This window comes from Nipponia nippon, unplaced genomic scaffold, assembly GCF_047370975.1.
Source record: "Nipponia nippon isolate SJK-2023a ecotype South Korea unplaced genomic scaffold, ASM4737097v1 scaffold_11, whole genome shotgun sequence".
In the NCBI taxonomy this organism is placed as follows: domain Eukaryota; kingdom Metazoa; phylum Chordata; class Aves; order Pelecaniformes; family Threskiornithidae; genus Nipponia; species Nipponia nippon.
Window position 1 is genome coordinate 5951315 of NW_028262302.1, and position 565681 is coordinate 6516995.

The 565681-nt window shown below is 47.0% G+C and overlaps 15 protein-coding genes across 50 annotated transcripts in view; 9 read left to right on the forward strand and 6 right to left on the reverse strand.

Moving 5' to 3' along the window:
• Positions 1-487: 487 nt before the first annotated feature.
• Positions 488-7731, forward strand: EIF2B2 (eukaryotic translation initiation factor 2B subunit beta). Its single transcript, XM_087747344.1, has 8 exons — positions 488-819; positions 1428-1548; positions 2405-2553; positions 3322-3485; positions 3766-3861; positions 4769-4906; positions 5615-5681; positions 6595-7731. Exons 1-8 carry the CDS (start codon positions 582-584, stop codon positions 6750-6752), a joined length of 1131 nt encoding a protein of 376 aa, XP_087603470.1. The 5' UTR covers positions 488-581; the 3' UTR covers positions 6753-7731.
• A 140-nt stretch (positions 7732-7871) lies between these two features.
• MLH3 (mutL homolog 3) lies at positions 7872-29472 on the reverse strand. Of its 8 annotated transcripts, none has more exons than XM_087747337.1 (13): positions 29347-29472; positions 25059-28432; positions 21414-21512; positions 20683-20753; positions 19586-19690; positions 17475-17547; positions 16757-16828; positions 15631-15739; positions 12176-12335; positions 10935-10958; positions 10650-10731; positions 9177-9328; positions 7872-8555 (listed from the first exon to the last, which is right to left on the reverse strand). In XM_087747337.1, exons 2-13 carry the CDS (start codon positions 28357-28359, stop codon positions 8484-8486), a joined length of 4320 nt encoding a protein of 1439 aa, XP_087603463.1. In that variant the 5' UTR covers positions 28360-28432; positions 29347-29472; the 3' UTR covers positions 7872-8483. The 8 variants fall into 8 exon arrangements, 6 of the variants coding, with proteins under 6 accessions (XP_087603463.1, XP_087603465.1, XP_087603464.1 ...); XM_087747339.1 differs by having other exon boundaries at positions 29399-29463; XM_087747338.1 differs by having other exon boundaries at positions 29335-29451.
• Positions 29473-29749: 277 nt separating this feature from the next.
• On the reverse strand, positions 29750-31020 carry ACYP1 (acylphosphatase 1). Of its 2 annotated transcripts, none has more exons than XM_087746970.1 (2): positions 30880-31020; positions 29750-30419 (listed from the first exon to the last, which is right to left on the reverse strand). In XM_087746970.1, exons 1-2 carry the CDS (start codon positions 30961-30963, stop codon positions 30204-30206), a joined length of 300 nt encoding a protein of 99 aa, XP_087603096.1. In that variant the 5' UTR covers positions 30964-31020; the 3' UTR covers positions 29750-30203. The 2 variants fall into 2 exon arrangements, with proteins under 2 accessions (XP_087603096.1, XP_087603097.1); XM_087746971.1 differs by having other exon boundaries at positions 30913-31014.
• A 106-nt stretch (positions 31021-31126) lies between these two features.
• Positions 31127-37452, forward strand: ZC2HC1C (zinc finger C2HC-type containing 1C). 3 transcript variants are annotated; one of them, XM_087747349.1, is made up of 3 exons: positions 31127-31169; positions 31942-33172; positions 33865-37452. In XM_087747349.1, the coding sequence occupies exons 2-3, from the start codon at positions 31949-31951 to the stop codon at positions 34129-34131; spliced, it is 1491 nt and encodes a 496-aa protein (XP_087603475.1). In that variant the 5' UTR covers positions 31127-31169; positions 31942-31948; the 3' UTR covers positions 34132-37452. The 3 variants fall into 3 exon arrangements, with proteins under 3 accessions (XP_087603475.1, XP_087603474.1, XP_087603473.1); XM_087747348.1 differs by lacking the exon at positions 31127-31169 and adding an exon at positions 31188-31441 and having other exon boundaries at positions 31930-33172; XM_087747347.1 differs by lacking the exon at positions 31127-31169 and adding an exon at positions 31188-31441.
• Positions 37453-37587: 135 nt separating this feature from the next.
• On the reverse strand, positions 37588-63721 carry NEK9 (NIMA related kinase 9). 2 transcript variants are annotated; one of them, XM_087747345.1, is made up of 22 exons: positions 63077-63721; positions 61490-61667; positions 58399-58454; positions 57446-57516; positions 55464-55569; positions 52687-52818; positions 51592-51702; positions 50931-50995; positions 49920-49970; positions 48644-48836; positions 47275-47419; positions 46130-46330; positions 45678-45724; positions 44669-44824; positions 44163-44271; positions 43439-43600; positions 42889-43059; positions 42600-42659; positions 41838-42028; positions 41440-41604; positions 40542-40754; positions 37588-40131 (listed from the first exon to the last, which is right to left on the reverse strand). In XM_087747345.1, the coding sequence occupies exons 1-22, from the start codon at positions 63263-63265 to the stop codon at positions 40009-40011; spliced, it is 2895 nt and encodes a 964-aa protein (XP_087603471.1). In that variant the 5' UTR covers positions 63266-63721; the 3' UTR covers positions 37588-40008. The 2 variants fall into 2 exon arrangements, with proteins under 2 accessions (XP_087603471.1, XP_087603472.1); XM_087747346.1 differs by lacking the exon at positions 63077-63721 and adding an exon at positions 62722-63025.
• A 4175-nt stretch (positions 63722-67896) lies between these two features.
• On the reverse strand, positions 67897-85130 carry TMED10 (transmembrane p24 trafficking protein 10). 2 transcript variants are annotated; one of them, XM_087747350.1, is made up of 5 exons: positions 84845-85122; positions 80306-80426; positions 75317-75390; positions 70601-70727; positions 67897-70124 (listed from the first exon to the last, which is right to left on the reverse strand). In XM_087747350.1, the coding sequence occupies exons 1-5, from the start codon at positions 85064-85066 to the stop codon at positions 70003-70005; spliced, it is 666 nt and encodes a 221-aa protein (XP_087603476.1). In that variant the 5' UTR covers positions 85067-85122; the 3' UTR covers positions 67897-70002. The 2 variants fall into 2 exon arrangements, with proteins under 2 accessions (XP_087603476.1, XP_087603477.1); XM_087747351.1 differs by lacking the exons at positions 67897-70124; positions 70601-70727; positions 75317-75390 and adding exons at positions 75397-78709; positions 79815-79941 and having other exon boundaries at positions 84845-85130.
• A 23251-nt stretch (positions 85131-108381) lies between these two features.
• On the forward strand, positions 108382-111001 carry FOS (Fos proto-oncogene, AP-1 transcription factor subunit). The gene is made up of 4 exons (XM_087747353.1): positions 108382-108585; positions 109004-109249; positions 109376-109483; positions 109599-111001. The coding sequence occupies exons 1-4, from the start codon at positions 108445-108447 to the stop codon at positions 110205-110207; spliced, it is 1104 nt and encodes a 367-aa protein (XP_087603479.1). The 5' UTR covers positions 108382-108444; the 3' UTR covers positions 110208-111001.
• Positions 111002-152340: 41339 nt separating this feature from the next.
• On the forward strand, positions 152341-170260 carry JDP2 (Jun dimerization protein 2). Of its 3 annotated transcripts, none has more exons than XM_087746966.1 (4): positions 152341-152362; positions 163245-163468; positions 168260-168364; positions 169216-170260. In XM_087746966.1, exons 2-4 carry the CDS (start codon positions 163268-163270, stop codon positions 169399-169401), a joined length of 492 nt encoding a protein of 163 aa, XP_087603092.1. In that variant the 5' UTR covers positions 152341-152362; positions 163245-163267; the 3' UTR covers positions 169402-170260. The 3 variants fall into 3 exon arrangements, with proteins under 3 accessions (XP_087603092.1, XP_087603089.1, XP_087603090.1); XM_087746963.1 differs by lacking the exon at positions 152341-152362 and adding an exon at positions 152368-152504; XM_087746964.1 differs by lacking the exon at positions 152341-152362 and adding an exon at positions 157588-158545.
• Positions 170261-170404: 144 nt separating this feature from the next.
• On the forward strand, positions 170405-192439 carry BATF (basic leucine zipper ATF-like transcription factor). Of its 2 annotated transcripts, XM_087746967.1 has the most exons (4): positions 170405-172185; positions 181543-181706; positions 188940-189044; positions 191812-192439. In XM_087746967.1, the coding sequence occupies exons 2-4, from the start codon at positions 181656-181658 to the stop codon at positions 192016-192018; spliced, it is 363 nt and encodes a 120-aa protein (XP_087603093.1). In that variant the 5' UTR covers positions 170405-172185; positions 181543-181655; the 3' UTR covers positions 192019-192439. The 2 variants fall into 2 exon arrangements, with proteins under 2 accessions (XP_087603093.1, XP_009472754.1); XM_009474479.2 differs by lacking the exons at positions 170405-172185; positions 181543-181706 and adding an exon at positions 186840-187121 and having other exon boundaries at positions 191812-192438.
• An 11132-nt stretch (positions 192440-203571) lies between these two features.
• Positions 203572-246278, forward strand: FLVCR2 (FLVCR choline and putative heme transporter 2). 3 transcript variants are annotated; one of them, XM_087747377.1, is made up of 11 exons: positions 203572-204173; positions 217678-217819; positions 219093-219233; positions 224048-224115; positions 224906-225009; positions 231937-232047; positions 232690-232795; positions 233270-233381; positions 233803-233858; positions 236099-236196; positions 244438-246278. In XM_087747377.1, the coding sequence occupies exons 1-11, from the start codon at positions 203661-203663 to the stop codon at positions 244442-244444; spliced, it is 1458 nt and encodes a 485-aa protein (XP_087603503.1). In that variant the 5' UTR covers positions 203572-203660; the 3' UTR covers positions 244445-246278. The 3 variants fall into 3 exon arrangements, with proteins under 3 accessions (XP_087603503.1, XP_009472755.2, XP_087603504.1); XM_009474480.2 differs by lacking the exon at positions 244438-246278 and adding an exon at positions 243241-244427; XM_087747378.1 differs by lacking the exon at positions 236099-236196.
• A 134-nt stretch (positions 246279-246412) lies between these two features.
• Positions 246413-249023, reverse strand: ERG28 (ergosterol biosynthesis 28 homolog). Of its 2 annotated transcripts, XM_087747384.1 has the most exons (4): positions 248780-249019; positions 248496-248586; positions 247116-247234; positions 246413-246945 (listed from the first exon to the last, which is right to left on the reverse strand). In XM_087747384.1, the coding sequence occupies exons 1-4, from the start codon at positions 248910-248912 to the stop codon at positions 246866-246868; spliced, it is 423 nt and encodes a 140-aa protein (XP_087603510.1). In that variant the 5' UTR covers positions 248913-249019; the 3' UTR covers positions 246413-246865. The 2 variants fall into 2 exon arrangements, with proteins under 2 accessions (XP_087603510.1, XP_087603511.1); XM_087747385.1 differs by lacking the exon at positions 247116-247234 and having other exon boundaries at positions 248780-249023.
• A 247-nt stretch (positions 249024-249270) lies between these two features.
• TTLL5 (tubulin tyrosine ligase like 5) lies at positions 249271-400860 on the forward strand. 7 transcript variants are annotated; one of them, XR_015702251.1, is made up of 35 exons: positions 249271-249384; positions 249958-250124; positions 254500-254609; positions 256508-256590; positions 257406-257512; positions 258056-258186; positions 258749-258831; positions 260836-260905; positions 261200-261284; positions 276526-276627; positions 276755-276846; positions 278948-279055; positions 289014-289095; positions 290557-290618; positions 291378-291469; positions 295759-295800; positions 298877-298990; positions 299362-299453; positions 300082-300144; positions 301080-301118; positions 302050-302195; positions 303227-303503; positions 307593-307713; positions 309371-309517; positions 311813-311913; positions 314853-314986; positions 315620-315733; positions 316138-316548; positions 318016-318206; positions 336081-336235; positions 367634-367811; positions 375747-375967; positions 383173-383258; positions 392010-392225; positions 394889-400860. XR_015702251.1 is itself a non-coding variant. In XM_087747365.1 (35 exons), exons 2-35 carry the CDS (start codon positions 250045-250047, stop codon positions 392048-392050), a joined length of 3756 nt encoding a protein of 1251 aa, XP_087603491.1. In that variant the 5' UTR covers positions 249271-249384; positions 249958-250044; the 3' UTR covers positions 392051-400860. The 7 variants fall into 7 exon arrangements, 4 of the variants coding, with proteins under 4 accessions (XP_087603491.1, XP_087603489.1, XP_087603493.1 ...); XM_087747365.1 differs by having other exon boundaries at positions 316138-316289; positions 316494-316548; positions 392010-400860; XR_015702252.1 differs by lacking the exon at positions 375747-375967.
• Positions 400861-404130: 3270 nt separating this feature from the next.
• Positions 404131-419048, reverse strand: TGFB3 (transforming growth factor beta 3). The gene is made up of 7 exons (XM_009474483.2): positions 418319-419048; positions 412570-412733; positions 411065-411194; positions 409404-409511; positions 408418-408589; positions 407686-407839; positions 404131-405287 (listed from the first exon to the last, which is right to left on the reverse strand). The coding sequence occupies exons 1-7, from the start codon at positions 419031-419033 to the stop codon at positions 405129-405131; spliced, it is 1602 nt and encodes a 533-aa protein (XP_009472758.2). The 5' UTR covers positions 419034-419048; the 3' UTR covers positions 404131-405128.
• Positions 419049-425112: 6064 nt separating this feature from the next.
• IFT43 (intraflagellar transport 43) lies at positions 425113-470952 on the forward strand. 3 transcript variants are annotated; one of them, XM_087746980.1, is made up of 9 exons: positions 425113-425233; positions 425945-426034; positions 441344-441411; positions 454306-454338; positions 454854-454900; positions 467843-467915; positions 469300-469375; positions 469736-469798; positions 470611-470952. In XM_087746980.1, exons 2-9 carry the CDS (start codon positions 425954-425956, stop codon positions 470719-470721), a joined length of 552 nt encoding a protein of 183 aa, XP_087603106.1. In that variant the 5' UTR covers positions 425113-425233; positions 425945-425953; the 3' UTR covers positions 470722-470952. The 3 variants fall into 3 exon arrangements, with proteins under 3 accessions (XP_087603106.1, XP_087603104.1, XP_087603105.1); XM_087746978.1 differs by lacking the exon at positions 425113-425233 and adding an exon at positions 425299-425386; XM_087746979.1 differs by lacking the exon at positions 425113-425233 and adding an exon at positions 425589-425724.
• A 45050-nt stretch (positions 470953-516002) lies between these two features.
• Positions 516003-565681, forward strand: part of GPATCH2L (G-patch domain containing 2 like) — a 56104-nt gene continuing 6425 nt past the window's right edge. Inside the window, exons 1-10 of one of the 10 annotated variants that reach the window (XM_087747358.1) lie at positions 516003-516105; positions 517025-517695; positions 523994-524058; positions 527465-527641; positions 528015-528094; positions 530180-530247; positions 531152-531206; positions 533230-533315; positions 542314-542405; positions 560329-563791. In XM_087747358.1, the coding sequence (XP_087603484.1) occupies positions 517037-517695; positions 523994-524058; positions 527465-527641; positions 528015-528094; positions 530180-530247; positions 531152-531206; positions 533230-533315; positions 542314-542405; positions 560329-560393 (1347 nt within the window). In that variant the 5' untranslated portion in view covers positions 516003-516105; positions 517025-517036 and the 3' untranslated portion in view covers positions 560394-563791. Of the gene's footprint in view, positions 516106-516774; positions 516916-517024; positions 517696-523993; positions 524059-527464; positions 527642-528014; positions 528095-530179; positions 530248-531059; positions 531100-531151; positions 531207-533229; positions 533316-542313; positions 542406-544572; positions 544739-547640; positions 548966-560328; positions 563792-565681 lie in introns of those variants that run through there. The other 9 variants (XM_087747357.1, XM_087747354.1, XM_087747359.1 and 6 more) reach the window with 9 other exon arrangements.

Genomic DNA, 565681 nt, shown 5'->3' on the forward strand with positions numbered 1-565681 from the left:
CATTCCTGCCTTATCCAGGGCCGGCTCTGGCTCCGCCAGCAAGAACAATCGGGCGGCCAGGAACTGCGCCTTTCCCGCCCCGTTTGCTTTGGCTCTTTGCGCCCACAGCGCCGCGCGGTCCAAAGCAAATCCCAGCACAGGGCTCTCCCCGCTGCTCGGCCAGGCCCGGCCCCCGCCCGCCCTGCGGCACGGCCGCTGCGCTCCCTGGCACAGGCCCTTCCTGACGCCGGCCCCAGGCCCCGGCCAGCCGGCACACCGCTCCCGAGCTGCGCCGGGGCCCGCCCCGGGGGGCGCCTCCCGCTCGCCCGGCCCCAACGCCGTCGCACCCCGCCAGCCCTCGCCCCCCGGCACCGAGGCCCGGCCGCCGCCGCCCCGCCGTGACCCGCCCCTCCGGGCCCGGCCCGCCGCCGTCCCACAAGCCCCCGCGCGGCGGGCGGCGTCCGGCGCGGCGGGCGGGGTCAGAGGTCACCGCCCGTCTCCCGGGTTACGAGAGCCCCCGCCAGCCCCTGCGAGCCGCAGGTTACCCTTCTCATTGGCTGCGCCGCCGCCGGGGGGTGGGAGTACGTTGGCAGCCTCCGCCAATGAGGAGGCAGGACGGCGGAAGCGGAAGCGGTGTGTGCAACGGCGGAGCGCCGCCGTACCGGAGCGCCGCTGCCATGCCGGGCGCCGCCGAGCGCGGCTCGGAGCTGTCGGAGCAGATCGAGGCCTTCGTGGCGCGGCTGCGGGGCGGCGGGGAGCGGCCGCGCTCCGAGGACACGGCGCGGCAGACGCTGTCGCTGCTGCGGAAGATCATCGGGCACGGGCGATGGAGCCGGGCCGGTGAGAGCCGGGCGGCGGCGGGCAAGGCCCTGTTCGGCGCCGGGGGGAGCTGCGGGAGGGCGGCGGCGGGGGCGCCTCGAGGCCGTCGGGGCGCGCTGCTGCCGCTGGGCCCGGCGCGCCGGTCGCGGCCCCGGGGTGCCGAGGGAGCAGCAAGGCCGGGGCAGGCCCGGGGCGGTGCCGCCGGCGCTGCGGCCCGGGGGAGCCGGGAGCCTCGATAGCGGCTGCCGGTGGGCCTGGGTTCCCCGTACCTGTCCTGCCGCACCGCAGCCCTTTACAGCCTGCTGCGCTTGCCGGTGTCGTGGCGTGAGGAGCTGCAGGAGCCCCCCCGCCTCGGCCGCGCTCTCGCCTCGGCCGCTCCAGCAGCGCAGCGCTTCCCCTTGCGCTGATCCCGCCGCTTGCGGGCTCCCCGAAGTGACCCGTGCTGCGGAACCCCCTGTGGACCCAGCTGCTCCGCGAGTGGCTTTCCGCTCACCTCTCTGCCCTTTTTCTCAGCGTCGCACTGCCAGCGCCAGCCTCTGGCCGTAGGGCGGCGTGGGGTGGGCGCGTTGGTTCGACGCTGGCGCGGGTTCGATGTGGGCAGCGATAACCGAGGCCTCCCCCTCTTTCAGGGGAGCTCATGGATCTGATCCGGACAGAGGGCCGGAGGATGACGGCAGCCCAGCCGTCTGAGACGACCGTGGGCAACATGGTGCGGCGAGTGCTGAAGGTCATTCGGGAAGAGTATGGCAGGTGAAGCGCCCTCCCTTGCTGCCTGCGCCCCTCCTGAGCCCAGAACAGCTCTCCCACGCAGCACGTTCTGCTATGTCTGTGAGACCCCTTTCATTTCCATCACCCCCTTTTCCCACTTCTCCTACAGGGGGATTCAGTGAGTTTAACATCAAAGGAAACCTGTCCTTTTCAGCATAGCTGATGACATTTCATAGAATCATAGTGTCCTGAACTGGAAGGGACCCACAAGGATCACTGAGTCCAACTCCTGTCCCTGCATAGGACAACCCCAAAATTCACACCATGTGTCTGAGGGTGTTGTCCAAATGCTTCTTACATGTTGTCAGGCTTGGTGCCGTGACTGCCTCCCTGGGGAGCCTGTTCCAGTGCTCCACCACCCTTTGGGTGAAGAACCATTTCCTAACGTCCAACCTAGGAAGAGGAAACCTGTCCTTTTCAGCATAGCTGATGACATTTCATAGAATCATAGATTCTATTCAATATTTCCTCTCGTGAAACTCCGCTTGGCGTGTTTGTTGTGGCTGCGTGAGAACAGTCTGTGCCCTGACCTCGGGCTGCTCTCTCCTTGCGTTCCCAGGAGGGTCCATCCCACTGGAGCAGTAGCCTTGAGCCTGCTCCTCATCTGTGGGCCGCAGCGTTTGCATGCGACTTGCGAAGGCGCTTCCTGGTGCAGCTTCGGGTGTCTTTCTGCCAGAGACAGCTAAGGAAACCCCTTGGCATGGCATGGCGTGCCTCCTGCGTGTGGTTTTCCTTCCTCTCTGTTCACGTCCAGGCGTGCTGCGCTGTGGGGACAGTACTCAGCCTGGCCATGCCCCTGCGTGCTCTCCCCAGGCTGAAGGGCTGCGTCTCCCCGCAGGCTTCACGGGCGCAGTGAGGAAAGCGACCAGCAAGAATCCCTGCACAAACTCCTGACTTCTGGAAGACTGAGCGAAGATTTCAGCACCCCTTATCCTCTCCTGAGAGCTAACGTTATTGAAGCTATTAACGAGCTGCTAATAGAACTAGGTACGGAAGGGTCTGAACTGCCCCATGCATGGAGCTTCTTATGGGATGGGACTGATGCTTCCCCCTCCTCTTAGGTGGAAAGAAAACAGCAAGGATCTGGGAGGCTTAATCTGAAGGAACTAAGGAACTGAAGTCCTGCTCCCAGAACTAAGTTTAAGTCCTCTTTGGCTTACAGGGAGATGGGTGGAACGTTGTGGAGGGAAGAGTGTGGGGCCTGTTGGCCTGTGCTCTTGGTCTTCTGGGAAGTCTTGAGTTGAGTCCTCTGAAGAAGAGCATCAAAAATATGCCAAGGTTGGACTTAATCCCTGTGCACATATAACCTGACCCTTGTGCACAAAGCACTGTGATACATTTTTTCTTTTTCTGCGATCTTGTGACAGATCAGGCACCCAACTCTCCTTCTGAGGCCCAGGCTACCCTGCCTTCCCTTTTCTAGTGCTATTGGACTGTAAAACAATTGAATTTCTGTCACTAATTGTTGTGTGGGCACGGTTGTTATCTGAAGTAGTGCTGACACAATCCACTCCCCTCATGATGCAGTTTTCAATACAGCTATTTCTATAAGTAGCTAGGGAGCATGAGGCATTCAAGGGCCGGCGGCTTAGTGCCTCTCCGCTGGTAAGAAAAACAGGGAGAAAAGCTGCTCCTGCTGTACCAGTGCTCATAGCATTGCTTCAGTAAAAAATGATCTTGTTGGAGGACAGCCCTAGCAGCACAAGTGCTGCTTTTCCTGGCTGCTTTTCCACCCACGGTGTCCTTCTGTTACAGAGGGCACCACTGATAACATCGCTATGCAGGCGCTGGAGCACATCCACTCCAATGAGGTGATCATGACCATTGGCTACTCGCGCACCGTCGAGGCCTTCCTGAAGGAAGCTGCCCGCAAGCGGAAGTTCCAGGTGATCGTGGCGGAGTGTGCGCCGTTCTGCCAGGTGAGGCGCGGGCTGGCCGTCTTCTCCAGGCGCCGCGTTGTCCCGCGCGTTCTTACTGAACTCTTGTCTCTGGAGGCAAGCTGAACGTTACAGAAGTTCCTCTGCAGTTGAGATACTGAAGACAGCGTGTTATCCTACCCTGTGTCCTTCAGTTGGAGCGCTGTATTTGCACGTCGCTTGGTATTTTTGCAGTTCAGACAAGAATGGAGTGCTCGTATCTCTACAACTGCACTGCAGGATCTATGTCCCAGGGAACCAATTGGATTCTCCCTCTTTTTAGGGTCACGAAATGGCTGTCCGACTATCCAAAGAGAACATTGAAACTACTGTCATGAGCGATGCAGCTATTTTTGCCGTCATGTCTCGAGTCAACAAGGTAAGGAGGGCTGTACTGGAGGAGGGAGTTCACAGCAGGTTGGGTGCTTAGCCCTCCCAACCCAGCTGCAGGTCCCAGCAGGGATGGATGCGTTTCTTCACTGAAGACTCAAAATTGTAACAGTCCCTGTTTACAGCGGGGCTGGAGATGCAGTGTGGAGCCCCAAGTCAGTACGATGACTAACTGCACAGTGATAGGTTTTTCTGCCTTAGTGGCTAACAGGCAGAAGAGTTACAAGAAACCAAGCCAGGAGAGCCTCAAAGGATTAACCTCAGTTTTTAAAGAGGACAGAACAAAAAGCAGCATTTCCAAAGGGGAGAAGCTCCCCTTGCCTGGAACACAAGATGGGTGGTGAAGGGAATCACCGAGGTGTGTCTTTTCGAACAGACCTGTTCTGTACTTTTAGAGGTGAAGACTTAGCACCCCAAACTTAAAAAAAAAAAAAAAAAAAAAGAGTACTTGTAACATAATAAAATCCAGCCATACTGCTGCTTATTTATATATTTTAAGCTGCTTTACATTATTCCCATTTTACAGCAAGGGAATTGTGGCAGCCAGCAGTCCAGTTACTTGTACAAAGCTTACTTTGCAGGCTCGTAGAACAACAGGGAACACAGCCCAGTTTCTGCTCGGTGTTCCCTGCAGTAGAACATACATTTGTCCTCTGAAGTTCTCTGTGCTGGCCTCACCATGCTGGAGTCATGCTCTTGTTAGAGAGGAACGCCTCAGTGCAGAGCCAGTGCCAGATGAAACAGATCAGGCATCCCGCTGCCCTATAACTCCCGCCTTTGGCTGGCTGGCTGGTCTGACAAACTCCTCCAGCTCATCCGGCAGGGTCTGGGCCAGGAAGCGTTCCTTCCCCAGTTTGCCGTGGAACATGCTATCTAATGCTGATTTGCCTTTTAAGGTCATCATTGGTACAAAGACAATCCTGGCCAACGGTGCCCTGATTGCTGTGAGTGGGACTCACACCCTGGCACTGGCAGCTAAGCACCACTCCACTCCGCTCATCGTGTGTGCCCCCATGTTCAAGCTTTCGCCGCAGGTAAGTACAGTGGCTCTTCAGGGCTGCACCCGCTCTGCATAGAGGTGAGGGTGATTTTATGCTTGTGGAGCTTAGGGTGGAGAGCACCACCTGTCCCAAGGCGAGGCTGGTAAACGAGCCATCTCCCCCATCTAGCGCTGTTAGTTCAGACTGGAGATCCTCACCCAAATCTGACATGCCTCAGGATCTCCGTGAAGCAGCCTCCTCTGCCACATGTGCTGAGTAAGCAATGCGTTGGGTATAAGGATGTAGATCACTGCCTACTAGAAACTGACATCACCATACTTATTTTTCTTCAACCACAGCAGATTTCAGTTTATGTCTTTAGTGTTGAAGCACCCTCTGTACTGACAGAGGAGGTAGATGGAGATGCTCTCAACTGTTTCTTACACTCAGTACTTTTTCAGTATTGTCAGATGAAGTCACAGACTGAGGAAGTCACTTCTCTGCTCCAGTTCCCTAGGCTTTGCAGAAGGGCAGCCAGGTCATAGAAGGCTCTAAAAGCTCTGAGGAAAAACCTTTCACCTGTAGATGTTACAGAGGTTCTAGGCACAGGCACTATGTAATTATTGTAAACAGATGTAGCATCACCTGGCAAGTTGTCTTCCTCTGCTTTGGTTCCTTCCAGCATCCAGGATCTGTTTTCACTAGGAGAATGAGACACTGTCTTTTTTCCTGACCTTCTTGTACTCTTTCTTTCTCATTCAGTTCCCTAATGAAGAAGATTCATTCCACAAGTTTGTGTCACCACAGGAAGTGCTGCCATTCACAGAAGGTACTGGTTCTTCTTTATACAGGCTGGTCAAGCTGGTTCAGGCTATAATTTTTAAATTTTAATAGCTCACATTTAATTTAAACATAAGAGTGTCCTGTAACCCAAGACAGAAAATCCTTTCCTATTGTTCTAAGCAGAAAAAAGTGCTAGGAACCATCCTATTTTATATATAACTTTCTATTACAGAAAGTACAGAAAAAGGATTTCCTTTGAACACTATCTTTGCCCTTTTGCTTCTGCTCTGAATAGTCAGTGTTTTATTATAGGATTGTGATAATGGTGCCAGGCAGGTGGCAGTTTCCTGTGGGACAGAGCAGATGCCCAACACCGAGGGCAGCTTCCTTTCCTTCCTACAACTCATGTTAAACTTCTTGAAGCTTCGTTATGTGATCCACTTGTTGAAACTCAGTATCTCTGCAGTGGGCTTCCCACACAAGCATCATCTTTAGAAAGGCGTCCGCTCCCAAGCCCATTTTCAGATAGCAAAGTCTCTTTCAAAGCCCCGTTTCTATGTGACAAAGACTTTTGAAATGAAGATAGCAGGTTTGGCATAGGTTTTTGGTTTTGGTGTTCTGAGCTTTCCTTTAAATAATAACTTCGGCAGCATCAGGATTCTTGTATTCTGATTACATACTGGCAGGTATTTTGGCAGTTAGTAAATCTACATCAGAGGGGATCTGGGGTTTTTATCAGTAAAAACTACCAAAAGAGAGTGCTGCCATTCATCCAAGATTGCTGTATACCTGTAATTCAATGACATCAGTGAGAAAGTTGGAAAGAAATCAGGATGTTCTGGTACTGACTTCAGGGTGGCATGTGCATAGCCAGTTTCTTCAGGGGCTTAGGAAGACATGCAGGCAACTAAATGTACTTTGAGTTGCTTTGTCTAATATTGCTGCGATTCACTTTACAGGGGAGATCCTGGCAAAGATCAACGTTCACTGCCCAGTGTTTGACTACGTCCCTCCAGAGCTCATCACTCTCTTCATTTCTAACATCGGGGGTAACGCACCTTCCTACATCTACCGCCTCATGAGTGAGCTCTACCATCCAGATGACTATGAACTCTAATGCCGTGAAGCACGTCACTCTCCAGACTCTTCCTGTCTTTCTCTTTAGAAAGATAAAACAGCTAATTAAAGTGTATGATGCAAACACAGGTCGCTGTGGGGAATTTCCTCAGCGACGTCCTTCCTACCCAAAAGCAACAGAAGGCAGAGCTCTTGTACAGGTATTGATCTCTGTGCTGTGTCAGAAGCCACGTGGAGTTGCTAACCCACTTTGATTTTGAAACAGCAAGGCATGCATGTAACTCTCTGGGGCAGCTAAGCTGTTACGTCAAAGTATGCTGTAATAAAGGGTGTTCACAGTGATCTCACTGTTAATCACATTTTCCATATACAGTTACCTTTTTCTTTAACAAGCAGGAGTTTCACCTGTGTGGTGAGTTGCCCGCACCTATGATGCAGTAGCAGGCTTTCAGGTGTGCTTTCACATAGGAATGTGATAGGAATCCATTGGAAATTGGCTTCAAAATGGATTTTTTTTTTTTTCGGTAGAATTTTCTGACAATTTTTGGTGAGTTGCTGAAATACAAACCAGCTTTTTGTACAATGCTGGAACAGAAATTCCATTCTTGATGAAAGGAAGACCTTCAGAAGTCCCGGCAGCTAGCTTGTTCACCTCCATGTCAGAAGGCAGAGCTCAAGCTCTTGCTTCGCTTATTGTTGTCTGAGGGTCTGTCTTCTGCTGCACTAATTGAGTGACTGTGATTATTCTTCTTGGATGGACCTCCAGTCTCTTTCAGAAAGTTCTTTATTTTTGTGAGGGGGAGCATGGAATGTCGTAGAAGTCTCAGGCTCTTGCAGGTCAGTCAGATCACTTTTCCTTAGTCCCTTTTATCAACGTATGGCAATACACTACACCACAGTTAAGGCATCAAATGAAAGTAGTTTCTATTCCTTGTTTTGCTTTTGATTCAGCAGATGTCAATATCTCTTTGATTTGGTTTTAAGTTGGATGTCTGTGATTAAACAAAGGTGTCATCTTCTTTTGCTATCCTGAAACAAACTCTACTCCTCTACCTTAGACTGAGACACAAAATAGAACTGGAACCTGTAAAAAAAGTCTGCCTATTGTAAAAAAAATGCTGTGGGCTATTTAGTTATTTCTGTGGGGGTAAGTTTCTCTATCCTGAGAATGTGGGGCTATGCTAGGATTTAGAAATCTCTCACTCAAGAATGCAAACTGCAGGGAGCTGGAGAAAACAGCTGGGTGTGTCATTCATTGCCTAGTTAAATAAAGAGAATGTTTTTTGATCCTAAGTCGGCCTATGTATACTATGAAGCTGGTCGGTGCTCATTCCAACCACTGCCACGAGCCCAAGGAAAGAGTTTAGTGCTAATTTTATTAATAAATACCTCCCCATTTTCAAAGCACTATAAAATACATTAATTAAAAGTCTCCTCTCTATTATGCAGAATTATGCTGTGCTTGCAGAGAAAAAGCACTTTAGTAACTGCAGCTTCTTGCCTCTGATAGTCAAGCACTGACATAAGGCCCAGGCTTACAATGTAATGCCTTAATGTTGAAGACGTTTCTCCAGGCTGCAAGGGTGGGCTCCTCCTGCCATGTTCTCCTGGGTGGTCGCTGCTTCTTGGGTCAGTACTCGGAGCAGAACTTCAGTGACCGCACTGGCTCAGAAACTTGACTCCACACACGATATTGTTGTCTAACAACAGGGGAACCTGGATCATACCAACACTTCTAGTGGTTGCAGCTTACAGTCTTAACTTCTTTTAATTAGGGTCTTTTTTTTCCAAATAGATGCCATGCTCGTGCCATCTTCCGCAGTCTAGCCAAATTAGGTTTAGGCTGGAGGGAGAAAAATTAAGAAGCACTAAATCATAACAAAGTAAATGAGCTTCAAGGTCTCCCTGCTCTTTGCCCTAATACAGTCATTCCCAAGTTTTTTTAATATCTAATTCAAAGTCCCACCTGATTTTCAACAGAATCCAATTTCATAACTTAATATAGCACAGTAACAGCAAAAGGCAAGGAGTAATGATTTTTTTAATTTAAATGTTGCTATTTCTTTGCTTTTTTCCCCCCAATTTATAGCATCTTAAACTTTGGGGAAGTAGGCGTTTGTTTAATTAGTATCTTTGCCACTAGCAGAATATCAGAATTTACATGTTTTCCAAGTTTTACACTTAAAAACTGCAAACACTTTAAATACATGCTTAACTTTAAGGACTAGTGGACCCCATTCAAGTCAGTGTGACCATTCAAATGAAATATGCTAAGATCCTTGCTGAAGTGTTTGCAGGACACAGGTTTAATGCTCTAAAGTTTTGTTTTATTGGTAACAGCTATGTGAAAATTCAAGTAAGATACAGCCAGCGGTGATGGTTTCAAACTGGCCCATTCTAGTTCTAACACACACATAATCCAGAGCGTGGATTATCAGAGGCATATCTGTGTCCCACATAGTACCTGCTTTTCCTGCTGTAGATGGTCTATGTCTGCAAGAGGCATCATGGAAGGTCTTCCATGAGCACACTGGAAGGGCAGCTGGCAAGATGACAAAGCTTCAATCAGCCTGCAGCTCTCCTCCAAAGTCAAACGCTCATTAAACTTAATAGCTCCTGAAAAAAAAGATACAAATTCTTGCACACGCTGCCAAAGAGAACTCAAACCACCCAGCAGACTTCCCTCCACAGCCGTGGTTTTCACAGAAAACAAGGCAGCTCCCAAAGATTAGCTGGGAGGCTGCAAAGGCAGCCCAAAGGCTGCAGTATGGCAGACCTGGGGCTTAGCTCAATTAACCAGCCTGCTGCATAAGGATCACCTTTCCATGGCCTAAACTTTCACCTAACCCAAGTCTGATGGATGGTTAAGATTATTAGGTTTTGGCTTTTCAGATGACATTGCAAGAGGCAAATGGGCTTTTTTTTTCCTTTTTTTTTTTTTTGTGGCTGCATGTTACAGCTAAAGATGCAACCAGTTCACAAATCAAAAAGTATTAAACCAAGCCGACAGCTAATACCAGTTCCATAGGCTTTATCAGTTCTGTGTCCCTGCCACTGACAGGCATCAGTTCCAAGACCAAATGCTAGCCCTGCCACTAAGTCCTTTCTCACAAGTGAGCACTTAATGGCATCCAGAGGAAATCCAAGCAGAACATTAGAGAGTCAATTCAGAGGTGTTTGCAATCTTTAGCCTTCACAGATGCTCAAGACCATCTGCAATCTGCCTTTCAGCCATGGCACTTTTTTAGATATAAAAAAATTACATATTGTTTGCCATTTGTAGAATGCAGTGACGCTCCATGAAAATAGATGCTTTTGGTTCACATTTACTGCTTCAGCGTAATCTTGTTAATAATGTATATAGCACAGGAGCTGCCACAAGAGGCTAGAGCTACTGCAGTCTACACCTGTAAGGTCTGCTCATTTTCAGGTGCTGGAAAGCCATAGTCCCTTAGAAGATGTAAATTCTTACTGCACTCCTTCCAAAAATACTTGAAAGGCCACAGGCACACTTAAACTAGCACTTTTGATACTTATCTGAAATTAAAAATGCTTTTTCTGAAGAGTGTCTCTTTCCTGCTTGCTTTCAAGCAGGTTCCAGCACCTCCCCTTGCCCCTTCACAGAGCCGTTATTGGCATGGTTTAGAGTTCACAAAGATGAGTGCATCTCAGAACTGTATTCTATCTGTCCTTCATGTGAGGGTTGGAAAGTATGTTAGGCCCATAGACGAATAAATCAGAGCAGCATTGCTTGTCCCTCGTAGTGCTGTCCATGAAAAGACCATTACCATTCATCCCTATGAAACACACAGTCTGTAATCCTGGAATTCCTGCAAACACGTTCTGAAACCACTGCCCCAGGGAGGATGTTGTGTAGAGACAGAAAGGTTTAAAAAAAAAAAAAAAAAAGAATGAAAGACAAGTACAGTTCCCCTACCATGACAGGCCTGGGAAGCTAACACCTTCAGAAACGTCAGAGGCAGCGTCCCTCGTGCTCCTCCTCCTGTGGTCTGCACTAGCTAGAAGTAGTAACGGAACATCATCTTACTTTCCATTTGATATGAGAAAAAGGAAGAACTGTAACACAAAGGAAACTAAAAATGAGGAAAAGCTAGTGGATTATCCACCTCTCTTATCTGAGGCTTAACATGCTTACTCCCTTTGGTTCATGCAGTAAGCTTTGCATTATTATAGTCAACTCCAGAAGCAGACAGCAACTCACCTCAACTTGTTCTTGCATAAGCTCCTGGAAAGAAAAAAGGTAATATCATCAGTTGCTATTTCTGCCTTTCATTGCCCATACCCTGCTTTGTCCGCATCTGTGTATAATTTATTGTGTAGCTGGCAGAACCAGGAAAAATTATGCTGTTGCTAGTACACTGACCACAAGAAAGATCTAGGTGCAAGTCCTGACCTTTCACAAGTATCTTATCAGACTTTAGACTAATCACTTAGTTTCTCTCTGCATCAGTTTGCTATCTGTAGAATGGGTATAATGGAACTCTTATACCTCAGAGTGCAATGAATGTGTGTTATCTTTGAATAGCTGCCCTTTCTTCTTTGGATAATAGTCCATGTGGATTTCATTTCTGATGTCTAAAATGCAATGAATTCATAATCAATTATGAATAGGTGCTACCAGTCCTAGTTAAAACAAAAAGGGCTGCAGAACAGATCTGCCAAAACGCTCATGAGATCTTGAGGCATCAGCTAAGAATGGGTGCTCCTGAGGCACAGACCTGATCCCCTCCTCTGCCACTTTTAGTGCTCTGGGCTCCCAAATGATGGCAGGAGAGTGCAGTTTCAGTTCTTCCCGATTATAGCAAGGTTGGAAAAAAAAAATTAATCGGATGAATCATCTTCTCTATTTCTTCTTTTCATATCAAGAGAGATGTATGGCAAGACTGGACTGATTCACAATGGCTCAGCCTAGTGGCTGAATATGGTACTCCAGATTTTTAAGGAGTCCTTGAAGCAGTTATGATTGTGGAGAATTGTTTACAATGGAAACTGCAAGTAATCAGTTCAGCAATTTCTTCCTCAAACTGCAGAACATCTGGAACAGCAGCTTTTAGAAAGCTCCACTGCCCATGTAGAGATTTCATGAAAACAACTTTAAATCCTTACAAATAATATTTCTGTATCAGCAATATTAATCATTTTACTGTTCATTCAAGCATTTACTTTTCATTCAAGCACTCCTGAGAAGTAAACTGTTGAAACATCTGCAGCATATACTATTTTTCTTAGCTTCTCCACTAGTCCAAGTCTGAAACAGTCTCCTATCATTTCTGTTATAATTCAGGGATTTCAGTTGTGGGACTATTTAGCTACTAAAAGGGATGGCACCCACATTTCCAAGGGACTTCATTGTCTCCCTCATAACAGAGATACTCAAATACCCTGGGCTATTAACACAGAACAAGACCCAGTATCACAATTTCACCCATATCCACAGCTGACCTCCACAATGCTTTTAGTGACAGGTTGTCTTTTCCGTCGTAATTCATTGGCTTCTCTTTCTATAAAACACAGTGGCACTTTCCTCACTAGAATCAAGGAGCTGTTGGCCTCAGGAAATGATAATTCAAGACCCAAGTCCTCCAAATTTTTGTAGCAGCATCTGAGGAAAAAAAATACCAGACACAAGACATCAATCACAGTAGCTGTGTCTCCACAGCATACATAACTATTTCTGTAGTGCCCATATATGTTTCTTCCTGCAACAGTTTCCAGTCTCAAAATCCATGCATCATGGGATTCCAAGTAATTTTGCCCTTTCAGCCTACATTCAGCCACATTTTTTCATTCCAATCAACTGTGCATATTTCATGTTCCACAACCACAAGATCTAAGAGTTCCTGTATTATATGGAGAGAAGGTTTATGTCTAGATTTATAAATCTATCTTTTCTAAAGATGTACAAGGTGTCTGGTTCAACACACAAACACTCCAAATATTGAAATTACACAGCACAAAGACTCCTCTAAGTCTAACCTAAAAAAACGTGATTTCGATTGACACATAATAGCAAATACTTACAATGGAAAGAAATATTGTATGAAATTTATGCTGGTTTAATGAACTTTATATCCCATTAAGCAAAGAGAATCCAGGAAAGAACAACCTCTAGTTAATCTGACATATGTCACCCTGTGGATGGAAAAATACCCACAAAAACGGGACTTCACAGTCAGATGAGAACTTGTCTTCAAAATGAAAACAACTGTAACAATATATAGTTTATTAACTCAGGGAATATTCACTTAAAACAAAGGTGGTGAAGGTCAGTTTTAGAAAAGAGATCCTTTGAACAAAAAGGAAGCTAATCTAAACTTACTAAAAATCAGTCATGAGAATAATACAATTATTAGCCTTCATATGGAGATGACTTGTGTAATTCTACCCAAAAAAAGAAGACATGTATAGCCTTCAGCAAGAGCAGAGAAAGACAGAAAAAGCCCATTGTGGTGAAATGACAGAATCCAAGCAGCTATTTAAGTCAATCAAGCTTTTTTTTTTTTAAGAGGGGAAAAAAAAAAAAAGGAAGTTCAAGAGAGTCAACAGAACAATGCATTACTACAATACTCAGTAGACAAATAACAGAATCAAAGCTGCAGGTGAACTAGAGGTCCAGCTGAACTATGAAATAGCAAGCATAGCTGAAGAGAAAGGTCTTTTAGGGAAGTTAATTTATTTCATTACATCAAACTTTACCACAGAATACAGTCATACTGCCAGCAACAATAGCAACAGAATTTAGATTTTTACATAGTACTTTTAATTTGTAACTTTTTAGTAAGGATAGTCTCACAGAGTGATTGTAAAGTGACAAACTGCCAATAAATACTGATGAATTAAAGAGCAACACAATAAAAGCACCAGTAAGCCAGCACCAGTATATGCCAGCACCAGTAAGCTTCTTGAATCAATTATCTTAAGTGATAACTGAAAATCACAACTGGCATCCCACTGTGCTGAATAATTTAACCAGTGTCCTTAAAATAAAACCATGCCTCTCTGATTTACTTTATCTTACTGATATTTGTAGTATGGTTGTGATATAGCTGATGGAGACAAGTAGCTTACAGAATTTATTCAGTCTTTCAAAAAGCCTTTGGATGCTGTCTCTTAAAAGTGGCTAGAAATGCAAATGCAAAAAGTTGTCACGGATAGAGAAGTAACATTTGTCATGATTTAGAGATTATGGAAAAAAGGTATGCTGGCAACAGTTGGTCAGTGTCCAACATGACATGAGTCCTGATCTGTATCTTCGTAATTCTTTATTCATGATGTGGAAAAGAAGGGGCATGGTCAAGCAGGCAAATTTGTAGGAAACAAAATTATTTAGGTTAGCTGAGACTAAAGACGACACTGAACTCAACCAGAACTTAAAACAAGTAGAAAAATGATGAATGAAATCAGTAGGATGAATGAAAAAGTTATAATGAAAAATGGACAGACAAACTGAATTCACTGCTCCTAAAAACAAATAAATGCAAATTATCAGGAATAATTTGATCTATTTGTACATTTTGTTGGCTTCTACATAAATAGCAAAAATAAAAAAAACCCACAACTCTGTGTTTCATTGTCATGACCATTCAATAAACAAGCAGTTCATGCAAGCAGCAGTATCCAAAAAAGCAGACAAAATACCAGATGTGGATATAATAGACAGAAAATATGGGCACAACTGCAAAGCTACTGTACAAATCAATGGGATACCCTCACTTGGTATACGGTATTCAATTTTGGCCATGCACTCTCAAAAGTAGATATAAAATGGAAGAGATTCAAAGATGGGTGCAAAAATAATTCAAAGTTGAACAAGAGGCATTACAAATATTGTCATTTTAGCAAGAACACCATTAAGAGGTGGGAAAACAAAGGCATCCAAATATTACTGAACTATGAACAGCAATGGTTATGTTCTCACATTTTTCCCTAAGGCAGGTGGAACATTACAGTGCTTTACACTTTCCTTTGGAATTTCTGGTATTGGCCATTGTCACACAAAAGAGTTACCAAACGGATACAGCAGTGATACTGTTATGATTGGAATACACCCAAAAAGGGCTTTGCACCAAACAAGTGTATCCCTATAACAGGCAACAAACTTAAGAAGGAGTGATTTAAAAGCTGTTGAGTTTGCCACCGGCATCACAAAAACCAGCAGTTTGAGAATAATGAGGTAGTCCTGTAAATGTTAAGATAGAACTTCATCTGAAAATAAAGAACAATGCAGGGGAAAAAAAACACAAATGCATGTGGCAGGTGACAGACAGGGATTTTGGGGAAAAAAGTTTGATTAGTGTCCAGTAGGTCTGCAATCATCCAACAACAAATCTGTATCTAAACTCTTGCAGTAAAAAAGTTAAATATCCTAATAGTAGCTAGACCACCATTCTGAAACATTTGGGAAACAGTGTTCATTAGTTACTCTTGGCAGGCACCTAGGATTAAGGAATGCATTTTTGAAGGATTCACAATACAAACTTTCCATACCCTATCCTGCTCTTCTCAAACAGTACCTGTTAAAGTAGTGACTAGATTGACACTATGGGCACTGTGCTCTGGTGTGCACTCCCAAGTCCGGAGCCCCAGACAGTAGGATCTGTTGGAGACTGCTTTGGCACACTTCTGGCCCACACAGGAAGGCTTACTTTCTCAGGGAAACCAGAGCAAATTGTAGAGGCACAGAGATGGCACACCACGGAGTTTTGTCTTAAGATGTTGTAACGATGTGCCTGAGAAGCACACCTATTTTCCTCAGCACAGATATAGCCGATCGGCCTAGGTTCAGGAAAGAATCAACAGCTTCTTTCCTGAGCTTCATGGTAACCTAGCAATATATAGAGATCTTCATGCTAAACAGAGCCGTTCCCAAAAGTTGAGAGCTATTGGCCATTACTAACCGTAGAAATCTTCTTTGTTCTTCTGTAACTTCAATCTCCAAAGGGGGAGAGATGGAGGAGGACAGTAATTTCTTCTTGCCACATGCTGCAGCTTCCTTCTCATAGGAATCTGTGAATGAATCATTTAGAAGTATCCTCTCTTAGAATATTTACGCAGGCATTACCCTTAATGACCCTATGGTTTGGCATGTAATCCTCTGTTTGGATTAAAAAGTGACCACAGAATGCCTTCTACTGAAACTTGTGGAGGACTAGGAATGTCACAAACCAGACATCTAGTCTCTGGGGAAGGGTTGGTTAATGCCACTTTGGTTTTTTCCCACCAGTTCCAAAAAAGAGTCACCCTAAATAGCAAAAAAACCTACTGATATATTTAGTCCAACTCACAGAGAGCAATTTTTCCACAGAAAAGTCTGATATAAATGGCATTAAAATACTATTCATTAAGCATTTCTCCCTCCAGTCTTTAACTTTTTTCAGTACCTGACCAAAAGGAGCAGAGTTCCTGGAACCCTCTCTTCAGGAACTGCACAGTGTTTATTGATGAAAGAGAAGGTCAATGATTTTTAAGTACTTGATGGACAGCTATTGTGCTTTTTAACACTGAAACCAATGGCTAATGAGCTTACAGAGAAGACCATTATCCCTTTGCAAACAGTTTCAGACTGTGGAAATTTTAGGCTTTATACACAGTATTCAGCTAAAAAGGAACCAAATGAACTATGCTCTTTACTCTGCATCCCATGTCTTATTCTTCACAGCGTAACCACATAACCTTATTGATGTTGTTCTATTTCCTTTTCATTGTTTTTCCTATCAGTCTTCCTGCTCTTTCATTATGTCAGGACTATTTTAGTTCGATACTCTGTGGGTAGGGAGTGTATCTTCTATTTTTGGAAACGCTGTAACAATTTTCAGCTACCAATACTATGACTGCTACAGGTATTGAATGTCTGCACTCTCCTAGGGATCAGGATAAAGATGACAAAGCAATATCCTATTCGTTCCATGCATCCCAGATTTATCCTTATGATAAGTTAGGCAGCAGGCTTTCCCTTTCAGACAGCTTGTTTGTACTTTTCTGTGCACTGATGATCCTGCTTCCTAAGACTATCTGAATCCTCACCTGCAATAAGCTGCTCCAAGCGGATCCGTTCATGAGCTGCATGTTGGTCCACCAAAATCAAGAGGTTTCCATCTAAAAATGTACCACAAGAGATGAGAAATAGGCAACTTTGTACCAGACAACTGCACCGGTTCAGAAGAATGACCGCTCTCTAGAGGCCACATTTAGAAGATAACTATCAGCCACTTTTACAGAAATAAAATGAGGAGGCGGCTGTGTTGGCAGAACAAAAAGTCACTACAGAACAGAAACTTAGTGATCCAAAGTGGCATTTAAATTAAGGTAATTAGACTGAGTCAGAAACTCTTGTCTATTGACATCTTCATCTAACTTCAGAATGAGAGCTGAGGTCACCCACAAACTGTTCTGTTTAATACGGTCTTTAAAAATGTTACGAAAACTACTGGTTTTGAATGCCTGTTTTGTACAGCTTCAGCAAGCTTCAACAATGAATATGTCCAGACACTGTGAGCAGAGAGATGTTAGCAATTTGAGAGCAATCTATTTTTGTAACACTAATCTGAAGGCAGTAGGAACATTCAACAACGTCCAAAGTAAAGATAAAGAGGATCCAGGAAATTTCAAGTGAAGACTAACATTTTCCTCTACTCACAATACCATCCCAAGGCAAGAATAGAATACAAACAGGACAGCGTTCCCCCTGCAGTCTAACTGCACTTGACAGCCACCTCAACTTCATGTTAATAACCACTCTTACCTGCCTTTTTATCCACTTCATTCCTAGTGTTGATTAAACAAGCGATAAATTTATTGTCCACTTGCTGAAGAACCTGTAAGATACTCAGAAAAATCATTACCCAGTGGTAAAATTATTTTTACAATGAAGGTAAACAAAAGAAGACGGCAATCAAAATGGATCAAGTGCAACAAATAGCTAGTAGGATGATTAGGGGAGTGGAAACTACATCTTTCCTTTTGGCCTAGCAAAACTGAGACTGAGAGGGTATATAATTATTCTTCATAAATACAGTGGGGGGCTAAATATGGGAAAGGCAGCAATTATTTAAGCTAAAAGACAATACTGACAGAAGGTCAAATGACCATAAATCGGTCATGGAACAGCTTAGTCTGGAACTAAGAGAAAGCTTCAAAATATCCAAGAACATAATTCTGGATCAACTCTTTCAAAGAGAGTCATAAGGGCAAGAGCTCTAATTGTTCTAAGGGGGAGCTGGAAATTTACAGAATGGATTAAATGCTCGTGTAGCCGCCTCCTTCAGTTGGGAATTAAAGCTGTGCACAGCGACTCTGAGTATTTGATTTGCTGATATCACCAAGAGAATGTAAACAACCTTTTTTAACCTGCCCTGTGTTTAACAACTTGTGCTGATCATTTGTAGGCGCCAGGAAGCATTTTTTTCCCTCCTTTTCTGATGTAGAATTTGCCTCTGATTCCACCTTCCCCTCAAGCATCAGGAATCAACCAGAGCTACAGGGAATACTGAGCAGGGATGCACAATGCTTTCAGTATCTCATTGTTAGATTTAAATTAACAGATGTGGCGGTAGGGAGGAATTTCTCCCCAAGTCACATAGATAGAGCTCACTCTGAATTCTCTGTCTCACAACATGCGCACTGTTCACCTCCTAGGTAAAAATGAATAGATGATCCTATTTCTTTGCAGGGATGCAAAACATTAATTATTTTTTTTATTCTTTTCCTGTGGCATGATGCCACATTTTGTGCTTTTGGTCTTTTCTACAGAGATTCTCCAAATTGCTATAGGGTGCTGCAGGCAGTATTTAGCTTCTTCAGAGATGGGAAGTGGTAATTTCTTCTAGCTTTACCTTCTTAAAAACATACAAAGGAAAACATTACGCAGGTGAAGTTGATCACAGAACCACTCAGTAAGTTTTAAACAACAGTTCTTATTATGAGGAGTGAACAGAAAAATGGTACCTTCCATCTTCCAGCCTTCCTCCTCTCTTTTTGAAACATAATCTGTTTACTGTAACAACTGTATTTACTCCTGTTATTCTTGCACACACAACATAAGTAAGGGAATAATTTGGATCCTTGTCCACCCTGGAGATCAACATTACCATGCCCCACGCAGTCAGAACCTGCAGTCTCAAAGTCCACAGTGTGACTGCATGAGAATAATGCTAACCGGGCCTGTAAGCCTTTTTTCATTGGGATGTGAGAGGGAGAGAATCCACTTTGACATTTCTATCCAGGCAAACCATCAAAGAATGTAAGTTGAAGCCATACATTTACATTAGCTTTTAAGCTAACATTTAAAAAATTTAATGAAGAAGCACTAAAACAGTTAAACTTGATGCTATGATGCCATTTTTAAGAATCACTTTTCAGAGCAGACATAAATCTTGAAGTGAAATTTCAAGTCTTTCCATGAAATCTGGGATTTGCTTTTGAAACCACTCTGCTGAAGAATTAAATTTCTGAGGTCAATAAAAATGGAAGATACAGGGCACAGATTTCAGAGGAATATGAACTAAGCAAATGCCTACAATAAATATAAAAAACTGCCCATTGAAGTATCATTTAGTTCACAGTGTTTCTGAGCAGCAGTAACAGGGCTGCCTCTTGATTTGATTTAACCAATGCAGTCAAGGACTTCAGGGTCACTTGCAGATAGCTAATTAACCATGAGATGATACTAAGATCTGGCATGACATACGTGTCTGCCGGTATCACACAGCAACCAAGAATTCTGTTTGTGCTTGTGAAAATTAGGGATATGAACCATTTCCCTGGATACCTCTTTCCCACCAGGCAGAAATATCAGCAAATCCCATTGGCTGAGTGGGAATTTGGGGTAGACACAAGTAATAGATCATATTGTACCTGCATTGAATGAACCATGTCTTTGGTGAAACGGTAAGGATACAAGATATTGTGAATTTTCACAGCCAGACTGTCAGCCTGACTGCTGGTCACATCAACAGCAATCTGTAAAAACAGAATTACAGATCAAGCACGCTATAAAGGATATGGCAAAAAAACCCAAACACACACAAAATAACCCCAAGAAACCAGCTTTAAGAAAAACTGGAAATAACTCTGTATTTTGACAAACCAAGCTTTCCACACAAGAACAGCACTAGCTAAAGATACCATCCGGCACTCCCTTTGCTTCCATCCTCATATACTTTCCCGTCTGGATATTACCTGCTAACTTCAATGCATTTAGCTCATTCCAAGTACCTATCAGAAAACCTGAAGTTAATTATCAGCCTACACGAGCTCTCAATGGATTGCATTACAAAAGATGTATTACCCTGAAATGAGTCAGAGTATGCTCACAGCAACAACTGAACAGAACTGTTCCTTTTCAGAAGCTCACCAGCAGGTGGTTTGCTGCTCCATCTCTATTGTTTGCAGGTGGAAATGGTTACATACATATGTTTACACACACACAACATGATGATTAAAGATAATGCTACCTCATGACAACAAAGGAAGTTTTTCTAAAAGCTCCAACATTGTTTCTTTCTCACATGCTATAATCCTGCCAGGCTATAAAAACAAGTATAGTAAAATACACTTTTAAGACCCGTTGCATCCCAGAGAAGAAAGCTGGGTTATTTTATCTCTGTCCACAAAGAGGACAGACACTGTATTACAATTTTGCCATCCTTTAACTTTTAAGATGACTATCTCTGTAGAGGGACAGACAGCTTACAATAATGTCTTGCTTTTGAAATGATGTAAGGGAAAAGATTAGCCTGATACCTTCTTCTCTGACTTTGAATAAATCCACAGCAATGACTTACATATAAACAGTCTATAAAAACACATAACTGCCAGGTCTATAGTCTAATATATCACTGAATAACTTATATGCAACCATTACAATATTCATAATTTTGGTCCCCCTGTCAGAAAATAACAGAAGGCTAAACTGACTCCTATTTTAGCATGAGATGCAAGATAATACTTACCTCTGGGCAGGGAACAAAAACAGGATTATCCCACTCTGAAAGCAACGACTGGAGAGACTCCCCTTCAGCATCTAAGAAAGAACACATAGATAATACAGGGACTACCACCACCCGTCAAGAGAAGGTGCATTAGGTACCTCTACCTCGCACAAGTATTATTTTATTTTTTTGTATCATAAAAAGGGGAGAATGTAGAAATAAATAACAGAACATGAGACTGGGCTTCTCTATTGTCTGCTTTAACTAGGAAGGACACTGTGCAGCTTTCTGACTCCTAAACACGCTGCAGCACAATTCAACAGGTCCTGGAAATGGGGCGGGGGGCAGCAGGGAGGCAAAGAAAGACCTGTTTAGCTACCCACTCCCTCTGGACAAAGCCACATACCAAAAAGATGATTTCATTCTTTCCACTGCAAAAAAAAAGTGAGGATTGAAGCTATTTTTCACATTCCAAGATTGGAACGAGTACAAAGAAGGGAGTAGGTAATTATTCTTTAAACTACTGACATAATTCAACAAAGAACCGGGTATTTCATCCTGTAAATAAGTATCCCCTAACCTGCCTTCAACCCTAAAAGATTTTTTTTTCCAGTTCTAGATTTGAGATGACTCACACGGTCCCATTGTTAACAGACCTTGAGTAATTCTGGGTTCCTGTTGGTACATCTGGGAGAATTCTTTGATTTTTTTTTTTTACCACAGAACACTGTGTCCTGGAAAGCTGGCCCTACCTCTCAGATCCTGGCTTGCTAGAGTCTTCTCTTTTCGAGGTCTAGGAAGGAAGGGTAGCACAGTCTCACTTCTAAAGGGATGGCACCTGAACTGAATCCCTAAACACAATATAAATTTACTGCTGCAGATTCAACAGCATGTAAAATTACAAAAAGCTATACAATTATTATATTCTCATAAATAAGTGTGTGCTTAGCCATGTACAAATTAGAGCATCCCACAGATTTTGCAACCTAACATTGAGAAATAACAGCACATATGTAAAAAGCTGAGAATTATCAGACACTCTCGCATCAGGAAATGTATTATTTTAAAATATTACCGTGGCTTCTGCAAGACTGTCCTTCTTAAAAACTGGCTGCTGCTTTAATCACGTAAGAATTATTTCCGGAATTAGCGCAATCAGAAGTGTTATCCCCAAAGGAAAGAGGAGGCATATAGTGAAGTCTGTCAGATATCAAAAACACTTTTGACTCCGTCTGTTAAGGTGTGGCAAAACTGTCAGTCTATCACCACTCCTATCAATACTTAACACACTTATCAAGAACTTGTAAAACTGAAAACCACAAGTCAGTGAGACCACATGAGATATCAGAGTAAGCCTAACAACATGTTCCTACCCACCCAGAAATGATTTAAGGATATTACAAACCAGCACTGTTATCAAGATTATGAAGAAAAGTGGCTCAGATTTCCAGCACAGTGGTAAACATTTCACCCTTCCTTTGGTACAATTCAGACTTCTATTCTTTGTGAAATAATAATGAATTAATAAAGTTCCTTTCTACTAAGAAATTAAGGGTGTGCATTCAGGAAAAGTGGCAGAGTGATAATGCCAAAGAAAACCAGCTGCGTGCTGATAAGCTCCATATGAAAAGGCTCTACGAGATCCTAGGCCAGCCTGTAGACTCCTGACTGTTGGCTCCATTCCAGCAAGGACCAATGATGGTCCTGCCCTGGGGACCAAGAATCCTTTCAAGAATCCAAACTGGCAGCCCAGCCTGGGAGAGTAACTCAGCATCTCACTGTCACAAAACCCAGAACAGAGGACAAGATGGCCTGATGTGGTTACTGGTAGGCTGTGGCAAGTTGAAGAATGCTACCCAATTCGGACCTTGACAGAACTTTTATAGCTGTTATCATTGAAAGACATTATCTCTCAAGTTCACAGAAGCATCTATCATCTATGTGAACAGAAGTCCAGTATTTTATACACAGAATCATAAACAAAGATCCATTTTCCTGCTTCTTGCTGCAGGGAAAATCCTTGTTCAGGACATACCTTTTTCATAAAGCTAGGATTTTCTTGCCCAGAGGCCAGTGAAGATTCAGAGCTGGCAGAGATATTATTAATATGATTTTTCTGACAAGTAACATCAGAAAAGGTGCCGAGGGTAATAATATATCTACTTTATACATGCAAACCACATACAGTTACAATACTTGAGTATTCGTTTCCACTTGCCTCAATTAGATCATTAAAATACACTGGTATAATGACATATTATCAGTCAATAAAAGTAACAAAAAATGCAAACACAGCTGGCATAACAATGAAGACCAAGTTGAACTGGGATGTTAACCTACTACAAATGCATAGCATTAGATTATTCAAAAAGGCATTTGATGGTGGAATGACGCCTGATAATTTTTCCTGCACCAATCAGTTTAATCACTACAAAGATGCCTGAGTCCAACCTACAAAATCTAGCATTTCTGTTGTGCACATGGCATATGACTGGAAAAAACAGCAGATGGCCACTGCTGTCATGGAAAAGAGGATATGGATTATTCTTACTTCCTTGCACCTGCCACCAACCAGTGTAATTTCCCCAAACTTGCATATTAGATGCTGTTCTTAATAAATCATGGGGTTATGAAATTCTAAGTCAACACCATGGGGTTACTGACACTACTCTAAAAAGCAAAATGAAAGCATACACAGCACGTGAAGGAATTATTCCACTCCTGGGTCTTAACAGCAGTCCAAAACAGTGCTCAACATCAAGAGACATGAATGCTGTGTTAGAACACAGTTATGTTTATTCCTATGACTCAAAAGAACGAATACCGTTTGCTTGAAAAACATGTGAAAGAAAATGTTTGTTCAACTTTGAAAATCTAAGAGCTATAGGGCCTAGCCAGAGTCCAAACACCTTGCGAAGGTTTGGGACATCCGACCTGCAACCTAAGAAAAGCAAAAAAGCTGCAGTAGACATCTCACCAAAGAACAACACCATTGACAGAGTTAGGAAAGAGTGGCACCATTGATACGATGGAGAGTAACACCAGTGATAAGGCTAAGAAAGAACAATGCCATTGGAGGTAAAAAAGGTGCAACACAATATACTTCTTCAAAGACTACAGACTATACATAATCTGAAAGTGTAAGGGTATGTGAGGTATTCTCTTCATAAAAATGAATGCGCTATCCAAACATTTTGGATAGAGGGTCAAGCTCCGCATCTCAGTGCTTTGGCTGGCTACTAAAGAGCACTGTGGGCAACTGAAATTGGTAAACTACAGAAAATAAAAAGTGTTAGTCAAGGAGAGTACCATTTGTGCTTGCAAGTAATTTTACCTAATAAAAACAGAAATGTTCTCCTTGTAACAAATTTACTTCAGTGGAACACAATAGATCTTAAGAATTATTGGCATCAATTATTATACTTACAAGGGAGTAGCTTAACAACTGAAACACCTACTGCACCGGTGTTTCTATGACTAGTGACAAAGAAGGAAGTAACAAACAAAAATGGAACAAACCAGAGGCTATCGTGATTGATTAGACAAATATTTCACATGAGAACTATCTAGAAAGAAGTACAAAGTTCTTTTTCAAAACAAATTATACAGTAGAAAATATGGTCTACATGACGAATGGCTGCATCTTCGCTCATAAATTCTGCCTATAGACAGACTGAGGAACAACTTAGAACAAAGATATATCCATGGAAGGGAAAATTATCAAAGACACTATTCTGCCGAGCCAGATCAGGAGGACACAGAAAGCCAAACCCGACAGACAGATCAATGAACACTCATGAACACCACACCGCTGAAAAAACAATACAAGGTAGTGTCCTGTCACCCCTGGAAAAGCTCCATCATCAAACCACCAACACTGCTGTACAACACCTCCTACAAAGCTAAGTATGAAGGAACAGCCTTCCAAAATCTGTGGAAAGGAAACAACACATTCTCAATTAAAAAGTTAGATTTTTGTTCATTTTTCAAGGGTCGTTTTAAATTTTGTATGCAGTTAGGGCAAAATTTTAAAAACCACAACATTTTTCTAGTATATTTTAAAGTGTGTCCCTCGCTTTATATACGACAACAATTATATATAACTGTGATCACAGTAAACGTCATGATGCGCAGGTAGCTGCCTGTTAATTGACAAGGTGTTGACATTTCTTTCTATAGTCTTATTAAAAACTATCTTTTAATATCTTGTACGTTAATGTGTTACTGTCCCCATAGTCTCCAACACTTTCCTGTTCTTCATACAGCTATTACAAGTAAGGCAGTGGATATTTCGGTATAAACTGCCAGGTGCCGTCAGCAAGATATTTTGTGCGCCTAGCAGAACACAATCCGTTTTCCTCATCCCATTTGTACAACCACCACCCCGTCCCTCTTACCATTCTCTGAGACAACATTCACAGCCATTGTTGTTATATCTTGAATGCAGGCAGCTTGAAATCCTTCAGCAGGAGGAGTGCTGTAGGTGCTCAGTCCAGTCGCTTTATTGATGTATATGGTCTTACCCGACGAAACATCAAAATCTTGCAGCCAGTCAGAACGGCACAAATCATTCCTGGGATCGCCTGTGCTTGCGTTGTCTGCAGAGAATTCCAAGTTGTTTGGGAAGGTCATATGGGGAACCTCAGTATCTTTCAAATTTTGTTCTGAGGCTTCACCTAATGTACTTTTATCTTTACAGATGACGTTAGTACAATCCTTTCCAGCAGGTAATGATAAAACACTGCTTGAAGAGACTGTGTAGTCCCCTTCTATGCTGCTGAGTGGTGACGGGCTGACAGAACTTTTCATGGACTCTGCTCTCGTACCGTCCGATTGCAAGCACGCATCCCCCTTAGAAATGCTGTAATTACATTCCCTCATTTTTTCCGCTGAGGATTTATATGTTTGACAAGCATTGTACAAAAAGACATCATTTGAAGGTTCAAGATCAAAACAGTAGTCCTCTTTTCTACTTGAATCTGCTTGGAATTGTTCACTAAGTTGTTCCACTTCTTTGTGGTCACTTTTCATTCTGGACAGTTTGGATGACAATGATCCTGGAGATCTTTTACAACTTGTATTTTTCTTACTAACCTGAGAGTAATCAGACAATGTCACAGGACTCTGACAAAGGGCTCGTTTGTCCTGTGAAGTTTCTCCACTGCAGAATGAAGTCTCTTCCAAAGAACCAAAAACTTGGGTACTATTATTAGCATCCGTATCTTCCAAAGCTGGAGTTTCACAAGTGCTCACACTACCATGGTCGTCATTCTCATTCTTTGAAAAGTCACAATTAGCTTGTGAATTAAAAACTGGGAGACCAAATTCACTCTGCTCTGACAACGGTGTTGGTAGCGTACACTTGATTCTCCCATAGTATCTCCTGAACTTTTCTAACGAACCCAGCTGTGTGGACAAGCTCAGCTTCTTGGAGGGCTGAGATCTTGGCACAGCTATTTGTCTTCTAGTGCTTTTTATAATTTTATTGTGAGGAATACCTGAAGAAGTTGCCAGCGGCAATTCTGTAACATTTGATGTCTCATAATGTCTTTTACTGGTGGCAACAGGTATAGCTATCCCCTCACTCACCTGATGTGACAAAGTTTTGTTCTCTAACCACTCGCTACCATCAGCCACGCATACTTCTCTGGTGTAGGGAGGTGTATATTCTTTATTTGTATTACTGGAAATGTCCTTAGCATTTAAAGACTGCATCAGAAAATTCACTTTGTGGCCAAAAATACCCTTGGCACTGACAGGGCCGGGTCTACACTCCATATTTAATGCAAGATTTGTTTCTGTTTGTTCACATTCATGTGGGGGCTCATTTTGCACAACACGTGTTAGGAGGCCTGTAGAGCACAATTTTAATGGTATTGAACTAACAGCCCCTCTTCCAGCATCGTCTATCACTTCAGCTGTTTTCCTGTCTCCTCTTCTTGCATTACAGAGTCTCATCAATGAACTTCCAGAGACAGTTTCTGGTCCCACTGCTGTTTCAGCAGGGTCTTCTCTCTCAGGCGGTGACCGAGTAACATCATTATTTAAGATATGGACTGCATTACTTTTCTGCACTACTTTGCCTTGCTGGCTTCCCACATCTTTTATGTAATTCTCTGCACGATGCTGCAGATCACCACAACTGTCTGTTTTTCTTGTTTCTGATCTGGCCCCTCCACTAAAAGAGGAACGAAGATTTCCTGAAGGTTTCAGCTGAGTATCAGATGCTTTTTGGGAACAGTTGGTGTCTTTGGGCTCCTGCTCTGAGATATTTGATATAATGAAATCAGAAGCTGTGTCATCTTTGCTGGGCAGTGGAATCTCCACTTTGTTGCTTCTACATGGATCAGATGGTTCAGCAATCTTCTGATTTGGGGCGATTTCAGTTTCCTGTAGATTTTTATTTGACTCTATAAGATTTGAAGACTTTTTTCCAGTCACGGATTTCCTTTTGACATCTTTTGATTGCAGGTTACACATTTCATAGGAATCTACAATTTTATCACATGCTTTCTTAAAACTGTCTTGGATGCTCTTCTCGTCAGAGAGCGAGGGCTTCAGAACTGGAGCATTGTACAAACAAAAGTCATTATCTTCATTAAATTCTCTGATGTCCTCACTACACGGTTCAATAAATAAATGCTCTCGTTTCAAAAGTATTTTCACTCCTTCCTCTACGCAAGTTAGAAGAACATCCCAGTTCTGGAACTCAATTAGAGTTTTTGCAGGTTCCAGACACACATCATATTCACTGTACGCACAGGTCACGTTGAGAATAAAGATCCCGTACAACTCTGGACCGCAACGATGGCGACCAGGACTTGAACTAGCCTGTCTGCTCGCAGGGCCGCTTTTTGCCTTGCAAATGACACTTTCTTTTCTTAATAAAAAATCAATTAGTTTGTGTAGCCTTGTCTTTAAAACCAGCCTTCTATTCACATACAAGAACTGCATATTCTTGTTGTAATGTCCTTCAATACTGATATAACCACTTAGCTCAAAGCCCCTAGACTTATGATTTATTTCTCGTAACTTCTGCGATCTGCCCAGTCCATAAATTTGACAAAACCGAGAGTACACATCTCTTGTCTTAGGGAGCTGAAGCACCATAGAACAAGAAGCATCATTCCTTAAAGAAAGTGAAACAGAGGGATGCATCAGCGAAATAGCCTCTACTTTCTGTCTCACCCTCTCAAATTCCCACACAGGATCCATGCACTTTCTCCTCACCGGTAACTGATGGAACAGATTACACACGGTCACCGTAGTTCCGCCACTCGGTCTGCTCAATTCAGCTTCGCAGACTTCCAGTGCTTGCCCATTGTGAAAGAGTTTCACAAATGTTTTTGCTGTCTTGCTGGTCTTAGATGAAACTTCCACTATGCTGGCCATGTTGGCTATGCTTGCCACAGCCTCCCCTCTAAAGCCGTAGAACGTTGGGTTCTCCAAGTCTCCCACTGAGCTGCACTTGCTGGTGAAGTAACGCTTTCCCATTGCATTTAAATCCTCTCTCCCCATCCCGGAGCCGTTGTCCACCACCTGGATCTTAAAAGCTTCCAAATCCACCCTGACAGCTACACATGTTGCTCTGGCATCGATGCTATTGAGGACAAGCTCCTCAACACACTGCCCCAGTGAGCCAATAGTCACTCCAGAACGCAACCTGGCTCGCACATCTTCCACCAAACATTTGATCATGTCAAAATCAGATAGATGAGAAAATCAAGAAATTGCAGGGAGCTCACTCCTCCATGTTCCTTAAAACAACTCCCTGGGTGGAGGGGAAAGAAAAATAAAAAAGAAAATAAATACAAATTAAAGGCCTGAAAAAACTTTCATTTATTGCATTCATTCTCATAAATATAGTTTTGCTAGTTTTCCTGGTATTCGGAGGCTTTTTTTGTGATTACTTTCCTGCTCAGGCTTTGACTACACATTGTTGGTACCTTCAGGCTAAATGGCCAGAATCTGAGTCTACGCTCCTTCCTAACAACATACATGATTCTCAAACTTAACATACCTAAACCAAACTCCAACCATGATAAGGCTAAACTCAAATGACCTGCAAGCAAAAGGCTTCTGCTTCCATTTCTATCAAAAATATATAGAAGGCATCACCAAGAAGCAGGCACAGAGCTGCTTTCCTTTCGTTTTTAGCTCAGTCTCCTCACAGAAATTCACAATGCCTCGTTCTGGCTAAAGCGCATCTGCTGCAATTTGTCCAAGAAAGGAATAAAGCGGACTTGGGAATGGGTGTGGGATATTGAGTAAACCGTTTATGTGAAAGAGACCCCGCTATTTTCCAGTCCTGTCCTTGATGACTACTGGTCTCTCACTGGTATTCGAGGGGACACCTCTGCACCCCTCAGGCAGAGCTCCCCGTGCAGCTTTGCAAGCGCTAATCGCCCCCTCTGGGGATCCGGCGCCCCGCTGTGTGACCGGTACCCAGGGGCTCCCTGGCCCCGGGGCAGAGGAGGGGAGGGCAGCCCAGACCCGCGCCCCGCCCCGCAGGAGCAGCGGGCCCCTCGCCGCCCGGGCCTCCCGGCCCGAGCAGCCTCCGCAGGCAGGCGCCCGGCGGGACGGGGCGCTGAGGGGAGAGGCGGCCCCGCTCCAGCGGCAGCGCGGGGCGGCGTGTCCCCGTCGCACCACCCCCACCCCCCCACCCCGCCTCACCCCCTCCGGTACCCGCTGGCCTGGCGGCGGGGCGGCCCCACAACGGCCGCGGCGCGAGACCAACCGTCGCGGGCTGCCGGGCCGGCACGCGGCTCCTGCAGCAGGGCAACGGCGAGCGGCGGCCCCGGCAGGGAGCGCAGGGCGCCTGCGCAGAAGGCGGCGGGGGACTATGGCGCCCGCGGGCGGTGCATGCTGGGAGTCGTAGTTCCCGCCCCGGGGGTGGGCCGCAGCCGGGCCCGCGGCGGCCAGCGGGGACCGGGGCAGGGAGCGGCGGGGGGACGCACGCCTTCCCCGCGGCCTTTCCCTCCCAGCGGCGGCTCCTAACGCCGCACCGTCCCGCAGGGACAGCTATCGGCAACAGGGCCACGCTCGAAGGGCCCAATCGACCCCCATACGACACATCCATTCCACACAAGAAGCTCCAAGCAATTTTATTCTAAAGAAAAAATAAAGTTCTGGAACAAAATAAATTGTTTCTGAGGCATTTACAGCGCAGAAATAACGTTTTTAGCAATATTTAGTATTGGCATAGATTCTGTGATTCCCTTGACGCGAGCGCAACACTAGGCAAATGACAAATTTTACTCCTGGACAGCGACTCAAACCCCGTTCTGCGCATCGGTTCAGAAATAAAGAGGCTGTGTCCCTAAAGAGCCCCTTCAATAAAGACAGCGCAGCTCTTCCTCTACCTGCCATGATTTTGTGAGAGGCTGAGAGTTAGACTAACAGCACAACAAACCAATAAATTAGAAATGTAATAAAATAAAGTTCTCTAGAGCTGAACGTTGGCTGACTGAACAAACAGGGAAGAGGGGAAATGTTCTGGGAGGGCAGCTCACGCGCCAACTCTTGCTTCTCCCTGGACAAAGTTATTTCAAAATCTGGAAGTCCTTGTGCTCCAGCGCCGCGATCTTCTTCTCATTGCTGAACTCGGCTCGGCTGATGCGGGACTGGGGACTTCCCACCTTCCTGAGCCATTCCTGCAGCTCCCGTACCCTGGCCGTCGGACCCTGAATTTGGCCTTGCACGGTGCCGTGGCTAGTATTTTGGACCCAACCAACGAGTCCTAGCCTCTTCGCCTCCCCCTGAGAAGACAACGCAGGGCAAAATGAGATTAATCCGAACTGTAGGAGAGCTACAGAATGACGTCCGCACAAAGGAGTCAGTTTTATAGGCAAGACACGGACCTCCACGGCAGTGGCTATGGCTCCGGCAGCAGGAAAGCAGCAGGGGGTTCACCCGGCTGCTCGTTACATTCTTCCGCACGAAAAACCGGGGCTGAAACGCACGTCCCAGCGGCGCCCACGTAACGCAGCGCGGGCCGCCAGCACCGCCCGCAGGCGACAGCCCCCGTCCCGACGCGGCCAGAACCCGGGCCGTGGCCGTGGCTCAGCCCCACCGAGGCGCCCACCGGAGGCGCCACCGCCCCGGCGGCGCTGACAGGGCACGGCGCTCCCCGGCAGGCAGGCAGGCCGGCCGGCAGGCCGCCCCCCGGGAAGGGCCGCGCCGCGGGACCCCGCCCCGCCCCGCCGCCGGGCCCCGCACCTGGGTGTACTTGCGGAAGAAAACGCCCTGCACCTTGCCGGACACCTCGTAGTCCACGGAGAGCAGGCCCTCGCCCTCCGCCATGGCGCCGCCGCCCGCCGCCGCCTCCTGCCGCCGCCGCGCACCCCGCTGCGCCTGCGCGGCGCCGCCGGCGCTGGGGGCGTGGCCTCGCCCGCCCCTGGGACCAATGAAGAGCCGGAACCCGCGCGCGGCCCGTCCCTCGTTAACCGCCTCATGAATAATGCATATCAGCTCGCCCGCCGGTCCATCGCCCTTACCTGGCCATAGAGGTGGGGTCCTCCAGAGGGCGGAGCGGAAGGGGAGCGTTGCGGAGTAAACCATAGAGAGGCTGCTTGCCGGCGAGAGCGGCGCAGGAACTGGCATTCGCGTGCCTGTCTCCAGGCAACAGCCGTCAACAGGGCGCCCGGGCCGCTGGCGGCGGCGGGCAGAGCCCGGGGCGGGCGGGGCAGGCGTCGGCGTCGGGGCTCTCGGGCGATGGGAGACCGATGAGCGAAACGGGAGGCGACGCGGCTCGCGGAGGAGGCCGGGCGCAGCCCCGCAGGTAACCCCGCGGGGCCGGCCTTGGGGCCGGGGCACCTGAGGCGCTCGGGGGATGCGGCGGAACGAGCCGCGGGAGGGTTGTACTGAGCTTTACCGGACGCCTGCGTGTCAGACCTGTGTGCCGCACTGGTGGGTCTACAACGTTAAAACTGAAGGGACGCGTTATGAGAAACACCCCGGAGCAGTACAACAATTTCTCTGGCAGTACAGCGTATTTCTGCTGCTACTGTGGTAAGACAGGGCTCAGACAGAACACGAAATAAAAGCGTATCTTGTTTCTGGCTGTATGAATGATTGGGACTGCAAGAGGCAGCACGGGAGCTCCCTAGATGGAAGGAATGTAAAGATTTACAGAACCCAGAAAAGTTACAAAAGCTCCGCTAATATTTATTATAGCCTCTCATTGTAGCCTCTAGGTGTAGACTGTTAGGAGAAAATTTGCCCAGTTTTGGCTGAGATAGTCTGTAACGACTTTGCTTCTAACCTCAGGCTCTTTCTCAGGCACTGAATGGCTTTGTTTCCACCGGTGGATTCTGTGGTGGCAGCTACTAAGCTTGTTTCCAGTTCTCAGCTGGAACACCAGAAGAACGACTTTCAGCATGGACTCATACCTGACAAAGAGGAAAGTTTAAAGGATCTCTATGCCCGAAAGAGCCGAAGCTATTCTTATTCTCTTTCTGCAGAAAGCAGTCAACACAGCTCCAGGCATGGAGGCCTCTGTTCAGCTGGACTGCAGAGCAAGTATCTCACCAGCCAGACCAAGACTCTGCCAGCTAAATCAGTAGCCAGACGGAAAGAAGGAGTGGACCGTGCATATCCCCTGAAACCAATTTTTCACCACAAGGGTGCGAGTGTTCCTGTGGTCAACACAGCACAGCTCGGAAGCTCCCCATACATGGAGGAAGCTCCAAATAGCAGGCCTAGCTCAATGAGCAAAGGGAAGCCTCCAGCAGGGAGGTCTCCGCTAGCTGCAGGGCACTCTCCTTGGACAGCAGTGCCTAAGCAGTCAGCCTCCCATCTGAACAGGAGAGAGCTGGCCTACATCCTGAAGTTGGAGGCAGATGGACAGAACCTGGAAGAGGAAATTCGAAAGAAAGAGGCCCTCCTCAGAGAGAAGCTGAGGAGAACAAAGGAGGAGCTTAGGAGGATTCAAAGAGAGAAGGAGCTTGTCGAGGCAGAGGAGAGAAGAGACGGAGAAGCGGAGCGCACCCACGAGCGAAAGGCTGCAAGGCACACTGAAGAGAAAACTTTCAGAGTTGCGGTCAGGCCAGGTGATGGTGGGGATGTCTTCAGTGGGGCGCAGTCTGCAGAGGCCGCTATCCCCAAGCCTGGCACCACCCTCCACCTCCAAGAGCTGGCTGTGGGGAAACTCAAGAAGGAGCGGCTGGTGGCCAGCAACAGCAAAATTCAAGACCGTGGACCCGTGGAAAACTTAGCCTCTTGTTCAGAGCTGGCCCTGAAATGTAGCCCTTCTCCCTCAGACCGAGATCCTGGTGAGCCCCTGTCCGCAGAGGTGCTGTACGTGCAGGCTGCCAGCGCTGTGGAGCAGGAGGGGCTTGGACAGTGCAGCTTCTGCGGACGTAGGTTTCTCTGCACCAGGCTTGAGAAGCACGCAAATATCTGCGGCAAGAGCCAAGGCTCCAAGAGGAAAGTGTTTGACTCCAGCAGGGCCAGAGCTAGGGGCACAGAACTGGAACAGTATCAGCAGTGGAAGAGCTCAGAGAGGCCTCAGGTAACGTGCAGTCCCTTTGCCTCCCTCGATCCACATCAACTGCTCACGTTCCTTCCACCTTGACATCTAATTCTGACCGAGACGCGAGCGCCTTCACGTGTACACGGGGGCTAAGGGATACAATCCAGCTGTTGCCTCTGAAAGGTTCTTGCCAAATGGATAAATAGATCCATTTAAAATCTAATAGATGGGGGGGGGGGGTCCTAACTGACTTGTCTTTGTAATGTGTCAAGGGTGTACACCTGGAGAAAGCTCCCTCCTTGCTGTAGTCGGGATGCTCAGGATGCAGGCTGGGTCTGCTGCAGTAAAGCTCTGTGGCATTAGGGGCTGCAGGCAACTGACCGAAAATCCAGGTAATAACACAGGCTGTTAAAACGAAGGCAGTGCCAACACGCAGCTTTGTTCCTGCAAAGCAGCTATAGCAACCCTCTCCAGTTCCTTGGCCCTGCTGCTTGCTTTTCTGGTTATTCTCAAGCTCTCTCTAAGTATTGATGTCTCCATCAGTGTTTCCTTCAAATCCTCCTTGGGGCTGGTCTTTTTGATCCCCTTTGTGGGACTCAGCTTCTCAGGGAGGGTTTTACATCAACAGGGAATGCCCGGGGATGGGTGACCTGAGTAGGACCCTGGGCACAGGATTGAGAATGGAGGCTGACGGTGGTGCCAGTTGCTCTGACTGCCTTTCCCTTCTGCAGAATAAGCCAGCCAGAAGGAACAACTGGAGACAGAAGCACGAGGTTTTCATCCAGACCCTGCGCCAGGCCCGCCAGGTGCAGCAAGTCCTCTCCAAGGGAGGGAAGGTGTCTGACCTGCCCCCATTGCCTCCCATCGAAAACCCAGACTATGTTGCCTGCCCCTACTGCAGGCGCCGCTTTGCTCCCCAAGCAGCTGAGAGACATATTCCCAAATGCAAAACCATCAAGAATAGGCCCCCGCCCCCACCGCAGCGGAGGCGCTGCTGAGGCAGTGTCCAACGGTTCCTGCTGCTGTGAGTCCCTGCCCGTTTTCTGCCCAGTTTCCAGCCACAGGCACTGGCGCTTTCCCTAGTCTCAAGACCGGCTGTGAGCGTTGAGCTTGTAGGTACAGCAAGTGAACAGCTCAGGACATCGAAGCAGAACACCAGGACGTGCGTACTTTGACCTGTGCCCTGGGTCCCCCTCTGGGGGCCGCGTCTCCCATCCAGTGAGCTCAACATGGAGCCTCAGTGTTGGTGCAAGGCTGTCGCCGTTCAGTCAGCTGAGCAGGGAAGAAAGGATGTCGCTACAGGCTGTCAGTGGGACAGCAGCGAGGAGCAAACCAGCCATCAGACAGGGGCTGTTCTTCAGAATCCTATTTTGCCCATAGGTTAGGGAGGCTTCGGCTTTTTTCTTTCTTTTTTTTTTTTTTTTAAACTAGTGGTGTCTGATGTGAAGAGAGCTGCTCTCCTTTAGCTCATCAGTGGCTGCAGACTCAGGTTTTTTTCCTTCTCCAAAAGCATAGAGTAGTGCTGTTCATGAGAAGAAGAGCTGGGCCAAACAGAGCATCTGCCTTTTGTTTGCTCTACTGCTCTGTAGATGCAGATGTTCGCCCCTGAACACGCTAACAGTGACAGTGGTTCCAGCTGGCATAGTATTCTTATTGTAGCTACCTACGAAAGACTGGGGTGCAAGGGGTTCCTCAGTTTTTTGCCATAGAAAGGGCTCTACATTCTTCAAAACTATTTAGCGTTTAGACAAGGCATTTAGAAAAGTCAGAGGGAGGGCAGGAAGCTGTGTAAGCCGTTAACTTCTTTTGCAGCACGCAGACTGCTGTGTTCTCCCGTCCTTGGTATCTGCGCTAGACGACAGGATCCAGAGCTGCTGCTTGTTCATTGCTCGTGTTCCGTCCTATTTGTTGAAGCACTGTTCAGTTGAATAATGAAAGCTGTGTAGGTAGGTTTGTTCCACGCTTGTTCTGCAGCAGCCCAAGAGTTTATTTAGATGCTTTTCGAGAATGCTGGTCACAATCCTGGGGCTACGTCATAACAGCTGAAGATCTGTAACGTTACCATTTAGAAATCTGGTGTGACATTGTTTGAACTAGAAGAGAACTGGGAGGACTATTATTTAATGCTTCCTCACCACAGGAAGCTCAGGATCAGAAGTTCAGGGGGTTAGAAAAGCTAGCAGTAGCAGGCACTTACTGTTTGAGTCCATATGTCAATTCACGCGCGTAGAACAGCAGAGATACTCTGAACTGGCCAGGCCCTTCAGGCAATGGAACAACCATCCCAACATGGTACTTACCACGTACAATAGCTGGGACTCAGAGTTGGGAAAGGGCGGAAGAAGAAATACTTAATTAAAGAATAGTGCCACACAAGATCAAAAATAGGTCATGAATAAGCTCAGACTGGAAATTAGGTTTCTAACCAGGAGAGGAGTGAGGTCATGCAAAAACCTTCCAAATAGATTAGCACAGGCAAGGAACCTACATCGTTTCAAGATGGACTTGGGGAAGACCACGGAAGGGAGCATACGGCAGGAGCTAGAAATTAGGAACAGTGATACAGAGCATTTGTTCCTATCTCCAGGCTTCCCGTATAAAGTGTGAAGGACAGATGAGTGACAGTTCTGTGCCTCAGTGTATCACTTTCAGGAACTGAGAAGGAATTTCCTTCCCACAGCAACCTTCCCTCAATTTCTAACTTGGCTTCTGATTTATTTTTATTTTTAAATTTCTATCCAGAATGTTTAAGAACTGCTACAGCTAAAAAAAGCCACCCACCCCCAGACAGTACTCTAAGGAACTTCACATCATAAAACCTGTTAGCTGTTTCACTCATATGGTCAGGGTTAAATCAACAATTAGATTTAATATGAAAAACTGGAGTTTTCCTGCAGGCCAAGTTGCTACGGACCTCTCAAACACAGGGCTTGCACCCTTCCTCGAGTCATCTCCTTATTTTCACCTTAATTGCTGCAATGGTAGGGAATTGTCACAAAAATATTCCCCTGCTTTTGCTGAATATGAAGAAACACTCCAGCCTTCAATGGGCGGACCAGACTCCTGAAAGAAGCTGGAGAGCTTCTGCCCTACAGATACGTAGGCAGAAGTCCCAGTCCCTTGGCATGCCCTAGAAAAGCAGGAAGCTCCCAGAAAGGGTCAGTGCTGCACTGTGCCAGCCAGGTGTAGGAGCGTACAGACCTAGAGAGGAGAGAAAAAACAGACTCGAAACAAGGGAAAATAATTTGCTATATCCAAACGTATCAGAAAAGCAAGAGAGCTTCGAAATACAGGGTAGCAAGAGGCAGGAAAGAGGTAAACTGGAAGCTTTATGCCGCCTCCTTGAATTAATGAAAGGTGTAACTGAATCAGAGAGTAGTTCAGAAATTCAGTACCCCTGCCTGTCTTGCAATACTAACTCCATTTCCCTTGCACTATGTTTTATTGACTGCATTTAGTGGACCCTAAAAGTCAGCAGAGTGCAAATGGTGACTGGGGTATATACACACAGAAAAGCTTTTGATACTGTAAAATAAATCCACCTGTTGGGGACTTCTCTTAAGTGACAGGCAAACAGCTAACGCCAAGATTGAAACTGTAGATTAAACAAAAGTTATTGAAATCAAATCACCAGGCTTTATTTGTTATCTTTGTTTTGGAGCTAACCATGGGCAGTTCACCCCTCTTTGCTGAGCTATCGTTTCAGGTCAAGACAGACAGCGGTATCCAGAAAGTCTCTGATAACTGGTTTAAAATCTAGCAACGGTTTAGCCAAAGCATCAGGCTCAGCACAGAGATTTGCCCTGCTGCTTTGCTGTCCTGGTTAGTGCTGCCCTGGCACTGCTCAGGCTATGTTATTCACCCCAGCTCAGCTTCAGTACAATCCCCCTCTGAGAGACATGCTGCATTTTCAGTTTCCAAATCTCTGGTGAATTTCAAGTCTTTCAGCCAGCTCTGCCTCTCAAGACATTTCACAATTTACTGAAAACCCTGATAAAAAGTTAGAAGCGACAGGCATTAAGTACAGCGTGCAGGAACAGTTGGCCGAGCAGGTGTCAGGCAGGTTCTTGCTTCTGTAGGCCTTAATGCTCAGTAGAAGCTGTTCCGAGAGAAACAGGTACTTCTTCCCTTTGAGCCTCTCTCTTCCTGTTACTCACTTCCCACTTGGCACTCAAACTGTTGAAATAAACACACACACAAAAGCCCCCTGATGTCACTAGGAGGTGATGCAGCAGCAAGAGAAAAAGAGTTGTTTTGTTTTGTTTTTTTAATGAAGGGACAGAGAACCCGACATTTTTTTTTCCATAGCGAAGAACATTCAAGCCCCTTGGCCCTCTTTCCATAAGCAAAAGAAATAATCACACAACAGAATGCCACGAAGCCAGCTGACTATATGCGTATTTCCCCTTCCTGTCTTGCGGGGGGAAAAGAAAAGGACTCCGAACACAGGAGAATGAGTTTAAACATTTATTTAAACAGAAACTCCAAACCACTACACCCTTTAACCTTTCAAAAAAAAAGACAACAACAAACTAGTTTTCAGCCAGAGTGTCAGAGCAGGCATAAGTTGTGTTCCACTATAACAACTCGGTAGCAATACTAGCAGGAGACCAACATGTATGGAGCTAGCACTGCAAGAAGGGGAGAAGTAAAAAGGGTTTAAAACTGCTCAAAGGCACTTCTGCCCACTTGCCCTTCCGTTTTCAGCCCAAGACAAAGGTGCTGGCTTTAAACTGCTTTTTTGGTTGCATAGCTGGCTGGTGTGAAATCTGTGGTCTGTAACAGGCACGACCTGGATAGCGTGAATCCTCTAAGGCACATATGAGGTTGCGGAGCACAGGGCATCCTCTGTCAGGGACCCTAATCCTCCACTAGATCCAAGGGGAATCCAGTCTGTGCACCTAGCTTCCCAACTGCAGAGCATTGAGAAATGAGGATAGCAGTGCACTGCAGGAGAGCGACTCCCATCACCTTGGTGCTTGCTTATTGGACATGGCTCAGGCTCAACTCTTCACTCCTCAAAGGCACTGCCGCAACGTGACCAACTCAATCGTTTCCAACCGCAACAATAACCCTCAAGCCGGGACCCTAACCTGAGAACTGGCTCCAACGCACATGGGGGAAAGGACAGCAGAGTCACAAGGGCAACCGAGCGACGCGGCCATGCCAGGGTGCCCGACGCTCACCACCTCCCAGGAGGGCTGTCCTCCCAGCATTCCTTCGGTAACGATGGATGGGCACGCCAATACGATCCTTGCCCTGGACACTGCACTGGAGAGACTGCACTTGACTCAGCTCCAAGATACTAGCAATAGGCACCAAAGAAGTATTTAAGGAGCATACGTTACAAGCAGAATGGTTTGGCATCCACCTCTAGAGACAAATGGGGAATGCTGGCTCCCCTGGAACAGTCTCTCAAAAGAAGTCTAGGAGAGGTGACTGGACATCCAACTCCAATAGACCTAAGGCAATCCTAGTGACATGCCATCGCCGGGGATGGTTTAAGCCTAATGAAATCACAACCCCACTCTCACAGCAAAGGTGAGAGGGACTCAGGACTCCTTAGAGGCTTCACGTAAGGCAGGGGAGGCTAGCTGCTCCCAGGGATCCTACCAATCCCAAAAGCTTAGTTCAAAGTCAGTTTGCTAATAAATTTAAGGGGAATAAAATTAACCTCGTTCTCTAACAGGAAATGAGGAAATCTTGAGCATCAGACCATGCCTCTTCCCATCTCCAATTTTCTTGGGAAAGCCTCGCGCTTCTAGAAAGAAGGTAAATTCCGGACAGAGACTTGATCATTCATGGTCATTGGGGAAGGCTGCATCCTGTGACCACGGCATTAATGACCTATTCTGGGTAGGAAACTGCATTCCAGCTTCATCAAAACACTGAGTGGAAAAACACTGATTCTTCCCACACCCACACAGACCGTGGGCACCAGGGGCTGAGCAGAACAGAAGCCAAGCAGGGAGCAGCTACGGGCTTATGCCAAGAAACCAGAAGCTCTGGCACTCAAACTAAGTTGAACAGCTGGAGCAAGAAACGGGTGACTTAGTCTGAGGCCTGGAGGCTTGTCATCTGGTTGGGAAGCAGGTGGTCTGAAACCGAGAACCAAAGATCCCATCTCAGACAGTCCCCGCTACTGCTATTGGAAACACCACCTGATTCACTCATCTCGGTGCATTGCCTGGAAGTTGGAAAGCTCTAGGCACCCAGAATAAAGCCTTTAAACTCTGTCTATACAGGCCACTGGACACAGCCATATGGCCAGAAGCTGTGCCTTGAGGCCAGGGACACGCTGTCTACTGTTATCTCCCTAACAGGAAGATCTCTGCTGCCTCCAGAATGAGACGTTCTCTGCTCCCTCTGCCCCTGAACAGAGGGGAGCATCCTCACCGGCTGGGCCTTACCATGTGGTAGGGAGAGGATCCTAGTCCTTCACCCCTCTGAAGTGAAGGTGGCAAGTCTTAGGGTTCAGCCAGCTTCAGTACAAAACACGTCTCCTCCTCTCATCTAGAGATGCAGTGATGAGTACTGGGGTCCCAAAGGCAGCTCCCAAGAAGCAGTGAAACAATGAAAGGGCCACAAGCCACTACTGGAGCCATCGCCGTAATGGGGCCGTTCTGCCTCATGTGCAGAATTGACAGATAAGGTACAAAGAGGAGCTGCTGCTGCTTCAATCACTGAGCTGGCCTAGAGCTCAGGGGCCCTTCCCCTCTCAAACTCACTCCTAGTTCATATCAAACGTACATGGGTGCTGCTCTGGAGCCTCCGGCCTCGCTCCTTGTCTGCGAGTGACCTGAAGCCAGGAAAGCCGCTCTCTGCATTCGGTTAGTGTGCTGTGAAGTTAGATGGATCCCAGTGGGCTCAGGAGACTAGAGACTGGAGCGGCACGAGTCCGTTCCCAGGAGACACCAAGAATCTGAATCCAAGTCAGGTTTCGGATCCACTTCCATCTCCTCTTTGGCTGTCTGTGTTCCTTTGGAATGAACCTCCACCTGCCAAAACACACAACAGTTATCCAAACAGCTCTAGGACTAGCTGCAAAGCAGCTAGGAGCCGCACAGGGCACAGTTCCTATTCTCCACAGCCATTTGGGACTCTCTGTGACATCTGACTGCCCATCCCTTCTCACCAGGAGAAATAAAGAGGAATCCCAGGTCCCTCAAGGACTGGGCTGTCCTCACAAGGTACTGTCTTCTTGGCTTCATTCCTATTGCTACTACCAGAGCCTGCATCAGCAGCTCAAACAAGAGACAGGCACCATGCTCAGTCCCTCCATTCTGCTCGAAGAGAGACGTCTGTTAAGAGCTGCTTCCTTCTGCGCAGCCTCCGCAATCGATGCAGGAGCCAGGATCAGCGTAGTGAGCCCTGAGCGTGAATGTGCACCTAGGTGATGGGTCCTCACCTGCTGCATTCCCTCCATCCCCTTGCAGAACCGCTGGAGTTGGGCACTCAGACGAACGGTTTCCTGCTGCAGCTTCTTCTGATCATCCAGACACTGTAAAACCAGGCCTCGGAGGTGCATCACCTCCATTTGCAGAGCACTGCACATGCAGCCCACAACAGGAGACGCAGCCTTCCCTTCACCGCATGGCAAGGTCGGACTCAGGCAAGTAGGCTGCAGAGACACAGAGGGAAGTTAGGCCAGGTTTGAGTGCAAGGCCAGGAGTTGTGTATGCCACAAGAAGAAACCATGCACAGAAAGTGTCACCCCTGCTCATTTCCCAACTCCCCAGACTTATAGCAGCCAAGGTCACCAAGCTACTAGTCATTACATCTTCAGTACAAAGCCACTAACTTCCTCCTTTTTCTGGGAAAGCTGCTCCTGTCCTCCTATCACCAAAATCCATCTGGTTTCCCCCCTTTCCCTAAGCCTGGGATCTGTGCCTCCTCTTGGGACAGAAAACTCCTGGAATAAGGTAGTCTCACAGGTTGTAATTTCTCAGTGATTTCCTATATCAGTTCTTCTTCCTATCTCACAGCCATTTCTGCTTTCTAAATTTCTATCTTCTGTTAGGCTTCTGGGCCCTAGGCTTCTCTTTTTTTTTCCAATTGCATTAACTGCATTTTTCTACAGAACCAATCTCATTATTTTCAATCTGACCAAGCCCCAGCTTTGTGTTCTAGATTCCTGTGAATTGTTCTCTTTGCAGCATCATCTCTGATTATCAACAGCCCTCTTTTCCTCATCCAGATGAATTAGGCCGATCCAACACCCTCTTCTCAGCTCTCCCCGTAATTCAAACATTGCCATTTATGGTCCCCAGGAGCTTTTGGCCAAGCATTCTCTTGGATAACATTACCCAAGGCTCTGTTTTGGGCTTGTTTAATCCAACAGGTTCCTCAGAGGCCACTTTGAGTCCTTGAAGTTTCTGGTAAGGGAGAGTCTCCTTCTCAGGCTCTGAAGATGCAATGCTCAGAGGAAAGGGGCTGTCAGGCATGGGGATGAATTCAGCGTTCTCCAGCTCCTGGATACACAAAAGCAGCACTGTCAGGCCTGCCTGCCTTCCTGCAGCTGACTTCATCTCCTCAACCAATGCACCAACACCCTCTTGTGGTAAAAAAGGCAGCAAGGCCTAAAGGGCTCCCCGCGCAGCACAGCTCAGAACCTTTCAGAGCATCCTTTAAAAGTGGAAAGGGGCCACTTGCTTTTCCCCAGCCTAGATCCCCATTTTAAGGCATTTCTGAGACACCACATTACCTTCCGCAGCCAGCCAGGGCAGGAGCTGCTGTCAGCACTGTTGCCTCCCTTAGCTTCTGTGGTGCTGATCCAGCCCCCCAACTCGCGATCTGCTTCCATGGTTCCCCGAAAGCCTCCACTGGGATTGGGGGTCTCCGCTTCCTGTTCATTATCCTCTTCCTCTCCTCCTCCAGTTGTGCAGCTCTGAGCCACTAGCAAACAAGAGTGAAAACTTTATACTTTCACCACCTCTGCTGTTCCTGTTGCCAAACCCCAGCTGGAGCAGAGAAGCTGCAGGAATTTGGGCTGTATGGCCATGGTAAGAGCACATGCTAGCAGCATCTCCCTCAACAGCTTATCTCCTAATGCTCCCTGCAAGCCTCCCCAAAAAGGCTTGTATGCAGCAGTCTTTTGCAGCTTCTTGGCCCCGGCCCTCCCACAGGTCCGAGAAACTGGACTCCATCTCTCCAGCAGCTGCCCCATAGCCTCCCTTCCCTTATCAGCTCCCTTCGGTGAAGTCCTCTCAGCTTTTCCTTGTCAAATTGAAGTTCCTCAACTACAAAGGCCTCGCTGCATCCATGTTCTTCCTCGTCTGTTTCAGTTCTCTCTTTCCCAGCTTTGGGCCATCCCTTCCCATGCACAGCACCAACTAGATTTCCTCCCTTTGAGCTCTTCTGTGAGGCCTTTCAAACACAGAGAAACCATGCTGCAGGACCAAACTGCACCCAATCAAACTAACCCCTAAATGGACTTAACCACAGCTCCCCGGGGCAGGTTACTCACCAGTACCAATGGACAGGCCACTGCTGTTGGATCGGATTGTTTTAGAGTTCAACACCTTTTCTGCAAGGAGAGAAGCATGCTTTCAGTTAGAATGCCACATGGAATGCAGGACAACCCCTACAAAGGCATGCAACAAAGCCAATGTTGCAGGCCTAGAGCTCAGAGCAGCTTGCCACATTCCCCCACTGCATCCTGGCCTGTTCTCAGGCAGGATTTGTAGTCTAGGTCCTGGCAAGCAACACATCATCATAACCAAAATCCCAAAATTTCACCCTAAACTTACACTTACCAACGATGATGATGGTGTGCCAGCCACGGCACGACAGGTCTGGAACGTGATGCAATGATCCAAATATTGGCCGAGGCCATGAGGTACAAATGTCCGAGCCATGAGCTCTCTCGGTCGATGTCATCGCCAGACGCCCATTCCCGCCGTTACCCCAGGCAAAGATATGGTTGTCTGAGGAAACAGAGATTCAGGAGCCTCAACTCACTCCCTTCCTCTCAGCCTGTAATTGCTACAAGGATGGCAGCCTCTCTGCTGTAACTGCTATCCTAAAGTACCTAATCCACCAGCTCCATCTTGCCAGTGGGAGAACAAACCGATATCAAATCTAACAGGCAGCCACCAAGCCAGCACTCTGCAGCCCCAGGGACAGCAAATGCTTGGCACTGCACTGGGACAACTAACAGGGCCAGAGAGCCCCAGTCTAGGAGGATTTATTTGTTTCAGTGCAGTGCTGAGGGGCTGGTCTAGGAAACGATCAGTGGGAGCCAGTTAACCACCCTGCAGATCTAGTTCAAAGGAACCCACCACAACGTCGCAAAGACCCACTCACCGTCAGTAGCAGCTATGGTGAATTCATCTCCACATGAAACCCTGATCACCTGCTTACCCCCCAGGGGGCCTCCCAGCAGGTTAATTCCCAGGTGCTTCTTATAGTCCCCAACACCAAGCTGTCCACACTTGTTGGAGCCGAAGGTCAGCAGGCGGCCTCGCTCTGAGAGGAGGAACGAGGAGACAGTCACAGCGCGGGCCCAACTCTGGAAGCAGCCATGCATGCAGAGAACTAGCAGCAACAGCCCATGACCAGAGGCCAGAGGAAGGACTCTGCTGAGAAGCCAGCCAGGCTGGGAGGGGACAGTGCCAGCCAAGAGGAATGGCTTCAGCCTGGAAACACCTCCCCCGGTTCCTTCTCCCCTTGCTCCCCTTTTCTGATGCTGGGGGCTGGGACTCCTCACAGCCCTCTGACTGGTGTCACTTGGGCAAAGCCTAACTCGGTCATAAACAATTCCTCTGCTATCCCAGAGCATGATTCTTCCCTAAACTATTTTTTTTCCCTTTAAAAAAAAAAAAGGAAGGTTGACCCAGCAGCTGATGTTGCTGCTTCAGCTGGCCAGGAGGCAACACTGCTTGAGGAACAGGAATCCTGGATTCCTGGAGCAGGTGTGAACCCTGCTAGCAAGAGCACAACCCTCAACGTCAAGGGCCAGGCTGAAAGGGCAAAGCTGATGTAAAGTAATCCAGCAACCAGTATTCACTTCTTAATACATAGGGCTCACCATCAATGGAAGCTGTGTGTGTCTTCCCCGGAGAAATGGTACGGATCTTGTAGAAGGACAGCTGCTTGGCCAAAGTAAGGGAAGTGGCGTACGGCACCTCACAGTACGTCTGAGAAAAAGACATGTGGGTAAGCACAGAGTGAAAAACCACACATTCATCAGCTAAGACCTACTCAAGCAGGTCTTGACAGACCACAACATTAACCTAGACAGTCCTAACGCAGGTATGGTAAAGAACTGCCAGAATCCATATCACTAGCTAAGTCACCCTGGAGCAGCTTGCTATCTGTTTCACTACCTCAGATGTGACATAAACCCATAGGGCCGACAGGAAACTGAGGAACAAATTGCCTCCCTCTTCCCATAATCCCAGTATCCATTGTCTTGGATTGGAACTAACAAATTGGCACTAAGCTAATAAACACTTTGTCAGTGTCACTGGACCTCCATTTCCCCGTATACTACTGACTGCTGGGAGCTGGAGCCAGGGACCCAAACGCACTTACATCATGGTTGATTATCCCTGATGTGCACTGATTCAGGCCCAGCTTGTTGAACTCGTTGAGTCCACATGCCAACACTTTGCCCGTCTGGGTGAGCAGGAATGTCCCATCACAGCCACAGTGAACGGACACAATGTTTAAGGTCTTTGGAACATCCACCTATATGGAGAAATATATCCAAAGAAAATCAAAATCCCAACATCTACTACATAGAAGCTGCACATGGAAAACATGGGGTTAGAGCAGTGGTTCAGCTCGTCTGGGCACTGACAATACCCAATGCAGTTATTTTGAAAGAAAGTGAAAGAATATCATAAAGTCTGTAGCATACTGAAACTCCAGTCACAATGCAGAAATTCAAGGCATTCTAGACCTTGTACGCAGACACTGGTGAGCCAGCACAGGAACCAGAAATGCGGCGCACAGACATCCTGGCCAGCTGGCGTCTACAAGCACCAGACCCAGTTAGCCGAGCAGGGCTGGGTCTGTGCTGCGTGGGTGCGATACTGTGTTATCACAGATACTTGGCTTCCAGGCACATCCTTGTTGGTGTCTAACCCCCAATGGGTTAGATTACCTCAGTTACCCCTAGCTGTATTGACAGCTGTATTTCAAGAAGGTTTTACTTTCAACTCATCTTTAACTCCTTATGTCAAATTCAAAGACTCCCAGTTGTTTGCACTGCTGTGGGTTTCCTCTACAGACCCCAGGATGCAATTTGGTATTTCCTACTATGATTTCCACAACATTAAGTTTGGCACTTCCAGTTCCAGCTTGGAGGTCAGAGCAATGAAGCTCTAAGTCATGATGCTGCCTGGTTTGGGAGTGCCATGTCCCTCTGCCATGATCTCTATGGACAAATGAAGCAAAATAAAGGAAGTAAAGTTAAAACCCTCGCAAACTCTATGATACCTCAGAAAAAACACCTGAACCTCAGACAGTTAATATTTCCAAACGGCAACTAATTTGGGTTTATGCCCATGCAGGTTTTGAGAAGTAGTCACAGCCCTACCTTCTGAGGGGTGTAGTGATCTTCTTCTGAATCCAAGCCCAAGCGCCCTGCATCAGTGAAAACACTGCAGTTAGAAATGGCCTCACAAGGTGCCCGCCCCTAAGAAATGGTATTGTCTCTCCATAGTTCCAAAGAAATCTCCCTACAGACCTAGAAACCTGCTCCCCTACATGCATCATTGCCCGCCAGTCCTCAAGGTAATCCAACCCCACTCACAGAACCACTGCCCTACCCACAAGGAAGCCAAGCAGCATCCCAGAGTAAAGTCCCAAGGGCTCAGTCCCCAGTTCCCCATTCTTACAAGAAAAGAAAGCCCCAAAGAAACAATGTTCTTTGCCCCCAGGGCATACCAGACAGCCCTCACCCGGGCCCTGCGTTACACACCTGCACCAAGCCCCTTTCTGGAGCCAGCATGCCCCAGTGCCTTTAGGTTCCAGGGAGACTCTACCTACCATACTCTCCACAGCCCCATGTGTAAACTTCTCTGTTCCTGGTCAGCACTGCCACATGGTTATCTCCACATGAGACCTGCTCCACAGGGTTGGTAAGAAAGAAATCCAGCTGCAGGGGCTCAAGCACTTCGGAGCCGTAAGCTTTGTCAACGCCAATGCATCCATAATAGTCCGAGCCAAAGGCATACACCTGGCCCTCATCTGAAGGACACAAGGGAAGCTCGGTCAGCACACAGAGCTTGTATTAGGCTGCATATTAACCTCTTAGAACATGGCCAGAGCAACCTCTTTTCTGTAATCATCCTCCTTTTAGTGCAGAAGAACGTCATCAGGAGAATATGGAGTCCTTTCTTGTTCACATTGAGATGGATGACCTTACACCACAACCTGCAGCTATTTCAGGATGCCAGTGTCAAAAAATCTTGGGTTGAACCTGTCACTTTCTTTAACAGAAACCCACAAATTGATCCTGTGGCTCCCTAAATCACTCCTCCAGCACACTGAGCATCTGAGCTTCTCTCTGTCAAATCTCTGCTTTTCTGGCACTGGCAAAATAAGCTGGAAACTACCTTGTTGAGAATTATATTTTCATGGGTAAAGCAAGATTCAAATTCTTCCATAACAGACAACACCACAGTTAACACATCTTTAGAAGTACGAGCAGGGTTAGAACTAGAGACAGCTACGAGGTCTCAAACTTTCTGCATTAAACAGCAAATCTCAGATACACATCTTTTATCATTGGGTGACTCTTTCCCCACACAGTCCAAAAAGAGTTTCAAACACATTTACATTCTTGACTTCAGGCTCCTCTGTCTTTAATACAAGCACGTATGGAGGCAACACATGCACTGCTAAGAGCAGGGACTCTGCACAGCCACAAGCAGCTGTGCTCAACACCCAGCTTCACCACCAAAAAGGAGCACACCCTTAGCAAAACACCCAGCTTTCTTGGGAGTCGTTATCTTCCTCTGTATAATAATGTTGATCTATCTCCATTACCGCACCTACTGTCCTCAAAACTGAGGGGCGAGTAACATAGGGGACTTCCTCCTTTGTGCACAAAGCTGCTCTGCTAATCTTATTGCGACGGCAAATATCTCCACAGCAAAGTGAGGGGACGGTGGTCCCCTTCCAACTCTCACCTGTGATGCACACTGTGAAATCGTCTCCACAGGACACCTGGCGAATGGCTTTTCCCTGAAGCTTCTCAACATGCTTTGGCTGCCGGTAGGAGGCTCTGTCTCCATGTCCCAGCTGCCCGTGCAACTTGGTGCCCCCCTGCATATTCTGCAAGGCAGAAACATCTGGTAAGGTTATGTATCCACAACTCCAGAGATGGTGCCAATAATTACAGCACCTCGAATGAACAACAAAGAGCAAGAGAAAGCGTGTCAGCTACCTTAGGGAAGAGACCGCTATCTGCTGTGTGGCTTAACAGCAGGCAACATTCTAAACGGCAGCACAGGCTTTCAGGCAGTTACGCACTAACAAGGAGGGATCCGGTCTCAGGCCACCAGCTGGTGAGGAATCCCTGCTCCCTTCTCATCTGCCAGGCTACAGAACCCACTCCCTGCTGCAGGACTGAAATTCATCCTTCAGCTTTTTGACCTACTTTTCTAAATCCTAATGGCTGCAAAGAAACTCGTAACATGAAACCAACGTCGCTGAAGTGGCCACACCTACCAATTCTACAGGAAAAACAAAACTCTGAGTAGTATTGAAGCTAAAACTGAAGTATTAATAGCCAGCTGAAAGTTTTCAGTGGCCATTCTTGCAGGAACATCCAGCAAATTACTTCAAGTTGCTCTCCTCCCGTTTGGATCTCTCTCTTCTCTCACCCACCTTCCCGTATTTTCTAATCTGTCTTAACAGATTCTGTATCATCAATACAAAAACCTGTGGAAGCCTGGAGATGCAGAATACCTCCATGTCACTGACCATCTAAGCCCAAGAATACTGGATTCAATTGTTTTAAATGCATTATATGCCAACATTTTTTTATTCAGTTTAAACTATTACAGAATTTCCACTCATAAAAAGCAGAGTTGTTTAGTGTAAGACATCTCTGGTTTCATCCACAAGTTGCCTCACAGACGACATCTGTATTACAACAAGGTCACTCATCCCACCCATTCTGATCTCGGAAAACCTTCCTCAAAAATACACAAGCCAACAGAGCATCACAAAGCCTCCAGTGCATTTCTCATTGTCGGGAAGGGGAGGAAGAGATGTTTGACTCAGTGTCTGGGCCTACAAGTCCACCACCTGCAATCCTCAAGTGCACAGCAAGTCTCCAATACACTTCCTGTCATGATGGAGAACTTCTCCCAAAAAACACACTTGCCTTGGGAGACCTGGGTCAGCCCCAAAGCAGATGGCCTCACTGCAATCAGATTTCTCCTTTTCCAAGCTGCTTGCCCATCTGATTCTACCAGGCTCACGAACAGTCAGCAGTGGATCTGGACTCTCCTCTCCCACCCCTACCCGCTTCCCGCAGTTTCTCTCACTTACCACCCAGGTGTAGAGCTCCTTCTCCACTGTCACCACAGCAAAGTGAGTGTTACCAGCACACACCTGGCGGGCACTGCAGCCACTTTTGATGGCATCCAGCTTCTGGGGGGTGGACTTCCCGCCCCCCCAAACATACACCTCGCTAGTGCGCGAAGTCACCACTGCAATGGAAGCCTCATTCATGGTACTTGACCTGCACAAGACCCCCCCCACAAAACACACATGCTTTTAATAATGAGCTTGCACTCACTGTCATCACTCATTTTCCTACTGTTGTCTGTCAGTTTCTCCTTCACAATCATTCATGGTTTTTTATTTTCACAAACTGTTCTCTTTGTTGAGTGGTTGTGAGGCCTCAACTGCTACAGAGACTCAGGATCAAACCTGTCTCAGAGCCGCAGAGAAAGCAGCCTCCAGGAAGCATTTTAAAAAGCCTACAGTCCAATTTTATGCTATTTAAAAAGACCAGGCTTTCACTGAATGGCCATGGAGCTGTTCTCATTTGTGAAAACTGAAAGCCTTACAAATGGTCATGAAATCTTGCTCAAAATACAGAAACATCCAAAAGCTTCTAACTTCCCTCTCTCCTCTTTATTTAAATTACAGGCTTCCATCTGAGGGCAAAAATATAACTTCGATGCAGGTAAGAATCAATTCACAAGCAGATTGCAAAATGGAAGTTGTAATCAGAGCAAACTGCAAGCAACCCATGAACTGGAACAACTTCACATAAGTGCTCAGATAGTACTTCCAAGTTCATGAGGAAAAAAAGGTCAAATTCTATCTCACAAATCAACAGAAAAACAGCTATACATGTCACGGAAGCTATCTGCCTTACGGAGCAACCCTGCATACAGGCTCGCTGGGGACTGTGGAGAACCTCTGCATATATCCAGTTTTATGAAAGACATTCATTTAATACTCAACATTCAGACAGTCATATTCTTCCTGCTCAAGGGAATCTGTGTGAAAGCAGGGATCTACTTTACATCCTCAGATATGTAGGCTGTAAGGACTACATCCTCAGTAGGACAGATTAGAGCTGTATGGTACCTGCTGAGGTAAGGCTCCAGCCGTACATATAAGCAGGATATAAAGGCACAGTAAAACGTGGGACAATAACCATGTAACGACTATGTCAAATTCCCAGCATTTAGGGTTCTTCTAAACTACACTATTCCATTAAGGTTGTCACAGACTAACACTCTCGGCAAAGTTCCTCTCTGGGGAGCTGTTCTCTCCAGACCTGCTTTCAAACACATGCCCAAACAATTACCTTGGTCGCTTACTTGGCCCATTAAGCAGTGTGACTTTCTCTTCCATCTCCCTGCCAAAGGAGAAAAAGCATTTTAGGAAAGAGTAACATCGCCCAAAGCAATTTACTGACAAGCAGCACACACAGACTGCTTTCCTTTCCAATAAAACGCTGCTCCCTCTTGGAGGAAATGCAGCGACTGTTTACCAGCTCACAGCAATACACAGTAAGCAGGGCAGAAGTAATGTACCCTATAGCTAATGAACTTCCAGGACAGCTGGGACAACAAACTACATATATACCAGAATGTAGCCAACCAATACCCATATTGCACAAGAATGACCTTAAATGGCTAAATATTATCAGGATTTGGGCTTTTACCAGTGCATACAGCAAGACAAAACTCACGCTTTGCTGATCACCAAGTAAAAGAATCTTGGTATAAAGGACTAAGTCTGCTGTCCCCAAAGCAACAAATGCAGGATCCAAACAGTCCAGAATTATGGTCCACCTTTCATAAAAAGACAGTGTGTGCAGGCTGATGGCCAAACTAAGCTAAAATGGGCCACTTCCAATGCAACTCTCTCCAGAAGAGGGAGGCAACAAAGGGAGAAAGCAAGGGTCTCTATATTGCACAATATGTATATTTTGAAAGGCCTTTTCCAATGACCATAGGAGGATCTCTGTGACCCTTCGTTCACAGAGATCTGAAGAGCAGGAACCAGCATTCCTCAAAGGAGCCTCAGAAAGGGATGCCTCAAGGCTCTCAATACAACAGCTTCTAAGACAAAGGATGCAGGGACCTTTCTCATCATACTCGTGCACCAACAGAACATAGGGATTGATCAGAAGACAAGACAGCAAGAATGCACTTCTCTCTTAAAGAGGATGAAGTGTACTTCAACAACTGCCTCACGTCATGCCAAGTTAACTTAAGGACTTTGCTACAAAAGCATAAATGCCACTAGTCTGCACAAACCCTCCTGTTGTCCCCCACACCTGTCCAGGTTTCAGGCAAGACTATCTGATTACCTCCTGCGTTTGCTGAGAAGGGGATGTTCAAGCAATTCATCTGCAGTGGGTCTCTTCTCTGGATCCTGAAAGAAGCAAGCAACAAGTCATTCTCCAGGAAATGCTCATCATCTACAATGAAATCTTGGGCCAGAAGACCTCGTTCAAGCCTGCATGGACCTCCTTCCCAGACTCCCTTCAGAAGGGAAAGGAATTAATTCAAATATTTGGAGTGAACAGGAATAAATGCCAAGGATGTGCAGGAGGGAATTCCACGCTCTGAATGTATCAATGCTATGTTTGCTTTCAAGAAATTAATTCCCTACAGAAAGCCAGAGTCACGGTCAGAAAGTCAGAACCTTAAGAGACTGTACTGGGACAATGCTCCTACCTCTGCAGCACTGCATTACAGAATAATTGCTTCTGCCAGCCCATTAAATAATTGTCATCAGAGTAAACCCAGCACTCCTCCACAGCCTGCAGGACTGAATGGCATCTTGAGACAATGCTTTCAGAGGACTGGAGGAAGCCCAGCCTTAGTGATGCCCCAGGCCTTAAAGAAATTACCCTGCATCAACAGCCCTCATGCTGCAACAGGCATGCCATTCCCCTTCACTCCTGAATTCCATGGCTTAGGCAGCTGGGAAGCGGTGTCTGAAAATCAAAAAAGTATTTCACCAACCTGATCAAGGCAGAAATTCACCATCTGGATCAGCTCCCGGGAGTAGACAGTGGAATCAACCTCCATGGCGCGATTTCCCTGTACAATCTTCACACAAAGGTTCAGGGGATTCTAGGCAGAAACCAGAAGCCAGCTGTAAGGGAACTGAACTGGACAATGTGTCCAATGGGGAGACATGCTACAGGCCACCATTATTTTCTTCCTCCTTCTCTGATCAGGACACATCCTTCTTCTTCCCTGCCTAGCAGGTTCTCCAGAAACCTAATAATAATTCCTGCAGAAATGGTACCTTTGATAGCTAGGACTTGGTAGCAACATCCAGCTTCTCACCAAATTCCCTAACAGTGGAGGGAGAAGGTTTCTCTCTGCATGGAATCTCCTACGCAGCATATTGCCATTGAAACACTGCACAGCAGCAAAGTTACTGGGGACTTGGTAGCCATGGTGAGAGGAAGTCAGGAAAGGATTTTATTTTCACATCAGCTCTTTAAGGGTTACAAAATCTTGCACCACAGCAGGCAGCAGCTTTTGCCATCTCATGGCACAAGCTGGCAAATCACATATGCCAGCCAGCAATGCTCCCTTTCACCCTCTCCATGCCAGCCTGACCAGACTTCTCTTGTGCCCAAACTTTGAGAAACGGTAACAGGATTAAACCCTATGAAATCCAAAGGCTGGAAGTTTTCGCTACAGAATGCTGCACAGAAAACTCACAGCTAGTAATGCTGAAAAAAAAACCAAAAAGACTACACAGTCACAAACTTCCTCCTTGTAGACAAAAGGATGTTTCATTCGCAACCATGATACAAATTAGCACAGCTTGTATTCTGCATCTGGTAAACCCAGGGCCGCAGACAAGGGTGGGTTTGGCAGAAGCCAGAGAGGCACCTGCAGTGCAGGGGAAGGGAAATCATGCAGACATTTTCTCTGGCTATAGCTGAGACTCCCAGGCCACTGTTTTCTTAATCAGCAGATTTAAACAACAATGGGGAAAAAAAACCCACCAAACTGGAGTTAAGAAAGCTATGACCCAAGTGTGAATCTCAGGGTGATAAAAAATAAGGTTACTCAGTCCATCCTGGTTTGCAGACTTACAGTAGCATCAAAGGTCCTCTTCAGAGTAAGCAGCTCAAAGATGACACAGCCCACAGCCCAAATATCTGATTTGAAGTTGTATTTCACACCCTGGCACAGTTCTGGGGACATGTAATATGGAGTTCCCACCAGCTAGGAAAAATAACATTTAAAAATCAGAAATGATCCAGCAGTCTTCAGTTCAGGAGCTCTGCATCCATCATGTTCACACAGGCCCATGAGCATCAGAGCCAGACACAGCACTGAAGTGACACAGATGACACACCCCACCAACATGCTGGAGGGATGGGAAAAAGAAGCACATTTCTCCCCTTCTTGTCCAGAAGCCTATGCCTGCATTTCTTAGAAGATCCTAGACACCTCTCTGCTCAGATCCTGATGTGGTACATACTTCTCAATAGAGCAGCAGTAATGAGAACACAGCAAGGACTTGTCCCTCTCTTAAATATACTCCATTTAGAGGTAATCAGGGGCTTATGTACTGACCAGACATATGGAAACCCTCATAAGAGGTTGAGGTAAAAGGGATCTAGCAAAGCTTCCAAACACAGATGCCAGCCCATGGCTATGGAGCCACTCTGTCTCATCACAAGGTACTGCCAGGACAAAGGCTACTCTGCCTCCAATGAAAGAGGGGTTACTTTTGGGTCAGTAAGTAGAAAGCTGGCACGAGTCCCACCTGAAAGGCTTTCACTTCAGAAGTGGGCTTTCCTGAACAACTGGTTTAAAACAAACACCCCATACAAAATCGCAAACTCCAGCATTTAATTACAGAAGCCCTCCCAGCTCCAATAGAAATAGTGGCATAGCTCAAAGTCACAACAAGGAGACACAGAACAGACATGAGAAAAGGTGTAAGAATGAAGCTTCCAGATGAATAGAGCTCATTCCCTAGCAAGGAACTAGACAGTGAAATAGAATGAAAGAGACAGAATTTAGAAGAAGGAGAAATATTTATAGTTGCCCTCTTTTCAACTCTCTCAGCAAAGCTCCAAGGACTACAAAGCTTGCCTTTCATTAGGCTCTGCTAGTACACTAGAAACCTAATGGGCACATTCAGAATCTGCCATCTCCCTTCCATTTCCCATTACAGAGCGCGACAGCTACAGAGCTACGCGAGTCCTAGCCACGGGAAGGCTTAGAAGCCCACCTAGTTGGAGTATCATATGGAGAACTAGGACACTGCACCTAAACCTTTTTTAAGCAAAGGATAATGTAAGCTTTACTGGAAGAAAGACACAGACACATTTTCTCTACCTTCCTTGGTAAATGGGAGAAAGAATGATAAATTAAGAAATCAGCATTTAGTAAGCAAGATGTAAACATTTTACAAAATTGTAATTTGACTGTTACAATTACAAATACTGACAATAACATGTTTTGCACTCATTTCACAAAAAATTACTTCCAGACCGCCATTAGTCATTAGATCACAAATTGAGCAACCAGCCCAGAGCACAGCCAGCATATATAGAATGAAATATGGTTGAAGGTATGTAGTTCAAAATTTTTCAGAAGTGAAAAAGGAAAAAAAAAAAGCTTGCAGGAGTAGATGAACACACACAACACAGGCAAAACCAAACCTGGAAATTCATAGCACAGGCTGCACTTTCTCTGAAAGCCAGAAGGCCATGAAAAATGGCGGAAGCGGGTCTGTTGCAGCCCAGCTTAGCGAGGGGTTTATGCAGCAGCCTTGAGTTCCCACTTACTCTGCAACTGCACAATAGCGCTCATGTTCTGGAAGGGGGTTGGCAAGTATTTAACTACACATCCTAACAGAACACCAATAGCTTGCATTAAATCTAATAATACGGCCTGCTAAGGGGAAGTGCAAGCTGGCTTGCATCCCAAACTATAATAAAGGCCTTTAGCAGATAGGAGCTCCAGACAATGTCTCCCTTTCCAAGCCTAGTGCTTGCCACAGAAATTAATGGAGCTGGGAAATTCAAGCTGAGCCTTTCAGGTGCCTGCGATACAGCTTACCCTATGTCATAAACTCTGGCTGCGAAACTGCTTTCTGGAAGGGTCTGGAACAAAGCCAAGCTCATCAGCCTTCTGGTAGAATTAATCTCTCCTACAAAGCTTTGTCCCCCTCCAAGAGCATTACCAATAAACCATACACCTGGTTACCATAAGAAGCACAAATGCCTTTCTTGCTTCTTTGTAATTCAGTTCACAGCCTGAGTATTAAAGAGATAGGAGACATACCTATGGCATGGTGCAATGTCAGGCAAACACATCCAAGCTATCTCAGATCCAGCTGAGGCAAAATGCCCTCGTTAGCACAGCAGCATGACCAAATTAATTCAACTTGCTAAGCTGGGCTTAACTAGCCCAGAGGGAGAGCGCTGTACCAATGGGACTACACCCGCTGTCTCTGTACCTTTGGATAGCACTGCCTTCGTGTTACGTAGATTCACCTGTGGAAGTACCATGCCTAGGTACGAGGGAAAGAAGAGCAGTGCTCTCTAGCACAGCTATACTGGCTCTGGCACAATTCCATGCCCACAGTGGCACTCAACTTTAGTCTACTGCTACTTTGCAGAGAGACAGATCTTCAAAAGGTAATCTGGGAGCAAGGAGAACTGCAGGCTGCAACACACCAGCAAATATGCCAATGCTAGTGAGATAACATTGAGGGAAGTTGAGGTGAGAGGGAAAGGAAAACCACAGAAAACAAGCAGCAAGAACGTACAGCATCCCTGGTCTTCTGCAAGGCAGGCAGAGATGAAAGAAAAACACACCTCAGTTTGCACACAAAGGCGGCAGATACTCACAGTCTCAGCCATAGAGTACTCAGAGTTCAGCTTCTTTGCCAACCCATAGTCTCCCAATTTAATCAGGTTTGCCTTGGTTAGAAAGATATTTAATGTCTTTATATCTCTGAAAAGAGAAAAAGAAATGCAGACACTCAAATATATTTCTGGATTTCACAGTTTTCCACACACTACTATACCCCCCGCCCAAAATGAGGTACTCGGTACTCTGCCAGCACTCTCTCTCACACACACACAGAGCTCTCCAAAGGCAATTTGACCCCAAGTACAGGGGCGGTAACTGCAGTTATTCATGTTTTATCACATCCCCACACAAACACAACACAGTCTAAAAAGCTCAGGCTCCAGACACCTATGTAAAGGCCACAGATCAAAGATAGTTCTTTTCCCCCTCTCAGTCTCTTCTCATATGAAGGTCATTGAGCAGGTCTTATTTTTCCTGGTTTTATAAATAGACCCAAGCCAGGAGCTGCTGAGCTCACTAGAAACATAAATGTATGCATGAATATGTATGTATGCAAATATAAACACACACAGGGTGTGAAACAGATGCCACTCTAGAACTTAAGCATAACAACCCTCTACCTTACGTGTCAAGAACATGATGTACTGTGCCCTAAAGATCAAAAGGCTGATGGCCACAAAAATGCTGAATTCCAAAACTCATTGAAAACACTTTCTCCCAGAAAGAATAATTTATATGTAGTTTCACAGATCAATACAAGAGGCTGTAAATACAGAGAGGAAGCCCCCGCAGTATGATATGCTTCCCATGGCCAACACTTCATAACACCCCCTTTTCCTAACGTACCATCAACAACTTCCCAGTGTAGATCAGGACAACATCAAGTAAAGCAGCACTTTGCATTCATCCACTTGGGGCATCGCAAAGTCCTAGGTCACTCTGACAATGTCTGCAGCAGAAGGAAATCACTGCAAACATTTAAATAACTGTTCAATTCATTATTATGGAAGGATCTAGGGCCACACATGTTCCTAGACTGTGAACCCTGCTGTGAAGATGGGCAACAGAGGTGGTAAGCAGGAAATCACTGCAAAGCAGGACAGACACGACATCTGCTTTAGGTCAAAAACTTAGGCACTACTTTGTTGAGTGTAGGGTACTAACCCTTCATTAGCAAGGCTTGCCAATTACCAACGATATAGAATGGCAGCAACCAGGATGCTATCCCACAGAAAACATCCTCACACAGCTATGCTCATTAGTTAGAGAGGGATGTTGTGCAGCACACAACCCAGCCATGCTGGAACAGCTGCCTATGTGTGCGGTACTCCCCAGAACATCACGGCCTCCCCAAAGCACACATAAGCCATGAAATTTACCCCTCCCAAACAGAAAAGGGCAATGGAAAAAGGTAATTAGCTACTCATTAAAATCTCAGAGTCAATGTCAAAATTACCACTACTGGCTAACAAGCTGTATTACTTCCTTAGATAACAGGCCAAAGAAATGAGATTCAGCCAAACACAGGACAAATCTTCGCACGGGTTATATTACAGCAATGCACCAATGCAAAGTCTTTATCACTGTTAGCCTCCAGGCATTACAGAAGGACGTACACCTTGGTTTAAAGCTATTAATTGTGGAGTGGGTAGGAAGTACCTTTGGCCTGTGGTAACTGCTCTTCCTACCCACTTTAGCAAACACTATTTACGTGCTATGGCAATAAAGGGCCAATTTACTTCCTTCCTACATGGATTAACTCTTTGTTCACAAAACTGCAGCATCAAAGACAGCAATTCCATTTTCATATACAAAATTTCTTGCACATTTATTACAAGACGGTTTCTAGCCCAATAAAAATTCTTTACAGAAGTGATACTTAACATCTAGGCAGTCCAGCTACACTTTGGAGAGAAGCTCAGTGCTTGCTTTAAACACAGAAGCTACTCAAAGGAGTTCTGCACTCACATCCATGAACTGCACCGGCTACCTTAGCTTTACCACATGCCACACTTACCTGTGAAGAATTCCTGCTCGATGAATGCAGCTCACAGCTGATGCAATTTGAAAGAGATACCAAACCACCACCTGTGAAGGCAGGAATAAAAGCCTTATGCGAGGCTCAAAAAAAAAAAAAACAAACCCCAAAACCCCATATATCCCTGTCACACAGAGGCACATCAAGAGGCCCTGACCATACCATTTAGATGCTCTTTCAGCAACATGAAAATTTAGAATTTCCTGTTTTGGAAATCTCTGAAAAGATATTCCAAAAGGTAGATTGTTTTAGTGCAGTTCATAGTGTCTGTCCTGACAAGCGTCACAGAATTCAATGAGTGAAAAGACTTAGGAATGACAGCTAATGGACACCTGGGAAAGATCTACAGTTGGGCTCTCTGGAATACAAACTGTGACCATTTAACATTCACCATGAGCCAGAAGGCCTGAAAAGTCATTCTATAAGATATATAAGTGTAATCATTAACCACCTCAGCATGAGGTGGAAGCAGAGAGCAGAAAATAAGTTTAAAAAAAAATAAAGAAAAAGGAACAAGAAAAAAATATGTGGTGAGGCAGATTCAAGGTAATTACTCAGAAAAGAACCTACAAACTGGTTAAGAAGAGAGAGAAAAATTGAGTACTAACCAGGAAGAAACACAGAAAGAGGTTTTAAACTTAAGTGTTAGCCAAGAAGATAAGGTGACCAAAGTCAGTTGAGCGGTCTCTTTCATTATTTCTCCCTTGGAAGTTTATACTGCTTATAGACAGCCAAAAAGGAAAACAAAAAGTTTCTGATAGTCCATAAATGCTTGCAGTATTCAACAGGAGAGGTAGGATGTCAGACCCCAGATATACACAGAATTCCCCACCAGCACTAGGGAAAAGATGTTGTATAAATACTCAGATAACCGGACAGATCCCTGGAACATCAGGCCAGCCCCACTGCTCCCTCAAACCAGTCCAAATTACCTCTTCTTCAAATAACTTGTCTTTCTGCCGCAGAATCTTATCGTAGAGGTTCCCTCCTGTAATTATAAGTGAGTGAGAAAGACAGAGAGGTTCATCTTAGTTAATGGCAGCACTTACTCTGCTCAGGTATTGCTGGAACACTCAAATCCCCTAAGAGATCTCATGAATCACTACAGTTCTCCCTCAGCACTCTTCACTTAAACTGGTGAGGCACTCACAAAATTAAGTTCTTCTTCCACCTAAGAACTTCCCTGGCATACCTAAGCTTAAGCAGAGATGATTCTTTTTTAACACCACCACTGAATACTCTCTGAAAAGTGAATCAGTAACATAGGCTAGCAGTCCCTACTTTTTTACCTGTGTTTCTTGGAGTATGTACACATTTATAACCTGTACACCAAATCACATGAGATTGTCCTGCTCAGCATTACACATAAATAATACATTAAAAAAAAGAGGAAAAAAAAAGCAATTATAAGTTCCGAGTAGTCCCTGAAAGCACAAGTTACTGCCCTTCCCCACTTACTGCCCAGCTCTGAGCTGCCCCTCTCCTTCAGCCGCCCTGCCAAATACATCGATGCAGAATTCACAAAGCACTGACAACAGCAGCACCACCAACAGAAGCCTGAAATCAGCAGACTCTTCAGGGCACCTCACAATTTCAAGACGGAAGACTGAAAATCAAGGAGAGCTAAAAGAAATGATGCTGAGGGCTGCAGGCAGTGAGACTCCCTGTCAGATTAGCATCCTACCAGTAAATTCCAAATCTCTGATCACATCTTGTTGCTATTCCATTTCCCAATTATCATATATCATGTCCTAATAGTAAGGGAACACCAGGACCTCTCCAGTTCCCACAGGTATGGTGCAAGACAGCTTTCTGCTGTACGATTTCCATGGGCCTGTCAAGTTGTAGATGTCCAAAGCAGGTCACAACGGCTCCTCTGCCTCCTTGAGGGACTTACTTCAGACTTCCATGTTAGGAAGACTTTTCTGATATTCTAATTAAGATTCCCTTTGCTTAATTTCTTCTCATTCAGCCTTGCTATAACCTCTCAACATTTCTTTTTTCTGCCTTATGTTCACATTAGCAAATTATCTACAAATCACTCTTCACATTCACAACTTAACTGAAGTATTCACTTCTGCCTCATCTTATGAACCTCTTTCCTAGCGAATCAGACTATGCAGACTTTTAGTGAATTCTCTTCCTCATCTCTGATTTTTTGCCATCTTTTTTGCAGCTTTTCTGAACCAAAGAGCAGCGTGACAGGTACTACATCACCAAAATCCTTCACAAGGAGACAAATTAGCTCAACTCGGATAACCAATACCTCTATGCACACATACTAAAAAGAAAACCAAATTACTTTCTGCTTTGTTTCCTCTAATCACACATCTAACCTTCTGACACTCTATTCTCTCTTCAACAAATGTATTTTATAGGATATTTCTTCCCAAATCTATTTCAGACGTGTTCACTGATGTTATCCCATGATAAATCCAAGTCTTATGGTACCATGACATACATCCAGAACTATAGGCAAATAAATCAATAACTTGGCTTCCTCCCCTATAAAACGGGGACAACATTGACTCAAATTTGAAAGTCTTTCCTAGATCTCCAGAAGAGACATGGCGATTAAACAGTAAAAACTTTGGATTCTGAGGAGTGCCTGATAGCGACTAGTCCAGCCTTACTTTAAAAGTTACTCAGAAATCATCTTGGGCTTGTACACTGTAAAAAAAGCCACAGGAACAACTGTTAACACATTGGCAAAAACCAAAATCCGTAAGTCTAAATGAGATTCCCTCTTTCTCATGTCCGTAGTTCTGTACCAGACATATTCAGGCAACGCAGGCTATATACTCACCTCTTGGTTATTGTCCCAAAGCAAAAAAAAACAGTTTAGAGACATTAACAAACATGTACAGACATCAGCACTACGCAGCTTCTCTCTGTGCCCTCCAATGAATTTATAATGGTCCCAAGCATGCAGTCTTTTTGGGACAGCTAAATAACTCACACAGAGTACTCCTAAAATAAATGGTGCATCAAAGAGCTAACATTCCCCTACTCTTGCACTGGACGCCACCCTGCATAAAAACAAAAAGCAGAGAAGCAAAACCAGCTTTGGCCAACCTGCCAACCAGCGTGTTTGAAGCCCTTCAAAAATACTTTGCACAACTCTGTTGTCCTCCCCAACCTGTCCCAGTGAAAGCAATCGATCTAGGATGATAACATAGCCTTTTCCACCAAAAAAAGTTTCTGCTGATGACCCAAGGCTTCATGTAACCCTCAAATACACACAGGATCCCTAGCCAGGGGAGCTGTCCCACTCATCCAAATAGGAACCATATTGCAGTCCTAGGTAGGCGTCCTGTTCCAGCAGTATGACCTCCTCTTCCAGCTGTCTAAGAGCAGCTGCAACTCAGATACTCACATCAGATCTTTCTATCTCTCCATCCCAGCTGGGACTGTTCCCCCTGCAAACTCTAAATAATACCATCTGATCTACTCTTGGATGGAATTTTAAAGTTTTCTCCATGACCAGAAGGATCGGATTTTTTTTTTAAATAGTAAACTTAGAAGCTGATAGCACAAGGCAGGAAAAAGTCCTGATTGCAGTGTGCCAGTAGATTTTTAAGCTTTGATTTATAATTGCCAACTGGAGGGGGTCTATTTAAGTGCCACTACTGAAAAACAGACCCACTCTGTACTGGCAGAGAGGCCCAAATATCCTCATGGTCTTTTCCCACTGTCCTCCTAAAAGAACACAGTAAGGCACATTAGAAGTGTACATTACCAGTAACCCACTTCTTCCACTGCACCAGCTACTCATAAGACTCGAGAAACCATCTACTACTCCCTGAGCTGCCTGCGCTAACTACTGGGCTTCCTTCTTCGGCACCCGAGACACAAATCAATCAGAAGGGTTCTCAATCTCTTCTTCAGGAGCCACGCAGCAGAATTCACCTCCACGCCTCCGCTCCCCAGAGGACACCCCAGGAATACTCCCTGCAGGTTCTGCAGGCGGGTGACTCAGCAACATGGCAGCCGCCCATTTCTAAGTGGGAGTAGGGATCTCACCATTACAGTACTCCAGCTCAATCAGCAGCGTGGTGTTATCCATAAAGTGATTGTAGTACGCAATGATGTTCTCATGCTGCAATAGGGCAAGGATAACGATTTCGTTCAAAGCATCACGACGCTCCTTTTCTGACAGCCGGGTCAGGTCCACCTCCTTCCACACTACAAGTGAGTCATCCTGAAACACAAAAACAACTTTTAATTAAAAACACACTACTCTAAAGGGAACAGTATGTGCCTTTATAGCAGGAAATTAAAATTTCAGGAAAGGTAAAAAGACTTCCCTGCCTCTTACAGATTTCAGACAAAGATTCTTCACAACAATGAGTTTTGAGGGTTTTTGTTTGTCGGTAGGAAGAGCGATGGCCTGAAGCCATCTTTCTAGCTCACCAGCACTCGCTTTGGAAAAAAAAAAAAAAAATCAAAGAAAACTCAAAAAAACCCATACTACAAGGTTTCCAGGGAAACACACAGAGTTTGTTTTGTTTCAATAAAGACTAAACATACTCCAGTTCAATGAAGGCAGAACAGTGTATTTCCAATCCCATAACTGTAGGATATTGTACAAGACCATACACCATTACAAATACCCAAAAATATATTCTAAAAAAAAAAAAAATCAAGGAAACAAGAACAACTTTAGTTTGCCGTTGTTAGGCCCACCCACGTTGTCAGGCACGCTATGCGTGATCTGTTAAGCGAACAGCGTTCACTTACAACCGTTTGAGCCGTGACGCCTCAGGGTGGCCTTCCTCCAGAAAAAAAATGAAGAACTTCCCTTGGGCTTTTCTTCAACAACCGCTAAAAAGCACAACTACAAATAAAAAACTTGGACTGGCTTTTCAGCCAGTTTCCCCCGACTATGCTGAAACGCTGGTCATGCAAGAGAGTTACCTGCATGACATCACAGAATCACAGAACCGTTTAGGTTGGAAAAGACCCTTAAGATCATCAAGTCCAACCGTTGACCTATCACTGCCAAGTCCACCACTAAACCACGTCCCTATGCACCACGTCTACTCTTCTTTCAAATACCTCCAGGGATGGGGACTCAACCACTTCCCTGGGCAGCCTCTGCCAGTGCCTGACTACCCTTGCGGTGAAGAAATTTTTCCCAATATCCAACCTAAACCTCCCCTGGCGCAAGATGCCCCCGTGTCCTCTGTGACTGGAACAAAACATATTAAAACGAGGAACTTATCAGCATCAGAAGAGTCACCACATCTCCCTACCGAACTTTAGGGGACTGAGAGACTGGCAGCACTCAAACGTGCCGAAACCCAAACCCTGGGCCCCTCGGCACCGAGGGCCAAAGTCGCTGCTTCACACCCAGGCTGTTCCCGCCGGGGGCTGTCACCCAGGGGGCTGTTGTCACCCGGGGGGCTGTCCGTCGGTCACGCCGGGGGCTGTCCGTCGGTCAGTCACGCCGGGGGGCAAGCCCCGCTGCGGCTCCTGGGGCGCCGGGGCCTCCACGCACCCACAGCCTACGGAAACCGCCCCGCTGGCCCTGACCGCCCCTCGGCCCTCCTGGGCGCAGCCCCGGGGCCCGGGCCCGGCCCGGCCCGCCCCGCCGCCGGGGCGGCCTACCTCGGTGCGGCGGTAGAGGGTGGCCTCGCCGAAGGCGCCGCGGCCCAGGGTGCGGATGGGGATGTAGTGCAGCTCCTCCTGCTCGCCGGGCAGGCTGCCGCCGCCGCGGGAGCCGCCCCTGCCCGAGGACTCGCTGCCGAAGTCGGAGCTGATGGAGTCGCAGTGCCGCTCGTACTCGCCCAGCGACATGGCGGCGGCGCGGCCCCGCTGCGGCCCGGCTCTCCCTCAGCGAGGCCCCGCGAGCCCGACGGGCTCCATGTTGGCTCCCGCCGACGACCCGGAACCGCTTCCTGCCGCCGCCACGACCTCCGCGCTCCCGCCTCCCGCCGGGGCCCGCGCCGCCGCCTGGGCCTGGGCCTGGGCCCGGCCCCCGCCCCGGGGCCCCGGCCCCGCCGCCGCCCCGAGCCCGGCGTGTGGGAGCGGGTTAAAACCCGCGCTTTACGCCCTGCGACGCGTGGAATTGAGCGCAGGCTGCCGGAGCCATCTTCCACCTCCTCCTCCTCCGGCCCGGGGCCTGATAAAACCTGTGCGAAGCAGAAGTTGCCTCGGCGCTTGGCAGGGAAGTCACTGTGCTTCCCAAGAAGTCAGGAGTTCAAGGTTGCTTTCCTAAAAGGCTTCCAAATTGTGTCTTGGTAATAAAAAACTGTCTGAAGTAACTGATTTATATATAAAAAAAAAAAAGTCGTTACTGTTTCTTATTGCACACGTTAACTTTTCTTTTTCTTCCCCATAATATACATTATTGAAAAATAATTGCTACAAGGGCGAACACACCGATGAACACCACAACTGTATCGCAAGCTCAAAGATCTGCTGGGAAGATGAGGGTATCTGCGGCGGACACACATTTGGCACCATTAGTAAAACGTAGCAGTGTCCCGTACCGCACCACTCACGACGTTTCTCTGAAATAAACTGAAAGCTTCATAAATAATATTTTAGATCTGGAGCTGCAATAACAACTTCTCTGTCATAAGGAAGTACTAGTAACCTTAACCTTAGGTGATTTATTTTCTTCAGAGATAACGCACGCCACCATCATTTCAGTATTTTGTTTTCAAAGTTCGGCAGTCACAACCACACATGGGAAAGCGGAGTTGAACGGTGGGGAACATTCACTTCAGGACAGGTGATCCTACACTTAGAGAAGGCATCAGGAGCTGAAGCACGAAGCCCTGAAACCAGGGACGACAAAGCCTGGTTAGCTCTTATCCTGCTACCTTGGGAAAATGCTTTATTGCTCAGAGCACAAAACGACGAGCGGGGTTCCTTGCAGTGTGTTGAGGGCTAAAGAGCCGTTCAGCATTATGCACACCTATTTTAAAAGTAACTTATCCATCGAAGTTTATTTGCTGTGCATCGTAACTATTTCCATACAAAGACATCGTCCTTCCAAGCAGCAAAGACGGCACATCAGTTTTAGAATAAAGGAGCTTGCAGGAACGCATGAAAAAGCTCAGACATGTTCTGCTAAGGATCATTCACTCCCTCCACTGCAAAGGGAGTACCTGGCAAAATGTTATCTGGCAAATCACAGTAATTAAAAAAAAAATCTAGATGACAAAATCTCACAGAAATGGGATTAAGGAATCTGGAACAGTTGTAGAAAACCAGAAGACTACTTGAAAAAGTCAGTCTTAATTTTTCCAGTTTGAAAAGTAGAGTTCTCTTGCCCATTATTATCTACAGTATCATAGAAATTCTTCCATAAAATGATAACAGTAGTAGCTACAATCAGGTTTAGCCACCCCACAGCATTGCCTTTACTATGCTTTAAAAAGCAGGGCAGTAATTCTCACAGCAAGATGCCCCTCAGGGAAGTAACAGCCGCTGCCCACTCAGGTTTGTTGGAATATGACTGAAGAATACACACCCGACTTCACACTGAATTTTTTGCTCAAGCATTGAAAGAAATCACACCACCTAGAGGCAATGTGCCATTCTGCCTCCTGCAAAATCATTACTGAAGGATGAGTTTGGATAACACTGTCATTTAAACCAAATCACGGCAAGTATCAGCCTCAGTTCAAAGATCTCGTTCATGTTTTTCAGAGTCAAGACAGTACATTGATTATGTTACTAACACAAGTAAAGAGCAGCCCTCACTGAGAAGGAAGAAATGACAAGGCACCTACATGGTTAATTATAATTAAAGACACCACCATGAGATTCCAGTTACATATGTATAGCAAGTATCTTATACCTGGAGGAAGATTATCCAAACAAAGTATATTCAGGGGAAAATAAAAGACCAAGCAGCTGGTATGGGTGAGAAAACCCTTGAGCGTAATGGTCTGCAGCAGATCAGACCACAGCTGCAATGGGATTTAGCTGGAAAACACAAGCACGCCCTCCCCTCTGCCTGCCTCAGCTGCGTGGTGGCTGTAGGAACAGCATCCCCCGTATAACCAAGAAAAAACAAGTTCACCTCATTACAACTCCAACAGGACCTCCTGGTGCAGCTTATGCAAAGATCACATAATGCAACCAATTTAAAAGCTCAGGGAAAAGGTACCTCAGGAATATCAGCTATGAAAGGAAACTAAGTGACAGAGGAAACCACAGAAGTGAGACTGAGCAACGTCAGCATGGTTCTGTCGTTGCCTTTTTTGAGTAACGTGCCCCCAAAGGAAGTTATTCAACATGTACATTTTATTGCAAAAACTGAAATAGAAGAAGTCAGATGGGTCCTTCAGGACACAGCGGCTTTCTCCAAACGTGAGCTAAACAAATGATCCTCATAGCTATGATCACTGGGATGGACACCTGGAGACCACAGGTCCTCTGGCAGGCTGTGTCAGCAAGCTGGAAGTGCAGAGGCTAATGCATTGAGTTTAAGGTGGTAAACCACATGGACCTCTGGCAACAGAAGGAGTAATCTGGCATCAACTACTCCCATTTTACAGAAAGTTTAAGCCACTTCAGCAGCAGCTGAAACAGAGCAACTCCCAACTCCTGCCAGTGCAACAGACTTCCAGTGCAAAGCAAAACAAGCTTCCTACAAATACTGCTGAGCAAATACAAGTATTTTAGTGCTGCAGCAAAAGCTTGGGCTCACCTGTTTCAGGTTTACAAAAAGGTCCAAGAAATACCAACAGGCAGTTTTTCTAAATCCTCTGCTCCTTCCACCTTCCTCAGAGAAAGGCAGGCCTGCCAGAGCCATCGCACCACCGCCAGCGCTGGCTTGGGGGAGGAAAAACAGAACAAGCACAAGCCTGACAATTTTTTCAGGCAGAGAAGGGGCAGCAGACAAAACTACCAACCCTGAACTCCTGCAGTCTTCACCAGACCCAACTTTTTTTCTCCTGTGAAAGATGTATCCATGTCACGTTTGCGCCCTCTCCTCCCCAACAAGCCACCTTCAACGTATGGGAAGTTCGTTTCCCAGAGACTTTGTTCACTAAGGGCAAGGCCATCTCAGGCATCTGAAAGACAAGTACAGCGGAGGAACACAACTATGGATATGAGAGAGACAGAAATACATCGTATGAACTGGCAGGGGTGAAGAGAGGCCATACTACTTTCCCAAACCTCTGCTGTAGGACCCCATGAAATGCACAGGCAGGAATCCCCTAATGATCTCACGGACCAGTTGCCAAACTAGTTTGAGTTGAAAGTGCCTGATCTGCCAGTTAGGAGACAACACAGGTGTTGTACACTTGGGTTATTTCTCACATACCTGAGCAGCTTGTAAGAAATGAGCAACAGTGTGCAAAATGCTCATCCCCTCCCGCGTGCAGGCACGCAGCAGCTGCAGCAGGCGCTTTGTACAGGGTGCAGCCTACGTTGGCATAGCAGGAGGGGGAATACGCGAAGATATACCTTACTTAGGAATGTTCACGCGCTGTGTTAAGTAGTGTGATAATTAAATCGTTAGTCACATTGACAAGTGGGTGGAAGAGGCTGGAAAAGTCTGATGCAGTTTGCTACAGGCAATTATAGATTTACCAGCGATGCATCTGTCACACAGAAAGATGGGCTCCAACCCAAGTATCTGCAACAGCTCAACTTTAGCCTATTTCCCAGAAGTAAAATAGAATGAAGACACCAGCTCTGCATCCGCAGTGCTGTAAAACAGCCCAGACCCACTGCCAACCTACCGCATGAGAACAGCTGTACGATTTCACATACTCAAATATTCATCCGGGCAAGAACTTGCAGAGGCTAACCTTATCCAAAGATCTGGGAATTTCCCTTCTTGAAATTCTCCCTGACAATACTAACTAGTTATGCAGCGCTTACGTGCCCCCAGATGTGGCATATCTCACCTGGCTACTGCGTGACAGAAGGCTCACAGGCTCAGCAGAGATCTGACAGCAGTTCGGTAAATACCTGACCACTCTCTTCAGTAAGCATCTGCCACTCACACAGGACCAACTCATCTTTGCAACAATTCAAATGTCCTCTAAGTACAAAACTGAAAGCAATTCCATTTGTCTTAATGTCCTACATGGGAGGTGACAGTGAAAAACTGGACCTTGCACTCTACAGCACCAGTCCTGTCTCGCTATCAGCTGCAAAATTCCTCCACATAGAGGGGTATAATTAGGAAGCGGGGGGAAGAAGGGCAACAAATGGCAACCTGTATTAGAGACACTTCGCTTGCTGTGCTGGTCCCACTCTGCAGAGAAGCCTGTGCAGCCGGTACCTTTCCCAAGCCTGGAATTCTCAAATTCTTTAGAATTAACCGTTACTGGAGAAACCCAAAGGCTTGCGAGCATCTATGTACTTGCTGCTTCTGGCGACAGGTCAGCTTGTGGGAAACAGCAGTCAGTAGGAATGTGCACAAAGAGGACAAAGATTCACACGGACAACTGAGGTGGGTTGTTTTTCCCCAAAGAAATTTTATTTGAGAAAGTTGACAAAAATCCCCCAACCAGTCATTACAAGTAAATCCACACCAGTCCCTCACACCTGCTCCCCAGTAACCCTTATCAGTACAGTGAAGATCAAAATGCAACACCAGAATGATGATAGTGTAACAGTCACCTCAGGAACTTAAGGCCTCACCACCATTTTTAAGATAAAGATATCTTTGTACTCGGATAAGGACAGGGAGAGGATATCAAAACAGACAAGACTGGAAAAGCCCCTTTCTTGTACTGTCTTTTCAAGTTACATAAAAACAAAAGCAAAAACAGATCTACAGGCTTCAAACTGTAGGACCTAAAACTACCTTCAAATGACTTCTGTAATTCAGTTCTGTGGCATCACTGCTGTTCTGCACTGTAACAGCTTTCAAAAACGTACAAGGATAAAATGGATGCAAGGGTAGAGAACTGGACTTGGGTTCTTAATATGGCTTTGTCAAAAAAGAAACAAATTAAAAGCAATCTAAGCACTTGCCAGTGGAACTAACAACTGCAGGAACTTGGCAATGGCAAAGGGGAGGCAAAATACTAAGGTATTCAGATGACAGGAGGTCATCTTTTCATCCTCTTTCCCATTGCCTCACCCTGAACAACTGTTTCCTTCCCAGCAATAGATCAGATTCAGGTCAGAAATTATAAAACCATGGGGCACGACAACCCCTTCCCTAGCCAGAAGTGCCTAGGCACAGCACAACAGAATGCTGTGCTGCTGAACCATTTACTCTGAAGGAATGCAGACAAGGTGAAAGAATTTTGATCACTGCCGAAAAACTGCAGCAGGTAAGTCCAGGAAGTTAACCAGCCTGGCTTATTTAACATCATGCCATCTGAATGGCTGAGAAACGACGAGAAGCTGCTTGCTCTCTCTGTAGTACCGCATAGGAGAATAACAGTTCTGTTGAGGACACAGTTCAGGCTCCCCCAGATTTGGAATTAGCCTATTCCTATCCTGCACTGCTGTTTTTGAGTTCATCCACATTCTTCCAACTCCTCTGCCAACCTGCAAAGCACCCTTGCACCCTCAGACCCCAGTGCAGGGCACAGGCCCCCATGCTTCACATGAGCAGCAGCCCACCTTGCTTTGAGGTCTCAGAAAATGAGATTCAGCCACCTGCCTGCTGGATAAACACTACACTGTTAGATGAGAAAAGTCTCCTGCTCAATGTAAGACCAAGTTCCCTAGCATAACCTGCTCCTATTTGCTCTGTGACTGTATCTGACCGAGGCCTCCTGTCTGCACAAGAGGCCATCCCTGACCAAGGCTTTCAGGAAAGCTGCTGCATCATTTCAGAACAAAAGAGGCAAATCCAAGACAAACACGTGGAGCAAGGGCAGGACCAAGGCTGGACAGCTTATTTGAGCAAAGCAGGCTTCTCCTTTCCAAGCTCAAACACGCTCCCAAGCCCTCCTTCCAAGGCTCCCCTTCCTCCAGGCTGAACCACCGTATGCTCAAGTGCCCTGATCTGTCAGCACAAAGACACCAGCTCCCACAGGGAGAAACACAGAGGTCCACGACAGGGACCAAACTTTGGACCTCCCTCTATCCTCAGGCCCTGCTGAAATGATGAAACCTATTGCTTTGCACTGACCTCCGTTTGCACGAGGCTTAGATCCCAGCTGGTCAGAACAGGGAATCCCCTGCCCTGCCCTGGTGCTAGCTGCATGGCACCTAAAATGCTCAGCAGGGTCAAGTGGCTCAGAGTAACACTAAAGTCACAGACAGATGGGAGACATCATCAAGCCAAGATCATAAACGGAGAACAGACAGCGCAAAAACTTGCTGCAGCTGTCATGGAAACATCTTTTTTTTTATTTAATCGCTGCCCCAGGAATCCCCAAACCCATCACAACCTCCCCCACCCACAACATCCAACAGGATTTCACAAGTCCCCCGCTGCCTCCAATGTTTAGGCTCCCCTCCTCCTTTAGGGTCCAAGTATCTGCAGAAAAGCTCCAGTCAGTGGGTATCATCTGTGAGATGGCTCCAGGGGGCCATGGCTGGGTCCCAGCGGTGTCCAGCTGGGTGTGAGAGGAGGGGGAGGAGGACTTGCTCCTTTACTCAATCAGTTTCTTAGCCTTGAAGAAGCGACGCAGGTAGAAAACCTGCCAAGTGGCCAGTCCGATGAGACAGCACATGGAGAAAATGCTGAAGTACAGAACCCGGGTGTTTGTCGACTCTGAAACAGACAACAAACCATTGCACAGGAGTTTGACATCACAGGATGCACCTCAAGAGGGCAAAGTTTCCAGGATTTTCTCTCCCTACCCATGCAAAACTTTGAAGGCAAGATATCATAAAGCATGAAGGCAAGGGCACCCAAGCACCAGCAGTACTTGAGAATAAAAGCAGAGGGAACAACAAGAAGGATGAGAGGGAACAAGGCGAAACTGCCATTAATGAGCAACATTAAACGGTACAGAATAATTCACATTAGGAATGGAGACAGAAAGAAATTATTTCTAGAGATGGAACACATAAGACTCAGTGACTGCTTCAGGCAGAGAGAAATATCAGCAGGTTTCCCTTACTAGGAACAGAACAGGCAGAGTGCGCTATAATTGCTTGATCTCCAAATGCTGTCCTAATAACACATTCAGCAGAAGTAAGGGGTCTTAGAGCTCCATCCCTCTGAAGGAGCACACAGTCTCTTACCATTCGTGTCCCTCATCTCCTCTTCTCGTTTCTTCATATAGGCAAAGTCGTTAACGATGGACTCTGAAAGATCTTCCAAGCGCCTCAATTCTACTTCCAGAGGCTTCAACTTCTCCACTTTAGCAATCTGGAAAACAGAAGAGTCAGGCAATCACTGAGCCAAAACCAAAAGCTCCCACGTGGGCTTTGACTGCCAGTTTGAACCACTCCTCCTCACATACTACAGATCTGGGGCATCCTTCCCCTAGGGAAACACCTCTACAAGCCAGAAACTACCGTTGCATAAAATGCTATCACTTCTCCCACCTGTTCTCTGAAACACACTTTCCTACTACTCCTCCTACACAACGGAGGAGCACAGTATGCATACAAGCACATTTCTTCCTTATTCGGCCTAATGTTAGCTTATTCACAGTTGGTTTCCGAGGAGTGGGTAGAAGAGCTTGCCACACGACTAAACCTCCAGTGAACAGAAGCCACAGACTGAGATATAGGTGACTAACTTACATACGCATACGATATTGTTCTATAGGCACACAGGATATTAGCACTGAGGCTCACTTTGCTAGCTGTTGCCACACACCCCAGAGAGCCCGGGCAGCCCGATTCCCAGTAGTAGTGGATTGATTACACCCACAAGAGCTCAGGGCTTTTATCACTTAGACTGATAAGGGCATCATATGCTCTTGGTAGGGACCACGCAGCTACGAAGTGCTCCACCTGCCTCACGCCACCAGATGACGCTGCTGGAATACTTACAGGACCGGCTGCCTTTGAGCCAGTTTGAAAGAAAAAGAAAAATACACTTCCCTTGTAAAAGCTGGTTTTATAGGATGTCATTTTTGGGCAGAACACGCAACCCACAGTCCTACAAGTCACAGACTTGTATCCAAAAAGAAAAATCCACAGGAAATTCAATTAGAAAGCACAGTCCACAACAGCAACTATTTAAAGCTGAATGTGTAAACACGAGTCCCTGCCCCAGTCCTGGCTGTAACCTGACTATACATTATGTAAAAGCTGTGACAAGGGCATTACTCAAAGGAAGCTAACTGCAATTCCTGCTGCTGCTACAGCGTAGGGTTTGGGTAACTCTGGTTCTTGCATAGAAGTTGTCACTATTACCAACGAGTGACACCCCCCACCATGAAGGCCAGATGCCATGTCCCGGAGTAATGCAGCAGAAGAAAGATGCGCTACAGAAAACACATGGAGCACCTGCAGCTCACCGCCGGTCTCACCGCCACACAGGATTACTCAGACATGAGCTGCAGGATGGCATCCCTCAGCAGTCCAGGTGCCGACAGGCAGGCAACAGGGCACCCAGGGTGTAGGCATCCCCAAAACACTGCTTCCAGAGGCAGCTGCCTGGGCGTCGGAGCCCATCTGAAGAGATGCTCGTGACCAGGCCAGTGCTAGCTAATCAGCCATTTCACTGAAGGGTCTCCCATGACATGTGTATCCTGGCAAGCAGCAGGCCCTCAAGCAGTCATCTGAGGATTTTTATTGCTGAGGCGAGCTGTATATTATAGCTCTGCCAGCACAGCAGTGTCAATTCAGAGTCTGTTTGTGAGGAGGGGTAGGAAACGGGAGGTTAAACCCCTCCCGCTTTCTAGCCAATAGGTTGTACTGACAAAACCCTGGACACATATCTGCCAGCAGAGCTTTGCTGAAAAACTGGCACCAGCATAAGTGTGCCTATGGCCCAGACTCTGCTGACACAGCTAGAGCAGCAGGTCTGTAACACACACAAGGTCTCAGGCAGCTCTACTGAGGAGCTAACACTGCGTTGACTGGCTCCATTATCTTCCTGAAGGGCATTTTTCCTCATTCACAGAGGGCTACAAAGGTTCCACTGGGAAAAAACAAGGCTTGTCTGCTCCACCCTGCATCCCTTCAGCTGTTCTTAACAGGTACAGCTATAAACATCTGATAGCTACTTTCAGTCCTGCATGTACTCCAAGACGCACATCCTGGAACCTCTTTCATCCTTAGTGAAGCCAAGATGCACAGCTGCTCCAAGCAATTTTGTAAAAAGCCCACCAAGCATCTGGAATGGTGGAAGGTTCCTAGAAGGAACATCTGGACCACCAGAACAACTGAGACAACAACTCCACTGAACTTCTCAGGGGCCACTCAAAGATTCATTAAAGCCTAACTCTCTTCCTAGCATAGAAATAATCATAGAATCGTTAAGGCTGGAAAAGACCCTTAAGATCATCGAGTCCAACCGTTAACCTGGCACTGCCAAGTCCACCATGAGCACCACGTCTACCCTTCTTTTAAATACCTCCAGGGATGGAGACGCAACCACTTCCCTGGGCAGCCTGTTCCAATGCCTGACTACCCTTTCGGTGAAGAAGTTTTTCCTAATATCCAACCTAAACTTCCCCTGGCACAGCTTGAGGCCATTTCCTCTTGTCCTATCACTCGTTACAAGGGAGAGGAGACCCACCCCCACCTCGCTACAACCTCCTTTCAGGGAGTCGTAGAGAGCGATAAGGTCTCCCCTCAGCCTCCTCTTCTCCAGACTAAACAACCCCAGTTCCCTCAGCCGCTCCTCATAAGACTTGTGCTCTAGACCCTTCACCAACTTCGTTAGCCTTCTTTGGACACACTCCAGCACCTCACACCATAGCCAAGAATTGGCAAGGAGTAGCTGATCTGGAAAGGAACCTAGACCGCCAAGCCTTCTTGGTGCCCTCTGAAAAGTCTTTTTGCTTTTCCCTACCTTCATTTCTACTTATTGAATGAAGAAAGTTATTCCTCCCTACCCCAGAGAACTAAGGGACGACACTGCCATGTAGTTAGGTTTCCTAACCCAGCTCACTCTCCCAGTTGCTTTGCTCCAAGAATGTCTGCATCTATGAAACCTTATGAAGCCAGACTTGGACATCACCCCTCCTCTCAATGCATATATCCATGCACAAGCAGGACAGTATCAGTGACCCTCGTTCAACTCCCTGCATCAAGTCCCCTTGCAGCAGTTCAACAAGAACTGGGGAAGAAGACAGGTCACTGGTACCTTACAGCAGATGAACATCACAAGCAAAAGACTCAAAAAGGCAGCAATTCCAGGAGAGAAACCCAAGCAACAGTCCTCCCTTCCAAGGCCTTACAGCAACCTGTCAAGTTAAAACGCACAAATACTACAGCAACCTGGGGAGAGAGAGGATGAAAAAAAGAAAACACACTGCAAAGCAGTGTGGGTAAACATCCGTAGCAGCTGTAGAAACAGTAAACCAGTTTGAGTCCTTTTCAGACGCACTGCTCAACAAGGCTCAGCACAGTCTGCCAGTCTGAGAGGTCCTCACAAGTCAAGGATGCTTGCCAGCACTGCCAAGATCTGCATTTGGTATCAGGTAGGACTGCAAGTCTAAATTCTTCTTATCCTGTGTTTCTCCATGGACCTTTTCCATCAATCTAACTACACTGATGAGCATAACGGGTACTTATTCGAAGACAGTTTTATCAGTACAACCAGTGAGTACGTAGATATACGGGCATAAGAGAACCTTTCTGCACAGGGACAATGTTTCTAAGTAGCACTACAGTAACATAACTCAGAGTATGCTGTGGGATTATATTTAAAGACATTCTGTAAGTGTAGTCACCATAATCCTCCCAGTTATGCTCTGAGGGGTCATCCCATAAGATTTCAACATCTTGTAAACCTTCACTAGCTGATTGCCAGACAGCTGGCCCAATGATTGCTGTGGTCTTCTCTGACGCCAAGCGCTTTTTTTATTCTCCACGTAGGATGTGCTCTAGACTGACTTAAGCCACGCAGGACCAACTAGCCCAAAGCTCAAAAGGATATAAAAACTCCAGCATGCTCATCTCAGAAATTCATTCATTTTCTAATTGGCACCATACACAGCCTCCTCTGCTACCCACTCTCCTCCCTAAGGCATCTCCCACGCTGTTGTGCGCAGTGGACGCAGCACTCATTTGCAGGACCCTTTCTCCACCAACAACTTTCATTTTCTCAGGCACAGGCTCTGTGCTGGGGGGTGATTGACCTCAAATTCTAGCGAGCCAAAAGCACAGTAGCAGCCGTCAAAGTTCAGCATCCAAACCAGCCAGGACTGTCCCAGCCACAAAGCAACTGCTATTCCACACAGATGGCTCTTGGGTCCAAGAAAGCTATGTCCTCCTAAGATGAAAACATTTAGGCTTTATGCCTGTTCACAATGTCATGCCTTCAAACCAAATACCCATTTCACACCAGCTACTACTCTGCCAAACACCTTTACATCGATACACTGCTAGTTTTTAGAAATGCACAAGTGCCATTTCAGGGCTGTTGAGCCAATACATCTTACAGTCAGGAAGGTAAGAACAGTAACAATGCAACTTCACCTTTAGGAGGATCTGATATTAACCTAAAATGCCCTCTGCTGCTGGGGTTGGGGAAACTTCACATCTCAGTCTCTTGTTGCCTCTAATACCTATGCCCAGAAGCTGGGTCACGCTGTCCTAGCAAAGAAATTCACACATTAGGCTCCAGTTCCCAGAGTACAGAATTAATTTTAGTTGACGTTTGTCTTTTTTTTCCTCCCCTAACAAACAAAGCTTCACTGGAATTGTAGGTTGCAGACAGACTTTCATCACCGCTGGGAAAACAGCTTCCCATCATGAGCCCCAGATCTACAAATGGCATCACGTGAGTGCTGGGAAAGGGGAGCCTGCAGTGCAGGCAGCCAGGGGACATACCTCCTCGTAGTTCTTTGCTTCAACTCCATGCTTCATATCCAGAATCACGAGCTGGTCCGGCATCCTCCCTGTTCCTGGAAGCATAATGAAAGGATTCATTGTGCGAAACATTCAGCCTGCCAGGAAATCACCAGCTCTCTCCACCACTGAGGAAGAACTCACAACATCCCTCCCCTCCCTCCATGTCTGCAGCTAACTGCGGAGGCAGCACAGTCCAGCCTAAAAATACAGAGACTTCACAATAAATCCTGGCTGAAGGAAAGCCTCCCAAAGATAATGAGAACAAGCTGTAACTAAAAGCGCTAAGTGTGTGTAGGATGCAAATCACTGTAAAAACTGCAGAGGATTAGAAGATGAATACCAGCTGCTATGAGACAGCCTGGCGAAAGACAAGTCACCCAGAGGGACAAATATTCAACTGGGGAGCCCACGTTCCTCCTAGCAGGAAGTGCACCGGCAATTCATCAAGGTTACTGGGGTTGTAAATGATTTTACATTCAAAGGAGCAGAAGGTAAACTGCTCTAATTGAGCAATATGGCATATGGGGACTACTGACCCTTGCATGCTGCAGTATCTGCAAAAATGAAGGTAATCCCTTTACCAATGTATCTTTTCATGGAAAGAACATCTCAGATGTCCAAGACCCACACTGCTAATGCAAACCCCAAGATGGCAAGAGGTTTCTGAAGCTGGGAAAACACCACTTCAGAGAACTGCCAGCTGGAGCCACACAAACAGCGAGTAGAATAAGGCTGCAGTCAACAGCACATTAGGTATCTTTTAAGGCTGTAACCCCCCAAGCTAGCGACACCTATGGCTAATAGCTTCTTTTAACTGCTACAAACTGTCACATCCGAGAACATTCACAAGAGGAGAAAAAAAAAAAATATATATATAGGACAGGCATATAAGATACCCTAAAGAATGCAGCACATCAGCTGACCCAAGTATCATATTCCACTATAGAATCATAGAAGAATCGTAGAATCGTTTAGGTTGGAAAAGACCTTTAAGATCATCAAGTCCAACCCTTAACCTAGCACTGCCAAGTCCACCACTAAACCACGTCCCTATGCACCACGTCTACTCTTCTTTTAAATACCTCCAGGGATGGGGACTCAACCACTTCCCTGGGCAGCCTGTGCCAGTGCCTGACCACCCTTTTAGTGAAGAAATTTTTCCTAATTTCCAACCTAAACCTCCCCTGGCACAACTTGAGGCCGTTTCCTCTTGTCCTATCGCTTGTTACTTGGGAGAACAGACTGACCCCCACCTCACTACAACCTCCTTTCAGGGAGTTGTAGAGAGTGATAAGGTCTTCCCTCAGCCTCCTCTTCTCCAGGCTATACCACCCACAAGGGAAATGTCTGTACATAACACATTCCCAAATCCCAGCATGTCGGGGCATACAGTTGTCCTCATCTGGCTGCCAGCAAAACACAAGGTCTGAATTCACTTATACTATGAATTTCAGTGTCTTTATCCAGGAGCATGTCCAATACTCACACTTTGCCTCAGGAGGCTGCCAGGTGGCCATTCCCTCAGTCCACAAACAAATTCAATGCACAGGTTACACTGGGTCACTCCAGTCATAGCTAGGAAGATACTCTAGATCTTCAGTACAACGTCCCCAGATTTTCTCTCTACCCATTGAACAGCTCTTCAACACCAGAGTAGAATCATCTCCACCTTCTACTGTTAGCAGAACATGGAATAACCTACTGACAAGACGGTCTATATCAACTACAAACTGTTTCTTAAATTTCCTGAGGGATACAGGAGCTCAAAATTCAAACCCAGCTACATAAGAGCCCAATGGATAAATTAGTATTAGGATGGAATTTTTTGGTTTTCTTATAGAAGACCGGTTACTGTACACACAAACTAAAATCCCAGCACTGTTTAACAGACAGGTTGTATACAACGACCCAGTGCTCCTTTCTCTATCCACAAGTTTTGACTGCTTATGCCATACATATACCAGCTTGCATGGAGACTGGCAGGTAGGACAGCCGACAGCAGCTGCAGAAGAAAATTCAAAGCACACAGTTCAGTGAGAGGTTTTTTTTTTAAAGTTCTTTAAATTACAGCAACTTGGGTGGAGAACTGGAGCTTCCAGGAAGAGATGAGAAAGATAAAAAGGCCAGTGAACAGAAGAACAGAACTGGAAGGATTAATTTGTCAGGCTGGAAGGGAAAGCTGCCAAGAGGCAAAAAGAAAGCAGAGACCTTAGAGCTGCTGGGTGCAAAGGGATGGAAAGCAGACATTCTGCAAGAAGTTAACATTGTCAGGGACTGGCCTGGAAAAACTCAAGCTGCTCTTCTACAAGTTTACTGAGCCCAAGGCACTAGGCAGCTCCCTTCACACTCATCAAATCCTCAGTAACTCCGTGCTCCTCCAGCAGCCAGGGCTCGCCGGAGCAGACTGGATCAGCAGCAAAGAGAAAAACAGTTAAGTCCCAGAGATCTTGAATGAAACTGATACCTACATCCCCCAGGAGGTCTTCAAGAGGTCATCTCACATGAGCACAGAACTGTTTCCTGGGAGATTAGGGGAGCTCCCAATTGGCAAAGTCAGAGGAAAAACAGGATGGTTGAACTGGATGTCAAAAAATTTTCCCACAGGAATTCCAGAAAAAGTTAGCCATAATGCTCTTAAGAAAGTCCAGGAAGAGATGGTTTACAGAAGGAGCAAAGACGTAAAGATTAGCACACAGGAAGAGCCCTACAGGGGAGCAGGTAGTGCAGGCCAGGCTCTTCACCTCAGAGATTAGCACAAGGTGTAAGAGTAAGTGTGCCTGGGAACAGAGCACTTGTCAGGAAGACAGGACCCTTCTACCCTGGAAGAGGGAAAAAAGCCTGTCATGCGAACACCCACAGCTCCAAGAAGCACCCCAAGAATGCCTCCATTCTGATAAGGTGGACCTTCTAAATAGGATCTCCTTCTCACTTCCTCTTCCTCATTTCTGTGGTTAAGGGTTGAGAAATCCCAGTTGCTTAGACCTCTCAGGTCCCAACGGCTCTGGGCTTCCTCTACCAACAGTTTTTCTCTTCCAGTACTCCACCAACATCCTCCTTGGCTGCTGCACTACAAGTCCTGACTACTTACTTGATGAGACTGTGAAAAAAACCCCAAACCTTTAAAGAGAAACATGGGGATAAAACAGCACTTGGTCAGTTCCCCCATTTCCATGCTGACCTTATGGAGGAAACAAGGCACTTCCTTGTGACGTCGTTACTTCTTCCACAGTACCTTAACCAAGTCCTGCAGATGATCAAGCCTCACAGTGCCACCTACCTTACTTTAATACGTCCTTGATTTCCAGCACAGGCGTGGGAAATCTGGAGATGTTCACCATGCAGCAGCTCTCTTTAGCATTGAATTTGGGGCACCTGGGTCCAAAAAGAAACGGACAGCTTGGAGGCCCCTAAAGAGAAATCCTCCAGAAGAGAGGATCCAGCTGCTCAGTTGAACAGCTCTAGCTTTTGGCACCTCGACACCCCACTGGTCATCAGGTAGAAGCTGCATTTAGAAATATTTTATCCTCATCAGTACTGAAAGCTTTAAACCAAACTTGCAACAATACAAGGGAGCCAGGGAACAAACATTTGCTACAATCAAAAGAGCTATAAGGGGCTCAGTCTAAGCAAGAAACCTCTGGTCACAAGCACTGAAATAAGAGTCTAGACACAACTAAAGAAAGAAGCCTTTCCCACTTCCGTGGGTGATCACATGGAAGCTATGAAAGGATTTGTGGGACTGTCTGGAGACTTCCCAAATACCCAGGTGTTGGACAGTAAATAGCATGAGTGACTCCCAGATGAGTCACTAGTGCCTACATGTCTTGATGTGTTAAGGAGCGTTTGGAAGCCCTACCTTTGGAGTGAAATAAAAGCAAAATCCTGAGCATTTGGGGTCACTGCCTTATCTGTAAAATACTATAGAAGAGATGTTACAAGCCAGATCCCTCCCAATCCCAGCAAAGATAGCCTTCTCTTTCTGTAAAGTTCTCTTCAACTTGCAAACTATTTGCATGTTATACTTGGAGCAGAACAGCAAAACAGTGGCTGCCTTTCAACAGGTATGAGGAATGCTGCTAGTAACTGCCCTGTGAAGTGCCTGGGATCTTTTAAGATAAGACCTAAGAAGAACCAGGTCCAGGAAGCAGAACTCTGACAGCGACTGTGGAAAAGATGCAAGCACCTACGAACTTGCACGCGCTCACACCACCGCAAATGAGACTGGAGCCCATGTATTGGCTGTTTTCAGCACGTCTGTCCTGAAGTTGAGCCCAGCCACTCAAAGCAGCACATGCGTCACACTCACAGGAAACGAGCCTCGGCGCTCGTTAGGCAACCATCCCTGCAGCACAAATGCAAGGCTGACATCCTGCTCATTTCCCCTTCCCTTTATCGACCACTTAGAGAGCAGCTGCGGGTGCAAACCAAGGCCACGTTCTCTATACACACACCCCAACCCCAGAAAACGGTTGCTAACCTAACGCAGGATTGCTGCCAAGTACACATTGTGGAGAGACCATGTTGCACCAAATGTGGAGAGATGGTCAGCTGGGGAGAAAGACAGGGTCCTGGAGATGATGGCATCCTGCTCTGTCCTGGCTCGACTGCAAGATGGGGAGAAGCATGAAAAGGGCAAAAGAGGTATAGTTTGCTCCCCGGTACTGCCACTTATTGCAGCTGTGGTAACCTCTGCGGGAGGAACATAGAGGTCACCCTCTGTGTTCCCTTTCAGAGGAAACCCAAGCGCTCTACACGACAACCACAGAGGATTACTTAACTTCAAATGCAACACCGACAGCAGATATTCTGCAGTGAGATTGCCCACAAGCTCCTGAAGGTCAGCTTTAGAAGTCAAACAGTGCTCCGAGGACCACACTCAGGATCACTTTGCCTATACCCCTAATCCACACATCTACATAAACTTGTTTGGAAGCTAGAAGCAGCCAACAGACCTTTCACTTCACTTACCCACAGGAAGCTTGCTCTCAAAACAGGCCTCAAACATATCATAGTCTTCTGTGGTGAAGGCAAACTTGCCCTTAGTGGCATCCTCCTTGGCATACAGGATGTGCCCAGCTGAGTCAGTTATCTGTAAAAGAGACAACGGGAGTGAGGGACATAGTGCTTCACTGCCACAGGCTCACACTGCCTGTGCTATGCGGGAAGAGTTCTCGTAGCATCCCCTTTGGAGCTGCTGCACTCTCCTTTCAACAGCCTCCCTCCTTCCTCACAACTATATCAATTCCTCTCTTCCTCATCCCTACTCCAGGAGCTGACAAAGTCAGAGTGCCTCGAAGGTAATTATTGACTCTCAGATTAAACAAAAAAAGAACTCCACCAAAAAACAACCAACCAACCAACCAACCCCCAAACCACACCAATTCCTCTTCCTCCTATAACCTCTGAATGGAGACTACATTTAGGAACTCTAGCTGAACTGTTACTCGTTGTGTTCTATTTGCAAGCAAAATTCATAAATTCCCATAGCAACAGAGATACGGAGAAGCTTTACGGGACAAAAAAAGACTCATTCCCCAGAAGATGGAATGGAGAATGGCATATCTATTCCTCTAGAAATGAACCATCAGTGTGGCCCCGAGTTATACAAGGTCTGGGTGCCAAGATCCATAAAAGTGCCCACTTCAGAGGACAATTCAGACTACACAGACAGAATAATGACTGCCTTGCTCTACGTCTATGAAATTACTAAGAATAGGCAAAAACTGTAGAAGGTCTACAAAAATGCTTCAACAAAGAATAAAAAAAAAGGACACACATTTCATGACGCAGACTTGAGAATCATTGTGCTCAATTAAAAGTTCCATCCAGTTGAAATACTCTGACCATGGAGAGGGGGGGGAAAAAAACCGAAGGCATTACAATACTGCATGAAAATCAACAGTGTGCATTCCCACTGGAATGCTTCCCAGTTTTCCTCAACTCTACCCTTCAACAGGTATGTCTGAAGAAGCATGAGTGCTAAAGTTACTACAGGTATTTGAAAGTCTTAGAGGTGAAGACACTAAAAAGCTTCGGAATAATTTTAAAGGTGTATAAGACAGAAGTATACAAAATAATTTGTGGTATGGAGAAGGTAAGTCAGACATTCTCCTTTACTCCGTCTTATAACAGAAAAACAGCCTCATTTCCCTGTACAAAGACCACACAAAAGGGCTATGTACCCAAAATTATTCTACGGAAACACTCTTCTTTCTTCTTATTAGGACACCTAATTAACTCCCTGCCACAGGATACCACTGATGCCAGCAGCCTGCTGGACTCGGAACAGGTGCAGACCTTCATGTGGACAGTGAGAGTTGCTGCATTAGGCAGGAAAAATAATAAAGTATATAGATCCTCATGCTTCAGGATATAAACCATAGCAGGCAAGACTTTAGGAACAAGCTTCCTCTACATACAGATCATCCCATAATTGTCTGTTATGGGATTTGTTGTAGCTTCCCTTGTAGCATATGGTATTTGTCAGCGTCTGAGAACGAGGAGCACCGCTCTCCTCCTGCGCTGCAGTTTCTGCTCAGAGCTCTACCTGTATTCAAGCAGCGAGCAGATGAAAGCATGCCTGCGCAGTCAGGCACAGGCAGCTGCGTTGCCATCCTCCTGCCACAAGCCACCAATACAAGCCACCTCCTGTCTGGAAGCCACCAGACTGTCAGAAGGACCCAGCTCAAGTCAGCAGGCCCTGTTGGAATGCCAGACTGTCTGCAGCTGACCACACAGACACGGTGTAAAATCATAGAATCATAGCATTGTTTAGGTTGGAAAAGACCTTTAAAATCATCAAGTCCAACCCTTAACCTAGCACTGCCAAGTCCACCACTAAACCACGTCCCTACGCACCACATCTACCTGTCTTTTAAACACCTCCAGGGATGGGGACTCAACCACTTCCCTGGGCAGCCTGTTCCAATGCCTGACTGCCCTTTCGGTGAAGAAATTTTTCCTAGCAGCCAATCTAAACCTCCCCTGGCGCAACTTGAGGCCATTTCCTCTTGTCAAAAGCACGTGTTTTGGCCACCATACGGTGCATACTGTTCAATGGAGCGGTCCTGATTAACCAAGATGCTAGCCTCATCAGGGTGATATCACATAATCTGCACACCGGGTTCTCCATCCCAAGAAGTGGTGACAAGAACACAGTAAAGAAAGCTCTCAAATGTCCCTATTATTTTGAGCACTATCCCCTTAGGGCTTTGTAGACACCGGAGCTAATCTTTAGCTAGAGGATATTACGCAGCTTGATCCATTTTTGCCCTTTGCAGCTCTAGCAATAGCCTGCTCATGAACAGGATTCTGGACAGTAAAAGCTCTGCTGTCTGCTTTCATCAAAACTGAATAGCATTACCCAAATCGGCCAAATACACTGCCCATTCAGCTGGGCGTGCGGGGGCAGGAGAAGCTGCTAATAGCCCAGCCAGAAGACTTGTGGGGGAGTTGACCTGAAAGGGATTTTTCATGCTATTCTAACGTTATTTACGGTAACGCAATCCCCTACAGACAGGGCATTGTTCGCCCTTGACAAACAGCCTGACGGTTCCCCAAACCGCCAGCCTCGACAATGGGGCAGAGGCACGTGGCCGGGCCCAAGTGAGACCTCAGCCGCCCCGCCGCCGCCCCTCGGCAGCCAGCTGGCAGAGCCCGCGGATTCCTCCAAAACAGAGGCTGCCACTGTTAGCGCTGGGGTATCACACACACAAAACTTAGCTCACCAGCAGCAACCAAACTGAGCCCAGCCAGGATTAACTACCAACCTCCTGTGTTCGGTGGCCCGACCCAGGGGATCAAAGCAGACCGTCCAGTGCAGAAGGAGAGAGACCACCAGCAGGCACGATGTCCTGAACTAACCTTACCCACACAGACACAAAGAGAAAGCATGCACCTAGCAGAGGGGTTACAGCACTTACAATAGGCCCAGCATGTTGGGAGGCCACAGCGTACCTGAACAATAAGAAGGAAAGCAAGAATTGCATAAATTATTATTTCTGCTTTGTAGCTTTTCAAACTAGTACAGGGCTTTTTTTTTTTTTCCTCTTTAATTTTTATTTTGCAGTTAGAATAAAATAGAACTTTCACGAGCAGTCCTACCTGGATACCAGCTTCAGCAACAAAGCCAGACTAAGACCCAAGAGTGGGATTCATTGCTTCACCACCTCCCTAGACAAATCCTCTGTCATAAAAGTGAGTTTTGGAAGAGACTGTGGGGTCAGTTGATCTAAGAGTGGGCAACCAGAGAAGCAGGAGGCTTGATCACCAGGTGGTAGGAGACAGATGGGAATGTGGCACTCGATCTGAAATACATGCACCTTACCAGGCAAATACTACACCAACATTTTACAGCATTAAAGCTGCTTGGCTCTGCCTACACACAGACAAGATTCCTCTTACAAATGACGTAAGAACAGCAGAACAAGATTTTTAAAAAAGCAAGACTCCAGGAACAGCCTTCTCTAGCCATAACTGCCAACAACCCAAGGCCTTCGGGCGTCTGTAGGCAGATGCTGGAAGGGCAACTTGATTTCAGGAGATCTCAAATACTCACTCAACAACACTGAGTTCAGAGACTCCTGAGCAGACTGTCCTGTCTCTGTTTGTGTGCTTGCTTTCAAAGCCTTTGGAAGCTTAGACAGAAATAAAAGACAGACAGAAAGCTGTTAAGAACTGACTACGTAGCAATAGACCTTACCCAGCTAGCTGGGAAATCTGAAGAAAGCCTGGGGAAGGCAGATTGTGGACAGAATTAAAGCGAAGCTGTTGAAGTTTTAAGAGCTGCTTGTCACATCGTTGTATTAGTCACATTATATTCTGCTGACCCTTCCCCTATACTCCCTAAAGATCCTTTAGGATCCTTTTCTTCCCCGGTAGCAAACACCTGCCTCCTTAAAATCCACACGAGCCATGACACAGCAAGATGGGAACAGCCATTTTGCGTACCAAAACCTTGTTTCTAAGCCTTCACCTCACCCTTTCCCGGCGGCCTGCTGCTCCATCCCGCCGTGCCAGGCCGTGCGCCGGGAGGGAGCCCTTGGAAAGCCACGTCACCGTAATTCTTTCTTCCTTACGCGGTGCCAGCAGCCTTAGGACAGCCTTATCGCAGCGGCCCGTCCCGCCGGCCGACCTATAATCCGCACGCCGTTTGGCGTGCGGATTATAGGTCGGCCGGCGGGACGGGCCGCTGCGACTAGATCTTTGGGGGGAAAAAGCTCGTATTTGGCTCAAGTGAATATCCTACCCCGCTCCCTTTCTACCCAATACCCAGATGGCAAAGCCCCAGGCGACCCCATCCTTCCCCCAGCTTCGCCACAGGCAGGAGGCCAGGCCGGCTGTAAACCCACGCGTGGGGCCGATGTCACGCGTGGAAAACGTCACCCATCCCCACGCCCCGCCCCCGCCCGGGCGGGGAGGCGGGGCCACGCCGCCCGCCCCGGCCTACCCCCGCTCCCCCGCCCGCCCCCCCACCCGTCTGCCGGGGCGCCGCCGCCGCCGCCGCACCTTGAGGTTGGCGGAGGGTCCGGTGGAGGAGCCCGGCGGGGCGCCGATCTCGTACTCGCCCGTGACCAGCGTGTCGCGGTGGATCTCCTCCCGCAGGCACTTCCGCGCCTTGCCCGGCAGCTGGAAGGAGATGGGCCGCGCCGGGCCCACCAGCAGCAGCAGCAGCAGCGCCAGGAGCGGGGCCTGCCCGAGGCGGGGGCGGCCGGGCGGCGGCAGCGGCATGGCGGCGGCTCCGGGTGCGGCAGGCCGGGCCTCCGCCTCCCCCACACGTGACCAACGCCGCCGCCTGCGTCACGGCGGGGGCGGGGCCGGGCCGTGCGGGGCGGGGCCTCGTCCCAGGGGTCCCGCGCAAATGGGGGTTGGGTGGGGGGCGGGCCGCCGAGGGCTGTCCCTTCCAGCGGGCTCCTTGGTGGTTAGTGAATGGTTAACGGCATTCATTCATTAAGAAGGGATGATAAGGATTAATAATAATCTCCTCCGCTAAAGAAAGGGAAAATTTTAAAAAATCAAACGGTGCTCCCGCGCAGGGGAGCGTGCCGCGGAGTTCCCTACCCGGGCCCTTCTCCGGGAGGTGCCCTTGCTGCTTAACTATTATTTTTTTAAATTTCTGAGTAATTTCCCTCTTGTCTTCTTCAGCCAAGAAAATTCAGTTTGGTCAGATGTCTGGCTGCTTTGGATCAGCATCCGGCAAATACAATAGCGGCAGTGGCATGCGAGTGGTTTTGACAGCAAATAAAATTATGATGATTTTTAAAGGTACTCGGAGGATGGGTTTTTTTTCTCTCCCTTTCCAACATATGTTCAGATCTACTTTTTTCCCCTCTTGCTTTATTTTACGCTTTAGGAAGACGGCATTAAATCACCCACCAAGCAGCTCCGGACCGCTGCTTCCCCTGGCACCGCACCACCGGCTTCCCTCCCTCCTCAGCCTCGCCGGGCCTGCCGCAGGGACCGCAGGGAGCGGCACTGCTGGCGAGAAACTGCACGAGTGGGAGAAGCAACCCGCCTGGGTGTGTCGAGACGTAAGGAAAGGTGGGGAGAAAGAAATGCATAGTAACGTTGCTAGAAAGTAAAAAAGCTCTTTTATTTCTATTAGCTTAAGTTAAAAAAAAAAAAAAATTACACCATTGTTTCACTTTTATTTCTTAAACATCACCGGTCCTCTCTCGTTGGGCAAAACATGTCTTTAATGACAAGCAGGAATCAGGAATCGGTACAAACTTCAATCTTAAGAGGCTTAAACCAGAAAACTTAATGCCTGGATGTTGACGTGGAGATCAAGACAGGCCATGCCATGGCCAGAGCATTTCAAAGAACAGCTTTGTGCCTTCACATCCTTGTGCTCATATTTACAGAGATGAAGCCCAACGTATGAAGGAACAGAAACTAAGCCCAACTGTACAGTGATGGAGTGCTTAGAGGGAAATAAAGAGAACCCTCACAAAAAAACCCTCCCAACACTAGACCTTTGCCCTTCATTTAAACGGCATTTCGGGGAACCACAGTTTTCCTTAGCAGAGCATGTATCTTTTAAGCGAAGGTTGACTGTGCTCAAATATCCGGTCCATTACTTTACTTTAAGCTCCAGTTTATTGTTTGAAATTGGATTTATGGTCACTTTTTGCACATTTCAATACATCTTTTTTTTTTTTTCTAATTGGTTCACAAACCTTTCCTTACTTGGACAATTAAATTATTTGGAAGCTTAACCTTAACAAAATAAACATTTAGCTCTTTCTGCAATATGTCAAAGTATATTTGCACAACGAAAACATTCTTTCCATTGCAGCACTTAAGGCAGAAATAGATATTATTTCACAAGCTTTAAGAAACCTAGATTCCTAGAGTCTGAAGATATGAAATGTTGTAATGTTGCACCACAGAATTCCTGATGAAACATGCACAGCATGACAAATCTCTCTGTGCAGAACATTCCTCATACCAGTGACATGTACCCAGCCTTCTAGCATGTTTAAAACATACAATAATGCCTTATTTTCTGGGGCAAATATCAGAGAAAGTGGCTCATTCATATTAAGGTAGCCTCATTTTCTAAAATCAAAGTGTGAGGTCAACCATTGAAGAGCAAATATGTAACTGACTACAATCCCTTCCCATTGTGGCCGTTTTGTCACAGTACATTTTTAGATGAGTTACATTTAGGACTGACAAATTTACTCTCCAGTTTCTTTCGCAGCCTTCTCTCGTGTGGATGCGTTATGCTGGAAACTGCCACGCAGGCAAGTTCAGATCTAATTATAAAACCCCATCAGAGATGCTTTAGTGCTTTAGCGTGTTGTGAAAGAAAGTAGTATGGAGCTGCTGCCAGTCCCTTCACAATCCCCAGCTTTTCGCTCTTTAAAGCACTTAAACATGCAATGGGGCAACCTTCCTTGAGTGTGCAAAGTAACTTCGAGCAGAGGGAAAGCATTTTAAGATCCTTTCAGCTGCAGGTTTAGAAATAACAGTCTTGCAGGGACATGCCTTAACGTTTCCACATAGTAGAGGCTGGCAAAATGAAATGCTTCCTGCAATTCTGAAACACTTAGCAGAGGAGAAGAAGAGACTGATAACTCGTTACACAACTGTCGAGATGAAGCGATGACCTATTTCAGCCTAATCTGCTGTGTTTGTGTTACGCATTGTGGGAGCTCGGCAATTAGCCGAAAGCAGGTATTCATTCTCACTGCCGCTGATCCGTGGACAGATGGGTGTATCCCCAAAGTAAACATTACCTTGGCATCTGCCAATCACGATACATTGCCAAAGTTTAAACCATTTTGGTCATCTATACTTTTTATATTTCCAAATATCGCTAATGCAGTTTCATTGCTGCCTTGAAAACAATGAATTATTGAAAACAATGAAGCAAGCAATGAATTATTCAGCTTTCAGCCCTGTGTTAACAAAGCGCTGGACACCTTTGGGAATCTCTGTAGTTTGAGGCAGCAATGGCCATCAAGGAAAATATGGCCTTTCCCACCAAATTTCTAACTTTTTCCCAGCTGACAAAGAAGTTCGCAGAGTGTTGGCAGTAGTTGATTTTTGCCATATCAAAATGTATCTTTTATCTACGGCAAATGGCAGAAAACAGCACTAATTTGCTGTCTCCATGAAACAATGTGTATGAATGTGTGTGAATGATATAATTACACTTTTTTTTACTGTTTCTGCGTCAGCTGCTGTGGCATTTCTGCATGTTCTTCTTTTAGACAATAAAAAGTTGAAACAATTCTCTTCTTAAAAATGAGTCTAGACTTACTTTTATGCTCTAATCCTTTTGCATTCTGCCTTGCACCTGGCAATCCACTACAAGCTACCGAGAAACTTCTATAAAAACTACATATGCTTTACGATGCTAATCGCTGTTTTTACTAACCATGCAAAATTATTCATCCACTTCTTCTGTGAAGTGCAAGTCCTCTTCTTTTACGGGGCTATATTTGAACTCATTGCTGGGATATAACCATCACAGTCACCATTGTGATCGCAATCCAGATAGGCATGTTATTCAATCAACTAAAAATAAGTCAGTGGCTACACAGCCATAAAACAGCATCACGCTGCTCTGCCTCCCCTGTAATCTGTCCCAGAGACCTCAGGTACTGTGTGCTGGCCATATAGCTAAAATATAGTGCTTGGATAAGAGGCATGGAACAAAATAACCTTCAGACATCAAGAAGCATATAAGGTAATTCCTTTGAGGAGACAAACTATTGTTACAATATATTTATACATATCGGTTTCCATTTCACCCAGTGACTGAAGTTATTTCTACTTAAAGTAATTAAAAATCCTGCATAAAGGTGAATTGGTTTTGCTTGAAATCAAGTGTATGGGGCTTGATCTAAAACATGAGTTCATTTACGGAAGCAAAACATCCTTCATCAAGCATCAAACATCATAGCCCACGTTCAGTCACACACAAACCACTTTGAGGAAGCGAGCGTTCGTGATGCTTCTCCTATCTCTCCCCAGCGCTTTGCCTGCTGCCAGGCAGGTTTTTGACTTTCAAGCAATAGCCTGGCAGGCTCGCAAGGCTCCCTCCTAGCTTTTTGAGGAAACCTCCCACTTCACTTCCCAGCAGCTTTCACCTACTGCCCTTCTGGGGCTCAAGGGGAGCCAGTTCCCCTTGCCATTCCCAACAGGCAGCTCCAGCCGAAGCCCCGCTTCTCCCACGGCCCCAGCAGCGTGCACCAGGCGAGCTCCCCAGCCGGCAGAGGCCCACTGGCCTCTCCTGCTCACCAGCAGCTGCGTCGGGATGAACTTTCCCAGCAAACCTTCACCCTCTGCAAGAAGCAGCTGGCTCGGTACCTCCTCTCAACCCCCCAGCCCCTGTCCTGTCCTCCTCTGACCTCTCTGATAAACACACCTCTGCTCAGGGAGTGTAAGAAATTGCTATTTACATAGACTTTCAAGAAGCTCTACTAAACACTGCATGCAATTTTCTTACCTAAGCCACAGCAATAAAAAAAATAGAGGCTTGGGATACTGTCATGTCTTAACAGGCAAACTCTCCAATGTTAAGTCATACCATTATTTTTCTTCAGTTGTGAAACTCAGTGCAGGCTTGGGACAACACAAAAGAGAGTACGTTTCAAGGTTTGGGGCGTAACCTTACGGTTACTTTTTCTTAAAATACTACAGCTGAGATCCGTCTGATCAAACACCCATCTCTGCATCTGATGGGGCATGGGGGCTGCATCCTCTTTCCAAGCGGTGGAGAGAAAGAGGTTATTCTAGAGAGAAAGTAATCTCGTCCTGAACCAGACATCTAAATCTGGTGAGGTAAATCCCACCCCAGGTTTCTTCAAACTGAATTTATGCTGAAAACGGGGTCTAATCAGCAGTTACATTGTGTATTGCTGCTCTGCATAAGTCTGACTGAGCAGTCTCCTCACCCATGAAACAAGTGAGTGAAACGAAGATATAAAGCCAATTTGTAATGAACAGCACCTTAAATAAGAGGTGGTTGGTGGTGCTAGGTCCACCTCCCTGTAGATCAGGTGGAGTCCTCACTCACCTCATCCCTGCCAACTGCTGGGGATCCCCAGACCAGCTGCCAGACCCCCCAGACCTGCTCCTCCGCTGTCCTCTCTGTGATAATGGCTAGTGATAGACATGACACATTTACTCCAGCATCAAATCTTGACTAGTTAGAGCTAGCCAGAGGACCTCAGAAGAAGACTCACTATCCTTTTTAAAACATACATTGACTTTTAAAAATACGGATGTTCTTACCAGCCATATACATCTCAATGCTTTTTAAAATGGCTGAATTCTTGATTAAATGCCTTCCAGTCTCATTGTCCAGTGTCTGTGAAGGTATTTCCTTAAATCAATTTCACTTTTTCATAACTGAAAGCTTCTCTGTCACAAAATTTGTCCTCCAATTGTACCTGATGGGAACGTAGCCAAGTTGGCTCTCAAGAAAGGTGGAGGAGAGACAGTGACTGAGAGAAATATGTGAGTAGGTATGAGGAAAGGCTTGTGTATGATTGTGTTTAAAAGCAACTCTCCCCAATGATTCCCAGTTAAGATGAGTTGTGACTTCAGTTGCATTTTTAAAAGAAAAATTCTGAACTGAATTCTTAATGTAACCATCCAGAGAAACTTTCACTGTCAAAAGTAATGTGAAAAATACCTAGGAATTAAAAAATAAATATTCTTGTGTAGGCTTTGCACATGATAGCAGTAAGCTTTTACTGTGTAGGAAGCCTGAAGTGTTTTAATTCTTCTACTATGGTGATGATTAAATGTCAAAAAGGTTTGTAACTAGAAGCTGTATTTCTTCAAGGACTAAGTATAATTATTTTTAACTTCTCAGCTATTTAACATTTGTATCTGTCTGTTCTCAGATCTTTCCTTATACGTAGCAAGTATGTGCAAGAACACTGGGGAGGGAACACCAAGACAGGAGAGAGCTTGAGTCCCTATTTTAAACACAAAATTAATCTCAGCTGTAGCTACGGAGCCAATATTTCTGAATGATATTATCCTCATATTGCCTGGCAATAATAAACAGAGGACATTTATGCACATGGCCACTATATATTTTAAAGATATCTTCATGCTAGATGCAATGGAGAATACCAAGCCAGGCTGTCCACTGAAGACAACCCTTAATGAATTCTTCCAGACTGACATGATTTTTTTCAGCTCAGAACACCCTTGCTGATTATTTGAAGATTCACGTGAAGTACATTCCTTCATGCAACTCGTCAGAGTGGTCAGCATCTAACGAACGGCTTAATGAGTATTACCTCCTATATATCAACAACAGCGCAGCTGAATGCTACTCAAGTCGCCAACTCTTGGGAGGAGGCTTGGCAGCGAAGGCAGCAGTTAGATGGGATGTTTATTGGATGTCTTCCACCAGCTGCACTGTGTGGTGGCTTGAGTGTTAGATTATAAATATTTCCCCTTGTGAAAAGGGGAAGTTGGCTGGATGAACACTGATTCAGCAGGACATATTCATAGCCTCGGCAGAGATTGGTGTGTAAGAAAGCAGGAATGGGAAGCATTGAATTAGGCCTGGGAAGTCCCCTCTCTTCACAGGCACATGAGGAGAGCACTTATCCCTGGAAGCTAGTCAGCATGGCACGTGGGCAACAGGAATATTAATAACTCCTCTACGGCAAGACTTCTGCGGCGCAGGATGGCTCACACAAACCACAGCCTCCGTAGCCACTTGGTGCAGATGGGCAACTTCTGCATTGCGGAGTTCCTTCTGCAAGGGCAAGCTGAGCTGCTGGGCTGAGTGGGGGTGCTGAAGGCACCCCAAAACCCAGGGAAGAGGTACCTCAGGGATACTGGTTTTCTCACTGCTGGCCACAGGCAAGAAGTCACTCCTAAACATCGTACCAAAGACCGGTGGACCTTGCAAGCCCTGTCGGTGCACCGGGATTAGCAAGTACCAAAGATACAGGTGACCATTGCATGCAACGTCTGACATGGAGAGTGTTAATAGAGAGGCCTTTTAGTAAGCAGCGCAAGAAAGGCCTTCTAGCTGGAGGTAAGGGAAAACTAGGCAATGAAGATGGATAGGATGTGCAATTGCAGGTTCTCATCCGTCCTGCAGCATGGCTAGGAAGAGCTGATAAGGATCAAGTGGTGAGAGCAACATGGAAATTTCCTTTGCCCTGCAGAAGCCTTCCCGAGAGGAACAGGTCACGGGAGAGGTGGTGGGGTAGCTCTGGAGTTTGTCTCGGTGCTGGCTTTGTGCAAGTGGCTCTGACTCACCAGGGCAATTCTGGACCAGGGGGGTTTCCAGGAGGCTGGGGCTGAAATCCCCAGGGATGTTAGTCTAGACAGGGTGCTCTTCCCTTTGACCTCATTGAGCGCCTCAGCTTCCTCTTTATGCAAGTAACACCAGCTGCCAGGACAGGTTATTCTGGGCTACAGAACAGTTATGAAAGAGCAATGTGCTGAGGGTTTGAGGAAAAAGATGCTCCTGTTGTAAGGATCCTTTTCAGACCACAGTTGTGCCAGACTGCTCCTTGCTACTGCTCATGGGAAAAAATTTTTATTCCTGACGTCTTCTAAAGAGACTGAAACAACCTGAGAATGGCTCCTTGCCTGAAGCTGGGCGAGAGCTTGTAAAATGAGCTCCAATTCCCCCAGGATAACTGGAGGGAAATCCCAGTCATTAAATCTTCCGTCAAGTGACGTAAGAGGGATTGCAAATTAATCTTGCTCCCCATTCATCTCATCCATGCAGAGATCCCACTAGTAAAAAACAGTCCTCCAACAGCCCTAGGGGAATCCCAAACTGTATCATAGCGCTCTCCTGCCCTTGCCTGCAAGAAATACATTTGATACTCGGTGTACATGTGTTACTTCTTCCGTAACTTAAGAGCTGGCGTGCAGGAGAGGGCATGGGCGAGGTGTGAGTGCAGTGGAAGCACCAAAGGCTTCACATATTCTGTGCTGTTGAGCCACGCGACCCTCTCTCTGCTTTCCCTGCAGCTGGTCCATGGCTGTCTCACCTGCCTTTGGTGTCTTGCAACTCTTCAGCAACAGCCAGCATGGTCTGAGCAGGGGTGATTTGTGGCTTGTGGGGAAAGGACATGTTTTGTGGGCCCTTCTGGCCTGTCCCTTCCACCTCTGTCTTCTCTGCTCTCTCAGAGGTTTTCCGCTACTAATAAACCAGTGATTTCAGTGAAATGAAGGAACCTGGTAACCTGGGCAACCACGGGATGAATGTCCCCTGCCCAGCCAGCAGGCAGCACCAGGAGCTGCACCTGCACGTGGCGTTGGCGGTGTGGGCAGCACTGGGCAGGAGCCTGCTCGGAGCAGCATCGCAGGGGTGCGAAGCCGTGCTGGGTCGTGGGGATGCAGATGCAGCTGTTTGTGGCCAGGAGGAATCACACGGACTTTGGTACTAACCCAGAGAAGCTGGATTTTGCTGTACAGTCACATGAAGCCCTTTGATTCCCAAACACCCTTTCTGAACTGCCTCACTGAATACGCAAAAGCAACCTGTGCCACTTCAGACGCTCCGGTGTGCTGTGCGTGCACACACGTCCCTTGGCCTTGTTGTGGGCCAAGGGAGAAGAAGATAACAGAGGACACAGGGACACGCCGGTTGTTCTGCGCCATATTGTTGACATCTGAATTGCAGGGCAATTCCTCAGAAATCGGTGAGATAAGATAACAGGCAGCGATGGATACTCAGCAAACAACGTCCCCAAGGAAATGTGAGCAACTTCCAGGTGGCCTCGGCAGGCTGAGGGCAGGACTGAGTGAGGAGGGACCCCAAGGCATGACACAGGTATCCCTCCTCTCATCTGGCCACTTCTCCCCTGTCGAGCTATTCAAGTCCAGGAACTCATGGGGGAGATGAACAGAATTCATTTGCTCTGTGTGGTTTTGGGGGTTTTTTTGAGCCCAGCATGAGGAGCTCCTGCTGTGGCTGCCTAGCTCGTTTTTTGCCGTGCTGCTATATATATTTGCAATTCCTGCCTCCAGGAGCTGGCTGGGATCTGAGCCACCTCTCTAAGAGCAGAGGTATCCAGCACTGTCGTGTGACAGAGGTGGAGGGGGAAGGTGGAAGAGCTCCAGGGGACGGGGCATAAATTACTTTCACAAGCGGGCACATGTCTCTCAGACTAGGAAAGCAATTTTAAACATTTTGTCTTTTTTTTTTTCTTTTTTTCATTGTTTTTCCATAAATAAAGATTAATGTAGAGATTTTCTCCAGGGCTCTTGTCATCTTCAGTGTTTGACAAATATTAATTCGCTCACTTTCCCGAATCCTTACCCTGTCAGCTGAATGAGGATGGAGAACGTCAGCCCCAGAGAAGAGGACGGGACACCAAAGCACCCATGCAGACACGTGGACGTCAGGGAAAGATGTGCCCAAGGTCGCAGACTGGGGCAATGTCACAGCATAGCGGACAACCACATTCCTGGTTCCCTCTCCTCTGTTCAGACCCAGTAAACCAAACAATAAAAATCAAAGCCCACGCATCCAAAAGAGAGAGCTGAAGTTAGACACCTCCATCTGCGTGTGCTTTGGACAATGACACTCTTCTTTTTACCTGGTATTCAGAGGCTTTCAGCAATTGCAGTTTCTCATGTCATCAGTGAAAGGCTCAGACCTCATCTGGGTGTCTATACAGGGATGTAGGTGACTGTTTTCCAGCTTCTAGCCCAGGCTTTTGTCCTGGCTGTTTTTGCCTGTTCATTTTTTTCTTAAAGCGGTCTGAGTCTCCACGCAGTGTTTTCTGAATCAGATTTTCACCACCCTCCAGTACTACATAGCCTGAGGCTCCACCAGGTTGCAAAGTCAGCAGAGACAAAGCGGGGCTGGCCAAGCTCTGTCCCCACTGCTCAGGGGACACCGGCAGCTCTGGGCCCCAACCCAAGGAGGCATGTTTGCTCGAAAGCTCTGTCAGAAGTATGCATGCTCCGGCACTCCCCTGCTCAGCCCTCTGAGACACGTCAGTCCAGAGCTCAGCCTTCCCAGCAGCCCTGCTCTGATCCCTGTGGTGTCCGCGCTGGGAAAGCGAGGGTCACCGCGGCAGCAAAGCCCAGCTTGTGTGTAAGTGCTCAGCCTGCATTCCCAAAAGGCAGCAACGAGGCGTGGAGCAGTCCCGGAGCGCCTTCGGTAGCCGTGTGCCCCCCCGCCGCCACCTCCATCTATCCCCTGCAGCCACACACCAGCCTCGCTGACGGATTTTACTTGAAAGCTCTGGCAGGCTGTGCTGCTAATGGCAGAGCCCTGAGCCGGCTCCCTCCATCTCCCTGGAGTCCCTGCGCAGACGTAGGTGCACGTCACCGCTTGCTCTAATTTTATCCGTGTTTGATGGAAGAGACGAACTGAGCAGCAGGGAGGCAGCTATTTTGGTTTTCTCTGTGGCTGTGGGTTATATAAAGCATCCTGCCATGACCTGCATCGCTCAGGAGCTTCTTCGCTTTCCCCATCTCAGCTGCCATGAACCGGTGGCTCGGATGCTTGCTCCCGGCAGCCGAGACCTCCACGCGCACGGCGGCTGCGTGGGCCAGGTGTGCCGTACATGCATGCGTATGGAGAGAGAGCGTGTCAGCAAGATTCAAGGGCAACCATCTATAGGGGCAGACCGGGTCTCCTCCCTGCCGTGTGGTGCGCCATGCGCTGAAGGGTTTCACCCGTTCCAGCACCTGCATGTCACCCATGCTCCCTGCCAACGTGGGCATGGGCACAGGTGGGCAGCAGGCTGCCCGGGGCGTGCAAGCTTTGGCCTCCCGGTGCAGAGCACTGCTGCTTTCATCTCACCCGGGCCGGAGGAGCTGCTCCGTTAGGTGGCAGCAGCAGCAGCCACAGCAGGAGCAGCAGCAGCCACAGCAGGAGCAGCAGCAGCAGGGAGGCCAGTGGGACCCCGGAGGAGCCTGGCAGGGCCAGCCCAGCACCCGGCGCTGGGAGCCAGGCAACGTGCTGCGTTGGGGCAGAGGGGATGTGGGGGCTTCCTGCCCTCGCTGCCTGTGCTTCCTGGCGCTCTGGGGTACCGCAGTCTGACGCTGTGGCTGAGCCCCTGTGGGATCCCAGGGGCTGCTCCCTGGGCTGACCTCCTGCACGTAAGGCACGACGTGGTAAGTGGCTGGTGGCGATCCTGTCCCATGCTAGCTGACCGCAGCGCCCGGCCTCCACGCAATAGCTATTTCCCAACTGTGGGGAGCGGAGGCATTACGCAGCTCTGCTCGCCCGCGGGGGCTGCAGCTCCTCCGCGCCTGGCCCTCCTGGGCAGTGGCTTCGTCAGTGATGATCTGGTGCCTGGTCCCAGGCTGGCAAGGCAGGGCAGCAAGCCTTGGGCTTGCCAGTTTGGGAATTTTTGGCAGGAGGTGGTGTGACCAGTACTTCCTCCTCCTTTGTCTTGCACAGGCAGGGACTGCCAACATCTGGGTTAGACACTGGAGCCCACTGCCCGGAGGGAGTTTTGGGGAATGCCTCTTGCTTTTGTTTCTTGTGCAAGCAAGCAAATTTAATAGTGCAACATGGATTTGGAAGCTAAAGTAATTAGGACGTGTCACAATGCCAATTGGCACCTCCCTGCTCCTCCACTCTCCAGGCCCTGCTTCCCCTGTGCCCAGCTCTGCTGCTGACTCACGTCGAAGCCACCTTCTCCCTAATGACCGGGGGGTCAGGCCAGGGCCCAGCCCCCTCCGTGGCTCTCGCTCCCACACAGTTCCCGCTGGGCCTCCCGCGGCAGCACTGGCGGGACGCACCCACTTCCTAAAGAGTCACCTCCTGGGAACACCGCCGAGCCACCGTGGCGGCCACGGCATCCGATGTCTCTCCCTGGGCGTGTGCCTGCCTGAAAGCCCATGCCTGCCACCCGGCTGCTCCGGAGAAAGCACTGCTGGGTGTGGGATAACCCACAGGGCAAGGGGGCTGTGGTCCACATATAACCACCACCCACCCACCCGAGGAGCTGCTGGCTGGGGTGGCAGAGCTGCCTCCTTGGGGACCTCCTGGCAGGACCCGTATCCATCTTCCTCATGCATTCCCCATCGGCTCTGGGAGCCATGGCCCCCCTGGCATGCCGACACATCCCCTTTGCTGGCACGCTCCCTGGGGCAGGTTCTGGCCGCTGGGAAACTGTCGGGCACAGAAGGCATGCCAGAGGAGGGACGGGTGTGCGTGCAGGAGCGTGCATGTGCACACGTCAGGGAGAAGGAAGCAGGGCTGTGAGGGCTGGAGGCGTTGTGAGCGCCAGGCACAGGCTGACAGGCCAGGGCTGCCGCTCCCATAGGAAGTTAAACTGTTTCACAACAGTCACGATCGCAGCTCGCTCCAGAGTGATCCTGCTTGCTGGGGAGGGAGAGGACGATCAGCACTGTGAATGAGTGCAGCCCAGCCTGGGACACAGGGGAGCATCCCGAAGATTACATGGACAGATTCGGTGTGTGTGGAGGGAGAAGATCTTCACGGAGAATGCAGCAGCTCTGTAAGCCCCTGTAGTGCTGGCCAGGCAGCGCATGCTCGGGGTGAAGCGAGAGGAAAGGAGGGGTGCTATTACACAGCCCCCTGCAATGGTGCTGCGAATTCACCTTGCTGTGAATGCTCCCTGGGGGGCAGGGGCCACCAAAACCTCCAGAACTGGCACCAGAGCAACAAAGAAATGCACAAAGAAACTAAAATGCTTCAGGGAGCAAAAATGTTATGGACTCACAATAAACTGGAATGGGAGAACAGCCAACCACCCACCCCTCAGTTCTGCAGGGGCATGTGAATGCATTCAAATATTATGCAGAAGGAGAGGTGACGCCCCCCCCTCCAAGCCCTCCCGCTGGAGCTCAGATCCAGCACTCATTAAAGCCTGTCCTAGAGAGCCAATTCAATAAGGACTTGTCCCAGGCTTGGACTCACAAAGGCTCTGCAGACAACTGGAGTCCTATCAGCTCAGGGTCATCTGTGTGGCCATGGTTACACTTTTTTGGTGCCAGAGCTGTTCAAAGTGGTCTAAGCAATCCCAACTCCTCGGCAGTCGCTCGCATCCTCTTTGTTGTGCCAGTGCAACGCTGTACGCAGCTGCTTGGCAAACCAGACCCAGTGGCTGATCTGGCAGAAAAGCCATCATCTTCTGTTTTCCAGGGGTTAGTTGTCTGCCAGCGCAGCTCACCGCAAGGCTCCAGAGCAGCGCCGTGCACCCCGGCTCAGCTCAGGAGGTGCCTGCTGTTCCTCCCAGATTTGGATCAGCTGATTTAGAGGGAGTTGGGCAGCTGCTGGCACCACACCCTGCATCACGCCTGCACAGCCGAGTGCCTGGCCGCCCAGGTTGCAGCTCCGCAGCAGTCCGAGCCGAGCTGCCGTAGGCTGGCTTTTCCCACTCCTCCTGGCACGGGACCCAGCCTTCTCCCTGCACTGGCTGCTGACTCCTCACTTTGCTCCCAGCCATTTCACCTTGCTAAACTGGCAGAGGACTGATTGACAAAAGGCAGCAAAGGGTTTTCTGCTAGGGTAGTACAAGAGTGGCTCCTCACCCCATGGCCGAGAGCTGGCCCCGGCAAGGAGCAGGAATGGGCTCTCCCCGTGGGGAGGGGACCCTGGCAGCAGCTCAGGCCATGGCAAGCCTGAGCAGCAAGTGGCCTGAGCTGACCTCCAACCTGCTGAAATAAAATGCTCCATTTTGAGCCAGGTCAGCTCTCTGAACTGGCTTGCCACACAGCTGTGTGCCCCTATGGCCAGCACAAGGGAAAGAAATACATGACTCAGGCAGGAGGGGGCCAGGAGTGACAGAGGACTGCATGGCTGCCTCCCCCCCCGCCCCCCCAAATCGCCAGCTGCTTGCTCTTGCCCCAGTCACTGCTCAGCTGGGCTGGCACGCCGTGGGGCAGGGCGGGTTTGGGAAGGAGCAGCCGGGGCAGGGCTGGGCGGAGGTGACTTGAACTGCTGCCACGCATTGAACTCTGTCCTCTGCCCGCTGCTCCTTCCCTGCGGGTGAGGTCCTGTGGCAAATGGGGGGGCACCCCAGCCCCGGTGGGGTCACTGGTGGGCAGGGGGGTCACTGGCGGGCAGGATGGGGCACTGAGACTGCCTGGTTGACTGAGATGAGGCAGGCGCTAACGAGGAGGAGAACCCTGGGCTAATTGGCCTCTGTGACTCCCTGCAGCCCAGGAGCTGTGACCGCCCATGCCGGCAGCCTCATTGCCTGCACCCTGGGATGGGGCAAGGCCAGAGGGCAGGCAGCCTGTCCTGGGAAAAGGCGAGCCGCAAGAGTAACTAGTGGCGTTTTTCCTCTCTCACTTCAGTGTGAAACCTGGAGGAGAAACCACCCCCCTTACCACGGGTACCAGCTGCCTGGACAAGATGCGGCTCAGAGGGAAACGGAGCACGCTCCCGCGTACCCAGCATCAGTAGCAGGTGCTGCCTGGGGCAAGGGCTGTGGGAGGGCACCCGTCCTGGTGGGACATCCCTCCCGCTGGCCTCAGTCCCCCTGGCAGGTGACTTTGGACATGCTCTGCATTGCAGCCAGCCAGGCCCTGGGCGTGATCTCTGCCTTTGGCCACCTACCCACACTTTCCCACGTGGCCAGCGGTCCCTGGGTGCAGGTGACCAGGCACCCGCAGCACGCGGGGAGCTGCCATGACCATGCAGAAGGCCTTTTCTCACGCCCGGTGATTACCTTCACAAACACCGGCACTTCAGGCCTGCCCTTGAGAAGCAAACACTAATTTCAGCCGCACCCTTTCCTGCCCCGGGGCTGCAGGGCGAGGGTATCCTCAATGTATGCTGTATTCACCGACCAGGGGTGTGGGACAGGAACCAGCCCTCGTAAAATCGCCCGGATTGAACCTGCTGCCCTCAGCCTGCCAAACCAAACAGAGCTGATGTAAAGCAAACAGCAATGACAACAGCCTGGCTGCTGGCGAGGGTTGGGCAAGCAGCTGGTTTCCAGTTTGCTGGCCTCAGCAGATGGCGGCGGCGGGAAGAGGTGCTGGGAGTTCCCACCCTGCAGGCACCCGACGCGGCAGCCAAGGCCGGGGCAGCCCCGAGGTTCCCTCCTCTCCCATCTGCTGGCGGCGGTCGTGCAACCCCCGGTGCGAAGACAGTGTTTGGGGTTTGAGGGGAGCCCCCGGCTGGTGCGACCCACCCACCTGGCCCCGGCACGGGGGGGAAATGCCGGTGGGTGGGTCTCCCCGCCAGCCGGCTCTCCTCGCCGGGCCTTTTACCTAGGAGGGCTTTGGCTGCCGCGCGCTGTAGGGGAGGAAGCTGATGTCAGAGGGAAAGACACCCAAAGCACACCCAAAGGCTGGCAGCCGGGGAGGAGGCAGGGCACCAGGAGCAGGGCTCTCGGGAGCAGCCCATGCCACCCCGGCGCCGGGAGGAGTGTTTGGTGTGTTTGGTCTGTCTGGCCTCCCCTGGGCGCCGCCGCTGCCGGTCACAGGAGCAACGCCATACGCTGGCACCGGGCAAAGTCCGCCGGGCGGTTTTGGCGGAGCAGGCTTTGCAGAGGATGCTGCCGGCAGGGGAGGGGACGGACCCGGCCTCTCCTCAAGAGATGGACCAGAAAACGCTGCAACATCTGTGGTTCACTTTTCGGCTGCTTTCTTTTTGTTTCAAGGACGCCTTTCTGAGGTTTGCCTGTATGTCCACTTCACACGCGCACCCCCCTCGGCACCCCAGGTGACGAGCACAACAGACCCCAGCAACGCGCGGCGGGTGCTCAGCCCGCGCCTGCAGCGGGGCAAGAGCTCCCACCTGCTCCTCTCAGAGCGGTGCCTGCAGCGCGGCCTTCTGCGGCCATCGGTCCGTCCGTCCATCCATCCATCTGTCCGTCCATCCATCCGTCCCTCCCAGCCCGCCCCAGCCCCAGGCTCTGTCTCCAGCCGGGCTGTTGCCACGGCCGCTCGGGCTCCCCAGGGCAGCGGGCCGCACGGCTGATCGGGGTGGAAACTAAACGCTCCCTTCCAGCGGGATGATTTTTAACCCTGGGCCCGTTTCCCTCCTCAGGTTACCAACCCCCGCCCTCCCGCCGCGCCGGGCAGGGGTTCAGCTGGGGCTGACGGCGAGGGACCTCTGCCAGCCCGCGCCCCTGACTGCCCGCCCCTGCCCGGGGGCTGGGGGGCTGCCCCGGGCCGGGCCGGGCGCCGGCAGCCGCGGGGGCAGGGAGCCCGAAGGGCCCGAGGGGGGCCGGGGCCGGGGCCGGGGCCGGGGCCGGCTCCTGTCCGACGTCGGCCGCCGCCGCCTCCCAAACAAACAACAGCCGCTCCCGCTGCCCTGGCGACCGAGCCCCACCCTCCGCCGCTGCCATGGCGACGGGGCCCCGCCCCTCCCGCCGCGGCTGACGCCGCCGCCTGCGTCGCCCGCGAGCTCCGGCGGCGAGAGGAGGGAGGGGGAGGGCGATGACGTTGCCGGCCCATTTCTACGGAAACTACGCACCGACGTCAACAGGTTTGTGTGTTTTCAACGTTCCGCCGTCTCCCCGGCAACGTCAGGCGGTCGGCCCGGCCCCAGCAACAGCCCCGGGATTGGCCGGCAGGGGCGGGGCCCGCGCGGCGCCGGCGCCTCCCCCTCCCGCTCCCCGCGGCAGGGTCGGGGCGGTGGGCGTGGGCCCGAGCGGCCCCGGGGCGGGGGGTGTCCGGGCGGCGGCAGCGGGGTGCGGCGGTCCCGCCGAGCGCCCGGCCGAGGGGGCTACGTCCCCGGGTAGCCGCCAGGCCCCACGGTCCCCTGCCGCCCCCCGCCCCGGGCCTGAGGGGTCCAGCGGGGCCCAGCGGGAGCGCGGTGCAGGCCGCCGGGCGTCAGAGGCCTGGCCAGGGTATGGGCCTCAGCGAGCACCCCGAAACGCCAGTGGCCAGGGCGGGTGGGCCGGAGCGGTCCCGGGCGGCCCCGCCGCGGGGCAGGAGGGAGGCGGTAGGCCCCGAGATGGCGGGCCGTGCTGTGGGGGGCCGAGCATCGCCCCCCCGTGCCCGGTGCTTCCTCTCCGTCCTCCCCTTCCTCACCAGCGCTGGGCCGCTTTCCCCAGGCTGCCTCCAGCCCCCGGGAGAGCCGGGTTTGCTGGGGAAGGCGGGAGGGAATCCCTGTTGGCAGGAGCCGGGGGCGGGTGGCGGCAGGCGGCTCTCCAGGCCGGCTGGCTGGGGCTTTGTGCCGGAGGGAGCGCAGGCCGCCGCTCCTCCAGCCCGCTGCCTGCCCAGGCCCGCGCTGCTGCTCTCGGTGCCCGGGGAGGCCAGCGAGGTCGAGGGGTATCTGACCTGGGAGAGGGGTGCAGGTTTCGCAGCCCCGTGAGCTCCATTGAGATCCTAAAGCAAGCGGGGAGTAAAGAAGTTAAGCTGTCCCCGCTGGCTCGGCGGTTGTGCCCCTGGCAGCCAGGCCCCTGGGAGGGGAGTGCAGAGAGGGACGGGCCCCCCGTGTGCAATCACCAGTCAAACTCAGTCCCAAACTGAGTTGCTGTGCCTCTTCTGTGGGGGCAGGTAGTTGAGTTTCCAGGCCTGTACTCTCTGGCCTGTTTATTGTCGACATGTTTTCCATCTGACCTCAATGGAGAAGGAAATGGCCAGTCTCTTCGGGTGCTGGTACGGGCCTGGATAATGGCGAGTGCTTTCCTCGACTTGGAACGAGCTGCGGGCTGGTAGCAGTGAGCAAGAGAGTCTCTCCTCCAGACCCTGTTCACCATGCAGAGCACCCCAGATGATCTGCAAATCTCGTACTCCTCCCAGCTCTCTCTGCGCAAGCGTGTGCTTAGCTCTTGTTGCAGTTGTGCAGATACTTAGGGATGAGTTAACACAAAAGATGTTTCTCCCTCCCAGCAGTTCCCCCCAGCCAAACCAAATTGCTTGGCAGATCTGGATCCTTGGGGAGGATCAAAGCCTCGGGGCTGGGCTGGCAGCGCTCCACACTGTTTACATATATGTATATTCACGGCACTGTTAACACCAGACCATTTAATAATATTGAATTTTGTATTTATTACATTTCTTAAATACCATCTAAGGAACCTCAGTTTCCTGGGGTATTCCTAATGTTTGTTCCTAGGGCACAGGAGGCCAACTCTCCACGCAGCCATGCCTCATCATTTGTTCTCTTGCTGTGTTACTGGGGTCTCTCATCCTGCAGTGGCAGCGTCTTTCCACAGAGCCGACGGCTTCCTTCGGCTCTGCCTTGTGTGCAGCCTGACCGCCCAGCCCGAGGTACAGCTCAGCCAGAGCAGGGAGCAAACACCTTGCTTTCAAATCTCACCATTTCTTTTCAGCAGCAGCAACTGAATGTGACTCCCCGCGGGCCAGGGCGGGCTGAGTCTCTGAGTCCCTGCAACAGCCCCATCGCTATGACAGCCGGGGACTCAAAAAAAAGAGACCTTGCTTGTGTTAATGGCTGTCCTCCGGGGCAGCCCGCCTGGCTGCTGGTCTCTGATGCCAAATGGCACAGGAGTAAAGTGATCTGGGGGCTACCAGCAGTGAAGCAGGGCTGTTTCTCCAGGCAGCGGCAAAGCCTCGGGCTGCCCCCCTCCCTCCCATGCTGTCCTCAGCTTTGAGATCCTTTGTTTGTCCTGAGTCCCCTTGAGCCTTTCCCCAGAACACTCCCCAGTCACAGCAATTAGAGGGTTTCTTTCTGTCCTGAGCCAAATGATCTTCAACATCCTGTCCCTTCCCTTCACTTCGGCTGCTTTGTTCTCTGCCCACAACAAAATCTCAGCTAAGCAGAGCGGCCTTTTCCTCCTTTATCTCAGCACTTCCTCCTGGACTACCCTTGGCCCATTTTCTTCAAGAGCCACCACACCGACGGAGGAGCAGGACTTCTTTACCCAGACCCCAGCCCACGGCATAACCATCGCTGCGGCTGCCCAGCCCCACGGGGGAAGAGGCAGGCGGCTTGTGCGACGGGACCGTCCAGCCGCCACCTCCAGAAAGCTCTTGGATGCAATGAGAAGCCCAGGCTTTCTCTCATTTGTGTGGGGTTTTATTGCAGGCTCCTTGTGGGGTTGCAGCGACGAAAGCGCAGCTGTGCTTGCCTCGTTTGGATCTTGTTTGATTAGCAGAAAAGACCTGCATCAGCCTGTCTGTCACAGCGTTTGAACGTGCTGCCTCTCACCGAGCGTGAGCGTGGTTGCCTTTCATTTCTGGGATTTAACTTCTAAATATTGAGCAGTTCTACAAATGTGCGGGTCATTTTGTTTCAGGTATCTTCCTCTCCTCTTTCTCCTCCCGGCTGGTCGGTTCCCTGGGGTTATAACCGTGCGCACGCACAATGCCCTGGGACGGGCCTATGGTGCTGGAGCCGGCGGGGAGATAAGAGGCCAGCTTGGCCGCCATGCTCTGGCTCTGTCGCACCGCCACGGCGCACGAAGGGACGGCGCCGGCAGCAGCAGGAGCTGCGGCTGGAGAACTTTGTGCTTGAATTGCTCTGGGTTATGAACCCTCGCTCGTGGGGCGAGAGCTGCTGGCCTGGCCCCAGGGCAATGGGGTGCAGAGGAAGTGCTGCGATGGGTGAAGCCGCCCTTCGGACCTGCTGGCTGTGAGCGGCGCGCGGTTTCGTCAGTGCGTGGAGCAGGGTCCAGGCGTGCCTGGCGAGCTAGCATCCACCACGGTGCAGGCGAAAGCAGCAGGCAGAGTGGTGAGAACGGGTAGGAGGGCCCGACGGCGTCACCCACAGTAATTGGCGGCCCGTGGCATGTGGCTGCACGACCACGAGATGCCGGGATGTCTCCACTCGCAGCGTTTGTTCTTTAGGATGTCCCTGTCACACACCCAGCTGCTATGATTATTAATTACTATTTATACTTTGCGTTGGGTATGCGCTGCATTTTAAAGACCAGCAGAGGTGGGAACCCTGCCCTCCTGGAGGCTCCCAGGCTAGGTGGGAGGGTGAGACCTTCAGCGTGTCTTGGGGGGAGCTCAGACCACCCGGACAGCGTGCTCTACCCCCTGCTCCCCGGCCACATCAAGAGAGGGGGCAGGCCCCCACCACTGGTTTATCAGCCCCCTTTCCTGCTCTTCCATCCTGTTTGCTCCTGAGCCCTGCAGCCCCTGCCCGGCTCCGCAAGCCTGGCTGCGTCAGGCGGACGGAGGGGGTCCTTCGTGCCACGCTGGGTGTGCATCTGGCAGGGGACACTGGGAACAGCGGGTGTGCGGGTGTGTGCAGGGGGAATTGCACCAATGCCCCTGGAGCCTGCCCACGAAGTCTGTACCGCAACGGGTGTTCAGGCTATTGCGTGGATCCTCTGATGGTTTGGGCAGGGCGCTTGGCCAGGCAGTGACAGCTTCTCAGTGTGGAGGGGTATTTTACAGTGAGGAGCTATTTCTTGGTGCCTTCAGCAGTGTCCCCTGCGTGCCAGCCCTGCTGCTGGCCCCCAGGTCTCCTTCCCACCCACCCCAGCAGCCCCTGGTTAGCTGAAGGCAGACATCTGTCACAGTGTGTGCCTGGAGAGGGAACGGCGAACCACGCTGCGGTCGGTGCTGCTGACAGAGGGTGGGTTGGGGCTGTCACGCGGCTGCCAAAGGGCCACGCTGCTGGCATGAACTTTCCCCTGGTGAGCGGCCAAATTTAGGCACAGCCATCTCCTGCCCCCAAAGCGGGTTTTGGCTGTGTGGGTTGCACCAGCCCACACACCTCAGGCACTTTTCTGCTGTGGTTTTCCAAGCCCAGGCTCAGTCGCAAGCTCAGCTGAAGGAGGGGTGTGAAAGCAGGGCCAAGTTCCCATGCTGGACTCTGTGGCTGGGGAGCTCGCTGGTCCCTTGTAAGCCTGGGAGCTGCAAGCTTTCCCACTTCCCTGCTTGGCGGGAGGAAAAGCGGGGGCCAGGCAGGTGGAGGGGTCCCGTTGGTACCCAGGGCAAAATCCTTGTTGGATAGGTGCTCTCCTTCTGCCCTGCCAGCACTGTTGCGATGTCCAGGCAGTGCAGTGGCCATGGCCTCTTCTGTCTGGCCAGGCATCTGGGAAGAGCCATCTCCGTGCTGGTGGTGGTCGGCAGCCACCTCTTCTTCACCAGCACAGGGCCCAGCCATGCCTTGGGCTTATCTGGAGCAGGGGGAAAGGGTCATGCTGGGATGGGGGACCCCTACCCCTGGGCTGGGGGAATCCCAGTCCCTACGGTGGTGCATCCCTACTGCTGAGGTCCAGCCGAGCACTGCCGGAGCCCGGCAAAACTCTGCTGGCCCTAGTTCTACAGGTTTAGTAACATTGTAGTGTTCGATGGACTCATGGTCCGTTCCTCAGATCACGCTATTTTGAAAGGGTCCAATGCCTCTGCCCGTTCCTGGCTGGTGAGGGGTGCAAGGAGCCTTTGTCAGGCTCCGGCGGCATGCTGGCGAGGGCAACCCCGTCACCCGGGCAGGAGGGTTCGCGCTCTGACTGTGTTTTGTCCCTGCGGTACCGCTTGCTTCCTTTTTTTTTTCTCACACACGCTGCGGTAAAACGTGTGCGCCCTGCGTTTGGAGCAAACAACAAACCCACGTCATGTGTTTTCGCTTTCTCTGTTTCCTTGCCTCCACATGTTAGAAATCTGCAGCGTCCGTGCACTTTCCGTTTGGTACAAACAGAGTACGCTCGGTCGCCAGCGGAGATGGCAACAGGAGGTTTGCATGGGCACCACAAAAATATTTTGGGCTCTGGTGAAGCGGGTCCCCCTCCCTGATTTCCAGACGCTTCTTTGGCGGGGGGGGGGGGGGCAGTTTGTAGACAGCAGCAAGGCTAAACAGGGATTTTCTGAAACGTGCCTGGCAAATGTCTGGGACTTAAAACTGTGTTGGAGGCTCTCGCCCATGCTGGGCACCAGCACGTCAACCCAGGCCCTGCTGGGGATGTGGCCGCAGAGGTTTGGCCCGCCGCTCGGCCGCTGGCAGGGACGACAAGGTGGTGGCTTTGCTAATTTGCTGGCACGTCCCTCCTCTGGGCAATGCTGAGGGGGGACCTCCTCGCCTGCAGCCTGGGGCTGCTGGAGAGACCACGCTCACCCCGCTGCTTCGGCAGCTGGTATGGAGGGAACGCTGGCCAGGGCGAGGAGCCCCTGGCAGCACAGGGACCTGGGGTGGCCGACACCTGCCCCGAGAGGGGCTAGCCTACTGGCCGGTGCTGAGCTGGTGAGAGGCAGCGCTGGCCCCCACGGGCCCTTTCCCAGGGAGCGGTGCGGGCGGTGAGCTGCGGCAGTCCTTGGCTATCCCCTTCGCTCTGACGGGCAGCTCAGAAATAGCAGCTGGCCCAGTTCTCCCGCCCCCGTGGCCCAGATCTCTAAGAACGGAGGTTGCTCGCGCAGCAACAGCAACAGCAGCAGCATCAGGCGCTGCATTTAGCCCATGAGCTCAAACAGCGGGAGAGGCTGCCAGCAGGATCCCAGCCTGGCTGGGTGACGCTCCTGCTTGGAGACTGCGCTGCAGGCTCTGTTTGTTGCTGTAAACACGCTCGCTGCTGCAGCTTCCCTGTTACTATCTATAGCCGCGATCTCTTGGCTCCCGTGCAAGGCGAGTCTGCGGTCTGGCTCCCAGCTTAGCCTGACCTGAGCCAGGGCTGCCTGACATCCCCGTCGTGGGTGGGTGTCTCCGGGCTTCGCTGCAACGAGGATCAAAACAAAACCCAAACTGGAGGAAAGGACGAGCCTCACCCCTCGCTCCTCGCCGGTGGTTTCCCGGTGGCCCCGTGCCGGTGCCCTTGGCGGGTGTCCCAGCACCCCCGAGCGCCGCTCCCAAGCTCTCCCAGCCTTCCTGGGGGGCTGCGGCCCCCCGGGCTCCCCTGGCGGGGCTTCCCAGCGCTCTGTGCCATTGCCCTGGCTCCCCACTATCGCCCTGCCTACATAAAAGACAAGTAAACAGTGCCACGCGAGCGCAGCGCGTTCCTCGCTGCAGGGCCGCGGGCAGGTCGGGCTTTCCGCACGCGGGGCCCGCCGTGTCCCCGTGCCCAGCCGTGGGCAGACCCCGCTCCCTGCCGGGGCCGGGGCTTTGCTGGCAGCGCCCAGCGCCCGCCCGCCCGGCCCGCTGCGGGGCCCGGACCCCGGCTCTGCTTCGCCGCCTCCCGGGGAGGGGTCACCTGCGGCGGGACGGCGCCCGCGGGGGCAGCCTCGGTGCGCCGGGGCCCTCGGCGGGGTCCCGACACGCGTGGGGGGGGGGGGGGGGGGAGCCGCGCTCCGCCCCGTCGCGTCCCGCCCCGCCCCGTCCCGCGCGCCGCCCGCCGCACTTGGCTGCAGCCTGGAGCGCTTCCCGTCAGTCACGCCCCCTCGCACAGGATGTATCCCATATAAGGATATCTGCGTCAGTGGGTTCCCGAGCCCGGCCGTACCACTCCGCGCGGGGGGGGGAACCCCGCCGCCGCCCCCCGCCCCGCGCCGCTCGAGGGGCTCCCCCCGCCCCGGCCGCCGCCTCCCGCCCCTCGTCCCGTCTCTCTTCCGCGGGAGGCGGTGGCGGGCGGCGCGCGGGGCGGCCGCGGGGGCGGCGCGGGGCGGGCGTGGGGCGGGCGGCCCCCCCGCGGGCGCGGGTGGCGCGTCCCCAGTGACGTCGGCGGGAGGGTATAAAAGGGAGGCGCCGCGCGGTACTCCAGCAGCAGAGGCAGCCCCGGCGGCGGAGCGGAGAGACGCGCGGCGCGGACCGGAGAGAGGGACGCACGCAGCCGGCCCCCTCCTCGCCTCCTCCCCAAGGGCGCTCCGCTACCACCGCACCGCCCCGCACCGCACCGCCGGCTTGCGCGCACCGAGCCGACATGATGTACCAGGGCTTCGCCGGAGAGTACGAGGCGCCCTCCTCCCGCTGCAGCAGCGCTTCCCCGGCCGGGGACAGCCTCACCTACTACCCCTCCCCGGCGGACTCCTTCTCCAGCATGAGCTCGCCCGTCAACCCGCAGGTGAGGCGCCGGGCACGCCGGCTGCGCCCTCGCCGCGGGGCGGGAGCGCCCGGGAGGGGACGGGACGGGACGGCGGGGCCCGCGGAGGAGGGCAGGCCGCGGCGGGCTGCCCCCGGGCCGGGGGCTGGGCGGGGGGAGCGGCCCCGGTGCCGCGGAGGGGCGGGCAGGGGGAGCCGTGGCCCGGGCCGCGCTCTGCGGCGGGTGTGTAAAGCGGCTTCATTGATAAAACGCGAGTTCATTGAGGAGACTCCGGAGCAGCGTCTGCGTCAGCGCGGACGTCAGAGATATTTATAACAGGCCGCTCTCGTGTGGAGCCGGCGCTGGCAGCGCGGCGCCGCGGCCGGCGCGGCCCCGGGGGCGGCGGGGAGCGGTCCGGACGCCCCGCTGACGGCAGCCCCCCCCCTCCTCTGTCCCGCAGGACTTCTGCACCGACCTGGCCGTCTCCAGCGCCAGCTTCGTGCCCACGGTGACGGCCATCTCCACCAGCCCCGACCTGCAGTGGCTGGTGCAGCCCACCCTCATCTCCTCGGTCGCCCCCTCCCAGAGCCGCGGGCACCCCTACGGCGTGTCGGCGCCCGCCGCCGCCGCCTACTCCCGCCCCGCAGTGCTGAAGGCGCCGGGCGGCCGCGGGCAGAGCATCGGCCGCCGTGGCAAAGTCGAGCAGGTGAGCGGGGACCGGGGTTAGCGGGGGGGATACGTGGGGGGGAGTGGGGGTACGCGGCCGGCGGGCTGCCCCGGCAGGGGGGCACCGGGCTGGCGGCGGGACTGAGCGGCCTCTCTCTGCCCGCAGCTGTCCCCGGAGGAGGAGGAGAAGAGAAGGATCCGCCGGGAAAGGAACAAGATGGCAGCGGCCAAGTGCCGCAACCGGCGGCGGGAGCTCACCGACACGCTGCAGGCGGTAAGTGCCGCCCGGGAGGCGGGGGGGGGTACCCGGGGGCGGGGGTGGCGAGGGGAGGGGGGACTCCAGCCGGGGGTGATGCCGGCCCTGGCTGACAGCCCTGCTCTCTCTGCAGGAGACTGACCAGCTGGAGGAGGAGAAATCCGCGCTGCAGGCGGAGATCGCTAACCTGCTGAAGGAGAAGGAGAAGCTGGAGTTCATCCTGGCCGCCCACCGGCCCGCCTGCAAGATGCCCGAGGAGCTGCGCTTCTCCGAGGAGCTGGCGGCCGCCACCGCGCTGGACCTGGGCGCCCCCAGCCCCCCCGTGGCCGAGGAGGCTGCCTTTGCCCTGCCGCTGATGGCCGAGGCGCCGCCGGCCGTGCCGCCCAAGGAGACCGGCGGCGGCGGGCTGGAGCTCAAGCCTGAGCCCTTCGATGAGCTGCTTTTCTCCACGGGGCCGCGGGAGGCCTCCCGCTCCGTGCCCGACATGGACCTGCCTGGGGCCTCCTCCTTCTACGCCTCGGACTGGGAGTCGCTGGGGGCCGGGACCAGCGGTGAGCTGGAGCCCCTCTGCACCCCTGTGGTGACCTGCACCCCCTGCCCCAGCACCTACACCTCCACCTTCGTCTTCACCTACCCCGAGGCGGACGCCTTCCCCAGCTGCGCTGCCGCGCACCGGAAGGGCAGCAGCAGCAACGAGCCCTCGTCCGACTCCCTCAGCTCCCCCACCCTCCTGGCCTTGTGAGGGGCTCCAGCACTGACTGATCCGCCGGGCCCCCTCCCCTGCCTGCGCACCCCCACGGACTCGCCGCTGTGCCCCATGGGGCTCCCCGGGCCTGGGGAGGGCCTTGCCACCGCCACCCCCCCCCCCCCGTCTGGCCTGGTGCCCCGGGGCCTGGCAGAGCGCCCCGCACCGAGGCCTCGTACCTCTTCCAGAGATGTAGCAAATCGCATGGAGTTTGTCTCGTCCCCAATGGCCCATCCATGAGAGCTGGTAGTCTGTAGCATGTCCCACATGGCTGGGTAGGTGACTCCCTCCCCTCCTTAGTATCACTAGCATTAACTAATTAATCTCTTGGTTTTAAATGATTGGAATTTAACCTGGTGCTGGGTATCTCCAACTCGTATCTAGTGCAGCTGATTAACAATAACTACTGTGTTCCTGGCAATATCGTGTTCTGATGACTTAGCAATGACCCATCTTACGTGGGGGGGGAAAAGAGACTCTATTTTATTTTCTAGTAGGTAGATGAATAGCTATATCCATGTACTGTAGTTCTACATTGATGTTCATTGTAACTTTACTGATCATGCATTGTTGAGGTGGTCTGAATGTTCTGACATAAGTTTTCCATGAAAACGTTTTTATTGTGTTTTTAATTTATTTATTAAGATGGATTCTCAGATATTTATATTTTTATTTTATTTTTTTCTACCTTGAGGTCTTTTTTGACATGTGGAAAGTGAATTTGGATGAAACTTAAGCATTGTTTGCTTATTATTGTTCAGAGACATTGTCAATAAAAGCATTTAAGTTGACTGCTGGAGCTGTCCTTGCTTTACCTTTTGCATCGCTTCCTTGTGACCCTGAAGGGGTTCCCCATCCTCTAATTTGGGCTGGGCTTTATGAACTGCAGACTGATGCTAGCTGCCTGAGGCATGGGCCGCATCGGGGCGGGAATACCATTAGGCCAGACCTGTCCTTGCCCTGCTGTTGGTCAGGGCTGGCTGCAGCTACGCCCTTCCCACCCACCCTGGTGGGCAGTGGGGTCACTCCTCGTGGCCTTCCCCATCCCATCTGTCTGGGTCCGGTCCCTTCCTGCTCCTCTGTGTGTTGCCTGCTGTGGCTTTTCAGGGATGAGCTGGAGGCCTCACTGGATAGGAGGTAAAAAGGGGCAGGTGAGCTCATGCCTCTGACTCAGGGAGGCCACCTCTGGGCTGGGTCCGCCCGGCCACTTGAATGTGCCCGTCTGGGGAGGAGCGGACGCGCACCCCGGCTCTGGGTGCCCCCGGGCTTGGCACCTCTAGGAGCAGCTCCGGGGCGGGTATTGCCTTCTGGCCACGAGGGGAGGAGAAATGCTTACGCACTTCCTTCTCACTTTGGGCTGAGTGGTGTAAGGCAGAACACAGCCCCTTCCCTTGCCCCTCGTTTTCTACTAAAGCTAGCCCGGTCCTTGGATGAATACGAGTTACGGCGAACAGCCCATGTGCTCTGGGAATGTGCTGCCTCCCTGGGCTCTGTGCAATGTGGCCCGCCCTTCCCAAGTTAGTTTAGAGGGGCTGCTACCTGCGCAGTGAAACACGTGCCCCTCTGGCAGGACGGCAGCTGGGGCAGGTTGCCCCTGCGTGCAGACCGCTGCTCTGCTCCCTCCCTAATGCTCACACATGGGGAGTCCCAGGAGAGCAGCGAGGCCTCCAGCCCTGTCACTCCAGCTCTTGAGATCTCCTTTCTCAAGGTGGAGGCAAAGATGCCACCTGTGCTGGCACCTGTGTCCAGCTGGAGGCTGCCTTGACTCTGTGCTCTCAGGCAATCTCTGTGGGCTGGAGGTTTCTCTGGCACCCAGGGCTGGGTTTGTGTAACTCCACGTTTCCTGGTCACTGCAGCAGGCTCTGCTTTCTTCACCCCTTCCCTAATCAGAACACGCACAGGATGTATCTCATCTCAATATGTGTATTGCAGCTTTATGGCTTGCTCAACAAGGCCTGCCCTGTGCAAAAGCAAATATTGCACGCACGGCTTCCTGTCTTTCAACATTAAGCTGGAGGCAGCACTGACAACTGAGGAAGAATGACCCCCGTTGCTACTGAGATGCCACCCACTGAGAAGCAGCTACTTTCACGTTTACGAGGGCAACACCCAGGCGCAGCAACGCACAGTAGCGCTGACCTCTGAAGCAGTCATGTAGGTGTAGCTGCAAGAGAGTGAGATTTATGTGACAAATAACTCCGTGAAGTCAGTAAATCTCGAATCACAACGTGCCTTCTGCTGAAAATCCATCAGTGCCAAGTGTTAAGTGTCAGCTTTTGCATTTGTTACACAATGATGTCAAACTGGGGGCGGGGGGGGGGGGGAGGCACTACACGAGACACGTTATGTTTAACCCCAGGCTCCAGCCCTACTCTTTGCCTTCAGCCTGAGACGATCCAGGATTTGGGATGTGCTAGATAAAATTTATGGTGTGTCACGTGTATGATTTACCTGCTTCCTAGCATTTGAGAACTCTGGAGTGAAATCTCACTTAAATCAGTGGGAATCTTGCCACTAACTTCAACAGAGCCATGAGAGGGAGTAAGGCAGCAATCTCCGCTTGGAACGGATTACGTGCATGTGGCTCAATTATAAGCTGTATCTGATACATCACACAGATATCGGTACAAAGCTTTGTGAAACAAAACAATGGAATGAGATAAGACAAGCAGGTAACGCTCGCATTATTTCTGACGCCTCCCGTGCTCCTGATCCCATCGAGAGCAGTACCGTAATTAATTCTTAGAAACGACACTGCCACACCACGCACGGAACAGTGGAATTGATATTACGAATTACAAAAAGTACAGCTGTAAAACAACACGAAGAGCCTCAAACACGTTCCTAGCAGCACAGAGAAGGGCTGCAGAGCAAAGGGTTGGGCGGCTCCGGGACTGCTGCGGCGCTGGCGGGGGCTGCAGCCCGACGCCCCTGCGCACCCCGCCTACAGCGCTGCTGCCCAGGCCGCGGCGGGCGGCCCCGCGCCCCCGCAGCCTGCGGGCCGGCCCCGCTGCCGATACCTGAAATCCCCGCGGAGGTTCCCAGCGTCGGGCCAGCCCCGGCGCGACCCCGCGGGGCTCTCCTCTCACGGAGCCGGCTGAACGGCGGAGAGGCCCGGAGCGGGGCCGAGGCGGGCCTTCCCCGGGACCCTCGGCGCTGGCCAGGGGCCGTGGGGTCGCTCCCGGGGGCCGGGGCGCGGCTCCCGGGCCCGCCCCGCCGCAGGCACAGCCGCCCTCCCCTCGGGCGGCCGGCGGGGCGCCCGGGCCCCACCGCCCTCCCGGCCGGGCCGGCGCTGGCCGCCTCCGCCGCCGCCTCCGCCGCCCCGGGCCGCGCCGAGCCCCGCCGCGCCTGCGCGCCCGCCGCCCCTCCCCGCCGCCGTGTTTACTGTTTGGTTGCCAGGGCGCCGCGCGGCGGGCGCGTCAGGGACGTGACGTCCCGCTCCCCGCGGAGACGCTACGAGCCAACGCCATGACGCAAGTCCTTCCGGCCGTGCCCATATATGGCCAAGCGGCGGCGCCCTTCTTCCCGTGGCGCGCGCTGGGCGTCGGTTGGCGCGTGCGGCGCTGCGGCGGGAAACTTCCAGAAGGGAGGGGGGGCGCGCGCGCGTGCGAGGGCCGGGCCGTTGGCCCAACGGCCGGCGCGCGGGGGGGGGGGGGCGGCCATGTTCCTCAGCCTCGCCCGGGCGCGGCCCGGCCCCGGCAGCGTCCCCACAGCCCGGGCCAGCGCTCGGTGCTTCGCCCCGGCCCGGAGGAGGCGCGAAGGCCGTGGCTGCTCGCAGGTGGGCGCCGGGGGCGTGGGCTGACAGGGCTGCCTGGGCTCCGCTACCCCTCCCCCAGCGCGCTCGCCCCCCTTGGAGGGTGAGGCGTCGGGAGGAGGAAGGGGGGCTTCCCTGGGCGCTGCATCCCAGCCGCCTTCACGCGTAACGGCTTGTAGCTCTCGCTGTCCTTCACTGGGCTTCTCTAGCGTCACCTCTCCACCTGCAAATCGCCATGATCAGCTCTTAGCTGGAAGAATTGACCTGTGATGGTGGAAAACCAGAGGTGATATAATTCAGCTTAACATAAAAAATAGCATAACAACAATTAGCTTTTATCTCCATATGGAATTAGGTGAAAGAAAATACCATTTTTTTACTGCACTTGCAGTACAAGAGCTACCCTATGAAACCTGACTGCAGTGTAGCAGGTGACCGGGCACCTGTATCCTTGAACACTTGTTCTGCCGGTTCTCTTGTCATTTGTTTTGTTGTTACTGTGCCAATAAATCTGACTCTCTTGCTTCCAGTCAAAATAGAACAGGAAGCCTGCCAAAAAAGTTGTCAGAGCCAGTGGACAGTCAAAAATAAATGGATTGTTCAGAGGAGATAAGGTTCTAGAAAAAAATTAAATTAGTATTTTGTTCTGTGCTCACTGTAGAGGAACTTAAGAAGATTTCTGTGCTTATACTCAGTTCTGTGAAAGATTTATCAGAGGGTATGTCTCAAGCTGCAGTGTCTGTAGAAAAGGTTATGAAACAAATAGCTGAAATAAAAAGCGCTGAACAGTTGGACTGCATGATATTCATCCAAGAGTTCTAAGAGAAGTCAAGATTTAAATAGCTGAGCTGCTTACTAATGGGTTTGTGTAACATCGCATTTAGAAGCGCTTTGATAACAGAGAATGGAAAGATAGTTAATATGCCAATTAAAAAAAAGTGGCTACAAAAGTTCTGGAGAGCTGCTGAGCAACGAGCCTGTTATCTGTACCAGGCAGGTTAATGAGAACTGTTTGAAAAGGTGAACTAGTGGGCGTGGGGAGAAAATGGTGTACTCAGAGGGCTGGCAGAGCTTTTCTAAAGAGAAGTCCTGGCCTCACACATCGTTTGGAGTCCTGCGAGGAGTCAAAGCAAAGCATGTGGACAGGAGAGATTCAGCTGATGTCGTCTACTTGGGTTTCTAAAAAGCATTCAACAAAATCTATCAGCAACAGCTTCTGAAAAAACTATGGAATAAGAGAAGTTTTCACGTGGGTAGGTGACACTGGGTTAAAGACAGGTCACTGTAAGAGAGAGCAAAAATGTTTTCTCGGTGGAAGGAGTCGATACATGAAGTTCCACGAGGATCTGAATTGGAGCCTGCAGTCTGAGAGGAACTCTAGTGAAACGTCACAATACAAAGTGGGTGGGTGATGCAATGTGATGTACATACATGTGAAGTGTTTTAAATGGGAGATAAACAATCCCAACTCCAAATATCCAGGAACAGCCTAGAAGCTGATTTATCACTTAGGAAAAAGATCTTGGCACAGTAATAGTTCTGTAAAAAAATCTCAGCTCAAGGCTTGGTAAATGAGCAAATCAAACGTTAGGAGGTAAGAAAGAAGAGCTAGAGAACAAGGCAGAGAGCATCATTGTGGCACGGGGTACATCTGTGGTGTGCCGGTGCTTCGAATGCGGTGTACAGCTCTGATCTCCTCTTCAGAAGGACGTAGGGCACTGTAGGAGGTGCAGTGAAATCAACAGGTGGAACAGCTTCTGGGTGAGAAACAGATAAATGAACTAGGACTCTTCAGCCTTAGAGAGACATGAGTGAGAGCAGGTTTCTTTCAACATAAGAATGATGTGCATCGAATGAAACTTGGGGAAAATATGGGATGAAACCAAACTTGAGGAGGTTGCTCATTCCATATTGTGGTTACTTGTGGAAAACCTTGTTGCATGATTTTGTGGATACTACCAGGGTTTTTTGAGCTAAAAAGAAGTCCAGAAAACAAACAGAAGAAAAAGTTAGCGAGGACGATTAAATACAAACCCAACCCCTTTGGCTGTGGAAGTCCTGATTTTTGTAAATTTCTGGGGCCTTGGGGAACACTGCGGGGAGGCAGCACTACACCCTGACTTTGTCCGTACAACTTTCTTCGGGTGGTTGCTGTCAGGTAGTGTCAGAAGACTGTGGCTGATAGCAGAGAGCGGGGAAAGGTGTGCTTGATCTCAACTATGACTATTCCTATGTGGGTTTGTAAGTATTTAGCTGAACTTCTGCTCTTATTCTGTGCTTCCTTATTGTAATGGTATTTGAAATTTGTTTAAATTACCACAAGATGTGATCTCATATGTCCATGCTCCTCATCCGTTCAGATCTTTTGCAGATAAGGTTGTTCCTTGACGCTGCTTCCGGCAGGCTTTCCCGACACAGTTAGGTAGGCTGGTGACCCGGTGAGGTGCTGAAGTGAAACTAACAACACTCATTCTTCTCATTTGGAAACAGCGGATGTCCACCAGGGACCTGGATATTATATCAACAGGATATCGTGGGAAAACAAAAGAAGGTCGCAGCTAGCATGTGGACAAAGTATTATTTCCAGTTATGGAGCTCTCGTGCTGTTTCCCCCCCAGCCTCATCTTTGGTCTGTAGAACAACAGATTTCCAGCTCCTCTTCACTGATTATATTTGAGCTTTGTTTTTACACAAATGTTTTGTAACTTGATCCTGTTGGTTAAAGACAACCAGCTGCAACATTAAAGGAGTCATTTTAATTCTGATTGCATCGCATCTTCCATTTGGTAAGGATTTAGCTCCTTTCAAATAGCCCGTCTTGAACCTTCTTATGCTAGGGAATAAGGGAAGTGAAACCAACTCATGATACAGTATTTATCTGTTTATGTTTGGAAACTAAGTATTTGTTTTGAATAGGTAACAGTGTTGCAAAGGCCATAAAATACAGTAGCAGTGTCAGTCCTAAAGTTTATAATCTGAAATGTACAAGATTCAGATATTACCAGGTTACTTGCGTTTTTAAGTAAAACGTTATTTTGACACTGCTCTGAAGTATAGTGGGTGCTTCAGCACGAGAATGATGCAATTGCTGCTATGGAGCATTTGAACTCTAATTGTAGGAGAAATGACAGTTGCCGGTAGCACGCGGCAGAAAGAAGGACAAGCTCTGTTACAGCATTTAAGCATGTGGTATGGCAATTGAATTAAAATAGTAACGTAACCTAATGGTGATGTGTCACTAACCTCGAGGACACCGAGGAAGGTAAACCAAAGTAAGTTGCTGTCATTACATAAGAGTTGAGTGCAAAGCCAAGAATGGAGTTTCGGCACAGATAAGGATTTCGCTCTGATACTTTCAAAGAATTCAGCTCTTCACAGCTTTAACTATTCATGGGAGTCTCAGATACTCCCATCCCCCCCCCCCCTTTTTTTTTTTCCCCTGCTGTTTGCCAGCAAGTTCCAGGTGCCACAAGCCTGGGTTCCTTGGCTATGCCTGTGCTGCAGAATCAAAGGGGGTAGGTAGCAAGCTTGGGCATTGGACTGCTGATTTTCCACGCTGCCTTATTACACAGTAATAACTCTGGTCCCTGAAACAGTCCTGGCCTGTGTCAGCTAGCTGTCTCCAAGGTGGTGCTTGGGTGTGGTTCAGAGGGTAGCGTGTGTCTGATGAGCAGTGGGCAAGACCGCGTGAAACGGGGCTCCCTCCACTCTGTGGGGTCATCCAGCAATATCCTAGCAGGTTTCATCCTATCAAACACACCTCTGTGCTTTCGGCCTATGACAAAGTCCTTTAGCTTCATGCTGTAAATCACCCCTCTGGGCTACAGCACAGCCCTCGTTTCTTCAGTTCCGGGTGTTTGAAATAACACCCCTCAAATAATACCTATGCCTTAAGGGCTACAGGGACACCACGTGTAGTTCAGAGGTGACCACGGGCCAAGTGCTGTCTAGCGTGGATGTGGTGAGCGTACCGTCTGGCCCTTCCACCACAGAGCAGTTCCTGGCCCGGCTTCGTTTGGTATTGTCGATGTTGCCTGTGTCACCACTCTATGAATGAGCTCTGGCAGCTTAGAGGATTTACTGCACTGTAAGGGTTCTGTAAGGCGTTCAGTGCTCCAAAAGAATCCTGATGACTGCAGTGTTTGGTAAACTACCCCCAAATCATCCTAAATATGGGGTGGGATTTAAGGGAAACATGAACTAACGTTTTTCACTGAAAGGCAGATACGTAGCTGTAACTGGAGACAAACATAGTGGAATAACACACAAGGAAACATGTTGCTCTACCTGGTTGTGTATCTCCAAGATCTTTGTTTCAGTCTGCGAGCTGAGGGGCATGGCAAACTGATGGGATGGTTTCCACAGCTCTTGGAACTGCAGAATGATACTCATGCAAGCTACCTCCCCCAGAAGGGATGTCCCCAATTAGGAACACTTATCTGAGAAAAGTTTTATGTATACTCTGTATACCTCTGCCTTCCTAGGGGCCCTACTGAGGGCAAACGCTTCACTGAGTATGGCTTCTGGCTCTTAGTCCCAGCACATTTAGTCAGGACCTGAACTTGTAATCACCTTCCTAATGAAGCTCATTTTGTTGTAGCTTTAGTCCTTGTTGCAGAAAGGTACTACAGGAGTGCAAGACTCTCGCTCGTTACACCAGAGCAGGATTAACATGGCTTCTTGATAAACCTGGCATATCATGTAAACACAAGTCATCTTTGCCAAGAGGGGTTCAGCACTCCAGATTCGAAATGTTTCACTTTTTTCATAATTTTTAGAACCTATAATTTGAAAAATGTTACTGTGCAAGTATTTTCACGCCAAAAATAAATGCAGCTTATTTGCTGATTCCTTATAGAGAGCAGATATTAAGACGACAGTTCTGGAGTCGGCAATATCTGTGCGTTTGTGATCAAAGTGCCAACCAATTCCATTTGCTGGGTACCTGGAATTGAGTATTTGCAGTCAAACCCCAACAAAATCCCCTTTTTCCAAACCACTTAATGACCGAAGTCTGCATTGTTTTTCCTCTCCGTGTCATATTGTCACTTGCTGTGGTAACATCAGACATTGGTTGCTGCTAAAGGCCTGAACTGTTGCGTGCGTGTGAGAATGATTATCACAGCTAATTTAAGGCACGTGTAGGTGCACAGGGAATGATCTCACAGCTTCCAATCTTGTCATAAATATAGCTTAATTACTGGATATTGCATGACAGATTGTGCCCTGCAGGTAATCAGGCACAGAATGTGGTAAAGACCAGTCCTGACTCTTAACCAAAGGTTTGTATTTCCTTTTAAGATACATCATGCACTGAAATAATGTGTTTATGAGGACAAAGTATTTATTATATAATGATTTCCATCTGAGGATCCTGGAGCTCCTTATGGGCACTAACGATTGAAGTGTTCGGTTCTATTCTGCAGCTTACCGTTCAGGGCAGCATCTGAATACTTTCCCATTAACCTCAAATGTGACTAATACGCAAATGTGTGGTTTGTTCCCCTCTCCTCTCCACAGCGGATTCTGTGTTGCAGTGTGTTTGCGTTACAGGGGAAAGCAGCATAGCTTGCAGTCCGGAGGGGCAGGTGCTGAAGGGTCCTTAGTCCCTAGGGAGCTCATTCTCCAAAAGGACAGGTCCTTGGAAAACAGGGTCTCTTGCACAGGCAAGCATCACGTTCTTGCAGAGTCTTCTTGCGCCAGAGGGTCAGAGTTGTTGCCTACAGTGTAGCTTGGTATTTCAGGAGACCTTTTTTTTTTTGATGTGCTGGTGCCAGACCACTGAGTGCCTTAAAGGAGACAGCCTTGACTTTTCACTGACTCAATTAGCTGTCCCCCAGAAGCATATGAAGCAGGTGAAGAGTGTGATGCCATCTTAATAGCCAGGTGAATCGAAGTGCTGAAACTATAGTTTCAGGATAGCTTAAATCGATCCACATGTGTGGCCCTGCTATCTTCTCTGCTCCCATCCATGTGATTCTCTTTCCTTCCTGGCTTCTACACAGTTACTTGTCAGACCTCTCAGTGAAATGGTTCAGGAAGTCACACTGGCACAACAAACATATTTATGTGGGAGGGTTGAGTTCCAGCTAGTCTGAGTCCCTGACCAAAGTTACTGCAGAATCAGCCAAATGCTAATAGGAGAGCAATGGAAGAGGCAGATCTTGCAGCTGACAGAGCTGTATAAACTCCTGCGGAACAGCATATCGAGGGCATAAGTGATTTGCCTAAATTCAGTTTGGAGTGCTGACTCTTCAGAACATGTGCTAAAATCCTCATGTTTTACCGTGAAGGTGGTCAAACACTGGAGCAGGTTGCCCAGAGAGGTTGTGGAACCTCCAGCCTTGGAGGCTGTCAGAACTTGACTGGCCGAGGCCCTGAGCAGCCTGCTCTAACTGGCCCTGCTTTGAGCAGGGTTGGGCTAGGTGGCCTCCAGGGACCCTGTCCAACCTGTGGGAGGCACTGAGTCTCCAATCGGCAGGACCAGCTGGGTCAGGGGGAGTAGAGGAGTAATGCACTGGCGGTGCCTGTGAAAGCAGCTGAGCGGTAACACACAGGGTTTGTGGCAAGGAACTACTCCAGATGTATGAAATGTCTCTATGTATATGTATGAGCATCTTTAAGATCCGGATGACATGCTCTGACAGATGTAACTAGCAGTTTAAAATACCATCTTTGCTGTCTGTAGTGGGTTGCTAGCTCTCCCAGGTGACAAAAAGGAGCCTGTGCATACCCTCCTCCGTCCCCAGTGCTGTTAGCTGACCAAGCGACGAGGAAAGGGGCTTGTGCAGAGCTCCCCAGTGCCCAGTGACAAAGGCTGAAGTTCCCATTCCTTTCTGCCTCCCCTGGAGTGGGTGTGTTAACCCGGGCCAGGCAGCAGGCTGGGGAGACTGGCATGGGAATGCCTGAAACCACCCCAGCCGGTTGCATCAATGCATGAGTCAGACCCCCGAGGCAGCGCTTTTAGGCTCAGCCACCTCTAAACCCAGGTCTTCGGGGTCCCGAGGCTTCCATTCACTGGGGATTCTTTCTCCCGCGTCTGATTTTCCATACGTTTCATCTGTGGATAAAGTGCCCTAGCTTAAACCAATACGCTATAGTTTTTACTGGAACTGACAGAAGCGTGCAAATGTCTTTGTGGCCTTGGTGTTCAGTTGCATGATGGATGCGAGCACAATCCTGAGCTGTAGCAAAGCTGTCCAGTAAAATGCCACAGGGCTGCCCGTGTCTCCGGGGTTTTGGCGGTTCCCTCCAGGTCCTGTGGCAGTGGAGGAGTCTTGGTGCTACTTCGGATTTCGTCATCCCAGTGCCTGGAGTCATGTGGTTATGTAAGAATTTAAATTTCGGTTTTTGTTAAGCATGTGTTTAGATCTCGAGATCAAGGAGGAGAGTTGGGCAATATGAACCCTGTAGCCCCAGACGCCTGGAGCAACAAGCGACGTCCAAGGCTTATAGCAGCAGTATCGAGCCGATCTCGGGAGTTACTGGGGATCTGGCCCGTGGGCTGGCACCCGTGGGTGCTGGCACCCGTGGGTGCAGCCGCCTGGGCAGCCCCCTCCACCTGCCTCGCCGGCTGAAGAAGACTCCCCCCAGCCTCTCCGTGCCTCGGCCAGGTCCCCTCCCGACACCCGGGCTCCGCGGCGGCTGCTGGCCGCGGCCGGCCGGCTCCTCCCGCCCGGGCGCTGCCCCTTCCCTGCCCGCTGAGAGCATCCGGCAGTGCCCTCTGTTGGCCGGGCCTGGCCGGGCCCTGCCCCGCTCCCCTGGGCTGGGCGCTCCTGACTGCAGCCCTGGGCAGTCCCGGCATGTTTTTTGCAGCCTTGCAGGAATGCTGCTGGTCCGGTGGGTAAGTCTTCATTCCTCGCCTTTCACTGCTCCCTGCTGGTCTCCAGGAAGCTGAGCACTGGGGTAGAAAAGCAGAAGCGACGGGTTCTGGTTGAGGAGTATTGAATCAGGATGCTCTGACCCCAGAGGTCATTACCGCAGCCCCCGGCCCAAAGCAGGTTGAACAAGAGTGTGTTGCTCACCACGTTGCTCAGTTGGGTTTTGAACGTTGCTGGGAATGGAGGTTCCACGGCCTTTCTGGGCAACTTGGTCCAGTGTTTAACCACCCTCATGAACTTTTTTGAACTTCATGAGGTTCCTATCAGCCATTAGTCCAGCCTGTTGGGATTCCTCTAAGCAGTAGCCCTGCTCTCTAAGTATATCAACCGCTGCCCCTCATTTGGTATGGCGCAAGAATTTGCTGGCCATATGCTTTGTCACATCATTCCGGGTGTTAATAAAGGCATCACAGAGTATCTGCCCCGGTTTTGAGCCTTGAGAGATGCTGCTCAACTCCACTGCTTGTCACTTCCACTTTGTAACTGCTGATCAGGTTTGAGCTTGGTGGTCCAGCCAGTTTTCAACCAACCTCATTATTCACGTACCCAGTGACTATCTCACTAGTTTGGTTATAAGAATACTAGGGGAGATGACATTGAGAGCCTCACTAAAGTCAGTCTACATTACCGGCTCAATCAGCACCAAAGGGCTGATGCTCCACCCCCAGTGCGGCAGCCTGCTTTGCCAGCTGCCCCAGGCAGACCCTCCAGTCCTCTCCACAACACCTCTACCCCAGTCACTCACCTGATCCCCTCTCCCATCTGCACCGACACTGCTCTCAGGCTGCCCTCCTGGCTCTCGCCCATCTGCTTTCCAATGATTGCCGAGCCTCACAAGGGGGCTTCCTGGGGCAGGACCGGGTAGGCGGGTAGACTTTTCATGGAACGGGCAGGTTGTTGCTACATGGCCAGGCTTGCTCTCAGAGTCCTTTTCCTTGCTGTGTATCTGCTGTGCAGTCTGGTAATTGAAATACCTTTTGATGAAATCTTGTTCTTAATCCTCTCAAATATGTACATGTGCTGATATTGAGCCTAGTTTACCTAATGAAGCTTTGGAGAGAGTGGTCTGTTCCTGTAAACACCATGCAGACCAGGGGCCCGACAATCTCTTATCAGATTTTGCCCTAGGAAATAGTAAAAAGTGTGAGAGAGACTGTGGGGCTGGGATCTGGCACTTGTGAAAAGTGCTGAAGACTAAAGCACAGCACACAAGGAGCTTGGACTCCCACAGGCTGTGCTAGGCAGGGGAAGAGCTTTGCTTTTGTTGATTTTGGGAAGTCTGTTTTTTGACTCTTTGAACTGTGTTCTGCAGGAAGGACTTGGGGAGATCTTGGGCTGAGCCTGTCTTGGGCCAGTGAGAGAGCCCAATGCTGAATGGTCGACAGAGGCCAGATCCTTGAAGGACTCTCGTGCTGTAATTACTGTGCTGGCAGAGGATGTTCAGGTGGCACTGAGGCTGAAGGGCTTTTTGGATATAGAGGAGGCTGTAGAGCTTGTTGGCTTCAAACATTGTGCTGTGCGTATAAGTTGGGGGTGATTTCTAAAGTAAAAAAGTAGGAAAATACAGCCCTGGTGGAAGCTACCTCAAAACTTTCTGCGCTGCTGTTAAATTACTTATGTCCTTGCTGCAAAATGGATAGCAAGAAAAAAGTGTTGTCCACGTGTGGCTTGTGACATTTATTTCTGATCTTTTGAACCCAGAAGAGAAATCCCTGTGTGGTGAGAAGGGAAGTGAGGAGTAAGTCTGGGATAAGAGTTTGGGTAAAGTGTACAGGAGGGCTTCCTGCTGTGTGAGCAGCAGCACTGCAGCTGGGTCTCAAAAGTCAGCTTGTCTTCACCCCTTGCACAGTGGAGGAGGGAAGGCAAGTTAGAAGACCTCTGAACCCAGCACTGGCCTGTTGCTGCTGCTGCTGCTATCTCTGATGTCTGGGACTTTTCCATGGTTGAAGAGTGGGTGGGGGACAGATGCTGAGGGCAACTGTGGAGAGGTGAGGAGGTGAGGCACCCCGAAGCAGCAGTGTTGCAGACACGCCAGGTGCAGCATTAGAAGGGTGGCTTCCTGAGCCTGTCAAGGTCTGTCTGAACCCACCTGACCACTGTGTGATAGGTGCTACAGTGCTTCGTTGGGTCTGCAATTTCTAAGGCATTTCCAGAAACAGTCATGCTTCTAGTCGTTTTTCTTTCCTTGCTCTAATCTGATCTCTTCACTTCCCTTGTACCTGACAGTCTGCTATGTCCAGCTGCTCACCATGCCAGATCGCAGAACCAACCCTGTGTAGTTTGAGATACATTCCCTTCATTGCACTTGCTTGGGTTAATTGGCCATTTGTGTCCTGTCTCCAGAGTGGCCCATGGAGGTCTCTCTTCAAAAACAACATAACTAATTCCATGATTTTCTTTTCTGGCTGAGGACCATCTTTCTTCACCTCTGTCTGCTGACATTCAGCATGTCAAAAGCAGAGCAGTGGGAGCCCTGGTCATTGCAGTCAGCCGTGCAATAGAAATGGCCGCTGTTGTGCTTGTAATGATGGTTTATTACCTGGCTTTGAAAGGAAACAGTTTGTTAGCAGTTATGCAGCTAGAGAGTCCTGCCTGTCTTACATGCTCTGCTCTGTTCTCAAGACCTTCAGAATAAAAATGGAGACGCAGTGAAATGTACAGGCAGTAACAAACGCTGTTTCTCGTTTTGTTGATGCTGGGAACAGGGGCATTTTGCTGTGCTGAGTTTCCTTGTGAGTGAAGGGTGTTAGTCCCAGGGAAATTGTCTTCCTCTCCCGAGGACTGTTAAGCACGTTCCTGCCCTTCCCTTTGGGAGCCCTGTCATTGGAGTCACAGAGCTGTAGATGGTGTCTGCAGAATGGTCTCAATGACGCAGAAGGAGTGGGCTTTGCTAAGGAGATCTAATAGCTGCAGTACCCAAGGAGCCTCCTCCTTTTGCTGAGCCTGACAGTAAGGTCCTTCTGCTCCTGCTAATGGCCTCTGCCCAAATCTCTTGGTACATGAGCTAGCTCCTGTCAAAGCTGGAGAGGCTGGATGAGTCCAGCCAGGTGCTTGGCTAATGCTTCACAAGAAGCAAAGTTTTCCTTTGCTTCCCTCTACACTGCAATCCTTCTGTTGACAGGCAAGATGTTAAAATAAAGGCTGTGTTGGCCCCTATTGATTCTGCCCAAGGCTTTTTTTTTTTTCCCTGTGGAAGCCTTACATGCGAAGCCTTGCACTGTGCCTTTCAACTCAGGCTCTGGATCAAGTCTTGCAAAGATTGGGTGCAGCTGCAAGACTGCTGGAGGGGTTTTTATCCTCACATCAGATGGAGCTGGGGCAAAAAAAAAAAAAAAAAAAAAGGGTAAATCACAGAGCCAGCAACTTTCTTGGCGTCTCTGGGATTGTGGCTCCTCCTGCCCCTCCGGCCTTCAGAAATGTACTCGGCAGAGCTGCCCGCATAGAAAAACAAATGCATCCCAAACCAAAACAAACAGAGTTGGGTGTTGGTAGTGAATGGGCCAACACTGTGTGCTGGCGTCATCTCTGCCCACTGCCAGCACGTTGTCATGGGAACAGCTGGATTATTTTACAATCCAGCTGTGGAGCCAATTCTCCAAAGGAGTAGCCTGGAGGGAGGAGAGAGGGGCGGGCAGAAGGGAGCGATGCTGTATTTTCTGGTAACTGGAGGGAGGAGGAGTATTAATGGAGAGAGAGAGGGAGGGAAGGATTACCAGTGAGTGCCATCTATCATAGCCTGAAACTGCAACCAGTCATTTCCAGATAACTGACTCCCTGCTGTTAGCTGCATCTGGGAATTACAAGCTGCCCTGTGGGAGAAGGGGGGTGAGGAAAAAGGCAAATCTTCTTTTTCTGTTGAGGCTGATAACGTGTGTAGCACAGCGTGTTGTCCTGCAGTGACCGTGGCTTGCCAGCTGCAGGGAGTGCCATGCACCTGCGTGGGGCCCCACCGCCCCAGAAAGTTGGAGCTGATAAAGTAATGGGTGTTAGCTCACCAGGAAAAAGATTCATCACCGTTTCCCTTGCCCTCTCTGAAGTATTTGTTGCCCTGTTTCCTTTCTGGAAGCTCCCTGGATCCTGTTTTGAGGCTGCAGAGCACTGAGGGCATGGTAGGTACCTAAGCAGAGGTTTAGTCTTTGTGCTGGTGAAGGCTGTCGTACCAAAATGAACACGCTTGGTCCGATGGCAGGATGTTTGCTCTTTAAGTGAGCTCCGGGCCTTGTGGTTTAGCGAGTCACGCCGGTTTTTAGCTCGATGAGTACCCTGCAATGAAGATTTGGTGACAAAAACTAAGAGCCTGCAGCGGTCGTGAGGACAGAAGCAGTGTTTTTGGTCTGATACAGCTGGGGCGGCGGAGAGTTGCTCTTCTGGAAGGGGAAAGCAGGCAGAAGGAAATTCTCCTGCCTGCAGGAGCGCTCCTGGCTCGGGTGGGAGGCGAGGTGAGGTGGGGAGGCCTGACTAGCGGCGTTGGTGTCGGCAGCCGGCCAGCGCGCCGAGTCCGGGACGCGGGTACGCTCGCGGTGTCTGAAATGAGACCCTCCCCCGTCCTGTTTTAGCCCATTCCAGTGTCAGGAGCGGCGTCCCGCGGGGCCGGGAGGCGGCGGCGAGGGCGGCGGGAGCCACCGACGCCGCGCTCCCCGCTGGCGCCGGCGAGCCGCGGCCGGCAGAGGGCGCAGCCGGCCGGGCCTGTCTCGGCGGGGGCGGCGGGCGGCGGGCGGCGGGCCGCGTCCCGGCCCCTCTCCCGCCCGGGCGCCCTGCCGCAGCTCGCTGCTGGCCCCGATCTGGTCTAACTCGGCCTCGGCGACACCGCCAGGGCACGGGCCTGCGGCTGCCGGGGTGGACAAGGCCGGCCGCCCCCCTCCACGGCACACACCTCACCTGGGGAAAGACCCAGGGGCTGGCAGCTGCCTCCTGTCCGCTCTGCCCGGGTGCTCTGCAGCCTGGCTTGGCTCCACGGAAATTCTCCTTATACCAGTCACAGGAAGGGATGTCCGAGCAAGAGCTGAGCATCGGCTGACTGCCAGGATAGATGAATTAACATGCTGTAGAAACCAGGGTCTTGCTTCTCCATTGCCAAGTCATCTGGCTGCTCTGATAGGCCTGGCTGGCTCTGGAGACCCTTTCCCTCAGTAAGTCTGCAGATGACACCAAGTTGGGCGGGAGCGTTGATCTGCTGGAGGGTAGGAAGGCTCTGCAGAGGGTTCTGGACAGGCTGGATCGATGGGCCGAGGCCAACTGTATGAGGTTCCACAAGGCCAAGTGCCGGGTCCTGCACTTGGGTCACAACAACCCCATGCAACGCTACCGGCTTGGGGAGGAGTGGCTGGAGAGCTGTCTGGCAGAAAAGGACCTGGGGGTGCTGGTCAACAGCCAGCTGCATATGAGCCAGCAGTGTGCCCAGGTGGCCAAGAGGGCCAATGGCATCCTGGCTTGTGTCAGAAACAGTGTGGCCAGCAGGACCAGGGAGGTGATAGTGCCCCTGTACTTGGCACCGGTGAGGCTGCACCTCAAATACCGTGTTCAGTTTTGGGCTCCTCACTACAAGAAAGACGTGGCCAAAGAAGGGCAACGAAGCTGGTGAAGGGTCTGGAGCACAAGTCTTATGAGGAGCAGCTGAGGGAGCTGGGGTTGTTTAGTCTGGAGAAAAGGAGGCTGAGGGGAGACCTTATTGCTCTCTACAACTACCTGAAAGGAGGCTGTAGCAAGGTGGGGGTCGGTCTATTCTCCTAAGTAACAAGCGACAGGACAAGAGGAAACGGCCTCAGGCTGCGCCAGGGGAGGTTTAGGTTGGATATTTGGAAAAATTTCTTCACCAAAAGGGTTGTCAAGCACTGGAGCAGGCTGCCCAGGGAAGTGATTGAGTCCCCATCCCTGGAGGTATTTAAAAGACATGTAGATGTGGTGCTTAGGGACGTGGTTTAGTGGTGGACTTGGCAGTGATAGGTTAAGGGTTGGACTTGATGATCTTTAAAGGTCTTTTCTAACCTAAACGATTCTATGATTCTGTGATTCCCAGGGCAGCACTCTCACATGCAGTCTTTGCCAGAGCTGGAAGGACAAGTCCAATTTTATTGCTTGATTTTGAAGCGGTGAGTGCATGACAGATAAGAACCACAGAATGCCAGGGAGCTTGGGAGACGCTGGCATCATGATTTCGCCCTTTTTCGGAGTTCAGACAAGATACTGAGCCATTTTCCGTACTACACTTGACATTCCTTTTTCTCTCATGTATGGAGTGATGCTGTATGTGCAGAGTAGGGTCTAGGGCAGATTTGAAAGGGGAGGTATCTGTCCTGTACCTTACTGGTTCTTAACATTTTAATAAAATACAAGTCAGAGTTGCAAAGAAATATTTTAGGCACTGCAGCACCTTCTTCCATCCCTCCTGCTTTCTCCATTCTTCTGGCTCCTCCCAGTGGTCTCTGTTGACCCTGCCAGTGAAGACTTGCAGCCCCCTCTGGGGGACAGTTGGCAGGGCTTTCAGTATTCACATCCAGCCTAGCTTTCAGCATGTGGGCTTCTTTACCAGAGCACCTCCAAACTTGTGAGAGATGCCCCAGTGAGAACTGGCAACTTTAAATTATTCGCAGGATTTCAACTTACTAGTAAAGACACCTGTTCGAAAAAATTACTTCTGGCCTTTTTTAGTAGTGCAGTTCTGGACCTGGCCCCTGTTCTGGAGGAGTTATTTACAGATGAAAATAGCACTGGAGAAGAGGTCAGAGTTGGGACCATGAAATATACAAAGAAAATTCTGTGCCTGGCATCTAAACTGCTGCTCTAGTTATTTCCACATTTTTGAGGAGATACAGAGATTCCTCTTTTCTCACTGTATTTTTGGTCTCTACTGCTTTGGGGACATGTTTGAGGAGGCAAACTGCAGGCAGTGACTAATGAAGTGTCTCAGATGTCTTTCCATGATGAGACAGCCACCAGTGTGGAAAATACTGCACTTTTTCTGGGGGGAATTTTGTCTCTTGCTCTCTGCTATAGGGAACCCACTTTCTTGTTCTTCTTTATTTTAGCCTTCAGCAGAGGAGGAAGATTTAGGGGGTTTCAGGCAAGTCAGCAGGACCCTTTTTTCTAGAGCTTCATCAGATTTTACCACTGTGACATTCAGGTTAGACTTTGTCTCCAACTTATCCCCAGTCTCAGCTGTTACAAATTTACTCGGACTCATCTTGCCATGCAGCCCATCACCCTGATGCTCCACCATCAGCTGGTAAGACCTGCCAGCCCTACTGCTGTTGTGAGTGATCTACTGAGCCGAGTGATTTGGCCACAACTGTGGCACCAGGCAATGCAGTGAAGCAATAGCAGTGGTAGCCCCCAGCATGCTGATATGCAGGTGGGTGGCTGTTGCCGGTGCATGGATCAGCTCTTGTGATGTGCGTAATGAGAGCAGCAATTGCTGGGTCCCTAGATTTTGCATGTATACAATGTAGGATCGCTGTTTTTTTGTGATACAGCTGTATGGGGCTTTTACTCTTCAAAATATTGGTGCTGATGGGTAACAGGACTGTCCATCAGTAGAAATTATGGAAGATGAGACATGGAAGGTGGGGCAGAATGTGGAAAGGAAGCAGAGAGAAGAGAAAATAAAATTGATACTGGCTAATTGCAGGAGAGCAGGGAGGTGTGACATTGGCTTTTATGGGGAGTACACCCCCTTGGTGTGGGTCCAGGGAGGAGCAGGCAGCTGAGAACATTATTGTCCTGTGGAATTACTTGGGCTAAGCCTGATCCATGTTGGCACTTTGAGGGTGCCATGTGGTAGCTGGAGCCCAGCTCTGCTCCAGGACTTCCCCAGCAATGATACGTCCCTGGCAAGGTGAACCCAAGACCCTGAAAGGTGACCCAGGGTTCAGCACCCAATGTGCCACTGCTCCTGCCGGTGGTGGTGGCGATGCCAGTGCAGGCAACACACCCAGCAGAGTCAGAGCGCTCTGCTGCCCAGCGCCTTCTGCCTTTCAGGTTCTGTCTTTTCTTAAATGGTACTGTGTGAGGCTCTCGTGGCCAGTGATGGATCTGGGCCTCCTGTGCTTGGTGCTGCATCCCCAGAAAATAAGCAGTCCAGCACTGAAACAGTGCTTAGCTGCACTTTCAGACAGAACTGCCCTTGCAAAAAGGAGCTTCAGGTGCTCCAGTGCATTGTTTGTCCAAGTTTTCCCCAAACTCCTGTGTTTCAGAGTGTCCTGTAAGGAGTCCAAATGCTTTTTTGAAAAGGATCATTAACAGACAGTCCTTCAGAGACCCTGAATGTGTTTGTTATCTTGAACTGGAAATGTAGATAGGAGTGGTATTGCTGGGTCTTGGCATTTGATGCCCTTCCAAACATCAAGTATACCACTGACCTTCAAGTAGTAAGGCATTAAAAAATAATTTTGTAACATGTCAGAGTTGATTGCTTTTCCTCTGATTGCAAGACCTTTTCTGCTTGCAAGCTTTTCAGTCTCCTAAGCTAGGCAGCAGTTGTAATTTTTTTTTTTTTTTAAGGAAACATGATCAGGTCAGCCTTGGCCCCCAGTGTAGGCTTTAGCTGGTAGCAAACTTATTGGAATCACTTGATGATCAAAAATAAAGAGCAAGTGAGGACTTTCTCCAAAAAAAGAAATGTGCCTTTGCTCATCATGCTTACAACCTTGGTGTTGCAGCCATGAAATTCTGCAAAGGAGAAGGGCTTAAAAGTATGGACAAATGTGAAACTAATTAGCTGGTGTCATTGTCTAAGCTGAATGAAGTGCTGAAAGAAAATAAACATTCGCAGTGAAACACAGCATGGATCTAAACAAATTCTTTCAGCCTTAGTAATAATCTGTAGTGCTTCCTTACTAAATGAATGACTGGAGAATTTTTTATTTTAGAGCTGGGGTTGTACTCCGACACCATCATCGCCAAGTCTGCACGGTTCAGCACGGACCTGCCTTTCCAAAGGGCTTTTGCCACAGAGGCTGGGCCAGACTCTTTCTCTCTCTCCTATCAAAGTGTTTCTTTGTGCAGGCAATCATGGTAGCTGCATGTGTCAACTAAGCATGCAGCTGCATGCACAGTTTTTCCTGTTGCTTTGGACTCCTGCCTTTTAGAGATCAGGCTGTGAGTGTTTATGGTTTTTAAATTTGCTTTGCAACTAGTATGATCCCTGAGAGTGCCTTCATTTCCAGAAGTAGCTGGTCAATGGATTTGTCTTTAGATAAAGAATTGTCTATACTCTGCCCTGAGTGGAGCTTGTCGGCTGCAGGGAGGATTGTAGCTGCAGTTATGTCTGCTGTGAAATTCCCAAGATTCCCACCACCACCCTAGTTTAAACATCCCCCAGCCCTGCTATAAACAAGTGAGAGACACTCACCCTGCACCCTGGCTGGGAGCCAAGGATATCGGGCGCTCTGGCTGGAGACAGAAGGGGAGCACAGAAAATAGTGTCAAATCATGAATCATCTCAGCGAGGATCGACAGCCACCATCAACAAAACCAGACAAACCTGGGGTCGCCGCTTAATAAGCAGTTTATTTCTCATCGAAGTTACAATGTGCAGGTGAGCTGGAAAGGCAGCAGAGCACTGCTGGCAAGCAGCTGCCTGCGCTCTGTGCACATAGGGCACCTCCTTGCCATGTCCTGTTGCAGCAAGATACCTGTAGGGCTGTGGATGTAGTGTATGGGCCTCTCAGCTGTTTCTGGCCAGATTCCTAAGGTGACAAAGTCTATGTAATCATGCTGTTTACCATGGGGCCCTTCTGGCAACTTTTGAACATGCTGGACAGTTTCAACCAAATTTGAGAGAAGAACTGAAATTTCCAAGATTGTTACATTTCTACAGGTTTTGTGATGCTCTACAGGTGGACAGAAGAATCAGGCCCAATTCAGCGCTGTGCCACGGAAGAGGCAGGGAGAGTGCAGCTGGTACGGATCCTGGTCTGGCAGCCGTGACCTGTATACGCAGGGTGTGCGCGTTTGTACGACAGCCAGCACACACATACACCAGGACTAGCCCGAGCAGGGGATGGGAAGAAGTGTGAAGAGAAAGCCAGGCTTAATGCAGTGCGGGAGAGGTGTACAACGGCAAAGGACACCAATGTGGAAATTGGCTCACCAGCTGTTTTCTTCTGTTTCAAGATCCTTATCCAGACCGGCTTGTGCATCTTAATTCTGGAAAGAAATCTAGACAGTCTGTGATCACGAATGAAGATTTAGATACACCTCTGTAGCTTCATGCACTGAGTGTGAGACTCACTTGATTGGCTGCATCCTAAGCTCCTCTTTAACCAGGTTTGAAGCTTGAAAATGGTGCTTCCATCCTGAGGGACTTTGGGGGGATTTAGGTGCAGCCCACCAGCTCTTGGCAAGTTTCCAAGGTGGCATGGCTTCTTTTCTTGGGAAACCCTCGCTGCCTGGCCCATATATGCTGTCCCCTTGCCTGAGGTGTATGGGACCACAACGACTCGGGGGTGCTACATGGCAGGTGAAGTTTTCCTTGGGTACTGCCTATGCACAAAGGTCATGGTCCCACAGCCTTACAGGTTTTTTTTGGCATAAACAACCTCAAACCCAAGCAGGAACCATAGTTTTTGCCTTATGGACTATCTTACCACATTACTCCGGAAGGGCTGTAGCTCTGTTTTGGAAGGTGATCTCCTGCTGTACAACTGATGCCAGTGGATCCTCGCGATTCACTGCACACCCTGGGGGTTCCTCCTTCATCTGTGCCACACTGCAGCGCTTCTCATCTGGGCTGATTTGCTGGGTCGTCCGTGTGTTCTGTGACTCTGGGGTCACCTTGACCAGACACCCTCCTCTCCGTTTGAATCGGGAGTGCATGGCCTCTTGTCTGTGGCTTGAGGGTGCAGCAGCCCCCTCTGGTCACCATGCCCCCTGCTTCTGCAAGGTTGTACAACGAAAGCTGAAACTTTCTTGCCACAGGCCGGGGAGCAAATTCAATCTCCAGCAGACCTGGAACAACGAACAGCTTGGAGAAGGTGTGCTTCCAGGACATGTGCCAGCACTGAACCAGCACCAAGAAACTGCGGCAGGTTTACAGAAATGCCACAGGCAAAACGAGAGCTCTGGTAATTCACAGGCTTCCCAGGTTTGACAGGCAATCATCCAGCCTCACCTCTTGTATAAGACTGGCCCCTTCATTTCGTGTAGTTACCCCTGTCCCACACCCAATAATATGTGCTTGCCAGCAGTGCTTTTGGGAAGTTAACCAGCCTCAGTGCAGAATCGAATGGAGACAGGGAATCTACCATGTCCACGGGTTGATCAGCCACACTCTACGAAACAGTGTTTTCTTTCTAATCAGAAATTGCCTGGTTATGGCATCCGGCTGTGGTTCCCATTCTTCCTTTCTTCAGGAGATTAAAGACTTTTTGAGTGCCCCGTGTTTACTCCCTGGGATTGCAGTGGGATAAAGGCACTTTCTTCTGTTCGAGAGGCTAAACAGGCTGAGCTTACTATGGGGCAAATAGCTCACCTCTCAGCCACTGGAGTCTCTCTTCCCCCTCCATCCCCCAGTGGTCAACACCCCTTTTAAGGCAGGGAAGTAATGCTTTTGTCAGTGCTGTACGCCGGTGTCACGTACCTTCCTTTACCCCTACCCACCATGTCCTTTTCTGAGTGTCTACTGTAAGGACATAGGCTGGATTTTAACCCGTCTTCCCAAAGGGAAGTGCTTGGAGCCACTTTATATGATGCAAGGTGCATGTTGAATCAAAGAGGGACAAAATCAGCAGTAACAGAAAATCTTTTCTGAGTTGTAAGTGCTTTAAAGGGCCAAAAATAATCAATCACTTCAGGGAAATGGGCTCTCTTGTCTACACAGAGGGTGGGGGAGAGAGAAAAGAAAGTGTTTTAGAAGGGAGAAAGGAAAGAAAGGTCCTTGCAGTGTCCCTGTCAGTACCAAAATAAATCTCTGAAGAGAGAGAAGGGAAACAATAGCAGCAGAAAGCTGCCAGAGCGATGGCAGAGCAGAGCCTTAGGAGCAGATCTCTTCCTGACTAAAGGCTGCCAGCTCTGGACCTTTGTGATTAGTTTGCTTTGGTGAACCCAGTAACCGCTGGCGTGTACTTGTCTTTCTCATCCGTGGACTGCTTGCTAAACAGGCCGAGTGGTGATACTGAGGGCAATAGCCTACCAGGAATGTAGCTGAGCCATTGGATCAAATACTGGATTTGAACCAAACCAGTCCTGTTTTGGAGCAGCTAAACTGTCCGGTGGGCTGGAAAAAGCTCTGGGGAACCTTGACCAAGGTTGCTAGAGAGCAAAGTAGCAGAAAGTTTCCATCCAAAAAGGATCCAGGCAACATCTCCTTACAGTAAACAGAAGAAAGCCTTGCAGTTCTGTGATCCTTAAGCATAAGGGGGGGTGGATGAGGCTGCCGGGAGCAGGCTGACAGCCCTGGGAGGTTTTATAGTGACAGAGCACATCTGTAGGGGAGAGCTGCCAGGCTGTCATGCAGACCCACTGGGGGACCATCTCACACTTCGAGCACATGCTGTCTGCATCTCCAGGGGCTCCTCACACCTTCCTGGACATGACTGCAAGCGGAGAAGCAGGTCAAATCATCGGCATTATGAACAGCAAATCTGACATCTGGGCTGGCCAGTGGAACAGTCCAGGCATTTACTTTGTTTATTTTTCTTCTGCCTTTGGTGCTTTTGCTCTTTACAGAAGAAGGCCTGAGTGCGTTGCTAACACACTGCTCAGGGTAAGCACTAAACGAAACTCCCACTATTTTGAGGAACCTAACTAACTCAGGCATTTTTAAAATAACTGCTGCTTTTATGTGATTCTTGGACAAATTGAAACTAAAACCTCTTCCCTGACACACTGTTTTTGTCTGTTGTGCTGGTAGGCTGCTCTGTGGTTAGAAATCTCCAACATATCGACGTACTCTGATTCTGCTTTCACTTGGCCTAACCTGACACTCTGGAGTAATTTCATTAATGTCAGTGGAGACATTTCCTCTTTACGCTGGCGCAGAGCTAGTTTGGATGTGAGCCCCCACCATACATAGAGGAGAGCTCCAACTCTCCCCTGCTGCAGCTAGCAAGATCTGTGCGACAGAGGTGAACTTGCTGGAATGCAGAATGTGAGCTGGGGACTAGAGACAGCAGCTCTCCTGCCTCCGGCTTGCAAGTGGCTTCACCAAGAGCAGGTTTTCAACTGGGGGCTGTTGATTTCCCCAGTACGTGCTCTACAGCACAAGGGAAACAGACCTTTGCATTGACCATGGCCTGTTTGGAGATGTTCTTCAGAGGCACCCGCTCTCCTCCTTTTTCTCTCTGCTTCCAAACCCACCCATCAGCATCTTGGTGCCCGGTATCATGAGCTGCTTGCTCTGAAGACAATGGGGCTCGGAGTGTTAGACTCTTCGGAGCAATTAGGGTCTATTTTTAGCTGAGCTGCTTTCAAGAGTAGTTGAGTAGGTGTAGGTACAGTGTCCGGGGATGAGTTCTTGGGGGCTTGTGACTGCTGAGATGCTGAGCAGAGCTCTGGTGAGTCTGGCAGTGGGAGGTTCACTGATCCCTCTGGGGGTGTTGCAGGGAGGGGGCTGGAGTGGGTGTAGCTGGTGATATGTATAGGCAGCCAAAACCTGGTGTTGTAATGTCTGAGACGGTCTGAGTTTGGAAAAGGCCCCGATGATATCACCCTGCAGAACTGTTAACGGCAGAGTGCAGGAAAGGAAATGTTCACAAGTCCTTTCCAAATCTGTAAAGGAGAGGAATTAATATTCCCTCTTCCCATCCCTGCTGCTCTCCTTGGACATAGCTTTCATTCACCACCAGGCATGAAAACGGACGGTTCTTTCTCTTTCTTCTTCTCCTTGCTGCTGCCATCTCTCTACCGCATGTAGCAGGGAATGCTGAGGGCAGAGAGTGTGAGGCCAGTGGCTCTTCTGCACAAGCTCCCTGTGGGGACACTGAACTCTGCATACCATCCGGCAGTTTTGCTTAATCCACTTCTAGAAGAGATAGATAAACAAGCAATGGTGCTTTCAGTGCTGCCACAGAGCATGCAAAAAGAGATTAAGTTCCGCAGGAGCTCTCCCGTGCTGCTTCTTCTTTGTGGCTGCTTTCTCTCTGCAGCTCTCCATACCCCCCGGCTGCCCTGCATGACTGCCAGCCCCCACCTGAGCCCCTTCCAAGTCCTGCACTGGGGGCCTGCTTGACTGCAAGATCTTCCCTGTTCATCGTGGCTGTGGCCAGCACAACGCAGCCCCTCTGCCTAAGAAAGAGTCTCTTTTCTGGAGGTGGGGAGCAAGACCAGGCAGAGATTGCTTCGTTGCTCTCAGCTATGATTTTTTAACGTGATCCACCCACTGTCACAGGATCCTTGGGAGGGTGGGAAGAAGCCTGAAGCTGGAGCCAGTTAATGTGAATTAAGTGAGCAATACCCTACACGGCACAAGGAGTGTGAAGAATGATGTCAACCTGTGACTGCTTGAACTAGGCAATTATCTCTGTGATTTTTCTCAAACCAAAATGCGGAGAACGTGTGTGAAATATTTCCCCCTAGAGCTTCATGCGGCAAGACCTGCGGACTGACAGGGCTGGTGTGTCGTACTGAGAACAGGTGAAAGCATGGCCTGCTAAGCTGCTTTGAAAGGGGGAGCTTTCTCTTTTAGCCAGTTGCTCATTGCCAATGCACAGTCTTGCTTTCCCCCTTCCCCAGTGCTCAGGAGCATGGGCTGGTCGTCCTTCCGCCATCTGTGATGGATGAGATCAGCATGGAGCTCCCGCCCTCCTGCTCACAAAAAAGCCAATGTCGTGGGCAATTCGAGGAAGGGGCAAGGCAGATAACAACCCTTCCCTACGGCTTTCATAAAATCTCATGTCCTGGAGTCACCTATTCCTGCATGGACACTTGTCTGCAGATTGGTTGAAAAAGGACTGTGCCAATTTGTTTATGCATGTGAGCATCAGCTTGGTAGCAAGCGTGGTCCTACCCTTATGGAAACAGAAAGATAAGAGATGGAATTGACTTTCCAGTAACTTTCACTGATTTTGGAGTGCATCCCAAAGGACAGCAGTGGGGAGCAAGTCAGGCAGGGGGTCTGTGTTGCGTTATGGCTGCAGGTAAGATCAGTGTGATTTTCCTCTCCAAGGAGGGGAGTGAGAGTCTTTCTCTGAACAGTTCACCAAATATTGTGATCTGAATTGGGGATATTGGAACTGTTGACAGACTGGGGAGATGGATTGAGCATAGTGCTAACCAGTTTAGCCAAAAGATGACTAAGGTGGGGGAAGCATTGCTGTCTCCAAACATCTGTGAAGAGATGGGGATTATGTTAACAAAGGAGAAAATTTAGACCGAGCATCAGTAAAGTACTTCCTAGAAGTGAACTGTGTCTCCCCAGGGAGGGGGTGGGGAGTCCCATATCTGGCAAGATGGGAACAGCAATAAGTAATAACAAGTCTGATTACTTGTCATGTAATGATAACAAAAAATGTAAAATGAGTCTTGATAAAGAGCTAGAGTTCTCTGATAACAATCAAATGCACAAGCCAGGGGATGAGCAGGGTGGGACCTGGGGGGGTTTCTGATGCTGGCAGGGCATGCCTGGGAGTTCTGCTGACTTCCTTGAGCCATAAAGCCTGTATTTAGACCTTTGTTCACTCAATACTTTGGAGCAGAGGTAAGTTCAATTCCTGGGCCCCTTCTCTGAGGTTTGTCATTTGAAGGAGAAGGAATCTGGTACAGCAATGATCAGTTTGTGCTTTATTCGCTGGTAGCGGGACCCCAGAGACCCCCCCAGAGCTTTATTTCACTCCCATGCTGTTTGGAGTGGAAGGATCTCCCAGCAAAGAATGCAGAAAGACAAATGTATGTTCTGGTTGGGGGTTGTTCTGTGATATGAGCCAAGGGCTGGAGTAGGGTCTTAAATGGACAATCACATCCAGAAGTACGTGAGAAACTCTCCTCTGAGATGTGGCCAAGACCCTAGATACCCTGTAGATGAGAGGAGCAACTGGGTCTATGGGCCTAGGGGAGCCTCAGACACCCAAATTACGGGACCAGGGCTCCTCTGCAGCTAGTTTCTTGGAAAGAGACTAGTAACAATCTCCTATTTATACACCACTCAAAAAGATGGGGTTAAGGCCAGAGCTCTTTAGTGTTTGGGGGCTTTTGATTTTGGTGAATGATGAGTCCTTGATTTGCTTTGGTAACCCTGGAGCAAGATGGCAGCATTTTGTCTTCTTTGCAAACTTGAAGCCTTGGTTTTGTTCAGCATGGGCTGTAGTGCCAGTCCTGGAGGGTTAAAATGTGAAAGGGGAATACCCTTCACTTGCGCCCTTGCCCACTTGGTCTGCTGATGATTATCTCTTAAATGGTAGTCATAAGATAAGAGGGAAAATATGACTGAGCTGGGAGAACCGCACCGGTCCCGTGCATCACCTGCCTCACCAGTGGAAGAGGAAATGGGTGACTCAGGGCCTGGCAGCACAGCAGGGGCAGGAGGGAGGTGGCAGCTGCCTTACAGGGTCCTGGCTGAGAGCGGCTGAGCTATCCATGGGGGTCAGCCTCTGCCCCCCAACAAGCTTCGTGAGGGCTGAAGGAGAGGAGTTTCCAGCCCTGCCTTACAGCAGCCCCATCTCACAAAAATGTCAGACCAGAGGCGCTTGACCGTGTGAATGTGAGACACAGGCAAACGTGGGGAAGAAAGACAAGAAGAGGGACTGGTGGTTGAAGTCACTTTTTATCCTGGAGCAGGTTTGTTGGAGTACATCCACAGCTGCACAAGGAGTCCTCTCACAGTCTACAGGAAAGCAAGCACAAAGGGAAAATAAACTATAAGAATTGGGCACTTCGACAGGCAGATCAGTAAGACCATTGTCCACGGTTATCCCAAAATAGGTGACATCATTTCAGAGACACTTCCAGTTGTGCTGCCTTCACCCAGTGACCAGACTCCCAGTGTGCTCCTTCCAGGCACTTGTTAAACTCCTGTGCAGAGCTTTGGGGAGCTGAGTGCAGAGGGGAAAGGGTGAAGAGTGGCTGCTGGCTTGGATGGGATGGCCAGCCTGTGCAGGAGGAACACAGCATGTTTGTTTGGAGATCCAGCTGGAACCTCATGGAGGCTCCCTGCTCTCCCAGGCTTGTATGGGATGGCTGCAAACTGTGTGTTGCTTATAGGGGCTTCCAAGGATGCTTCCAACTTGCCCTGATGTGCAAACCATACCTCCTCTTCCTCCACGGGCCTTCCTCAGCCTAAGGCTCTCTTCCTCTTCTTTGTGCTGTGAAGGGTTCATCTCCCTGTGTCCTTGAGGCTGAAAGGACAGCAGTAATACCCAGTGCCCTTGGGTCCATTTTCCATCGTAAGAACCCACATGGCTCACCCAGAGCCAAGTCAGTACATGGAAATGGATTGAGTGGCCCAACATGGGACAGAGCCAGCCTGCGATGGCAATGTACCTCCAGTGGAAAACCGGTGGTCAGCTTTTCTCCTGGGTGCCACAGATAGGTGAAGGGAGCCCCAGCTGGCAGTATGCACACCACGTGCAGTGTGAAAGGAACCTCAGAGTCACGTGAAACCCATTAGCAATGTCACCTGTCACTTTTGTCTGGCTTGTGGATGGCCTGGCTGAGAGCTGACCAGCTGTCCCATTCCCACCAGCCCCACCTCTCTTTTGTGACAGGGGTACCTAAACCAAGCAAGCATGGGTAGCCCTGAGCTCACCTGTACTGAAACGGCTCCCACGTCTGGCTGCTGAGCTGGTGTGACGCTGCTCAGAAATGTCCCGCAGCAGGAGGCCAAAGTGATCTTGCCACAGGAAGAGGAACCACCATGGCCAGTGTGGCCCTGCACACCCTGACCCTTCCTACAGCACCAGCCAGCCTGGCTTTGCAGACCACTAACGGGGGCAAGCACTGGGGGAATGGTCATGCCTCCACCCTCCCCTAGCTCCGTTGCTAGAACCTGGCCTGGTTTGGAGGCCTGGTACTAAAACGTCTAAGGAATGAATGGAGAGTCCCATGAGGCCAATGCTGGGAATGATCTGGAGTGCATATTTCACCCTGTCCCTCCCTAAAGCAGACCTGCCCTGGGCGCCGTGAGGGCCGTGGAGAAGTTAACTCTGCAGCTGGGGAGACATCTGCGATTTGGCGAGGATAGGTTCTTTCCACAGAGGCTGCTAATTCTGCATGACCTAATCTGGGTTTGCTGCTTCTCTGTGCTGTGAGTCACAGTGCGCACGGTCCTTTGGTCACTGCGGCAGGCTGCAGGACTTCACAGTGGCCTTTTGCTCTTCCTAGAGAGGATGACTCTCTTTGACTTGGCTGCCACGTGCTGTTTGACACTTTCCATTTATGTGTAATAAGATCACCACGATCTGCAGCAACGGTAGGTTGTCATCCTAAGATCTTCTCAGCAACAAGCAATACATTAGCTGGCCAGGAGTCGCACTGATCCAGAATGATGCCTGTATGAAAAATTTCCCCAAAGGAGCCATTGACAGATCTTAGGAATTAAAGACCTTGGAGAGATATGGCCATTAGTGTGGGGCAGCCTGTCCTGTCAAGGGAAAGCTTTACAGAACTGGGTGGAGGGGAAAAAAAACCTTGGTATAAAAATAAAGCAGAAGCTGATCATTTATTGCAAGGCAAGTGCTGCCTTCCTCATCAGCCTGCCCAGCACCCATGGAAAAGCTGTTGCCATCAGTAAACCCAACCCCTTGAGCGGAGGACTCTCTACCCTACCCCGCACCTACGGGGGTAGCCAAGCCCTGAGCCTCTGCAGATTCCCAAGCTGCAAGCACTGGGCCATGGGTACCAGATTAGCTCTTTTTATTTCCTTTCATTTAGCAGGATCCTGCAGAGCTGGGCAGCTGCCAGTCAGTCTGTCAAGACGCGAACTATTTTGGGAATTTTTATGATGGAACAATATTTTTTCGGTAAACAAACGGAAAGCTGTTAAACAGGGACCTTCACCTCGCAGCTCCTGGTTCAGCTCCCTCACTGCTGTGATGCCACAGTGACTGTACTGTCCACTCTGCAGAGCTCCCTTCATGGCTCCAGCAGGGGCAAAACAAATAGCAGCTTTTTTTTCCCCTTTTCATAAACTCCTCAACAAAAAAAAAAAAAAAAAAAGAGAAGAAAAAGAGTAATTTTGGTTTAAGCAGCAGAAGCGTTTTCTTGGTGGACTTAACTCCTCACACACCCGAGGGCAAGCTGTATATTGGCTGTGTGTGCCGTGTTATCTGGCCGTGCAGCATCTAGCCACATCCCAGGCTGGATTTCCTCAGGACTGCTGGAACACGATGCCAACCAGCAGTGACACAGGGCTGACTGTGCACAGAAGGAAGACTTCCTTTTTTGCAGTGTCTGTTAATAGGAAGCCCTGATGGAGTCATGGTGTGCGCAGAGGAAGATGTTTGTACGGAAGAATTGAGCAGGGAAAGGAAGGACAGAAATCTTTCCCACTCTAAAATGGAGGTACTGCATTTCTCAGGGGAAAAACCCACAAGGGGCCAGTGAGTCTTTGTTGCTTCCATGGGCTAAAATCGGTTTCACGACTCCTATGTATTGGTGGCAGTGGAGGATCCAGTCTCACTTGGGATGTATCTGCCCCAGCCTTTGGGGGAACTGATTGATGGCAATCAATCCGAATGAGCCAAGATATTTGTCTGCTCCACACATGCTTTGTCCACATCACAAAGGTGGTTTGTGGTTTTCCTCAGTTCCTGGAAAGTCCGGTCCAGCTTGTACAACAGTGCTGGCTCACACAGGCCCTACTGGCAGCCTGTTAACTCCAGAGCATGCAGATTGCTGAAGCGTCTCGAGGGATGGCGTTCTGCTTCTCTCCTCTGCCCCTCGTTCCACTGTCAAACTCATCAAGGAGTTGTAGTTTGCCCCACTGAAAACTTGCACAATGGGATCTTTGCTTGCCCCATCCTCATTCTGCCTTGGGATGTCTCCTGTAACTGTTAACTGTTCTCACTCTGAGACTCTGCTACTAATGGCTTTTTCAGAGGAGCCTTCGGTAAAGTTGCCTGTTCTCCCTGGCCAGCTGTCTTCCCTTCTCTGTGGGCAGTCACAAGCCCTGCACTTTCCTCTCTCATCCTCCAGTTTCTCAGGTTTCTTCTGTTTGCTTTTGCAGCCTCAGCAGGTCAGCTCTGGCACCTCTGTCCCTTACCCTTCTCCATTTCACTCTGACACTTCCTGGGATTCCTCCCATGTCCATTCGTACACGTGACCCTCTTCTCACCTCCAGGTCTTCAGCACCTTTCCAGGGCAGCTTCCCCACCCTGCTGTTACTTCTCTTCCTGCCCTCTGCACAGGGAGGCTTTCCTCAGCTCTGCAGCCTGCTCTCTGCCATGTAGGAGCAGAACTCACCTAGCCCCACCGTGGGAGTGCCTGTGCTGTGCCTTAGGGATGAGAGTCCCAGGAGTGCTGGGAGGACACGGGGTGAACATCTCAGGAACTGCAGTAGTGGTGCTGTGGGAGAGATGCACACCAGTTCTCAAGCTCCCTGGCATTTAAGGCATCCCCATTCTGCAGCTGGATGTACAGAGACCGATTTACTCAGGTCTTTCGGATCCTAAGTCTGCATTTTAAACAGACACCTAAGCTGTCAAAATCCCTGCAGCTCTTATCTCCTGTGATTACAGCTTCTGCCGTCTGTTGTTGGAGTCCCACTCCCGTTTCCTCTTCTTGGTTTGGCTTCCTTCTCTTCACCCACTACCTTCCCCTCTCTTCATTGCACCCCATATTTTAGCCCCAAAAATTGAACTTATGTGTGCTTAGCTGGTCCATCTGCCCCACAGAGAACATACTCCATCTCCAGTAAATAGCCCAGCTCTCTTCCTTTTTATCTTTTTCTCTTGAACTGGTTGTGCTCCTCTGCAGGGCGTTATCTCTTTAGCACTCAGTGGCTTACCCAAATCAGTGTCGCTTATTCCTATCACTCCTGTTCCTCCTGCTCAGCCTCATTCCTCCCCTAAAGAAGGCTTCTCTTTCTGCTGCAGTTTTATTCCTCCAGCTTTTATCCGCCTCGGTCTCACGCAGGTCCAGCTGCACTTCATCTTCTACGCCAGCCTGGGAGCGTCACCACACTGGAAGGGGGACAATTCTACAGCAAGTCATGCCAATATAACATGTTCTGCTTATGCTTACCTTATGGCTCTCTGGGCCTTAGCCTATAGTTGTCCAGCTCTGTCTTCTTCATGTCAGGCCATCAGAGCCAGCTTTATGATCCTCTGCTTGGGTTTGAGCACTTGTCACATGGAGGCGCAGCGGAATACATGGGTTTTGTCCCAGCAACTTCTCTGCTGTGACTTGGCCACAACCGCTTGTAGCTCTAGACACTGGGCACCAAAAGGACCCTTTGCATCTATGGTTTTTATGACTGTTCCTTCTGTCAGGTTGTAGATAAATACACCCACAAGGCTGGAAAGCAACTTAGCCCCTCTGTGGCTGTGACAACACCCAGCTTGACTACGGGGTCACAGGGCTGCCTTGTACTTGGGAGGAGCAGGGAAGAGATCTCAAATGGTGACACTGGCAAAAACAGTGCCCTGGGCAAGAGCTGAGAGTCCTGCCTCATCTTCGCTCGGTCTGCCTGTGCCTCCGTGAAGGACGTTCTTTCTCTCAGCTTCCAACCTGCAGGCATCTCCTGGTCCTCTGTTGTTTACGATACTGCAATTTGTTGCCTTGGAAATAAGTGCTGTTTTATCCCAAACAGAGCCTACAGTTTCACAGTGCAATCAAGCGAGAGGAGCAGATGGTTTCCCCCATCCCGTTATGCTCATCCACAGTTAGATGACAGGATCTGTGATGCAGTGCAGGTATCTGTGGCCCAGCTGTATCTACCCGTGTAAGCTGGGGAGCCATGTTTCTGCTGGGATATGACATGCCTTTGTGTCTAGCATCACCATTTTGGCTTCTTGCAAATGGAACTTGACCAAAACCCTAAAATAAACAAATTCTTGCTGACTTCAGTGGTGTCTATGAGCGGTGGGCAGAAGGAAGGTTCAACACTTGCAGTTTCTGTTTCCCAGGGCTTTGTAGTATCTCTCCTTAAGCTTTCAGCCCTCTGCAAGCTCGTTTTACTGTTTTCTATGTTGAACTTTGGACAATATATGCCTTGTACTCTCTGCAGGCACTGGTATTCTTTCCTGAAGCTCTCCAGGGCTGAAGCTCAGCTACAGTTTGGTAGCAGCTGTGCTAGGTAGGACTCAGGGACCCGGGTGGGTGCTTGGTCTTCATGCAAATGTCTTTTCCTGGAAGCAGTTTTCAGAAGAGCTGTTGGTACAGGGGCACAGTGGGGTCATGGCTCTAATATGCACTTAGGGAATCAAAGAGATGTGGGGACTCTATAAGGCTGAGGAGCCTTCGGGATCTGAAATGGCTGGGGGAATCAGCACTTCCAAGCCTGAGATTCATTGCTTTGCAAACAGTTCTGCTTTTATTCCTCGGCATTATTCTTTGTGATTCAATCTGATTTGTTTGAATTCTGTTCTGAGGCTTATGTCCTATCCAACACTTTGCTGCTTGGGTGCTGTCTTTCATTGCCAGAGCAAATGGGAATGAGTAAATTTAGGCTGGAGATTAACAGAATATTTCTTCCTTTCATAGTAGTAGGATCCTTGAGCAGTTTTCTACTGGGAACAGGGAGAGCAAAACCCCAACTGGTTTCAAGATTGAGCCTGGTTAGTTTATGAAGGGGATTATATAAGTGACGGTGTTAGAGCTTGTGGCTGGATTTAGTGATCCAGTGTCTCTTCCAGTTCTACCTTTCTGAGAGCCAGCTATGTTTGAAATTCGTTTGAAGAAGGGAAAACTAGCCTCAAGGTTCAAATGTTCTGAATTAAAAATGGAAAATGGAGCAGAGGTGACTGAAAACTTTGGTTCTTGGTTATCCTTGCTAGCAGCAGGCAGGCTGCAGAGCCAGGGCAAGGAGAAGGTTGGCTTGTGGAAAGAAACAAAATATCTGTAGTTTGGCATGGAGATGTGGCCTGGGGAGGGCAAGGCAGAGCCCTGGGGAGGGCGATCATGAGTGATGGGGCAAGGAAGGAGGGCCAAGTGCAGTACTGGGGTAGGGGGTGCAGGCCCATGAGATATGGGGGGAGGAGGAGAAAGGAAGAGAGTTGCCTTTCCTGCACATACTGTATCTGGGTCTTTTGCTTATCACTGACTTTATCCTTTCTGCAATGAGTAACTGACTAAGGCTCCTTGTGCTGCACCATTAATCTGTGGCTTTCCATTAACAGGCAGGTGCTTGTACCCGGGGGACCACCATGCTGACTGCCAGAGATTCCTGGCACCGGGTACTACGGAGTTAAGCAGCCAGGTTGGAGTGTGCAAACAAACAGTGAGACCTGTCCTAACAGCCCTGCTTTGTGTTAGTGGGAAGCACAGGCTCCAACTTCTTCCGATTTCTCACCTGTCCAGACTGGTACAGAGAGAAAATGCCTCTTGGAATTGCAGAGAAAACCACACCTATTTACAGTGGATTCCCCAGGGCCCTCCTGTGGGGTATTAACCCTTCAGCCCCGGGCCTACAGTCTCCCTTTGGCATGGAGAATTCCCCACTGTCCCTGGGGAAATCAGCCCTTCTCCCTCTGCTGCAGGGTTATCTCCTGTTTGTGGCCCAGGGCATTGGCCCATCCACTCTCTAGAGCAAGTCACCGCTTTCTCTTTCCACTCCATCTGTACAGTTATCTTTGTCCTTTGCACAGCTGTGCACTGGGGCTCTTTCTGTGGGAGCTGGGCTTCCTGACCCAGCTCCTTCCCTCAGAAAGCAGAGCTTGCTCTGCTGTGTTTAGGTTGGACCTGTGATCGCGTCTCTGTGTTTGTCTCAGACCCCACCAAGTTTCCCTGAGATACCAGCTCATCCCTCCCCCTTGAAATATCCTTGCTCTCTTCAGACTTCTTCCTGGTCTCACTGTTTGCTTTCCCTCTTTTCCCTGGTTTCTGAGTTTTCTCGGAAGGAATCCCGTGCTCTGGCCTCCTCAGGCTGGAGTGTTGTGTTGTTGTTTTTCCTTTCGTCGCTATGGGCAGGGATTTTGAACACTGAGCCAAGGAGAGGGAGGGAAGAAGGGAGGCAGTGAAAGAAGGAGGGAGTACAAGGGGAGGGATGAAGAAAGTCAGGAAAATGAGAAAGCAAAGTGTGCAGGGGAGCAGGGTAAGGAAGAGACAGTGGAGGAATGAAACAGGGAAGGAGGATAGAGGGCATTGTGCAGAGAAAGAGGTTTGGATAAATATCAAGGAGAGCTTTTTCATTGGTTCTGTTATTAATAACACTATTGCAGCAGACAGCAATATCCAGAGGAAGGCAAGGAACCCCCCCGCCCCATCTGCCTAGGACACAAGGCATGAGAGGTTATTCAAGGCAAAGAGATCCTTCAGAAAATGAACATCCAAGCCCAGAGCAGCCAGTAGGAGCACAGGCTGCAGCAGGGAAAATGTTAGATGGGAATTTGGTGGGTAAGGAAAGAGAACGTGAAGCAGAAAGACCCAGAAAAAAATATAGGACCTTCTTTCGGTCTGTTGGAAGTAGGAAGCCTGGGAGAGAGCTGATAGGTTTTCTGGGAACAGGGAAGAAAGTAGAGCAGCTAAGGAAGCTTAGGTCACTGTTGGGAAGCTAAGTAACTCCTATGCCAAAAAGAAAAAAAGATAACTCCCCCTAATAGTGCAGCTCAGCTGCTACAGACAAGGCACCCTCAGGCAGTGAGAACTTCTAAAAGCAAAGGCCGGTGTGGTAGAAAACAACAGTCCCCAGGACTGGGCACAGCACCTGAGGAGCAGAGTGTTAGAGACCAGCAGCTCTGTGCAGAAATAGGGGAGGGCAGAGAGAGCCAAGGAACTGCGGACATGGGTCTTATTTCGATCCCAGGTAAATTGCTGTGATGCTCATTAAGGATCCCTCTGCACACCCACCTGATCTGCTACATTGCAGCAAGAAATCTGCAGCTCTCTTTCCTCTGCAAAGGAAAATTGTGCTCCTGGAGCTGCTAGAAGTTACGGAGTGTTTCCTGCTGTCGGAAATAACAGCAGGACGTAGATTTTCAAAAAGCTGGGAGCAGTGTGTTTCACAGGAACTTCTCGACGAGGCTAAGCAGCCACGAGGTGATTTGTGCTGGCACTGCTGAAATACTGCAAAGAAGTAGAAGCCAAAGGCCCTGAAGGCTCAGAGAAGTTAATCTCTGGGAGCCATGCAGGGGTGGCTTCATAGTAGGATGGAAACTAATCCAGAGAATATTGTAATGCCACCGAGTGAGTCTGGGATAGACCTTCAGCTGGAATAGTCTGAGTGCTTCTCATCACACTTGCTGGGGAAAAGAGGGGAGATACAGGCAGATAAAGTTACTAAAAAGATGAAGCTTCTGCCACATGAGCAGGGATTGCAAGGAACGCAACATGTCAGTTTACAAAGAAGATAAATGGGGAAGGGATATGAATTAGATAGGACTATAACTTTTTTAGGAAAGACTATATATTTCAAAGTCTAAGCCAATGCCTAACTGACAAAGATAAGAAGGAAATTCCTCTCTGGAGAGGTTATTCCACAACTGTCCAACATAAAGATCATTTAACTTCAGGATCCAGCGCTGTCAGAGACAAGCTTTTGCACAGCATTTGCCAGCCCCGGTATCTAATCAGTCCCGTTTTTATAAACAAGCAGCCTGGGGATCAGTCAGCCCCTCAGCCTGTGTCCATTAGGGTGCTGTGGCCTCAGCACTGCCACCAGCCCAGACCCAGCTGCTTTCCCCCACTGACTCCAGGGCAATTTACCATCCTCTCACTCCGACTGCTTCTTTGATTTGCCTCTTCGCTCTGCAGCCCAATTCTGCGAAATGACTGGAAGTAACTTTTTTTAAAGAAATATCAGACTAGAAATGAGGTAGCTTTGCATGAAGGGAACAGCTAACTCAGAACTGAATTGTGGCTGGTGGGGATGGTGTGACGTGCAGCCAGAGGTGGCCGAAGGGCAGCTATGCCTTGACTTGCATCACCGCCACCCTCCCCTGCAGGCTGAAGCTCTTTCTTTCATGCTGCAGATAGGTGCTGTACTCTGACTTACAGGAGTTTGAATGTGTAAGTCCTAGCTTGCGTCCTTCAGCGGATGGTTTTCAGAACTGACCATCAGGATTGCAGATAATCCTAATACTGAAGGAAAAGATCAGGAAAAAGGGAAGCAGATTCATGAGGATTTGGGTGATTTAGGTGGAGGGGTGACAGATGAAAAGCACTGTTTCATGTAGCAAATGTTAAATGGCAAGTGTGGGCGCAAGGAGCCGGTCTGAGGAATCCCAGTTAAGCAGAGCCACAGCACAGCTCTCTGAGCCTCAGTGGGTGGGAGAGGAATCATTAACCCTGTCAGCCTGCACAGAGAGGCAATGCGGGAGGGAATTTTACATGTAGGAGGTCAATGTGGCTTTACATCTGCCACGCATGTCCCACGTGCATGTTGTTGTGCTAGTCAGCCCTGAAGAGGTTACAGAAAGGAGATGAACTGGAGTGGCTAACATCCTGATTAAACCTAGAATATTAATTAATATCAAGCACATAAAGCTGTGCTTTGGACATGCAACAGAGAGATTTATGTCTAGTGTATCGTTGGCTTTCTTGGCCAAGAATGTCCCAGGGAGGTTACTGTGAGCTCATCTGCACTGATGGTGGCATCAGGAGGGTGCGGGGGGCAAGCGAAGGACTAGCATTTCTGGGGTCTTAAACGGGCTTTCAGCCCTCCAGCCTCACGCGCTTGGAGGACATGGCACATTAAACGTTGGGGACCCTCAGGAGCCTTGTCAGTGCTCTGGCTCTCATTGCTGTGCCACGGACGGGGCTGTAACATCAAGAGTGATGCTGAGAAACCTGGCAAGATGGACCAGTACTGACTCTGCCTCCCCTGCCCACCTTCAGAGGACACAGGCCTGTCCAAGGCAGCATCCACTCCTGCTGTGAGACGGCCACCAGACAATCCAGAAGAGAGGGGTGAGAAGGACAAGGATGGCTGCAGTGCCGTCATGTGGTATCCTGGCCGAGGCCTGAATCCGGCCAATGAGCCGCACAATTCAGCCATGTGGGGAAGGGAGAGAAACACATGCTGGCAGGCGAAAAGCAAAGACTTTTCCCAAGGACTGAGAGCAACTCCTTTGCAATCAAACTCCTTTGCTGCTGCAGCTCTGTTTTGCTCCAGAGTTCACTCTGTTCCTGATAACGTTCTGGCCCCGTGTTGTGTTGCCGGGACTGTGTTTCCACACCCGTGAGCCTTCACCTTCCACACACTTTATTTTGGACAAAAATATGCATCCCTTTTGTCTGAGGAGAAAGCCATCTTCCAAGCGGCAAGGTACTGACAGCTTTTTATATTCTGTGCAACAGAACTTTTGTTTTTTTTCTCAGCCGCTCCTGTCCCCATTGCAGATGCTGCCATTTCCACTTGGTTAATTTGTCTTTGTCAGCACATGTTTCCGCAGCAGTGGCAAGACTGACCGGCCCTGGTAGGGCCAGCCGTATTTACCCGACCACTCCGCATCCTTCGGCAAGCAGCCTGTTGTTGGTGACTTTTCTGTTCCCTTTTACCCACTGAAGCCACAAATTCTCAATGAATTCTTATGCCTTTTCTAACCCGAATGAAACTATCTGAAAAGTAAACATATTTGATGTTTTCATGAGGCAAACCCCAGCTTGGGAAAAGAACAGTTCAAGCACAGACGGCTGCAAGACTGAGGAAAATTCCCCTGTGAGACAAGAGTTCCCAACTTGAGAAAGAATGATGCAAGTTTGTCCCTTTAAACGTGTGCGTAAGCACTGTCCCAAACAAGGATGCTTCCCTGGAACTAGCTCTTCAACACTTAAGTTATTCAAGTCCCAGGCAGGACTAACTTGGATTATCATAATAATGGAGGCTCAGCTGCCCCCAGGACCTGCAGAGGGGAAACAGGGAAGGATAGACATTGTAGGCTGAAGGGTGGGATTCAGCTATACCCTCTCCTCCCTGCTTCCCGACCTTCTTCAGCACACTCGGGTACACAGCTTTGAAATCAGTGCGCTGCAAACATGCTGCGAGTGCTGGTCATATACAGACTGGTAGGTGTGGGGTCCCTGCTCCCATCCCATGGGGGCTGGCTGGGGGGGAAGAGCACCCATGAAGAGGTCAGTACTCGAGGCTGGGGCTGTAGATGTCTATGGTGCAATGAGATCTCCCAGCTCTGCCCACTAGAGAAAGGGAAATAAAAAAGGGAAAAACAGTGGAAGACAGAGCAGGGAGAGCTCTCTTTCTTCCAGCCCCCAGTGGAGAAGGGGAAATGGCACTTTCCCACCTTCCCCAGGGCAGGGAAGGGCTTCAGGAGGAACCACTCGCTGGACTGGACCTTGCTCAGCCAGGTCATCAGCCTCCTCTGAAATCCCCCTGGTTTTTCCCCTCCCTTCTCTCAGGACGCAGCAGTTGGGAGGGAGCTGCCATGCCCTGAGGGCAACTTGAGTGAATTGCTGGAGAGAGATACTGTTTGTCAACCACATTGGGATCCCTCCAGCTTAAGGCACTAGAAAAGACTGTCCTATCTGATATAGGAAGGTGAAGGAATGCATATGGGAAAAATACATCTCAGCTCGCACTTCGCCCTTCCCCCTGAGATGAGGTGCCAAGATTAAAGAAATATTGGGGTTGTATGCAAAGGTGTATAGAAAGTATTCTGCCTCTCTGAAAACGAAAAGATAAAAGAACAACAGCATGAGGAGAGTAGGAATGAGGATGTGTGCAGTGTCCTGCTGAGCCAGGCTGTTACCTATTTCTGTAGGACAACTTGGGCAAAGTATATCCTATATTGAACGCAGCGTTTCTGGTCCCCTGTTCCTGCTCAGTCCCAGCTCCCCAACTGAATTCTCTTTCTCTTGCTCAGACACAGATGAAGAGGACAAGGGTGGGAGTGCTGGTGGTGAGACCTTGTGGATGATGAATAGCAATGAATTGTCAGTGGTGAAAAGAAATGAAATTGGTGAATGCTGAAAAGTAACAATGACTGACAAGCCAGGAGAAGGAAAACAAGGTAGGGTGGATGGTGCCCCTTTGTGCGGCTGGGTGAGTGGGGAGGATAGGGCAAAGAGATGGCAGCACCGCTCAGCTCCATGACAGACTCCTCTTGTCTGTAATGACCTGCCCACAGGGCCCAGGGACACACAAGAGGTCTCAGATGAATTTGCTGGTTGTGAGTCCTCACTGTGGTTCATCCTGTTTGGGAGACACATCTCATCTCTTTCCCCTTTTACTCTGGGCATAGGCTCAGGCAGAGGGAGCTGGGTAGTGCCGCTCAGCCCGGCGGTTTTGCTAACCACTCTAGTATTTTTTCTTTCCAAAGAAAAAGGAGCGTTTCTGCCCTGAAATGCTTTAGGAGCAACAGCCCTGGAGCAACCAGTATCTGTGGCAGGTACAGCATGGCCCTGCGGCTGTGCAGAGCTTTGCTTCCCAGAACGGTTTGGCAGATGCAGGTGGGAAGAGGCCAATGTTAGACAGAAGAAGGAAGGAGACAATTCAAATCCATGCAAACAAGTTATCAGGAAGGCCCCAGTCCACCAGCTGCTCCCCCATCTCCACCTGACATCATGATGCTAGAGCACGGGGCACCGTGAGCGTGCCTGTGCCTCAGGCAGCGTCCCTCCTGGGACGTCCCAGTGATGCCAAGGGAAGAAGACCAAAGCAGCTGGGCAGGGGAGCCTTGAACCCCTCTGCTTCCTCCTGGCTCCTCTCCATCCCAGTCAAAGTGCTAGCGGAGCTGGGGCTGACAGCCCTTGACCCGTGTATGGGGGAGACAGCATCGTGTGGGGTGTGAGCTGGCTGGGCTGGGGTGGGATGAGATGAGAAGGAGCTCGCTTCGCTTCCCACGGGGCAGCAGGATTGCCCTGCAGCCCTCCCTGCCCCTGCCTCTTTGCTGCCCTGGGCGAGGTGGGCTTGGCGCTGGGGAGCCCTGGCCACTCTCTCTGGCCCCTTGCCTCCTTGTTCTCAGGCGCAGGACCGAGGAGCGGGGGGCTCCCCCCAGAGCCTGCCCCTGCGGGCTGCCCCGGGCAGGGCTGCGGCGGCGCCGGGCCGGGTCGAGGGGCTGCACGGGCCGGGGTCCTGGAGTGCGCGGGGGGGCGCGGGGGGGGGGGGGGGGGGGGGAGGGGGGGGGCGCAAACAGGGGCGCGGGGGGCCCGCCGCCGGTCGGGGGGTGCGAGGTGCCGGGGCGCGGAGGGGCCGGGGGTGCCGGCTGCGAGGGCACGGGGGTGCCAAGGGGCGGCGGGTGCGGAGTCGCGGGGTGCAGGATGCGTGCATGCCGGGCTGCGGGGTGCCGGTGCCCCGGCTGGTCCCACCCCTGCGCGGCGCTCCCCGCCCCGCGGCCCCGCTCCCCCGCCCTCCCTGACGTGTGGCGCTGGCAGCCCGGCCGGTTCCGCATTCCCGACCCCTCCCCGCAGCCCAGGGGCCGCTATATAACCGGGGCTGATGCAACCCACCCCGCCGCCCGCCACAGCCTGCGGGAGGCGCGCACCGGGGCGGCGGCGGGGGGCGGCGGCGAGCCAGGGCGCCCCGGCGGCGGCCGGCACCGGTATCGACACCCGGCGGGGCCCGGGGGTCGGGGCAGCGCCGCGCAGCCGGGCGGTGGAGGCGGCGGGGCTGAGCCTGCAGCCCGCGCCCGGCCCCTGCGGCCGGGCCCCGCGGGCACCCCGGCAGCCCGGTCCCCCTGCACGGTGGGTGCGGGCGCGGGCGGGGGGGAAGCGCCGGGCGGGCCGGCATTGCGGCGGGGAGCGGCGGCGGCGGCGGCGGGGGGCTGGGGCGGGGGGCGGCCGGAGGAGCATCCCGGCACCCCGCGGCGGCGGGCGGGGAGGGGGCGCGGGTGCCAGCGGCCGGGCGCACCGCAGCGGGGTGGGGAGACCCTCGGGGGGGGGCGGGCAGAGCCGCCCCGGCGGCTCGGAGCAGGGCTGCCACCCCCGCCGCCAGCGAGGCGCGGGGGCCAGGGCCGCCCGCGGGGGTGCCCGCGGTGTGGTGCTGCCCCCGCGCTGATCCGATCCGCCGCGGGGCCGGCGGGGAGCGGCCTCTCCCCGCTTGCGGTGCCCTCGGCCCGCCGCTTCACCTGCCGGCCGGGCGCGCAGGTGAGGGGTCCCGACTGCCTCCGGCCGCCGTGTTTGCGCCGCGGGGAGCCGGGCTGGCGGTGCGGGGAGCTGAGCCTCCGGCCCGCGGGGCCCTGGGAGGGAAAGGGGCCCTGGAGGTTCCCCCACCGCTCGGTCCCAAGTCCGCTGTAGCAGTCAGGCATGGAGTTGAATGGAAGTTGCATTCTTTTGCACGGTCTGCTCCAGGAGGCACTTTTCTTTTTCCATGGGAGGGAAATAGGTTTGAGAGCAAATTGGGGAAAGGGAGAAATACCAAGAGAGCAAGAGCCACGTTATGTTTCCATTTTCCTTTAATGAAGGCCCTGTGGAGGTGTATTTGAAAACACAGGGTCTCCTATGCCTTCAAGGAGGGTGAGAACACTGTGCTGGCTGGTTCCAGGGCCATATGCAGCGTATGGTGGCCAATGAAACAGGGCCTGGCTCGTTCTCTTGCTTGTCTTGGCAGCCTGCTCCATGGCTTGTATTACCAGCCCTGGAACACAACCACTGCCAAACTGTGTGTGTGTGTGCGTGTGTGTTTGGACTCCGAGAGCTCAGCAGAAACAAATGTTTCTGCAGCTCAGACCAGGATTTCTTAGCGAGTTTCGAGAAAACTTGCATGAAAAACTCTATCTGGAGGCTGTTGCCAGAGCCTGCACTGGGAATTTGCTGGTGAGCGCTTGCGTGGGGACATCTGGGAATGCCAGTCATTGGAGTTCAGATTCTTAGTGTGACTCCTAGTGATTTAAAAAAGCAAAGACCTGCCCATCTGGGGGATGAGTGGGTGGGTGCAGGAGCTGCCGTCCAAACTGTCCTTGTGTCAAGCAGCGATTGGTTGTCCCAGGTTCCTGGGGTCTGGTGGATTAACAAGATCTGCTGAGAGTTAATGTGCAGGTTGCTGCCTCTGTCTCCTCGCTGAGATGCCAATGGATGCTTCTTGCTCTTCTTTGCGGCTGAGCATTGAGTGTTTCCCTCCTTAGAGGATGTGAAGGTCTCTGTGCTGCGGTCCTTGCCAAGGAAGGGTAGATACTCCCTCACACCTCTTGCCTCCTCCTGCCCTCTCCATCTGAGCAATGTGTCCAGCTAGGCTGCTCAAGCGCAGGCAGCGCTGAGCATCTGCTCTGTGGTCTCCTTCCCCGTGCTAGTGTTTGCTACTTCAGCTGCATTGCCTGGGCCAGGTACTTGGCACCACTCAGTGTCTTGAGTGTGAAGCTGTTGAGAGGCTCTTTTCACTGCAGTAGGCTGTTCCTGGTGGGCCTGGCCCCAAGAGCGAGGGAGGCAGAGCCATGGTGTGTGGCATGGACCCCTTGCCAGCCTGCATGTGTTCTGCAGTGCCAGTGCAGCAAGGAGGGGGCATGGCAAACCTGATGCCATCTGCCTTTAGCTGCTTGCATGGATTTCTCAGTTGCTTGGACTGTCCAGAGTATCAATCCAAACATTGCAGGCTATTTTAACATGCAGCCAGGGAGCTGAAGGTCCATATGGGCCTCTCAGCTGAGCAGGGCTGTTGCAAACTAGCCAGAGCTGGTCTTTATATGGATTAGAGGTCTTTGTGGATGACCCTGGCATTCAGGGCATAATTTTGAGGAGTTTACAGGGGGGGGCCTCTCAACTATAAGGCCATCCTTGGCTCCTGAGGGCAGAGCTCTGTGCCGGAGGAGGGTTGTCTTCTTGAAGAAGATTCCAGCCCTGACCACATGTGGTCATGGAAGGTCCTGGGGGATTTCAACAAGTCAGTCGTTAACCTCAGTGTCTGAGCTGCAGCCTGGCTCAGACCAGGATATTCCTTCCTTCCCAAATCCCTTTGAACTGCTTTAGGCAGAAATAGGATAGCTTTCACCTTCCTGCTCTGGACTGCTGTCCAGTGGGTGATACAGCATTATTCAATGTCTGCCACAAATAATTAATTGCCATTTCTAATAATAATACTACTGTGGTAATGAATTGCATTTTTTTGCAATTGTTGCAATTAATTATGGCAATAGAGGAGCCTTGCTATGCTAGGTGCTGTACAAAACCCTGCTGTCACAGGTTGCTTACAAGTCAATCACTGCATTGCAGTGGTGGGGGCAGTGTAATGCTAAACTAGAGCTTTTTACTACCCTGTGAAGGTATGAAGGAAAATGCTCAGGGAACAAGAAGCACTGTGAGCTGACTGATTTGCTAATGGCAAAGAGGGGTTTATTTCTAAAACTGAGGACTGGAGGACCGTTACCCCCCTCCTCATAACCAGGATAAGGAGTCAAAGCATCGGACAGGCTGGTGTGGGGGCCTGATCGGGGGACTCAGCTGGGTGGGGGCTGCAAAACTGCACTTCTGCTAAGGAGAGGCTGCCTGTGAGTGCAGTGTAGGAGCTGCATGCCTCCCTGATGGAGAAGAGGAGGGAGGCAGCAAGGCTCTCTGCATTCCTGTTTTCGGAAAACTTTTCACCTTCTGTCTGTGAATGACTCGGATGTTCCTCCTGCCATCTGTGTGAAACTAGATGTACAGGGCTGAGCCAGACCCACTCAAGAAATGGGTTTAGACTTCCATCTCCTGAGGAACTGTCCTTCACAGCTCCTTCCTCTCGTTAGCCTCGTGGTCCTGCAGTCCACTCACTGGAGCTCGGGAGTTTGCGATGGGACATTATTTGTAAGGGTGTCCACAAATCCTGCAGCTGCTCTTCCACCACGTGGGGTTGCCTGTGGGAGGAAGGGAACAGCAAGGGCAGCAGCTGGAGGCCTCTGTGGGAAGGGCACAGATGCTTCTTTGGCCCTGCAAACCCAGGACCTGGTTGCAGGAGCTGTCTCTCCCTCTTGGGATGGAAGTGGAGTGTGGAGGTAGTGAGGTACTAGATGTCTAGCCTACAGAGGTGGCATGCTGCAGCTCAGTGAACCTGGCAAGCCATGCTGTGATCGTGCCTTAAACTGCCCTTTAAATAAAGGGGAATCTCCCTGAATGCTGTATAACACTAAGTAATGTTAGGTCCTTGGTAAAGAGGGGGCATGCACAGTTTTATCCCAGTGGGTGTCACTGCAGCTCTTCAGTACACTACAGGTGGTGGGTTCCTCTACATCAACAGGTTCAGCAGATGAATGAATGTGCAGTGGCTGTTGTTAAAGTCCATGTTTGCCAGCACTAGTGCATGGGTATCGGAAAAGACCTGTTACAACCAAGGGGCTTGACTGCTGCTGTGTTCTGATGGTTGGCAAATAACTTTGATACTGATCAGTGTGGCCTCTGGCACTGCAAGTTACTGCTGTTGACAATACAGACCAGAAGTAGCTAGACAGGAGATGGGGTGACCTGCTGTAAGGTACCGCTTGCAACTAGATGCATCACGTGCATCTGGAGCAGATAACAGTTGCCTGGGAATGGGAAAGTAGCACATTTTGGTCAACAGAAGAAAACTGTAATTGCATGGTTAGGTACTCGTGGCACTGGGAATATGGGGTAGTGGCTTTCGGCCTTCAGCTTCATCATGCTTAACTTGGCACTCATTGGGGGCTGAACATTGAAGTGGAAGAAGGTCTGTAGGCTCCAGTGACCCTCAGCACCCTGTGGTCTCCCCAGCTGGGAGAGTCCAGATATAAAACAGCAAGTGGGTGTGTGCTTCAGAGAATGAATGATAGCCAGCTGCTCTGTCTTTGTTTAGGAAGTCACATTCTGGGGGCATGAGAAGTTGGGCATGTCAGGAAAGGGCTTTCGTATAAATCATCCTTCTGCCAACAGAAGGAACCAGGAAGATGCAATGTAGGACATACAGACTGAGCAAACTTGATAGCCAGGAGCTAAAAAAAGGAGGGGAAAAAAATAACAATAAAGCCATAGTAAAATCTAAGGAACCAGGAGTTGCTTCTCATGGATGGTAATGCTACTTCTGATCTCCAAAGCAGAGCTATTGCCTGTTGGCCAGGAGCAGATGAAAGGCCGATTGCTTTGACTTAGGCGCTCCAAGACAGTATATACAAATGGCAATAGTATGTTAAGTGCTAACACGCTGATGAAGAGATCAAAGATTGCTTGTATGGTGGCTTGCAGACTTTGGCAGTGCTCCGATGCATGGCAGTTGACAAGTAGTGGCAGGCACCCAGGTCGAGCCTGGAGTGAGAGAACAACAGGCAAGCACAGCCTTGGTTCTGCAGGCGGCATGGAGAAGGGCTGGTAGGACAGACTTTGCCTTAACATGGGCAAAAGAGAAACATGCTGGTATTTACAGAGTGTCAGAATCTGCTGGCTGGCAATATTAGGTGCTAGACTGGCTCTCTGAGCATCAGAAGGGTACTTGGATCAACCATTGCAGATGTCAGAGCTTGTAAAATAGCTTATGTTGGAAGTAACTGTGATTTATAGACAGCAAAATTGAAAATAAGGTTGCAAGCAGCCCTTACTCTTGCCAAGGAAGCTGACAGCAGAGATAAGACAGTAATGGCAATTTAAATTTAAGTGTGACTGTCAAAGCCTGCTTTGGGATGTTGTGGTCCTCTCTGCATGATGATGCACACACAGCAGCAACTGCATTGGGTTTATAAAGAAGCAAACAGCACCTCTGGATAAGTGAGGATGAATAGGATGGTCCTGGGGGAACAGTGGATACAAACTAAGGCAGGTTCTGCACAGGGAAATGAATGTATGATTTCAACACAGGTAGGCATTCCTGTGCCAGTTTTAGTCTGTGGGTAAGAATAGCACTGAAGAGGTGGCAGGAGGGGTGTCAGTACGGGCTAGCAACCGGAGTACAAGCCCCCGGGGATGCTGAGTTACGTGGATTATGCCTGCGCACGTTAGATTTATGACGTAACTGCTGTGCAAACACCATCTCCTTCAAAAAAACCCAAACAAACCAAAAAGAGTCCCCAGAAAAAGCAGCAGCAAAATGAGTATGGGAAGGACAAAGAAAAAAAAACCAAACCACAAAACCCAAGCAAATGAAGATTAGAACTGCCAGAGAAAGAATAGGAGGGTATGCAGGGACAGTGTCACTGAGGAGACTGAGCAACTGTATGGGACAGTGACAGCTCGGTAAAGCTTCTTCCTGCTAGGCTGTGGGCTCCAGAGGATAACAGATCCCGGCAATAGGAGAAAAACTGAGTAATGGGCACTGCCTTTAAGAAATATTAAATCAACCAGTGTCACAGACTGTTGACCATAAGGACATAATTGGGGGACAAAGCACAGAAACACTTGTCACTGATGGGAAAGATGCAGCAACACCATGGTGAGCAAAGGAAACTCTAGCATTGTCAGCTCTTGGGGGATGAGACTGCTGATAAAATAACTGCGCTTGACCTGAGGTTGACTGAGACCACAACAAGAACAGTGCCAAAGCAAGGATGCAAAAGTGACTGCAATAATTAGGAGGGTTTACAGACATTTCGGCAAGAGGTCAAGTCTTGTGTTACAGCATTTTAACCAGAACAAGGGGAGTGTAGAGGCAAAGCTAAGGAAATACAAACTGAATTTTGACCCGTGAAATCATGTGTTGACCAGACTTTTGCTATAAGGATAGTTACTGAAGAGAGCGTTGAATGACACAAGCTGCTCATCACTGAACTGAAGTTTGAAGAAAGCCTTCTCTGTCTCCTAATTCACTCTGGAGCATCTTGATGTCGTGGCATGAAATGATGAATAGCATCAGTGCAGAAGACACAGCTACGGCGAAGGTAAACTCAAGCAGCTGGTGTCACGCAGATCCCAGTGTCAGATGTAAGACTGCACATTCTCTTTCCCCGTGCTGCTTTGCTTTGCTGTTGGCTTCATTATGTGAAAAAGCATAGCTGATACAATGCAGGAATTGTGTGGTTCAGCAGCAGGACACCAGAAAGCTAGGTTTTACTGAAGACACGTTTCTCAGCTTGTGTAAGGAGACACTGAAAGACTGCCTGGCATTGAGGAAAAAAGACTCTGTTAATAATCGGTTTATGAAAAGAAAAAATCTAATAAGAATCTCGGCTAAAGCACTGTGTTAGAAAGTGAAGGAATACAGAGGTGAGTTGGTTCATGTGCCTTAGAAATAACATACACTGCGAGGGAATATCCAGAAAGGAATTAGGAATTGGCAAGGCACCAGCTGTATTCACCCCATCCAGCAAGACATGGCTTTTGAAAAACTGCAACTTAAAGGTCAAACTCAGATCTTGAACTTCAAAGTTATTTCTGCTCTACCATGCAGACGTGGTAAATATGCTGGAGCTATAGGCAGGCATGTCAGTGTCTTCCAGGGTAACGGCCTCGGGAAGAAGACCAAAGTATTAAATAGAATTACATGCCTTGGCTTTTTTGACACAGTCAAAGTACAACTTCTTACCTCTAGCGTTAACCAGAAAAGAAGGTGAAAGTATCTGGGATTTGGGAGGAAAGGAAAGCCTCTCTTACAGGAGGAAGAGGCAAAAGGAGTGGAACAAGAGAGTCCCTCTGATCAGCAGGGAGCGACAGTGCCTGGGGCTGAGGGGCATGGAGGGCTGGGCGGGATGATCTGTCACTGCAGCCCTGCTCTGCAGAGAGGGACAGTGTCTCTCCTCGTTCCCTTCTTATTTCCATGGTTATAGCCCTGCTGGGAATGGTTTTGTGTTCCTCTCCAAGGTCTAACTCAGCTTGACTCTTGGCAGTTCTCAATGTACTCCTGAGCTTCCTGACCCCTGAGCAAGATCTCACTTGTAGAAGTCACTTTGCTCCTTCCCACCTAGTTCTCAACTCATCTTAATGTGCGGGTTCATGTTCTTCCAGGTGGCTCCTGGTGCTTTGCTTTGAACAGCTTTAGATTTAGTTTGTGCTGATGCAGGTGTGATGTGAGCTTTGGCAGTGCAGTCCCTGGATCCAGGATAAGTTTTTAGAGCATGTTAGGTATTGGGCCAGCTCCTTCACTCCAACCTGTGCCTGATGTCACACTGGTATGGAGGCTATTTCATGGCACGTTAAGCTACCAGATCAAAGAGGTAGAGTGAAAAGGCGGGCCAGAGAAAACACAATGTTTTCTCAAATCTTTAGCCAGTTGTCCTCGGGGATTTACCCCAGGCTCAGGAGTGCAGGGGAGTGATCAGGAGCCACGTAGTCCCACAGTCTGGAGAACAGATTTCTCCTCCCTCCTTATTTCATAAATTGCAGTGACCCTGAATTCGGTTTAGCTGAGGACCTGGACTGTCCAGCCCAGTGCCTGGGTGCTGTCAGCTTGCATGTCGTGATGGAAGACAACAAATTAAAACCAGGTCTCCCAAGTCTGGAATGGATTTAGGCATCCAGTGCTGGGCTCAAGTCAGTTCCCAGCCTGAAGCCTGTGAAAGAGTGGGTCAGGACTCCAAATCAGTGTGCGCCATAGCAGCTCACATGTGGTATTTGCAGGACGGAGACTTCAAGAGGGTGTTCGTATACTTTAGCTACTGATATTTTTTTTAAATTGTTTTTATTTTTACTGAAGCCCAAACTGTTCAGGCTGGGGATGGACATCTATGGGATTGCTGTTGAGGGGGTGTGCAGCAGCTGGTCCAGGGTGCGCTGCTTCTTCCCCAGTGCCACAGCATGTCATCTTAGTGGCAGCGGCTGGGAAATGGCTAGTTCTGCAGTACATGCAGCTATCCCAAAATGGTAGACTGAATTTCACTCCATGTGGCTGAGTCCTGTGGCAGTGTGTCCTGGGAAGAGCCTCTGGAGTCACCTCCCCTTTGCCATGCCACCGCACTGACCTGGTGCTTTCCTGCTAGAGAGGGAGGGTCAGTCTCTGAGGAAGATGGGAGGGATTTAGGCACAGTCCCCAAATACCTTTTTGCATTTTTCTGTCTGGAGTGCAGCCTAGGGTAGGATGGTGCCCGGTTTCTGGAGGAGGGAAGCATCTTAGCCATGTGTGGGCCTGAAAGGAAGGGGAGGGACGTAGCATGCAGCTTCAGAGCCCTGCTGTGAGCGGGCATCTCCTGACACCGTACAAGGCAACCCCTGCAGATGTGGAATTACAGCTGTCTGGTTTAGAGATAGCTATGGAAGAATGAATACTTTGGATCCGTTTAGGTCCTTGCAATCTCAATGAGTTGATGTGTAGTCTTTTCTGAGGTCAAGTATCATTACTGAGTGTCTTCTTTCTATTCTGTTACCAAATGGGCAGGAGTCCATTTTGTCAGGTCATTTCACTTTGCTTCAGAAGTGGCTCATCTCTCCTATCTTTCCCATCTTCTCCTTTTCAGGCTTTAATGTCCTTGTGCAGATCATCTTCCCCCAGGCCCAGCTTCTTGCCCCTGCATACCAGCACTGCTGAACATTGGCTTGCTCGCCCCTTTCTGGTCTCTCCTTCTGAAGGATGACTGGAGCAGAGAGCTTGATTCCTGCTCGCCACCTCTTTATACAGTCACGGTCTTGCTGTGTTTGCTTTCCATGCTCTTCCTCAAGTCCCGTTGGTTGCTGCTGCTGTCTGCTGAGCGAACTGTGCCAGGGGACATCTCATGCTGACACCTGGACCTCTTTGGTGGCAGATTAGAGCATATGACAGCTCACAGCATCTTGCAGCTTGTAGGCACCCTCTGATGCAAATCCCCTTGTCCGTCATGCCAGTATGGCTTGCACAGCACCTGTGCTGGGAGCTGTGGAGCTTGCATTAGCCTCTCTATCCTTGACTAACCTGTATGATTGGCTTTCCTTCCCTTCTGCTGCTCATCTCCTGCTCCTTCATGTTAAGAAATATACCAAATAATCTCCTGGGTAAAGAGATGTGCCAGCACCAAGAAATCCTTAACTTCTCTGCTTGTCATGATTAATCCTGTTCAACCTGCTCCCACTGACCCTGTTTAAGCAGGGGGGTTGGACCAGGTGATCTCCAGAGGTCCCTCCCCACCTCAACTGTTCTGTGACTCCGTGATCCGACAGTCCTATCTCACATGCAGCTTTACTCAAGTTTTCAGCCTGGTACTGACATAGATTTGTCACCCCAGGATGGCAAGTGCTGAGCAACTGTGGCAGCTGGCTTGACAATGTGTGTGTGCCTCCAGCCGTACTGCCTGGACCAAAAGTCTGCATTGCCTGTTACCTGGTCTCTCAGCAGCTGAGAGTGGATGCTTTGGAAAGAGCAGGGCAAGTGCATGTTATCTCTCACTTAATGCGCCTCCTTGCTTTGGCAGTCGGTGCTGTCAGAGCTTCCAGGAGTTTGTGCAGACTGATGTGACTGATGGTCCCCTCTTCCATGAGTTGCCCAAATGCTTGTTGAACCCTGCCTTGTGACTGGCTCTAGTGGTTGTGGGAAGCTGCTCAGTGAGGTTTGGGGTCCACTCCAGTAGCCTGTTTCTCTCTCCTGACATCACTGGTTGCTCTCCCTGCTGTGTGGGTGCCTCCTGGCATAGGGGCAGGATGGGGTGGATGCCTGGAGGCTCCTGGAGTGTGCTGGGACCGGTCTGGCTGGGTAGAGCAAGGAGAGCAGTGCACAAGCACTGGGACATGTGGTTGAGTTGAGAGGGGGGCAAAAATGGTTGCTATGTGGACAGAAGTTGACTCTGCATGTTGTAACTGGGTCACTTGTGAGTGTCCCAGGCCAGTTACACAAGCAGGGATGTACTTGTGCTGCAGCCAACAACCACCTGCTCTCGTTGCTTTTTGGCTGATATAACAGCTCCAGCTCTGTGGGCTTCCTATTTTAGGTATAATATTATTTCTGTATCTCTTAGCTGCTTGTTCTTCACGTTTCCTGGTAACTCCCTTTCTTCTGCCTATAAGTGACTTGCCAAAGCTTGTCCTGATCCTATTCTCACTTGTGCTGCAATTTTTTTTCTTTCCTGATAGAAGAAGCCTTTTGCACCTTGCTCCATTTCCCCTCCTCTCCAGCCTTCACTTCCTCATCTCTGTGCTGGGAGATGTTTGTTCAGTGGCAGGTTTTTCTTTTGTGGTTTTATCCCTAGTCCCTGTGTGCCGTGTCGCAGCCCTGACTGGTGGGCTGAGCCTGCCCAGAGGAAATCCAGCCTAAGGCATATTGTGGTTCTCTTTGTGCTGTTTTCTTCTTGTCCTAATAACCTACACCTTAATCAAAACTCAGTTAAGAGCAAACCTTGATCTTCTGCACTGCAGAGAAAGGTGTGCCAAAACCAGTAGTCCATGGGACTGCATCACTGTCATTGCAGTCAGTTCCTGTTCTTCTGGTGCTTTGCTTCTCAGGTCTCTTCCCTTCCTGATCTACACAGCAGTAGTGCATCCTTCCCAGCAGGATTCATATATTTTGGTTTCTATCACCCAGGTTTTGCTTAGTCCATGCCTTTGCCATCCCTGGGGAAGAGCGGCTGCTTTCCCTGGTTCGCACCCTGTTAAGTGATGGGATTGTAGAATAAATTTGGCTTGTACTGTGTTGTGAGGCCTTGTAGCTGGGTTGTAATGGGCTGTGTCTCACTTTCCCTCCAGCCTACGAAGCTGTTTCCCCTGCTATGATGCCAGGGCAGATCCCCGACCCGTCCCTGACGGCCGGCGCGCTGCCTGGGCTTGGCCCCTTGACGGGACTGCCTGGCACAGCTCTGACAGCTGAGGAGCTGAAGTACGCTGACATCCGCAACATTGGGGCCATGATCTCACCGCTCCAGTTCCTGGAGGTGAAGCTTGGGAAGAGACCCCAGCCTGTGAAAAGTGAGGTGAGTCTTGGGGGGCTGCTGGCTGCAGATGGCCCTGCAGGGGCCATTGCCTGCACCTGCCTGGGTTTCTCTCCTGCCTGTGCCTGCGTTTCCTGCCAGGGTGGCCAGCAACGTGTTTTATAAGCGTGTCACGCTGCCTCATTGGTGATGTGCACGCGTGTTGGCAGCTGCTCTACTGGCTGCCTTTTCCCTGTGCCTGAATTTCTGTCCCTGAGGCATGGGCTGGGAGTGGTGGCCTTGGTGTCCCAGACCTGACCGGTCCCACGCAGCCATTGGCAGCTGGCTGAACTCAAACCCTGCCTGCAGAGTAGGGTCTGGCGCAGCCAGTGTGTCCCTAGGTTGGGGCACGCACCCAAAGGAGAAGCTGCGCAGCCTGTCAGAGGGCTTGCGCGATGCTTTCATCCCATCTCCGGTGCCAACGAGCCCTTGGTGCTGCTGGCGTTGGCATTGCCTTTCCCACAGGGACGAGGTGCGTGGGTGAGCAGTGCTGAGCGGCAGCGGTGACTCAGCTTGTGCTGCAGGCGCTGCTGGCTGGGCTGCTCCTGCCTGGCTGCTCGGGGGGGGCTGGCTTTACCTCAGGGCTCCTGGGACAGGGAAGGTGGATGGCTTCTGCTCGGTACCGCAGTCTGGCATGTCAGAACCAGGCTGCAGAGACTCGCGAGACACTTGCACAGTGTTTCCCTTGTATGGTTGTCTCTCTTGTGTTCGTTGTCCAGTCTGACTCCTTGACCCTTGCTGTACTGGTGGTGAGTGTTTGCACCTCCCGCTGCCTGCAGACAGAGCTGGGAACCCATCAGTTCAGAGGCCCTGTGTTGGTGAGGGTGGTGGCTGCTGTCAGAAGGTCTGATAAACAATCCTTCTAAACAGTGCATTTCCTCCTGCGTGAGGATACTTCAGATGATGCTGTGTGAGGATGGGGTGATGTGCATTCTCTGGAGACATCAGCAAGGAGGTGTTAGATGTGAAAAGCTGCCTGTGATGACCTATGAGCTGAAGGGGGTAAAACATCAGTTCCAGGGAGCAGCCTGCTCTCCAAATGGTGCTGACACTTGGTTTGGCCCAACTCTTATGGCAAAAGCTCAGCAGCACCCAGGCTCACCTGTGGGGAAGATGCCTCTTCCTTCCCCCCCAGCCCCTTGCGGTGGACTCCTGCGGTGAGAACTGGTGTGATGGAGTCTGCCTGATCACCTTGCACAGGAGCTCTGTGCCCATGGGGGTATCTAATCAGCTCATGCAGCATCCCATGGAGCTCACCTGGGGAAGGACTGGGCAGCTCTGCAATGGCAGCAGCTGAGGCTCGGATGCTGTGGGAGGCCATCAGAAGGGCCTGGGGGATGCTAATGGCTTTGGTCCCTCTGTGGGCAAAGCAGTCGTGGGTTGGCAGCTGAAGCCAAATGCTGTCCCAGGCTCTTGGCCTGGGTATCATGCAGCAAACAGGGTGCAAGGCCTACCTTGCTTCATGGGTTGGGGAAGAAAGAGAGAGTCTGTAGCTGTGCTGTCTTTCCTGGGCACAGCTTTTTTCCTGCGGCATCTTGGGCATCTCCAAGCTGGCACTGCAACAGCCACTTTTGCTCGGTGGGCATGGGGATGTGATCTCACTGGCCTCTGTGTAACAGGGACAGGGCAGCTCTGCCCCACAGCAGGTACTGGAAATGTCAAGTGTCCTCTGAGCCAGTTGTTGAGACACCATGTGGAGGAAAGGTAAGGGGGAAATCCACTGGCAGCCCCTGCACAGCCACCTTCCCTGCAGCCGGTTCCTCCCCTGCGAGGCCTATGAAGCTGAGGAGTTGAGGACAGCAAATGGAGCTGCCCCTGGCACAGGCTTTGCAGCTGGGGGAGCTGAAGCAGTAGCTACTTATCCCATGACTAGCCAAGAAGCTGCCCACGCATAATTTTGCAATGCAGCCTGCAGCTGCTTTCCTCTTGGAGGGAGCCGGAGCCCAGGGATGCAGGGTACTGGCATGCCATGCTCTGTGTGGCGCCTGAGAGGGCAGGCTGCTCCCTGCGAGCTGGGGCACAGGCAGCTTACTCTGCTGTGCTGGGAGGACCAGCATCTCCCGGCACTGGGGTGTTTGTCCCCGGGAGTGTGCACAAAACCCACCCAGTGGGTGCTGGCTTCCCTGCAGGGTGCTGGACAGCCCCGCTGGACAGGCTGCCCTCTTCTTGGGGCAGCTGGAGCCACGTGCTGCCTGGCTCCTCTGCCATCGAAACCTGCCTGGGGTGCTCCCTCTGGGACAGAGCCCTGCCCCTCAGGCTGACCACCTCGGTCCCTGATGCTGCTGACTGAAGCGATTCAGGAGGCAACCCCAGACCTTCTACCCGCAGGGCTCCCCTGGTGACTGTCTACTGAAACATGCTATGGGGTGATACACTATCACTGTCCCTTGTGCCTCTGAGTAGTCCTAACCCCCAGCAACAGGGCCATGTCACCTTTTTGAACTGAAACTAAGCAGAAGCGGAGAAGGGGAAACCTGCTTTCTTCAAGTTACAGAAGCTGTGGTGAAAAAGCAGAGTCAAGAGTTCAAGCTGCTGCTGTCTGTGCTGAGCCCCGCTCCTTGAGCATCTGTACCCCACCTAAAGGACATGGCCCTTTGCTGGGCCCTCTCTCGGGTGGAGGGGAAGCTGAAGGGGACAGGGACAGGTCACTTATTCTTTGATTCTCACTGAATGGAGCAACAGGGCATGGAAATGTGTCAGGCGGTTCCCAGGGATACTGTGAGCCTTGTGCGGTCACTGTTTGCTCTTCCAGTTCCTATTACAACCCAAGATGTACTTTGCAGGAAAGTTTGGGGTGTGTTTCTTGAGCTTTGGAGCTGTAAGCACATCCCCTCTCCGCACCCTCCTAATAATCCTTGAACTAAAAGGCCAAGAAGCTATCTAAGGGGAGATGAGTGGTTGGTAAATGCATGGAGGGGAGTGGTGGCTACCCTGATGTCCACCTCATCTTAAACTCTGCGTGGAAATTTTGTAAGAGCTGCTTGTGCCTTTGCTGTGAGGTATCCTGGTCCTGCCAGGAGGAAAAGGCAGCAGAATGTGGAGTCAGAGCCTTCCTGGTCACTTCTGCTAATGCTTGCCACATCTGAGTTACATGGGTGTAGTGAGAGCTGGCCATTTCTAACTGGACTTGGGGACATCAGTGCAGTTCCCATCCTGGTTCTGCCAAGTGTGGTGCATGATGCCCCATGGCACTGCCTTGGCAAAGGAATAGTGGTGGCCGGACACTATGGAAGTCTGTGCATAGCTTGCGCTGACTTTGCTTAATATTTTAGCCCCAGCTAAAATAGCAACTTCGGTATAACGCTTGGGAAGTAAGGTAGAGAAGATGCAAAAGCTATTAGTGCTATAAAACTTGGACATTGTCTTCTAAAGCATGCTACATGCTGCATGTGGGACATGCAGATTACTTAAGGTACCCCTTCACCTTAACTCTGCTGAGTCAATGTTTCATCCTGTCCTTGCACATCACATTGAGATGCTTTGATTAGTGAGCTTTGGACTCGGTGAATGTTAGCAGCGTGCGCAGTTGGCTGTGGATGATGGCACCTGCGGCTTTCATTTCCTACAGTCACCACTGGTGTACCTGTGTGGGGGGTAATCTGGTGGCCCCCCACTCTCGCCACCACTTCGTGGCCTTGGCATTGGGAATCTCTGACTTTCCTTTTGAGGTGAGTAAGCCCAGGCGCTAGAGCAACAAGACTGTTCAGATGGTGTGTGCTGCGAGAGGCTCGTCTGGGAGATGTGTCCCTCGACCACACTGACTTGGGGAGGTAGGAAGGGAAGCGTGTGGCTGCCTTCTCAGACTGGAGCTGCCCTTAGAGCAGGTGCAAACAGGCAGTGGAAGTGCTCATAAAGCAAATGTTGCTGCCACCGCATTTGAAAAGATGCGTGCTGTCAGGTATCAGTTGATAGGAATGATGCAGTTCAGTCTGACATCTCAAATTCCAGAGTCCCAGGCCAAATGTGGGTGAAGGCACGGGGGACTTTACCTTCCCTAGCCATGCTACAAAGTGCAGCCCAGATGCTGACTTCGCAGGGCTTTCCAGCACTCGGATTTTTCTTGAAGCAGCTGGTTTTGGTTCTCAGATGTAAGCATGCCATAGGCCATTTACACAGGCTTTGTAGTAAATATCCCTAAATACTTTGATTATGGGTTTCTAACCCATAGGGCTTATTGGCCTGGCCTGTGTGGTTTGAGTCAGACAGCACAGAGCAACCGAGTCATGGCAAGCAGCGCAGGCACTGCTGTGTCCTGCTTCTTTACAGGGGATGCAGGACCTGTCCCCACCTTCCATGGTGGCCCTGTGACTTGGGCAGCACTGAAGCTGCAGCAGGCAGTCCCGTGTATTGGAAGTGGGGGAATAGCCAGGCCCAGCTGGGGGATCTTTCGGGTTTCTCTGCCTCTCGCCCTTGGCTGCTTGTGTGATGCTTTGAATGACTGTGCTCACAGAGCTGTGCCTGTAGGTGTCTGTGTGACAAACTGTGCCTGTCTGTGGGATGGGGCTCTATTCCCCTTGTCTCTGCCCTCTCTCAGGGAGGGAGCAGCCCTGTCCCCTGCCAGCCAGGTCCCCAGCTGTGGATACCACACTGGTCTCCCTCCCCGTGTCGCCACAGAGTGGAGTTAGAGGCCATGGCAGCAGCATGGCTGGTTCCTGGTGAGGACTAGACCACGTTGCTGGTGGCCACTGGCATGGGTGGCTGCCACCCCTCTCCTTGCCCTGCCACGGATGGGGCTGCCATGTGCTCACCCCTACCCCTGCTGGCTCTGACCTGGGCTTTTCTGTCTTGTTGCAGCTGGACGAGGAAGAGGAGAGAAGGAAAAGGCGCCGGGAGAAAAACAAAGTAGCAGCAGCGCGATGTCGTAACAAGAAGAAGGAGAGGACGGAGTTCTTGCAGCGGGTGGGTGCCCTGATCTGTCCCAGGGTGCAGCGGGGACCTTGGTGTGCCCCAGCTGCAGGCAATGCTCCCTCCTGAACTGCCCCTCTGCCTCCCCTTGCTCCTGCCCTTCTCTGGGAAAATACAGGCCCGCTGCCTCCCTTTCCACGAGGCTGTGAAGGTGGTGGCTGTATACGTGCTCAGGCAGAGCTCACAGGCATCTTTGTGCCCGTGGTACCAAGGATAGAGAGGGCTGGAGGTGGGCTCTGGGCTTAGGGGAGAGAGGGCTGATTGTGTTCCTGCCTCCTGGAGCAGGAGCACCTGTGGGAGTGTGGCACAGGACAGGGGCCAACAGTGTGCTGGCCCCTTGCCCAAATTCCTGAAGGTTTCCCTGCTCAGAGGCCAGATGCCCTCTCACTTGTGACCCCAAGGCAGAAAAACTCTCACAGCACCTTGCTGCTTTTCTGCAAGGGGTGGTGGGACACGGGCAACTGACAGAGCGGGGGACAAGGAGCCATTTCACAAGGGCAGATCCTTGCAGATGAAGGGTGACAATTTACATGTGGGTTTGTTTCCAAACACCCTTCCAGACCATAGAAAGCAGCCAGGCAGGGGTTTTGCTGGGGTGCAGCAGAGACCTGTCCTAGGAGGTGGCTGTGTATTTCCTCACGATGGCACTAGGTAATGCAAGGCAGCGGGGCTGGGGATGAACTGCCTGCAGGGACCTGGTGCCTTGCCAGGTCTTCAGGCTGCTCCTGTGCTGTAGGGGCTGAGGGGCAGCACTGAGCAGAGATGGCCTGTTGGCTGAATTGTTTGTCCTTATATCTTGTCCTGTTGGAGTAAACTCACATGTGGTTGTGTTACTGTCCTGGTAGGAGTCCGAGCGTCTAGAGCTCATGAACGCTGAGCTGAAGGCCCAGATAGAAGAGCTGAAACAGGAGAGGCAGCAGCTGATCCTGATGCTGAATCGGCACCGTCCCACCTGCATCGTGCGGACAGACAGCATCAAGACGCCCGAGAGCGAAGCCAACCCGCTGCTGGAGCAGCTAGAGAAGAAGTGAAGGTGGCACTGGGCCAGGAGGAGGAGACAGTGGCGCAGGGTCTTCTAGGGTCTCTAATGTATGTACTGTATGAAGAACTGTGCACCCAGGCCTGGTGCAGCCAGGACCCAGTGGGCTTCCTTGGGAACTATGGACCAAACAAATATGGGGACAGAGAAGATCAGGAACCTGTCAACCATGTACTCTGAGGCTGAACCCGGGAGCAGGGCTAGCAGCGCCGGTAAGGGCAACCTCCCTGTGATACCTCATCACGGCCCTTCAGCCTGCTCGCGGCCCCGGGGACCCACGATGCCGCAGCACGTCCCACGAGGACCACGCACTCCGTGGGGAGCAGGGGAGGAGCAGTGGCCGCGCGGTGCCCACCAGCGCCCTGCCCAGAGGCTGCTGCTGCTCCTGGCGCATGCTCCAGAGGGAAACCCGAACCCAAGAACCGCAAACACTTGATGCAGCCCCGTCTGGTGGGCAGGCCTGTCGGGGCTCGGTGGCGCAGGCGCCTCCCACAAGCACACTCTCAGTATAATGTTTACAGCCCAGCTGTTCGTGTCCGCCGTGCTTTTGAATGCACATTTTTACACTTTTTTAAAGTATTTTTTACAAAGTTTTTATACAGCGATCTATATGGATTTATATAATCACTAGATGTGATCCCATAGAAATGTATGTTACGATGGTCTGTTTGTTACAAACACATATGCACAGTTATCTCCATTGTGTTACTTGTCCGGTAGCATCTGGCTCCTTCCCTGGCGTGCTGGGAAGGGGGTCCAAACCGCCCTCCGCAGTGGTGTCGCTACCCTCTCCATCCATGTATGTCCTTCATAATACTCAGTTCTGTATCTCTCAGTAAATGTTACCTTTACGTACGCTGTCCTCCTGTGCTCTGTCTGGGTCAGGCCACGGTGGGCTCTGGCCAGAACTCGGCACTGTGGCAGCATGTGCCAGGTCTGGCCAGGTGCATTCCTGGCCAAGTGGGATGGTGCAGTTGATCCCAGAGCTGGTTTTGGTGGTTCTCTGTGTTAGCAGCCATGGGCCAGGGGAATTCACCCTGGGGCAGCTGGAAACCTCACAGGCAGCTGTGACCATTGTCAAGCAAGAAGTAGCTCAGTGCTGCACCGAAGAGGGCAGGCAGGGCATGGCTTGCCAGCTGGAAAGGCAGAGGTGTGGGGCAGGGAGACCATCTCACCTGGACCTTCTTGTTTCAGGCCTGAATACATAACCTTGAACTCCTTTCAAGGATGAGAAAGAGATGGGGGAGCTGTCAGTCTGTCGCTGTGGTGGTGATCCCTTCATGGAAGGAAGTGGAGAACAGTTCCTTTGGGTCTCTGCTGGGTCCTAGCCTGTCCCCTAACTGACGTGCTGGGAAAACTCCTAAAGCTTGCCCTGGGCTTCAGCCAGTGCTGAGCACAGGGGTGCGGAGGTTGAGAAGATAATCAGCCAGGTGTGCTTCAGATGCTAGGACTGAAAGAGTTAGCATCCCCATATGAATAACCAATCCCTGACACTATTGCTATGTTCCTGACTCTTAGATATGAAGGCAGAGGTAAGGTGCCTTGGTCTGGACTGGGGCAGACCCCATCTCACATGTAGGCATCACTGAGGCTTGTCTCAGAGGAGCAGTGGTGCACCCAGTCTTCTCCCGGTCAGTGTCCTACCCATTACCAGTGTGGATGAGGCTACTTCTATGCAAAGTGCAGGTGAAAGAAGCTTTCAGCATCTGGTACAGATGCACACTCCAGCCAGGAGCACTGAAGTGGTGTTGGGGAGAAGGTGAGCTTGACCTAAGCATGACAACAGCATGGGAGGCCTTCCCTGAGCATGACTGCTTCTCGAGTGCATGTTTCTCTCTCTGTAGCCTCCTTTTCCAGCCCTTAACCTCTAGAGATATCTGACATCAGTCCTTTCCCTGTTTCATACTTTCTTCATGGATTTCCCCTCCCTTTCCATAATTTCTGTCTTTGGGACCTCCCAAAATGCTGCCAGCTGCCTTATTGAGTGTGAAGCATGTTGGATCTGTTACAGGGAAAGTTTTTGCCCTGGGAGGACTTGTTGGCTGAGGTGCTCTAGAGGGCTGTGCAAGGACAGGACCTGAAACAAAGCTGGTGGAGAAAAGCCATGTCTGGCCTGGCTCCCACTGCCTGCTGTGCAGCCGTTGAGGCTGGGCAGCTGTCCCTCTGCGCTGCCTTCTGCCCAGACCCAGCAGCGGTGGCTCAGACCTGACCCATTTCTCAACTGCTGTCAGGAGCCAGTCTTCATCCTTTGAAGAACACGATGCCTCTCATGGAGCTCTGCTGAAAGGATGCAGAGCACTTGCTGGGCCTGCTTCTCTCTTCAGGACTTTATTTCCCTCTGCAGAGTGTGCATGGTAATGAATTTCCAGGCTCCTGCAAGTATCAGTTTCCTCTTCGGTGGTCAGTGGGATCTCCCTGTGGGACATCAGATGGTCCAGCCACAGGCATCTCGTGCTTTTTCTCACCTGGAGAGCCTGTGCACTCATCTCCACGTGAAGGGATTCTCACCTGCCTGCCACGTACCTTCCAGCAGCACTGGCAGTGCCACGGGTCCAGGCGATGGCCCTTCCCTGGCAAACGGCCACGCTGCAGTAAAACTTCCTGCTATGGAAACAGCTGGCTTGAAAGAGAAATATAAGGTGCCCTTTGAAACCAAGCGCACTAGAAGCAGCTAGGAATGGCAGCAGCAGAAGAGCGATGGATCTACATCAGTTTAATGCTCAGCTCCTCCAGCCAAGGCTCAGGCAGGAGCTATCTGAGCCCTGGCAGTGCCCAGGTAGGTTTTTGCCCAGTCTCCTGTATGTCCTCCAAACAGCCTTTTGCTGCGTTCCAGTCAGTACCAAGGGGTTTGCCACTCAGTTTAGGGCATTTCTTTTGAGGGGACTTGGTTAGGCTATTTGATGTTCCTGACTCTGGTAGCATGTGCCCTCTCCAACCCCCCCTTAGCAGAGGTACAGATGTTGCCATGGGACAGGCGGTCCCGCTGGACACATTTCAGGCTGGTGCATTACAGTGGCATCTCCTGGGCATGGGCAGGAGCAGCGGGCGCATGCCAGGCACGGCCCATGTTGCTCCATGCCCGAATGGTGCTCCCAACCCCAAAGACCGATGGCTGTACCCATGTCAATGTCCTCCCACCTGGGACCCCGTCATGCAATGGTAATGCGGCTTTGCTGGGAAAACACGAGACACTTCTCAAAGGTCAGGCAGCCACCTCCTGGCCGTCCCACACCCACACAGCCTGTGCTGGGTGCACTGCGGGCCACCCCCGGAGCAGCAGAGCCGATGGTGTCACGTACTTCTGGGACAGGGCTTGGTGCCGCTGGCGCTGGAGCCGATAGCCTGGTAGATGTGAGGCTGCTGCCAGCCCCACGTCCCCGGTCCAGCCAGACGTCAGGCTGAACCCTGAGTCCTGACGGGCGCACACACACACACACACACACGCAGACTTGTGGATTGCTCCCACAGCTGGTTTTAGCTGGTCTCCGCAGCTGCTGGCACTGGGTACCGGAGCCCTGGAGGAGCGCGGCCCCACTGCAGCCGCTGGCACGCAGACCTCCTGTCTTAACTCGCCGTCTCGTCCAGCCTGAAGGCCGCTTGTGCTGACATAACCCTGCACACGGGGCGGCTGGAAACAGGTTTTCATGGGACCGTTGGCAGGCCGCTGCAGGGCGCACGGACTGGGGACCAGCGAGGCGCCGGGAGCAGCCAGCCGCCTGCGGCCGACCTCTCCCCCCCCTCCCCTCTGCTCCCGGTGCCGGTCCCTCTCCGAGCCGCCGTGGCCTCGCCGTTTCCCGCCCGCGTGCCTCCCCTTAAACCGCCCCGCGGCCGCTGCCGCCCCCGGCCCCGCGCCCCGCGCCCCGCTCCGGGCCGGGGCCGGGCAGCCCGGGCGCTCCCCGGGACAGGCGGAGGCGGCGGGGGCGCGGGCCCGCAGGCCGGTGCGGGCGGCGGGAGCCCAGCCCGCCGGCAGGAGGAGCTGCGCGGCCGCGGGAGCGGCCGGGCCGGGCCGGGCCGGGCCGCCGCCTGCCGCCGGGAGCGGGGCCGGGCCGGCCGGGCTGCCGCGGCGGGAGCCGGTGGGTGCTCCCGGGCGCTGGGCGGCCGCCGGGCCGCCCCCCGGCCCTTCTCGGCTCGGCCTTTGCCAGGGAGCCCGGGTGCCTGTCCCGGAGCGCCGGCGGTGCGTGCGCCGCTGCCCTGTGGGAGCCCGCCCGGGGCCCTGCCTCCGGCTCCGGGCCCAGCACGGGCACGGACCTGCTAGAGCGGGTCCCAGGAGGCCCGCGGGAATGGGCAGGGGCTGGGGCGCCTCTCCGGTGAGGAGGGGCTGGGAGAGCTGGAGTTGTTCAGCCTGGGGAGGAGAAGGCTCTGAGGAGACCTTGTTGCAGCCTTGCAATATTTAAAGGGGACTTATAAGAAAGATGGAGAGGGAACTTTTCCCAGGGCCCGTACTGACAGGACAAGGGGCAACAGTTTTAAGCTGAAAGAGGGTCGGTTTAGATTGGATATAAGGAAGAAACTTTTTGATGGTGGTTAAACACTGGAACAGGTTGTCCAGAGAAGCTGTGGATGCCCCATCCCTGGAGGTGTTCGAGGTCAGGTTGGACGGGGCTCTGAACAACCTCATCTAGTGGAAGATGACCCTGCCAACGGCAGGGGGGTTGGACTAGATGATCTTTAAAGGTCCCATCCAACCCAAACCTTCCTGTGATTCTATGGCTCGTGGTGCTGTCCCGCAGTGTCAGATGGTTCTCGTCAGAGATGTGAGCCTGCTCGGCATCGCTGGGGCTTCCCAGCCATTTCACCTGCAGGCCCCTCTGCTTGCAGGATACCTGAGGTGGCTCAACCACTGGGACCACCAGCAGTAACTCCCGGGGTGCCAGCAGCCCCCGCCAGCACATGGCTGTCTCCTGTTTCGTGAGATCCACGTTGCGGTCATAACCCTTGTGCTCCTTCCCACGCTCACCGATTCAGGCAGGAGCTTTCCCCAGGGCATGAGACCATGTTTTTCCTGAAGCCCAGGCAGATGAGCCCCATCACATTTCCGTTGCTTAGATGCCTGTCCCAGCTCCCTGGTGTCCTTCACGTACTACCCCCAGTTCCCTCTGCAAAGCCACTCTCGCCTCTTCTCCCCCAGGGAAAGGGAGGTGCCACTTTGCCCCAAAGCACCAGGCCTGAGGCAATGCTGGGGTGACGGGCTGAGGGTCCAGCTACTGTAGATTGGTGTGAGCACTCCACGCTCCATGCCTGACTCCCTTCTTGCCAGATCCCTGGCAAGTGCCAGGGCCCATGGGCAGCAGGAACCCACTTTCCCCACAAGGGTCCCCAGTCTTGCCAGCTCCTCACCCCTCTCTCCGGAAACCAGCTCATCCCAGAGCGGTTCAGCAGCCCATCGTGCTCCCCAAAGCTTGGTCGTGGCTCCCTTCCTTTCCTATTCTTCTCACCCTCTCCCCACCTGCTGCCCCCGTCCCCCTGCAGGTGCCAGCCCCTGTGTGCTGGCCTGGGGGCAAGGGCATCCAGCCCCCCCAGCCCGCGGCCGGTCACAGGCAAAGGATGCTTGGAGGCCGTTACTTTGCAGTTTTTCATAGTATCAGTCTCATTTTGTGTTTGAAAAACTGCCTCCTCTGCCCTTCTCAGCAGGGGCCGAGGGCGACTCCGTGACACTGCGGTAAATGGTATTAACTAACCTTTGCCAGTGACCTGCCTCTCTTGTTTCATTTTGAGCCAGGGGCAACAGGTATTCATTTATCTTTGTCTTTATTGGTTCTTCTACTCAACTTGCAGGAAAACAAGCCCCAAAAATCCCCAGCCTTGATATTTACCAAGAGACACGGAAACTGCTTTGATTACCATGGGTGCCAGACTGTGCTGAGCAGCACTGGCACCAGTGCGGCCCATGGCTGGGCAGCAGGACTGGAGCCGGGCAAAACTCCTGCACTGCCAGGATGATTGCAGACAAATGAGAAAATCCAACCGCAGCTTCCGTGAACCTGAAAATATCACCTGGTTCCCTGTCCTTTTGTACATTTTTTGCTTATTTGTGATCACTGGTTGCTGGTAATTGGCGCATGGGGGTGAGCCGGTGGGAGGCAGGCACCAGCCATGGGAATGGGACCATGGGCATCCCCAGCCACCGTGGAGGCACCGTGCTCCTGCTAGGCTTGGGAAACTGCCCCGGAGGGCAGAGCCGGGTGGGTCACTTCTCCCTGGTAAAGGGCATGAGCCTCCCCGCACTGTGTGGCTGGTGGGGTGGCCAGGGGCCTCTCCCAGCTGGGATGTGGGGGCAGGCAGGGCAGGTGCTGTCAGAGGTGTAGCCAGCGCTACAGTTCCCCCACTGCGACTGGATTTTAATTCCAGGTGCAGCTGGTGCCTGCGATGCCTCCCCAAGCCTTGGTGCCTGTGGCAGCCTTGGTGGCTCTGCCTGCACCCAGCTGGGTCTCCTGCTCAGCGCAGGCACATTTCAGCTCCTCACCGCACAGGTGGGGAGAGGGCAGAGGAGGAGCTGGGGCTGGAGCTGGGGCTTGTATGGAAGCACAGAGCAGTTCACACAGGCCAAAACCCTGCTCTGCAGACCAGGCATCGCCTGGGGCTGAGTTTGGGTCGGAGCTTGGCTGCAGATGCAGTGTGTGGTTTCAGGATGAGCGAGCTTAACATCACTGAGCCTTTGAGTTTGTCTGTCAGGGTGTGCAAGAAGTTAATCCAAATTAGGTGGGTCTGGTGGTGTAAAAACCCTCCACCAGATGCCCTGCTGCTGAGTTAAAGTGGGTTTACTTTGGTTTGGCTTTTTTAAGTGGAGTGACCGACTCAGGTGGTCTCCAGATGGGGGATGCATTTGGCAGCGTGGGCAATGGGTATGACTGCCCATGGTGATAAGCTCTTTGTGAGCAAAGCCTGCCTGGGGGGAGGGAGTGAGCCCAGTTGTACCAAGACCACTTTAATTCTGAATAAGAGCATCTGCCAAGGGGTTTATTGCACTTCAGTCACTTCCAGATTTAATATAGCTTAGCCACTCTGAATGTTTCTGCGCAGACAGGCTCTCAGTTCCCCATCAGGTAAAGGAATGGCTTCCCTCTCTCCAGCCCTGTGTCCAGCTGTCCGTGCAGAGCGTGAGCAGGGTGCCATGGGGTTTAGGGAAAGGTTAGCCCCTGGGGAGGATGAAAAACTCCTGTCACTTGAGGCAGGAGGTGGGTAGGACTGACAGCTCCACATCCCTGTCCAGCTCAAGGGACTCTGCTAGACAAAAAGGCCCCATGTTAGCAAGTTGATGGGCTTTTCCAGCCCTGGCTCCCAGCACTGCAAGCTGGAGCTCCTAGGAAATACCAGCAAGAAGCTACTTCCAGAAGCCCGCATGGGTCTCAGCAAAAGCAGAGTTTGGGTCTGTGTGACAGCGAGGTTTCACTGCAGCCTGTCACGTCTCAGATGAAGCTTCAGGAACAGGATCCTTTGCCAGTAACCACCACCCTGTGCTGATGTTATCTAGTTTCTGCAGAATGAACTTGCTGAGTTGTCATCTGTGGCGCCGTCAGGGGAAGTCCTGACTCCTGACGCTGCAGTTCCTGCCGCTGCTTTGCCATGGCCCCAATTCCAGCAGCACCGTCCGGGCTGGTTGGATTTGCTGGACACCTGCTTGTGCTGAAACAGCCAGGGGTTGTCAGGAGGCTTTGCCGCAGGCCCGCGGGCTCCCAGATCCAGTGGAGCCTTTAGGCAGGCTAACACGTAGTTTCTGGTTGAGGATAAAATGGCTACTGACAGCTCATTGCAAGGTGATGCTGAACGCCCAGTGACAAGACAGTTAGCAAGAGGGGGTTTGCGCTACACCTAACGTGTGGATATCAGCAAGTGCTTCTCAGTATGTGGGCTACCGGTTTCTGCAACAGCGGTAAACTCCGTGGGTTCCAGGCAGAGTCACTGCTGCATTACGTAGATGTTTGCCAAGTGAGGCATCCCTTTTCTTCTGTGCAGACCTTCCCTGTAAGCAAAGTGACCTGATTCATTCACCCCCTCCAGCCAGCAGATGACAGATGAGTGGCTAAGCTAGTCAAGGTGCTGGTGCGTGCTGGCACTGCTGTGTGACCAGGCAGGACAATGGCACCCCATGCTGCCAGCATTACAGGCTGGCAAAACCAAGCTCACTGGCTCAGACAAACTCTGCTGGGTGCAGGCACAAGGTGTTCGCTGTGTCTGCAAGGGAGAGGTGCAGAGCTGACTTAAATGTGGCTGCAGGCACCATCTCTGCTGCCTGTAGGACACCTGCAAGTTGCTGGCTCACGTGCACAAGTTTTAGGAGCAATGAAAGCTGCCAGCGTACCCTGCCAGGCCACCCTGTGTGTGACATGGAGCCTCGTTCAGGCAGGGCTTTGGGGCACATTTCTTCACCTGATAGCAACTACCCACCGGGGCTGCAAGGGCCAGGGCTGCTCGGTGGCTGGGTTTGTACGCTGGGGTAGCAGCACCTCAGCATTTCTCCCAGCCACGCTCTGGAGCATGCCTAAGCGCCAGCTGGCACCTAGCTGGTTTAGATGAGAGTGCCAATGGGTTCAAGGCTGTGCTCCAAATTCAGGGTGGAGCTACCCAGTGGGTCCCGCTCACTGTGCAGCGGTGGGGAAAGGAGGAAGGCTGCTTGAGGAATGGGATGAAGTCTACATCCATCCTTTATACCCATAATACCATCGTACATGGCTGTGGGGCAGCTTTCCTGGGGTGCTGTGTTTGCTTCTGGTTGCCCTGCTGTGAAAACAGGAGACATCCAAAGATGGGCGCTGACCTAAATTAGGGCTGCAGGAAAATTTCCCTATGTGGAGACTAAAAGTCCCACTAGTTTAGAGCGGAAACTAGTGAAATGCTGCCTGAGAGAGATGTACAGAGCAATGCCTAGCTTAAAGATAAGTCTGTTTCTCTGCTCACCCCCTCACAAGATGTTCAAAGAAATGGAAAGACAACTCATTTCAAACTGGTAAATTGACACACTTCTCACAGAGCCAGTAAACTGGTTTGTGCAGGTGGACAAGATGCCCTGTCGGCCAACAGTTTCAGAGCGCTCACAAGGGGTCAGGTATTGATACGAAAAACAAGGATACCCAAAACTCAGGACAAAGTTTGGCTTAAAAAAGATAGAAGATGGCATGGTTCTTGGACACCTACTTTGGGATTCAGGTACAGAATGGTAGGAAGGATTTTCTGTCTTTTTTCTCTCCCTTCTTTGAAGCCAGTGTTGGCAGGTGTTAGTGGCGGCAGGAGGACTGGCTCTTCAAGCCAGGGCCTGGCAGCAGCACTCCTGGCACAGCTTAGGGTGCAGTGCTTCTCCCTCATCCCATCTCCAAAGCACTGTCGGGGATGAGGTGCTGCTGAGAGCCCACAGGTCAGCTGTGTCTGGGCACTGGCACCGGCAGCCACTGCCAAAGCCGTAGGAAAAGCAGCCATGTCCTGGGAGGCTGGTTAAGGAGCACCTCTGTCATGCTGAGGCACTGAAATGCGAGGGTGGAAAGCACAGGATCGGTGGTCATCTGAAACTGCCCCCTCTGCCTCCCTCTGTCTGCTGCTCTGAGCCCCCTGGGAAACTTGGGGGGGTTCGCAAGCCCTCTGAAATAGCCAGCACTAAGCAGGTCCTCCCTCGTGTCTGGGCGGGGGACTGTGAACCTCTCTCCTCTTGTTTCTTTCAAGAAGGCGTTGAGGAGCCCTGAGCCGGTGGGGGGTTCAGGGGGGCAGACCAGGCACAAGGCAGGGGCTCAGCTCTGCCGCTGCCTCCCCTGGCAGCCCGCTTTGGGATGGGCTCTTTCCCGAAGAGCTGCCAGCAGGCGGGAGCTGTGCATGCCAGCCTGCGGGTGCACCAGCATGTGCCAGTGCAGTGCCCAGGGAGATGGGGCTTATATGCATTTATGTGTGTTTTGAAAACTCTGCAAGTGCAGTACTGCCGATCAGCGCTACTTGCACGGGCGCCAAGTGTACCTTCTGCACAGCTCCCCTGCCCTCGCCTTCACGGCCGCTCTGCTCCATGCTGCCTGTCCTCCCCCATGCTGCCTCTGACGCGCTGTGCTCCAGCACCGCTGGTACGAGCACCATGCATGCCTTGGGCGCAAGCTCACTGCACGTGTGCACATCAGTGCTGCTACTTGTGCTGAACACCTCCTCCAACCACGCAACATGAGCCGAAGAGCTTGGGAAGCACTCGATCCCACCAAATGGGGTGGGGGGAAGGGAGAACCAGTGTATACACCCCCCTTAAGCCAAAAGCGAAGCAGATCCCGTTGGGGTGGGAGTACAGTACTAGCATGAGTGCTGTTCACAGTCATCTCCTCCTGAGATGGGTGTCTCGGAGTCTAGCTGCAAGAACATGCCCTAAATAAGCTGTACTCAATCCTTGGGAGGCTTGAACATGTCTTATGGTGATGGGTGGTGTTGAAGAACATTTTCCTCTGAATGGGGTCATGGAGCAGCCATGTAATACACTCAAAAGTCATGCATTAATTTAAGAGACAAGTAATGCATTCACCCTCCACCCCCATGCCATGGGGCATGGCTGCAACCAATGCCCAGTGAACATCAAATGCCCTGTCAGGCTGTGGTCATCCCCTGGGAGCACAGTTTTTGCTGCTTGGTTGCTGTGGTTGGATTTGCTGCAGCACTAGCAGAGGCCCAAGGTTGGGTCCTGCTGCCACAGTGGCAGGGCTGGACAGTCACGCATCTCTCCTGCCCTTGTGTAGCCTGGAAATGTGCACATTGGGCAGCACGAAGGAAGCTGGGGCTATGGCCCCTTACCAGCACCAGTAAGTCTACCCCTGGGTGGATCAGCCCTTCTGGTTAAACGGGTCACTGCCCTTCCTCTTTGGGCCTTCCCCATCATCACTGAACGAGACTGCCACCGAGATGAGTCAAACCGTCAGACAACATCTGCACCCTCTGCACGCCCCGTCCATGCGCTTGGATAGTTCAACCGGTGGGCTCAGCCCCAGGCGGCGGAAGCAATGAAGCCCTGGTTGACTGGGGGGGCGTCTGGTGGCTGAGCCTTTTCGGTGCCTCAAGCGTGTACGTATCCAGTGTGCCTGGGTCTGTTTCTGGCCAGATCCCAGAAGCTAGACAGGGCCTGTGAAGAGAGCAGTGAGAGAAAGTTTGGCCTTCAATGGATGTACTCTGCCAGGATTTGGGATCTGCTGACCTGGACAGTCATGTAAATGCACATCTGAGTACTTGCTCATGAGCCGCTAAGTCCTGGCCAGGAAAAGATCAGAGGATGCTCAACTAATTACCCAACCAGTCCATATGTACAGGACCTACAGAAGGAGATTGTGGTTCATCCCTTCGGTAGCCTAGGTTGAACGCTAATTATCTGTGTCCTGAGACTGAAACTCCTGTATGTGTTGGAGATCAGACCTTGACAACCTCCTGCCAACGCTTCAGCTGGGAGGCTCTGGCCAGGCTTGCTCTCCCCCTCCAGCAGGGTCCGATGGACCCCAGCTACCTGGAGCTCTATGTCCATATCTGGAAAGCCAACACATTTGACCTTTCCTTTCTATAGTTTCCTTCTTTTAAAATACAGACGTAAAAAGCATTACTAATTAAAGTCAAAAAAACCCATAAAAGTGGCAAAGCCAGGTACCCAGAAATGGGTCTGCCTGGGCAACCTAACTTCAGCTGTTTTGTGCATATGATCACCTCTTGCATCTTGCCCTGGATTGCCATCTCTCCAGCACCCAGGCTGGACCTCGGCCAGAGGGAACACTGCGCTGGTCAGCTAGGCTGCCTCTTTTCTGCACAGGGCTGGGAAACTCCTGTCCAGTTGGTGAAGCAAGGGACTGCAGAAAGAAAGGAGGGCCTCTTGGGTAGATACTTGGTGCCTCCCTGGAGAGCTGGGTCTGTGTCTGCCCCTGCCTCGAAGTTACTCTGTGAGTCGGTGAGCCGCATAAGCAAGAGCTTTCACAGGAGCAGCAGCGTGTTCCTCATTTGCCGGGGCTGATTTACAGAAGTGCTAAAAGTTTGCAGCTGCAGTCACAGACATCAGGAGCTGGGGTTTGGTTAAATAAAGTGCTATATAGAGCCAAAACCACTGAAAAATTAGATCCTAGTTGGTTCAAACTATGTGTCCAAAATGAATGATTACTTATGACCTAAATCTCTCTTTGTCTCTTGTTTTGCAACTGTTAAATAGGGATAACTCCACCCCCGCACCTGAAAAGGTGGCTGAGAAAACAGCTTCATTAATAGCCCTGAAGCACTCACTCAGTGCTGCAGTGATGAGCACTAGAGAGAATCCATGAAGAAATGGAAAAGCAGGACATTGGAGCAGGCTCTGGCCACAGGACAGCGATGAAGGTAACGCAGCCATCCCAGGGAAGAAATCTTTGTGGCTCATGCAGCTATAAAGCACAGCATGTTACATGGCATGAGGGTGTAAATGCAGTGTGCTTAAGGGAGCTAATTCTGGGATTTCCGTACTTTTGCGTGTTTGATTTACAGCCCTTGTCATTTATCAGACATTTGGGGTGTAAAGTACCTGTTTCCTGTACATTGGCAGGTTGTGCCCTGTAAGGGCTGAAAGTGTTTGCGTGATGGGCGTTTGCTGTCTGCTAGGTGGGATGAATTTGGTGGGACTACGCTTGAGCTCTCCTGCCACAACCTTGCTCTTGTACTCACTCGGCTCAGCCAAGATGGAGCTCACTCAGCTCTCCCTGGGGATGGAGACGAGCCATCCTGCCAGCTAGGGAAGCTGCCCACGTTGCAGACAGGACCAACATGTGCTGACAGAGCAGGACACGACAGAAGCTTGTCTGGTAGAGAGCAAGGACTTTGTTCAACATCACCATTCACTTAACATCTCTTATCAGTGCTGAATCCCACACAAAAGTCTTCAAACTCATGTAGGCAATGATAAGCAAATTATTGTAATTGTCCAAATATTGTAAGAAATTATTTGCATAAAATGCTACATGCGAAGCAGAAACAACCTTGGTGGTTTACAGGAGGCTGAAGTTGGTAGCTGCTCTAGGTTGGATTTTTAAATAGCACTATGCACTGAATGGTCATGCAAACAAGACGGGGGAGATGGATGGGGTGAGGTGCAGTTTTGAACATTGCTGCCGTAAGCCTGCAGCAGGTGAGAGGGCTGGAGCAGCAGGTTTACAAGGAAACTAGCAACCGCTGCTGCTGAGGAAGCTGTTTGCATAGGTGGGACATAGGGACCTTTCTGGACTTTGGAGGCAAAGGGACTGGCTGCAGATAAGGCTGAGAAATGCCCCATGTGTTCTCTGGGCTCTGAGGAGCCCATCTTATTAGCTTTTTTTTTTTTTTTAAATGTTCCCAGGGTCTAAATAAGGAAAAATAACTCTAACCCATCCTACAGAGGCAGGATTCAACCTGGACCCTTTCCGACAGAGGTTTGTTCCCAGCCTCTTCATATGAAGGGGCTTGAATAACTTGCTTGAACTGCCCATCCCAAGGTCTTCCTGACCTCATCTTGCTTCAAACCTCAGACCTGAACCTTTCCTGCCACAGCTGGAGCCCTGTGCTTCTTATCCTGCGCTGGCTGCGCAGAAAACAGCTGACCACCCTTTCCATTACAACCTAGCAAAGACTGCTCCTTCCTCCCCACCCACTTCCCGCCCCCAAGACTTCTCTTTTCTAGGCTAAATGGACCCAACTTCTTCACTCCTTTCTCTCAGCACAAGATTCCTGTGTATTTATCCTTTGTATTGATTTCTTCTGGACTTTTCCGCTTCTGGACCTGGGACTCTGAGCGGGTCCTGGCCCTGCGCAGGCAGCGTGCAGCAGTCATCTCCTCTGCCTTGCACCCAGCACCCCAGGCCAATACCCAGCCCCCTTGCAACACCTCCGCGCTGCTGGCAAGGCTTTAGTTTATGATGCTCTGCAACCCCCAGATTTTTCCTTGCCATTCTGCTGCCCAGTCGGTTATTCCCCAGTTCTTCTACCTACATCTCACTTTGCTTTACATTTGCATTTGTTCTTGCTGAACTGCATCTTGCTGCTTTCAAACCATTTCTCTGGCAGTCGAGAGCACGTTAAGCCCAGCCTCCAGAGTCCCTGCAGCCGCTCTGTCCTGGAGAGAACAGGACTCCCTTCAGCAGTGCCTGCTGTTATTCAGAACAGAGAAATGCAGAACTGGATGGCCCCATCCTTCCCCTAAAAACCTCTGGAAATATCCCTGCTCCATCAAGCTGCTGGTGTGGCAGTAACAACACTTGCGAGTTCATCCAGTGCCACTGACAGCGATTTCACAGCTACTGTGATTAAGATCAAGAAACCTAAACGATCCCAGAGGGAAAGTCAGGGGATGTTATTCATGGTGTAAATGTAGTCAACTAAATCAAGCACAGAGATTAGGAGGTTGGCTCCTCAGGCTTCCCCTGATAGCAGGGGTGAGGGAGACCCTGGGGGGGGGACAGCAGCTCCCCATGTCCCCTGCAGCAGGCGCCCAGGGCAGCGCCCGGAGAGCCGCGAGCAGATGCTGGTGGAGCCACGCTGGTGATCTCTGCTGCTCTGGGCTGGGGGATCACAGCCGGAGGAACGGCATGGGGCACTGCCTGTGAGGAGGCAACACGGGTCCTGCCCAGCCCAGGGGAGCACTGTGAAGGCTCTGCCCACCTTCATACTAGGAGACACTGTCTCATTTACAGCACATTTATTCATGGCTCATAAGTGACAGGAATTCATTAGCATCGTAGCCAGCTTGAGGGCGAGGAGTATGTTTGGGCAAGGAGGGATGCTGTCTTATTCCCACTCAGCAAGACCAAATGTCCAAACTCTCTCCCATGATGTTGCTCTCTCCTGAGATTTCTCCAACAGCTGTTAATAAAAGCCCAGCTCTGGGCAAACCAGGGTGCAGCTCAAAGCTTCCCTCTTGTGGATCAGAGAATAGCCTTTGCCATAGCCATGTTCTGGACAGTTTTGCACTGACCGTCCAGCTCCTGCCAGGCCACCCAGCTTCCCTGCACTGCCTCCTGCCAATGCACCCGCTGCCTTCCAGATCACCTCTCTTCAGCTGCTGGCCTCGCTAGATACAAAAGGAGGCAATTCAGCTTATTTGCCCAATAATGGAACAAGGATATTTTTCCTTGAGGAAGGACCCCCCCCCTCCATCCTGCCTTGAGCAACAGCAGCCTGCAGAGCAGGGAGAGCCAGGCGGTGTCTGAGACCTGCTGACCAGTAGAGGAGCGTGGGTTTCCTTGGGAGAGCGGGAATCCAGCGGCGTGCTTCCTGGAAAGGAAGTGCTGCACGGGGTTGCAGAGTTCAGAGGAAGTGTAGTGATGCAGCGAGCGAATGGATGCTTCAATGGTTGTGCTGCTCACGGTGCCTTGGGAGGCCTGAACAAAACTCCCCGCGAGCCCCTTGTCTCAATGGTGCCTTCGGTTGCCCCATTCCCGGAGCTGGCCGCGCCAGAGGAGCCCTGCCTGCTACGGGGGGCTGCACTGCCAGGAGACGGGGTCCCTCAGGGTTGTTCATGCCAAGCAAGCAAACCCTTGCAGCCATGTTCGAAAGAGTGGAGGATCCTAGCATTTCCCTACAGCACACCCGAAGAAAAAATACATTCAATGAAATGTGAAATGTTCAGATGATAGGGCCAAGGGTAGCGCACCAGTGCCACGGGATGTTTCTAAAGAGGGAAATGGGCCAAAACAGAGTGGTTTTGCTACTAGAGCTAGGCCAGGCGATTTCCCTCAGCCACCCAGCCTGTAGCCAGCCCCATGCGGTTCTCGCTTTTGGCCATGTTTGCCCCTGTGTTGGCTCCATGAGCGGCAGGGCTGGGAAGAAATGCCAGCAATGCCCACCGAAGTCTGCACATGCTCCAAGCCTGTGCTCCTTTGCGTGTGTGCTTTCTGTGCTGCAATAAGGCTGCGAACCCAAAGCTGCCGATGCTTTTCCCCTAATGACAACTGCATCTCAAGTGCCCTTGCTGATGTCCTGCTGCTGAGACTTGCTCGGTGCTTCTGCTTGAGGCAGGAGAAACTCAACCAAAACACCAATATGCAATGAAAACCAGTAAGTGGGAACTGGGAATTGCTGCTTTCCACAGGAGTGGGTTACTGTGGATGGGTTCGTGCCTGTTTCTCTATCTGCTCCGCAAGGCACATGCGAGAACTGAGCTGCTCTGAAGATGTGTGCTCCTGTCTGTGGATGGAGAGCCTGTTGGCATGTGGCCCTGGTTCATCCCACTGGCTCTGGTGACATGAGCAGATCAGAAAGCAAATGGCTCCTACTTTGGCACTCTGCTCCTGCACTGTCACCTCCAGAGCCACTAGCATGGGATACCCTGAGGGCACTCCTGAAGCACTGCTGTCCCAGGGGCTGCTTGCACATCTTCAGTCTACTGAGGCTCGTAGGAAGGAATGGAAGCAGTCCCAAACAGCACAGACCAGGGGAGAAACAAGGGGATGCAAAGCAGCTTCTCTTTGCTACCATCCGCATGGGCTGTGCCCAGGTTGGGTTCTGGCAGAGTGACAATAGCAAGGTAAAAACCTCCAACGTGCCGTAACGATCCTGTCACCCCATAGTCCTGACCCACGTCTTCTACTGCCAGGTGTGATGAGAGGGGGCTAGAGGGGAGCAGGCAGGGAGTCAGGACCCCTGCACGACAGTCTCACATCCCCTGGTGTGTAGCCAAGCTCATATCATGGCATGGAGTGAGAATTAGGTCTCAGGTTTGGTTTCTGGGGCCATAGACCATTAAGTTTACAGCACTTTAATTTGTGTGCCAGGGTTGATATTCCCCTTATGGGCCAGCGGTGAGGTACTAATGAATGTTTTAAAGTGCTGAAAAGCTTTGCCTTATGGAAAATACCCGTCCTACCAAACCTGGTCCAAATGTTCTACGATCCCGAGACTTTCTTCTTAGGTGGGACTGGTGCTTCATCGTACACACGTGAGCCATCTGCACAAACAGCATTTACGTGGCACCCGCTGAGGGTACCCGTCCCCTCCCCGGGACCCACGTCAATGGTGTCAGGGGTGGCAGGAGGGGGCGGGTGGGTTGTGGGGAGGTGGGTGGCTGCCTGGGAATTTCCCCAGCTGGGCTGGGGTGGCGGAGGCTGCCCGGGGCTGGACCGACCTCCTGCCCACACAGGGCTGGCACAGCACGCGGTGCCCCTGGAATTTCTGGGGCTCCCGGCAGCACCTCCTCCGCACTGCCCTCCTTTGAGGGTCCAGGTTTCGCAGCCAGAGCCGGGGCTTTTCTTCCTTTCCATCTCTGCTGTTTGTCTTAGAGAAAACCCATCTCGCTGTTTTTCAACCGCCTGAAGGTGTTTTTCGGGGGTTTTTCAGGCTATTTTGAAGCTCATTTTTCCCAGATGTGCTTTTTTTTCTTCTTCTTTTTTTTTTTTTTTCTTTTTTCTTCTTCTGTAACTTTTCTTCTTCGCCTTAAAGTTTCCGGCCACGTGACTTTCAGCTTACATCCCCGAGGTTCTGAGAAACCACAGGAGGCCGAGACCTAAAGGGAAGGTGCAGAAGCTCCAAGAGGAGAGGCAGAGAAAGTGGCAGAGCGTGGGGCAGGAGGACAACGTGCCTCCGGGACAGGCGAGAGCTGGGAAGCCAAGGGCCACCTCAGGGGGGACAGAGGAGGGCAGGTGAGAGGGAAGGGAAGCGAGACAGAAGGCAGGCACACCAAGAGCACAAAGGAAGCTGAAGAGGCCCTGGGAGCCAGAGACAGGAGCCATGCCCCACAGCTCCGACAGCAGCGACTCCAGCAGCTTCAGCCAGTCTCCCCCTCCCAGCAAGCAGGTAAAGCAGGGACCCTTTCCCAGCTCCCCCCGGCTGGAGAGTCCTTTGGGGTGGGCCATGGGTGGGCAGGAGGAAGGGTGGCACCCACTGCTGGCGTTTTCACAGCACAGTATGGCGGGGCTTTCTAGGAACGACTGTGGGGAGAGGGATGCGGGGCTGAGCCGAGAGCCCCGGCAGGAGCCCCAGCCACCAAGCTGGGTGTGGGTGGCGAGAGGAGGCCCAGTTACCTGGCACTATGGTAGGGGCAAGTGGGGAAGCCTGGACCCCTGGGCACGGTGGGCCCTGCGATACGTGCCGGGCAGGCAGCTTTGGCGTGAGAGTCAGTGCTTTTGTGAGGAGCCTGAGCATGCAGCTCCTTGCCATGGACCGGGATGGCTCAGGGGCAGCCTGCCTGCTTCCCACTGCCGCGGACAGCACTCAGGACCCAGAAAAGCCCTGCCACCTTGGGTCTGCTTTCTTTTCTGTTCAGCCTCAGAGGTTTTTCATCTCAGTCATGCTTGACAGAGGGATTTTGTTTTGTTGCACAGCATACCTTAATGGTAGGTCTTTTGCTGGCAGATACTGACACAAGTCTGAGGTATTTCCACTGCCTTTGCTGGCTGAGCTTTATTATATCTGTCATTTACCATTTCTCCAGGGCTGGCAACAACGGCAAGTACCTGAGACTTTACTCAGAAGTCTTAGGGATGATCAGGGCAGATGATTTTGGGCTTGCAACCAGGGATGGGGAGGCATTCTGGTAGAGAAGGGGACAAAGCACAGGGGTTGCCAAAGGATAGGGACTGGACTTGGTGCAGGATGTGGGAGCTGCCATATCTGAGACATTTGTAGGGTATTGAAGGCAAGGATAAAACGGTTAAGTTCAAAGAAAAGAAAAGATCTTGGGCGGGGTGGAGGGGGGAGAGGATGTGGACAGACTGATGGGCTGGGAAGATAACTTTTGTGGCTGAGTTTTGTAGTCCTGTGGAGAAGCGGTGGTGTGAATGTTAGAGAGTCCACAAAAGAGGCAGTGCAATATGAAAATAGAAGATGAAACAGACTGTGTGACGGTTTCAACTGTCAGAAGGCAGCAGCAGGACCAGATCTCAGCAGAGAACGGCTGCTGAATGAGGCTTGTGACCTGGAGACCGGTGCTCTCCCCTGCCCAAGGGGCTTGGGAGTGCTGCAGTCAGCATTGCAGGCATTGCTACCAAGGGACTCCAGAAAAGAGCAAGCACAGAGATCAGAGAGCTGGAGAAAATGAGATCTGGGGAAAATCCAAAAGCTCTGAGTTTGTCTAGGTAAACAAAGCAGGGGCCACTTTGCACTGTAAGGGTCTGCAACAAATAAAGCCTGAAGGAGAAGGGTGATGGAGAGAGGGTGGGACCTACAGGGATGAAAGGAGGAAAACAATGGCTGAATCTCTGGAGAGATAGTTTAGCCAAGGACCTGGAATGTCTGCAGTGCCGTATCCCTGCTGAGAGACAGGGAAGGGAAAGGTTTTCTGTACAAGGAATTCAAATTGTCTCTGTTCCGGAGAGAGGTCCTTACTCTGGTCCCTCAAGCCACATCCCAGGCCTGTGCCTTGATGAAGGTAGAGTGGTCATTTCCCAGCTGTGCTGAGATGCCCAAGGGTACCAGACTTGCCCCTCCTGGCAACAGGGATGCCAAAAGCATCACACATCCCTGGGGTATGACTTTATCCTGGTGCTGAGGGTGTGTATCCCATGTCCTGTGCTTCAGTGATGTTATCTGCTGTGTCCCCTTCCCACCTACTGCCCTGCAGGAGCAGGGTGAGGGAGGGGATGCCCCAGTCATTTCCATGCCTTGTTTCCCTAGGACTCTTCTGATGACATGAGGAAAGTCCAAAGGAGGGAGAAGAATCGGATTGCTGCCCAGAAGAGCCGCCTGCGGCAGACCCAGAAAGCAGACACGCTGCACTTGGTGAGCACTCCCACCCTTCCCCATCCCTGGTGCTGAGGGCTCACATAGGGGACAACGTGCTTTTCCCCTGGGGACTCGGAGCAGAGATGCTCAGTTGAGGCAGGACAGGAAAAGTGAGGCCAGGGCAGGATGTAGGAGTCAGCGCTCGTAGCGAGAGCATACAGCCCAGGATGACTGCCACCGAAGCATTTAGTTTTGCAGCTAGTTTTTTAATCCATCTTTATCTCTCAATCTGACATTACCAATTTCCTTTCCTAACCTCTTCTGACCGGCTCAGTCAGAAGCTCTTTGAAAGCACTGGCTCACCCGGGCTGGCTCACCCTGGGTTTGTGCTTCATCCTGTCACTTACACAGCGGTGCAACAATGTACAAGGATGCTTTTCTGAGATGGCAGCACTTTGTACTCATTGGTATGGATGATGGTGCGATGTGGAGCCGAATGGGCTATCTCCTCTGGTCTGTTCCCTGAGATGCTGTGCAGCGTAGATGAATAAATATTAATAATTTTCTAATATTTTTAAATGTTTCCATGGTAGCGCTTGTACCCCTTTCTACATCTGAACACTGTACAGTACCTGGAGGCTTTTCCTGTTGGTTAGCATGGCTTTTCCCCCCTTTGGTTTCATCCTGCTCTCCCACTCTCCTCCTGTGGCACCGTGGGCACACCTGCAGCTCTTCCCAATGTGAGGAATTAGGCATCTGCTTTTCAGGAGGGCTGGTCACTTATGGCTGTGTGTGTTTGGGCAGGAATGTGTGGTCAGTGTTGGAGCACAGAGGCTGGGCTCCTTTGCATTTTGCACGCTGGTAAGTGCAGTCCCACGTGTTTTGGGCCACCGGCAGGCAGGATGCAGAACACACAGCCTGCAGTGGGCAGAGACCATCTTTATCCCTGCGCTGGGCTTGGCTGCCCTGTGAAAAGTGGTAGTTAGGCTCATGTTCAAAAAAACCATCCTTTGACTTAGTGGTCTTCTTATTCCCCCAGAGCCCCATTTTTTGGGAAGAATTCTTGAGAAGCCGGTCCTGAACCTTCCTCCTTACATAATGCCCTCAGTCCATGGTTGGAGCTGGGTTTAAGACAGAGATTTTACTCTTTTCTCAGTACCTGATGATCCTTCTAGAGCTGACATGGCTCTAGGCTGATTATGTTATGTCTGTCAGCAGTGATGGGTCTGGGCGACTGCCTGAGAGGGGTGAAGAGACACCCTTTCCTTGGGGTCGGTGCTCTCTCCAAGGTAATCCTAGAGGTGGATGTGGGCTCTGATCCTCCCCAAGGAAAATTCTGCCTAGCTGTGCACCGAGAAGAACTGGGCTGCTCTTCTTAGAGCAGATGACAAACCACTTGCTTGCAAGATTACTACTGCTCAGCTAGCATTGATAGCACGCATTCCTTGCCTTCCCATGGGGATGGGACCAGGGAGGCTAAGCCCAGTTTTGTTCAGACAGAGAGGATCCTGGCAGGCAGCTGGAGAAGCGCAGGGAGGCAAATAGAGGATGGATGGTGAATTTTTGCTAATGTTTTTCCAATTCCTGGCAGACAGTGACCCCCTGCTGCTGCTGGGTTCGTTCCCTGAGTGCTCTTTGCCGTTGGTTGGCTCTGCATCACGGACTTCGCTTCTCTGATGTGGTTCTGCCCGGAAGAGCATGGCTTGGCTTGAGCTATGGTGGTATGAAAGGAGCGAGCAGCTCCATCTGCCCCAGGGCTTTGTAGCTTGTGTTTTGAGGGGAATGAGTCACAGGGAGGCTGGGGCTCCCGGCCCCTGGGTGATTCCCATCAGCTCCTGAGTTCAACGTCAGTTATGATTTCCAAAGCATGTCACGTCTGAGATGCTCGTTTGCTGTGCGAGCTCCTCCTGTGACAGCTGCTGTAGCTGCTAGGCGCGTTTCAACCTGCGTGCAGAGAGCGTGCACTGTCAGAAGTCAGCATGGCAGCGGAGGGCTGAGTGGAGGGGTGACAGGTTCACTTTGCTGAGGTGGTGGTGCAGCTTTCCAGGGCCTCAAAGCGCTAAGTCCCACTTTAGCTGTCTCGGCTGAGTTTGCAGAACCTGCCACCGCATCCTCCTTCCCTCCTCTGGTCTTGCCCAGGCTGCTGGCTCCATGGTTGGTCGGTGCCTGGGATGCTCCAGCCTGGAGCTGACTGCACTTTGGCAACAGTAGAGGTAGCAAAGGCTGCGATGCTCTTGGGATTGTTGAGACAAGGCTAAGCATCATTATTAACCCCTTTGTTGTTATTCTCATTAATAACTATTAATTCAGTTCTTCTGAGGCCTTGGTTTCTCTTTTCTTCTGACTCAAGCGTCTCCCCCTCCTCCCCACTGTGCCGCTGGTTTCCCCGGCTGCTAGCAGGAAGCAGTGAGTCTTTTCTTTCCAGGGCAATGACAGGTTTCCTGTGGCAGGTGGTTTTCTGGTTAAAGACGGCGGTTATTCAGTGCACCCTCCCCCCGGACGGGCGGCCCGGGAAGCGGCCGGCAGCGTGCATGTGCGTGAGAGGGAGCGAGAAAGCCTGGGCGGGAGCACGCCACAGTCACTTCTCGTAAGCCGGGGCCGGGGAGCGCGGCTGGGGCCACCAGCATCGCGTCCGCACCCGAGCCCAGCCTGGCCGGCTGGGGGAGTGGGGTTTGCCCAGGCGCAGCTCTGTGCCGAATTTACCGGAAACTTGTCATTCTGGAAAATCTGCGGGGCAGAGAGGCGCGGGACTGCGACCCCCATGTTCCCAGATCATTCCTGCGGCTCCCGCACTGAGGAAGCCCCTGTGGTTTTGTCTCCTCAGGAGAGCGAAGACTTGGAGAGGCAGAACGCTGCCCTGCGCCGGGAGATCAAGCAGCTGACGGAGGAGATGAAGCACTTTGCCTCGATGCTGAGCTCCCACGAACCGCTCTGCTCCATCCTGACATCCCCTCCGCCGCCTCCAGAAGTGCTTTACGCCACACACTCCTTCCATCAGCCCCACATCAGCTCCCCACGCTTCCAGCACTGAGCCAGCCAGCAGGACGGCAGCCTGCCGGCTCCACCGACAGCAAGAAGCAACTTCGTGGGGCTCGCTTTTCCATCCAAGAGAGAGGGACGGACGGACGGACACCCCTTCTCAAAGTGTGTACTCTGAGTGACTTGCCTAAGACTTGCTCCCTGTGCAGAAATGGCAGAGCCACCAGGAGGCATCTTTGGGCAGTTTCCAGCTTGGATCCTGGGAAGAGGAGGCATTTGCAAATGGGCACCAACCCCCTTCCCCAGTGCTTGCTTGGGGACACTGGCAGGAGCGTGTGGCACAGGCAGCCTCCGTGTGAGCAACTGGCTGCGGCGTGCAACAGCTGGAGCTCCAGGGAGAGGAATGGGAGCAGGGGCAGAGGGGAAGGTTGGGGGCCACAGAGTACCAGGGCAAAACTGGTTTATTTTTGTAAAATAAAGATTGAAAATGCTTAACTCTTTGTTTCCAAAATAGGACCTGAGCCACTCCTAAGGCCTGGCATGACACAGTGAGGACGCAGGCAGCAGGAGCGGAGAGCCTGGAGTTCAGGGAACAGCCCTGTGTGTGCTGGTGTCTAATCCAGCTGGAACCCCACATTTAGAAAGGGAGCCCATGTGCATGGGTTGGGCAGGCTGGAGAGCAATGGTTTGTGGGGTGATGGGGTCCCTGGGGAAGATGGGTCCCTCCTTGCTGCAGGGCTGGACCTGGCTAATGAGTCTGACGTGCTATGTAGCATCACAGGTCTCTTCCCCGCTGACCCCCTCAGCTCCCTGCTGCCGATGGATAGACCTCCACATGCTCCCCTTGCCATGTGTGGAGGTGCACTGCCATATCGTGTCACCTCAGGTGCGGGTCTTGGTGTGCTGGTGGAGCTTTTGGCTTGACCAGCAGTGCAGCTGGGAAGGAGCATCACAGCATGGAGGGGGGTGCTGATGCCGTGCTGGAGTGCACAGAGGAAGCAAGACCTAGCAGAACCCTTGCTCCAAGGCTATAAGGCACGTAGCTGCAGCCTACGCTGTTTCCCCTTCCCCACCAGTCACAGCTCCATAAAAGGCTGCTGCAGTACCTCATGCATTGAAGAGGATGAAACCTGAAAGGCCAGTGAAGAGTAGATTAGTTCTGCAGGGTCTGATCTAGTGGACACACAAGCTGGTCCATACAGACGGTCTCTGCACCTAACACCCCACCAGCCAGCAGTCCACCTATCAGCCCCACTCTATATGCAAGGCTGAAGCTCACCTGCCAGTGCAGGTCCTATTGCTAACACTGGCTCTGGACTGCTGCCATCTCCAAGGAGCATCAGCTGCAATTTTTTTCAGCAAAGGCTACCACAAGCAGTGCTGCTAACATAGGCTTTTAACTGAGCTAAATGGACCCAATTTGTAGATACCCTTCTTTCAGGCACAGAGAAGCAGCATATTTCCAGATGGGTTTTGGCCCATCGTCATAGTCCTCAAGAGTGGTTTGGAAAAGTCTGTAATGTGCTGTGCTGTGCCCATTTTCTGTCTCTGGTTCGCACTAATGGGATGATAACCAAACAGTGCCATTCCTCATCAAGCTGTCCTCAGGAGAGGCACAGGTAGCACCGCGATTTCTCCTGCCATGCCCTGTTAAGAGGCTGGTGAACCTTCTGCCTCCAGCTTCTGTGCCGGCATGGGAAGCACCTTGGCCAAGGATGCCTGGTGTCAGCACATTGGCCTGGGTGTCACCACCCCACAAAAGCAGTGCTGAGCCAATGGGCAATTGCACTGGCCCTTGTCTGTGCAGCTCTGCCCCCGCCCCGGGGGCGATGCTCACACATAGGGGAGGATGGTGGTTATTCCAGTTGGGAAGCTGGGTTTCTCCATATAGGACATGCAGAATACATCTACAGGCAGCAAAAAGATTCTAACAACATTCACAAAAAAGCAGCAGGAACAATTTCAGTGTGTCTTACACCACCCCCCCTCTGCTAGATCTCACACCAATAGGCTTCACTCTAACCAGTGGTACAAAAACCAGAGCTGCTGATACCTCACACAGGCCATGCCTTGAGCCACCCAGGCTACAGAGGCCCCTCCCAAACTGCATTTCTCTGGGATTTGGCTCTTTGAGCCTGGGAGAAACAACTGGCTGCAGCTCTAGAGGAGCTTGTTTTTACAGGCTCCGCTTCTGCTCCTTCAGCTTCTGGTGGGTTTGCTCCCAGATTTTTCACGTGCTGTTCCTTAGGGCTCTGATGCCCCCATGCTTCCTGGGTTACACAGAATCAGAGAAAAAAGCTACTGCTACTTCGCTTGGGGTTTGCTGTGCTGGGCACCTCAGGCTCATGCTCCTCGCTGGAGGATGCAAAAGAGCCCAGCAAAAACACAGCATTGCCTACAATAACAAGAAATCTCATCCTTGCTGTGGGCCTTCGTGTTTCCTCATGGCTATAAAATACTAAGCTTGGTTTTAGCGGCAGATGGAGAAGGTCCTGCCTGGATGTATATGTATCACCTATGCTCACACAGACACGAAGCCGATATTTTTGTTGCAGAGCTGTTGAAGTCTGAGATTCTGCAGGCTGGGTGGGGTTCTGCGTAGTGCCCGCAGAATTGCTAGACTACTCACTGGTAATGTCTCAGACTTACTCCTGCGACTCAGAATGAAAATAAGTGGTAAGTGGTGAGACTGGGAGACGGGTTTGCAACAACATCCTCTCCAGAACCTAAACAATAGTCTTGGCATCATCAGTTAAGGTGCCCTTCCTCTGCATGGCTGGCTGTGAGGTGGAAGGCCTTCAAGCAGCGTTGTGCTCAGCCGTTTTGGCCAAACACTGGGTGGATGTTGGTGCTAAGAGATGAATCTTCCAATCTGACTTGTCTTTGCCCCAGTCTTGCCCTCAAAAACCTGATCACAAAAGATGATCTGCATGGTTCAAGTGGTTTTTGACCTCTCTGTTGCTTCTGGTGATTGTTAGGTGTCTCGGATGTGGTCTGGTCTCTCTCTGTTATGAAGAATAGTTCCCCGGGAGACCATCCTCAGCACCCAAACAACAAGGGACAACACATCCTTCCAGGGCCACCGGCCCTTTCAACCAGTCACTGAGAAAAATCTCTTTTCCTGAGGCTATTTGCAGAGCTGCACAAGCTGCTTGTTCAGGCTACCTGAGGAGATTCCTTCACTTCTGTACCGGTGCTGTCTCTTGTTTCTCTTTCCCAGGCTCCTGGCCTCTAATCAAGGCTCCTCCTAGGCAACTAGTTCTGATTTCTAAGTAGCCAAGTACCTGTCCTCTGTTATGGCCCTCACTGTTGTCAGCTATTGAACTGTTAATGAGCTCAAATGAGGAGCAAAGGGCAGGGTGGTGCCCAGGGCAATCATCCCTGATTGGTTTCGATTGCCTGCTCCTACCTGCCATGCAATTCCTTTTGAACTTCATTTCCATGGCACCTGGCATTTCTAAAGTGTTATGTGAGTATTATCTGCCCATGCCCAGCCTCCAGGAGCACCGTCCTGCTTGCTGCTCCAAGGGAAGGGGATGCTTCTGGGCACAAAAGTGGAGAAATTGGGTGATGGCCGTGCCTGTGGCAGCATGTCCCTACCCAGGTAGGAGGTCAGTGTCTTTCTGTTGCACTACATAGTCCCTCACTGAAAAGCTCTCTCAAAGTGGTAAAGAGATGAGGGCTCACAGGAGGCTGAGAGACTTTTCAAGCCGGGGTAGGCCAGAGATATAACTTTTCCCTGCAAGCACAGCCTGCTGAAATGCTGCGTTTGTGCTGGCCTCTGCTGGGCAAAGGCTGAGCTCTCCTAGCCTACAACCGTGCTTCTCAGCAGCCTCCTCTTTGTGCTTCCCTACAGCAGAGCTGGCTTGAAGGTTAGCCTGGCTGTTGCCAGAGACTAGGGAAAGAACTGAGAGTCTCAAGGTTAATGTGTGTGTGAAGGCAAGGGTTGGGTAAGGCTGCCTGAAAGGGGATGTCCAGATACAAGTGGAAATGCGGGGCTGTGGTCTCCCTTAGACAAGGATCTCATAGCTTGGGCCAGGGGCCGGTTCTGCTTTGTGGTCCCAGCATGTTTCCATTGCTGTGCAAGGGTGTGGGGAACTTGGCTTGGTGTCCCCCACCTTCCCCAGCTCCCATGGGTCTTGCAGAGCTGTGTGCAGGCAGTGCCGGGCTGGATGTGGGGACTGAGCACTGGGAAGCATCACGGGTGGAGGGGTAACAGCTACTTGCTTAAATGAACATAGACCCAGCTGCAGCCCTGGTAAACTACAATCACCTTCACCAAGACCTGAGATGAGAACGGTGAATTTCAGTGTTTTGATACCCAGGAAAGCTTTTGTAGAAGCACTTGGGCTGTATTTCTGCCCAGCAGCCTTGTCTTGGGAGCTCTGCTGTGGGCGCATAGTGGGCAAAGCCAGCCGAAAGCCCAATGGTTTAGAGCTGGGAGAGCAGTGAGGGCAGGTGGAAGATGGCACAGGGAGGCAGCTGCTGTGGGTACTTTTCAATCCTTAGTGACCATTGCCTCCACATTTACTTGCTGGCTGGTGTCTTCTCTGCAGACAAAACAGAGGTGTGTGGCAAATAACTGTTGATAAAATCAGAGGGTGGAGATGGGAACTGGGGGGACATGAGAGTTACATTTTCCTTTATGGCCTTCACTGAATCTCAATACCTCCTATGGATCAAGGCATCCTGGCAACTCTGTGCAGAAGGACAGCAAGTCACAAAACATGGAGGGTGCAGTAATTTTCTCCCTTTCCATCCCCCTAAAAGCACAGGCTCAGCACTTTACAAGCACTCAGTATCAGCATTTCAGGGCTGCTTCTATGGTAAGATAAATAAAGATACGACATTCAGTGCTGACTTAAGCTTAAAGTATCTCCCCAGATGGGAAGCTCAGGGCAATCTTTTATGCCTGGTATTCCCTTCCTGCTTCATCCTCCTCAGCTCAGCTGCAGGCTCCCAATGTGCCAGGTGCCAAGGTGGGTAGACACAGAGCCAGCCAGTCCAGGGGAAGGTGCATTCATCCTACTGTATGGGGCTGTTATGATCCCAGCTGTCATTGGTATGATGCCCTCCCTCTAAATTGATTCACATGTGAATTTTCTCTCTTGAGGGACAGAAGAAGGGGTAATACCCAAGCACAGTATGCATGGAGTCAGAAGAGAAGTAGAGGCACATCTTCAGTTTGGCAAAGGACAGACTAAGCAACTCCGTTTCCCGCTTTGCTGTGGCTCCAAACCATTTATGCACTTGTTTTGCAAATCCCATCTCAGAATTCACTTCTGTTAGTGCTGCCAGCCTGCATCAGCAAGAGGATAATCTCCTGCATACTGAACCAAAGCAGCAGCCCACAAAAGAGACCCTCTCTCTGCCTCTTACAATGACTATAGTGTCCAAACCAGTGCTTGTCATACAAGAATGCTGTCTGGGCCCTAATATTTCAGCACACAGAGATCAAAGAAGACCAGGAATCACTGCTAAGAGACAAAGTATTTTTATGAACCAAAAGCTGGCGAGAAGAGAAAAAAAAACAAAGCATTGCATGAAATGGCGAGACTTCCTCCTAGCAAGCAGCACTGTGCTTGCTTTGTCTGGGTTCTTCTTCTGCCTTGTTGTTGCCACCTTATTGCTTCATGATCTGGAGGGGATTTGAGCAGTGAGGCAGCAACATGTGTATACATAAACTTTTCTAGGTTAATCAAAAATCTACCCAACTAAACAGTAGGGAATATATATTCATTTCTTGCCAGGGCAGGGTTACAACCAGTGTGTTAAGGTTACTACTTAAGACCATAATTTTTCTTGCAGCTGAGGTTGCAGGCGCCTGCTGCTTCAGAGACATCCACGCAGAGAGAGCACACGTTCCTCCCAACTCCTGCACCCGTTCTGTACTCTTTCCTAAGACGCAATCAACTTTTCTCCCCCCACCCCAACGGCAATGGTGTGGTGCCCTGAGCCTCAGGACTCATCCTGGGTTTGACTTTTTTGCTGCAGTGTGAGTGGCAGGAAGAAGAGGAACGTGCCTGAGTTCAGCAGTGAGCCGTGCACATTTCCAGCACTCTTTAATTATTAATTAATGCCAGCTGCAAGCATTAGGAGATGAAAACATTTTTTGTGTCATTGGCATGAACTGGTATGACTCACTGAGATGGAGGCTGAAGGATGCTGAGTAAGAAGGGCTTATATACTTTGAGCTTTTGGTATTTGGGGGTTAATCTGTGACCCTGATCTGGACTGGGGATGTAAATCTAGATTGTAGCTGAGTTTTGAGTCTAGCTGGCTCCTTTTTCACTTCTTTTATTCTGAGCTGAGCGAAGAGATCTTCATGTCCTGTGTGTGTGCCTGGCGCACAGCAGAGGAGTGAGGTGGGTTTGCTCCAATGACAGAGCAAACAGACTCTATGCGTGGCTCTCCTCGCAACTATCTGTACCTCCACAGCTTTTCGCAAGCAAAGGTTGAGAGCTGGGCTTAGACGCTCGAGCAGCGCAGCAGGCTAACCACAGTTACACAGCTTTTGGATTAGAGCTGGTTCTCATCCGGCCAGATGAGAGCATAGGGCAGAGTGAGTTGATATATGTTTGCAGAAGGCCATGTAGAAGTAGCATAACCACCCTGTGTCTCAAGGGGTGTGCGCTAACCAGCGACCGGCACATCTGAGGTACCATGGGTGCAAGTGCTCTTCCATGCTGCACGCTCCTTTTTACACCCTTTGCTTGCTGCAAGAAGGCAGCTGTGAATATTAGCACTTCAGCCATGCCCTCCCATGTACTCTTTGCAGTTCAGACCTATATGATTCATCCATACAAACATCACACCTGAGCTGGACAGGGTTAAACTAAAGCCGTTGCTGTGTTAAAGCCAGGCTTTGAACAGGGAGATTAGATCTGTACAGAGGTGGTAGTTCAAGCTGCCGTTGGGCAAGCCCTTGCAGGCGAGGTTGGAAGGCGTCAGACTGGCAGTCAGGAACAACAGCCCTGCCCCTGGCAGGGACACTGGCAAATCACCTTAACTCTTTGTGCCCCGTTTCCCCTCTAAAATGGATGTAGGTGATGCATCCCCAGTGAAGTTCTCCAAGAGCTACGGATGAGATGTGCTGAAGGGGAGCAAAATATTATTTCCCTTCCTTGAGTTATGCTTTTGAAAGGCCTTAAACTTTGAAGAGGATAAGTTTGGTGCTCAAAGTTATTGCCTGCACGGTTTTGGTGGTTCTGAGGTCTGCAGTCTTCTCTAGATGAGATTTAGATTGTGCAACTAAGCCATCACGTTTTGTGTAGAGGAAGGTAATTTTTGCAAAATTTTGAATGCTGCAGAGCCTGCATGCTGCACTGTTAGAAATGTGGCTGTCCATCGCTGTACACGTCCCCAGATCTTTACACAGGAAATGTAATAGGAAAGATTCGTAAGGGTTTAGGGTATCAAAATAATTGTGTGTCTATCTAATCTACAGTAATAAACTAATCCACTACATTTATAAGCCATACGCTGGGTCCTGCTTTCTGGTGGCTCCTGGGGTGTCGAAAGCTATAGGTGCCAGCAGAGGGCTCGCAGCCTCCCCTGCTCCATAGGGGAAGGGCGCTGCCCTTGCCCGAGGCGGCAGCCCCGGCCAGCCCGCTCGGCACGGTGCCTCCAGCTGTGCCTTGCGGCCAGCTGTGACCCAGAAGAAGCGAGTGGTTCTGCCAGCTACTCGAGTCTTGCCGTTGGGTCTAATGATACAACTATCTGACTTCTGAAGACCTCCACTAAAGCAGTTTGGGTGTTGAACCCTATATAAAATATTCTCCCTCTGCCAGCAAAGATCTTGTAACCTTCCCTGCGATGTCTGTTGTGAGAGGTTGTGTGGGATAGACTGGGAGATCTTCTGACATCTCTTCTAGACCTTAGTCTTATCAATCCAAATGTGATAGAGCCACCCAAGAGCTGCACTAGCTAAGCCTTCTAAGTGCAATTATGAGATTTAGAGGCAGAAATCACAATGCTGTGAGTTTGAGAGCAAGGGACATGATCCTGTGAGCTTAGATACTTCCCATTTAAAGGGAGCCTAAGCATGCTCGAAAGTCTCTGCAGGAACTGCATGGCTGGAAGATCCAGTAGATCCCTGAGTACCCACTTTTCCCTGGCAACCTTCACCTTTTGTCCACCTACTTCTTGGACCTCTGGTCCAGCGTGGGAGAGAAAAGGCATAAAGGAATCATTCTTTCCACAATAATGTTCTAATGTGCCTTCTGCACACCTTCCAAGCCAATTCCCACCATCCATTCATTATGGCCTTGCCTGTCATTGAGGCCTATTGCCATCCACTAGACATCAGAAAGCTGGATTATCATTGCGAGCAACATCCCTAACGTTTCTGTTTACTGTGTGGGCTTTGAGAAAATCAAGCTTGTTCCAAGGCATGTTCTTCAGTCCTTACAGAACATAAAGGAATTGCATGTACTCATTGGTCATAAAGGCAAGAGTGTCAGAAGTTGGATTTCTTGAGATCAGTAGGGAAGCCAGAGATGTTAGGCTCTATCTGATGGCCTGTACTATTAGATTTAATTTGGGCCCTGCTTCTGCCTCTGCCTTCCAACCTTCACAGATACTTTTGGCTACAGGATCCTGTAACCTTTCTAGCACTTGTGTCAATCTCTGTGTAAAGGAGATTTCCCTCTAGCTTTAAGATCCACTTCAAGGGGTTGTCCTGAAACATAAATAATTTTTCATGGCTAAGAAATTTTTATATAAAGATGCTCTGATGAGGGAAATCCAAAAGCAGCTGCTGTGTTGCATCAAGAAGGGAAAGAGGCTCATCTGAGTAGGAACAGATGCGGCAATGGAGAGAGGAAGAAATGCTAAGCACAGGGGTTTTATTTTGGTCCAGAAATTGGCAAATTATATAAAGGGGTGATTGAAGAGTTCACAGAGCCAGAAACAAAACAAAACAGCCCTGAAATCAGAGGAGAGGACTTCTGGGAAGTGTGGGCCTATAGGTATGAAAAATACTTGACTAAATCGGGTTTGGGGGAGTCAGGGTTGCTTCCCTGCCTGGCTCATGTTCACTTGACAGGCTGCAGTCACCAGACGCTGGGCACTACTTTAATGCATCTACTTTCAGCTGTTATTTTCAGCAGGGTCTGTGTTTTAGTCACTCTTGATTTACTGTTTGACTTTTCTGATTGGGCTAAGACATTGGTTTAGTGCAAGCAAACAGCTCGGCAAGCTCTGGCTTGCTATGGACTTTTTGTTGGTGATGAGTAAAACCGAGGATTTTCCCAAGAAATTTAGGAGCTGAAGGTGGGACTAAAACACAACTCAAGATGACAGACTGTTTCTGACTCCAGTTTGGAGTAGGGCTGGTGGGAGGAAAAGGACCCAGTGTGCGTTTCTTGTTCCTTTTCCATATATCTAAAGTTTTTTCTATGTGTGTGTGCTCTTGTGCTCTCTTTTTAGTCACATGTAAAGAAATTTAACTGTTCTCAGTGTTTTCCTAATGTATGACAGTGTCTCCTCAACTCCTTTCTTTCTTTATACTCTTTCTGCTTTTTCTTTTTCTGTGACCTAAGCCTGAAAACCACATTCAACCCCTGTTAGTCACCGGTATCTTCCTCTCTGCTGCCCAGAGACCTTTGACTACAGCAGACTGCCATACAATACCTAACTCCATTATCCTGCATTTATCCGAGTTTACAAATTAAAGATGCCATGGACTGTGATAACACTTTCAGCTACAGATAGCTAAAGCTACAGTCCTAAGGTCATACAGACCTAAATACAACATGTAGGTGACATATTTAAGTTAGCCTTGAGTAACTTAAATAATGTCTTACCATCTGCAAATCTTGCTCCTCGCTCTGCTTTTGGGATTATTAATAAATGACGCTCCTCTGAGCAAACCCAGTTTGCCTTGCTAAAATTTGCCTGTTTATTTCTTTTCTTGATCTTTCCTTTTCGACTGCTCTTTAGCCAGTGGTAGTGATTACCTCTGGGTAACTTTGATTTTTTCAAATCTGATGAACCTAAAAGTTAATTTTCTATACTATTTTAGCTATATCCTCAGAGTTCTCAGACTAAGCAGCTGTTGGACCATGACAGTCCTGTTCCTGCTCCATTTCACCTCTGCGCTCTCTGCACCGCTATCACTCATTGCATTCCTGATACATTTAAATTACAAATTTATTAGAACAAATTCCTCTGTTCTTTCTGTTGTCTCAGTACAAAGCTTGGAATAACTTTGGATGCCCAACCTAATAAAAAATGGGACTGAAAACCTCTTTTCTGCCTCTTGCTTATGAATTTGCTTTTCTTGTTTATTATGTAAAAGGGCTACATCGTGGTTATGTTGTACCATTGTAATGAGCATCTGAGGTGAGGCTGGAGGTTCACTGGCAAAGCTGTGGGCCGAGGAGGGGAGAGTAGGAAGGTTTGCTGCTCTGCCCTGCGGTGCTTTCAGCAGAGCACGTGGGGAAGGCTGCGCTGGCTTCGCTTGCCTCCAGCTGTGCTCCTGGCCGCTCTGCTGGGAGTAGGAAAGCCAAGCGGGTGACAAGAAGCAAGCTCTGCAAGGACACACAGCAAGAACCACTTAATGTGACATTTGCTCTCCTTGGAATAATTTGTCCAAAGCTTTTTTTTTTTTTGCTTGCATGGGATATATGAACATAAAGGCACCAAAGCTGAGTGTCTGCCTTTGCTCCTGGCAGTAGTCAGGTGGATAATTCAGCGGACAGCATCAGTAACCTCTGACAGCGTTCCACAAAGTAAATACAACCCAGAGGAACTTCACTTTTTCATTCTCTGACCCAAATCTTTGTTTCAGGAATACAACATCCTACAGACATGTCATTGCTCCCGTTTATCCAAGTGAACTTTGAGCTGTGTGTTTAGTGCTGGAGGAGAGCTGACCACTAGCATGCAGCCAAGTCCATGTTTTAAAGCTTGTGCTGAGTAATGTTTGTACAGTGCAGATAACGCGATGTTAATTAAATGAACTGTAGATCGTAAGCGATCTCCAGGCAGGAATCTGTCAGAGTGGTGTGTTGCTAATGTAGTGGGAAAACACGAGCTGACTTATGAACTGTGTTTCCCCATGAGGATGAAAACAAACATCACTTTTGGCTCTTTGAGATGTTTTGGCTCACATTGAGATGTTTTCACTTTGTGGTGTGCCATGTCATGACAAAAACCATCAGAAGCCAACCCAAACGAAACCCGAAACTGGTTCATCCTCCAGGCGCCCACCCTGGCATCTCTGGCTGGGCCGGGCACTGCCCACACGCGCACAGCCTCCCCCAGGACACAGTTCTGGGTCAGTCCGCCTCCTGGTCCATCACTTCGGTTTATGCGCAGGAGCCTCCCCTGCACCGGGCGGCCGCTCGGCGGGGCCTGGAAATGGCGGGGGGCGGCGGCCGTGGGAGGGGGTCGCGGCCCCTCCGCTGCGGCGCGGGCAGCGCTTCTGCAGGGCCCACGCCACGGCTGCCGCTCCACCGGTACCCGGCGGCGCCGGCGGCCGGCCGCTCCGTCCCGGGCAGCGAGGCGGCCTTCCCGCCCCCGGGGCGGGGCGGAGCGGAGGGCGGGGAGGGCCGGGCCGGGCCGGGGGCGGTGGCGGCGCCTCCCCGGGCGGTGGCAGCCAGTGAGCTCGGCGGGGGCGGCCGGGCGGGGTTTCCCGGGCAGGTGGGTGCCGGCGGGAAGCGGAGCCGAGCCGGCCCCTGCGCTGCCAGCATGGTGCAGCAGGAGCCTGCCGGGGCGCCGGGGCTGGCGGCGGTGTGGGAGGCCGCCGCTGCCGCCACCCCCGAGGTGCGGCTGTCCCGGCGTCGCTGGGCCGTCGTGCTGCTCTTCAGCAGCTACTCCCTGTGCAACGCCTTCCAGTGGATCCAGTACGGCAGCATCAACAACATCTTCATGCACTTCTACGGCGTGAGCGCCTTCGCCATCGACTGGCTCTCCATGAGCTACATGCTCACCTACATCCCCCTGCTCTTCCCCGTCGCCTGGCTGCTGGACAAGAGGGGCCTGCGCTTCATTGCCCTGGCCGGCTCGGCCCTCAACGCTCTGGGCGCCTGCGTGAAGCTGGGCAGCCTGAAGCCGCACCTCTTCCCCATCACCGTCCTGGGGCAGGTCATCTGCTCCCTGGCCCAGGTCTTCATCCTGGGCATGCCCTCCCGCATCGCCTCTGTCTGGTTCAGCTCCCGCGAGGTCTCCACCGCCTGCTCCATCGCTGTCTTTGGGAACCAGGTAATGGGCGGCTGCCACCCGGCTAGCCGGCCTTGTGGGGTGGGCTGTCACCTGCCTGGCTGGAGACTGGGAGTGCTAAGGGGGCAAACCAGGGAGGGGGAAGAAATGCACAGGGCCTGGAGGGCAGCAGCAGGGGTAAGAGGCACTTAAACAAAATTCCACCTGGGAAGTGCAGCTGGTACCTGAAGGGACGCAGCTGGGGTTGGGCTGTGGGCAGAGGTGGTGGCAGAGGCAAGTGGGACCTAAGCCTACAAAGTTGGGGGCAGCATGCGGGTTCGGTGTGATTCTGGCTTTGAGAGGTGTTTGGACTCGAGGTCTTCTCCAGTGCCCTCCTACTCCTGTGTCTGCAAATCTCCAGTCCAGGCGTATGAGTCAGTAGAACCATGGACGGGCTGGAGGGAATGCGCGGTGCTGAGAAACACGCTTTAGGGAGCGTGTCCTGCAAACCTCGGATCTGCAGGTGCATCTGGACTTGACGCTGCAATATCCTCCTCCTGCTGACAACTAGATGGGACAAAGGAGATGAGCTGTCTACTGAAAAGAGTCCTTGTCACTGAGCTCTGGAGGAAAAGGACTTTAGCACTTTCATACCTCTTAAAAGTAGGTACAGAGTTTCCACAAGCAGTTGCTTTGAAAAGAAGCAAACCTTCCATCAGGCTAGGATGAGGTAAGCTCCCCAAGCGCTCTTGTATCGAGCTGTGATGGTCTTTTCTTGCAGCAAGCTAGTGCTCAGAGGAGACAAATTTTGAAAGGATCAGGGGAATAACTTCTTGACCTTTGCACCGGAACACCCGCTCATCCCTGTTACACAAAGCAGACAGGCTAATACTGATGCAATGTGGCGTAAGCGAAGTGAGTCTGGCTCTGCAATGCTGATGTGAAGAGGAGGGAAGGAGAACCTGGCATTAGCTGCTAGGCTGGACCTGTGCCCCTTGCTTTGAGACTCAATGCACTTCCCTACATGTGACTCTGCACCACCCCGGGCCATCTTTGATTCAGCCTGTGGGTGGCTGCTATTCAGATTTGAATGGTTTGCAATTCAGGTAGTTTCTAATGCATGGTTCTTCCTCACAGATAACTTTGTGTGCAGTTGGTTTGAGGTCTCCTTTCCCCACATTCCTGGGTTTCTGTATTTATTCATACTGCTGAGGAAAAAGAGGTGAATGCTTGGAGATGGTATTTGAGGAACTGAAGTTTGTGGAACAGCGCTAGGGAATTAAGGAGACTCTGGTTTACGTCTTTTGGAAAGAGAAAACATACTTATCTTTCTCTGAGTGAATCTAAGCTTTCCTCTTCGCTCTTATCACCCAGGCTAGTGGGCTGTTTTTTATGTGTTTTAAATGAATCTTTAGAGTGGAAGGCATTTAACTTGGCATGAGCACTCTGCTGATTTAGCAGTAAATAAGTAACTGAGCATTTTGCTGTCAGACTTTTTTTTAATTATTCAGGTGGAGTTACTCAACAGTGTGCATAAGAAATCCAGACAATGAGGTTTTCTGCCTGTGTTAAATGCATGTGTGGTATCCTCATCGTCCTAAAAGGAGCGGGTTAGTTTAATGGTTGTGAAAAGCAAACTTTGGCTACACTTTTGGTGCTCCACACTGCTCTGGGGGTTGAACTGACAGGGCAATGAGACCTCAGTTCAGTACATAGCCTTTGCTTTGTAAGCCCAGACTTTCCTTTTAGAGAATTGGAGAAGTCAGAAATGGCAATGGCTAAAGGCAGGGCGTACTCCACAGGAAGGACCTATTCATTCCCTTAGTCAAGGGTTCTGAGGTGCATAATTACAGGGAATGAAAAGTAGCTATTTTGTTTACTGGTGATGTTGGGCAGGAGGAAGAAACAGAGACATTCTTTTTTCCTGACTCTGCAGTTAAAGACTGTGTTTTAGGGAGTGTTAGCAAAGGGTACAATATAGCGAGTTTGTAATTGCAGTATGGCAATATGGCAAATTATTCCCTATGCTCATTCCTCTACAACTGTATGGTTTTCCTTTTCTTGCCATGTCACTTAGTTACAGATACTCAAGGTGGAAAACTGTCATGAGTTGTTATTATTATTGAATGCCAAGCACTGATGTCCCTCTCCATCAAGAATTGCAACCAACTACGTGGAGGAGTGGGGCAGTGTCGCTGCTCCTTTGTTTGATACTCCTGCCCTCTCGGCCTTAGGCAGCACTTAAGCAGTGCTGTCCTGAGGAGAGCCCTGCCTGCTGGTTCATCTAGGTCTGCCGGAGTGATGTCTGCTCAGGATGCCGCTGCTGCTTGCTGAGTGATGGTAACCTTCAGGTTCAAAGTTAGCCTTGAACAGTAAATCATTGAATCAGTCAGACTGGGTATTAAATATCTTTTAAAAAACAAACAAACCCTAGTAGAGTATCAGATTCTCCTTGCTTGTTTCTGGCCATATGTTGTCTGTGGTATCTGAAGTCCAAAGGAGAGTTAGACTGAGCACTCTTGAATCAATGCTGGAGAGCTTCTAGAAGAGAAGAGCGTGGACACCTGCGGAGGAGGCGATCACATTCCCTTGTTTACCCACTGCTGGTTTTCATGACGTTTTACTTTTCCCCATTTTAACAGGGAGGTGCATAGGTTTTTCCATTCTTTTTCCTTGTCCCTGCAAGTGCATGTATGGGGAGGTGTAGAATGGGGTTTACTTGCATGTTGGATACTTTGGCATTAAAAATATTAGTGTTATTAAAATAATACTAGCATCTCATTGCTTAAAAGACTAGGAAAAATCTATGCGGGCAGTTTTCCTCAGGTGGAAGTTCTGGCGTAAGGAAGCAGAAGTGTTTTGGAGAGTTCACTAATGTCCTTCAGATGTGTTTGAATATTGGGAGGAATTTGTCTGACATGCTTCTGAAATACAGCCGTCAGTAGTCGCGTGCCTGCTACGTCGTCAGCAGTGTCACTTGTGGAGGAGCTCGGTGCTGGATATCTACGTGAAGTCCCATGCACAAGAGGTGGGTGGGAGAGAGCGGTTTGTGTAAGGCCGTGCTGCTTCCATTTTGGTGTATTGATTTATCACCCTGTTAACACCCTGTTTGGGGCCGTGGTTCAGACCTGACAGGCTGCAGCAAATGGGCTTCTGATTTCTATGTTGGAGGGAGACTGTCCCCTCATTCTGTCTGGTGACAGGACCGCAGTGGGAAGAAATGCTCTCCTGAGATAGTAGCATTTGCAGGAGTATGTGCTTGCTGGAGCAGCAGGCCTTCCCCTTCCTTTAACATGCTTGCTCTGCTGTCTTTTGGGGACAAGGAAACACAGTGCTGCGGCGTGACAGAACTAACACAGTGGTGGGGATGTTCAGGTAACGAGTTAAATTCTCGTGGCTTTTTGAGATTTATACGCTGGAGCCTGGTGGCCAGGTACCAGCTCTCTGTTGCACCTGCCATGGTGCGTGCTGGACTGCTGTGCTTGGGCCACGCTTCTTCAGGCATGTTGGTTTTAGGCGTATCTCTTACTGCTCTGTCTCCCTGTGGGCACCTGATGGGCAAGGGACATGGGCAGCACGCAGAGAAGTGTGTAACTGTGTTGCACAGGGGCAATGAAAGAACATCTGTGTTTGTGACTTTGTATTGCTTTGCCACCAGTATTGTTACTATTTTTGATTGAAATAGACCTTATTCCTGGCTCTTGCCATTCTGACAAAGAGAAACAGGCAGCTGGTGGGCTTGGGAGTAAGGATGCGGATGTGTCAGATGATCTTTCTGCTGTAGTTCTGCATCTTCATTTTTTAGCAGGGGTTGATAAAAGGTGTTGATGTGGTTTGGGAGGAAGGAAAACTTCAGCTTCGTATTCGTCTCTGCCTCTGGGGAAAAATGATGCAGCACCCCTTCAGGTGGGGTCTGTCCTTGTTCTGATGCAGCTGGCATGTGACTTCAGAGATTTAGGGCTTCCATAACAGAAACAGCCTGAGGCAGAGCTTTTAGGTGCTATCTGCAGACTGCTGGGAGCACCAGTCTGGCAGTGATGAGGTGATGGCTTTTGAAGTGAACAAACTGGATGATAAACTGTGAATGAAATTCAGGGAAGTGCTCTCTCTCTCCTGGTGGGTCCTTTTCTCTTGTTCTGAATTGGGGGAAAGAGTGGGAAAGAGTCTGGATGGGGTAGTGGGTGGGGTGGGTGTTGCCGAATAATCGGGTCTGCAACATCTGAATGGCCGTTGCTTTTGTGCTGGTGAGCCTGCAGTGCTGTTTGTGCTGAGCATGTGCTGCTGTTTGATGCCTCACTGCTAACTCTGTTCTGTACCTTTCGCCCTTCAGGGAAGGCAGCATCTGAAAGTCTAAGAAGTGTTGTGGAAATGGAGCATATCGTGTGGAGTTCCTGTCTTCAAGCGGACTTCTAGATCTCTTTGGTTGTTCTGTCCCTGCTGGAGGCTTCCCATCTCTTCAGATGAGATTTGATCCCTGTTAGAAGTAGAGGCAGGTGGTGATCTGCCTCACATCCCTCTGTAGCTTGGCCCTGTATCTCCCAGGGTTTTACCTGTTAGAATAGAGAAGATTTTAGCAAGGAACCAAGAACAGCTGGTAGTGGCAGTAGTTCATGGTTGACATTCTCCAGCCCTGGCTCCTTTCTCCCCCTGTAAAGAAGGGCAGGGTGGATCAGAGTACTTGGATCACAAGGAGTGCTATGTGGCCAACTCTCCGAGAGCCTGGACATGGCTCAGTGTGGGAGGGCGTGCTGACCAAATAGCAACGTGGCTTTCCCAGTAATGCCTAAGTTTCTATAAATGGACACTGGAGCCTGAAATGAACTTTTTCTACCCATTTCATCTTGTGCTCCCTTCCCAGCCATACACCAAAGGCAGCTCCCCCTTCTCCCTCACAAACACAGCTGGCTTTTGGGTTATGTTCTGTGGAAGTTGCATGCGAGTTAAATGAATGACTGCAGTGTTTTTGCTGGGAGAGGCTGCCCTATGGCACCCTCAGCACTTGCCCTGCAGAACCCTCCGGGGCTGGCTGTGTTTGGTGACTGTAGTAGGTCCTTGACCAAAGTATTATATCCTGACTGAGGATTCCAGCAGCAGCTGAGGTAGCTGTCAGGCCTGAAACCCCTCTTCTGCTTTACTCCCTCTTATCTACTGCTGCTGTTTTGCTGCGTTGCGTTTCTTTGCCGGTAAACTGGGGGAAGGTGCATTCAAGGCAGAGTGTGACTTGCATAGAGAAGCAGTCTTCACACATAGCATTGCATCATATTAAGCAATATGAGGTGATGCCACAGAAGCAGAAGTGTGATGAGGAAGGGAGTTTGCTTTGCTTCCAGAAGAGCTTTGGTTGTGCAAGTGCAGTTTGAAAAAATACATTATCTCCCACATCAGTGGGAGAGTAAAAAAGAGCCTAAGCCCTATCTTATCTCGTCACAAGGCCTGGATTACAATTTTTCCTTTCACAACTTGGGTCCTTTCCGCTTCTTAAAACACTGCAAGAAAGGTGACTAAGCTGTGGTTTGCAAACATTTACGTATGTTGACTTCCCGACTATCTGGGTTTCAACAGGCTCTTTTAGTTTTGCTGTCAGTGGTGTGGAAGAAGCATATTCTGGACAGCAATCCATACAAAAGTATACTGGGTAGGAACTGACATCTTCTGCTTTACACAGCACTTCAGCTGGGTTTTTCAATTCTACTGTAGCCTTTTGTATAGAAAAGATGCTGGGACCTGTGCTGATAGCAAATGATTGGGAAGCTGATGTGCAGTAGGAGTCACAGGGTGTGAGAAGGGGGTGGCTGTCTGCTCTCTGGAGATTGCGATACGTGAATTGTAGGGTCAGAAAGTTTAGCTGCTCCTGTGCGATGTCATGGTTATAGTGTGGGAGGCACTGGTAGTTAGAAAAGGAGGGAGCACCACAGGGCAGAGCTTTGGCACACAGACAAGAGTAGAGGAAGAGGCTGTGTTGCCCAGGGCTTTGGAATAGGTACCTCCTCAAAGGGGCTCCCTGGGTGAATGGAGATCTAGGTCTGATGCAGTTAATTATGTTGGCAGAACTGTTGGAAAGGCATCTGGCATGGGTCCTGTATGTATTGAGCTTGGTTCAAAGTTCCCCTCTCACATACCTGTAAAAGGAACATAGAAGGAGAGCCCTTCTGTTTCCCTTCATAAGGGCTTTCCTATTGCAACAAGAGGCACGTTGTTCAGATCCAGCAAACTGTGCAACTTGCCCCTCCTTCCACCTGTCAGATGTGTCCTTTTGCCATTCCCAGTTACGTTCTGCACCTTCGCACTGGTTTGCACTACAGGGCAGCTAGTGTGGGCCATGTGACATCCTGATCTGGTCTCATCGGTTACTGAACAGCACGGATGTTCCTGTACTTGGCTTGTGTGCTTTCTTTGTAAGGTTTTTGGAGAGACAACCTATTGTGGTGGTTATCTGAGATGGAGGTTTCTAGAAAAACAACGGTTGCAGTGTGCAGGCTTGCTTTGTTGACTTTTCACCGAGAACCTTGGCTTCCCTGGTGATAATATTGTCCGGTCAGTTCTCATCGTTCATTTGGGGAATCTCACAGGATTTGTTTTGAAGCTCTTGGTATCTGAAACCACTTGTATTAGAATCAAGTGTAATTTAAAAAAACCCCAAATAAAACCCCCAAACCCAAAACCATTTCTACTATTGTGTCTGGAGAAGAACATCTTGAAAATGTGAAGTCCTACAGGCTTAAACATATCTGTCAGAAAACAGGTAAATCAGTGTGTACAGCAGGACTGACTTGTTAAAACAATTGAAATATCAGTCATTTCCTTCCAAAGCATGACAGTCCCTCTGGTTTTCTAGAGGATTCCTCATTTCCATGTTCTGTGGTTGATGTTGATGTTGAGGATTAGAGGTAGTGCTGTGCATTAAAAGTAAATGGTTCAAGACTGGTACTGCATCTTCCCAGCAGTTACACAAATCTTTCTGGCTCCCTTGCTTTTGGAGGCAGTGGAGGAGGCTCCGTTAGAAATGGAGGGGTGGCCCTGGAGGGCATTGGGTTGGTGTGACCCTCCGAAGGCTTCTGACACTGGCTCAGTGTAGGGCTGCCAGGAGGGAAGTCTTTGGTACAGGTGAAGTGTTGGCTTTATTCGTGCTTTAAAACATTGAATTTGATAGAGTGTCACAAATGTCAGAGAGCTCTGTAGTGGGTAGTTAGATTCTCCTATTTCTGTTCTCCAGGCTGATCTGGGGTGTGGGTGGTGTGTGTGTGTGAAAGATTGATTCCCAGATCAAAATGAGTGTGGGCCCTGTTAAAAGTCACTCTTCTGGCAGTGGAAAGGTAGAGTAGCTCCAGTGGCGTGTTGACAAATGCAATGAGCTCTCTTTGCTGAGAGCAGGTGAAGCCCTTGATTTTTTTTTTTTTTCTCTTTTTTCTTTTTTTTTCCCCCAAAGCCTTTCCTTTGGAAAGGTACAATGCATCAGAACAGAGGAGCATCTCGCCTAGGTCAGGCCAAATTCGTCAGGCAGCCCCAGGCCAGTCAGTGATAAGTGCTAAGGGAAATACAGTAAAAAAAGAGTGTATCCTCCTAACTCTCTGAAGTCTTGGCTTGGGAACTTGCTGAGATTGTGCTGAAATCATAGTGTCTGAAAAGCCTGTTGTATTGGTGTTCATCAACGTGTAAACTTCAATCTTTTGATTGCTACAGTTTCTGCCCATTTGGCCAAACCGGTGGGCTGCTGGCCCTGGGGTTTCCTGGTTGCCTGTGCTGGGCCTCTTAAAAATTCACATCACTTTTCCCTTCCTCTGTTCCTGATTTGAGTATTTGGTAACAGAGCAGAGTTAGCAGTTTGGTGTGTTTGTGTGCGAGTAGTGTGGGTTTTCTGTTGACTTGATCTTTTGAACTCCTGGATGAATACCATCTGGCCCTGACACCTCGTAGAAGAAATTAGTTGAGATAAATTGATTAGGATCTTCCACTGATAATGATTCAGATTTTTGCCATGTGAAGAGGTTCTCTTGATGCGAAAACCTCCCATAAATACCATGTTGTGAACGCTGGTGCAAGACTTCATTTAGTTCTCCCTCTTTCTCAGATGTTCTCCTTCCATAGTGATCATCTTCTGGCCCTACAGACTTCCTGGCAAGCTTCCTGATTTTGCTGTGTTTGAAGAGTTTTGACTTAGTTTGTAAAGTTGTTCCGCAGCCTTTTTTGGCCTAATTATGGTTTTACTTTAGCTTGGTCCAGCTTGCTGTCTTTTTTTCTTTGCTTGAAGGAATAATGTCCAGTTTTTGAGTTGGGTGGTGGTGGTGGTTTGGTTTTTTTTTTACTTAACCGTGGTTCCTTTTATTCTGTTCTAAAATCTTTTGCTAATATTCTCCAGGCTTACACTGAGCCTCTGATGCAATGTCTTTACATAGTCTTAATGCCACTTGTAAGCATTTAATTTCTTTGGCTTTTCTTTTTAATTGCCTTTTAACAAGCTTCTTTCCTTTTAGGCAGCTCCTTCTCGTGAGTTAAATATTGCCATAGTGCTTTGGAGGGTGTTTTTTTTTGTCGCTGCTGCAAGGAAGCTGAATTTGAGTGCAGTGCAGAACCGTTCTGTAATATTGATCGTGGTTACACTGTGCTGCTCTAGGTCTAAATCACAAATTGTGCTGCCTCTTATAGGTTCTCCTCAGAAAAGGGTATTTATGAAATCAAAAAATGCAGTCTCTGCATCATCCCTGCCATGACGCTTATTTAGCCTTCAAGGGCATTGTCGATAATTCTCAGTGTTGTATTTTTTCTTTTTCTGCCTTTGCAGCATCTCTTTCTTTCTATCTTGTAACACTTTAATTGACCTTCTGGGTTTGGTGGTCTCCTCTGTCCGTATTTGTGCTTACTTACGGAATTTTATAGGGCTTCTGTATTCCTGTTGCTGACTCTTAGTTTTCTTTAAGGTGGAGACCCACTCCTCCATCGATCATTCATTTACAGTTTTTATGCTGATACTGCACTGATTATCTTCCTTCAGCAGACTCTTAGTATACAAACAGCTAAACTTAAATTAGACATCCCATTTTCCATTTGACTTTGGGTACATTTATACCATCTTATTAGCCACTTGCTCTTAGTTTTGTTGCCTGTTCTTGTATATGCTTGAATCTTGAATATGATGTTGTTGTTGGGACTGGTCCTTGACAAAATTCAGGTAGGAAATACGTTCCTTCTATCCTTTATCAGACTTTAAAGAATAAGTCATCTGAACAGTGCACTCCGCTGTAGTTGTTGACTTCCCTGGTATTCTGTTTAAAAATTACCCCAAAGCCTTAATATAAAGTGCCAGCAGCCTGGTTCCCAAGGAGAAATTCTCGGAGATCAGGACAATGTTGTGTGTTTTGGATGTGGGGATGCTGAATGATGTGCCACATTTTGGGAACTAGAACCTATCTGTATAGGTCTTGGAGACCTTTCTGCCTGTACAAAGGTTGGATGCTAACTTGTATGCTGGTGAGAGGGACTGCACTATGAACCCTAATGACTGATGGCCTCTGTAAGGAGGGTAGCACAGACTGTTGCAGAACCAACCTTGTTTTTACATTACTTTATTTTCCCAGCCCTGATGTGAGAGGTGTGGAGAAGGGAGAAAAATTATTTTTCTCTTGCTAAGGCATCTTTATATTTTCTGGTTAACTGGTTACAGTGTTGTCTGTTGGGCTGATGGTGATGTGGGCACTGGCCTGCTGAGAACCAGACTAAAAATATCCTTGTGAAAGGTAAAAGTATGTGCTATATAATACTTATTGTGTTGTTGAGAGCTTATCTTCGTTGCTAAAAATGGTATGAATAATCCAGGGTCTGTAAGTACCCTCCAGGAAATCTTCAGTTTTAGTCAAGTCAAGGGGCCTGATCTTCATAGGATTAATAACATGAGTTGCTCTGAAATATAAAATGTAGCTCCTATTGCTACGATTGCTGGGATTTTTTTTCCCCTTCTACCACCTAGTCCTTCTCAAAGGTTTAACAAACTCCTGGTGGATAAAAGTGGTTCCTTTTTTTGGGAGGGGAAGAGAGAGGACGAAACATCCATTTATGATTAGAAAAATTGTTCAGGTCTTCTGAAAAGGCAACAGCAGTGTCCAAGAAAGCTGAGTAAGTCTGCGTCCCATTGGGCAAGTGATGAATGTAGGACTTCCCAGTAAAGGGTTTCTGAACAACTTGCAAAACAGGTTCTCAATACCCTCTTTGCTAGGTACGTCAGAGAGATGCTTTTTCAGGAAGGAGAAGCTAGAGGGAGATCTGAAAAGAATGAATCTTGACTGTGGTCCTGGAGAAACTTACGTTAGAGGTCCGAACAAAGCAGGGATCTCTCTTCCTTTTCTTGTTTTGCTGCTGTTCAGCATCTTGTGGGACTAGCATGTGATTGCAGAGAGCAGGAAGCCAAGAAGCACCTAGCACAGGAATCCAGCCCAGTTCTTCCAAGAATGAAACGGTGATAAGACAAAGGAGCAATTTCCAGGAAGGTGCTTATGGACCTTATTTGGTAAAGGGTGGAGGGGCACACGTGAGACGTGATATGTAAGAGCTAGCAGGACTCTTCCCTCGAATGGAAAGGAGAAATGTTGAGAGTCTTTTCCTTGACGCTTAAACCCTTGAGAGTGCTAAGGAGATAGGAGTGAAGCCCAGTGTGGCTGTGTCCTGGGCTGAGCAGGCATGCTGGAGCCACAGGCCTGTACTTTGGCCACAAGCTGGGCAAAATAAACATGCTGCAGAAACAAACAGGCTTCTGCCCTCTAGGAGCGATCTCTGTGAGCATCTGTGTTTGGTGCAGTTGCCTTTTCTGTGCAGCTGCAGGCTTGTTTGCCTTGTGCAGAGAAGAGGAAGGCATGCAATTTAATGAAGATCAGAGCTTGAAGCCTCTAGGCCAGCTGATATTTGTGCTCACCAGTAGTCAGTGAGGCTCAGGGGTCAGCGGGCCGTGCAGAGGAGGACAGCAGATGTGACTCACTGTGACAAGAGGCTGGGGATAGGCCACGTCTGAACAAAGTTGAGCTTTGGCAAGTTTAGTCCCATGTCAGAGACTGTGCTATGTGGGTGTTAGGAAGGTTTAGCCCTCCTAATAGTCTCTTAAGTTTCCTCCTAAGCTCTCAGTCCTTGACTTGCTATCTGGGACAGCACAACTTGCGTCTATCATCAGTCCATTTTAACCAGCTCCTGAATGTTCTCATTCCTGACAGTGCCCTAAACTGGTGGGGCACATCTGTAATCTCTTGGTGACTCTTCCCACTGGCTCCCTGTGATGTCCCAGCACCAAGAATGAACTCGGCACAAATGCCTGTTGCTGATCCTGACCCAGGCTATTTCAAGTCCCAATGGAGGGCACTGTTTGACACAGGAAAAGTTTGGCCAGACATGGTTGAAAGTTACTTGTCTGTAAGCTAAACAGGGTGTCTGAGTCTAGCAGGTAGCTCTGTTTGAAACATAAGCGTTCTTCCTGTCTCAAAAATCCACCAGCTGGATGGAGGAGGAGGGAGTTTGTGGAGAGTTTTCTGGGGCTGGATGGCACAAGCTGATTTTTATCCCAACTACTAGATACGGCACCTGAAATGTATTTGTTCTGTGATCTTGATCCTGGCCACTGAGTGGGTCTTCCAAAATGAGTCCATCTGCATCCCAGAAATATGGAGATATGACAGAGAAAGCATGCAGAAAGCAGAAGGAGTTTTTGCTAAAGGCAGTCCAGGCAACGCGTCTGAGCTCGTGCCTGGGTTACAGGGCTCCTGGGTCATTCTGCTCTGTATACGGACGTGCTTGGCTGTGCTTTATGGGCAGCGTAGTCCTCACCTTTCTTAGTCCTTGCTTTCCATACCTGTAGAGTAATAGACACTTTCTGGGAACTATGAAGACATCGAGCACTGCAGAATCCTTCTTTAGGGCAGCAGTTGGGTAGTGGTGCTGTTTTGCTGCTGTTCAGTCATCAGTGAGGCATGACAGTATCCCCTCCAGTCCATTATCCTGGGACAACAGGTCATGGTGGTGCTAGTTGATTCCTATCAACCTAATGTTTCATATAAGGAAACAGTAAATGCAATAGGCTTAATTTGACTATATCCTTATTTCCACGATTTGCATACTCCTATTGCCTCTCTTAGTGTGATGAGGGCAGTGGCTCTATAGAGGCTGTATTGGTGTAGCATGAATAACCACTGTGGGTGGGATTTTTTTATGCTGATAGTCTGTATTGGTTCACTTAGCACTGTTCTGCTACTCTTAGCGCTTTCCTGTCTCCAGGCAAATGGTACATCCTGCAAAAGAGACTGGAAATCTCTGTTTCAAGGAAGGAGGAGAATAAGAATGAGAGCTGAGTGTGAGCATGACTCTTTTTCTGATGTCTGAGAGGGCTGCAAGTGCTGGGAAGGGCCAGGGGAACAGGTAAAGACACAGTGCTTGGGAACCAAACAGTGACTGAAACACAGCCACAAACAGTGAAACACAAAGTGGGGAAAAAAGTGTCTCTTGTAGGCTCCTCTTGTGTTTAGGGTTCTCACGAATGTGCTGAGCGCACTTTGGCTCCCACTTTATGAAGTGAAGAGTGTGCTCCTAAGCACCAAAGCAGCTATTTCTTCTCTCTTCCATTTGAGGGTGACACTGAAGGTCTGTGCCACTGTCAGTCCCACTTATCAGTGTGGCAAAGCCTGCGTCGCTACAGGTCCTTGTTGCTGTCCTGGAGAAATAGCTGTGGAGTAAAAAGCCCTAATGTCTTCACTTAAAGTGTGTGCCTGCACTGCAGGAGCTCCTCAGCTGGATGCGTGGGGCTCTTGGCGCAGTAGAGGCCAGAGCTGCAAGGGTTTCTTCTTGCAGCCCTTCAGAACCAAGCGTTTTATCCAGGGGCAGTTGCCAAGCCCCATCACACAACCTTGATGTTTAGAATATGTGCCGTCAGCACTTCCTTCACTCTCAACCTTGATGTTTTTCTAGATTCTTCTAGTGGTCATAGGATGAGTCTTGTCTTGGGAGGGGACTCGTTAGGAAACAGTGTCATAAAGTGGCTGAGCCAGATTAATCTCTCACTCGTTAGGAGTGGGCAGGTTTCTGTCTCAGCCCTTGCGCTTGTCTGGCTGGAAAATAAAGTGGTTCAACTCATTAACCCAGCAAAGAATTGTGGTGGGTTTTGACAGTCTTGTTTTCTGCCATTTTTAATGATCAAAATTGGATTATCGGGTGATCAGGCCAGTACCAGAGCAGGTGCAAGATAAAGAGTGGGATGTGTTTGAGGACAGGAACATACATGCATTGGGGAGGACGGGGAAGCAAGACCTCCACTTTGATGGATGCAGGTATTTATTCTGCTCAATTCTATCGTAAAACCTTGCCTTGAATATCCTGACAGTTGGGAGTGCAGTGGGGGGACCTCTTTTATGGCCTAGTTGCAATGGGAAGCTGACTTTTATCTCTTAGTCGTTGGGTGGTAAAGAAGATTTTCACCTCGGTTGTGAAATTGGATTAGGCTCAGTTGAGCCCTTACCGGGCATTAGGGGGCTGAGCTGTGGGGTGGTGGCAGTGTTGTGGTTCCATGTCACACCTCTGTGTGTCCCCTCTCTCTCTTGCTCAGCTCGGCATTGCTGTGGGCTTTCTGGTCCCTCCAGTTCTGGTTCCCAATGTGGAGGATGTGGAGAAGCTGGCTTACCATATCAGCATCATGTTCTTCATGACTGCAGGCGTGGCAACAGCCCTATTCATCCTGGTCATCATAGGTAAGGAGGTGGGAGTGTGCACATGAAACCAGGTGGGTCTGAAAAGATCAGCCTGTGTGTGTGAGGGGCCTGTGTGCTAGGAAATGGGCCGGGGAGGTCATCTGGGGATGTGTCCTAGCACGCAGCTGACAGGGTCATGTAATACCATATTTGCACCTTCGAGCCCTTGATGAACAGCACATGTAGAAGGGAGTACAAGAGGTTGTGAGTGAGCCTGCCAAATTGTTCATTTCATCCTTTGATTGCCTGCGTAATAAAACCCTGGCTTACCCCCTGAGTAAGTCCTTTAAAAGCCAACAGATATCTTCCAAGGTTCACAGTCATCTTACTTGCAAACAGGGTGCTGGGCCTTGGGTTATGTCTTGGACCTGACTACCTCTTAAGGGTAGGGAGAAAGAGGAACGTTATATGGCATCACAGGAACAAGCTGCTCCCAGGAGACAAAATGGTAGCCAATTATGAGTGGAGAGAAGGAAGCACTAAGGGCAGTAGCAGGACACCAGAGGTGCAATTCCCTTCCTTAACATGTGAAGTGGAAGCCAGATCTTTAGCATGAGTGATTGGCATGCTCACTAGAGAGCAGAGCTTGTCTGCTGAACTCCATGTATTTTTTTTTTTTATAGGCCCTTCTTCCCAGCTTGTTCATGTTGCCTGGTAGCTGAATCAGATGTAGATGTTAAAGAATGTGGGGCAGGGAATAGACAAGGTACAAAAACGGCTGTCTAGCACCTGGTACAGCAGTGTCACCGGCGACTGGGATTTCTGGATGCTACTTTAATGCTAGTTAGGGACAGCAGATGGCTTGGCCAGCCTAAGAACTGCCAGGCCTGAAATAAAACCTGGCATAGGTCATTGCTCCCTAGGCCCTGGGCACTGCAGGGCACCAGGCCACCTTTGCCAGCTGGCTTTTACCATTCCACTTTTGCATTTGTAACTCCACACAACACTTTTGCAGCTGGCTGTCTGTCCTCCTGGAGACAAAGGCATTATTAGTCCTGAGAACTCTTTTGTTGCTGCAGACACTCCATACACAAAAAGCTAATTGAAGGCAAGGTGTTTCCCCAGTGACAGGAATTATTGTTGGAGAGACCTCGTTCTCTTCTGTTTCTGGATAAGTTCATGCATGGAGATCAAAGCTTAAGGACAATGGTGTGTTTTGTACACTTGGTTTTACTAGCCCCTCTGCCATCCCTCAAATGGCTCTACCCACAGTGTGTGCTCAGGCTCCCTGATTGCTCCGTTACAAACAGGTGTACTTTGTGTCTGGTTTCAGTCTTCAAGGAGAAGCCCCCGCACCCTCCGAGCCGAGCTCAGGCCTTGATCCAGTCAAGACTGACAGAGGAGTATTCCTACGTGCAATCAATCCTCCGTCTCCTCCGCAATGCCAACTTTTTGCTGCTTATGGTCACTTACGGTAAGGTTTGGCCTTTCTTCTGTGCAGTTATCACTGCTAGACATGCTTAGCTTCTCCCTCCCTCTCCGTGCTCTGCTGGGGCAGTAACTGGCCTGAGTTGTTTTAGGGGAGCATAAGGATAGCTGTGCTGCCACAGACCAGGAGTCCTTCTAGCCCAGCAATCTCCAGCAGTGGTTACAAGCAAATGCCTAGGGAAGAAGAAAAGCAAGGCAAGCACGCAGAGGACAATATGCCCCTGCTACTGTTCTCCCAGTCTTTGACTGTTTTCTATTCAGCGGATTTCCTTATCCTGTTGTCTTCTAGTCAGTTAGTTACTTGCAATGAACTAATCTAAGTGCTTACCTAAGAAATATATGGAGCTGTGTCCGAGTGCAAGTCACAGCACTGAGTGAAAGTCTTTTCCCAAGGCAAAGCTATGGCTGCCAGGCGTCCCAGTGGAGGTCATGTGGAGCATGCAGATGTGCAGACTGCGTCAGCTTTCTTGGCAAGTCCCTATGAAGCAAATGGAAGGAAGGATTGGAGAACATCTTCTTTTGCCATCCGTCCTTGCACACTGGGTTTGCTGCTTGCTTCTCTTCATCAGTCTTGGTTTGTTTCTCTGAGGGCAGCATGATGTGTTGAATCTGTTCCTGATGCTGAATTGTCATACGGAAAAGTATTTTTCTCTTTAGCAGGAAAGGCCATTGCGGTCTATGCCTGGCTGCATAATAGGATGTACTGTAGCCAGCTAGTCTGCAGGGAGTTCTGTCCTCGCTTCCTACCAGCTTGCTGTGGAAGCTCCTCAAGGGGGAAAGTTAAATAGTGCTGGAAGTTCTGCTGCTCTGCCAGCAGTTGTGCCTAAAGGACCTGATGGATGAGTAGCCAGGTTGGAGAGAGTGAGATGGTGGCTTTGTACCTGCTGAGGGTGCTAATGGTCTTTGGAGTTGTTGAAATCTCTTCTCCCTTCTCAGTGCAGTAGTCTTCTAGAAATGCCCCTCTCAGATCGCCCTTAAGCTCTGCTGGTTTGCATTGCAGCTGCTGGTTTGTGTTTTGGTTTTTGGTTTTTTTTTTTTTTCCCCCACAGTACACGATGTCCTCTCAGAAAGTGGAGATAGAAAAAACTGTCAGGCAGACTGTGTCTAAAAGTTGGATTGTGTCATCTGCTCTGTTTGCACTTACTCTTCAGGGAAAAGAAAGGGGAAAGCATTTGTTCTAATAGGCATAAACAAGTCCTAGAGGAGAGAGGAGGGCTCTCAGTATGAAGAGCATGTTTAGAATCTGACCTTCCTGGGATAATTCCCTTCTGGCAGTCACAAACAACGTGGAAAGGCTGTTCAGTGGCTCATAATTCAGTCTCTCTTCCTGCTGGTCTGTGCATTTGTTGTGTTCCTCTCTGTGTCAGCCTCATTTCAGTCTCCAGCTTGACTTGACATGATGACTGTTACTCAGAGAGGGAACTATGCAGTGAAACTTTTTTTTTTTAAAGTAGTCTGGCTTTAAAATGGGGACAGTTTTTCCTACTCAAGTCAAAAGTTATGTTGGCCAAGATTTAAGACATCTGCAGTCACATGAGTGCAACTGAGTCATCCTCCCTAGTTAACACACAGATATCTGCAGCCTCTCTTAGCTTTCGTATTAGCATAGTGTGTGTCAGGGGAGAGAGGGGGAAACCTGCTGCTTGTTCATATCCCTTGGCTGTAGAAAGAATGGGAGCCCTTACATGATGCCAGGTCAGAACAGGTCTGCAGACCTCTAAGGTCTTGGTATTACCAGCAGCTGCCAACTCCTTTCCTGTGGTAAGACTTGCAGTGCTGGAAACATTGGTGGCACTGCGACTATGTTAGTGCTAGTGGACTGTTTTTCAGGAAAACCCTCAGACAGCCTTTTCCCAGAGGCTGCTGACATTGCTTCCGTACAGCTGAGGCACAACATGGAGTGGGCATTAAGAAACTCTCAGTTTATTGAGTGGGGCTCTGCACTAGAGAGCAACTGCATGTTGCTACTGGGAGGCAGTAGGCAGGAAAAAGCTGGGAAAGCCTGGTAAAGGCTGGTAAAGTGGCAGTGATGAGACAGCCCCAAAGAATCAGCATTTGGAAAGGTGACGGGGCAGTGAGGAGGAGGCAGGCCAGCGAGATCTGCATAAGGAACCATTGTCCTGGAAGATGACAAGGGTGAAGAAGAGGGAGACCAATAGTCTGGCAGGTAGGGAATAGGCTGCTTAGCTATAGAAGACTTCGGTTCTAGTCTGAGGCTTAATAAGGGCTCATTTTGGAGCCATAAGCAATAAGCTTCCCCTTTCTGGCCTCTGTAAAATAGAGGAGACACTGTGAGGTCTCAAAAATGTTCTTTGTACAGCACATTACAAGCAAACCATGGTAACTAGCTAATGAATCAGGTGGGGCTGGACCTTCAGATGTCCTGCTCCCAGCTACTAGTTCTGGCTTTCCTCATGTGCATGGGCAGATGGGCGCTGCCCCGTTGGAAACAACCCTTGCCTGTTTTATGGGCATTCAAACAGCTGTAATTCACGGAGAAACTTCACTGAGCAACTGTGACATATGAAATGCCTACAACTTTTGCCAGCCCTCACAAATGCAAATTCGGCACATTGTCTTGATTCTTAGAATATTTTGCCTGATTCCGGTGCCAAGTGTTGCTGCCAACTCTGCATCGCTTTCTGCCCAGCTTGGGAGCAGGGGCTCTTCTCTCTCTTGGAAATTGCATGCATCACAGGGCTGCTGTGAAGCTGGTGTAGTTGACAGCATCAGCTACCAGAGCAGCGTCTGGCTGTCCCCACAAGGCTGCTGTCCTCTTGGCTAGGTGAGAAGCAGAGTACAAAAATGACTGGTCTATATTTATGCCCAGCTTTGAAGTGAAGCGGTAGAGGGATGGTGCTGATCTGCCACACTCCCATGTCCTGGCACTGCAGTTTGTGGTGTCCCCTAGTGAGCAGGGTGCTCCAGTGGTGGAGATAGGATGAAGCTGAATTAGGCTCTTGTGGGCTGTTTTGCCATAGCCAGGTGTTGCAAAGAGCCAGCTTTCAAGGCTGGAGGGCACCTCCTTGCTGTGGGATCTCCAGTTGTTCTCCCTCTCTGGCTGCTGTCCCTGCTGGAGTTCCCAGCTTTTCTGAGTAACTCTTGGAAAGGATTGGGTGGATTCTTCCTGCCTAAAGAGCATGACACTCAGCTTACTAGCCTCTCCTGTAACCTCCTGACACATGCTTTTGGAGCAGGGAGCATTGTCACAGGCAATTGGCTTATTTGGCATCACTTGCATAAGATTCTTCATCTGTTCTCTGTGCCATGAAGCTGTGGAGTGAGCTCTGCTTAATGTTGTCAGAGATGGTGTGTGAAGGAAGTGTGATGTCCCCTCCAGCTGCCAATCTTGTGGCTCCTCAGAGTGCTTCATGAGCTGCGGAGGGCAACGGGTATCCAGTGTCCCAGTGGAGGAGTGGGCTAGGCGCAGGATTGCTGAGTACTTCAGGGTCAGGGGAGCTGGAAGACTTCAGGGTTAGGGGAGCTGAGGGTTTTGTTCCCTTTGTCAAAGCTCTGCCTGCTAGACTGTGCTTCTGTATCGTGTCTTGCAATGTTTCTGCTTTTAGCTGAGGCTGAAAGAGGAAAAGTAGGAAGTGGGAACTTGACACGTATCTGTTCTGTCAGGATTTCAGGCATCTGTGCCAGAGTTTTTAAACCCATGCCTCCTTATGGAGCCTATAGATGTGTGAGCTGCAGTGGTGAAATCTGTGTCCCCATCCCTCCCCCCATCAGGATCACTGAAGCCTTGAAGAGAAACTAACTGCAAATGTAAATGACTTTCTGAGAAGAAAGTTGCGCTGACTGTTACAGACCTCATCCACCTGGGGAAGGTTTCTCAGTATCGCCCAAGGTGAGAGTGTAGCCGTTGCAGTACTGCTGGTCCAGTGCCCATGTGGATGTTCTTGTCTATTACCAGCAAAGCTCTTGGTTTTTGTGCCTTTTGGGAAGGTGTTTAACTCAACCAGACTTGCATGCAAGCTAGAACAGAGTGTCTGAATAGGGCTTGACCAGTATCACCCCAACGGTTTCCATTCTCACCTTGGGTGATACTGAGAAACCTTCACCAGGTGGCTGATGCCTGTAACAGTTAATCTAACTTCCCTTTCAGAAAGACAATTACTTTCACAGTTGTTTTTTTTTTTTTCAGGCTTCAGTGATATCTTTTAAAATGCAAGACTTTTCCCATGCAGACACACACACCAGGTGCCTGGGGGAAGTGCTGTCTGTGCTTCACCATCGGCTCCGCTCGTACTTGCCTTCTAGTGTTTCTTGGCTTGGAGAGGATGTTTTTTACTGGCTCTCAGCAGAGAGAGTGCTATCAGGCTCTTCTCTGGGAGGAAACCACACAGGTCAATGGCGCTGGTGTTAATTGAATCCCAGGTCCTTGTTAAAGGTGTGATGCTGAGACAGGTGCTTTTCTTGTATTTTACCTTGGCTGGGGGGAGGAGGAAACTCCAATGCTAAAGACGGATCTGGCTGTGAGGGAGGGTTGAGACCCTATGAAGGGCCTGTAAGACTTTTCAGTATCAGAAATGTGCACAGCCCTTCCTCTAGCTGCTAAGGTAAGAACCATCCTGAAACTGCAGGGTGCTTCCTCCTGCATGCTGAGATCTGGCTGTCCTTGGTCTGCATTTCTTTCAGTAACCTATGCCTAGCCAGTCCAACTGGCTCTTCTGAGACTTGGCAGCCTTGTTATGGATTGCTGCTCCCAAAAATCTCTCTCTTTGGATTTCTACCCTTTCACTACCCAGCAGGAGAGTAGCAAGCTCTGAATGTGCTGCATTTTTATCCCTCTCTCAGGTCTGAATACAGGTTGCTTCTACGCCCTGTCCACTCTGCTGAACCGCGTGGTGATCCATCACTACCCAGTAAGTGCATCCAACCCTCATGGCCCTCTGATGCTTGCTGTTGTCCAGAGCTGGCTGCCAAAGGAGAGTCTGTGAGAAATGCAATGCCACAGCACTTCTGGCTGTCTCTGGCACAAGCTGGCTGGCTGGCAGGGGAGAGCATTGGCTCCTTTAGTTCTTTACACCACCCCATGCAAAAGCTGGCGAGCTCTAGCAAAGACAGTTCCTTTACACCCTAAACGACAGCATTTTCTTCTGAGGAATTCTTCCAGCAATTGCCTCCGCCCTGTTCCTGGCAGTGATTTCTACCGGAACATCTGTACCAGGAGGCTGCCCATACTTGTGGTCTGGTGGCAGAAGGGTGGGGTGCCTCAGTAGCTGAGCTACTGCAGAGCTTACTGCTGGGGCTGCGTGCCAGAGAGCTCCTTTCCATGCTGCCTTAGTGGGTCCCGATATTTCCTGGTCGATCTGGCCCAAATCCTAACACCAGGCAGCAAGCTTCATAGGGTTTATGCTGACTCCTCTCAGTCTCTGTTCACACTGGCTGGTGCTCACCTTTTTCTCTCGGCTGGCTCAGAGAGAAGTGCCAAACTACTGTTCTTCATGGGCCAGAATAGGGCACTGCATTGGCTCATACTGGGCCCAAAAGCGTTCTTGCAAAGCCTAGTTCTGGTTAGTGTGTTACCAGCAGAAGACAGGTATGGGACATGAACTTCGGTGTCTCTTCCTCTCTGGGTTCTCTGCATTTTGCTTCTTGTGGGCTATGACTTGGCTCCTGCGTTTGTGTGAGTGTGTGTGTGTCTCACCACAGGGGGAGGAGGTGAATGCTGGCAGGATCGGACTCACCATTATACTGTCGGGGATGGTTGGGGCTCTGATCTCCGGCATCTGGTTGGACAGAACCAAAACGTACAAGTAAGTCCCTTGTTTGCCTCTGTGCCCCTAGTGACTGTGCTCTTCCCCCATACTGTGCAAGGAGCAATCCTGTGCAGTTGCAAGTCGGCAGTCCGGGGATGGAATCATTGGGAGGGTTTGTAGGAAAAAAAATATGGTTCTTCAAAATCCAGTTAGTCTAAAGTGAAGTTTGGAGCTGTGTGTTAGTCTGCACTGGGCCCGTACAAGGTCTGGTTCTAGTGGTCCCTAGGGAGGCATAGGGAGGGGATGAGATGGCCCAGCAGCTGCTTTGTCGGGGATGAGAGAGCTCTTGGCACAAGCAGAGTCAAGACTGTACCAGACCATTTCTCAGCCCTTACAAACCAGCTTCTGTGAATCTTTGTCTGACTTAATGAAAGGCGCATTGAATCCAGTGCCTAGGGGCATTGTGTGAGGGTGCGTTGCTGTATTTAGGGCAGGCATAAGGGGTACTGGGGTTGCGGGTGGATGATTCCGGGTTTGCTGCCTGGTGGGCTGGGAAGGCAGATCTGGCCTGCATACCCTGCCATCTGCAAAGGGACAGATAAGAGTCTTTGGGTGTCCTGCAGCTCCCAGTCCTCAGGAACTCAGATCTCACTGACAGACCTCTGTAGGGTGTCCCGGGGGACGCAGAGTTCCTCTCCTGTCTTACATTGGGGTCTGTGTAGTCAGCTTTTCAGCTTCCCTGCTGGCTGTGAGAACTCTGCTGTAACCTGTTGTCTGAGCAGGTTGGGTGAGAAGGGGCTTTACTGGTGATGTGCTGGTGATGAGCTGAAGGCAACTTCAGAGTTCTTTTCCTTGCAGCAGATTTTCACCTGGGGGAGTCCCACTGCTATTATCCTGCCTGGTGTCTTGGGCCAGAAAAGCACGTTCTTATTCTGGGCAGCTTAGATGAATCTAGCTAGCTGTGGGCTTGCAGCATCTGAAATGGCCTCTGGCCCTAGTTGTCAAGTACAGGGATCAAAAATGGAGAGGAAATGGGCTTCTCTAGCAAGAAAGAATGGTAGCTGGGGACTCCTGGGGGTGCTGGGAAAGAGGAGCAGATGACTAATACAGAGACTGGCAGGTCACTTGTTGCTGTTTCTAGATCATTGTGTGCCACTGAGTAGTTCTCATTTGGCAGTCCTGGGAAATAGAAGCACAGCTGTTATGAACTACACTAGCTAACTGTGCGATGTAACTTGTGTCTCTTTCCGACCCTCGGCTAGTGGTAAGGTAGCCTCAACTGGCACTGCTAGGGTGGATGGTCTTCCTGGTTCTCCCTAAGTGCAGCTAGGTTGCAGCACGAAGGCTGAACCAGACAGAGCTGGGACTTGAAATTTGGCAGAATGGGAGAGAGGAAAAAAAAAATAAAAATCCTGGATTTGTTCCACGGCCCCTGCTTGCTTGGAGGGACCACGTAGGTGGGCAGAGCTGGCTGAAAGTGCAGAAAAATAGGCACTATCCATGTAACCCATAGAATTTATCCTACAGACTCCAGGGACTATCTGGGGATAGATTTAGCCTTAGGTGAGGAAAAACACTGCTAAGAATTTGTTCTCCATTGCAGCCCACAAACTGGATTTCTGTGGAACTAGCAAAATTTTTCTGAGTGCTACAGAGTCTTTATTTAGCCCCATTTAAAAGTCTATTTAAAAAAACTGTCAAGATGCCAGATGTTCTAGGTAAGCACCCTCCCCCTTCCCTCCGCTGCTCAGATAGTGTCAGGAACGAAATGGTAAGCACATGAAAATCAGGAAGGAAAGATGTCAAGTCCTTTTTTTAGTCAGCTTGGAGAGAGGAAAGCAAATGAATGGGATCCAGCTGTGATTGAGGGGAGCAGGGGGAGGTTAATAGCAGAAGGAATTGCAGAGCTCTATATGCGTATTTGATCTTTACTGTCCCATCAGCAGTTCCTTGAAAGGGTGAGGCTGTGCTAAGTCAGGCTTTCCCCATCTGTCGTGCTCAGGCACCAAATGGCCTTGCATTCTTGCTTTTATTTGGCAGGCAAGTCCCTGCAGCAGCCCCTGCACTGTTCTTATTTTTGGAATTAGCAGGCGCAGATTTGGCCCATACAAATACGTGAGTTACGTTGTGACGAGCGAGCGGTCCCAGAACTGGAGCTGCCTCTGGCGGGATGGCTTGTTGAGAACAGCCCACCTCTTCGAAAGAACACGATTTGACATCAAGTTAAATGGGGCTCCATGTATATCCTTCAGGTTCCTGGCTCAGAGGAGAGATGGGCTGTGACACCTGGAGGCTGCTGGGTGTATTGGTATTTGTAGGGAAGTCTGGCTCAGAATCGGGGCTTTGGGGACTGGATTAATCAGCGCTTCTCTTTGGCCCTGCTTTGCTTTTAAGGGCAGTGTTCACATGGCCTCTGGTCCAGCTGGTTCCAGACAGCGCTTTCTGCTGCTATCGCTGCATTTCTGTAAGGCAAGATGACAGAAATATCCGTCTCTCTCCATTGACTAGGCAGAGGACCCCAAGTAGTGTTTTAAACTTAGGTCCGTTCAGGCCTAAAGTGCATTAGATTTTGGGGGAGGGAGGAAAGACTTGGATATTGGAGAATGGGGCGCTTGGGTTTCTTCCACTGAAAGGTGAATGCTCTCTCAGGCTAGCCTGACCTGCAATTTGGGTCTTCTTGTTGTAGCCCTTTTCCAGGTTAGTCCTTGTGTAGTGGATATGCCTTCACCCTGTCCTGCCATATCTCTTATATAAATAATTTACCAAGGCTGTCCTTTTTTGTGACCTTCATACAGGAAGAAAGTGGCATAAAACTGAGTGCTGAAGGATGAGGGGGTGGTGAAAACCAAACCAGCCCTCTCCAGTTCTTCCCTTCTCCAGCATCTGATACCTCAGTGTCTTCAGCAGTGAGATCCTTCTGGGAGTATAGGGACAAGGCCTTTGTTCAGGGTCTCGTGCAGCCTGGAATGTGCTGTCCTCATGGCAAAGCCTGTGGAGGTCATCTGTCATCCCAGTCTGTACAGCAGAGCGCTCTGGAGCTGCACACAACATCCCAGTGAGCAGCTAAAGCTGTGGCACATGGCTGTGGCCTCCCCCCCACCCCTTGTTCTTTTGTTGCTCCAGATGTTGCTTGACTCTAGTGTTTTTGCAGCTCCGATCCCCTGTGAGTCTGGTGACCCTGTGAGACACTGCTGGGCTGGGCCATGCCCGTTCCTTGCTCTAGAGCTTCCTCTGGAGTTGGTTGAACAGCAGGAGTTGTGCTCTCCGTTTCAGTCCTGTTCCCTGCTGGTGCTGGCCCTGGCTGGCTTTTTTCCCCTGAAGTCTGTCTTTTCTCACAGCCTCTTGTGTGAGCTCTTTAATCTGCCTCTTCAAAACAGTAGGGAATGTGGCTGGGATGGCAGATGAATGTCAGGGCAGCTTAGGTTCACCTAAGTGACAAGCGTGTCAGCTCCTTCACAGATCTTCCTCTGGCTCTGCCACAGAGACTTGGCAGCTGGTGCCTTCACAGCACAGCTTCCACATCGTTGCGCTGGGCCTCCTTCCCACGCCCCAGAGCACAGAGGTAGGTTAACCCCAGTTATCCAGAGGTGATGTAGCAGGATGCGTAACTTCCAGCCTGCACTCACTGTACTGGACAGCCTTTCAAGGAGTCTCGCTGTACCTGTTCCAGACAATATCAGTCCATGTAGGGCCATCACGAGAACAGGTTGCTAAAAACACTGGGATGCTCTGCGAATGTCCTCTGTGAATCTGTTCCTCCTTTGGGTTTTTATCTCTCCCATAAAATATTTATGGCTATGATAAGAGGCTTATAAAGCAAAAACTGGCATTATTCCATGCCCTGGTGCCCCTAGGGCCACAGAGCATTCTTGTCCTCTAGCGAACATGGTGACAAAGGCCACTTCCTGAGAAACGCCCTGCCTCGGGGTCTTTTCCCCAGGGGTTGCTTTGTTTCCCTATGCACCAGTATCTACCTGTGTCTTGACTAAACCCTTTGTTTGCAAATTTTCGGGTCTTGATTGGACTGCTGGGCACTAACTCAATCTCCTTTTTTGTCATCAGTGCTCAGGGGAGCAGGGTCTTGCTAAAGTCTGGTTTAGTAGAAGTCTGCCTGGGTGCTTGAGGCTGTTTCCTGCAGCAGGAGTTGCGTTCAGGGCTGTCTGTTAAGTCCCAGTTAGGGACTGTGTTGGGCAGGCAGCCGCTCAATGCGTGGCTTCAGGGTGCTCCCTGGTGTGTGATTTCCACAGCGCGCCAAGCCTGCAGCCTTGTTCTTTCACAAGGGGTCTGACAATTCATTTTGTCCTGCTGGAGCCTGATGATTCAGGGAGGCAGGTCAGTGAGGAAAGCTGATCGTCCTTGAGCCAGCTAATGTGCGGTAGGTGTGGTACCCATGGCAAAATGGAACAGTTTTCTCCATTTTGTCCCCCACTTACTTCTGCAGTTCCAATGGAGAACACCACTGGCTTTAACCTGCAAGAGCTGCCTGCTTCTCTGAGCCTGCCTGCTCTAGTTCTCAGTGCGGGCCTGTATGTTCTGGGAATTTCTTTCTTGCAGCTTGACTAATGACATCATAGCATCAATGCGAAACAAAGTCCTGACCGCATCTGGTCACTAACTCATTCATCATCTTTGCCTGGAGATGAGGAGCAAAGCGCAACTGAGGACAACTGTCATGACAGAGTGAATCAGATACAGACTACTTAGAACACTTGAACCTGAAGCCTAGGAAACTGGGTGAGATTTTGTGGGACTATCCTGAGAGCTCTGCACTGAGACCAAAACTGGCTGTGGGAAGAAAAAACCCCTCCGTGCGCCAAGTGTCCCTGCTGGCTGAGACTAAGCTTCTTAGGTGTCACAGCCACCTCTTGGAGGCCTGTGCTGTGTTTTAGCACTGACTGCTATGTAGTTTGGAGGCTCCTGTTTATGGAAGGAGCACCCAGTTCAAACTTGGTCCATGCAGTCCAAGGAGCTGTAATTCTAGCCTTCCACCCCTTTACTAGTCAGCGCAGTCCATGGCTACTTTTCAAGAGATGGGAGGCGTAAGAACTCTCAGGAGATATCTGAGGAACCCTGTATTCAGCACAGAAAGGCTTTTACCTGCTTCTTGAACTAGTTGATCTTCAAGGTCCCTTCCAACCCAAACCATTCGATGATTCTCTTTCGCTTTCCTGGGGCTGCTCTCTAACTCCTCTGTCAGTCCTTCATCTCTTTTCCTTCTGCAGCCTCCAGGCTGTGTGCTGGCCATGTTGCTACATGGGTTATAGCAGAAGTAAGCAGCTCCTTTATGCTGCCTTCATAGGTGACTTTTTTCCTCCATGAAAGCATTGGAAAGAACATATTCTAGAAATGACATAGCATCGGAGGTTAAGGGATTTGCCTAACCCTTTGACATTAAACAAAGTTACTTGTCACAGCAAAATGTTGTTTAGACTTTCAGTGCATTAAATGTGTCTGGTGAACCTCTGTAAGCATGGCTTGATAGTTGAAGTCTGAAATTAGCTTCTCAAGCCTGTATTTGGATAAGAAGTGACGCAGGAGCGTGAAACCCACTGACTTAAATCACTGCCAACAGTGAGGGAGGACAGAACCTTAGCTGGAACATTCTGGTTTTATCTGTAGTAAGCCAGTGTACTGGAAACATTTTGTCATGCAATATAATACTGGCTGCCTGTTTGGGGTTGGATTTTTGGTGGTGGTCATTTGCATTAAAAAGGAAAAAAAAAAAAAGTAAAAACAGTTTGAGGTTTAGTTTCTTTAGCAGAATTGTAGGAACTGATACCAAACACATTCTTTAATGGATTAAGACTAAAATTTATAGAAAGTGCAGTAGCTCACAGTTACACATTTAACTTTTTCCTAAAAGACAATGCCCAAAAAGTTAATCTTTTGTCAACTCTGGTAACTGTTCTCCTTTCAAGAGCCTGGTGGAATTTCAGTCAGGTAAAGGATTTACCTTCCCTTTTTTTCTTCCCAAAATTACGTACTGCGAAGGGCTACTTGCTACTACCTCCTGTACTGGAAAGAGACGCTTTTTTTTTTTTTTTGGATATCGGAAGAGTTTCCTTGGTGTCTAGTCAGGGATGACAATTGCTAACGTTTCAGTTCTGGTAAAGCTGGCCTGGGCTGCTGCCTGTGTCTCGCAGTACTGAGCCCACTGATGTTGCTCAGTGTGGCCAGGCTGCAGATACGGCTGTTCCAAGGATCTGCCTAGCATGCTTCCTGGGCGCAGGGTCTCTGTCCCCTCTGCCCAGAGATGAGAGCTTGTGGTTCAGCCGCTGTTGGCCATGGAACTGGCACTAGTCCTGTTAAATGCTGCTGTGGCTTGAGGGTGAAGCTGTATGGGCGACCTGGCTTGCACATCACCTCTCCAAGTACAGTAGGAAGCTTAAACAGAGAAAGGAGCAGCAATGAAAGGTGTTTTGGATAGCATTGAAAAATACAGGCCCATAACACTGTTAGCAGTGTTGTGTCACCTCTTCCCTTTGCTTTCCTGCTTGGGAGTGCTTAATTACCTCAGCTCCTGCTTATAAGTAAATGTGTCCAACTGGTGGTAGTACAGAGCATGCCCAGGAAAGATTAATGATCTTTTTATTTGGCTCTTGGTCTCTCCTTCAAGAGGAATGCACAGTGCATGACCAGGGACCTGTCAGCCCATGGTAGGATCTGAGCTTCTTGGCTGCCTCATAGGTGCCTCCTTACAGATGTGATGCCCCGACCCCACAGGGAGCAAAGCTCCCAGTCATGAGGTAGGGATGTGAAAATTCCTAGGTCCTGTTCTTGCTTCTCCTGCTGCCCTGCTGTGTGTGCAGGCCCTTCTGTGCTCTCTGTCAGTCCGGTTCCTCTGTCTGGGGTAAGGGTGTCAGAGACCTGTTCAACTTTTTAAATTTTTTTTTTTTTTAACCATGTGGTGCAAACTACACCAAGCGGGTGAAAAGAATAAGAGGACTGGATTAAATAAAACCCTGACTCTGCTTTTCCTTGCAGACAGACAACACTAGTCGTCTATGTCATGTCTCTGGTGGGAATGATAACCTACACCTTCACTCTGAGCCTAGGCCACCTCTGGGTGGTGTTTGTGACTGCAGGCATGCTGGGGTAAGTTCATGTGCAGGCTGCTTTCCTCTACATGTGAGCTGCTAGGGGATGAGCAGGGAGGCAGAGCTCATGGCGCAGGAGGGATTGGGGAGATCCATAGCCTGTGTGTGGCTCCTGCGTCGTTTAAGGACAAAATGATCGGCTCTTCCCATCTGCCTCTCATATGTGTTTCATTAGTCAGGGACATTAGCATGGGCCTGCTCAGCTGCAGCTGCCTTAAATGTTCCAGGTAATCAAGTGTGAAAGCATTTGGGCAGCGAGTGGTACCACAGACCCATAGATGACCAATGGGCAGGAATGAAAAGCATGTGGGCCTGGGTGGCTGTTTGACTGTGCTTGGGATGATGCCCCTTAGAGTTACTTGTGGGAGATGCTGCTTTTAATGCCTCCTTTTTGTAGCAACCAGCTGCTCCCTGCTGGCCTGGCTCTGTGCCTTGAGGCTGTGGGCAAAGGTATTTCTGGGTAGGAGGAAGACCTGTGCCATGGTGAGGGAGTCAGACAGCTGCCTGGGCTGCGACAACGCTAGGGGAAACATCCTGTGCAGTCAGTGAAGCATCCCAAAAGGGATATGGGCTACACTGTGCCTCTTCAGTCTTCCTTCTGGCAGTTGCTGAGTCTTCCTTTCTGTGTGTTTCTTTACAGGTTTTTCATGACAGGATACCTTCCCCTGGGCTTTGAGTTTGCTGCAGAGTTGACATACCCAGAATCAGAAGGAACATCATCAGGGCTCCTTAATGTCTCAGCACAGGTAAGTGTGCTGTTTTCCCTTTGCTTGCCTCTTTATAGGCAGAGAGATTAAATTGTAGTTCCCAGTCTTGACTCCTATTTCTTGTCCATGATCATTGTAATGTACTGCAGATCTAAGCATCCTGGGACCTGGCTTATTGAATGATGTTCCTCATGGCATTTCTCTAGTGGCACCCATTCTGTTTCTGCTTAGGACAATCCATTGGGATGCCAGTCATCCTTGCCTTTTCCAACATTGCTCCTAACAGCCTAGGACCTGGCTCTTCTTCAGTGAGAAATGGGATTCCAGCCTTAAGGGTCACCTGTCTTCCCATCAGCTGCAAGGAGGTGCCTCTGGATGTGTTTATAACAAAACTTTAGCCTCGCTCTGCCAAGAGCTTGGCTGGCCTGTATGCTCTGATACTTTGGTAAAGCTGTGAAGCTGTTTGGGCTGCTTTATAATAACAGTACAGCTTGACAATGCCTTTGTTTGTAGATTTTTGGTATCGCCTTCACCATTGGCCAAGGACAAATCATTGATCACTTTGGGACGAAGGCAGGAAACCTCTTTCTTTGTTCCTTCCTGTTCCTGGGGACCATTATGACAGGTAATTACATTTTTCAGTGTTCCTCTGCTGTGACTCCTCCCCTTGGGCTTGGCATATGAATTGAAGGGCTTTTCTGTGTAGTGGTGCCTGCAGGAAAGGGCAGGACCCACACAGCAGTCCCATAGCAATGCTGCTGTGCTTATTTAAGCATCTGGTCTGTGTTACAAAGAAGATCCAAGGCTTCTTGCCCTCGCTGCTGGCTGGGGTCTCAAAGATGCGCCTTCTACATGCTGCAATAAGGAGCCTCTATCCTGCCTGTTTCAGAATTGCTCTCTGCCTCATCCAGGAGACCGGTTTCCCTTGTAATGCATTCCTGTCTCCTCTGGGGCTTCTGCTGCCCCTTTGAGTCCTGGGGAAATTGATTTGGGCTCTGCATGGTGACTTAACTGCCTTCACATCTCTCTTCCTTCCTCTGTCCCAGCATTCATTAAGGCTGATCTCCGAAGACAGCAGGCCAATTTGGATAATGAACAGACAGTGAGTAAACCCCCCTTCAATCCCTGCTGTGCCTCTGCTATTAGCTCAGGACAACACCCAACCTCTCCCCTTTCTAGGAATGGGGCTGGCCCTTTCTGAGTTACAACTGCAGCTGCAATTCTCTTCTTTTATCCCACCACTTCTTGCCCAGCCTGTGGGGAAGCTCATTGTTGGCATTTTCAGACAGGTGGCTGTAATCCCAGCTCTGCTAGCAGCTGGGACCTCTGTTTGCTTACTGTTAATGTCAGACAGAATCTGTAGATTCTGGCCCTCTGTGAGTCTGCAGGGCTTCACACATCTTCCTATTGCCTAGGGACAGATGTAGGGCAGCGCTGTGCTTGCTTCTCTCCCCTGACAATGCACTGAGCCCTCCAGTGCTTTGCCCTTGTTTAGAGCTGGGTAACTATTATTCCAGGCCCCTAGGGAGGCAGGTTATTCCTCTTATTACCTGTCCTCAGCTGCCAAGTGGGGTTCAGTGTATGGGACTGGAGGAAGCTAGGTGGCAAAGCCCAAATGAGGGCTGGATCAGCCTGGCTCCCCACCCTTTGCGCAGTGCTGCAGACAAGGCTGCTAGTTCATATGTGAGCACCAGAGCTCAGGGTATGATGTCCCTGTGGCATACTGTGCAATAAATGCAGCTGTTTGCATGTGGGAGAGGGCCTCCAGTGAACTAATTGCAGTGGATACTCTTAGAAGCTCTCCCTGCAGGGAAAGGGAGGGGACTGGTGGTTGTTTGAGGCTCTTTTCCTTATTGCTCTGGGCTCCTCTTCTAGGACGTTAGCAGAGACGTCCACTCAACATTCATGAAGCCATCACCAACCATGACTAGCAAAGTGCATAAGCTCAGTTCTCTGCTGGCTCAAGTCGGCTCTTTTCAGAAGACAGTGCTACCTTCCTCCAGATAATCTAACCAGTCTGATCTGGAGAGAGACCGGAAGGTCCAAGAAGCAGCTCTACTCCAACTGGCTGCTCAGGAAGGTGGATTTTCAATTAAAAAATATATGCTTTTATATTTTTATTTTTTATTTATTTTTACTGAACTATCTGAGCACGAATGCAGGGGGTAGAATAAGTAAAGGGAATTGATTCTGCCTTGAATAGTTCTTGCACATATAATTTTAGACTAGATGGGGGGAAAAGGCTGTCAAATTTATCTAGTTTGGGTAAAGGAGTCCCCCCCCATTGTCATAACTTAAAAAGAATTCCTGCTTTTTTTCTGCACTGAGGCTTACAGCTTTGGCTGATTTTAGCAGTGGTGAGCATCATGGTCTACGGGACCAAGTAGAAGACAACTGGTCTCCCAGAATCCTGGCATGAATGGGGCTAACTGGAACACAGCTAAGCTGAGCTGGGGTAAAGGCCAGTCTGTTTTGATATAAACTGCTTGAATCCCTTGCTTAACAGTGCTTAAGTCAAAGGCAGAAGATGAATTGTAAGGCCAAACCATCCTCTGCAAGCCCTGAGGCAGCAGGGTTGAAATGAGAGGTGCTGGTGGCACTGTGGGTTAATTCATAACACGTATGTGGAAGGTCCAGGAAATATCATGGTCCTTTGGCAGTGAACAGGATGCCTAGTAGTAGTACGGTCCTTTCCCTTTGTCAGACACTTCTCTCACCAGATGAATTTTACACTTTTGCTTAAGCCATTTTTAGTATACGTCTTTCTAGTATAAATACAATTGTAAGAGCTTGCTGCTGGAGCGGGGAGGGTGTTGACAACAGAGCAAAGGTGGCACAGGTGTCATTTCTGTAATCCTAAAAGCCTCCAGAAGTGACAGCAGTAAAAACCAGAGAGATGTGTGTGAGGTAACAGGTCTCAGTCAGTCAAAAACTTTACTGGCAGCTCCTTCCTGCTGAGGAAGTCATGATGGACACCCCTCCACACCCCCAAATGTGGCCTCCATGTGGCTGAGCACACCTAAGAACTTCTCAAGCTTAACAAACAACCCCAGGTGCTCGACTGTCTGAAGGTGGGCTGAACCTGATGTTCTGTGCTAATGTGGATGCCTCAGTCAGGGGAGCAGCCAGCTGGGCTTGGGCATTGTGTGCTGCCTTTGTGCAGAGCTCTGACGGAGTCAGATACTGAAGCTTTTCTACATGGCACAGCTGCCTTACACATGCTTGGGTGATTTTACTGGTTTCTTCCTTTGCCTGTTCCTCTTTTTTATCCCTTCCCCTTCTGTTTCCCTCCCTGCTTGCCTCTGTCTTTTCTGGGATGGTGACTTGTGGCTATTGTTACAGAGACTCCAAGGCATCAATCAGATCACGGATTATGGGACTGTAGCTTGTAACCCTAACCCTATGAATTCCCATTCCTGCTCACTAGCTCATACACAAAGGTAGGAGAATTGCACTAATCTGCTTCTCTGAACACTCACGGGTGGCACAGGCACCAAGCCAATGGCACTTCTAGGGTGACAGCAATGGCTGTAGAGTACCAAGAATCTTTCTGGCCTTCTCGGGTACCCACCTGAGAGGAAAGACAAGACAGCTTTCAAGAACAGAGTGGAGATCCCACCAGACTCACGTCAGATAGGGGCATAGGGATTCAACTAGGTGCAGCAAGGCAAAGCCTGGTGCTGGAGCAGATGGAGAACTGAACTGTCAGTAAGTTATTGGGGAGAGGAGCTGCAAGTGTTTCGAGACTCTTCTCAGACATTACTTTTACAGTCCAGATTCTTGGCTGGAAGTGATATCGGGAACCCTGCAGAAGAGTTGGCTTTAATCACAGCCAGGGCACATGGCCAACTTCAGGAAGGCAGTTTAAAAACATGTAGCAATAACAGAGTCATTGGGTTGGTGCCTTTTGGTATAAGAATGCCTGAAAATTGTAAAGCTTTGTACTTGCTGATCTGTGAATCTCAATGGCACTTGGCATTTTCTCAGCTGTTGCTCAGAGTGTAACGCTTTATTACTCACTGTCCTCTGCTTCGCACTGACTGGCTGATTTACCAAGTTAACCACGCTATCCTTTGCTTTTTAAGGTGTTCATCGAGTGTGTGTATCACTTAGTGCCACAGCCAACAGGACTAACAGGCAAAACCAGAGTGAGTCCTGGGAAAAACAGCCTTAATCTGCTAAGACTAGAGCGTGTGCTACAGGGAATGTGAAGCTGCCATGCTTTGCTGCAAGCATGAGGAAGAGTCCCACGGGCAGGGAAAGATTTGACTCCAGGCTGAGTGCTTCTGAACCTGGCTCCACGCTCCAGTCTGTGGCAGTTTTAGCAGGGTAGACGTGTGGTGTTGATTTGGGACCAAGTAGTTGAGAAGCTGTAGCTGCATGAGCTCGGCAAGTCTGCTTGGCGTATACTGGTACTTTTTTTGATGGTTGAAGTTTGTCATCGCCTTTGTTAGCAGACCTAGCTTGGTACAATTGCCAGTGTTACCATTGACATCGCAGTTGCAAAACAGACACTGTGAGGCTCAGGCATGTTTCTATATAAGCCCTGTGTCAAAACTGCTTCCAGAATGAAAAGAAAGATGGGTCATTGTCATAGGAGCTTCCCTTCTGAAGGGAACAGAAGGCCAAATACGCGGACCTGACCCGCTTAGGGAAGTCTGCTGCCTCCCTGGGGCCCAGGTTAAAGATGTGAAGAGAAAGCTTCCTACCCTGGTATGGCCCTTAGATTATTATCCATTATTGATTTTTCAGGTAGGCAGCTATGAAGTTGCAACAAGAAGTCCGAGGGCAATCAAGAGAGACTTCAGGGCCTTGGTCTGACTGGTTAAGGGATCAGGAGCACAAGTAGGGTTCTCCTCTGCCCTTCCAGTTGCAGGGAATGATGAGGGAATAAGCAGGAAGAGCCAGCAGATCAATACCTGGCTCCAAGCCTGGTGTCACTGGCAGAATTTTGGGTTTTTTGATCATGGGTTGGTTTACGCAACACCAGGCCTGCTGGTGACAGACCTGTCTCAAAGGGGGAAAAGGATCCTTGGACAGGAGTTAGCAAGGCTCATTGAAAGAGCTTTAAACTAGATTTGAAGGGGGAAAGTGATAAAACCAGGCTTGCTAGAGATAAGCCTGCGGGCAGCACACCAGTGTTTGAGAGACGGTATGCTAGCGAGGTCCTTTGATCTGCCATCTCAGTGGAGGTAGGGGATGGAGATCCATGCAGCAGCAAAGACGCAGGGCTTATTGATGTGTTAGAAACCATGGAAGCGCCTGAGAATGGTCACGTAGGAATTAGGGCCTCTCCCCGCAAAAGGTGGCAGCATCAATAGCCCAACTGAAGTGCATCTACACCAATGTACACAGCATGGGCAACAAACAGGAGGAGCTGGAAGCCATTGTGCAGCAGGAAAACCATGATATAGTTGCCATCACGGAAACATGGTGGGATGACTTGCACAACTGGAGTGCTGCAATGGATGGCTATAAACTCTTCAGAAGGGATAGGTGAGGAAGGAGACACGGTGGGGTAGCCCTGTAAGTCAGAGAGTGTTTTGACCATCTAGAGCTTAATGATGGTGATGATAGGGTTAAATGTTTATGGGTAAGAATCAGGGGGAAGGCCAACAATGCAGATATCATGGTGGGAGTCTGTTACAGGCCACCCAAACAGGATGAAGAGGCAGATAAAACATTCTATAAGCAGCTGGGAGAAGTCTCACAATTGCTAGCCCTTGTTCTTGTGGGGGACTTCAACTTACCAGATATCTGCTGGAAATACAACACACCAGGGAAGAAACAGTCTAGAAGGTTCCTGGAGTGTGTGGAAGGTAACTTCCTGACAGAGCTGGTGAGGGAGCCAACTAGGGAAGGCACTGGACCTCTTGTTTGTGAACAGAGAAGGACTGGTGGGTGATGTGATGGTTGGAGGCTGTCTTGGGCATAGTGATCACAAAATGACAGAGCTTTCAATTCTTGGAGAAGTAAGGAGAAGGGGGGTCAGCAGAACTGCTACCTTGGACTTCCAGAGGGCAGACTTTGGCTTGTTTAGGAGCCTGATTGACAGAGTCCCTTGGGAGGCAGTCCTGAAGGACAAAGGAGTCCAGAAAGGCTGGACATTCTTCAAGAAGGAAACCTTGCAGGCACAGGAGCAGGCCATCCCCATGTGCCGAAAGATGAGCTGGCAGGGGACAGGACCAGCCTGCCTGAACAGAGAGCTTTGGCTGGCACTCAGGAAAAAAAGGAGAGTTTATGACCTTTGGAAGAAGGGGCAGGCAACTCAGGAGGACTGCAAGGATGTCATGAGGTTATGCAGGGAGAAATTTAGAAGGGCCAATGCCCAACTAGAACTTAATCTGGCTACTGCCATAAAAGACAATAAAAAATGTTTCTATGAATACATTAGCAACAAAAGGAGAGCTAAGGAGAATATCGATCCTTTATTGGATGTCGGGGGAAACATAATGACAAAGGACGAGGAAAAGGCTGAGGTACCTGATGCCTTCTTCTTTACCTCAGTCTTTAACAGTAAGACCAGTTGTTCTCTGGGTACCCAGTCCCCTGAGCTGGAAGACAGGGACAGGGAGCAGAACGAAGCCCCCATAATCCAAGGGGAAATGGTTAGCGACCTGCTACACCACATAGACACACACAGTTCTATGGGGCCGGATGGGATCCACACAAGGGTACTGAGGGAGCTGGCAGAAGTGCTCACTAAGCCACTTTCCGTCATCTGTCAGCAGTCCTGGCTGATAGTCCAGCTCCCAGTTGACTGGAGGTTAGCAAATGTGATGCTGATCTACAAGAAGGGCTGGAAGGAGGATCTGGGGAACTACAGGCCTGTCAGCCTGACCTTGGTGCTGGGGAAGGTTATGGAGCAGATGATCCTGAGTGCCATCACATGGCATGTACAGGACAACCGGGTGATCAGGCCCAGTCAGCACAGGTTTACAAAAGGCAGGTCTTGCTTGACCAACCTGATCTATGACAAGGTGACCTGCTTAGTGGTATGCGGGAAAGGCTGTGGATGTTGTCTACCTGGACTTTAGTAAGGCCTTTGACACCATTTCCCACAGCATTCTCCTGGAGAAACTGGCTGCTCGTGGCTTGGATGGGCGTACTCTTTGCTGGGTAAAAAACTGGCTGGATGGCTGGGCCCAAAGAGTTGTGGTGAATGGAGGTTCAACAAGGCTAGGTGCTGGGTCCTGCACTTGGGTTATAGCAACCCCATGCAACGCTACAGGTTTGGGGAAGAGTGGCTGGAAAGCTGTCCAGTGCAAAAGGACCTGGGGGTGTTGGTGGACAGCTGGCTGAATATAAGCCAGCAGTGTGCCCAGGTGGCCAAGAAGGCCGATAGCATTCTGGCTTGCATCAGAAATAGTGTGGCCAGCAGGACAAGGGAAGTGATTGTCTCCCTTCACTTGGCACTGGTGAGGCTGCACCTTGAATCCTGTGTTCAGTTTTGGGCCCCTCACTACAAGAAGGACATTGAGGTGCTGGAGCGTGTCCAAAGAAGGGCAACGAAGCTGGTGAAAGGTCTAGAGCACAAGTCTTATGAGGAGCGGCTGAGGGAACTGGGGTCGTTTAGCCTGGAGAAAATGAGGCTGAGGGGAGACCTTATCATGCTCTACAACTCCCTGAAAGGAGGTTGTAACGAGGTGACTGTCACTCTCTTTTCCCAAGTAACAAGTAATAGGACGAGAGGAAATGGTTTCAAGTTGTGCCAGGGAAGGTTTAGATTGGATATTAGGAAAAATTTCTTCACTGAAAGCTGCCCAGGGAAGTGGTTGAGTCTCCATCCCTGGAGGTATTTAAAAGCCATGTAGATGTGGTGCTTAGGGAGATGGTTTAGTGGTGGACTTGGCAGTGCTAGGTTAATGGTTGGACTTGATGACCTTAAACATCTTTTCCAACCTAAATGATTCTATGATTCTATGGCTGTTGCAAGGAGAAGACTGACACTCAGAGTCAGATGTGAGCTTCCAGAGGATGCAGAGCTGTGGAGCTGTGCAGGCCTCACCCTTCCCACTGAAATACTGTACCATTGGCTGGGTAGCCCTTTTGATGACAGTGGGTGTTCCTCTGTCTTGACCCAATGGAGGTGCAGTCCCATGGTGGAGGTAGGCAGCTGGCTTATTGTTTTCTCTGGGGGCCCATCATCCAGAGTATTGGCCTAACAAGGTGTGATTCTTCCTGGTGAAGAAATAGACATGATCTGATGGAAAACTGTCAAAACCTTTAGCTGGATGTTCAGCTGTTGAGTGGCTTTGGTACTGAGTAGGACTGTGGAACAGCCTGATTTCCCGGTGGATTAAGGAACACACAAGGGAAAAACCCACATGCTGATTCTCATAGGGCAACATCTTCCATTTTCACCTTCTGGTGATGAAATGGAAAGCCTAGAATCTGGCTGAGCTGTTGACTTTGCAGGGAGAAGAGCAACAAATAAAGCCATAGCTTCAGTGACAAGAGTCAGTGTTTATTAGCCTTGACTCTGCCCAGGAATTGCACCCTCTCAGCATCCACCTGTCAGAGCCTTTGGCCACTGCGTCCACACTGCAGGATGTTTTCCCTTCTTCCTGCAGGACCTGCCTTGTGTTCAGAAACAGTTTGTCTTCTATCCGTGCCCTTATCTGCTTACAGCTGTAATTAAACAGATGTTGCAATTAGTAGAGCTTGTAGTGGGAACTAAATTAGCCTAATGGCATTGTGGACACCTTGTCCTCTGTTAATAAAGCTGTAGTGTGGTTCCAATAATACTCCCACTTCTGTCCACCTCAGTTCCAGAGCGCCAGCAGGTTTAGCTTTCTGTATCTCAGGACACTTGGATCAAACGCCTGTTTTACATGATAATGAGTCTCTTTGTGGGCTGCCTTTGTTGTAAGTGCATCTGAAGCCATTCCAGCATTGTGCCTTAAGGTTTCATAGTAGTGTCAGTTGATTCAGCATACACATTATACTCATGCATATGGTGTGTACAGCCTGTGCTCATCTGCTCCTGATTTCCAGCATCCATGCAAACCTTCCTGCATTGTTTCTTTGCATTATGAAATAAGCATCTTTTGCTGATTTTCCATGGTTTGTTTTGACTCAGGAGTGAATTGTTCAAGAAAAGTCTTACGCAATGTTTCTTTGGAAATATTTTTAAGCTTGTGTGGGTTTTTAAGAGAGCAGCTATCATATAGAGTGCCGGATTCCAAAGTGGCAGAACTGTCTTTTCGTTCAAACTGGGCTTTGCTAGGCCTCTTTGAAACTTGCAAATCTGATTAATGTGTGTTCAGGGCACTCGAGACTACTTTGTGCTGGTCTTATATAGTGGTAGATAAATTGAATTTTTTTTTGTGTGTGTGAAGAAACTATTCTTGATAGCAGAGAGTATGGAGTAAAGTGGTTTCAGACTTTGTCCTGGTTTTTGAATTGTAATATAATTAAAAACTTTCGTCTGGGCTGTTATGCTACCAGCAGGGCTGAGCACTGATGAGTGGATGATTTTGGATGAGCAGTGACCTGCTGTAGGTGTACAGCCACAGCAAGGGATTTGTTTAAAACAGGACTGAAGTTCCGCTGTGTCCTCAAACCACGTCCTGGATAAGTCAGGACTCGATCAGGGCCAAGTACCTTTTTTCGCTGGTTGTATGTATGCAAAGATGCATCTGATGGATCTCAGTGGACTACCCAAAAGCATGTTGCTTTTTCCTCCCAAGGCCAGTGTGATTTAGTGGCTGGCTTAGGGAATTAGGGCAAGCATCCACCCTCAGTAGCTTACTGGAGTCCCTTGTAAGCTGTAGCATGCTTACCCTCTAGTGAAATACTGCCAATAAAAAAAAAACCCTGCTGGAATTTTGCGTAGTAGGCACAAATGGTGTGTACCCCATCCCCTGCTTCCCAAACTTCCCTGCTCCCTTTCTGGGCTTACCATGTGGCAAGCAGCCTTCTCCTCCTATCCCAAAGCCATGGGCAGGCCTTCTGCACGCCCTTTTCCAGTACTGTGACTCCCAGCTGTGAGAGCAGCCTTCCTTTCCCAAGGCATCGGAGCCCTGCAGGCTGGCTAATCTCCTAAACCTCTGTTTCTGTAGCTCCACAGCAGGTAGTGGTGTTCAGACCCCAGCGGTGCTTGGGGAGCCTGTTTGGAGTTGCCAGATTGCTTCCATGATGCATTCTGGTGGGGTTTCCCAAGGCTAAATGCAGCTTTCCCCTTACTCCTGCCTCTGGCACTACTTCATGCACTCCCCTACCCCTCCTGCTGATAGGATTTCCCTCTTTGCACTTCTGGCTTTTGCTGCCAGGCAGCTCTTTGAAGCTTTCCTGATCTCACTCCTCTGCTTTGGGATACTGCTGATGACCTCTATAAAACCTTTTCACCTGCAGTTTGTGTAAGAGGCTACTCAAAATGAGACTGTTTCGTATCATCTCTTGCTTCCATGCTGCCTGGACTTCTCTTGAACTGCACTGGGGATGTGAACCTCTTTCCCGTGCACCTCTGACTCCTGCCTCAGATGTCAGTCTTGCCCCACAGTGAGTTAACTCAGAGCCCAGGCTGTGGGAGGCTCCACATTTACCCTTCCTGGTCTGCATGCTGTCTTCTGAATCGGTGACAACTGGGCTGTCTCACTGTGAGCGGAGTCAGAACTTGGAGAGAGGTATCTGAAATGCCCTGGAGGAAGGAGAAGTCTCTGGTCCCATCCTAACACACCCCAGAAAGGGTCAGCAGAGAGCTCATCGAACTCCACTCAGGAAGGCTGAAGTGCAATTGCGAAAGTTTGGCTGTTTCATGCATCCCAGGATAGTGCGGTAATTGGGCAGCGGCCTCCGTTGTCCTTGCTTTTCCTCTGGGAGATGACTTTACAGCTCCCTCCATTTTAAGGGAAGAAATTGTAGGAGGGTTCAAGTAATCAGGCTAATTCTTCTATAGGATTTGTGCAGTAAAAAACTTGTGTATGTTTGCCTCTCATTTCTTATGGCTCTTTAAGATATGACTAATGAACTTTGAAGAAGACCTTATCTATACCACTCTGTGGCATTATCCCAGCCATAAGTCCAAGCTGGGGACAGGGAAGAAGCAGGGCAGAGGGTGCCAGCCCTGAATGGGGGGGTGGGGATGAAAAGACTTGAAGATGAGCAGAACCAGCAATCTGTCTGGGAGTTGAAGAGGCCCTTGGACGTGCCAGAGTAAGGACAGAGAGGAGCTAGTTGCTGTGCTGAGCCTCCTGAGGGTGCACAGGATGCAGGTTCTCTCTGGTGCTTGCACAGACACTGTGCTGCCCCATGGCATGAAGGGGGAGTTCCCCGTTCCTTCCCTTGCCCAGGGAACCAGCCCTGCAGCTTCACTGCTTTGAGGCTGATCTTGTGTCACAGTGAAACGTCTTCAGTGAGCTGGCTGTGGGGCTGATATCTGGGCCTGTACAGCTTCTGTGAATTAACTGTGGTCTGAGGACTACAGCAAGTAGCTTAAGGGAAGTGGGACCCTTGCTCTGCCCTGCTGCCCCAGTGCCCCTTGTCTGGGCAGTAGAAGGGTCTGGAGAAGGAGGAGGGAACTAGGTGCACCCTCCGAGGATAGTGATTCTTCTTTGGGGATTTCTGCACACTAGCAGGGAGCTATGAATTAGCCAGCCTCTGGCCAGCTGGTCTCTCTGAAGCCTGGGTCTGGCTACCCAGGATCCTAACCATATTGTTTTTCTCTGTCTGACTTGCAGAAAGTGATGCCAGAAGCCTGCACTGATCCCATAGTCATTGAGGAATCAAAGCTGTGAAATGAAGGGGTGGCAGAGCTAGGACATGCAGCCTCCCTCATTCCCGTCTTTGCTACCTACACTGTCCTCCTGTTACATGCACACTCAGGACAGGAGCCCAGTGAACTGCTTGTGGAGAGTGTGAAAGAGCAAAACAAGAAGGGAGTTGCTCTCTTCAGTTATACCTCTGCATCTTGCTGTTTTGGAGACTTTGCTGCTTGGGAGGAAAAGTTGGGAAAACCCAATGCTTCCCCCCATCCCACCATGTATGCTTGGAAAAGAAAAAGCACACGTGCTGAGAAAAGCCATAGTTCCAGGCTAGCCCTGAGCACATGAGGGTGGCACCCTGCACATGTCTGTGTCTCCTCTCACAGGCAAGCTGTGACATGAAATGCAGAAGCTGGACCACGCTTACTCTGTGAGCAGCCCTGGAAGAGCTTTCAGCTGGCTTTCAGGAACAGGGATTGCTCTGCCTCGGTGCCTGTGATGCTGTGTTACACAGGTGATGGCAGAGGCCTCAGCACATCACCAGCAAGTGCAAAGCAGTGCATCTGCTGCTGGCTCTGGTTTTATTATGTGGCTGTCCCAGATGAAGCACTCTTAGTCTGCAGATAAACCTCTGCTCAGAATTCACTGAGGTTGCCCTGATGTTCCTATATATTAGGAGTAATCGAGAGATATGAATATGCCTCCTCCCTGGAGGCAAGGACTAGGTCTGCAGCTTATATTGAAGCTACAGCCTAAGCCCAGCTCATCACTACACTAGCAACAGGAGTGAGTCAAACCACAAGCTCCCTGGGCTGAGGACTGTGCCTTCCTCCTTAAAGTGCCTTTTGCATGTTTCAACACTACATAAAAACTTTTGTGAAGTGTTACATTTTGATAACCAGCCAAGGCTGTGTTGCTCTTCACAGCCACAGAGAGGGGTCTGAGTATGATGGGAATCCAGATTTGCTCCAGTGTGGAAGCTTCCTACAGAAGAAGCAGCCCTCTAACCAGCATTTGTGTCTTGTAGACACTGCCCCTCTGTATGCTGCTGCTTATCTTCTAAACACATATGTAGATCCTTATATCCCTTCTCCTTCCTTTCCAGCATTCCTCCACTGGTGGAGACATCAAGTGTCCTTATACTCCTTAAATCATGCAGTTATGCATATATCGGGGGGGGGCAAAAACCACAACCAGGTGGAATGGATAAAAATAGTCCTCTCTGACATACCATTTTTGACAAAATGTTTTTTGGGTGAAATTATACAGTCTTTTGACACATTAAAAAATTTCAAGTCCTATCTTGGATAGTTTGGGATTGGGGATGGGGGTCTAAAATGGCTTTTCAATAGAAGTTTTTATATAAAATAAAAACATTTGAAGTGTACAATGAAACCAAACACACTCATATTAAATGGTTGAAACAGTTTATATCTGGCTCTTTTAATAGCCTGAAATGTTTTGCAGAACGGAAAAATCATCTTTCTGCCCAGTGCTACTGTTGTGCTCTTTACCTCCCTTCTGTGTTTTTCCTCTCTTTCTTCTGCACATGCACCATCTTCCCAGCTAGGAGATCCTGCTGGTTCCTTCCTACCTTCTGTGCACTGCCCATCTGCTTCGGGCATTATTTCATTTAGGTCTAAGCAACCTGTTCCTGTTTTCTCCGTCTTCTGTAGTTATAGCTCACTGCAAAGGTAACTCAGTCCTTGCTCACAGACGCATGCAGGCTGCTGTCACCAGCATGCTGCAGAAGCGAGAGCTGCAACAGCTCTCTTCGTGGGTGTGTGACGTGAGCGGTCAGACCTGGAACTTTGTGGGAAGGAGTCAGGGAAAGGTGGGTTTGCTGTAAAGAGATGATTTATCCTGCAACATACGGTAGAAACTGCTGTTTGCTCTGAGGCTGTACATCCTCTACCTGCTGCTGTGTAGCAGAAAGACAGACGTAGCACCCTGCAGTTTTCTGTCATTTATTAGAAATGGCCCCTGAGGAACACAGACATGCAAGTTACACAGCAGTGCCAGGGGCAGCACACGTTCTCTTTTTCTGGTCCGAAGTGCTCAGTGGATCCTGGGTAGCACTACACCTCCTCCCCACAGGTACACTGGGAGAGAAGTCCTTCACGCACTGGGCACGCCTGAGACGTTCCCTGCTATCCTCCGGGGAGGCAGTCACCAACTGCCCCCTGCAAGCTTTGACACAAACTCCTCTGGGACTTGGTCTTTGACATCAGTCAGTTGAAATGTTGCCTGGACAAGAAAAAACACTTGGTAATGAAGAATGATTGACAGAGTCCAACACTGATCCACCAGCGGGACTGGTGTCCTGGAGAAGTTCAGCCGAGCTTTAGTGGAAGTTTGGCGGTGAAGACAGGAGACAACGCTGACCTACATAGGGCCCTCAGCTTCAGTTTTTCTTCTTGTTTTGTGACAGTGCTTCTACCTCCAGGTACTGCAGCCCAATCAACATCCCCAAGATTGAGAAACCTGTGATGGAGATGCAGGATGAGTTGCGTAGGAAATGCTGGACAGGAGATGAGACATTCCCTCCCACCATCCCCTCCCTGCCCTTAGCTCACAGCCCCATGGAGAGTTTTTCTGGGGGGGTCATAGCTCCAAGGAACATTTGTGGGGGGAGGACGCAGAGCTCTACTTACTTGCTACCATGAGGGGTGCCATAACTCCAATTGTCAAGGCTGCAGTGTGGTAGATGAAGACCTCAGAGAGGAAGTGAACAAGGGCCAAAAAGAAGGTGAAGAGCGTGATGTAATAGAGGCTGTTGGAGAGCAGAAAGAAGCAGGTTATCCTATAGCCCATAGTATGAGCATGAGCATGGATGAGTGAGAAAGAGGCAAACCTGCATGCTGCCCCATCTGTCCTTACTGTGGCAGCACAGAGGGCACTTGGTCCCTTGCCTAGTGAGGTGCAAAACCTCCCTGGGCAACAGCTGAGAGGAGAAGAGGGCAGCGTGTTCAATGGTGCACTGAAACTCACAGGCATTATCTGGCCTGAAGGCAGGCGAAGAGGGGAGAGCAAGGGTAGGGCACCGGTTGAAGTGAGAAGCATGTGCGCACACAAAAAGAGGGCGAGAACTGGATGAGCCGAGAACTAGGGCGACAGGACTTGGCTGACTCCAGGCTGCATCACCCAACACGTCTTCTCACCTGTGCTCTGCTACCCTCTAGGGGCCACAGCTGTGGAAACGGAGCAGGTCCAAGAGATGCAAGACAAAAAATCTTTCTAAGAAACAACGGGCTTCATGGTAACTAGCATTTCCACCACTCCCTAAAAACAGATAATTGAGTCCCTGCACTTCCCTACCACAGACAAGCCTAGGTAATCCAAGGACACACTGCCAGGTGAACAGTGACTTCTGCTGCGGGGCTGGAGGAGGCGGTGACAAGACAGTGAGTTCTAGCAACCTCCAACACAGGCTTTGTCTAGCACAGACCCAGAGTCAGCCCACTTGGAAATCCCTCTCAGAAATACCGCTGTTACCACAGGGAGAAATGGCCGGCCTGCCTCCCACCACAGCACCAGGCTGCACCTCAGGCCCTGTCCTCAGCCCCAGGTAAGAGTGTATGGAAGAAGGCAGCGGGTTAAGACCACTGCAAGGGGCCTCTCAACCTGCCACAGTCTTTAGCAGAGCTGTCATAGGAAAAGAAGTACCGAGCATCAGTCAGACCACAACATTAGCAATTGCTTAATGTCAATAGAGCGGCAACGCCATCAGAATATGCTTTCCAAGCTGGAGCTCAGAAATTTGTGACATAAGAAGTTCTCGGATCTACCAATTTCTGCCTGAGCTAAGAAGCAGAACCCCGATGCGCAGGCTCTCCCCACAGAGGCAGAAGGGAGCAGCAGTTAACAGACAAATCCCACACTGCTATTTAAGCTTTTTCAGGGGAACGCTTTCAACCCTACACAACAGGAACAGCTTTTGATTCCCCACCTCCTCCGCGCTGCCCTCTAAGCTAGCCGCTCGGGTTGTGACTAGCAAGCAAACCGAAGGATTTCTCCGGTGCTCCGTTACGTACGTCCTATTGCGGATGTCGATGGCGCAGAGGCAGCGGATCACTGATGACAGCAGGGTCCAGACGCCAAAGGTCCGAGCCTGGAGCCCGTTCACTGCGCAAAGAAGGGGGGAGCACATGGAGACCGCGCCCCGCCCCGCCGGCCAGCCCCCATCCCCGCCGGCGAGGCGCACGCCGGGGCAGCAGGCGGCTCCCGGGCCCGAGAGCAGCCGCTGAGGCGGGGCCCCGAGGAAGCCCGCGGCTGGAAGGCGACCTCCAGGCCCCGGGGCGGCCGGCGCGGCCCTTACCGAGGCCGGGGCCGGCGGTGTACAGCTTCTCCGAGAGGAAGCTGTGGTCGCGGAAGCTCTGCAGGGTGTTCCCGGCGGCGATGACCGACACCATCACCAGCCAGCTGCGCAGCACGTTCAGGAACCGGCTCATCCTCCCGGCCGCCGCGAAGCCTGCCCGCAAGGACCGGGCCGCCGTCGCCTCCCGCTGCCGGCCGCGCTCTCACCGGGGCCCCACCCGCTCCCGCAACGCACGCCGCCGCCTAGCACTCCCATTGGCCGCGGGCGCGCCGCTCCATTCACGCACCACGCTGACGTAAGGGCTTCCACCGCCAATCGAACGCCTCGCCGGCCGGGAGGCGCTCCCGCCCCCCCGTGGCCCCGCCCACCGCGCGGGAGGCGGTCCGAGCGGCGGCGGTGGGCGGGGAAAAGGCGGGGCGCGCGGCCGGCCTGTTGCGCCTGCGCGCTGGGACGGGCGGGGGGGCGCCTGCGCAGTGGGGACGAGGCGGGGCCGTCGCCCCTCGGTTGTTGTAGTAACGGGGAAGCGGCGGGAGGGGCCGCGGCTGGCGGGCTGCCCTGCCCTGCCCTGTCCGCCCGCCCCGCCGGCTGGGGCGATGCGGGAGCAGGTACGGGGAGCGGAGGGAGCTGCTGGCGAGGGGCGCTTGGCCGGCGGCCCCGCGGTGGGAGCCGCGGCCCCTCGGGCGCTCCCCGCCTCTCTTGCTTCGCCGGGGGCCGCCGCAGGCCGCCGGGCCCGGCAGCAGCGGGCTGGGCCGGGTCTCAGCCGCCCCTCCGGGCGCGGCCGGGGCTGAGGGCTGTTCCCGCGCCCGTGGAGGCGTAGCAGTGTCCGGCTGGCCCCGGGCGGCGGGGGAGCCGTGGCGGCGGGGAGAAGCAGGCGTTTCCCGCTGGGCCGGGCCTGGCCGGCCTGGTGCGGCTCTGCGGCCGGAGGCAGGGCAGGGCAGGGCAGGGGCGCGCTTCAGCGGTAAGCGCCTGAATGGCTCTCACGGGCAGGTGGGGAGTAATCTGCTGGAAGGCGATGCTTCTTTCTACACTGTCCTGGCTAGGAGGTGATGTACAGCCTGTAACAAGCTTGTTGATAGTCCTGTGAGAAATACGCATTGACAGGAGGTGGGAGTTAAGTTACCTCCTTTCTCTTGCTGTCCTGCTCAGCTGTGCGTTCATGCTTTTAATCCTTATTGCAGGTAACTGCTCTTGCAAGGTCCCTTGAATCTGCAGGAAGGAGTCCTGGAGGCTACTGAGGCTGGGCTGTATGAGAACTCCCAGAGGAAATGCCAGTTGGGATGGCTCGAGACCTGGAGGAAACTGGCTCATCCTCAGAGGAGGAGGAAGATATTGTAGATGGGCTGGAGTAAGTAGGAAAAAAACCTCTTAACTGTTTCTATCTTCCTGTGCTTCCTGCCGGATTTGTACTAATCTGAAAAGACAGTTGCATTCCTTACCCTCCTCCTCCTCCCTGTAAAGTGGAAGATGGTTGGTTTGAGCCTCAAGCCTGTGGGCAGGCTACCTACATTTGTAGCCTAAAAGACCACCATATTCATCAGGGTTGGAGGTGCAGTGCTTCCTTGGCTACTCTAAAGTCCGTAGCTTCATTGATCTCTTCCTGTCATGTTCCTAAGCTGGGAACTTTCTTGATGATGTTTAAGAAAATGAAAGAAATGAATGTCCTTTCTTTTTGTTTGTTTCATTTTTTGTTTTTAGTTTTTACTTTGCTGCAGAGAGTGAAAATGTGCTGTACAGTATACTGATACGCAATGTTTCATGTCCTCTTTTAAAAACTGTCTTGTGAGAACTCAACTCCTAGAGTTCGTATTACTTACTAGTGTATGTTTGTTCCATCTTTGTTTAGTAACTTCTTTTATCTTTGCTTGTGAAGGAGTTGCTCCCTTATTCTTTCCCAGAGTGGAATCCCTTTTCCGTTTCAGCTGGACCTACTTTAATATGTACTGTTTGTTTTCTTTTGGGCGCATATTGTGACTGAGTGCCCAGTTGCAAACGGCAGTGACTTAAGGCATTTAGAGGAATGTTGCTTCATACCAAGTAGTTGGCTCGGACTTGCCAGACCCTCATGGATGGAAAGGTCCAGAACTGCCTTCACCTAGAACGTAATTGTAACAGTGTGTCTGCATCAAGTGACTAAGGGTCATGCTAGGAATGAATGACTGTCACCTGGAGGATTGAGCCTTACTGCAAATCCTCAGGACAGGCTTAACATAAACTCCCCTCCTGTTGCCTCAGCTCATTTCCCACTTATATAAGGCTCTGGCCTGTAGTGTAAATTCTGGAAGCTTCTTGGGTCCCTTCCAGTCTGAACAGCTAATTACACCCTAGTAGTTGATTTTTTTTTTTACAGTTTTTTTTAAGAGGTGGTGGAAGCAGATGGGAGTGCTGTGAAGTTAATTTGTCTGGGTGATATTGGTAATAACTTGGTTAAGAGGACCAAGGTTATACTTAAGAGTACTTACTTGTCCTAGCATCAGAAAGTTGCCCTTTTATCTCTGTTCCTGTGTTCTAAGTATAGGAAGTGTTTTGTCTTCTGTGGTTTATCCAGACCTTTGGCAGACAGTGATCATGCACATTCTATAGACAAATGCTTCTGTGTATCTCTGCCAGTCTTTATATTTCTTCTTGTCTGTGTAGACAGAGATGTGTCTCTCCAACCACTCAGTCTCTGTTTTCTGTTAACTTTTTCATGGTTTCATTTCCTTGCACAGTGAGTAATAAGCAGTCTGAGTTTTATTTGCTTAGGGAGGTAGACAGGTTTTCTTTCTGTGGTCTTAATATTTTTATATAACAGATCTTAGGTTTTTTTGTGTGCCCTTAATTCGTTTGAGGAGATGATAGTTCCCGATGTCGCCTTGTTTTGGGCAGAACTGATCACTGTATCTCGGAACCTGTAGCTTGAGTGGTTGGCTGGGGGCATTGTTGTTGAATTCTGGGCCTGCATTCCACTGCATCTGGCAGAAATTAAAAAGGAAGAACACACAAGTTTATCTGTTGTGTTGAGCCAAGCCTATTCTAGTCTCTCAAACTCTGCATGACTGCCTTTTTGTGCACTTCAGAGCCCAGGATTATAACCAGGCAGCATGCACTGACTTGCAGTTCTTAAATTGGAGATGGGAACCTGCATCGTAAGGTCTGTTTGTGTGGATACCAGCAATTATGGTTTATCCTGAATTATAGATCCTGTTTCCAGGCTATAAATCCAGAGAACTGTAACTGTGAAAACTTGTGGGGTTTCTCCCAAATTATACTTGGTTAAATAAATACAAATTAAACAAAACTCTGACTTAGACTGGCGAGACCAACCCAAAAAGAGGATGATCTGGAAGATTCCCTATATAGCTGATTACCAAGGGTGCCTAGCATGTGTGTGTGAGTCAGCACAGGCAGGGCACAGGAACAACCACAAAACCACGGCTGAAATGCAAAGAGTAAATTTATTTTTGTTACCTCACCAACCAGGGGATCCCTGAAGCAGCACCTGGGCAGAGGCACACAAGCAGGGACAGAGGCACCGCAGAGCTCGGTCCATGCTAGAGGATCACTGAACCTGCTGTTTGCCCCTGTTCTTCAGGGATTTATGCAGGCGTAGTTTACCACTGTGCTTTGATCTTGCCCATAGCAGGGCAGGTATCTCAAACATGTTTGATAGGGTGCCTATCTACACAGGTCCCACCATGCAAGTATATCACAGGCCTATGTTGTCTGAACACAGATGTTCTGCTTGTCAAGTACACAAGGAGAGACAACAATTAGAATAATATATGTATTTTTCTATACCCCAGCCGCAAGTCACTTGAGCATGTTTACAATCTTCCTTGCCGATCTTCTGATATTTTCCCACATTCCACCCCCTCGCTCAATGGACCCCTTCTGCTGGGGCTAGCAAAGCTGGAAGTGTTCATCTGGGCCTGTGGGGTGTAGGGCAGGGTAATTTACAGAGGCATGTAATAAACATATAGAAAAAGGAATAAACATATCCCTACAATAATGCTTTGAATCAGGTGTCCCACTCATCCTGTCAGGGAATTAAACCACTCAGCGAGCCAGGTACCACCAGTAGGTTGTTTCATTTGATGCATTAACTCCTGGAGACGTTGAATGTTGTCCTCTACGCTGGCTGATTGATCAGTTATGCTGAAGCAACACATGCCTTCAAAATCGGAGCAGTGTTTATGGTGTTGAAGAAGGAGGCAGTCCACTGCCAATCAATATTTTAATGCTCCTTCGCGTACAGCTGTTACCTACTCAGAAAAAATAGCAATGAGGAACATTAATATCAAAACACTTAGTATAATTCTGTAATATAGCTACTGGGGTTGGCAGGCCAATGAAACATGCTGTCAGGAGATCTGCAGCTGTTAATCTTCTCTCAATACCAAAGGCAGATGAGTTAGTTACAGTAGGGGCCAACCAAATGCAGGTATTTATATGTCAGTCTTGCGGAATTGTATCCATGGCGTGTGCTTCTAGTACAAGACTACAAAGCACGATGAGCCAACCTGTGATAAGGGAGGAAAACAGGAGTGTCATCTCCTTCCAGTAACACATATGCCATTGCTCCAGCTCCTTCAGCTAATATTAGTCTGGCTTTGATAACCTGATGTGGGGTAATTGCCCACACAGATTGAAGAGCTATGGCTTGTGCTTTTTCAGGTTGAAGGTCAATTCGATGTTGGGTTCGTGACACCAATAACACCGTTCCAATGCTGTCTCTTCTAGATAAGGCACTTGTCTTGTTGAAGATACCTGAAGTACAAGATCTCGAGAATCTGATATCAACAAAGGATGTAACATAGGAGGGGAAGTTGGGGTACAGAACCATATGGCATTCTCAGGGGTTATTATATGAATCTTCACATCTAGACTAATAGGTCCTGGTCCCACCATGCAATCTGTTGCTGTAAACAATTCCATTTGCCCTGTAGTTAATATTTTGGGAGAGAATGAGTTGTTCTAATGCTTCAGTTGTGCTATGTTGATTAGCATATTTGGTAGGTTTAGCAAAAAACAGTCTGGAGACTGTATCCACAGCAGTGAATACATATCACCACCCCCTTGACAGGGGCAGGGGGCCCAAGTAATCAACCTGCCAGGTATTCAAGGCCTGCTGACCCCATTTTTATCTTTCCCCATGGCCTAAATAATGCCCTTAAATGTAGCTTTGTACAAATAGTACAATTATATGCACATGCTTTATAAATATGTAATGGCTATTGAAAAGAAAACATTAGCAAGATCTATCGCCACCTTCCAGGTAAATTTTTGCTGACTTTTTTTCTGTAAGAGTAACCACGTCTGGTACTGTAACTGTGTGTGTGTGGGTGACTTTATTAAATTCTCTGTAATCTACAGTCATTCTCCAAGTGCCGTCTGGTTTTCAAACAGAAACAGGTAATCCAAAGCATGTTCGATAGGGTGCCTCTAGGTGTATCACAAGCCTATGTTATCTGAACACAGATGTTCTACTTGTCAAACACACAAGGATAGACAACAATTAGAATGATATATTTTTCTATACTCCAGCTGCAAGTCACTTGAGTGTTTCCAATCCTCTTTGCCAATCTTCCGATATTTTCCCACAGTGTGTTTGCCTGCGTCCTGCCCACAGGCTAGGTGGGCAAGCATGGGCAGGTATGGAGAATTGCTGTGTCCTCATTGTAAGTAACTGCTGTGTGTATGAGGCTCAACACTTGCTTAAACTTACTGTCTTGCCATTTCAGGGATCATCCGTGTATCAAGTGGACTGGTGGCGGCTGCAGGCGGATCCCCGTCTTGGTGTTTCATGCTGAAGCCATTCTGACCAACGACAGCTACCTCCGCCTAATTGGAGGTGGGTGCAACTATGTGCCAGCTTTTGGCCTGAAGGCATGAGGTGGAAGTCTCTTACCTGGATGTTGCCTTTTCTTTGTGGTGGTGAAGAAGACATGGTAGGAAGGAAATTACAACCCTCTCTTGTCTGTGAGCACTGAGATGTTCAGAAATGCTTGATCAGTTGGTGAATGTTTATCATGTCTTTGGATTGTGACAAATGTCTATATTTGTCCCTCCGTTGGGTCCTGATGTGTTTTGAGTTGGAACAGTCTGCTTGCAAATCAAACTTGGAGGCCATGCTAGAACTTACAACCAGAATATAAATGCATTGCTCTGTAGCGAAGAATTGCAGTGAGTTTTGACAGGGTTTCCCTGGGAAATAAAGCAGCCAGCCCCACAGTGGTAGGAACAGTAGTAATCTATAATAACAAATCTCTGTGTCTATAGCCTCACAACTGTAAGGCTGTAAGCAAAATGACTGCTGCTCTGGCAGCACTTGAGTCGGGAGACCAAACCTGTCTAGTGTCAAATAAGGGAGAGCCTCTAAATAAGAGGCAGAGTTGTTACAGACAGTCACTCTGGATTGCAAGAGTTAGTACTTGCGGGTGTGTACACCTGGGAGCTCATTCTGGATGTGCTGAGTTGGAGAAAAGCTAAAATCTACTCAGCTTCTTTTTGTTAAGATGCTGACACTTCTTTCTTCTCTTGCTTCTCCCTTTCTTAGGTAATTGATGCCCTCATTTCTAATATCTTATCCAAGCAGAAATGCTTCTGGCTCATTGGGGTAAGGGGTGGAGAAGGTGATTTGTGTTGGAAACTCCTGATCCTTTTCATGTGAGTTAAAAACATAATTGAATGGTGGCAGAAGCTCATGGTAATTGTAACTTGTATTCTAACTGGAGTGTGGTGTCTCTTCTGCTTTTTCTCAGGAGGTAGAGGCTTTTCCTGGTTTAACAAGTCTACTGTTGAATAGTTCAACTTGTTAAATTTCCTTGAGCTTTGCCTGGTCCCAGATTATGATACTTCTTACTTTTTTCTTTAGACTTATTTTTATTGGTAGAACATATTTCCTAAGGTTTAATCTAGTCTTCATCTTTCTATTCTCAGTTTGAACCATTTTGTAAAGTGCCTTTTCCAAGTGATTCTGTATTCTACTGTTGCAATTTCTGCTTCTACTTTCTTTGAACTGTTTTTTGGATTGCCACATCCTGTTCTATGACAGCTGGCCTCTAGTCTTGCTACTTGCTTTCTGTTTATCTTATACCTCCAGTGCTGCTTACTGCTTTTGTTTTTATGACTTTCTACTGGGATAGTGATTTTTCTCTTTTTCTTTCCTTGTCCTATTTATTTTATTTCCTACTATTTTTTGCTGTTATTTATTGGAAGATCAGTACAGGTGAATGAGATGTGAACAAAAATTCAGTGTTTTATTTTAGGTTTTCAGGATCTAAAAAGTCATTATATAAGCTAGCCATGTCAATGAGGGGCATATGGCATGATTACTTTTAGCTAGGAATAGAGAAGAAAAAGCTGAAATCATGTTTGGAGTGTTATAAAGCAGTCTATATAAAGAGGTGTTTAAAAAAAACCAAACAAACAACTGGGCATTTGTTAGGATGTTCTGTGTTTTATTTTGATACGATAGGGTTCAGTGATGCAGCAATATTATACGTAAGGATTGATGTAAGTCAGTTCAATGCCATCATTGGAGTTAATGCCCCAAGAGACAGACAGGCATTTCTTATCACTCTTTGCTTGTTATGTGCTGCTACAGTGTGGATGCTCCACTGTGGATTAAGTGCATCTGTACTGTGCTGAATCCTGTGGTGCTCCTCTCTCTTCTTTTGTAGCATAGGTAACTTTGCTTTATTCTTCTAGGTGCAGACTCTAATATCGTGTCTCTTGCCCTATTAACAGAGCGCTACCACTTGTCCTATAAGATCGTGCGAACAGACAGCCGTCTGGTTCGAAGCATTCTGACTGCCCATGGATTCCATGAGGTGAGTGCAATGATCTTCAGATCTGATTATGTACTGGTCTGGGAAGTGGTAATGATGATGCTGATTATGTTTTTGGGTTTTTTTTGTGTTTTGTTTTGTGGTTTGTTTGTTTTGTACCTTTTTTCTTTTTTTAACTCTGCAGGGTTAGAACCAGGAAGTTGCTGTGGATCCTCTTGAGGTTTTTTTTACATACTCTGCCAGTCAGACAGGAAATATGTTGTGATTTTGCGCTCTCAAAGGAGTACCCTTTAGCCTTAAGCCTGCAAAATTAGGGAAAAAGGGATGCTGAAGTTGGGTTTTTCTCTTCTTGCTTTTAAAGCATCATCTCACACCCTTGGGAAGATCTGAAGGATTTAGTCTCTCAACCTTTGCAAGCTCACGCAAGCATTGCTGTAGTGTTTCATGTTTCTCTTCTAGCACCTGTCATGCTCTAAAGAATGTCCTAAATGCAGCTAATGACAGTTTGAGAGGTGTGTGTATGGTAGATTTTCTTCTGAATAACACCATGTTAAGGAATTGTCTCACAAGTTTCCTGAAGAAATCTAAAGCGTTTTACAAATTGAGTTTAAAAGAACAAACCCACAAGTTTGTTTAGAAAAATGACATGTTTATTTCCCAGCACCACTGTATGGTAGCTTAGCAGGACAGGAGTCTGGCTAGAGTTACCCTAATATTAGAGATGGGTAGAGGAGATTGTCTTAAACTAGAATTGCTTTGGTCTCATAGACATAAGGTCACAGTCTGTAGGACAAGTGGTGGTGCTTTTCATTAGTTCTATGTTTTTATGTGTGTGGTGTGTTTATGTTGCTTCTTAGGTGCACCCTAATAGCAGCGATTATAATCTCATGTGGACAGGATCACACTTGAAGCCCTACTTGCTGCGTTCCCTTACAGATATTCAGAAAGTCAATCATTTCCCTAGGTAAGGCCTTGATATCGTGTTTTGCTGAACATCTTTGTGATGGCTTGCAAAAATCTGAACGTAGATATCTAAAAAAAAAAAAAAGAGTATATATGATACTGTAAAGTCCCAATGCACTGGGCCTGTGCAACTTGCTGTCTTCATTCTAAACGGTCTTGGGGGTTTTGGGGAGATAGTATGGGAGTTGAAGTGCTTGTCTGTAGCCCAAATACTGGATTAAAAAAATTTTTTTTTTCTTTATTTAGTGGTATAAGTAAAGTATTTGGGGCTTTGGGTTCTTAGTTACAGAGGGAGTCATATGTCACCTGCTAAAGTTTACAAACATCATTGTAAGTTTGCTGTGCTTCAGTCTGTCTTGGGAATTGCAAGAGGTGCTACAAATGAGGATGGCTATTAATACGGCCATAGGACAGAGACAGTAAATCTGAAGAGTAGTTGCAGATTAGGGTTTAGACATTTGACAGGGCTACAGATGCTTTAGTAACTAGGATGAAGAGTTGCTGTAATGTGGGGAAAAAATAGTCTCTTATTTTGGGACTTCAGGTCATATGAACTGACACGAAAGGACAGACTATACAAGAACGTCAGTCGTATGCAGCTGGCCCATGGATTCAAGACATTCCATATCTTACCTCAGACCTTTATCCTCCCGACAGAGTACCAGGATTTCTGCAGTAAGTGAATAGCTGATGATGTCCAGACCTAAAGCAAAATAACTGGATAGGGGGAAGGGAATTACTTTTAATGTCCCAGCCATTGATCATGCCAGTCCTTAAGGCAACAAAGTTAGAGGAAGCTGGAAAGACAGTGGAAAAGGCCCACATGATTTCTTTACATAATTTCTACTCTGCTGTTTACTCCATGCCTGTGTAAGTCCTCAGGAAGCTGATGTGGGCTTAAGTCTCCAGAATTCAGCTTTTTTTTGTGCATAGTGTTAATGATGATCAAATTCAGTACTCCCAGATATTAGTCAGGGATATTGTGAAGAAAGAAGTGCCAAAATGAGGCATAGAGCAGAGAAATTAATCTATCAGAGTAGAAGGAGAGGCTTCACGGAGGGGCCGTAATAATTGCAGTGAGTCCCAAGGGGTAAAATAGGACATCAAAAAAGTAGACTTTGATGTGCTCATGGAGTTCTCTAAAGCTTTTACTGTAGGCAACATTCTTGATTCTTGCTCCTCTGTAAATAAGAAAAATGGAAGATGTTTCAGACTTGTGCTGTTTTCTTTTAACCAGATACCTATTCTAAGGACAGAGGCCCATGGATAGTGAAGCCCGTGGCCTCTTCCAGGGGTCGAGGTGTCTACCTGATAAACAATGTAAGTGTTCAGCAAAAGGACTGCTCTTCAGTAACACTGTCTGCAAAACTATGCCAGCTTCCAGGCAAGGGGCATGGAAACATCTAACCAGACATTGTCCCTGCTCTGGATTTCAACCATACATTGTTGAGCAGTTCAACGGTCCTGAGCAGCCGGCAAAGCCTGCCTGGGCCTATGCCACGTAACCAAATGCAATCTATTTCTTTGTATGCTGTGCTTATCTTGTAACCTACTTTCAAGTCTTAGTTTATTAGGAGCAAGTTCATGCTCCCTGAGACAGTTTGGGAAGGTGTGCTGCTTCATGCTCTCTTTGTGGCTGACAGTAGACTGGCCTTGGGAAGATTCCCAGAATTCTCCTTAGTTGTTTCCCTGTGCGACCTAAACAGTCCTTACACAGTCCCCTTGTCTCCCTTTTCCCTCCGGAAAAGACCAATTGAAATGAAACCTTATGTGTATCAGTCTTTGAGCTGCGTTATCTAAATGCCAATGTGGTCTTACTGAGGTATAATGGGGATGGTTCTTTGATTTCAATGTGCTGGTTATAGTGTCTTTTGCCCTTTTTGGGCTTTGTAGGGAGGTAGGTTGTCATAGGTAACAAATACATCTGGGCAGGAGCCAAATACATGAGGGGATTCCAATAAATATTCTCAGCAGCAAAACTGACTGGTGAGTCATTTTGTTTTCACTCACTCAAACCCCTTTAGCCTCCCCTGCACTGAAGGGGTCACGCTGCCTCATCTGTTCTCTACTTGGATAATTTCCCATAAAATAAGGGAGCAATTCGCCAAGTGTATGAGGTCAGTATTTCCAGAGCTGCACTCAGCTTTTTCTTTGCTTGAAAGAGAGGAGCGAGCTCAGGCTTATATGGCAGTTGGCCATGAACTGGGGAAAAGACCCTTCTGGGACCAATCTCCCTTTGTGTATATATGTTCCAGAGACACTTCAGCTAGTTTGGCCCAAAGACTTCAGTTTCCTTCAGTGTGATGCCATTTAAGGGAGTGTCTTCTAGAATCTCATCACAAAAGTGTTTAAAAGCAACAACAAAAAACCCCAACAAAACAAGAAACCTTTGAATTTCTCTGATCCATAATAAAACAGGCTCTCACTTCTGTGTGATGCGCTGAGGAAAGCTGAGCTTGTTCCCTCACGTTGTATATATGCACTCTATATGCTAGGCTTCCTGCTCATGATGTGGCTGAATACAAGCAAAATTGAATAAAGGCAGGATGACAGGGTTCTCTTGGCTTTTTTGCAAACTGAAGGCAAGAAAATGTTTTGCAAGAAGCTGTTTGTCTGAGTAGTTAAAACTGGTTACAAGAGAGAGGCTTGCATACAGCAAAAAGTAAAAGCTTTTTCAACAGATCCCATGATTTGCGATGTATATTTGTCATAGATAGAGCTTTCTGTTCTGAGCTACAAGGGTAGCATCTTCCCGGTACAGTAGCCCCTGCTGTGAACTGAACCTCAGTGGAAGGTATTTACTCATGCAGGCAAAAAGGTTGGATACCAGCCCAGGATCTAGCTACAAAGATCACAAGTTGAGGAGTCATTTTCTTCACTTGTGACTTACTCACCAACTACAGTTACGTACTTCTTCCAGTGTCTTCTAAACCCCTCCTCCATGTGTTTGGTTAAACACTTGAGAAGCAAACAGGGTGACAGTCACTTCTTAGATGTGTTTTCTTCCTGCCTATTTTACATCATTGCCATGTGGCTGTTAAATCTGTAAGGAGCACTTAACTGGAAGAGTCAATAGGCAGTTTTTTTTTTTTTATAATGTAGTTATTCCCAGGCTTCTGGTTAGGATCTAATTACCTTAAGTATGTTGTGACTGACAGTGGTGTTTTTTCATTTTGTTTTTGTTTCTTCCTTCCACAAACATAGTTGTTGGTACAGAGTGGCTTTAGGAGGGAAAGGCTGGAAAAAATGGTGGGTTTGATGTAGTCATCTTCTTATTCCTTAAGCCTCCTGTTTTTCACTCTTGGCTTCTCTGTTCTTCTGTAGCCAAACCAGATTGTCCTGGAAGACAACATCCTGGTTTCTCGTTACATCAGCAACCCCCTGCTCATAGATGGTGAGTGTGCTTAGGAATTGCTTTTCTCTCTTCCCCCAACTCCACACCTGAGGATCTCTGCAACCTTGGCAGGAATCTAGTTGAATAATTGAGTGGTCTATCTTCCTCTAGTACTGGAAAAATTTAACTAGAGAATTCCTTAAAATCTGGAAGCTTTTCAACTGGGAAAGCTTCAGGCACCTATGTTAGCAGCAGATAATGGTTAATTGCTCTCCGGGTCTGTTGAAATTCCTCAACTGGATATGATTTCTGAAAGATATTTGCAGTCACTGACTCTTGACAACTGTATTTCAGATTTCAAATTCGATGTGCGCCTCTATGTTCTGGTTACGTCCTATGATCCACTTGTCATCTATCTCTACGAGGAAGGATTGACCAGGTACGGAAGGTTTCTTCTTTCTTGGTGTACCTGCACTTGGTGATCCAGAGACATCTTGGCTTGCCTCTCTATTCCTGACACAATAGCCAATGAGGGAAGTGCCAGTTAGGGAGCTCTGCAGAGTTTAAATGTATGATACTTCATCATGCTGTGTCCCATCAGTTTTCTTTATATAGATTATTATATATCTTTATTATTAGATCTTTATATAGATTATTATATCTTTAGTGAGGGACTTTGTTACGTATGTAATAAATAAAGCAAGTTTTCAACTCTCAACAGTTGAATGGCCACACACACTATTATTGGCATGTTCATTCTCAAGGTTGGGTTCTTCTTGAAACCTCTTTGGACTCTTGGTGCATTTGTGCCCCTTTTCCATCCTCCAAGATGAAGGGAATCTAAACTTTGTCAATTTCTCTTTAATCCTAAAGACAAAAGCAGTTGGAGACCTGTTGTTTGCTGTATTGGCCTTTGTTTTAACACTTTCAATGGCTCTTTTAAATTTTAGGCCAGTATTTGTATTTTCTACAGTATTGAGTAAGTGGGTTTAGACTAGTTCACTGTTCTTACCCTGCAAGATGTCAATTTTCTTTTGCATGTAATTCATGAAAGATACTTAAGATTCCCAGGAGGAACACTTAGCTACCAAAAATACCTGTTTCTTTTTATCACAGAAGTTTAGCTAAATACCTATTTATAGTAACTAATAAATTTGAAATAATCACTCCTCTGAATTTCCAACAGACCAGAAACTTAACAGTAGTGGTGTTTGAGAAGACAGCTTCATAGGACTGTCTTCTGCAACAGTTTTAAGCAATGCTGAATCTGTCTTATAAGCACATCTGACATACCCAGAAAGAATATCTCTAGGGTCCAGGCCTGCATGGCTCTGACTTAGGCAGATACTGAATCCAACTTACCTTTATCCCAACCAGATAATGAATCCAAAAGTATATATTAATAATGATCCCACGGGAATTATCCTCCTTTAAATTGATGAACAGATCCCCTTCAGGTGTGTTGTGATGTGCCTCTGCCTGCAAAGATCATGTGAACAGATTGTTTCCCTAAAGGGGGGCAGGAAGGGGTAGCTCATGTTGGTCAGTGGAAAACTTGGCAACTATATTCACTTTAGAAAAGGAACCTTAAACATGCCTGGCATGCAGGACTTTTCTCTTGGGAATCAGCAATTAAATTGTTAGTTGCTAATATTGAATGTTACTGGAAAGTGAAGAGATTGTGAATATATGAGTAGATTGTTAGGATATTCTGAAAATGGGCAGTGCATAGCAGGCCTCCAAAGTAGGATTTGCACCATTATTAATGTCTTAAAGGTAGTTCTGCTGATCTTGTAAAAAAGGGGTTTACTTCTGGAAAAATCTGTCTGCGTAAGAGACAAGCGTTCTACTCTGTTTGGGGGCAAGTGTGCCAATTCCATGATAGATAGCGTTTTTGTCTCTGACAGTAGAGTAACATGTTTTGCTTGAGAGGGGAAGTGTATGTGGGGATGTGTATGCTTTTTTTTTCCTTTTAACAATTCTAGTCGTAGTAGAGGTCTAGGGAAGGAAATGAGGAAGGAAACAACTATATTCTTTTGACTGAAATACACGGGTCAGACAGTTCTAGTGAATCCCTTAAGACAGAATCATCAAATTATTTAGGTGGGAAGGGAAGTCTGGAGGTTTTTAGTCCAACCTCCTTCTCAAGACAAGACTTTCTTCAAAGTTTGGGTAGGTGCTCTATGGCCTTATACCATAAAGTTTTGAATATCTTCCGAGAATGGAGATTCCATAGTCTTTCCTGACAACCTGTTCCAACTTTTGACCATTCTCACTGTGAATGTATCTGTGGTTTTTATATCTAATCAGAATTTCCCTTGTTGCAGTTTAACTGTTACCTCTTCTCCTTGCTGTCTGCCAGGACTGCTTGTCTGTTCTGCAGAGCTGTTTTCTATCCACCCGGCCTGTACTGTTGAACAGGGTTATTCCTCCCAGGTGCAAGACTTTTGTATTTGGTTTTGCTAAAGTTCATGAGGGTTCTGTTAGGCCATTCCTCTAGCTTTACAGGGGCCATTTGAGTGCTCAGGTCTTGAGCCATGCCATCCACTGCTCTCCCTTTGTCCCCAGAACCATTCATGTCATCCTAGAAGGCAATCAGGAGGCATCAGATGTGATTTGCTCTTGGAAAATTTGTGCTTGCTGTTCCCAATAATCATTTTATCCTTCAAGTGTGTGGAAATACCTTCCTGGAAGATAATAGTCCAGGAGTTCCTGCTGGTAGTGAGACTGTAGATCACTTGGGCTATCCTTGGGCTATCCTAGGTAAAAAGTCTCTTGAAACAATGATTTCTTTGAGTATGTGAGCCAGTGTCCCTACTTGATAACCTGGATGCTGGCTGGCTAAATTTCTTTGTTCTTTTGACATTCAGAATATTCACCTCTAGAGCTTGAAACAGTGTTGTAGTCAACCCTGAGCAAATAACTTAAGTTTTCTTTCTTGGTATTCATCCAGAAACATCAGTCTCAACAATTCTGGACTCTCCATCTTGCTAAGATCCCATGTGGCAGTAATACTTGCAAATCACTTTTTAGTGTTCTAAAATCCTTAACAGTCTTATACATGTTTAGATTCTGTTTGTTTAAACTATAATCAAATCTAGAGCACATGATGTCCACATACATGACAAGTGGAACATATATGTACAGGACACCACAGTATTACTAATGGTAGTTATCCTTTCCTGCAAATTGCATCCCATCTTACAGCTCTCTGAGAGGTAGCTAGTCTATGGAGACTAACTGTGGCACTAGGTATCTTAATGCTGCTCTGTGGTACGGTCAGTTGTACCAGTATAACTGTGGGGCTGGTGCAGAAGGAATAATGAGGTGTTATGTCTGGTCCGAGGACAGTCCTGACTCTGGAAGGTAGCTCTAGTTCTGTTACTGAAGTTCAACTGCCCACTGAGCAATTTCGACTGTTGTGTCAGCTATGGCTAAAGGCTTGTAGCAAGACTTGTAGTTGAATGCTTTCACATGATAGGTATAAATTTATTGCAACCAATATCTTTAATTACTCTTAAACTTTTTCCTTCTTCTGTGGCTGTAGAGTTGGTATGTTTGTGCAGCAAGTGCTGGCAAGCTCTCTTTGGAGGACAACACTCAAATGTGAGCAGAGGTTGACAGAAAACTTTAGGTGGGCTGTTCTGTATAGCCTCCAGATGGCACTAGTGGTCTTTAGCTTTAGCGATGTGGCTGTTTCCCATACCCAGCGTTTGTTCGTAGGAGGTAAAGAACCTGGAGCTACTGGATTCTGGCTTCCTGTTTAGCTTTTTTGCCTTTCGTTTAACAGTGTGAGTTAAGTGCTGGGAGAGACCCTTTTAGTACCTCACACAGTGTAATGCTTTGGTTTAAAGCTGGGACAAAGCTTTAGCTGTGTGGGGAGAGGGGGGATGCTTTAACCTTTTGGAGTGGAAGCTGGTTTTTTTTATTCTTAAGGAAAAAAAGCCCACACTGCTTAAGAATGGAAGCAGTTTGTAGCAGAGAACTGGTAGGTAAGACCAGGGCCTGGAATCAAAGGTGATATTGAAGCAATCTAAGGGAAAACCCACCAGCAGAACAAAGGAATCTGTTTTCGTGACCTCCACTAGTGCTTGTGGTGCACTGTGGTGACTTCCATGTTTTGAGTTTGCTTTCTGAAGGTAGGTAGTCTCTGAAGTGTAGTCAGGGTGACCTCTTCTGGAAAATTTTCTTTTTCCCTTTTTCTTAGTCTGTTTGAAAGCTAATGTTCCCATCCAGTGTTATGCGTTGCATATTCCAAGTAGAAGAGGAACCTGACTGTTGCAGTAAAGTTGGTGACCTCTACCAGAAAAGGCGTGCTATCAGGAAACCATAACATGTAATAATCTTTAAAAGGAACAGACTTGGTATAATACAGATTTGTGATGTTTGACTAGACACTTCCTTAGGCCTTGTTTCTCTTTGCAAAGATAGACTTGTCATGACATGATCTAGAGTGAAATGTGAGGCTTCACTGCTGAGGAGAAGAAAGGGATTATGGATCCAGCATGTGTAACTTATGTTTCACTTTCAGTGTGGAAGAGTGAAGAAAGTTTCCTTTGAAGGAGATGTGAAGGGTATGTACCCAGAGGTGTGTAACAAAGCCTTCAGGTATTGTTGCTTGATTTGTGCTGGAAGTACTGAATAACTGTTTGGTTTGCCCTGGCCAAAGTTATCTTTTTTTTTTTTTTTAAATGCAGTTTTTCAGGAAGATATTCACCTCAAAGGGGTTTTTTTGTTTATTCCCTAAAAGAATATTGGGTAGAACTTAGGAAGGGCTGATGTTGAGTAGGTTCCTTTTTCTAGCTATTTCCACCCCACTTCCTGTGGAATAAGCTGTATTTAGTAGGGACAGAGCCTTAGGTCAGCAGAGTCAGGTATCAGACTCTTGGAGAGTTACTAAGAATGGTATCAGTGAATGTGCTCTATTATTTTCAGCTTTTGTTACAATAGTACTTTTCCGTTCTTGCCTCCCTCAAACTCTGTCAAACCTCCTCTTGCATATTTTGGGCCTGGTTCACCTCTAGAAGGAACGCTGCTAATAAATTCACATGAGGATATTCGGTGATCTGTTTGGAGGGAGTGGGATGGGATTTTTTTCTCTTTCCTGAGGCTTGAAACAAGACTGAAGCTGTGCTTAAGGTGTAAAGCAGCACTTGGTGACTTAAGATACTTGTCTGTTGGATTGAAAAATGTGGTATAGAACACTTTTCTAGTACATATTTAAAAAAAAAAAGTAGACAAAGTGTGCTGCCATACATCTGTTAAATTGGCAGATATTTAGCAACTTCATGCTGGAAAGGACAATTATCATCTAGATTGGCCATCTGTGATTCACAGCCTGGAGAACTGTAGCTGGGACTTCTGCATCGAAGGTATAGGCTTGGAGAATGAGATGGTCTTGGTGAGCTTGGTCCAGGTTTGCCTGAGGGTGTAACTCAGTCATCTGATCATATGCTAAAAATCTAGGTAGTTTTATTTATCTGAGACTTCCAACATAGGTGATGGAATATATTTATTCACATACCTCTTATATCCTAGTATGAATAAGAGGTGCATTGTTAATAAACTACAGTCTTAATTACAAACTTTGACATGCTTTTGAAGGTGACTCACCAAGCCCAGCTAAGTGGAGGTCCCAAGGCTGCTCTTACAGCCAGCTGTTGAATTAATGGATTGTGCTGTTTTTTGGAGGGGCATCCATGCAAGGAGAGAATAACAAGCCTGACTTGTGTCTGAAGTACAGCTGAAGAGGACATGGGGCCAGGAGAGGCTTGTGCTGTTTGTGAGCCTTCCCCATTTTACCAGCTAGGGACACTTCTCTCTCTCCCGTCTGACTTTCCCACCTTCTGTGTACCTCCTTGTGGGACAGAAAGGAGCCTGGTGGACCTGTTTTGCTTGGTGCCTGCAGACATAATGGGGACTTGACATATGGTGTGGGGAATTCATAGTGAAATGGCTCTTTGTTTTGGGGTGACTTCTCTATAGCCTACTTTTTTGCCTAAACTACCAGGTTTAGACAGCCTTATTTCTGAGCCTGAATGGCTGGAAGGGTCCTAGCCCAGCAGGAACTTCTTAGTCAGATTTATACTGAATTTGAAAAATAGATTTAAAAAAAAAAAAAAGCAAAACTGAGCTGAAAACCAAATGTTCTTGCAAAGGGCCCAGGGAGCAGCAGCTGGGGGAGACTTCCCTGAGGGACATGAGAGTTCCTGTAATGGCAGGGGAGACAGCCGGGCTTCACAGCGGCTGCCATCCTGCTGCCTGAGCTGACCCCCCCTCAGCCTCACAGCGCCTCCTCCTTCAGTAGCCTGGCTTCCTAATTAGCACTGGCTCCACTGGGATATTTACCTTTTCTGTGCTGGATTCCCGTGGTTTCCAAAGAATTCAGGTGCTCGCTTGGCGCCAAGGAATTCACATTACCTCACAGGCTGTGCTTAGGCCAGAGCTGGCCGGGCGGCCTGCAGCAGCCCGGTCCCCCTTGCAGTAACCCCTGCCTGGCAGGCCTCCGGTTCTTAAGGAGCGTAACTCACTTCTGCATGGACACCTGGGATCAGACTACAACCACTTTGGTAGGCTTTACCTCACACAGAAGCTGTGGGGCAGTGTTCTTCACTAGATGTCCCCACTGGACTTTGGACCAGTGGATAGTGCATCAAGCCAGGAGACTTTCTGCTGCTTCCTTGCTTTTTAATTAAGATAAGCAGGGTTTGAACCACTGAGGGAAAAGATCTATTTGTCTGTCTATCTGTATATGTCTTTTAATAGAAATTTACTGTCTACACAGACACTTGTTACCTGATTTTAGACTATGTGTGTTTTACCTTGAATTTTCTTCTGTAAAATGGGGTAGTTGGGCCTCAGGCTGCTACTGTTTGAGAGTTGCAAGGAAGCCTACTATATATGTTTTTATATAAATGTAAAATAATTTTTTTAAATATTTTTTTGCTATATATATTTAAGTCATGGCCTAGTGATGCCCTTTGTTAAATCTGGTTCCCATGGCAGGTAGCTAAACACTTGTCTGTGGCATAGGATGTGGCCCTCAGTTAGGGTCCTTGGACAAGGGTTTCATTTTGAACAACCTATTCTTGTTGAGCTTCATCAAAACTGCTCTTTTTGTTGAAAGAGTTGTTTAAAAAAAGGAGTGGAAAACTGGCTCCTTGAGCAATATTTGTATATCTAGCAGCAATGTAGTTATAATATTGACATAGCATATCACCATTCTCCAGTAAAAAGAAGTGTATCTTGCTAGCTTCAGCAACCTGTCTTCTTGATGGCGTATTTTAGCAAAATCTGAAGGAAAGGTAGCTAAATGCTAATTAAGAAATTCATTTTTGATCTCTTCTATAGACCCCTCCTCATCTTCCATGTTCCTCAAATTACTTCCTCCCTGCCCCAGTCCTTTGAGTCTCTCTTTGGGTAGCGGAGGGTGGTCTACCCAGGCATAGTGGGTCTCTGGCTATAACTACATGACCCTACCATTGCGCTTAACAGACAGGGTCAGTGTACTAAAGAATTGGAGAGGGTAGGCAACTCTTGGTGGCAGTCTGCGCAATGAGAAACTAGAGAATGTGAGAAACGGAAGTAGTTCACCAAATCACAGAGTGGCTGAGGTTGGAAGGGACCTCTGGAGGTCATCTGGTCCAACCCCCCTGCTCAGGCAGGGCCACCTAGAGCCAGTTGCCCAGGACCATGTCCAGATGGCTTTTGAATATCTCTAAGGCGGGAGACTTTACAACTTCTCTGGACAACCTGTACCAGTGCTCGGTCACCCTCATGGTGTTTCCTTATGCTCTATGGGTTCAAAATACTGTTAATGGTTGTGCATAAGTTGAAAACTTGCAAATTTGTTATGAAAAGATAAAAAAGGAAAATAAGGCTTTTTTTCCTGTTCCTGCGGACATCTGGTAAAACTGCTCCTGGATCTTGTTCTTTAACATAGAGCTATTTGAATAATTTTATCCAGCTTTGGTTAGAGAAAGTCTGCCATCATAGATATGTCAAAGACTCCTTTGTACGTTTAGTAATTCCCTTACAGGCTTTGGTTCCTATTGATACTCAGCTGCTAACTGACATATGAGGTGGATGCTGTGGAAAATATTCATGTTGGAGATAGTGGGATTGTGATGGTCTCTAGACTTCTTTCTGCTTTTGGTCCTGTACTGCAAGGTAACTGGGTCCCAGGTGGCATTTTGGAGTCCAGACCTTGATAGTGTTAAAAATGGGAATAACTGTAGTTTTCATCTACTAGTTCTTGTCCATTGAACAGTTCCCTTAGGGCGTCTTGTTTCTTTTCATTCTGATTTTAAAAGCAGTTCATGGGAACTATAAGGAGAATTGAATGGTGCAAACAGCTTTCTATGTGGCCTTAGTTCCCTAAACAAGGTGGCAGCTATAGACTAACAGGGAAGCCGAACTCTAATGCACGGCGAGGGGAGGGAAGAGGGACTGAGACAGTGACTCCAAGCATAAGATGCGAAGAGCGTGCTTATAGAAACACTACACTGGTTGTTTCCAGGACATTTAGGCAGGAACCCTGTGTGTAGTCATGGAAAAGACTATCATAATGTGTGCTTTTTCTGTAGCACTTGTTTGAGAGAAAAAGGATTATTCTTTCCTTCTTCCCACTCCAGGGTCTTTTCTCTTCTCTTTTTCCTTTCCCAGGCTCTGGCTAGATGTCTCAAATAAGCATGCCAGAGCTGCCAAGTTTCATGCAAAGCCATGTAACATCTTATGTAAATATTTAATGATCCAGTTTACGTATTTCCAAAATGACTTGCATATGACAAACTTTACCTTGTGGTCAATTCATTTCCTGAAGTGATGCTGGGGATAAGGCAAAAAGTGGTGTACAACCCCTCGGGTAGTGACAGTAAAAGGGTAGGTTGTTTGGGTTAAGGCAATGTAGGGGTGTGGGTTAGGGGCCAATCAAAGTTTGGTGTGGTGTGGTGGGTTTGGGGATTTCTAAAGATAAATGTGGGCTCTGAGACGTGTTTTGTAGATTGCTAGGTCAACAGGGAAAAGTGCTGCATGTCACTTGTGGAGTAGATGGCCTATTGAAGGTGGAGCTTAAGGTTGCTTATTAGGCTTATAGTGAATTCTTACAAGATGGGGAGGGAGGGCAGTAATCTGTCAGTATCTGAATGCCAAAGGTGATTTTTAACAGGGTTAGTCTGAAGCATGACAGGGAGGCAGAGAGCTGGGTTGCCTCTAGGTGATGTAGTGTTAGTCTGGAGGTTGAGAGTACTTCTGGAGTTTGAAGAAATTAGTAAGGATTTCTCCCTTGATTTTCTGTTCCTGCTGCCCAGGCCATCTGCTGCCACTACTGCCACCCTACTGCTTGCTTTTGCTTGCTCTTTCTCCCTCTCTGATCCAAGAGAAAGTGCAGCCAGAGGGAAGGCAAACGTGCTGTTGTTGAAGGTGAGCTCTGTAGCAGTTTGTAGTTGCTAGTGAAGGTAACTGGTTATTGCCTTCATCCGAGCTGGCATGTGCCTGTGTGACTTGGCTGTGACCAGCTGAGACATGGGCAGGTGTGTCAGAACGATTGAATGTATGAGTATCACTTTTCTATTCTACGTTTCAAATTCAGAAATGAAAAGCATCTCCTCTGTCCCGCTGAGGAAAGAGAAGCTGCAGTGAAAGGGAGGGAGGCTGCCAGGGCTGTTCACAATATGATTGCTGCTACTTCTGCCTGGGAGGCTGTATTGCTGGCAGCAGTTCGTGTGGAAACTGAACAGTGCGCAGGCAACCTCAGTTTAACCTCTCTTGTTTCCAGCTGTAGTTTTGGTGTAGAAGCTCTGCCACAATATTTCTGTTTAGAACCTTTTGGAATCTAATCTCATGTATATCATGTTAGTAGGTGTTCTTATTTTTCTTAACTTACCCCTGTCCTCAGATTTTAAAAGGACAAGATTCACTAGAAGGGGAGGATCTTTGAGAAAATGGGAGTGCAGTAAGGCCAGGGAAACAAGTTAATGAAAGTGAATATCTTTGATATCACTCATTGTTCAATTTAGACAGTGAATACAAGCAGTACATAACATCATGGCAGGGGAAGGTGCTTCCTATGTCCTTGCTGCTGTGAGCTATGTATCTGTGTAATATGCATCACAGAGGTGACCCAGGTTAATGCTGTGATAGGGGACCATTCCTCCTGCATCCTCTGCCTGTCTCCCTCCACCCCCAAGTCCACTGGCAGGTGGAAGAGAGTTCAGTCAACACAGGAGAAATCCAGCTTTGAAAACTTGTGGTTAGAACCTGTGTTGTGGAGAAAGCAAATCTGAATTCAAGCCAGAACAGAGTTCATATCCTTCTCATGGTGGATACAGAACAGACATCCATTCCTTTCTTGGTTACCTCTATAATGTTTCACATTGTTAACAAGATGAACTGCTGGTTTAGATGAGGTGGAGTCAGGAGAATGCACTGAAGTGGCAGGAAACCTTCCTGTCTGACGAATAGTGGAAAATTTCCCCTGTTCCTAGATTTTAATTTTTTTTTTTTCACTTGACAAGTCCTACAGGAAAATTCTTTGTAAGAATTCAAAGCAATGTGGATCCAGTTGTTGGACCATTCAGACCACACAAACTTAACTACCAGCAATACACAGCAGTGTTAAGTGTGTTGGGTCTCTGCATTGCAAAGCCTGTGGAGTAGTCCAGAACTTGGACAGGATTGGATCACAGTGGGGGGAAAATAAGAGTTGCTTGAAGCAGAGCAAGAAAGAGGTGGTGTTAGTGAGCAGAAGGTAGCATTTTGAAGAGTTTCGTTTGATAAAATAGTCTCCTTTGGCTGAAGATGCACCTCCGCGTGTGGACAGTCTCCAGTTTAGGAGTACTCTTGGATTCCTGGCTGATTGCAGGCTCCCACATAGCAGCATCCACGAGTAATGCTTTGGCTAGGAAACAGTCCTATCCTGGCAGATGATGACCTGGCCTCAGTTATTTGTGCCTTCATCACTCTTTGGCTGGATTATAGCAATATGAGATACCTGGGCATGAAGCCTCTAGTGCTTAGGAAAATAGCTCGTGCAGTGTGTTGCAGCATGTGCTTGTGGTAAATTGTGTTACTGGGAAAACATCAGGCTCACCCTTTATTTTCTGTGCGACCTTACCATATAGTTTCTAAATTGTTTTTAGGATCTTGGCTCTTACCTTTTAGGTGACAGATATTCTATTCTTAGAAGGGGCCTGAAATCGGAAAAGAGGGGGGGGCCTGAAATTGGAAAAGAGTGGGGCCTCAAAACAAAATTGGAAAAGAGCAGGGCCCCAAAGTGAAATCATCCTCTAAAAGACTGTAAGATTTCTCAAGAGTTTATTATAATCTCAAGTTAACACCTAGAAGATTTCACAAGCATTGACATTTTCCTACTTTCCACACTTACTGTAAGGCCTGTTCCTGTGACCTTAGTGTTGCTAAAAATAACCTGTAAATTTCTGTTGAAGCAAGACATTCTGTAGCATGCAAATCTCTTGTCTGTCTTGGAGAGAACAAGTGTGGTGGATGAGTAGCCTAGTTACTACAGTGGAAGAAAGATATGGTGAAGTATAGTATGAAAAGCTGTAGAACTGTAGAGATCGTAACTGTTATTTCAGTGGTAGTAACGCTCTTCCATCCCAAGCAAGTGCGAAACACAGTGTAAGGGGTGTGGGCTATTGCCAGCGTTGTACTTGTGATCTGTCACCATTCTAACATTCAGAGGCTATTGATAGAGGCTCTGGAAATAACTTGGCTTTTCCATTTGCAGACTTGCACTTAGCATGAGGCTAGTAAGGCTGTCAAACCAGCTCTTGGAGAATGTATTAAGCTGGCATTTGATTCTGTTGTTTAAAGATTGGGTTTTTTTTGATAGTAGATTTGAGTCATTTAATGTTTTGTAATTCTTTTGTGATGCATTGCTGAACTGGCCCATGATATCCCTTAAGGTGATAGCATCCTAGTAGCAGAGCAAGTTCATATACTGAGGGCTCTAGAACACGTTGAAATCCCTTCTGAATAATCAGTCCCTATGGAAATGTAAATTCTATGGGCATGGAGCTCAGACCACCTAATAATTAAGGACAGTCTCTGTAGAAGGAAGCTAATGCAAGCATTTGCAAGGTAAAGAAATACTGTTGTTTAGAAGTATTGTCTATGTCTGCCAGGGGTTCATATCCTCATATTTTTGATTGTGTGCATAATAAAAAAAAAATAAGAAGCTGATAAGCATGGTGAACCTAACTGCCCTCTGCTTCAAAGTATCAAGGGAGCCATGACTTTGTGAAATAGCTTGCTGCTTGTACTCCATATCTTCCAGGATCTGACTGAAAGCATATTATTAACAAATGCTTTCAGTATGCTGCCAATAAATGATTATTAAGGTGGAGATGATGAAATAATAATTAAGAGTAAAATATGTGATAGGGCTGTTATCACTATTTTCAAAACAGAAGTACTAAATCCAGGAAACTTACAGTTAAACTGAAAAGAAATTAAAATACTTTAAGCTGTGGAAATATGTGGAAAGGGGATCCAAACTTCCAAACTCTTTTCTGTTGCCAGCTGCTCTGACTTTATATGTAGTTGAAGCTCAGAAAAATATGGTGCAAAATCTTTTTCACTTTTTTTAACCTTGCTGCTTAGAGTCATTTCCATCATGGAGGGCTTGGGTTTTTTTTCCTTCCTGCTCTCACCTGTGTATTTAAGGGTAGATTTAATCTGATGAGCATCTTCATGGATTTGCTGGTATAGCTCTTGCAGAGAGAGACATATTTCTCAAAATGGCTACCAAGTGAGGGCAGTAGTGACTTCATTTTCACTGAGAAATGAGTTGGTTTTTTTTTTTGGCAGTTCTTTCTAAAGGAAGGATTTTTTTTGTGTAACTTGTTAGATGTCCTTGTATAGTTCAGCTTCTTCTGAACTACGGAAAATAATAGGGGAAGGATGAAGAGAGATGGCTATTAATAAAGCAATTTGGGGATGCATTCTTTTCTGGACATTAACTTCATTGCACAGCCAGATGCTCCAAATGCCTCTCCCTCTCTCCCTCTTCCATTCTTCTGGAGCACTGCCTCCCTTTTCCTGCTTTGAGGCTTCACCCAAATCTACTCTCCTTTTCTTGCAACAAACCCTGCTCAGCTTGGTACTTTCTTTCCCTCTTGCCAGGGCTTCTTAGGATAGCGTACATCTGACTTCCCCTTTGCCCTTTCTTACTCCCCTTTATCTCTTTTAAGACATTGGCAGCTTAAGCTATTGTGGTGTAGGAGGATGGTCAGAGTGAAGAAGGAGGTGTTTTTTCTCTTGTTGATTTTTTTTTTTTTTAAACTAGAACATGCTTGCTGTTATGAGCTGTGGTGGTTAGCAGTGGCTCATACGGGTCATTCCGCCAACCAGATGCCCTGGTTTCTGCCCTTGATTTATTCTGCCTTTTATTTATTTTTCTCCAAAGTCTGAGGCCTAGAATACATATTGAAGCAGGAATTGATTACAGGCAGAATAAGAAAATGATTGCAGTTGGACTAGATGATCATTGTAGGTCCCTTCCAACTGGAATTATTCTGTTACATTGTATATAACTTGATGGCTTGTCCTTGTCTGGATGTAGGATTTTGCAAATGTCACCACAAATAGTATTATCCTCTGCTTAATGTTTGATATTTTTTTAAGATGTTTTGTGCCTGCCTCTAAAATGGAGGTACTGCCCTCTTTCTATCTTGACTGCATCCTAACACTTTCCTTTGTTATATCTGAAAGAAAGTGTACCTGCATCTGATTGAAAGTTTATTGGTATGTTTCTATATTTGCTCAATTGACTGTTCAGTCAGATCTGTGAAGTGATCTGGCTTGCCTGTGGCTACGTAATTTGTGGAGCAGATCGAGTAGAGTGGCTGGAGTGTTCAACTGAGCAGTTGGTGGGCTTTCAGCTGCAGTGTATCCTTAAGATTGACAAAGGCCAATCATGCAACTACACTTTTAGAAAGCAACTTTTGCACAAGGTATAATTCAAACACTTTAAATTGACATGGCTATCAAGTGAAACAGTCCTGCACTCTTCCTGGCTGCTGTTCCCATTCTCATGTTGACCCTTTCCTTTCCTGGCACAGGTATATGATCAGTTCCCCTCTGGCTGCACAGTGCAAACTCCAGTGGGGGGGTAGCATGGGCAACTGTACTAGCAGTTGGTTGCAGGAAGCTCCTTCCCCTCCCCCCCAAACTTACATTGTTTCAGCATTCGTCCAACCTCTTCTTAAAGAGGTGTGCTATTGATAAGATTACCATTCAGATTGCTCCAATGCATTTTTGTGCTGTAGTCCTGTGCTCATTCAGGGGCTTGTGGTGTGCATTGTATTGTGTCACCACAAGCATTTCTGTACCCATGCAGTGAACTGATCTGATAAATAGCTTAACAAAAAAGACTGGGTTTAGATGGCTTGCTGTGTAGGACAGACACTCTTGTGCCAGTATTGTGCAGATAAAATGAAGGCAGATAGTTGAGGAAAGAGTACGGATAGCTTAAGTCTGTGTGGCCAGTGGGGTGGGGGGGTGGAAAAAGATTATCAAGTTACAACTTTGTAGCTGGATCAGGGAGCTGGTCTCCCTTTGTCCCTTTGCACCCTTCTTCCTCTTGCGTCCTGTTCCCTCTGCCTCCTCTTCAACACAAAACAAAACAAAAATCCCTCAAACACCTTACAAACCAAAATCCTGGCTGTTTTTCAGTTGGATCAATTATTTGATTCATTGCAACACGAACATCTGTGATGGTAGTGTATGGCTAAGGGAGTGGTGAAGGGGGTACTTGGTTACAGTACAGGTGATGTCTTTTAATCAGGGGGTTACCACTGTTTCCATAATAAACAGGCTGGTTTAACTGTGGTATTGTTGTCCGTAACAGGGTTCATATGGAGACTAGATAAACTTGTAGCAGTGTCTTACTCCTGATTGCGATCTTCCCCACAGTCCCTTTCCTTGTACACAGCTAGGTGACATCTCTGAAACATGGAAGGGCTGTGTAGTCTCTGAGAATGACAGCACCCTGGAGCAGATGCTTCCTTGTTGGACAAATTGGTCTGGCCTGCAGGTTGTACCGGGTTTCCTGGATGCCTCTTGAGAAAGGATTGGCAGTTGTAGGCTGTGTAGTTGTTGATGGTAGAAATCTGTTCCCACCCTCAGCCTTTCCTAAGGCATCTTTGGAATACACAAGAACTGAGCTGTGCTTGTATGAGACTTCAGGAAATATTGACTGTGGTATGTGATATGTAGTATGATTGCTCTGAATGTGTGCATTTCTCAGGACCAGTGGATCTTATGTATTTATGGTAGGTCCTAGTGTGAAATAGAAGGGACTGTGACACTGACTGTCTAAAGTGAAGTGGCCTGTTTGGCGAGAATGCCCAAGGACCACGAATCTAAGCAGTCGAGGAAAAATGTGCCTAGCATGATGTGTACACTGTTGGGCTGTGAAAACTCCCAGGAGAACAAATGAAGCTTCCTGCTCTAAGACACTGAAAAAGAGACAAAATGCACCTGGATATAGCCCTTCAGAATAAACTGTGGTTTTTTGTGAGGAGAGTTGCATTTGATGAAGTCTCATTACAGGCATTCTCTCCCTAGCTATTGTTGTTGAGTGGTCTCTGTAGTAGGTCATATTTAACAAGCATGTCACTTGTTCAAGAAATACTGTGAATCTTTGTCCCTCTTTACAGGTTTGCAACAGTGAGGTATGACCAGGCATCCAAGAACATTAAAAACCAGTTCATGCATCTGACCAACTACAGTGTCAACAAGAAGAGTGGAGATTATGTCAGGTACTTGGCTGGAAAATGGAACTTGATCTCTAGAGGTTGGGTCAATTTACCTAGGTTGGTCTAAGGCTGGTGCAAGTTCACAGAGGTAGGCCAGTGGTGTCAGCTTGCTTCTTTCATTTATTTTTAGCTGTGATGATCCTGAAGTAGAGGATTATGGAAACAAGTGGAGCATGAGTGCAATGCTGAGGTACTTAAAACAAGAGGGGAGAGACACTGCAGGTCAGTATGGATCTTGTTCTTTTATTCCTTTCTTGGATCTTAATCATCTCACAAGTGTGAATCCTAAGAAGTCAGGGAAGAGCCCCAGTGAGTCCCATTTAGCACCAGAGCAGGGTGGAGGGAAGCATTGTTCCTTACAGCTTACGCACTAGAGCTGTGCATTTATTCTTTATCCCCAGAGATGAGTCCTATCCCCAGAGATGAGGCCTATCCCTTCCCTTTTGCAAATAATATTCTGAGACTTTCTCAGGGTGCGTTTCTTAATATTTTACCTACATTTCCCGTTTCTTAAGGTCATTCCATTCCTTCTAAAAGCTTCCCTCCCTCTACTGCTCCCATGACCTGTTCAGTCTGATGAGTGACCAACTTCTGGAGAACTGTGCCAGTTTGAATGACTCTTGGATGTGGTGTCATCTTTCCATGGCTCAGGTTTTTGCTGGGTGTTTTCATTTCAGTCTGTGTTTCATGTAAAATAGTTCCCTCTTCCACACCTTTGCCAGGTCTGCTGGGAGTAAATGCATCTGCAGAGCAGAATCCAGGTATATCCTTTAAGGGATAAATTACCTGTGATACTGAGGCATCGGTAACACTACTGATAGCAGCTATGCCCATATTGCAAATGTTGCCAGGGAACACTCAGATGTTGGAGGAAGGGGTTTGAATCTGGCTTTCAGATGGAAGTAGACTTTTTCCCCATCATATGCGTGCATGGCTGTCCAATTGCTTGCACCATATGTTTTGAGTAAGCTGTGCATGCATAGTTATTTATATTGATACGTTTCCACACCCCACCCCAACCTAAAGTATCAAACATGCACTCTTAATAATTAAAGTAAACTGCTGAACAATGCAAGCAGGTTTCTCTATCTATTACAAGACTTCTTGCACCTTTCTCTGATGCATCTGGTTCTGGCCATAGGGAGGCAGAATGCTGGCTGGAAAGTGCTGGCCTTGTCTGGGATGGCAAGATTTTTGTGCTCTGGGATGTTTATGTGCACTTAGACATTCCCATGCTGTGTTGCTTCCACTTAGTTGTCTTCTGACACAGAAGTTCACATCTGAATTTGCTTGCATGCTCCTCTGTAATTATTCAGGTCCCTGCATGTCATCATCTGAATATGAGAAATAGTAATTGCAGGCCTAAATTGAACTCTCTAATCAAGTGGTTTGTACTAGATGTTCTTTGGGACAGGGATTACCAAATGTCTGTGTGGGTTTGCTGGAGGTCTTGTCTGTTTGCTTGTGCTCCCTTTGAGGGGTGGGGAAGGCTGTCCTATCATCCCTACTAACTTTTCAGACTAGGACTCCAGTGTTTGTTCATTCCTTCCTCCTCTCACTTCTCTATTGCTTGTCCTTGAAAACAGAAACTAAGTGTGGTGTTCTTTCTATTGCATGACTCATCCCAAGCCTAGTGTAGAATCCGGGTCTACATCTAATGTGCATCTTTTCTTGCCTTTTGCTCCTTCTGTCAGCCCAGATTCCTGTGCCTGAGCTCTGTTTACAGGCTTGTACAGAAGCTGGAGAGAGCTTCCTTACTGAAACTGCAGCTTATCTATAGGTCAGCAGGACTGGGAGCTGTCACCAGGCATATAATTTTGAAATGATTTGTGAATCATGGTATAGGAATAGCTGCTTTAGAGGAAGGTGCAACATCACAGAACAGCTATCTCAAAAGTCCACAAGAAAAATTTTTGTATCTCAATGGCTATGGCTTATTCTCTGTAGTTTAAGGGCTTATCTCACTAACCCACTCTTGTTTAATCCTTTCTAATACTCTGAGTGGGCTGTGATCAGACTCCAGCTGACTTGTGTTGATGTGCTTGCCACATGTTTCTGCTTATTTGCACTGTACATATACTCACTTTTATCATTCTCATTTGTGAGTATTTTTGCACTAGGATACTTACGCATGTATCTATATACTTATGCTTGCATGGATTTCCAAATATCGTTGCTTTGTCATCCATAGTCTCTCACCTGCTTTAATTCACAAAGGTATCTGTCCACATGCATATTCTCATGCTTTTCTAGATATTGTGTGTTACTTCACAATCTACTTTTTTTCTTTTTTTTTTTTTCTTCTCTCCTCCCCTCCTTGCAGCACTGATGGCCAACGTGGAGGACCTGATTATCAAGACTGTGGTTTCTGCTGAGCTGGCCATTGCCACAGCTTGTAAAACTTTTCTTTCACATCGTGGCAGCTGCTTTGGTAAGGCACTGGGGGCATCTTTGTTGATTGGCTCTTGAATAGTGTTTGAAACTTCCAGCTCTCTGACACTATGGAGAAATGTGCATTCCGTATTGCAAGGAAGCCGGATACTGCTTTTTTTTCCTCAGTATAGGCCTCTATGAGGGCAAGGGATGTTGAATCACAGTTGCCCTTGTGCCAGTGTCGTTCATCAGAATCTCATGCTAGAAATGGGATGATGAAAAGGGACTTGAAAGGGAACTGGGGAAGTGCTGGAAAGTTGAAGTTACTGACCCACTAGTGCCCTTGCAAAGGGTGGCTGAGGATGATTAAACATCCCTTTAGACCATTTAATATTCTCTAGTGAGCCATTTAGCCCAATGTAATTCTGAATTATTGTCTTACATGCATCTGAGGACTAGGGACGAATGTGTAATGCAGTGCCTGGAATGACGGTGGTGGTAATGCTTCTGGGCTTGTGCTTATGTAAGAGTACCGCGTGGTGGCGTCAAAGCCTGTTTCTGGCAGAAGCTGGATGCAGAACTATGTGCTGGCAAAGGGATTTGAGAACTCGCTGGCAGCAGATGCTGGGAGGAGGTCCAGAAAGCAGCGGCTGGTACCACAGTGTGCCTTCTCCCGCTTTCCAGCGGCTGCTTCCCAACCTTCCCTAAAGAGGCCTCCTCCTGCTCTTAGCCGCCCTTTGCTCATGTGGATACACGCACAAAGATGGAGTCTCAGGACAGGGGAACTGGGTCTAGAATTAGTCTCAGTGCTTAAACCAAAGACTAAGCTTGGCTTAAGGTATCCTGTGTTTAGGTACTGGGACTTGTATTTAAACTGGCTGTGACAGGTAAATCCATTTGTGTGGTTTTTGCATTGCACTTGGGTATTGACAATTCTGCAGCATTCAACACTCTTAACACAGATGCTGTCATCTTTGGATATTCGGGGGTGATGAGACAGTCAAGAATCAAGGAGGAGCCATGGCTGATATGTTGTCTAGTTACCTGCCAAATAGTCTTAGTGAAGTAACAGTTTATCAGCTACTCCAGAAATATCAACTGGATTAAAAAAAAAGCACACCAAAAACCTTTAACTGCCTCTTTTTTCCTTCTCCCTTTTCCCCCCTCAGTTGTGATTCTAGATTCCTCTGAGCTGTGTATGTGGAAACTAATGTTCCTCATGTACTTTCTGCTGGGCCTGGCTCTGAGGTTATCCCACTTCCTGCTGCCTCCCCAGGGCTGTACTAACCACCCTCTCAGATGCTCCCCCACAAATAAACTGTTTTGTTCCATTTATTTCAGTGTAAACATAAATTAAGAGCTTCCCAGGAAAGAGAGCTTAAGTAGGAGCCATACTGCTTCCCCAGGGAGCCTGAGGCATTTCCAGAGCTCAGTACTTTCTGCCACCTTCCCCCACAATTAAGTGGTGGTCCTTGTCCCAAGGATTTGAACTGCCCTTGTCATGCTGTATGCCTCGTTCTTCATCTGCATGTCTAGTGCTGACACTCTTTGGTTGTGCTACTTTTAACCCTGTTGTAAAAAAGGCAGTTTTTCTAGCTGGAGTTGTGCAGAATGGCTGAGTTCATAGCTGTTAACATGAGGGAGAAAACTGGGAATGCAGATTTCAAGGCAGTATGCAGGGGCTCCCAAGAGCCTTTTTTTTTTTTTTTTTTTTTCCTTCATTCTGGGCTGTGAACAATGGAACTGCATGTGTGTCCTGAGAAAGACTGATCATTTGAAAAGTATCTCAGACTTCAGAAACCTGTATCTGAGATTCAGATAGAGGTAGGCCTTGTTTGGAAAACTTCTAGAAAAAGATGAATAACAAAATGTATTCTGCTCTAGGCTTTGTAATGCTGTTCTAGGGAATAGGACTCCAGCACAATTGCCACCTTCTTGCTAAGAATTAAATCACAAGTACTTATTTGTCTAGATTAGGTTGCCCACTTTATTTCTCTAACAGTTTAGCACTGTTGTGGTCCTTCATTCCTTTCCCAAGTAAATTCTTTTTTTACGTAATATACTTGTTTTCTAGATTTAAGGGAAGAGACTCCATTCATGGCTTCTTCATGTTCTAAAATAAGGCTGGTGAGACAGTCTGTATGGTTCCAGCTACACATGCTTGCCTAGAAAGTGAGAGTGATAGGTCAGGATGATTCTTTTTCTAATGTTAAAGCAGAGTGCTGCTGACAATTTGTGGGAAGATTGTAGTGAGTCCCCTTTTGGTCATGTCATGTGAGCTGTTTACTGCATTCTAGTAATAATCAGTTCTCAGAGGACTTGGGATGCTCAGAAGTGTTGTTCCTCTGAAGTGCATCACAGAAAGTAGTGTAAGTACTACGTGATTTTGTTGAAGCCTTGTTGATGCATTGTTATTAACAATGTGATCTCAAGCCTCTATTTTGTTCTTTATGATTAGCTAATAATTCCTCATGTAAAATAAAGCTGCAAGTAAAAATTGTCTTAACCAGTAGCTCCAGAGGAGGGCATGCTGCAGGACTCTGAACCGCTGCATTGTCCTAAAGCTGGTCACCACCTGAGTTGTTGGTTGCCTCTGGAGCCTTCTTTAAGAGAAACTGGATTTTGCACTAACTTTGAGGGACGTGACATCTCGGTGGGAGCAGGAGATATGATGGGGATATATATGTCCAAGCTGATTAAAGACTGCAGTGTTCTCCCTCCTGGAGTAAGCACTTCTGGGTAGGCTAGAAAAGGCAGTGAAGCCTGCTTTCAGACAGTCTGAAAAATCTCTCTGTAGGATGGTTTAATAGGGGATGAAATGAAGGCAACTGGGTGCAGCACATATTTTTGCCAGCATGGCCCTATTTTCTGTACTCACTGAAACATGAGCCTGAAGAAGCAAAAGATTGAAGCACCCTGTTTCATTCCCAGCTCTAGTCAACCTGGTGGTGACGCTGTAAAGCTCTTCTGCAATCAAGGAGGGGCAGGATAGGATAACAGGCATGTTTGTTGATCCCACCAAAGCAATGAGTTTCTTACTTAGCTGCTCCTGTGTCCTAAGGCTGAATTGGTCAGGCTTATGCTTCTAATCACATCTACGTTAAGATGGTATAGAGCAAACAATAAACTATTGTACTACTTGAGTGGTGCTGACATGGAGCTGAATGCTTAAAAAAGTCTTCATTTGTATCTAATCACCAGTTCTCGACCATCTATGTTACTGTTCTTCATGAGCACTTCATTTTCTTAGTAGTGCCAGTTGACCTGTTTGGGGGAATGGTAGCCTTTTGTAGTACTGAACAGTGCTGGCCTGCTCTGTAATGAATTTTGCAGGACCTTAAAAATTTGAGATTCTTAAGGAATTTCTGTGCAGACTTGCTTGACATGAGTATAGGTGAGTCCCTGCTTAGAGACTTAAGTCAGCCATACATATACTGTACACATATCCTATGTCTTTTTCTGTTTTCATAGATGGCATGTCAAAGAAAAGCAGAACAGGTATTCCCTACGCTTATCTCTTTTTGCAAAGCATAATCCCTTCTATTTTTATACCCTTACTGTCAGTCTTTGCTTCAAAGCCAGTATGTAAAGATGCCATTTTGAATCTGAAGAAGGTTGTCCTTAGAGTCCTCTGGCTACCACCAGATTCAGGAGCCCTGTACCTTTCAGGATAGGTCTTTTGATGATCCAGTGTGCCAAGGTAGGTTTTGTAATATTAAATATATCTTCAGAATTTAACAAAACTGTCAGCTGAGCCTGAAGGATAAAAGGAGTTCAAGGGATAGGTCTTCTAGTGATAGCTCCTGTAGGAGTAGTGGTCTATCCCTGCACTGTTTTCCTTACTTGTCACTTCATAGCTCTAAATGGTACCTAACTGATGATGATTTAGCACCCAGAGCTCAGCTGAAAGAGTCAAGATCCCTGTTGCTGCAGAAGGTTTCTAGTTTCTTTAGGAAGCTGTTCTCAGCTTGGTAGCACCAGTTTTCTTTCTCAGGGTGCTGGGGCAGACCTAGGAAGAATTAACTCTTCCAAAAACAGCCATAAAGAAATGACCAGCATTGTCAATTTATCATCAGTGGACTTGTGTTACCAAAGTCTGAATCAACCCTGGCTTCTCATTTTATCTTCTACTGCCATTGGGTCTTGTAATGACATTAAGGTCTTTAGCAGATGGATGAGAACATGGAAGTGAAGAACACCAGGTTATTCTTGTCTCCTAGTTTGCTTGGGGCTAAGGTTGTTGGATTTTAGGAGCTTGAAATCAGAAGAAATTGGGCTAATGAAGTCAGGAAACATGCTCTCTTCCTCCTTCACCTCATGTAGCCATATATCTTATGCAGTCAGCTGGCTTTTATTTTGATCTGCCTGCTACTAAGTTTGTTGAAGAACAAGTAGCAGCATATCTACTCTTCTGTTCCTCAGTGACATAAGGGAAGTTAAAAGACCTACAAAGACCTTACAAAGAGTAAGCAGGATGCAAGACTCTCTACATTGAATTGCCATCTTTGAATTGACCTAATCCTGCTTGAACAGGACGAGGGAAGTGATAGTGCCCCTGTACTCAGCACTGGTGAGGGCACACCTCAAAATACTGTGTTCAGTTTTGGGCTCCTCACTACAAGAAGGACATTGAGGTGCTGGAGCGTGTCCAAAGAAGGGCAGTGAAGCTGGTGAAGGGTCTAGAGCACAAGTCTTACGAGGAGCAGCTGAGGGAGCTGGGGTTGTTTAGCCTGGAGAAGAGGAGGCTGTGGGGAGACCTTATTGCTCTCTATGGCTACCTGAAAGGTGGTTGTAGTGAGGTGGGGGTTGGTCTCTTCTCCCAAGTAACAAGTGATAGGACAAGAGGAAACGGCCTCAAGCTGTGCCAGGGGAGATTTAGATTAGATATTTGGAAAAATTTCTTCACAGAGAGGGTGGTCAAGCATTGGAACAGACTGCCCAGGGAAGTGGTACAATCACAGTCCCTGGAAGTATTCAAAAAATGTGTAGATGTGGTGCTTAGGGACATGGTTTAGAGTTGGATCAGGCAGTTAGGTTAACAGGATGGACTTGAAGATGATCTCTGAGGACCTTTCCAACCTCAATGATTCTATGATGAAGTGCTGTCTAAAGGCGGTTACTGGGATGTTAACCTCTTCACTCACTATGATCTCACATGCTGGGTTGAAGAACATTCTCCTTCATGGGTGATAATTTATTTACCCTGTAAGATTAGGATTATAAAGGCAGCCCAGTTTGCACCAAGACTCCTGTTCTTTGATATTAGCCTTGATAGATGGCCTTTTTAGCTTTTCTGACTTCAGAGTAGAAGGATGATTCTGAGTTTGATTTTGGTACAGGTGATGAGCCCAACTGTAATCTTCACCAAAGAAAGTAGTGGTGTATGTAGAAGGAGAGCAACCAAGATGGTGAAAGGTCTGGAGGGCAAGACTTACGAGGAGCAGCTGAGGTCATTTGGCTTGTTCAGCTTGGAGAAGAAAAGGCTGAGGGGTGACCTCATTGTGGTGTACAACTTCCTCAAGGGGGGCAGCGACCAGATCAGAGGTGCTGATCTCCTCTCTCTGGTGACCAGCAATAGGACACGAGGAAATGGAATGAAGCTGCTTCAGGGGAAGTTCAGATTGGACATGAGGAAAAGATTCTTCACTGAGAGGGTGGTCGGTCACTGGAGCAGGCTTCTCAAGGAAGTGGTCATGGCACCAACCCTGTCAGAGTTCAAGGAGCATCTGGATGATGCTCTTAGTCGTATGGTTTAGGTTTAGGTAGTCCTGCGAGGAACAGGAAATTGGACTTTGATCCTTAAGGGTCCTTTCCAACTCGAGATATTCTGTGATTCTATGTAGGCGCCCTGAAATTAATCCACTTCTGAAGGCTTCCATTGGGAATATGACTAAGTGTCCTTCAAGCTTTAGTAGAAGGAAAAAAGGTTGAGAAGTCATCTTAGAAGTGATGGAGTTTTTCTGGTTACCTGTTGTGGAGAAAGTGCCTCTAAGTGAGGTAACTACACATTTGGCCAACCTAGTATGACAAACTCTGGCAGGTGCAGGGTGCATCTTGTGAAGTAGACAAGAACACCAACGTGGAATAATTCTGCCTCCTCTTGTTGAGTCCTTTACTGTAATAACACTGAGAGACAAGGCCTTTCTCTGTTAAAATAAAGTTCTCTAAAAAAGGAAGTTAAGCAGTATTATTTAGAGTGCAAGGCAAACTCCTGCACAAGACTACAGCACCAGTACTTTCCCTAAAGCCTTTGGTGTCCAGATTAAAGGCTTCTGTTTCATTACTTGATATGACACAGTGTGGCCTTTTCCTTATCAAAGCCTAAACTATTATGCTGGCCTTTTGTAGAGTAACAGGAATGATTTGGGACCTGACTGAGAGAGCCCCCAAGATGTAGATTTGTTCATGTCCCCATAGCTGTTAAGATGCGCTCTACCAGAGTTGAAGCAGGTACTGTACCATCACTAGATAAAGTGATGGAGTTAATTTGCAAAATACTGTGTAGTCTCTGAAGCCTCAAGTTTGGCAATATGTTCAACAAAGCAGTACGTCCATCACTATACTGTTAGAATTTTTTCTCCCTTGCACTGACTGGTTGCTGCTTTGGATGAAATTGTAGCACAGTTAGCTTTTCTAAGCTCCTTGATACATGTTGTCTATAAGATGGTCTGCAGGATACCTTTATATAAAGCACAGAAGTAGTAGGAAGGAAAAAGGGAAGACTTGAATTTCAGTAGCACAGGTATAGTTCCTTGCATTAGGAATGTCTGTAAATATGCTCCTGCTTAAAATGAGATAATCTGTTTTTATTGCAAAAGCAGAAGAATTGCATGCTATGCAGCTTTTTTTTGGTGTATGTGTGTCCCTTCATAACCTCAGGTTGCCTCCATTCAGTTGCAGAATATGTACTTTGCAGAAAAGCTGCTTCTTTCTCCCCAGTGAACAAGCTGAAAACAAAGACCAGAATTACAGCGACCCTCTAGGAATTGAGCTTATTCATTCTATGCAAAATCATGAAAACATTGTTTGCGCTACCAGGCTATCGCTTGTGACTTTGTTTCTAGGCTTACAGAGAATAGCAAATTCTTTGGGGATATTTTCTAAAAGGGAGTGCCAGTGCAATCTTTGACAGCATTGTAAGCCAAACTTGGTAGTTTACCAGAACCAAAAAGCTGGAGACCATGTTTCTAGCCTTCCTCTTAGTCTTAAATAATGACATTGGCAAAAAAAAAATCTCTTGCTGAACTGTTGCTGTTACTTTAGTCTGAAGCTAGCCCTCCTCTTGGGAGGATTGTGAAGCTCGGTCAGCAGTGACTTCTCTGCAGGGACTGGAGGGTAGAGGCAGGCTGTTGCTGCTGAGTGTTGGCAACAGCTGGTACCTCCTAATATAATTCCAATTTCTTTAGTAAACTGTGAGGGTGAAGCATGTTTTTGTGGATTGTAGTAGCAAGAGGAGGGGAGCAAGGGCAGGCACTGTGGAAACTTGATATCTTAATTTCTTCTATTCTTCCCTTAATAACAATAGTGGTGCAAGGTGGGTTGTCATAAACCTACCATTGCCGCAGCCTGAGGCATCTGTTTCTCTTTTGGTCATTCTGTTTTCTTTACTCTTTCTAAAGAGGGAAATGGCAGTCTTGCTGAAGTTGGTAATTGCAGAGGATATACTTCTGATCATGCTCATGTGACTCTACATCTTTGTGCTGCCTATGTATTTAATTTTACAAATGATAGTGGAGTTTCACAGTAGAAAGGATACTTCTTCTGTGTTTAATCTAGATAGTGTGTTTTCCAAATGTGGAAAAGGGCCAAGGAGATATTTCTAGGACAGTTGAAACCACAGGTAATTTATCTTCTGTTTGTGCCCGAGTATCCCAGGCAAACTTGAGAACCCCTTTGTGCTAAGCCCTATGTGGGAACCTGTGAGGCTTGATTCTGTTGCCAGAACATGGATATTGCATAACTCCTGATGCCCTGATGTAACAGAGACATCTGCCTGGGGGTTGTAGATATGACCTAGAATACATGAGACTTGGGGCATTATGGAGCAGCAGTGGAGTCTTCCTAGGAGACGCTAAGGCATTGCAGATGGCATTAGATGTCTCTGTTTTAGAATGAAATTGAGTCAACGGGGATACCCCGAAGAGCTTTCTGTCCTAATGAACACGGCAGACACAAGGGAAAGGAGTGTAAAGCACCAGCAAGCATGGTCAGGGCTAGCTAAGGTCAAGAGGTTTCCCACATGTATTTGTAAAAGTGGACAGAATAAGTGAGTAACTGGGTGGGAAAGGGAGGTTTAAAGAGCAAGTGGTTTGGAAGGGAGAAAAGTGTGGGAGAGGAGGACAAAGTCAGAGGAGCCCAAATACTAGCAAAGGTCCTTTGAGGGGCAGAGGGAGGGAATGGCCAGCAGCAAAAGAAGCAGCAGCTAGTCAAAACAAAATGCTCTGCTTCCTGACTGGGGTTGGGAGGTCGCAGACCAGCAACTGCTACAGGCCCACTCATTGCTTCTCTGCCTGAAGCATGAGCTGCCTGTTCACTGGAGTTTGCTATGCCATTAAGAGTCACAGGTCTTCACGAAACCTGAGATTGTATTTTGAAATAATGTATTAAAATCATCAGAAGTCTCTCCTGGTCAAAATGCTTTGCTAGTGTTTACGCTTATAATCCTCACCTCCTCCTTTTCCCTCTACTGCAGCCTTTCCCATCTGGGGAGCAAGACAGCCAAACATAGATTCAGCCTCATTTATTTGGAGTGAACCAACTCCATAACTCTCTGCTGTTTTGCTTCCCACTCAATGTCTGGCTACATAGTCTAGAAAAGTGAGCAGGCAATACTCACTCTGCTGCCATTTCCTCCCCTTCCAAGTCCCCCCCCCCCCCCCCCCCAGCTCATTAACTTCACATTATAAGCTACATGAGCTCTCGCACAGCTGTCTGCATAGGAAGATCTTGTCAAGCAGTCCAGCTTCCCAGAGCCAGCATCAATGTCAGGCAGGCGACAAAAGGCCAAGGCCAGAATTCAAGGAAAGCAGCATGGCAAAGAAATTCTCCTGCTTTCACTCCAGGCACTAGGGAACTGGTTAATTTCATGGAAATCCTTCTTCTCTGCCAGTACCCTGTTCTGCAGTGTTTTGAAAAAATGTGCCTAAGTTGCCCTGATGATCATTAACTGTATTTCTTAATGCTGGAAGAGGGAATTGCATTAACGCCAACTTCTGATTTACAGTTGTCTTTGTGTAGCATCCTTCTTGCAGCTCTTTCCAAACTAGAGAGAACGTGTGTATAGCGTGAAATAGTAAAATCAGTCTTGGAATGGGAAGCTGGCATCAATCTGACCTGTGTAGAGCAGAACACATCTAGCAGATGTAATATGTTACGAATGTTTTAGAAACCAAGGAAAAAAATATTTCTATAGTGGTTTGCTGCAAAGTGGCAAGCTGTCAATAAGATAAAGAGTTATGGGAGGTTGTCCATGTAGATGGAGCTGCTGAGGAGAAGACTCGTGTACTCCTGTGGGGATGCTGCAGAAAACCATACAGGAATAATTGAAAAGAAGCTGATGCTTGAAAGAAGCAAGATTTTTCTATAGCTGACTGGAACAATGAATATAGGAATTAAAAAGTGAAAAGGAGACTGAAGTTCTGTTGTTTCCAGGATCCAGTGGAAGAAGTAGATTGGACCTGCTGTGCTTGTGTCACTTCTATGTGAAAACAAGTAGTAGAGTTCTGCACGAACTGCAGTTTGTGAACAGCAAAGAGTTTATTTTTCTATATAACACTTTTCTAAGACTCATTTTCTGCTTCCCTCTTTCCACCACAAACAGTATATATTTAATCTTGATTCTGAGGAAGTAAAATTTCCCACTTTTGTAATGCTATCATTTGTTCAGCCGTAGAGATTTCACTGGGTTTGACCTAAATGATATAGGTAGAAATTACCTGATAGAGACCAATGTTGGACCTTACCTGAACGTTTAACGGTGCAGCAAGGTAAGCTTACAATGTATGCTGTGTTTTCAGAGCTGTATGGTTTTGATGTCCTTATCGATGACACTCTCAAGCCCTGGCTGTTGGAAGTGAACTTATCCCCATCATTGGCCTGGTGAGTGATTCCCAGTTTAATACGAGGCTGGGACTGTTGCTAGAGATGGTTGTCCTTGAAACTTGTGGTCCTAGGAGGGCATGGTTTCATGATGCCTGCAGAGTATTTGTTCCACTGTTAAGAGCTGACAGAGAGGATAGTCCTTTGCTTTTCCCTTTGCATAAACAAACTTATTGCAGCAATAGGTTTTGAAAGAACCCAGTTGGGATTCCATTTTCTTTTTAATTATTTCTCTTCTACGGTCCATCATCATTGTTAACACTTCAGAATCTCCCATCATAGATGAATTTTGAAACTCTCCAGACCATTGTGTGGGGTTTCAATCTGCTTGGCTGAGTAGAAACTTTAAGATTTTGGAGTCCAAGCAGAGTTCAGGCATTATGCTTGACTTAAGTATGTAGTTGTATGCTTGGGCTCAAATTTTTAGTCTAGTACTCTCTTTAGCTAAAATCTAAAGAGAGTGAGTGTTGTCTTGGCCCTTATGCTGGTCCTCATACTCTAATGCAACTTGAGGATTTATTTTTGTAGCTCTTCAACTATGTGTGTTTTCTGGACTAGTGTTTAGCTTTACAGGGGCACAGATGCACATACACTTTTGTAGTACTGTGAATGATATTTCAGTTATAACGATATAAATAAGCTTTAAGTTATATGTTCCTGAAATAGCCATATCTGACCTTCCTCTTGATCCTCCCCTCCTTCTTTATCCTGCATAGAATTTTTTTCGGACACTGCTCATAACCCTAGCTTCCGCAGTACCCATTTTGTTTTCAGGTGCAACTAGAATGTTTCCACAATGTTTAATTTCCCAGTTTGGTGGTTTGTGCTCGTATACATACACACTGAATTATTTGCACCCTTTGCTACTTAAAACTCTTAACTCGCATCTGCATCCTTTGCTCTGCTTTGTTATGATTGCCGTTTTCTTTGTCCAAGCTGTTGGCATCTATCACTGTGCTGTAGAACAGGCTTGATTTCTCTGCTCCCAAGGAATCAAACTTTGCCTGTCTGATCTGAACTGTATTAATTGATTTTTCTTCCACTGGATGCTTCCCATCTGTCCCTACTGATTTCTTCATATCTATCACCTTCCCTAATCATTTGTTCCCATCCATTAGAACTAACCCATCTGATTTTATGATTTTATGTGGAAGAGGCGTAGGTAACTGTGATTTTTAAGAATTGTACAACAGCAACCTCTATCTACTCCATGAAATGTAGCGTAGATACATTCAAAGAAAATGTTTCTAGCCAAGCAGAGCTAAAACAAGGCTGTACATTGCTGTTTCACGTTTACCTATGTGTGTGAAAATCACCTAGTTTTCCTCCCATGTTGATTATGTCTGTGTTAAGGACCAATACAAAGAAACTATATTGGAAGATATCTTGGATATTGATGCATTCCTCTCATTTAATGCCAGACAAATAATTCTTCTTGTCCTCTGTTTCATGTGGGGATAGTGATGCTCCTTTGGACCTGAAGATCAAAGCTAGCATGCTTTCAGATATGTTCACTCTTGTAGGTGAGTGTAACAAAAAGCTCCTTCAATCTTTCCCTTATTTAAAACCAATAAAAGGTAGGTTTATGAGCTGCATGTTATTAGATGAATATAGTAGAGGAGAACTCTAGTTAAAGAGAGCAACTGTATTTAGCACTGGGAAGTTATATGTGGACATTTCAGCTTCAGAATTATCTGGCTGTTTGTGATGCTTAGGTGGTATTAAGAGTCCGTAGTTTAGTATTTGAGGACACTACTCTTTCTCTTTAGCAGGTGACTTCTGTTTAGCCCTCAGAATCAGTATTCATGCATTTTTTTAAGGTTGAATGTGTGGGTTCTGGTTAGGCTATGTTAGAAGTGGAGTCATGCTTGTGAAAGCTGCATGACTTTCTGATGCACAGCACCTTTTAGGCATCCCTAGTACATCTTGGTTCGGTTACTTGACACAACTTACCTCTATACTAAAAGAGGCAGAATTGTCATCAGGAAGCCTGCTCAGCTATTTAAGAAATGGAGCCTATCTCTATGCTGCTATTCAGTAACCTGTGTTATTGATTTAAGTACTTGGTTTTGAAGCAAGTTCTAGTTTTATTCAAAAAATGTAATGCAATGTACAGTTTGGGATTAAACAAAACAAGATATAAAAAAGAAAAGCATCCTTTTTGGTCCCTGGGCAGGGACAGGAAGGTCATGAATGAACTGAGATCATTAACAGGAATGCTAGGTTTATATTTCAGGGTTTGCCTGTCTTAAAAGTTCTCATGTGGCTCCTGATGCCCATAGGCTTCGTGTGCCAGGATCCAGGCCAGCGGTCAAGCAGGGCCATTTATCATTCATCTGAATCTGTCAGGAGAAATCCATACCAGAAGCTGCAGGTAAGTGACTTCAACAAGCCAGAGCTGAGGAGGATAGCTGGAAAGTCATTCTCATTGAATTTGGCTCACAGGTGAGAGAGCCAGTGAGTGAGGTTATCTGGATTTCTAGCATTACTACAGAAGAGACTCAGGGGATGCACCTGAGCTATGGGCTGTTTAGCCACTTTCATTTTGTTGTGGGCAACAAGCTTCCAGAACCCTAGAGCTTTATGAATGTCTCCAAGACCTCCTTCTAGGCAGAAAAAGCTTTTTTGCATTTGAAATTTAAGGCTGCTTTCCCATTCACTCTTGGAATCTCTCACTTCCTTTCCTGTGGATCCTTGGACTGAGGCCTCATGTGGCTTGCTGTGACTGTCCATTACCTTTTCTGCTGAGATGGTGCTTTCTTAGCATTGTAATGCTGAAGGGCAGTTGTTCTCTCTTTTTGGCTATGAGATGAATTCTATAAATATCTGTGGAAGTTGAGCATTCACAAAAGGCAGGGAGATCCCTTATGTCATTTGGGCTTTCAGATGCATTTCTCCTCAGGCAAGTAGGCAAGCAATGTATCCTGACACACTCTGCAGCTGATGCATATGCTCCTGTGAGGGACATGCAACGTTGTTGTGTAGCTCAAGTTCAATTAGGAAATGAAAAGTCATTTTTGTTCAGTGACAGAGTACCAATACACTGTTCATTTTGGTATAGGGAGAACTCACAGAAATTGCAACATTTTGCTTCTTGTAAAACTCGGAGTCTTGAGTCACTGGGAGAGAGGTGAATAGCTGGTAAGGTGAGATTTGAGTATCTATAGGATGCGTGGATGAGTCCAAAGCTTCTAAGGCCAGTTTAATAGATAGGGTTTCATACGGATCCCTCTGACCATAAAGGTGCTCTTTGTGGCAGACAAATGGTATGTCAGATAAATTAGGAACCATTCCAGAAAAAGTAACCTTCTCTCTTAGGGTAATGTGAACAGATCCTGATAATTTGGTGTCTTTTATCTGAAAAAAAATTATACAAGACAGTCTAAGAAAACTGAGCTGTTGGGAAGCATTGAATTTTAAGGAAACATAATGACAAAGGACGAGGAAAAGGCTGAGGTACCTGATGCCGCCTTTGCCTCAGTCTTTAATAGCCAGACCAGTAGTTCTCTGAGTACCCAGCCCCCTGAGCTGGAGGACAGGGATGAGGAGCAGAACGAAGCCCCCATAATCTAAGGGGAAATGGTTAGCGACCTGCTACACCACATAGACACACACAGTTCTATGGGGCCAGATGGGATCCACGCAAGGGTACTGAGGGAGCTGGCAGAAGTGCTCACTAAGCCACTTTCCGTCATCTGTCAGCAGTCCTGGCTGATAGTCCAGCTCCCAGTTGACTGGAGGTTAGCAAATGTGATGCCGATCTACAGGAAGGGCTGGAAGGAGGATCTGGGGAACTACAGGCCTGTCAGCCTGACCTTGGTGCTGGGGAAGGTTATGGAGCAGATGATCCTGAGTGCCATCACATGGCATGTACAGGACAACCGGGTGATCAGGCCCAGTCAGCACAGGTTTACAAAAGGCAGGTCCTGCTTGACCAACCTGATCTCCTTCTATGACAAGGTGACCCGCTTAGTGGTATGCGGGAAAGGCTGTGGATGTTGTCTACCTGGACTTTAGTAAGGCCTTTGACGTTGTCTCCCACAGCATTCTCCTGGAGAAACTGGCTGCTCGTGGCTTGGATGGGCGTACTCTTTGCTGGGTAAAAAACTGGCTGGATGGCTGGGCCCAAAGAGTTGTGGTGAACGGAGTCAAATCCAGTTGGCAGCTGGTCACGAGTGGTGTTGCCCAGGGCTCAGTATTGGGGCCAGTTCTGTTTAATATCTTTCTCAATGATCTGGAGGAGGGGATCGCGTGCACCCTCAGTAAGTCTGCAGATGACACCAAGTTGGGTGGGAGCGTTGGTCTGCTGGAGGGTAGGAAGGCTCTGCAGAGGGTTCTGGACAGGCTGGACTGATGGGCTGAGGCCAACTGTATGAGGTTCCGCAGGGCCAAATGCTGGGTCCTGCACTTGGGTTACCATACAACCCCATGCAACACTACAGGCTTGGGGAAGAGTGGCTGGAGGGCTGCCCGGTGGGAAAGGACCTGGGTGTGTTGGTTGACAGCTGGCTGAATATGAGCCAGCAGTGTGCTCAGGTGGCCAAGGCGGCCAATGGCATCCTGACTTGTGTCAGAAACAGTATGGCCAGCAGGACTAGGGAAACAATTGTCCCCCTCTACTCGGCACTGGTGAGGCTGCACCTTGAATCCTGTGTTCAGTTTTGGGCCCCTCACTACAAGAAGGACATTGAGGTGCTGGAGCGTGTCCAAAGAAGGGCAGTGAAGCTGGTGAAGGGTCTAGAGCACAAGTCTTACGAGGAGCAGCTGAGGGAGCTGGGGTTGTTTAGCCTGGAGAAGAGGAGGCTGAGGGGAGACCTTATCGCTCTCTACAACTCCCTGAAAGGTGGTTGTAGTGAGGTGGGGGTTGGTCTCATCTTCCAAGTAACAAGTGATAGGACAAGAGGAAACGGCCTCAAGTTGTGCTAGGGGAGGTTTAGGTTGGATATTAGGAAAAACTTCTTCACTGCAAGGGTAGTCAGACACTGGCACAGGCTGCCCAGGGAAGTAAGTGGTTGAGTCTCCATCCCTGGAGGTATTTAAAAGACGTGTGGATGTGGTGCTTAGGGAGATGGTTTAGTGGTGGACTTGGCAGTGCTAGGTTAAGGGTTGGACTTGATGATCTTTAAAGGTCTTTTCCAACCTAAGCAATTCTATGATTCTGTGATGTAAACTTACAGATTTATTTTGCTTAAAGAAACACAAATAGGTGTAAGGCCTGTCCAGTTGAAATATGCGAAGATTCATATGACAAAGCAGTGGTTATGAGATGGGATTAACTTATCTTTTGGGACAGGTGTCCCCCTTACCTGTGTTTACCGGGAACAAGCTTCTAATCTAGTCAAAGTTTTATAGCATGTTTTTCTGAAGTACCTGAATGGAAATCCCATGACTAAACAGGTGTATAGATCCTTACATGGTTCAACAATATTTTGGCCTGCTCTTTGCTGAATGCATTTTATCTCAGATTGTTGGATCTTTGATACTTCTGTTCCCATTCTCAGTTGCAAAGGGTACTTTGAACCTCTTTTGTTTTTCTTAACTCTTTCATGATATCTTAAGTTTTGATTGTTCACATAGGCCATCTTTAATTGTTGTATAATTTGCTTCTTGGGAAAGAAATGCTGATACCAGCGTTCTTGGTCATGAGATAGTTATGGCAACTTCTGTTTTCTGTGTTTCACCAGACTGGACTGCAAGTTCCTTGTGCAGTTTCTTTGGTTTGGCTCTCTGAGCACTTCTCTTTCTAGAGAAATGAAGAATTTAGCTGCTTCCTTTGTAACTTATTGTTGATTTGGTTTGGAGCTCTTTCAATTAATTGCAAACAATAAAGGGACCTTGACCTGTTTTGTATAGACCAACTGTAGAGAAGAACTTGGCAGTAGTACAGCTAGAAATGATAGATAGGTCTCTTGAGAATCCTTTCTTACACCATTTACTCCTCTTGGACACTGGAGAGGAGGAAACCCGCCTGAATACCACCAAAGGCAAGAAAAATCTAAGCTCTTATGATAATAGCTTTCTTTTGAACCTACCCCTGTCATTAAACTGGTCTTGATTGTAGGCCTGAAGCCAGATAAGTAATACAGGGTACTTTTTAACATTCTGCTGGTGTTTCTACACCTGTTTTGGAATGTTAAATAGCATCTTGTTTCTCCACAAGAATTGGAATATTGTTGAGATATTTAAATGAAATGGCTTCTGGAATTTCAGAATTTTTACTATTTTTTTATCCCGTCTGTTCTATGAACAATTCTACTTGACAGCATCTGTTTCTCCTTAATACATAACTATTAAATATTTTCCTCTGGATAACTCTTATCTTACAAAAATACGAATTTTGGTCATAAGAGTTGAGTTCATTCATCCATTTTGCAGAGCTCTTTTCTGTGTGCTTTTGAAAATTATGTGTATGTCCACATGCATTCTGCACAGTTGTGCATATCTGAGGTTAGGATTAGTGCGGTGTTTGGAATGGGGACAGGATACATTTGTGGAGGATATGAGGAAGACCTGAATGGAGGTGATAGAAGCTGTTAGCTATATCTCTGGACTTCAGTTATACCCTTTTGCTTTAGGGTACTCACCTCTCCTCTGCAGCTCAGGCAGGGATGATAGTGTCTTGGAGAGCACAAGTTTTTTATTCTCTTTGTGTGTCTCTTGCAGCGTCCTGTGTCTGCGCAGTCACAAACAGCGAACACCAGATTGGTAAGTACCCTTCAGCTCCCTTCACCAATATAAGGGACACCATTTCAAATGTTACCTTGTAGAATACTTTTGGTGCAATTGGTCCTAAAATATATTTTGTAGCTAAGTAGCCTGGTGGGGGAGGGAAGACAATAAGAAAAGAGGAGATGGATAGGTACTGGCATATGTTTCCATATGGCAAGAGCAAAGGTTGGAAAAACACTTACATCGGTTCTAGCAGCTTAAAAAATGAGTAGGTGAGGTGGGCTGAGAGTCAAGGTCAGCCAGGTCAAATCCCTCAAAGTTTTTAACCCTACAAGTATTTCTGAACTGCATTTTAAAGAAATTGGATATAGATGTTTAAAGATAAAGTTGTCACTCTGGTCATCAAATGATGAAGACAGTGGCAGCACAGCCTTCTGGATTTGGTAGGTCATTGAAAAGGAAAGTGCAAAAACAAAGGAAGAGCTGGTGAAAGCAGCAACAAACAGGAGCATCGCACTAAAAGGGAGGAGGAGGAAGAATTTTTGTCTTGTGTACTACAGGGGATAAAATAAGTCTGAATGAAAAGGATAGCACAGGTGAATCTGTATTGGCAAAATTCAGGTGGCCCCATAAAAGGAGTAATTATTTTCCATGAGACAGTCACCTGAAGGAAAACGCAAAAATTTGAGTGAACTGGGTCAAAATAGGTATAGAGATAAGAAGGATTTCTTAAAGATAATGGAAAAATTTAGAACTATTGTTAGCATAAGTCAGACTGATCCGCCTTTCTAAATGTCATATTTGGCACCCTCCTTGCAAGCCATATGGACAAATCAATGTTAGTTTACAATTCTAAGCACCTGGCTGTGTGGGAGACAGTAGGCATTATTTTGCTGCTGGGCTTCATGCACGAACATAATAGTGATGATTCTCATTTTTTTTGAGGTTTCCCAGCAGGAAGGAAGGTAGGACAGATGGAATCATCTTGAGAACCTAATTCATTCTATGCGCTGCCGTTTATGTCATTCTGTGTAAGTTTAGCTGAGGCCAAGAGAAAAGAGTCTTATTGAATAATGAGGTTTCGTAGAGAATAGGAAGGATCTTTGTGCCAACTGCTGTCAGTGCTTAGTATAATTAGAATCATGATGTGGGAACCAGAGATGCTTGCAGAATTTGGAGGTAAAACAAAGTGGTTGGATTTATCTATATTTTTAAAGATAAGCTGGGTCAAAGAGGAAACAAGATCTTTGTGAAGTTGGAGACATTTCTGTCCTACAGCCAGAGAGAATTCTGCAGTGAAACACTGAAAGTGTTTATGCAGGAAGTTCAATAAAGTTAGAGTTTTTCTCTACCATTTTGATGGCAGTGTAGTTTGTCATCGGGTGGGAGCCAGAGCTGCCAATACATAGGCATACATTTTCTGTGTGTAATCAATGAAATCATCTCCATTGTACTGAGACAATGGAGATGATTTCATTGAATTATTTCCTTAGTAAAGGAGAACATCTGATAGGATGAAAAATTTCCTGTAATATTCTCTCTGAGCAGCAGTTCTCATATGATGATTGTTATGGTAGTGTCAGGAAATGTTTTTTAAGAAGAGGTTATCTAGCAGGAGATTTTAGAGGAAGTTATTAAGCAAAGTTGTTGAGCTGTGCTTTTGAAATGGAGGAAAGCTTAGCAAGAAAGACTAAAAGCCTTTTAACTTAATGCCATCTACAGCATCAAGCAAACCTGTTTGTCTACTGACATTTTTATTTCTTCTGCAAATGCTTGTCTCCTACTTTCTCAACCAGATTGTCTCGTTTTCTCTTGTTTTATTTAATCAGTTTTCATTAGGCTTAACAAAATGTTTCAGCTGGCACCTGCTATGTCTGTTTTCTCTTTGGATCTTTCTGTGCCAATCACTGCAGTGTAACCCATTCTAGTGCAATGCCTGTTGCTTTTGCCATTGCTTCATCTGAAGATTCTGAGTAGCTGCTTGCAATTTCTGATGAAATGGAGAGAATGGAATTCGATTCCGATAGTCCTTACAAATAAAGATACAACTTGATCTTGCCGTGAGTTTTATTTGTATCTGACCAGTATGGGATATTCCCCTGGGCTTATCCAGCTTAAGGTTTCTGTCATGTTTTTCTCTTCTTTCTAGATTAAGAAGTCTCTCTGTGCATTCTTTGCTCAGTATAGTGCTAAAAGAAAATTTGAATTTTGTAGAAAGGCATGAGACCTTCTCATCTAGACGCTCTTAATGCTATTTCTACAGAGGTAGTTTGTCTGAACTGGGCCTAAGACCAGCTAAAATGTACTTGAGAACATGTTCAAAGATTTCAGTCTTGCTGGGATTTTAAGATTTTATAATCCTGCTAATTTGAAGACACTTTGAATGCCTGTCCTTTGTTAGAATTGATCAGAACTGCCCATCAGGTTAAGAATGAGCTTGGAGAGACTGTCTGCAAATTATTTCTTTTCTTATTTATTAAATTTGCATGTATGAAAATTTGCATGATGTATCTACGTACATATACAAGATCCGTCCATTAAGTGCGAGAAAGTTGAGAGTGTGAGTTGAGATCCAGCAGTATAGTAACAAAAGAATAACAGGTGGTGAATTGAATTTCTCACTTTTTTCCCTGCTGCTTTATCTCAGTGAATTACAGTTCTGTTCTTCTAGTGTAGCAACACAACTGGAACAGAGAATCATGATTCTGGTACCATTGAGGTGTGAATCCAAGTGTATTCGGGGCCTGTGAGTGTGAATACTGGCTCTAGTGCCACTTGGGTGAGGATTTTTCTGTATGAAATCCTAGCTTTGGTGCTTTTGGGTATGTCTCATGTTTTTCTGGAAGGGGCCAGGGGTGTAAATACTGGCACTGATGCCCGAATTGTGAGTCCTGCTGTGCTAAAAACTAGGAATGTGAATACTCACACTTAGTGCCTGCTGGGGTGTGGACTCTTCAACAGCTGGAGTGTGGAATTGAGAGTTCTGGCTGTAGTACTCTGGAGCGTAGATTCTGCTGGGAATGCAGTCCTGGAATTTGAATCTAACCTTTTTTTTTTTTAAGTAAGTTGAGAGAGGAAAAGGGAAAAATCTGAATTCTCACTGTCTCTACAGCGTACCCGACCTCTGTCTGCCAGTGATGCTGAAATTAAAAACCCGATGCCCTCAGGCAGGGAAAAAGCAACAGGAAGGCAAGGCAGCTCTGTGCTAGGTCTCTCCATGGAGGAGGTAAGTAGGCTATTAAATATCTTTTATTTACTTTGGCTTTCATGCAATATGTGGGGTTATTTGCTCAGCAAAGAGCAAGTGCATGTATATGAAAAACATGACAGAAGTAGTATAATTTTTGAAACAGAACTGGTACTGCTCATACTGCCCTTGCCCTCAGTCATGCCAGCCATACATATGTACTCCAAGCAGTGATAAACTCCTTCAGAATTTAAATGCAAGATAAAATTGCTTAAGGATATCATATTTACCCAGCTCACTCCCAGAACTGCAGTAATAGTCTTGTCCTTTGAAGCTCAGAAATCTTTCTAGGGTTCATTTTTCATTGTATCTATTTTGCTGGCTATTTTTTTTTCTCTCTTTATTCCAAGATAAAAGTTCTTCGTCGAGTGAGAGAGGAGAATGAACGGAGAGGAGGCTTCATCCGGATATTCCCTACCCCATTAACATGGGACCTTTATGGGTAAGAGTAAGAATCCAATAGGATGGCTCAGTGTTGCACTGATGCTCTGTGTTGAGGGATATTCTGTGTTAGATATATGTATATCAAGCAGCTTAGCAATCAGAAAAACACATATTGAGGGTTTTGGTAGAGTTTATTTTAGTGTTCAGGATGGTTCATCTGATCCCTTGTTTTTAACTGCTGCTGCTTTGCCTAATTGCACCTCATGGAAGGTTATCAAGCATTGTTTCTGATGATGTTTTTTCTGTCAGACTAAAAATGTCTTCACTTCAGATAATCCATTCCTGCTATCTGCTTTTACATCCTAGAGCTGTACATACTGTGTACTCTGTCATTAGACCATAAACACAAAATAGGACTCATCCTGTGAGTGATACTATATTACGCTTTTCTGTTTGTTTTTGTTTTTTTTTTTTTCCAGTCTGTAATGTTTCTCTGTGTCTCTTGCCTCACCAGGAACTTCAGCTGAGAAGTGATAGCTCTCCTCCTTTTCTCTTTTCTTTTATGGTACAGCATATTGTCTCAATCCACTTCTGGGTGTTTTTTTATAGATCATTTATTTCTGTATTATGCTGCCTTTCATTGTGTTGAGCTTTATCTTGATACATCCTGTATTTTGTTTTCCTAGATCCTTTTTAGAGCACAAGACATCAATGAACTACATGCTGGCTACACGTCTGTTTCAGGACAGGTAGAAAGCTTTTCTATTTGGGAGGGAGGCAAAGGGCACAAACAGCATGAAAAGGATTGATTCCTCACTTATCCAATGTTATAAACATCAGTCTGTGATTTACAGGGGTGGTAATAGTTGCACATCTCTTCGCTAGTGTGCAGTGACTGGAGGTTTCTCACATTTTTACGTGTTGCACTTCTGAATCCAGGGGGAAAAAGGACAATACACAAAAGGCATGGGAGTCATTGCAGTCAAAAGATGACTATAGACATGAAAAACCTTTAAGCACCTAGGTTTCGCTATGAAGGGATTATAGGTGGTCCTTGCTTACCTTTTGTTTCAAATTTAAAGTCACATTAGAGCTTGTCCTTATGTAAAGTAAGCACTGAAATTTACTCCAAAGGTTTAGTATCCCTATCTCTTGACCTGTGCAAGCATGATTTGATGCCTCTTTCTCTGGGTTGTACTTGGGTGGAAATGACATTTCATGCCACTAGCTGAACTTCCGTTGAGAGTTGTATGCAATATCTTTCAATGTATGTTTAACACTCTTCCTTCTCAACGGTGTGTCTTATCCAAATTTGAGATCCACAATAAAGTAACTACAGAGTAAGTATAAGGAGGCTGACTGAGGAGACAATATTTACAGAAGCTCTTCCAGCATCAGCACTGTACAGGTTTTTTATTTTTTTTCTGTGTACTTTCAGGGATGTGTCTAGAGGGTAGCTCCAAATGACACCTTCTACAATTTAAGCCAGACAGATGAAAGCATCAATTGTAGAACAGCTGCTCAGATTTTCTTTCAGAGCCTTTTTTTCCTCCTTTAAGATAGAACTCACAAGGAATTCTGTAAATTTGGCCTTGTCATTGTACGCATGAAAGACTTAAGAGGCTTTTTAGTCCAGTCAATGATCCAGAATGGAAGGTAATTTTTGACGTTTTTCCCTTTGTAGGGGCAAGATGAAAAGAGACTTCATCACTGGGAGATCCCGGTAAATGGCTTCTTAATTAAAAATTTGTACTTTGTAGGATTTAATCTAAATTTAGATTTCAACAGCTTCATCTTCCAAGTCCTGGGTCAACACCTTGAAATTCATCAAACTAATTTTAGAAAAGTAAATGGAGTGAGCAAAGAGTATCCTAGCATGTGGAGAGCTTAAGTTTTATTGGATTGGACCTTAAAATTGCTGCTTTTAGGCTTCCTACTTTAACATTCCTACCATATTGATGAGCCCCATCATTGAGCTCTCTCAACAGATCCCATAACGCATGAGGGTTTTGGACTTCATATACCCATATATTCACTTTGCTACATCTAGAAGAAATGAAGCAACAGGAATTTTCTGTGGATGTTTCCACTTATATCATAAAGAACACTTTGCTGGATCTTTGTGCACTGGCAGAAAGCTATGTTTGTCTCCCTTATCTGGCAGGGCTCCTTTTCCCTTGGTTTAGGCAGAACTTGTAGAAAGGTTGTCATTTTTCACTTAGATTATGTTAAAATTCTTCTCTCTGACCAAACAGTGAAGAACAAGGTGTCTACATAAAAGGTTCAGAAGACTGGACTCAGGTCCATGTGCTCTCTTCCTACTCCCCTCCATTGTTTTGTACTCTTGCAATTTGATTTTTCCCTATTGTGCCTAGAGCTGCTGCATGATGGACAGATGTTGCTCAGTCATGAAAGCATGACACTAGATAAGTGCGTTTTGGGGCTTTGAGAGATGATGATCTGTAAAGTATTTGCAAGACTCCCTTCAAACATTTGCATGCTTTAAATAGAACAAAGTTAGACTGATCATAAATAATTCTTCCCTGTGTCAGGAAAACTGTTTCCTGAAGAAATTTAATCTACTAAGTCTCTTGTATCATCAGGGAGAGAAGTATAAAGAGAGATTGAGGATGTCTCTGTATTATGCTTCCCAGAGCAGGTCTTAATGGAAGGCTGGATATGAGACTGGAAGCTGTAGACTCTCATGCTCTCTTTTATGAGAGAAAGCTTGTTTCACTGGAGTTACGGAAGCGCCGGCGATGTCATGGCAAGGCTAGAGCAGCACGGATAAGATCATCAGGTATGCATGGCTAGAGTCTTAGATGAGCAGCTAGTCAAAAACAAGCAAGCTAGAACTTTTTCATTTGAAATGTGTGTGAATGGGATTGTTCTGGCCTTTGTAGTCCCTAAAGGGATTCACAGTTTGAAGTTAATAGTTTTCATTTCAAGTATTAATAGTTTTCACTTCCTTCCTCTTCTGAGCTTCCTGCCTTCTTAGTGCCTAGAATTTCATTCCCACTATTCCACATTCCCATGTATATGACTAAAGGTAATAAATATTTTCTTGAAGATGATCTTGTGGTTGCATTTTGGGTACAAGAATTCAACAGTACGTGTGCCTCTATAGTCCTCCAGCTTTTCAGAGAAAGGTGCAAACTTGGGACCTTCCAGGCTGGTTCTCCTACACAGCAGTGACTCTAAGCTGTTGGAAAGAGAAATCCTTATTCAAGCTGATGTGGGAAAAACTTAAAAAGATACAGAGGTGAATGTTCTTCACAAGTGGCTGTTCCTGAAGCCATTTTCTAAACTCTTTCTAGTAGCTATGTGATAGTGGCTGCAATGGGAGAGACTGTATGTTATAAAATGATTTTTGGTGCTATGGTAAGGTACGTGATCTTTATTGGCACATGTAGAAGTTTAGATTTTGTAGCTTTGATTTTTTTTCTCACACACAAAAATATAAAAAATGAGTATATACATCAAGTATCAGTGTGTATATATATGTCAGTATAAATATAAGAATTGGGATAAAATATAGGAAAATGCCTTTGTTTCTTTGATTTTTTTTTTTTTGTTTGTAAAGTTAAGACAAGAATCTTGGTCTGTCATCTCTGATATTGGGAAAATGGGCTTCTCAACTGTTTGATACACAAGCAGAAAGACAAAGAATAATAAAGGGCAGCAATACTTAAGATGCTATTCTAAAATGGTGGTGTTCTGTCCTTCTAGCATAAAAGAGTTTAGAAGTAACCCAAAAGGTATGAATAGCAGGACAGCCTTCCCCACTTCGTTTTTTCTAAATCAGCATAGGTGATTTCTCCTCTACTACAGGGAAATCAGAACCAACCCTCGAGTCAGACACAGAGGGTGAGGAGGAAGAGGAGGTGGATGAAGATGAAGAGCTAGATAGAACTGTTGGCTCTCTTTCGGACACCCAGGTGAAAAGCAAGCCAAAGCTCTCTGACTTGGTGAAAACTACTTGTAAGGAGAGGTTGCCAAAAAAACCTGACAAGAAAACTGGAGATGGAGGAGAGCTGTTTCTTCAAAAAACAGACTCAGAATCTCAGTTTAACTTGCTGCAGATTCTTCAAAAGCATGGAAACCTGAGGTAAGAGATTTCTGCATATTGCCTTGAGTTTTGACTAGCAGCTAATATTGGTTAAAATATGGAGGATGTACACTTACTGCCACATTATGAATGAGTGTGAGCTGAAAAGAGGACCCTAGAGAAAGGGGCCTGGATTTTTGTCTGACTCTGGGCTGCCTTAACAACTAGTCGGCACAGAAGGGAGGTAGTTGCAAACACTGACAGTTTACCTAAATGCCTGACCTGTTGGATCAGTATAAAGCATAAGCCATAGTTTCCATTGCTGTTCTCTAATCTAGTGATGTAAGCTGTTCTTTGGTCAACTCAGGCTTCTAAAATGCCTCTCAGGATGCCTGCTATTGAATTCTAAAATTCATCTTCTCATTCTTTGCATTTCCAAACATGTTAAACTATGCAATAAAGGCTGGGTAGGAATACCTCAGTGCTGCCTCTCCATAAAATTAGTTTTCTCATTTTTGTGCCTTTATTTTTGGTGATAAAATTGTTATCTCTAATCTCTGCTCAAGGTCATCACCCCCTGAGAGCAAGATAGGAGGTCATATGAGAGTGACAAGTTACTGAAACATCTCATTGCCTGATGTTGAGTATGGCAGTGTGGAGCAGAGTATGTTCTGATGCATGGCTCTGTTGCTTGGAAAAAAGAGAGGTGCTGGAGGAAATTGTATAGGATAACACCAACCAGGGTCCTACTAGGTGTTTAGAAGGATGATCCTCCCCTTAAATGTGGGTAGTAAAACTGTCTATTTGCAGATGGACAAGAAGGGCAAAAAAGAAAGGGTGATCATATATATCTGTGCAGGAGGATTTTACATCTTCTAGATAAGAAGCAGCATTATGTTTTCTGTGAAAAATGTCCAAAGGTAAAGAAAATAATTGTTGCTTGTTGTTGCTTTCTTAGTTTAGTTTCTGAGAGGATTTATGAATTATCAGACGATTTTGGGGATTGTTCTGATGTCTTCTTGTGGCAATGACATTTGCTGTTGTGACAGGGAAGATTCTGAAACCTGTTTTGAGGACAAATGTAGCAATGCTGTCATCTACCTATATATAGAACTGACTCCTGCCAAGAATGTAAGCTCTGTCTGGTGTTCCTGGCAGAATCTTGCTCAGCACCCAGTACTGTTGGGATTCCCCACAGAAGTGTGTAAGACTTGTGGTGACCTCATGTTCCAGGATTGTGCTGGGCTTGGCCCCATCTGATCTGTCATTGATGAAAGCTTTGCTTGTGGGGTCAACAGGCAGAGGAGCTGAAGTAATGAAATTTTCATCCAAAAGAAACCAGGCCTGTTCCAGTCAGCTTTTCTAAGTGGTAGGACTTCTTTGTCTCCTTTGGTTGGCCTGATGAGGCAATTTCTCTGCCTTCCACACGTTGGGTGTTACTGGTGAAGAGTTGACAGTCAAACAAAACCTGTTCCCCCAACTATGCCATTCCCAGGGAAGTAAAAAGAAAAGGGAGTTACTTGTTCCTGCATTTAAGGCCTCAGGTTTCAATATTCCACACACCAGAGGAGAGGCAGTGTTATACAAGGACCTTCTTCAGTTTCCCATTTTGTAATCACAGAAGTATGAGGTGCAGGCAAAGAGTTGTATTACTGTGCTGATGTTGATAATGGGGGGTCCTCTAATTCCTACCAGCACAAATCTTGAACTCCTGGTCACAAGATGTTTGAGTTACACCTAAAACAAACCTGGCAGCCCTAGAGAGCCCTCAGGGGAGAGCTTTCTGATATATGGTGGCCTGATGTATAGAGTATTAGTTCTTAGTCAGGGTTCAGAGTGTTCTCCTGATGTTCCACACATGTGGGAAGAGAAGGCAGGTGTGGTGACTAGCAGCATACAGAGCTGGGAGGTGTTATAAGGCCTGCTGTGCATTCTGGAGTTCACTGAAGACAGGAACTGTAACCAGATATTTTTATCATTTTTAGTTACTGCAGTACTGGTACAGCTATTCATAGAGGATGTGAGTTTGAGACTCTTGTGAACTCATCATTAGCCCCTCTTTGGGCCTGGCATAGTCTTCCAGAAGCATCAAAAGCTAATGATTAAGCAGATGCAAGGATACTTTTAATGTATTTTCTTTTAACTTCAATTCTTACCTAGATTGATGCATTGATCCCTGTAAGTGCTACTATGTTGTATGATTTCTGTGTAACACCGTAACAAAGTGTTCATGAAACTTACAGATGTACAAAAGAGGAAGACTAAATTTCTGGCCTGAGTTTTTAATGAAATTTCAGGGACTCATGTACATGGAGTCATGAGGACCAGTATCTGAGAATATTCCTAAAAAGCAGAGAGCAAGTAGAGAAAAAATGGTGAGGTTCCTCAGGAATCAGTCTGAGGCTGATTTTAAGAATCAATTCAGGAATGACACAAAACGTAGAAACGTGCTAATGAAATTTGCTGATGGAAAAGATTTGGGAGTTATTACCATGAGAGAAAAGTAATGGAATAAATATGGGAAGAACTGGATGACCTTGAGGGTAGGAATAATATAACTAGGATGACATTCAGTAGCACAAAGTGCAAGGGCATGCTTTTAAGAACTAATCACTTACAGCAGAAATTCTATCAGCTGGGTGTTGATCAACTGGAAATTAATTATAGGGAAAAATATCTTGCGTGCTTGTTGATCACAGGAGGTTTGCAAAGCTCTAGCTCATGCACGCATGAAAACACCAGATTTGGTCTAGGGCTTAGCACTTGAGATGCTTCTGAAACTTCATGTGGAATATTGTATCAGTTGCTATCACCCATGTTCATGGAAGGTAAATTGTGACTGGAACAGGTGGATATGAGCTGCTAGCCTCATCGTGTCAGCTGTGTGGGTGCTTCGTTAGAAGACACTGAAAGATGTTGATAGTTCACACTAATAAAATGAAAACTGTAGCTTCTGTTAATAAATACATTCAAGGTACGAGACCCATCAGGGATGAAATTATTTAAGATACAGGACAATGTTGGAGAAAGAAAAAGTAAATATAAACTGCTTATGAATGAAGCTAGGCTGGGTAGTAAAAGAAGGTTCCTAATTATTAGAACAGTAAGTTCTGGAATAATATTCCAGGAAAGTAGTGGGTTGAAAACTCTAGTTTGTTTTAAGACAAAACTTGGTAATTTTATAGAAAAGATTAGGACATTGCCTATGATAGAAGAGGAATCTGTCACTGACACTAAAGGCCATCTGCTTCTACATCATTATGAAAAGGAAAGGAGAAATCATGCTTGGCAATTCAAGGGACAGCTTGTAGCGACTATGGGTAAAACTATGAGGAAGAGTGGAGACTGGGAGAGCAGAATGTTGGAGAAGAGGGTGTAGGCCAAGATGGTAATGAACAGAATTAGGCAAAGCTTTCAGCAATTTCCCTCACAACAGATGCATACACTAAAGTGACTACCATTGTGAGGGAATGAGAAGCAATGTGTCCCTCCCAGTCCTACCCCAGTCCTCTCCTCAGTTCATGCTCACAGCTTCCCAACATGTTCAGCCAGCTGCACAGCGTATTTTGCTGATGTTATTTCATTCTTCAGTGGTGCCTTGCTCAATGAAATTTGGCTTGTGTCCTTGGGCCAGCAGGGGAAGAGCTTACTTTCACAGATTTAATTCTTTCATTTCCAATGGGAATTGCAGGGCCTTTGTTATAACTCTGGCACCAGTACCAAGCCCTTTATTTATTTTATGGTCTGTTGTTGTGGTGTTCAAAATGCTTGTGAAGACAGAGGCCCACGAGAGCCTTGAATTTGGTTTAAAAATACAGTTTTGCTGATGTTCTTGTTATTGGCTTTTGGAGGAGAGTAGCTAAGGCTGTGAAAAGGCAAAGAGAGCATTCCATTTTTAGAGATGATCTTAGAACTTAGAGAGCGTCTGCTGTCTTTTGTATCTCCTGCAATACCTCCCCCATCTTGGTGAACTGAAGGTCTCCTTGAAAATACTGGTGGGGTGAAGGGATCCTCCTTCCCTTGAGCTTCAACATTTGTGCATCTAGGAGGTCCTTGCTGACCATACTTTGGTCCATAAGCTGTGCCTGACTGCTGTAACTGTTCCCACTACTACTCTGAAGACAGCTGACTGATTCTCTTGGTTCACAGCAAAGTGCAAGCTCGCAGGGCTTTCTCTGCCTATCTACAGCACGTTCAGTTGCGACTGATGAAGGAGGCTGGTGACCAGCTCCAGAATCCTGCCTGGGCTGCCAAAGAGGATGAGCAAATGGTAAGAAGCTTTATGTTGGCCAGACTGAGAAGCCAAGCTGAAATCTGCCTTGAGAGTTTTGAGATCAGTTCCCATCCTTGGAAGAGTTGAAGTCCAGCTGAGATTATAGTCGTCTATCTTTGTCCAGCTGCCAGTGCTGTATTTTTAATATACAGATGAGGTAGGACCGCTCAGACTGACATCTGAGCAGTGATATACTAGACAGCTTTTAATGACCAGAGTGGGGTTGACATTTAAGCTACTCAGATCTTTCACTGGTTCTCCTTCACTGCTCTCTGAGCTTACCTGCTTTTGAATTCTTCTCTCTAATATTCTTTAAGATTACTTGGCAGTATCCAGTTTCACAGCATACATCTACTCAAATAGAATAGGTACCCAGTTAAGCTTTTTCTCCTATGTACTGTTTTACTCTTTGAAGGTATCTGCACTTAGGAATCTTCCTTGCATTCTAGATAAAGGGGAAAAAACAGTAGAAGCCACTGAGGAGAGAAGGTTACTTCCTAGCATATATGGTATTGGTTTTTCTTTTTAAAAAAACATGTGATGAATTTTTCTAGGCTGAATTTTAAGGCCCTATATTTGATGTATAGACATTTTAAAGAGTGCAGTAAGCCCAGATCCACTCACAAACCTTCCTACAAGAGCTTTGTACAGTAGGCTCTTGAGCTTTCTGCAAATCCAAATGTTTTCTTGCTGAATGCATGTTGCAGGGAAGCAGCCAGTGCAGTTCAGAGATAAAATTGTGTGTCAAGTATAATCAGTCAACTCAGTGGAAAATGTTACCCCTGCTCTTTCCAAGTGGAAATTAAAACTGGCTTTTTGAGAGTCACTTTGTCTGCTGTACTGTGAAAAATAATGTTTAAAATAACAGATCAAACCAGCCTGGAGTAATGGCAGTGAGAGGCGAGCTGTGAAATCTAATAGTTTGGCTGTGAGGCTGCTCATTTATGCATTAGCAGAGCTCCTAACCAAAAGCAAATCTAGAGGGGAGACAGAAAGGGTTCAAAACACCCACAGGATGCATCTTCCCTTAGGATCTGCCTTGCCATACGTTTCTTCCACCAGAGGTCAAACAGACGTGGTGGAGGATTGGAATTACATGGCTGTAGATGTAGTCATCTGTTGCTGTGGAGAGGCTGTGGCAATAGTATACATATATGAAAAGTGATGAAATGAGGCTACATCGCTGTAGTGGAGATATCTGACCAAGATCCCCTTCCCTGTGATAGCATTGAGTGGGTTTTATGTCAATACACTGCATCACAGGCCTTCTTTAACACATTGCAAGTTGTTTTTTGGAAATGTTCTCCTAAGGTATTGGACTTTACAGGCTATTCTGTGTTGTTGCTGCTTTTTGCTGCTTGTTTTTTTTGTTTTCTTCATCTGCCATGCTTTTCAGACAAACACTCCTCAAGTGTTCCCAATTCTGACCCACCTCAGGCAAGGCACACCATCATTCTTCTCCCCCCACCTTGGATTTGTTAGGACTATATCAAAAATGCACATTGCAGAATGCTTTTGCCTGCCAGTTGTCACCTCATTTTCTCAGGACAGTGAGTTTAGTTCTTGCCAGTCATTAGCTGCTGTAGTACCTCTGTTCTCTTCTCCCCACATCCTGCACCTGGTCCATTGTTAACTCCATCTCTCTTGCTTGCAGGAGCTTGTAGTACGCTTTCTGAAGCGAGCTGCCAGCAATTTTCAGCAGTCCTTGAGGATGCTGCTCCCCAGCCGTCGTTTAGGACTAAATGGTCGTCGTCGTATCCTGGCTCACCAGCTGGGCGAGTTCATAACCTGTTATAACAAGGTGACTAATTCTTTCTTCATTCTTCTTTTGGTAGCTCTTTTGGTTCTGTTCTCTTCTTCTAAACTGTCTCCTGCTGGCTGCTGTCATTGTCAAGACACCAGGCTGTTTTAAAGGCTCTGTTCTGTAATTTACATGGTCTGTTTGCAGTTGCGCATCTAGTAATGGTAGTTTGTCTGGTCAAATTGTTAGATAGACAACAGTATTACTACATTATATATGCAATCCGGTAATCATGTGCATAAAAGTAAAAAGAAGTGTTGAAATGAAGTGGAATTTAACTGGCAGTTCGCTTTTTCTTTGGCTTGTCTTTGATTCTAGTGCTTTGTAATAGCTCTTCCCATTTCTCCCTATTTTTATGATGCTTCCTTAGGGATATTTTTTTTTTTTATACAGAACAGTGTGAAATATGTATTTTACAGTTTGTTTGGTATACTGAGGGACTGCTACCTATCTGTAGTATGGGACTCTGCATGCTCAGTGATAAGGAGAAGTAGGTCCTAATTTAAATAATTTTCACCTCTTTAGATGTAGAAGATGCTGTTCTTAGCATAGTGGTTTCATGCTAATCTTTGTTTTGCAAGAACAGCTTCCCCTTTCCTTTGCCCCCTAGCATTTCTTCAGTGTTAGAACAAGGGTAGTTTAAATTTTGCTTTCAGAGGCTGCTGTGCACACAGGCCTCCAAGCTCCTACTCGTTAGCAGAGGATGTTCACTTACATTACCTAGTCAGAACTGACATCTGTTAATTTGATCTGCCAAAGCAAGGTTGGTATTGGACCAACTTTGTTCCAGGGAGTGCCTTGTATGCCTAATGCTCACTGAATTACTGTGTTAGGAGTAACCACAAAACACTCGGGTGTCTCTGTGGTGAGTGAAGAATGCAGCTGCTTTGGATAGAATTTCCACTCAAATTGTATTCAAACATCAGGATTTTCTGCTAACTCTTGAGTAAATTCACAAAATAAAGCTGTGTAACTGGTAATAAATTGGTGCATAAACATGTTTTCTCAGTTAAAACAAGTAAGAACAGATCACTTGAGATTTTAGGATGTACACATTTAAGCCATTGAGAGACTCTTAGGCTATGAGGTTTTTTGATGTCTGATTCCAACTTATAGACTTCTTTCACTGACTTGTAACTTCAGATTTAGTAGGGGACTCCTACTAGCCACTATGTATGTTCTGTAATGACACAGAAGAAAAAATACTACCTCCAGCAAGCTAAGTAAAACAGATCACACATTGTCCAGACTTTTACTTAGGTAGTGAAGGGTAGAGACATGTCCCAGGGTGGCTCTTTCTTCCCCCTTCTGAATTATCTTTCAAAAGATGTATCTGACCCTTTCATCCTGGGAATGCTCGGAGTACCAGTAGGAAGCAATGAAGTGGAGGTCAAGTCTGGTCAGATAAAGCTTGTATGCTGGTATTGGTATTTCAGACAGGCCTGTAGGGTTTTTGTTTTTTTTTTAATTAACAAAAATGTTTGTGTCAATACAACCTCTAGTGTCAACAAGTTCTACTGGTGTAAAAATAGATCATTTGTATCTGAGAGCTTGCTCCCATTCTCACAAAGGCTTACCATTTTTTATTCCAGTATATTTTAGTGTATAAATGTATATTTGCCACAGGCTCTACTGTTTTACTTTCTTTGCTTTTGCTAAAGTAGGATATTTTTGGTATGTAGGTAAGCCCTTGGCAATTTGCTGCATGACAAGAGAAATTAACTCAAGAGGAGAACTCCTAGTTTACAGTAGGAAATGTGGATGCCCTCAGCAGACCTTCTTGATTGAGTTTTTTAATATAATTTCATATTTTTGTCCTCCTTTCTTCCTGAATGTCTCCTTTTGGGACAGACACTCAAATAAAAGCTATTTTGAGGAACTCTGTATTTGTGACAGAAACAGCAGAAGTAGAAAGGGGACCTAATCTGTAAAGAATGATTTTATTTTTTTTTTCCCCTCCATGCTTCCTTATGTCCCAACAAAGAGTATATTTGAAGGAGCAGCACATATTTGTGAAGACTTGGCCTTTTCTCAGCAAATCAATTCTAATAAGTTATGTCAGGTGGAGGAATGAGGAGTTTAGTGTATGCTTAGCATGCTGTCTCTGGGGCCCTCTATATTTATCCATTCTGTTGCACATAGTGAAATACTTATAATTTGGCTCTTTGGAGTTGATGTTCTTTCTTCTTAGATCCCATGGAATTGTTTTTTATCTTCTCTGTGCTGTAGCTATGCCATGGAAATGGAACATAAAGTAACTACATAGAGACACTTACTGATGCTGCTTATTAACAGGAAACGGAGCAGATGGTTCAGAGGCGATCAAAAAAGAAACAGGAAGAAGAGGAGGAGGGAGTGAATCCTGAAGGTTTTCAGAACTTTATTACCAGAGCAAGGTAGGAATGGATTTTATTCCCTTTGAGAAAGGATCTCCTAGCCCTGAAGGTGATGGGATTGTTCTAAAGATGATCTGATTGATCTAAAGGTCTCTAGATACCTTTATTGATTGTAGCACCTGCTCCTGCTCTTGCTGGGGGACAGAGAACTTGTCTTTTCTCTTTTCTCCCTTCCAGCAACCAAACACTTGTAGCATCAGCATCTGGTGCATAGAGAAGGACGTACAATAGATGTTTTGACTACTAAGTCGATTTCCAAAGGACAGCAGTGGTTGCCCTAGTCTGCGTAAATTTCAAGCTGATGCTGGTGGGCTAATGGTCTCCTTTCCTGTGATGCTGGAGCAAATGTGGCAGTACTTTGGAAGGAGAATGAAACTAGAGCTGCTGCTCAGATGGCCTTGAGCTGCTGTGGTTGAACAGTTGTGACTTTGGTTCTCAAGTTTCTGCTCTCCAAAACAAATCTCATGCTTGCTGCCTTTCTTCAGGAGCTCTCCAGGTCTGGGCTTTCTGAGATGAGGAAGGAAGGGAGATAGACTCCTTGTCTTCATCCTAGCCTCTTATTTGGCTTGGTAAGGCAGTTCAGTGCAAGCAGTTAATTTCACAGTGAAAAAGCAGCATTTTCTGACTGTGCATGCTCTGAACTTCATCTGCCTTAAACTTACAAGAATCTGGTAGGAAATGTATTTTGAAAATAGGTAAATACTCTTTATGGCCTGTAGCATTGTATGAAAAACAATGGTGTTATAGGTATCTGACTATGAAGAGGTCTGAAATTGTTCAGTGAACCAGAATTATGTCCTCAAAGTCTCTGACTCTTGAGCACAAAAACTGATTCCTTTTTGACTCCTTTATTTGACCCATAAATTACATGCCTGTATGGGCAAGGGCCCCTGTCAATACCTGGACAGGTAAGAGTCTACCTGCCTTTTTAATGCCCTTCTATCTTCTCTGGGAAGGTTGACAGTCACTGCTTCTTTTTCATGATAAGTTACGAAACTGTTCTTTCTTTATCTCTGTTTGGATAGCACTCAGTGATTGATTAGAAGTGAGTTATAGGTGAGGCTTCTTAACTAAGTTCAGGAGGCTTCACAGTCTCTTTTCAGGCTACATTCTCATGAAAACAATGAATTTTACATTTTGCTAATAAAATTGATAAGAAAATATATAATATTTTATAAAATATTTATATGTAAATATATAAAATATATTTATATATTCTATATAAAATATTTATAATATAAAATATATATCATAAAACCACAGGAGATTGACAGGCTCCAAGAAAAATCTCGCTGCTTTTCAGATAGAGTTCTATAAAAGGAATATACTCAAGATGTCTGACTACCATATGCCATAGCATCTACTCCTGTCACTAGAAGTGCAGATTACATGGGCCCACAGCATGCTCTTGGTTCTCTGACATCTCTGGCCACTAAAATGACTGTTGCCTCCTAGGGCAGGTCATTTTGCTTTTTGCCAGAAATGCGAAGAGATGGTTGTTTGGGGCAGAACTGCATGTTCTTCTGTTTCCATGTTATTGGCTACCATGCCATCATAGCCTGATGCACAGCCTAGGCTGGGGCTGGAGATTTTTGCTGGGTCATCTGCCTGAGTAATAAAGAACAGCAAAAGCCAGTTTGCCAACAATCAGACAATTTCTAGTGATGATCTTTCTGCTTCTTATGAAGTATCGGGTAAGTTTGAAAACTCTGATATCTGACATTACTTTGTGCTGTGCTTGAAGCTTAAATCAGTGAGCTAGTCATTTGGATCCAAACAAAGGGGACAGATTTCCCCTGTGAGTGTTTCTTCTGCAGTACAGTGATGCAACACTTGAGAAAATATGGGTAATAAATTTTGCCACTTAATAACGGGGATTGTCTCATTGACTCTAACTTGGATATCACATGGATGGAATTGTGTTTAGTTATACACACGCTAAAACCGTTGTTTCTAAACATCCTCAGTGCAATGTAAAAGTATGTATTTATGCTGGTAAATTCACTTAAAAGCTTAAAGCACCTTTCCACCAACAACTTTTCATTCTTGCATTTTCTCTTCACCTCTATTCTCATTGAGAAAAGGTGAACTTTGCAGCCCACCCTGAAGGTCCAAACTCCAGTGGGATCAGCTTTAAGACTTTGCTTTTACCAAAGCTCCGGCTAGCTAAGACTAGTACAAGTGTGATATGCCATATACCCACTCACTAATGCTGAGGCAACACTATAAAGCAAAAGGAAAGTATGTTAGATATCAAAACAACTAAAATTACAGCTTGCACAAGTTCTAATATGAATGTCCAAGTAACTGATACTGGTTTGGGACCAATAGACGCTTAGCCCATTGGGGCAGTTAAACTCTCTTCTTGTAAAGAAAACAAGAAATGGATGCAAGTTTTGTGAGATTCATAAAAAAATTGACTGTTCTGTTTGTTTGTCCTGCAGTTTAGGCTAATTAACAAGCTCTGCCATCTTCTTTCCTCTTCTCCCCATACTGTTGAAACTACTAATGATGACTATAAAACAAAAGCTGAGCTGACTTGTGTCATGAACACGATAGCTGCTTGTTCTAGAGAACACCTGTGGAAGATTCACAAATTTAGCTGTGAACTGAATCTTTCCTGTTGAGCTGATCTCCCCAGAAATGTGTTCGGAGTTTTCACTTGCTCTTTATTTATCCTGGGAAGGCTCCTGAATGCCTTGAATTTTCTGCTGCATAAGAAAATGGCATTTCAGTGGGAATCTCACGTTTAACCAAGGCATGTTCCTTTCCTTCTGCTCTTACCCTGCAGAACTGAGCAAATCATTAGCTTGTCTGGCCTCACCTTTTTTCCCCACTCCCCTCTTCAGTCTCCTTATTGTTTCTTGTCTTTGACTGTTACATGAAGGCAGAAAAGCTTAGAATCCTCACTTACATCCATTCTTCTCTCCTTATTGTAGTGAAAGTGACCTGGAGGAAGTGCTGACATTTTACACACACAAAAACAAGTCAGCAAGTGTCTTCCTAGGAACAAACTCCACAAGCACAAAACCCAGCAACACCAGTAACCAGTCAGAGAAACAGCCTCCAGGGGGTAAGTGTTGCAGGCAGTTCTGAGATGATGTTGCCCAGACAAATTCAGTTTAACTTCAGGCTATGGAAAGAGAACAACCCTTCCAGAATGTTATTCAGGTTTCTTGAGGTTGCATGTCTCTTTTTTTTTTTTTTTTTTTTTTTTTTTAATTTAACTGACTCTGTATGTGAAGACTACAGTAACTGCACTCCTACCTTCTTTGCCTGAAGTGAAATGGGATGAAACTGGACTAGCATTTATAGGGAACTAGGTATGGTGGCTCATGACTGGAATGAGGATGTGCAAACTGAAGGCACTGAGATTTGAAATGAACAGAGAATCCCAAAATCAAAGTAAGGGATGAGAGAAATTAAGGCCTTGTGCTGCCTACAGTGAGCATACTCATTGGAGGGCAGAGTCTGTATATTTGAGCCTAATTAGGCATTCCATGGAAGGAAGTGCAGTGCCAGCCATACATATCCAGTAGTCCATGCTACTGTACATGACGGCACAATTGCGATCAATAGAGTTGCATGGTCTACAGTAAACATTAGCAAGAAAGTGCATTGTAACAAGGTTTAAATTCTGCAGACCTGTTCTAATGATATCACAGTTTGCATTGTTCTACTTCCTAACTCCTTGATTTTGTTATAGAGCATCCTGAGGTGGTGAAAAAAATAAAAGGTGATCAGCCCAAAAGTTCAGTTGCAGATCTGCCTGCAGAAGGAGCATTGAAAGTCTATAAACCCAAAGAAGTTAAATCAACCTGTAAGTGAACTGGCTTACATCATCATCAAGAAAAAAATAATGAATGCATACACTGTTTTTAATACTTTTTTAAGCAAAGGTTGGAACCTTTGGTTTCAAACTGAGAGATTCAAATGCCCAATTTTGGGGAAGATTCTGCATGTTTTTCCTCTAAACCCAAGAGAAGATACTGTAGAGTGAGCAGTATGAAAGAGTTACCTGCTCTTCTGTGGGGGAAGATCTAGATATGGCAAGCTTTGAAAGAGGATATTAATCATGTAGAGCCTCTTCTTGTCTTTGCTGCTAGATGAGGTCATTTTGGCTTCAGTGTGTCTGAGTAGAGGCATGCATCTTCGGTGTGTTGGTATTATCTGAAGGACCTGAAAAGCAGCTTTTTCTCATGTAGTGTGCTCATCTTTGTGTAGTTCCAGAAGGACCCGCCTTCTCCTTAAATGCTGAAGTGAAATTACCTCGGTGCGGCCCTCCTAGTGCTTCTTCCTCTGTTTCTGGTGCCCCATTCCAGAGAAGTACCAGTTCCTGGATACCATCTCAACCTGCAGCCTCTGAAAATTCACAGGTGCCTGGTCACCATTCATTGCCGGCTCCTCCAGTTGGTCCCAGGCTGATTCAGTCCCCATCCCCTCTACCCTCCTTGCAGAGCACAGCTCCTGACAGCTCTTCTGTCTTCATAAACCCAGTGTCCAGTGAGGCTTCTAGCCTTGCAGGGTTACATCGTTGTCATTCTGGTAGCTACACCATTGGCCCATTCTCATCTTTTCAGAGAGCTGCTCAGATCTACAGCCAAAGATTGTCCCGACCATCTTCTGCAAAAGTAGGTGAGTGTTCTGGGATGCATAATAACCTGCTAGTTTAGCATAGAGATTGTGTAATCCTATTCTGGAGTAGGTAGAAAATTTTACATTTCTGGAATTATAAGTCTTGTTGAATGGTGCTAAATTTCTCATGGAAAGGAGGAGTGCAGGAACCAGCCCTTGCTTGCCAAAGATGCCCTTTTATTGAGCAGATGGACAGGGAATCATAGAATCATTTAGGTTGGAAAAGACCTTTAAGATTATTGAGTCCACCTGTTAATGTAGCACTGCCAAGTCCACCACTAAACCATGTCCCTGCGCACCACATCTACCCGTCTTTTAAATGCCTCCAGGGTTGGGGACTCAACCACTTCCCTGGGCAGCCTGTGCCAGTCCTTAACAACCCTGTTGGGTGAAGAAGTTTTTCCTAATATCCAACCTAAACCTCCCCTGGCGCAACTTGAGGCCATTTCCTCTTGTCCTATTGCTTGTTACTTGGGAGAAGAGACCGACCCCTGCCTCGCTACAGCCTCCTTTCAGGTAGTTGTAGAGAGTCATAAGGTCTCCACTCAGCCTCGAACTTTGAACTCAGCCTTTGAACGTGTTTGAAAAGAGCTGGGAAATGAAATGTTGTGTATTTTTGCTTGGTTGTATTACTGTTGTCTTGTTTATCTTTAGTGATTTTAATGTAGTTTTGGTTAGCAGAAGTCTTGTCTCAGTCTATGTGCTGTTCTTTGTTCTGTGTTTATCATGCAGAGAAATCCTTTGATGAAACCTCATAATTGTTGAATACTTAAGTGTGTCAAGACCTCCAAAAAAGAAAGATCTGAATGAATCATTACTGTATTTCATTCTCTAGGATGTTTCAGCACTGCCATATCCAAGAGTGTCTTAAAAACAAGATCTAGAGACCTCTCATTTACCATTCAGGGGTAGAACATAGTTGAGCAATGCAGCTTTAGAGTGTAAGGAATCTGAAGGGTAGAAGAAACCAAGGGAATTTATGGATGCAGACTGTAATCTATTAGGAAAGTTTTGGGAACCACATACAAGCTAATAGTAATATATATATTTTTTTTTTAATGATAGTATACATCTGCTTTAGGTTGTACGTCAGAGTCAGCACATGTTGACTAGGGTTGCTGTGTATATATTGACAACCTTTCTAGCATTAAAATAAATCTGGCTTGCCAGCTGAGTAGCTTATTTATAAGGATCCATTTGTTTTTAAGGAAAAACATCATAGATTTAACTTAGGTAACAACAGCCAATATTCTCTGGAATTGAGTGCCATTAGATACATTATGATAAAGAGAATACAGGTCTGGAATTGACAAAAGCTCATATAGGCAATACCCATGCAGAATAACAGGCTGTATTCTCCCTAGAATCTGGAGAAAATGTCATACCTGCTTGTGGATCTCTGTGATCAGCAGGCTGAGAGAGTCTGACATACCGCTCACTAAATATATCCAAATGTTTGTTTGGTAGGTTTGTGCCATCGCAGTCCAAGTGGGCAGCGTGTGGGCTCAGCCAGGATGCACAAAGATGCAGAAGATACTTCTTCCCAGGGCAAACGTTATAGCCCCAGTATGGTAGCAGCAGAACTGCAGCAGCTGGCAGAAAAGCAAGCAGCCTGTCAGTATTCCCCACCGAGCCACATGAGTATCCTTACACAGCAGGTATGTAAGCAGTAAAGCTAGAGTCCTTGTGACAACAGAAGAGTCTGTCACAGGCTTCTGTGTCAGCACTGGACTGGGCTGAGACACACTGGAAGGACTAAATCTCATGAAAATTGATTTCTGTCATATCGTTGTTTTGAAGTGTTTACAGTGACCAGAATTTTGATATTCTGTGAGATGACAAGAATGTTGCTAAAGACCTTTTATAGAAGAAAGCAAGACTGGGCAGAGTATTAGAAAATACGTTATAAAAAACCATATCCATGCTTGGTCTTACTAAACAATAAACCCAAGTCTTCTCAGATTTGTGCTTCCATGCAATTCGCTTCCTCGTTCCTCCAGTGTGTCATCACAGTGCTGGGAATGGAAGTCTGCAGAATGGGTTCTAATGTAAATTCTATATTCCAATAACATTGTAAAGACATAATGAAGTACTTACTAGCATGGGATACGACAATCCTTTTGCTAAACATGGTGGTATAGATCCAATTTACATTGGCTTCTGGTAGAATTACACTCTAGTTTCATATTTCTTTGAGTTGTTACACCCTAAATGGCTACACGCATAGTCATTTTTTTTCTTTATAATATGCTATAGTTGTATTCATCAAAGGTGTTCAAGTTGAACACTTCTCAGTTAATTAAGCTGCCAACTGGAGGTTCTCCAGGATAGGCACTTTGCCTTGGAAATTAATTTTTTACCTCTTTACTTGCTAGGGACAAACAATTTAAATATCTTTGCTCTGATACTTTGATTTTGGAAGTATTGTTTTAACAGTGATGTTTTGCGAAGTTTTCTGAGGCATGTTTAATAGTTGCAATAGCTGCTGCTACTTGCTTCTTTTTGTTTCTTTCAATTTTATTGTTTATATGCTTGGATTTTGAATATCTGGTTAGATGTTTGGCAATATGTCTTTTTCAAAAGGTGGAGTGCATTTATAACTCTAGGAAGCTGAATAGATTTTTGGACTCTTCTATATCTAGTTCAAGGTTTTGATTTAGTCTGGGCAGTTCCAAAACTAACACAGGCACTCTGGTCTTTGCAGATAGGTCTTGAACTTTAAAGGATAAGCAAAACAAAGCACCTTCTTGTTGATGGGCTCAGCAGAGAATGTGAGCACTGAATATACCAGTGATGCTGAGGCCTGATCTTGCATCAGGCCAGGCCCTCCTTAGAGAATTTGATCTTTCAAAGCCTGAAGTGGTATGGGGAACATCAGGAGAAGCTTGTTTGCTTGTCCAGTAATATTCAGAGCTGTCAGTCTGGTTCTCTTAATGAAATCAGAATTCAGCTTTTTTAAGCTAAACTTAGTCAGTAAAACTGTTCAAAAAAATTTGATAGTGAAACATTTTCATTCAGGAAATGCTGATTTGTTGAAAGCTAAATATATGTGGAAACTGCCTCCTTGGATAAAAATTAGTATCTAAACAAATATTTGGGAAAAAATTGAAATGCATCTATTTCATTTCAGTCTTTTCAGAGAAGAACTTTTAAAAATAAATTCATAGCCTTTCTCCCTAAAGCACTCATTTTGCACTTGGCTCCAACTGCTGTGGTTTCTTAGGTCTGTCTAGAGAACCGAAGTTGTCCTCTTGCTGCCATTTATATAGCTATTAGATGATTTTTAAACTTCTGTATTACTACCATAGCTAGTTACTGCTAGTTAAATTAGGAAGTATAGAAGGGGGAATCCAGAGAGGAATTCAAAGGTCTACATGGGAAGGGCTGGGTAGCTTCCTGAGCACAGCTGTGTTGAGTGACAAAGGAGCATACTCTGGTAACTGGAGATGGTGGAGGCTGAAACCTGTTTAGCCACCAGTCAGTCAGTCAGTGTAGGTATACTCAAGTCTGAAAGTGGCTATGAAGTGCAGTGGTAGCTCTGGAAATGCATTGGTCGTGGTAAATGTGTCTGCATTGCTTTTTGCTTCTGGGTTCTCCCAAGATACTTTCCCACAGAATGTGTAGAAGGAGAATGAAGGTGCTAATTCCCTTCTTTGTGACAAGCAAACAATAAAGACCTGAGCTCCTAGCAGACAATGTAGATTTTCTGAGTGACCTTGATGTATTTTGTATTCAGCTACACAGTGTTTGTACAGGCTTTGCTTCTGTAGTGAAATATAGAAACATGGGTTGGGTTGTGTCTTAGTGGTCTTCTGTCATCATGAAAAAGATCCATGTAGAAAGGGATTCACAAGTCGATGAAAAGTTTAGAACTGGAGCTCTATCTGGCAATGAATTTCCTTCCTAAGCCTGCATCCATTCAGTTCTAAACATCTGCTCTCTACTGTGATTCTCCAGGCCATATTTCTGCAATAATCCCTTTGGAGAGATGAAATCTGAAGCTTGCTTAGTATGAAAATTTGGATGGCTTAGTTGAGGACAGTTTTGCTTTTAAGGCAAACTGACTCTTCAGTACTGAATTTATGACATACAGTAATTTCTAAGCTAAGACTATTATTTTAATCATACCTGAAACAGTGATGTTTTGGAAGGTTCAGGTGTAACTGCAAGGCCCAAAGGAACATAGCTAAAGCATACAGCTATTCCTTGTGCTTCCCACCCCTGCCCCCGGACAAATTCTACCCTTCTGTCATCTAAGAGTCATTCTGATTATTTTTTTGATCCAGCCTGACTTTTAAAGCCTGTCTTGCAACAAGGACCAAGGGTTTTAGTTCTGTGGGAAGACAAGGCTGCTGTGACGATGAAGGGTGACAAGAGGTACCAGCATACAGTAAAAGCATAATAGTATGGCAGCAAGTGCCTGTACAGGCAAAACTGGAGGAGCCAAGAAAGGGCTGGGCTCATTGTTGAGAGACCTGGAACCAGGACACCTGGCATTAGGTGTGGATGTGGATTTGAAGCAGGGGGATTGAATGAATAAGAGAAGTGCAGGCATTACAGAGTAGGCTGGCAGTTTGTAAAGTGATTTGCAGAAGGGCAGATATTGGTGAAGCTATTTGCGAGCACTGTGTGGTTATAGCTTTGGGCAGACAAGGATTTGGTCTGAACCAGCAGGGGGGAAGATAGGGGCAGAAGAGATACAGAAGCATGTGCGAGGGGATTTATTAAACAGCTGGAGAGAACTGAGAAGTTAAAGACCATTGGTATGGGCTGAAAGGGGGAAAGACTTGGGATGGGAGTGTTTGGGGCCTCTGGGTTATGAAACCCTGGTGGCTTTGGGACAGGAGAAGTAAGGGATTGAAAGCTGAGAGAAGGTTAAAGATCCCTAGAGATCACTTGTATGAGGGTGATTTAGTTAAACAGGGCACTGCTTTCCTATGCATTTCTAGACAGGAGACTCTGAATTGTTATTTTCCTCCTTTTGACTCCTCCGTTTAAGCCACTTGAAATATAATGGTCCCTTTAAAGTAAAAGCATTGTAAAATAAATTGGCATAAAGATGACCCCTGGAAGAGAACATCACTTTCCTAAATAATAAAAATAGTACCGTTGTTTAAAGCCACTCCAGAAACTTGGAGTTAGTCTACCTTGTTGGAAAGTACCTGGCTGGTATGAAAGGGACTTGATATTTAGATTTAATTATGTTTAATGGCAAGATTAGGACTATTGATTTGGAGGTGGTATGTGAAAGAGAGACTTTTGAAAATGCTACTGTTGCTGTGGGCTGTGTTTCTTTTCCAAGGGCAAGAACTTCTATGCGAGTTGAATACATTTGTCTGTGCCTTGGTCCCCTGTGTTGTGCCCAGCTGTGTCTTGGGGGTGGGGGTACGCTGAATACATTACCTCCTTCCAAGAGCAGCTGAGAAGCTTGTTTACCATTCCCATTCTTGTGAGAATTGCTTCTGATATCCGTGTACTAGCGTGGGTCTCCAGGGTTCCCAGGAATGTAGCCTTAACAGCTGTGGTTGGAGTGATGCTGCCATTCTGGTTGCAAGTCCCTCTCCAATCCCTGCTGTTCTTCACTGTTTCCTACCCAGGCCCAAAGCACCTGTTTCACATTTTCTCTCTTACACTCTTGTATTCTACCTGCTGTACTAAATCAGTTTATTAAGTGAATTGGCTGTTGAAATGACAATGTTCAAAGCGAAAATTTTAAGTGTAAGTATCTGATCAGCTTTGAACAAGATATTTAAAATCTGTTGTCTTAAGAAAACACGATTTTTGTGATTACATCATCTTTGTCTTGTCAGTCCTCTCCATTCACTTCTGAAATACCAGATGGGAACTTCACAGTGATACTCAATAAAGTGAACTGGTCCTATAATATGGGAGGTGGAGATGGTAGGAAGGTAAAGCCTTACTGATGTGCAGTTTCATTGCCTTGTACACAGTTTTCAGTCCTCACAGACTGTCTCACAAAGTGTGTGAGAATGTTTTGCCTTTCATTAATTTGTATCTTTGAAAAATATTTTTTATTATATCGTATAAAATTTCATCAGTGCATCTTCATGTTTGCAACATGGAGAAAACAAGGGTGCCTTCACAGTGTTATAGAAATATTGATCTAGAACCCATAAGAATCATTACTTAATCCCCTGCATCACTGTATGATTTCTTACTGCTCAGTTGCAGGAATGAGAGAGAGATGAACAGAGAAAAGAGGAGGAGTGTTATTCTATCTTAGACTAGAAAGGGAGCAGCTGTTTGGGCAACTTCTGTAACTGTCTTTAATGGTAAGTGCAGGAAAGATGTTGCCTTAAGGACACACTGGAGTATGAGAATCTCAGGTTATGGAAGATAAATATTTAGCCTTACAAATTAATAAATACAGTGAACCATAGAATGGTTTGGGTTGGAAGGGACCTTAAAGATCATCTGGTTCCAACTCCCCTGCCATGGGCAGGGACACCTTCCACTAGACCAGGTTGCTCAAAGCCCCATCCAACCTGGCCTTGAACACTGCTAGGGATGGGGCATCCACAGCTTCTCTGGGCAACCTGTTCCAGGGCCTCACCACCCTCACAGGGAAGAATTTCTTCCTTATAGCTAATCTAAATCCACCTTCTTTCAGTTTAAAGCCATTACCCCTTGTCCTGTCACTACATGCCCTTCTAAAAAGTCCCTCTCCAGCTTTCCTGTACGCCCGCTTCAGGTACTGGAAGGCTGCTATAAGGTTCTCTGCGGAGCCTGCTCTTCTCCAGGCTGAACAACCCCAAGTCTCTCAGCCTGTCTTCATAGGAGAGGTGCTCCAGCCCTCTGATCATCTTCCCGGCCCTCCTCTGGACTCGCTCCAACAGGTCCATGTGCTTCTTATGTTGGGGGCCCCAGAGCTGAACGCAGTACTCCAGGTGGGGTCTCATGAGAGTGGAGTAGAGGGGAAGAATCACCTTCCTTGACCTGCTGGTCACGTTTCTTTTGATGCAGCCCAGGATACAGTTGGCTTTCTGGGCTGCAAGCGCACATTGCTGGGTCATGTTGAGCTTCTCATCAACCAACACCCCCAGGTCCTGCTCATCAGGGCTGCTCTCAATCCATTCTCTGCCCAGGCTGTATTTGTCCTTGGGATTGCCCCGACCCATGTGCAGGACCTTGCACTTGGCCTTGTTGAACTTCATGAGGTTCACATGGACCCACCTCTCCAGCCTGTCAAGGTCCCTCTGGATGGCATCCCTTCCCTCCAGCATGTGGACTGCACCATACAACTTGGTGTAGTCAGCAAACTTGCTGAGTGCACTCAATCCCACTGTCCGTGTCGCCGACAAAGATGCTAAACAACACTGGTCCCAATACTGACCCCTGAGGAGTGCAACTCATCACTGGTCTCCACTTGGACATCAAGCCATTGACCGCATGTCTTTGAGTGCGACCATCCAGCCAATTCCTTATCCACCGAGTGGTCAATCTGTCAAATCCATGTCTCTCCAATTTAGAGACAAGGATGTCCTGCGGGACAGTGTCAAATGCTTTGCACAAGTCTAGGTAGATCATGTCAGCTGCTAGGGAGAATCTTTATTGTTAAATATAGCTGTTAGCAATGAATGTTAGTTTTTACTTCTGGGGAAGTAAAACCACAGATTACTTAAAACCACAGATTTACAATGTTTTTGTGATTACATGAAATTATTACATAAAATCTAATAATAAAACTGATTTTGAGGTTATGACAAACAGTGAGAATTATTTACCTCTATCCATAAGAGATCTTTCAAACACTGCCTGATTTTTGCAGTACTCACCGTCTAACTGTAGTACTTCCACAGTATCCAAAAATAACAAGGTGTTCTTCTAATTAACTACCCAATACGTTTGGGTGCAAGCAGCACAGAAATCTCTATGGAAAATGTGTGCCTTTGAGTACCCAGCATTAACCTGATAAGTTCATGTCTGAGTAGGATAATAAGGAGCTATCTGAGCTCAAAAGGTCATAAGAAAACAAGTAAGAAAGAGAATGCCCCTCTTCATGTCCAAATGTTCAAATGCCCCAAGTTTGAACTAAATTAGTCTTGAAGATAGTATGTTCTTACCCATTTTGTAAAAAACGTTAAGTGCATAGAAGTGCAAGGCCCATGAGAGTGTTTCAGTTGAGGGCTAAAATCAGGTGAAGTTCAACATCTCTCTTCTGTTTGGACTGCTGCCTAGCCAGCCAGAATGCATGTATTAATTAGCAGTGAACAGGCTTCTAATTTGGAGCAAGCTGTAACATGTGCTGGTTCTTGCTTGTAAGTTAGGGGGACATAGGGAGGAAAGATCTTGACGGTATCATAGATAGCAGACTTGTGAATGATGTGGTTATTGACCAGGGAGATGTGCGGGGATCCCACAGGAAATGAATTGCCTTAAATATGCTATTGATAGATTAATTTATTAATTCAGTGAGGACATAGTCTAGGTCTGCAGAAACCAATATTGGAGGATATAGGCATTAGAGATATTAAATAATTTCTTTTGTGTTATTTTTCACTATAGTAGATACAGTGGAGATACATTTTCTTTCCAGGTAATGAAGCGTTAAGCTTGTAGGAGAAAAAGGTAGGCACAGAACGTTTTGTGAGACTTCTGTGGTTGGTTGGTATACATTTAGGAGTTCAGAAATGCAACAGTGTAGTGACAAAGCTTCTACTGAAAGCTGTGGTCACTGGTAAAGCTGGTATAGAGGACAGAAAAGCAACAAATGTGCTTTTCTGTAATAAGGCCCCTAAAGTTTCCTGTAAATCAAAGCAGTGAGTTTTGCTCCTCTAGCAGACATATTAAATTGAAATAAAAATGGAATTTTAATTCACCCAGCTAAACATAATTCGGACAAAAAAAAAAAAAAACCCAAAACACCCAACCCATGTCTTGATCTATTAGAATTCTTTGAACTGAGAAAAATAGCATCTAGTGGAACTGGTTCTTGCTGTTCAAACTTTCAAAAAGTTTTGACAAGCTTTCGGCAAGGACTGTTAATCAAGCCAGGTATCTGCAGGGGGAGAGGTAAAGTTATAGATCAAAAACAGAGAAAGCAAACAAAAGAATAACTAGCCAGTTTGCTATACAGCAAGTGGATAACTGAAGACGCAGAATACAGAATGCACATAATGGAGTGTAAAATGAAAGATTTGAAAGGAGGAGGTTCATAATGACTGGCATATTATTACATAAAGAATTAATATAAAAGCAAGTTATTGCAAGATAATATGGGGTGTGAATTTACAGTAGATTAACTACTCTGTAGTGTTCATCCATGTGAACACATGCTTGTGCAGCTTGTGTTTACTACATGAGGTAACTTCTTGTTGCCGTCAGTGTGATGTGGGCTACAAGTGTCCAGATGTTAAATTACTGTGAAGTTACGTGTGTGCTGTAAACTTAAACTTGAGCCTACCTCCTGGTAATTTGTCAGTACGTCTATATTCTTCTGTTGATTATTATGAGAAAAGCTAAGAGAAATTTAACAACTGCATTAACTGGGCAAGATAATGGCAGATGAATTTCAGTGTTTACAAATAACTGATTACATGACAAGCAATAATTTTAACCACTTAAAGTAATAAGCTTTAATCATTTAGGGAAGAAAGAATGAGTTTTGTTCTGGAAAGCTCAGTGGAGATACCTGTTCTAAGTCAAGCAGTAAAGGCAACAAACAAAAATTATTAGCATGTTTAAGGGACAGGATAGGAAATAGTATGTAATTAGGTAAGCATTAATTACATGCCCTCCTTTGAAAAACTGTTTTCAGTTCTGTTGCCATTCCTAAAGTCAATTCAAGAAAAATAACTGGGCCTCACAGATGAGTGACTACAACAATTAACTGCAAAATGCATTTTTAATGAGGAAGTGAAAATATTAAGTTTGTTTCGGGAGGAGACAGGTATGAAGGAATTATACAGAGCAGTAGATGACAAGGTAAATAAAGTTCATTTTATTCATGTTTCTCGTAATAAGAACGGGATGTTCAGTTTAGTAGGAAGACATCAGAGTAAAAACTGGTAATAAAAGTGAATAGTTATTATCACAGAATATACTTACCTTCTGAAACTTCCTGCAACAAGATACCATTAAGGCAGAAAGCTTAACAGGCCATAGTTACCTCAGAATAACAAGCATTTTGCAAATGATAGATCCCTAGCTTTTAACATACAGAAATAATAAATTAATTTTCCTTATCAATAAGATGCTTCAGTTAGATGCACGGAAACTAAAATTTCTTCCATCTTCTGAAATAAGTCAGGCAGGATAGCAAGTTTGCTGGGCCATTGCTCTGAACTGACCTTTTGTCTTTAATACTGAGGAACGTGTGCTATGCTGCTGCTTCCATATTTATGGCTTTTTCTTTGCTACATTGCTTTACTGTAGTCAAGCTAAATATTTCCTTTATGATAAGTGGGTTACTGAGACACTTGTGAGGAAATCAGTATCTGAAATTAGCCATTTCCCTAGTTATGGCATGCAAATGATTGCTAATTATTTTTCCAGGGGGATGATGTCTTTGTCAGTATGTGTAGTGCAGTGGTTCACCTGCAGTCTTGTCAGTGTGTTAACGATACTCAACTAAATTTTTCAGTTATCCTGAAATGTTCTTGTTCAGTTTGCCCATTGCCTCGCGTGAGCCTAAGATAGTAACAGTACTATTGGAGAATCAAGGCAGATAATTGATGGTGAGTTAGGGAATGAAGCCAGAAGATATGGTTCAGTAAGCCCCTTTCATTGTGTAGAGACTTAATTGCCTTTCTTGTCTTGATTTGTGGCATAGGGACCTTACTGGCTACTATGTTACTTCTGGACAGCTGAACTAAGAGGTTTTTTTTTGCCTGTACCTACTCTTAGCCATTGGCCTTTCCTGATGGATGAAGGATGTGACCAAAATAACCCAGACTTCTTTACCCTCTGCTGTGTTCCTTACCAGGCGTTAATCCCAAAGTCTTTATTTCATGTGTGTTTAGCATAAAATATTTCCGTGTGCTTGCATTGCGGGACTTTCTACGGGGAGGACATTAAAATGCACAGCATGTGTACAGATCCAGAGCCAGGTGCCTGGATCCTGGATATGTATGTGTTGTTTTTTTCTTGGTGAACAGCATGCTACTTCTCTCTGAAATATGCTGTAAGGTAAAAAGAAGGTTTTCTTCTGCAATGCTGGATCTGTGTGAGGTCCCTATCAGAGGCTGGTGTGGGGGCCTGCAGTTGATATCTACCAGGCTGTAGTACTTTGTAGTTATTAATACTAGTGAACTGAAGAATGTGTTGAATTGGCCAGCTTCACCAGGAGGAGGAGTAAGAGAAGGGGGAGGGGAAGCCTGGTGGGAGCTCTGCCTCTCTCTGTGAGGGAGAGTGTGAGATTTCAGGACTCAGCTATCATTGGGAATAGCTCCAATTCTTCTAGCCAGGGAGTTTAATCACAGGGATAATATCAGACCACCCAGGCAAGGGCTATACTGAGCTGCCTTCATCTCTGCTATGTAGCCCGTCAGTGCCCAAGATCCAGCAGCCAGGATTCCTGCAGACAGGCTGACAGATCCATAGGAGGATGCGGCACTTTTCTCATTCTACATTTTCCATTTGGATAGAAGGTGGAAATTAGCAAGAAGCAGATGAGTTTACTAAACCTTAGGCCAGAGGAAAGGGAGTGAGGAAGAACTGGAATGAGCACTTCACAGTGCCCCAGCATGACCTTGTAGGAATAATATGCCACAGGAATCCCAAAATAGTGAGCTTCAGCTTAACATCAGCTACAACAATATTTGAAACCACACCACTCCTCAGTTACCTGTCTCAGTTGCACAGTGTGGTACCCTGGCCTGCCTTGTCCTCAGCAGAGGAAAAGTGCCACAAAGCAAACTGCCAGTGTGCCAAAGCACACCATACAGGTCCCAGTGGGCATCAGGTCTTTCAGTTTTAGAGCTGAGTAGCGCAACACAATGACTGCAAAAAGACCATTAAACTCAGGATGCAGGAAATATTGCTGAAATTTTGTGGGGATATTTTCCCCACCAAAGTTTTGGTTGGTTTTTTTTTTGTTTTTTTTTGTTTTCAGTGTTAGTCTCTTGCTTTGACTCAACCCACTTTATCTGAGTCTTAATCAGATTTATTTTCCTTATGTAACCATTTGGTTGGCTTTTACCCTTCCACTGATGGAGAGGAAGGGAAGTGTAAAAGAAAAAGGCATCTCACTCTGACTAGGAAGAGGAGCAAGAAGCCAGGAGATGAAGTCTGAGGGATATTTTTCTTTCCTCTTCCACACAGCTCTGCACTGCTGCAGGGCCCCATCTCTCCTGCTCATCCCCAGGCTGTTCACACAGGAGCTGGAATTACTTTTAATACTACCGATTTGTGGCATCAGCAGTAACATAACTGGTCTCAGCAGAGGTTGTAGGAAGTGAAAGTGTCAATGTAGTTTCTGCGGTGCTCGAATTGAACCCCTTCTGCTCTGAGGCTCCAAGGGGAATAGGAGCAGAGGCTTTTGTTATGATGCAGCAACATCTGCAGATCTGCAGAGAGTCACCAAATGGGCCAGGCTGAGCAGCTAGAACTCTTGTTATGGGAAAGATTACACCCTGATCATCAAACGTTTGGCAGGACTGTGCCTTATCAAAATCACTCCCACTGGGAAGTTTTGAAGCAGAGAGTGTCTAAATGAAAGCCTGACTCTTTCAGGAGAAGGAAGAGGGGAATTCAGCCATCCACAGCGGCAGCACTAACTTGGGTTTTTTTTTTTCATTGTTAAATGGATGCATACGCTGGAAACACTACAAAGGAATTTGCAAGTTTGTCAGGTTTCCCAGGAATGTCTCTGGCAGGTCTTTGTCTGGAACATTTTCTGGAGACTGGAACACTTATGCTCTGTATGCATATGTATATCCTGTAAGCTGGTAAGCTCCCTGAGCAGAGAAGGAATGTCACAGGCCTTTGGCCAGATCAGCCTTGGTACACACACAGATTTCACACTTCCCAGCCTGTTAGCCGCAGTTCTTCTCTTCTTCTGGCTGGCTGATCCTGCAAATTCAAATCTGTACATAAAATGAAGGTGTTTTAGTATGAGGTGTGATCAGCAAGCTGGCCTGGGTAACAAAAAGATGGCCCTAGAAAAATCTGTTCATATTACATGGTTTCTTCAAGGAATTTGTAGGAGGTATATTTTGTGCCACTATTCAGACAGTGTGTTAGAGATTTGTGGTTTGGGGTTTCCTTTGCCTCTTAAGGAAAGAGGCAGGTTAAGATCCTGTGATGTTTCCCGTACTGGGGTGGCCTGTTGGATTCCAGTATCTCGATGCATTAAGGAAGGCAAGGCAGATGGACTGTTTCCAATAGTACTGGAAGACCTTGGTGCTCTGTTAGACCAAGTCATGCTAGCCTGCGCTAGATCACAGATGTACATGGGAGCTCTGTGGTGAAGCCAAGAAAATGCAACACACGGACTGGGGAGAGGATAGATTAACAGTGAATATTTATAATGTTGTAGCATCTAGTCATAGTCATTTCTGAAGGCTGAAAGAAGAAAAATATAACTGAAAATGCAGCAATCTTTTTTTTTTTTAATGGCAAGTTGTTAGCTCTTCCCCTCAGTTCCTGGGAATGTAAGTATTTCACTGCTCTCAAAAGCCTCAGGGGTATGTGTGTCTGAGGAAGGTGAAAATACAGTGACTATGGAAGCCAGGTAATGGAAGAAAAGAAATATCTCTTTTTACAAGCTATTGGATAAAGATAGTATTGCTGGATTAATGGTAAGTAGTAAAATGGAAAATTAGGGATTGTCTGAAGGGTCTTGAAGGAGTCAAACTGAGCACACAGGAAAGAATAGATCAAAAGGCAAAGGAGAAGATATTGCAAATGATGAGACATTTTGCACATTTTCAGTTTTCTAGTGGAATGTTTCCTTCTTTGAGCTTATTATATAGTGTCATCTTGTCCTGTCTGAGGCATCAAAACCTAAAGATTCTGGTCTGGTCCTAAGGTAGAGGAGCAGTGATCATACATGTGTCTTACCATGATCCCTGTCCAATCTTTCTTTAAAGGAAAAGGTTTCTCGGTGAACTGTTGGTGTTCATATATACCTTTGAAACTTTTTGATAGGGTACATTGTGCCAAAAACTTTGTGGCCTTAGGTCTCCTCCTGTTTCAGACTGTGAACTTTTTATCATATTGAAGGTTTTTTTGGAAGAGGCAATAAAGCAGGCCTATGATGACTGCGTTCTTTTGGCATCTCTCTTAGTCTTGATCTTTGAAATATGTCTTGAACTCTGCATCCCTTTTCCTCCTCACCAATCGGAAAGATCCAAATGGAAATGTGAGATGTGTGAACTGGAGAGGAGACTTTGTAGATGTCCAGTCCCCAGCACTTTATAGGCAACAGGATATGACTGGCCTCTGGCAGAAAAATACTAAAACTGCCAACTGGGGAGTGAAGTAGGCATTTTTTTGTAGTGCATTGCTTGCTCAGTGTTGTAACACATTGACCAGTGAAACTCTGGATCTGCTGTTCAGGATGTTGGTAATGAAAATTTAAGTCACTTTTCCACTCTCTGCCAAGAAGGGCAGAGTAACAACTTCTAGTGATGATGTGTCCCTGTTCACCCTGGTTGACTCCTGCAAACTAGCAAGAGAAACACTCAGGCTTTTTAGGAGGCTTTTCCTGAATCCGTGGAGACTGATCTGCAGCACTGATTTATTTATTTTTTTGGGGGGCCATTGTTAACATTTGCTGTTTTAGCTTATTTGAAACATTAGATAAGAACAAAATGAAATGAAAATACTCACTTTATTATAGAGAAAAGGTTCTTGAATATGATAATGGGAAACTATTGAAAGAATAGTATAATGTAGATCAGAAATATGCAAGATACTAAGCTGCTCTTCTAACTCTTGCTTGTGAATTCTTAAAGGTACTATACAATGGGTCTTTTTCTGTAGGATGCTACTCATTAGAAACAAGTTCTATCCTGGAATTTTCTTTCTGCCTCTCTGTATTTGGAGATTTCATATTTCCTATTTAAATTATAAAGCAGATTAACAAAAATGAAACCCTCAACTTTTATATCCAGCACTTTCGGCTATCATTCTGTGTTGTGGCCTTGCTTTCAATCTTGAATTTATTCAGAAATAAATTTCTCTGAATAAAGCAAGACCATAGAGACCAATTCTTTTAAGCTTATGTGTCTCTGCTGTCAAGAAGGCAAGTGTATTGCAGTCATAAACCTACCTTGTAATGCTTGTAGAATTAAAAAAAAAAGAAAAAAAAAAGAAAAAAAGTATTTTGGCATTGTGCAATAATTTGTTTTTTGGCTTCTTAACATTGTATCAAACTCGGTATAACAGTAGGTATATGCGCTGTTAGGTTTTCTAACACAAGGCTCTATTTATTGATATGGCTGTGACAACCTGCATATTCTTCCCTCACGTATTTCTTGGTGTTAGATAATAAATAGAAGTAAATCAAGTGGGCTCTCCTCCTTCCATGAGAGTTTTTTGGGATTTACTATCCCATTATGTTCTTCACTCAGCATGTTCCTTTCAGCTTGTGACCTTTTTGCTGTCCCCAACAGTTTAAAAATTGTGGGAAAACTTTATGAATCATTCTGTCATGAGAGGTATTAGCTGTGTATTATCTTGCCTTTTACAGACTCCACAGAGAATGTATTGATGTGAGGAGAGATGTTTGAAAATAGGGATGCTTGAAGCATGCAGTGCAGTACCCACAGGTCTCCTGTCATACTGTCAGTGTCAGAAAAAATATTCTGAAGTCCCTCGCTGCTAGTGAAAAACAGGAATCTTACCAAGCAGGAGAGTTTGAACCCATCTTGATACAACTCAGTGTGAAAACTAACTTTGTTCTTGTAGATCCACACCAACAACCACCTTCCCTTGTGAGCCCCACTAGCCTGCCTTTCTTGGTTTTGGGAGTGTGTGTGTGTTTGGGGTTTTTTTGCTTGTTGTTTTTTTGTTGTTGTTGTTGTGGGTTTTGTTTGTTAGGTTTTTTGTTTTCCACTACCACAATTTCTGAAGCTGCAAGCTATTCTTTATGGAGATTTTGGTATCTGCTTTGATCCAGGTGCTATACAATATCTTCTTTTAAGCCAAAGTAACAGTTGATTTGCTGCTAAGTATTTGCCTCTATAAAGGGAAGAATATAGTTTCATCAGGTGCACAGGAGGACTGGTGACTAGAAAATGAAGCCGCTCTGCTGAGCACAGATGTGTTGGGGGTGCCCCAGCAATCCACGAGGCAACACCCTGGCAAGCTAATTATAGCAGCTGAAATGTCTCAGTGCATGGCACCGTAACAAGCAGTAACACCCATCTGGGTGGGCTGGCTGCAGCTAAACCTTATGCTGTTGCTGGTGTTCTTTCCCTCATTCTGAATCCCTTGCCTGTATTTAATCCTGCCGTAGTTTAAACACCTGTCTACCTGGAATGTGTGAAATGTCCCTACTACCTATGCTAAGCTATTTGCTCACCTGCTTTGCTTAGAAAGACGCCTTTCAAATAAACAATGATACAGTATTATAGAGAGATGATACAGAGAGGAAAGCATATTGCATTAATAGAGCAGGGGTGAGGTGGTAATTCATCACACTAAATGGTTCTTAGTATCAAGATGATGAGGAGAGAGAATTGGATAAAGTCATCTTCATTTCACACGTTGGATGTGTTAGCAAAGTTGCTGACAAGCTGAGAATTGTGTATATCCTATTTCATTTACCATGCTGGCCTCTGTGTTTGCCTCATTTGCCACTCTTGCTTCTTTTCAGACAATAAACTCTTTGTGGCCAGAAACTGTTATTGTTAGGTATTTGTATAGTGCCTGGCACAATCAGAACCAATTTGAAGTTTTCTGTTATTGCAATGAAGATGCTTTAATTTTTATATTAAATTCCACAGAAGACAACAACATTTAAGGGTGGGGTAGAGGCACCAAAATGACACCTAATGCTGTTTTCCATATAAGATGGGTAGCACTGCCCATTATTAAGCTTGCCCGATATGTCCCACTGTAAGACCTTGTTTTAAATTGCTTGTAATGTTCTGAAACTATCCATTTGGACTCATGTTTTCTGTGCTTGATGTTCAGTTTTCAGAATACTTCAGGCAAGGTGAAGTGTTCCAGCCAAAACCAAGGCTGGATAAAGAAAAAATATTCTATGCATTTTAATATCTACAGAACTTTTCTTTCAAATGTCTGGATCTCCCATGCTTTGGAATAGCAATATGGAATTTAAAATTTTGTCCAAGCTTGATTGCCCAGTAACTATCTGAAAAGCTTCAGGTGAAATATACTCAGCAGCACCTGCTAGAGCTTCTCAGCTTCCTGGAGATTCCCTCCACACTGAGGATGCTAAACTGAATTTCTCTGTAGTTGTACTTCTAGAGTACTGAGGCTTGAGTCCCCATTCTGCTGTGCTTTCAGTGACCTGGTCTGTATTTGGAGCCTGTCTGACTTGAAGGCAGAATTCCCACTCATTCTGCAAAGGTGTGGAGAACAGCTAGGACAGGGAGGTTATGAAATTTGGACCTGGATGTAATTTGGGAGAGGATACTGAAAACCATTCGGGTAAAAGGACAGAACTGGAAGGAATGGCAGCGTGGTAAACGTGGTCCAGTGAGGAGCCCGCATTCTGGGACTGGGTGCACAGAGAGGCTGGCAAACGGAGCGGGCTGGGGAGGGGAATAAAACTGGAGCCACTTGGATATAGGGCATCTGAGCAACTGGAAGAGGAACTGAGAACAAAAGTGTGGGAAGACAGATTAAATAACTACTCCCATGGAAAGCTCCAGGCCTGAAATGGTGTGGCTCGGGGGCCAGAAGTAGTGGTGAGGCCAGTGCTGGGTATCTGTAAGAATGAAACTGGACTGAGCAGAATAAGGAGAATGACACCTGAAACGTGGAAGCGGGGACTGACTAGGTGTGAATAATGACACACAGACAAGGAGCAAGAATGGGAAAGCATAGAGCTGTGAAGGGATGAGACAAAAGCGGTTGCTTTTAGAGAAGTGGGCAGAAGCCTAGTGCGTAACCACTATAATTTAATCCTGTCCAGAACTTGAAGTAGGAGTTAAGATTTCTGAGCGTACAAGATGCTTAGATGCTTTGTACTACTAAACCACAGAAGGAGTGGCAACCTACTGTGTTGCCAGTTGCAGTGTTAGTTCATGTTCCAGAATGCAGTCAGAGGATACGAAGTCTGCAGTCCTGCACAATTCTGTTGTAGGTATGAGTGTAGTGTATTGAAATGAAGCTGGTATGTACTTGTTTGAGTAATTGTGCACAAATTCTGGTAAAAGAGCATTGTTAAGATCTCAAAGCTGGGAGTTCAGAAGCTATGCTTAAGTCACACCTAAGTGACTTAAGCATCACCTTTGAGATCTGGAGCCGATGCAGGGCTAGTTGTTACACTCTTCTTTCTGGCTGTGTCCTGTGTCTTATTGGCTATATGCCTTCCAGTTGCCACAGAAGCGAGCAAGGGCAATACAGATAAGTCTTGCTTGTGACATGACGTTAATCTTGGTGCAGAACCAGGTCTGTTCTGTGCTCCTAAAAAGCAGCATGTGATCATGTAATTAAAGGCAGTCGTAAACTTAATTCTGACAATGCCTGACTGGGAATCTTAGTTTTGCAACCTTTGTAGTGCTTTGTAACCTTCATAAAATGTTTTGGTTTTTTTTTTTTAAATGTAAACTAATATTTACACTGCTGTAGTAGATACCATTATGTTATGTATTTAGGTTCGCTTAAATAAACCAACAGATAGTGTCTGCTTGCAGAGTTTGATCTTTCAAGAAGATAAGCAACACAAGAATACATTGGAATACATTTTATATGCTTAAAAACACATAGATAACTGCTTCAGAGCTTGATATAGCAAACCTACACTTAAGATGATTTTAGGCTATCATTAGCTAGTGTATTTACTTGTGTGAACAGTTTGGAAGTGGTTGGGTGAGAAGTTTCTTTCATGTGTGGTAGAGTTTGGTTTTGAATTTTATATCCAAGGTACATATGCTGTTGGGTTGTGCCTGTACGTGTGCATAGAGAGGGGTAGAGAGAGGATGGATGCATATGGCTGGGCTTAGTGACACAGCTCATGATGACTGGGCAGACACTCTGGTCTCTGCTCAGTGTAATATGAGCTTCTAGCTTTTGATTAGTGCATGTAGAGTTAATTTTTCACACATCAGGAAAGTGATGTTGCTTTCTTACTTTGTGATTTTTGCCCCATGTTTATCCTTTTCCTCCTTTGTTCTGTGAATGGAAGGGTTGTAGTTTTAATGCTGGTACTTGAATTCATCTCAATCATGGTGGCTGTTGGTGTCATCTCTCCCGCTGCTTTATGCAACTAGCACAGTTTTTCTGCATCTAAAGATTTCTCTTCTTTAGCAGTCTTAGTTCTCTTAGTACATACTCTATCCAGGTTACTTAGTGACACCTTTTGTTCTTTTCTTGGCTTTTAATTGTTTCTGATGTCTTTTTTTTTTTTTTTTTTCCCGCCCCCCCCCCTCTAGTTAACAAACCTAAACTTGGCAAGTGGAGCTATAAGCAAGGGGAATGCAGCCGCCCCACAGAGCTACCGGTCACCTCTCAACAAAAGAGGGTCATTGTGGGCTGTTCAGTCAGATGCTCATATAGCTGACAAAAGATCTGTCTCTTCAGCAGTCAGGTAAGTTAAAATTGCTGTTCCAGCTTTTTGAAGAAGAATGCAATGCACTCAGGAGCTCATTCATAACTTGTGTTTGGCTTCTTGCTCAGAAGATAACATCTAAGGGCCTAGTACTGGTTCTCAAGACTATCCTAGAAACTAGGCCTATGAAAATAGAGCCCAGAGCTGGCAGGTTCATGGTGAAATAAGGGCATGGGTGAACATGTAGAATGAAAGGAAAATGCCTGTTTGTGTCCATTTCTCATCCCTGCATCTGTAAATTTAGGTTTGCTGGTGTTGAGACATATATGCAGGATGCAGACTTACACCTGATACTGCAGAAATCTCCACTAAGGTCTCATCTTCATGTTTTTTCTTTGAATATCAAGTTTAGATTGTTCAAAGATAGAGCGGCATCTTGCAGTGTTTCTAAAAGTTTTTCTCAGATGGCTTATTTATGGTCTTTATTAATTCTGGACATTGGAATTTATATTTATGGCTGATATACCTATGGGACTCAGGGCAGAGGACTGTGATTCTGCAGTAAAACCATTCTTCCTGGGATTGAAAAAGCAGCAAGATTTACGCCAAGGATTCTGGATCTTGGAAGCTAGGAGCAAGGCGAGCTTGCTGCGGTAGACTCGGCTCAATACAGGCCTAGAACTGCTGGAGATTTGAGTTCTTCCTTTGCCACTTCAGTAAATACTATGTATTCCTTTGCCTAAGCCTTCATTTTTGTCTTTTAAAATAGAATAATGAGGCAGAGCTTCTCCAACACATGAGTTTAGGACTGGAAAGTACTGTATACATGAAAATACTGATTCTTGTCATTGGTGCCTGAATGCTACTGGAAAATGGAGGGAGGTGAGAGAGGCAGACACACAGTGCAGAAGGCATGTGACCTGAGTGGTCATCCTTTCCCAAATGGGTCCTTCAATAGAAGGACTGGAATGGGATTTGGAAAGCTCAAGTAAAATTGTTCTTACTTCATCAGTCACTGCATTTCGTCTTGCCTAAAGAGGAATGTGAGAAATGAATTCCTGGCCTGTTTCTGTTCCAGCACAATGTTTGCCTCTGGGGTTTAGAGTTGAGAGAGGTGGTGATGATTCTGCTCTTGGAGTCCAGCCAGGTGAGCTATTACCTAATCCAAATAAAGAACCTATCCAACAGGTGTAAACTGCTTTCCCCTCCTACATAGCTTGAGAGAGCAGCAGAGTGCAGGCTGTCCTAGAGCTTCTGTTCCTTTCCCAACTCTGCTTGCAGCTCTGCATGGACTCACAGAAATGGCTGGAAAAGGACTACTCATGGTCAAAATCTTCTGTTGCAGAACTCTGCAGAAGTCACTGTAATTACAGCAATTAATGGTTTCTCTGAAACTATTTCAGTTATATATTACCTGTAGATCTGAGAACCCACCATTTAATGCCCAGAACTCCACTCTGAATGACTTCCAGGGCTGTGCCTCATCTAGCATTGTATGCATAGTTTAATGCCTTTAGAAATTCTGTCTTATTTTGTACAGCAATCCAAAAGTACTTCAGAATTCTTTGGCCACAGCTGGTATAAGATTCCCTCTTCAAACCTATTATGAACCATTTGGTCTTTCAGTACTTCAGTTGTTCTGTTTTTACCTTCAGAGCAAGAGACAGAAAGATGTCTTAAGACCCTTTATTGAGTTACTTTATTTTCATGGCTGCTTGTATTGAATGGCCAGAATACTGGGAGTTAAAAGTTTTTATGTAAATCTGGAAATGAAAAAAAGGGATTCTTGAGGCAGTGCTGGATTACTTGAGCTGTGTACTTTTATTTAATGAGAGAATTCCAAAAGGAATATCAAGGTCATGATATATGGAGATGGCTATCTTGTGTTGTAAATGCCTTTTTTGCTACTTGATCTGTTACATTGGAGCAAGCGGTTCGTAAAGGGTCATCTGATGGGTGTCAGCCTGTGCTTAGTGCAAGATGACTGAAGAAAGGCTTCCTGTTTTGTTCCATTAAGGTTCTGGTCTATCAGTTGTAGAATTCAGCAAGGATGGAAATGTTTTGTAAATGGGTCTCTTATCTGGCTTGCACTTGGCTCCAGTTCAAACATCTGCCTCTGAAACTCAGTCCTTACAGTTTTTGTATAGCTCTGTGGTAAATCTAAGCCATTTTAGTGCTTCTGAGGTTTGTTTGAAAATTTTGTTTTGATGTTTGCAATTTAAAAGATTCAAGCTATTCTTACTGACAAATCTTCCTCCTCTCTAAATTCCCATTCTCCCAGTACTGGCTTATCTAAATGTTTCTCAAAAGAAGTTCTCCCTTCTTTTGTTGAATTCTTTTGGCTGTATGAGATGAGGTGCCAAATCTTTGCCAAAAGGCAAAGGAGATCTTGAGTTTGTAATTTAGAGACAGAGAACAGTTCTGGATATGTTAAAATGCTATTTTATAGATCTGCACTGCTGTGTCTTTTTTGAGGTGTGGGGGTTTTTTTGTCACTTTCTATAAGCATTGACACTATTCCCACTCAAATGAAGGTTTAGGCTTTCATTGTGCCCCAGACAAAGAAGCCTGCAGGGCTACACATGAGGTGGTATGTTCCAAGTTGTACATGGGCTTACTTCTGACTACCACAACATGGCTGTCAGTCTCTGCCACATTTGCTGCAGCCCTGCCTTTGTTGCCCTCTGTAGTTCATTGAGGTTATGCCAAATCTACTCTCTCCTTCAACCTTAGTCCCGTCTCAGTGCCCTATTTCAGTTCCATCTCAGCTTCTCACTCTATTCATCAGGCAGGATTGTCACCCTTTCACAGTCTGCTGTAAAGGCACTAAACATGGTTACATATTTTGTAGTAGAAGTAATTAAAATTCCCATATATAATTTTTACCACAATTTTAGTAATGTAATCTAAGGACAAATATGAAAATGATGCCTCATCTCATGCAACTAATTTCCAGTTGCTGAAGCCAAGACCTTACTAGAACTGTTCTTGAAGAAGCTTTCTCTTGAAAGCATTCTCAGTTGCATAATGAAGGTAAATCAGGTGTTTAAGAGAACGAAGCTTGTTGATTCAGAACCTAAACTAACTGTTGTGGTTTAACCCCAGCCAGCAACGAAGCACCACACAGCTGCTCGCTCACTCCCCCCACCCCAGTGGGATGGGGGAGAGAATTGGAAGGGTGAAAGTCAGAAAACTCACGGGTTGAGATAAGAACAGTTTAATAATTCAAGTAAAATGAAATAGAACAGTAGTAGTAGTAATAATAATATAATAATACAATAATAATATACAAAGCAAGTGATACACAATACAATTGCTCACCACCTGCTGACCGATGCCCAGCACGTCCCCGAGCAGCAATCGCTGCCCCCAGCCAACTCCCCCCAGCTTATATACTGAGCGTGACATCATACGGTATGGAATAGCCCTGTGGCCAGTCTGGGTCAGCTGTCCTGGCTGTGCCCCCTCCCAGCTTCTCGTGCACCGGTGTAAGCACTACTTAGCAACAACTAAAACATCAGTGTGTTATCAACCTTATTCTCATACTAAATCCAAAACACAGCACTATACCAGCTACTAGGAAGAAAAAATCAACTCAGCTGAAACCAGAAACATGCCAGCTGAAACCAGAACACTAACTTTTGAGTACCTGTTGGCAAATAGTTGCATAATCCCTAGTTGTGGGGATGGTAGATGTTCCAAGAAGCTTCTGGCACTGGAATCTGCAGCTGCTGTGTCACTTGTTTTTTGAAAAAGACAGTGGATTTCTCCTCAAAGAATAACTTGGGCTCTGCAGGTCACTTAATCTCCAAGACCTGGACCAAAGCTAGTGAGAAAGACTTCTTTCTAACTGGTACAGATTTCTGTGTTTTCAGTGGGCACCTTGGATTCAACAGCAGCCATCCTTGCTCAGGTTCATCTTTTAGAACTCATATGGGCAGTCTGTTGGCAGTAATCCAGCAGTGAAATGGTCAGTGTTTTCTCAGACCTCTGTTTCGTTAGCTTCTTGTTTTTTCATAACATCTTTCTCAAACCTAAAGACAAGATCAACCTAGCTGTTCCAAAGTACTCAATGTATTTTGTCCTTGGATATTCTGACAGATTTATCTAACCTGGTTAGGGGAGGCAGGCAAGCAAGCTTCCCTGTCATCAATCAGAGGGTAGAATGGCAGTCCAAATTATACCAGACAGCCTGGGAGGGCTACTGCAGTCAGAAACAAGGGGTTCTCCTCTTCTCATTGCTTGACATGCCCGAAATACTTCTTAGCTCATAATTTCAGCCAAGGTGCTCAGGTTCATCGAGAAATGATGTTTTGTTGGTGGGCTGTCCAATCTGGGTTAAACTGTATAAAACCAGACTTTTTCAATTTTCTGATCTAAGGGTTTCTAAGTCTAATTTGCTTTGGTGCCATTCTCAGTGGTAGTAACAGCAGCAGCTGCTCAGGGCTTCATGGGCTGTGTGCACGTAGCTGCCATACGTCCAGGTTCCCAAACAGGCTCTGCTTTGTGTATTTTCATTTTTATTTTTCCCTGCCTGGATGTATTGAATGGGGTGGGAAACTAGAAGATGCCACCCAGATATATGGCATCTCAGGCTTTCAGGAACCCCAAACAGTATGCCTTGTGTCTGGAAATTCTGGAAATATCTGATGTGCGGTAAGCCTGCAGCTTTTTGAAGGAATCAGACTTCATGCCCATTCACAGCATAGTTAGAGCACTCCCATAGTAGGTGCTGCTGGGTCACATTGCATATATTTACTGCTCACGTACCAATCAGCTGAACAATATGGGTGCAGGAAATCCAGTACCACTTAAAATGTTAGCTGCTTGTGCCTGCTGTAATAGCAAATGTGTATTTATTTGTATCCTAAAAATTATACACAGAAAAGTGATTGTACACTCCACTCTCTTGCACACCCCAGCTCACAAACTAAGACTCGTGTGCCACATCCCCTGACAATCTTACACTGCTTTCACAGTCTCCCAAACCAGGACCACCTTTTTAATCACTGGCCTTTCTTAGCCTCCGCTGGGTAGTGGATACTTTATAGCCTCCTTCCCCACCTAGCGCCTACTACTGCTTCATGCCAGTTTCATTTACTGCTAGGGGTACATGTACTACATGTTCCAGGTTTCAGATGTTCTGTTCTTATCATACTAAGTATATATCCTTTGGACTTGTGAGGATGTGGAAGAGTCTCTGATCTCTTTTGAGAGTTTATTCTGTGCTGGTGTAAGTGGCTTCTCTATTTCCACTGAAATTTTGTGTTTTGCCAGAAAGACCCCAGACAACTATCACAGGCTAGCTGTGGTTCACCAGTCTTGATGCTTTGTGTTAAAGGGGCAGCTTGCTGCATTTGACATAAAGGGAAGGTGAAAGTGGCTTCATTGTTTCCTCAGTTTTTATTTTAAATTTTGGAGGTGTGGAATGTAAAATAAGAAATCAGGCTTGGACCCTGACTAGACAGGCTCTGAAGAGCTTTGAGAAGAGCGATACTAGAGTAGCCAAGAGACATGCTAATGTGCAAGGTGATTCTCACAATGATAGAAGAGTGAGCAGTTGATGGGACAGTCTTGCTTTTTTGCAAGACTCGTGAACTAGGCCAGAGTGGGCTTAGCATGGCAGAAGCAGCATGGACGTTGCAGTTAGGGGCTGTGGGAAAGAGCTAACTACACATGGGCTTGCAGCTAGAAGTAAGGAGGAGAGAATTCCCAGGGATCTTGGCAGCTGATGCCAGGTTTTTATAAGCATAAATCTATTTCTCTGTTACATATATGTTGCCTTGTAGTTCTGCATCTTAAGGGTTGATAGTGACTCTATTCTCTTCCAAATCGTTTGTTTCAAGCTCCCTGCAGTCTCTTGCAAGGTAGAGGCTGCCCGACTGCTGTCCTGTGCCACACTTGCCAAGTGGTCAAAGCCTATTTGTTTGCACAGCATCTGGGTGCGAGCTAACTTGGAGACTGTGCTGCACTGATGCCTCTGGAGGAAATGAAGGGAGAAAGCAGCAGGCACTGAGGGCTACACAATAGGCCTTCAGTTTGGTTTGAGCAAACTGCGTTGACCTTAACACCTCCCTAGCTAAGCAGCACAGAAGTGCCAGAGCAGCAGCAGACCAACAGCACAGAGTCCAGCCCTGTGCTAGCATAGCCACGTGTCTGTTCCTTGCTCCTCATACCGCTTGCCCTCTTTTCTCTTTACTGTAATGCCTAAATTAATTCAATTTCCTTGTTTGAGGCGGAGGAGTAATTGAGGGTGGGTACAGTGATTTTTCCATGACTGATCCCCTGTCTGTGTCTCCTCAGCAGCTCTGTCATGCTGATGCTGCCTGCGGTCCTTGAGAAGCAGCATTTCTGAGAGCCCCGAATTTGGGGTTTGGTCTGTTATTACCTTCTGCTCAGAGGAGGCTTGAGGAGGGCCGGCAAAAAATAGAAGCACTGCCTGGGTAGCTGTACGTTCTTGCAACTCATCCTGTCTCTAGTTTGTGCATGTTTTTCCTCTGCCCCATGCATATTTGTGCCTGTAACAGCCTTCCCCCACCCCAGCAACCTCTTACCCTTTTTTTTTTTTTTTAATAACACATCTCCCAGGGTCACCAGTGACAACTTGTTAACTGTGGAAGTGAACTGGCCGACTAAAACTTCAGAAATACATGGCTTGCCTTGTATTTTTTTTTTTTTTTCTATATATATTTTGGTCACACTAAAGAAACTTGTGATGGCAGGTCCAATTACTCTCCATCCTGCTCGGAAATTGCCCTGAGCCTCAGCACCATGGGTTGGCACAGTCCTGAAGGATCCCTGCTTCCCACAGCTAGGCCTTGGCTCTGTCTGTCTGGAGCCTCCGGGAGAGGAAAGGCGGAAAGCTCGTGACTTGCCCAGACAGCCTGAGGCCTGGGCCTGCAGCCTCGGCTCCCCAGACGCTGTTGAGTCGGACTTGGCTGGCAGCCGCCGCGCTGTTACTTTTCCGAGGTAATAAGTGAGATTAATCGCAGGACCCTTTCCAGAGGCGAAGGGGGTTTGGGCCGCGTGCAGGGAGAGCGTAGGAGCCAGTGCTGGGGCTGTGAGCTGGAGGCGAGAGCTGGGGCCTTGCAGCAGGGCAGAGCGGGGCACCAGCGGGCTTGTGTGAGTGCGGCCTCTCCGCTCAGCTACTTCTGGGAGGCTTTGCTGGAGCTGTGGCCTGAGGCCTCCCTTGGACTGGCTCTAGCTGAGCACAGGGGGGCACAATGTCTGCATTACTTGTGTCTGCTGGCCTCGGGCAATTATGGTTTTTGCAAATAGCTCTCAGAATTTGAGGGGAGCAGGTTTCTCTTTGACTGCATGACTTCCTTTCAGAGAAGGTATGAGGATCTTTCCCGTTATTCCCAGCAAGCAGGCCATGTTGGTAGGTGGAGGGGAGTGACAGGGGTTTCATACCTTCCCCCAAGCCAATACTGCGTAATGGTTTTGGGTTTTCTCATTTCAGCTGCCCCGCAAACTGACCTTACCCTAATGTAAATACAGGATTTGCCATCCTGGACTGGGCTGCTAATCTGTCTAGTTCTCCTGTCCTGGGCTTCGGAGCAACTACCACCACCATCTTCAGTAGAAGCACAGAGAATGTTCTGATGGGCAGAAGTGAAATTCCCTGTCTAGGGGGGAAGCTTGCTTTTACCCTCCGCCTCTTAACAGCTGCTTTGTAGTTCTCACAATACTTTCTGTCCTACATGGAACAGATGTCCTACATCCTAGTGTAGATGTTGTTGTTAATCATATTTTTTTTTTTACTTTCTGGAAAAACTGTAGTCTCATTGAGCTGTAGCAGTGAGTTCCGCAGGTGAATTACGTATTATGCAAAAGTTTCCTTTTTTAATTTTCTTTCCCTGAATTTGCCAAAAGTCTCTGCACCCTTATTACATGAAGGCAAACAGAAATGCATGATTTATTTTCTGCACTATTTATTCTCTATGTTTCTATCATCTCCCTTCTTATTTGTCTCTCCTAAATTAAACAGTCCCATTCTTTTCAAGTTCTAAATGGAAATCTTCCCAGCACTCTAGTAATTGTCTGGCTGTCTTTATAGAAATGACAAGAAATGAAAACAGTACATCAAGTAGGAGTAAAACATTGGTTTTATGTAAGTAACACTATTGTATCTTTATTTTCGAACTCATAACTTACATATACTAATATCTTGCTGGCTTGTGAGCATGCTAAACACTGAATTTTTTTATTAATATGCAGTAGTTTTTCTTTAACTGTTGTGGTAAATGTAAAACTGAGCAACAGGTATAAGCAGTTCATGGTGATACAATTTTTTTTTCCTTCCCCTCCCCCTTCCTCCCTTCCTCACCAGTGAACTCTCCTCTTCCTGCTTTCAGCTGCCACCAGTGGATTTTGTTGGCTGTGACGGAAGTCACATGCTGTTTTCTGTTCTAATAAGCATCTGATTCAATATAGAACAAGTTGAAATCTTTTAGTGTCTTGCACTACTTGACTCATAAAGTCCCCCCAGCCATTCCTGGTCTTTAGGTCTTTTTGAAATATCCTGTGTAGGTTCTAGGTATTTTATGTTGCAAAGTGACCAGCAGATCTCCCTTTCCTCTGCATTTATTTAAACCTCCCAATCACCATTAAAATAGTTGCTTTCCAGAGTGGTATTCAGAGGGTTAATGTGACCATAGCTCTCACTTCAGTAGGTCTCATGGGGGAGACAGACTGTGCTGCTTACAGCCTTCTAGGAATGAGGGGACCCCTGTAGTCTTGTGCTCTGTGGGAGCAGATCTAGCCACAGCAGCCTTTCTCTCTAGAGGAGTTCTGAAAGGGTTACAAGGGAGCGTTGGCTGTTTCTTTGAGCTGTTTGGAAAGGACAGGCCTCAGACAGCTTGGCAGGAACCTGGAGCCCTGTTTTTTCCAGCCCAGCCCTTCCTTCTGCACAGAGCTGTCAGGGAATCCCACGAATGTCTGGTTTCTCCCCTTTCCTAATTTTTTTTTAGCAATATTTTTGTCCATCCCTGGCTCTTCCTCACACAGGGACCTCAAGTTTTGTCCATTGATTGGTCTTGCAGGTAGTGAGGTAGAAATGGAAGCTGTGCTACCGTGCCATAGCTGTTGGAATTAGTTCACAGTTGTGCAGCTGAGAAGGGCATTGGGAAGTTTCCCAGAAGAGCGTCCTTTCTGGCATTGATCTTAGGGCAGGTCCATCTGGCCTAAGAACAGAGGGATTGAATGGGCCCATCTTTGAACTGTGCTATTCCTGCGGGTCACAGCGAGGCACTTTGAAATCTCAGAGCTACATGTTCTGTATCCTCCCTACCAGACTCACAGCAGAATGCTGCTTTGTAAAAGTGGAAATCCCCTTTGCAACCCAGGCTTGTGAAGGACAGGACAAGTTAGCAACCTTTCCTTCATTTGCCTCATGCTCTCCAGGGCATGAAGTTGAACTCATTGTGAATATTTTGGAGGTTTCAAGGTCTGCCCTATACCTTTTCACTTCAAGAAAATGGAGGTGTCTAGAGGGTAGTGTTAGGAAGATTGGTTACTGGTGAGAGCAAAGGTCTTGAACAGCTGTGTTGAAGACATTGGTCTTGTACAGCTGAGAAAGAGAAATTGAATTAGGAGTATCTTGCTATCTCAGTAAGCCTGTCAGATGTTGGGAGCAGGGTGTGGTCTGAGATCCATGTGGAAAGCCTTTCCAGAAGCCAGCCCTCATGTGGGGCAGTCCCTGGACAACTCTCTGAAGTCAGCAGCCAAAGGGCCTGGAGTCAAGCTCAGATGAGTTAAGGGTTTCAGTGACCAAGTACAAATGCCAGAGCAGGAGGTAACAAAAGGGGCCAAAGGGTCTTCCTTCCTGCTAGGCTTTGTTTTGGGACTACCTTCCATTGTACAGTGAAGTTTTCACCGCCAATGCGTGTTCACATTTTCCATCCAGCCCGAGGTCATGCTTTAGCTTGGCTTGCTCAGGATGAGCATGATGCTCTTTTTGGTGTTTTATCTTGTGATATAAATGGGAATTCCCTGTGAAAAGCACAAAGAAACCCCTTTCTTATCACTGGAAGTGTTAGTCAGCCTTTCCTATGAAGATCCTGCTTTGTCACCTCATTTTCCCCTCCTTTCACACTGGGGGAGTTTTGTTGCTGACACAAGAGTTTGAGAGTTGTATGCTGTTGGCTCCATGACAGCCTGTTATTCTCCAGGGCTTCTCTGGGCTGCAGGTATCAAGCAGCAGCTGTTTGTGAGCCATGCAAGGCTCCAGTGTTTAACAAAAACCTCTTTTGAAAAAGGGGGAGGGGGGGGGGAAAAAAGTGTAAAAAAAGTCAGAAAATATTTCAGCTTCCCTATGCATGTGGTGACAGCTTTGCTTGGTGATCCTGTTCACTAGCTCATAGGTTTTTGAAGTGTGTATATATATATTGTGTAATCTGAAGAAGTTGGGGCAACCAGAACTCCACTGTGGAACACTAGCTTTTTGTTTAGGGAATAGTGTGAATTATAATAATGAGTAACATCCGTGGTTAATAGTACTTTCTTAGTCTTTACCCAACACTGTATACTATCAGCCAGTGAGTAGTTTGACCAAAATACTCTGGGTAAGAGGACTTGATTGGTGATGAGCAAGAAAGCATCTTGGTGGCTCAAGAAAGCTGGCTATTGGATTGCCCAGAACCAGTGCCAATTACAAAGATTTTTAAGTACACTGTCAAAGGTAGGCTTTGCAATGTCAGGATGGAAATATCGATGTATCCAGAGTCCTTTATCATGAGCAGTTATTTCTAGGGTTTCATTCTGTAACGATTGTTGAAAGATGGATATCCTCTTAAAAAAAAAAAAAGGGGGCAAAAAAGCTAGGTAGTGCTTAAAGATACCACAGTTTCCAGACACTATCCTGTTGCACTCGCTGAACTCTTATTAACATTTCTCATCCAATTACTGTCCACAGCAAACCAGGTGGGGAGAGGCCAAGGCAGCCTGGCTGATCCAAGTCTACTGAAAACTGGCCTTGAGACAGCAACCTTTAGTAAAAGGAATTTCAAAGTGAGAGTGCCTTATCAAAGACACTGTTTATGTTCCAGCTGATGGTATCCATGATGTTGCATGGCTTCTCTGCTTGAATTTCAGATTGCGTCTGGCTCAGTAAATGTCTTCCACTGCTCTTTCTATCTTTCTGCTATCTGGCACATGGGACTTGCCTAAAAAGTTAGTCTGAGAAGATTGTTATCTGGCAGTGTTGCACATGCTACTTGGCAGCTGTCTGTCAGGGATGCTTAGCCTGGGCAAGAGTCACCCTTTGGAGCAAAAGGGCTGTGGCTTATGTGGTCTTAACCCTTTGTATGCATAAAGATGCTGCTGAAAAAAAAGATTATAATCTTCTCTGTGAAGAAGGTAGCCAAGTTGGGCTGTGAATGTCTTCAGTGTTGAAAATTGAGTTTTCTTCAAAATCCAGCTCAGAAAACTTTGTTTGGTAGACTGTGTGAAGAGGAGGAGGAAACCTTAAGTCTGGACCATCTGTTTCTTTTTTCATACTGGGATAAAGATGCTGATGAGTAAAGGTGTCAGCTTCACTTAGTATTTTGAAAAGCTGCAGATGCTGAGACTGGAAATTGAGTAAGCTTAAGAATTTTGTTTCTTGCTGCTGATGACTGAGTGTAAATCTGCAAGGAGGTAACAGTCATACCAATGAAGGTTTGGTATTGCTAGAAACTGTTTGAACTTTCAGATCCACATCTATTTTTACAACTAATATACCATTTTCAGGGATTTTTCTTTTCTGAGATTTTAGCCACAGAACAGCATAAATGGAATAATATCCTTTATATTAGTCAGAAGCTCAGGTTTGACACCTATGTTGGTATTTTATGATACTGATGAATAAGTATCTAGGATTTGTGGCTTCTATCACTTATAAACAATAATTCTGAATTTCAAATGAGAACTTCCCAATATTCATTGAAGACAACATACTGCTTACAGTGTAGTGTCTTCTACTTCCCATGCCTGTGTCCTTAAAGATCTTAAACTGTGGTGTTAGAAAAAACTTGAAATAACTTGTTAGAAAGAGTGTTCTGTTCAATATATTTCTGATCTCAGCTCCACTAGAAGACGCTTGGGTGTAAGATTCTTTGACAGTCTCATGATGCTAAAGATTTTGGCTGCTCTGTAAATATCTTCTGGTGGATGATAATTTGAACAGCATTTAAAGGCTTTCCAACTCAGGCAGTCACCATGTCAAAGAATACAATCTCATCTGTTGTGAAGAAATCAACAGGGACAAGTGTATGTGAAAGACCTAAGCCAAAGGCTCTTGAAACTCCGAGAGCCCCCAAAAGTGATTCTTCAGAGACTTTGCTGTTCTTGAGATGAGGTGCATTGATAAACACATCTCTTTATTAGAAAGAACTGCATAAAATATCTCCAGAATATTCTCCAAGAGAGTGAGATTTTGGTTCCTACTGACAGCAATCCTCCTAGCCTTCTGGTTTCAAAATTCCTTACAAAAAAACCCCCAAAAAAACCCCAAGAAAGTTTAGAGCTTATCCCTTATGAACAGTTCCAATAAAGGCTACCTATTAAGATTTTTTCGGAACAGATGCTTTTATAGAGTTTGGTTTTGAATATTGAGAACTTGCTAATCTTTCTTCAAATTTGAAAACCCTCAAGAAGGAGCTGTGTTTTAATGTGGAATTAATTTCCTTAAAAATCTACAGGAACAATAACTTTCTCTGTTATCTATTAAAGCTCACAAATATTTTATTTTTTTATTTTAATTTATATAAATAAATGCCTATAATACATTTAAAAATTATTCTATTAAATAAAATAATGAAATTGGTACAGGTAAAATAATTTTGAAAGACCAATTTTAGTAATTGCATTATTCGGGTATATTTCAAGAAACTTGGATCCAATCCATTTTTAGTGATTTAAATATTTTGTCCTTCTGTTCGGGACATTGCTTGTGTAACTGATTTTGTTTTTTTCGAAGATCAGAGTCATGTTTTCATTTGTTTCTGAAATTCCACTTTCCTGCTGCTGATGTTAGCCCAAATGATTTAAATATGAAAGTATTCTCTACTACCTGTGTAAAGAGAACGAAAGTTATGTGCGAATTTCTAGGTTGTTTTGAGGCATTAGGGGACAGAATATGATTCATGTAGTGCAGTGGTTTACTTTATTGGTATTTTCTAAACAGAACGAATTCTTTGTTAACATATTATGACCTGTAAAGCATTACAGAACCTGAATATGTGAGTATAGACATTAGGCTTGTGTTACTGAGGAGCATTTCTGTGACAGGAAAGAACTGTGGTGCTGGATATTTTGTTGTTTGCATGTCTCACTCTGAAATTATCTAAATTTGTGACATCGTATAACTTCATAGATTGTGAATTGTTCTGCTTGTTGTTACAGAATGCATGATTGTTTGCATCTTGTTTATCAAAATCTCACTCTAGTGTTTATGGTGTATATTGTTAGGTAGCAAAACTAGGTAACAGCTATGCTTGTCATTTACTTTCAGGTTTTTCTAATGTCTGTTATTCGCCTTTATGTGAGAGCTTGCTTACTGTCTTAGACTGCAACTAGTCTCTAGAGAGCCATAAACACAGTACACAACATGAAGGTTAACCTCTTTGCAAACGTTACTATGTTCAGCTCAAGCCACCTGGAGGCCATGTTTGGGCTCTTACTTGTCTTTACTGCAGAGTCATTTTCTGTGAAATGTACCAATTGTGGCCTTTGTGAGAAAAGTCTACTCTATTTAGAACATTTGCTGAAAGGCATCAAGTATAAAGAAGTGGCATATAATGGATATTTCTTGATCAGACACTGGACACTATTGTTATTGTCCCCTCTTGATGTGCCTTATCTATGCTAGGAGGGGACTCTTGAAAGGATATTATTCCACTAAGTGGCTGGGATATTTTAGTCTGTCCTTATAAGGGTTTAGCATCTGCAGCTGCATCTTTGATGTGCTCATGCTTAGTGTTACATGCAATCAGTTGGTGAAATTCTTGAGGTAGTCATTCCATGGTTCCCATCTGTGTTCCTGAGTCTGGGAGCTTCTGACTAATTATACAATTTTCTCTGTACGCTGTAGGAAACAATTCCATTTTGGCTCTAGAAAAAGGGATTGGGTTGGACTGGAATATAGGATTGCATAACTTTTTTTCATCTTTAACCACAAATTCCTATGAAAGCTGTTGCACTTCCTCTCTGAAGATACCTGCTCTTGGCTTTTGGTTTCCGGAGTCATTAGAAATATTCAACACCCATATACAGTCCAGAAGACCTAGCAATGGAAAGGCCTACTCAAAATCAGTCATTAAGGAATCAAGCAAAGTTGCATCCCTAAGGAAAGAGCACCATCCCTAGATCCCTATTCTTCCCTGAGGGGAAAAGATGGATATAGTATGCAGTTGGGATGACCAGCAGAGCTGGCACAACTGCATCATAGACTTGTCTGTCCACACTGGAGGAGGAGACATCACAAATATGGGTGCTTGTTCAAATAGACAGAATCTAAAAGCTTTTTTCTAGGTGCTGCAAATAAAACCAGTGCTTACAGTCTACCTCCTAGCCTGCAGTTGTAGGCCGAGGCAGAAATCTCAAGTAAAAGACTTCAAGCTCTAGGTGATCCAAGTAGGTTTTGTGCAACTTGAGCATCTTTTGCAGACAGGGTCTGACAGAGGGGGATCTTTCAACAAATCCTAGACAAGTCTGGGAACTGCCTTTTAGAGTGTGCCAGTTCTTTGTATTATACAACATAATTACCTGAACATCCTTTTACTCATCTTCCTCTAATGACGAACGCTGTCTGTCATCAGATTTAGCAGTTTCCTGGAGAAAGATGTCGTCAACCCAGTTTACTGAGGTAAGCCTGGGCCTTTTTCTGTAGTTTCAGAGGTGTAATCACAAATTCAGTGTTCTCTGTGCTTAATTGTGGTCTGTCAGCTGGCCTGCTTGGTCAGCACGTGCGTCGCTGCCTGCTGGGGAAAGAGGGAGACAACTGAGTGATTTGGGGCTCTCCTGCAATTTTCCACTCCACCACCTGCTTTGGAAGTGGCTGTAGAACTGCCAAACATGCTGAAGTGGTTAAGTGTACCAGCTCCTAAAGAAGCTGAAGGGGAGGAGTGGTTCTTGCCTGATGGGTTTTCAAAGGGAGCTGAGACTTTGAAGTTCTGTTTTAGCAGCTGCCAGGTATGCTGCTTCAGCCCTGTGCAGCACTTCTGCCCACAGCCTTCATGCATTGCATTCTTCTTTACAGTGCCAGGATGGAGAGAGGAAAATAAAAGAAAATTAATTAAACCAAGAGTGTGGGCATTAGCAATAGTGTTGCTTTATTATATTTTACCCTTTGAGATATAGTGCCTTGTGCCACGTGTCAGTGAAGCACCTTGCACTTGCTTGGGCCTATTAGAGTAATAAATTTATTTCACTTCTGTTTTCTTTGCCTTTCTAATTACTGCTTCCTCACATCTCTTCTGCCTTATGTCTCCTCCCAAAATAATCATAGTAATTTTAATCTTTTGTTCTGTAATGGCCATGTAAAATAGGCAGAGATTTACATCCATGATGCCCCAGAACTCCTTACTGAGACTAGAGGGACCAGATCATCTTTCAAATAAGGAGAGACAGAGAAACGTGGTGGCTAAACCAAGGCTTCATATAAAGCCTCTGTTAAAGCAAGAACAGACACCCCTCACTGCTGTATCTGCTGCAGGCAGTTAGCTGGGAGCTTCCCCTTTCCTCACTTAGCTTTTCTCTGCCAGAAACAAGATGCTGTAACTCAGTTTATTCCACTGAATACTGAACTTCTTTATGATAATGTGACCTCCTCTGTGATTTTTCTTGTGAAACATTGGGTTACTGGAAACGCTGCAGACTGAGCTCTGTTTTCAGGCGAAGAGGTAGATAGATTCCAATAGGAGGTGGGAATTTATGGAACAACATTAGGAGTGGAATGGGGACTGTATTCTCTATAGCTTAAAACAAAAGACAGCAAGGAGGCCAAAATTGTTGTAAACTGGAATAGTCTCTTCTGGCAAGGCAACACATTTCTGTGGTATTAATCCTTGGAGAACAAAATGCCAAAAAATGGGGAGGTTCTTGCTCTGCAGTACTTGAAGAGCTTGCTTTTCCAGGTGAGGCTTTATAAAAACAAGTCTTTCCACTCTTTTCTTGCAGTTCTTTATAATCCAGTCCTGGTATGTCATCACCAGTTTCTGGAGGCAATAGAGGGGGACAGATGCATAGGAAGTTTTGGGAAGGAGGTGCACTGTTGTTTTTTGGTTTGTTTTTATGTGGTGGGTTTTTTTTGTTGTTGTTCCAGTGCTGGCTATAGATTTTTCTAAAATATTTTCTCTTTCTGTATTAAAAATTGATAACATGTAATTCAAAATTGAACCTGCTGTTCTGTTCTAAATAGGCTGCATTTTAGCTATCAAAAAACTACAGCAAATATGTTTGAAAAATACCTTGTGAGTTTTTAGGGCAGAATTATTTTCTGAAAAGTAGTTTTCTGCAAGTAGGGTATCTCTGGAGGATTCTTAGAAGGAACACTACAGGCCTGGAAAACTTCTGTCAGTTTTAGCTTGAGAAGAGCATTGCTAGGAATTTGTGCTGCCTTGGTTGACATAAGCACTTCCAGAAAGTATCTTCCATAACCTCTAAGGAAGCTGGGTGACCAGTGGAGTGAGGGGAAAAATAGCACTTACCCTTTACACTACAAATACGGTATTGTATGACCATTGTGAGGCTTGCAGGGATTCCAAAAAAGCTAACTGTAAAACAGCCAGCACCACAACCTTGGGATTGCTTTGGTGCCAATATGCCATGCTGCTCTTAGGATGGCTGGAAATCTGTATGTCATGGTTTGTGTGTAGTATCTGTGTGTAGTATCTATCTGTAGTCTCTGCATTGGTAGCTTTTTTTTTTTTTTCTTCCCCCCCCCCCCGCCCCCCCCCTCCCCGCAATGTGTGTGATAGGATGGTCTCATCTATGCAGCATATAGTTACTGGGTCAGCTCCTTCTGCAATAGGTAGTAACTCATGCTAGTATTCTCTCTTTGTGGATCTGAGCGTATTCCACCACCACCCCCCGATTATATTTTATGTAATCACTTTGTTATAGACTTCAGAAAGCGTGTGCTGACACAGACAGTCACCTCTTCCTATTCTTAAATGTTCAGGGAGCTGCAGCAGGCGAGTAGATCTTTGTACAGGAGGTGGAGGTAAAAAATTTTCTCCCTTAACTCCAGCATAACAGAACTGCAAAAGGAACCTGAGGAAGAAAAATGTTACGTTTAACAGGGGGGAGATCAGTCTCAAATCCAGTCTATTTCTTGTCATACCTAGTTACCTTATCTAAATCTATGTGAAGGACAAGGAGAACAGAAAAGACATCTGGAATCAGGTTTATAACATGGGGAAGATGCTAGAGATGCCTTTTTGGCCAGCATGTAAGTGCCATCGGGCTTAGGGAACTGTGTAAGCCTGTCTTCTTTTTATTGGGAAACTCCTTTAGCTTCATTACATTGGAGCTAGGTTGATAAATTTCAGTTGTTTAAGGGAAAAGGTCTCTTGAGGACCTTTACTCTGCCCATGTATCAATGCTTGGGGAATTATCCAAAAACAAGAGACTTAACCACAAGCATACAGCCTCACAGCAAGGACCCAGAGAAGTGACCTTTAGTTCTTGTTTTGTATTTTTTTCTTATTCTACTGTATTTCAGCAGCTAGATGTTATACAGCTTTAGTTATGTTACTGAATGGCAACAGCAGATGCATATTGCTGTTGCCATGCTGCTACTCTACCTCTGGAGCATTTTTCCTAATATGACTGTGGCCCAGCTAGCTTTCAGGTGACACTTTCCACAATCCCTGATTAGGTGAATTTGTACATCTTTGCTCTGGATGTGCAGAACAGATTCTGGCCTTCCCTCTAGGTATATAGATTATAAATGTAGAAGTGTTGCTTCTTTTGTGAAATTTTGTTATCTGGCTATAATTCTTGGCCTTGAAATTTATAGGCGTGATGTTGGGAAACTGTATACTTCAGCATGCTTTGTCCCCATAGACAGACCATTTAAGCTGTCAGATTTATCAAGTCTTCTCTAGAGACACTCATCAGATGGTCTTCATCTAGCACATAACAAAATGATAGGTGTACTGGATGTCAAGCAAAGTTGATTGCTTTCATGAACTTCAGTGCAAATTTTGTGGAATCTAGCGGCTTGTCGTGTTCTTTAGAGGTTTCTTTGTGTACTCGATATTTAATATTTAGACAGCAAAACACCTGACTTTAGGAGCATATGACATCTCTACTCCTTGGCCATATGGCATAACTGAAAAAGTCATTTGGGCCTCACATGGTATGAGACCTGGACAGCACAACCCTGGAGGAACCCTTGAGGCCCTGTAGCGTAAGGCCATCCTGTGCTATGTCTTTTGGGAGGCTGATGGTGGCAGGGGCATTTAGCTCTGGGCAGGGGCAGAGCGCTTTGAGTGCTCTCACCCACCTCATGAATCCTAACCATACAAAACTCAACAGCCTGTTTTTTGTTTGTTTGTTTATTGTTCTCAAGTGCTCTAGATTTCACCAGTTTAGCCCAACTGTAACTTTTCACTTGCCTCTTGAGACTTGAACAAGGGGCCTGAGCTGCTTTCTTCATACCCTATTCTCTTATGCAGTGGGATCTTGCAGCTGCTGCTTGAGCACATGTAGCAAAGAGCACCACACTCTGGGAAAGCCTACGCAGGAGGAAACTTAATGGAAAATATTAAGGAGAAAAAAATGTGTTTGATGGACTTTTAATATAAAAAGGGGGGAGAAAAAAGAAAAGAAAAGGGGGAGGGGGAGATTTATTTGCTGTAATAGGAACCAAATGTTGGCTGGGACAGCAGCTGCACTCTCACTCTTTCCCTGTAAATTGTGTAAGCGGCTTTTCAAAGGAGGCATTACAGGGTGCAGGGCTAACTTACTGGTCCTGACTTAACCCTTGCCTCTCTGGAGAGAGGTAGGGAATATGGGTTTCCAGGAGAGATCAGTGACTTTAATTACAGACCCAGTCATAAACATATTCTAGACAGATAGCAGTAGCCATTTACTGTGTTCATCCTCATGTGCTACTGCTGCTATCCACCCATAAAATGCAAAATCTGCTTAGATAAAGCACTAAAAAAATATATGGTGAGGAATACATAGAGCCCATCAGTCTTTTCCAGTTTGGTTTTCAATAGACTTGCCTACATTGGTAGTAGAAGAATGTCAGTACAAGTCACGTTTTGTGTTGATCCACTTGATCCATGCTAGGATTTTACAGTGGAACCTCTGCAGCAAGGAATACCTTTCCCATCTCTGCAAGTGGTGCGGTATTGCATCTAAGTTTCTGGTACTTTGAATTCTGTGGAGTGTTTCTGTTCACCCCAGAAACTCTGCCTGGGCTAGGACAAGTGATCAAATTTAAGGTGGCACTTAACATGTCTAAGTCTGAATGACTTACCTTAATCAAAGTGGAGCTAGACAGTACAGTGAGGTAACTTCACTCAGAGTCCACCTATTCTGTCTGAACTTCATTAATTAATTAATACTTTAAAATTGGGGCAGGGGTGGATGACAAGACATGGTTCAGGCAATTGCATGTCAGATTTAAGCAGGTAATCTTCCCCAAGACTTCTTCATGAGAGTAAAATGATACCAGGTTTCTGTGTTAGTCTTATTGTATGTATGTCTTGCTGTGAAAATATTTTTGCAGGCTCTGACTATATTTGCAGGTGTGGAAGTATGTGCAGGAAACATGAAGCCAGAACCACCTCTCGCTCAGTAAAGCTCACCCCTATGTTTGCACTAATTGAGGGTAGAAAGGCTCTGTGATTTTGTGAATCTAGTTCACACGGAGGAGATATGCTCAGTTGCCTTCATTGCTTCTCCAGTGGCCTCTGATGAGGCAGAATAGGATGAAGGCATTGAACTTTGCAGCCAGCTGGCTGTTAGTTTTCTTCTTGATTTAGCCTTTCTACTAAGTGAATTTCAAAGCTGCCATTTGTAAAGAGAAGAAAAAAATAGTGTTATTTACCTGCCAAGTATTTGCCAAATCAGAGAGTCTGACAGTATTTTGTAGTTGGCACGGAGCCAAGGATGCTACTAGGGGCCCAACAAAAATTGGCTTCACTGAAGGGTAAATATTTCATTTAATTTGCTAAGATTGGCAAGTTCAGTGCTTCTGAAAGTAAGAAGCTGATAAAGCCAGCTAAATCCGGGAATAGTTGAGGTAGATCAGGCCTTGCCTGCAGAGGTTTTCCAGTGCTCCATAACCTCATCCTGCCCTTCCCCTGCTAGACTGTCACAAGGCTCTTTTGATGCACCTCATTTCTTACCTGCTACACTCGTGACCTTGCCTGTATATGGAGGCCCAGGACCAAAAATGCACTTAATTTCTGATCTGCAGTAGAACTGAGTAGGTACTGCCTTGCCTTTGTTATAAGAAAATCTTTTTGCTCCAAACCCCAGGTTTCTTAATAGCAGGGAAATAGCAGGAATAATTTTCAAAAGCCAGGGAGCAGGAAATTAATTATACAGCAGCATATACCAGAAAAAAAGGAAGCCCATGAACTTTGATAGTACTTGTAGAATAAAGTGAAGGAGCAAGAAGGCAGTGGGCTTTCCCTTATAGCTATTGCACATGCACATCTGGAATAATGCGCTCAGTTTTGAGCACTTGCCTAGCCCCAAATACTGATAAAGTGGAAAAAGTTCAGAGAAAAGCAATATACAATCAAAGGCCAGAAGGGACTGAGTTGAGGAAAAAAGATGAAGGGAGTTAAATGTGCCAAGGTTGGCTAAGCTTGAAGAAGGCATAGCTCTAGTAGTGAAGGTTTAGACCTGAAATAAGAGGAAGGTCATGCAATAAAACAGAGAAAATGTAAGTTTAATTGGGAATCTCAGGGAAAATTCTTGACACTGAACGTGTGTGAAGTTGTGCAGCTGAGAGTGTGACACATGGACTCCTCCAGCCACTGAAACATGCGCTAATCCTGCACTACAAGGAGATAAGTTGGACGCTTTTGCTCACATCTTTGTTTTTGAATAAAATTCTTGTAACAACATCAACTCTCTCAGTTGAAAGGGGGAATTGTGAGAATAGCAGAGGGGGACTCCTGACATTTGCTAGTAATTATGCACATTAAAATGTCCTGGGATGCTTGAATTGTGCCTCTGGTAGCTATTACAGTTAACCTGTGAATGGATCTGGAAATTGTAGTTAAATCCACAGAACTTTTCATGTTCTTTGCCTAAGCCTACTCAGTCCCAAGGCTTTTCACATGGACCTTGTACATCTTCTGTTGTCTCATGGCACAAAGATACTGATGGTGAGAACCTCTTGTGTAGGTAAAAGTAGCTTGAGTTGCTGGGAAAGTGGGGAGCTGAAGAACTAAGGCTGAAACTATTACAAGATGCCTGCATCTGTGCCTCATCACTAAGAAGTGAAAGTTTGAGTGATAGTCTGGAACAGAAACTCTCCTACATCTCTGCAATACCTTCACCATGGGAGATTGCATTTGTCGCTTTGAACTGGATTTGAACCCAAAATGCAGTTCCATAAGTTTATTGTGCCAATGCAGCCTTGACATGCTGCTCATTAACTGTAAAAGCTTTTCCTTGGCTTCTCTTGCAGAGCTCAAAAGCAGATTGCAGGCCAGGTGATGGCATCCTCGTTTTATACAGGCCAGCTTCTTCCTGCCCCTTCCCTGTCTCCAAGACCATGCACCATGGCGAGTTCTGGACAGCTCCCTGTGCCTCAGAAGATCTCCAAAGTCCCAGGCAGAGCTCCTTTAGGCATATTAAAAATGCTTTGTTTGCCCCTGGTTTTTTGGAAAGCTACCTTTCTTTACCTTTGTAACATAGCTGCTGCTGCTGCATGTTTTAGGGGCTTACATGTTCCAGCAATCAGAACTACAGACCATGCTAAAATGCAGACTCTTGCTGACTAAACTGGACCAAAGTCATTCTTTTGTAGACACTCCTGATAACAGCAGAGGCCAGGAGCAAACCATTCTCAAAGACTTGTTGCTCTGTTTTTCAATTTTTAATTTATTGCTTTTGAAGCTGAGGGGAGAGAAAGAGGGAGAAAAGACAAAGAAAGGCCTTGAGGCAGGCAGCGCTGTGAGAGGCCCGACAGTCCTGCATCCCAGCCAGGCCCCCAGCGTCCTGGGCTTTGTCCCACTATGTTTATCATTACTACATAGCCAGCCCCAATCTAGGGCCTATTGTTAGGGATGGAAGAAGCATGTAATGTGCCAAAGAAAATGTTCTGTGTTTTTCTGAGTGCCTGAACATAAGTCAGCAGGATGCTGGGAGCTGCCACACTAGACAGAATCATTAGTTACTATGCCAACTACTTTCTAGCAGCTGGTGCCCACCAAGGCTTTGTACTAAAAGCTTCTTGGACTTGTCATACCACCTGAATGCCCTGTGGGAAAGAAACTGCTGTCTAAGTTTGTCTTGCATTCCATGGCAAGGTGGGAGCACTGATTTATAAATGCACTGGGTTCTCTTATTGCCAGCAATGGCCCTTGTTCAACCTTAGCTCCAGCCTTTACAGGAAAGGATGTGAAATACTTTCATTGTCAGCTTGTTTCCTCGTTTAAAAGGAGGATAATTCTTTTCTCAGTTTGCTAGACCTCCAGCTATACTGACTCCTGCTGTGATCCTATCGGTTCTCACAAACTAAGCAGGGTTAAACATAGAGGAATATTCTTCAAGAATGCTGAAGCTTCATTTTCACAAGTAATTTGAGCCTAGTTTGCATTGCCTTTCAATGGGATGTAGGCACTTTTCAAATGTTTCAAAAGTGCCTGCTTAATAAGTGATATATGGGGAACACCAGTATACTTCATGAACTGGTATTGTTGCCTGCCACACAGGAGCTGGTATCAAACAAGTGCCTAGCTGTGCCACTGGAAGAAGGCTTCAGTTGGAATATAAAGGAAAGCCCTACGAGTAATATTTATGATACCTGAAAATCTTTAAATATTTTTTGGGAACATTGGAAGCTTTAAACCCAATTTATATCCAAATTATACATAAAGAAATTATATTCTGAATCCCTTCTACTCCTGCATTACCCTCCCCTCCCCTGGTTACTTCCTTGTAGTTTCACTTTAGTAAAGATTTTTCTTTGCCCTGTCCTCTGCTGTTGCCTTTTATTGTCCTCATCCCAGCCAGCAGTGGTGGTGTGGTAGTAGACCCTGCTTTGTCAGATGTTTGAATGAGTTACTTAGGAATGATGGATACTAGGAGAAGTGTGGGCTATCATTAGTAGTTACCAGTGTTATTCTTTTAGTATGGATTTGTTGTATGTCGGATAGTTCTTCATCACTACGAGATTCTGAGTGAGTGGTGTTCTGTGGTTTGGTCTTGTCTACAGCTTCAGTCCTTGGTATTCCCTTCAAATCTGTTTGAAGTGGGAACAGAAGCCAGCTCTCTCCTTTCTTGTAAGAGCTGATAACCACATCCCTTCTGTACGGAGGCTGGATTTCATTGAGCCTTCTTTTTCTGTAGTCAATGAGCAAATGTATTAGTATTTTATTAGTATTTAGTATTTTAATACACTAGCATTAGTTCCTAGTACAGGTGTAGGTAGTTGATTGCATAAGGGTTGCTTACATCAGAAAGGAGCTAATGAATTGGAAGAGAGAACTAGAGCAGAAAGGGAATGTGGAACCAGAAAACCTGGAGATGAGCGCATGGTGTTCTAGCACTTTCAGGCTGGGTTGCGATCATAATAGCCTGGAGATCTGTTGAAATTGGTCTCAGAAGCAAACCTGTATCTTTTTGTGATGCAAAAAGCTGCAGCAGAGAGGTCTTATGCTGTCAGTGAAGAGGAAGAGGGAATTCTGGCCCAGGCTTTACGAAAACTACAGTTGAAAGAAAGGAACACAGTGGGTTTCTTGCCAAAAATACTGAGTAGCCCTAAGGGCTGCTGGAAGGACAGAATCTTGGTTGCAAAGGATGGACCATAATGCCAAGGCTGAGATTTCCTGTACATAGTGAAGGCCTGAATTCTGGCCAGGTCTCTAAACTAAGCAACTCATAAATAATCCTGAGCAAGCTGTGAGAAGATTGCTCACAACCAGCCTGGCTGACAGAATGAAACCCAATCTCTTCTGGTGGCACAGGCAGGAATTTCTATTTCCTATTGGTGTGTGTGTGCATCTATACCTATATCTGTCATCTGTACATGTGAGCAAATGAATATTCAGTCAATTGTTAGTGTTCAAGCAATAATCCTGAATTGAAAGCAAGCAGGTCCGTGAGTACTGACTCCATGATCCTCATTTCCAGTGGGGGTGTGTGGGCTTTTCTGGTTGTTTTTGGCTTTGCCTAAAACGGTGTGAGTTGTGAAAAAGCTTTTCCTTCAATTTGGGGTATTTATATAGTCTCTCTGCCATGTAAACTCTATACTATCTATTAACGTGCAAGGTCCCCTACAGCTTTTTTCCAGCCTTCGTTACTGTGCTGAGCCTGTTGTAGAATTCCATAAGCAGAAGAGCTAACTTCAGGAAAGGTGCAGAGGTGCTGTCATGCTTTGATAAATCATCTGACAGGCAGAGACTGAGAGTAGGAGCTGCACCATGATGCATTCCTGTGAGCATGGCAAATAGACTCAGAGCTGGAGCACGTCTCTGGCAGCAGCATATTGAGTCTCAGATCCTAAGCCCTGTTCTCCTGTACCAACGCAAACTTTGCCTTAGATGTAATATCAGCAGCTTGATAACATGTTATATGGGGACTTTCCAAAACTGCAGATGAAACATCTCTCTACGAAAGTGATCCGATGACTTGCAAATATGCAGGCTTTCTGTTGTCAAATATTTAATGCTTATATTATAAAAGGCTGAAGTAATGTATAACATTTATACTGATTTCCATCTACAAAGAAGCAAAACCCATGGAAGCTAGCAGAAGCCTATTCAATCCAGAAGGGATTCTGCAGACCATGAGAGTAAAATCTACTCAGGAAAGCAACAGTGTTTTCAATATATTACCTAGAAAAAAGTAAGTGCTGTTGTCATGCATTGCGTGGAGTGAAGGTATTGGAACCGCAGAGAGTTGTGTACAAAACTGTCTATGCTGCAAGAAAATGTTAGCCAAAGTTTTTGTGGTTTTGTTTGTTTTTTTAAATTTAGTTCTTCCTAAACATTTAATAACATAGTTTTAACAGTGTTTTCCTGGGTAGTTTAAACCAAGCTTATCTGGGCAATATTATATCCTAAAGAATTTATTTTGGGCTATGGATCATATATTGGTTAAAACAGGAAAAGTGGATTAAAACCGGTCAGAAACCAAATGAAAGCATTTGAGAGTTCATTAAAGTGGACAAAGGTTGGAGCAAGGCAGCAATCCCAGTGCATTTTAAAAAATTGGACTATCAGTCTTCAGTATTTGTATTTCCATAGTAGTTAATCCTTTGCCAGATATCTCAAAACAAAAGAAATGAGGATCAAGGAAATGATACTAAAGTTTTGCCATTCAGTTAGTGGCCCTCACAGTACTACAGACTGCAGTCACTGTACATCGTCTCTGTGGCACAAAGCCAATTTGGCTATCAGCAGGTCCAACTTTAGTGGAGTTTTCATTTACATCAGTTTTATCTCCTCTATTTCATCTTGACTTTATGTTTTAGAACAAATCACTCAATGTTTAGCTTCCCAAGCATTCTTTTGGATCAAAGGATAAATTTTACGTATTGCAGGTTCTGAGCTGGAGGTAGATATGAGAGAAGTTGGAACAGACATTAGTTTCTAGAATTAATCATATAACTTGAATGAATACCTTTAGAGAGTGCTTGACTGAATTCTCTAACTTCTGACTGAGACCTGAGACAGGTTTTGTTTCAGACCCCTGATGCATAAACAATACTGGTTGCATTTTCGCAGACCAGAAGGACTATCTGGTTCAATGTCTTGCCACAAAAGGAGAGCAAAGGAGAATCTCCATCCTTTATTGGATGCGGGGGGAAACATAGTGACAGAGGACAAGGAAAAGGCTGAGGTACTTAATACCTTCTTTGCCTCAGTCTTTAATAGCCAGACCAGTTGTTCTCTGCGTACCCAGCCCCCTGAGCTGGAAGACAGGGACAGGGAGCAGAACGAAGCCCCCATAATCCAAGGGGAAATGGTTAGCGACCTGCTACACCACATAGACACACACAGTTCTATGGGGCCAGATGGGATCCACGCAAGGGTACTGAGGGAGCTGGCAGAAGTGCTCACCAAACCACTTTCCATCATCTGTCAGCAGTCCTGGCTGATAGTCCAGCTCCCAGTTGACTGGAGGTTAGCAAATGTGATGCTGATCTACAGGAAGGGCTGGAAGGAGGATCTGGGGAACTACAGGCCTGTCAGCCTGACCTTGGTGCTGGGGAAGGTTATGGAGCAGATGATCCTGAGTGCCATCACATGGCATGTACAGGACAACCAGGTGATCAGGCCCAGTCAGCATGGGTTTATGAAAGGCAGGTCCTGCTTGACCAACCTGATCTTCTATGACAAGGTGACCTGCTTAGTGGTATGCGGGAAAGGCTGTGGATGTTGTCTACCTGGACTTTAGTAAGGCCTTTGACGTTGTCTCCCACAGCATTCTCCTGGAGAAACTGGCTGCTCGTGGCTTGGATGGGCGTACTCTTTGCTGGGTAAAAAACTGGCTGGATGGCTGGGCCCAAAGAGTTGTGGTGAATGGAGTCAAATCCAGTTGGCAGCTGGTCACGAGTGGTGTTGCCCAGGGCTCAGTATTGGGGCCAGTTCTGTTTAATATCTTTCTCAATGATCTGGAGGAGGGGATCGCGTGCACCCTCAGTAAGTCTGCAGATGACACCAAGTTGGGTGGGAGCGTTGGTCTGCTGGAGGGTAGGAAGGCTCTGCAGAGGGTTCTGGACAGGCTGGACTGATGGGCCAAGGCCAACTGTATGAGGTTCCGCAGGGCCAAATGCTGGGTCCTGCACTTGGGTTACCATACAACCCCATGCAACACTACAGGCTTGGGGAAGAGTGGCTGGAGGGCTGCCCGGTGGAAAAGGACCTGGGTGTGTTGGTTGACAGCTGGCTGAATATGAGCCAGCAGTGTGCTCAGGTGGCCAAGAAGGCCAATGGCATCCTGACTTGTGTCAGAAACAGTATGGCCAGCAGGACTAGGGAAACAATTGTCCCCCTCTACTCGGCACTGGTGAGGCTGCACCTTGAATCCTGTGTTCAGTTTTGGGCCCCTCACTACAAGAAGGACATTGAGGTGCTGGAGCGTGTCCAAAGAAGGGCAGTGAAGCTGGTGAAGGGTCTAGAGCACAAGTCTTACGAGGAGCAGCTGAGGGAGCTGGGGTTGTTTAGCCTGGAGAAGAGGAGGCTGAGGGGAGACCTTATTGCTCTCTATGGCTACCTGAAAGGTGGTTGTAGTGAGGTGGGGGTTGGTCTCTTTTCCCAAGTAACAAGCGATAGGACAAGAGGAAACGGCCTCAAGTTGTGCTAGGTTTAGGTTGGATATTAGGAAAAACTTCTTCACTGCAAGGGTAGTCAGGGTAGTCAGGCACTGGCACAGGCTGCCCAGGGAAGTAAGTGGTTGAGTCTCCATCCCTGGAGGTATTTAAAAGACGTGTGGATGTGGTGCTTAGGGAGATGGTTTAGTGGTGGACTTGGCAGTGCTAGGTTAAGGGTTGGACTTGATGATCTTAAATGTCTTTTCCAACCTAAACTATTCTATGATTCTATTCTATGATTCTGTGAATGTCCTGCTCAGACAGTAGCCCATGGAAGATTCTGCGGGAAGACCATTAGGTGATGTTATGGAATGGTGATACTTCCCAAGTACTCTCTGGGACTCAGTAATCAGTGATTTTCTGGCCAGGAGATTATATCTTTGTTTATATGTGTATATAAATGTCTTTTATATATGTTAGTGGCTCTTGCTTCTGTAAGTTTGTCTATTTTTGAACCCCTGTAATTTTTTTGCGTCCTTAGCTTGCTGTAGTAAGAAGGCATCCACAGTTTAATTATGTTATGAGAAAATCTGCCTCCTTTTGTTTATTTTAACGTGCCCACCTGATGACTTCATTTGGTTTTTCCTATGTCATGTATCATGAGAGGTGAGTAATTGTTCCCTATTCTCCTTCTTCCTGAAGCTCATGATTTTATAGGTGTTTTTCATATTTCCTTTCAGTTGTCCTTTTTCCAAGCTGACGAGTCCTTATTTACTTAGTCATTCCTCAATATATAAGCTGTTCCATACCTTTGATCATCTCTACAGCATTTCTTTGTACTTTTTCCAGTTCTACTGTATGCTTTTTGAGAAGGGAGGAGGGACAGGAGTTAGAACTACCCTCAGTATGCAAGAGATGGATGCAATTTTGGTTTATACCGTAGCATAGTAGTGTTCCTGGTTTTGCTCCCTATGCCTTTCCTAATAATTCCTAACACTGAATTTGCTTTTTCTGAGAGTATTTTAATGACGTTTTCATAGAAAAATCTATTATAACTATAGTTATAAGGTCTCCTTCCTGAATAAAATAACTAGTTCAAAGTCCATCACTGCGTAAAACTAGGATTGTGTTTCCTTGGGTACATGACTTTGTAGTTATTAAATTGAATGTCATCTACTGATTTAATGTCTGATCATTCAGTAATGTGATGTTTTTTTCACGCTTCTCAGTGACTTTCAGTTTTTCAGCAGCAAACTTCTTTTTATTTCATTCTTCTTTTCCCAGATCACTTAAATGTTTTGAACAGCAGAGACCACAGCACAGATTCTTGTGGGACCCCAGTGGTAATCTCCTTCCATTGTGGAGACTGCTCATTTATTCTAGCTCTGGTTTCATGTGTCTAACTAGTTATGAAATCCATGAGAAGTAACCCCTTTATCCTACGTTGGCTTACTTTATTTAGGAGCATTTTGAATGAACTTACCAAATTTTCTCAACTGAGAAATTGCTGGTTTGAAAAAGTTACTCTAGGTAAATGGGCAAATACAATTGTTGTTTAGTTCAAAACAGAGGTATTGAAGATCATGGTCTTTCAGCAGTACTGATGAGGAATAAATCAGGCTGTTTACTGAGCACTAGTATGACTTTGATGGAGCTCCTCAGCTTTGTATCTGGTGCAGTTGATGTTTGTTTCAAGGGCTGGTCTGCAGTAACCCCCAGCTATCTCCCAAAGGGTGCATCCCAGTCCCAGAACAGTCCTTTGTGCTTTTCAGCTGTCAGTGTGACCTGACTATACTGGGGTGGGGGTGGGGGTGTGTGACGTAACAGAGACTCCAGCTACTTCACACAAGGGAAAAATCCAATGAGCTTTAACATCAGAATGGATGGTGGAGTCTGTATCTATGCAGTGGAAGGAGCAGATACTAGCCTTGGGATGGGAGTTGAGGCCAGGTGATGGTAACCTGCTGATAACCCATGTGGTGTGCTGGTGGGATTGGAGACGGGACAGCTGGGGATCGTTTCAAAGATACCTTGTGCCTTGTCATGTCCTCCTTTTAAGTTATGCTTTCTGTGGCATCCCGTGCCCAGCAGGGGACAGTGCTGGGAGGCCAAGCAGCACACACGCATCCATGGATCCAGAGCTCAGGAACTGCAGGTAAAACCACAGTAGGAGACGATCATGACCCCATTACTGGGGCAGAAGGGGGAAGGCAGGTTTGGAAGAGGGAAGCAGCTCTCCCAAGGTTAACCACAGAGCCAGATTCGGACCTATACAACTTGGGTTTCAAGGCCTGAGTACTGTCAGGAACACTATAGTTGTCACTTTCCCAAGCACTGGTGAAAGGAAAAGAACTGAAAGGCTGAGAATCTTGTAGCAAAAGGGAGCAGGGAGTGAGAGTCACTTATCCAGTGTTGCACTTGGGTACAATGGAAGCAAAGGACTGAGGAAGCATGGGTGAGATCCCTTGAACAGAGAAGTCTAGAGAAGGTTACCTACAGCCAATGGCCCATAAGAGCAAAAGTGGTAGTGGTGCTCCAAGGAGGAGGCCCAGAAGGATGCAGGGTGGAGATGCTGGCAGCTGAACTCCTTTTCCACAGCTCCTCTGTTGCTGACCCTTTAGTGTTTAGAGTCCTTGTCCTCAATTTGCTTCAAAAGGGATGCATTAGGTTATTTTTGAGGGAGAGTACATAGGGCTGGCAGTTGCTTCTGGTCTTGTTTGAAACATCCTTCTGAATATTTTAAGGGTTTGCTGTGATGAAGCTTGTGGGGGAAGGTGCAACACATTCAAGGGAAGCTATGACATGTTCAAAGAATCTAGGTTGTAAGTTTTGATAGGATCCTGAAGCAAGGAGATTGCAGTTAACTCCCTTGCCAAAACCATGACCTACACTCCGAATCATGGCACGAAATGTAAAAGACACCAAGTATCTTTTACATCCCAGTTACTTACGACATGCACAGGAGATACAAGGGAAGTCTGCCCTGGGAATCTGAAAGAAACATTTGGAAAGACTGGCTGAGAGAAACATGACAGAGATCAGCAGAAACTTGGGAAGCTCAGGCATTGAGGCTTGAAGGTTTTATTAGCCAGAGTGTCAGGATTCAGTGGGTCATATGGCATCCTGCCTTGTGAGCACAGGATGTGTGAGTTGCTGGGCCATTGTAGCCTCTTCAGGACACCTCGTGGTCCTGTCAGTCTGCCACCTGCTCTCTGCAAAGCCCCTCAGCCTTGTGTAGAAGTGCGTTGGTGCTGCCTTCTTGCTGAGGCTTACAAACTTCAAAGCAAGCCAGTGACCTCCTGTTGGTACTTATCATGTTGCAGGCCACAGCTGAACTTCCACCGTATAAGCCTGGGTTGTAAGAGCTCCTGCCTCTTTGCAGGAGGCCTTTTCTCCTCTGGGAAAGGCTTGTATTACTCTGATGATGAAAGAAACGAGCCTATCTTCAGTCCCCTCAGGTCTTTTGGATTCGAACTGTGTGGAGTCAATATGTACCCTAGTTGCAACCTCATCCTACCAGTCCTTTATCCTCCCTGCGGATATTGTATTGCATGTCTCTCTTCTATTCCACTCTCACTGCAGCATGTGTGTGCTTGGCGTAAGCTTTGTGTTAGTGTATTAACAAAATCTCTACAAATCCAAACAAATAATTATCTCATTAGTGATGGGAATCCTTAGCTCTTTTCCTGCTGCAACTCTGCCTCTCTTCAGTGTTAATCAGCCACAGACATGCTCCAGTTTAGAGTTTTTTCTTCTCTTTTCCTTTGTTCTCCTCAAGCGTGGTGTTATGGCTAGTCCCAGCCTGGAATTCAAGAAACTCCTTAGCAAGATGGCAGTTGGCACATGGTACCTCTAGCAGTTGTTGTGCTTGCTGGAGCCACTTAATACAAATTCATAGCTGGCTAAGTATTAAGAGATTTTTAGGAAGCAGAAGTGCCTTGTAAGCAGGAGTCCTCATATGCAGAGTGGTGAAAGCGTGATGGCTCTTCTTTCCTCAGGGCTCCAGAGAATCATCGTTTTGCCTGGGAAGGAGAGATGGAGAACAGTGTCTACAACAAGGTGACACGGAGTCCGCTGGCACATCCCAACTCTCAGCTCCATTTTGCTGTGCAGCAACTTCAGCAGCAGAAACTTCAGTCACAACAGCTGTTGGAGCAAAGCCAAGCCCGGCACCAGGTAACTAAGAGAGAGTCCTGCCTGGGATGTAGCAGTGCTGAGTCTTCAATGTGCAGAACCAATCCAGAGCCAGTACATATGGCAGAGCTTTTGTGAAGGAAGTAGCTCTTCAAGTGGGTTGCAAAAACAAACTAATATTACCTGCAGTGATTTTGATAGCATTTTGATGCTTTAGTTCCCAGTGGCTTTTTCCACTGCATTGGCATCCTCTTCCATTTGGCTACCGGCATGCTGCTGCTTGCTTTTCTGCACCAGTTCGGGGTATCCACTTATAGTGTCTCAGACAGCCTTAGAACTGTCTACAGTCTCCACCGTTCTTTGTCACTTAATCTTGTCACTGATGATATATTCCTGCTTTGACTTGAGTTGTTCTTGGGTAGTGCTTCAGGCTGGGTCACTGTTGTATTTCAGTGTTTCTAAACATAGGGTCTTGAAATTGTGTTGGCAACTGTCCTCTGTGGCAAACAGACCCTATCAAGGCTTCATCTTGACTAAACTCTCCTCCTCCTGGATGTTTTCTCATACGATGCAGTTATCAAAAGAGCAGTATGTTAAGGGGACTCAAAAATTATTTAGGAGAATCTAAATTCTTTTGAAAAAATGTATTGATTTCTTTTAAGAGCCTTCAGTGTACAGGAGGCATGGCCACTGACCCTGATGCCAGATGCAAGTTTTCTCTGCAACCCTGAAAATCTTCTCCAGGCATCCTACACATTTTGTTATTACTTCATTTAAGATCTCCTTTAACTGCTTTACATGGAACCATCTGACAGATACATGATTGCTCTGTTACAATTGCAAGGAGAAAAGATTGGCTAAGTGTCCAGGAGCTAGAGGAAATACGAAAAAGGGTTTGTATTGATGTTCTGGATGACACCTAGATGCCAAGGGTGGACCACTGTGTCTGGAACTGCATTTCCATCCTGCCTGGGGAATCTTCCAAGGTTACAATGAGTTCATTGATGCACTCATTACTTTTCTTTGTTATTATGGAGAGAGGTGTGTTCTTAATTCTGAGTGATGTCCAAAAGCCTTCCCTGCTAAAGGGAAGGAAGTCTTTGGGTGAACGAACCTTCACTCAAAAGAGATTGGTCTCCATTAGGAAGGAGCTATTTGCTGGGCAGTTTGGCAGGACTGGACTCTTACAAAACCCTCAACAGAACTAACATGTGGAGGTCTGAACACCCACTCTTCCTCCTGTGAAGCAGATGAGTTGCTAGTCAGGGTCCTTGAGAACAGGTTACAGGCAAATTGCCCTCATCCTTGAGCATCTTGAAGGAGAGGCCATTCTGCCTTTGCTCCTTGCACTCCTTCTTTCAAGGCCCTCACTTAGCCATGCAGTTTCCATCCCCAAATTCCCTCACCTACAGTCTTCTTGCTCCCCCTCTGAGCAGGAGATCTTCCTTTCATCTCCATTCAGGGGTCTCTGGATGGGCAGCTGTAGCTGCTCACGAGCTCAGGAAAGGGCTGTAAGCTGGCTGTGCCTGTGAGGAAGCTGGAGCTGGCCATGGGGCCTGGCTGAGCCCTCTTCTAATTGCTGACATTGAGCTGATGTTATTCTTGGCCTGGGGCAGAGCCATTACTCAGGAGTTTCTGTTAAAGTGATTCTTTGTTAAACCTCCTCTCACCCCCACAACGTGCCCCTCCTTTCTCTCCCTCCCTTCTCCTTCTGAGCCAAGCAGTTTGGAGTTGCAGTATTGAGGCCATTGCCATGCCGCAGGGCTCAGGCTGCACTGAAGCTGCCATTAATGAAGAAAGGTATTTGCTGAACATGGGGGCTTTCAGACTTTCTGTAGTGAAAACCAAATCTTAATAAAATGATTGTCTCTTGGACACTTCTTCTCCCACAAGACATTATATGGAGCCAGCCAGACCTCCTCTTCCAGTCACAGTTGCACCGATCTTCTAATGCCCCTCCCAGTCACTGCACTACCCTCATCTTTATCTGTCTATCCCCTGCTCCCTCTCTAGTTTCCTGTCACTGACTTCCTCCTTATGCTAGTTAGCTTCTCAGACTTTGGTTCTTTGACTTGGCCTTTCCAAGAGCTGCCTCCTCTTTGCTGCTGCTTACATACTCCCTGCCCTACATCTCCTTCCCACTCACACTGCTTTGACTTCCATCCCACCTTTTCCTGATGGAAGTCCTGCTGGCCATCATTTGTCCTCTCTTTTTCCCCACAGTTGATGTAGCTTATCCTAGCCTGCATGGCTTTACCACATTTCCTAGTCAGTGTCACGTAAGCCACCTATCTCCCGTTGCCTACTCTTTCCCTTCTGTTCCTTCCCATGTATTGAGATCTACTCCATCCTTTGTTGTCTTGCCTGCTACATTCAAGTTCCTCAGCCTCCTCTCAACAGAAGAAATATATCCCCCAAAATGGAAGGCCTATCACTTGAAAGAGTGTCATGATCTCTCTACTTTGGGGAATGCATGCAGGATATCTCCAAGCCTGTTTCATCTGATTGTTCAAGTTCTTGTTAGGGTTAGAAGGCATGCTAGCTGTTTGTCAGTAGCTGAAGTGCATTTATTAATATATCTCAAGGCACACCCTGAGTATGGCATGACCATACATGACTAGATGCCAGTCTTTCATTCTCTCTGTGACAAATGGACTAGTCATATGTATATGGATAGCATGTGAACAAGTAACAGAAGCACCATGATTAATAACACAGGCAAATCTTTCTGCCTGTACATTAATCAGTTTCAATATATTGGAGATGAGATGGATGCATTGGAAAGTATGGAAGTTCCTAGTCAAGTGTCTGTGTAATAGGAATACCGCATCTGCCATGCAGTGGATGTATCTCATCATGAAGACTTATTGCGTACTTCTTTATGGCAGCACCCACTCTTGGTTGAGCACTTTCCAGACACTTAAGAGTGATGATTTCTCCTCCAGGCATTTAACAATTTGCAGAGAAGCAAATACTGTGTAGGTGGAGGAAGAGGAATAATAACCAACAATTTTCACTCATTGTATGTGGAAGTTAGTTCACACAGTTGTAGTATGGTGGAAATAGATCTTTGATGCCAGAATAAGTACTTCGTTCCCTGAATAAAAAGAAAAACACCAAACTGACTCGATGAAAATCTAACAAATGGATGCAGTGATAGGGACCAGGAACAGAGACAATACAGAGCCTGAGAAAAGAGAAAAAAAAATGAAGGGCCAGAGTTTGAAAGTGGAGACAAGAAGCTTAAATCTGATATCAACAAAATCAAGGAACAAGAATTACAAAATCAAACCGAAAGACAAAAAAACCCAGGCTTATAGCAGTATTTTTAATGTTTAAAGGAGACTTCACGTGACACATTATGACCTAGATGTTAGTATCACTGCTGCAGTTGGCAAGGCAGTTAATATACCATCATTGTTTATTCTCTAATTGTTTCCTGTACTGGAAAGACGCCATTAGCTGTTAGGGAGGTTCCTCCTTCTCTGTGTGGCTATGTTCTGTCTGCTTAGCCTAGCATCTTCTGGGTTTAGAATTTTATGCCAAACATTGCACATGGGAAAAAAGCTAAATTAAAACAAGAAAAGTACAGTCGTATAGTGGAATGATCCCCATCAGTCCTGCTTATATCAAAAAAGCTCATGTTAAACAAGACATAAATCATGTTAATGAATTGTGTGGTCAGTTATGATCACATTTTCAATCAGAAGTTTAAGTAGATTTTATGCTATAAAGCATCAGGCTAAGTTAGTCTTAAATAATTCTCTCAATCATTTAAAAATAGTACATTCTCTGAAATATTCCTCATTTTATGAAGTTCAGCAAAATTGTTTTCTTTTAATGTATGTGACTCTCCTCTGAATTCCCTGCAGTTTATTTAGATTTAACTGGGAATTGTGAGTGTTCAGAATAATATTCCTAGTATTCCTAGAACTATATTATTCCTGCCTGAGGACACAGGGCCTCTTTGAATGCAGCCTTAAACATCATCAAACTGTTTTCTGAACTATTATATATTGGACTGCTGTCAGTTTTGCAGTCTCTCTTCCCCTTCAGTCTCTTGTTCATTCTTGTTTTGCAGCTTTCTCCCTCAGATTGTTTTCCCACTAAATGTGCTAACTGCCATTTTTCCTGTTTGAGTCTTGTGATACTGATGAGTCAAAGTCTCAGTAAAGCAGAACAACTGCTCTAAAAGCAGTAGTCTGTGCTGATTTATACCAGCTGAAATTTTGTCCCCATGCTTCTGATCCTGTCACTATTATTAGAATTATGGTAATGCCCAGATGTATTAAGTATCTTTCCAATACAATGATATGGCCCAGTCCTTGCGCCAGAGAGCTCCCAGTACCAAAAGGGAGACAAAGGAGAAGGCACCAAGTCAAGTTATTTTAGTATATTTTAGTCTTGTTCTGAAGAATTTACCAAGTAAGACATGCTTCAGGACAGTCTGTGCATACTATGTATTTGCTGCTGCTCTTTAAATTTCTTGATGACCCTAAGATGCTCCTCTTACTGCAGTTTAACACTATGGCAGTTAATAGTACGTTTTGACCTTGTTCTTTATTGCCACTTTGTGATTTTTCAACTCAACTGATTGTTGCATCCAAACTGATTTAACTGAATGCATTAATTCAAAAGAATCTCCACTTGAACAATTTATGACTCCAAAGGTCTTCCAAGCCTTTTAATTCTGTGTATTTTTGCAATGTCATCTGAAATGCAGTTGCTTTTCTAAAAGTGGTGGGTTTTATTTTGTTGGGTTTGGTGGTTTTTTGGTGTGTGTTTTTGTTGTTTTTTTTTTAACTTAAATCCTCATCTAGGCTTCGAACTAGCTGCTCAGATCTTTATGCAATGCGCGTGTGTGTGCGTCTGTCAGTTCTCATACACTGCTGAGTCTCTCATCGTTTTCTGATTTGCTGATCCAATTTAAACTGAATGACTATAGGATAGAAATCGTACAGCTATGTTTCATATAAATATTCATGAAAATATCTGGAAAAGGGATTCAGCTACTGTTCCCATGAAGGCAAAGGCTGCAGCATGAGGCCGCTCCTAATTAGACAGCAGAATATCAACACAAGAATGCCCCAGACCCATGAAGGGAGGCATAATTTGGGGCATGCTTTATATTAGGTACTGTAAGATTCAGCTCCATGACAGATTCACAGGAAATGAGCTTCATTACCTCCTCGGGTCACAGAATGAACATGTTTTTGCTTGCAACATTTGTTCCGTTACTGTACTAGGGATGGGTGTTAGATATAGGGATGGTAAGTGCCAGGAACATTCTTTCTGTTTTTGAAGATCATTAATATATCTGCTTTTCTTCAAAGCACTACAGTACCTCCCTGCTTTTAATCATGAGCAGCCTGAGCTCAGCTGCTACTGGCTAATACTCTTAGATGTACATTGTCCTTACTGACAAGCTGTACATGTTGAGATTTTCTAATTAAAAACTATTTTTGTACAGATAACACTTTGTGCATGGTGTTCATGTGTAGATATGGAAGCAAGGAGAGGTTTGGTCTAATGAGGCAAATATGGGATTGGGAGTCAGGATCTTCTCTGAGCTCTCAACCTAGCTTTTCGTATTGCTTCAGTCTGTGGCTTAGGGAAAAATCACTTTCTCTGTCAGTGCTAACATTCTTCATGTGCAAGACAGGGTTAATGCTGTCCTACCTCCCCAGAGAATTATGCAAGAGAATTAACTCACTAATGCTTTACATGATTTTTAGCTAAAAAGTCTTGTAGTGTTCTAAGTATTTTTCAGATTTGTAGCCCTAAGAACTTGTCAGGGAAGCAAATGTCTCCTCAACATCAAGTTAAATCTGAGAGCCTGGCAAGTGTGGCTCAAAGTTTGGGGTTTTTTTTTTGGTTTTGGTTTTTTTTTTTTTTTACTTGCAGCAGCAATAGTTGCAGGGTGCTACCTGCTTCAGGACTGCCTCTGTCAGGGTTTGTCTAGGCTTCTGCTCTCCCTAGACACTGAGCCTTCAGAATCCTGAGTGATGAGGTCTGTCTCCTACTTTTTGGACATGCTGAAATCTCTTTGCAACCCTTCCTTTGTGTGGTCAGGCTCTGCTCTCCCCAGCTGCCCTCTTTATTTGCACAGTAGCTTCTCCTGGTTTCCTGTCCTGTCCCCGTGGAGTTCACAGCAGGGCAGCATGCTTTGTAGCTGAATCCAGAAGCCATGGTCCGTGTCAGCTTCCAGTCTCTCCATCCTTGCCTGGAAGGCAGCCAGAATCTCAGCACAGTGTGGAGACAAAGGCCTTTTTGGAAGTCCATTACCCCCAAGAAAAACATCCATGACGTTTCTTTAGGCAGGTCTCAGCCCAGCTTTCTCTGGTCAGACTTTGTTAAAGCATCCATGCTTGCTGTTTCTTCAGAGTCATGGACCTCCTTGCCAATGCATGTTAACACAGGGAAGGGGTTAAGACTGTATGCTTTTTGGACTCCAGGATCTTTAGTGATTTTAATAACAAGAAGAAGAACAATTTACAGGAAATATGCATAATATCAAACAGAGCACAATGAAATGTCACTCCTGAATAAGAAGGGCGTGCGGTGACTTGAGGGTCTCCATTCCAACCCCATGATGTGTCAGACTCAAAGATGCAAGAGACTAAACCAAGTTCCATTATAGTTTGTTTTGCTGGGGGGAGGTGGGGTGTGACTGCTATTTTCCAGACTTCTGCACTTGTACCAGCTACTTATTCAAAATCTGAAAGCTGCGATCAAGGTAGAGCTTCAGGGAAGGGAGAGGTTAAGAAGGATTGGGAGCTCAAAGGCATCTTGTCAGTGAGCTCTAGTTAGGAAACAGGCCTGTTTTGGCTCCTGCACTTCCTTTTCTCCCTAGAGCTCTGCCTGTCAGAAACGCCTTCCCACACACCACTGCCCTGCCATTTGCCAGAGAATTGCGGGGGAGAGGGGCTTTTCCTGTCTGTGTGCTGAGACTCAGCCAGCCCTCAGACTGTGGTTTTCTCTGGAGCCTGGAGCCCACTCGCTGTGGCTTTGTGTGTTTTTCACCAGAGGACAGACGCAGTGAAGGGCACTGCTCCCAGGGTCACACTGAGGTGACTGGCGAGTGCTCAGCTATTCCCCTCATCTCCTATCACTGACCTCTAGCTGCCAAACTACACGGTTACGGTATTGCCTCTTTGCCCTGGGAATCTGACTGACTTCGAGGAAAGACAGGGCAGAACTCCCAGCAGGTTGCTTCTTTCTGAAAAGAGTTGAGCAGTTTGTAGAGCTCCTGTAGGGAGCCATTCCCCACTCCCTGCTTTGCCAGTCCACTGCTCAGTTCTCCAGTGTCTCATAACATGCAGTTTCTTTTGTTCCCTGTGACAAGTCTCCAACATACTTACTCTCCCACCTGCTATAGGAAAAGAACTATTTTCTGTTCCCTGGTATTACTGGGGATTTCCTTTTTGTCAGCTGCTGACCTAAAGTCCCTTTTTCAGAGAAGGTACCCTAGAGCCTTTCTGTTATTCCAAGCACCTACAGCATTACACTGAAGAACTGGCATTGTAACATCTTCCCCATAACCTTTTTCTCAAATCCTACCTCCCACACAAAGAATAATTGAGCAAGATAAATGCAGAAAGTCAGTCAAAGCAATAAAAGCTCTACTTCTTTGTGGATGGGAGCCCACTGCAAGATTAGATTGAGGATAGGACCTCTTGTTTTTTAATCCAGAATAGTATAATTCTGTGGCAGTAATGAGCTTGTCTGCCTTCCTAGAAATTAGTCCCAGCTTCCAAGGGTATAAAATTCAGCTCTAAAAACCACTTCACTGACTTGACCACTTAACTCTTCTTCTTATGTGTGAGACTGTCCCTGGAGCCCTGGGGTTGCCTTCACCAGGCAGGTATTATCCGTCACAAAAATGTCACCCACCTCCATCAGCTCTTTCAGCAATATTCAGAGAGGTAATCACCAATTACTGTGGTATTTTTGTTTTCTTTTTTTTTTTTTTACCAGGCTCTCTTTGCCAATTACTCACAATCCAGCACCAGCCATGTATCTATGCCAGCTGGCTCTGATGCCTGCAAGACATCAAGTGCCACATCTAGTATCCAGAAGGCAGCTGGTTTGCACAAAGTGATGCCATCCCAGAGTACGCCTTCTCAGCTGGTTCCAAAGCCTCCAGCAAACCACAGGCAGGCAGTGGTCAGAAAGGCTGCAGCCCAGAGGATTTCCAAGTAAGTTTTATCTCTTCCCATCCACAACAGGGAGTTGGCACTGGTTCCCCCAAGAAGGAATATCAGAGAAGAACCTGTCTACATGCAACTCTGATACAGATCTTTTTGGCTATGCTGTCCAAGATAAATCTCAGAATAACCTGAGCTGTGTGTACTGAAATACATGTGCACTATGTTGCAGTTTCATGTTTCATAATGCTAAGGCAGGTAAGACTGTAACATCATACAAACATAAGGACATTAGAACTGCCAGATTGAATCAGAGAAGTATCTGATCCAGGGTGGGATTCAGTTACCTAAATACAGGTTGCTAGTGACATTTTAGATGCCCAGGGCTATTCCACCTGACCTCCAGCTGCTGCTCCAGATGAGCACAAGTCTTCTGTAGATCTTGTGTTGTATCTGCCAAACCCATGCAGGTGTCTCAAATAACTTGAAAGTACCAAGTATGGTACTTAGACATCTATGTTTAGGCACTTGAGTCACTCCCTCCATGTTTAATCTTTGATGGGGGCTAGAATCTGGTGGGTCAGAAGAGGCTGCCAAAAAAAAAACCAACCCAACAATATCCTTACCAAGCTAATCTGCCCTTGAGCCAAGTGTCCCCATAAATTTAACACACAATGATTGACTTATGTCTTCAAGCACAAGTGTTTATTTCATTTGAAGTGTTTGTATTGTGCCTAATGTAATGATAGCTTTCCTCATTATTTGTAGAAATCCTTCTTTTAACTTTTACTAAGCTTTTAGTTATATAGTGCTTGCCATTCTAAGGTAGATGGATTTGGCATGTGTTATCTTTAAAAACAAAACAAAAAAAAATCACCACGAAATGTTGCTTACTGATTGTAAGTTTCCTTCCTTTCCATTTCTTGGTATATCTTCTCTTTTGTGCATTATGAGAGAATGTGAGTGAGACTTTTTGGTTTTTTTCTTATCCTTTACCTTTCTTGGTAGCTTCCTCAGCTCTCTGTTTATCTCCTCTTAAATGACAGAACTGCTTTAGACTAAATCCTTCATCAGGTTTTTCCTCATATATCCTCAGACTTGTTTCATGCCTGGATACTGAAGGGCAAAAATTGCATTCATAACTTCCTCTCTTAAACTTACTCTACAGCCAGAAGAGTTGTAAAGCTTTCAGAGCAGGTTCCTGTGAGGTTTCCTGATTCTGTGTTCCCTTCCTGTTTAAAGAGAGAAGTTTTACTAAAAGATTACTCATGAAAGACACCTTATGAAGATGCTACGGTACTGTCAGTGTGCGTGGATCAAATCTGGAACTGCAAGGCTTATTTAAGGAGCTTGGACAGAACTGCTTTGGGGAAGCTTGTGTATTTCCTGCCTGTACCCTTGCTATCTTAAGAGATAGCACGCTGAATTAATCCCCCAAAACTATTTAAAAAGAAAACAAGATGTTAGTAGACTTTGTCAACTCAGCAAATGCATATGTGAGCATCACGTCTGGCAGGTACATGCTGGTGGGTTTGCTCTCTGATTTCTTTTATGTTGGGTAGCTCATGTTAGTACAGGTGACAGGCTATGTCAGTGGGTTTCTCTGCTGGGCAGCAGGGATGTGTATTTGAAGATGCCGGTGTGCTGTGCTCACTTCTTGGCAGAGGAAATGTTTATCCTTGTGAGATGGAATTGCAGCTCCTTGGACAGACTTTACTTTGCTGCATTTTTGTGGTTTCTGCTCTGTGACGGGCAGGAGTGTGGGAAAACCGGAAAAAGTTCAGCACCAAAAATGCACAGAAGGGGGGAAAAAAGCAAAAGATTCCTTCAGAATTTCAGAAAACTAATCCAAGTATTGAAGGCTGCAAGGAGCCACTCCGGAAATACTTTCCAAGTTGCCTTTCAGTCTCCAGCACAAGGCTCCAAACCCATTCTTGCCATTCATGGGATCTTGCAGTAACATTTTTTCACTTACATGGAAAACAGCAGTGCCCAGCTATATTTCCAGCATACTGAGAGCTGATCGTTTGAAAACTGCAATGTCTCAGTCTAATTTAAGCCATTCACTGTTGTCAGGAAAAGACCAGAGATGCATCGACAGAGGAGAGTGAATGGAGAGAAGCCTCTGTGTCAAAGGAATATAAATTAGAGAAGAAAAAGATGTCTTGCGTGCTCCAGTCTGCTTTTTACAGTCCCTGGTACAAATGTAATATACAAATTATTCTAGGACACTGTGTGTAGTCTGCTTTCAAAAAACTGCAGTGGCAGAAACCCCACCATATGCTATAGAAGACTGTTTAAGAATCTAGACAACCTTATTATCAGAAAGTTTCTCCTGACGTGCAATCTGAGTTTTTCCTTTGTTTCATCCTGTTGTACCTTGTTTCTCCTTCCTGAACCACCCTAAACACTTTCCCTTGCAAATACTTTCCATCTTTTGAATATCCTTCTACTTCTTGGAGTTTCCTAATGTTGCTTAGACTTGTTGAGCTTTTGTTAACCTCAGATAGTAGTTCCACCTGCCAAGTCCTTAATGGTCTTGAATTTACTGTATTTTCTTCAGTTTGTCAGAGTGCTTGCTTTGTGGCACCCAGAACTGTACTCTTCCAGTGTAGGACTACCATATCCTTAGGTTATGACATGGTAAATATCCCTCTCCATAACGTCTAATCTAATTTTGGCTTTTTGGCTGCTTCATTGCTCTGTCAGGTCATTTTTGATTTGCTGCCCACTCTGACCCCCTAATACTTGTTGGCTGTTTTCCTGATCTCTTTCCTTAAAGAAGATCTCAGTGCTATATATTATTTCCACAAGACTCACTGAAACTAATCCCATTCTGTTGTTAAAGCTCTCATGTCTCTCTTTTTTTTCATATATTTCAGTAAGCCAGACCTTATTTCTCTGTCTGCTCTTGCATGCCTGGCTTTTGTTTAACAGCTTTATTAAGATCATCTTTTTAAAGTTGTTTGTAGAATTTCTCCAGAGACTGGACTGTGAAGACAAACTAAAATCAGCTTTGTGTCTTTGACCTATCTCTTCCTTGCATGCGTTATCAATTCTCTCCCAGCCAGCACACGTGGCTTCCAGAAGAGGAAGAAAAGAATAAGAAGTAGAAAACTCAACTACAAACAGAATGAGATGCTAAAGATGAACACTACTGACTAATTCAAAAACTATCTAGTAACTTGGACACTTCCCTGGTTAAAACATAAAGGAAAAAAGTAATGGAACAGCCAGACAATTCAGTCTTGTCTTTTCAATTCCTGGCCTCTCTTGTTTTCTCAGTCTCTCAACTTGTAAAAGGTGGTAGGTTGACTTTATAATGGATTGTGTCCAAAGCAGACTCCTTGCTTAAGCTAACAGAGTGGAAAACTGGGGCCCATATTAAGGTGTGGAAAAAGACTAACTGGGAGAAATGGTTTAATATGTAGCTCTGCGCTGAAATGTAGCCCCGTAAAATGGTCTCATGGGGCTCCATAGTTTTGATTAAATGTATTCCTATCACAAGAAGAAAGATAGTTTTTGAACAGCTAACACAACAAGCTCTTCTTTCTTTCTAAGAGTCAGACTGGGTCCTTTCCACTGCTCATGTTGCCACTACTATTGGCAGGTCTGTGAACTGCGAAGAGACCTGCTGATAGCTGAGAGCAATGTTTTGAGACAGAGGTCACAGATACAATACAGTATTTGTAAGCTGTGGAATGAAGCACATGTCCCTGGAAGCACCATTTGGTGTATCGAATCTTCACGTTACAGATGACAGCATGCAAAGTAGAAAAACATATTAGCTCAACTGTCAGAACTCAGACTGAACTGGTACAGGTGGTAAACAGAAGATCTTTTAGGAATAAGTCACAATAAATACAAATTTCTGCGCTATCATTCCTGTAGTAACTTTTCAGAAACCTGCTCTCTAACTATGACAGCATCAAGTAGAGCAAGGCCTTGAACAGCCTGTGAAACAGAACTATCAGTCAAAGAAAAGATCTCAGAAAAATTCAGCTCTCAATGTTAGACCACTGTGTATAAAGAGAGGAAATGCCAGGTAGAGAAAAGGAGCATATAGTTCAAGATGTTATCAGGGAGAGAGAGAGCCCAAGAAGATCGCTGAGTTTACCAGCAATAGACTGCAACGTCACAAACCATTGGGGATGCTGATCAAAATGGCATAATTTCTTGTACTGAACTTCTCTGTAAATGTCATTCCCAACAACTCTATTCAGGAAGCCTTTCAAAACAAATATTCCCTTGAAGTCCCAACACCATAGCACAAAATCTTTTTACCTTGTTCTTCTATTGTATATTTGCTTTGCATGGTGCCAGCAGCAGAAGAACCGAAGTCCTGCTCTATTGTAACTAGTACAGAAATAGGGTAGAGGTGATGCATTGCTCCAGGGTTCAGGAAATCCATCCCACGGCAGGGTGGAGACCTGACTGCAGTTGGATACGGCAGTAGCCAGCTGTTCTAGGACAGGCTGGCCAAGCCTGGCAAATGTGCCAAAAGTAGAATGATGGCCACAGAGTGAACCCTCTAAAACACTGTGATTCTGGTTTGTATCCTGTCTCGCCCACGTGTGCTTATTCGTAGGCATGCGTGAAGTGTCTTAAGTGAGCCGGGTGCATCACACGTTCAAACTGAGTGCCCATTGAAAAGAGGACAGGCAGCAGGAAAGCAAGCATGTAACTGTTACTGGAACCTCTTTCACTTTTTTGCTACTGCTGTACTGCGGCATGCTTGTTTTTTTAGCTCCTGAGCATCTGGGTTAATTAGGCTGCCTGACCCTTAGATATTTTTGGCAGCAAAAGCAGTGCATCTGAGAAACATGCCTTGATTTAACACCCTGACACAGCTGGGCTCACTAGGCCTGTAGCTCTTAGCCCTTGGCTAGGCTCAGATCGTACACACAGATACATATGCGGAGATACCCTGTCCAAGAGCAACAAAGAGGAACAAGCATCCCTGGCTCTGGGTCTTCACATCTGTTGCTGTCCTCTGTGCTTTTTGTGATGTGAATTTGTTAGTGTCAGTTCTGTCCCCCCTGGACCGTTAGATGTATTCATAGCATCCCAGGAATAGGTTGTTAAAACAGAGGTGTTCAAAATTTAGTCAAGAAAGTATTTCTTTGTCACCTGTGGGACAAGAGCATCCTCCAAATTTGCAGTCCAAGGCTGGGCAGCTTAGGGCTGGTTTATTGCCTAAATGAAGGAAGTCAGTATCAGTTTCAAGGAGGGGTTAGCTGTATAAGAGATAGAAAAGGGCAATGACAGATACTTAAGTGGAGGGGACAGTGGGGACAGTGTTTTTGTTAGTATTGAAGAAGAAGAAATGGAGAACATAACAGTGGATTGCACTGGAAAAGTGGAAGCAAAACCAACACAGACATTAAAAGCAGGAGACTGAGAAAGGCAGTGGGGCTTCAGTCAATCCAAGGAGGAAGAAAGTGGGAAGGAATTAACTCAGTTTAAGCAGTGAATATGTTCTGGCACTGAAGCTTCCATCAGGACAGCAGAGAGAACTTGAGGGGTGAGCTTAGCGTGGAGGGAGATCAGTGACCCAGAAGCAGATCTGAGAATGAGCTGTGTGGAGGTGACAGTTGAAACTGCAAGAATCAAGGTACACTGTGGGTAGGCAGAAAAGAAAGGCAAGTCTGTAGAGAGAAAGAGATTCTCTAAACATAAACCACACTTTAAGGTGGAAGTGTGACTGTTTCCTGTTTTGGTTTGTTGTTGTTGTTGTACTTGCTGGCATTCTTGATGACATTTTCAACCACTAGTCTTGCATTCTACCTACAGAAGGGTGAGCTGAATTTGGCTGTCAGTTGTGCTGTGTTAACAAAGTGGACAAGCTTATTATGAGGATGGAGTCTCTATGTAAAGAAGCATAAAGATCCATCTGGATTCTCAGCTCCCAGAAGAACCATACAGTATCAGCAGCAAAAGAAACCATAAGTACAGATCCAAAATTCTCTCCAAGAGACAATAAACATAGAAACAGGCACCTCATTTGACAATAGCATTTCAAATTATGGCTGACTGAAGTAAGGGGTTATGTTTTGCAAATGTCATATCTGCATCCCTCTCCTTTCCTGTATGGACTCCAATTTATTTCACTAAAATCTGACTGAGATAAAATACAGGAGTCCCTCACTGGCCTTTTAGCTGCCAGGAGCACCTGGATTACTGGCAACTTGCTGACTTTGAAATCTGAAAGCAAAAGGTTTCAGACAAAACTATAGAAACTGCACACGTGCGCCTGGGTCTGTTAGTCATCAGGACATCACATGGGGATTGGAGATTACAGTGCTCTTCTGGGGAAGAGCTTACAGTAACTGTGTAAGACTGCAAAGCTGAATGAGTGAAGGAGAAGGACTCTGGCAGAGAGACAGGAGTGTACACGCAGAAGTCTGGAGTGATCAGAATAGAGCTGGGCAGGAAGGAAGAAAGGCAAGGAGGGATAAGGGAGGAGGGGACAAACGAGGAACAGATGGATCAATTGTATAGATTTTAAGGACAGAACAGATCATTGCAGCTGTATAGCTTGACCTCGCCTTGTGAGTAGAACCATTTTTTATGTAGGAGGGCATGGTCTCAGTTTGGTAATGAATCTTTATAACAGCTAAAGGAAGTGCAGTTGTACTCCACAGAATATAGTTTTGCTGTAACTCAAATGATGAGATAAATGCAGGAGGATTTGCATAAATTATCTGCTTGAGGACTGGCCCTGGACTACTGGAAATTCAATGCATCCTGTGGGTCTCGGTTTCCAAGACAAGTGAGAAATCCTGCCTAAATGAGCTGTCTCTGCTGAGACAAGATGCAAAGACTTAACTTTTGAATGTAGCATGTTTTTGCCAGCGTGTGCATTTCTGTTCTAAGGTTGCTTTATCATTTTACTTCAAATCACTGGAATAAGGTGACCACAGCATTACTAGTTGAGTTGTGCTTTGGCAGTCCAATACCGTTTACTATCTCCTTTAGCCTCCAGAATCAACTTCCAAGGCATGTGGGACAATTAAGCATTCTAGGCACATCAAAGTCTTGCTGGTGGCTTGAGCGTTCATCTGCCTTGCTCTGCCTTTTTGGAGTTGGTTGCTGTTACTGCCTTTTTCATACCATGTTCAGGCACAAGCTTCCTAGCTACAATCCCAGTGAGATTATGTAAACTAGGAGAATTCTCAATTTTCTGTTTGACACTGTTATTTTTCCTTGGTATATCCCTTCTTATCTCTGTCTAATTTGATGCTTTTACCTGTTAGGGTGACCTCCACTGAAAGGCAACTGAATGGATTCCAGAACAGCCTTCACAGTGCTGCATCCTGTGAGCCAGGGACAAATTCCACAGGTGAGTGCCAGTGCCGAAAACCAGGAGAGTGGGGGTGGGCATGCTGGGATGCTTTCATCTTTCTCAAGAACTGGTAGGGAAAAAACTTTCTCAGCAAGAAGAAGAAACACAGCTGCCTACCCTGCATGTCATGGTTCCTAGGTAACAGTCTGGGTTCAGCTGTGCAGGGAATGTATTCCTCCTGGGATTAAAAAGACTAAACAGAAGGGAGCAAAGGCTGAATTTCATAGAGTTGGAAGAGGAAGATGCCTAAAAATGTAGCTGGGAAAAAAAAAATTGGCTAAAATGGTTGCTCTTTGCTTTAGGCTTTGGCTCAAAGATGCTCTGTTGTTTAAGCTTGGCCTGTAATAAAGGGCCAGGACATTCTTTACATTTTTCTTAGGTCTTGCAGAAAAGCCCCTCAGTTCAGAAAGACATAGCTGAGACTTGTGAATCAGCTGCATGGTGAAGTCAATCAGCAGAAGTGAAAGTTCCCAAAGGAAAATCACTGAGACTTATAGAATCAAATCTTCATCATTCCCTAGTGGCTAATTAATTCAAACAGGCTTATCTGCTGTTAAGGTCTCGGTAAATGAGGACCTCATCCATTTTTCATTGATGCAGACCTATTAGCAGGTAGAGTGTAGCCTTGATGAACCCATATTACCCATGGCCCACAGTACTTTGTGATGGTGCTGTAATGGAATATATGGACAAATTATGGTCTGGAGTGCTTTAAAAAATTATGTTTCTGGCCTTTTGTTTTGGTGTGGAAACCCTGAAAACATGACTTGAGTATCACTAATGCAGTGATCTCTGTTTTCACAGGCTGAAAGAAAAGTTTGCATAGGGGTGAACTACCCAATTCATCTCTTGGACATTTAGCTCTGAAGCTTAAAGATGGCATTTCCATTATTAATGTCAGTGATTTTATTGCTGATCCTCTAGCACAAACATTAAGCTAATACACTTATTAATACAGCTCCAAACTGTCTCCCATGCTTTACCACCTGCCAAAAACTCTAGTTTTTTCAACTACAATGAAAGTGTGGCAGCTTGTCATCCCTATGGCCTCATACTCATTTCATGGAGAGGCAGAAGTTGTGTGTGAGCTCTGTGCCACTGGTGTAATGAGAAAGAAGGCAGAGATTCTCATGAGTATCTACACATAGGAAGCTAAATCTGCAAGCTGTCATTTGGGGGTTATTTGTAGTGTCTGAACAGACAGTTTCCTATCAAAGTTCCTGAAAGCTTAACAGGATTTATTCTGTTAAAGAAATACTAAGAATTACTACCTCTAGGGAGCATTCAGAATGCTTCTGACCTGATTTTTCACTGAAATTGAACACCCAGCCACTAGTGGGTTGTCAGTCATTCTGAAAATACAGCCATTATCACATTGCTTTTTTAATTTTGTGTTACTTTGAGGGTCCCACAGCATTACACTGATTGTTTCCTGCTTCATGGAATTTAGCAATTCAATTAGTATTAGTGAAACAGGGTGATTGTGAACTAAGAAATCAATTATCTTTTCCAAGTCTTCTTCAGAATATACGTGCTGAGTAGCAGCTAAGCTAAGTAGTATGATGGGTTGTTCAGTTCCAGGTTGTCTTTATGAGGCTGTGTTTGATATGGTGAGTGCAGATCATGAAGGAAGGAACCTACAGGCTCGTCATTTTTTTTACTGTATATATTAACAATGTAAGGTGTATGGAGACATGTTGCCACATTTTGTTGTTTTATTTTCTCTTCCTCTCTAGTGGCATTAGGTGAATAGTGCATGACGAATTTTTCTTCTCAAGAAAGTGAAGTTCTAGGTAAAAAAGGTCTCTTTTTTCCACTAGAATTCAGCTTTTGAACAACTGGCAAGAAACATCAAGGAAGTTCTGTAGCTACGTGGAAGACCTCATAGTTAGAAATTTATTATATTTATTATACTTCCTTTTTGAAAACACTAACAAAGCAGGTTTTAGAGAGAATAGAGGATGAAGGGTGCTTCATGAAAATATAACGGCATAGTGCCAGACAACTTCTCTGTTCCTGAACTGAACTCTTGTCTGCAAGAGCCTGGAGACAGGAACAATCTGAAAGTATAGTTAACCCCTCAGTGCAGTTGTAGAGTGGATGCACGAGGTGATAACCAGCCCCAGCTGATTTTATTTAGTTTGGTTTGATTTGTAAAGGTAACAGCAACTATGAGTGAAATTTGTCTTCTGTCTTTGTGCTTCTCTCTTTTGTTTGCTGCCAGCTTCTTGAGAGTTTGTGAAATTTTTATTTTAAAAGCTTCAGAAGACAGAATGCCTCTGGGGTTCTGTTTTACTATGGCAAAAATATAATGTGCTAATAACCTATATAATTACAAATGAATATGAATCATGATTAAAACTGGGCAAGACTGGCTCCAGACTTGACAGGACTTTCACCGTTTATACTCAGACTGATTAACAGTGATGCAGTTTTATTGTGCTAATGTTTATATTACTAGTGTCCACATGGCTTTTCCACTATGTGTGCTGGGAGAAGAAAAAAGCATTAGAGTTACTGATTAGGGGAGGTAAAAGTTAGTAATGTGCTATCTGAGTTTGACAGCAGTGAAGACCACTAATTCATGTGAAGTCTCAGATCTCTACCTAGTCTGGTTTAAAGCATCTCTTGAGAATACTTCATACAGAAGGTGAATGTCAAAACTCAATCTGAAGCTAGGGAGGAAACTTCTTGAGCTAGGTGGTATAGCCTTGACTTTATTCCCTGTGATTCCCAGGTCTGTATCTGAGCTTAGTTGCAGGATGATGCACAGTTGTCTGTTTACTTTGGACATTCACCTGGCCCCCATATCTGCATGAATGCCAAGTCCTGAAGGTATGCAACCCTTTGAAATAAAGTGTATCATCATCTGTAAGGGCTTAAAACTGGATCCTGAACTGCCAAGAGACTAGTTGAAGAATATGGGGATTAATAAACTGGTTTGGATCTAATCCATGTAGAAGACAGGCTGCTGTTCTTAGTTTTCTAGTGATTTCCTTCTTTAGGCTAAGGTGGAGAGCAGTGTCTGAACGCCATCCAAATAAGATAAATGTGCAAGCAGTGTGGTCTGGTATAGAGCAATGAATGGAGCCTGCCTGCAAGCTAGCGATAGTAAGGAGCACTTTTGCACTTACTCTTCTCTGCATCTAGCACGCTCCAGATTTTTTTCACTTTACAGGAAATCTACAGGTATGCTGTGTATTTCTAAAGTTTTTTATATCCAAGATTATTGTATGGTCCTTCATAAGAAGGTCATGTATATCTTGTTATTGGAGACCTGAAATTAGAGTTAATGTTGGAGGTGCTAAGCTGTGACTAGCTGTTGTCTACCCACTGCTTGAATTAACACTATTCCTGAAATGCAGCCTCTTTTAGATAAGCTTAAGGAAAGAAGAGATTCTTTTAGCAGGTATGCAAAAGTACAAGCTTCAAAATGGTCCCGCACCAGCAAAAGAAAAAAAAAAAAAGGGAAGTAAACACAACAGGCATTTAAACAAGACACATACAATCACTTTGTATTGTTTGCCAGATCTAAACAAAGAAAATGCCTGGGATTTGGAGATTCTTATATCAGCCTTTGTGTCTCGGCTCTCTTGGAGCATAAAGGGTGGGGATGGGACGGGATATGTACTGTTGCCACTGTGCATGGCCTGTGTCAGACTCCCGGACATTTGCTACAGTAGGGTGGAATTCCCAGCTGCCCAGCCTTGTCCATGCTTCCTCAGCTTCTGCCAGGCTCCCTTGCAGCCTTGGAAGGCAGTAGACTGTTGAACACCAATGTATTTATTTTTATGTTGTTACCACATTCCCAAGAGGAACCTTGGCTATGATTTCAGCTGGTCTCACCACACTGTCCAAATCCTTCATCAGGAGCAGCTGGGAAAAGAAATCACTCAGGTTTCTGCACGGCACATTGCTGGTACGCCTCCTCCCTCCCACTAATCCTGTTAATCCCAGTCTTCATTTGCCACCCTCCTGGTTCTCTCTTATTGCTGTGACTGACTGCACAAGTGGTCTTGACTTTGAAAGGTGACCTTCAAATGGGCACCTCGAGTAACCTCTACCTCAGACTACTTTGGCTACTCAGGCTCAAGATATCTTATGACACAAAAGAGCAACTTTTGATGTCACCTCATTACTTATCCTAGTCCAGGAATGGAGTAATGATGAGCTCTTCCACATAAATCCTTCCAGAACCACCTGTCTGGCTGAGAAGCTCTGGGTGGGTCACTGAAAGGGAACAGCAGCGTGATACCCAGCACGTTGCATCAAACTTTTCCAGTGCAGCCTCTCACCCTGCATACAGCCTTTGTCAACAGCAGTAATAACATTCTGTCAGCATCTCTCTCTGTAGTGCCGTCTCCGTGCAGAGAAGGGGTTATTGAGAAATGGAATTAGTCCATTTTATCATATTTTGGAAAGCAGTGGAGCTTGAGGTGAATCCTACTATTGTGCCTCCCTTTTTGGGAGGGCAAAAAAATCAGTTACAATGGAGGATATTTGGTTTCACATTTGTTCTTAGAATTATCTTCCTAAAGCTATTCTTCTTTCATGCATCACGAAAACATCCTGGATCTTCTCTCCCTCTCTCTCCCCTGCTGACTTCCACAGCTTCATAAAGAGGGCAAACAGGAAGGGAGAAAAGATAATTTCTCTCCGTGCTAGAGTTGTTGCATCTGTCCTAGGTCAGATAATGACAGACAAGCCTGTAGTACCAGATGGACCAGAAGGGAGAGGAGAAGGGTAAAGACAGACCTTCTCCTTACCCCATTTCTTGGGACTCTCTGAAGAAGCAGGGAACCATTGCCTTATGATTAGCAATAAGCAAATATTGTTATGTCTAACCAGCACCTTTAAAATAGATACAAAATATCAACAGGGCATGACTATGTTTGAGTTTATCCAGTTATCCGAAAACTGTGTGTAAGTCTCATTAAATCCCAGCAGAGTGTAAAGCGCTGCCAAAAGCAGCATTCCAGGCCCTTCTCAGATGATGTTAAGAAGATAATGTCCAACTCAGCCATCACCTCTCAGCTAGAGCTGAGGGCCAGCATTCACTTCTAATCATCAGAAATGACATTTATTCCTTAACTTGTGAGAGCAGCCTGCCTCCTGACAGTCAACTTTTTGCCTTTCTTTTATGAAGGGAAGGAGCTTTTTCCTGTTGCTACTGGTCTCATGCCACTGAAAGGACATTCCAAGTCTCAGGACCACTGGGAAAGCAGGAGAAAAAGGAAAGGACAGTCTCTAGAAATTGGTGTTCCTGTTTAAGAACTAGAACCCAGCTTGAATTTTAGGAGCCTTCACTTCTGACAGACTCAAAGAGAACTCCGAAGCAGGATAAGTAATGACTTCAGGCAGTTGGCATTTTTGCCTGACTGGAGGCTGAGCATTGCTTGTTCTCAGTAGTTAGGTGATGGCGCACTGCCTGTATTTCCTTGCTGTGTTGGAAATGTCATTCAAGATCAGGTGTGCAAAGACTGGGGAGAGGTTATATAATATCTTGGCTACTTCTGTCTCACATCTGGCCCTTTGGCATTAAGCTACCTATAGAGAGGATGACTTTGCCCATCCAAATTGGATTTTGTTTTAATCTGGTATTATTTTACAGAGACTAAAAATAGAAGCCAAAATGTGTGTGAACAGGGTAAAAGGAGTGTCTGAAGTTATGAAATGAAATGTGGGGAAGAAGAGCCAGAGAAGAGAGAGCCACAACAAACCAGGGAGTAGGGAGCTGAATAAGAGAAATCAAAATGAAGGCTGTTAAGTGCAGAAGGGCATTAGTCAGGGTGAGGAGCCCACCCAGTGTCTTCTCTGTAACATGGGGAGCAGGAAGGCTCATGCTGGCTTCCACTGCTATTTCTCCACTTGTTAATGAGGCTGCTTGCTGCTCTTTTCATGCAGGGACAGTTCACTTAAATACAGTTGTTTGTATTGTTTGTGTCACACCCCACACACCCCCCAAGTAAATTTTCATGACTTGGAACTGCTGCTTTCCCTTGCCTGCCTGGTCGAGCAAGCCAACTTGAAATTGTGCCCAAAAGATGGGGGAGGGAAGACTGGCCTTCTGTTGTCAGCTGTCCTGGCTTGCTAGTGTCAGTCATCCATGGATATAAATAAACCCCATCTACTTATTGCCTTTCTTAGTTGCACTATATATTATCAAGAGAATGCTGGGCATCACTCTAGGATTAGAAATTCCATCTGCTCTGGGATAAAAAAATCTTAATTTCTAGGATTATCAGAGCTTTTCAGGGAGAAAGGAAGTTCCTGTTTTCAACACTAGATTCAGGAGGCTTCGACATGCTTCTCAGTTCTGCCATAGACTTGCTGTGGGTATGATGAAACAGCCCAAACTAGCTCTAAAAAATGTTAGCATGGGTCCCTGACCCAATATGGTCATCTAGCCTGGTGCTCTGCTCTGTCTCAATCCCGCAGTTTGGAAGCAGAGTAGGTTAGGTGCTCGTGTCTGACCAAGGCTGTGTACGTTTGTGCTGGGAAAGTCTATATGGCACTGAATTTTAGTGTGCGGGTATCCCATAAATGACTTTACACAACTCCTGTGATTTCCTTGTGACTCAGAATCATATCCATAAAATGGAGGTAATCCTTTTCTTCCCCCTATGTAGCTGTTCTAAGTACAAAAGTGTTAAAGTTTTTGAGGTGCAGTCATGGATGACATAATAGTATGTAAACATGTGGACAGACATACAGGCAGATACTTTAACACCTCCTGGCAGGCAGAGAATAGAAGAGATTTATTCTGTTGTATGTGGTGATTCACTGCAATGACTCTTATTGCTAGGGAGAATCAACCCTTAATGTTGGCTGCTGTCAGGAATGAGGTTTTTTTCTGTCCCCCTTACTCAACCAGAACCTCAGCCTACTCAACCAGAAGGAGGTGGAATGCTCACCAGTAGCTCTGAAATGATAAAACTTCATAGAATTACATACATTAATATTTATGAAATGATTGAATTGGCCATGAGCTGCACTTAGGGTAGGAACCTACATATTTACTTGTAGACACAGGAATGCCCCTCTCCGTGTTGAGTCCTCAAGGCAGCCATACAAGAGGAACTCACACAAAGTGATTTTAATTCAGTTGGTGAGAAAAGACAAACTGTACTGTGCATTTCTGTAGGGAAAGGAAGGCTCAAAAGTCACTTCAAAACAGGAAGATGAGGTTGGAGTTGGCTGCCTTTCTCATGTGCCTTTGTTTCTTTAATTTCAGCATATTGCCAAGGGATGGGTTTCTGGACTGGTATCCTATCTTAATACACATGGTTGACAGTTTGGTTTCTAATTTAGGTTCCAAACTTTCTGTGCAGTGACACAGCTGGCAATCCTGTTTTCTAAACATCTTTCCAGATCCTCGGTGCTGTGTGATGTTTGGCTCTATGCTGGGCTTTCAAGGAGAGTGTATTTTTTAAAATATAGCAATATTTTTAATAAACACTTCTCAACAAACGTCACTCACATTTACAGGATACACAGGACAAGCGTTACCTACTAGATTAGCTGTAAAATGCAAACTGTCCAATATAAACTTGGTACATATCTAACTGTTTTGGATTTTTTGTTTTTAAAGGATTGTCTAAGGATCTTTAAGTGAAAGAAGTAAAGATGACATTGACGTTTTCCTATAACATGCCTAAGTAGGAAAATGTCACAGTATGCAGAATTAATATCTACCTCTCTAGTAATGGGAAGAAACATTTTTTTCCGTATCCCCATTTTGTTTCTTTTAAAGATCAACCTTTTCACAACCCCATCTCTCTTGCACCAAGGTCCTCAGCACCTTTTGGAGTGGGGAAGTAGACTGTCCTGGTTTCCCCAGTTGGGATAGAGTTGATTTTTTTTCTGCCTATAGTAGCTGGTATAGTGCTGTGTTTTGGATTTAGTATGAGAATAAGGTTGATAACACACTGATGTTTTAGTTGTTGCTAAGTAGTGCTTACACCAGTCAAGGACTTTTTAGCTTCCCATGCTCTGCCCGGTGCACGAGAAGCTGGGAGGGGGCACAGCCAGGACAGCTGACCCAGACTGACCACAGGGCTATTCCATACCGTATGATGTCACGCTCAGTATATAAGCTGGGGGGAGTTGGCTGGGGGCAGCGATTGCTGCTCGGGGACGTGCTGGGCATCGGTCAGCAGGTGGTGAGCAATTGTATTGTGTATCACTTGCTTTGTATATTATTATTGTATTATTATATTATTATTATTATTACTACTACTACTGTTCTATTTCATTTTACTTGAATTGTTAAACTGTTCTTATCTCAACCCATGAGTTTTCTGACTTTCACCCTTCCAATTCTCTCCCCCATCCCACTGGGGTGGGGGGAGTGAGCGAGTGGCTGTGTGGTGCTTAGTTGCCAGCTGGGGTTAAACCATGACAACTCCCATGCAAGTGAATGAGTAAAAGACACAAAGAAAGAGACAAAGCATACTGATATGGGAGAAGGTTTTAGAGCTACTGGAGGAGCATGTGAAGAGATGACTCAGATGAGTCAGAGGCAAAGAGTGAAGAAGGTATTCTGGAGCTTGAGAGGAACACCAACAGCACTTTTTCACACAGTAGCTTATTAAGTTGTCATACTCATCTGTGATCTCTTACTGTAGAGAGAGGTTGTGTGATAGGGAGATCCACGTGATGGCTGAGATTTGCAGAGCAGCGCAGCAATTTTTCTCACAAAACATTCCGCCGTGATTACTTAAAATCTTTGCTGTGTTTTTTTTCCAGCCTCTGCTCGCAGAGAAGGACTAACACTGAAGACCAGGTGAGGAATCCAGGGTGTTGCTTCAAGTATGGGGCAAAGGAAAAAGCAGCAGTGACTTCATACCACCACACTCCCATAACACCCAGGAAAGAGTGAAAAGGAGGCCCTGGTGAGAGGACACCCCACCGAGGACAGTACCGGAACATCTGTGGAAGCTGATGATACACCTGCAAGCTGAGGTGAATGATTGCCTCTGAGAGCTTCTGCTGCTGAGTCTTGGGGTCCCCTCCTCCCACCTTTTCCTGATCACTAACTGTGAGATCTTTCTATAAGACAGAGGTCCTCCAGCTGTCTGTTCTTCCTAAGGACCAAGTTTGAACATAGTCTCATTTGCTCAGCCATTTCAGTCTGTCCTAGTCTGGTAACAGCCAAGATTCTCTGCTGTCATCACATGGCAACCATCAGCAGAGAAAAATATTAGAACATAGGACTGGAGACATCAGTGTTGGTTGCCATCTTGAATTTTGGCACAGAGCCATAGAAATGATGAGTTTGAATAAAGTAATTTAATTTTTTTGTTTTGGTTATAATTTCAGTTACTAATTCACACCCCCAAAATATTTGCTGTCATTATATTGGACAGGATTTTAAATCTGTCTTTATGTTTCACTGTTGGATGCTTATGTTGTGTGGCTTATTTTTGTATTTTGGTTTCTGTTTGTTTAGGCTTTATAAACTTTTTAAATTGGCTGATGTTTTCAGACCCAAGCTTGAACCCTAAGGCCCAGGTGGCTCCTATCAGTTGCGATAGTGGCTTGGTGAAGCACTCCAGTTAAAATTTGCCTAATGCTATGAAAATTAATTTGCTTGTGTTAGAAAACAACATCAGCAGCTGGAAAATGTATTGGAGAGAAGATCCACCCATCCTTAAAATGAACAGGAAGCAGCTCCAGCTCTGGCTCTTTGTTGGTGCCAGGTTAAAGGAAAACTCAGTATTTTGCAACTTCTGCCTTGTCAAACAGCAGGTGGTTGTAATTCTCAAAGGGTACAAAATCTCCTGTTGTGTGTATCAGAGCCCTCAGAGACTGGATTCTAACAGCCTGTTTGATCCGTTTTCTTATTCCACAGCTCCCCTGTCATTTCTAGCCTGTATAGTCAGTGTTAAGAGATCATTCGCATGTGTTGGCAAGTAGATAATGATCAACCCAAATGGCTGACAGAAGAGACAGTGTCAGAGGGGGAAAGTGTTTTCTCTTGAAATGATTGTGTTTATGTTCACTCTTGGATTGTGCATATTCTCTGTCATTCAAGACCAGATAAATTGTGAGAAGATGAAATAATTCTGTTTGTACCCCATTAGTTTCACTATCGCTTGGTCCAGGCATGAATTCATAGGACAGAACATGCATTTTTCTATTTCTGTTCCACTCACACATATGACAGACATTGAATACTTCATTTGTCCAAAATGCAGTTCTCTGATGTAGGTGTTCCCTTTCTTACTTCATTGGCTTACCTTTCATTTCCTAGACAGTCATGATCCTGTTTGCTTTCTCTGCGTTTTTCAGCTGTGTTCTTCAAGAATCTCCACAGCATTTGTCTGCTGCCTGTGCCGCCATCACATATCAGTGACCAAGAGATTTGTAAAACCTCGTGAAGTTACTTTCACACCATGTCCCTTCTGTCTGTAATCATTGAATTCCACCCATGGATCTCCGAGATAGATGTTTCTACTAGTGCATCAAGTTGTCGGCTCGTGATTAGTGAAAATTTAGTTGCAGAAGTTCTTACTTCAAACTTCTGCACATCCTCAGCAGCTGTGGGCTTCAAGACCTTGGGTCTGTCTTCTCATAGCCTACTCTGCTACTCATCGTATTAGCTATAGCCTGCAGCTCTGTTCCAGAACTGTTGGAGGGCCTATCTCCCTGTAAGATTTAGCTTCAGTAAATAACGGATTCCATTCCTTTCTTCCTCCCAGGGGATCTGAGTTATTCTTATTCCACAGGGTTTCATGTGCAGGATTGAGTAGCTATAGGGTATACATCTTTGTGGAACTCTCATCTCTGTTTTTGCTCTAGTTTCTTCATTCAGGTTGTCACAGCCACTGCTGAAAACTATAGAGAAGTTTGGAGGACAGAGATTTAAATGCACAGTTAGCCCAGGAAAAGCGATTGTCTTCAGAGGGTCATTGGCAGAAACAGCTTTCTTATATCTTTGTCTGGCAAATTACCAATTAGTGCTGACTTATTATGAACATAGGTTAATTGTTTTGTCAGCTTTGCCAGTCTCCCACACACTCATTTTGGGATAATGATTTGTACTCAGTCAGCATGTTTTCTGAACTTCTTTGCATTGCGTGTTAGATGTAGCCAACATCACATCTATAACTGTGAAGACTTAGTAGCAGTATATCAGACATCTTCTCTCTAAGATTTTTGAAATATTCAGAGAAATGCACATTGCAGTCTAAGACCCTCATTTCAAAGGGATGAATTTTGTCAGCTTCACGAGCAGTGAAGTCTTGTATCCTTTGTCCCTGGAAAATCTTTCTTCTGCTTCCAAAAAATTAAAAATACCCTGGGGATATCAAGACTGGTCCTTTACCTCAAGCCAAACACCTAGACCTTGAACTTCTCTTCAGCCTCAGGATATGTTAGGGCAGCCAGAGCATCAAGGGAAATAGCAGTATTCCTTTGCCTTGGGCATCTGCTGATCCCAGCTCTGAGCACAAATGCTGTTACCTTAGGAGCATGTGCAATAGAGAATCGGGAACAAATCCTGTGATTCCAGCCTCTTACTTTTTCTGTCTCCCTGTACCCCTCAGCCTGGAGTCCATGTATGTTTTTGTGCATGGTGGATACTGTGTACTGAAGGATAACGTATGTATTTTGTGTCTTTGCAGCTCTGCTACCTCCATGTCTGTCCCTTTTCAAAAACCTCTCAGAGAGTCCTTCAGTTAAGAGATTCAGTGGGGAGGCATAGAACTGTATCCCACACGTCTTGGACAGAAGGCATTTTACAGGAAGTGTTTTCTAGTGCAAGGGAGGAAAGAAGAACAGCTAACCATTTTGGATTTATAATAGTTGCACACAAGCAGAGTACAATTATATACGTGCTCCTCAAGTGGGGATTAGTTTGTCTCTGCTTTTATGACATTTATTTCCCTGTACTCATCAACGAGTTTCATCGAAAGTGCCTTTGTTTACTGTGAGAAAAGAAAATTACCAATAGAAAGCCCCAACGATCGTTCAGCATCTACTACTCTGTGATGTTTGCATCACTTCTAAGTTAAGGAGCCTGTTCCAATGACAGAGAATCAGGCTTGTTAGCCTTGAAAGGCGTAAGGTGCACATCAGAGTCCTGGAGGCTGAGGTAATGCAGAGTTCATACAAGCATTTTGTGCTGTGTTTAGGTGATGAGCATGCCACAACACAAATATTAAGGGGGGGGGGGATATTAGATTCTCTCCTCTCCAGAAGCAGCTGACTTGTACTCAGTACATGAAGTATTAAGTTCACTTTTACGTGGTTCATTTTGGCTTTAAAACAGCCTCACAAGTTGTGTGAATGCTGTCAGCGGGAGATCATGTTGTGACGCTAGATGGACCACTGAGTCTTGGATGCCAACGAGACATACTGAAATTTCCATTCTCAAGACTAGATACGCTTTTGGACAATCATAGTTTGTTGGAAATGCTCCTCACTATGATGCCTGGAAAGTCGACATACATATATCTGATACTGGTTCCACACTGTGGCAGGAGGTTTTGGTATCAAGACCTTTGTTTACTAGTAGGAATCTCAATGCTGTGCCTCTTCTTCATACCGGAATACGGATAGTCTCTGTGTGCATGGAGTTGAATGGCTGGCAGTGCTGGACCATTCCTCCTCTTTACCTGTGAAGGAGATCATCAACTTAAGAGGAGTTTACAGAACAGACTGGATTCTCAGCTTGCATTCTTTCAGGCCCGTACTTTGTACTAATACAACAGTTCCAGTCATATTGGATTATTTGCTGGAAACAAAAGTAGTCTGGCTTCTGACTTATTTTTGTTAAGGTTTACTTGATCAAACTGCCAAGGACTTTCTTCCTCAATCAGTCCTACATTTGCTGCATACATAATCCTGGGCTCACTGTTTGAATCTGGATGGTTTATTTGCTGGTGTTTAAATAGTTGGATTTTTTTGGTTGCAGTAAGTAACTAGCTGATTGATCCTCTTTATGCTATTTCCTTTCTGGACACATTATTCCTGTGGATCTGTCATGAGTTTCTTCCAAAAGAAGCTTCTGAGCTTCACTTAAACCTGGGATTTGACCTCCTTTCCTTCCTTCTAGAACCTCCTATTTCTAGAGCTAAGACATCCTTGTTTATGCCAAACATCAGGAGGACCTTATTTTATCTTTATAGAATCAGGTCAGTCAAACGGTCCTTGAGATTGGTTACACCAAGACCATAAAACTTAACATTCATAGTTCTCTTCATGCAGAAGGTGGTTAATTGGAAGAGATGGGCAAGGAGGTGTGTAAGGGAGAAGGTAAAAAGGGAGTAATTGTTCACAGTCTAGAAGAAGTAGGAGCATCAAATGAAACTAACAGATATCAAGTTCAAAGGAAAAAAAAAAGGGGGGTGGTGTATGCGTTTCTTTTTTCACAGTATGTAATTGACCTATGGAACTTCTTGTCACAAGATGTTGTGGATACAAAAAAGTGTATGTGGTTTGAAACGACGAGTAGACAAATCCATGAAAAAGTAATCTATTAGGGGATATTAAATACTAAAACTAAAAATCAAGCAGGAAGTTTCTAAGACTCTTCAAGTGGCTATTCTGGGGAAGTATCACAATGGACTTTCCCCATTTTTAGCTTGTCTATCAGGCATGTGCTGTTGACCACTGTCAGAGACGAGAGGTGGGCTAGATGGTCTTGTAGTCTGACTGTGTATGGACGTTTTAGTTTGACAGTTGCAGTACAGCCTACTAGAACAGCCAAGGTAAAGCTGCCTTCTATAACAGCAGCATGTTCCACCAGAATTCACTCTGTGGTGTTGGGTTCTCTAAGAAAAGTCTCCATTGTTGACATCTGCCAAGTTGTCACATGCAGCTTGTCTACATCTTCACCTGGATGGGCACTATGTACTGCAGAGGCTCTCAGAATGATAAAGCTCTTACAAAAGCATAAAGGACACCAAGATCCACCTCTAGACAGTTGTGATTTTGGAGGAAAGTAGGTTGCTGTATGGAAGTCATCCATAATATGATGTTTGTAAATGGTTCATCAGTTAAATATGGACAAGAAAATACTTACCACTAACTGAAGTTCTTAAGTTATTTTATTCATACACATTTCACTTCTCGCCATCTTTGTCTTCCAAAGTGCTTGAGTGCAGAGCACCTTCAGGGTGAATATGCACAACCACAGCACATCTAAAGAACTGCAGTACCTGGTAACTTTCTTCCCACTTTAGAACCCTACTGTCCTTTTCCAAAGAATGAGATGATTAAGTTTCCCTGCTGCCTTAGAGATGAGTAGTTAGGAAACACAAACTGATCTTCTCCAAAATTGTTGGATTCTGAGTTTTTGAAACAGCCTCTCTGTGCAGCTTTAACACAGAGGACGAACTCCACTGAACTAAAGGTGACAAACAAGACACCAAATCTGCCCTTAGGAGTCTGCTTTCTTACCTTACCAAAAAAGGATTTGACTGGCCCTCGTTGAAAAAGAGTTTTCACTGCTGTTCCAATTTAAAGGAAATAATCACTGATCACGGTGGAGACCCTGGTGTGAAGCTTTGCCAGTGGTATTCAGTGAATCATAGTGGTTCTGTAGGGAAAAGAGTATATTTAACAGGGCGTCTTCTCTACAAGTCCACACCTACAGTGCACACAATGAGCCTGTGAAATCTTATGTTCTTTGAAAAGGAGTGGCTTCTTTATCTGACCTATCAGACAAAAAAATTGAATTGGCCTTAAAAAAACAAATTTGATGCCATTGTTACGAATTTGGGAGCTGTTAAAAATGTATCTTTTATTACCAGAATTTTTATCATTTGTTTGGGGCAGGTGGAAGAGGTGCTATTATCTCTAAAAGCAACTTCAGCATTGTATTTGGCCTTTTGCCTACTGCTGCTCTGGGACGTGCAACAGAAGATAGCCCCAGAACATTAGTTTAATTTGGTGTCCCTGCAAGAGTATTCTAGAAAATACCATGGTCATTTCACCATGGTTATAGCAATGGTGAAGTGTAGTCTCCTTCCGCCAGACTAAGAGGAGACAAGTTAGTGTGCTCAGTGTAGTTGTGTTCAAAAGTCATAAAATCTCCTCAAAAAAACGTTTTGGGGTTAGTGATCTAATCCCTATGTCTTGAGTACTACCATGTCAAAAGTCAGGAAGGGACCTTTGAAAAGTTCCTCTACTGCCAAGTCCAAATGTTTGACTGTCATCGCTCCCTCATTCTACTATAAAATTTGTTTTTTTCTGAGACGAGGGAAGAAAAATTACAAGGGATTTTTCCCCTCTGTTTCCAGTAATTACTATATAGGATTCATCTCATGTTTTTCAAGTGGTTTTTCCTTATTTATATGACCTGAAAAGGTCATGCTGTGTCAGATATATTTAAATACATCTAGGATGTCTGCCATTCTTCAAGGTGTGCAGATGAACAGCTGTGAATCTACTGGGAGGGCAAAGGAAGTTGTAGGCACCCCATTAGTGCCAATAGTTACAGTACTTATACTTCCAGTTGCATGATGCTTCCCCCATTCAAATTGAGGTTGTCTTCCCTCCTGAAAGTGTGTTTTCTCCACCATTTCTCATTGCAGAAATTCAATGTGGAATACATTTTGTCTATGATATCAGCTAGGATTTTTTTTTCTTATCCACAGACCTACAAAACTCATGTCTCCGTATGTCTACTGAAAATTTCTCATGAAAAAATATCTAAGAATAAAGATTGGTGGCTCTTCCTGCCAAATTGTGGCTCTGCATGTTTCTTAGGTCTTTTGAATGATAGCTTGGCTGTTGGCAAGTGAAATTGATAAAAATGAAAGACAATTTAAAATGTGTAGTCAGCACATTGGTAACTGCTGCCATGCCATACTTCCCTGAGATTTTGCCATCTCCTTTATTTTGTTTCTCTTTGTTGTTTGTCCTGTTCATTTGTTTCCAGTTCTTCAGATTAGCACAATAGAGCACTTAGCATGCTAGTAACTAAATGAGATCTTCAGATCCTAAAGTACAGCTAGAGATTTCTGTAGCAAGTGTCCTTTGAGGGGCAGATGTCAAATTGTGTCACGCAGGACAGCTTGTTGCAAGCTGGATGTCTCCCAGAAACTCTTGTTGCGAGTCAGACTGTCTGCTACTGCTTTCCCCCACAAGTGGAGTTTCTTAGAAATCCTTGAAAACAGTGGAGATCTCCCAAGCAGCTAGTCTACCTGCAAGAGGGTTTCAGCACTTCAAAAGACCATAAATGTTTGTTTCAAGAAAGGACCAGAACATTGTTACCAAGACATTCTCCAGTCATTACACTACATGCGTTGCACAAATCCTGTAAGATTTGCCTCTGGCTGCACAGCAAATCTTTGCTTCGTCTGCTTCCTGAAGAGGATAATAACTTCAGGAGAAAAAAGAAATCCTTCTTGAAGAATGTCAGGAAATCTCTGGTTTGATATGACCCAGCTGGCTTCTTTCATCACGTGATGTACATGCACTGGCCATGATATGTTATAATAATGCCTCATGCTGATTTCTGTATGTGATGAACGAATATCTGTAAACAGCTAGTGAGAAATGTCTGAGTGTTGGCAGACCAGAAAAGGAAGTCACCTTTGCTTTCTGCAACATGCATAACCCCTGCATGTAATTATTTCTTGCATTGGTCTCTGTGGACAGCAATGAGAATCATCTTGCTTAGCCAACTAAATGGAATGAGAGACAAAGAATATCATCCTGCACAATGACTACTACCCCCCTGAAAGGGGGAGAAATAAATCTTTGTCTTCAGAAGATACCGCTTGAAACTTTGGTATTCCTTGGTATAATTCAACAGTGCCAGTATATACCGCAGGGGACAGAATTTCTGCCTGAAAGCTGTTCACTAAGTCTGCAGGATGTGGGAAACCAATAATGTCTCGGGTTTTTTTGCCGCAAACCAAAGCTGTAAAGAAACCTCTATGCTGTACTAGATATAAAGGTCCTTATCCCTAAGTGTATTTTACATGAAATCATAGTCCAGTACTGGAAGAGGCCCAGCTGCTTGGTTGAATGCCTTCAGACTATCTCTGCCATCTTCCTGATTGAACCTGGCCCTAGACAAGGATGTTCTAAAAGCAGCCGAGTAACTGAGGTCTGTCATCTTTGAAATCAGTCTTTCCTGGAAACACACTGTGACATCCAAAGTATTGTACCATATTCTTTCTGAAATTATGGGCATAAGCGGCATCTTAAATGCATTACTGTCATTTAGAGAAGTGAGAGAATGGCATTAATCAGCAATTTTCATTTGCTGTATTTCTTGTTGGTGTGTCTGAATTAATTTCTAAGACGATCTATTTCCCAGTGAGTAAAACTGTCTCATCTCTTCTATGTTGACTTGTTGCATGATAAAGGATATTGCATTTGTATAGGGCATCTGAAGCCTCTCTTCAAGAGATGACAAAAGACACTGAGCTTAGTTGTTTCCATCTGTCACTTCTGGAGCTGCATCAAAAATGAACCAGGGCTTAAATGACTTCCCTGTATACAAAAGAAAATATTTGTAAAGCAGAGACCTGAAAGTCCAGTTGTTCTTTTACTGAACATCATAGTACGTATGTTAGTTATTAATTTTATACAGCTTTTGACCAATATATTCTAGTGATTTTTAATGTAAAAAAAAAAAGTAATAGGTGTTATTTTTAAAGAATTAAAAGGCATGTTTTCCTCCTTGCTCTGTATCCAAATTGCTGCTGTTGCTCTAAACCACAATTAATGTAGGTTATAGGCAGCCCATACAACCATCTGTTATTTTGCACTACCACAAATCAGTATAGTTTTGCAAATGTGTAGATATCACACGGTTGGCTCCATATGTATGGAAAACTGTATTTTCTTGATTGATTTCATTGCCTTTCAATCACCTATTAAGAGAAGACAACCCAGTACTATAGAGTTAATGTTTTGCATACCACTAGAAACACTTGTAGTGGGTAAGAAACCTTTTCTGCACAAGGGAGCTGGCCTTAGAGCTGCATCCTGCTCACCCTCTGGTACTGAACCTGCCCTGCATTGGACCCCGGACCATGCTGAAGACGTCTGCCTCGTAAGACATTGCAATGGATCCTCTTCTGTCATGGGATGGCTGTAGTGATTTCATTTACAAAGTAGTCTGAGCCTGGAGACCTCCTGTATTTCTGCTTTGATGAAGACACTCTAGTCATAGGTAAGGAAAGCTTCAGAGCAGCATAGAAAGATAACAAAAGGATCTGTGAACTGAGAGAATGGAAATTTGGTAGCTACAACAGAGGCATGAGACATCACAGGACAGAGCAGAACAGAACTGTGATGTTGCCAGAGGAGTGGACAGGTACGTTTGTCTTTTGTGTCTTTTGCTTCTTTCTGACACGGTCCATCTTGTTTACTGTGTGTATTGATGTCTGTTGGTTATGGAAAGGTAAAACAAAAAGCAGCATATCCCAGTTCACACAGTGGTAACAGGGATGTGCTACTGCTTTTTGTAAGTGCAGTGGGATAGCTAGAGACTGTCCAACCCAAAGACCAGGGAACAAAGACTTGTTTAGTCTGTGAAGATTATTCTTTGCGGAAATATCAGTGTACATTCCTGTACTTACTGAAGCAGTGTTCTTTGCAGAGCTCTACAATGCACTACAGCCTGAAAAACAAGGTGTTCAAGTTCAGGTCTAGGCTTCTTGCTTGCTGTAATAGAGTATGCCACAGAGAAGCAGGAACTACACAGATGATCATCTGTGTAGGATCTGCCTTATGGCAGTGCAGAATAGGGTTTTTTCACTCCTCCTAACCATTGATCTTTGTTAGAGAGACAGAAAGTGTGCTGGGATTGTTTTCATCAGCTTTTGTTTGTTCCTGGGAACAACAAAAGGGAACTGTTGGGAGCTGTATTCAGTGTTGGCAGTGAAGATCCCACTTTTTCTTTCCCATTGTCTTCCCCAATTTGCCAGAGCATATAGAGAACTGCCCTCTGCCTTCTCACACAAGTGTCCTGAAATGTTTTGGTAAGCCTGCACCCAGGAGCGTATTCAATCTGTTATTAACCCCATGTAGATAGTATAGTTTGTTGCTGAGTTATAGCTAAAACAGCCCTAGAAAAGCTATTTTAATTGTAAGAAAATGAATTCAGATCCTGTCTCACAAATCTAATTCTCAAACGTTGCTAGGGAAACAGAAGGGTGGACAGAGAAGCAGTAACTGAAATGTGTCTCTCTGACTTCAAGGATTACTGTACCCATGAGATTACCTGTGTCCTTACTGGTTGGACACCCCAAGACTCTTCTCCCCTGATTATCCATTGCCATTTTGCCTCCTTTCCAAGGAGACAAATGGCTTGGTCCTTCTGCCACCCCTCCCTGCCACTGAGGAGCAGCAGTGAACAAGGGCTAGTAAGACAGACCCACCTCAAGGGGCTTGCCAGGGTTAATCCGTGGGTGGTTCTGATGTGCTCCAAGTGCCACGTAGGACTCGTGAGCTGTGCAAGTGTTCTAGCTCAGCTCTTTGCCGCTCCCCCTCCTTGGTTTGTTTTTTTTTTTTCTCCCCCTTTAATAGCGAGGAAGCCCTTCAATTGGATGGGCAGCAGAGCCAGCCCAGGGCTCAGGAGGAACAATGACCAAAGAACAGACTGCAGCTTGGAAACCAAAACCTCCCCAGGGGCTGCTGCTGCTAAAAGGAGATTAGAGAGAATTCCTAGGCCAATTGGCATCTGGATTTCCCCCCACTCCCCTGTTGTAGCCACTAAATTTCTGGCCTATCGGCATGGTAGTGTAGTCATTTATTTGCTCCCTTCTTGGGCAGGCGGCGGGGAAGCATGGGCACAGAGAGCTGTACAGGGCATAGTAATACAGTAGTGCTGCAGGACCGATCAGAGCTGCACCTTTCATCATCACACCTATGAGAGGTCAATGACCCCCAGAGAGATGAAAGGGATAAAGCTAAGTGTTGAGGAGTGCCTCTATCAGAGCACGAGTGCCCCAGCCAAAATGTCACATGGGTTGCCAGGCTCCCTCCACCCACCCACCCTTGCTAACCTCTAGCCAGCTGGTGATGGTGCAGGGAGGGTTGTTTACAGTTTATTAAGATGTTTGAGATTACATGTTACGGCAGCCTCACATGAGGTATATGGAAGCAGCCACTATTGTGAAGGGCTTGACAGAAGAGCTGAATTCTGAGCTGACCATGGAGAGCCCTGGACACAAGCGATTAACCAGCTAGGTGTCATTTTACACTCAGTTGCTGGGGACCAGGAATTGGGAGGGGACAGGGAGGAACCTCTGTGGTCTCTAGAACATGACTTTAAGTGGTTGTGGTTTAGAGAGTCAGCGAGGCAGCCTCTGAGTCTCATGTGGCATGCAAGCACTGGAGATTTTTACCTTTGGGAGTATCTATGGCTAAAAAAGCCCATACTTTTAAAAAAAGAGTAGATTGATTTCTTGCCTGGGCAACATCTGTGAGCTTTTTATGAGCATCTGCAATGTTCATGGTAAATTCGAAGGAGGGGTGTGTTATCTACCTGTGTGTATAAGTCTGTACTGGCAGATCATGTATATTCAAATGGACACAGGACATTTGTCAGCTGTGGGAACTGCACTGCCTTGGTTATTTAAACGGCATTGTTGGAAGTGTTTTATGTTTGAGGGGAGCTTTATATGAATCTATCCAAAGCAGATGCCAGAGGTGATGTACATGTCTGAAGGCCTAGGGCAGGACAGGGCACATATACACCAGGCACAGTTTGAGGGTACCAAGGAATTTCCAATCTGAGGCTCCCTGGCTGACCTAAATTCTGTCTGTTCCTTTGAAGAGACATTTTGGAAAGGGGAAAGATTTGAGAGTGGCCGAGTATGCCACAGCAGAAGCAGTTTAAGAACAGCAAACCATCTAACCCTCCAACAAACAACTTGCTTGTGAAAAAAAGAGCATCTCCCCTCAAAGTATTTATTTTTTACAATGCTTTTGAGATTACTATTTTTTAAGTCTTGGCAGGTGAGGCCTGGGCCACGTTCATCGTGCAGAACAGATGCAGAACACCCCAAAGCACCTCACAAACCACAACAGACAAGAAGTCCTCAGGGTGTATCAGCTCACGAATGAATGGGCCCAATATTCAGGTACCCACAGATATTGCTCCTGTCCTGACCCACAAACCACCTCTCAGAAACTCCAGGAAGGGAAAAGAGCTGAATGGAGACATCAGTCCCTCTGAAAATGGACTCAGCATGCTCTTTCCTTGTATTTGCCCACCCTCAGCAGGCTGGCTGGGAGCCTTGCAGTTTGCATTTAGAAACCAATAGCCAGGATCTGCCAACTGAACTTAAAGGTTTGGCAGACATAGAGTTTCAGTTGCACGACTCCTGGATCACAGCTCTGAGGAACAAAAGTCTAAGTATATCTCTGAGCATTTGTTCTCTCAGCAGCTTCCCTTCTTGGTGCATTTTCTTTCTCTAAAGAAAATTTCAAGGTTTCCTCTTACAGAGGAAACCTTTAATTCTTCAGGCCAGTGGGGAGGGCTGAGGCCCTAGGATAGCTAAAGCTAGAATAGAAAACATCACCCCATTTCCATTCCCCCTTTCACCTGCTCTTTCTCATTCCCTCGCTTTCCCAGCTCAACCACCCAGCATTCAAATACACAGCAGTTCCTCCAGCCTGTCCTTCTCTTCCGCACCAACTGTCCAGCCATTTTGGAGAGTGTGGCCTTCGTATCACCAGAGTAACTCCCAGAAGGAACACGACACTGCCAACAAGACCAAGAAATGTTCCAGAAGAGATCCGCAAGGGCTGCCAGACCCTAAGCCGCAGGGTTTGGCACTCGGCCCTCAGCATACATAGTCTCTGACCCCCAGTTCCTTTTTTGTTAGCCTGGGAGCGGGAGAGTGGGTGCTGACAGTTTCTCTCTTGGCTTTGGGCGGGCCAGGGTGCCTTTCAGCTGCACTTGCAGGATTTCACCACCATGTTGGAGAGCTGCTCCACTTTGGGGGTCCTCCCGACATAGTACAAGATAGTGAGTGGCTCCAGGTCCTGGGGGACACAGCAGGGCGAAGCGGATGCCTCAGGGTTCAGCGTGTTGTATAAGCCCAGCACCTGCAGAAACAAAGTAAATGTGGTGACAATGTCAGGAATACATTCAACTTGGCTGAGGACAGGAAGGGACTGCAAAGCCAACAGGTCTCTAGGTGTTTGGACTATGCTCATCAGAGGGTATTTCCCTGAGGTGAGTAATACTCCCCTGTCACTTCCTGATCATGGCCTGCTTCTAAAGGGTCTCACCTGCCCCAGCCTGACTCTTAAGACTTTTTTTTTTTAATTGCAGTAGCCTTGCTCTGTGGCTGATGCCTAAGAGTTGAAGGGGTGCAAGTAGTTGTCTCCTTTCATCTCTAATTTGGTATGCTGGATAGTGTCACAATTTTTGCTTTTAACAAGGCTGGGTGTAACCAGGCTGGGGCCGAGTTGTCTTGGTTTCCATTAAAGAAACCAGAAGAAAGAACATCTTTGCTGCTTATTTCAACCAGCATCTCTAGATAGCACTGGATGGATGCCAATCCTCTTGAGCATCCACCGTTCCCTCCCAGCTTTGAACTGTCGGATGCTTCCTCCCTCCACTCCACCCTCCAAGTCATTACACTATAATGCTGGAGCCAGGAGAGTGTCCTGTGGGACCCCACTGGATTCCTCCTCCGAGCTGGCCCCAGCCCACAGATGACTGTACGCTTCAGCCATGTAACCGCTACAGAACAGTTGCCACGTTTCTTGCCAGAGGTGGCCACTTCTCAGTGGTAAGCAATTTCTTGAGTTGTGGGGCCAAAACATGATCTCACCTGCACTACTGTGGTCTCATTAGCTCTTGTCTGGTATAAACGACAGGATCTGGCACATTGTCTTTTAACTACTTTACAGTAAGTCTTTGGGGATGAGAGGTGCTAAGGAAACATCCTGTTGTATCATCCAGATCCATGTAATCACAGTCATTCTGGTAGAAGCTCTCTGGGGTACTGAGCAAAGTACCCCTGGCTGTACCACAGAGGTACCGCATGCCCTGGGGCCGCTCTACTCGACAGAGACAGTAGGTTAAACAGACTGGTAAGAAATCTTCTTTTCACCATGTTTTTCCTAGGTGGTGCTGGCAAGCTGTCAGCAGCTATATTGTTCTAAAGTTTTCTCGGATCACTCAGCTGACCTCAATGCTTGATCGTTTCCTTTCTTGCTCAAGAAAAGAATGTTAGGAACCATTCTGAAATCTCCTTTCTCTCACACTGATTCAGTCCAGTTATCTCCTAGAGAGCTTCTCGGGACAACCAGATGGTGAAGCTACATGCCCATGACCCTTTCAAAGCTGTTCATTCCCTTGCCTTGTCTTGCGCTTAATGCCCAGCATCTGTTCACTCCTTCATTCCCATAGATTGACTGTTCCCGCTGATATTAGTCCTTGAGCTTCAGTGAGCCTTGCTGCTGTGCAGACTCTCAAGCTGCCAAGAAAATGTTAGCATCTTTTCTGCAATATCATCTTTACCTAGTTATCTACTCTTCAGCCAAATCTGCTTTTTCCAGTAACTTTTTTAGTGAAACCTGAAGCTAAGTTGTTAGTGAGCTGTTGCATTGTCTGGATTGCCGCCTTTTCTGTGGATGGAAGCACAGGGTTTTCCTCTGGCTTTTCTTGCTTCAGCAATGGACTGCCTGCTCCTTAGTCTGTCTTCTCCCCTTGGTACTTCTCCTGTGCCTGTGCTTTTCTGTTGCTTTTATTTTTTTCCACTCCAGACAGTAACGAAGCTCAGATGGTATTTTTCCCAAAGCCTGTCTGCTGTACTCATGTTAAGCAGATGTTATGCGCAAGTTACCTAAAGACATTTGCTTTCTGCCAGTTTTTACTCATGAATCTCACTGCCTAGTAGGTTCCTCCCTGCCATAGGTCAAGTGGGATTTATACAGGTGGAAAGGATGCCTGTGCAGAAAGGAGAGCTTACTGCATGGCTGTGTTCACTTCTGGACATGGACACAGATTTCCCTTCACTTCTGGGCTACAGCTGCCTCTGTGGTAGCAGACAGCAGCTGCGTGCCACAGCACAACAGTTTTGCATGACAACCTGGCACAGAGCGTAGAAAAATCCTCTGTCCAGTGCAAACTGCAAGAGAAATTTAGGCAGAAGATAATTACCAGAGTTGACATTTGATGTGAACAATTCAGTTAATACTCTGGCCATTACCAAATAAGTACCCTAAAACCATCAGTCCTGCTGTTTCACATCTTATCCAAGACACAGCATCCTTCTCCTCCTCAACATTTGGCTGGAAGCATGGACTCAGTATTGACTCCAAAGGAAGCACATTTTCCCTGCTGAACCACCTAGACTTTTTTCTGCAGTCTCCTTGGACAGTTTTTACAAGTACTGATCTGAACTGCTTTTGCTGCTTTGAAGAGACCAGGTACAATCAAGACTTAGGGAGGAAGGGGGAGTCACAGCCACCAATAATACGCTGGATGTACCGTGCTGTGAGTGGTGTCTGCGCTGCGGAGGTATGGACAAGGCCCCGAACAAAAGTTAGCAAAGTAGCCCTTAGGCTCATGGACCCATTTCCAGCCCAGGTCCTGTCGGAAGTCGATGTACAGAGGACGCACACAGCAGTTCTCCTCCAGGTTCCTGAAACACAGTATCAAAACACAGTGAATCTAAAGGGGGGCCTTGTATGCGAGTGCGTGATGCAGCTTCCTGAGCAGAAGGACTAGTACCAGCAGTTCCTAGCGGGACATGGTGTCTGCCTGTGCCAAGTGCAGAGGAGCATCAGAGGCAAGCAGTGGCGGGCAGCTCAGCAGCCTGGCACTGCTCGTGCCTGCCGGCAGGCGGCTTGGCTGCTGGCCCAGGGACGCGGCACCCCGCTCACCCACAGCAGCACCCGGCTGCTCTCCAGCACCTGGAGCTAGCAGGGGTCTGCCACAGTTCCCTGCCCAGGCTGTGCTCCAGGAAGCCACTTGCAAGTCTCCCTCTAGCCATCAGCTCAGCCAAAAGCACACAGTGACTCTGTTGACCTGGCCAGCATCCCCTTCTTGGGCACCACGAGGAGCAGCTGGCTGAGCTGTACTCTTCATGTGGCCTCTCTGGCACCGCAGTGACCCACAACCCCCTTGGAGGGCTCTGCCTTTCCTGGTGGCATGGAGTCTCGCCAGGTTTGCCCACCTCAGGCATGGCACCTGGTCGCTCCAGGCAGGATTCTCACTTACCGGAAACAGTAGTTGGTATCCAGGGCCCGTTTCTTTCTTTGGCCTCCCAACGCTGGGCTCTCCAGCCGATGTGGGGGTAACATCATCAAGATGAGGTGGGGATTATGCAAGTCCTTCTGCTTCTTCAGGCGCCCCAAGTCCCCACGGCCGTAGTCATCCTCACTGTCAATGCCTTCAGAGAAAAACAGGATCCACAAAGAAGTATTCAGTGTGGAAGTGTAGGACACAACAAGACTTTTCAGTGCATTTAACACTCTCATGCCTGCCCCTGAACCAGGGTGAAAAGGATTCAGGCACCACGTCCACTTACTCTGGGACTTCTTCCCTGACAGGGACCCCTTTACTCCTGGTGAATCTGACTGCTGCAGGCCTGAAATAGAGGCTTACGGGCCACCTGTTTTACCATTTGCAAACTGCTGGTGGGGCCATTAATCCATCCCACTCACTCCTGGCTTCAGTCCCAGGACAGGCAGGAAGATGAATGGTTTAAAGATGTCAGATCATTGGCACTCTGCAGAACAGCCTCAGAAATGGAGCCTGTGGGGGCCAGTGGCTGCAGCCCAGGGCTGCAAGCCAGGAGGTTCCTAGTTCTTAGGCCAGCCAAGCCACTGACTCTCTGGGCCACCTCACACACGATGCCTGATTTCCTTGTGTTTCAGTCACCCTAACTGGAAAGCGGAGCCTCCGTGGAAATCCGAGAAGGCATCAAGCTGAACTTCCCAGACAGACACTGAAATACAAAATTATTCCTTTCTGAAGACACTCGTGCAAACCCACCCAGCCTGCACTTCCTTTCTCCCTTTTCTAACCTACGTACAAAGTGGATATACCCATATAATCAATGTGCAAACCCAGATGTACATGCTTTAAGACAAATGTTATGCAACATAAAATGCTCAAATATGCAAAGCAAGACCTTGCTTTTTCTTTAGATACTCCAGGCTTTCCCTTCCCCAACAGCTTCCCCTAACGCAGCTCTTTATCACCTTTGAACTTGATCTCCAAGACCTCGTGCAAATTCTCCAAGATGTCTCCGTTGGGCTGAAAAGTATGGCAAGGACAGTGTATACTAATTTCCAGGCCAAGGTTGGACTCTGCAAAGAAGGAGATGACTCTGTGAGAAACAGTCTTCCTCAGCTGGGACAGCTCCCGGTGCAAGGAAGTTTCACTGAGAACATGTACTTTGGTAACTCCTAGACTGTGGGTCAGTCTCAAAGTCAGGGATGCTATCAGAGTTGGGGAACAGAAGCTGCCTTGGAAAGGAGAATGGGAAGCAGGATCTTGCAGCTTCACCTGTGCCAATAGCCTTGCTCATGCTAAAGGGAGCTTTCTGGGCAGGTGAGAAGGGTGCTCCTGGTTACGGTTTTTACGCTATTCAGCATCCAAACGTATTCGTGAGCTTCAAGGAGCTCCACTGGAAAACAAGGATTTTGAAGAGCTGGTTTGCAGTGTCTGTATTAAATCAGTTTTGCCATCCTCAGTACCTGTCTATTATCTGGCTTCTGGTTAGTCTCTGGAGGAGAGATCTGAAAATGAGCGAGTTGGATATAGACAAGTAATTTCACTGGAAGCATTTTTCTCAGCAGCTGCAACCTCCTGTTTTGTTGAACTGCTAGCGGTCTAAGTCACACAGACTTTCCAGAGGCAAGTCTATTTTCATAATAACTTCCTGGACCAGTCGTGCTGTGTGGGCCTGACTAAGAGAACATAAGCCTCTTATGAAAGCTCCTTTTTAATGTTGTGTCATGAATTAAAACATCTGGCTCCCCAGGGCATTGACAAGGTGCCTAGCACCTTTTTTCCTAAGCACTCTGTGATGTCTTGTCAGCTAGTGTGCCTGCTCAGAGCTCGCTGCAGTTCCAGCCCTGAACTCCAGCCATCAGGACACAACTTAGATCGCTTGAAAAAGGAGGAGCCTACAAGCTCACAGCTTACCCTTCCAGGGAGCGGCTGCTCGCCAGTACCTGCATTCCAATTTTCAGTGGCACCTAGCTTCTATCTGTGAGGCCAACCCAGCTGTGAGTCACGGTGCCTATGCTCCAGCTGTGAATGGGGTCAGTGTTCTTGCTGGGAGCTGCCCCATAACTATCTGTTGGGCTGCCCAGTGGTGGCAGAGGTATGTTCTCTGCAGTGCTAAAGCCTCCATCTGTCTAGGTGTGTCAGCCTCTGGTATTTCCTCACCTTTATACCTGCCAAGCTGTAAACAGCTGAAGAAACCAGGATCCTTGCTGGTTTTTCCCTACTAGATTTGCTCTAGTCCACGTGAAAATTAAACCAGAGCAATCCTCATTTTCTATGTGTTACAGATTATAGTTTAGACAAGCAGAGGGGACCCCTGCTTAGACTTGAAGAACTAAAAGAAGTTCCAGCATCTCTCAGTGAAAACAATTTCTTCCTCCAGAGGATGAATCCTCATTCTGACTCAGCCCACAGAGCTACACAGTGGGGACTCCAGGACAGAGCTAAGAATCTAGCCAACGTCACGCACTGAGGTAGCTCTCTGGGGGAAGGCTTGTTCTCAGACTGAAAGAAGCTGTCCTCTATGTGAGCCAAGTTCCTGCTAAAAGCGGAGCAGAGAGATACTCCTGTCAACATTGATCCACATTTCTATGGATGCCTTGACACCCCGTCCAGCTAAGACCCCTACCTCTGTGCAGAAGCCACTCACGCACAGTCTCGGTGACATCGAAGGACAGCCACTCAGGGGAGCCCCGTGTCTGCACATTCCTGCCACTGAGGTAGCGCTGCTTTGCTATGTGCTCATCCGGCTGAAGGATCTGCGTCAGAAGGAGTGGTAGAGAGAATCAGCCAGTGCCGCGCATAAGGAAGAGATAACCTTGGGTCTTTTTTCTTCCACAGTTCACCAAAAACTAATTCATAAGGTTGGTCTTGGCAAGCGAGACACCAGGCATACCCTGGCGCAGGTGAGAAGGACGTGCTTCTCAACCAACTTGAACTCCAGAGATCTACACAATGCTTAGTTCTGTGTCCTAAGCAGCCCACCTCTCTCAATTCATCCTTGTTTCAGGGCACGTATCCAGAGGCAGAAGCACACAGCAACTGATCTAATCGGTGGTTTTGTTTCTGTATACACCTGTGGGATGTGGGACTGGATTTCAGAGTAGAACCAGCAGTGGGCAATAGAGCATCTTGCGACAGGTCCCTTGCCCAGCAAGCCTATTGAGTCCTACACTGTGGCATTTTCATGTGTCCTACACTCTTCAACTTCTATCAAAACACAGCAGGGCTGATCAGGTTTGGAGACCTCTCCCCCTGCTCTGACATCTCTTCCTGCTTCCAGACAGCCAGCCACAGCCTGTGCAAGGTGTTCCTTCCTGCAGGACCCCAGCTTCATTCCACAGAGCACTGAACCTATGGAGAAGCTCTGGGATTGCCTCCTTGTCAGTTGTGTCACCTGGTAGAGAATTGCTCTGACCTTTGAAGCTGAATTCCAGGAAGTCCTCAAGAGCCACCAGCCACAGGGCAATTTTAGCAGCACTCTTACTGCAACGTGGACAGACACCAGTCTGTGGGAATGTCCCACCTGGATGCTAAAAGTGTACCATTAGCTGGGTGGTCCAGCCCAGCCTAAGACCACGTCCAAGCCTGAACCAGACCTTATTCTGCCAGGGGAGTCAAACCAAACTCCAGATAAGTACCTGAATTAATGGTGCCATGAACTGTGCCCCTCAGGAGCTGCTGCTGAAGGGAACATTGAAAGCAAGCGTTATTTTTCCAGTAAATCAGTGACAAGACAGAGCGCTCCACCCATTGGATTAGCACCAACTGTACTGCGACAGTCAAAGGAACAGAACTGCCAAGGGACCTAGGCATGGGACAGAAGGGTCAGGGCTGCTCCACTGGTGAGGGGCTCCCCTTCCAACCCCCTTCTGAGTGCAGCAAAGAGCTGCAGTGGGCACCAGCCCAGGGTGCCCAGAGCAGCCAGCCAATGTGAGCGGGGAAGGGACAGCACCACGCCGTAAAAGGAAAGAAAGGTGACTGTATCACTGCGTATGCTGGAAGAACCCTGGAGTACAGCATGGGATTTTGTCTCTCTCTCTTTTGTGGCCCTGCACATATCAACCGAGTCAACCATTAAGAAGCCAAGCTATTCTGGGCTCAGGCACAGGGGAAGGTGAGAAGGATACTCACCTGGAAAAGCTCAATGCGCTGCTCGCTGCGTTTGGAGCTCAGGTTGGGCACACGCAGCACCCGAAACTCGGCCCGGAATAAGTTGGTACTGTTCTTCTCTGCCGAGGACACATTAAAGCGGAACACGTTGGAGGTGACACCTTTTGGACAAATGCCCAACTCATCTAGGAGAAAGAAAGATGGAAAGACAGAACCACAGGTCAGAGGGGCGGGATCGCAAATAAATATTGTTTGAGAAAGAGCTTTCCAGCAGAAGCCTGTCATTCAAACATCTTGCCACCTGTGAAGCATGGCTGTCTAGCTAGAGATAACACAGGATGAATTCACTCAAATTTGCTCTACATTGCAACATTTTGCAAAATCTTTCCACTACTGCCACCATTATTTCAATGCTACAAGCCAGAGAATCAACCACGGATATCAACCATGATATTTTTAATATTATCTCTTCTAATCCTGCTCATCAAATGTTGCTGATGCTCATCAGTCTGCTGCATCCAAAATGACAACCCCAGCCAAGGCAGCGGGGCAGCCTCATTTGCAGCTAGTGGGGCCCATTTCCAATAGTGATGATGGTGTGAATCTGCTCATACTGCTGACATGAAGCCACGTAGGAGGTGATCCCATTGCCGTTGAATCTTAGTTTTACAAACCTTGACGTTGTCTCCTAGAATGAAAGCCAGCCAAGTGTCCACAAAGCATGAGGTGTGGAAGACTTTTTGGGGCAGTGACTATTCAGTGTGTACTGAAAGAACTGGGTTTTACCATCAGTTCTCACTCGTGACCCAGAGAAGGAATTCATTAATAGTACTAGATACAGAGTTCTCCAGGGACAGAGTAATAGTGCTGAGAGGCCTGCGGAGATCAGACATATGGGCAGGAAATAACACAGCAATTCTCTGCCTCGATGTGTACCTGTAGAGCAAAAAATCCATTTCACAGATGCCCCAAAAGAGAGTAGGTAAAAGCTATGAGGTCCAAAACAGTGCCCTCAAGAGAAAACAAGCCTTTCTTCATTGGGACCACTTTGGTCCCATGGAAAAGTCTTTGTAGTTGCTGTTGTTCCTCTCCTATTGACCTCTGTTAGCCTTCAAGGCTCTAGCTTCATTAAGGCTTCCTGCAGACAAGCCGCAGCAGCTGCTGCTCCATGCACACATGCAGGTTTGTTTGCAGCCCTACAGAGCCTCTCATATGACTTCTGACTGTTGTCCAGTGCAACACGGGGCTCTCATGTCAGCTGATATTTAAGTTGGTTTTAAATAAAAAAAGAAACAGAAAGAAAAACTATTGCCCGTTCCCAGCCACAGTTCCAGCCTGTGACAAACAGGCTAGAAGCCCTAGTTGAAGCAAGCTTCAAATTAGATTCCTGGAGTTGGCCCATCTCCACAACACCACTACTATCCCCCCAGAGAAACAGCTTCTGAAGATGGGCTAGTGTGAAACGGCACCTGAGCACAGAGGTTCACCTCCCATGCCAAATTCTGCTTTGAGCAACCCTGATGCACTTCCAGAGTCATCTCCATGAAGATGAAGGTCTTCCTCTTGTGCTACACCCAGATTCAGCAAGAAGGAGCCTGCCAGTTTACAAGTATGTGTTCTTAGGGTGCTGGAGTTCTATTCAATAAGCTAATGACCAGATGCTCACATTGGGCTTTCATTGGAGGGTTTTTTCTGTCATTTGTACTACTGAATGGAACAGCTTTCCCATACAGAAAAGTCTCTGGCTGCTATTGAAGAGCTGGATGTTTGGTAATCCCAGACCAGACCCCACTGCAGCCACGAGCTGCTATGCTCAGCCCAAAAACCCTGCAGTGCAGAGAGTACACTGAGCCACACGAGGACACCCACGGTGGGGACTCCAGCACTGTGACCAGTTCTAGGTTTTATGCCACAAGAAAAGCACAGCAGAAAACCCAAGCTCTGATCTCATTAAATGCCCAAAAGCATCTTCCTGGCTGAAGTCTAACACCGATAACTGTTCTGTGTCCTACACCTAGGCAGATACTGTGTTTTAATAACCCCTCAAGCTGTTTTGCACCCCTAGCCCTATTAGTAGTGCTGTTAACAGCCTGCCCTTCCATTTCAGACCTGACTGCCTGTCCACGAGGGGGATCCCAGTAATCATCAGAAATGCCTGTCTAGATCAGACCAGTGGTCAGTCTAGATCTGACAATCTATTTAGAGACCGCAGATCTGGCCCTACAGCACAGTGCAGATGAGAGACAAAATAATTTATTGTTTATCATCTCCTTAAGATTTTTCGCTAAGTTAGGCAGCCATGCTGGTAAGAGATTACTGTATCTGCTGTATTTTGCCTGCTGTCCTCACATTGCCTTCTACCTACTTACTTCACCAGCAAGGTGCTGGTGTCTTGGGAGGCGTTCCTAGTGGAAATAGTAATAGCTATCTTCCTTTCCCTAAGAAGGTTCATGTTCCCCTCGTACCCTGGGAACAAGCCCTCTGTGATGGGGAGACGGAGCTGCATTCTGTGTTTCACGCTGAACACTGTGAGGTTGGAGCCTGCTTCTCACAGCAGGGCGTCCAGGATACAGGTCTCACTCCCAGGAAGCTGACTGCTTTGGGGCAAAGCACTTTTTGCAAGAGGTCACAGGCAAAGGAGACAAGGTGATTTTTCAGGGAACTTGGTCCAGTCCCAGCTCAGGTGTGCTAATCACACTGGAATCTGGTCGTGCCAACCTACCAGCACGGAACAAAGCCTGGAGGCAATATTCCTGCAAGCTCTTCCAGTCCACAATACTCGGAGGCTGTAACCAAGCATGGAGACAGGGAATCTGTGACACCCTGTGCACTCATGCCAGTGTATGTCTGACATGACATGATGTATCCTCACGATCAGACCCTGCTATTGCTGTGGAGCCCAGAGAGCCCAGAGCTGTTGGCTGCACAACCCATGAGACCAGTAGCCTCTTAGCACGGACAATGTGATACAGGGAGCAGGTTCTTTTGGGAGCTTCCCTCTTCCTACCAGTGCTCTCAGCGAGGTGCAGGTTCTCCATGCGCTGCTGATCCTACACAGCTGCTGTTCTGGCAAGCCCCAAGAAGGCTGATGGCTGTGCGGTTGGAGTTTGATGTCAAGGAAAGGCAGGCTGTCTGTAAGCAGGTATTGCCTCACTCCATATTATACCATTGGTACTTCAAAGTGTTTCATGCCAAAGCTGCATAACTTCGGAAAAAAAAAATTATCCTTCTGGAACTCTGCAGGCGGCAGGTTTGGAGGGAAGAGATGCTTGGCCCCAGCGACCCGTGACTTTTTGCCTTGTCTCTCAAGCTGGCTTGGACAATGGCATCTGTTTTTCTTCAGGAAGATAAGCAAAGCCATTTGCAGGACCATTGCAGATGCTCTCTGAGCTTGAATCTAACCAAGTCAGTACTTAAGGGAGTCTGAACCCCCATGAGTTTTAGGAAATCCCTGAAATGAATGGCTGGTCAAAAGTGAGTTATTCTCTGAAAGAAAGTCCCTTATAACGCAGGCAATGTGCCTGAGAGGCACAGCAGAAAGACTACTCCGTGAGTCACCAGACAGCTCAGAGTAGGGATGGGGAATCTGGTCCTGAATATCCTCCCTTCCTAGAAGGATGCGGCTCTCCCCGCTGCTATTTTTGCTCCTCACCTCTCCTCGCTTTTGGGCCTTAATTCTTTGAGAAGGATGAGTTGTCTGAGCCAATGAGCCACTTGACTAATAGTTTGGAGCTAGAATAGTTCGTGTGCATGGGAGTGTGCGTGCGCCCGCATTTCAGACTTGTCTGTATCATCCTCGCGGTTCCCTGAATGGAGCAGTCCTCCCCTTCCCCCCCGGAGGAGACTGGCTTTGGCTCAGAGCATGCTCTGAGATCACCACCTGGCACAGCGACAGAGTCATGGGAAAGTTGAATATCAGCCATTGCTGAAGACACGGGGCCAAATTCAACCATGGTGTAAGCGACGAAACTCCCCAGGTTTCAAAAAGGAGTGCGTCTCTTGACACCACGGCCTGTCCGGAGCCAGTCTCTCCCAGCGTGACCCAGTTCCAAAGTTCCCTCTTTCTCTGGGTGGTGGCATCTACACTGCCCACTCCCAGCAATTCAGTCTCAGCACTACTTGGTCTTTTGCACCCGCTGCTCAGCACCTTGCCCCAGTGTCCTATGGGGACATGGGACAGGTTCATTCATTTCCATAGGAATTTTCCCCAACCCACAGTCCCTCCTCACTGCTCCTTCTCGTGCACCACATCTTCATTCCTCTTTCCCCTCTACTTTATCCAAATCTACTCCTCTGACTTCATTTCCCGCTGTTGTGCTTTCCCAGTTTCCTTCCCCAAAACACACCGGTTCATAGTGTGGCTGTACTATTTTGCACAGACACTTGGTTTCCCCATATATTTTTAGAATTTCACAAATGACACTTCAGTAGGTCAAAAATGTTGAAATATGGGTAAGCTGCTGTACCCTGTGCACTTTCTGTTCCTCGAGTCTTGGTGTCTCTGGAGCTAAGAGCTAATCATATAACCATATGGAGTGCAGTCTGCTAGAGATTAAGTGAAATTTGTTGCATTACCACATTGTAGCTCTTATTCCAGCTCATCATATGTCAAGATTAACATAAACCTGGCAAGAGTAACTGCATTCTGAGGCTGCCTGCAGCAAGTCACAGCTCCTCCCCAGAACTGCTGGCGTTCAAATCGTGTCCCCAAGACTGCACTACATCACAGGAGGACACCCTGGATGGTGGTATGACTGCATGCCCACCAACATCTTCCAGTCCTCAGCACAGACCGAAAGGATTGCTTGTGCCTACATGTGCTCAGCATCTGCAATCTGCTCGGGGTTCATGCCTGCTCCGTCTCTGTCTTTGCATCTGCATCTGCTCAGCTTCTGCACCTGAATCTGTTTAGTGTCCGCATCTGGGCCTGCTCTTTATCCTGCTCCGCACCTGCTCAACATCTGTCATGTTTCCTCAATGCCTATGTTCCCTTGGGTGTCCCCTTCGCATCACTTCTGCTTTGCACCTGCTCGGCATCCCTGTTATCTTCTACTTGCTCTCTGAACCCTCACGCTATCCGAGTAACACCCTCGACAGCGTCCTCCAGGCAGCAGTCTCTTCAGCAAGCGCCTCTCCACCTTCTCTACAGCCAGTGCGGGTGCTGCACACACCAAACAGGTTGCCTCGATCTCTGCGGCAGCCGCTGGAGCTTCAGCAGGGGGGGTCCGTCCGCCTGCTCGTCACCCAGACACCAGACCCGCGCCGTCCCCCAGCCCGCTGCGCAGCGCTCGCCCCCAGACACAAGCTGCCTGCTCTCCCGCTGCCTTCCCGCCGCCCCCCCGATGCCAGGGCCCCGGCCCCGGGCTCGGCTCGCTGCTCCCGGCTGGGGCCTGGGCCGCCGCTGCTCCCGGAGCCCGCAACCCACCGCCACCGCCGCCGCCGCCGCCAGCGCCCACCTCCTCCACCTGCGGCGGGGCCGCTCGCCGCCGAGCCCCGCGCCGTCCCGCCGGTGCTCCGAGCGCTCGCCGCCCCCCGCCCCGGCCCCGCTCGTCCCCGCACCCGACCGCGCAGGCAGGCGGAGACGCGCCCCCCGCCGCGGCGGCCCCCTCCCGCCTCCGCGCTCCCGCCCCGCCGGGAAAGCGGCCCCTCCCGCGGGCGCCCGGGGCCCCTCGGCCCCGGCCGGCCGCCCCTCCTCCGCGGCCGGGGTCCCGGGCAGCCCGCCCCGCGGGCGCGGCACCCCGGCCGGCGCGGGGGGGAGCCCAGCACTTACTGTGCTCGGGGAGGCCCTGGATCATGTCAAATTTATGGATCTCTTTGGCATAGTATTCGGACTCGGTGTTGTCCTGAGAGCAGCTCTCCTCCTTCTCCTCCTCCATCTCCTCCAGCAGCTCCCGGGTGCTGTTATAGAGGGCCAGGATCTGGTAGGGCACATGGGCCGGCCCCACGGTCTCCGGGGGGCTGGTGAGCCGCAGCTTGCTCAGGATCTGCCCCCGGATGGCTTCCACCCTCTTCTTCTTGATGTGGTCCAGGTCCAAGGTGGTGCAGGAGGACAGCGAGAGGCTCACGGTGGCGAAGCTCAGCAGGGAGAGCAGCACCAGAGCCCTTTGCACGTACATCTTCATGTGCGAGGGGGCGGCGGCGGGGGCCCCCGGGAGAGACCCCCGGGCGGCGGCGGGCGGGCGCGGGGGACCGGGCGGTGTGCTGGCGGCAGCCTCCCCAGATCCCGCAGGCTGAGGCTTGGCGAGGAGGTGCATGAACTCACTGCGCCGTGCGCCACTCAGGACTTCCAGGAAGAGCTGGCAGCGCTCCGCAAGGAGAAGCGGCAGGCGCCGTGCCTCGCCGCGCCGGGCTCCTTCCCCATGCGCCGCCCCGCGTCCCGCGGAGCCGGGGGCGCCCCGCCGCGCCGCGCCGCCGCACGTGTCAGCGGCCCGCGCCGCCCCGCCGGCGCGGGGGGAGCGCGGCGCCCGCCCCTCTCCCTGCACCATTCATGCCCCCGCCGGGCCCCGCGCCCTACATCGCCCGGTGCCCGAGCCCCGGCGGCCGGGAGCGCGGCACCGCGGCGCTCCCCGCCCAGCCGAGAGCCGCGCCGCCCGCTATCCCCGCGGGCTCCGCTGGCCGCCGTGCCCCGGCCGGCCGGCCGACCGCCGCGCCGCACCGCACCGCACCGCACCGCACCGCACCGCACCGCGCCGCGCCGCGCCGCGCCGGCCCTCCCGCGCACACTGCCTCTCCCTCGGCCTCGCCGCTGAAATTTTATACCTCCCTCCCATGACGTCCCCGGGACGGGGCTCGGGCGGGGGAGGGAGCTCCAAGCCCGGCCTTCGCCCGCAGCACCGCGCTAATGGCTTCAGCAGCCGCGCCGCCGCCGCCGCCGCCCGCCCTCCTCCTCCGCCGCCGCCGCCCCCCCCGCCGGGCCCCGCCGCCGCCCCCCGCGCGGCCGGCGACGCCGGGCCCCTCGCGCCCCGGGCCGGGCCCCTCGGCGGCGGGGCGGCCCCGCGCGCCCTCCGACGTGGCCGCCGCACCGCCGCGGCGGTGGGGCGCGGGCGCCCCCTGCTGGCGCCGCCCGGGCAGCGGCGGGCGCGGGGCGGCGGCGGCCGCCGGCCCCTTCGCGGTGGTCCGCCGCGCGCTGGCGGGCGGCGCGGGCCGGCCCCTCCCGTTTCCAGCTGCGAAATCGCATTAAAAGCGGCTAAAAATACCCCGAATACTTTCCTGATGTGGTTTCTTTCCGAGAGAGGGAGGGGCCGGGCGGCCGGCGGGGGCCGGGCGCCGCGCTGCGGGCGAGGGGCTGCGGCGGCCCCGGCTGGCGGCGGGGCGGGCGGGCCCTGCGCGGCCCCGGGGGCCGAGGGGAGGCAGCGGGCGGGCGGGGTGAAGCCCCGCGGCCCTGAGGCAGGTGCCCGCTGAAGCGCGGAGGAGTCCCCCGCCATGGCAGCGCTCGCCGAGGGGAAGGAGCTGCTTCGGGCGCCCGCTGCCCTCGAAGGGCGCCCGGGCCGCAGGCGGGAGACCAAGCACCGGCCCCAGTTGAGGTTGGGGTCCGTGACCTGCAGGCTCCTCTCCCGGGGCACGCCCTGACCGTGGCCACCCGCCACACCAGCCTCCCTGCCCCGGGCTGGGCCTGTGCCCGCTTCCCTGAAGCCCGGGGGGCTCCCAGCCCCCGGAGCGAGCCCCCTTCCCTTGCCCTCACCTGGCCCCTGCCCCAGCCACGCAGGGACTCCCCACCCCACCGCCCAGCCCTTCTCCTGGCGGCCCGCAGCAGGGGAGCCGAACACCCCATGGCTGGTGAGGCGCCCGGAGGTCCAGGGCGGGATGGCGGCTTCGTGCCCGGAGGTCCGGGGCGGGATGGTGGCTTCGTGCCTTCCCGACCCAGCGCAGCCGCCCGCAGCACTGCGGGCTCTGCTGAAGAAGCCAAAGATGTGGCAGGAATGGCTGCTGCGGGGCTGGGGACTGTGGGCGAGGCGGGAGCTGGGCAGAGCTCTCTGCAGAAGCAAGTCCTGGGGGCTTCGTGCTCCGGGAGAGGTGGGCCCCGGGGGCGTGTGGCCCCGCGCCCGGAGGGGTGGCGTCTGGCAGCAGCGCAGTGGATCCGTGCCTGGCAACACCGGGTACCGCTGTGGGGAGCCTTCCCTTCCCTTGTTCGGGGGTCTGGGGCTGGGAGAGCACCGCCAGCTCAGGGGCCAGTGACTCGCCGAAGACAAGGGGTGTGGAAGAGGTTCAGAGGAAATCCATGGGACGGCTGGGGGAGCTGGACGCCCGGTGAGCCCATTCCCTGCAGCTCTGAGGAGACCAAAGGGTGAGCTGCTCACAGTTTGCCTGTGCTTTTCTTGGGGAAGAGGAATTTGAGTTCCTTGATGGAGCAGAAAAAGGTGTAACAAGATCTAGTGGCTCTACGAAGATGTCGGGTGAATCACAACTTGGAGTAAGGTGCAAAGTCCGAGCACTGCCATTAACTGTTCATGAAATATTTTAATGTAGATTGGGATGGATGTTTCTGGAGCTCCCCAGGCACTTCTGAAATGAATTCTGGATGCTTTTCTGCTCTGGGACGTCCTCTACCCCATGTTAGGTTGGAGGTCACACTAAATGCAGTAGAACTGATTGCTTTGGACTTCAGTAATCCATTTGCTACAGTGCCACATGGTGAGTTATTAGTTAAGACGGAGATAAGTACAGGAATTATAAGAGATTAGTAGCGGAGTTCCCCAGCGGCTGGTCCCGGGCCCAGTTTTCATTAATGATCTTGGCACGCTGAAATGGATGTGCTAATGAAATTGGCTGCTTAGCCAAAGTTGGGAGGCATTGTCAATACAGGGAAGGACTAGGATATCCTATAGGAGCAGGTAGGCAATTTTGATGGCTGAGACAGTAGATATGGGATGAAATGCAATAGTACAAAATATACGGTTATGTTGTTAATGGCTGAGAGCAGACTTTTCTGTTACGAGTTGACAGTGGGGACTTACTGCTTGGAAATAATAGCAGAGAAGAAGGATGTAGGTCTGGTGCCAGTTCCAGTACTGGGCCGCTCACTTTCTGCTCTGGCCATTGCTCTCTCTGGGTTGAGAAGAGGTGGGGAAGCTCCGTGGCTTGACGTGCGCTGGAACTGCCGCTGGTGGCTGCGAGCAGCAGTCGCTACCATGTTGCACATCTTGGACACGCCGCAATCCAGCTGGGCTGAGGGAGAGCCCGATGGGGCTACTGAATGTGTGAGTATCATAGGAAATATTTCACACTTGGCAACCCTGACTGGGGTTTGACAGTGTGAGCTGGGGCTGATGTAACCCGAAAAGCGTCTGTTCTCATGGAGATCAAGACAGGCAAGTGCATGGGCCTTTTCTGCCTATCAAAGCCCCTTCCAGAAGGAGGAACCTCTTGTTTGAAGCTTTGCAATGGTTAGGAGATTTTGTCCTGGAACCCGCGCAAATAAAAGAATATTTGCAGTTGTCTCCCTCCTCCAAAACCCCTTAGAGACGGGGTAAATACTTTGAGGTGCATGGAGAAAAAAAAATTGCAGAAAAATCAAAGGTGAGGTGCTTGGAGCTGCCAGTGTGCTGCTAGCGCGGAGCAGGCTACGGCAGCAGTCTTCGCCAAGCGCTTTGCTTCCCAGTGGAAGCTTAATGTTTTCAATGAATTGGCCCATGTCAAAATCGGGAGTCTGGCTGGCTGCCTGACGTGAGGACTGGGTGAGGAAGAAAAGCGCAGTGCTGTGTCACTGGTTGCTACTGGAATTGCCCTGCATCCCATAAATCCTGTTGCTGCCAGAGAGCTGCTTAACAAAACCTTTGGCCGCCCTGAATAAGGTGGTCATTGTTCTCTCCCACAGCAGCGCTACCATGTGGGCTTTCCACCATAGCTGTACCTTTAACTACGCGTGTGTGCCCTTGCTCTAAAGGTGGTCTACGACCAGAAGCATGTGGGAGTGCTCAAGTGTGATTGCTTTCCCAGACTCTCCCGGCTTTCTCTTGGGTAGAAGGAGGACCAGACACAAGCTCTATTCATAGGCTCAGTCGAGGAGTAATCAACAGCAAACAGCGCTAGTGGGGGACTCTGTTAATGCTATTCTGCGTGATCGGGTTTGGGTTGAAACCAGATGGAGAGCGTCCATGCTTAGGTGTGAGAACTTGTCCATGAAAGGAATGCTTGCGTAGTCCTTACTTGCTGTTCAGACGAGAAGGGGTGGCAGCAGTGTGATTTATAGCGAGCACAAAACTGAACAAGTGAGGCAGATCGAGAGCTGAGAATACACCTGGAAGGGTACACTGGGAAAGAGAAACCCTGGCACCACAGACCTGACGCGGACAGGCAGCAAGCACAGAAAATGGCTTTAGACAGCCACAGCAGCACCAGACGTTCGTCCTGTTAACCATCTCCTTCTCGGTGGAGTGGGGCTGCTCTAGGCCAGGATCAAATGCTGCCTGCGGTGTCACCAGTAGGGCAAAGGAGAATGAAGCTGTTCAGAAAAGGTGACCCTGACGTTTAAAGCAAGCAAGATCCATTTTAGCCACAACATGAAATGATGGATGAAGACTCTTTCTCCCCTGTTGCCTTCCCCAAGCAGGCAAAAATGTGTCAGGGTGGGTGACAAAGACTGTTCTGATGAGTGGAGGAGTCCAGAGGGACTCAAGGACAGATTTTAGGTTTCATTCTTTCTGCACGGCTGCTCTTCTTTCTCATCGAGAATCTCTGAAGTCGGAAGTCAAAGTTCTGAGGCAAGGCTTGATTCCTCAAGTGCTTAAATGTTTTCTCTCCCGCACATGGACCCCACCCTCCTTCAGTTGGCCTGAGACTCCCATCGCTGGGGTGGGCAGCAAGCAGCACAGCGCGTCTTTGGGAGAGCCGGGATGGCTAGCGGGGTGGTGTCTGGGGTGGACACCCGGGGGAATCGTGAGGAGGGGCTTGAGGGGGTCAGTTCCAGACAAGTGAACCCATGGGTCCTGCTGCTTCGTGATCCGTCTGTCCAGGGTGGCACCCTGTACTGTTCCTACCCTGCCTCCGGTCGGAACACCCCGCCAGCTGCCTGTTTGGGGCCACAGCTGGCAATGCATCCCTACCCAAGGATTCCCGCCCCAGGGATGCCCTCCTGCTTTAGCAGATGTTGCTCTGGACGCTATCACGTTCCTCTTAGGATGCTCTTTTTCTGATCAAGGTCAGTTGTAAGTGTACGCTTGTAGTCGGGCATCCTGCAGCAGCTACTGCAACCTGGGGGCTACAGTCCCCTCCGTCCCCCAGTATCTGCGTAGCTGCATGGTTGCGGCAGCTCTTTGGAGGAGTGGATGGGAAGTGGGAAATCCAGGGCCATATTCCCATGGCCCTGGTGGTGAAGCATGGGGCTAGGTGAAAACTGCCCTCTCTACCTTGTGAATACTTGAATCTGTAATTAAAAGAGAAGAACAAAGTATCTGGAAGATCATAATTTCATAGAGCCTAACCAGGCTGGCTTCAAAAAAGGAAAATCACGTCTCACTTATTGAATTCCTTGAACATGTCAAGGTTTGTAAAGGGAGATAATATCTTTTATTAGACCAATTGATATAGCTGGAAAAAACAGACAAGCTTTCAGGCACAGAAACACTTCTTGTATGGTTTTTTCCAGCTATATCAGTTGGTCTAATAAAAAGTTATTACCTCTGCCCACAAATCTTATTTCACTTAATCCTTAGATCATCGCAGTCACAGCACAACTACTTGAAAATGTCAGTAAGGGATGGAAAAAAGGAGAGTTATTTGACACAATTTATTTAGACTTCTTAAAGTTCTTCAGCCAGACCATGAGCTTCTACTAAAGCTAAGCAGGTATGGAGTGAGATCTGGTGCCTTTAGTAAAAGGTGTTCCTGGAAGGCTTAAAACTTCAGGGTTACACAGTCAATTTTTATCATGGCAAAGTGTTACCAGCATAGTTTGTGGTGTGGTACAGTTCTCGACTCTAGCAGCAGAAGAAATGCACGACAACTACTTAGGCTAATGAGGATGGGTGAAGATTGTGAGGAATGTCAGAGATACCAGAAAAATATAGGCAAATGGACAAAGCACTGGAGAACCAAATGTTTATTTAACATGTGGAGCTAAAACTAGATCTATTTACAATAAATCTATACATCTGTCCGGTCAAGAAAGGGACCAGGGGTCGTTTTATGCAGCTCAGTAGAAATCTCTGCACAACTTATGCTCGAGAGGTAATGATCATTGCGCTTGTATTTGATCCTTGGGACTGCCTCCAGCGAGCGCTCTGGGGACCGGCTGCCCCGTCTGGAAAGTCGCGTTGGAGAGCCGGAGGAATTGGGAAGAGCATCAGAAGCCATCAGGAGACTTGGCAAAACCTTCTGTGAGGAGACAGATCTACAAGGCTGGGATTATCTGCCGCAGTGGGAACTTAAAAAGCGTATACCGTAAAGAGCTGGAGAAGAGAGTGGCAGGCTGTTTTTAACCTGCCACTGCTGCATGTGGAGTTAAAAACTGATAAACGAGTACTTAACGTGATGTGTTGTGCTGAGAAATTGCAGCACCGCTGGCACCGTTAGCCAGGCCCAGCTTTTCAGACTGCTGATGGGGCTGGGTATTTATATGGCTACGGAGTACCCAGCGCCGCTGCCGGCTGTTGGGGGGGGGGGGGGCCCGGCCTGCGCTGAGCCCGGCTTTACCCGCCGCGCTGCGCCGGCTGCCCCCGGGCGCGGGGCTGCCCCGGAGGGGCTGGGGGTGAGCGGGGTGGAGGGCGAAGGGGCCGGGCAGGGCCGCCGGTTGCCGGGCCGGCGGGGGCGGGCTGTCCGCCGGAAGCACCGGCGGCGGCGGCGGCGGATGGAGGCCGAGCCGGAGCGAGCCGAGGCGCCGCGGCGGGGGGGCGCCGCCGGGGTGAGCGGGCCCGGGCGGCGGCGAGGCCGCTCTGCCGCCCGCGGCGCGAGCTGGCCGTTAACGGTCGCGGGAGGCGAGCGGCCGCCGCGGGGCCGGGCCCGCTGCGGGCCCCAGCCGCTCTGAGCGGGGGCTGCGGGGTCTCGAACCGGCGGCCGTTCGCACCCGAGCGCGGCCGGGGGAGCCTCGGGGCCGGCGGTCCCCACCGCAGGGCGGCGGAGGCGGGGAAATGGCGTTGGCCGTCCCCCGGGAGGCCTGCCCGGGCTTTCCGTGGGGACGGCCGCGGGGTCAGGCTGCCGTGGGACGTCGGCGTGCGGCGGGAAGGGCCGAGCAGCCCGCGGGTGAGGCGGAGGAGCCTGACCCGGGCACCGGCCGCGGGCCGGGAGGCGGCTGCAGGGTTCGCACCGGCAGCGGGCAGCGCTTTCGCGCCGTTTGGGGGAACGTGTCTCATCGCAGGGCATAGCGTAACTGCAGAGCTGTTGCTTGCGTTTGTCCCCCTGCTCTGAAGCAGCTTTTGCCGGTAACCGTGTTTCCCCCTTCGCGTCTCCCCCTGCGCTGCAGGTACTAAAGATGGGCCGTCGAGCCCGCCAGGACTTCTTCCCAGATGAAAATCTCAGCAGGAAGAATTCTCCGTCTGCTTCGGTTGGAGAGGTGGGTGTCCAGTCAGGAGAACCTGTCTGTAATCCTGCTGGTGTCTCCAGTGGAGGATTCTTCGTTTCCTCTGAGGTTCTTTCCCGCATGGTGTGCTCTGTCCTTTGAAGTTTGTCCTTAGAGCTGGGACCCATGTGACTGCCGTGTCCCTTTCCTGGTGTTGCCCTCTGCGTGACGTGTAGCTTTCACACAGGGTCGTATCTGGGGCTACGGTTTCTCATGTGTGAGGTATGGAGCGTAGCAGCAAACAGGACTTGGGGCCTCTCCATCCTGTACACGCATATCTTCCATGGGAATTAAAATATGGGCAGGCACATCATTTTATGACCAGTTTTGCCACCATCTATGGTAGCAAGACAGAATACAGGTAAGCAAATGCCTTGCTTTTGCACTTTGCTTTTGCTAGAGCCAGAGTACGGTATCTGAGATGGTCAGTATCAAGTCTGTATAGCGACGCTGTTTCCTTTCCTCCATGCACAGGCTACAAAGCTCATGCTAGGAGCCAGCTTTGCAGCATCTGAGACTTTGTCTTGTGGGTGATAATACACAAACTCGGTTCCCACTTGGCTTTGGAGAAAAACTTTGTTCAGAGTCTGTTCTGTCAGTACGTCTTCAAAAAGTATTAGATGGTCTGGAACCCCTCTTTCACAGGGGAGTGTGGCAACATCCTCTAATACCCCGAAAGATGAGATCCGAACACTTTCAATTCGCTTTCTTGCTTAGCGCTGCAGAATGCTCAAATTCTACCTGGAAGTTTGCTCTCTGACGTTAGCATGGCTTCCCCACAGGCATCTCCTGCTGGAAGGAGCACCTGTCAAGAAAGGACATACAGATTTTGCTCCTTGACACCTTCAGATGGACAAAAGGATCATCAGACTCCCACCTTATTGATAGTGATATTTGCTTAAATGAGATGATATTTAGCTTTATGCAGTGCCAGTTGTGGTCTACAGCATAACATATTCTTGGCTTCTTCAAATTGCAAACCCACTTTGCCCAGCTGGCCACCCTGGCACCAACTGTGCTTCAGGCTACTGTGCTCAGAGCCCTGGGACCTTCTGTCTTGGGAGTGGCTGCTCCCGGATCCTCTGCCCTGTGGCAAAACCCTCCTGTTACACTGTGTGAGTAGTTGTGTCCCAGCCACCTGTGCCGAAATGGTTTTGTGGGGGCATATTTCCTTGGAGTCCCTGCAATGCTGTTGAAAATACACTGTTATGGCTTAGCTTACAATAACACCTCCTAGAACAGGCTTTTTTTCTGGAGAAAGTATGCTCTTTGCTCTTGATAGGCATAACAGAGAATCCTCTCCCACCTATGCATTCTCCCCTCCCCGGGTATGCTATAGGAGTTCAGGAGGGATTCTGTGAGGGAGTTTGCAGGGGGTGTAATTTAAGAAATTGAAATAACCATGGGCCTTGTAGGTAAAGAAAGTTTTAAAGAAACCAGCTGGTGGTTTAAGTGGGTGTAATCATTGGTTAGCCTCCAGATTAGGGTGGCTCACTGTCAGATTGTTCTCTTACTGGAACTGGCCGTCCTAGTTCATGGACTGATGCCCTGGTTAGAAAGAGACCAGGGCCTGATGTAGGGGTACAGCTGAGTGATTGTAACTTACAGCAGTTGTACTTGGTGTGTCTCGCATCATAGCCATTATAATAGCTGGGAAGAGATCATAAAGGCTCCAGTCCTTGGGCAGCCCTGGAGAGGACTAAGAAATAGTTAGTCTTCTGTTTGAAAGCAGTGAGGTTTTTCAGCAGCAGAAGGGTGAGGCCTTCCACGCCTTACAAGGTTCAAATATGTTATTACTGGATCTTAACCACCAGGAAGAACCGTTTGTGTCAATAGTCTCCCTTCAGACAGTTCTTTGTTGCTAAATGTTGCTGTTAACTGAAAACCTTGGAGCTACTGGAGAAGAGACAAAATCCACTATAAATAATCCTCAACCTTTTCCTTTGGTCCAGAATTGAAGGCTTCTCATACACGATCATATTTGATACCAAAGTGAGCATTTGATAGAACTAACATTGTTTTTTCCTTCACCCTAGATGGGCAATCCCATTTTACTTTTCTGGAAGCTTGTCCTTGGCTTGCCTCCTCAGCTCTTACAATGGGTGTCTCATTTGGCCATCTGGTCATCTTGAAACCTTTTCAAGGAACCTTCCCAAAAGAAATGCAAAATAAAAAAAAAGGCACTTTTTTTCTGGAACTGGCAGTAGTGGAGGAGGCCCCATGTAATTAATTTCAGCATAGGAGGTTTTATTCTTATTACTGAGTTTGAACACAAAGGGGTTTGTCTTAAACCTTTGCCATATTCCTACCTTCATGTGCAGTTTCACATTCAGGGTGGTGATTCTGCCCTCGGTAGTTCCTCAGAGTTTTAAAACTTTAAGATTTACCTTGTTTTTTTTTTTGTATAATTCCATGTCATTCCACCCAATTTCCACCCAGCTCAAATTCCTGGTACGAACAAACTGTTTGTGCCATTATTCTGGTCTTTGCCTGACACTGAGAACCATCCAGGAAGTGTTTTCCAGTCAGAGCAGCTTGCTTGAAGGAAGCAAAAAGTACCTGTCTATCCATGTTTCAACATTTGGGCTTATTACAAGGAAATTGACTTCGAAGGGTGAACAACTCATTTAACATAATTAAAAACATCTTTGTTTTGAAGTCAATAGGCAAATCATCTGACTTGGAGCATAGATCTTATCAGATTACTGCTGATCTCTCCTTGACCTGGACTCTGTCTTCTGAAAGAGACTCCAAACAATGGTACATCTCCTCAATTGTGTGTCTTCTCACAAATGTGTTGCTAAAACCTCCTTCCCTGGGGCACAACTGCAATCTCTTGTGCCTTGTAGCCTAATATACTTCCCCCAAGCTCTATGAAAATGGTATGATATCTTAGCATCTTTTCAGAGCCTGTTTTGTGTATGTATCTCCCGCAGCAAGTTCCTTAACTATAGCGGTGTATCTGTAATTCCTCTGCCCAAATCTCTATTTGATAATTCCCATTGCTGTGTGGAAGTATCCACATTACCTTCAAATGTAGACCTCTGTCTCCTCGAGGGGCTCACTAAGGGTCACAAAGCTCACAGTCTGCCATCTGGCATGCAGAGCATTCCTGCCTTTTCAGAAGTACAAGTACTAACAAACAACACTGTAGCTATGTATTATTTCATGAGGCAAGAAGGAACATGATTATTTGCTGTAATTGGTGCAGTCAGCATCCTCCTGCAAGCAATGGCTGTGCGTGTTCCTGGCCTTTAGAGCTTCTTGGCAAATTGGCAGGCACTTCTTGGGCACCCAGGGGAATATGCCGTAAATGGGAATTCCTAGAGCTAAATCTGCTTGCTACATGCCAGAACTCCGCATTTCAAACATTCATTTTCAGAGGGGTAATGTATCCATTTTTCCATTGGGAGGCCTTTCCCATCCCCTGGCTTGATGTGTTACTTTTTACTCATCTTGATGCTACCAAGTTTCTGACAAAATGGGACAAATTCAAGCTGGTCATGTTATTTGTATAATGGGAGGGGCAGATCACATAATGAGATCTGTTGAAGATCTTTGCTGTCCCATCCTACCAGGGCTTCTGGACACTTTTATAGGATAAAAGTCAAACCTTTTTCCTGGCTCTAACACCACTGCATCCAACAGTCTGAATGCTGGCTTGATGACATCCACCAAAAGAAGCTGTTTGGCCAGGTTTGGAGCTCTTGAGACGATTGATTTGGAAAGCTGAGTGGAAAAGCCTTTTTTAAAAATATATCAGCAAATTTTTCCTTTTCTGTGTCGCCTCTCAGCAAGAGTGAACTATTTGCTGTTCCGTAAGAAATCAGCATGCAAAAATATTGTAATGTTATCCTGCTTCCACAGTCTGCTTTCTCTTCATCCTACAGTGACAGGATTCCCTTGGGACCTTGTTCAAGACTTCCCTGGTTTCTGCCTCTTACAATCTCAGTATGAGGTTGTCGGTGTCTCTCTGGCAGCACTTTGTAGATCCTTTGAGTGGAGACTGGTTTAATAGGCAATATGTCAGCCTAAAGGATGAGGGTTTTCCAGGCTGTGTTGAGACTATCTCCACACAGGTAGGACAGGATCACTTTCACTCTATATCAGGGTTTGCCCCAAAATCATTTAAGTTCCCTGCTGGTTCCCTTCATCACGTTTCACCAAAGCCTGGGGAAAGGCTCTGTGCTTTCACTTCTGAAAGTATGTTCTTGTGTAAAAAATACCTTATTCAGGGTAGATTCATGTAGACAGACAAAAGCTTGGGCCACCTCCACTGCATATTGGAAGGGTGTTCCCACAGGTGAATTTTGCAAAGCAGCTATTTGGACTTCCACCACCCAGCTTACAAACACTCCTGGCAGTGATTCTTTAGGCTGACATCCAGGCATCGTTTAAAGAGGACTCGGTTATCTAACCCAAGTGAATAAACAACTGCAAATCAATTGCTGAGGGGGAAATCCACGTGGAAGATTGCTCAAAGAAGTGGTTATTGAAATGCTTTTCCAACATGTGTTGTCCAGCTGGATTTCCTTCCTCGCTACTGCGAGGCCTGCACCACTTGGGCTCCATACATCCGGAGAAACTTAGGTCATGTTGGGCCCTGCAGAAGCCTTTCTGCTCTCGGGTGTGAGAACAAGTGGGTCCCTGCTGACAGACAAACACTTCCAACAGATTTTACCAGTTGGCCAAATCTGATTTCATTTATGCTGCTCACTGGTACGGACACTTCTGTACCCCAGCTGCCCTAACCTGTATGTAGCCTCCCTCTGCTCCTGTCATGGTAAGACCATGAGACCAGATGACAGCACAGACCCTAAGTGGACTCAGATACCAAACCACTTTAATCAGAGATATATGCAATTTATGAATCACATGGCTTCCCTGTTCCACAGGAGAGATGATGCAGTCCAGAATAAAAGTCGGGGGGTTAGTGAAGTGTTTCCAGCCATGCTGTGCGTACTCCTGGTGCAGGGTCATGGGATACCCTCGATTCTGTGAGTGATTCTGAACACTGTCATTTCTAGGATAGCGTAGAGATTACCGGGTTCTTAATTGCCTCCTTCTTGCATTTGGTGCCTAACAACTGGTTGTCACCACTGCTGGTGCTGGCAGTCTGCTCATCAGAAAGGTTCTCAACCAGTTTGCAACTTTCACAGTGATTAACAGGCTGCTTTCTTTGAGTTACTCATCTACCCCATAACCAAGCTACTCCCTTATACTATAGGGTTAGCTAAAGTTCATCTACTAAAGCTAACACTGTTGTCAGCTATGCCTATCTTACGCTAACTGCTACAGCTCCTGTTCCCAGTGGGGGATCTGAAGTTGCCCTGAGAAACAGTAGCTCCTGAAAAAAGGGCTGCAGCCTGCTACGGTATATAACCCGTAGTATGACCAGTATGGCATCATTTCTGGTCTCTGGCATGGTTGCAGACAAATCCATACAAATCTTTCTAGCGTCCTACACAACTGAATAATTTGGGTTTTCTCATGCTATAAGGAGAAAGAACTAAGTCTGATTTCTTCTTGCTCTCATATGTATTTTTTTTTCTTTAATATGCTTTTCAAGGTCTGATTGCTGGCAGACTTTCCTGCCATTGCAGTCAAACAGACCTGCTTTATAGTGTCACAGTTGATATATGCATAAATGACTGTGGATGTAAAGCCTTACAGTGGTGGGATCAACTTTGTACTTTGTTTAAGTGAATAAGGTTGCAAAGCATGTGCTGCAGGACAGCCATTCATGTCAATCTTCAAGCTATTTTGTGCAGGCTGCTGTAGTTCTTCCTTTTAACTTCTTTCTTTTTCCCTCATGATCCTTCTAGGATGAAGACTGTGAGGAAAAGGTTGACCATGTAAGACTAGAGGCTTTCTAGGTAGATGCTGGCTTCTCTGAAGGGGACTAGCAGGACTAACCTCTTCATGTGTCTGAAGACTACCTTAAGACTACTCTTGTATTGGAGAATAAGACAAAAGTTTGCCTCAGGTGCAGTGCCTTTCCTGCATCCTCTGTTCCTCTTGCTGACAAGTTTTTTTATTATCTTTGTAACAGCTGCTCTTATCAGCTGCTGCATCTTGTTCTGAGGTCACAGATGTATATGTGGCCATTGGAAAGATACTCTATTTTCATTTAAAAGTCAGGGCAGCAATTAGCTAATAGAGTACAAAACCTGACTGAGCCTAGATTTGCTGTCCAGTGTGGTTAGCTTGCTCCCATAACATGAAAACTTGTCTTCAGGGATTATGAAGTCTTGCTAGTGCCCCAGAGGAGAAGGCGAGCCAGTAGTAACAAGGATGTGTGCCTTTCTATTTTCTATGAGTCTTTTATTTTTATTGCACCAGCATTGGAATGCTTATATCTGTGGTTAATAGGATGGCATAGTGCTTCTTACCAGGCTCCTGTTACACAGAGAAAAGGAATACACATATCCTTTCTCATCCTGCAGCAAAGCTAAAATACATCTCAGCATTAAATCGGCATTAGAAGCCAGGGTGGTGCTGTTCAGAACAACCTGAGAACTAGTACCTGTTTCTGTTAAAGTCCTGGGGCTAATTGTCTTGCACTCTTCCTAACCATGGAATTGGTGTTGCCCAGTTTTTCCTGGCTAGAGTTGCTCTCTGTCTATGTTAGACAATTAAAGCATCCTTTCCTGTACTCTTAATGCCTTCCCCTGAAGCACCAGCCCAGTACTGGTGGCGTAGTAGATTCATTTGTGAAATTTAAAGCCCAGAAAAGAAACCCGTATCACCCATCTCATTAATTCTGGCCTCAGAAGGGTATGCGCATCACAAGGAGTCAAGACTATTCAGATTAGCTCAGTTTTCTCTTGGTAGTGCTAGAGATGATATTGTAGGCAAGATCCACTGGGTTTATTTGTCAGTGATGGATGGTTCAGGACTATGCCCAGAGCACTTTTCCATTTATCAGGCAAAGAGACCTCCCACTGATGGGTATAGTTTTGGGGACTGGTTACCAAATAGAAATTTTTCCTGATAATTGATCTAAACTTCCCCTGCTCCCCCTCCGGAACCAGTCCTTACAGTCATTTCACTGGAACTAATTCCACCTCCGTGCAGTGTCCTACATTGATTCCCAAGGTCTGCTGTACTGAGTGGTGGCTGGTCATATGCCACAGGCGCCTTCTTGCTCCTGGCTGCTAAATTTCATTAAAATAACTGAACTGATGTGACTCTTCCACATGAGCAATTGTTGTTGCCTCAGGGATGTTATGCAATGGTGCCTGGCAAGGAGATTTTCCTTAGTCTGAAGTGATCCCTGGTTTGAAACCCCTCTTGTTTGGATAATTCCTGCACCCTTTATTCAGGCTTACGCTCTTAAGCATCACAGTTGCACTTTATAGTATTTTTCCATTTGTAAATGCCTGTGAAGGGTAACAAAATGGTTAACTGAGTGTTGAGAAATCCAGCTGATCAGTAAGCTGCTTGTAACTTATAATACTATATGCTTACAAACTTCTGTTAATTGTATCATAAGTCTCTTCCAAACCAATTATTAGTGGAACTTTATATTACGAAGTGTGATCCAAAACTTGTTGCAGTATATCCCTCCCTTAGTCATTGCCTGGCCAAGCTGAAATACTTGGCTTCTTGAATCATTTGTCCGAAGTTGGCCCCTTCGTCCCCCTGATGGCTCATGTAACCCTTCTCTGAACTCCCTTTGGGCTGTGCTGAGTGTTACAATCTGAACTTTTCCTGGATTTGGTCCCTTTCCTCTTGCTGCGCTGAAGATACTTTGTGGCTGCCTGAGTACTAGCAAACAGCCCCATCTGGGCTGTCCATGTGAATGTACCTGCTGAAGTCCTGCCCTCCAGCCATCTGCCTGCTCAGAGACTTGTTTTGCATCCCCTGGCAAACCACTCGTCTTGGATCTGAATTTTTGCCAGTTGAATCACTCATTTGGCTGCACCTTCCAAGGCTGCCTGGGACATTTAGCCAAAGGCTGTAAGGCTGATCAATGGTATAATAAAGGGTGTATCCTAATATCTCAGTTAATTTGCAGAGGCAGAATAGGCAGGAGGAGTACGAACATGGCTGTGAGCCAAGATTTTGCTGGGTTCTCTTCCTGGCTTTGCCATGGATTTGCTCTGGGGCCTTGGAGAAGTCCCTCCTTTAGTTTGCTTTAGTCCACGGCTGAAAGGAGGGCTAGAGCTTTATGCAGTAGAACTGTGGGGATTCCCTAAACTCAGTTCCACAGGGGGATTTAGATGCCTTATCCTCATAACAAAATCCACAGCCTGTATTAGGTGCCTGTGTAGTATGTAGACAATCTCAGGATGGGCCTGTAGATCTCTTAAGGTGGTAAAGAGTGGCTGGGGACTGCAGTGTGTCTGACAACCCTGTCCTTCCATGGAGTTCTGGACCCATTCCGAGAGCTCTGGGAGCACATGTCCCTGCACTAGCAGTGAGTGACCCTGATCCCAGTCCTGTGTTTTGTAGCCTTCAGCAGTGGCACAGGGCTGCCCCTTGCCTTCGAGGAGCTCTGGGGATGGAGGTGTTCATTTTGATGTTGAAGCTGCACTCTTTATACATAAACTTAAAGATTAAACCCACCATCTGCTTTCCAAGCTGGATGATACTGATTTTGTTGTCCTCTTCCTCCTCCTGAAAGATGTATCAAGTAATGTTTCCCACCTCCCTAAAGAATATTCTATATAATGACAAAACTATGAGCTGTTCTGGGTCTGAGAAGGCTCTCAGTCCTTTCTCCTGAAGTCACTCTGCTTTGCAAATGGAACTGAAAGAATTTTTGGGCCACAGGGAAGGACTTTCTAACTGAAGACAACAACATTTGAGCAGGAAGACATCTGTTCCAGTCCTAATGAGTCCAGCTGAGACCTTGTTCTTTAGTTGTGCTTTGGTAGACATGCCATAGGTAGTCTCAAGGTCCTTCATGGACTAAAGCGGGGAGAGCACCTGACTTCTGACTCTTGGCTAGGTGGATGCTGACCTCTGCGGCTCTATATCACTCAAAGTTTGAGTGATGACATGCTTTAAGGCAACAATTGGAAAGGTGATTTGAGGATCTGACCTTTCCAGAGGGGGCAGCCGAGTCCTTCTGTAGTTCTAGTTCCCAGTGCTTTTAAAACAATTTGGGTGGAAAAATGGGCTCTTGCTTTTGTGGTTAAGACAACATGTCAGGAACAATTGTTTTCAATGAATGTTTGTTGGAAGAGCAACTATAAAAAAAATTTAAGTACCTGAAATGTGAAGTCAATTGTGGACTTATGTTGCTAGGTTGCCCAGTTCAGTGGGATTGTTTGAGGGAGTGTATTTGCATCCTAAAATATAGTGCAGAATGATGCAGAGATCCTCTGGTGAGAAGCAACCTGCACTCTACCTGGGGAGGTACCAGCTTGGTTACCAGAAGTATCTAAAGCTAGACCGTTTCCAGACTTGAGCTGACTCACATGGATCCTGCTTGCAGGTGTGTCTGCACCTGTGGTGTAGACATGGCCTGGGGCTTGATGTGATCAGGGCCTTTAATCAGAGCGGTATTTTCCTGACCCAGTTCTTACCCTTGCGCAGTGGTTGGCACCCAGCTCCAAACTCTCATTCCATTGTCTGGTCTGGTCTGGATCTGCGCAGCAGCCAACCCCCAAGTGCTCTTCCCCACATCCCCTGGAACTTAGAACCGTGTGACTGAGGAGCCCAGCACTGGCTGCGCTCAGCTGGGTGCTTACTGGGGGATCTTATTTGTGTAAAAATAATCACAGTGGTTTAGGCACTGGTCAGCCACTCTAGTTCAGAGAGTTCATGACCTAAGAAGTCGTGTATAGTTGTAATGCAGTCCCTTATAGCCCTTTTTGTATCTACAACTTGCATTTCAGTAAGATCTAGAGAGTGTTGGTGTGTGGCTAGGACAAAAATTTTCTATTCCCAAAGACCTTACGGTCTGACTGCGTTGTTTTTCTCTAGCATCCTGTTCTCCCCCGCCATCTTCAGCTTGTAGAAGAGCCCTCACCAGGGGCTAGCTGCATTTTGTATACAGCACGTTGCCAGGGTTTTGCCTTCTTAGGCATGAAAATGGGAGTGGGGTGGACTGGCAGTAGATAGTTCTTGAAGCAACTGGCATTTCTGAGAACCTGGGAGGGTTTTCTGAGGCAGAATTTCCTGTAGCTGTTGCACATCATGAGTGCCCTCCCATTTGCGTGTTTGTCCTGGGCTGAGCTGAATTTGTCCCTCTGTATCCCAGAGTTTCTGTCATCTGTTTGGATTCTTGCATTGTGCTCCTAAACACCCTCCACCAAAGGGAACCAGCATCCAAGGAAGCCTGGCTTTTTTACCTGCCTCCATTTTACAGGAATTGCTTCTTTTTTTCCATGGTCTTCTGGTTGCTTGTAAAATGCTGGACTCCCAGCCTGTTCCTGGGGACCGCTTAGCTGGAAGTTGGCCAGATTCTCCAGGAGGAATCTCAAAAATGCAGCTGAACTTTTGTTCCCTAATTAGGCCAACTTCCCCAGTGTGAGCCCCAGCACTGCATGGCCTGGAGCTCCCCAAGGCCTTGCGCTGCCTCTCTCCCGTGCACCCCGAGTGGATGGCCAGCAGGGCAGTTATTTTCAGCTTTCTGAGGTTATCTACTAGCCTTTTGATGACATCTACTGAAATAGCATTTCTAGTCAGCCATGTTTCCCAGCCTTTCTAGTAGTATCCTCCCTGCTTCGCTACCTTGATGTGGATTAGGGACAATCCCATCAAAAATAATTTTATTAAAAGCTTTTCCTTTCCCACACATTTATTTCATGTTTTGAGTGCTCCTGGACCCACCTGAAGGCAGCAGCAGAACTGTAGGAGTGGTGGAGATGGATGGGAACATGTCTGACAGTATGTAGCACAAGGTGGTAGCAAACTGTTTGAGGGATGTTCATGCCTAGGAGGGCTGGAGGGGCACTGCCCCGTAATGTGGGTTGTGAGGGGATTCTACCTGGTAGCCTCTTGCTCAGAGAATCAGATCGTTGTGTGCTGCTTCAGTGTTTTCATGCAGGTGGGAGCCGTGCCTCTTGAGACAGGTTAAGGTACCAAATGCTGCAATATGACAGCTTTCCTAGCAGGTGCACATGTGAGCTGACTAGGTTGTTTTAGGGAAGAAATTCTTGGTAGCTGTTTGACAATATGAGCTGCTCCTTTACCTGCTATGATAGATGACAGAGAATATTTAAAGCCCCCCAAGAACTTTTTCCATCTCAATAGCACTTTCCCTAGTAAAAGAAGGTCAGTGACCATGAAGAAGGACAGTTTGTGGATGAAATGGAAATCCAGTATTTTCTACTAGGCATTTAAGACATGCAGAAGTTCTTGGAGGGGATTCATTAAAATCAGATGCGCTACTTGAACCATCTGTGGACATGATAAAAAAGGCTATCAGGGGTGGGCTGTTCTTTGCAAAAAGCTGAGGCTTGCATAGATCTGGGAATTGAGCCTTTTTTGATATCACATATGCTCTGAGATCGGTATAGATTGTAAGTGTCATGTGGCTGCTTGGAAGCAGTGGGGCTATTTGACTTACAGCTCCTTAATTGGCAGCAGTCAAAACTAATTCATCAGGCCTCTTTGTGGAGATTTGCTTTTCCTCAGGCAACTTGCTGGAGAAGAGGAAACTCAAGACTGACCATACTTCTTTCTGCTCCGTGGTCAATATTGGATAAAAACAAGGCATCTACATACTGTATAAAATCTCACAGTGGTTGTATATGGAGCAGAACATAGATCTCACGCATTTTAGGAGATGTATTACGTGACAGAAAAATTGCATGTCCTCTGTTGCATGCTGTCAATGTCATTTGAGTCCCTGCTTCCCTGCACAGAGTGGCCGCTGTTTCAAAGGAGTTGTCATGTTGATGGAGGTAAAATTAATCCTATTTCCAGACCCACCTGAGAATCTGAGGGACCCAACATGCCTGTAATCTGCCTGTATCGTGGTAGGTCCTAAAAGAAACTTTGCTGGACCCTCAGGATCCAGAGACACACAGGGTGGTTGCTTCAGTGAGGGAAGCAACCTCCAAATAGCACCTTCAAAACTGCAGACATGATCTGACAAGTGGCGTGGAAATTTCTGCCTTAATGGGGAAGCCAAATTAGAATTCTGCATCTGCCTGATAAGAAAGGGCCTGACTACAGATAAAGAAGGTAGAGTTTCTACTTCAATGCAGGAGAGATGGAATTCAGGCCAGTCATTTTTCAAAGGGAGAGATAAAATACCGATTATGATCGTAGTGAGAAAGTGTTGGTAAGGAAGGCGGCCTGAGAAGTACTGGAAAAGTGCCATCACAAAAATGGTGAACTGAATTTCTGAGAAAAAATAAAATAAAGAGCCCAGACCATGGCAATGTGCCTTGAAAAAGTGGACAATCTGCAGAAACTAAGGTAGAGGAAATCTTCTGGAGATAAATAACTGACAAAACTTATTGGAAGAGCAAACCACAGCAAGCAAGTGGTTAGTTAATGCTGTGAAAGAGACTGAGCAGCAAGAGCTGAAAGAGAACACTGTTGTCAGGAGCTGGTGGAATCTCAGTGTCTTGGACACGAAACCGTTTGGGTGTATAGCTTAGCTTTGCATTTGGGAACATACATAAAAATCTTGCCCAAATATAATACATAGGTACCAATAAGTTCTGATCATTTAAAGCCCCCAGTCTTTTTCACCCAAAAATGGTATGTCCAGGAGCACGTTTGCTCCATTACAGAAGAACAATGTCCTCTGTTTCTGCTCTGCTCTCTCTGGGGTTGACGTTCTTCCCATTTTCTACCTCAAGCTCTTGCTTGCAGCTGCAATGTCCCTACTTGTCACCATATTATGGCAATGCACAACATTGCATTCTCAATTGTAAATTATGCTGAGGTTTTGGAAATGTGAAAGTATATGAAGGCAAGTTTATTTACTTGACAAAAGTGCATGTGGCATGTGACCTTATTACGGCACTTTCCAGGCAACTAACAAAGAAAAGCTATTTATTCTCAGCTGACAGTTAACATTACCTTTCCTGTTGCTAGTGCTCCTGTGGGCAGTTCAAAAAGAATTACCTGATTTATTGCAAGAGGAATAAAAGACCTGTAGGTATATGTGAGGTGTTTGTCAGGGTCTGACAGATGTTCAGGGTTGCCTGGTGTGTATGATCAATGGGAAGGCGTTATAACATTGGCAAGACATTGGAATCAAACCCCTAGATGCTATGAAGTCATGCCCTGTGCAAAGACTGGGGCAGTCATTCTCATCGCCCTTTGATCTCGAGTGCCCAACTTGAGATATCTTGGATCTGAAGGCCAGTTTTGATGATGAGGGAATTAAATTGCAGGTGCATTGCAATGCCCCGGGGATGCTGCATTTTCCCTCAGCCTTATGGCCCAGGTTCTTTGGTGACATTTGTGTAACTCCGTGCACCTTTGCAAGGAGTTGCGAGGCTGTGTGTTGGGAACATGGCTATCTGGGAGATGGTGCGAGGGAAGGAGGGTTGTTTGCATGGGAAGGATCCGTGTGGGAGGGAGTGTGTTTCTGAGGTAGGGGTGTGTGTAATGGGAATAGGGATGTTTATGTGGGCATGCACGCCCATATGTGGTGTGTTTTTCCCCTTTTTCCTGGGCTCTGGGTGTGTCCAGATTAACTGAATTCAAAATGCTCCTTTTTTGGCACTGTAGCCTCTTCTCTGGTTTGGCATCTTAAGAATCTGGGGGAATCATTTAAAGATCAGAAAACTCCATTCACTTGGGCCCCTGAAGGCTTCACATTCTGTGACACGGTCATTCCAGTCGACTGAGCTCTGTCCCCTGCGGATGAGCCCATATAAGGAGGCTGTTTCCTGCGTTTCACGCTCCCTGCCTGTCCCTCTGCCCTCCTGTGCTCCCTTTGCTGAAGAAAGCTGGTATTTTGGGACTGCAGCTCCTGCCTCATTCCTGCTCCCTGTTTATTTTTGGAGGATGACTATTTTTGCTCCTATCAGGGAGCTATGCAGGGTCGTGCCCCCTCCCTGCAGCAGGCAGCGGCTGCCCCTGGCAGGCTGTCTTCATTTCCCACACTCGCAAACAATGCTTCTGCTTCAAGAAATAAACATGGGAGACCCCCTACCATCAGGGGTTAGCTCAGCCCCTTCCCTGTCTGTGGCAAGAGGTAATTTGGCTTTGGCTCAGGGCTGACCCCACCACACATGCAAGGTCCCCTCTGTCAAGTCAATAATCCTCAGGAGTCACCCAGCCCATTCCCTTTCTTAATAAAAGCTGTGGGAGCCACCTGTTCCCCCCACCATTGCTCCAGCTTAGACTCCTTTGCAGTTACCATTTTTCCCCATTTTGGGACATCTTTTACCCAATCATCCTTTCTCATGATGGTCACTTCACAGGTCCCCATAACCCATCTTCCCTCACTGGGCACCATCAATTGGGAGCTACACAAACTGGCATTCATGCACTGGGTTCGCTTTGCCCCTCTGCTTTCACCACGGCCTGTCATGCAAAACCCTGAAGCCACTGCTGTACAAGGTGCTTCAGGCAGGGGGAATCCAGCCTAAAGCTGCAAAAGGCAGCGGGCAGCTCCCACGTGGTGGGAAATCGTGGTCCTGCTCTTTGGAAATTCCCATCGTAAGCCCCAAGCTGAATTCCTATTTTCTCTTGCTGCACGGCAGAGAAAACACAGGACAATGCAAGAAAATAGCAGGGAGTGTCTTTAAGCTCCAGATGAACTTCCCTTTTAGTATTTCAGTGGTGGCAGTGGTGGGATTCATCTCAGCTAACTTTAGAGGTGTTTGGTATGACTGCCTGTATCTGAACTTGGCATCTAACCTCCTATTCCAGGCAGTGGACAAAAGCAAGACACCTTTTAGGAACAATTCCTCATCTAAAACGAGATGTCTAAAACAAGCTGACTTATACCCTCGGAAACACCTAACATGCGATACCTCCCACTGAAATACGGGCAGCAGTAACAACGGAGTTCCCAGTGAACCATATTTTGCCAGGAGAGTGCATCCTCTGTGGGTCAGTCTGCTACTGTACTGTGCGTCCTGGACAAGTCAAAGGCACACAGACCTGAAATGTGTCAAGATCCCGATTAGAGTGATACACCTTTTGCTTACAGAGACACTTAAAAACCCATCCTGCAATATTTGTCTTCCTTTTATTTTATGAATAAAGAGCATTTTAAACACTATCTCTCCATCTATTATTTGGTAAAGTGTTACTACTTTTAAGTGTTTTGTTGAAGTGTTATTATTTGGTATGTGTGGACCTGGTATCTCAATTGGCTTGATTTCGCCTTGACTGGAGCTGGCTGTAACGTGTCTCTTCTCTTTATTAAAGGGTCCACCACCTAAACCCCCACGCCGGCAAGGAGGCTGGGCAGATGATCCTGTACTGGCACCTACCAAGTGAGTCCTCACCTCTTACCTTATTAAGAGGGGCTTAGTCATGGATTAAGTGAACATCACTAGTTGAGCTTGGCTGTCACAGGCATTGGAACAGTTTTTCCGGATCTTGTAGATGGCCTGTGTCTCCAATATCATTGTAACTTCTTCACACCATTTGAAGTACTGCTCTTGCTTGGTTCCACTGGCTAATGCTCTTTATAAATTGGCCTGGTGGGACTCAGAACTGTGTACGTGTCACTGTCTGCCAGAGGCAGTGTATTCCTTACCTGGTACAGTAACTGGAAGGAGGCAAGAACATAATAAGCATGTTAAATGCAGGAGCTGAGGGGGGGGATTTGACTGGTTGCGTCCTTTCCAGGAGAGTGACGTGTGACAGTGCCCCACTGACAAGAATGCAATGAACAGTTCAGGATTTAGTGATCAGCCTTGACAGTAAAGGTGAAATTTGTCAATGTTTGGGGGTGGGTGGGTGGGTTATGGTATAATGGAGATGGATGGAGATGGTCAGTGAGAAGAGATGGGAGGAAAAAAGTATACAAATTGTAGAGTGTAGGTTGAGAAGCCTGATGCTTATGAAGGACACCTAAGGGAAAGTAAATATCTGGACATGGTAATAGAATGTGTATGAAAACTAAAGGACAGTTCAGACTGGGAGGACATGACTTGGTTTCAAGCTATTTGTTATTTTTCAAGCTGTAAAGTTATGCTGCTGTTATATTTCCTATTCAGAGCTGAAGGGCTCAGTCACGGAGTGGTGTGAGATTGCTTGTATACATTAAGGCCTATAATAAGAGTGTATATGTCTGGACATACACTTTGGAGGCACTCTGATTTATGGAAAAGTTACGTACTTTCTTTCCTGGAACACTGAGAACGAGAGAGGACATCCAGAAAGCTCTGTCCCAGCCCAGTCAGTATTTCTTGGGAGGTGAGAAAGGTGGTCTATATCCTGGGGTAGCCTTTCTGGAAAACAGTACTTTTCTGGGAAAATTATCACTCTGTGTGTCTCTGAAGAATAAATCAGCTGAAAATCTGGAGACTGGAGGAAAGCAAAGGAGTAAAGATCTCAGTCTGAACTCCTTCTGTTCCTCTCCAGTTTAACTCTGATAATGGTATTATTTTTCATAGGCTGGCTGCAGCTAGAAGTTGCCGTTGCAAAGATGCATCTGCCTCAGGGTTATAAAAAAATGCCACCAGTGATCCTGGATTTTTGTAGGACCAAGCAGAAGCTTTATGGAAATGTGATAGCAGAGAACAAGGGTGGATTGCATTGTTCAGGAAAAATAAATTATGTAATTGTTGGCTAGGTGAAGGGCTGGATTGGAGGTAATGCAGTTATTCAGGGCTGTGCCTAATGTGCCCTGAAGGACAGTCTACAGGTTCCTAATGTAACAGCACTGTGCCATGTGCTGCTTTAGGATGTTTTCCATTGTTTGACGTTAGCCTCATCTGATAGATTTGGAGCAGTAGCTCTCAGCAGTGCTTCTCCAGCATCCCAATTGCATCGTTTACAGATACAGCAGGTGTCTGGAGTAAATGCTCCTACCAGGTTGGACGCAATTCAGCTGAAGAAGCAGAACAGGAGATGGAGGGCTGCAGACCTTTCTACCTGTGAGACCCTGCACAGTGGGACATGAGATGAAGATGTGCCCCTTGCTCAGTCATGCATACAATATCATGTCATATCTGACAGCATTCTTTTCATTTGTATTAAGAGCTTTTATTGAATACATTTTATGAAGGGGAGGTTTGTTCTGACTTTCTTCAGTCATATGAGGTACAAGGATTCTGTACAACTAGTTCCCCTGTCTTTTCTTTCCTTCGGCTGTGTATTCTCCCCAAGCTGATCTCTCTCCTTCTCTCCCTTAAAAAAGTCTGAGATGCTGGCCTGTAAGGCTGTCTTTGTGACATATCCCAGAGTAAAGCCTTCGTGTGAAAAGTCTGAGTCATCGGCTGATGTCATACCAATGTTGCTGTAGCTTTGTTGTTTCTGTTTTCTCAGGCTCTATCTCCCCACAGCTTTTCAACCAATCTGACTCAGTTTGGAAGCCCATCAAGTTAACTTGCTCCAATTTTACTAGTGTAGATGTAGTTAGAATAACATGCTTCTATTGGTGTATCTCATGTAGGTATAAGCACTTTTATGCCAGTGTAACTGAGCCTACGCTTGGGAATTGTGCTGCTTAAGGTAATTCGGTTTTCAGAACCGACAGTGTTAAAATCTGTGATTTTTTTTTTTTTTTTTTTACTTAGGAAGGATGAGCAGAGTGGCTACGATTAGATTTTCTGTGTTGTGAAAATATATTGTGGGTCAGATGGGATACTGCAGCCACTTCTCAATCGATCTTGTAGCTGTTTATGTGTTATTCTCTCCCCATTTGAGGTCTAAGCTTTTAGTTCTGTTTCTGACAGATTCAAGATTCAGCCAGTTGCAACTGCATACTTGTTGCTTTTCCAGCAGGGATACTTCAACTCTTTTCTGCTGTATTTCTAGCTCAGAGTCTTATCAATGTGCAGTGATCACTTGAAGTTATTCTTTGTGTTTCCATTTGTCACACGTTAAGGTAGAATTTAATTTGCAACCTGTTTTTTCTGTTTTTCTACCTCTGCTGCTCCCTCTTAGTCCCTTACCTGCCTACCTCTTTTTATACCTAGGTAAACTTACAAATATTCTCACCATCTTGCTGATTCTTTCTATCAGACTACTGCTGTGTCAGATGTTGCAAGATAGCAAGAGGAGGAGGGCCCTTAAAGTTTTCCAACCTGTAATTAGTTTTGAAATTAATTCGCACAGGTGGTGTGCAAGTAAGATAAAGTATTTTATCATGAGTTCCCATAGCATTTACAAGTGTCAGATATTTACATTCCTGAGAACTATCAAAATTCCATCTTTTACTGGTAAGTTTTCAAAATTCAAGCATGGAAAGATTACTTTGGGGTCCCCGTACCTCTGTAGAACAGCTGTCATTGCTAGGAGTCCCATTTTGTAAATCTGGATAATGATGAGGACTGCAGGTAAGTGTCTGAGTAAACCCTCAGGCTTGTCCTCTGCAATCAGCAAATAAATGGTGCAAAGTAGTTAGGGAAGAACCTTTTTTCCATACTGACAGGGCCCTCTGCACCTGAATCTGCTGTATTTATTTAAATTTGTACTCAGACAGAAGAATCACTCTCTATGAGAAGAGGCAGTCCCATTGCTGCCCCAGCAATATTCTAGCCCCAGTATTAGAGGATAGGGGACCAGCCAAGAACCTGGGCAGCCACTTGGGGCCTAGTACCCTGCTAAGATTACATAAATAATAGTAATTACAGCTGGTTTTGCTACAGAAGCAGCTCTCTAACCACTGGATGGAGCCCAAGTGCCATTCTGAACACTGTGCTGATGTCCTTAATGACATCAGGGTTGACACTTGTGACAAGCAAAGCAGAGGTTTATTGTCAGGTTATCTCATGCATCAGAAGGAAGAAACACAAAGTGCCTGCCAGTGGGAAAAGGAAAAGGGAACTCAGTTTTGCATACTGGTGAGGATTTGACAAATGAGAGGTGCTTCCAGGATCCATTTCATTCCAGCTTCTGCTGATCTCATCTATCTGACTTTCCTTATAGAATTTCTTCCATTTTTCTCCCTATTAGTGTCTTTATTTCTTTGCTTCTTGGGACACTTCTAGTTCACTTGGGTCCTCGATCCCTTTGGTCTTGCAGTCAGCCCCTTAAAATTCACACAGTTCTGCAGGCAGCAGCTAGGGTTGTTGTGGAATAAACACAGCTTGTTTCAGGTGGCCATGCAAGCAAACGCAAGTGCTGCTTTCAGTAGGAAGACCCTTCCAGTGCCTGCACGTGTACCTCCTTTCTTCTACGGGGATCATGGCAGTTTAGCAACAGGTGCTCCAGCTACAACTGAAATTTCTCCTTTCTGACAGATAGGTCATACAGAGTTGGAATAATCAAGGCTTCTTCAGGAAAATGACCATGCTGAAGTATTTTGGAACAGAAGTGGTGGTACAGCATCCAGGAATGCATTTAACAAGAAGGTGAATATTAGGGGCCTGTAGGAAGGAAGGAGATGCAGTCGGGGTAACCTTTAGAGCAGGGTAACCCAGCCTCTGTGTAGATATCACTTAGGGCTCTGGAGGGTGGGCAATGGTGAGATTGCACCCTGGAGCTGGGGGAAAGTTGTTTAAGAGATTAAAGGGTTTTATGATTCAAGGTCTCTAGAGGTAAGTAAAGTTAAAAACCTCCTGTTTCAAAAATACGGGCTTAAACTGCCCTGTGTTGTATCTATACGAAATGACCCCTGAGAGTGCCTGGTTTATAGAACCTCTAGCCATCCCTGTCTTGCAAGTGGGAGTAGTAAAGTACTCATGAGTTTCTCTGTCTGACATGGTAGGGGGAAGCTTGTGTCATTGCTTCTGCCCTCTACTCCCAGTCCAGCAGTGTTGAGGTAAATCTCAGGCTGGGCTTCCCTGTGTCACTGCCATGTTAGGAGTGGAGCCAGGCTCCTGGCTGTGAGGAAGACGGCAGCCTCACTCTGCATCTTGCAGCCATCTGTGGATGTCCTCAATGATGTGAAGAGTATAGGCACAAAGGATCAAGGCTGCCAAGTGAGGGGGCACAACTTAGAAGGAGAAGAAAGAAAAGGAAGTCTGATTAAGTTTTGTCTTGAAGTGTCTGTTTTTGGGTTTGTCCCTGCATTGATCTGCAAGGGAATGAGGCAAGTAATGGCCCCTTGGGGACCTTCAGGACTTTCCTCTCAATGTCAGCCGTCATTTTCAATCACCCTCTCCCTCCCAGCCATTAATTTTGGCCCAGGATCATGGGGACTTGTCCATCTATCACTCCTAATTGACACTAAATGATCTGTCAGTTTATTGATGAACGGCAGGAGTGGAATTGTCACAATATATTTTACTTTCTAACAACTCCTCCTGACAATTTTACCTTGTCCATCTCACTCTCCTCACATAAATCTCCATTGGCCTCTCATTCCTTCTCTTGGGCTGATCTGGTGCCAGCCGCCTCCATGCCATCGGCACGCATCAAGGACATCAAGATGGTGGTAAGCTGCAATGTGCAGGCCCAGGGTGGTTTTTTTCTCTCTCTCTCTCCCTCCGCCCCCCTTCCCTTTTTCTTTTTTCTTTTTTCTTTTTTTTTTTTAATAGGCTGGATGTTCCAGGAATGCTAACAGGCTCTTGTCCTCTTGTCCCTCCATGTCATTGCTGGGGTGAGCTCTCCTCGGTGTTTCTGTTTAGACTCAGTAAAGATAACTGGCAGAAAAAGGAAAGTCCCTAAAAGACAGAAGAGTTACTTGAGAATCCCTCAGTACCATGGCTGTTATGGGGGACTTTTTTCCTTTTAATCCTGCTTAGTGTGACTTGCAAGGGTTTCCTGCAAAGGCAAAATCCTAGACTTGTGCCCATTCTTGTGTCTTTGCAGTGCCCAGAGGAGTCTGGAAAAAGAGCTGGGCTTTTTTTTTTTTTTCTTTTTTGTCTTTTTCCGTTTTAATTTTTTTTCGTTTTCCTTTTTTCTTTTTTCTTTTTTCCTTTTTTCTTTTTTTAAAGCTAGATTTCTGTTTATTTTTCCTCTGTTAGTGAAGTGTTTTTTTGCTTCCTTTTCCTGAAAGACACTGGGAAATGGAAGAACTAGTAGGATTGTAGTCTCTTGCTCCCCTGGAAAAGGAAGTCTGCATGACAAAAATGGAACAGGAGTGTGACATTTTTGGTAACAGCTCATGTAAGCTGCTGAGGTGGGCAGAGTGTGCTCAGGGTGAAGTCTCTTTGATTTTTTTGATTGAGGACAAAGCATCTTCCTTCCTTAGTTCTCTGCATCTCCAAGGAATTTACCGGCAAATTCAGGGGATACTATCCTTGCTGTCCCAAATATTTCTAGTTTAAAAAAGCAAAAGCCTCTTGAAGAACACGTGCAACTTGCAACCCTTTTGTATCTGTCAAAGCCAAAGCTGAAAACTTGTCTGGCCTTTGTAGGTCACCTCTACGTTGGCTGTGAAGCCTAGCTTAATGCAGTTTACCTGTGGAAAGAGACCTAAGATGACCTGATCTACTTCCTTGGCCCTGCTTCCCCCTCCTCCACTCCCCTTTCCCATATAATCCCTCTACTATTCTCAAATTCTTAATCCAAGTTCTTAAAGTATCTTCTTTCAGAAGCTGTTGCTCTCAGATGACAGCACAAGGTGCCATTCAGGAATGAACACCTAGTTCTTTCTAGTGTTTTTCATTTAAATTTTTTCAGTGAGGCCAATCACAGGGAAAAAGTCTTTGGCCCAGTGCTTCAGAGTCATGAGTTTGTTTTCTGTTGTGGGATTTGAAAAAAACAACCAACCTTAGATACTTTCTCTTTGCATTCTAGTTCTGTCTCCTTTAGCAGTCAGTTCTTCCATGTAACCATGAGGATCAGGAGTGTGCTTTTCCCTTTAAATGGAAACTGAAATGCTCCTGTAACCTGTAAGAGCCATTTGGTGTGAGAGTTGGCCCTGGTGCTTACTGGAGACCGAAGACGTGATCACTTGGATAGGAGTCCCTGTTCTCAGGGACTGAAGATGTGTGGTGGATACCTCTAGAAACTGCAGCGCTGTTTTCCCACACAGCAGGAATTTGTATTGAGTGTTGTTGTTTTTGCTGTTGCTCAGTGGGAGCTCTGAGCAGCTCTGCCGGTCAGCTCTCTACCAGTGAGCGAGTGGGGGAACCCTGGGAACATCTGTTATGGGGACGATGCAGTGAGTAGGCTGAGGTTCAGCGACCCCCGTGAACTCTCTCTGTCAGCTTGTTCATTCGTGCCAGTTCCTAAAGTCCTGCTTGCCAGAGCTTTCCTCCTTTGTTGTTTCTGTTAAGCAAGTCCACGTATTAGGACGTAAGGAGAAACAACAACACTTCTGCTAGAGATTGATTAGTGCCTCACAAAGCCGTTTCAGCTGGAGCTGGCTAGCTGCAGTGCCTGTCAGATCCCGGCCCACAGAGCATGCCTGCTCGTTGCTGCATCCTTCTTCCTCCAGTGCCGTGCTCTAGGGCAGCGTGTTCAACATGTGGGCCCGGCAGCCCAGGGAGCCTGTGAGGGGCCAGAAAGTGGATTTTGGGACCATTACAGTTTAAAAAAATGTGTCTCCCCAAAACCCCATTGTGGAGATACAGATAGCCATGTGCCTCGGGGTTTGGAAGTGGAGGGATCTGAGGTGACATCCTGTGACAGAAATAAAGGCTTGTAGTAGTCCTCGCTCTGCTGAAATCAGTGGCAAAACTTGCCTTGATTTTAGGAGATGTGAAGATTGAACTCCCTGATTTAATCAAGGCAAATCTGGCTTTTCCAGGCTGCCACAGTCCAGGGAGAGGAGGTGGAAACTTAAGCAACTGATCAGAGTCCCAAGGAAGGTGCAATAAATAGCCGAGAAGACACCTTGTGGTAGTGCTTTCCAGCACAGGCTGCAGTTCTAGTTTACATACAACTTTGATGAGTGTTTTTCTCTCCCTGTGCCTCAGCAAACAAGCAGTGACCAAGGCCCACGCCTGGAGAGCCGGGAGAACTGATCAGTTAGCACTTGGGCGTCATTTTGGATGTGTAACTTAGTTGTGCCTTAGGCTATTGAACAAGCTGCAACTCATAGCTCACCGCCCACTCGCTGTGGTGGTGGGTACTAAAATATTTGAGCAAGAGAGTACAATGTCCTTTTTTATCTTTTTTTTTTCCCCTCCTCCCTCAGGCCTAGACCTGAATTACAGTCTGTGCCCTAGAGGCAAAAGGCTTCATGTCTCCCCGTGGACTGAGCCAAGCCGTCGGCGTTGGGGTGGGTATGGTTTTGGGTGGAAGCGCAGCGGCAGAACGCTGGCCCGTGACTAGCTTCCTATGCGCACAGCCCGTCTCTCTGCTGTCCCCTTGGTCGTCCTGCTCTCTCAAAACAAAATGTATCTCTGAACATCAGCACGTTCCCTTTCCTTCCATTTCGTTCTTTTAGCAAGAGGGCAGCTTGAAGCAGCTTTCTGGTTCCATGTGATTCGTAAAGAGAAGCGGCTGAGACATGCCAGGAAATACGCTAACACGCAGGCAGATGAAATTCTTCCCCCACAGCCAGGGCCCTGTAAAATACCGAAGATACCCTTCCATCTCCGCTTGCGGCCCCCCCGCTCCCGCGGTGCGCGCCCCCCTCCCGGGGACAGCCCGCAGCCCCTGTAGGCTGCAGGTGTCGCCGCTTGCCCACGGCCGCATCGGCGCCCCGGTGATCGCCTCCCTCCTCGCTCGGCGGCGGCCCGGCCCGGGGACCCGCAGCCTCCGCGGGGAGCCCGGCAGAGGGCGGCCGCGGCCCGGCAATGCTGCGGCGCCGGCGGGCCGCCCCCGGGGAGCGCGGCCGCCTCGGGGCCCGGCCCGGGGCCGCGGCGGCTCGGCGAGACTGGCCCTCGGCGGCGGGGCGGAGGGCGCTGCGCCGCGGGTGCGGGGGCCGGGGAGGGCAGGGCGGCCCCCGGCGGGGAGCTGCCGGCCCGGGCGGGGGGCAGCGGGGGCGGGCGAGGGGGCTGCCCGCGCTCCCAGCCCTCTCGTCCTGGCTGCCGCCCCCGCCGCGCTAGACCGGGCATTCCCGGCCGGCCGCCTCAGTGTTCCTTTTAACAAGCCACCATCATTGCTTCCCTTTCCCTTCGCGGTGTTGCCCGCCCTCACACCTCCCTCGGCACGCAGAAGAGAGGCTCGGATCTTGCACGCTGGCCTCCTGGCACCTGGCTGTGGCTTGGTGCAGGATGCAAGCGTGTCTAGAGCTCTCATGAGCTGTGGACATTAAAAGATTTCAAGGACATTTCCCCCCATTCATCCCAGTTATGTCCCCTGCTAAAATAGGTTAACGGTGTCTAATTAACCACTGCACATTGTCATGCTGCATAAAGATAGCATCCTGGCTGTTCTCTGAGCCCTGCTACTTTATCTCCATTTAGATCTCCATGGTAGTCCATTAAATGAGAAAGAAACAGTTTAACAGAGATGATGTCTACATTAGAACTGCCTTTCACCCTTCAGCACAGAAGTTGCAGGCAGCTCCGAGGCAGCTCAGCTGTACGTTAGAGGTGTGGGGGGGGAAGCCTCGGTTTTGAGGTTGAACCCCCTCTCATTAATGTGGAGGGAGGATTCCTGCTGGCCAGAGCTGAGCAAAGACAACACTCAAGGGCGAAATCAGATCTATACCCTCTGTCCCAGGACACAACTAGGAGAGAAATAGGTATTCTGTACTAGGAGTTACATACCATGGGCTTACATGGGATCCGTTGGGGTCTTCTGCCCAGTTTCTCAGCTGTTCAACACCCCAATATAGACAAGGGGTCAGCAGCTGGGCAAAGCCAGAGGGAATAGTCTGGGATTTTGGTTATGTTTGGGAGCACAGCCAGCCTTGCAGTGAAAGGGAGTTTAAACGGAGCTGTCCAGGTGATGGGGTCGGTCCATGTTCTTTGGCCCTCCAGATGCAATGGGCTTATCAGAAGAAACGAAAGGAACAGAGGTACGGCTGTCTCACAAAAACTGGGGGTGGCTGGTGTATAATACAGCAGACTGAATGTATTTCTGAGCACTGCTCCCAGGATTGTATTGTTTTGTTTGCCCTTACTTGAGTGGGTGTCTCTATAGTTCATACACAATTGCTCATTTTGTAGGCGCTTGTTGCCACCCTCCCTGGGCTGTGCCTCCTGCTGGCGCAAACAAACCAGGGCAGTGCACTCCTTGTTGCCGAGAACATGAAGAAAAGAGTAGGAAACCTGTCTATGCTGGCTTGAGTTTACAGTCTGTTTTCTTCCATGTCTGCTTTCACTCACCACTAGAAAGCTGTGCCCATGTGGTGAACGAAGAGGATGCTGTGCAGCCAGGCCTGATATTCCTGAGGGATGAAATGCTGGTCTCAACGTGTTGCAGTTGGCATTGATAAGCTGAGCCAGTTCTCAGGAAGGGGTACTCCACAATGCTCAAAGCAGTGTGATAACTTCATGAAGAATGCCTGCGGGGCTTCCCATAGCACCTGGAGAGCAAAGAGACAAGCAGGTGATTGGTTCTGCAGGAATAGTATCTCCATGTATAGCTTAGCCCTCAGCTAAGCTTATGGAATGGACAGGGTTGGAGATAGAGCACCTTTTGAGGATCTGTTGATGACTTCTCTTACTGCCTTGAAGGTTTTTAACCTTAGGACGCAAGGCAAAGCTTGTCTTTTCTCTCAGGGTCACCTTGTTAGGTAGATTTAGGTAACGCAATTAGGCCAAAAAAGCAAAAGATTAGTCCGGACCAAACCAAAAATATTTTGTGAATTTTATTTTCCAGTCTGAAACAAAGAATGAAAAAGTAATTTGGCATCAAACAAAATGGAAGGAAGCCTTATAAAAAAAGAAAGGAAATAGTAGGCTGGTTGGTATTTTCTTTACCTCAATCATTAAGGCCACAGAGAGTGTAAAATATGCAATTCCTTCCTGTGCTCCAGAAGTTTCATACTATATTTCCAGGATAGCTCACTACCCGTGAGCTTATCAGCTGGTTTGAAATGCCAGTTTCATCACGTAATGCTATTCCAAATCATATATTAACAAGCACATCTAGTACAGGTGACTGGAAGCAGATGTCTTGCCTAAACAGAACAACAGTCATTTCTAGCTCCTGCCTTAGTGCCATTGGTATTTAAATGCTCTGTATAAGCCACAGTACTGTCAGCACGAGAGACTGGCATCGCCTGCTGCCACCTTCGGACCCTGTGGCACAGGGACTAGGGTGTTCTCCTGGCGCGGCTGACCATGGGGCTTTAGCTTGCCCTAGAGAGAGAAGGGAACTGTCTTGTTTGACAGGAGAGTGTTTTAACACCTGGGCTCTGCGATTAAAGGGGTCAGTACTATTCTCCCCTCCCACTTTATGAATTTGTTCCCCAAATTACTATTTTTTCCAATATAGTGCAGCTATTTCATAATGAAGTATTTGCTTATTGCCCTGAGTAAGTCCTTTCCTAACATAACAAGGAAAAGTTGAGAAAGCTTTAAGTCTCGGAACATGAGTGAAGTAGTCTCTGCCTCTAGGACTAACACGTGACTGCCTTCCCTGTGGGCCACCTGGATATCTGTCATGACAGGGAGCTCAGGAAAAAGAAGCAGAAATTGCTTACAGGGATAGCAGGAGTGACCCTCTCCTGGGAAGTATAAACATGTGGACTGTTTCACTCCTGCCTGGGGACAGGAGATGAGCAAAGATGTAAGGAGTGCGAGTACTGAGGAACAGAGTGTTATTTGGGGCTGGACAATTATCAGGAGTAATGGAATCATGCTAAGAAGAGGTTAGATTGAACCTCCAGGAAATCATCTCACTGTGCAAGGCTGTGCAAAGCCATCATTTGGGATGTTTCAGCTCAGTGAGGGCAAAGCTCAGAAGACTGGGTGTGGGAAGCAGTTCTGTGAAGGCAGAAGGGAGGGATAAAATAGGATAAATCTTGCATCATCTTTCCATCTCTGTCTTCTCAGATTCTAAACTCCAGTGAGAGCTGGTGGTGGGCTCTCTGAAGCCATCCCTTTGTTTCTCCATAGTATCAGGGGGTTCACAAAAAGTGCTTTGCACTGCCCCGGGGCAGAAGGATCGAGCTGGACCATTACTCCTCACTGGAAGAGCCCTCTCCTAAATTCCCCAGCTCCAGTGCCCTTCTGTCTCTTCTGATGAACGGAAGGGTGCAGATATAGCTGAAAGCCCAGATGCAGATGTCACCTACACGGCTGCAGTTCTGATTATAGCAGTGGATATTACTGGGCTCAGATCACCTATTCAGTGTAATCTTTAGCTTCTCACAGACTGCAAGCTCCACGGACCGCAGTGGAGACAAGGGGCTTTCTTCTCCTCGTAGCTAGACATCCTCTGTGCCCTGCTCCTTGCGCTTAGAAGAGTAGATTATTCACAGGAGAGCTAGGTGAGGACCATAACCTGCTAGAACAGAGAGCAGATGAGGAGAGGCCTGTCCCACCTCACGGAAGTGCTTTGAAAGGAGCAGTGCAAGGCAATGAAGCAACCTGTCTTACCTCTTGGTGTGTCCTAGGACAGTGCATGTGGTAGGGGAGAGACCCGTGTATTCTTTGTCATGGCACCCTGACTTCAAGGGAGGGGAGAATATTTATTCCCAACGCATAGAGATGAAACTTCACTCTGCAAAATGGCCAAAGTAATCAGTGAGTGATGGAGTATCTGCTAAAAAGAAACCTGGCATTTAATTAACTTTTCAAAGTGCTGGTTCAGCAACCTCCATGTTTTACATTTTGAATATTGAACAAGCGTCCCTAACCGGGACTGAATTACTTCTGGGCTTGCTGGGGTGGAGAACAAGGGAGCTGCTATTTGCCAGTGCCTCCCCCCCACGTTATTATTATGAACTCCTGTTAACTCAGCCAGATCAACCCTGATTTACTGCAGCGACAGCATGTCTGACCTAAACTTGGCCAGCTCAGGTGGGGCTCCTAACCTACAAAGGTGACCAGGTAATCTTTGTGCACGACCAGGGGGAGGAAGGACCTTTTGATCTCTCAGGGGTAGATAGACAAAGTATAGCATCTTCTTCACTCCTTAATGTGCCGACCTCTCTACTCAGGTAAGGCAAGCTTTACCTGCAGCTGATGGCAAAGGGGATGAAAAAGTATCTGAGAAGCTAAAAAACCAGGGAGTATGGCTCTTGGTGCCTCTGGGCAAGGCTGTCTTTTTGAATCCAAATGGTTCTGCTTCAATCTGATGCACTGAGGGACTTTTTGATACACTGGTTTAGTGGTCACTCAGAACTCTTTAAAGGTGCAATGCGTTCTGTTGGACCTGGTGTAGGAACTGTTTTGCACAATAACAGTGATATAGGGAAAGGTGCAGTTTTTTCATTTTCTCTAGCCTTTTCTAAGCATAAGCCTTTCCTTGTCTTGCAGGTCAGGAAGAAAGCATGCAGAAGAAGTAGAAGAGTAAGTTCCCATTGCTGCTGAGACTTCTTCCACAACTTTTACATCTGAGCTCATGGAGAAGGGACTTGTGACTCTAAGCACGAGTACACCAAGATCTGGAACTTGGGAGGAGTGCAGCGCCTGGCATGAATTCATGTCATGTGTCCTGGGATGGGGCAGGGCTGGTCACTCTATAGTTCCCTGGATATGGAGTAGGTAGTGTCTCTGTCACTCCCATATGACAGAAAGAAGGAAAAGTAGAAAGCATATGCTTTCCTCCCAGATCCACCGCAGGCCCTACTGCCTGCAGCCTAGGGGTTTGTCTCGGGTACAAGGCATCTTGCTTAAGCACTCTAAGCTGAGATTTCTGCCGAGTCCAGCAATGAGGGGTATGGAAGAAGGTCAGTCTGCAGGCTAAGTGTAGCTGGGAGCTCTCCCCTTGACTGGCCTTGAGGCTTGTGGGGAGGAAGGGGACACAACAAGATGCTTTTCTGGGCTTGCAATTGGAATTCTTTCTTCCTTGTGTTTTGCTGCAGCCATCGTCTCAGACAGCAGAGCCTGGAGGCATCAGATGATGGAGGAGGTAAGGTATCACCTACTTGACTGCAAGAAGTGCCTTCATGCATGTCTGGGGGTTCTCCAGTAAAGTGAGCAGAGGCATTTTGTAAGAAATTGCAAGGAAATGAACCACCCTGGGGGTAAACAAATGTGGGAGCTGCTTACGTCTCCCCAGCTGCTGAATGAGGGAGAGAGAGCAGAAGAGATGGAGAGGAGGATGAGGAAGTGAACCTGTAGTCTAACTCTGGCTCTTCATTAACACAGAATGATAAAGCACCTTTGGGAAGAAGGAAAGTGTCTAATCCGCTCTTCTCTGGGATTACCTCCACATGGAGAATAGTGGACTGAAGCCAAAAGAGAGCTAAAAGAGCAATAAAAGGTTAAGAGCAGGGAAAGAAAGCACTGCTGCCCCCTAGTTTTGGTGACAGTATGCTCTACTTAAAGCCGCTCTTATGTTTTATGGTAACATCCTTGCCTTGTTACCATCAGGACAAGTGCCTGCACAACTCTCCTGGGGTCTCTGTCGTGAGGGAATTCTTGATGTAAAAAATCCGCTTGTCCTAACCCAAGATCATAGATGATAAGCTAAACATACGCACTGGTGGGTAATCCCATCCCTGTACAGGCTGCTGTGAAATCTACTGGGCTCCTGATTTAGCACTAGTTTTCTTTATAGTGTATATCACCTTATATATGTATATCTTGTAGTGTATATGTATATCTTGTAGTGTGTATCACCTGCTCTTCTAGGACTGGATGAGAAATCTCAGGGAAAATCCACAGTATGAATTTCGAGATGAGCACTAGAGAACCATGGGGAGCATAGAAATTCATTAAAGTCTCTAGGAGCTACCTCAGTTTTCAAGGGCTCAGAATTTTATACAGTGTGTAAAAAGTTGCATCTGTAAAATATCACCAAGCATCAGAAGAATTACCAGGAGTCACAAAGGATCAGACATCAGTATGGTTAATGAGATTAAATGAAGACTTATTTGGGTCTTCCAGACAGATTTAAGCATTGCGACATATGACTGCCAGAAGTGGCACCTTTATAGCATTGGCATCTTCAGAATAGACTTAATTTTCCCCCTGGGAAGTTTCTTGGGCTTCTTAAATTTCAGTGTGTGTCACTGAGGCTGATAGTCTGTTCTGAACAGCTCTTTGATTGTTTGCATACGTGCTGTCCTTCTTGTTGAACCTTGGTCTTGTATTCAGAGTATAATAACTGTCTTTGCTAACCAGGCATAAAAATGCTTGTCACATGTTTGCAGCATGTGACTTTTAGTGCTCCAAGACCTCAGGTAATAAATATAGAATAGAATTGATGCAGAATGCGGTATGAAGACATGGCAAGTTCTAATACACTTCACTTATTTATCTGTGCCTAACCTATGGTTAACAGTTGAATTTGGATTGTTTGCAAACCAGAGGTCAGCTTTGGATTAAATCTATGTGTTAGAAGAAAGATCCCACTAATCTGATTATGGTTCCTACCCAGGCAGTTTCTGGTACAGTCAAATGCACTGGGTTGTGGATGTAATTTGCATATGGAAAAATCTCTAAATGGATCAGTGCATTGCATGCTTGTGGTCCTATTTCTACAGGGAGATTAAGCAAGCTATTCTGGGAGAGAGTTTTCCATGTGGGCTCAGCAATTGCAGTGAAGTGACATATAAACAAACTCCAGAACCTGAATAAGATTACTTTTTTGAATAAACAGAGAGATACAAGTAACTGGCCAGTGTAGAAGGGAGGGAGTAGCACGCTGTGGCTGTGCAGTAGGTTGAGCCCTATCAGCCTCCACTTCACACAAAAATGCGCTTGGGCTTGTGTCCTTAACTGTAAGAGAAAGCTCAGATTCTAAACATACAAAAATCAAGACACTGGTGTATGGATCCCCAAGGATGGGTCACGGTTATTTTATGCTGCATAATGTGTTAGCTTGTACACCTTAATATGAACAGGCACAGTTGCGTAATGATTGCTGCTGTCAACCAATACATTTGGATCGCCTTCCTTTAACCTATTAGAAAGCTAAGCTGTACCATTCCATTAACATTGTTTGTCCCCCATCCAACCTTTTCATTAGAAGAATGAAGGACAAAACTATATGCCCTTAAAAAGGTATTCTTGTGTACTTGAAAAGTGCTCAGTTGTGATCATTTATACAGCACTAACACACAGAGGCTCAGAATTCGGAGTCCACTGGAGAAAGTGTTAAAAAAGCATAGGGCCTCAAGAGAGCCCAGCCTGGCATGTGGATAATGGAGAGAAGGTTGTGCAGCCAAGTGGAGACCTTTGGGCTTGTTATGCCTTGTAGTTTCAGAAATAAAAGTAGAATTCCCTCACTGCTCCTGGCCATTCACCCTGTGCATGAAATAGCATCTGATTCCTCATCTCCATGGGAGTTTGGTAGAGAAGAACAGTTGCTTCTCAGGCTGTGTGGAAAGACTGAAGTAATATGGGCGATTGTAAGTGGGTAGACCAGAGAGGGACACGCGTGGAACTATCTGCAATTTCAGCCGTTCCTTACAGTTGCGCAGGGAAACCCAGAAGGTGCAAGTCATCCATACTGCGCAATACAAACCATTGAAATACTAGCAGTGAAGTACCTTGACTCAGGTCGTGCTCAGAATTCGTTTTCTCTAATCCATATTTCTTCTTCATAGAGGCTAGTCCAGGACAAGAGAGCCACTTTAAAGAGGAGCCAGTTTTGAGTTATAGGAAAGCAAAGACGTGTTTGACTAGAAGCACCATTTGCTCCTGTAAAACTCCAGGCTGGAAAGACTGTTTTGAAAAAGTGCAGTGTCTCTCCAGAAATAGCTCTGGAGTGTCTAGTTGATGGATATTGGGGTTTCCTACAGCGCCTGCTGTGACCTTAGTGCCCATCCTCCTGAACACACACTGGTACATGCTAGTATACAGGCAGAGCAAATGGATAACGCACCTTTGCTAGGTTGATGTGTGTCCAGCTGAACCTTGTCATGGGGGGGGGGGCAGCTCCTCTGCATGGTGGGAAACCTGCTTTAGCAGGATTTAATGCATCACAACTTGAAGAATAATAAACCTTCACAAGCAACACAAGAGTGTTTAATTCCTAAAGGACAGGCCTAGTTGAGTTACTTTTGGCCAGGGGCAATTGGGGGCTTAATGCTGTGTGTGTAGCAATCTGGGCAATCTGACAGAGAGGAGTTTAAGGGTAATTGCTCAATTTTCTATCCATGTTAACAGGGGAAATGGGCAGCAGTGACTGAGCTCTATGTGGCAGGGAAACTGCATGAGATGGGAGATGTGAGACTATCAGTGGAATTTAAAAAGTGTTATCTGCAGAGCGCTGCTCCTTTTCTGTAGCAGCCAAGAGCTTCTCCCAGGTGCAGACTATTCTTTGTCATGAGGTGGGAGGGAAGACAGAACAACCAAGTTCACATTGAAGGGCTTTCCCCTCCCGGTACTCCTTTCTCCAGCGGGGCAGTAGAGTCTCTGCTTCGACTTTGCTTGGGTATTTCATTTGGCTTTACTCTGCTCCTGTGTCTCTTTCTGGCATGCAGCTACAAAGGGCTGTTTCCTGTTGGGATGAGAAATGCTGGCATTCCCCCCACTCCCTGCATCAGGAAACTGCTTTGTCCTTTTGGCTAAAAGTTTCTTTGTTGTTCCTTTCTTGTCCACCAGTTTTGCACTGCTGACTTGCACTCCCCCAGGTGCCTGTCTCCTCACTACGCTGCCCTTGGATTTTTCTCCTCAGCACTTTTCCGGGGGCTTGTTAGCTAAGGTTGTCATCTCTCTCCCAGCTATCCTTCCCCCATAGACTACTGCCCCATCTTCAGAAATCCCTTCCCCCCTTCTCTCTGTTACCCTTGGGATGCATAGCTCCTAGAACAGGGCTTTTCTTGGAGGATTGGGATGTCATGTGTGATTCTCTGTCTGCAGAAACAACGGCTTGTTATTTTAAAGCAGAGAGTGTGTGTGAATGAGACAGCTGATTGAAATGAAAGCCTGACTGTGCTACACAGACAATCCAAACCTGACCTGCAGGTGAGGAAAGCTGCCAGGAGACAGTCACTAGATCTGTGCCCTCAAGGCAAAACCCCTTCCTGCCTGCTGGGAAGCCTCCTCAAGGAAGCAGAGCTGACGATTAGACCTCTCTGTACAATGTCAAACCTCTAGAAGGACTTCTTGCCCTTCTGGCATGTGCCAGCAGCTCCTTTGCATTTGAACAGGATGGGAGTCCAGGCTCTGTGCACAACAGAGGAGGAGGCGGGCATATGCCACAGTCCCCACATCCTTCTGGGGAGTGATGTCTGTCTGTCAGGTGGGAGACAGCCCTCACAGGATATCCGGCACCTGGAATTCACAGCTATAAAATATCAAGCATCTCTTGAGCTGCATGTGAATATGCACCGATGATGAAATTGCTCCAAACAGAGCTGAGAATAGAGTGCAGTGTGGGTTATTGTTGGCTCTCTCATTCCTGATAAAGTTTGCCAGTTCCTTCCCTGGTGAGCTGCTGTTTTTACAGAGCAAGTGCTGGTGGATTCCTGGGGCCCTGAGCTGCAAGGACAGCTGCGTTGGCTGAGCATGAGGGTAAGAGAGGGGGGAATTTGTAGGAACAGTCAGGAATATGGCCAGTGGGTACTTCATAGGCTCAGGAAGCAGTGGTGAAGTGGTTTGGGGAGAGCTAAATGGACGAAATGTTCTGAGCATCAGTGAAATGGAGATGGAATGAAAAACATGGTGTTTTGGAAGCGGTGTGAATGGGCTGAAGAGAGGGGCCTGGGGCAGAGAGTGACAGTGACTGCTGAGTTTCTGAGATTCTGCACTGTGACTTTGTGTGTGGCTCTGTCAGCACACCACAGTCCTCCCCTTGGCTGCTCCCCTAATGTGCTACCCTGAGTCTCTGCACAAGGTCAGTGAAGGGCAGACTCAGCCCAACCTGATGGTTTCCCTTGAGCTGTTGGTCCAGGCCAGTTTGAACTCCTCCAGTGACTGCTGGCATTGTGATCTAGAGGCTCTGGTGTTCAAGGAAAGCTCCCTCCTGACAGCCACAGTGGGCAGCGGGGAGCAGAGCATATGTCCCAAGGGATACGTCTGAAGTCCTATTTGAAGCAGCAGACCACTGGCCAAGGGGTGGTGGGCAGCTTAATTGCAAGGGAGCACACATACCTTGTTGGGGGTTGAAAATGATGGTCTGGGTAAGCATCTTCCATCACTAAAGTCTGCGATATGGTAGATACACCGTCATATTGGGTCTGTGATTGCTGAGTCCATAAGTGTAGTTGACGGACTGGGTTTACCTAAAATACCCTTTAAGAAAAAGCTCTTGAAAGATGATTACAGAATTGAGACACCATCATTTAAAACTGCCCGAGGCAAACTCCTTTGAAAATTGCAGCAGTGGAGGGACAGAGAGAGAACCGCGTAGCCCTTGATTGTAGTGTTGTTCCCTCAGGACCCGTCCCCCCTCCCCCTCAGTTTCTCATCTGATATGAGAGAGAGCAGCAGTAAGATTCCTCATCTGTCTTATGAAAATCCGATTCTGAGTGGCTCTGATCAAACCCAGCTGGCTGTCAGCAGCGGTGGCCTTGTGTGGAGGGAGGGAGGCTTCTGAGGAGTTGCTGGATGTGGAAGTGTCATGGGTGCTGCCGATCAAAGAGGCATTTTTTTAATAAATATATATAAGAAAAAATAAAAAACCTAAGGATTTAGCATAAAAGAAATGTAGTTTGTCTTGTTTTTCCAGCATAACATGAAGAGGATGAAATAGAATCAGACACGCCTGCTCCTGAACATACTTCCACAGGAGCATCCTGAGAAGCTGCTTTCCCTGCCACACTGATGCCCTAATGCAAAATCACTCATCTCCAGCATTGTGGAGGAGGGGTTTGTGTTTCTGAGTTCACCAGACCCTCCCTGGGCACTTTGTGCCTTCTCATCTGCTGCCCCACCGCCTTCTGAGTATGTTTCAGCAGGGGAATACTGCAAAGGAACAGGGAACAGCCTTTGAAAAGAGCAAAACAGATGTTACTGAAAAGGAGGGCAGGCACAGTGCTCTGTCGGGGGGCTGTTAGTAAGGCTAGGAGGTGTGTTACCGCTCTAAATGCTGATAACCTCAGGAATATGGTGGACTCCAGGTCCTGAGCCTGGCCTCCAGTCTCTCCTGTCTGCTGCTGCTGGTGAACAAACCTATACATTAAGAGATGCCTCATCTTTAAAGCCATCAGTGTCTGCTCTTACTTCTTGCACAATACAAGGCATGGATTACTGTCTGTTGAAGCCCTGCACTGAGCCCAGCGATTCATCTGGCAGGGCTGTTCTGTGCTCTGTCTCTCTTCACACTTCCCAGGGGTTGAAACTGGGCAGAAGCTTTGTGTCAGTAGCAGCCTTGGGAAGTAGCAAATATGCCTGATGCCTGTCCCCAGCAAGCTCTCAGGTGAGGAAGAAGCCATGCCACACCAAGCAGTCTGTGAAAGCACAACACTGTTGAAGCAAGCAGAGTGTCTCATGGACTACCCGACCTCCCAGCCAGTCATCCATCTAGCTGACAGTATCATCAGAGCTTGGTGGCTGAAGAAAAAATTATTTTGTCTGATGCAAGGCAAATGCATAATCTTTTAAGGCAAGGCTGGAGGGTCAATACTGAATCTGCTGCGTGACCTCCCCTAGATCCTATGAATCCTCTGGCACCCGCTTACTGGGTGACTGTTCCCATCAGCTTGGCCAGGTTGTGCTGTCACCATTCTCTTCTCAAAAGGGTGCTTTGGGACATGGGACACTCAGGTTATCTTACGCTTGTCTCAGCTTTTAAGGCAGTGCCCTAGTAGCTGTGGTACTGCCTGCTTTTCACTCTACTGTTTTCATCTCCCTGCTGGCTGATCAGGCAGATACGCTGTTCTGTATTGGCCTACTAGTAGGGCAATTTCAGTCAGGGAAAGGCATCCCTATGAAATTAATGTTCAAGCATCCAAAGAAGTGTTCTTTATCCTCTCCATTTGCCTGCTGCTCTCCTGAGAAAGCTTCCAAGAGGCTTCAAGCTTGTTTGTGTGTTCAGCAGAAGCTGTCTGTGTCCCTTGTTCCTTATGGTTTTTTGAAGATTTTTTTTGCCTGTTGCTTTCCACTTTTTTCTTTTCTTTTTTTTAATTCTCCATTTTTCCACTTGGAGAGAAAAATTATTTATTGCATTGAGATGCGCTAATTAAAGCCATTTTCTGGTATTTGGTTACTGAAGTGTTTGATGTCTCTCTGACAAGACCATGAAATGCACGGAGTGTCCACAGGGACAGAATTTGCTGAACACGGTGCTTTGTAAATGAGGGGACACAGTGTCGCAGCAGCTCATGAATATGAAACGCCCATGATGCTACCTCAGTGGACTTGGGAACACAGATGAATCCTGTCATGTGCTAAATGAGACCAATTTCTTTCACTTAACTTCATCTTCAATCAGACCTTCTTCCATTTGCCTGTTTAAAATTCCCCAAACGTGATGCAGAAGGTAACGGCATTCAGTAAAACAAAGTTTTGCAGCAGCAGAGATATTGTAATTATTTCAGTTTTACAATTTATGAGCAAGCAACTTAAACTAAAGTTAGTTTCAGTCTTACGCCTGCTTAGTAGCAGGGGACTGCCAGCTCCAGAAGCCACTACCCTCTTTGTGTTCTCAGGATATGGTGGCGCGTGGACAGGGAGGGCAGCACGGTCCCCACTGCAAGAGTGTCCATTCTGAACTGGCCTTTGAAACGCTCACCCAGTTGGGGGCAGTGAATCAGACTACGTGAGATGGAGTCATTTTTTTGGGTGTCAGGGCGTTGGCTCAGGAGACTCTTAAAGCAGCTCAGGGAGAAAGTGGCAACTACACTGCTGACTAACTGCAGGCCTGACCTGGGACATGGTTTCTAGATCCAGCTCTGCCACTGATTTATTGCCTGACGAACAGATTCTGTCTGTCCCTACTTATGTGCTGTCTTGTATCTAACAGACAACTTAATTCTTTGGGGCTAGGACCAGATCTTACTGTGAGCTTGCAGGATTTTAAGGGACCCAGCCTGCAGGTGTTGCTACTAAACCAAAAATCAGCTCTGCCTGGGAGGGGAAGTACAACTCACCAACTTGCAGGAGCATCTGGGTATTAAGGTGGTGCAGGTTCTTTTACCTCCTGCTTGTTGCTTTCTGTGGTTGTCTTCCTCAGCTGTCAGTAAGTTATTTGCTAAAGGGTAAAAAAGGTGATGGTTACTGCATGTACTCTAATATGAACACATAAAGCCCTCCTTTGTTCATGACTTGAAAACCTGCTGTTCCTTGCTTGTTGCCTGGCTATCTGCACGTAGCATGGGTCACCCTCAGTCTTTCCCCTCCATCTTTTCCTCCTACCATCCACACACTTCTGCCTTATGCTATTGGTGTCTTGCTATCTTAGCCATGAAGCTTTTTTTTGTAAGACCTAGCTCAGTCCAGCTATTGTAATAAAAATACTATTTTTACTTGTATGCTGGGACTTAGATGTTTTGAGACAATCAGTTTGGTGCAGTATATTATAACTCCCCTGTTAAGCAACATTTGGTACTAGTGTCTCCTACCCGACCCTAACTTCTGCATGGATACACTCATTTTGGTTTCATTCTTTGTTCACTCTTGTTCACCATTATCTGGTAGGTGGAGGGGAGTTCGCATTTAGTGCTCACTCAGTTTTTCACATCTCTACCACGAGCAGTTTCTAAAGCCAATATCTTTTTTCTTTATGGGCTGAGAAATCCATCAGGAAAGGCTTTGTGTTACTCTGTTCCCAGTCATTTTGAGCCATAAAGAGAAGCCTCATCCATTCCTCTTTGAGGTCACTGCATGCGCTGAGTTTTTATGTTCCCCCTCCATCTTCTGTTGCATACACTCATTTCTTCTGCTTGTAAAACACTACCTGACATGTGTGTCTACCTATTCTCCCCTCCCTTCAGCTAAAATGAAAGCTGGATACTCACTCTAGGGGGGAGGCTGTCTTTTTTAGGAGCACTCACTCTGGGAATGTTATCTGACATACAAAATGGAGGTTCAGAGGAGTTCTGTCTGGGGGAGACTGGTTGAGGGAGGTGGCATAGGTAACAGTACCTTGCAGCACAGTGTTCAGAGGCCAGCTGGGAGACCAAGTTTGGTAAGATGGTTTGTACTCAATTTGTTCCCCTTTTTAATATTTTTTACCAGAAACTCAACTTTTATTTTAATTTTTCTTACCATTAGTATCATATCAGTTTGTTCTGATTTCAAAGTCTGCAGGAAAGTGGGAGAAGAACAGCTGAAACTATAAGATTTTCATGTTGCTTCTGAGATTTGCCTACAGTTTTGATTAAAATCGGTTGATATTAAGTATGGAAGCTGCTCTCCCCTCCAAAATGCAGCTGAGTAATACAGCCTTCCTCCACCCAAAACCTAGAGCTAGACTGCAGAGAATCACTTCTTGTTTCCAGGTTTTGAAGCTACCCCTTCTTCTCAGCTGCAAAACATTTTCTTTTTGTAATGCACAGGCCATTTATTCACTTCATTGCAGTGACCTGCTGTCTGTGAAGGTGTTTCCTTTTGCACACAGCCAGCTCTTTAGCATGTAGGTACATTGTGCAATCATTTCTAAAGTTTACCTACCTGGGCACTGAATTCAGGCATGAGAACCTGGACAGTAAATTACGTGTCAAGATTCTGCACCAAAACCACAGGCTTATCAGTGTGATGGAAAATTATCTGAAACCCTCACACTGAATAGGAGGGAAAAAAGTGGATCACAGAACAAATACACAGAGTGTGGGTTCGTAATGTAACCTCGTTGTTGGAAAAAGCTGTATGAGTGCTGGAGTGTGAGACTGGGAGGACGTGGTCCTGTGAACATTTCTACATGTACTAATGTTATATGTAAATAACCTCACTGCAGCTAATGGGGATATTAAAAGTAAAGCATATGCCTACACTCTTGCAGCCCACGTGCTTCTTCCCCCTGCAGCTGACATAGTGCCATGACTTGGCTGTGCTACTAGAGCTTACTGGAAAAAAAGAAAGATGTGAGTCCTAAGAAGAGCAACAAAACCAATTAGGGAGCTGGAGACTGCATGCGGGGAAAGGTTGGGTCCTTGGTGATAAAGTGAGAACGGAGACACTTTGCAAACTGTACAGAGAGAGAAGGGAGAGGGATTCTAGAGAGGTGGCACCATGGGAATTGGCAGAGGGAAGAGGAAATTATGAGTAACAAGTGAAATAAAGACTCAAATATTTCAGGGCTGATTTGCCACTGATAGGAGTTAGCCTGGGGAGCTGATATTTTCTTATAATTTGTGACATTTTTGTTCTGTTTCCTGTCAGTCTCTGACAGTCCTAAAGGACATTGCTTCTGCCTAGAAATGGACAAAATCATCCGCAGTTTGCGGTAAGAGCAAGCATGTGCTAGCCTTTGTTGGAGGGGCTGGCAGGAGCCCCCAGAGCATTTCCAGCTCTTCTGTCTGAAACATTTTCAAAGCGCCTACAAAATACTGGAGCCTTGAATTTCTTTTGGAAAGAATTTCTATGTGATTGACTGGATTTTGCTAATACAGAGTAATGGTAGTGTTCTGCAAGGGATTTGGGAATGTCTCCGTGGAATTCAATGGCAATGAGATAAAACCAGCACTGGCAAATCCAGGACTCTGGAAACCTGAAAAATGGTAGGGGCATCACTGATCTGGGCCTTAAGTTCACAGTTTTCTCTAGTGCAAAGAGAGATCAACAAAAGCAAAAGGGAACCAGGAAGAAGAGACGCCAGAAACAGCTGCCAAATGAGCACCAAGTGAAGAAATTCAGTTTGCTGCAAACACCTTCCACATTTCTGCTGTCAAAAGAGGATAATGATCCGACCTTCTCCTGCTACAGGGAATGCTGCTCTGTGGGTAAGGGCAGCTCTGTTCCCAGGTAGTTCTTCATTTAGCTGTGTTTGCTGAGCAACATTCAGAATCTTCTGCTGAAAAGGATACATTAGCTCAGGAGAGATTAGACTGTTTCTCATCCCCATGCTCATTTGCCTGGACCTAACAGGACACCTCTGCACAGCGCTTCATTCTTCCCCTTGCACCAGTCTCACCAGTCTGTTCCCTCTGTGGTATTTGTTGCTTATATACAGGGACTTTCTCCCACATTACCACTGAGCAGGTTTTACCAGCTGCCTCCACAGGTCAGTCTGTTTGTCCATGGAGATGCTTTTGGCCCATAACTGCATTCTGCTACAAGTTTTACCAAGAGCTGGGAGCCCCTGCAGGGAAGAGCCAGCGGGATAGCAGCTTCTTCCATGTATTGTCCCTACAAGCAGAGGGGGGACAGATCTGCCCCAAATGCCCAGCAACGATTCACTGGTGATGCATTTATTGCATATGCCTCCTCCATCTAAGGAGCAGCCTGGGGGCCTGTTGCTGCAGTTTCCCTTTAAATGTCTTTGCGAAGTTTGCTGTAGTCGGAGAGCTGTTCTGCAGGCACCTGCCCCTTGGGCGGCTGGGGAGCTAGAAGGCACAGCTCTGCTGAGGCCAGCCAAGCTGTCACTGCCTTTCACTGTGGCCAGGCTCTCACGGCAGCCCCTGTCCTGCTCAGCCTTCCGCCAGGCAGCCAATTAGCAAGAAATCCCACTGTGTGGCCAGCTCCAAATGGCCACTGCGCCAAGGCCTGGGCTGACCCACGTCCTGCCGCAGCTGGGCGAGGGCTGCCTCCCACCCTGCTGGCCGGCCAGCCGGAGGGATGTGCAGTGGACGTTCAGCAGGAGAGGGCAGCTGAGAGCCTGCGAAGCTCTGACAGGCGGCCGGACAAGGGGCTTTTCAGGAAGACCCTGCCCGGAGCCCTGAGCACCACAGGTGGGAACGTCTCTCCAGCTGCTGAATATTCATCTCAGCCTGGGCCACAAAATGGGGCAAAGCCAGGCCCAGCTGCCGTCCAGCAGTAGCATGGCCGTGCTGCCGACAGCCAGGAGCAGACTGCTCACTCCAGCATCTGTGCACTGTGTGAGTGAGGCCTCTTCCCAGAGCCAAACCACCAGCTTCTTCGTGGTCTGAGGGCTCAGGGTCTCTGGAGAGCCTTTGTGGCCTTGAATCTTCAAAGGAGCTCTGTGCTGGTGTATTCTGACCTTGCTTTGTGCCTCCAGTTACCTCTTCCTCTCTCTGTTTTTGCTCTCTCAATCTCCAACAGTTTACAGGACTTTGTCAAATCAAAAAGCATACAATGCTCTCAGAGCCCTGCTCCTTTAGCAGGATTCAGTGTGCACCCAGTTCTTCCTCCTTTCCTCCATTCTTTTGTCTCTAGCATCCTTTTTAGGTGGAGTAGCCATAGTCCTTGTGCTGGGAATACCCAGTGACCCAGATGTCAGCCATTCCAGGGTCACACTAGAAATCACAAAAAGGTTTATGACATTACAACTGGGTGCATCTTCCCTAGTCTTTGTGTCTGGTAGACCACTAGCACTTGATTCCTCAGCTATCAAGAAGGTCACAGGCCTCTGCACAGTCTGAGACCCAGCCAGCAGCTCCTTTCAGCCTGTAGTTTTACATGCCTTCTCTCAGTTTCCACCCCACATTTCATTTCTAACAGAGTCTAGGTGACTGGTGGCTGAGCTAAGCAAATGATAACACATCTCATAAGAAGCAAATTCTTGCCAGTCTTAGGATGATGGCAAGTAGGCAGCGGGGTTTAGTGCAGCCGGCTTCTTTCAGCTTCAAGTTGTGTTCAAATGCACGGTCCATGGCTATGGAGTCCTACCCAGCCCATATTTGCTCCTCTTGCAAGATTTCTTTTGACCCCAAGCTTCAAAGCTTTATTGGCTTGTTTTAATATTAAACAATATATTTTAATAATTGCTAAATAACTCTCTTGTGTTTTCCTCTGATAAGAAACAGGCTGTTTCATATCTGTGAAGCAAGGGAACCTTTGTCTCTAGTGAGAGGAGAGCATAACACTCCCCACTTACTGCTGCTGCTTTCTCTTGTTGCAGACATTCCCGTGATCCCTGACTTGGAGGAAGTCCAGGAGGAAGATCTGGCCATGCAAGTGGCAGCTCCCCCCAGGTAAGAGCACTGCCAGGTGTTCTTGAGGCTCTCATCAGCAGTGAGAAATGGCTGGTAAAATTAAACTCTATCTTATCTCATGCTCTCTGGTTGTCAGTGGCAGTGCTATTCAGCAGGATTCGATGCTGTGTATTGTGGCACTGGGGCTCCAAGCTGAACAGTGCAACCTGCTTGTTTCCTATTACACAGAGAAAGCAATTACTGCATATTCTCTCTACACGTACAAAAAATACATTAGAGTAGCATGTTTGATGTTGCAAAATGAAACTCTCAAAAGTTAGGAATTGCTTGATTAAGGTTGCCTGTATAACCTCAGATGCCTCTAGTACACATTATTATCACACACACTTTGATTATGCACGGTCGTAGGCTGCTTTGCCCTCCACAGGATATCCTTCTTACTCAAGTGCCGAGTTAATTTGCAAAGTACAATCCTGTTGTTTGAAGGTGTTATCAGAATAGTCTTGGGGTTAGCTCAAGGGAGACCAGCAAGTTTTAAAAAATGAAAGTTTTGGGGGTTTTATCTTAAACGTATCAGTAAAGTCTTCTCTCCCCTGTTGGGCCTATTGCCAAGATCACAGATTGGGATTTCTACTGACCCTTATTTGGAGGGGTGGGATATCTTACTCCTGACCACAGATGCCTCTTCACAAGTACGGAGTAGGTATTGTAATTAAATAGCTGTTAACAAAAATAAGTGACACTTCATAGTAGAAAATTTAAAATTACTTTGTCTCTCACCAGAGTTCGTGTCTTTGTTCTCTCTCTTTTTTTATAATCCCATCTGTTCTTCCTGTATCCATAGTCTCCCTGCAATAGAAAAGACAAGTCATTTTCATGGACAAACAGAAATTAAATAAATATAGGTCTTTTCTACAGTATTGCATCACCTGCGAAGGGAAGCATGGCACAACAGTGTATAACCCCCCTACCCCGTGTTTCTCTTTGGAGGCTACATTTTAAGAAATTGTATTTGATAGCTGTGTCTCAGCTCAGACACGGAAATCACAAGGTCTCTGCTATTCTGTAGCTTGTATGGTGGGGCTCTCAGACCCAGCTGGGGCTGTTCAAATGTTCACTATGTTCCTGTTTTCTTTCTGGCCCTTGCAGCAGTCTTCCCTCTGGCATGCTGGCTTCTCTGAGGGAGTCTGTGGTCCCTCCACATCCTATTTTTATGCATGTGCACAGCCTGGCACGCAGATTTGTCAATGACTGTTCATTTGCTGAATGAGATTTACTTCTGTCTGGGGACACCCATCTCAAGAGTCCACATGGGTGATGTGGACACTCACGATGGGTGCCACCAGATTCCTGTTCATGCCACCCGTCTCAGATGTGCTTCCACACTTACCCAGGCTTGTTCTTTGACCCCTTCTGGTTGCAGTGTGCAGGTGAACCGAGTGCTGACCTACCATGACCTGGACAAAGATCTTATGAAGTATGCTGCCTTTCAGACTCTGGTAAGTGGATGTTGCTATGGGGTGACCGATGTGACTCCCTCTCCTTCCAGGCTCCCATCATCCTCCGCAGTGATATTCAGCTGCATAAAATACACAGCCCTGTCATCCAAACAACTTCCAGTCTGCTTTCAAGTCTCTTCCTCTCTTCCTCTCTGCAGTGTGGCTTTCATGCTTGTTTGTGTCTGTAAATAGTGTAGGTATGGTATCTGCTCCTCAGACAAGGCTCCTGCTGTTGTCCTGGGCAAAGTATATGTCCCTTATGAGGCAAATGTTGTGCCTATCTCTAGCAAGACCTACCTGGTGAAATGATGGTGTCCACTTTCTCACTGTCTGTAAGACTGTGACTGTGTCTGTTCATAGGATGGAGAGGTTGACCTGAAGCTTCTCACCAAAGTTTTGGCTCCAGAGCATGAACTACGAGAGGTAAGTCTTTCTTTTGTGGGAACACCAACAAGGCAGCAGCTTCTTATGTGTCTCAGACTATACTTGGAAAGTAAGCCTTTGTCGGTGGGGTGGAGGAGAGAGATGAGGAGGAGCTTGTGAAGAGGAGCTTGTCCAAGTGAATGGAGGTCTGATTTCCCCAGCAGATTATTTTGAAGATATATAGGGCCTTCTCTGTGTGAAATTATGGCATCACTATGATTGGCCCCCTTCAGTATGAAAGAGCTAGTAAGGAAAGGGCCTAGCACTGCCACAGATTCCTGCAGAAACAGTGCTCTGTGTATTGTCTTTTGGTAGCCACCATAAGCTTCAGGTAGTTCTGCAGGTACAGAGGGACAAAGGCAGAAAGCATTTGGGGTTTGGGCAGAGGTATGTGTTAAAGCAGGACAGAACAACCTCAATACAACTGGGGGGACAGGAGCTCAGGACTGCAACAAAGGATTTCTGCAGCTCATTATTGCATATGCTTCAGCAGAAGTGCAGAAGGGTGGAAGATTTTTATGGCTCCTCTTCACACCCTGCCTGGGAGTATCTAAGATTAACAAGTATCAAAAAATCTGTCCTTTATGGCATTTTGGAACAATTCTGTCAAAATCTTTAAATTGTAGCAGGGATTCACATTTCATTCTGACTAGGATTCCTGTTCTAGCCAACTGAATCTGAGACTTCCCTGGCAGGGGCAGCTGCCATTTAGTTTCTCTCTTTGCTGTTCATCTTGAATATTTGTTATCATTCAGAGACCTTTGGGTGTCACCAGTAACATTTCAGCATGTTTGTCTTTTTCCTCTTGGTAGGATGATGTCAGCTGGGATTGGGACCATCTCTTCACAGAGGTGTCCTCAGAACTAGTGACTGAGTGGGACCTGGGACAGTCTGAGAGAGAGGACCACCTCAGTCTGCCCTAGAGCACTGGCACACCAGACATCTCATACATGCATCCCTTGTAAATAGTTTAGCACTTTAATTTTCTATTCACTTGTTTGTATTGGAAAATTTATTTCAGACATGAAAATAAATAGGACCTTGCTTCATAGGAAAACTGGCTCGGGAGAAGTTTTGGGTATTTTGTAATAAAAATCTTTGTTCTCAAAAGAGATTAAGAATTCTAAACACAATAAAATATTTACTTATGAAGAGTCACTTTCACCTCACTAGCACCTTTGCAAATTAACTGCAACAGTTGATCTTTCCTCTACCAAAATGCAGCTGCTCTGGGGTGGACCATCTTACAATAGAGCATGGTTTTCACTGATCGCTATCGGAGAAGCTCAGGCTGATAGGATTTGTTTGCCTAGGACATCAAGATTACCATCTTCCTCACAACAGATGCTGCAAGTTGTCAGGATACCCATTTTACACTTCATCCAGCAGCCTCCAGCCATCCCCTGCTAGTTTAACCTCTCTCCTGGAACATTACCTCTGTATTGACTCAGAGGAAGCAGCATCACCTTTTAAACTGCCAACACTGCTTCTAACAGCACCTCTTCTTTTCCCTTGAGATGTCCCAGCTAAGTTCTGACCAGGCCTAACCCCACTTAGCTTTTGCAATCAGATGAGATCACAGCCTGAACGGAGATAGCTTCAGGCAAGAGGTAGTTTGCAAAGAAAATACTGTTTATTCCATGCATGTGAAAGAATGGAGTCTGCTGCTCTGAAACAAGGTAGCTCCCTGGTGGGTGTCCCCTTGGAACCAAGTAACCTACTCTCACTGTCATCTAAAGAAAAATCCATTTAGCTGTTAATGCCCTGTCCCCATAGAACTGTGGTCATTATTTGCAGGAAACAGTAACATTACTTCTAAGCCAATGTCCTTCAAAGCCTTGTCCTGCTGGAGAATCTTGCTATATACTTCTGGGGGCAGTGCAGCTGCTGGGAGGAAGGCTTGCTGTGCTGCTTTTCTTAGCTTGTTTGGTCGGTCTAATAGAGCACTGCATTCCCACTCTTGTACTGACAGCAGGACAGGTCAAATAACTTACTGTGAATTCAGTACTCTGCAAAATTTCAGATCAGAGTTGATAGGCCAAACAATTCTACCAACAAGAGAGAAGCAATTGGGTCCCAGTCTGGGGCCACCAAAATAAGTGGAGGCTCATCTGTCTCAAGGAGACAGTAAGTTTTTTACAACCAAGAAGTCTGCCCTATAACTAGAAAACGAGGCGAGACAGAAGCTTGGGAGGCCAGTGTATGGAGGATAATCCCGAAGTCTTTCTCTGAGCCGAGAAACTTGTTTTGGTATGAGCAGAAACTTCCCAGCTGAGCTAGCATCTATTTTTCTGCGACACCTATGGTTCTTGGCCAAAGAGGATTTAGCATGCTTCCTACATTGCAGGAAAAAAAAATAAATTCAGCAAACTAAAGTAGTTTAGTAAATCAGACAAACCCAACAAGCCAGTCTGAGAGGAAGAGAATGGCAGAGGGAGGAGGGGATGGGACATGGATTTGCTCAGTTCATCCCTCAAAGATCATGGAGAAAGCAGAGGCACTCTCCTCTCAATTGCAAACTGTAGGACCGTCCGGTGTGGGTTCTCTCCCTTCTGCTTGATCTGAGGTTCTAATCCCCACTGCTCCTGTAAGCTGCTTGCCTGGTATCACCTTATTCAGTGGTATCTGCTTCCAGTGAGACTCGAGCCTCTTTGAAGCACGAAGCAAACATAACTCTGTGCCCTGAGAATGAGAGGACAAACTTTGGTAGTTGCAGGAGCAGCCCAAAACAGACTACCAGTACCCCCACTGAAACTTGGGTCTCTGCGCCAAGTCCCTACCAGTGAAGTAACTGTCTTCCTACTACCATGCTGCGCTTGCCTCGGGTTTGTTGGAGGAGGGCAGGAAAACAACATGAGCAGAGACAGAAAGGGAGGCTGAGAGGTGAGCCCACCTTTCTTCCTTCAGTCAGTGTCGCAAAGCATAGGAGGCCTTGCACTTTTGGGTCACCTCATAAGACCATGCAGTCACCCAATGCAAATCAACCAGTTTTCAATGACTACAAAAGCTGAAAATGCCCAGGCCTGAGGCACAAGAGTGGGTGAACTACGAATCCAATGTTTCTGGTTGCCCAGCCTCTGAGGTATGGTGTGTGATATGTGGCATATTATGTGTGCGTTTTCTTTAGGGCTTGGGGAGGTGGCATTGCTGGCCACATGGAGCATTAAGAGTGGGTAACTAAGCAGTAGTTAGGACTGCAGCTACTGAGTGCTCTGTGCAGGAGTCATGCCAAGCCCATTGCTCCTCGAGCAGCTGTCCGCTGCACCAGCAATCCTGGGCTGTCTCCAGGAAGGCTCGCAGAGCCATCTTCTGCCTCCAAGAGCTGTTCTGATGATCCTGGGTGGGCAGAGCACTCCTGTCTGGCTGCTCTCCCAGCAGGGAGGAATGAGAAGTGGAACTGGGCTGTGCAGCGGCACTCAGCCCCTCAGAGGCTACAGGGGCCCTTCGGGAGCCAAGAGGAAGATGAAAGCACCCTCCTTGAAACAAGAGCAGGAGGGACATCGGACCCTGGAGATCCTCCTGGAGACCGTGAGAGGTAGGAATGGGCGAGGGCTTGGGGAGGGCCATTTGAGGCAGGGTGTGGGGAAGAGGGGGCCAGGAGCAAGAGTGGGGTTTGTGGGAGAGGCAGGGTAGGGGCAAGAGGAGCAAGGAGGTTGAATGATTTGGGAACAGAATATGCATAAAATTTGGAGGGGAGTGAGGCCAGAGCAGGTGCTGGTGGAGAGCCAGAGCACAAAAGCATAGTGGGAGCTGAAGGAGGCCTTTGCTGATGAGCTGTGGTCACGTCATGCTGGAGGAGCTGCTCTAAAGCTGCATAAAATCTCCCAGAAGAGTGTGCTTGGGGCTGGGTGCTGTGGGCTGCCCCCCTCTGGCTTGGGACCCTGGGCAGGGATGCTCTGGGGTGGGAGGCAAGTGTGTGCAGGCCAGGCCTGTGCCCGCTCTGGGAGCCTGGGAGCCCAGCAGATACCCAGGCAGAGTTTGAGAGCAGGGCTTGAAAAAAATCACAGCCTCATCTATTTTAAGGTGGGAAGCGGTGGCTTTGATCATTTAGTCTGACGTGCTATAATACAGCCCGTGGCAGAGTCCAGTGAGATCTGGCTGAGCTTTCCCTGTCTTTTAGAAAGGCAGATAGTATATTTGAAAATCTTCCCTGGTTAGTTTTTCTAATAGATAATTGCCCTTATCGTTCAAAATCTGCTTTATTTCTATACTCAGTTTTTGAGATTCATCTTCTCTTCCCTAGCCTGCTTATGCTTTCACCTTCCCAGTTAAGCCATGCTGTCAGATATTTTCTCCTTGCTTCAGTATTTATGTGCACTGTGATCAAGTTGTTTCTTTAATTTCCTTCAATAAACTTAATAGACTGAGACTTGTTTCCATGTCTTTTCAATTCCTTCCTCAGCTGGAGGAGGGAAGGTGAGTGTCTGGCTCCTGGCCTTCCTCCAGCAAACTGTTTCCACCCACCTTCCTTTCACAGTCGTGTTTTGGTTGCAGAGCTGGGAAGGTGACTGAGACCTGTTGCTTCTCCTCTCCCAAGTCCTAGTGCTGTCAGAGGAGAACCCGCTCCTGTTACTCTCCTTGCTAAAAAGAAATGACGAGGTGCTTTTGCATGCCTGGGCCAGCTCTTGGCTCATGGTGATGCACCAGTGTGTATTGGCTGTGACAAAGTTGCCTCAGGGACCTGCATTTCTGAAAAGTCCCATGGAAAGAGTGTGCAAAGGAAGAAATGGCAGGTGTAAATTTCTTCTTGTAGCCTGCAAAGGTGTAGCTCTGGTTGATCCTCAGGTGAGGTGAGAAGTGAGAGCAGTTTTCAGAACAGTGCACCTGGTTCCTAGGAACTCAGATCAGCCCTCTGGGCTGTGCCTAGCCAAGGAACAGAGCAGTAATCCCTTGTTGGCCTCCACAGACCCATATCACAGAGGGGTAAAGCGAGGTGCAGTGGTGTGCCTGGGGCCACACAACAAACCTGTGGCAGAATAAAGGTTAGAAACGAGGAACCTCATGTTCCTGATTCAAACGTGGCTTTCATATACCTGGTGAGTGTTTCCCATCTTCAGTTCGAAGATGGCAGTTCAACGTAGAGAGTCTTGCGTCCTGCTTACTCATTGTTCTGCTCTGTTCAGACATTGCTGAGGGAGAGCTGCAAACCTGTTGAAGTGTGTATTGTCAACAGCATGCTTAGCTCAGTGAGCTGATCTAGGGTGTCTGCCCAGGGGCTTGCTGGGATTCTGGATGGGTGTAAATATCTACCCGCAGATAGCCTCTTGCAGGCTCAGAACTCAGTAGACTACCTGGGCAAATGGCAAGCCTCATCACAGATGAAGTAAAAGAAGTGCACAAAGCAAAAATTAATTCTAGGTCCTATCAGTTTTAGGAATATCTGGTTTTGCTTATAATAATAGATACAATATTTATAGACCTTCTCGGTGGAGATGCCTTACTAGAGTGCAGTTTGTCAGTGGTGGGGGGATATTGAGGCTGAGACAGCGTACACTGGAAAAAAAATGTAGAAAATAAAAGCTGAGAAAGAGCCAGAGCCAGCAACTTTTCATTAAAGAGCCTCTTAAAGGGACTCTGGCTGGCTGTTTTATTAAGTGTGACAAAGTGATGGGAGGTGGGGGGGAGCTCCTATGTTAATAAGTTGGAAAGGCACCACCGTTCCTCTTGCCTGAGTGTCTCAGGGAAAGTGGAATTAATTCATGGCATATGCTCCCAGCATCTGCCGCGGTGACCCGGAGTGGCGGGAGCGCAGCGCCAGGCAGCGCGAGCCAGAGCCCGTATTCCCCGCTCCTCTCTCGGGCCTTGCTCGTGCCTGCCCGTGGCGGAGCGTGGGGGCGGCGTGGCGGCTCCGGCTGAGCGCGCACCCAGCCGCCCACCCGCCTGCCTGCTGCCCTGGGTGGGATGTCGCAGCCCATAGCCAGACTCTTTCTGGCTCTGAAGAAGAAGAAATGCTGTAGACTTGGGAGGGAGAAGAGGGATGTTTGAATAGAAAAGAGACCGATTCGAATGGAAACTAATCCAGTTTTGCCCACACAGCCTTAATTCCTCCTACAGCATTCCCTGACCAAGTCCTCCTTTCTCCAGCCTTCTGGCATGTTGTGAGGCTCTTGTTTCCTGCTGCGTCTCTACAGATCATTTGATCCACTCCTCAACAGAGAGGACAGAGGTTGAATTTGCTGTTAGGTGGGATTTCATTGTCTGTTTAATGGCTCCCAGGAAATAACTTTCCATACCTTATTTCCCCTCCACTGACCTGCACCACGGCCAGGAGCAGTATCCAGCTAGTACAGGTGGGTGCACTGTGTTGTTTCTAGGCTGCAGCAATCTTGCTTGTGCTCCATGTGCTGTGTGTGAGCTTTCCCTTGGGAAAGGGCACCCAGAGCCAACCCTCCACAGGCTGCTCTTTCTTCAGCCACATCCTTCCAACTTTTTGGACAAATGCCTGGAATATGGGACACTTTCTTGGCTTGGAGAGCAGACAGAGCCAGGAGAGACTGGAGCAGTGGGCGATCCCCAGACAGGGCAGAGATGCCCCATGCTGGTTCTGTGCTCCCCCAGCAACTGCCCTCACACCTCAGCAGCTTCTCCCGTTTGCGCTCCTTTTCAAAGCATGGCATCCCAGTCCCGGCCTGTGTTGGCACTGTGCACTGCTGAGTGAGGGCCAAGGCAGGGTCCCAGCTGTGGGGCATCACGAGGGATCCACAACTGGCTGCCCGGTAAGACCAGACTTCCCAGAGCCATGCTTTATCTAGGGGGATGACCTGCACTCCATGTGTCCACGGCCCGGGAAGCATCCTGATTGATTCAGTCATGAGTGCTGCAGGACACTGACATCCAGAGCTCCCAAGCCCATTAATCTCTCTGCCATGGCCCCTGGGGGGATGAAACCTTTCCCCTCAGTGCCCTGCTACCCAGGTCTGCCCCATCAGGCTGCTCTGCACAGACCCCGCTGGGGCCAGAGCAGCTCCAGGCCGTGGGCTCTCTTATCGGGCTCCATCTCCTGTCACTTTCAGGACCACTTCATTACCCTTTTATTAGCCCTCTTCTCCTGCTTATCGTTATTAATAATCACATCGGATCGGCTGGAGTGCTGACAGCTGCCCCTTGTCTATTCTTTCTGTCTATTTTAATCCTGCCTGCTTATCTGGAATAAACCTGATCCTTTTTCTTTTAATTAAAGAAATTTGGTCAGCCAGCCCCTCCTCCATGCAGAGATAGGCCTGATCACACCAGTGATATGCAGAGAGCAGGAAAAGGGGCAGATTACTGGATGACAGTGTTTTCCACAGCACAAAGATATGGGATGTCAGAGTAGAAGCTGGAAGAGATTAGGGCGCATGTGTGCAGAGAAGCACAGCACTGGGGTGCTGTGAGGTGCTCGGTTTGGGGTCTCTGTGCCTGACCCAGTCTATTGGTGCAGGGCTGTGCAACTACATTTGTGCTGCAGGCAAAAGACACCACTGCACCAGTGCAAGGCAGGCAGGGGAGCTCTGCTCGCCCCTTTCTGCTTGGAATGGGTGGCAATAGCAATGCCAGGCTCAGAGTCTGTACGGGTGGCACTGCCAGGACTGCTGGGATCACTGCAGTTCCTACAGGGGCTAAAGGACTTTGCTTCTCAGCATTTTCTAATATTGCCAAGAGATGCAAGTGCTGGGCTTCACAGTGAGGCTCCTGCTTTGTGCTCCTGCTTTGTGCTCCCACAGGCATCGCTTCCTGGGGCCACAGATCTCATTCTAGTCTCTTAAAAATGCCTCGCCGGGCAATTTGCTTGAGCTGAAATATTTGTGTTGTCTGAAGGGACAGGTCACTTGAGGAAGGGCTGTGCAAATAGGCTATGGGAAAATTGTTGCGCTAATTCACACTTTTATGAACCCATAAACTCAAATCTGCATTCATTGCAATCTGTAAAGTGACTGGAGTGTGGGCTGAAATGCTTAGAAAGTGTTAATCAGGGGTCCGTAACAAAGCAAAACGCTCTGAAGTGCAGCAGCAGGAGCTTGGCCGTGAGCAGCAGGCGTATTCAACCTTAGCGCTAAAAATGCATATTCGTTGGTTCCCAAATGGTTCATTTCAGATGCACAAGTTGCAGCGCTGACTGAATGCGTATGTACCCTCTGCTACAGAATATGGCAACTGGCTCAGATTTGTAGGGCTGTTTCACCCCTGAGAGGCTGCGGGCCCAGGAAGGGTATAGGGCAGAACATCCTGATGCTCAAGCGAGAGTGTAGCTCTGAAATCCTGTCAAGCAGAGCACGCTGGCTTCTGTCCCTGTGCTTCTGTTGCTTTTGAGCATTTCAGCTGACTGGGATGAACGTTAACCTGCAGTTCAGATGTTGGTGAGGGAGCTGCCACAATATAAAAACCACGCGCATGGCTTAACAGATCCTTTAAAAACATGGGATTCTGTAACAATCCCAGGCAGGCATTGTGCATGGTGACATTCATGCTGTTGCTTCCCTGTGAAATGTCCTGCTGCTCACAGAAAATATTTTTCCTCACTTTTCTTCCACCCAGTACTGGAAAACAGACTACAGAGTCTGGCTGTTTTGTATCCAGTTATTGATAGCAGACAATGAATGATCATTACTTAATGCTGAACAAAATGTTTGAAAGATGAGAAAATGCAGAGTTCACTTGCCTAAACTGGCGCATTATTAACTGGTCAGAGCTTTTATTATCTGACCCTGCTCCTTCAGCAAAAATCTTCTCCCCTTCAGAGCCAAGTAAGGAAAATTCTCAGGATGGTTTTTGGCCCTGAAATGATGAGGGACACCTTTTTTGGTGTTGTGGGACATTCTGAATCAGCCAAAAAAGATGGACTTGCAGTCCATGTGATAGGCTGAAGTCTTGCTTTGATCATCAGAACTACCCGCAAAGCCAGAAAAGTGCCTTGGGAAATCGCCAAAGAATTTGGTCCAAGTCAAGCAACCTTCTAAGTGCTTTGAGCGCCAAAGCCAAACTGGAGTTAAGCTTGTCAGTCCCCGTGGCCTGCGGGGTTATGCATACAGATGGCTGTATGGCTTGGTGAATCAACCTGCTAAATAAACGGGAGATAACAGTTCAGGCCATTGTAGCTATACCTGAGCTAGCTCAAAGCTAGTCCAGCTAGCAAACTCTGTCTAACCCAGAGGGATGAGAAGCAGCCTGGATTTGCTCAGCTGAGTGCTGTGGCTCCTCTTCCTCAGGGATCTGAGCTAGCTCTTTTAAAGCCATCCCTGGTATTGCCCCTCTATATTGCTCTATGCCCCATAGAGATACTCTTACTCACTTCCACGGCTTTCAAACACCATGGTGCCAACGACTTAAGATCCTGTCTGTCCCTGTGTGAAGGGGACTGGATGCTCTTCATTTCATACACAGGGACCAGAGTCGTGGGCTGATAATGCGAGTTCTCCAGCGTCCCACAGTGAGACTGACACAGCTAGGAACTGAATCCAGCCCCTCCAAGCATCCGTCCAGTGCCTCAGCCACATTACTTCACTGACTAACTGAGCTGTTATACAAGGCTAGTGTATTTGTTTTCTTTTGATTTTCAACCAAAAGCTGGTTTCAGGCTATAGAGGTCCTTCCAGATTTTCAAACACACAAAGTAAAACTTCTTAGTCTCTGTACAAAACACCTTCCCCAGGAACAGCACAGCACACTGCCCACCTGGCAGCACCCCCACTGAGGTAGGAAACCATAATCATCTCCTGCAAAAACAGCTTCCTACCGTAAGTCTTCTCCCCTCGTCCCAGAAATACCCAGGGAAAGGGATGAGTTGTCAATGTGCCAAACTATTTTCCAGTGCAAACTCTGGAAGCCTGAAGCTGATAGGGTTCTTCAGCCTGTTGCTGTCTCTCTCTACAGAGTCCCCAAAATCAAGCTGTTCTGCTCAGCTCAGCAGAAGAGGACCACAGAGTCGGGATGAGAAATCTGCTCCATCCTGAGGGATGCACAGGCCATTCAGAAAGGCTTATGGTAAGTCACACAGTACCACATTGCCTTAAGATTAACCCAGCAAATGTGTTGGTTTTTTTTTTTTTTAAAGTCACATGATGGTCAAGGCCCTGTCTGCCCCAGGGGTGGTAGGCTCTTGTCACAGGGTACCCCAGCCCCAACACAGTTCCTAATTGAGTGGGACTGGTTGTGGCACAAAGTCTGTGGCGGTTTCTTGTGACATAAGACAGGCACAGAGAGAGCTTTGTAAGATGCCTGCGACTGCCATGACGTGCAATTGAGTATGACCAGTTTGGATAATAATGTTCAGTATGGGCAACATCACATTAGGCAAACAGACCTGGAATATGTGTGTGGGTCTAAAATGGCCATCCTTAGCTTCTCAGAGAAATGGTTTTTGCTTACATAAAGTGGGTATGTATCTGGGTCATACTGGAGACATGCCTTTTCTTGACCGGACGTGTCTCTGTGCCTTATAGAGCATACCTGTATCTCACCAGCTGAGTGGGTTCTGTCCTGTTGGGCCCAGGGATCTGTTTGTCTATCTGTACAATGTGCGCACGCACCAGTGACGGCTGAGGTTGGAAGTATTTATGGCAATTAAAATGTTTTGCCTGGAAGCTGTTTTGGGGCTTTTTTGAAGTGAGGATTTTCAGACTTCAAGGTGTTAACAGCCCCTCTAAACGGTTTTGTTTTTTAATTGCAGCAAATGACTGTGGAGCCATTAAACATTCGCCTCTCTGCAGTTGTTTCTAAGCCCTTTCAGTCCTTCTTCTATTTATTCTGTTTAATTCAGTCAGGTAGCTTGGGGCAGTGAAGATCAATACTTTACTTTGATAGAAAAGAGTCAGGTTTGAAACATAGAGATAAAACTGACACATTTTGTATAAATTTAATTAAAAATGCACCTTTAGTGGCTTGTTGCAAGCACAAAGCCAGCCCTCCATCTAGCTATCTCTCTGTCTCGCACTCTGTCTCTCGTTTCCCTTTCTTGTTCCTAACAGGAAGATCTCTGAATCTGCCTTACCAACAAAGCACCTCGTTTTATGATTTTTGTCTTGAAAGTTTAGCACTGAGGGAGCAGGATGGAAGGGATGTGAAATTCTAAACAGACCTTCTGCTCTCCCTCCAGTCCCACTCCTTTTGGTGGTGGCGGCTGGGGGGACGGGGAAGGAGCCAGCTCCCCAGTGGAGGAAGGAGGGGGATGAGGCAAAATGATTTTTTTTTTTTTTTAAACCCAGCAGATTGGACACCCTGGGGCACTTTCCATTTGGATCTGTAGCTTTCCTCCACTCCCGCCCCCCTCTTCTTGCTTTGTTAAACTGAGAATTATTTTTCTGACTACATGTGCATCCCCGATCCCACTAGGATAGTGCTGGCCACAAGGCAGTGTCTTTATTCTCTCTTTCTTTTTCCTCCCCTGCCCCCCCCCCCCCCCCCGCCCCCCATTTCTTCCCTCTCTCTCTTTCCCTAACCCTGCTGCCAGTGGGGACATTTGTCTTGTGTTTTATAATCTGGCCCCTTCGCCCCCTTCCCCTGCATGTCTCTCTCTCTCTCTTTCTCAATCCTGTTTGGCTTGGTTCATTTTTCACTTGAGTGCCTTTCCTCCCAGACTCCCCTCTGCTCCGGCCTCCCTCTGCTCAACACCAATAAAACACGCACAACACAGGTAGAACAAGGTGCCAGTGCTCAGCGTGACAAACGGCTCACACACCACTCAATAACCACGGCTGTAAATTGCCCCCTCCTCACCCTCCGCCAGCGCCCAGGGACGGCGGCTGGGCCGGGCCCACGCGAAACGTGCTGCCCCACCACAGGGTGGGATGGAGAAAACCAGTGGGAGTTTGGACACCAGCCACCGCTGGGGCAGAGACCTCTCCAGTGCTGTCATTACGGGTTGAGAGATTTAATGTCTCCACTTCACTCGCCGGTGGGACCGTGCAGCCCGAAGAGGCCCCAGGGGCTTGTTGGAAAATGGGGGTTGTGCAGCAAGGGGGTGCAGATTGCTTTCCTGACCTACAAACCACCAACTTAAGTCCTGTTTTGCAGCCAAGTGTCTCAAGACTCGTTCCATCCATTCAAGCTCTGGGAGGCTTTTGAAGGGGAAGGGTGACAGTGTCTTCCCAAGGGTCCCTCTGCTCCCAGGGGACAGAGCTGGGCTGGCAGCTCTGGCCAGGCACCACATCACCTCTGAGAGTCAGGGCCTCCATGGCCGGTGTTCCCCATGCCTGTGCCAACCTAGCCAAGGCATGTCAGCCACTTATCCCTTGCTGCTGAGCTGCAGCACAGCCTTCCCTGGGATACAGCATCTCTGCCTGCCGTGTGGGCTTGGGCTTGCCAGGGCTGCCCTGGCCGCACACTCGCACTGCACATCGCTGCAGTGCTCACATATGCTTGGTGCTGTGCACTCGTGTTCGAACAAACATACAAGAGAAATAAATAAGTCACTGCCTGAGAAAAATAAACCACATGTCAAGGAACAGGCACGGGAAAAAAGAGCAAACTGGTTAACAAAATAAATGTGAACAACACCTCTCATCAGCTGGCAGCACCTGCGTTCAGCTTCTTCCTGGGTCTGCAGAGACTCCATTGAGAGCAGCAGTGTTAAAGAGCACATGGAAAATGGTTGGTACGTTACGGATGGTGTGGGAAAGGGGAACGAGGTGGGACAAAGCAGGTGTCATTGGTGGAGACTGGACAGAAAGGAAGGAACGGGTCTGGAAGATGAGAATAAGCTTGAGGCTGATGCACAAGCAAGATGAGCTCATGGAGGAGGCTGAAGGACAAAGAGACACAGCCACATACACTGAAGAAGCAGCAGCAAAAGCTAACCTGGATGACTGGGGCAAAAGAGAGGCAGTGTCTGCCTCCCTGGTCCTGGGTGACCCTGGGGGGTGTGGCGGTCGGTGGGTCAGCACGCAGGCAGTGCCCCAGCTCAAGGCAGAGAAGGGGCTCTCAGATACAGCCACAGGGAGTGACGTGCAGCCGCTGCACGGAAATGTACTCTTTGAATTCCATTGTGTTTGACTTTAACTGTCAAAACTGCAGTCACTGTGAATTTTGCTTGAGAACCAGAGGATGCCATGCGGGTGGAGCTGCTGGTTTTGCAGGGTCCCTGCCCCACAGATTTCAGGTGTCAACCCCTCTTGTCTTAGGTAATTGCCAACTCCAGCAGCCGTGTATTTCCTGTTACCAGTTTCATTTGGCTCTGGGATTGCTCTTCACCTCTCCCTGTGTTAATTTGTGTCAGCAATATATGTAGCATTTCCTACTCTTGTATTTACAGGAAGCTGAATTTCAGCTGCAAGTGAAGAGAGTGCATTTTGTAAATTGTTAACAAGTGCTTCAGCTTGCCAGTGAAAACGAAAAATGCTCATCTTTGCATCGCCCTGCGCCCCAGCCCGTACTGGCGTCTCTGCTCTGCCATTCAGGCTGCTCAGCTTTACCAGCAGTAAAAGCAGAGAGTATCCTTGCTAAGCTAAGGCATGATGGGGTTAACTCTGTCAGTCTGTCTGCATAATATCGGCTGGAACATCAGTTAAAGTCCTTCTGAGTGATTCGTGGAGGTGAGTGCTGAGGGCTGGTTTCTCAGGGACTGTACCGCGAAGGAGCGCGTGCAGCGTACAGTGCACTTCTGCAGACAGACAACTCCCGCGTCTTCTGCCTTTAATCACGGCAAATGAAAGTTTCTAAACAGGCGGAAAATGCCAGGCTTTTGTGTTCTGCCACCGGAGCTGTCTCTGCGCCGCCGTCAGTGCCGGTAATTGCAGACAGAAGCTGCTTTGTGTTAAAATGGCATTGGTAATTGAAACGGAATTCAGAATCAGGACCCTGCAGGCACCGCTTGGTGAAAGAAGAAATAAAGATCGTTTGGGTCACATCTTTTGTAATTTGCGTTTAATAATCGTACCAGGAGGTACATACAAAGGGAGAGGAGACATGAGACGCAGCCCGCTCCCCCTCCTCGCGCGCGCTGTGCCTCGCAGCCTTCCCGCGGAGATGGGCGAGCCTGGCGGGGACCCTGCACCCCGCTCCGCTGGGTGGCTCAGGGCTGCTTGTGAGGCCGAGCCAGTACTGCACGCTGGCAGCCAGAAGGAGAGAACGACTCCCTAGGTCCGTGTTAAACTGGATGCTCAAGTTCTGGTTTTATGGTTAGGCCGAGGATTTATGGGCCCAGGTGCTGGCTCTTGCTCAGTGGGTCTGGCTAAGCACTGAGCACCGGAGGCCACTCCACTGATTTGCAGTTTCTGAGTTTCTTTTTGAAATGGGCTCCCTTTGGTACCCTTCGATGGGCTTCTGCAGTTATGCCTACACAAGTCTATTCAAGCAAACTCAAGTTGTAGGGCATGGCTCATACTGAAATGTCCCAAACCTCTTCCACCACAGCACAATGAGGCCTCCTCTGTTCTGCTTATGGGGAACAGTGTGTTGCCTGTGCTCCCCACACAAATCACAGCCAGGCAGCGCCTGGGGGTGCAGTGGGGACCAGCACCCCGCCAGGAGCCTGCCCATGTTCAAAGAGTGCCAGTGCTAGAGCCCACGCCCTGGTAAATTCACTAGTGTAGATGCAGCCATGGGGTTTCCTCCTTGCTCTGTTTGGTGGGTGACTTCCGATCTCAGGGTATCGGAGTTACCAGGAAAAAGCCATGCAGAAACAAAAATGTTGCTGAGAGATGTTCAGGAGAGGACTGCAGTACAAGGCACAAAGATCCTGTCAAAGACTGTGAGGAAAATGGGTGCACACTGAGTGCAGGTAACTTCTGCTCTTTTTGGCTTCATGCTGTACTTTGATGCTTGTTTGGCTCTGGAAGAAGTGGGATACGGTCTCTCTTTCTTTCACAGTAAAGCCCACAATGGTGCTTGCCCTGTTCAGTACTGCTCCCAGTCTGTCTGTTGGAGCCAGGATAGTGGGTTGGATGGCCCTTTGGACTAACCCAGTACAGCCTGTTTATTGCATGCTCCTGACAGCCTGTCGTGGCGTGCTTCTGCTGTGCTTGCCATGGAGGCTGGGTTGAAGGCTCCAGAAAGGCTACAGCAGGTTTGTGATGAAGATCTTATCTCTCAAACTGTCCAGGACATTCAGCTGGTCTTATAGTGCCCAAAGCATGCATTCACAAGTCTTTGCTCCGACGACTGCATCAGCCAATATAGGGCTGCCTTGTTCCCCTTAGCCCAAGACCCTGATCCTGAAGGAGCTAAGCCTGTCAGGTACCTCCCCCATAATCTCCGGGATGACCAAGACCTATGACACAGCATCTAGCATATGTGAAACAAGAAGATCTGGTTCTGTGCTCATATAGTCTGCTGACCTGCCCTGTGATTTCCCCTAGCTTTGCCTCTGTTGAGCCTTGCCATAGTGCAAAAATAACCCAAATTTTTTCTTCAGTAAAAAAAAAAAACAACAAAACACCACCACTTTTATTTCTTATGCCAAACCCAACCACATCAAACAGACACCTAAGGAATGGCAGTATCCATTTACATATTCCACTTTGGGCTTTCTAAAACCCAGTGGCATCCTGGGAGCCACTCTAAATCCAGATGAGACGGGCATGGATGTGAGTAGGACCAGTCCATTCCATCCTTGAACAGTGGGTCTATTTACCCCAGACTTCAAGTACATTTTGGGGAACAAACTCAGCTCCGGTTACCTTCATTGGTGTCCTGTTGATCTCAGCAGAAAGGAGCACGTGGTACTGCCTGGGTTTCTTTCACATAATGTACATTTTTCTCTACCACTAGGCTTGAGTCGGGGACAGGCTTCATTGTCACCTGTGGTCAGGATACAAAGGAGATATCTCCAATGTCCAGCAGCTCCCCTATGCTCTGTATTGATGCTGTAACCTCCCGGTTTCCCTTGCACACATGCTCTGCATTTCTTCCTTAAGCTGCTCCTGGCAGCTCACCATTTCACAGTTCTTGCCTATGGCCAGGAAGAGCATCATCTGTCAGCTACATCTGGAGCTGCCATGCTGCCTTCTCCCAGGGAGCCCAAGGGGTCCTTATCAGAGGGCCAGAGCTGCAGTTGTGACAGGAGAAATTTAGGTAGGGGAGAGGTACCTTGGCTTCTAGTTTTAATTGCTATTGCAAGGAAGAATCTTGTTAAATTTCAAGAGCCAATAGCCTGATTTTACTTTAGCCTAGAGAAGGCACTGATATGTGACTTGGCATCCCCCTGCTCAAAATGTTATCAGTAAATACCCAGACACCTGAAGTCAGATGAGGGAGAGCATCTGAAAGAGGTAAAGAAAAGGAGTTTCTCTACTTTGTGGAGAGAGTGTCCAAGCCCTGTATAATTACATACAGACACCCAGCCTTTCCTTTCTGCCTGTGAAACTGAGGATGCATGAGCCTTTGGGTGCAGCAGCAGAGCTGCTGAGGAGGTCCATAATTGGCTGAGGAGGCCCATAAGATGCACTGTGGATGCTCTGTCCTTTTCTCTCCAAGCCTTCCTCTCACCTTATGCATGGCAAAGACCTACCAGGCATCATCACATTAATCCTGTTCCTTGCCAGCACTTCAGGAAATGACTGTGTCCTGCAAAGATACCAAAGTGAGCTGGACTGCTGCATTTGAGTGGCCTTCTGGCTGGGCATGTATGTCCTACAGTGGTTATCAGCCCTGGTGGGGTGCTGTGGCAATGCTCCTCTGCCCTCTTCCCTCCTTGGTTCAGTCCCAAATCCCTCCCCAAATCCTCAGCTCCAGTTTCAGCATCTCCACCCTCTTCTTCCATGGAGACCTAGAGATCTTAGGTGGATGGTCACGTTAGGTGATGGAGAGAAGAGAGAGCTCTTGAAGAAGAATTTAAATGAGCCCTCCTTGGTCTTGCCTTGCTTTAGTAACTCTCTTGGGGGGCTGTTTCTGTGGGCCTGCTGTTTGGCCCTCTGACAGCTCTCTCTCCATTACGCTATGTTATTAGAGCCCCTTTTGCATGCTGCAGAAGATGTCATTAGGAGGAGGAGGCCATAAAACTATCAGCAACATCCTCCCCGATTTGTACATCTGTCTCACACACTCCTTCCGCCACCACCCATCCTCACACAGTGATTTCACTCACACTTCCCACACACTTGCCTGGGACCCCCATACACCCACACCTACACACATTCACACAAATGCACCGCACTCTTATTTTCTCTGTTCCTTGGCCTTCCTTCCCTCCTCCCATCTGTTTGTTGAATAATTCCTGGCTAAGTAACTTTCTCTGCGCAGCCCCTGGGCCGAGGCACGGGGACTTGTCCCCTCCTCCCCCCTGGCCATCCAGGGGGCTTTTGAACATGTGTTTCTGGGAGGCAGACACCAGCTGGCTGGGCAACATTTGCATAGTCAGCTAAAAGCCCCTGAGCTGAGCCGGGGACGTCTGGAGGAGCCCATGGCAGGACAGAGGGAAGAGGGAAGCGCTGGTCAGCTCGAGGTCAGCTGGAACAGATTTCCAAATGAACGGACAGATGGTGAAAGGAGACGAGGAGTGGGGGGAGCACACAAAGGCTTCTACATCAAATAAATAAATCACTAAATGCAGTAGGGGAATAAGTGACCACCGTGCCTATGGGCATGGCAGTCACTGTGCTGATTCCTTCAGAGCCCGTGGGGTGGATGGATGGGGCAAGCACGGGCTCTCATTGCTCTTGGCGCCAGGGAGGGGAGCAGGGTGGACCACAGACCAGGGAAGGGGCAGGGAGAGGCGTGGGGCTCTGTGGGGTCCCAGCGTTGCGAAGCAGCAGCAGGGAGCTGGAGGCTCCCCACAGCCTCCTGCAGCGAGGCGGAGGGGCCCTGCTGCTGGACCTCCATCCAGGCACCAGCAGGGCCTGCCGCGGCTGCGAGGACAGACCCCCAATTCCCCTGGCCACACTGTGCTTTCAAGGCATCAGCCAGCTTGGCAGGTTTGGCACAGGGGTTTGTACAGCCCCGAGCACAGGACACCTTCGTGGTACCAGCCCCCCGTCCCCGCTGTTCCTCCCTGCTGTTTCCCCCACTTCTCCCTCCACTCCAGCTAATTTCATTGGACTGAAAATAATAAAGCAATCTGTACCGGTTTTCTCCTACAAGGACGTGTCTTTGCCATTCCAGAGTAACAGCAAAACATTATATTTACGAGCCCCTGTGCTGCCTTTGCGCTCTCTGCTGATCCCGGCTGCCTGCCTGGTTTCATGCTCTCTCCGGTCTGCACAGCTCACTCCTCAGGACAGAAAATACACTTTATTGTTTGATCGTGCAGCACCTTTTGGAGTGCTGGGGAAAAAAAGCACTCCCTTAGCACGTGAATTGCCCAGGCAGAGAGAACTGACTTGCCTTCCCAGTGCTCAGGGTGGCCATAATTGAAGACTTTAGGAAAAAAAGGCCAAGAAACGCCATAATGGACAATTAGGGGCTAAGCCACCCAGAGAGTACTGTTTTCCTCCTTCCAAGCTGTTTAGTGGTCACCACATGCCCTCGACCAGGAAGGTTCACAAATTACATGTTGTCTTTAAAATCCTGCCTGCTGTAACTGTGGGTGTTCCCCTAAACCACACGAGTATCTACGCCTCTTCTGGGCTTACATCCTTCACACACCATCAGCATCTCCTACAGGCTAGTTATGCACTACAGTAAGAGGTATTCCCATTACATGCCCCCTTTTTTTTTTATTCTTCAGGAGTTGAAATGCATTTGCGTTATTTTTAATGCTGTTTGAGGGAATTGGTGTTTTTTTACCTTTTTTTTTTTTGTGGTTGCTTTTTTTTTTCTAATGTTGTTGCCTGGGTGGTGCTAAATCCTTTCCTGAGGGATGTGAACACATGGTCCTCGTTGTGAGTGCCGGCAGACAGATGTTACAGGAGCGCGTAAGGAAGGCTGTCACTAAGGGCCAGCTAGGGTGGCAGGGCAATTCCACATGAATTCCCTACGTGGATGATCCTACCCCACATGAAGGGTGTCTGTACATTAAGCAAAACTGTCAGGGTCTTCCTGGCACCAGTAGGTCTTAATTGCCCTGAGTGGTCTCACCTGGGGCCCCCACCCTCCCCAGGGGCTCCATTTAAGCTCTGCCTGGGCCACTTATTCCCTCCCTGAGCTGTGTTGTAAGTGTGCCTGTCTCTAGCCCTGTCTCTGGCCTCATCTCCCAGATGGACCTCAGACCTATGCTGCAGCAGTGTCTCCAGCCCCATCTCTTGCTGCTTCTGATGGGACTCCCTGGATGAACCCTGGACCTGGTTTGTTACTTTGCTGTGGATGGACCCTGTTACCAATGCCCATCTTTGCCTGCTGTGTGCAGGTGCTGCAGGACCATGCCCTGGTCAGTGAGGGCCCTGCCTGGCCTGGGATCATCCCTGGCTCTCAGCTCACCCTCCCTTAGGAGCAGCCTGTCCTTGCTGCTCCATGACACAAATTGCCAACTGCAGTTGGCTTGATGAAGACAGCAACCGAGTGTGTGCTGCCTTGCATCCACCAGCATTCTGTATGCCTGCCGTCATCCATCTCTCTGAAGCTCCCTGCTTCTCTGGCCTGGATTTGCTAATACAGCTAGGTTTTACCCACAAATCCTGCCACTGCTCTGCTCACCCCTAAGCACTGACAAATGCATCAAACAGCATTTCTAAGAGGTCACATCCTAGTATCCCAAAGCTGTTCCTCAGCTATGCCAAGATTAGCAATCTACTCCTTCCTCTTCTAATCTGATGACAGAACTTCATTGTCACCTCTACCTCGTCATGGCTTAGTTTCAGCAGCAGCCTCTTCAAGGTGATGACTTTTTATTTGGAAGTCCAGGTAATGATGTCTTCTTTTATCACAATTTTGCTCAGAGGTTTCTAGTAGACTAAGGATGGCTGGTTGTCTTTTAGAAAAACATTGTCCTCAGGTTCCATTCCTTTTTGCTGTTCCAGTTTTTTACCTCTAGCCTGGAGATGCTGAGCTTGGAGAATGGATGGGCAAAAGCCACTTACAGTCTAGGCTGATGTGGACATTGGTCAGTGGTCTAATCCTTTGCACTCTGAGCAGTAAACTCAGAACACAGGGGAGGCTCTTCTGTCTCAGGCATAAGCTGTTTTGTTATTCTGTGCTTCATAATGTTTGTTCTCTAAACAGGGAAGAGAAATGCTCAGTGCAAGTGTCCCATGCAGCTGTTAAAAAGCTGTATTTCTGTTGTACTGGGAAGTGTGCTGGGACACAGCTGGGCAGCGGGGGAGAGCACCGTGCAGGCTGTTCTCACCTTGCTCCCGTTTGGATCAGATATGCTTCTCGGTCTGAATACCTCTGAGTTCTGCTGGACTGAGTATCTGAAATAATGTCAATGAAGTACACAGGGAAAGAGAAGGCAGGCTGGTGCCAGCTATCTCTGTGTACATGTGGGCACACCCGCACACACTGTCACAAACCCTGCCAGCTCCCCGAAATCTCCGAGCTGCTGACAGGATACAGAGAGTTTGCCTATTTCCAGACCTGAACTTGTGCTTCCCACTCTGTGGGCAGCTGCTGCCAAATGCCCAGCTCATGTTTTGTTTTATGAATCCCTTGCTTCTATGAGGCTTTTTTATTATTATTATTTGTGCTAAAATGGATCCATAACCTTGTGGGACAAGGACATTGGCCTGGCTGGCAGCACACATGCTTTCTTGTGCTCGCGCTCTCCCTCCCCTCCACAATTACTCTTCATGCAGCACAGAAAATAAAACATTCCAGCAAAATATGACTGCCCCCTCGCCCAACAGGAGGTCACCGAGGCTTGGACTAGCACAAGAAAAAGAAAGCCCAGGGAAAGAGCTGCTCCTTTTTGATTTACATGCTGGCTGAGCAACAGGAGAGACTGCTGACTGGAAGGAAGGTACTATGGGAGCTGCTAATTGAGTGAACACAGCTCAGAGCTGCAGAGAAGGTGCCAGGAGCAGGCAAGAGAGGCCTTCTCTTCTGGCTGGCAGGAGCCCTTACCTTCTTTTCTTGCCCTGGATTTGAAAGCTACAGAACAGGTATATTTGCCTGCTTTTTGACATTGCACAGCGCAATTGCTGCACCTCTGCCATAGCCAAGTCTGCCCCTAGCATTTGTCTCTTCTTATGTGTCCCCTCAAACTGTTTTCATACCAGGAAAGTTTAATGTAGTAGTTCTGTGTCAGAGTAGACTTAGAAACTCTTTTCTTGGCTCCATGTCCAGTCCTTCTTGGTGCAGAGAGTTGAGAAGGTGAACAGTGTTGTTTGCTTGACTTCTCTCTGTTTGTGCTGGGCCTAGGATGCTCAGCATGAACATGCCCTTACGCACAGTCCATCATCCTTTCTGTCCGCACCTGGACACTGGGACTTTGAGGCTGAATTCAGCAAGAGCCAAAAATGCTCTTCTGTCCCACAGCTGAGTGCGAGATGCTGCAATTGTCAGGGTTGTGCAAGGGGGATACGGCATCTCCTGGCATGGCTGGGCACAGCCAGGCACCTGCTGTAACTTGCTCCTGCCTCCCACCACGCCGAGCTGGCAGCTGCTGAACTCCCTCTCTGCCTGAATGCGAACTTCAGGCACGTGTTCCAAATTGCAGCCGAACTGCACATCATCTCCCAGCACTGGCAATTACCCACCTTCCATATGCCTGCTGAATCATATGCCTGATCCCAGGACCATGCTGGAGCTTAGGCAGCTGCAACTGGAGAGGCAGGGTGTGGGCAAGATCTCAGCCCATTTTGCTTACTTTCATTAGTTTTTCTGATCCCATCCCCCCCAAGTCTGGCATAGTCATTCCCCTATTCTGAGTACCACCTCTCCACCTCCTCTGCGGATGAGCAGATATTCCTGTGATCAGCCCTTGTTTTTCTCCTGCTCAGGAGGAAGGCGATGACTGCATAAGAGCTACCTAGACATTTTTTTCTGCCTGTGAGGGATGCTCAGAGGCAGAGGACAGGCAGAGTCCCTCCAGCATCACTAGAGGTCTCTCTTTATCTGTATGTGCTTCTCTGCAGGGCAATGGGAGAAAAATACACTTGCTCAGAATAATTTCTTCATCTGCTTCTTGACATGTCACAGCCTCGTAGAGCATGTGAGCCCAGCGAAGTCATAGGGCTGAATTCTCCTGGCTCAGTTTCTCTGCATGTCAGCAGCTTGATAGTGTCTCTGTCTGGGATCTGCCTTCTGCTGCTTGGCCCCCCCAAGCTCCCATCTCCTCCCAGCACCCTGCTCAGCACTGCAGGGCTCTGCAGCTGGGTGACATCGATAGCCGTTTGCCCTTGGTCAGCCCACCCAGGCACCTGCTCAGAAAGTGATTTGCCAAAACCATGGTCTGAGCTTTCTAGGAGCTTGTTAAGAGCTGGTTCTCTCCTGACTCCTCATCCTCTGGCCAGGCTATCGGCCACAGGTCTCGGCTTGCCCCTCTGTGCCCATGCCTCTGCAACTCCTCTCTGCTTGACAGCTGCTGCAAAGTCCTCCAGCATCCCAGCAAAGAACACCAGCAGCAAAACCCTGATGCTGCTTTGGAGCCGACACCAGTGGAAGGAGGGGAATGATGTTACTGGTCCTAAGATTTTTGCAGGATTGGTCATCTGCTCTCCCATGTGTCTCACTTCACTGTAGCAATGGTGAACCCCACCCTCAAGAAAAATCGTCCTCTGCAGGAACAAGACCTGCTCAGGAGTTGGAGAGGCAAACACTTTGCTCAAGACACTGTGGCTTCTTTCCCTCTTGCATTTTCCATGTGCTGTTTGGTGACAGGCAACGAGCTGCAGCCCAGTGACTCCAGACGCCAGCACTTCCCTTCAATGTGAGGGCCTGGGCCCAGTGCTGTGGTGAATGAAGCTTCATCTGCTTTCTCAACAGGGGAAGGAAATTATGTTTCTACACTGTGTTTTCTTTTCCATATGTTGGGTACGCAGCAGCCGTCACTGCTGTGCAGGCAATGCATCAGTGTCAGGACCCCTCCAGCAGCCTCTGGCCTCAGGAGTGGTCTTGCAGGGTGGTTTTGTCCAGGGCAGGAATTACCCAGCTCCTGTAGCTGACCTGGCCTTGCAGGCACTGAACGTGCCAGGAGCAGCCTTGGGAGTGGGCAGGTGGACTTCATGCGGCTTCCATCTCAGCCCTGCTGCCACGTTGAGCTTGCATGTCCCCTGTGTAAAATCACTAGTAGCTGGGGCGAAGGGTGTGCTGCAACTTTTCCTAGCTCCACCTAGCTCCTATGCTCAGCTTCTTGTGCAAAGTTCTCCCTTATTTTCTCCTATTCTGATTTTTTTTTTGGAGGTGAGGAGTGGGTGAAATGTTTGTGCTTATTAAGTAAGGCACTGATAGGATGAGGTAGACTGCAAAGCCAGGCTGTTCCTCAGAGCTCTCTCAGTACTCCCCCAGTCTCCTCTGAGCAATTTTCTGCTGGTTGAGCCCTCTCCGCCAACACAGGCTTGCAGCTCTGAAAGCCCAGGCTAGCAGCCTCACTGGCAGCCCCCAACCTGACCTGCAGCTCTTGGTGGCAGTGATTCAGCAAGGCAAGCCATGTGGATCTGGAAATCTAGTCGTGGTTGTGGGAAGTGGTCTTTGGAGCATCCCTGCCAGGGCCTGGGAAGGTGGAAGTACTGTTGACAGAAGTGGTGTAGTCAGTTTGCACGTAGTGAGAGATACTGATTCTGGGATACTACTGACCTTTTGGAAGCCTTTTGGATTAGATCCTTGTCTTGTTTCGCATTCATCAGCTGCTCACCCTGATATATCCTTGCTAACTTTCCACTGAGCAGAATGACAGACAATTCAGGACATGGCATATGAGTGACTTGGGAAATGTGAATAAACAGCATGTCTGCAGCTTTCTTGTGATGCATTTGACTTCTGAGCCCAGGAAGTCACTGGCTGAAAACGACTGGTTCATTCATCCGTTGTTTCATTTTTTCTATCTGCTCCACCGCTCTAGTTTCTCTTGCTGTACTAAACACCAGTGAAACCAGTGAGGTTGTAATATCCCATGCCAGGAATATTTTCTAAGAAGAGCTTGCAGATGCCAGCCTCTCACAGATAGTAAAGGCAGATGTACCTCAGTCTGGTTCTTTGTGGTGAAGTCCTGCCAACTGCTTCTCCTGGCTGCACATGAATCAATTTCTTTTTAATTCTACCCCATTGCTAAATTGTCTACTGCTAGCTTTGCTGCCTGCTGCGGGCTCTTCTGTGAGGAGAGCTGCAAGGTGAGATGGAGTTAGGTGTTCCTAAATGCTGGAGTCCTGTGAGGGCACAAGCTGTCTGGGGCCTGATGATGACAGTGATGCAGAAACCTGCCTTAATGCATTTTAGGTGCAGAGAAATGATGCAATAGCTGAGGACTGCTTCACTGTGCTCGCTCCTGGAAGGGTGAGATGCAGTGGACCAGATTTGGTCTTGCTGGCTCTCTGCAGCCCAGAGAACTGCTCTGAGGTGGCAGCAGAGTGGATGTTGGGACGTGCTACTGTCATTTGTCTTTCTGATGGATTTTTCCCTTGGATAATCTCTGTTTGAGGGAGCTCCAAAGGAGGAAAGTGCTTCCCAGTACAGCTTTTCTTCCACATACATGTAGCCTCAGGTCAGCACTGGGCACATTTGCAGAACCAGCCAGCTTAGTAATGCTGAGAAAATAAACTAGATCGGCAGAGGAGGGGGATGCTTTGGTTTCCCAGGCCAGGAAGCATGCATAGAGGCCACTGCGTAATAGTCAGTCCAAACATACCTCCAAAAGAACCACTGGCAAGCATCATGTCAGATGGTTTCCTTCCCTGTTCCGTGAATCCCAAACTTGGTGTTTGGCTACAGCATGCAGGGTGAAAGACAGTCAGTACTTGGGATACAGGGAACCTCTGCATTTGGTGCTTGGGAGATGGGCAGCTTCCCCATGGGGGAGAAACCAATATATTAACTGAGATCCATACCCCAGAAAGGGTGGACATGGCGCATGCTACATCAGCTCTTTTCAACATGTTGCACTGGTATGTAAAACCTGAAATACATTTATCCTGTGACCTCTCATCGACCAGGGAACAGGAAAAATTGAGCAGATATGTTGTAAGCTGGTGGAGGAGGGGATTCTCACCCATAGACCAAGCGTCTGCCTTCCTCTACCTGCTTTCAGTGCAGTGTGGTTTATGCACATGTGTGTTAAGATACCTGTTATGCATGAGAGAAGCAGAAAGAGTGACACCAGCTGCTGCTGCTGGTTGCAGTGGGGTTTAGGATGCCTAAAAGTCTGGCTGTGGATACATTTAACCCTATTCTGCTGTGTCTGTGCATCTCAGTGATTACTGTACCTGTTGGCAGGCACACAGACAATTATCTGCCTGCATTTCTCTGTGTGCTCATGTGGCAGTAGGCACCTTGGTCTGTCCGTGTACCTGTGTCTCTGCCTGGGGGTACAGTACAGTGCTGTAACCAGGAATGTCCTGGAGCCGAAGCTGCTGTAGTAATTACAGCAGATAAACTGCTCTGCTTGAGGGTTGCTGTCCGCACCAGGCTGCAAGGCAGGCAGCCTGGCTTCACCACCGAAGTCTATTCATTTTAATAAGAGGGACACCCTGTGTTATTAAGAAGAGTGTTTATTACTGTCGCTGCATGCTGACAGCAGCTTCCATCATCGTTAAAAGGCAGATGGGGGGGAGGAGGGTAGGGAGCTGTGTGCTCCTGTCTTGGAGGCTAGGACCCAGCTGGCAAGAAGGCTGGGGGCTGCAGGGCTTCCCCCACGTCCCAGAGGGAAGTTGCCGGTGGGGAGGAGGCCTTCAGGAAGGGTGGAGAGGGAAGTGTGGGGCCCTGTTCAGTCTCGTCTCCAGGGCTGAGTAGTTTTGCCTCCAGGTCCCAGCCTAGCTGAAGCCTATTTTGTGCGGGAGGCAGCCCTCCCTGCCTTGCGCTGTGTAAGGGCTGGGGGGCTGCAGGTAGAGATGGGAAAACCGAGGAGGGCAGCAGCAGTGGGCACTCGCTGGGCGAGGAGGGTACAGGGTACGCGCGGGATGCTGCTGTGGCTGTGCTGAGCCCTCTGCTTGGTTCAAGAGAGGTCTCAGCACCTCTCTTCTCCCCCTCATTTAGCTGCAACAGCACCACTGAGGTGTGTGGTTTGTACAGCCCGGTCTGGGGCCCCTCACCTAGGACATGAGCGTGGACATATTGGCGTACAAGAGCAGGCCCTGGCCCAGTGAACGGCACAAGCAGACCTTCACCCATCACTGCCTGGACACACTTCTCATTTTAAAATTTCTTAAAATGAGAGGATATCTGCTGCAGCGTTGCAAGTGCTGTGAGTTTGTAGGTCTCAGGGAAGTGCAAGAGGAGCTGGTCAGAGGTGGTGTTTATGCACAGTGTGAACAGCCAACATTGGTAGCTGGCCTTGCTGGTGTTCTCACTGTGCAGATGAGACCTGAAGTTTGGAGGAGCCACTGCCAGCGCAGGACAGGATGGGGACAGGGCAGCAGTGTATGAGGTCTGCAGACTGCTTTCCCACTCTGCCCCCAGCGCTCTCGCATTTCTGAGCACCTGAGACATGGTGGTTCCCAGATAAAGATGTTTATAGAGCCAAATCCCTCCAGGTTACTGGGCTTCACCTTTCTTGTGTTCAGTCAGAAACAACTGCACCCAAAGCTGGAAATGGGCTTCATTACTTTGGTCCTTGAAGACCAAGGGAAAATCATTGAAGTTTTTGGATTTCGGCTGAAGAGCTACAATTTCAGATACCGCTTTCAGTTTTCAAACAAATGAAAGAAAATGTAGTTAAAATTTCCCTGTCTTCCTCCCAGGCGTTTCCCTCTCCCTAATTTCTCCTCCAGTATATTCAAAACTGCCCCCAGTTCTTATCTCTGGGTTTCCTTCTCCTTCCTACACCTCCTGGGTTAAAGCTCCTGGACCTCTCTTCTCTGAAGGTGTGGTACTAGGGGAGTTACAGCACTACTGGGGATATCATCTCTCCCTGGCCACTTTCCCTCCTGAGAAATATATGGATGAGGGGGACGAGATGACCTGTAAGGACCCTGGGTGATGACTGTCATAGGATGGAGTTGATGATCCAGATGGGTCCTTCTGGTGCCCTTTGTCCACTGCAGCACCCATCATAGCAGGTGATAGTGGATCACACTCCCTCCTGTGCCCTGTAGAGAAGTAAAAGGTCTCTGCAATCCCAAGAGGAGCAATTCTGTCCCAGCAGAGGAGCAACGGGGGACTGCTCCTTGGTGGAAACCCCAGATGTCCTGTATCTTTATAACGGCAGCAGCTGCCTGATGCACCAGGGATTACATCCTACCAAGCAACAGGTGAGTGCAAGGGAGCAGGTGGAAAGGAGATACATGACAGGGGAGCCATGTAGGTGAGCAGACGACTGGTGGGGAGCTTGGAGGAGTGTGCTGGCTGGGAAGAAACCTGTGTCCTGAGCCAGCGGTGGGTGCTCTGATGTGCAAATACTGCTACAGCCATGCTCAGTAGAGATGGAGAGGTACAACTCTAGGGTCCCTTGTCCTTGTTCTGTGTGACTTAGTGCCTTGCTCTGACAGCTGAAGCTTTTGCTGGTCAGATGCCTCTGGTGGCTGGGGACTGCTCTGGCTGCTCCCCTGGCCCTAGCCCGCCTCATTGGGGCTCTCCAGCCATGCGTGACATTAAGGCTCCTCTAGGTCTCTGCAGGTTTCGCAAGGTTGATTGGGACCAGCGCGTGTCACTCTCGGCCACTTCCTCATCACCATAACTCTGGGCTGAATAACAAGAGGCCGAGAATCTGCTAACGCGGGCCCCGGCAGAGTGCCCCATCACTCTCTTTTATTCGCCCTGGAGATTTATGCTGCCTATCTCCCTTCCCTTTGTCCACCAGCCGGGCCCTATAAGTCATGTCCCCGGGCTGACAGGTCACGTGGCTTATGCCGCTGCCCTGTCAGAGTGACTGATGCCAGGGGGTGATTAAAAGAGAGGAGGGGTGAGAGGTCAGCAGCAGGCAGCATGATGCGAGCAGGGGATGTAATTATCACTCCCGTGACATACTGCTGGGGGCTTTCATGGATCGTCACCCGGGCTGGAGGTGGGGAGGGAGGTGCTGGAGCAGGGAGGAGGAGTGGATGGACACAAGGCAAGAGCGGGCAGTGGGGTTATGGGAGGCAGGGGCTTTCCATTTTTGAGAGAAACTAGGAAGTATAAAGCCCAGTCTGTTCCCCAAGCCTCCAGAAAGAGAGAAAGGGCATTGGGAAAGCTGCAGCGATCTCTGCTAGGATCAGGAAGCAGCCCTCTGTTTGGAGAGGCTTTTGGCCACTTTAAAATGTTACAGGTTCCCTCTGCTGCTGCATACCAACACTGACAATACAACACTGGCAAGAGTGCCTTCAGACATTCAAAAATGAGATGCACGTGTGCTCTGCTGGGGGCGATTTGGCAGAGAAGTTGGCAGACTCAGTCACCCAGTGCTGACACTGCCCATTTCCCTCTGCAGTTTCCCTGTCTGGAGTCTTTTGTTGACAAGATGAGGCTGCCTGGGTAAATAGTCTCCCAGACACACCATGCAAGCTGTATCTTTGAATGTTCCCTTTCTGGCTGAAGGTAGAGGTGGGATCTTCAGTAGAGCAAAGAATGAGGAAAAAGTAGATGAAGACAGACTGAGAGGTACATATCTCTGTCCTGGAGAAGAGGATTTTGGATGGAACAGGAGGACAGCTGTCATATAGCCATATAAATGAGAGAAATAATTTAGATTCTGACAATGGGAAGGTTAAGAATGCTGGCTGGCAGATAGGGGCTGGAGAGGCTAAGATGATGTTGAGAAATGTCTTAGCAGTGAGTGTAGTCGTGAATATGGTCAGGCTCCACCGCTGCTGAGCTTTGGGGCAAGAACTGAGAAGACTGTGGGAATATTTCAAGGAGTTCACTGTTTTTGTCTCTGATCTGACTTAGGTGATTCCAGGGTATCTGAGTTTTCCCATGGGTTCTGTTTGTGCCTTCCTAAGGCTCCATTGCTTAAACTTGAATTTCTAGTTTGCTTTTCTTGTAACTGGGAATGACTTCATCAAGGTGTTCCCTAGGCTAGGACTGAGCGCTCCCAACCTCCAGCTTCCAAGAGTATACATGGGAGCATTTCCAGTTCCCATGTTTGCAATGACTCAAGCTGTCTTGGTGAGCCACAGATACCATGGGTATCTCTCACTACAGACAAGCCTGAAGTTTAGCATTAGGATCTTGGACTATGTATGGGAAGGTGGTGAAGAACATGCAGTATTGTGCTGTTGTGCCCTCAGAATTGAGGGATGCAGGAATACCCCTGGCGAGTAGGCAAGCGGACCATCTAGTTCAGTACCCAGCCTCTAACAGTGGCTGTCATCAGTGTGTCATAGGGAAGTTCATCAAACAGGCAGACGTGCCCCACCCCGAAGCACTTCCCCTAAACTTTGGTAGTTGGAGGATGGTGAATTGGACAGCTGTACCTTGGGCCACTTTGAGCTTTTGACTAATGTTGTTTGACAGTACAGGGAATGACAGCCCTTCAGACTCAAGGGGTGAATATGTAAGTCAGAGTTGCTATTCCTCCCTCACAGGAAGAGATGGAACTTCTTGGTGATACATAGGCCAGGGATATATCTTGTTCATGGTGCCTCCTGGTTACTGAAAATGAGTGGTTACATATAGATGTCAGAGAGCAAAAGCTACCTGAAATAAACAAAATGAAACCAATCCAAAACAGACCACGCAAGAAGGAACCAACCAACCCCAGCAGCTTCTCATATCATTACTATTTCCACACTGGTATGGCTCTAAGGGCAGCCAGAGGAATAATTTATGGTTAGAGGAAAAACATCACTGAATAAACTAGAGTAAATATTATTCATGCAGTCTGAATTAAAGGATTAAGTGTATTCTAAACATTTTCTTTCTCACCAGCCCTGGACAGAACTACTGTCACACCTCATTGAAGCTCAAGGGCTCAGAACTTAATTTGTCATTGAAATACCTAAACTTAGAAAGAATCACAAAACTCAGCAATATTTGCAGTAGGCAATCTTCAGTCTCCAAATTATGCATCTTGGCCTCTCAAGCAGAGAAAAGGACATGCTCCTAGAGATTCTCAGCAGTGTTGTGGTACATATATAGTGACTCCTCCCTCCTCTGCTTCATTTTGTCATAGCTATGCTAGGAAGCATAAACAGGACTTAGCTAATGTCTCATATTATCATTCATGTGCTAGTGTGGGTCCAACTGCAGATTTTCAGCCAGGTGTTTATTCCTGGAAGGGAATATGTGTTATGGGTAGTCCCTGTCATGTTAGCAGAGTGTCATCAATATATTTGCAGATTCAGAGAAAATACGGCAGGAAGGAATACTGAAAATTCATCTAATCCAGCCCAAAGATACCTATGTGATTTCTTCCTAACTTGGTGTTTAAGAAAAATTATGGTGCTACCACAACCTCTCTAATCAATTTATTTCAAGACTTTACTACACATAAAGCCAAAAAGTTCGCCAAGCTTTCTAAATCTCCCTTGGTGCAGTTTAAGGCTACAGTTTCTCCTATACTCCAAAGACCTTGTCTCTTCAAAGCAGCCTGCTATGTATTTGAAGATTGTCATCGTGTCTCCTCTGGTCTTTTTTTTCTCTAGACTAAACAAACCCAGTTACAGCCTTTTCCCTGCAGGCTAGGTTTTCTAGATCTCTGATCATTCTTGCTTAACTTCCCTGGGTCCTTCTGGCTTGTCCACTTTTTTCTTGAACTTCAGTGTCCAGAGAGGAACAAGAAAGGGACAAGAAGTCCAGCTCAGGCCTTATTAACACGAAGAAGAATGCAAGGATTAGTTCTTATGCCTTACAGGCTGTTCTCTTGTTTGTATAGCCAAGCATATTGTTTGCCTTTTCACAACAGCTTGGCGTGGGGATTTGTCTTCTACTTGTGACCTACTGTTTCTCCCCACATCCATTTCTATAGTGCTGCTACCTACTTGGTTCTTCTCCAGATCGTGCAGATTGTGCAGTTGATTATCCAGGCTCAGATGTACTGGAGAGGGAGTATGCTAAGGGAGCTTCAGCCCATCTCCTTTATCACTTCCAAGTGCAACATGCATGTGATATGTCCTGTGCTGAGGCAATGTGGCTCTGCAAGTCTCTCACCTTCTGTTTAGTTGTGTAGTTGCATCTGCTTGTGTTATTCCTACTTGATGGCTGAGTGTGGTGCTGTGGCTGACCTGCCTCCTTTTTCCAGACCTTTTTTCCAATTTGTCAAAATCATTTTGGATTCTCATCCCATCCTACAATGTCCATTCAGTCCCTTCCAGTTAAAGTAATCTGTAAATTTATGAGCAAACTCTCTGGTACAGTGAAGCCTGTGATGATGGGTGACCACCCCCTGGAAAAGAGGAAAAGGTTATACCTCATTGGGAATCAGCTACAAAAGTTATTGAAAATTAGAAGGGTGGGAACTGGGAACTGAAAAGCATGAACCTAACGAATGCATTGTCCACTGAGTTAGCTCCTATTTGGTGATGCTAGAACATTTGCCTTTTTTACTGTGGCTTAAAGAAATCCTGTCACTTAAAGTACTAGGGACTAAAATGGGATGTGATTGGGAAATGGGAGACCAAGAGTGACATAGAGTAGAAAGTTACTTGGGTTAAAGAGAGCTGTGTGAATACATTCAAGATTTTTTGCAACTATTAACTCTAATAAAAAGGGGTATTCCTTTCCCTTGTGTTCCTTTTTCCATAAGGGTTATAGGTAGTGCATATTGGCAGGAAATGTTTGGTGAGCTGGAAATTTTAAATCAAGGAGGGGTTCCAGATATGAAATCTGAGCATTTGTGTCAGTACCCTTGGTTGCAGGGCTGTTCTAGGATATTACAGCATATGGACTACAAAGAACCCTTCCACACCAAACAATTCAGCACATCAATTGCAAAATCCCTTTTTTTTTTCTGTCTTGAAGCCCAGGTTCATTCCTCAAAACTGTTTGGTGAATTCCAAACAGCAAATACACTCGAGAGAATTCAACTTAAATGAACAACCCATCAATGGAGAAATAGGTTAAATTTGGCAAATAGAGTATTTGCTAGATATTGCTTGCTTAGCTTTACAGGGGACTGGAAAGGACAAGCCAAAACAGCTGTTCCTAGTCTTTGCACAAAAGAAGTTTCCTTGAAGAAGGCATTAGGATTCTGTTATTCAGAAAAGACAAGAGAAAGGGAAGAATTTACTGACGATGAGTTCTGGCAATGGTGATGGGAGGCAAAAGGATATGGTGGTAAACAGAGGGACTGGAAGAAGACAGGCAGGGAGATTGAGGGCAACAGATAGGAGTGGGAGATGCCAGAGGGGTGGGGAGCATGGGGGCGGAGGTGAGGGAGTGAGCCAGGAGAAGACAGCGTGACTGTGTCTGATCTACACTGACGAGTACCAATGTTAACTGTCACCTCTCATCTCCAAACTAAATCACACCTGGAATTGGAGGCAGCGAGGAGCTGATAGAGTCAGCCTTAGAGAGCCGACAAGTCAATCAGAGCGGAGATGCGTGGAGAGACACCAGCTTTATAGGGCTCGGTGCCTTCATTCATCGCGGGATTTACACCTGTCAGCCTCCCGGCGGGGGGAGCAGGCTGGGACTCACTTCAGCACCACTTAAAATGGGACAACAGACACATTACTGCAATCACCCTCTGCTCTCCCTTCCTCTGCAGGGTGCGTTTTATATTACAGGCAGCTCGGCTGCCTTTGCTAGTTGCATTTGAAACTGAACGCACCTCCTGCCATGAGGGAAAGGACTGCCGGCATCTCAGGACCTGGAGGGCTATCCCCACACAACTGCAATGCCCTAGGCCAAAGCAGGAGGGAGGGCTGCGCAGGGTAGGGGGAAATGACAGGGTAACCGCTTGCTAACCAAAAGGCTTCAGGAGCTACGTAGGCTGCGCAAACCCATCTCATTATCTGAGTCTGTCATGCTATTTATTAGAAGAGGTCAGCGGAGGCCAAACCAAGAGATCAACCTCCCTGTCTTCTACCCAGCTCTTCTCAAATACCTGCAGTGCTCCATAAAGACCCTCCTCTCCTTTCAAAAGAGCCCCCAGATCAGAACTCTTCCCTGCTGGCTAAATCCTGGGTACCAAAGCTTGTGATACAGGCTTTGAGCTGCCTGATCTCTTAATCCAGCTGTGTGTATTCATTTGAAACTGAAAGCAGCTCCTTTTTGTCGTCTGCTTCTCAGCATTAACTTCTCTTTGATGTAATTCTTGCTTCCGATGCTCTCTCCCTTCATGGGGAAGATTAGTGTGAAATTGGCCTGCTTCTCCAGAGACTGCAGTGTTAAGCCTCCAACACTTGGTCCTTATTGGAAATCCTTAACCCGCATCAAGAGGAGGGGGTGAAGGAAACTGCAAGAGTCCCAGACTTGACTCTGCCAGGGCTCTGTTGCCTCCATTCCCTTTGCTGTTTTGGGAGTGAGGAACATGGGGGTCGAAGGAGGTAGGGATGTGCTCTGAGTGATGAAGGTATTTTAGAGCAGGGACAAAGATGGCATCCTAGCTGCTAGGCATATATATCCTCTCAGTGAGGTTGAGAAGAGAAGATGGCAGTGCATGGGTAATCAGAGGGGACTGTGAGCCCAGGCTGGTCAGACTGACGCCCATGTTTTGGGAGTTAAGCCACAAAATTGGTCATTGCTAGTCTGCTTTGCAGAAGACTGCCCATGTGGTGGGGATGGAGTGCAGGACAGAGAAGTTCCCTCTTCTCCTGGGAGGGATGTGGCTGCAGGGTTGCCTTGTGCTTCATCTGGAGTTTTTTCCTCTTGAGAAGAGCAATGGGCTCAGTGGGGATGAACTTCAGTGAGCTCCAGAACTGCAGTTCCTGAGTGTCTATGCCTTAGACAAGTTGCTCGTGAGGGTCTCCCTTCCCCACTGTGCCAGGACAACATCCTTTGCTTTCCCTTTCACCCTGCTTCTTGTGCCTGCCTTCCCTCACATGGCTGCTCTCTGCTTGTTTTCCATCATCCCACCATTACGTGTTCTTCAACTTTACTCCACCAACCACTTCCACCAGCCCTTGGACCTGCTCCTGCTGCTTCCTCCTCCACCAGCCTGTCCTGCCCACACTGTTCTTCCTGGTGGCTCTTCCCTGCTCCCCACACCCTCAGGTCCTGACATGTGCTGCACTCCAACTCCACTATCCCCTCCTGTTTGGTGCTGCTCCGTTGCCCTCCCCACAAACACACGGTGCCATTATCTCAGGGAAGGGCCTTGAGCACCCCCTTTGGTTTAGCCTTGTGCTTCCTCTCGCTTGGTCGCCCCCCTCCCTTACCCAGGTCTGCAAATCACTCCTTCCCATGTCAGCCAGCAAATTGGTTTATCCTCCCCCCATCCCAGCTTTCATTACCTTGCCGAAATGAAGCGATATCTCCTCGGCGGAGGCTTCCCGTCGCTGCAGCCAGTACCCAAATCATGAGAGCTGGCATAATAAATGAAGACAAAGTGCCGGCGGCCTGGGCCATCTCTCCCACTGCGCCACTAGCCGCTGCCAGCTTCATTATTCGCTTAAGTTGCCGGAGAAAATTACTTAACCCTGACCCGTGTATTAGGGCCCTGTATTAATGCTGCGACAGGCGTCTCTTACAGCAAAGAACAATTTATTAGAGCCGAAACAGGCTGCTTTTCTCTGTCATTTTTCCAATCTGAGCTTTGAACACACATCATTAAACTTGTCTGACTCTCTCCCCTTCTCCATCATTCCTTTTTTATTTTTTTAAACAGAAAGCGCTGTGGAGAATGGAGATTGTTCTGAACTCACTGAGTGCCTTGGACTTTGCCCCCTCCTTTCTCCCCCTATGCTCTTTCCTCCAAACACAGCCCATGTCTCCATCTCTCTCTGTCTAATTCACCCTTATGCTCCTCTCTTTGTAGTCACATTTCTGTTTTTCAAACTCTTCCTCCTGAAATTCTCTCATATTCTCTGCTTGCAGCTCTGTTTGTTTGCCTGTCTCTCTTTGTACAGGTGACATGCTCTCTTTCACTCCATGAATTTGGCTAACCTCCTCGCTTCTTTCTCTCTGCTGAACTGGAGAAAGGATGCTGGAAAGCACGTGCTCCCTGTGCCAGCACAGGGTCTGTCCCACCTTGCCCTGTCCTGGGGCTACCTGGGGCACCAGAGATCATCAGAGCATCTTGGAGTTGCCCTATGAACTGATTTTCAGCACTTTCACCCTCATCCCATTCTCTCCAAGGGCTCTACCTAATCACTGTTTGGTCCTCTACATCACCCAGCAGTGCCCAAGCAGTGTGCGCGCCAGGAAGGGTTTCAACAGGACTGGTTCTGTGTGTGTAAGGGAGCTTTCTTCTTACTTGCTGAAATACTTCTACGTGCTTTGGTGGGGTTCAGTTATGCTCTCTTTTTTTATAGCTGACTCATTATGAGACCTAGAGTAATGCATGATAATACAGAAACACGTGGTCAAAATAATCATGCTGTCCCTTTTGAATCCTGTGCTGACGGACCAAACACATAGAGGCAAAGAGAAGTTAGATATAGGATGATGGCCAAGAAAGTAATAATAAATAGGAACATTGGTCATTTTAGCTCAGTAGCATTGAAGCTGTATGTACTGTCTTGTTTGGTTCCCCACCTTCCCTCTGTTAATTTGCTTTTTTTCCCCCCTCTCTTTGTATACCATCTATCAACTTCCATGTTGCTTTCTCACTGACCCATTTAATGAAATGATTGTGTAGATCTTATATCACTGTAATATTCAAGTTCTGTCTTTTCTTTTTCCCTTTGTCAGTGCTTTCCCCTGTTTGAGAAGCTGTAATCCTCTCTGCTCTTTCCCATCTATCTTCTTGTGTTATCTCAGTCACTGTCCTTGGTTCACTGTCACTACTTGGCTCTTTTTCCCCCGAATACCTCCCCTTTCTGTTCCTTTTACATATTCCAGTTGTCCCCGTTCCCAGTCTCATTCCACTCTAATCATTATAATTGACACTTCAGAGCCACCAGTTGGGATGGATTTAGCGGGAGGCTGACCATGCTGTCTCTCCCCTTTTCTACTTCCTGATGAGCTGCAGAGAAAGAGAGGATGAGAAGCAGCCATACAAGCTCTTCCTCAGACCTCATTGCTGCAGCCTTGCAAAGTTGGTGGCAGAATACTGTCTGGGGAAGAAAATAGCTAGTAGTGGAGGCTTTTGCAAATGCCTGATAATTTTTGGTTTGAGATGCAAGGCCTAGACTTCCTCACTTGAAGGCAACCTGGGCTATGTGTGTGCAGAACAATAGCTCAGACTGGGTCTCCAAAGCTGGAGGCTACCAGCTTGCAGCAGCCTCTGTGGAGTCTCAGATGTTTAAGGCTTGGTGAGAGAGCGTTTGTGTCCAACTGCCCAGGACTGAGTGCTTAGTGCCTGGGTCAGGCTGCCTATCACGCTATTGTATTTTGTCTCCAGAACCCCTCTGGCCAGAGGTCAGATTAGCTGAGGGGCTGGCATGAAGGCTATGTTGGCCTTATTATCAATTGTATTAGACCAGAGCTACCTATCTATCTACCTATGGGATCTTTCTCTTTATTCGTTAGTTGACCCGTGATACTAGAAATTCAAGGCTGAGCCCTCAGCATCTTTAGATGAAGATGATATGAGTAACCCAGAATTTGAACACGCAAACTATTGATGACAAGCATTCTTCTCCATTTCCATTTTACTGGCGATTTGCACAAGAAATCAGCAAGAAATAGACACTTTGTTAAAGAGGAAAGGCTAAATATACAGAAACCCACAAATCGTTCTGGCTTCAAAGATTTCCAAGTCTGGTGCTGGGCTTACTCTTAACTGTCTGTTAACAATTTGCTCTTTGCCTGTAATTGTCCCATGGGGATAAGTGAATGAAGAGAAATTGCTAAGGATTGAATGGATCTTGGTGACCGCTCTGCCCTCCAGCTAGCTTTCCAAGAGACCATATATTCCTGGTCATGTCCTCTACTTGTCAGCAATGAAACTTGGTGCTAAAATGGGAGGCCTTGCCTTGTGTGGAGGGTCTGCTTCTGTCTGGATCTCCCAGAGGAGCTGGAGATTACTAGAGCTCAACACATGGTCATGGGTAGATGGGATTAGGCTAAGAAGAGGTAGGAGATCTGCCTGGGGTGGGAGTTAGGAGAGGCTGTTTGTGCTACTTTATGCAGAACTCCATACACTGTGACAATGAGCACTTCTGTCTGCCTTCATGTTTTCCTGCATGATCTAGATGAGAAGTAGCTCATTTACCTTATAAAAGTATGTCTTTCTTCACATCAATTTATGGCGAGTGCCATGCTGGATTGAGTTTCCTGCAGTCTATAGATTGAGACAATCTGCCCCTCATCCCGAGCCTAGAGGAATGGCTTTTGTCAAAGGAAGGGGACAGTTCAGTCCCCATAATTTTTTTCAGTCTGCGGCTGCTCAGCTGACACTTTGACTTCTCTGTTGCAGCTTTTCTCTCCAGTATGGACCTTGCCAAAGTCCCCTTTGTCATCTCAGAACAGGATTTTTGACAGTCTTAAGTACAGCATTGGCAATAGACTAACAACAAAAAAATCCTAATAATTAAAGCATTAACTAGTATTAACTGTGGGAGTAAGGGGTTAGATAGATTACTCTGATTTAGTAGAATCTTTATTATCTTCCTGTCCACTGCAAATATGTCTGGGATGCCAAAGGTTTATATTGAAAAAAGAAGGAAAAATTAAAGTGATGGTGTTTTTTTCATTGCATCATTCACATGCAAGGTAGGAGAAGTTCAACTTTTTGTATCCTAGTCCCATCCCCAAGTGTTTATGTGGGCTGGATGAATTTTCAAGGCTGCTTACCTTCCCAAAGGGGGAAAAAGTTATTTCTAGCAATGTCAGGAATCAAGGGGATTCTGTAGCTATTTGTCAGGGGAGTGATCGTGAGCTGAAGGACAGCAAATTCATGAAGACATACACATGGTGCATGAGATGGCTTGGGGGCTGCTGGGCTGTGTATCACAGCAGTGATACCTCTAAAACTGGGGAAATAACTCAAAAGGAGACATGCATGGAAAAAGTGGCGCAAAAGCTGGATCAGAGTACAGTCTGGGGTAGTTTTCTTCCACTTCTATGTAATTTCTGTGAGTGAGACAGTCAAGGATCCTAGTTTTTAGCCACCTGTTGAAGAATCAGCTAATGAGAGACGCCCTGAATGGCCATGCATGACCTCCCCACGTAGCTGGGAGGGATGCCAACACTTTTGTGCATCTTCTTCTTTGGCCATCGGGGAAAGGCATTTAAGGTGAGTTGTCAGCTGGGCCTTTAGGAGCTGAACAACACCAGTGGGCTTTTGGTTATGAGTGTGCAGGCTCTGCCACCATGTAAAGCATCTCTCCAGCGACTAGACCTGCTGATCTTTGGAACTTCTTCGTGGCTTTTTCCTGAGATGTAGGTAGGGGGTCACTGTGGCTGACAGGGAGAAGAGGGGTGGAGGAGATGGCAGTGAGGGTGAGAGGGGATGGTTGGTTGGTGCGGCTGCCCTTCTGCTGGGAGTCCCTCCCGAATTCCCTGCCACTCTCCTGCTTAGCCTGATAGCTCCTCCAAGTTCTCTAATCACCTTCTTGCTGTAATGAGCCTCTCATCTCACTGATGGAAATCAGGGTATTTGGTTATGAAAGGGACACTGTTAATAACACGATCTCTCTCTTCCCCACTCCATCCCCCACCCCCCCTGCCAGCCCCCCTCCCAGCTCTCCACACAATTCTCTCAATTAACGATAGGCAGAAATTAATTTTTCTCCTGGACTGAAACAATTGCTTGGCGGAGGATTGCCAGCTCGGCTCCAGATAGGGACCTTTCCCAGCAGGGCCCAGAGAAAGGAGGAGAGACCGAGGCGATAAGCAGGGCCCTATCAGCAGCCACAGGACGCAGTAATACAAATGTTATCCTTAGAAATGTATTTAAAGAGGATATGTTTATAATTCGAAGGGGATTGTCAGGCTGCTCCCCTCCCCCTCCCCGCAGATCCACGCTGCTGCCCTCTTCCTTACCATGAAGCGCTCTCAACCCTCCGAAAGGCTTGGCAATGTCAGCACCGCAGGCTCCCCTGGCCACAGCACGGGGTAGGAGGAGGGGGTGCCTGGGTGCAGTGCTGGGAACGGCCGTGGAAGGCCACAGCACCAGCCCGCAAAAGCCAGGTAAGGCAGTGAGTAAGATCTGCTCAAGGGGCAGGGGCTTGCAGCAGATCTACTTGGGTCTTGAGCAACAAGAGGCACGGACCAGGCAAATACACTGTGCAGAAGAAAGCAGTGGTAGGAGGAATGAGCAATTACGTGAAGATAAGGGAGGAGAGCCCTAGCTGCCAGCTGGTCTGGAGGGCAGGGAGAGGTTAAGCTCAGCCTGCGGCAGGGGTCCGACTGCTGTTGCACGCAACTGTGTTGCAGTAACACTTGTGACTCAGAAAACGCTGTCCTCTTGGTTGCTTTCTAAAGCTACACATTTATAGATCCCATATGCGTAATAGCTCCATGTTTAAAAATAAGCCATCCAGCCCAGTCCAACCTATGGATGCCAGCCAACCTGCAGGGCTACTCCAACGAGTGTGCCCCTGGCTGAAACACCCAGCGCGGTTCACCCATCCAGCAAGCAGAGCACCTTCACCTTCCCCTCGAATAAGGAATGACAATGCATCCAATGAGGCCTTCTGGCAACCCCTGCTCGCCTACTTTATGGAGACTTGTCACGCCCTGCAGCCCTGTATAAGATCTGCTGCTCTCCTGCGTACCAGTTGATCTCACTGCAATAGGCAGATAATTGCAAGATGCAGGGACAGCAGGAGAAGAGCAAGAGACTCCACAGAGGACTTTCAGGAAGCAAAACCTGCAATCATTATAACTGCAAAAGGCATCGTTCCAGCCTCCTCAAGGCTTCACCAGTCCTTGTGGGTGATTCCCACATTTGGCTGTACTGGCTTTCTTTGAGGCCTATAGCTTTTGAAACACCATTTGTTCTTGCTGAGGGCAAGCTAGCACTCAGTTCCTGCCACCCGACGTTAACATCCATCATGTCCCAGCCCTCGCCAGCATCACTGGTGCCACTGCCAGCTCTCTGCTGCCATGGTGAATGTATTTCTTTTCTGAATATCAAAGCATCCTCAGGGGACTTAGTTGGGTCCCTGAGGCTGGCTGGGAGACTGCTGAGTGCTCCTCTGGGTGGCTCAGAGGCCACTGTTGTTACACCAGCAATGGCAGGTGGAGAGGCACTGTAGCAAGAACCTAGACCATTCCAGTCCTACAGAAGTCCTTGATCTTGCCAAATAAAGCAAATTATCAAAAAAACATGTTAGATAAGACATGAGTAGCTTCACGACCAGGCTTTCAGTTGCAAGACTAAGGGGTTTCCTGTAATTTGTTTAGTGGTTTTTCAGTTCCTGCCTTGCTTGCGCTCAGTTTTTCTTTTTATTTAGTTATTGCTTCCAAGTTACAGCATTATTAACATCCTGCTTACTATATTTAAATGTCCTTTCCATGGAAGAATCCAAGTAAAACTGATTTATCTTCATTTTAAAAATTTCTTTCCCAAGGAACTCTGCATCTGTGATGCCTTGTCTCCTGCCTGTCACAGTAATAATCATGTTTGTTTTACGTTGCCTCACACCTATATTTACAGTGTCCTCTCCACAGCTATCCGGAGTTTGACTTGGCTGTATCAGCAGGAGTAGCACCTTGTCACAAGTCCCAACCATGTACCCCGCACATGGTCATTGCTCAGCTGAGTGCTAGCAGCCACAAAGCCCCCATGAATCCTGACTGAAGTAGGATCTGCATCTCTGTTCAGTGCTCAGCGCACAATACTGGAAGGAGGATGGCCCCCATATGCACCAGGTTCCACAGATCTCCTGGCTCCCCTCACTTCAGCTCATTCTGTCTGTGCCGTGCAGACTTTGTCCATTCTCTGCCAGACGTGTGAAGGCAGGCAGCAGTTCCAGAAGGTGCAGAGCACCTCTATGACTAGTGGGGCAGCAAGGGTGAAGGAGAGGATTTGACAGACCCTGCTGGCCTGCCAGTGCAGCACAGCAGTGTTAGACCAGAGAAGATTTGATTCACTGAGTCTAAAGAAAAGATGCATGTTTCAAAATACAAAATTCATTTATTGCTGTTAAGTGTGAAAACCTCTTCCATTTGCTGTGTGCAAGTGAAGTCTTTTGGTCTCATGCAGAGATGCTGAGGGCAAACAATAAGCCCTAAAAGCCATCCCACGTTTAATGGGACTAGCTTGAACCACTGGGATATTAATGCAACATTTACAGACAGGCCAGCCTCACTTTCTGTATTACTTCAAGTTCATAGCTAGAAAGTTCTTTTAGACATCTCCCCACAGTGTACTAGGGTCACTGGAAATTAAGCACAGGTCTGTCACAGGACACTGAAACACAGGTCATCCCTGATTATTGGGACTATCAGGAATCCTTCCAAGTCCACATTAAATGAACACCAAAGACTTTGGGAGCAGATTACTCAGAGGAACATAAATGTAGGCCTCAGTTTCACTTCACCCTCAAAGACACTTGAGAAACAGAGCATATTAGGGAAACACCAGCTGATGCTTGTAGAACAGTAACCAGAAATAAACTGACCCTCTCTGCCCCACAGCCATTGGCAAGAGCCCCCATGTTGGACCAAGAAAGAGCATTAACTGTAGAGAAAAAAATATCTACTACCATGGTCTGTAAAAGAATGCAGACAGGATATCTGCCCTGCAAATGACATCAAAGAAGAAGGAAATGAAAACACCAAATTTCAGTCGTCTTCTGTCTCTCCCTGCTCCTGCCCTGACTCCCTCAGCAGCTTGGTTTCTCCCCGCGTTCCCAGTGCTGCTGGACAACTGCCTCAGATCAACACGCAACGATACTGATGGCATTGTCGTAACCTCTGTCACAGGTGAGCATGTGGGGACTCGTGTTTCCAGGGCCATGGGCATCACTAATTTGAACTGTGGCCAGCTTCTTTGGCAACACTCATGGAATGACACTGGGGTGTGAAGCTGGGATGGGACCACTGTGTGAGGGAAGGCCACAGAGCTGTCTCTGCAGTTGACTGATGAGCTTGAGCTCCTGCGTTGAAGTTCCTGGGTTCTCCTCATTCCATTTGTTCCCTTCCCTCAGCATCTCCTACTATTGCCAAACTGACACTTCTCAGTGAGGTTGTGGAGCCACCTGTCCTGGTCACAGTAACATTCATCCCTTTTTTCCTTGTATTTCGTAGTAGTAAAATATTTCCAATGGCACAGTGGCATGCCCAGCTACCCAGAAAGGGCTGAGGCTACCACTAGAAGGCAAGATCAGTTGTGTGGCCTTTACTAGCAAGGGCTCCCATGAAGCCAATGGTACAAAATGCTAGGAAGAGAAGCTAAGCTCTGTAAGCATGTAAGGTATTGCGGCACTGTCCTCCCTAGCCATGTTCTTGGGGCAGGTATTCACTGATTGTAGCCCCACGCACATGGCCACAGCCTGTGTGACGGCCTCCTCCCCTCCCTGCCATCTTCATCCAGCTTTTGTCACTGGGCTGCCCATGCGGAGCCAGCCTGGCGCCAGTCGCCTCACACAGATGTCCACGTTGGTGGACTGGCACCTCCAGATGGGAGCAATCCAAGGCACAGACTGTGCCAGCTGTCGGGGGGAGGCACCAGGGAGGATCCTGTCACATGCAGAGCCTCCCAGGTACCATTTCTTTCCACATTCAGGTGCTGTTTCAGCTTGGGCAGTGTTGACAGTTGGGAAACCGGGCTTGAATGTGTCTGAGGGAGCGTTCTTACAAGACGAGTAGACGCAGCCTGTTAGTCACACCAAGATGCTGGGTTTTTTTTTTTGCAAAGACATGCAGAGACAGTCTCTCCCTCAGGCCCAAGTATACCTGTTTCTGGTAAGGGGCGTACCTCTGAGCCAGGGTGCATCCCACCACACCCACACAGCTTGGCCAAACTGTCAGCCCAGAGACTTTCCAATGGGCAACTCAAAGCTCGACAGCCACAGTCTTCAGAAACTCCTTCCGGGTGGTGGGGCGGGAGGGAAACGTGGCGGTACAGCCTTGTCCACCATGCACTTCTTCACTCCCTCCCTTTCAGCCCTGTCCTTTCTCAATACCCAGGAAAGATTAACTCCTCTCCGTGCGCCAGAGAAAGTTATTATCATTAATGAAGAATTAAAAGGGAGTGATTAATAAAGGGCCCTTATCTGACAGCGAGGAGGAGGCTGGACAATGGGAGGAAGATGGAGAAAATGAAAAACAATAAATACGAAGCGTAAAAGGAGGCGAGCGCTGCTCCCACTTGTTAGATCGCAGCTGCATCTCCTGAGGGGGGAAGGCTCCAAATTGCTAATTACTGCCTCTGAAAAGACCTCGCTCTGATATGTTTTCTGCTGAAAGGTTCCCATTAATGAAGCAGCGATGATGCCGTTTCCCTTTGACTTGCCTTCAATTCCCTCCCTGAGCTTCCTCCCAAGCCGGGAACAATGAGGCCCTGGGAGCTGGCGGCTCCCACAGGCCTCTCGGAGACTAGGCCGGGGGCAGCCGAGTGAGGGAAGCCGAGCCGGCTGTGAAATATGGAGGGGGGAGATAAGGCAAAGACAGAGGAAAGAGGCTCACTCCCAGGAGCCCAGGGAAAATTTGCAGTTATTATGAAGGAGATGAGACAGATTAAAAGCCCTTGTGTTCTGCGCTGCCCTTTTATTTAGTGGCTTCATCTCCGAGATGAAAGAAGTTGGAAATGACTTTCTCCGCGTTTTGCTGCAAGAAGCTTCACGGCACATTTTTTGACTTTATTCCTCCCTTTGTCTCTTGTCCCCTTTCTGTCTCTCTCTTTTTCCTTTTAACCCCTGGAAGGTTTTGCTGAGGAGCACCATGGGACCAGGCAGAGCATTTGCTAGGGTAGAGCAACGACCCCTCTACTCTCCCTGTCCTACCGGGCCGTACCTCTCCCGCTGCCCGCCGGAGAGGGAGCTGGGCAAAGGCGCTGCCGCGACGCGCTGCTGGCATCCAGTCGAGCTGCCTCTCCTGCTCACCTCGGAATCGTCCCTCACCACTAACATCTCCTCTCCCACCTCCAGGCCCACCAACAGTTCAGCACTGGTGACCACAGCCTCTGGGCAGGAAAAAGAAACCCGTACGCACAAAGCCCAGTGACGGATAACAATCCAGGGGGATAAGAGTGCTGAACTTTTTGTATCCCTAGAGCATTTCATGAGCAAAACTAGTGCTGAGAAGATGGGCCAGTTCCCGTTGTCCACGCAGGGAACTTGCAAACTGCACAGAGGGTAAATAATTTGCCAGAGACACAGGATAAAGTTGAATGCAGGCAAGGATTCAAAATTTATGGTCACTGGCCCACTTCAGAGTGAACCTTGTAACACAAGACAGAAATACCATAAACTGCTCAAAACCAGATTAATCCAGCTGCCCCATTGTATTTCTCCAACTCCTATTCCTAATTTTCTGATTTTTCTCTGTGCACGTCAATGCTCCATTGCTGCACCCTTTTAGTTCGTGGGACTCTTGCAAATGCAAAAGCAGCTTCTGCCCTATCTTTTGCTTTTGCCCTCTCGCAGAAAATCAGCCCCGCACACCAATCTGATGCCTTTACTCAGGCCAAACGCTGCCAACGTCTGTTGAAATTTGAAGTGTTGAAAGTGGCTAAAAAACTGGATGGGTGAAGTAAAATTTATACCAGTTGCAAAACAGTTTGTTGACCAACAGAAACAGCAGAGAACTGTTTGGGGAAATGAAGGGAAAACAAGAGAAATTAGAATGGGCATCTGCTGCTGTCTCCCCAGGACATCCGAACACAGGATTTCTTGTACACAATCATTTGTCTGGTTTGTTATCCTGCCTGGAACGGCAGGCAGTACCGAGCACTTGAAATGAAGGGGTAAGAAGCTCTGAAGTGGATGTTTACAGAATAACCTTCCCATCAGGGGAGTTTCTCTCTAACCCAGACATTTTGTAGCTGTTTTATACCCTGAAGCATGAAAAAGGATTGCAGCGGTGAAACAGGATTAGATTTTAGGACGGATTTGCTCTCAGATCTGAGAGTAAAAAGAAAACCCCTGTATTGGAAATAGGAAACTGGCAGGGAAAACAAAATACTGCAGGCAAGTAGGGTGAGTTACTACCACGGAAAGGGTTAAAAAGACAAAAGGACAGACTTTTACAGACAAATCAGTGAGGAGAAAGTAACTTAAATGAAGTCTGCTATTGGAAATGGGATAAAAACGATCTACCTAATGACTGTTTTTCTTCTTTTAATATTTCTTTTCCAAGGAAATTTCTCAGAGAACTAAAAGGTAATGAAAACGTTAACATGACAGCTCAGACCGTCATAAAGGACTAGTTAGAGAAACGGCATGTAGAGAGCTCAGTGAAGCGAAACGACGACTGTCCTATTGGGGTGTAGGAATCAACGGCAAACTGAAGGATTTGCTTTTTTTTGAAGTATCTTGACAAACTAGGGAGGGTGCCAGAGGACTGAGGAAAAGCAATTCCCGTACCAGTCTTTTGCAGGGGGGGGGGGAGCAGGGAGGCAGCAGTGGTCTTGGCAATTATCACCCTTTCAGAGTAACTTCTGTTCCTGGTGACATGATGGAATAAACAGAGGCGGAAAAAAATGTAAAAATACGAAGGATAAGAGATCTATGAGCAGTAAGCAGCAGCATAGATTTATAGAGAACAAATCACATCAGACAAACCCGATTACTTTCTCTGATTGGATTTACAAAATTAGTGAAGAGAATGCCACTAACATAATATATCTGGACTTCAGCAAAGCCTTTCATACGCTGCCTTGTAAAATGTTACTTGAAAAATGAACCAATATTGGCTTGAATATGAATGCAGCCACCTGGGTTAAAAAAAAAAAGACCCAAAAAACGACATGAAAGATGAGAAATGAAAGGGAACGCTAAGCAAAACCAGACAGTGGCAGGGTCACACCTGGGCTTTACTCTGAAGGCTGCCGGTGTAAAATAAGAAAAGAGGTGCAAGGCTCAGAGAAAGGGGAATTACAGGGAGAGGTTTAATTTAGGAGGTAACTATTTTCCACGCTGATATATGGAATTAGCGTGCCAGCAGCGAAATGGAGGCGTTTGGGTACCCGGTTTATTGGCTGCCTATTAAAAAAAATAACATAACCAAGCAGCTAAAGGGTAAGCACAGGGCAAGGGCTGCCCTGCCAGCAGGTAAATGGTCTGTCATGGCTCCAACAGCGGCACCAACCACTGCGTAGATCGACGGAGAAGCCAGCAAGACCCTGACAGCCCCGCAGCCCGGCCTCAGGGGCGGGTCTGCCGCCGGCGGGAGGGGTTGGCCCGGCCCTGAGGCCGCTGCGCCGCCGGATCGGCGGCGCAGCGGCCTCAGGGCCGGGCCAACCCCGCCGCCGCCGCCGCCGCCGCCAGACCCGCCCCTCAGGCGGGGCGGGCGGGGAGGAAGTGGCCCGGGGAGGCCGGAAGCGCCGTTGAGGAGCGGCTGGCGGAGCGGGGCGCTGGCCGGTGAGTGGGGTCGGGGTGAGGCCCGAGGGAGGGCGGCGGGTCCGTGAGGGGAGCGGTGAGGGTCGGGCTTCCCAGTGGGGCTGGGGGTTTGTCCGGCAGAAGCACCGGCTTCTCCTCCTCAGGAGGAGGCGGTATGGCCGGGTCCCTGAGGGCGCTCAGACTAAGGGAGGCGGCCTGCGGCAGCAGGTGCTTCACCGGCATGGAGGTGCGGGTGTTTCTGAGCGCGGGAGGTGGTGGGGAGAGAAATCCCACGTCTGCAAGGCACGGGTGGGGAGAGGGAGCTCGTGAGGTGAGGGATTTGGCCAGGATGTTGGTGTTGGCTCCCCGACAGCCCTGGAGGTGGAAGGGGTGGGATTTTTTGGCAGTAGGAGTTGGGGCTCGGTCTCATACACCGTGTTCTAAGGAGCACAGGGTCCTGCGCGCCTTGTTTTGTGGTTGAAGTGATGCTGGCTTGCAAACTACCTGTTTTACCATATGTTTTACTCTCACCTTTGCTGCTTGTCTACTTTTTGGAAGACTGGATCTGTTTGCTGAGCAGGCTAACCCTTCTTTGTGGCTTACCGACACCAGGTAGCAAACTAGTTGCAGGCTCTCACACCCTTAAGATGTGTAATAGAGCATGTTGCTTTAACGCGAAAGATGCAGCCTTAAGGCCTTTCCAGACACAGAGCTCTTGACCCAACTGCTGCAGTAGCAAGATCTCTGCTACCATGGTTAGAAGAGGGATTTAAGTCTTGCAAAAGGAAGGAGTGAGCGTTAGCCCAAGAAGCGGCAGTTGTCCTGCATTGGGTTCTCCCAGGGAACTCCAAAGTAAGTGGGTAACTTGGTTAATGTTACAAAGGCTATAGCATACTGTAGTCTGGTGATGTGTTGGTAGCGGCATTTATGTCTGGTGCTAATTGTTTGTTGTCATTTTTAGTAGGCATCGCCAATGGATGAACTGGTGCATGACTTGGCCTCAGCCTTAGAGCAGACTTCAGAACAAAACAAGCTGGATGAGCTATGGGAAGAGATGGCCCTAAGCCCACGGCAGCAGCGGCGTCAGCTTCGCAAGAGACGGGGTCGTAAACGACGCTCAGACTTCACGCATCAGGCAGAGCATGCCTGCTGCTACAGCGAGGCCTCGGAGTCAAGCTTGGACGAAGCTGTCAAGGATTGCCGTGAGGTGCTGACAGCCAATTTCAGTGACTCTGATGACATGGCAGGGGTCAAACGACACCCAGCTCTCAGTGCCACCCTGAGGAGCAAGCAACACTCATGGCATGAGTCGGACTCCTTTACAGAGAACGCGCCCTGTCGACCGCTCAGGCGCCGACGGAAAGTAAAACGTGTGACATCAGAGGTGGCTGCCAGTCTCCAGCAAAAGCTCAGGGTGTCAGAGTGGAACTATGAGAGGGGCTGCAGGTTCAAGTCAGCCAAGAAACAGCGTCTTTCACGCTGGAAAGAAAATGCCCCTTGGACGTCATCCAGTCATGGCCTTTGTGAATCAGGAGAGAACAGGCCCTTCCTCAGTAAAGGGGGAAGGAAGGAGCGGATGGAGTGTGAAGCTGATGAACAGAAACAGGGCTCAGATGAAAACATGTCAGAATGGTGAGATCTCAGTTTCTTCCCTGTGCTAGTCAGATGGCTGCCTTGCTTGCAGCTGCTTGTAAATCCTGTGCCTTGCTTTTAGAAGTTCTTATCAAAATTATTCAGTGCTGTTCTCTTTTTGAAGAGGAGAAGTATCTCAGCTACTTCTAAACTGTAGATTTTTTCCAAGTCTTTCCTGTCAGTGCTGTACTGATGACCCAAAACACTTCCTTGAAAAGCTGGCAAGCTGATGTGTTTCTGGCTCCTGTTACACAAGGAGCCCTCTGAAATGTCTGTGGCCCTGCAGCTACAAAGTGGCATGCTTGTGGCCTGAGGCTTGGAGAGTAAATCCACCGTTGGCACTCGTGTTGCATGATTGATATGAACTGATCTCAGTTTCTTGTTTTCAGAATTTACCGTAAGTAGTAATAGAGAACAGACAGATCTCCCATCATGACCGTTAGCCCTCTGTGCAGGTACTGTGTGAACCTCAGTCAAAATATCTTGTTTGCAGTTCTGCATCTCTGCTCTGGATCTGGAATAAGGTCCTGAAAGGCTAGCTATGGGGAAAATGTAGCGAGATGATGAAGAAGTTGAATGAATACTTACAGGATAAGCCTGGGCAAACAGTGGAGTCTGGCATGTCTTCGTGTCCAGTTTTGGAGAACTTGTATGAGGTTCTGCCACAAATTCATCAAAGAGAAGAAAATGGGAAGTGTAAATGTTATGGTCTGAATTTGTTTGTGGGTCACTCTTGGGAAGTTTTCCCCTTGAGTGTGACATTTGTTCTCTCTGTAGAAGGTTTGGGGTTATAAAACTGCTTCTGTACGAAGAGATTTTTCAGGTTAGAGAAGAAACAACTGTGGAGAATCAAATGGAGGAGATTTCTTAATGAATGGTATACAGAAAGTGAATAGGGCTGCTTATTTGCTAATTACCATTGTGTAAGAAGCAGGAGACATTGAGGAAACATTTAAAACAAAAAAAAAAGTATTTTTCATGAAACACGAAGTTTGGAACTCTGCTGTGGGACATTTTGGAGGTCAAAAATTTAAATATGTTCAAAAGGGGGATGTGGAGCATAGATTTATCAGGGGCTGTTAAGCATTACAGCCCAGATGGAAGATCCAGCTCAGGAAGTGCTTAAACTGCTGACTGCTAGAAGCTGGAGGAATATACAGAGGAAACAGTATTTGTCATGTTCTCATATTCTTTCCTCAAGCATCCACTGTAGTAGGCACTATCAGAGAGAGGACAGTGGACTTGGAAAGTATAATTGTTTGATGCAGTATAATTGTGCATATGTTAAGGTTCATTTAAGAGTTCTGACTGTCTAGCTCCTGCAGTTTGTCAGAGTGAACAGGTGGCACTTGGTTATTGAGGGCTTTGTGGATAATAGCTGGAAGTGCAAACTTCTCAATGGTATTTTCTGGGAGACTATGAAAAGCATAGGTTGTAATACTGTCCTGATCCAGGGGACCACTATTCCATTTTTGCTGAATCAGTGTGGTTTGTATGTAACTCTTATAGGGTGGAAGTAGCAAAAAACTGGTCTTTTTTTTTTCTTTAAAAAGTGGCTATTGTTTGCTTAAAAAGTGGGTGCAAAGTGCACCTTTTCAAGAGACTGGTGGATGCCTTTTTGCTCTGATTTCTTAAAAGCACTTTTATCTTTTCAGAGTTATTTGCTGACAGTCCAGGAAAGGGAATGTGCTGAGTAGCCCCTGAACAGTTGCATGTCAGTGGTGATGAACTGAGAGACCCTTAGTTGATGTGGCAGTGATGGACAGTGTCCCTTGAGGTTTTTTTCCCAACAGTCAGAGTCTGTTCCATCATGTCAAACTTGAACTTAAACCAGCAGGCTTTCATCCAGCCTTTATTTGTGCCAGCCTTTGAAAGAGTAAATAAACAGTGTTGCCTGGGCTGTTACTTGAGGACCATGCTGGAAGATCGCTTTGTTCTGTCTCAGTTGTCCCTTGCTCTCAAACTAATTATTGTGCCAGTGTCTGCATCAAATGACATTTACCATCTGCTGCCAAATCCTTGGGATTCTCTTTGGAAATCCAGGGGTTGGAATATTTGACCTCTCCAACACCACATGTGTGATCTGTGCTGACTCACTAGGGAGGGTCAGAGTTGGAGAGAGAAATACATACAACCCTCTTCACTGCAGAGTATCCCTCACGGCAGTGAAGGAGCATGCTTTGGTCTCTGCTGCTCTAAATATAGCACTTTGCTGCTAGCAGCAGAGTGAAACTGGCTGTGCTTACCTCACTGTCACTCTGCTCTAGCTGTTTTTTCTGGTACCATAAGAGAAGTACTTTGCACAGATGTATAACAAGGGAATATTCTGAGGAAGGGAGAAGAAAATTGGATGTCTAGGAGAGGGAATGGTATGGTTGTCATCACAAGCTGATGGAAGGGAAAGTGACTGATACAGCTGATGGGACTTGGAAGCAGTCTGTGGTGATCTGGTGATTTACGAAACACTTCGATACTGAATTGATTCCACTACTGTTCACTCCTCTAGCTGTGGGGAGTGTCACAAAACTAACGTGTTTTTAGGCAAACTAAGTTGTATATTCAGAACTGATTTTTTTTTTTCCATTTTCTTTTTCCTCCATTCCACTGACATTTGCTTTTCTTTGTTATATAGGAATGAATTTCTGTAAATGCTAAAATATCCAGTATTTTCTCTAGTTTCTAGAAGGCTGCTTATCCTAAGTCAGATCAAAAACTTACTGTATTCAGTAGATGAACTCCCATTCACTGAGAAAGCTTTGGATATGGATCCTTAATGAGGAGGTAGTTTTTATAGTTTGCTTGTGGGACTGCGCCCAGTCTTTTCCTGGAGGAAGATGTGCTGCAGTATTGTGATTCAAAGTGTGTGTGAAATTAAATATCTGAAATTGTTTGCCAAAGGTGGCAAGTGACGAACACAAATTGAGAGAAGGAAGGATGTGCAGGAACATGATGAGGGAACGATGATGGTTCGAAATTAGGCAATGACGTGACTCAAAGCCAGATATGTAAATCATTGTGGAAACAACAGAGGAAGCAAGTGGTCTTAGTTTAAGTAGCTGTTTGTATATTTGTACAAAGGTGACAGTTAACTGCTAAGACTGTTAGAAGTAACATGCCCTTCTTTCCCTTAATGCTTTGAGATTCCCTGCAGCCATAATAAAGCAAAGGCAAATTATATATTAAGTGCTGAAGTTCTTTCTCTTGTTGGTCTAAGCTGAGTACTCCCAGAATGGTCTGGGTTTGGCTTGAGGGCAGAACAAACCATAGCACAAGAGCTGTCTGAAAAATCACTTTGAATGATGTGCTTACTAGTGAGAGATGTGCAGTTTGTCTAATCTGCTCTCATGTGCCATAACTCTTAACGTGACTTTTTCAAACTGGGGATTGTACTGCCCCACCAATGCTGTGTGACTTCACTGGCTTGATGCTGCTGTATTTGTTGTGGTTTAACACGGATAGGCAGCTCAGCCCCACGCAGCTGCCCACTCACTTCCAGTGGGATGAGGGAGAGAATCGGAAGAGTAAAAGTGAGAAAACTTGTGGGTTGAGATAAAGTTGGTTCGATAGGTAGAGCAAAAGCTATGCGCACAAGCAAAGCAAAATAAAGAATTCATTCGCTCCTCACCATCGGCAGGCAGGTGTTTAGCCATTTCCAGGAAAGCAGGGCTCCATCATGCATGACAGTTACTTGGGAAGACAAATGCCATCACTCCAAATGTTTCCCCTTCCTCCTTCTTTCCCCAGCTTTTATTGCTGAGCATGACGTCATATGGTGTGGGATATCCCTCTGGTCAGTTGGGGTCAGCTGTCCTGGCTGTGTTCCCCTCCCAGCTTCTTGTGCACCCCCAGCCTCCTCACTGGCAGGGCAGTGTGAGAAACAGAGATGGCCTTGGCCAACTGTTTAAGCACTGTTCAGCAATAACTAAACCATCGGTGTGTTATCAATACTTTTTTGGTCACAAATCTCAAACATAGCACCATAAAGCTACCATGAGGAAAATTTAACTCTGTCCCAGCCAAAACCAGTACAGTATTCTGGCCTGGGAGTGTAACCAGTGCTCATCCTGAGTGTGCAGTACAGTGACTTTACCCTTTGGAAGGGAGCTATTTTGGTGACAGCCTGCAGTGGCAGTCAGGAGCCTAGCTAAGCTGATGAATTGTAGGCCAGTCTCTCTGTAAAGAAAAAAATTCCTCTCTCTTGGAAGGCAAGTGACAAAGACAGAGTGTTCAGCCTCCCCTCCTTCTCCAGCCCAGCCTGACCTTCTGCAGCCCCTTGGTGCCTCTTGTTTTCTTATTTTTATAGAAAATCAATATCCCTCCTGACACAAACAGTAGCTCAGGCGAAAGAATAAATGGGGGAAACCTGAGATCTCTGTCCATCACCTCTCACTTTAACTCCCCCAAACTATTTAATTATAAGCATGCTTTGCTCCAGGTGTTTGTGACAGTGAAATTGCTAAATGAGGACCATTTTAACCAAAGATTGGGTGATCAATAACACTCTATAGCAGTAGCTTGTCGGATCAATAGCATTCATTATTTCATGGTTAAGGTAAGTAGCCTCCTTTGCAAGTGGAGGTCATTAATCAGTGCTTACTGGACCTGCAGAAAGGCTTGCGTAGGAGTCTCGTCTGTCTTCAGCCCTGAAGTGTAAAAGGGGTGGTGAAGAGGGTGAGACCTGTGAAAGTTTGTTCCAGTAAAGCACTGGCAGTAATGCGTGTCTGTAAGGAACTAAAGAGCTCTCAGTACAACAGGATGCTTAAAGTACTGTTAATATGATCTGGAATCTTGACTTAATGCTTTTTCCTTTCTCAGGCACCTTTCCTCTGAGGATGCTAAAACCCTTATGAAGCAGTCACTCAATCCTCGCATCTGCTGCTTGTGAGGACTATTAATCCAGGCTTTCAAAAGGGAAAGCAGACACGCTAAGAGATTTGCCCAGGGTCATACAGTGAGTTGGTAGGAGAGCTAGGAATGAAACTAATGACTCATGGTTCTCAGTCCTTGGCCTTAATTGCTATGGTGTATATGTGGGAGGGTGAATGGATGGCCAAACTTTGTAATGGATTGATTTGGAATTTGATATTAACTTAGATACTGAAATGTGGGAATGATGTACAGACTGTTCATCCTTTAAGTTTAAATGGCCTTTATACAATGATGAAGATGCAGAGTTTGTAGATATCCAGCATGATGATTTGGCTACACTTTAGAGTGCATTTTCTAAGAGCAATAATATGCTCACAAAATGGGGTTTTATTATGTGCCTGCAATTCTTTAGGGTGACGCATCTTGTGATCCCTCATCCTTCAGCCTTTTGAATCGAGGAGTTTGCAGTTGATACTGGTGTCTAATATTACCCAATTTCCCTGTAAAAGAGGGACCAAGAGAGGCTTTCTAAGAGCACACCCTGATCAGAGATTGATTCTGGTGCTGAGTTATACCTGATGTTCGCATCTAAGGCCTTAGTGCTAAGGGGGTGGGCAGTAAGTAGTTTCTGCTTGTTCTGATATCTCTAAGCTAAATCAGAGGAAGTATTGCCCGAAGTGTCCAAGGATTGATTTAATATCAGCATTAAAGCCATCGGGTGCTTGGGACTGACCTGAGCATGTACTTCTGCTACAAATATTCATCCAGCTTTACAGTCAATTAGCAGCTTTCTACACATTAATTTCTAGTTTAATTCTTTGGTTCAAGAATTAAGTCTCTTGTAACTGCTTCAGCAAATGCAAAGCACACTGTAACAAGGTTGCATTCAGCAGCAGCAAGTCATGCTGTGCTAAGGTATTTAGCTGAAGACTTGTGAACATACCAGCTGCTCTTCCCTCCAAATAAAAGTTGCCATAGATTGAAGGGGGGTTTATGTACCTGTATAACATTTTTGAGAAAAAGGGATTTGAAGTAGAAAACTTGAGAGGGTTTTCAGTAGCTGTTAAGTGACCCAAGGACAGAGTTTTTAACTGCACTTAATTTCCTAGTGAGTATTCCAGACAATGTCATAGTTAGGTTATTAACTCTAGTACCCGAGGCAAATGCCATTGTATTAATTACTTTTTGATAACTTAGAACTAGAGTAGATACAGGATTCTACTCTTTTTCAAGTGATGCAGCGTTGCTAGGCTTTAATAGAAAGCAATTATGTCCTGTGCTGGAGCCAGCCATGTGTCTGAAATGCCATTTCTGTGAGATGTGTAAAGCATTTTGGGCTCAGAGAAGCTAGTAAAATGTAATGAAGTGTTTTTTGTTTTGTACCTGCCGTAATTGTAACAGTGGGGTTTTTTGTTTGTTTTTGTTCCAGTGAAACCAGCAGCGTATGCAGCAGCAGTGATACCGGTCTGTTTACCAATGATGAGGGCCGCCAAGGTAACAACTGTCCTGTGATGTTCCTCGTGTTGCTGGGGAATTTCTCTTACTTCCTTTAAAAATACAGAGAAAGATCTATGTTTTAAGAGGGGACAGAGAGGGAAATATGGGAGAAAGGCCAGTGGCTGGGAGGGGATAGAAGTTAATAAATGAGCTGAGGGCTACAAAGGTGTGATTTTGATCACAGTGTACTCTTCCTGCTGAAATACTTTGTATATCAGATCCATAACATTTGAAATATAAGAAGCTATTATTATGGAAAGGCATGGAAATACAAGAGGAGTTTTTGAGCTCTCCATAATGAAAGAGCAGAGCTTATGATTTGTTTCTATAGGTGTTTTAATTGTTGTCTACGTACCATTAGTGCCTGAATCTGTTAGTTGTTTTCTCTATGGGCAGGAAGAAATGATGTGGAAAAAAAATCCATTAGTCCTGACAAGTCGCCTAACGGACTGTGCTAAGAAGACAACAGTAATATGTGATAGGTTTTATTTCTTTGAATACACATTCCTCCCTTGCTCTTGTGTGCAGTGGTTGAGCCTAGTATTTTCAATGTCTGTTGTAGAAATGGTTTCTTAGGAAGGACTGAGTGTGGAGTGTAATCTGGCTTTATTTATCAGTGACAGCACAGTGTCCAGTTCATGGGGGATGTGGCAGAAGTACGTGTGAAAGAGGTTGTAGTAGGCACATAGGCACTCAGGACTATTATATTTGGAGCAGGTGGAATGTGACCCTAGAGACCTGTAATTCTGTGCAGCTTCTGCTGGTGTGCACTCTGATTCTGTCACATTTCATAAGCTAAGATTTGGATGAGATCTCTTCTGGGAATATATGAGTGATAAAGGAAGTAGTATCAGTAACTCAGTAGGAAATGCTGCTTCCACTAGCTTGTTACTGACCCAAGTATCTGTGTGTGAGGCAACACAATGATAGCAAATATGCTTACGTGTTTTCTGATGATATGCGAGGCTGTAGGGCCGATCTGTTGTGATCTTAGGTGGTTATAATAGTTTCCCTAAGATTAGGGATTTCAAATATCAGCTTTGACCTTTGCTGAAAAATAACTGTTTCCAGCCTCCCATCCTTAAAAAGCAACAGAAAAGTCAAATCTTTTGTCCTTTCTTTTTACCGATGACTGTTCTGGGGGAGCTGAAATTAGTGAGCACTTGCATATCAGATGACAAAGCAGGGTGGTGACTGAAGTGTTGAATTTTTACTTCATCACCTGAGGCAAGATTGATGTAGACTGGATAAGTGTATATCTACACTTGTCTATATGGTTGCCCTATATACTTGCCCTGGTTTTGTACCCTGTTTTAGGCATTAACTTTTGGCTGCTACTAGAAGTAGGATACCCAGTATACAAGAGCATGTAGAACATACTACTTAAATAAATTAATAAGGTCCAATTACAGCTTTCCCTGTCTAGATACTAGAAGAGATTTGACATCCTAGTCATCAGGCCTCTGTCTGTTCAAACAGTTTGTACTATAATGGCTTTCTGGCCAAGATGTTTTAGGTTACAGTTATGTTAAAAAGGGTTAAAAAAATGTTGTTCTACTTTCAGGTTAAATAAGAAACATCTCCCTTTCCTTTTTTTTTTTTTTTATTTAGACAATTTCCAGTCATAAAATAAATAATAAACAACAGCTCTCCAGTGAGATGGAGAGAGCACAAAACTTTTTTTTTTTTTTTGGTCACAGATCATCATCTTAGAAATAGTTTTCTAGTATAATTCCAAACTGAATAATGGGAAATTTAAGATAGCAGTGTACTTAAAATTAATGTAGGTTTTTTTCCCCCCCTTCTTTTGAGGTTATGTCATGTAATATTTGTGCTGTTGCTAATTAAATAGGTTGTCTTTGCAAGTCCAGCTACCAGTGCACTTCTGTGAGCGGAGAATGGTCCTAGTTTATAACTTGATTGTAACTTTTTTTTGTTAAATGCATTGGGATCTCTCATGGTGAAAGTTACTGTAGTATTAGCATATGTCCTGATTGTTAAAGTTTGTCTTGTGAAAGTAGTCATTTGAGATACGACAGTGCACTATGCTCGTGGATCCAAAACCGTAGGGATATTTTTGCACAAGTTATGATCACTTAGAAGAACAATCCAACATTACTTAGTTTTAATTTACTATAAAGTAGGCAGGGATATTTATATTTTAAAATACATTTGTCACAAGCATGCTAGGTCAACTGACATATCACAGAAATAAAAAGCAATGTCAGAGCTTTGGGATGAAGTGTTACGACTGTCCTACCTGTTGGTGATTGGAGTTGGTTTTGGATGTTGTTTCTTCTGTTATATGCAAGATTGCAGCATTCTTACTAGGATGAGTGTTTTTCTTTTTCTTGTATTTTTTTTTCTTTTTTTTGTCTGGCAAGATGTGTGGGTAGGCATAATGGACTTCAGTCAGGAATAAAGTAACTTGGTGAGGAAAGGAGAGTAAATGGGGATGCTTGAGTTGAGACTTAATGGTAGGCAAATGAGAGTTTTCCCTAAGTCAGGTGTGTTAGTTTTTTAAGGCAAGGTGAAGTACCTTGCAATTACATGGGACTGTTTGTTAGTTGGGCTACTGAAGAGCTAAGCGTGTCGTGTTCTTTGCCCTCTTCCTGCTTTTTTTTCTTATGCTGCTCACATGCTACTGCTCTCAGGGGATTTCTGGCCAGGCAGATTTACCATGAATGGTGTCTGATGCAGTTCAGTTTCAGACTGTAACTACATTAATTACAGTGACCCTGCTTTATGCAGACTTTGGTCATGACTTCTGTTGCTGCTGCTCTAGTTTTGCAGAGGGTTTGTAGTTCTGACAGATTCTAACAAATTTTGATTGAGACAGACTCACAGCGTGGTTAGTACTTACACTCAGAGTGACCATTTCTAAGTTGTGTGTTTTCTTCTTAGCTGCTGTCTTAGGAGACTAGGGATCTTTCTCATCAGTGAGTATGCTCCTTTTGCTTACTCTGTGAGCCTGGTCTTCTCCTGTTGTGAAGTCTCTCCTGTGACAGCCTATAACGTGTGCCAAATGATTGGCCTCTACCTCTGTCACAGTAATTACTTCAGAGAAAGAGTTGTGCATAAAACATCACACAACATTGAACTAAGGTTGATGAGATGCAGTTGCAACAGAGTGCTAAAGCTGCCCTAGGCAGGTCTATAAAGAGGGCTTTGTTCTGTAGGGAAATTCTGTAGACTGATGAGTTGGATAGTTTAAAGCGTTTAGTGAGGCCCCATAGTTACTGCAGATCATTGAAACAGAATACAAATATAAGGCTCTTCAGGAAGGAATTCCTAATGAGACTTCAGCTGTTTCACATCCAGAAAAGCCTACCTGTACTATTTTGTGGGACTGTCACAGGGCACATTGATGTTACTTGTGGCTAATTCCATCCTATTTCTTTAGGAGATGATGAGCAAAGTGATTGGTTTTATGAAGGAGAATGTGTTCCAGGATTCACTGTCCCCAACCTTCTTCCCAAGTGGGGAGCTGACCACCGATCTGAAGTGGAGAGGATTGACTCAGGCCTGGACAAGCTCTCAGATTCCACGTTCCTTTTGCCCTCGCGGCCAGCTCAGAGAGGTGAGGTCCATAAGGAATGCCATGTGTTTGAGAACTTTTGATGTGATGGCAAGAGTAGATTCTGTTCATAGGTGCTGCTATTTAAAATTATATTGGTGATCTGCTTTTTTTAATGATCCAATTAAAAATAGCTGCACTACGGGAGAGGATACTAAAATACTCATCCCAGTTGCCCACATTCTTGAGTCTTCTTTTTTTTAAATAGGAATTTTATTTGATTTGTGAATAAATTGGCATATCTACCTCTTGCAGATTGAGAAGCAAGAGAGAGAGAGGATCTGATTTCACCACTGAACTAACTGTTTTTCCTGGTGATTTTGTCAGGAAGAATCTTCTGTATTCGTTGCTCAGTTTTTCTGGGTTTGGTTTTCAGGATTTCATGCTCGCCTGAATCGCCTTCCAGGAGCTGCTGCCCGTTGTCTCCGAAAAGGTCGGAGGAGGCTTGTTGGCAAGGTATTCCCTTTTGCAGGATAATAATTTTGTATTTCCATTGCTGATCAGTCCTGAAGTACTATTCCAAAATGTCATGTGAATTGTTTTCTGCAGAAAAGGGCCCTGTGCATTTTTTGTTTTGTGTATTGTTTGATTTGTTTAACTGCTTTGACTGTCAGAAGCTGATTGAGTGACTAAGTGGATTTTAAGGCAGGTTTGGAGTGGCAAAGACAGTTGATCAGTGCTAAAAGCAGTATGAAAGGAGGTCTGAAGATGAATGACAGGGAATGTAAATATCAAGAAGATTTAGACAGAATGTAGGGGAAAATGGTGATGGCATGAGACTTGTGCATGCTCATAATCTGAGACTACAAGGGCAGAGAGGTGACTCAAAGGTTAAGCAAGGCCAAATTTTAGATGGGGAAGCAGACGGATATGAATGGCAGCAAAGGAAGGTGGTTTTAGCAGTTGCATTTTTAGTGGGGAGACAGAAGAATAAAAGGGTATATGCAATAATGCAGACAGAGTTACCCAGACCCATTGACTAGGTTTATTATATGTAGGGCAAACAACGAACAAAATATTAGTCCTGTTTCTAAAGGAATAAGCAACACTTTGCAGATGCCTGTCTGAAAGAGGGAGGGGTACACCTGGTCAGGTCTGGAGCTTGGAGTGTTGAGTGCTGCTGTCTCTTGTAAAAGGTATTTCTGAGAAGGAAGGTGTTGGCTGTGTTTGGCTTTACTTTTATGGGGATGTGCTCTGTGCTTTTGAAAATATTGGCATATATTCTGAGCCGACTGGCTTTAGAGAGTCTGTTAACAAGGTGTGTTAGAGGGGCCTGGATTCTAGAGGAGTGCGACTTCTTCCTTCTGTTCAGTCACACTTGCAAGATCCTTGTTTGCCCCTTCTGTCTTCCACTCACCTTGCTTAGTTGTAACCGGTGTTTAAAATATGAATCCTCAGCTGGCAAGAGACTGGCTTTGGGTAGGGTTCCTCAGGCCACCTGCAAGTGGCTGGGCCTGTTGGCAGCACCTCTAATGATCCAAATGAGAAGGATAATATTTACTTGTTTAATTCATCTTCATCACCTTAAAGGGATCTTTGTCATTTGCAGCGGAGGTCACTGCTCCCCCTTCCCCATCTCTCTCTAAATTGTAATCATAAATAATGAGTTTCCTTCAGAGCTCCCCGCCAGCGAGCTGCTAATTACCAAAAGTACGGCTTGTAATTTACACAGTAATAAACCGTAAATTTAAACATTACGGCACTTTAAGTTAATAATTTTCCTGCTGTAACAAATAGCTCATCTTTTACCCCTGCTGCTACAACTCCCCCCAAACTTTGAGTGTGTTTTGCCTAAGTACCTGGCACAAACTGTGAAGAATCTTACCTGTGAAAGCCTTTTACCTTGATCTTCAGACCCTTACTGCAAAGTGTATTTCTTTCTTCGAGGTAGTTGCTATGCGGATATGAACAGCTGGTGCTTCAGGCTGTGTGTGTACGCGTATGCCAGCATCAAGCACCTACACAGGGCAGTGTCTCACAGGGAGAAATGTGCTCCCAGAGCAAGTCCTTTCTCCTAGGATCTACCTTTAGCTGCTAGAGGTCCTGCTGCTGAAATGCGGCTTTCAGAAAGGGCAAAAGCTTCGTGCATACTCCTTGTTTCATTCACCTGTGCTTGGTGAATCACCATTGTTGGTGGGACAGTGTGATGTCCTGTCTCTCAGCCTGTTTCTGGCCCAGCTGACCGCAGCGACCTGGAAATAAGCACTTCTCACCCATTTCCCCTGTTCTTAAGTGCATCCTTGTGCTGCATATTTTGTACAGGTTCAGTCCTTGGTGTGCCCCTGCGCAAGCAGATATTGTCACTAAAATAATAAAAAACAAGCCCCGCAAATAAAACCTAATTATTTTCTGCCATTCTAATTAGTTAAATCGACTCAGTTGAGGTGCCAGAAGGAGAGGGTGAATATGTTTAGCTGAGAGTGGGCTGGGAAGGAAAGGATGTGGCCCAGGGGAGTAAGATCTGTTCTTACTGGCAGCAGCGAACTATTGTCTGCTCACTGTGTGAGAATCTGCAACCTTTTACCTGTCTTTGTATTTCAGGAGACCTCCATGAGCACTCTGGGCACCGAGAGGCTAGGTCATGTTGTTAGTGATCCGCGCCAGAAAGAGTAAGGCCCTTACCAGCTGTTGTGTAGAACTTTGGGAGGGGAGGAAGAACTATAGGGTCCTCTGCCCTCCTGGGACTGAAGGAAATGAAGAGCTGGGTGGTAACTTAAGCATGCAGTGACTTGTGGAATGGGAGACAGTCCTCTACTGGTGGCTCCTCTGTTTTCTTATTTGCAATTGCTGACTTCCCCCTTTTGTTTATAAGGCTGCCCCAGTGTGTGGGTGCTGCTCAAATGCCCTTTTGGTTACAGTCAGCTTTTTCTTTCCCCCTCCCTTATCATGTGCCATTGCAATAACTGCAGATCTTCTGCATAGTGTAAGACGACTGAGCCCTATATGTTAGTTATTAAAAAGCTTCTGTGTGGAGTCACGCTATGGGCGCATACCCAGACTGCAGAAATGATGCTGACAAGGCAGCTGCGAAATTGCTTTCTCTTTCTTTGGTGTTCTGTCTCCTTCCCCAATTAGTGTGTTTAAATTGTAGTCAGCACTGGAAATAGTCATGGTGTGTATCCTTTGGCATCACTCTAATGCTATTCTTGTTGGGCAATGGATAGGTAAGGGTGGCACCTCTTGACTGTAGTGCAGTGGGTCCAGCCTTCACCAGCTGTGGGTATCCAGTATTCTTCCTTGGATCTGAAATTCGTTGTTCTTAATATGAGTCCTGCTGATGTTTAATCTTTCTCCTTCTCCCTCCATCTTTGTTCTTCCCTTCTCTCCTTACCCCCAACCCTCCTTTCCCACTCTCCGCCCCCATTTTCACTCCTTCCTTGGCGTTGCTCCCACCTGTCCTTCCGACTCTGCCTCCTTCCAGTTTTTGGTTACCATCCATGGGGAAGAGAGATCGCAACCAGGTAAGCTGACTCTGCACTACGTTTTTTATTTTCTTGGTTTCCTTCTCTCTAGAAAGAACAAAGTGCCGGCTTCTGATTTCCCACACACTGTGGCCTGTGCACATGAGGTAAGGCAGCCTGTCCCTTCTCATTTTGGTAACTGGTGTCTTCTGGGCTTTGAACACAACCCATGGCTCTGACATTATATTGTCTATTTAAACGGAATAGCTCAGGATCTCCTTTTGTTTATCCCCCCTGTTTCAGGTTAGTGCAGGCCGCCTTCTCTGACAGCGAGTGGGAGGGAAAATGCCTCTTGGCAGGAGGAACTTTGGCCTCTCAAAATTTCATAAGAATTGGAACATTTTTCTCTTTTTAAATGCTTTGTTTTGTCTTGTTTGGCTCAGGCTTCTACCTGATAGTCTCATCAACAGAGAAGAGAAAAAAATGGTGAACTGGTTGTAGTTAAATAGCAGCTGTAACAGGAAAATGTAAGAAGTGATAAGCAAGAGAAACAGGCATTCTTTTAACTGCAGCTCTCATGTATGCACTTTTATATTCTTCAGTAAGTCTTTCATAGCTTCAGTGTTAGGAGGCTTTTTTACTTAAGATATAAGAGCTCGGGTTCTTGATAGCAGAAAGCAAAAAGGATCTTCCATTTGAGCAGTCGTGTTGTAACAGTGTTCCTAGCCACACACACTCCCTTCTATTCCTTTGCAAGTTGGTTTTTGGTTGGTAAGCAGTAGGATTGAAATCTGGTTTACCCTTCAGGTGACTAAAAATACACATATGGCAAGAAATAATTTTCAGGCCTTTATGCAATTTTGTATTTTCTGTTAATGAGAACATTTCACATACCACTTTTACATTGCTAAAGATAACAATGATAACTACATAAGCTTTAAAATGACCAAAATAAATTCCTTTTGTTTTTCTTAGGTGAACTTGAATCAGCTACAGAGGGTTACTGGTGATTTTCCCCTACTGTGCAGCTACAGTGTTACTTCACTGACAGTAAACTGACAGTCCGGCTTAAGGAGGAGTGCCCTGATAGCAGCAGCTTTGTGGTGCATAGTGCCTCCTCTTTCTCAGAAAGGTTGAAGGCAAAGGCTTAGTACTGAGTTCTAGAGTTGCAGATAGCTTTTATGACGAGTCCTGCTACAGCTGTGGATTATTTGTCCTTATTTGAAAATGCATCAGTAATCCTAGGAATACAAGAAAAGTGTTCTGGAGATTGGTGTAGCACTTTGCAAAGCAGATGCAAATGAATTTCCTGCTTGTGGTGTGAATTATAAATAAAGAGGAGATGCTGAATGGAAGTGTAATGCAGGTACCCCAGAGAAACTACCAGTCTAAACCTTCTATTTGCATATTGAGCAAAGTTTGCTCCATGCATTGATTGACTAGATTATTCCATTTCTGTCCTGACCTTTAAAAAAAAAAAAAAAAATCTTAAGAGTTGCATCTTCTACAACAAGCTGTCTTGCACAGGTTTGATGCCTTTAAGATTTGTCTAGTGTATGTCTAACAAAGGATCTAAGATTAGCCTGACCATGCAGCGTTTCAGAAATTTGTTTTAAACAGTTTGCAAAGAAAGCTTGTGAGGTGGGTTGGGAGTGGGAGGAGCAGCTTACTTGCTGTGGAATGAATTGGGAGCTCATTGTGAACTGAACCTGGTGGGCCTGAGTCTTCTAGAGGTCTGCTTCAGTGATACATACGACCATAGGGAATACTGGAACTGCTCTGTGGGAAGTTCTTTGTTTGCACCATTCATAACAGTGACTTTTCTCTCTACAATGTGAAGGTAGACAAGGGGCTTCCTGAAAGGGAGGCAGACTTTTTGCACATGGCACGCAGCAGTAGAGCTCTTTGAGTATGCTCTTAGTCAACCAGCATTTGTAATAATGCGAGTTGAAAGAAGAGTGTGCTTATAAGGCTGTCCGTTGTGAGAGGACAATTATGAGATTTGCTGTTGCACCCTGTGCTAGCCTTTTGTCTGAAGTGAGAGTCAGTTCTCACCTAGTCTCACCCTTTGATGTGTTGGAAAGGTCTCCTTATACTATATGAACAACTATAGGGAATAGATCTGAGCAGCTGTATCTGGAGACTACTTCTTTTAACGCTTTGCTTAAATAAAATCTCTTGACTTTCCAGTTCAATCCGTTATCTCCTCTGTACTCTCTGGATGTGCTTGCTGATGCTTCCCACCGAAGATGCTCACCAGCACACTGCACTGCCAGGTAACTCCCTTGCTCTGCTCTGTTGGGGTTGTCTCACTTCCCTCCCATGGTTATCTTCAGTAGTGTTATGTGGTCTGAACAATACTCATGGACCTGGAAGTTAATGCACTTTTCCCTAGGATGCCTGTGTTCAAACTTATTATAAAACATACTGATGCAGATTATTTGAGAGTCTCAAGTGCTTAGAGTATATGAAACAGTGTATGACAGACAGGCAGAACATACCGTGCTTTTAGAAATAAATGTGATCTGTTCTGGATTGTGCAGTGAGTTGCTGCACGTCTGTTGTATAGGTACAAATGGGCATAGTATTGTTGCCCACTATTAAAATCAGAACAACATGAGAGGGAAAGTGCTGACAAGCTCGTGTGGGTGACATGCTGAGGCATTTTGGTATCCCAGGTGCCTAAAATAGACCCTCTGAACAGATTCAGAACTCACCTGAGGTGACCTCTAATGGCTTGATATCTCTCTCTATTGCTATAGCCGAAATTTAGATCTGGTCTGGCCAAATGTTGAGGTATATTTGAGTCTGCATAGTTGGGGTTAATATGCTATTCAGGCACCTTCTGCTGACTAATCCTAAATTAAATTCAAGTGTTGGCCTTGGAGGTGACTCCTGTTCTTGTGCTGGAGGTGACTATCTAAAGGTAAGGTGCCCTTGAGCTCTTTCCCCGTGCAAGGAGACAAAGCCTTGATTGGGACACAATTCTACTTATGTGCTTGTATGAAGGACCAAATCTGAAAGAAACGTCTGGACTTTCAGCTTCATGGTTTTCTTTCCCTTGTTAATTAGCAAATAGAGCATGAAAAATGTACTGAGGTTATATGTGTCTGAATGAAAGCTTGGCACCGACCCAGCAAAGCCTCTCCTCCCACTGGCTTCTGCAGGGAATTTTGTGATGTCGCACCATGACCTCATGCTGCTGTAGCCAGCATGTTAAAGCTGGAAAGGGGGAGGGAGGAAGAAATCAGCTCTTAAACATTCAAGTGGATGAGAACAAAAAGAATTCAGAAGATTGTGCATCAGCAAATTGGCTCCTTTCTGTGCTTTTGCCCCAGTCTGGGGATGTTTTTTGCCCATGAAGCAAGAAGATTGATTGGTCTCTTCATTTACAGCTAGGATAACCTTTCTTGTGCATTGAGGGTTTTACATAGTGTTCTACAGAAGTTTGTCTTCCAGAAAGGAGAGCTAGACAAATCCTGATGATAAATTCAAACAGGGCAAAGTCTCTACCTTTATGATGTTCAGTGAAGGCCCTTTCCAAAGCTACTGGTTATGGCAAGGGATTTCTAAACCTGGAGGGATCATGTTTGCTTGGTTTTGCTGAATATGTGGTCTAGTTAACCAATGAATATATGCTTGGTTCCTTCCTCTAATGCACAGGTGACTGGTATCCTGACAAACATAATCCCCAATGAATTGTTACTGAATGTTGGCAGAGAAGTTGTCCCATCCCAGAGGCGGCTGTGTTTTTAAGTGTCTGTAGTTTGAGAAAGGAGTTCCTATTTTGGTGTGAAATGTGCTCAAGAATCTCTGTAAGAGAAAGAAATATGGAAAGAATGAATGTGTTATGTGTCCCAATGTATGTGGCAAGGATTGAACTCTTCAGTGCAAGGTGCTTGTTTTATGTAAAGATGCTGCCAAGGGCACAGAAGGAAATTGTTTCTTCACAGAAATGTTTTCTTGACAATAGTTATTCTTCAGGTGCTTCAAGAACTAAGCCTATTAGTAGTCCATTTTCTTATAGGAGGTTCAGATGATTCCTGTAATGCTGTTTAGCCATTGTCCCAGCTAACATCTTCCTCTTTTGCCATGGATGGAGTCAATTCCAGTAGTTTGTGCTTTAGTAAGCTCCTAACAGCTTGCACCTCATGCTGGAGAAACTCAGAAATTTGTCAGAATGGGGGGGGGGGGTGTGTGTGTGTGTGAAGCTAATCCCCTGAGAATGATATGAAATGTATTTAGAGAAGAAACTGTCTTGATGTTGTGGACATCCAATTTCTTCAACCTGATACCCACTGTGCCATGCAAAATTACCTCTGTCTGTTTAGCTTCTGCTATCACGAATTTGTCCAGTGGAGTATAGTTACCAGGTGAAGTCTTTTCTCTCCTATGCAAATATTTTCTTTGTCTCAGTCGTGGATTTTGGTGCAGTTTGTCTGGAAGTGCAGTTCATCTGGAAGACTGGCAACCCACTGCTTTGCTTAAGCAGAGCTGAAGGCCAGAATACTGAGCACAGTTGGGGGTGTTCAAGGAAGACTTTTCAGTGTTGAGGAGGTTCTATGTGGACGGTTCCTTGGGAAGTCTTATTTGAAAGGCTGTATAAATTGTACACTACCAAGATTACCTTTCTTGCTTTATGTCTGTGATGAGAAGAGATTTCATTCAAAGTGTATGCACAGCACTGGGAATTTCACACCCATCATTAGAAGCAGTTTTGTGTGTGTGGTGACTGTTATCATTAGTGGTATAATTTTATTTTGTGAAGCGAGGAGAGTTCCTGCTTTCTTGCAGTCCTCCCGAGGGACGGCTGGTGTATTAATTTGCTGTATTGCCTCCTGGCTGTTCCCAGGCTGTTTTTCCTCTTCATCATGGAATTTTTAATGGCCCTGCTGCCTCTCGGGAGGCATGCAAGGAAGAGTACCTCAGGGATCTCTTCCTTTTTTCACATGCCTATAATTACTCTCCTTTAAGAGCACAAAGCGTTTGCTAATCATGTCTTGTCTGTTAAGGTTTTGGCTTGACGATGCAGGCTGTTAAAAGCAAGCAAGCAGAGACCTGCATGGACAGCTCAAGTGATCCTTCCCCTCTTTCACCTCTGCCCATTTGCCTTTCTGGGAGAAAAGAGTGGTCTGAACAGAATTTTCTTCTTGAACTCCATCTACTTAAGAGGATTCTGTACAGGCTCAAGTGGAATATCTTATTAGATTTTGGTTATTCAGTGGCTCTATCAGTGAGAAGATATTATAGGTTGTTGGTTGGTGGAATGTTATTCCCTTGAGGCAGGGTAAGAGTTTCAGAAGGGCCTAGAGCCAATGTTCCCTTCAATTTGAGTTGGAATAGCAGGTAGAATAAGAGAGGAAGGTAGAAGATAAATTGTCCTTAATGCCATCTATTGTTTGCCTAGCCATGAAAATAGGGTTATGGGTGAAAAACTCAATTAAATGTTCCCACTGGAGGTCATAGGAAAAGTAGACCTCAGATGGCAAGTAGATGTTGAAGGTGGAGATTTGAAGAATTATGTTAGAGAGACCTCTGAACAGTACAGATGAATCGAAGAAAATAGCTTTGCATGTACTCTCAGTTAATATTAACTGTAAACCTACAGTTTAATTGGGTTTAGAAGCAAGTCTCTCATCTTGCCTGGAACATGGGATAAAGATCTAAAGGGGTGAGTGATCATCTTCTAGTAAGCTCCCAGTTGCTCCATACCCTGGATTTGGTGGTGCTGTTAGAGTGAAAAGCCTTGAATGTCTCTAATTCTAGTTCTGGCTCTGGAAATATGCTCATCAAAGTAAACCTTGCTCTTTCTCTTCTGTATCTGTGCAGAGATCCTGACATTTCTGCCTCTTACCCAAGTATGTGGAAGTATAGGGATTGCCCACAATGTCAAGCCTTTCCTGAGGAAACTGAAGGAGTGAACGGATGTTCACAATTTCATGCTGTCCCACTTGGCCAGGACAGTATCCGGTTCATTCCACACAACATATCCACACGTCTTCATCTTCCTGGAATTGTCTTTATGTAAAAATGTTTGCTGTCAACTGCTTTAGGGATCTTTCTCCCTAGTTTTTTTAAAACTTTTTCCATTTAGCTGGATCACTTTCATGTCTTCCTTTGCTAAAGCCTGGCTAATATTGCAGTTGGGGATATAACTGAATTCTTCTGACAGGCATGCAACGAACAGCAGCTATCAACCTACTGTCGCACGCAATTGTCTAATGCTCCCACTTTGGTGAATCCTAATTCTCTGGAGTGAAAAATAAATTCCCCTTAGCTTCAGAATTTTGTTTACTTGCTATTCCTTTTTTTCCTATGAAGCATGTTGCCATTATGAAATCTGTGTAGTCAGCAGGTCTAGCAAATATTGGGGCTCTTTCTGGCACAGATATCATGTGACTCAGTATGAAAATAGAGAATGCAATATATGGGATCACATCATCTCTGCGTGGAATGCTTACCTGGAAAACTAGAAGGAAATGTGTTCACTTGCATTTGCCACACACGGACTTTTAGGAATGGAATTGCCACATTGTTGGAATGCTTACTTGAGGAACACACTGCTGCTACTGCATGAAGACCTATGAGATCTGGATGATTTAAGTGAGTTGACGTGTTGGTGATTTTGGAATTTGAAAATGCGCTCTAGAAGCTCTCCCATGAGGCTCTGCAGGGCAGAGTAGACTGCTATGCACAGGAAATATCTGCAGTGTGACACGATAGCAAGAACCACTTGCATGCATGGGAGCTTTGCGTGCATATTGGATGAACAACTTGTATTGATTTACACCTGTTTTGTGCGGATCAGACTTGGGTGCCCAGCTGGCTCTATAGTCAAAGAGGAGGAAGAACTCTGCTTTTACTATTAATTTTGTGAAGCCACCATCAACAGCCTCAGGTAACACTTCAGGGCTTAGAGGGAGAGCCTTTTATTTGGCCTGTGTTTGCTGGGAATATAGCATCACAACAGCAACAGCTGGGTTGTGTGGCGTTTTAGTAGCAGTATCCTTGTTAGAAGGCTGTCTCTGTTGAACATTTACTTTAACACGAGGATAATAGCAGCCCTTGTTTGTATGACAGTAGATTAATGGCTGCCTCTCACTACATAATCCAAGTGCTTTGCTTCCTCCAAGGATAGGGTTAGAATAAAGATTGTCAACAGTGAAGCTGGACGATACGAGATTACAGCGAGAGGTATACACCCCCAAGTGTGTGATGTGCCTTCTGCCTCCAAGAAGGCCACAGACTGTCACAGTTAGCTTTGTAAAGTCTTCTCAGAGACCTCCGTTGTGAGACTGAGGTGTTTTTTACCCTGAATTTTGAGAGAGTGGACATCACGAGATAGACTTCTCTTCACAGATAACGAGGGTTTCAGGGGCCTGATGCTGTTCAGGTTCTTTGTGGGCTGGTGTCTGCTTGTGCTCTGTATTGTCTCCCACAGATTGTACTGCCAATCATAATTTTCTGTGGAAACCCTGTGGTAGATGTAAAATAGTGGCAAGCTCCTGTGACCCTGTAGTCCAGCATGTGGTCACCTCAAACTGCGGGAGTGAGATAGGTGTCCTGTTTATGCAATTACAACTCATTAAAAAAAATATATATATATAAATAAAGTCATGGAATAAATATGTGGAAAAGAAAAGAAAGGAAGCTTTACTTCTGACACATTAGAGACAGCAATGAATCTCAGCTTTCTGCGTAGCAAAGCCCGCTTTTTCTCTGATGTTACCTGCATGCGGAATCAGGTACCTTAAGTACTATGTTAAGAACAAGAGACAAATCCATATTTCCTGGATAATTCCTTTAGCTTGTGATTAAAAAAAAAAAAAAATCATCACTGTCAGAAAGACACTATAGACTTTTTGTCATATAAAACCATCTTTTCTCTATGTATGTAATTTTTCATTCACTAACTCCTGGTAGTGAGAGGCTGCAGTGCGAGCTGGATATATTGCAGCCATCAGCGTAGCTGCACTTTGGACCCTGCTTTGTCTCTCCAGGTGTGTTCTGCTTTTTCTTTTCCCAGGTTAGAATTTCAGTCCTCTCTAGAGTGTAAACTAAGCTTTCACATTAGTCTCTGGTCACCTAGCAGATCCAGCTGTGACTGAGCACTGTGACTTTGGTTTTCTCTTACGATCAACCAGCAATAGTCCAAAAGTAACCAGGCGATTATTTTCTCATTACTGTTTGTGCAACACTGAAGAAAGTATAGAAGCCTAGCAGAAGAGATTGAAAGCCAGTAAGGACAGAGTAAGTACCAGTCTAGTTTCTCAGTTTAGACCCAGATCTTTCATCCTACAAAGCTCTGTGCCTCAGACTTCTTCGCAGAGGGGCTTGTGACGATGCAAGAATGTACATTTTCTGTCAGCGTTTCCTCTCAGCCCACTTCTATTCTACATCGGAGTCATTTTTAAACTGTTCAGAAGAGTTGTTAAAATTCAGCTTTGGCAGAAAAACTAATTCATGGTTGCAGCCTGTCAGTGAGACTTTCACAATTTATAGTTCAGCCTGTCCACTGCAATGTTGTGTGCTGTGCATACCCATGATCTGACTTTCCTGGTGGTGGTCTTTCTAGGAGCCTGCTGTTCTGAACTAGGATTCACCAATTCTATTCTTTTACTGATGTAGCACCTGTATGTGAGCTAGTGATTAGAAATTAAGGTTGAAAAGTGTGGTATCTACCAAAAAATGCATATTTCATAAATTATACATCAGACACCCTTTCTGTCTGTGTCTTAATGAGGACTATCATCCCTGCGTGCATTCTTCTGCTCCTCTCTCTCCCAAGGTACCTACCAGCTGGAGATTCCCTGTATGCAGATTTATAGTGCCCGTAAAGTGCACCAGCCACTTGAAACTGACACTTTTACCACCAGGTCAGTCAGAGCCAGTGAGTAATCAATAGGTTCCTGATTTACTAACTGAAGTGTGGGTGATCAATATGGGATAAACCTGAATGAAATACATGTTACAGAGACAATTTATGACCTCTGAGCCTTTGTGTGTTAGAGGCAGGGCTGCTAGATGCAGTGTCCTTGCTGTAAGTCTCTAGCTGGAGTATGATTTGCCTTTACTTTCACTACAGGAAGAGATTCTGAGATTCTCATATTCTGCTTTCATTTTTCTTTTTTTTTTTACACCCTGTGTAATCGTGAGGTAAGGGTAGATGTGGTTTGAACATGGAGCTGAGAGCCAGGAGCTCTTATTCGAAATCTACCTGTAACATTTGTGAACTGGGAAAAATTGCATAAAGTCTCCTGGAAATGATAGTGCATACTTCTTCCCTAGTCCATAGTGATCCTCCACCAAGGATCAGCTGGCTAATGTTGTTGTAAGTTCATAAAATTAAAAAGGGAACCTTATTATTATTACGTAATAAAATGAGTTGGATTATTATGTATAATTATGTAGTCATCTAGTTAGTAATCTAATACTGTGTCACTGATGCAAAATAAAAAACTGAAGTTCCACTTGATTGAGACTATCTTTTCCTTGGGCTATGTGTGCCTAGATGTTTCAGAATACATGGTAGAACTGTGGTAAAATACTATGTAGCCACTATGACAGTCAGGTACAAAAGCAGTTTTTAGCATATGTGAAGTCACTTAGAGGTTAGTCACTTATGTGTACAAACACAAGATTTGAATATGCAGTCTATAGGTGTGCTAGTATTTTTGAAAGCCTTTACTTCATGATTTCAGGAGACTTCTGTGTCTGATTATACTAATATGTGTTCCCAGATTTGAAAAATTAGCTGTCAGTGAAACTTAGCACAATTTTAAAATTTTTGAAACTATTCCTTAATGTCAGATTTAGATGACAGATCTTGTAGACTTCTTGTAGAACTTTTGAATTTTAGTTGAGAAGACAGAATGGTAGATATTTCTTTCTTATTTTGTGGTTGCGCATTTGTTACAGGTAAGTAGATAGACTCGGCAGCATTCAAACAATTTATAGTCTTAGCTGGTATAGGAATTTTTTGTGCTCCCTATACTGTTCTGTATAGCCACAACAGCACACTTTGGTTTTGCATCTAAAACTGTATATATTACAAATATGCTGCCTTTTTGTTTTTTTAATAGATTTTGACATGGAAATATGAAGCCATGAACTTTTCCTTTTGTTATCTGTAAAAGATTTCTGTACTTGATAAATGTGTTTGTTAAACTTTCAGGTTTTTTTTTAATCAAAATAATAAGCTTTAAAGACACAGAAGCTTTTCATTACTTAATCGTCAAAATTTATATGGTTCCAATCTTTACACCATGCAAGCACCTCACAATCTTTAATGGATTTTATTTGCACTGTAGTTCTGCATTTTGCATGTCAGATCTGGTGCAGAAAGTGACCAAGGAACTTACCAAAGAAACTCCGTTATCTCAGACAAAGCAGGGATTTTAACCCAATGCCATTGCTAAATTATGCATTTGTATTCATTATGGATTGTATTTGAGAAAGTTCTCTGGTCTGCTGCCAAGACTGTCTTTTCTGAATTAAACTTCTCTTCTTCCTACGTCTAGAACTTTGAGTAGTGCTCAGTTCAAATCAGTCCCAGTAATGCAGGTTTCTTCTTAATTGGCAAATGGTTAAACTGAAATGGTCATCAGTAGGCTTCAGACTTAACAGTTGGTATGACCAGGACAGATCATGCCTGTCAGACAGTTTACAGGTGCAGCAAGGCTGTATTACCATAAGCCAGATTCAGCTGTTTTCACAGCACTTTCGTAAGGAAATAATAATTTTTAAAATGCACGAGGCAGTTTTGTATTCCTAACTTTGAGTTTACTGCTGTAGTGGAAACAATATGTATGGATGTTTGGAATATAGGTACATTCTAAGATGACTCTACAGTACTAAATAGGTTGCAAACTAATTTCTGAATAAGGAAGCGAATATCATGCAATTTCTTTAAAGAGCAATCTTGCAGACATTTGTTATGCTTTATAGAAGTAATGGTAGGACGTGTTGTATCTCTGCTTGATCACATCTTTACTTATGCAAAGAGTTATTTTAAAGTTAATACAAAACCAGATCCTTTAAAGGTTAAGAAATAATTATTCTTCTGAGCAGTTTTTGTGCATCAGTTCTTAAAAGAAATGGGAGCATAATGGTGTATTAATGAAGAATGTGAGGAAAGCTTCCCTGAGAAGCTTTTGATTTGTACTGCCTACTAGTTAAGAAGCTGATGGGAAGATGGGAGTTGGAGGGTGATTGGCCAGAGTCTTACAGGAAGGTGATACTGGAACAGTTTAATTTGTTTTAATTTCTCTATAGGCAAGCAAATGTACACCTGGGACCACCATGTTCAAGGGACATCAAGAGGAAGCGAAAGCCAGCTGCAGCCTCCATGTCCAGCCCAACATCAGGTAACCTGGATTTATCTGTGTGCCAGCATTTCTAAAATTGTGTCCCTCTTGAGCAAAGTGCCGGAGTCACAATAGTCAAAAATAGCATTACCTTGATTTGAAACTAATGAAACGTGTGTGAGAAAGGCAATATGTGAGAGAGAATATCGTGTTTTTTAGCATAGCATCAAAAGCTGCCTACTAAACAAATCTTTGATGATGCAGCTATGGTAAGTTAATACAATTTACAGTGCTTCAGTGTACAGTGAGTAATAATCTGTTTCTTCATAAGGTCTTATTTCCACCATTCCTAAATTATGCAGTACATGGTAATAAGGAGGTGACCAGTATACACAGTTGTGTTCTTTCAGTGTTGGGCTGACATCAGCTGGTGGCTCCGGTGCCCTTTTTCAGGGTGTTTCTAGACACTTTCACAGGAGTGGAAATCTGGTAATTTTGTATCATCACTGGGTGAGACCACCTGTTCCTTGGCAGTTGTCTTACTCTTGTGGATGAAAATAGTCGCTTTTTTCTTTTTTCATCCTGCTCTGGGCATGTAGTGATTAAAATGCTGGTTTATTTTATGTGGTATATTTCTGGAAAGTGATTGATTACTCATCGGAATCTGAAAAAAGTTTCAATCTGCAGAACACAGAGGGGTTTAGGAGACTTCTTTCTGGCCTCTCACTGTACCCGCTCTTGAAATATTTTGCCTGCTATCAAGTGACCCATGTTCTTCCAACTAGCTTATTAAAAAACTATTGTTGTAATCCAGTGACAAAGTGGTGGGTAAGCTGATGGGAAAAGTGGTGATGTGAAAACAGTGGGGAAGGTCAAAGGAACTGATGATGAATAGGAGGAATGAAGCTTGGATTTCTTCCTTGGGCTGGTGGATAGACAGCAGAATAATGAAGTAGGGAAGAAAGCTGTGCTAGCTCTCCAGGCCACAGATCTGGATTACAGACTCTCTGAAAGGTTCTGTATTAAAAAAGAAGAGGAAAAAACTCATTAAATTAATAATCTGTTGCTCAGCAATTGTCATCCATTATTGACTGTTTATTTAGGATATTCTTCCCTGGCTTTTCAAACTTCTGTCGTTAAAGGGATAGTAAAATCATATATCTGTAGCCACAGAATTTTGGTTCTGGGATGCTACGTTTTCTTGGCTAGTGTCTCACTGTCCCCTGTTAACTGTCCATTTATTTATTGTTCAGAGTGTATTCTGTACTGCATTGTTGGTCACTTCCTGTAGGGAGAGCTACTGTTTCTGTGCCTACATGTTTCAAAATATTATGTAAATTGTACTTAACCTGACTACACAAATTGTGTAGTGAACACTTTTTGAAGAGTTGAATCTGCATCTGGAGTGGAACTCAGCACTGGAAAATAGCACAGAGGTTTGAAAGGTTGGGTGGGGTTTTTTTGGTGGTTTGGTTTTTTGTTTTGTTTTTGGGGGATGAGGGAAGGAAAAGTACATTATGTATTACAAAATAAGTAAGGAGAGTGTAGTTACTGGAATCCAGACAGGATGCTTGTGCTGATCATCAAGAGAAAAGTGCTGCAAGGTTTTTAAGGGTCAGAAATGGTAAAGATCTCTTCCTTACACCCTGTTTAGAAATATCCCCAGCCAAGTTAATAGCTATGGGCCAGGTTTGCTACAATACCGACTTATGGAAAGAAACTTTTTATGATTGGGTAACAGAGGCTGTGTCCTAGCTGACACCCTACAGCAGTCTCCCATTTGCAGCTGGAGCACAACCTGGGCATGTAACTTGGAAACTTCTGAAGTCTGATGGTACTTCTGTCAAAGGTGATCTGACTGTGGAATTACTAATGCCTGAAGAAATACACAGGATTACTCTGCCATAATGTAGAATTAACTGAAGACTCTTATGCTTGTTAGATATTGATGAGATAGAGATTTTTCTCCCTTGCCATGCATCTACTCGTCCCTACATAAATGTCTTATACTGGGGTTCCCCTGTACCTGAGGAATAATGGCAGCCTCATTTTCTCACTACAGAGGCTTTTTATGTTTGTGATGTTTTACTTCTGCAAAAGATGAAACACAGGTGAATCAGAACGCAGGCCCAGGCCTGTCACTGCAGGCACACAGAGTGCTGGATTTCTTCACCTTTAAATAGCTCCTTAGCTGAGTCCAACTGCTCTCGTCTCACTTGTTGACCAGGTCCTGCTTCAGTGATCTCCTTTTTTGCAACCTGAGTGCCCCATGGAGGTGAAGGACACAGCCTGAGCTGGCTCCATCAGTCAGCAGAACAAATGGGCTTGCTCTGCCGAACATCGGGCCATCTCGGATTCCACCTCTTTTATAGAGATGAGTGATGAAGAGGGGCTCGTTCCGCTTTGCCGCTGTATTAATACACATCAGGGGCCAGCTCCCGGCACTAAATCACGCTACTGCATACATCTGTTATCGGACTCCTCACTAGTGTGATGAACAAGACTGCAGATAGAGGCTTCCTCATGTCATTCTTTATAGGATTTTCCTAAAAGAATAAATAGCTCAAATCTCTGCCAACACTCTCCCCTGTCATTGTGATGAATTTAGCTTCTTTCTTAAACATGCAGCTACAAATCTTCCCCTGTCGCTTCACCCCCCCACCATCCACAGAAAGTTTGGAGTTGAATTTGGCTGAAATCAGAAGATGCTAATAAAAGGCATATGAGATGTGGATGCTATCGCCCTTCTAGCTGCAGGAATGAGAGAAGGGAGCTAGAGATATGTTTATTTGGAAGCCAAGCAAACTAAGTTTATTCCATGTCTTCTCATGTATTTTCATGAGTGTGAGTATTTATGGGTTCTGGTAAAGCATCTTTTGTCAGAGACCCTTGTATGAATATCAAAAAACATGCATTACTGTAGCGGAAGTGCCTAGGTCTCTATTGTGTTGTTATAGCTTTAAACTTCTGGTATTAGTCCTGCCCTTTGAGGCTAACTGGCCTAAATACCATAACTGAGATAGCTGTTAAAGAATAGCATTTCGGAAAAAGGCGTGGCTGTTGAGAGCAACAAAAAGTGGGTAGAAAATTCAGGATTCGTTTGCACTTCAGGAAGTGACTTATCAAAATTAAGTTGGGCAAATTTATGCAAAAGTTGAAAGAGATTGAAAATGAAAGTTAGTGCTTTCCACACTAGACAGTTGAGCAGTGTGTAAGCCCTAAAGCATGAGGCTTTCACCAGGTAAGAACAAGAGTCTGGCTGGTGTAGTTTGGCAGTAGAATAAGGAAATCTGGAGGAAGTAAGACTGGCCGTACTGGATTAGACCAGAAGTTCATCCAGCTCAGTGACCAACAGCCAGTGCCTAGGTAAGAAGAAAGTCTGTAGTGATAAACGTCCTTTGAACTTTCAGTGATCTAAGACTTAAGGGCTTCAGAAGGCATGGATAGTGTCCTTGTGTTTAGTTACTTTCCGTTGCAGTGCAATAGATTTGGAATAATGTCCCCAGTGGCACAGTAGAGCTTGTCTGAGAAATACTGTAAAAAATGTTACTCTCATGGTAGTTATTCCCTGGTTTGAAAAGGATCTGAAGAAGACTGTCATGTCTTCTGTTTGTCAGAATAGGCCACAAGTATAGATGGTTGTGAAAGAAATGGTGAACAATTGTCCAGCTTTACACTGAGGTTTTTTAGTGGTTTTGTGGTCCAGTCCCCTATTATATGTAGCAGTGCACATGACAACTGGCATCCTATTCAGGTATTACAGTGAGTCTAGGGTAAAAATCTGCATAAACAGATTTTTGTCTGCCTTGGCATGTATTCACACTTAGCTTGTGAAAAATAATAATTTCTAAATGGTGCCAGTTAGCAGCCTCTGAAACTGCTTATCAGAGAACAGTCTGATGAGTAGTAGCAATTTGGTAAATTTTCCCTCCCTTATTTGTTGCTAATGCATTCACTCTTTGTCATGGTGTGATGGTACCCAGTAGCAAGAAGCCTGTTTCAGTCCTTTGCTCGCATTCTTTTTATGAGCAAAGATGGAGAGCCTGAGTGGGGAGGCTGCTAGCGAGGGCCCCGTAGTGTAGTATTGATGATCCTTATTAGTTTAAGGACTTTGATTTACATTTTTTTCACATGTTTCATATCTCCTTCAGATGGAGGAAGTTGATGGGTTAGAGGTAAAATACGCAACGTACTGTTATCAGCTGTGTTGTTGTGGTTGTATGGGAATGACTCCCTGTTTTGGATGTACAGAAGCAGGATTGTTGGGGTTCCAGATCTGCTGAGTGTGGAACCTCAAGCATTGAATGAGCTTTTTATTTAAACTTCAAAGCAATCAGTCCTCTAGTTGAGGCTTGTTATGGCCTCTTTATCCTTCATGCACTACAGAGCAGCAGATGCAACTTGTAATAAAAACACACAAACAACTGTTATGTGTTTTGAGAATACAGTGAAAAAGGGATGTGTTTTGTACCGAAGCAGTTACTTGTTCAAAAAAAATACGGTTGCCCCAAAGATTCCTGTGGCAATTACTCTTTTTTTATCCTGCCCTGTTCTGCTTGTGAGGATTGAGTGATTCGGGATACTGAGAATGGGAGTAAACTCTCATATCTCTAGGTTTCTGACAATCCTGGAAATTTGGGTGACTGTTGGGCTGAGCTATGAATCTGCAAATCTCTCTCACTAATTATAGCTTGTCCCATTTTAAAGTGGTGGTTGTATTGAGAAAATGAGAATGGATTCCACCCTAGCTTAGCGAGTAGCTTCTTGTTATAATATGCTGATTTACCATATTGGATATATGTGGAGGTTCATGGTACTGCCTTTACTGGGTAAAGAGGAGAGGTATATTTTCCTCTTTAACTGAGCTTTGCAACCTGAAATTTGCCAAGCCTTCAGAGACTTTGAGATTCTCAGTTACAGGGTTAATTGAGTCTTTGTGGAGAGATCAAGTTATCTTCAGTTGAGTGATTATGAATTGATTCAGTTTAAGTATGGGGCAGCTAAAGCTCCTGATTTTCAACAGGAACTTTGACTGAAGGAACTAGTTAGTGGACTGGGAACTTGGAGTTCTGAATGTGAGAATCATTAGGGCAAAGGTGTTAATGCTATCAAGAACCTATATTTCAAAGGAATTTGGCAGGGAAACTTGTAGGAATTCAGTAAATAACACGTTCATATGAGAAATTATATATATGAGGCATTTGCGATGAAGTCACTTGTTCTAACTTTTTTTTTTTTATTGCCCTTTCCTACTCTCTTCCTCTGTTCCCCCTTTCCTGCAATTTTATATTCCAGCAACTTTATCTGTCCACATGGATGCAGCAGAGTCAGAGCTACCAGCAACACCATCCCTGAGATCCCAGAACTCTGAGTGGACAGGGAAAACACCAGCAGCCGAGAAAGCCACTATTGCTGCCTCCAGTAACTTTTTTAAAACGCCACCAGAGAAGAGCCCTGGATACAGCTAAAAGGAAGCATTGCAACTGTAAAAGCTTGCTGGATTTTGGAAGTGTTTGACTCTGGTGTGTGTCTTCACCAAACGTCTTGTTTGGCAGTACTGATATCTTCAGTATTGGTGCGTGATGCGTGCCATCATCCAGACTGATCTGCGTGCCCCACATACCTAAATCATGTTTGTGGATCTATGTTTAAAAAAGGGTAATCAGTATTGGGACCGCAGAGGCTTTTAAAAATGTTCTTGCTGTTGCTGTATTTATTATGCATTCATCTCCTTCCCTGATGCCAGCTCATATGTGCTGGGTCATGTACAGATTCTTTTGAGTTTTCAGATCTTTATTCACCCCCTGGACATGTTGCTTGTTCGTGCATTTGGCATTTTTGGGGTGAAAGTCCCACTACCGCCCAGGGAGGCAAAAGTCTTCCCCTGCTTTCTTCCAGGCCAGGAGGATTTCTTGGCTGAGGAATGAGGAGGGAATGCAAACAAGTTGAAACATGGAACCTGAATTCTGTATTAGCAGAATGTTTTCAGGCCATGTGCTAATGGACTCAAATCATGTTGCTTCTAGCAAAGCAAATACGGTGCTTGTCCATTCAGAAATTGCCATTGGCTCACTGGCAGCACGGTCCATTACACCTTTTCCTTCTCCCTTGTTCTGAATGTCTTTAGTCTTGCTTGTGTATTGCATGTTCTTTCCTAAGTCTCCTAATGGATAAGGATTTGGGAGAACTACTCGGCCATAAATCTGCGAGCTGGTGTCCTGGAAAGGAACCTGGGCCCTTGAATATCCTTGCGGTATGGTAGAGGATATACAAAACTTCCATTTCTCAGTGTATAAAGAAAGAAATGACTGTTAGCATTTCTAAAGGATGCTTGCCATTGAAGTTAACATGCCATTGAACAAAAAAGCCATTTAAAGTATCACCTGAGTTCAGAGCATTCTGGGTATTGATCAGACCACTTCTGTCTCATGTTTTCCCTCCCTTCAAAAAGTATTGTCTGCTATGTCTACTGGAGGTGTCTCCACCTACTGATGATTGTACTTTACTCTGCAGCATACACAGAAGAGATTCACTTCTTTTTACAGCACTTCCACTTGGTCCCCTGTTACCTTCTGCCTTGCAGAATATATCGAGAGTGATTTCTTCCCTCTCTTCTTGAATTCTTGATCACACTCCACTTACTTTTCTTGAATTACTCTGACTGGAGCTTATTTTGGGCTGTGTTTTTAGAATGTATACCTGCATAGCATGTGTCAACGAACAGGTAGCCTCATGACTTCTAAAGTCCTTTGAAAACAAGATATATTTGTATGCATAGAACTCTTTTTGGTTTCCTCACTGGGTGGAGCTTTCAGACAGGATTGTTTAAGCTTTTAAAATTCATTTTGAATGTGGAGGTGCAGTTAGCACTCTTAAGTAGATAACAAAATTTGCATGTTTTTAGTGGTTTTGCAGTGTTCTGCTCTCCCTTATAAATCAAATAGCTGAGGGACAGATTTGATTGTGAGGATATAAAGTGATGATTTATATTTAACTCTGTATTAAAATGTTAAATGGTCATAACATACACAAAACAAAAATGGAATGACTCACTAAGTCATGATTGACAAATACAGCTATATTACAGACACACTGTCCGTGTCTGATCCCCTAATACCTGCTTATTCTTGGGGAGAGATCCAAATTGGATTTATATTTTGCAGCCCAAGCAAACTGTCAGATCCATCCATGTAAATCCCTCTCAAAACCTTTTTTTTTTTTTTTTTTTTTTTTTTGTGGTGGTGGTACATTTTAGAACTAATTAGAACAGGGAAAGCCCTTTTACCTTGCTGAAGGAGTACAGAAGTCAGTTTGGACTATGAGACAAACTGTAAGGGTTTTGTGGAAAGAGGAGTGTTCCTGTTTTAAAGTAGTCACTGGATTGTCTTATTTTGTACTCATTTTGACCAATGGTGCTTAAGAGGTAGCACAGGAAGTCTCAGCACTGGAGGACCTGTAATCTAGAACATACAAAGACAAGGTAAACCTGAAGAGTAGTAGCTTGACTATCTAGTACTCATAAACACGGTGAAGGGGAAAGGTAGTCACATTCTCCTGACAACCTGCAGATAAATTTTAGGATTGGAAGCCTTGCAACCTAACTTGCAGGCTGCTTTAGTGACAGGGAGTGGTCCCCTAAAAGACCATTTGTGCAATTGAGTGTTTTTAATCTCATGAAGGATCCTTCACAACCTCTCTTGGTTTGAGCCTATTCAACAGGCTTACTCAGATTACTGAGCATTCAGCTAAAATTTTAAATTTTGGCTGTTTTGTTCCCCTTTTTAAAACGAATTCTGATATATGTTGCTACATTCTGAGTATTGTTCAAAGTAGTTTTGTTTCTTCTGTGATGTCAGGACAGTTTTAAAACTTTTATAAGAGAGGTGACTGAGGTGTTAGGGAGTCAATGGCCTTCATCTCACTCATTGCGGCAGAGGGAGCGGGTTGCCAGACTTCACATGATTTTTTTTTCTGGGGGCAAGGAAAGATAATTTATCAGATTTTCCTATTGAGGTCAGTAGCACTGTTCATCTGGTTAAGCCCTTACTTAGACTGTAAGCTCCTAGGAGGTCTTCCTTGCCTTTAAAGGTTGAATGTACCTGTGGCACTACTGAAGAGTAACTGTGGCGGGCCTTATCTTGGTAAGCCATACTTCCTGCCATGGCAACTTTCTGAAAGTGCCAGGAGACTCAAGTTCTTGCAGCTGCCCTGTCTTTCCTAGTTCTAGGTTAGAATCTGTTTGCAGGTCAGTCAGGCTCTCAACCAAATTTGATTCTCCTGAGTGGTAGACAAGCTAAATGAATTATCTATCTTAGTTACTCCAGGGTATTTATCAAAATTCATCTTCAGATTTCAGTAGCTTGATACAGATTTGAATATTTGCAGCATTCTTAGATGAATGATCTAGGTGCATTGTTTTGTCTCTTTTCCTCTAAGGCAGATTCCTTAGAACACACACTGTACTCACACAGTACTCACAGTGAAGGACGCAGTGCTTCAGATGTGGTTTGCTTGAGTAGAAAGGAGTAATAACGTGCCTTGATTTGGTAGCTGTGCTTCTAAGGCAGTCCAGTATGTGATTATTGCTTCAAAGATACAAGGCTCACTTACGTTCCACTTTTTGTCCACCAGGACTCCCCAGTCTTTTTCCAGGTTTGTCTTCTCTCCAGTTGTCTTCTCTCCTTGCTCTTATGGGAAGCATCAGCTTCCCAGACATCAACCGGGAATACCATACTGCTGTGACAAGCAAGTCTGGGAAATTCCTGAAGTATGTTGAAGATAAGTTCTTTTCACACGTACTCAGTGAGCCAACTAGGAAGGGTGCCCTCCTAGACTTGCTGTTTGTGAATAGAGAAGGACTTGTGGGAGATGTGATGGCAGGTGGATGTCTTGGCCACAGTGACCACAAAATGGTTGAGTTTAAAATTTTTGATGTAATGAGAAAAATAGTCAGCAGAGTTGCTACCCTGGATTTCAACAGAGCTAACTTTAAGCTACTCAGCAAGCTAGACAGCAGCATCCCCCTGGGAATCTGCTTTTGAGGGCTTAGGGGTCCATGAGTGCTGGTCAGTTTTTAAGAACCACTTTTTAAAAGCACAAGAGCGGGCAATCCCATTGTGTTGAAAGTCAAGCAAGAGGTGCAGGAAGCCAGTTGGGCTGAACAGGGAACTCCTCTTGGAACTCAGGAGGAAAAAGAAATTGTATCAGCTCTGGAAGCAAGGTCAGGCTTCACAGGAAGATTACAGAGCTGTGGTTTGCACCTGCAGGGAGAAAACACAAAAGGCCAAAGCTTAATTAGAGTTGAAAATGGCCACTGTTGTGTCAGACAAGAAGAAAGGCTTTTTGAGGTACGTTAATAGCAAGAGGAGGTCTAAGGAAAACATTGGACTGATACTTGTTGAAGATGGTCACCTGACAAATCAGGATGAAGAAAAAGTGGAGGCATTCAATGCCTTTTTTGTCTCAGTCTCTAATAATACTGATAGACCTTTGGCTGCCCAGTTCTCTGAGTTGGAGGACCATGACCGTGGGAAAAGTGACTTTCCATTTGTGGACACTGAAGGGAAGACCCAAGAAACTACAGACCTGTTAGTCTAACCTCAGTACCTGGAAAAATTATGGAGAAGATCATACTGGGTGTTATTGAAAGGCATTTAAAGGCCAGTGCAATCATCAGGCACAGTCAACATGGGTTCACAAAGGGAAAATCTTGTCTAACTAATTTGATACCCTTCTATGATAAGGTCACCCAACTAGTGGATGAAGGGAAGGTGGTAGATGTAGTTTTTCTGGATTTTAGTAAGGCTTTTGATACTGTCCCTCACAGCATCCTTCTGGACAAGTTGTCCAACTGTGAGATGAGCAAGTACATGGTGCGCTGGGTGAAGAACTGGCTGAACGGTAGGGCTCAGAAGGTTGTAGTGAATGGGGCTACATCTGACTGGTCACCAGTCAGCAGCAGTCTTCCTCAGGGTTCAATTCTAGAGACAGGTCTGTTCAATATATTTATCAATGATCTGGATGCAGGAGTTGAATGCATAATTAGCAAGTTTGCTGATGATACTAAACCGTGAGGTGCTGTTGACCCTCTCAAAGGACAACAGGCTTTGCAGAGGGATCTAGATAGATTGGAGCACTAGGCAATTATCAGTGGCATAAAATTTAACAAGAATAAATGCCAGATTTTGCATCTGGGAGAGGAGTGGCTGGAGAGCAGCCCTGCAGAAAGGGATCTGGGGGTGCTGGTCAACAGCAGGCTCAATGTGAGTCAGCAGTGTGCCCTGGCAGCCAAGAGGACAAACCGCATCCTGGGGTGCACCAAGCACAGTATAACCAGCTGGTCAAAAGAGGCGATTATCCTGCTGTATTTAGTGTCAGTGCAGCCTCACCTCGAGTATCGCATGCAGTTCTGGGCCCCACAATTTAAAAAGGATGTGAAGGTACTTGAATGCATCCAGAGGAGGGCAACAAAGCTGGTAAAAGGGCTGGAAAGCATGTCCTATGGGGAGTGGCTAAGGACTCTGGGTTTGTCTAGTTTGGAGAAAAGGAGGCTGAGGGGCAACCTCATTGCTCTCCACTTCCCCTCCTCAGGAAGCTGTAGAGAGGGAGGTGCTGATCTCTTCTCCCTGCTATCCAGTGACAGGGTGCATGGGAGTGGTTCAAAGCTGCATCAGTCAGGGGAGGTTCAGACTGGACATTAGGAAACGCTACTGTATAGGGAGGGTGGTCAAACACAGGAGCAGGCTTCCTGGAGAGGTGGTCAATGCCCCATGCCTGTCAGTATTATTAAGGGCATTGTCCAAATGCCTCTCAAATATACTTTAACTTGTGGTTAGCCCTGAAGTGGTCAGGCAGTTGGACTAGATGATTGTTGTAGGTCCCTTCCAACTGGAATATTCTACTCTACTCTACTCTACTCTACTCATGAACTTCATGAGGTTTCTGTCTCTTCATTCCTCCAACCTGTCAAGGTCTGTCTGGGTGGTACCCCCACCCTCCAGCATATCAGTGGCTCCCCTCCCCAACATGCCATTATTTCTAATCTTGCTGAGAGTATGTTCTGTCTCTTTCCACCAGATCACTAATGATCACTGAATGGTATTGATCCCAGTATTGTCTTCTAAAGCATGCTTTTCATAACTGGCCACCACGCAGATTTCTAACCATTCATCGTTATTCTTTGAGCCTGACAGTTCAGCCAGTTTCTCACTGACCTTTCTTACTGGAAGGCATCCAGTCCATAGCTCCCCCATTTGGCTATAAGGATGCTACGAGAGACTTGCTGAAGTCAATGTAAACAGCATTCACTGCCCTGTACACATCCACAGAGCCTGTCGTTTCATTATAGAAGGCAGTCAGGTTTATAGTCATGATTTTCCCTCATTTAATCTGACTGCCTGTTCTTAGTCACCTTCTTGGGGCCAGTCCTGTTCAATATCTTCATTGATGATCTGGACGAGGGGATCGAGTGCACCCTCAGTAAGTTTGCAGATGACACCAAGTTGGGTAGAAGTGTCGATCTGCTGGAGGGTAGGAAGGCCCTACAGAGGGACCTGGACAGGCTGGACCGATGGGCCGGGGCCAACTGCATGAGATTCAACAAGGCTAAGTGCCGGGTCCTGCACTTGGGTCACAACAACCCCATGCAACACTACAGGCTGGGGGAGGAGTGGCTGGAGAGCTGTCTGGCGGAAAAGGACCTGGGGGTGTTGGTTGACAGCCGCCTGAACATGAGCCAGCAGTGTGCTCAGGTGGCCAAGAGGGCCAATGGCATCCTGGCCTGTACCAAGAATAGTGTGGCCAGCAGGACCAGGGAGGTGACAGTGCCCCTGTACTCGGCACTGGTGAGGCCGCACCTCGAGTACTGTGTTCAGTTTTGGGCCCCTCACTACAGGAAGGACATGGAGGTGCTGGAGCGTGTCCTGAGGAGGGCAATGAAGCTGGTGAAGGGTCTAGAGAACAAGTCCTGTGAGGAGTGGCTGAGGGAACTGGGGTTGTTTAGTCTGGAGAAGAGGAGGCTGAGGGGAGACCTTATCACTCTCTACAACTACCTGAAAGGAGGTTGTAGCGAGGTGGGGGTCGGTCTCTTCTCCCTTGTAACGAGTGATAGAACAAGAGGAAACGGCCTCAAGCTGCGCCAGGGGAGGTTTAGGTTAAACATTAGGAAAAACTTCTTCACTGAGAGGGTGGTCAAGCATTGGAACAGGCTGCCCAGGGAAGTGGTTGAGTCTCCATCCCTGGAGGTATTTAAAGAACGGATAGATACGGTGCTTGAAGACATGGTATAGATGAACTTGGCAGTGATAGGTTGACGGTTGGACTCGATGATCTTAAGGGTCTTTTCCAACCTTGACGATTCTATGATTCTATGATTCTTGTCCTTTGCATGCCTGGAAATGGCTTCCAGAACTTGCTCCATAAAGCTACAAGGGACCGAGGTAGGGCTGACTAGCCTGTCATTCCCCAGATCCTTCTTTTTGCCTTTTTAGAAAGGTGACATGATATGTACCCCTTCCTGTCACTGGTGACTTCATGCAATTGCCACAATTCTTCATAGCTGACAGAGACCAATCTTATGACGACATACTTGTGCAAACAGGGCTTTAGTTATGTATAGGGAGAAGATGGGCATTCAGTGAAAGAAATTGAGAGCTGGGAGGAGGACGCTTAGTAGTTGTTCTTCGCCCATTACTAGTAGTTCCAGCGAGCTCTAGTGAGGATTAATGCCCAGTTTGGTAGGTACTGGAGAAGCGCAAATTAAAAGAATGTAGTTTCTAGCCTTATGGATTTATGATTTTAAGGTAAGGTACAGTAAAGAGTGAAGAAGGCAACAAAACAGTAGCTGGAGAGAAACTTGTAAGAGGCTGGGACTAGTGCTACTGAATGATAGATTAGCTGCATGATTGTGGTATGCAGAGGTGTGTCTTGCCAGCATTCCTGAATAATGACATTGAGACTGTCAGTGCTGTCCTTCCAATTGTAGGAGCTCATGCTGTTACTTTGTGGCTGTTGCAGAGACCCGCTCAGTGGGCAGAGGATGAGAAGGGAAATTGGAGGAAGGGCAATGAGAAGGGTGATTGAGTGCCTCTCTTAATGTAACCCCTTCTGCACTGAAGAAAGAAGATGCTATGGAAAACAATGTGTGTGCCTGGGTATTGAAAAGGAATTATGTAAAGCAGATAAGAACTTTGCTTTGTTGTCTTGAGGAACAGTTTCGTAACCAGAGAAAATTTCAGTGAAGCAAAAGTGAAGGATGCTACCAGTCATTTGTTCAGAAGATGTATTTTAATAGTCTGTTGGGAGACTATCAAAGGAGGACAAACTTCTGTTCTCATTGTGATACTGCATTACTGTGTCTTTGTCCCCTGCATTCTATTCCAGTTTGTGTTTTGTGCTTGAGACATCCTGCTTTTGTACCATCAAATATGGGAAAAATACTTTACAGCAGTGCTTCTTAAGGCATAAAACACAAGGGGCCACTTGCTATACAGAAGGCAAGACAAGATTATCTTAGACCATTAACCTTTACCCAGTACAAGGATTGAACTCAGCATAGAGAACATAATGTCTTAATTCTAAGTTCTTAAGAAAGTAAACTGTGCCATAGGCAAGTGCAAGGAGACTAAACTGTCACCAGTGCCTGGTGACGGGTGCACGGCTGGCCCTCAATCAGGGGACATACAGACTTATGTTGTGGAGACAGAGGGAACCTTCAACATCCTTCTCAACTTCAGTGTGGGTAAAATGCCTTCCCAGCTGCAAACCTGGCTGTTGGTGTGACTCCAGTGAGTTGACGAAGATGTGTTAACTGGCATACCAGGAAAAGAGAATTCTTGTACCAACTGAAAGAACTGGTAAAAGTGGAAAATGGACTGGCACAGCCTGTTATATCAGAGAAACATGCAAAATATATATACCTGCAGACAATAATCAGAAAAACTATTGCTGAGCCCTGTGTGTATGACCCAGAGTATTCATTGTCTTAAAGCAGAGCTGCCAGTATTATGAGGATGATCAGGGTTTTGCAAAGCTGCCCTCTTTTCCTTGTAACCTCTGAAGGAAATGGGATGAACAGCCTAAGAAAGGCTGCACTGGGTCAGACCAAAGGTCTGGCTTGGTATTCTGTCTCTCACAGTGGCTGGGTTTGGACGGCTAGGGGGTACTGTAAGGACGAAGTAGTTACATAGTCATACTGTCCTTTTACATTATCTTAGCCCTGTGTCCTGTCTCAAAAAGACGTACAAACTCTTTCTTCAAGGCTGGACAAAACTTTTGTGAGCCTTTTGGCTATAGTATTTATCCTGCAACTGGATTTAATTATATTTTTAGAAGGACATGTAATCTGACTTTAAAAACATCAAGTAAGGATTAGCTTATCTTTCTTGGTAATCAGTTTTCTTATTAATTACCCTCTTTATAAGGCAATTGCATCTTCTCTTGGAATAGTTTTTCCTAATATCAACATCCTGACATTGTTTCTTGCTATGCTTTTCTTCAGCAAGGTTGAAAAGTCCTATTCTTCCTTTACAATTAAGCTTCTTTGTCATGTATAACTACCTATGCCCAGTCAACAAGTCCTATGTGATCCACTAACCCATATAAGTCATTTTTCATAAGCTTTACACTGTAAAACCTGTCATTTAACCTTTAATTATGCTCCTGCATGAAAATCCCCAGTATTCCACATCCATCTGCATTCAGTTCTGGTGTCTACACTTAGAGTGTTCTTTACAGAAGCAGGAACACTTGCTTCCCTATTGCTATTCAGGCTTCATATACCCATATATCCAAACATCATGCTAGCCCTTGCTGCCCAAACACTGCTGTAACACTACCATAGAAGTGATATTCAGGCTGTCGACTCTGAATCTAAAGTTCTTATCACTGCTTTTCAATGCACAAGATCCTAGAAAGTAAGAATAGTAATATTTTTTCTTTTTTTTTTTTTTTTTAATTCCAAAATGCATTGCATTTCCTTTAGCAGTATTACAGTACAATTTTGGACTGACAGTGTTTATAATTTGGAATACTTATGAGCTCAGACTGTTTAGTTTTATCAGAAGAGGATCAGAGATGTCTTGCCTGTGTGGTAGGAAGTCCTCTATGGAAATTACTAGGTAATAAAGCGTCTCTTGTCTTGAGCAGATGAGCGTAAAAATGAAGTTAAAGCCAAATGAATTCAAGTTAGAAATAAGGTGTGAGCTTTTAACAGTGAGGACAGATTAACCATTGGAACAAACTACTGTGGGAAGCAGTAGCTTCTGTGTATCTTCAGGCTTCAATTTGAAGACAGCAAATTTATGGAAGGAACGTTGTAGCCAAATATAAGCCACTGAAATAAATACAGAGGCATCTAAAAGACATTGAATTGTCAGTTTTATAGTGAAGATCAGTCTACACGAAATGATAGTTGCTTCTGGTTTAGAACCCCAGAGAAGACAGAAGACTTTTTTTCTACAGTATAAAGATCTGTTGAAAAATGGGAAGTGTTTTGGCAAACATAGGGGAAAGTCATGGTGATGGAAGTGTTATGGTGTTGCTGAAAGATTGTCATGAAATTTGCATGGGAAGGTGAGAAAAAAATTTACCTGTGCCAACTGCAATGAAGCATCATTTCTGCATGCCAGTTTATTTGGGAGAGTAGTATAATGACGTATGAGCGTGCAATCTTCAGAACCTCCACGACCAGTCAGTTGAAGAGTGTCCTGGGTGAGAGTTCCACCTTTCTTGCTGTACGGGCAGCTGGAGTTCTGCTGACTTGGGGTAGTGTTCCCTGTGTACACGCTCAGCTTCAGCAGCTCTGTCTCAGTTCATTTGCTCAGCTGCGTGAACTGCCTGCACGTTGCACTGAAATCAGAAGCAAATGGGGGAGAACATCGGTGGGCTTATTACCTTGATAGGATGCTTGCCAAAAAAGTATGCAATATCTTTCTTAATTACTATAGCAGTTGCTTCTGCTTTTTTCTCTCATGGCATATAAAGAAGATGCCTCCTTGTAGGAGTGCCCTTTTGGTAGCCTGTAGCCTTCACTATCGCACTGAAGGAGCAGACAGTAGGTTTCTCCAAGTGGAAGAGCTCTTATGCACTCATCTGAGAGGAGATAGTGTGACTGGAGGAAGCAATTTTCTGGTAACGTGTTCTTTAACATTAGGGAGAAGTGACTTGTTCAGCTTTTTCAGCTTTAAAATACATTATGCTGTACCTTTGTTTCAAGATGAATGTAAAATTCTATTGATGGAATAGTGCCACATTTGAATTGTTGCTTCAGATCTCAGGTTCTGGACATAGAGTTCATGTCCCATGCTAGCATTTGGTTTTGTTGCCCAGATGGGTGTATGTGAGACCTCATTGCTAGAAGCTCTTCTAAGAGTGCTATGAACTGAGACTGGTCTGGGCTGACCAGAGCCCCTGGGCTCTGCTGAAGCCATTGAATTTTCTCTCAAGTTCAGCAACACCAGACAGTTAGCCAAGGCTACCGTCAGTTGCATTCCTCCGTCTGTCCCAGAAGGCTTACCCAGAGACAGTTCACGAACAGGTCTGCTCAGAATCTTTAAAGAGCAGCATTGTGCATGTCCCAAATGTTTTATGTGGTCATAAGATTTAACTGTTTGATAGGGATTGGATTCCGGGTTCCTAGAACTCTGTTTTGGGGGTAACATGTAAATAAGGAAGATTCGCTTGTATTCCTCTGTCTTAAACATGATGTGTATTCTCTGAACAAGGCTCTTGCAGAATCTTTGTTCTGATTATAGAAACTGGAAATAAATCAATATATGAAAGAATTGTTTTATCTGATATAAAGCGAACTGAGTTGAGAGTGGGAGAAGAGAGGCTTCACTGACATGTAACTAGATTTACGGTATTGGAATGTCCATAAACTACATGCTTCCTTGACTGTTTCCCTAAGTATAAACTGTAACCTGAAGGTCTGTAGGGAGTTATTATGCCTTTCTTCCTTTGAATTGCAAACTTGAATGAAGGATTTGAGGTAATTTATCATGTCCATTCTTTGTTTTTTGCAATGATTTTGTTTGTTTCCCAGTTTGTCATGACATTGTCTCTAGACGAGCGAGATGCTCCGTTTGGAATTTGAAACAATTCCAGAGTTTCTTAAGTAGCCTTTCACTTCCAAGTCACTGCTTCAGATCTGCCCAGTCCCAAAAGGGTTTTCATTTAAATGAGCAGGTCAGTCTCAATTGATAGTTTAATGGATATCTATTCATTTTGCCAACGCTAACATCCTTTTAAGATAGATTGGCATCATTCTTTTTGACCATGATAGCAGTGGCTTCAAAGATCAAATGAGCAGTGGACTTTGAATTTTCTTCTGCATGTATTTGTGTCCCAGCATTGATAGCTATGCACACTTGTGGAAGGAATAAACCAGGACTCCCTCTACATTAACTGTTCCAAGGAATAAATTATAAAAAATTAGATCCCAAGTTGATTGAATGCTTTTAAACAAAAAGATCAAGTATCCTTTGGAAATTGCTTCAAGTTCTCAACACTATATTGGAGGGGGTGTGTGTGTGTGTGTCCAATTTTTAAAAGTGGTGATTCTCCTCTCTCATCTCCAAGCTGCACCTGTGAGAACTGGGAAGTGTTCCTGGTGAAATGTGCTGATTTTTGTTGGGAGCAAGGAGAAAAGAACTCTTAACAATAGATTCTCTTATGGGAAGTGCCCAGATTTAGCAAACATGATCAACTATGGGTAACAGTCAAAAATGTCAGGTATCTAAAAATCATTATGAGCTGGTTCAGTCTTCCACCTACTTGCATTTTTTTTTTCTGAATAATGAAGCATTTAATTTGATAATTGGAGGCATTTGTATTAAAAAAAAAAAAAGCTGAATGGTTCTTGTTCACACATCCTTAATTTTACACCTAAGAGCTGAGAATTTTCTCAGTTCAGTTTGAATAGCTGCTGGTAAATTCAGTAACAAGGCTGACTGTGGTGGCTTTTATCTATTTTGATGTTTTTCAGACCATGCTTGCTTCATACTTTTCCAGCTCAGAGAATCAACTGAAACTACAAATGAATACAAGTAGACTTGCTACGTACTAATGGAGGATATCTCACATCTAAATAAAGGGTATTTCAAATCTGGGGGTACAAGATTTGTTCTCTACTGTAGTAAAACAATTTTCCCATAAGAGCAGTTACTTGATAATAGTTTTTTAATGTAACATAGTATAGAATTTCAAAATGCTAAATGACATTAATTTCATTCATTTCTAGTGGGGGAGCAAGAGGGAGATATCTAAAGATGAGAACAAGCAGATTTTAGTCAGGAGTTGCTGCCGTTAGGCAGATGAAACACATGGATTTTGCAAAACACACTTTTAAAATTGCATCTAGTTGGAGAAATCTTGCTTTCAGAAGTGTTATAGCTTCTTCCTCACAGACTGCCTGCAGGGGCAAGTGATGGCAAACCAGTGGTTCTGCTAAACTAACGCCAGCACTGACACTGATGTTTTTCTAGTAATTTTGACACCAGCTTCCTGAGAGGTTCACCAACATTGCCTTAGGACTTTTCTTCATCCTGCTTCACCACGTAATTTGCAAGTGCTTGGACTCATCCAGCCTCCCCCACCATGGGGAAACATGCATTCCCATTTTGAGAAAGCCAGAGGTGAAGATACTCTTAATGCTGAGTGTTGTATGGTGAGTGAAAGAAGTCCTGTGTTTTCTTTCCTGGCTGTCCAGTGTCATCATGAAAGAAGCCTTCACAAACAAGAGCAGCAAGGGGAGCTTTCGTGAGCTTTTTATCCCTTGCTGGTCCTTTCAAGTACTGTGGAGCCAGCAAGGAGTGGGAATGAGGAGTGCAAGGTCTGATTCCCAGGAGAGCGGAGAGGGACCATGAGGTGTGGCCATTGCCCTGCACTTAAGCAGTGCAGGGGCTACCACAGGGCTACCCTGGGGCAGGTGGCATTTCCCACCCTCCTGACAGCATTGGTAGGCCGCACGACTCTAAGCCACAGGCTTCCTGTGTTTACATCTTTATATAGACATTTAAACAAGTATCTTCTTTAACACACACCCCCCCCAAAAAAAAGCAAACAAACCGGAAAATTTGTGCTCCCATGACAAACAAGGCTACAATTCAAGTGGCCGATGTTGCTGTAATCGGTGCCCTTCTGCATGCACAGTACAATGCAGTCAAGCAGTTGCATGATTTGTTGTTGGGTTTGAGGGTCGTGTGTCCAGTCCCGTTCCCCACCCTCCCTGCTTTCACACTAGGTTCCTGCCTCAGTCAGTGTAGGAGGGTTGAGGCTCTCTGAATGTACAGCTACTTGGGTTTGTTTTATTTTTCCTCATTTAGACTGACTTCAAGCTTTATTTACTGCACAGCATCCAGTCTGCGCTCTGAAGAGAGAAGAAGTAATTTCCTTGTTAGTGTCTTCAGGGTGCCTCCTGCTATGGCAGCTTAGAATGTTAATGAATTTATTTATGTGCTGAGAATTTGGATGTTGTTGTCAGCCTTATTTTATAGCTGGAGAGTTTAAGTCAGAATGACTGAAGCAAAAACTAGGGGTTATCTCTGAATTTGGGGGGCCCAAGATGTGATACCCGGGCAATGGCAATTCAGAGTGGCTTACTTTGTAGCCTTTTGTAGGTTCAAATCACATTTCTTACTAAGTTCCGTAGCAGCTATGAGTGCTCAGAGCTTCTGCAAATCCAGCCACAATTACTGATGAGGTGAGGAGCACTGTCCTCATTGCTGAAGTCTCTTTCTGGCTTCTCAGATACCAGAGAGGTGGCAACAGGCAGGCATCTCTCCAGGGCTGGTGGTCAATTGCTTTCATCGCAAGAACTTTGCCTTGTGTCGTGGTTTAACCCTAGCCGGCAACTAAGCACCACGCAGCCGCTCGCTCACTCCCCCCCCGTGGGATGGGGGAGAGAATCAGAAGGGTAAAAGGGAGAAAACTCATGGGTTCAGATAGGAACAGTTTAATAACTTAAGTAAAATAAAATAGAACAGTTAAATAGGTAAAGCAAAAGCTGCGCACGCAAGCAAAGCAAGGAATTCATGCACTACTTCCCATCGGCAGGCAGGTGTTCGGCCATCCCCAGGAAAGCAGGGCTCCATCACGCGTAACGGTTACTTGGGAAGACAAACGCCATCATTCTGAATGTCCCCCCCTTCCTTCTTCTTCCCCCAGCTTATATACTGAGCATGACGTCATACGGTATGGCATAGCCCTTTGGCCAGTCTGGGTCAGCCCCCCCGGCTGTGCCCCCTCCCAGCCCCCTGTGCACCCGGCGGAGCAGGGGAAGCTGAAAAGTCCTTGACCAGCGTGAGCGCTGCTTAGCGACTATTTAGTAACAGCTTAGCACTACTTAGCAAGAACCAAAACATCGGTGCATTATCGACATCGTTCTCATCCTAAACCCAAAACACAGCACCATGCCGGGTACCAAGAAGAAAATTAACTCTATCCCAGCTGAAGCCAGGACACCTTGACAATTTCCTGCTTTGTCCTTTCTGTCTTTAGCAGCAAATGAGTCAGGCCCAATCTCCTTCAGTTCTCAGCCCTCACCTCTCCAGAGGTGTGGGTTCTGTGCTCTGTATGAAGCTGGAGTCTCAGAAAAGAAACTATGTGACCGTTTGATTTGGCATTATTGTAATATGTACGCACAGAGGGACAAATTAGGATGGCAGTTCATTTCTTCACTTTTGAGTATTTTTATCTGTGACCAGATATGTGTGTGTATATATAGGTAGATAGATTTTATTTATTTTTGAGCTAGGAATTTTTGGTATGTATTCACTTTGTATTGGGGTTTCCTTATATGGTATTTTAGCTTCCCAAAATATGCTTTGTCTCTGGAAATATCTATGATTCCTGGACTTCAAAGGAATTGAAAGTGGAAGAGCAGCCCAAACGCATAGTATCACAGAGGATCTGCTGTGAAATAGCTTGTCTACTACAACTCGAGAAAGAGCAATAGGTAGGTGAAAACTTGCTCTTGAGCAGTTATACTTTATATTACTTTTACCTGAACATCATAGGACGAAATGACTATTGACTTGCACTGATATTTCATTGCACTGATATTTCTTGCACTGATATTTCAAGTGTTATCCTCTGATTCTCTTCCCTAAACTCCGAAGTAATGACTGTCCAGTGCAGAAAACCTGGCTGTTATTTAACAAATGATAGGCTTCCTGTTAATGCCCAATTCAGCAGAGTTTTAAAATATCAGAAATCTTAGTGTATATTTTGGGAAGAATGCCCTCAGGTCAGAGACCCTCTTTGGAACCAGAATCAATCATCTGACTGAGCTGTATCAGAAAGAAGGGGAAAGGTACGAAGAAAAAATGGTACTAACTTTTGTCTTTATTATCCTATGTTTTGTCCTGTTCTCTCCATTGACTCTCAGGTCTAGATCTTCTAAAGAAATTAGTGCAATTTAAAAAAAAAAAAAAAAAAAGACAAACAAACCACCAAAACCCCAAACAACCTCCCTTTCCATGTTTTTGTAGGATTCTTGTATCAGACGTGGGTTGGCAGGCTCTGTTCGCAGCTGGACACCCAATTTCTGATGTAAACAGACACCATTAACCTGAAAGATGAAAATCAGAATGTTTGAATTTCTATGAATACCATCTTGAGATTGGGCAGGTAGCTGCAATTGTGGTATCCTTATCCTTGCAATAAAGTATTGTGGATCACATCATTCCTTGCTCACACATTGCACCTTTACACCTGTGCTAAATAGGCATTTTCTGAGCAAAGTGCATTGTTTGCTCAACAGAAACATAGAAGATGACACATGGTATGTTGCTGTATACCTTATCTTTCTGCTAATTGCTGTGGGTAAAGTGATGATTGTGCACTACCATGTGACTCAGAAACACCTTTGCTGAAAACCACAGATTTCTTTCGGGTAAGATACATCCCACCTGTATGTATACTTAAATGTAACTGAGATTTGTTCCTGGGAAGGACCCAAATGCTTGTCACAAATAGCTGGCAACTGGAAGCACCAGAACTGGTGTGTTCAGAATGTGACTACTCTCTATCATTCTGCAAGTACCTTGCGTGTTTAGGATATGGATGAGTACAACTTCTACTGCTTGTCACTGAACTACTGCTGGTAATTGAAAATTGGAATACAGTGTTCCCTGGAGAGTTTGTCTGTCATGGAGCTCAAGAGGTTAATATGTAGTTATGTGATGATACTATAATTTTATATGCATCTGCAGATACTGGTAATAGACATTAAAGTGGGCATTTACATCCTTATTATGGGTCAGTACTTGATGTCATAATAAAAAAGTCACATCAGAAAAGTACAGGATAAAAATCTGATTATGCACCTTTTGGAGTGTAAATGGCTTTAAAATTCAAATTGTCACCTGATGGGAGGATCAGGAAAGAGTCAGAACAAGGGCAAAGGGGCAAAGCTGTGAGACACAAGGGGCAGGATAAAGGAGGAAAAAGAGACAGGCTGGACTAGGCCTTTGCTTGGGCAGTTTATATCCATATGAATACTATACCCCATTACTTAGGCACTTCATGTCATCTCATTAAACATAAACTTGAGTGAAACGTGGACTTTGTGATGGAGTGTGAAGGTCAATAGATTCCAGATCTGCTGGTTTTCCACAGAGTTCAAATCTGCTTGGTGTTGGGTGGGTGAAATCGTCACGTGGGTTAATGCAGGGTGTTCATTTGGAAAACAACAAACAAACAACATCAAAGCTAATTAAGTTTCCAAGGCAACAGCTGAAACTCTTTCATGAGGCTGTCCTAAGTAACTATAAAAGTAACAATGCAGCTACTGGCCCCAGAGCCTGAGGAGAGGGGTGGATACTGGGGGGGCTGCGAGTCTGAATTCTGAAGGGCTGTGTAGGTTAAAATCAACCGAGAAGTGCAGTGAGGACTATAGCAGCATGTAGGATGGACTGCATATGTAACTGGATAGATTGGGACATTAAGTTCAGCTGCAATGAACTCAAAGGGTTTCCACCATCAACTTGAGTGTCTGTGGGAGCTGAAACCCTATGGCATATAGAAATTTGGAAGGGTGCTGATCTTCCATTTCTCTACTACTTTTTTATCCAAATACATCCTGAAGCACTCTATAAAGTCTTTGCAGTTGACTGAAATTTTAGGGATGTTATTTTCTTTGTTGGAAATATGGGGTGCAAGGCCATGAGGTGAGGTAAACAGTTCATCTCTGCTGAAAGGGGAAGCCTTCTCCTTCCATCCCCACCCCATTGTCTCGCCGTGCCTGGCTGTAAGCTCCTGCTGCTTACCTTTCACTCCTTGGACCCTTTTGAGTCACATCAACCCCCTTAACTACAAAAAATGTCTTGATTTCTGCT

Coding starts and splice junctions, on each gene's coding strand:
- EIF2B2 (XM_087747344.1), top strand. CDS start 582: ATGAGGAGGCAGGACGGCGGAAGCGGAAGCGGTGTGTGCAACGGCGGA. Junction 820..1,427: donor CGGGCGATGGAGCCGGGCCG/GTGAGAGCCGGG, acceptor CCCCTCTTTCAG/GGGAGCTCATGGATCTGATC. Junction 2,554..3,321: donor CGAGCTGCTAATAGAACTAG/GTACGGAAGGGT, acceptor CTTCTGTTACAG/AGGGCACCACTGATAACATC.
- MLH3 (XM_087747337.1), bottom strand. CDS start 28,359: ATGATCAAATGTTTGGTGGAAGATGTGCGAGCCAGGTTGCGTTCTGGA. Junction 19,691..20,682: donor TTTTTGTTCCCTGCCCAGAG/GTAAGTATTATC, acceptor CTGTTTTTACAG/ATTGCTGTTGATGTGACCAG. Junction 8,556..9,176: donor ATCTACAGCAGGAAAAGCAG/GTACTATGTGGG, acceptor TTCTCCCTCCAG/CCTAAACCTAATTTGGCTAG.
- ACYP1 (XM_087746970.1), bottom strand. CDS start 30,963: ATGGCGGAGGGCGAGGGCCTGCTCTCCGTGGACTACGAGGTGTCCGGC. Junction 30,420..30,879: donor TCTTCCGCAAGTACACCCAG/GTGCGGGGCCCG, acceptor TTGTCTTCTCAG/GGGGAGGCGAAGAGGCTAGG.
- ZC2HC1C (XM_087747349.1), top strand. CDS start 31,949: ATGGCTTTGTTTCCACCGGTGGATTCTGTGGTGGCAGCTACTAAGCTT. Junction 33,173..33,864: donor AGAGCTCAGAGAGGCCTCAG/GTAACGTGCAGT, acceptor TCCCTTCTGCAG/AATAAGCCAGCCAGAAGGAA.
- NEK9 (XM_087747345.1), bottom strand. CDS start 63,265: ATGTCGCTGGGCGAGTACGAGCGGCACTGCGACTCCATCAGCTCCGAC. Junction 50,996..51,591: donor TGAATTTCTGCCTTGATCAG/GTTGGTGAAATA, acceptor TGCTTCTTTCAG/GATCCAGAGAAGAGACCCAC. Junction 44,825..45,677: donor ATCACTACACCCCTCAGAAG/GTAGGGCTGTGA, acceptor TTCTCCATATAG/GTGGATGTTCCAAAGACCTT.
- TMED10 (XM_087747350.1), bottom strand. CDS start 85,066: ATGCCGCTGCCGCCGCCCGGCCGCCCCCGCCTCGGGCAGGCCCCGCTC. Junction 80,427..84,844: donor GACCCTCCGCCAACCTCAAG/GTGCGGCGGCGG, acceptor TCTCTTTTACAG/ATAACTGACTCAGCTGGGCA. Junction 70,125..70,600: donor GGAGATGAGGGACACGAATG/GTAAGAGACTGT, acceptor TGTCTGTTTCAG/AGTCGACAAACACCCGGGTT.
- FOS (XM_087747353.1), top strand. CDS start 108,445: ATGATGTACCAGGGCTTCGCCGGAGAGTACGAGGCGCCCTCCTCCCGC. Junction 108,586..109,003: donor GCTCGCCCGTCAACCCGCAG/GTGAGGCGCCGG, acceptor TCTGTCCCGCAG/GACTTCTGCACCGACCTGGC. Junction 109,250..109,375: donor GCCGTGGCAAAGTCGAGCAG/GTGAGCGGGGAC, acceptor CTCTGCCCGCAG/CTGTCCCCGGAGGAGGAGGA.
- JDP2 (XM_087746966.1), top strand. CDS start 163,268: ATGATGCCAGGGCAGATCCCCGACCCGTCCCTGACGGCCGGCGCGCTG. Junction 163,469..168,259: donor CCCAGCCTGTGAAAAGTGAG/GTGAGTCTTGGG, acceptor GTCTTGTTGCAG/CTGGACGAGGAAGAGGAGAG. Junction 168,365..169,215: donor GGACGGAGTTCTTGCAGCGG/GTGGGTGCCCTG, acceptor CTGTCCTGGTAG/GAGTCCGAGCGTCTAGAGCT.
- BATF (XM_009474479.2), top strand. CDS start 187,056: ATGCCCCACAGCTCCGACAGCAGCGACTCCAGCAGCTTCAGCCAGTCT. Junction 187,122..188,939: donor CTCCCCCTCCCAGCAAGCAG/GTAAAGCAGGGA, acceptor TTGTTTCCCTAG/GACTCTTCTGATGACATGAG. Junction 189,045..191,811: donor AAGCAGACACGCTGCACTTG/GTGAGCACTCCC, acceptor TTGTCTCCTCAG/GAGAGCGAAGACTTGGAGAG.
- FLVCR2 (XM_009474480.2), top strand. CDS start 203,661: ATGGTGCAGCAGGAGCCTGCCGGGGCGCCGGGGCTGGCGGCGGTGTGG. Junction 232,048..232,689: donor GTGACTGCAGGCATGCTGGG/GTAAGTTCATGT, acceptor GTTTCTTTACAG/GTTTTTCATGACAGGATACC. Junction 233,859..236,098: donor ATTTGGATAATGAACAGACA/GTGAGTAAACCC, acceptor CTATTGTTACAG/AGACTCCAAGGCATCAATCA.
- ERG28 (XM_087747384.1), bottom strand. CDS start 248,912: ATGAGCCGGTTCCTGAACGTGCTGCGCAGCTGGCTGGTGATGGTGTCG. Junction 248,587..248,779: donor CACCGCCGGCCCCGGCCTCG/GTAAGGGCCGCG, acceptor TTCTTTGCGCAG/TGAACGGGCTCCAGGCTCGG. Junction 246,946..247,115: donor GGCACCCCTCATGGTAGCAA/GTAAGTAGAGCT, acceptor TCTCCATCACAG/GTTTCTCAATCTTGGGGATG.
- TTLL5 (XM_087747363.1), top strand. CDS start 250,045: ATGCCAGTTGGGATGGCTCGAGACCTGGAGGAAACTGGCTCATCCTCA. Junction 299,454..300,081: donor TTAACATGGGACCTTTATGG/GTAAGAGTAAGA, acceptor TTGTTTTCCTAG/ATCCTTTTTAGAGCACAAGA. Junction 315,734..316,137: donor CAAAGAAGTTAAATCAACCT/GTAAGTGAACTG, acceptor ATCTTTGTGTAG/TTCCAGAAGGACCCGCCTTC.
- TGFB3 (XM_009474483.2), bottom strand. CDS start 419,033: ATGGTGCAGGGAGAGGGGCGGGCGCCGCGCTCCCCCCGCGCCGGCGGG. Junction 412,734..418,318: donor CCAGGGCCTCCCCGAGCACA/GTAAGTGCTGGG, acceptor TCTTTCTCCTAG/ATGAGTTGGGCATTTGTCCA. Junction 411,195..412,569: donor AGCGCATTGAGCTTTTCCAG/GTGAGTATCCTT, acceptor CTTCTGACGCAG/ATCCTTCAGCCGGATGAGCA.
- IFT43 (XM_087746978.1), top strand. CDS start 425,333: ATGGAGGCCGAGCCGGAGCGAGCCGAGGCGCCGCGGCGGGGGGGCGCC. Junction 441,412..454,305: donor CCTGTACTGGCACCTACCAA/GTGAGTCCTCAC, acceptor CTTGTCTTGCAG/GTCAGGAAGAAAGCATGCAG. Junction 469,799..470,610: donor CAGAGCATGAACTACGAGAG/GTAAGTCTTTCT, acceptor TCCTCTTGGTAG/GATGATGTCAGCTGGGATTG.